Consider the following 523,681-nt stretch of genomic DNA (forward strand, 5'->3'; position numbering starts at 1 on the left):
TTCTGATATGCCACAGATGCAAACAAGTGCCTTCTCCCAGAGATGCTTGGTGCAGTCAGGCAAGGTTTCAGCTCTCCTCTTGACTCCAACTTTACAGGTATTTCATCTGTTCCTCGCTGAGCTCCTCCAGCCACCCGGGCTAGGTTGCCCAAGAGCGGAGGCAGAGTGCACAGACCTGCTCGAGAAGCAGCATATGAATGAACTTTTGTGGCAGTAGAACTCGAATGGAGCTCGGCACGAGTCTGGCAGCCTGAATGAGCAAGAAACTGCGCGGTGCCTTGGGGACCAGCCTACCCCCTTCCCAGTGAGCCACGGGCAGAGGAGAGCGGCTGGGCTGTGCATACCTGGTGCTGCGGGGCTCTACGGGGCTCCGCGCTGCCCGGCAGCAGCTCTACCCCGGGTCCTGGAGCCTGGGCACTGCCGTGCGGGGCAGCAAGCGGCGAGGCCGGGAAGCCCCTGACCCCTGCAGGGTCCCCGTGGGCTGCCAGAGGGCATGGAGGTACCAGGGCTCCGAGAAGGAGCCTCGACTCTCCACCGCCCGGTCGGGATCCCGGGGTGAGCAGGGCAGTCCTGGTCCCGACCTGGAAGCGCCCTCGGCAGCGGCGAAACACCGGGAGGAACAGGGCCGGGGTCTCCGGGGCCCGCCGCAGCGAGCCCGAGCGCACCGGGCCGGCCTGGCTCCGTTACCCTTTGTCCACCGCCCCGGGGCAGGTGCGGGCAGCGAGGCCAGGCCAGGGACAAAGCGGCTGCGAGCTCCGGGGCTACTCCTGCCGCCGCCGAGCCCGGGGTCGGGCGCTCTCCCCCAGCGCGGTGCGGGCGCGGCTCCCGGCACTCGGCCCCGGTGCCGCCGGCGGGTTTTATGCGCAGGGCGGCCGGCGGGCCGGCGGGGGTGGGAGGAGCCGGGCAGGTTGTGCCCGCCGGGCCCTCCTCCCTCGCTCCCTCCCCGCCCGGCGGAGAGGGGTCGGGGGAGGGGGCAGCATGGCCTGTCCGTCCGGCCCCTTTTCCAGCGCTCATCTGCCCCGGGAGTGCGGCGCCGCTCCTCGCAGGGAGAAGAGGTCCGAATGGAGACAGACGGCAGCCAGCCCGGCCTCGCCTCCCCGGACTCCCCGCACGACCCCTGGTACCTCCGCGGTGGCCGCCACCGGCCGCCCCCACCACCCCCCCCGGGCCGGCCGCGGCCGCGGCCGCCCCCTCCCCCGGCCCCGGCCGCCCGGCCCGGGCAGGCGCGGCGGCGGCGGAGGCGGCAGCGGCGGCGGTGCCGCTGCCAACATGGCCGATCCGCGCCCTCCCCTCCCCGCGCGGCCCCGCCGCCGCTGCCGCCACCCCCGCGGGGTGCCGCGGCCCCCCGGCGCGGCCCCGCTCACGGCTCTCCCCTTCCTCCCGCAGCAAAATGTTCATCGGGGGACTGAGCTGGCAGACCACGCAAGGTGAGCGTCGCGGGGCCCCGCACCTGCCGCCGGGGCCGGGGGTGGTGGAGCTGGGGCTAAGCTCGAGTGGGGGGGGGGCGCGGCGAGGCCGGGACGGGACGGGAGACCCACAGTGGATGCTGTGCTTGCAGAGGGCTTGCGGGAGTACTTCAGCCAGTTCGGCGAGGTGAAGGAGTGCCTGGTGATGCGGGACCCGCTGACAAAGAGATCCAGGTGAGAGGCCGGGCCCGCGCCTCCCTTCGCCCCCGCCGCGGCCCGACCGCCACTTTAACCAACTTTCTCTCTTCTCTCCGCACCCCCTCTTCTGCCCGGGCTGCGGGGCTCAGGGGCTTCGGGTTCGTCACGTTCATGGACCAGGCTGGCGTCGACAAGGTCCTGGCCCAATCCAGACATGAACTGGACTCCAAGACGGTGAGATGACTTCTCTCATCTCAGGGGTGCTTTTACCGGCGGAACGGCTGTGCTCGGAGCAGCCGTCGATTGTAGTGTTTGATTTCCAGTTAGAGGTTGTAAACTATTGATTCCCGATACGGATCGATCGTTCCCTTCTCTGTCCCACTTGCCGGCGGGTACCCTAGCTGCTGCCCAAGCACAGGGCTCACCGTGCGCCGATTCCTGGTGTGGGTCTGTGGATCCTGGTGATGGTTTTCTTCTCGCTCGTTGGTTGTAAGGCCCGTCCGGGCAGTGACTGTAGCCCTCTCGAAGCTGGGACACCTGAACACGTTTGGGATGAGAATTTGCCCCGGGAAATAAGACGTGGCTGCATTCGGAGAGAGGGAAGCCGCCCATTCATCCGGTGTGCTGCTGAGCACTGATCCCTCCTCAGGGGTGCTGTTCCCCAGCGCCCAGGCCCTGCTTCCCTGCCAATGGTGGCCTGTGCATCTCCCCTTCCCGGCAGAGAGTCCTCATTCTGTGCACCCCAGAGACTCTCTTGTGGTTTCCCCAGGTGATGTTTTTGTAATGGTCATGGAGGTTTAGGATTTTATTGTCTCCAAGTGTGGCCAATGTCTGCCCATGTGGGCTACCACCAGCTTCTTGGAGTGGCTGCGGCTCCAGCCTCACTCTGAAGGTTTGGGTGATGAGGAGCCCTAGCTGGGCAGCAGAAAGATTTGGTGGCTCACTGGACTAGTGGCGTAAGGTGGTGGGTCCTGTCTTGTGAATCTGTGTTACTCAGGAGATGTGCAGACTGTTTTGAGGGGTGGGGGTGAGATGTCTGAGTGGGAGGTCCCTTCTCTTTAGTTTCAGTGACTTGCCTTCCCCTGAATTCCTTTTCCTTATTGCTGCCCTGGGGTGAAGGTGAGGGTAGTGATGGGGGAGTGATGGGGGAGTGGCTGGGGCTGCAGGGGATGGCATGGTGAGGGGGCATGTTCTGGCTCCAGGCAACGGCTGTTGAGGAGTCCAAATGCAGAGTTTTATTTCTTCCAGTGCGTGGCCCAGGCGTCCTAGTCTTTATCTTGGCAGAAGGAGAGGGCGGGAGAGCGAGACCCTCTTTCTTAGGGTTTACGGCATGAGTTGCAGCAAGATTTATGTCTGTTCCTGTTTAACTGCCTGGATCGCTCCCTTTGATGTGCACAGGTCCTTCCTCCCCACGGGAGCTCCTAGTTAAACCCACCCCAGCCTTCCTGGCTGAGGCTGGGTCCCCAGGACTCCTGGCCCTCCTGCTTCCAGGAGTGATGTAAAGTGAATTTTGCTCTGAGTGGGGGGTTTACAGTAATGTCTTTTGAGGAGGGCCCAAGGTTTTCTTTTTCTCTCTTTTTTTTTTTTTTCCTTTTTTCACTAGCCTATGTAAACACAGTGTCTGATCAGCTAGTCCTGTCATGAGTCTGTGGGCTGGCATAGACCCCTCTTGAAAAGGCAACTGATGGATGTTGGTTGTTGCATTAATCCTGGAAGTGTTTCAGGGCTGGGAGAGAGCTGAAATCCACGTTGTCCATTCTTCTCCCCAAGCCGCCGCTGCCGGCTGTGCGAAGGCGCTCTGCATCCCACAGTGCAGCCCACGCGGGCGGGGAGGGACGGTGGCCGCTGCAGGAGAACAGAAGAGCCTCGTGGTGTAGGGCGCGTGGGGACCGGCCAGCCATTGAAATTCCCTGCTGCATCTGCTCTGCTCACCCCGCCGGCACGGCACAGATAATGGGGACAGTTTCACCAGGGCCTTCTTTGTTAGGAACTTTGATCCTCTTTCCCCTTCATTCTTATTTTTTGTTTGGTGCAGTTTTCAGCTGAGGCAGATGTTTTGGGGTGTTTTGCCTCGTGAGAGGTTGATCTTAATGGGAGCACATGGAACCTCCAGATGCCTTTTGCCTGCTGAGGTGAAAGGCTTTGCTGTGAGTCATGGGTTAAATGACACAAACTCACCTAAATCCTAATTTAGAGTTTTATGAAACTTTGCAGAAAAAGGCCTGGTGCCCTGTAAGGACAGCCTTCTCACGGGGCTTGGTGTCTCCTGGCAAACAGCATTTGATAGACAGTGTCTGCTCAACTTGTTGCTTCATTGTCTTCTGATTCTTCCTACTCTAATGAAGGCGGTTGGCCCAATTCTTTGGGGCAGCCTTGTTCTTTTCAGACTCCTCTTTGTTTGTAAGCTAGATAGCAGACTACAGGGTTATTTTTGAAAATACTTGATAGGAGAATTGGCTTTACAGTCTCAAGGTAAAAGATTTGCGTGACTTTGTAAAGCTGCAGCTGGCCGCTGCCTTGAGCTGCTTCTTTACGCGCTCTGGGAAGAGCACTTGGCAGTGCTGGGTCATCCCATCGTTTCTTTGTTGCCGTTGTTGAGTTTTTGCTGGGTTTGTCTTTTGTGATGGAGGGAGTGATCTGCAGCTCCCCTGCAGTGCAGACCAGCAGGGCGGAGGTAGTGACAGAGGTAAAATGAAAGAACAAACCCGGACCTGACATCTCACAGGTCCTTCCCAGCCTTCCCTGTGCTTTGGGACACTGATACCAACTAGGCTAACACTGGAGTTACGAGATCTGAGCTATGAAATGGGGCTGTAGGTGGCCTGAAGAGCATTGCTGAGGACCTGGCTGGCCTGTTGGTACACCTGCAGCTTCCGTGGGATTCCTCATCAAAGTCTTGTGGGGTGAACTGGAAGCGGTTTGAGCTCAGGTGACTTCCATTCACTGCAGCCTGATCTGGGTTTTTGTTTTTTGGATACAATCTGAGCAGTTCTGAATGCTCTTAGCAGATTTCTATCTGGGTTTGTAAAAAGGATCCATTACGTCAGTGGGTGACAGTGAAACACAACTCCTCCAGGGCTATTTGTTTTAACACCAGAAATGAGGGAATAAGGTACCAGTGCCTTTGCTTTAATGAGGAAAGACTCCAGCAGCCAAGGAACAGTCCAGTTTGAGTAACTTGAGTCCGGCACCGAACTCGCTCCCCTCTGCATGTTCCCAGGGCTGTGCCTGCAATCAGTCACCCCAGCCTCCCTCTACCTGCAACAATAGCTGGTTGTGCAGAAGAATTTGTGAAATGACTGCCTGCTCTCTCCAGCCAGGAGGACACGTTATCTCTGCCCAGTTGATCACACTCAGGGTAATGAGAAAATGAGGCTGAGCTTAGCATTGCTGAGTATGAAAGCATCTTATTGGCAGGAGCTGAATGACACTGGCTGAGAAGTAAAAGACAGTAGATTATTGTTTTTGCTTATTATCTGCCATCAACCTCCTGGTCTCCTGCCGTCCCCTGTCCTCAGAATTCGCTGTGGGTGTCTGCACTAGCCAGGAAGCGGGGCGGGGGGGGGTGGGGGGGTGTGGTGTGCCTGAGGAGGGGAGGGCCTGGATGGTTCCGATGCCCCAGGGGGGCACTGGAGGGTATGCTAATCTGCAAGGAGCTTGGGGAGCAAGGTTTATTTTTGAATTTATTTGTGCTTTTCAGTTTTGCCTGTGTTTACCTACGTGCTGAGTTTATTTATGTTGTAAGCTGTGAGTCAGGATGGAGGTGGGGAAGGCAGGGAGAGGAGCTGGTGGAAGGGCACAGGGGGGCCAAGCTCCGGGGCTGTGAGACAAGTAAAAGGATGCGGGACAGGAGGGCAGCCAGGCTGGAAAGCTGAACAAAGCAGTGAGAGGAGCTGGAGAAACACAGCTTCCTTTTGGGCTGTTGGAGCTGCTGGGCTGATGGGACAATGCTCCAGGCTGCCCTCCCAGCTGCAGCCAGTCCAAGTGTGGGGATGAGCCAAACCTGCCTTTACCACAGGTCTTTGTAAGCTGATTTGTAGGTCTGGATCATCCCTGATGTGATGTAACTTTACAGGAGTTGCTGTAAAAATAGGCCTATAAAGAAAGAAGTGGTGGCTGAGGAGGAGAGAAGGCTTTGTGGGTGTTTGGCTTGCAGCTGCATTAGTGTTGTCCCAGCTTTTGTGGTGGTGGTGCTGGTGGTGGTGTGAGGCCAATGTAGGCACGCGCTCATCCGTGCTGAGCCCGGCAGAACGCGCGGCACCTGGATGGCGGCGCGGGCCCGGCTGCTCCGGCCAGCAGCAGGTTTATAGGGAAGCTGAACAGGCACAATGGAGGCTCAGCCCGCGGTGGGAGGGAGGGAGGCATCACGGCTTTGTGTGCAGCGCGGCCTGGGGAGAGGGGCAGCACGATCCCTGCGGCCGCAGCCTCCGCAGCCGGCAGGCCTGGGCTCCTCGGGTTAATTTGTGCCATCCTGTCTGCTCTTTTATAGCTTCTTTTTGTCTGCTCTTCAGTCTGTGTTTGAAGGGATGAAATGTTTGGGGGTATGTGCGCTGCTTCTTTTCTGTCTTGTTACTACCCAGATGAACTCTGTGCTTGTAGGAAGAGTGAAGGGTGAGAGCAAAAAAGGCAAAAGAAACCACTTTTAATATGAGGCTGGTGATGCAAGGCACCCAGGGGCTGGCCAAGCGGGAGGGTGCAGCCCAGCCTGTTAATCCCAGCATGTGATGGGCTCTCAGTGCATCTGCCCAGCGCTCAGCTGGAGATGGACCACTGCATGCTGGGACTTGTAGTCTCCCTGGGTTACACCTTACCAAGAGGGAAAGATGTCTGCAGCCAGCTTCATTTTATGCACCTCAGGTAGATTCTTTGGGTTTTTAGCAAGGTGCCACATGGGCAGAGACAGCTGCACATATGGAGGAAACCCTGTGTCTGTAAATAGGCAGGAAAAGTGTGTTCACCTGTTCTTCCCCACATCTCTTTCAGATTGACCCGAAGGTAGCGTTCCCTCGCCGAGCACAGCCCAAGGTAAGCACTGTGGGCAGCCTTGTGCCACAAGGGGCAGAATTTGTGATGGTGAACCTTGTCCTTCTGTGCAAGGTGGCCAGTGCATGCAACAGAGCTGCTCACTGGGGTTTGGTCAGGACTCACCTGGAGCGGAGTGCTGGGAGTTTGCATGGCACTGAAGGAACCAGGAGGCCCCTTGGTTGTACTTCAGAATGCATTAGATAGAGCTGGTGGATTAAATGCTGCCCAGGGTGAACTTAGTCCTTCTGAAATTGCAGACAATGGTAGAAGTTCCAGTCTTAGGAGATATGGAACAGCTCCCTGCTGTGATGTGACACATGTGGAAGAGTGTGCACCTGTGTGTGATGAATGTATGACAGGGAAGAGGAGAAGGATTTCACTTTGTGAAATGCCCTTGTGTGCCTCAGCACTGGAAAAGGCAAAAGGAGTTTGGTGTTGGATCTTATGTACAAGAGGCTCTGCTGTTAAAATGCACAGTGGCAGGAACTTTTTCCAGGTGTGCAGCTAGAAACTTTTAGCTGAGGAGCCAGCAGCGTACTGGAGACTGCCTTTATACTTTGGGTCTTTCTTTAGCTTGGCTCTTGGATGTGAGTTTTAAAGTTTAGAGTCTGTATTCCAAGTCCTGTTAGGGGTGAAAGAGCTGGGGAGAAGCTGTGCTGAGAAGCAGAGAGGAAAGAGGAGACTGGTGCTGGGAGGGAAGTAAGGGGTTCAGGCACTGAGAACAATTGGTGAGCAGGTATCCCAAGTAACTGGAGCCAGGAAGCACATGGTAGGAATTGGGTTAATTCCATTAAGCAGTTTGGTGACAGAAGGTGCTTTAGTGTTAGAACGGGCTGCTCTCCAAGCCAGGGAATTGCTGCGGATTAGCCCTATGCTCCTTGGGGTAATTAGGACCATGTGTTCCTCTGAGAGCAGGGGTGTAGCCAAGCAGCTAAAGGGAGGATGCAGCTGGAGAGCTGGTTCAAAGGATGTCGGTGTGCCTCAAGCCTGGCAGCCATGGCCCCTCTCAGGGTAGTTCGTTTTGTTCCTTGTCCCAGCTGTATCAGTGACAAGTGGCAGAGGGATCTTGTCTTTACCTTCTTGCAGAGGCAATGTGATTTAACTGGGTGTTGACTGGGCTCCATTTAAGTGAAATGAGGCTTATTCCATTTCAGACTGGAAGGCTGTGTAATTTGTGGGGTGGGAGGGCAAGGCCTAGGGAACCTGCCTGTGATGGCAAGCTTCTTGCCACCCTGGGAGCAGAGCAAGTACCTCTGGGGTTGCACTGGCTGTGCAGAGTGGCAGGGCTGGGGAAGGGATAGGTGTGCCCCACACATTTGGGATGATATCACAGTGCCAAGGGAGAGGTGGCATGTTGGTGAGGGAAGAGGCTGGTAATTGTCTGACGAGGAGGTGGTGGCTGGGTGCTGGCATGTGTGGTGGGCTCTGTGAAAACAAGAGCATGAATCTAGTGTGGGACAGATCTGCCAGCTGTGCTTGGCCAGAGGGCTTCAAGAAGTTGGAAGCTCAGCTGCAGCAAAGGCAAAAGCGCTTCCCGGCAGCAGAGGGGAGTTAGTGGCCTTTTGAGCCTCGTTCTCTGCTCGCTCTGGGTTTATTTGGTGAATTCCTGTCCTTCCCTTTTCCAGATGGTGACCCGAACGAAGAAGATATTTGTGGGTGGTCTGTCTGTGAACACTACTGTGGAGGATGTGAAACAATATTTCGAGCAGTTCGGGAAGGTAAGTCTCTTGAGTGATGTTGGATCAAAGCTGTTGCTTCTGGGGCAAAAGGAGTTTTCTGAACTTCTGTGGGGGCGGGATTAGAAGTTTGAATCTTTTGCAAGGGTTAAGTAGATTAAAGGTCACTTACAGATGCTGGCTGCCTGTAATGTCCTTGTAGGGGCTACAGCCAGTGACTCCTGCCCTGTGGTGATTTGAAACAGAGTTTATTCTTGTTCCCAGAGTTGCTAGGATATCGGCTATGGGAATTTTTTCCCTATCCAGAAGCCTCTTGTGGCACACAGATTTGCAGTCTGTTCAAATGCTGGAGGAAGGTTTGTAGACACTCCTAACAGAGTGACTGCTTTATCAAACCTCTGATTTTGGCCTGTTTCTAACTCAAAACCTTGTGATTTCTTTTTCAATAATCCTATATTAAAAATAAGTCTTTTGGTCCTGAAACTTCTCCTGCTGAGTCTTGGGCAAGTGGTGGTGTAAGTTTTGTATAGTTGAAGAAAGTTTGGCACTAAGGCTGTCCCTTGTGTTGGTCTGGCTCTTCTGTGGCTGGTGGTTGCTCAGGAAAGGGTGGGCTACTGCGGCTGGAAGTCACTTGTGTCATGGTCCATGACAGCCTGGTGTGTGAATTGTGAGAGTGGACTGAATCTGAGGATTGGAGGGAGCTCAGTTGTGACCTTTCAACTGAGGAGGTTGTCAGCATCTCCAGGAGTGATATCAGCAGGATTAGACTGAAGGATCCCAAGATTTTTAATGGGATTAGGAACTGAAGGGGATCATCATACCCAAGTGCCGAATGTGGTCACCTCTGTGGACAGGACACTGTGACTGTTTCACTATTGTTCAGTGGAGTTGTGCATAGGTTTGTTCTTTGAGGCAGGAAGTGTTGCGTTCTGCAGCTCTTGGAACCTTCCTGCCCGGTTAGGAGGGAAGAACATGGTTTGGTAGGTGGTGACCTGGCCAGAACATTGCTGATAGAATCATGGTCATGGAGGGAAGCACCATGGAAGGTGCAGTGTAGGGATGAAGGATTGGTATTATTTTTCTTTTGAAATTTCCTGCAAAAGGGTGATGTCATGTTAAGGCATGCTAATTAGTGAAAGGAAAGGGAGTTTTGTAACCAGATTTGCCATATTGCTGAAACTTTTGGGCAGAAAGTTTGGGACAAGTATCTGTTCAGAACTTTCGTTCAGCTTCTGAAACCAAATTTGCATGTCCTGGTGTGCAAAGTGGGACTCTGTTCACTCCTAAGAGAAAGTGGTCAGATATCCTCATGTTTGCCAGTTGGTAGCTCTGTGTGGTTTCATTTTCTATAAGAAATAGGCAAACTCTTGTTATGTCCCCAAGAGTTTTTACATGGTATCCTCAAGGGTGCCACCACTAAAGGTGGTGGTGTTCAAGTGTCTATGCAGTCTAAAGGCTGTTTGACTTGCAAGGTCTCCTGTGGATGGATGTGTTTGATAGGAAAACAAATTGTCTTTGGCATAATCCCCTTTTAACCTTGACTGTATCCCTGCTAATTCAAAGAAGCATGTCACAGGGCACTCAGTTTATAGGCAGTTACAGTTGCTCTAGTCTGAGCAGTCCTTTCCAGCTCTTTTGGGGTGCTGTTTTGTTTCTCTTGTTTAATGGTTGTGTGCTGAGAGATGTCCTGACGTCAGGTGACTGGCAAAGGACTGTTGTGTGAGACTGTTTTCTGGAGTGGGCAGGAGGGAGAGTTCTGCACAGCTTGGTGCAATTTGTTTCTGAAGAACCAGTGTTCTGGACAACATCCAGTGCTTCAAGTCTGCATGAGGCTGGAGCAGTTGTTCCCTTGGCTCTGGGGAGTTTCCATGGGGAGACGTTAGGCCTGGTCAGATTGACTTGCCATTTTCAGAGCAATTTTCTGACTCATCTGTTCACTTCAGATGAGAGACTCTTCAGAGCTCTTGTGTAAAGCATCGTTCCTGGCCTGTAACCATCTTCCAGACTAAGCCTCAAATAATTCACCCACGGCCAGGAGAACTGTTTCCTGAGAGATTCTCTACAGTAGATAGCTTGGTATGGCTGATGGGTGGGATCAGATGGAAAGTTCATTTCAGAGGAAAGCCTTGTGGCCTTCACCTCTGGAGTTCTGAGCTCTGAATGTGCCATTGTAGGGTTTGTAGGGCTAAGCCTGTTGCCTTCAGTTTCAGCTGTGACACATGGAAAACATGATTTTGATGCACACTCTCTTTTGGTGGCTCTTTATGATGTGCTGGGGCCTCCCAGGTTTCAGAGGTCTCCTAGAATCCCATCTTTATGGGTGTCCTACACACCACGAGTGGCCTTCATCTCTTTGATTTATGGCATCTTTAAGTGAGAGGTGCTGAAGCTCCAGTCATGGTCTCCTCATCTCAGAAAATGTTTTTTCATTAAGACTTTCCAAGTCATTTGGGTCCAGTACTGCTTCTGGAATTGTATCAGGACTGTGTGAAAAGGAACTTTAAGGATGCTCTTTGAAAGCAGAGCACTTACCCTCTGAGGAAAGAGCTTTGTAACTATTCCCTTCTCTTTTAAGTGGCCCCACAGTTACCTAGTACATGGCAGGACAAAAATTGCTCCTCTTTCCTCCTGCCTGTCCAGGGAAGGCATGGGAACACTTAGACCTAGAGAGGAGCGAGCTGAGAGCACCAAGTCATTCTGTCTTGGTTGCTCAAGGTGCCAGTGTCCCAGGGGTGATTTTTAGTCAATTGTTGAGAATCCAGTGGCAAGCTCAGTTTGGATGTTGGCTTCAGGGGGAGATCATGCTCTGCTTCTGAGGACAGGGGAGTCGAGGCTGCTGGATGGCTTTTGCATGAAGGTTTGTATGTCACCCTCGGGCCACAAGCCTGAGTGTGTCTTAGATTTGCCACCACTTAAGGTCTTTAAATTAGGATAGATGCTTTTGAAAAATACATTTTAGCCCAGACAGAAAGCATGTACATGCTGAAGGAATTACAAGAGGAAGTGCTATGGCCTGCAGAACAGATGAGGTCAAATTAGATTATCATAATGTTCTCTCCAGTTCAAATCCGTGAACTGCAGCTCACAAGTCTACCAAGGTGGTTGGTGTCGGTGCATCTCAGGTCAGAAGCAGCACACCTCCTACATCCATTAGCAGGAAAAAAAATGCAAGTTTAGTTGGGCTGCAAAGGAAATGGTTTTCTATTTCATTAGACAAAAGTCCCAAATGTGATTTTTCCATTTTGGCATTTCTGCTTATTCTCTTATTTTTGTTTGGTTTTGTTTTCTTTCCTTGCTGTGTCCAAAACCTTCTCTCACCTTTGTAAAATGGAAGTGGCAAAAAAAAGTGAAAATGTGTGAAAAGGAAATCCACGAGTATTACTCAGTGATAAAAAAAGAGAGGGAGAGGCTGACACCCCATTTCTTCATATCAAAATACTTGGTTTTAACAGGCACAAAAGGTGAAGCTTCAAAGAGGATCCCAAATACAGTGTGAGTGTCTCTGCTTCAAAGAGGAATCACTTTTGGGTTTTTTCCCTTCCAAAACTCTGACTAAAATATATGGGCTGCTGTTTTCCTGAGAAAGAAAGTACAAAGTTTTTTTTTATTTTTTTAGTACAGAGAGAGAGAGAGACTGAAAAGTGATCTCAAGCTGGCTGTGGTTTGTCAGGTGCAGCTGCAAGGGCTTTGAGCATAGCAGGATCTCTAGGAAACACCTCTCTGGTTCCAAAACTTGAATCTCTCTCAAATCCAAGCTCAGGCCATGCACATGCTTTCTAAAGGAGATCATTTTTTCAGCTGTAGGACAGAAGTCCTGGAAAGACTTCTCATTCACTGTATGTGTAGCCAAGTAGTTTGGCTTAAGTTGGATGGTGTTGAAGATCTTTAGACAGCACAAGGAATTATTTCAACAGCTTCTCTAGATTCAGGCTACCACCCTCACTGAAACCTGCAGCAGAAAGAGAGGAGGAAGGTGTCTTGCATCTACCACCTCAGGCACAGCTAGTCCTCTGTCTAGTTCAACACGTATGAGAATGCCAGAGGAGCTCAAGTTGCAGCTTCGTCCTCTGCTACTTCGACCTGTGGGAACATGTTGTTCTGTATTATTTTTGGGAGGAAAAGGGGTTATCCATCAGAGTAATTTCTTTGGACTGTTGGGTCTCCAATCTTGTAAGCAAGGTTATTTGTTTCAAATCAAAACTGAAAAAACTCAGATCATCTTTCTAATGCAAGAGTTGGTCTGATGAAGTTTTGTGGTAGAGAAAGTCCTATAAATTGCAAGATAGGAGGAGGCTTAGAACAAATAAAGTCATTTTATCATGGAGCATATCTACTGTGAAATCTTTGCCGCAGGATGTTGTTGCTAAAATTTACATAGGCTTCAAAATGATTGGGAAGATTCATGGAAGGTCTTTTAACACACACAGACACCCCTTTGAATTCAGAAAATCTCCACATCATAAATAGCTTGGATGGGGATGTAGTGTTCTGGGCTCTGTTGTAATATCCTTGCCTTAACTTTATGTTCTTCCAAAGTTGTCTCTTGGTTGGTATCTTGGGAGGTTTTGGGCAAGGCAGAGCTCTGCTCTAACTTGATGCAGCTGGTTTTTTGTTTGTCATCAGGAGAGAAGCTGATCTTAACAGAAACTGGAAGTGCAGAGGTCCTGGAAGAAATGGGGGCCTGCACCCAAATCAGGTTTTTGAACTCATGGTTTTGTTGTGTGCTTTTATATTTGGTGAAGCAGCAGTGCAGGAAATACATTCACAGTGACGTCTTTGCATGACTCACTAATCAGTTGCAGCACCAAGGGTGCTTGGAAAGTGCTTAAAACCAGTCTGCATCTCTCGCTGGGCCTGAGGTAATTGTGTGTGGATGAGTCGGTCATGAAATCTCAGCCTCTCTGTGAGGCAGCTCTTGCCCAGAGAGATCTCCTCTCTAAAAATACCCTGGAAGCAAACAAGAAAAAAGATCTGGGGTCTGAGGAGGGTTCTGACCTTTAGGCTGCCATCTAATACTCCATCCAAATTCTGGACATGAGAGGTCCTGAGGTCTCACTGGGGTGATGGCTGTTACTGTTGTGATGAGGGAAAATCACAGTATCTGAGGTGCTGGGTAAGATGAGGGTTTGTAGGTCTGTCACAAATGCCTATTCATGTACTCCTGACAGAAGAATGGGGTGGTTGACTTAGGTGTATGAAATGAGTTTTCCCTGCTGACTAATGGGAGAATCTTCAGATACTGATGTCTTTAAAGGAAGACTTGTTTCTGTGCTTACAGTGGCCATGATTTTCCTCACTTTGGATTGGGAGAATGTTAATTAATTAATCCTTAATCTGCCGCTCTCTGGAAATTTCAGGGATCAAAGCTACTTGTCAACCTGCTGTGGATTTCCAAACTGGATTTTGGATTTTCTTCCACAGATCAGAGGGCAATTTATGTAAATTCTCACACATAACATGGTTGCCATGAACAGATGGGGAGGGGAGGAGAAGGGGAATCTGATCACCTCTCTTGTGGCAGTAGGCAGTTTGGCCTGTGGTAACAATGCCTCTGGAACAAAGAGTTCTCTGTGCTCCGCATCTGGTAGGCACATAGCCAAAAACACTCTAGCAGTAATGGTCATTCAGGTCTTCTGGGGTTCATCTGATATTTGCCAGGTGCCTTTGTGAGAGCAGGCAAGGACACCTGGACAGGCTGTTCTGCTCTCCTGTGGCATGGAGCAGGTTCTGTCCCCTTGGCCAAGTCTCACTCCCAAGAGTTCTGAGAGTGGGTCTGCAGAGTGGGGTAAGAAGGATCCTAATGGCACAGCACATCTGTTCCCTGGAGCTAGGCTCTCTGTCCATGCATCCTCCTCCCTGGAACTGGCCTGTCCTGTTTGTGCAGCTGGGAGAACCTCACAGGGTTGTTAGTGCTGTCTGTCTCTTGACAGGATGGCAGAGTGGTTTCTAGATAGTTTGGTTTCTATTTTCCTTATGGAAGCTGTCTCAACAGTTACTATTTTTCTGCCTAACTTTACTACAAATATGTTGCTGTGATTCCTTCTAGGACCAGCCCAGATATTTTTATTTACAGTTCACGTGGAAGATGTCCATCTCCACAAACCCTTTGCTTGAATTTAAAAGATTTTTTTGGAAAGATTTACAGCTTTCAAAATTTACATTTGTGAAAGTGCATCCAACCTTTCCTATCAAACTGGTATTGGAAATTATTATTTTATTAAATCTGCATGAGGATGTCATTGGTTCCCCATAGCAGATAACTAAGAATGAAACATTGAAAGATTGAAAGACATTAGAGTGGAATTAAACCTCTGAAAACCCCCAGGTATTTTGGCCAAGGCTGGATGGATCATTTGTGATTATGGCACCTTTAAGTAAGAGGTGCTGAAGCTTCAGTCATCTCAGAAAATGTTTTTTCAGACAGACTTTTTCTGAGTAATTCAGGTCTAATACTACTTCTGGAATTGCATTGGGACTGTGTCAAAAGGAACTATTGAGGATGCTCTTTTAAAGCATTCCTTTAGGGGACTTACCCTCTGAGGAAAGGGCTTTCTCTGAGTGAGCTCTGTTCACTCTTTTCCCAAATGGCCTCACAGTTTTTTAGCACCTGGCAGGACAAAAATTGCTCTTTTTTCCTCCTGCCTGTCCAGGAAAGGCATGGGAGCACTTAGGATCTAGAGAGAAGACAGCTGATTCCTCAAGCTCAAGGTACCAGGTTCCCAGGGGTGATTTTTAGTCAATTGTTGAGAATCCAGTGGTAAGTTCAGTTTGGATATTGGCTTTAGGGGGAGATCATGCTCTGCTTCTGAGGACAGGGAAGTCCAGGCTGCTGGATGGCTTTTGCATGAAGGTTTGAATGTCACCCTCAGGCCACAAGCCTGAGTGTGTCTCAGATTTGCTACCACTTTAAATTAGGATAGATGCTTTGGAAAAATACATTTTAGCCCAGACAGAAAGCATGCAAAAAACACTCCTCTTTTTCTCTTCTTATTTAGGGGAGGCATAGGAACACTTAGGACCTAGAAAGCAGGGAGCACCAAGTCATCCTGACTCAAATGCTCTAGCTCAAGGCACCGAGTTACTGGGGGTGATCATTTACAAGAGCATGTAGTGACAGGACAAGGGGGAATAGCTTCAAGCTGAAAGAGAGAGAGAGAGTAGGTTTAGATTGGATCTTAGGATAAAGGTTTTCCCTGTGAGGCGGCCGTGGCACAGGTTGCCCAGAGAAGCTGTGGCTGCCCCATCTAGGGGCAGGTTCAAGGCCAGGTTGCACGGGGCTTGCCGCACCCTGGTGATAGGTGTCCCTGCACAGAGCCGCGGGGTTGGAACGAGGTGACGAATCCCTCGGGAATGCCGATTCGCCTGTGCTGGGGTGCCGGAGGCCCCCGTTGGGTGCCCTCCCGAAGCCCACCGCAGGCCGCGGGCAGGGAGCGCTGCGGGGCGGCTTTGTGAGCCGCTAATCCGGGCCCCAGCTGCCATGGCGGCCGCGTTGCCATCGCGACGGCCCCGCCGGCGGCCGCCTTTGTTGGGGCCCGGCGCGGCCCAGCCGGGAAAGGCCTAACGCGGCGGTGGCGGGCGGGGAGGGAAGAGCGGGGGTGGGGGGGGACTGTGGTGGTTCACCACCGCAATAGCTGCCCACTTAGGGCTCGTGGTGGTTGTAGAGTCGGTGCAGGCAGAGCTTTGCTGGGTGCTGGATGTGGTGCCTCAGCGTGCGGGTCTGCCCAAGTTATCCATGGTACAGGACAGGCGTATCCCCTGTAGCAAGGGTTAGGGGGGATCTGGGCCCTGCTTTACCTCACAGGTGTGTGCTGAGACCACCCAACTCAGCTCACGGGCTGCCTTAAAAGGAGACATAAAGATGGCCATGTGTAGATTTTAATGGCAATAAAATATATAAATTACAGCCATACACAGAGTTGAAGCCCTGGAGTTGTGTGCATATACACCTATGTATTTTTTTTTTTTTTCCACTTATGTACTGTATAAGATTTAGTTTTTAATAGGAAACAGCTTTCAAATAGAGTACATGTCTTACAATAAGCATGTTCTTACAAGGCAAGTACATTTTGGGATGCTGTGTAGGCACCTCAAAGCACAGCCATTGGAAAAAGCACAGAAGGAGGAAGGCTGCAGCTCTCCTCACCGCATACAGCATGGTTTGGGATGAAGTGGTTGCACATCTTCTTTCTCTGAGTGCTTGAGTGCTGTGGCACTGCCCAGCCATTGCCTGGGATATTGCTGTGCCAGGAGTTTGTGTGGAAGTGCAATGGGCTCTGCCACTTGCAGTTGTTCCTGCTTCCCAGGCTCTGCAGAGAGGAGGGCTGGTCAGGCAGAGTAAGTCAGCAGTGGGCCTGTGCTCGTTGATACTAGTTTGTTTTTTTTCCTCATGCTCATCTCTCATTGCGATGAGTTTGTGGTCTCCAGCTACCTGAGCTAGGAGTGGCACTGCCTCAGACTGCCTTTTACACAGCTTTCTCCCAGTGTTTACTGGGGAAAGCTCTCCAGTGTTTACTGGAGAACAGCTATTTCTCCAGCCTTCTTGTGAATTGGATGGGGGAATGGATCTAGATTTTAAAATGAGGAAAACCAGACAACAAAACCTGTTGAACTTTTTTTAAGCCACATTGGGTTTCCCTCCAGCACATCACAGTTGTGCTGTACCATGAAGGGAAATGGTGCAAATGTGGGAGCAAGTGGTGATGGGGAATGACAGTGTGAGGAGCTACCTTCAGCGCCCATCTCCCTAACTGTGTGTCATGGGAAGCTGCTGAGGAGTTGCTTTGAGTCTGTGTCAAGGCTTATGTCCCCTGTGGCTCCAGGTTGGATGCTTGGCGTGTTTCTCAGGTGTTTGTTTACTTGGCTGAGAGAGGCTGAGCCAGGATGGTAAGTGTGTGAGATAAGAAGGAGCCAGGTTGTCTGTTGTCACCTGGAGTGGATGTGTTAGACAAGGCCAAGGGCATCAAATATGATCTCTGTCTGCTTATGATGGTACTGGAAATGTCTGTAAGGGCTCCTTCCATCCACCTGGCCCTGAGGTGGAGCTGAGTGTCCTGGGGGCCTGAGGGTAGGAGCCTCTCCCCTTCCTGACTGGGGTTGTGGGGTCTCCATGGGCAAAGCCCGTGGCTGCCTGTGCCAGGGCATGGGCAGCGCTCTGCCCTCTGCAGTGACTGTTCAGGAGGAGGCAGCAATGCAGATTCTTCCCTGGGCGAGGCAAGGGAGTAATCCTGTAGAGTTGGGGGGCGTGCAGGGCTTGCTGCTCAGGGAGCGGCTGTGTCACATGGAGAAGGAGGAGGGCCAGGGCAGCTGCTGGCCGGAGACTGCTGCCACCTCCCCTGAGCACTTGCACGTCCAGTTTCATAATCGGATTAAGGCAGTGGTATTAGAGGAGGGATGGGTCAGTGGGACAGGTTTACACTGGGGCTTACACGGAGGGGATTGAAGTGTATTTTTTAACCCCGCTCGGGCTGACCTGCGGAGTGGATGCGGCTCCGCAAGGCAACACCCGCGGGAAGATGGGGGGAAAAGTGGCACCAGGCGGTGATGTGCTGGGGAGGAGAGCAGCCCCAGGCCGGCTGGGGGATGGGATCCGGCCGCCCCTCCCCCCCGGGAAGGCAGCCCTGCTCAGGCCTTGCAGTAAATTTGCTCTAATTACAGCCTCCAGCAGTGGGAAACCTCACTTAGAGGAAAGGCTCCTCATGGGGTGGGGGTGGGGGTGCTTCCCAGCTTTCCCAGGCAGGCTCTGTTGTCTGAGGCCTCCGCTTCCCCCACCGCTGGGAGGCCCCTTATTCCTCTCCCCTCTCCAGCTTTGCTTCTCTGCCCCCCTTTGATTCTCCTCTCTTTTGAGGCCGGGATTTGGGAACAATGCCCTCCCTGCTCCTTGGCCCCCGGCTGGAGCTGCAGGCGAACAATCAGGGTCGCTTGCTGCCAGGGGCTGGGTCGAGGGGGCTCAGCCCAGCAGCACCTGCCCTGGGCTGGTGGGGGGACCAGGACCATGCTGGTTGTGGCTTGAGGAAGTGCCTGGTGTGATAGCTTATGTGCACTGCATATGTGTGCACCCAGTTTCCTTCTTGGGGACAAGATGTCTCATCTTGATCCCCTCAGGTTTGGGAAGGCCAGGGAAGCTCTGAACAATTGTGTTGGTAGATGCTCGTTGCAGCAATAATAATCTGACTGCAGCCATTCTCTTTGCAGGTGGATGATGCGATGCTGATGTTCGACAAGACAACCAACCGACACCGAGGTGAGAGCTGTCTTCTGGCCCTAGGAGAGGTTACTGCAGAGGATTTGCCTCCTGCCTTGCCTAGGGAGGGGTCGGTATCCCAGCAGCAGGGGATGCGGGTTGCAGCTGCTCTCTATCTTACCTCCAGTCGCCCCATTCTTTTACATCTGCATCTTTTACCAGTGGCCCTCTCAGCACAGAGAGCTTTTGTCCAGTGCGTTTCCTGTGCTGTAAACTCGTCAAGTTGCAGATATGTGAGAGGAGACGGCCCCTTCTTCTGCATGCTCACCTCCGTGGCTCCAGCCTGCAGTGTGTGTCTTACCTTGTCCCGAGTAATCTGAGCTCTGGGAAAGCTGACACGAGAGCCTGAAGAGTGCCTGCTTCTTGCCCCTTCCTCGGCCCAGAGCCCACTTGTGCTCCCAGGTCACCTTTTCTTACCCGAGTCCTGCTGGTGGAGTCTGGTTACAGGATGGGAGCAAGGCTCTACTATTTGTGCTATACGGACCCAGCCCATCCATGGGCGTCTCTGCCTTCCTGGTCAGTCCTCAGACCAACTACCTGGTGGTGTGGCAGGGCTTGACACTTGCATCCAACTCAGAGATTTAATAGCAATAACTTGACCTGCAAACTTAGCTTCAGCCTCTTCCCAGTCAGGGTCAGTAACAGCCCTATGCTGGCTGCTTTCCTGTGTGTTTGAAGCACTTCCAAGCACTCCTGCTCCCAGAGCAGCGAGGGAACTCTCCCTTCTGCTCTTGCTACACCCTGTGCCCTTCAGATTTTTACTTTTTTCTAAAGCCATTAAATGTACTCTGACTGCCAGGCCTCAGCAGTCCTAGGATGTTGTTCCAGCTTCATCTTGAAAGGGAAGAAGCATTAACTCCTGTTCCTTCATGGGTGCCTACCAGTCACTGGTCCAATTAGAGCTGTTGGGCATTTTGGGAGACAGCAGGGAGAGCTGCCAGCCACTGTATCAAGAGTGAGGGCTCAGCCCAGGGCATAGCAGGCCTGGTGGGGGTCTGATGGGGCTCAGGACTGCTTTTGACATTTTTCTGCTGAATTCCTGAGCTCCTCTGCTTGTGGGTGTTGGGGTGAGTGATGTGAATCTACCTGGGCACAGACAGATGGAGGAGTTTATAGTGAGATGTTTCTGGCAGTGTGGAGAAAAGGTGGGGTTCTGGGCAGTGGATTCCCGTGTGCTTTTGAATGTTATTTTACAGCGCCATGGAATTGGCCAGCTCTGGAAAGCGGAAAGTTCTGCTTAATCCCAGCTTGCTTGCACAGCAAGCTTTAAGACATCCTCCCACCTGCCTCAGTTCTCCGGAAACGGTTGCAGTCAGCTTAGAGGAGTTCAGTCTGCCCACCCGAGCTGGGCTTTGCCAAAACTGTCAGCAAAGGGGTTGGTGAGAGAAAGGAGGTGTGAGCGTGGGCCAGGGGCCAGGAACATGCTGTCCTGTCTTACCCCAGATACAAACCCTACTTTGGTGAAACTGCAAATCACTGTGCCTGTATCTGCCTTGCTGTGTGCAGCTGCACTGCTGATCTGTGCCTGCTCATACAAGGCTTTATGGCCAGTGCCTGCAAGGGAGCTGCAGGGTGTTCCTGCTGGTGGGGTGCATTTAGCGAGGGTGGTGATGTCCTGGCAAGCAGCTGTTGGTTTCCCCACCGATTCTTTGTGTGAGCATCTGCCCAGATCCTCCCAGTGTTACCAGCCATGTGGTTTGCCTTGCAAATAGCAAAATTAAAAAAAAAACAAAAAAAAAAACCAAAAAAAAACAAAGCCAAAAGGAACAACAAACCTGAGTTTGAGACCAATTGGGTTCAGAGTGGGTGGGAAGTACAGGATGAGTAGGAGAAGACAACCTGTAAGAGGAGAGTCCTGTTCTTATACATAAAAGTAGAATTTGCTGGAGAGAGAAGATGAGTGACAGCTGTTTTCGAAAGGGTTGACTGTACTCTCCTTTTCTCCTGCCAATAAAAGGCTGTGAGTAGAGGGTTCAAACTGTGAGAGGTCTGACCTGATCAGGGAGTTTTGCTTTTTCTTCAGGATTTGGGTTTGTCACATTTGAAAGTGAAGACATTGTGGAAAAAGTATGTGAAATCCACTTCCATGAGATCAACAACAAAATGGTGAGTGTCTGGGGCAGAACCTGGGGCAGCAGGGACAGAGGTGTGGGAGAGAGCAGGGCAGTGGCACAGAGGCAGGGTGCGAGGCACTTGGGTCCTGACGCATCCTCTCTGCAGTGGGGAATCACATTTAGTCTTTTCCTAAAAATCACAGCAGTCAGTCTGGGGAAGAAACTCACTGTATGGGGGTGAGCAAGCATAATACTGAGTTCTCAAGGAGGACACCTAACTAAACAAGGAATTGTACTGTGCTTGGAGTTTTCGAAGTTAAACAAAACCTTGTAGTGGCCTGGGAGGGGGTGGGTTTTACCTTTATTCAGAAATGAGGAAAATTAGGCTTTGAGGCTCTAGTGCAGGGTCAGGTAGAACATCAAGGGCAACACCATGAGGAGAAAAGCAGTGTTGGAACTCATTGCCTGTGGTGGCTGCAGAGCAAGAGGGAAGGCTGGCACCATGTGGGCTGGGGACAGCAATGCCAGAGAAGGGCAGCGGAGCGGGCTGACAGAGGTGGCTGGAGCTGGGACGTGCTGTCACGCAGGCAGCCCTGCCTGACCTGCCTGTGCTCTGTGGCCGTGTCCTGTGACAGTCTGTGATCCAGGCTGTGACAGGCAAGCCTGATCCTTACTTTCCTGTGGCAGGTGGAGTGTAAAAAAGCTCAGCCGAAGGAGGTGATGTCCCCAACGGGCTCTGCACGAGGGCGGTCCCGAGTCATGCCTTACGGGATGGATGCCTTCATGCTGGGGATCGGCATGCTGGGTAAGCCCCCGGTCAGCTCTGCCGCGCTCCCCCCGCTCCCGGCCGTGCCAGGCAGCAGCTTAGAGGTTTATTCCGGGAGCGGCGGGGCGGCCAAGGGCAGCGCTCCCCGTGCGGGGCCGCCGGGACCTGTTCGCGATCGCAACTTGCCCTCTGGTGGCACCTGGAAAAACTGCAAACGTGCCACCGCTGCCCTGCGACAGCCGGGCTGGCTGGGCACAGCCCCTGCGGGGCGGTTCTGCCCTTCGACAGCTCCTCCACGGTCCCGCAATGCCGGGGCACATGGACAGCAATTCCTTGATTTGGAATAGGATGTAACAGCAGAGCTGAGTGTGGAGTAATCTGTACCCAGGCATCTTCATCCCACACTTGTACAGGCTTTCTGGTGAATTAGTTGATTAAAGAGCTGCTGACCTTTCACTTGAAGCAGTGGTCCGTGTAATGGCAGTGTCCTCACTGTCATTTAAAGAGTGTTAAAATGTCCTTAAAGTTCTAGTTGAGTGTTGTCTCACTCTGTTCCCATGTTCTCAAGTACAGCAAATACCTGGTATTGCAGGGAAAGCTCTACATTTATAATGGGACTATCTTGTAAGGAGAAGCTGGTGACAAGCAGGCTGGGTTTTATGTCTACCAATGCTCCCAAGACAAAAGCATTCAGATAAAAATTTAAAAATTAAAACCAGAAGTAATTTGTAGCCCTGTCTTCCAGGACCACAAAACCTCATGCCTAGATCTGAGAGTCAGCATGATCCTTCCAGTGTGGGTGCTGGTCCTGACTTCTGTCTCTTCTCACTTTCATTGGAGCCAGGACTGAGCTGACCCAAGAGCACTGTTTGCTCAGGATCATTGCTGGTGTTGCTGGGCAGGGTGTACTCAGCCTGGCTCTCAGTGCTAAGCCTGCTGAGTAGCAGTTAGTCACTGAACAAAACTCCCAAAAGGGCATTTCTCCACCAATGTTTTCACTTGACTTATTGAAGAGAAATAAATCTCCAGCCTGTGGTTTTACCTTTTCTAAGCCATCTGAATTTTAAAGCAGCAAGACTCAAACTGAGTCACTGGGAAATCCACGGACTCTTGTCTTGGGAGATCTCAAATCAAATATTCATCTGTGAGTCAATGCCCTGCATTCTCACCAGCTTGTTCATATAGGTGGTCAGCTTCTTGGGGAAGAGCAGGACTTGTGCTCCTGTGTGTGCCATGAAGAAATGTTCTTTGTAACTGCATTCACCAGCCCTTCTAGTGCAAAAGTGACTCAGCCATTCAAATGCCCTTTCGTCCCTGATCTCCTGTTTGTAAATCCAGCTGATGCATCAGAAAGCCTTAGTCTGCAGAGCTGTGAGTCTGAGAAGGAAATCTCCATGTCCTTACATGTTTGAAACAAGTTAAAATTAAATGGGCCTGCTGAAACTCCTCTGCAGGCTCGCACGTGTTGTGCGCTCTGCCCAGCGCTCTCCTGGGGCTTCTGCTGTTACCCCTTTCTGCTGTCTAATGCCAAAGGATGCTCATGCTGCTCATGAGCAGCCAGACCTTGCCAGCTTGCAGTAATGGAGTCCTGTTCTCTTCCCCAGGTTATCCGGGCTTCCAAGCTGCCACCTACGCGAGTCGAAGTTACACTGGCATTGCACCTGGTTACACTTACCAGTTCCCTGGTGAGTGGAGCTCTCTGCCCTGTTCTTTGGTCTGCCTTCAGGTGATGGGAGCCCCTGGCATGATCTATAACCCAGGCTCTGCCCCTTTCACCCTTTCCCCTGTTTGGTCTTTCTTTAAATTGGAGATGGATGTGGAAGGGGGATTGGAGAAGCCCTGGAATAGGTGGGAACAGCTTGTCCTTCATTAGGATTATCCTCACACTGCAGTGGCAGGAAAAGCCCAAGGCTGCTCCGACGTCCTTTCTGCTGGCCTCCTCCGCAGGGCTGCTGCTGTGACACGGAAGGGCCCCGCAGCTCTGCCTGTCTCACTGCCTTTGTGTGTGTCTGTCTCTCTTTACCAGAGCTGCCACCACTCTGAAAGTAGCACAGAATGGTGAACCCCATGTGCCAGGGATCTCCTGAGCACACGAAAGGCAGGTGCCTGCAGCACTGCAGTTGTATTCTGAACAGTGCCTGGACCACTCACAGCCTTCACAAAGCATCTGCTGGGCCAGGGGGCTGCAGATCCCCTGCAAACTGGGTGGTTTCAAGCTTCTAATACTGCCATGTGCTGAGAACATGGATTCAGCGATCAATGGCTGGAACCTGCTGTGCCGCAGCTGCTCAGAGCTGTGGGGCCTCCCCTCCTGCTCTCTGCCAGGCCGGGGAATGAGGCAGAGCACACTTAAGGGACACACTGTGCTATTGCTATTTTCTAGAGTTGTGGCAACTCTGAGCATCCCTTCCTTACTCCATCCCTCCATGTGATGGTTGATATATGAAGTTTTGATATTAAGGGCTGGGAATGGGAAGTTTCTTCTTTGTCTGAGGTGAGCCCAGGCTGACTGGCTGAAAGTTGCTGTTGCCTCCTGGCTGTCTGGAAGCTCTCCATGAATCTAGCTGTAGTGGCTTCAAGTCCCTCATTGTAAACCTGTGCCAGGCTGAGTGTGGCACATACTGAGCACACACTAGCCTTGCCGTTAAGAGGTCAGATTGGCCGGGTCACCGAGCGGTGCTCCAGGGCAGACCTGAGGCTACAGAGTGATGCTTGAACTCGCCCTGCCCTGGCCACATTTATTACAAGGATAAATGGATCCTTTCAGCCTTCAGGGCAGGAGTCCAGCACCTTTCAGCACCAGTTATAAATCAGTTTAAAGAAGACTCTGGCCTGGTCGCAGTCTGGTTGCAGACTGCTCCCCCAGCAGACCCCGGCTGCTGTGTCTCTGGGGGTCTCCCTCGGGGCGTTTGATGAGTTCCTAAGCTGTCTTGCATTTCGTTTTTAGAGTTCCGTGTAGAGCGGACCCCTCTCCCGAGTGCCCCCGTCCTCCCTGAGCTCACAGGTCAGTCCCACTCATTTCCTAAACTCACAAGCTGGAAGGGGAGAAGGGGGCTTTGTGCTGTTTCAGTGGTGTTGCTGCTCCACAGCCTGGCACAGTTAGACTGGAAATGTGCCTTATTTCCTCTTTCATCTGGATAAGCTCCATCCAAAGCTGGGGATGGAAAGATGGAGAGGCAATCAGAGCCATGTGTATTGCCTCTGAAGAGGACCATGCAGGTCCTTTCTTGCTGCTTGCCTCATTTTTTAGCTCCTTGCCCCAGGCTGTATGTAAACCAGATATGGAAGCTGCAGAGAGCAGGGTGACTTCCACAGGTCTACAAATGGCTTTAACCTGAGCTGTTGCAAGGATGAAATTTGGAGTGCTGGGAGGAGGGAGAGGGTGTGGATGTACTCCTGGTTACTCTAATCCCATTTCCCTGGGAAGGAGGGGCTGCAGGGAATGCTTTCCCTGCTCTGAGTGGTGCAGTTCCTCAGATACTCCCACACAGGCTTCCCAGGTAGGAGTGAGCGTGGTGGGACCTTGCAAAGTCCTGCACTGCTTGTAGGGAGCTGTGGAACAAAATAGGAGCAGAGGATTGTCCTCAGTGTCCTCAAAGTGCAAATGCCCTCCGGATCCTCAGCCCCTGGGGTGTGTGCAGTGTGTTCTCCCTACGTGATGTTCCTTCTACCTACTCTCCCCTCCATGGCCATGTTTTCCCCAGCTCTGTCCTGTCCCTGGTTTCTATCATAGAAAAGCAGCTTTGTGTAGCACCCTGCTCCCCATGTGCCATTTCATTTCCATAGTGTGCCTCCTTCCCAGTGCTTCCTTGCCCCCACCTGTTTCAGGGTTTGAATCTCTCTGCAAAGGGGTATGGAAAACCTTCCTAGGAAGCTCTTCTGCAATTAGCAGTACAAACAGGATTGAAAGGGAGTTTCTGTGGCACAAAACTATGTTAATCCTCGGGGACTCTGTTTGTGAGGATGCTGAGGTTGGCAGCCACCAATGAACAAATTTCCCTGAGGGAGGTAGGGAAAAACTAAATCCCATTTCCCCCATAACAAAACCCTTCCCTGACACCATGTATGCAGCTGCATAAGCACCTTTGAGCCTTCTGCTTGGCAAGCAAAGCAGATGCGCGTCCAGTTGTTTATTTACTTGTGTGTTTTTCTGCAAAACCCATCACATTTGTAGAGGAATGTTGGTGACTTGGTAGAATAGTTTTTCCCTTCATGTCCACCCCAGGCTGCCCTGTGCCTTTTCCTAGCAGAAGTGACTCGCCTGGGGCCTGGCTGTCACTGGTGGCCGGGGTGCACCAGGGCTCTCCACAACAAGACGTTATTAATGCTGCTGTCCTGGCTGGGTGCCACGTTAGCTTACAGTCCTGAGTATCTCGCTGAAGTACCAGCTGGGGATCGTGGCATTCTTCCCTCCCCGATACGCTTACCTCCTGTTAAGCAGGCGTTGTGCAGCCGCTTGGCTGGGCCGCGGCTGCGGTTCCCATGTATAGGCTGGAGTTGGCCCTGCGGAGGGCAGAGCCCAGCGAGCCGTGCGCTCGAGGGCCCTTGTGCCTTCGAGTGGCTGCAGCACACACGGGCTGCGCTTCACAGCTCTGTGAGGGGAGCCAAGAGGAGGGGATGGCACAGGCAGGGATGCACGCACACGTGCTTTGTCACCGCAACACAAACCCGGTGTCTCAGCAGATAAGACTGCAAAGGCAAGAAGGATTTTTCTTGGAAAAAGAGCTGGAGCTTTTGAGATTACCTTGCCTCCTTTCTCGGTAAAACCACATTCACTCATGTGTTAGGGACTTGCAGCAGGGATGGGGCAGGAGGGTGGCTGCCAGCAGCCTTTCTTTCCCAGAACAGCATCTTTGGGGGTGATGTGAAGCAGCAACATGCCTGCATTGGCCCAGGGCCTGTAATGAGCGGCTAACCCAGATAGAAGCCTCGTATGACGTTTGCTCGACACAGGCTGGTGCCTGCTACTAAATATTCCCTCCTAAGCTAGTCTGGGTTTCAGCCTTTACGCGATTGATTTGTTCTGACCTCTTTTTATGGTGCTCTAAACAGAATCACAGTGAATTTCACATTCAAGCATGAAATGCTGACCCAGTCATTTTAAGGGCAAAGAGAAACATACTGGCTTAGATGCCTCCTGCCCCGAGGGCTGAATGCCTGTGGCAGTAGAGTTGGGAATTAGAACTGCTACATATAAATTAAGACTTAGTGTTTTAATTAAGCCATTTTTAGTTCCTGCTCCCTAGGTATATATTTCCTGCTTTTCTACATTGAACAATGAGGTTCTGAGCAATCAGGAGCTAAATTCAGTGTGGGGAGAATGGTATGTCTTGAGCAAAGAAATAGGGAGAAAAAAGCTATTAAACTGTTATTCAAGAATATTAACAAGAGACAGAGGAGGGGCTGAGCCTCAGGATCTTAAGCTTCAGCTGCTGTCCCTGAGCTGTTGCCATTCTCCACGTTTACTGCCAAAATCTGGATCTGTAGCTTCAGATTAACTGCATCTTGAAAGCTTAGTAGTGACAGGATACATTTGAAATTGCCCACTTCTCATTCAGCTCTTGCACACCATGCCTTTGGCTGCTCTGGGATGTGGGCTTGACAGAGCATGGCTCGTGCATTCCCCTGGACATTGGCTGTGCAAAAGAACACTGATAAATTCAGGGCTATGCACTTATCTGTTGTCATCCTTTAATGTCCTCTGTGGTGCACTAAGCCAGTACATATGTGTGAGCCCAGTATTTTGCAGTAGAAATGCATGCTCCCTTTGAGGAGTTTCCCATGTAGCCACGGTGCTCCTGAGATGCCTGTTCCTTCTTTTCCAGCAATCCCCCTCACTGCGTATGGACCGATGGCGGCAGCAGCGGCTGCAGCGGCCGTGGTGCGAGGGACAGGTAACTCCACTTTCCTCCCCAGCACGGGTCCTGTCACAGAGCTTTGCCAAGGGGCTGCGGGGGGGGGGGGGGGGTGGGACAGGGTTGCATTTTTGGGATCTTCACTACGTAGTTCTGCTGCCTGCTGTAGGTTCCACCCCCAGTCGCACCGGTGGCTTTCTGGGCACCACCAGTCCCGGGCCGATGGCAGAGCTTTATGGAGCAGCCAACCAGGACTCAGGGGTCAGCAGTTACATCAGCGCTGCCAGTCCAGCCCCGAGCACCGGCTTTGGACACAGCCTAGGGGTGAGTGCTCCTTGCGCCCTCTGTGGAGGAGGGAGATGGGGAGTGGGCTGTGTGTCCTCGTGGTGAGGGAGGTGAGCAGCAGCGGGCAGCCCCCTCAGCCTACAGTCTGTTTTCTAGTTATGAAATACCACCCACTGCAGCATTGGCTGTGCCACTGCTGAGCCTCACACCTAGATGGACGGTGCAGAGTGCAGCAGCTCACTTGGAGCCCACATGCTTGGTTTCTGCTGGCTCTCTCTGATCACCACTCAAGGTCCTGATCTCCAGTTCTTTCCCTGATCTAGCTCAGGCTTTCCAAGAACCCATCTTGGCCCTGATACAGCATTCTGCAGCGCGATGTGATCTTTAGATCTGGCACCTCCAACTGAAAACATTTACTCTGTCATCTGGGCCATGACTGAATTTGTTGTGTTAGCAATTCTTCTTCACTGTTCTTTTGTTTAAGAGGGGGATTTTAACTCTTTCTTCACAGGGTCCCTTGATTGCAACAGCTTTTACCAATGGGTATCACTGAAGCTGGGGACCAAGGAGGCAGGAGGTAAGACAGCTTTGAACAGGAGCAGGTAATGAGAGAGAGGAGTGAGGTTCTGAGCTGGTCTCTGTGCTTTGGCTCTCAGCTGAAGCTGTGAATGTTGCTGTGAATGTTGCTGTGAGGCTCCATGGCCTGGCCCAGTCTGTGGGAGGAGTCCTGTGGCCAGCATGAGCTCTCTCCTGAACCAGGAGGCTTGGCAGGTTGGGTTCCTACTGAACGCTCCCCAGGCTGGGTGTGGAGAGTGTCTTAGTGTCTAGCACAAAGAGGAAGAAAATGAAGCACTGACAAAAAGAGAGAACATCTGCAGGGTCGGCCAGAGTCACAACCCAGTGATCTGAGATACAAGCTTGGCTCTTCTGTGTGGCTGGGGAAGCCTCCACCATGCAGCTGGTTGTTCTCACTGCTGCCGAGACCAGTCTCTGGGAAGTGAAGTTTTTCATCTCCTGCCTGGGAAAAGGGCAGAAGGACAATCTGATCAGTTCTGGTATTGGTCCTTGGATGGGCTGAGAGGGAACTGGTTAATAGTCTTTGTTTGCTTTGTAAATGTGACTGAAGTTAGCTGGCTTAAAATTTAAAATAAAAAAAAGTAAAAAATCAGCTTTTCAAAAAGGAGGGCAAAAACTGGAGGGAATAGTGTCCACAGACAGGAGCCCATGGCAGCCTGGCAGGGCTGGACTGAGCTGAGTGCTGGGGAAATGGCTGGACTCTGCTATGTCCCAGCCCTCACAGGGACCAGGCCACGTGGTGTGTGGGACTTGTTTCCCAGGCCTGCACATTGCCACTGAAGACAGAAACATCCCTGCCATGCCCTGTCCCTGTGCCAGCCATGTGCAGAACAAGACTGTATTGGGGCAAAGTTTGGGTATTGGGTGTTCCTGTCAGATCACACCAGAAGAAAACCCCAGGAGGAAAGCTGTGGTTGTTCTAGACCCTGTCCCTTCCCTCCCCTGCTGTTTCCCGCAGATTCCCCAGTGACCTAACCGAGGACAGCGAGTGGCTGGAGGATCTGGTGAGCCTCGGGGGATGAGCCAAGGTTACCTTTCTCTTGAATCAAACTGCACACTGCCGGCTGGCTGCCAGGCTCCTGCCGCCCTGCCCGATCTCTCCCTTTGACCAGACCACACTGGACTGAACCCGAGGAGATCATCTCGCTTTCCTACTAACCACCGACGGTTTACGCTTCCCCCTCCCTGCCCCCAGCCCACTGATTCTTCTTTTATTTATTTTATTAGCTGTTAGTTTTATTTTTTTATTTTATTTTTTTATCTTTTTTGGGGGCTACCCCTTCTTTTTGTTGTTTGCTCTTTCCTGAGCTAGTAGACATATTTTATGAATTGGCTTTGTGATTGTGTTAGGTAGTTTTCATTGAGGAGTATTTTTATTTGGCTTTGAAACTGTTTTGAATATTTTCAACTCTGTTGTTGTTGTCGTCAGTGTTTTTAAAGCACGGTATGTAACAAGAATGCAGTTCTGAAGGGAAGAAAGAGACAGAGAGAGAGAAAAGGCTGAGAGGAACTGCTGTATTTCTATTTTTTTTAAAGAAACTGTTTTTAATTGTTTCTGTTTTGTAAATGTGAGGCTTTGAAAAGTGTGAAACTCCAAGGATCCGAAAACGTTGGACATCGCTATGGAACAAAACAAATGTATATTTTGCTAAGTGAAAAACACTATCCTTACAGCTGAAAAGATTTTTTTTCCCTAGGTTTAGTTTTATGTGGGGTTTTCTTTTTCCTCCTGTATAATATGTAAATATCGTGAGCTGAACCTGGCTGCTGCCGGCAGCCTGGCTCCAAGGAGCAGCTCCAGGTCCTGGACTTGGTGCCGCAGCGTGAGCAATACTCTCCAGCAGAATCCTGACAGGACTTTGTTCTTTTTTTGTACACCTTTTACTGTAAGATTTTAAGACCTCTGATGAGATGAGATGAAAGGGGGGGGTGGGGGGGCGGGTGGGGTGAAACGTACCAGCCATCGGCTGTTTTGCTGAGCGGGTTAAAGCTGCTTCCAATTGCTTGATGTACAGACTCCATCCCTGGGCTCCGTAGCACCGGCTCTGGGCTGGCTTAGGGAAAGGGCTTTGCTGCCGTTGCTTGTCTTGGTTACTTTGAAAGGAATTCACTCTCCAAACTTTATCGCTTGCGTCAAGATTTCCTGGGAAAGGGGATCCTCCTCCGGAGGCGAGGGTATCGGAAGGGGTGTCAGCCAGGGGAGATTTGGGTAGTCGTTCTCTGAAGGGCAGGGCTCTGGGATGGGGATTCATTAACAGGGGAGAAAAGCATTAGGGTGGTGATTTGGGGGCGGGTTAAGGGCTTCTCAGGGATTATATGAATTATAGAATTGCAGCTTCCCGTTTGCTTTACTCTGTGTTCTGAAGACTGTGGGAATTTGTCCGTTGTCCTGTGCGGGGTGATCTGGTCCCTTCTCCAGAACCTGCTAGGGCTTCCCCTGGTATGGTCCAGGCCTCTGCCAACCAGCACTCTGCCATGGGAGGCCTCCAGCAGGAATACATGGGGCAGGTTTGGGTCTGGATTTCAGTGAACCAAAGACCTTGTTAAGGGGGGTGATTAAGCCTTTTATTAAGATGCAGCCAAACTCTTTTCCCAGGGAAATAAAAGCTTCATCTTAAGTTTTAAAAATCATTCCCTCTCTTCCCCCAAACTGAGCCCCTGTAAAGGAGATGGGCATTTAGAAAAGGACTGGGAGGGCCACAGTGCCCACAGGGCCCTTTTTCTCTTCTATCTCTCCCCCGTCTGCTGGAACTTGTCCTGACTTGGGCGATGCGTTTGGAGAGTTCTGTTTAGGTAAGAAAGGTACTTAACAGATCAGTACTGAAAACACAAAGCAATAATTTTTGTTACTGAGACAAGAGTCTGTATGTCTGTTTTTTTAAATATTTCCTAATTAAAGAAGAGCTGCATTTTATTGGGTTTATTTTTATTCTATATACTTCAAATTTGGGTCTGCGGACAGCGCTTTCCTCCCTCTTGGTGTATGCGCTGAGCTGCTTCCGTGCCCCCTCCAGACATCCCGGGCCAGCTGTGCTGCTGCTGGGCTGTGAGTCACTTTCTGGCCACTGCCTGGAGGCTGGGGCTCTGGTTTCAGGGTGGGCATTTTTTTTAAAAGAAATAAAGCTGTGTTTTTAAGCCAGTAAGTTATTACACTCCAGTGTTTGTTCTCTCCACACCTGTAACCCTTTTTCCAGATTTCAGTTTTAAATTCCTAATAAATTATTTGAAAACTGTCCTTCTCTGTCATTATTTGAGGGTGCGAGGTTTTCCAGTGGGGGAGATTTCTGGACCTGGCAGGAGTTGTATCCTGCCTTAAGGATAAAAGCCCCAGGCAGGTCTGTGACTTGCTGTTCTGCTCCCACACTTTGGCAGTGGCCAGTTTATAATGTGAGGCAGATCTGGTTTTAGTAGAGATTGTGTCTCTTTACCTTACAGAGGTTTTGTGTAAGTATTTGTAGGTTCAGAAAAGGAGATAATGTGGTGCTTACAGGTTTAGCACATGCCCTGGATTCAATTGACTGTGGTGGACCAAGGAAGCTAGATGTAAGGAAGTAAAATGTGGAGATGGGAAGAGTAAAGTCCTTAACAGACAAAAGAAAGAAAGGAGAATTTTAACAGTATGGAATAGTAGGGAACTCTGCAATAGGGCTTATAAAAAAAGTCTTAAAAATAATTTAAGGCTTAAGCCTATAAATTGGAACCAAGTTATAGGTTGAAATGTGCTCACAAGTGTACCAAGGGACCAGTGGCTTTGTATACAGTACAGGTTGGGGGAAACCAAAAATAGCATTGCTGGAAAAACCTTTACCCTGCTGGGAGTTTTCTCATGAGGCGCTCTTGTAATACTCATGTGCTTGCTTTCCCACACTTGGTGATCCTTTTGTTGAACTAAAAATGTAGGAAATTGTTGACTTACAATTTTAAAAAGGCCAGTTGACTGGAAACTTTCTAGGAAACATCAATAATACATCCGATACTGAGAACAAGGAGGATACTGAGGAAAAAGGAACCAAACTCCTACATTTCATAGGTAAGAAAACAAATTATTTTTTTAATTAAAAAGTTAAAAGGAGAGAATACAGAGAACTCTTAGGTGGATATTGAAGGGAAAGTTGACAGATTGATCTGTGGGCAAAAGATAAAATTATTTTTTCTGAACTAACTGTGGTACACATTGTCCTTTACATCAGCTTTTAATGTTTGTTCAATACTTGGTTAGAACACTGAGAATCTTAAATCAACTCAGCATCTGCTCAGCTGTAGGTAACCCACGAGTGGGGAGCCCCAGAATGGGAGCGCTGGAAGAGATCAAAAAAGTCGGAATGGATCTGGTTGTTCAGCACCATGTCTAGCTTTCCCTAGCTGTCCTATGGATATATCCATATAATATCCACCAGGTACTGTGGGTACCCTGGTGTAGTTTCAGACCCTATGAGGAGGAAGGTGTCCTCATCACCCCTTTTGGAACCTACTGGTGGGATGTGAGCCCAAAGCTTCCTGCATGAACACCCTGGTGTATCAGGCTATTGCAGAAAGGTGGCCTTTGTGTCCTCCTCTGCTCTTAAAAGCTGAGGGTTTGTTTGGTGCTTTGGAAATCAATGCAGACTTCATAACTATGTCAAGGAATTGTATCTTGAGTGTGTAAAAATGCCAAACCCATAGCCCTGAAAATGCCAGAGCCTCTGGGATCTAAATATGAGTGCAGTGTTTTTACTTATCCCTGACTGATTCCAGGAAGATTTTTTCTTACCCATTTTTTGAGCTTCTTTCAAGGTTCCCAACTCTCCTCATCCCATGGCATAGAAAACCAAAGGTTCTTAACTGGGTTCTGCATTGGTGTTGGAGAAAGACGAACTGCTCTAAGTAACTGAAGTCTGCTGTGCATGTTGAAACTTCTAAGCCTGGTTCATTTCCAATGTAGATTGCTTAAGGCCACATAAAACCAGATACTATTCCTTGTTTAACCCACCTAAAAGTTTTCCAGGTCACTTGGGTCCTATTTCTTGCCTAGTAGTACCTCCTTCTCCTCTGTGGTTTTAAAGTAAAGAATAGCTTGATTTTTTTTTTTTTTTTTTTTTTGAGTTGATCTTATGCCAAATGGACATTTGATGTGAGTGGACAACCTGTATCTTATTCTCTGAATTATGCCAGGAGGACCCATGGAGAGATACAGGATTAATGATACATGGGATACCATAAAAAGAGGATGCAAGTATTAGTGGCAGGTGGTTATTAGTGTGCCAGAAACTTCCAACTTAATTACCACACTGCGATTATTTTTTAGTAGAGAGCCCTTGAAAATATCCAGATATTTCAGGCTGACTTCTAATAGTAGTACTACAAGAATTTAATAGTGAAAATCTAGAGAGCAAATATTTGCCTTTCGGGCTTTTATGGATTTAACTCAATTGGCCTTCAACTGGTCACGCCACAGCCTGCCGCCCATAGCCTCTGATGGAAGAAATCTGCATTTAGCAACATAAATACTGGCTGTTTTATCTCATACCCATGTCAAGGTGAGCCTGTTGTATAAAGACTCATTTCCCTTAGCACCAGTGTTTGTGTCAAGAGCTGCGAGAATGAAGTTCCTGGCCCTGCTTTTCCTGCTGTCAGGTAGGTGTAGGTGCCCTCGTCCTGGCACTGGTAACCCTGCACCTGACTCTAACCACGCTCTGTGTCTCTCCCCAGTGGGTGCAGCCAGTGCTGAGGTCTCGTCCCGGGCCGTGTGGCTGTTCCGCGAAATGATCAAGTGCACCCTGCCCAAAAGCCACCCACTGCTGGAATTCAACCACTACGGCTGCTACTGTGGCTTGGGGGGCAGCGGCACTCCAGTGGACGAGCTCGACAGGTTTGTAAGACTGCTTTTACAAACCTCTTTCCTTGCTTGTACTTTTCTGCTTCAGCTGGCCCTGCCTATGAATGTTTACAAAACTCTCTGGCGGCTGTGAAGGAAGCTTTCTTTCACAGGTGGATTCAGGGGAAAAAGAATGTGCACTATCACACCTTGATGCCTTATTATTAAGATAAAATATAATTACAGTAGCTCTTCTCTTCTATGGCAGCACAGTGTGCTCATTCCAGCATTTTTTTGCAACAGTGCTGGGCCAGCAGCATGGATGCAACTCTGCACACTCTGCCTGGTACTTGACCATCAACATATACAGGCTGGGCTGCAAAATGCTAGGAAATGGCATGGACAATTTAGAGACACACAAATCTGGCAGCCAAGTCGTGGATTGTGTTGGCTGAGAGCTTCTCAGCTACCAGGCACTGAGGGGAAGTGTAAACACTGGCTTTTGCTTTCCCGGTGCTCAATAGACAACTGTGAAGATGCTCCCATAAGTATATATGTACCAGACACCTCTTGGACCATGAGCTGGCACAACTGTATCCCTTTGAGGTCCTTTGTGTCTGCCCTCTTTTTGCTGGGTATCTTTTTTTTTATTGTCAAGAGTTTTGTCAAAGCAAATCTAATGTATTTGTGTGTCTTACAGGTCCGTTGATTCTGGTATTTTCTAACCTTTTTCTCCTTGTTTCCCAGGTGCTGCCAAGTACATGATAACTGCTACACACAGGCACTGAAAATGGAATCCTGCAAATTCCTCCTGGACAACCCCTACACTAAGCTGTACCGCTTCAGCTGCTCTGATGAGCAGATCGCATGTAGCAGTACGTCCATTTCCACTTCACTCCAGATGTTCTCCAGCCTCTCTTAGGGTGGAGCAGGGCTGTGTTACACTCACACTGCTGAGGCAGGAAGGCACAGTGCAAGTTCTTGCCAGGGGACCTGGTTGTTAGAAAGAGGGCACCTCACACAGGCACTGGAATGAGTATTCTCTATATAGCTCACAATTTAAAGTTTGTGAAGATATATGGTACAACAGAATATAGAGAAACCCGTCTAGTCTTCAGGGGATTGAGTATTTTTCTGGGAGGCCTTCTAATGGCAGTATCCAAGAGATCTTGGCACTGTTATACATTTTCTGGCAGACACCTCTGATGAATAGTGGAGACTTTACGGGACTCTGGAACAGAGGTAAAGAGCAGAGTTTGGCAAATAGGGCTGCAGGGAAGGGACAAAGGGGCAAGGAGAGAGACGGTTTGGCAGCAACACACAGCTTTCGGGCAGTGGGTTAGTGGGTAGAAGCCTGTGCATCCCCAAAACGATGGCAGCAGTGAAACGGGTACACCGTGACAACAGAAATGCCAGCCCGAGCCACTGCAGCGCCTGGCGAAGGAGCCGCGGGCTCTGACCGCTCCTCTCTCTCCTCCAGGCAAGAACAAGGAGTGCGCCAAGTTCATCTGCAACTGCGACCGGGCCGCTGCCATGTGCTTCGCCAAGGCGCCCTACAACCCCGCGTACAAGAAGCTAGACACCGACAAATACTGCAAATAATCGCCTTCATGTGCCTCAGGGCGGCCGCAGGACCAAATAAACAAATAAATAACCTAAACCGACACCCCTGGCCGCTGCTCACCGCCGCCTGAGGGGACGGGGCGGTGTGAGGGGAGGGAGGCCCCGCCCCCTCTGCCCACGGCCCTGGGTGGCGCCTCCGCGTTCGCTGATTGGCCCCCGGAGGCGGCGGGGGCGGGGCGCACCTGCTCGCGGCCTCGCGTGCCCCGCCCCGCCCCTCCCCTCGGGTGCCCTCAGGGGGGCTGCGGCTTCCCGCCCTCGCCCTCCGCAGGCCTCTGGGGGCGACCGTCCCTGCCTGCCCTCACCTCCCCGGGGCTCCTCAGGGCGCCCTTCCCGCCCGCCCTCACGCTCCTGGGATTACAGAGGGCGCCCTTCAAGCCTTCCCTCGGCCGCCCTCGCCTCGGGCTGCCCATGCGTTAGCCAAAGCACAGCTGTCCCTCTTTCCCGGGGCATCGCTGTGTGAGGGTCTTGAGCCGTTGGGTGCTCCTTTCTCCTGAGGGTCTCCTGTGCACTTACCCTGGGGAGCTTTTCCCCTGCCCTGTTCCCAGTCAGGAGCTGCAGAGAAGGAGGTAATGTCAGCCTGGAAGGCAGGGAACCCCTCTGAGGGACAATATCTGCCCCACTTTCCCAGCCCTGCCAAGGTCCTGTGCCAAAGCTGCCCCCACCCTTGGTACCGGTTTTGCTGGCAGATGTTTTTGGGGTGTGGGTGAACTCCTGGGGCAGGGTCTACACACACACTCTGCTTGCTGGCAGGGCATGAGGGGGGCCCTGGTTCATCATCAGAATGAACTGTTCACAAACATGGAGCACACCCCAAGGATCTGAGAGTGCTCTGGGAAATGAGAAACAAATGGAGAAGGAAGAAGCCGGTTTGGTATGTTATTGCAAGGTACTTGCAATGCCTTCCTTCTGAAATGTATCTTTGAGGGCATTAGAATGATATTGAGAATGGATAGAGAATTGCATTTAGTTCTTCTTTTCCTTGAAAAGGGGAGGGGACTGTGTCACAGCCAGGCATTCCATTTTATGGTAGATTGAGTCCTGGTTTTGTTGCTTATTTTTCGTCAGGTGTTTGTGTATGTGAATTTTCTGGAAACTTTGAGTGCTTGGAGCCCTCCACAGAAATCTTGAGGATCCTGGATGTGATCTTGTCATATGGCCAAAATGAATCATTCTTAGGACTAGAAGAGCAAGATGAGGTCTCTTGTACTCACTCACTAGCTTAGATTCCCTGAAATTACTGTTTGTAGAACAGTAAAGCTCCTAAGTAAATGTTATGAAAGTCCCCTTGTGATAAACCTCATTGTAGAGGAAAAAAGTAAAATATGATCACTATCTGTAAGGAACACTGCACTTCCAAGCTGTATTAGCACAAGTAGGGAAGATTGCTGGAGTGCATTGGAAGCATTTCAGAAACTTAGTATGAATTTTGCCTGTAACAGGAACTGCAGATTTGAGGTGAGCAGTATATCTACTCCTGGCATTCAGCATTTGGAGCATGCTAGCATTCCGTAGATAAACCAAATAGACAGATAAAGGCTCAAATTGATTCCGTATCTGTCTTACTCCATACAGATTTTATAAGCCTGCACATATGTTTGGTCCCTTCTCATTTCCATGCTGCTTTGATGGTGTGAAAGACCCACCATTAAATCCAAACATTCCCCATCCATAGGGAGCCTTCCCACATAATGCAGAGTGTCAGGCCCTAATGAACAGCACAGGTGGGGAGGCTGAAGGGGGTGTGCAAAGCTGCTCATTAGGGCTTTGAGGAACGTCGTGGGAAGAGTAAGAGCAGGGCTGGTGACTGCCTGAACTGCCAGCGTAGGGGGGAGTACAAGGAGTGTGTGAAGACCTACCATGCCGGCCTGTACTTCTGTTCCAAACCAGAAAGGGACTGCCTGGAACGCAAGGTATCCCTGTGCTCAGCAAGGGGGAGATCTGAGACCCTACACAGCACCACAGCTGGTGCATAGGATGCTGGAGAGAGAGCAGCTCCGTGGGCTCACTGCAGAAGTGAAGTCTCAGTCTCTTATCTTTTCTCTATTGTTGTTTTCTATGCCAAGATTTTTCACTCTCTGCAGGGAGAGCTGAATTACTTTTAACTACATGGGCATTGCACAGATGAAAAAGAGTGCTCCAGCTGAGGTGAGACTGCAGAGAGCAAACAATTCTGCTGATGGTAATCATCCTGTGTCAGTTTCTGTTTGGGCCTGGAACCAATTCGAGACACTTGCACTGTTGCGCGTCCTCTTCAGGCTCTTTTCCTCTGCCATTGTCTAGTGCAGAAGGGAAGAACTGCACTGGTGTACCTTTCCTTGGTGGGAAGGGAGATGACAGGGAGCTGCACACAGAATTGCAGGAACAGTCTGGAACAGAGGTTTTAAAGCCCATCTGGCTTGACTTTGCTGTTTCCCTGCCTGCTGCAAAGGCTGGGAAAGGGCGACATCCAAGGCACAGGGGAAGAAGCACACTCTAGATGGTAGATTTAGTCACCTTCACTCCACTGAACCTCCCAAGTTCTCCATGCCCAGGGTTTTGGGTCATTTTCCAGAAGTAATGAACAAGCCAGTGTGTCAGTAGGAGAAATCTGACTGTAAGATGTGGGAGGCTGCACTTGCACCACAGACACCAAACCCTCTGGACCATCTGCATTGTGTGCTGCCCCCACCGGAGCTCAGTATGTGAAATACCTTCCTCAGGCTGCTGGACTCAATTACAGTTTGCTCTGAGAATTTGCCCAGAAACAAAGACAAGATTTGCCAAATAGGAAGTAACTTTTATTTGCTTTGGGGAACTCCAACCCCACTTTCAGAGTTGGGTTGACCCAACAAAGCAGACCCACTTTCAGAGGAGCAGAAGAAAAATCCATTATAAGGTACTCTCATCTCCTCTATCCAAGCTTCAGGAGGAACAGTTGTAAGAAAAGAGAAGAGCAAAAGCTGTTGATTCAGCTAATTTCATGTCATGGCTTTTGGTATAGGAATTTTAGGCTCTCTCAGGCATTTCTCACATGAGCAAACTTAATGGTATCTTGGGGAATATTTTAAAAAGTGAAGTGCTCTGATCCTGTTCTAAAAGAGGTCAATTTTAGTAGTGCTGTATCAACTTAACAGAAAAAAGAAGGAACTTCTTCATCTCGGCCTCATATAGATGTTGTAGATATGCTCATTACCATATAGTAATAAACAATGCACAGGAAATTTACTGTTATGTTCATTTATTCTAAATCATCGTCCCGGTGGCTTAAAAGTACAATCAGTGGAGAGCTGGGGTAATGACTCTTCTGAGACTGATGCTGAAGAGACATCCTGACTCCTGTCCCACAGGCTCAGCTGCAGAACTGGAGAGGAGGCAGGGAGGTTTAGTTACCTGTCACAGAACTCATTCCAAGACTTTAGACTGCTTGGCAATGCTCCCACACCTTCTCAAAATGCTGGCTCTACTGGCACTGAACTTGCAGCCTCTGGTTTTGACACACCAATGTTGTGTAAGTTTCAAGGAGGGGGAGAAGATGATGTGAATAGTGAGAAACTCAGCCCCAGCTCCTCTGCTAAGGAGGCATCAGCATCTTTTCTTACAGGAAAAGCCCCTACATGAAAACATGGTGTATGTGGAGATTCTGCTGTGCTTTAAGCATGATTTCTGCAATAGCTTTGGTTGGTGGGACAGCAGAACTGTGGACAGGACAGCTAAAGATGGAGAGAGATCTGTGAGCTTTGCTCACTGCCAAGCAGCAGAAACCTGAGTCATTGGAAAGTGGAGTCACCATTCAATGAGAGCAGAATGCAGCTGGGAGTCCTGAACTGTTCTTGCTTGGCTTCAAAGTGAAGCTGTCTCTCCTCTAACACAATACAGCCAAATATTGAAATGTGTTATGCATCTTAATGCCCTCTACCTTCTGCGGAAATTGGATGCTTTATGTATGCCTTAGATTCTGTGTTTTATTTGCTCTCTCTTGGAGTGGATTTGAATCGACAACAAAGCAAAAATGAACTTTGCATCCTGTGGTCAGTTGTCCTTGCTTTGCTACTTGACCTTTTAGCAGATGACTCTGGCATCCTTGTTTCCAACTGCTTGTTACAGTTCTTGTCAAAATATTAGTCCAGGACATGTTACTTGGAGTAGGAGGGGGCACTTGGAAAACCCCAACAATTAAATTCTTCAGAGCTAGAAGAGGGGGAGTGGTAGTTTCATGAAGAAGGTCAGGTCAAAAAGTTAGTGTTCTAGTTTGTGCCAGTTCTGTATTTTACTCTGGACACAGTTTGATAGAGCTTACAATACCATCATAAGGATCAACAAAAAATCACTACCCGGTAGTGATGGATCTCCTGTTAGGAGTGTGGAAATTGCGCCTTTCAACAGAGTTTACCTCCTGAGGGAGACCTATTGTACAGATTTAATTGTATTTCTCTCTTAATTCATCAGCTGCTAGTAATTACAATCTGCATTTTTGCAGGAAAATGGAAAAACAAAGCATCTAAACTGGCTACTGAGAATGTACTTAAATAAATCATGGGAGGGAGAGAAAATTACAATGCAAATAGTCTCAATCTTCTAAACAATTTTAATTGATTCCGTAGCTATTCATTAATTAAATAACATCTTCAAAAATGCATTCTGGAAAATGTAGTGGCCTCACTGAAAGTAGTGCTGGTCAGATTAGCTTCTGGCATCTCAACAATATTTCATTTTTAAAGGGGTCAGATAGGAAGGAGTTTACCTTGTCAACCAACAGTTGACTTCCCCTCCTTGCTGGAAGATGTCAGCCTTATAGCCTGTGCTTCCAAATAATCTGTTACAAGAGCAATGCTCTTGTTCAGCTTCTATTTTGAACCTTTTTTCTTTTAAGTGACCACTGCAGTTCCTCTTGCCTCCTTTTCCTCTTTGCACACTCTACAGTATCCCACCAGTGCCACTGGATCCCCCAGCAGTCCCACATCGCCCTCCTGTGCTACAGCCTCAAATTACCTGCAAAATCCCCGTTCCCCCCTTCTCCTCTGGGGATAATTATAACAAAGGTATTTTGTCCTCAGACATGGTAGTCCAATTATCCTGTCCCAGTGAATGAAAAGGCACTGTTTAAAACAGCAAGGTAAGGCAAAAAAAGTACTTTTTTTTCATCCTCATTCTGTTTCCTGATACGTGGAGATGGTTTCAGTGGAGAGAACTGGTGAGGCTGACGCGTGTGAGACTTGCTGCCCTCTCCTGGTGCCCTCAGCACTGCATCTCACAGCTGCCTCTTGGATTGGAGTTTTCCCTTTTCTGAGATGAGTCCTGCAGGAGAGGAGGAAAGAAGCTTTATGGACTGAATTGATGATTTTAAACAGCAGTGTTTGATTTGGATTAGCTGGACCAGTTTCAATCAGGAACAGCTTTTGAATTGTCAGTTGCAAAGGCAACAATTGTGATTAAGTTCTCTGGAACTACAGGTGATCCCCTGTAGTTTTCTGATAGTAACAAATGGATTGGAATTCTACACTACTGAGTCTTCTGGATACTCCTACCCAATTCCCTGGGAATGCTAGCACTTACTATGTTTTTTGTTTATGATCATGGGAAATAGTATCATGTCCCATCAGAGCAGACCAATTACAGATTAAAATTTACATCCACTTTTTGGTGCAGTGAGCACATCTCAGTCTCAGCATTTGCTAGGAACCCATATTCTTACCCTGAAAGGTGACTGACCAGGGAAGGTACTCACCTTGTAAAAATAACTTTAATCCTGATAGCTACTGAAGCTCAGCTGGTTGGGTCATGTGCAAACAATCAAAGGCAGCAGCTCTCCACAGCGGAAATTCAGCTTTAAGGATGCAAAGTGATCTAACCTGGTGGGCCCAATGTTAAGGACTGCAATTGGCAGCTTCTTCTCCCGAGCAGCAAGAGCAAACCTGTAACCAGAATACACCTGCAGGAGTACCAGAAAACAAAATTACAGGCAGCTTAGGCAAAAGAGGAGTTACAGAAAGGAATAAAATGGTTGCCATTGACAGTGGGAAAAGGGCTGTACATACATGCTGTGTTAGGCAGCTGCACTGAGCTCGGGTAGGAAATGTCTTTGTTCAGGAGTGCACAGAATAGAACAGGTTTTAACCTCTCTCAGTGAAGGATTTGCAGTTTCATAGAAACTGAAACTTCAGAGCAGATTGAAGGGAAATGTCCTTGTCTTTTAGTAAATCTCTGCAGCAGTTTTTATTAGTTATCACAGGTACTTAAATGCTGCACTTTGATGGTTTCTGCATGGCCCACCTTAGGTAGTACAAGAACCAACTTAAGGCATTTCAATCATTCCTGTACAGAGGATTATAAGCTTAAGAAGTGCAAGCTCAATGAATTTGTATCCAGTATCCTGAAGCCAAGAGAATCACAATCATGCAGCCTTGGTTTTATCTCCTTCTGGGAGGTGTTAAGAGTAAAGTTTTTTTTATGTAATAGACCTTGTCCCTGGAAAAAATTATCTTACATAAACACCGTTACAAAAGCTTCTATGGGTTTAGAAACCCCTGTTGTTTAGCTACCTTACCTTATAGATAAGAGGCTAGTGGAGAAAACACATTGTGATACAAAAGACAATACCAAGCAGCAGAGATATTTCAGCTCTCTTATTGGGAATTTAATAAAGAATTAGAGGTCCCAAAACCTGGTATTTTAGACAGTGTGCCACAAGGCCTAAAAAGCTACCAAAGGCTAAAAATTTCAGGTAAAAAAATGTGAGGAATGAATTGTGTCAGGTATCTTGTCTTTATGGACAATTGTGACCTGATGGAGGAGCCAGCAGAGAGAGGTCTGAATGGAGGTATTTACAGCAGCACGAAGTAGACTGGCAAGAGAGTAACAGGGAAGCCCAAACAGGTCACCCATAAAGCCAGATTCCAAACAAGGTAAAGATAAAATACAAAGAAGCTCTGCAAAGGCTGATCTGATCCACAAGCCATTTGTAGTCCTAAGCTGTGGCACCAAGGATCATTGCAGGCAGAGTAGCAGCAAAGTAGGAATGCAGTTTGGGAGGCAGACCTACTTACCTGCATAGAGGATCCTGCTATCAGCATGGAATCTGATTCTGCCAGGCGTTGGTGTACAAAACTGACTTTTTCCTGGCTCACTGTGTCTCCAAAGAAGGTCACATCGGGCTTCAGGATTCCACCACATTTACGGCAGGCTGGGACTTGGAAATTGCGCACCTGCTCGTCCGTCAGGAAGACATCCCCATCCGGAGCCACTCCAAACGCTTCAGCTTTCCAAGTAGGATTCAGAGCTTCAAAGTGCTCCTGGAGCTCAGAACGCAAGATTTGGTCTCCACAGGCCAAGCAGAAAACCCTGAAATTCAGAGCAAAGTCTTAATGGAGAGTTTCATGTCAGCCGAAGATCTGGAGATTCTAACTTGTTCGTTAGGAGGCCTGTAATGATTTTCCACATTTATTTACCAAATAGTACAGGTCAAGGAGATGTCTTTCTACTCTGTTGCTTTGTAGGAATGCTCTAGAGGAAGTGCTTTCAACCCTGCCATGCATCCTCTCTCCCAGTTCATGCTGTGCTTTTTCATTTAGAAATTTTGGGTGATCCCAGACAGACAGTGATGGCCCTTCTGTAATACACATATCCTGTGCAATTCTGGCACTATCCACTCTGCTTAAGGTGGATAATCCTTGTATCCTCATGATCCCCTCGTTCTCTTTACTAAGAGGACATTTGCTGTACCAAGGAAAGGGGAAATGGATACAGGTTTCCAGGAAATGGATCCAAATAATGCTCCAAAAATGGAGTGGTGGTCATGTTTCTTAAATACCATGCTGTGAACAGCACTGGCTTGTGATCTTTTTCTCTACCCCAGCCCAATACCACCTTTGTGCCTGTCATCTGCAGGAATGCAGCATGGACATTTTGCCTCCTTTCTCAGCAGCTGACACTGCAGCTGCCTGTCAGTCACCACTGACAACCCCCTGTGCCAGCAGCTGTACCTGTGTATGCAGCCGTGCAGCTCCGTCATGCGCTGGCTCCCGGCTTTGGTGTGAAGGGCATCCACGTTCTGGGTCACCAGCCAGTGCAGCTTGCCCAGCTTCTCCCAGTCTCTCAGTACCAGGTGTGCCTTGTTTGGCTGGTGGGAGGAGAACTGGGGCCAGCCCACGAAGTTCCTTGCCCAGTAGCGCTGCCGGGCACTGGCGCTGCGGACGAACTCAGCGTGCTGGATTGGCCGTCTGTCTGTCCTGGCGTAGAGCCCAACGCCCTCAGAGCGGTAATCAGGGATCCCTGACTCCGTGGAGATTCCAGCTCCAGTCATTACAAACAGCCTCTTGGAGTTAGAAACAAAGCGCTGCAGCTCCTCCACTTCCGCGGGATCTGGGGGAAGACAGGCTGGCACAAAAGTCAGGTTTGGAGAGGCTCTGGATATAGAACGGGATCTGAAATGATGCAGTCTGACAGCCCTGAAAACTCCAGACCACGTCCTGGCAGAGAACATGTTCAGCTAAAAGGCAAGAACAGAACACATGGCAGGTAAAAGAAAGCAAAACCCATGTCCTTAATGCCATTTGCTTGTGAGTCTCTGGGAAATGACACTGTGAAGTATTCTTTGCTCTCTTTTTAGTAAAGAAACAAATTATTTTGGGAACATGAACTAAAGCCCACCATCTAAGTATGTACTTTTGGAAGAGGGGAACACTGAGCACAAAGTTAACAACTCTGACTTGCAGGGTTCCTGCTGTTCTACCCTGGTGTGAAGGATGGTTGCCTAAGAGGACTTGTAAAGAGCAAAGAAAGACCTGTGCATGCAAAGGCTTTCCCATGTATGTGCAGCAGGCCAGAGAGGAAATGGCAGGAAAGCCAAGCACCTCACCCCAGAGGCACTGGCTGGTTCCTCCCCAGAAGAGACCCTTGTTCTGCATTTTTAACATTCTGCCTGCTCCAAATCAGTCTTTTATATTTACCCCATTCTTTACAAATGTTGTAGGAAGGGAAAGAAAAACAGCCTTGAATTTTTTTTTTTCCCTGACAAAGGCCTTGACTGGAGTTACTCCTGTGTGGCGTGTTTTGGTTGGTTTTTTTTGTTTTTGTTTTTTACAAAGGCCTGGTGCAGAACAGGCCTTGAAATGGGACTGAAGATGATTAGGGCACTGTCTAAATGCCTCTGGCACCTCCTCTTCTGTGGGTGCCACCTCACCAGAGTCAGTGGGGAGTTGGGTGGGCACTGCTTTGCTTCTCCAGCAGACACAGGGGCCTTCTGAGAGAGAAGGGATCATCCAAAGTGTTTGGGGCAGAAGGAACTGCCTGGCAGGTATGAATTGGGAGGGACACTCTGCTTAAGGGAGGAATGACATGCCCTGCTGGGGACAGGCAGGATGGATGGCTTTGCTGATTAAGTAGCCTGGAATTGTGTGCAGGACCTGTTGAGACACGAGTGGATGGGTTTGGACTTTGATTTTGTTTGGGCTTTCCAGCAGTCTGCAGTTCTTTCTCCATTTCACTGTTTTAAAACTGTTTTTTCTCGGCCTCACTATGGTTTTGCAAATAATGTACAAAAAGATTTGAAAGCAACAATCCTGAAAATTGACTGTCTGGTATTTCTGCCTCCTTAAATCTCCCTAAGCAGGGGGCTTTGTACAAGATGTGGAAGACGGAGGAAGAACTTTACTTACTGATAAAAGGGAATGATCTCCTGAATGCTTAAACTTCAGATGTATCTAAATATTACTGTGTTTACTGTAAGACCTAGTACTGTTAGGTAACTGAGGGCTTAGATACATCTGAAGTTTAGGTGTTCAGCTCCAAGCATTGTGATACTAAATTGTTGCTAGTAGCAAAGGGTAGATTTGGCTCAGTTAGTCTTCAGTTCTCAAAGCTTTTTGTGATCATGAGTTAAAATACAGGGATGATTGGACAGACTCCATAGTCTGAATTGCTTTTTGTATCTAAGAAGTGATTCTGTTTGCAATGATTTTTGCTTTGTCTTGCTGTTTAGCAGGAGTTGTGTTGGGCATTCCCTCTAAAGAGGTTTAATTTCCCATATGAATTAATTAGAAGGGACAAAGTTTCCCAATAAACTAATTTGTTTTGAGAGTAACTTGTGTCATTATGCTCCCCAAAGGCTGTTAAGCCAGCTTGATGGTAATTAAATTGCTTTAACTGATGAAAACTCTTCATTCTTGCCCCTTATTATCAAAAGATCTCTCAGAAGGAAATGTTCAGAGGCAAAATGAAATAGAAATGTAATAAGGGTTGGCCCACAAGAGAGAGAAAGGAAAAATTACAGATACATTTAGATACATTTGAAAGCTGCTGTGAACCAGGTAAGGACTATGGAAGAGAAAATGTTAAAGGATGGAATACTTCTTGTCAAATACGAAGCTGCTTTTAAAATGAAAGTGCTCAGATTAAAAAAAAAAAAAAAACCAAAAAAAACCAACCAAACCTACTTTACATAACAAGTGAAACTCTTCAAACAAACCTACGAAGATCTGAGGCTAGAGTTTGTTTTTAGCACACACCCAAGATGCTCCACAGGAAAAAGATCAGGCAAGGTTAAGGAAGATAAATAGGATCCTACAAACGGCTACAGGCCAGAAATCCAAAGGGGGCCCCGCGCCACAAGGACCCGCACGTGTCTCTTGTGCTGTGACGGGGACGGGGTGACAGCCGCACCGAACCCGGCTGATGGAAGAAGAGCCGTGCGGTGAATAACGCTGAAAACTCACCTTTCATGCTGCTGCCGCCCGGCCGCGGAAGGACAGGGCTGGCCTACCGGAAGGGGAGCCCTCTGGGAAATGTAGTTCACGGGGAAAAAAAGCACAGACACTACAACTCCCATGCGTCAGAGGGGGGCGGAGGGGCAGTGAAAGGTGTTCCCAACATCCTAACACCTGAGACAATTTGAAAACGCTCAGAGCTCCATAGCAGCCCTCGAGGAAACGTGTGAGGTTAAAATCCGAATTCATTTGATAGAAATGCATGTGATAGCTTTGATAAAATGCATTGTAGGTGCTTGTCCTTATAAAAGATGTGTTTTCTTTTAACTGATACTGACATGTTTTAGGCTTAAAATGTGGCTAAATAAATTATGGAAGAAAAGTCCACTGAGGGCTGTTAAAGACATGTCTAGCCTGGGAATTAGGGCAGTGCCAACCTGTCTGGTGCTGACTCTGCACCCTGGCAGGAACCCATGTTTTTGCCTCTCTGCTTGGTGCAGGTTTCAGTCTCAATAATCACCTGATAATTTGTTTCATTTGCCTGGCAATAAGGAATTTGCATTCGGTTTTTTTTTTTTTTTTCCCTCCTTCTTTTTTGTTTTGGTTTGGTTTTGTGTTTGCTTTGTTCTTCTTCAAATGAAGCAAAAATTTCTGAGGAACAAATAATATGGGGAAGGCCAGACTGCTGTATGGTAGCAGCCTGATGCACTGGATGCCCAGCAGTCTTACAGACAAAGGGCTCTTTCTAAAGATTTGGGCTGCTTTTCAAATGTATTCATCAAAGAGCTTTTGCTAAACAGTTCAAAACATTGCAGAAAGTTTTAATGCATTTTTTTTTTCCTCTTACAGTTATTTCAAACACCAGGTGAGCCTGAACGTCTGTGTAGTAGTGTGTAATTCTGTGATCACAAGGAAGAAGCGCATCCTGCTCGCTTGGTGTGCAGAGCCACCCTGCCTGTCCCTCTGCCCCTGGGCTTAGGTGTGGAGTGCAGCCTTGTTTTTGGCAGCGTCGTGAGTCTAAACGACTTTGAGTGATTTACACTTTAGGAGTTTAAACGTGTTTTAAACTGTTTGGGTGATGACTTTGCTTTGGTGGCACCCGGCAGACGCCGTTTCTCCCTGGTGCTCCTCGAGAGTGCCCTCCCTGTTCCGTGCGCTCCCTCTCGGGGTGGAAAACGGCGATTTTTGGCCAGTGCCCCAGCTCGAGCAGTGCTCATTACCATAGTGCCCTCCCGGCAACCTCCGCGGGTCCCGGCGGTGCCACCGGCTGCCGGTCGATCCCTCCGTCGCCTCCCGGTCCATCCCCGGCCGCCGCAGGGCGGCGCGGGCTGCGGGCGGGGGCTGCGGGCGGGGGGCAGCGGGACCACCCGCACCCGCTCTGAGCGCAGCGGGGGCGCGGCGGCCGTGGGGCCGGGAGGGCGGGGGGGCAGGGCAGCCTTGCGCAGTGGCAGTATCGTAGCCGATGAGGGTGTTCCGAGGCGCGATTATTGCTAATTGAAAACTTTTCCCAATACCCCGCCATGACGACTTGAAATATAGTCGGCATTGGCAATTTTTGAGAGCCTCTTCGGAGGCGGATTATGTGTGGTCAAAAGATAGATATGTGGAGACGAAGAAGTGGGTGTCGCGTTTAGGATCTCGGTCTCAGAAGTGGGGATCACTCAGCACTTGGGTTACTCCAAGTCTCGTTTCACTGATCGTTCCTCCTTCAGCACCTTTGAAAAAAGAAGACAGACAGCGATCTCTTAATCTAAAAGCGCGTTCAGTTTATTAAACCGTGTCTCTTGCTGGAGCAGGTGGTGGGGATGCTCGGCAAGGACTCGTGCTGGGATGGGGCTCCCCGGCGCTGTGGCCGCTCGGGGCTGGCTGGGGCTCACGGCCCGCGGTGCCCGGGCTCGGTACGGCGGGGATGCGCGGGAAGGGCCCCCCGATCCGCGCGGGGCGGCCCCGGTGACGTCACGCTTACTTTGCATATTCCCTCCCAGCAGCCTTCGCGGGTGTAACGGGGGCCCGGAACGGAGATCAGAACGGAGCGCCCCGGTCCCGGCGGGCCGCGGAGGGCGCGGGGCGGGCGGGGGGCACGGCTGGGAGCATGGCTGGGAGGGTGCAGGCAGGAGCGGGCGGGCGGTAGGACTCGCCGCGAGCTTGGCGGCAGCCCCGGGGCGAGTGGTGGCAGCGGCGGGTTAGCCCAGTCAGCTTTGCGCAGTGGCAGTATCGTAGCCAATGAGGTTAATCCGAGGCGCGATTATTGCTAATTGAAAACTTTTCCCAATACCCCGCCATGACGACTTGAAATATAGTCGGCATTGGCAATTTTTGACAGTCTCTACGGAGACTGAATATGGTGGTGAAAGATAGATTTAGATTAAGATGAGTTCAGTCAATTTTATTCTGGTTTATGTTTCCAGTCGTCTTGCATCCCGAGGTTGGAGAGGTTTTTTACGGAAGATAGTACGGCTTTTGTTCTTTCAGCGCTGCTGGGGTTTGCTGCCGCCAAAACCACGGTTTAATAAAATGAGGGCGCTCTTACATGAAAAGCTCGTTTCTTTTTTTCTCAGAGTTACTGAAAAAGGAATCGGTCAGTGAAAACGGAAGTGGAGGGGGCTTAGGTGCTGGAGAAAGGTTTCTGGAGTAGCTCTTGTTGAGCAGGATCCTTAGGAGAGCTCAGCCTCTCAACAGGCAGGGAGGAATCCAGGGGGAATGAAAGTCTGAATCGTGCTTCCCCAGCTGCAGGAGTCCTCTAAAATCCATTAGGGAACACTTAGTGTAAAGTACTGTAAACTCCATTTTGTGTGCAGTTCTTTATTGACATCACTCGCTTTAAGAAAAAAAAAAAAAAAAAACACCAATAGGAAAAGGCTCCTTATTGTCAAAGAAATCACAAATCTTTACTCTGGAAAAAGCAGCTGCTGGTGCCAACTCCTATTCTATAAGTAAACCCCATCCTTTCCTAATTTGCAGCAATTGAATAGCTAGGCAGACCCTGCGGAGGGAGACTAATGACCACTGCACACCAGCTCCGCTGCAGCTGGGAGCAGCTGCCCTCCGTGGCTGTGTGAGTGAGATGTACCTTCTGCTGCTGACAGCTTGCCTCTGACATTCTCTGTATGGGCAGAGAATCAGATCCACGTGTGCCACCCCGATGCTCCTACCCTGCCGGTTAGACCTTGAGCTGGGCAGCTGCTTGAAACTTTGGTAGAGTAGAAAACTTAGTAGTGAACATCAGTGTTTCCTCTTAATAATTACTATTATTTTTTTAAATAACATTCAGTCATGCTGGGATATTATACACAACAGTGACCAAGAGTGACAGTGAAACCTCATAGATTGCCTTTGTCCCCCCATTTGTTCCTATTGCCAGCAATATCAATTGAAATCAAACCCTGAAGCACAGGAATGCCATTACCCTTTGGCAAAATAAGCCACACTGGTAAATAGCAAAGGATATGTAGTTTGTAGTGAGTCGTACACTTCAGGTAATTTCTTGATTCTTATAAACTGTGTTGATAAGTATTGGATTTATCACTTGATTGTTTCTCATCTTTACTGCCAGAATTGTCTGTGATAATGCCTTGGTGTGGTGCTTTCAATCTGCATTGCAAAGTCATGTCCTACATCTTATGCCAGAAACCAAGTTTGTTAATTTTGCTGTAATAGATCCTTTCAACAAGCGTGAAGTTGGACCTCGAATGTGGGAGTTGCATGCTGTGATTTACTGCTATTGCCTGAAGCCTAAAGCTCTGATTGAAATTTTCCCCTTGCATTCACCTGAAGAAAGAGCAAAATCCCCTTGCATGATGTTCATGTAGCACAGCACAGAGGGCAAACACTGCAATGAAGGCGCTGTCATTGCTCTGCAGTTTCAAGTCACTCTCTGGAAAGCGCACAGGTAAGTTCTAAACATGCCTCACAGGCCAGTGTAGCTTTATTTCTGTTCTCTGACACAGGTTGCAAATAACGATGCTTTTCTTTGCTGGTATTATGAAATGAGCTGGATCACTCCTCTGTTTGGCAGCCAGTCTGAAATGACAGGGCACAGGTGGACAGTTAATCCATCAACTCTGAGGGTCCTGTGTGTGGTCAGTGGTCAGCGCCACTTTGAGGGACTTGGTCTGTAACTGGTAACTCTTCAACAAGAGGGAAAGATGCCTTGAGCAAGTACTCTGGACACAGATGGTGTGGAGTCAGGAATACTCTGAACACGGATTGTGTGGAGACAGGCAGCCCTAAAGTTCAGCATTTTGTTGATGTTAACTCACTGTCTAACTTCATTTCCAGTTCCTGATTCCCATCTGCAAATGGGGGTGGTAACTTCTTGTTACACCTTCTGTGAAAGACAAGGGTAGATCAAAATGTCTCAGCCACAGGGCACAGCATAAGAAGAAGGCCTGTGTATTTCTAGCAGCAAGCAGGTATTTGTGAGTCAGGAAGAGTCTGAGCCAAAGAGCAGGTAGATGATGAGGAAACAGGAGTTCAAGGTATTGGGAAGGGCAGAGCTTGAGCCCACAACACTGAGAAGTTGCCTTGGCAGCTAGGGTGTTAACCTGCCCCTAACTCCTTTAGCTCTCATGGGAGGGTTAGGGACTGGCAATTTTAAGTAAGAAATGTCAATGTGTGAAGAATTCAGTTATGAACAGCACCTGGCTGTGAGCAGGTTGCTTTTAAAAGCAGGATGCCTAGAGGATAGTATCACTCATGGACAGCCCTGCCTTCCCACCCCACCAACCCTTTCAATGCAGTGCAGAACCCATAGGCAAAGCTTTAGAAACAATGACTTTATTTTTTTGTTTTTAACACTGAGCATCTTGGACACAACCCATTTCTTGTGGGTGCAACCCTAACTGGTTCTATGACAGCTTAATTTCAGCCCTGAGACACAATAGAAACTGCTTTCTTGATTTACATTCACTTCCAGACTCCCAAAGGACACTGTAGGAAGCTGAAAATAAAACCTGCATACCAGGCTACAATATGAACAGAGCACAGTAGGCACTTTATGCAGAAGTAAAAATACAACCCAAGTTGAGGCACATGCTTGTCACATGGTGGAGGAAACATGCAGACCCCAGGAAAGGACACATTTCTAATGACTTTAGGTCTGCTCTGTGACCAGCCAGCGCTAGTGGTTCGTGTTGCTCCACCTGGGGACATGCATCCTGAAGTTGTCATTGTATAGCCAGTGACGGATTTTGAGAAAATTTAACAGTCCCTACAAATAATGTTTTACATTTTGCTGAGGGAGACCAGCAAGGTGGATGTCAGGTGAAATCTTTGGCATGGATGGTGAAGCATGCAATGAAAGTCTTTCCTTACATTTGTGTTGTACTTAGATCTCAGTAAGGATATTATTTTGTGACAACTGTATTTGGAGTTAAAGCTGGAATGAATTTCTTGGAGGTTTTTGACTATTCGTAAGCATTGGCTGGGATGAGGGAGGAGATATTTCCCTGCCCCCCTAGCGATAATTCCCATTAAAGCATGACTTAACACAGGAAATAATGATGTCTGACTTGTGCTAGCAGGGGAAACTGGGCATGTTTGTGCCTAGAGAGTGAAAAATACAGCACTGGAGATTGCTCACAGCTGACCTCACGGTCTCTGTTTAATGGAAATACAATTCCGTAATCAGCTCAACAACAGGACATGTGCTGCTCAGTTCTGGGAACATTCTCTGACTTGGTAGTCATTTTGTAAGGAAAAGAGCTACAAGAGTCATGTTTCCTGGATCCTTGGCAGTTCCCACACTGATATTTTTTGGTGTATCTCTCATCAGATTAAGAAGTGGACATTTGGGCTGAGCAACTGCATTTACTGCCATGTCAACTTGGCTGGAGCACAGTGGGAAACAGTAGCTCTGATGAGGGTTGTGCTGTGCTGTGGCTCAGACAAAGTGAGGCCTTTGCTGCCTTGGAGTGTTGTTTTATAGAGGTTTGAAAGGAAAAGCACGTGGGAAATGATGGTTCTAGACCATCACATGAGAAATCCCAGAGGGCTGTTACAGTCTTTGAACACAGCAAAGGAGAAGTAGCTGGTGACTTTCCTTTATGATGGCCACAGCGTATGGAAAATTGTTCAGGAAAGGTTTCTGCTGCCCAGCTTCCCTGGGATGGGTAAATCAGCTGAGGCTCTGAAATGTTTGTTTGAAGGTTTTGGGGCACAGCCCTACCGCAGCACTCAACAAGCCCAGCGCGGCCGCATCCCTGCCCCGGGAGCACATTCCTCTGGGAAAGGTCCTGCAGGGACACGAGTGCGGGGCTCGTGTCGCGTTCCCGCTCAGTCTCGGACGCGCGTGGGGCCGCAGGCGAGCGGGACAGGCTTCTCCCCGGGCACACCCCGCGGGTGGCGGCTCTGGGCGCTGCCGCCTCGCCCGGCATTTCCCGGGGCCCTTTCCCGACCCCGCTGCCCTGTCCGCGGCCGGGCTGGCGGCTCCCGCGGCGGCCGCCAGGGGGCGGCGCGGAGCGCGCGCAGCGGGGGCGCGCGGGCGGGCGCGCGCGGGGGCGGGCCGGGAAAGTTGCGGGCTCCGGGGCGGCGGCGGCACCGGCGGGGCGGGAGCGGCTCCGGGCGCGGCGGCACCGGCACCGGGCGCGACGGCACCATGGACGACTTGGGTGAGTTCCGAGCTGCGCGGGCTCCCCGCGGCGGCAGGCGGCGGCGGCCGCGGCCCTCCCGGCCACGCTGCGCCCCTCGGCGCCGCGGGGCTCGGGCCGCGCCTGTCGGCGTCCGGGGACGTGTCGCTCCCCGCGCACCGCGCCGGCCAGTCCGGCTCCCCGCGCCGCCGCCCGCCCCCGGGCCCCCGCGGCTGGGCTGTCCCGGGGCCGCCGCCGCCCGCCCGCAGCCAGGGCAGGCGGTGGCTATCCCGGCCGGGAAGGGCGCCCTGCGTTCCTGTGCCTGGAGCAGCGTGCAGCGTACTCGGGTTTCAGCAAACATCTCCTCCCCTGCCCCGCCGCAGCCTCTCCAGCCTGTTCCCGGGCGAGATCTGAACTTTGCGCGGGTATGGAGTGGGGAGCCCTGGGGGGATAAGCGGAGCCCAGCCGCGCTCGGAGCTCATCCTTGTCCTCCCTCTGCTTCTCCCAGGTGTGCTGCATTATACGGTTTTCCCCGAAACCATGTAATGGAGAAATGTCAGGCAACTGGTCTCAAGGGAAAGATCTAGAGAATTTGAGTTCCTTTGGTACCAAGCCGGAAAGGGTGTGGATCTGCCAAAATCCCTTGTGCTCTGGGAGGCATTAGGACGACTGAGTTCCGCTTATGAAACTGATTAAATCAGACACTGGGGAGGGGCTGTGATCCGTTACTTCCATCCTACCTTTAATAGAAACCAGACGTTCTGTTGACATATAGTCCAGGAAAATTGCAGGTTTATTTCTGGACCTCGAAGCTCACATTACGGTGATGGCATAAAGCTGGTGGTCACACCTTCAGAAAATAGACTTTGAATTGGGCTAATGATAAAACTTACAGGGTAAGGAGTCCATCTGCTGCGTGGCTTTCTGGTGAAAGGTGTGCCCATGGAGGATTCATCCTTGGGAGTGAAACCCTCTGCTTCAGTGAAGTAGCTGTTGGTGGAAACAAAAGTAATTTCTGCTGCAGCTTCTTCTCATGGTTATTGTTCCTTTAAGTGGAGACAGCTTTGTTTACCTTTTCTCATATCCCTCATTCTGGTTATCTCTTGGAGATTTGGTGAGAGTTCCTAGCGTGTTCAGGAATGCATTGCTAGTCAGAACAGGATTCACCCAGTCTGTGTATTGACTTGATGAGTAGCCCTTCAAGGTGAGCATACAGGTCTGTGTAGGGCTGGTTTAGTGTCTCACCGGCATGCTCTTCAGTAAACCATGGGAGCCTCACTGTGCCCACTGCAAGAGCTGCATTCCTAAACAGTGGTAGTGTGACTTCCCAGTTGTTGGAATAGGCTGCTGCAGTCCCTTAACATTTTTTCTTTCCTCTGTAGGAGAATTAGAGGTGAACTGCAAAGAAATTGTGAAAAAGATCTGAAATTGTGCCTGGTTTGTTTTTTTCTGAGCTCTAAAGTGTATTGGGACAACCAAAAGTTAGACCTTTTAGTCTGAGCAACTTGATTTCATCAAGTCTTAATTACACTGCGTCTGTCTCAATTTTTGTGCAGCCTTTCAGACTGGACAAGATCTAATTAACAGTAGGCAGCTGAACAAAAAAGTGTGACCTTTTCTCTCTCTAAGCTTTTCTGTGGTGTACAGAATTCACCACGGAAAAGCACACCAGCTGTTTTCCCTCTGTGAATCATTGTTAGCCCCAAAATGGCTCACTTATGCTCTAAAGCCATTCACCTTGGGATGCACACATAACGGATACAACTCCCCTCAAATAAGTCAGACTTTCGAACTCAAGTGAGAGTTGTTTGTTTTTCTTTCCTCATTATCTATGGGTGGATTATCTGAGTTGTGGATTAACTGTGCCATGGATACAGACGTCTGCACTGGCTCTGTCCAGAGTCAAGCTGGTTAGGCAGGACTTGTTGGTCCAGGCACAGTGCCATGTGGACAAAGCTGCTCTGCTTCCAGCGACAGTTTTGGCCCAAAAGGAGTTTGGTATTGAGCTGGGACTTGTTGGTGCAGAGTTGATGTCAACTAAAATCAGCTCAGATACTTCCACACCTCGCTTCTGAATCTGTGTGGCACGGAAATGAGCAGTGAGTGAAGGGCCTTGCTGGGCATGAGTGACCCCCTCACAGAGACCATTGGTGTGTCTGTTCTTAACTCCCTGCCTTTATCAAAAATCGCCTCCCTTTTCCTAGAACTGGAGGATTTGATCAGTGTATACATGTCCACTGTAAAATGGAGGTCCAGAAGTATCTCAGTTTCATTCTTGGACTGGAGAGTTTATGAAACATATGAGAATGGATTTGTCTTGCTTTGAGGATTCGTTTGGAATTGAAAAAAACCCTTTGTTCCCTTTCTACCCCCTCCCCCAGTGTTGAAGAAGCTCACACAGGAAACTTTCTGCAGGCTGGAGCCGTGCACCCTGTTGTTCTGGAGGAGCCTCTGTGGCACAGGACACACAGTGCTGGGCTGGATGTAAACTAGAACAGCCCGTGGTGGGAAGGGGGAGGAGAGCAGCTGGCCAGGCTTGTCCAGATTGTCTCCCTCCAGTCTCTCTGAGGAAGCGCATTTTGCGGATGTGCTTGGAGTTTGACAGGAAGTTTGCTGAATGAATTTGCCGTTCTGCAGTGCTATAAATTGGCACAGAGAGTACAGCTTTGTCCTAAAGAGTGAGAATCCAGATTTGGGGCTCTTGCCCCTTTCAGGGGATTGCCAAAGCACAGCCTGTGCTTCCAGCACACAAATGACTATGCACACATGCTTCAGACAATCTGAGACACTGAATGAGATGCTGAGTTACTGGTTCTGTGGTGCTACCTTGTCTAAGTAGTATGAGGGAACAGATGCATTAGGATCTGCTTGTTGCAGAGGAAGAAACCTAATTTGTGTAACCTGTCATGTATTTATGGTGAGAGGAGTAGGAGAAGAGAAACTTTACTTTTGCTTTAGTCAGAATACTGTTTGATTTTGACTCCAAAATTTTTTTACAGCCTTTTTCTGGAAGGGTTATTTGCAAATACTACTTGGAAACCTTTTGGTAACTCCAGATGGAAATGTTGTGGCTTTTAGAAGCTTTCATTTGATGAAATTCTCACTTCTCTACTGCTATTAATTTTTTTTTTTTGTTGTTTTCAAAGGCCTCAGATATTTTTACACTGGATTTTCCAATTGAAAACAAAACAGCATTCACTGGAGCTTGTAAAAGGTGTTTTACAAAGAAGTTATATCTGTTTAATGGGGACGTATTTATGGCAGTGTTTTGTCTGTCCACGTCAACTAGATTGTGGGCTGCTTTTTTTTAGGTGTGCTTGCTCACTTCTAGAAGGATTTTTTTTTTGCATAAGGTTTTTCTAGCAATTTGACTTCAAAATTCTGGGTGCACAGTTCAAGGGCACAAGAGATTTTGCTTTATTAGTTGTTTTCCTCTGTTTTAGGAACTCTAATCCACCCTCTCTTCAGTGTTTAATCCTCTCAAGATTGACTTTAAAGGGAGCAATCTTGCCTTTGATTTTTAATGGGAGTGTGGAGGGAGGTGCACGTGTTTCCATCTGTCATCTGTCCTAACATTTGGAAGATTGCTGTGCTCTACAGGGCGGTGCTGTCTGTCCCTTTCCAGAGGGGGATGCTTGCCTGTTTCTGACTCAGTTCCTTTAGTTTGGGAGTCATATGCTATGGGTTTTGGGCTCACTTGACTAAAAGTTTGCTGTGAAATTGCTTATGGTCAGCTACGCCCAGGAAATGGTATTGGGGAGAAGCACTGGTAAAGTAATTTGGTGCCTTGGTTTTCTACTGGCTCAGATTTCTGAGTCCTTCCTGCTGCTGGGCGAGAAGACTGTAAACAGAACTAATACTCTGCACAATGGGGTTCTGACTCGTTTCAGCTCCTTAGCTGTTGTGACCCCTCATAAAACAGGGACTTCATTGTCCTGAGCAACTCAGACAGGGAGTCCTCTGCCTCAAGCAGTATGTGATGCAGAGAGAGGCTTCTTTTCTTGTTGCTCTATTTCCACGGAAAGGCTGGACTCTGTGCTGTCTTTAGCTCCTTTGTCCCTCTCTGGGAGAGGTCAACTTACCCTAAGTGTTCAGCTGCCCTCCTGGTTAAAACTGATCCTCCGACACCATCTCTGCCACTAGAGAAACAAGTGGGAAACTTCTCATACATCTTCATCGCTCTCTCGCTCTCTCTCCCCCCCGTTTTTCTTTCTTTCCTAGGGAATCACAATACTTGAGTTTCTCCAGACCCCTTTTTCCTCACCTCTTGCCCTTTGAAGTCTATCTATTATATGAAACAAGTTGTGAAACTGTAGAAATGACAGCTAAAATTTTAAAGTCTGGCAGCAGAACAAGGACTAATAATGCACTTCTGTGTAGATCAGTGTTTCTGATTTGCTGCTCAGACACACAGACATAAATTCCTTATATTAAAACCCTCTAACTAGAGCGGGGGAAAGCCTGTCCATGGCGACAAAACAAATCTGTTTGAATCAAACTAATGTGTTAGTTGTGATACCTAGAATCTGATGCAGCTTTGGAGACCGCCAGAGCAGATTCTGAATGCACTTGTGTGTGCCAGTGGAAAATCAGTGTGAGTGAATAGGATCTCTGGTCTCAGCCTATGCTTCCCTCTTTGTGTACTGATCCTGTGTGTCCCTTTTTGGCTGATGCGGAAGCTGCTAATGAGGATGCTCTTCTGTTCCAGCTGCATGAAAGTGAAACATTGTCCATGGGAAGCTTTCTCACACTATGATAAGATGATGAGGTTTAGAGAATGAGTTCCTTGCTCACTTCAGGCCTGTCCTAACTAACTGAGGTTTAGTAACAAACCCTGGGAGTACAGGTTGTCATGACTGTTAAGATACTGCATTTTAAAATGTTAAGTAGGGAACTGTCTCATCTGTGGCAGGATTACTACATCCAGTAGTGCAGAGTAGAAGCAAGAAATGGCACCATTACCTTCCACTTTGGTTGAAGTTGAATGGGTTAGAGAATAAGTTGTGATCTCAAATTGGTTTCACTTGATTGAAGTGCTGGCTGCTGAGGTTTCCCTGTGGCCATCTCCCTTGCTTGTGTCCACAATAACTGTTGGACAGTTAACTGCATCAGCAAGCTGATTCTTCTCAAAGTCATTTTTGTACATGGACAGTGGACTGGGAAGTGAGGCTACCTCTTTCAGCAGTGGGTTATGTTTAATATAGCATAAGGTAACCATTTCTCCACACCCTCAAAAATGTACCCTAACTTAAGGCATGCTGTTTATCTGTCTGTGAAACGGGTAATTACTCCTTACCTGCAAAGTGTGGTTATGTTGGTTGAGATCTTTGTGTTTCTGAAATAGCTTCCAGCTGAAAAGCTTCTTTCAAGCTTTTCTGGTCACCATTGCTGGAAAAGTTTACAGTGGCAAGTTTGAATTAGATTTACAAGGTTTTATTCCTTTCTCAGCCCTATTGAATATTCCCTCTGTGCCTTTCTGATTGCTCATCCTTTCTTCACCCCCCGTTATGACAGGCTGTGTGAGTAGGGAGAAAAGATTTTCTTTCCCTTCCAAGTTCCCCACAGTAGTTCTACCCTAGTCTTTCCCTTTACCACAGAGCATCGTGAAGTCATTCAAAGAATGTTGTGTGCTAAATATATACCATAAAAATAGGAGGTGGATGATGACTTCCTCATATCAGTTTTAGCTGTTTTTCCCATCCATGCTCATTCTCTTTGCAAATGGCCCCAGAGCAGCAGCAACCAGCTAGCTGGGGACAGTGTCCCTTGGCTGATGGGTGTTAAAATCCATGCTTTCTTTTCTGTACATGTGTGTTTTTAAATCCCGATGAAGCAAACAAGTTGAACTGGCAACTGGAGTGCTGTGGAACAAGTTTGGTGTTGGTGTTTCAGTTACAGGAACGGAGTCCCTGAGGTTACGTGTTTGTGCTGTTTAGCAGTCTGGTAAACTCTTTTTTTGCTCACACAAATGCAGCTTTTTCTTTTAGCAGACGGTAACTATTCTGAATTTACATGGGAAATTTATCTAAGCAGTTTGAGACAACTGTAAACTGAGGAGCCAAGAGAACTTATGGCAGGCCACAGGGGGAGGCAGCCTGCATTGTTAGTGCTTGGCTCCTTTTTCCCTGAGCTGGACTGTCTCTACACTGTGAACAAGTTCAGTTCCAAGTTATTTAAATGATGATGAGGTAGTCTGAAGTTGTCCAGTGCAGCTTGTCGTGCCACTTCTCACAGTGTTCTTATTACCATGAGCACATCTGTGCAGATGGCTCTGCTGGGTGAGGTACTGAGTGGCTGGCATGCAGTGGAGTGTAGCTTGATTTCTTGTGTTTTTTTACTGTTTATTGCATGTGTGTAAACCTCTAACATTTTACACATCATTTGAAGAACAAAAAAAAAAAAGTAAATGGCGCTCCAGGGAATAAACCTTCTGAATGACACTCTACATGGGGAATTGTGCTTTAAATGGCTCAGCTATAAATCAGACTGTATGGGGGCTCCAGGAATAAACCAGTCCCGTGTTTTTGTCACAGAACTGAGCTGGCAGACAGAATTAATCTGTCTGTCTAGATGCCTCACAGGATCTTGCTTAATTTCCATTGTTGAAGAGGAAGGTGAACAGAGAATTTCACTTTGTGCTATGGGGAAGTTTGTGGTGGTTCAGGGACTGTGGTTAGGCTAAGTTTTAATAAGAGCAGGAGGTGGTAAACGAAGCCAGAGGTAGAAAAGGTCATGGGCAGGAGGGCTGTAAATAATTTGCCGTGGATTAGGGGCTTAGTATTCCCTTGTTTTATCCTCTTTCATGGTTCTAAACCAGTTCAGGGCTTCTCTGTGAAAAGGTTGCTTTTGGGTTGAAGCCACTAATTTCAGCTGGGTCAGACAAAAAAGCCTAGGGCTAACTGCATGTCAGTTGAGGTTACTGGTGCCCCATGAGCTGGAATAAGACGATGGCTTGGCTGGTCTGTGTTCCTCATCTTGTTTTACCATTAGTTGCATCCGTTGCTCCCTGTTTCTCAGCACCAGCAGCTGCTGTGGGACTAGGTTTGGGTTGTTCGTTCTTTTTTTTTTTTTTTTTTGCTGCTAGCAAATGATCCCTTTTGGGCAGAGGTGATCCCCAATAGTAAGGTGCCTAGAGTAGTACTTTTGGTTTGAAGCTCCTGGTCATTATGGTTTTATATGGGAGACTTTTTGGGCTGTGTAGGCCTGGTCAGACAGTGTGACACACAGCTGGAACTATTCTGCCTGGCTGTGAGCAGCTCCAGCAGTTAGACAGGATCCCTGCAGAGAGCTGGAGCACCGGGGGAGGGAACGAAATGCCATTTCATCCACGTCATGAATCTCTTATCAGTGGCCAACTCAGTGTTGTGAGTGGGTGAGCTGCATTGGCCTGAAGAAGCTGCCTTTTATTTCTCTTGTGAAAGATGAGGAGCTCAGCATTGTCAGTCAGGCTGAGAGCTGTAGAGTGGCTGTGTGGAGTTTGAGATGAATTTGTCAGTCAAGTTCTTATAACCCTAAGCTTGTAGTTTTCAATCGATCCGGTTTGTGCTTAATCTGAGATTTGCTGCTTGGCTGTCCTGAGCAGTTTGCTTGGGTGCCTCACAGCTGCTGTGGCATTCCGCTCCTGTACTTCTGAACTGCTTAAATCCAGTGCCTCCAGCACCTTCTGTCATGGGGTCATGCTTAAAAGCCTTGGTGTGAGTTAGAGAGAAAATCTGTTAGGTTATCATTCATTTTTCTGGTAGGGTTGGTTAAGGGCTTCATTTGTTGGATGCTACTTTCCCATCAAATGTGAGGGAGAAATCTACTTGAAACAGATCACCATGGTATGGCTGTGGTGATGTGAAACTCTGAGAGCTTCTGGGCTGTCTGGATCTGCTGGAGCCCCCTGATGGTATTGCTTGGGTCTGGAAAGTGCTGTGTGTGGGATGGGAGAGCCAGCGGGCTGCGAGCATTCGGAGGGTGTCTGTGTGGTGTGGTCCTGGCCTTGCAGGGTCGGGAGGCTGTTTGCTGGGGAGGAGGGGTTGAAGGAAGGGGCTGGGGGTGGTGCAGGGAGGAAGCTTTATGTAATTCTTGGCTGGCTTTTGAATAATTGTTTTAATGAAATGGAATGCAGTGTATTCAGTACTTGCTTGGCAGAAACAACTTTTTTTTTGTTGTTTTCTGTCTCGGAGGGGGGAAAGGAGTTGGAGTTGCTCTATTTTCCAGCTGCTTTAAACACCCTAGGCTTGGATTTGTCACAAAGATAGAAGTGGAATATTTTCTTAGTGAGGGGGCAGTTGCACTGCTGTGCATGTGTGAGACGTTGTCTTGTACATTGGCTGTGTAAGTGGCAGAGCCTGGTCCCTGGGTTTCTCTGAGGGCTGTGGATGCCAGTGTGGTTTGAGGTGGAGCAGGTTAATTTTAAAGTACCCAGCAGTAATGGGATGAAAGTGATGTAAGTACACGTCCATATAAAATATGCGTGCATCCAGCTACTTGATAAGAAAATTCATCTCTTTTTCCTCTGTGCCCTAGTTCAGGGCATAGCGGGGAAGAACATGATGAGCTGAGACAAAGAAGTCAACTTAATTTTCAGCGAAGCAAATATGTAGGCACTGGAAATCTTGACTTCTCTAGACTAGTGCAAAACAGTCTCTCCAGTTATCTCAGCGGATTGGTGACTTTTATCATAGGATTGGTGGAGGGACAATCAGAGATCATGCTGAAAACCCTTTTTTAGAAAGCAATTTGAAGAAGGATTTATTTCATGAACCTCTGAAAGGGAAGTTTATTCTCATGCTGCTTCTATTTCAGTACTGCTGCCATTTCCATTTTTGGTCAGTGCTGGAGATCGGTCTCTCTTAGTCATCTCTACCTCTCAAAATCTACTTGCTTTTTAGTCTTTGTAATTTTTTTCTCAGTTATTCTTTTCTGCAGTCAAGAGTTCTCTTGTGAGTAACAGCCTTTGATAGAATAAAATTTTTCTTTATCAAAGAACAACAACAACTTGTGATCAGGGCACTGAGATGAAGAAGCTGTCATGCGTTTAATTGCTTTATTAATATTGCTCTTGGTAAAATATCCTCACTATTTCTCTTGCTGCTGTTGAAACAAGCAAGAGACTTGTGACTGGTACTTGTGTCATGATACCAGATGACAGGTACAATGATGGGTCATCTACCTTCTCAGGTAGGAAGAGATAAAAAAACCTTAAACATTCTCCAGCTCTTCTCCATCCACTGGCTCCAATATACTCCAGTTCTAAAAGTGTTAGTTTTCTATCTAGATTTAACATTTTTCTTTCTTGCAGTGGGCCAGTGTCATGACATTGTGAAACTCTTGAGCCACATTCTTCTGCCAATGCTAAAAAAAAAATAAAAAAACACCCCTACGTCAGAGCTCTGCAGCTACAGAGCCATCAGCAGTCTCCATCGAATTGCCACCCACATCTCCCAAAGTGGACTGGGGGACCAGTTCCCACATTCATTTCTGAAACACTGTCCTCCTTTCATTCCCAGAAGCTGTTTTTAAAGTGAAAAGAAGCTGCTTTAACTAGATTTTTAACCATGTGCTTCTTGGCCCCTTGTACTCTGTTGTCTTTCAAAGCTGTTGCTTGCCCACTATCTGCAATAACTTGGGTTATTTTTAAGTTACAGTTCAGTGCTCATCAGACTGAAAGCTTCATTTTAAGACTTTCTACCTATTATAGTTATAAGTAGTACCAAGATCCACACAACTGAAAAATGTGAAATATTTTGTTGTCATTTCCCCCCGCCCTGTTCTGTGAGTTTACATTGTGCTTTTGGCAGCGCTTTGTGTAAAGTCAGTTTTTGATGATGACTTACACTTTTTGGCTTACAAAGATTTTGGTGTTGCTTCCAAGTCTGCTCCCACCCTGTTGCAGAAGACCTTTGCAGAAATGAAAACTTTTTAAAAGAAACATCCACCATTTTTAGAGTACTTCCTTAATAATTAGATTTTTAACAAGCCAGTTAAACCACATTTGACACAAGTTCCCATTTTAAAAAAAGGGAAACAACCCACTTCAGAGTGGTTGGCAGGTCAAGCCAGAAGGTCTTTATTTATATCTCAATATACTAACTTTTTATCTGGGTGAGATTTGCTGGGACTCTGTATCTCCTTATTGACAAAGGCTTTTAAATCTTGGGATACCTTGGTTTTTTAAGGGTAGATTTGCATTTGTTGAATGTTATTTGCATTTATGCTTTTGGGAGCTATGCTTGTTACTTACTGAATGGGAAGTTGCTGAAGCTAATGAAAAGTATGTGTTTCAAGGTCTAAAATCTGTCAAGTCTGCATTCTGATATCCCTTTTAAGAGCCTTCAGGATAGGAATGCCTCAATAAAACTGTACTAAATATGGGTATGATTACAGAGTCTCTTTAGTGTCCGCATTCTTTATTACTGGAGTCTTCTTTTTGCTGGTAGCCTGGGCACTCTACATCTCATTGGCAGAATTTGTGCTTCTAATGCTTTTAATGAATTCAGAATTCTTTTAATGAATTCAGAATTTACACTAGTATTTCAGTCCTTTATTTCATCATCTTTATGTGTGTCTCAAATTTTGTAACTGGCACTTTGCCTAGATGGGTCTGTATTCAGATCTGTTTATGCCGCTTGGATAGGATTTCCACAGCTTAAAAGATGCTGTTTTTTTCCCCTCAAATTCCATGTCCATTATTGCATAACCATGCAAATCCTGCTCTTCCCTTTATTGGTAATAGGGTCCACATGCTTTCCTGTTTCTGTTACTTTTAAAAAGGCAGATAATTAACTTGGAATGTGCAAGCTCTGACAGTATTTTGTCTGCGACTGTGTCCAAACCCATTTTTACATAAGCAGATGGAGAGGATCACGGGGATCCTTAGCAATGTTTTTACTGGCTGTGTCGTTACCTGTGTGCTGCTGGGGTGTCTGAGGTGGTGGTCCTGCTGCTGCTGAACAGGGAGATGCCTTTACTTTTACCTTTCCTTTCTCCTTCTGTGTTTTCTGACTGTTTGGACATAGTCCTTCCGTCTGACTGCTGTGCTCATCTCTTCCCCCACCCAAAAGAAGACAGTCAGCTTTTTTCCACTGGGTGTATATTCTGTTGGACTGGTTCACAGAGGGGTCTTGTGAGAGCCCGAGCCTGCACAAGAAGTGGCAGCAGCACATGTCTGGAAGAGGGAGTAAAACCTCTCCATTTTTGGCAGTGGTGAGCTGTTAATTTGCCTTTCTGCATCTTATGAAACTGTATCCTTCTCTCCAGGGTGCTCACTGTCCAGTGGAACTCCTGTACTCCTGTAAACCCTGATGTAACATGTTTTCCTTCCCTAGATGAGTTAGAATCAGCACTTACCAAATTATGATCTCCAAGCTGACAAGTGCTTTACAGCTGTTGTGAGGGGTCCCCTTGAGAGAGATCAAATCCATGCCCTTCTCATTTCCACCTGAGGGCTCTGGAGCACAAGTACACCAGGATTGCTGCTGCCCAGAGATTTGGAGACCACTGCTGTGTGTTCACAATGTTGTGATTTGCCACTGTTGATTTCACACTAAGGTACTGCTTAGAAGCTGCTTGGAAGAGTGATCCAGCATGTGTTGTAACCTCAGTGCTTTTTATGACAACTTACGGTTGTACAAATTTCAACTAAATACCAACGCAGGACTTAAAAAATGCCCTTATCTACCCTCTTTTCAGTGGGCATGTATGGACATGTAAAGGGTTGCTTGTTGTATGTAGCTGGGTGCTGCACACCTCTGCATTCAAGCCTTGAGCTTTTGTTACCAGAGCTGTGGTTTAAAATCCAGTGTCTTGTTTCCTGCTGGTTCTATTCCCATCCTTGGACTCTTTTGTCTAGTGGAGATCTCCTTTGTACCAGATTTGTCAGATGTTTGTAGAATGGCAGCGCTGTGTTTTGACCTAGTGCTTGTGGGGTAGCTGCACGCTGGTGTAGCAGGAAGGGTCTGGTTCCTCAGATAGCTGCCTTGGCTGAGCCCCTCTTCCTGTAGGAATACAAGGGAGCTGGTATTTTGTCCAGAGGCCTTGGCCCTGGAAATTTTCCCTGAGGGGTCAGTTCAGTGGCTGCTTGTTTGGTGTTCGTGAATATTTATTTTTTGTTTTTGGCAGAGGAGAACAGATACTGTTGGACTTCTAGAAGCTTTCAGAGGGAAGCCAGCAGCAAATGAAAATTACAACATGCACAAGGAAGGTTAACTTAATATTTTGCATGTGTAAGGATAAATAAAGGACTAAAAAAGACAGTGTATTGTTTACTAGTGTTTTTGGGTTTATTAAGTCATTTTTTCCCATCTAGAATGTTGGCTAAAATCCAGCCCAGGTCAGTAGTGAGGTGTTAACTGCTTAGATGTTTGTGTAAAATGTTTACACTCCCTCCAGCCTGTTCCTCCCACCAAACTGGCCAGGATGCCATTTCATTCCTGTTTGTACAGACCAATGTCCCTTGCTTTAGTCTGAGCCAGCTGACCTCCCTCCCAGAGACAGTTGGGTCAGGATTGGCCATTTGCTACTGCCTTTGTCTGGGACTTCCTGGAAATGCCTGAGGATGTGTTTGCTGTCAGGCAGAGATCAGAAATAGATCTTGCATAAGAAGAGCCACTCCAGGAGAAGACTGTCAGAGGCTGCGCTTAACCTCCTTGGAGTCCAAAGCTGTTTCCAATTTCACAGCTGACACGCAGGGAGAGAAATGGAGACTCTGTCATTTGTGCTGATAGTTGTTCCTTGTGATCTTTTACAGGACTAGGTATAACTGCCTGTTGAACACCAGTCAATTTGCTTCCAAAAGGAGAAGATTCTGACAAAAGACTTGGTGACAGGCAGAGCTCACAGAAGACTGCAGATTAAGGCTGAGAAATTCCAACTTAAATATTTTTAGTACAGGCCTGAGAGTCAGATTTGCTTTCTATTCTGATATAATATGGACATGCCATGCTATGTTGGGCTATTCAAGGCTGCATCTCAGTTCTCCATTTCTGAAAGGTACATTTCTTTTGTGCTGTCAAGGAAGTGTGAATGTTAGGGTGAGGATTCTGATTTGTGAGCCTCGTTGGGATTCAGGTGCAGTGGCTGCAGACTTTACTGCCTGCAGTTGCTGCAGGCCACAGCCAGTTCTATCAATACAAAATGGAATATGTAGAGATATAGGTTTAGGGTGTGGAACTGTGACAGCTGTGACTGAAAAAGGCTTCCATGTGATAAGTGCTGTAACTTGTGGGTGGGAACATCATCTGAGGACAGTGGTACTTAAATCGTAGCAGTCTGAATCCCTGGAGGCCAGGAGCTGGAGTACTGGGTAAGGCTGGTTACAACTTACGTATCACCTTGTGATCCTTCTCTTGTGCAATTTCCAACTTCTCTGTCCAGTGAAGCAGAGCCCCCAGCTTTGCTCTTCAGAATTGTGCAAACGTTGAGGTCAGATCAGCTTTTGCAGACGCTGTGTCACAGGATGTGCCACAGCTGTGATGTACAAACCCTTGACAAACTTTTCCTCATTCTCCTGAAGATAGTTCATGGAGCAGTGGAAGAATTTTTTGTGCTTATCCAGCTTTGGAAATGGCTTCCTGTTATTCAGGACTTTGGACTTTGACAGCCCAGTGAATCTAGGTAGAAAGGAACCACACAAAGGATTATTTTCTATTTTGGCTTCACACAACCATGAATCTCTAGATGCATTCAAGGCTTGTGTAGCTGGATCTGGCATTGCAGGAGCCTTTGGTAGCTGTGAAACTGAAAATATTTGTTTGGTAAGGAACATGGAACATGAATTCAGTTTTTAGCAGCCCCTCTTAGCATAAGGTGTTTTTTCTTGGCATGAGCTGTTTGCTGCTCACCACTATAAACAGAGGGAAGTAAATATAAGGTGTCTCTTTTCACTTCAGGTGTGGAGAAAACCATGCTATAAAAAAGAAGATGCTGTATGTGGCAGGAAATAACCATTCCCTCCCTTCCCACCCCCTGATCTAGCACTTCTAGAAATGAGAAATAAATGGCAGGACACACCTTAGGAGGGAGCAGCCTCTGAAAGTAGCTGTCACAGTGCTGCTGCTTAGTTCGAGTGCTCCTTTTGGAGGCAATAGGTGCAGAATACAATAGCCCCCCCCTTGCTGGGTTTGTATGGCCTTGCTTTCCTCTCTGCTGTCCTTAGATCTTCAGTGCCAGTAAGAATTTGTTCTTCCTGCTGTTTCTGTTGCCACCTTTTGAATGTGATAGGCAAGGCAGTGGAGTGGACAGATGAGGTTAATTTGAAAAACTTCAAAAGGCTACACTTGGTTTTAGCAACTTTTTGTCTGAAAACCAAAAAAAAAAAAAACCCATTCGAACCGTATTTTGTTTCTCTGGAGCATTTTCCCTTCTGGAAAGGGAAGGGACTTGAAGTACAAATCACTTTCAGTGTGAGGATGCTCAGCACACTTGTGACATATTGAGGAATATTTATCTCTGACCACAAAAGCATTTATGTACCTTGTGGGACTTCCATTATCTCAGCCATCTAATGAACTGTTCTGGACAGTGGAAAGGGGATGGAAGTTTTGATCAGGAAGTTGGAGAAAGGCAGATTAACTATGTGTTTCTCTTTTTGTAGGTGGTGGTTTGTTTCTCTCACTCAGTTTAAACTGGAGTCTAGTTTAGTGTTCAGAGAGCTAAGTGGAAAAATTCTGGTCCTATGGGAAAATCATTTGTGGCTCCTTCACACAACTTGGACTGTAGGCCAGGGAGTGCTGTGGATTTGTATTGTTTCATCCAGGAAACTGTGCTGACTCAGTCTTTAAAGCACTTGCGGTGTGTCTCTCAGCCAGCATGCTGAGTTGGTGATCCCATGCCCTGTGGAACTAGTTAAGATTAGGTTACCTCCCTGCCAGCTTGGTGATGTGAACGGAGCCAGCAGCCAAAGGATTTCCCAGCCTGTTGCATCCAAGATGTCAAGAGGTGGATCTGAGGTGCTCCCTCAAGGAACGGGGCCGTGACTCCCAGGGACTGCTGGTGTCAAGCTGCAAACTGGTCAGCTGGTTGTCCTACAGTGTCATTGTGCCCCTGAGAGCCTTGCAGCTGCTGGGCTACACAGGAACCTGCTGACTCCACGTGATGCTGCCCATCGCTCCAGCAGCCTCACCCTGCAGACAGATACACCACTGCAGCTCTGGGTGTCACAGAAATGCATTCATTTGCAAGAACATGGTGTGGGCAGGAAGGATCTAGTGGTGACGTTAATGGTTTTTCAGCACACGTACACACAAAAAGCCCTCCTGCCCATCTGAGGGATCTGGTGGAAGGTCTGAGCTCACATGATGACTTCTGTTGGGTTTTTATAGCATACAGAGTTGGCTTATCTTCAGTTTTATGGTCAGGAGTGTGTCAAAAGCTCACTCTTCAGCTCAGCAGCACAAAGGAGGCATCAGTGGGTACATAGCGTGTGCAGCCCTAGGGACTGAGCCAGGTCACAATTCTGGGGCTGAAAAGCCAAAATAAAATGTCAGCGTAGGCTCGGGTGGAAGTGGCAGGTAATGGTGAGGGATGTCTCCAGAATAAGGAGCGTTTCAGTTGGAGCTGTCTGCTGGCTGCATCTTTTCAGGCTGCCTTTTTTTCTGGTCTGCATCTGACCTGCAGATGAATGATGGGAATCTGACAGGAGGGTGGGTGATTTCTTTCAGCTAATGGCAGGATGGGCTGGATTTACAATTTGTGCTCTGGCCTAAGTTTTGAAGGTGAAAATAGAACATTTCCATTTAAAGCACAAATTTTATTCACTTACTTGAACAAGAGCTCAATTCTGCCATTGGTCTTTTTAATATATTTTCTAAAAGCTACTTAGAGTGGTTGGAGCTGTGCTTCCAAGAAACCTAATGAGTTTATCTAAAAAAACTGAAACCAACATCTCAGCAAACTTTATTGGATTAGTAAGTTGAATTGGTTTAGAAAGTGTCTGATGATCAGCGGGGCAAGTTCCAGGCACAGCCTGGGTTTGCATGGTGGGGAAGGGAGGATCCCGGGGCTTTTCCCTTATGCTGGCAGTGTGTGATGGTGTCAGCTCTGCTGGAACTACAGCCAGAGCACTCCAAGGGTTTGCAGTTCATCCTCAAAAGTGCAGTGAGTAGTTACTGATAAACAGTTCCAGAAATTGCTTCACACAGGCTGTATTTGCACACTCTTTTACAACCCCAGGCTTAGGGTGGTGCCAGTGCATGTTAGTTGTGACCAGTTAGTTGGCCACAAGCTCTGGTATAAACTCTCCAGCTTGGGTCTCAGTGGTTGGGAAAGGAAGCCACAGTCGTTGCTGCAGCTGCTCATGCAGACCACATCTCACACTGCAGTGTCTTGTCTTTGTTTAGACATTTGCTGATAGTGGTCAGAGCTGGGTGCATGGGCTGCTGTACTGGGCAAGGCTCACTGGTTTGGCTGTCAGTACTCCAGTTCTGGCACAGAAAGGATTCACCGTGGCTGCCACCACCTGATTCTGACAGCAGTTCTGGCTGTCACAGGATGAATCCTTGCTCAGTTTGTCTCTGCAGCCTGGGGTAGCCAGGCATAACTACAGCTGGGAGGTTGCCTTTGCTGTTAAGCTTTTTGGGAGCACCCACACAAGTTTGTAAATTGGTGCTACAAATGCAAAGTTTTGATAATTTTAAGGGGCAATTTTGGTCTGAAAGTAGAGAGAAGCTTCAAAATTTCAATGGCTGTTGTCTCTCCTGTAATTTACCATTCCACATATTGATATTAGTTTGGACATTCTTTTTTTCAAGCAGTGACACGAGGCATGACTTGCAACAATACCTTGATAGTGAGAAACCACAAGGCTTTAAACATTAGTACATTAAAGAGAGAGCTGAGTGATTTTACTGATCATACAATCTGAACTTTCTCTAGGCAGGTCTGAGCAATGTGAAGTAAAAATCCCAGTGGCTGCTCTGTACTGATACTCCAGCAGTTGTTAGGTCTGGAAAAGGACTTATCTTTTGTGCCTTGAATTTTTGTGTATCTTAAATAACAATCTGCCCCTGCTTCACAAAAAAGCTGAGCACTTTTATGTGTCCTGTGTTCTCACCACCTTCTTGACATATTGGTTAAATTTTGGAAAACTTTTAGATGTCATCTCCTTAAAATGTCTTAGACAGTAAACCAAACTATTTTACATGCTTTCTATATATGTGAGCTGAAGAACTTGAGGATTTTAAGAGCATATAATTGCACTTTGAGTTTTTAAGGTCTCATTTTGAATGTAGTCTTTGTATTTTATTGCTTTTGTAGTCTCTGATCTTTTTGCATTTAAAAGCATTGATTGGAATATAGTGCCTTAAGAACCTGTTAATAAATGCCTTTTACCTGGAAGTCAATGCCTGCCTTTACCCATTCAATGATTTTCCTATTTCTGATAAGGCTCTGCCATTTTGCTGAGAAAAATCAAAATGGAAAATCCAGCAATCAGTGTTAGGGGCTACCCACACCTTCTGCAGCCAAACTCCAGGGCAGTGAGAAGTCTTAGCAAGACTCCAGCAAGTCTTCTTGATGCAGGTCTTCTAGAGCACTGCAAATATTTCTTTCGAAAGGCTATTGAATAGGATAAATATACCCAGGCTCTCCATTCCTCTGCAGTTACTCACAACGTAAAACTGTCATGCCAGGGATTGGGTTACTGCCTTGAGCTGTCTTCCTGTATGTGAGCTGGAGCTGCATTTACTCCTGGAGGTGATGGGGAGAAGACTTATTTGAACCTAATGAGATTTTTAAAGTTTGCATTCAGGGATTTTGCAAAGAGGTGGCTCAGATGAGGCTGCAAGCTCAAACTGCAGTTCTGGAGATGCAATTCCCTTCTCCTCACTCTCTCAGGGCACAGCAAAAATCAAGGATTTGAATTCAGCATCTTGCAGGAATTCAGAAAAAAGGGCTGGAGAATGATGAGTTATTCTGCCAATGAGAGGTCTGCAATTTGTCTGATGCCAAGTGAGACATGATTAGCATGTGAAGTTCATCTCCTCATTGAGAACTGCCCTTAGGGGTATCTTCATGTTTATTTCTATTTGCCAGTCCTCTAGGAATTTTCTGCTGCCTAAACCAGGAAAACTTGCAGCACTTCTACTTAATTGCATAAATAGAGGCAGGGGGGGAAATGGGGGAGGTGCAGATACCTGTTCTGTGCAGATACCTGTTCTGTGCAGCTGCAGCAGAGGAAATTCTGTAGTTTGTGCTCAGACATCTCATCCTGATTCCCCAGTGTGCTGTGTCTGGGCAGTCAGGGACATGTGGCACCAGAAATGCTGGGGCAGATGGGACTCTGTGGCTGAATGCATTTGCTCTGTGTGCTGGCTGGAGGAGGAATCCTGTCTCCAGTGCTACTCACTTTCCAGATGTCACATGCAAGAAGCAGAGCTACAGGCACCGTGTGGTTTGATACATGTGCAGATGTGGCTTTCAGCTGTAGAAAATGAAAGGTTGATATCTGAGGCATTTGAAGTATCTTGCTTCAGTTATGCTTCCATTTCCTCCCCAGCAGTAGATGAGATGTGGAAGAAAATTGACCACCATCCTTTTGATCTACTCACTGTCTTGATAATGCTGTGATTTGCTGTGTCAGCATGGCTTAATAATCCTCAGTTGTTGAGAGAGATGAACTGCATATGGAAATCCTTTCTCCAGAGGAAAGCAAATTTAGATTTCTCTAAATTGCCTCACGAGAAAAAAAAAAAAAGGAAAAGATAAATTCTAAACTGCTTATGAATAGTGGAAAATTATTTACTGCTTGAAGAAAAATTAGCATTGAAAAGCTGCTTGATGTGAGTTGGCAAATGTGATGTAGGTTGGCAAATGTTGTCATGTAGGTTTTTTCAGAATTAGTCCATGATGCAGTCTGCTTCACTGTATCACCTTAATCCAAGAGCATTTTTGAGATGCGCAGGAAAGGGGAAGTGAACAAAGTATGCTTTGATATGCATGAGAAGATACATCTAAATATATGTAAATATATATTTTTCTTTTTAGTAACTTCACTCTGCTTATTTAAGGGGGCTGAGTCCAGCTCAAATTCCTAGAAAGGGGTGTTGATGTGTACAAAGGGGCCCCGGTGTTACCCAGTGCTGTTGCAGACTGTAGAGCAGTGCTGTGCTCCCTAGGCTGGTGTTACTGCTCTGTGTCAGACAGACCTGGGCTGTGGGAAGCTGAAGAATGTGCCCCTGGCTGCACAGAGGCCATTGCTGCTGCAGGATGCTGCATCTGCAGGCCAGCGAGTGCTGACACGCAGCCATGCCCAAGGAGCCCGCCTTGGAGCCCCTGGAATGCCTGAGCTGTTCTGGGCCCACGGAGCTGTGGGCTGGGGAGATAGCACAGGAATGTGCACTGTAGAACTTGATCTTTTCAGTGCAGCTTGAACTGGTAAATGGGGCTTAGCCTAAGGATTTGTCCTGCTCTTCTGCCGTGCTACTTTGGTGGTAGAAGGGATGTTTTCTGAGTGGTCGTCAGCGTGAGAGTTCTTGTCCTGAGCTGTTGAAATGACCAGCAGAGCTTTGGCTTTTGCTGGCAATTACCTGGAAGCGCTGCAGTTGGTATTAAAGGGCCACTTGTACACACCTAACTAATGTGCAGAGTAGTGTGGAGGATTTGTAGATGAGAATCCCAAGGACCTCTTAGTTAATAATGATCTTTGGCAAAAGTGAGGAACGGGAGAGAGGAGCAAACTAATGTCCCTGGACCTCCTGGTGTATTGGAGTGCTTTTTAGTAGTAAAGGTGTCCAATGTGGCATCATTCTTTAACTGTCCCTCCTCCACAGGAAAATCTTTGTAGAAAACCCACCTGAATGCGAACCTCAATGTCCTCCCATACTGGCGAGGATGTGGTTTGAGTAGCCCTCAGGCCTAAATGTGATTTCAATCGAGTGTGCAATTTTGGGTTGCTCAGTGGAGGGGAGGAAGACTCTGCCCTTCTGTTCAGTGTTTTCACACAGCTTTACCAGGTGGTTGACCAGTACCTGAGCCTGTGGAGGACCAGCCATACTTATGCTGAGGTGCTCTGTGCTGCAGTGCACAGGGAGTTAGGGTTTTCTTGGCTGTGTAACTGCTCCAGAGTAGCCATGATAAGCAGGAGTGTCCAGGTTGGTGGTGTTCTAGCAGGAGTCCCTTTTGCACCCTGCTGAGCAGCACCCTGTGAATGGAGTGGAAAATGCAGATTTCTATATACACAGCCCATAGATGGCTGACTCCTACCGAGTCTTTGGAAACTGGAGTGATTCTGCTCCATGCATATGTCTGTGAGTTGACATTTTGTCTGTGGGTTGTGTCAGTGGCTTGTTGTAGTTGTGAGAGTGGAGAGAGGGGTGATCCTGAGGAGGAGCAATGGTTTGAAGGTCCATTATAACTGTCTGGTTTACTGCTACAAAATGGTTAAATCTATTCTCTTGAGATAACTATAAATGTATGGTCTTCATCCTTGGGAGGTTCTGCCTCCTAGAGCTGTGCCTGTGGTGTTCCAGAGAGTATTTGGGGCAGCGGTAAGGCTGTGGTGAGGTCAGTGTGTGTGGTTGTTTCCGGAGTACTGGGCGGTAGCTGCTGTGAAGATGCGCGTCTCCGTGGGGAGGTGCCGCACACGTGGCACCGCCGAGAGTTTCTGCGTGCCTGAAACAGGGACAGGTTCCCGGCTCTTGCGGGGCTGAACAGGTGAGGTGAAGGCACTGCCAGGCTGGGCACTGCCGTGGGTTTCGTCGCTGTGTCCCTGTGAGGGTGTTGGTGGTGCCCTCTGATGGATGGTGCCGGTGGGCACTGGCCCGACTCACTGCCTTACGGTGGCCCAGTCAGCTGCTTCCTACGGGCTGTGGGGACTAACCGGCTGATTCACACGTCCTGCAGCACTGTCCCTCAGGGGTCACCTTGGGCAGGAACACTTCATTACCCAGTAAATCGATCTAGACTTTAATATTTCTATTTAAGCATTTAATATTCCATTTAAGGAGCGGTCGCTGTAGTGAACTCAGTGCTGTGACGCGAGGTGCAGCACTGCACAAGGCACAGCATCCCTGTTACAGGTGCTGGTCCCTTTTACAAAAGAGAGAGTGATGCATCTTTTTCTATTAATAAATCTCCATTCTTTCCCCTCATCTCTTATCTCATATTGTCTTCTGGTAGTTGTACAAATCCTAAATGAATGCATGGTGCTTTGGGACCTTTTGGGATGAGGTGCTTCATGGAAAACAAAATGTTAATCCCTTTGGTTAATCTTTGGTCGGGATTTGAATAATAGCCTCAAGTCACTGGACTGTAGGACTCCTTGGGCTCACCTCCAAGGGAGCGACCTGCAGCCCGTGCCTGTGGACTGGGGAGTCGCTTCCCCCTGGCAGGGTGATGTCCGTGAGGTGGGACGGTGCCACTGCCACTCTCACCCTGCCCTCGCCGCGGACGTTCTGCTGCTGCCGTTGGGCCCTTTAAACGGGCGCAATTTCCCACTGCAGCGGAGTTTCGGGGAGCTGCGGTTGCTGCTGAGATTGGATCCGGGAACAGCAGCGGGGAGGGACGCGAATGGGGAAGACCTTCCCTCTGTCATGGCTGTGAGCTTGGAGGAGCGGGGGCGCAGGGAAGGGAGGACAGGGGATTGCAGGACTTGGGGGCGAACAAGCACAAGAAGTCCTTTCGCATCGGGAAACCGGTGTGTGAGCGCCTTTCCTGTCCCGCCTGCTTAGGGTGGTGCCTTCGTGCAGCTGCTTCGATATCAGTTGTAAAGTTGGAGTTTAGTTTGAGTTACCGAGTAATTCCTCTCCGGCCTTTTCTCCTCCCTCCGCTTTCCTTTCCTCGGCTTTGCCTTGTTTGCTCAAGTCAGAAAGAGGGAGGGCATGCCGGAGGTTAATCATTAATCTTAACTCCTTCACAGCCATGGGGCTCAGTGCTCCCGGTATTTCCAGACCTCCCTTCTTCCGCAGACCTGTAAAAGTAAACCGGTGCGTGTAGCCGAGCTCACTCTGTGTCATCAGCAAAAGGCAGTGGGTGTCTGTCCCATGGGTCATCAGCACAGAGACGAGCCGAGCAGGGCAGTGTCTGTGGCGAGATGGTTACAGCTGCCGGTCCTGCACTGAGGGCTGGAGGTGGAGGGTGGAAAAATGGTTTGCATCCCCTCTGCAGGGCCGGAGGAGCCCAACACCCTCACGGGATTTTCACTTCCTGGTGGAGTTTGAATTGCCTTTGTCATTGGAGGGGAGAAGCAAAAAACCACTCCTTCTCGGCAAGCACTTCTCTGGGAGGTTGTGTGCGTGAAACCTCCAGTCATAGGACCTGCCTGACTGCAGGAATTTCGGTTCATCGGCAGTTCCCTGGAGGTATGTGCCTTTCACTCTGGAATCCACCAGCTGTTCTTTTGCTTGAAAAGATTCAGTTCATTTTTCCTCAGCTGCAGAATACTCATCTCCCTTCAGAGAATGTGCTTCTGGGATATTTTGGTCCCATGAGGAAGATAGATCCTGTGACTTTAATGGTTTGGAGCATCTTTTTAACTAAATGAAAGGTGTATAGAAATAATTTAACATAGTATTTAATTTGCTAATGGCTGTATTCTGCTCTCTGAGTGCAGGACTACTTATTTTTCTTTTGCGATGCTTTGGTTTTTTGAAAAGAGTGAATATAAAAGCGCCACCTTCCTCATCTTGTAATGCAATAATACTGTCCTCTTCTAATACATTTTCTTGAAGGCTTGCTAAGTGCATTGGCTGCTGTGGAGTGCTGTGCTCAGGAAGTGGCTCAAGGCTGGCAGGTGCTGCCCAGGGAGCTGTGGGCAGCCATTAGTGTGAGCAGTTGCTCGGTTGCTATTCTGGTGCCACCAGCTCCTTGTGACCTGGTGGGGGACACTGCAGGGTGGCCACACTCAGGCTGAGCCCCTGTGCCCCAAACCTGAGTGTCAAGTACCTGCTGTGTGCAGGAGAAGGGGTCTGCTGAGTCTCTTTGAGGACAGCTGGGTCTGCCCAGGGGGAAGGGAGATCCAGGGGGCTTCACAGAGTGTCCCCTCCTAATTCTGCTGAAATGCGTTACTGTTTTCTGGCTGAATTCCACATCCCCGAAGGGACCTGCCAGGTGTGTCCTGGTGCTGTTACATGGAGAGCGCTGATGTCTCCAGTGAACTGACTCCTCTCTAACAGCCTTGCAGAGGTGTGCACTGGTGCTGCAATGGGCTCTGCAGGGTGGGCACACGAGCTGCAAGGTCCAACAGGTCAGGATTTGCCTTTGAGTCACCCCAGAGGAGTGCAGGGTTGGGAGTGGGCAGAGGATACATTTGTAGGGAGAAATCCAGAAGGCTGGGAATGCCGTTTTATGCCTAATCTCTGATGGGAGTGTGAGATTTTTGAGAAGTGTGAGATTTTTAACTGTGTGATGTAGGTCCTCTGCCTGGCATGAGTGTTTCTAGCTGATGGAGATTTTCCTTCTCTTGAGGAATTTGTGAGCAGTCTCCACCCATCTGGTTAAGAATTGTTTCCAGAAGAAATGGCGTTTACCTGGCAGCCTCTGGAAACTTGTTAACTGCTTATATGATGTACTGAGAGGGATTTTTGTCAGGAGAACTGAAATACATCCTTCTGCTGCACTGACGGACTGATCTGAACGTGTCATGCTTCTTCCACTACCTTGGACTCTGGAGAACACACCTCCAGAGATCTTGTTTCCTGCAGAAAGCAGTGCCTGCGGCCATGGTAAATGACTCTGTGATGATGTGGGGCCTGTAATTAGTCTGTGTCAATATCCTGTTGGAGTAGATCTCTGGACAGGCTTGCCTAGGTTGCAGTTCTGCAGGGTACAGTGAGACCACGGGTTCCTGTTGTTGGGTGTTTTTCCAGTTAAGGCAAAAATCTGAGACTGACACAGCTTTTCTGGCTGCTTGGCTACATCTTGGTGTTTTTCTTGTAGTAGAAGTTTGATTAACTCGTTCATTTCTGAGCAGCAGTAGTGTTTTTCAGGGCATTTGGTAGATTACCCGAGACAAAAAGTCCTCCCAAAAAACTTCTGACACAGATACATTAAATGAGAAGAAAGAGACAAAGCTCTAGTCCAGGCTTTTACCATTTTGTTGGGTTTTTTTGCTTTTCTGCAGACGCCTTACTGGCAGACCTGGAATCAACCACCTCGCATATCTCCAAACGACCAGTATTTCTCACGGAGGAAACTCCTTACTCCTACCCAACTGGAAACCACACGTACCAGGAGATTTCTGTGCCACCCCCGGTGCCCCCGCCACCTTCCAACGACGCCCTGAATGGCACCGTGATCGACCCCTTAGACCAGTGGCAACCCAACACACCCAGATACGGCCACCAGCAGGTGAGTGGGTGTGTGCGAGTGGGAGGGTGCTTGTTTTGTAAGTGCAGGATCTCTCAGGAAAGTAAGGAGGAGGGAATAGGAAGAAGCGAGGATGAATTTGGGAAATGGGGGAAGGTGGGAGTTTTTATTAGAACTAACTGGTTGGAGCAAATGGCAGAAAAGAATTTGAAAGCCATCGTCATTGTGCTGACAAAAATGGATGAGATTAGTGTTAGTCATCTGTCTTGAGCCTGTGGAAGGCAGACTGGGGGTTTCCAGCACAAAGCTGTGACTCATAGGCGGGTCTGAAGTAAGGGGAAAACTGTTCCTGGTGTAGCTCATCTGATAGAGGCAGGCTTGACTAAAGAGCAGATATTTTTTTTTGTTCTGCCCTGTCAATGTATGGGTTTGCAGCGCAGCAAGGTACATATTTGTTTTGTATTCTCTGTTTCCAATGCAAATCTTGTTTCCACAGCCTCAGTCCCAGTCTCCTATATACAGCTCTAGTGCCAAAAGCTCCAGTGCCTCCGTTCCTAGAGACGGGCTCAACTCTCCTACTCCCCGTGCCAGTGAAGAGGAACACGTCTACAGGTATCCTGTCCCTTTTAAGAGATAAGCCTGACTCACAACTTGAGCTTGCTGAGGGTCAAGCTGCCTTCTATAAGTGGAAACAAACACTGCTCTCCTTGTGTGTTATGTTGCTTTGTGTCAGTTTTGATTGCCTCTTTTGTAACATGCCACTGTAACTTTCATACTCATTTCAAACTTTGACCTGGCCCTTGAGCTTGCTCAGCTGCAGGAGGTTAAGGATCCATCAGACACAGCAGGATCTGGATTGTGTTGTGAGGATATGATCCAGACACAAGTGACAAATCCACCCCTAAACAGCACAAAAGTTCTTCAGGAGGTGGATGGCCTTTGGGTTATTTTTCCCTGGGAACTCAGTACTTGTGGCCTGGAGTGTTGTGCAGGGACTTGAGTTTTCAGGTAAATTCAAGCTTCTTAAAACTTCCATCTCAGTAGGTGATCGATAGATAACAAGTTCACACTTGCAAAGGCAGCTGCTCTGACTCTTGAGAGGTTGGAGGAGTATCCTGCACAGTAGGACAGACCTTTCTGCTGACATAGGGATGAGTGATGCAGAGGCTGTCAGAAATTCATCCTAGGCACCTTTTTACACTTTGGAGACTGATGTTTCTTTGGAGTCATAATCTAACCATGCCAGCTCTTTCTGCTGAGCAGGAAGTTGCTTCCAACCAGAACTAATTCTGGTTAGAGCTCAGCTCATCTCTGGGCAGCCTAGCCAGAGATGATCCAGTGGAGACGATAATTGCAATTTTTTCAGATGACTGCATGCAATTAGTATGAAATGAAGGTAATTAGAGCCGTAAGTCCCCTTGAACAAGGGTCTGGCATGGCTTGGTTCTGGTCTGACTCGTAGCTGGTGTGTTGGTTCGGCGTGAGGTATGTTCTCCTCAGATTGCAGTTGTGGATCTTGTTTTTCAACTTGAAGAGAAGGATAACTTCCCTTATGGAATTCGTAATTGTCACTGGTGTTACAGGTGTCAAGAGTTAACTTAACCTGCTAGATACTAACTTTTTGAGCATAACGTGGTCCTGTGCACAAGGCAGAGGTTCCCATTTTGGATTTGGAAAATATCTTTTTGATAAAATAAGAACATCTAGAGCATTAAAAGTTATTTCTTCATTTGTAAAACCAGGAGAAAAAAAAGTTCCTGCCATTGACAATGTAAAGACTGTTACTACAGTGTAACTGCTATAAAAATCACTGCATTGATGTGAAGTTCTGCTTTGGAACAGTTTGCAATTCTGTGTGGTAAATAATATCAGCCATATAAGGCTAGCAGTAATTACAGCCAGTGCTTTATACATACATGTGTATTTAACACAGTAGAAAATAATACCAAGTTACCTTCTTATGAATTGATTAGAGTTCCCCAAATTAAAGGTGTGAGGACTTGGGGAGACCTTGAGTGCTGCAAGAGGCAATGACATATCCTACTGCTTCTCTGTTTCTGCTGCTAACCTGAGGCTTGTGCTTTGCCTCTGTCTCCAGTCTGTGCTAGCCCTGCATTCCCTTGCTCAGGGAGGAGGATGTTGCTGCTTGGTGTGGTGTCAGCAGAAAAAAGTCATTTTCCCATACGTGAGCTAATGGTTCTGCTGCTGTTCTGTGCATTTTGGATCTACAGACAGTTAACTCTTTCCTACAGGGCTGGGCAGCATGTACTCCTAAAATCAGAGGCCTTGTCCATCAATGCTATTTTTGTGATTTACAAGAATAGCAGTGGCTGTGTTTAGTCATGTCACAAAGCATGTGTCTTCTTTAGCCCCGGAGCTAAAAGCATCAGCCTGAAAGACCACAGCACATGTGTAAAGTTTGGGAACCTAAGGATTTTCCCTCCATCCCTCTGCTGTATCTTGATAAAAGAAGTTTCACATTTCCCTTTTATCTTCAGTTTTCCAAACAAGCAGAAGTCTGCGGAACCATCTCCCACAATGACCAGCTCCTCTCTGGGCAGCAACCTCTCAGAATTGGACAGACTCCTTCTGGAACTGAATGCTGTTCAACATACTCCTGCCAGTGGCTTCACAGCAGGTAAGGAATAGGAGGACATTTGGTATGAGTGGATAATTTGATTCTCAGAATTGTAGCTTGCTTTTTCTTTTCAACATCCTTAGTGAGGGAGACCCCTCCAGCCCTTAATCAAAGATTCATTTAGTGAGGGTGGGATCTGTTGAGGTTTGAGCTGCAGCACTCTGCTCAAAGCAAGGCCAACTTCAAAACTGCTTCTAACTAAAGTTTTGAAGTTAGTTTAGGTTGCTCAGCCCCTTGCACTGTTAAGTTTTTAATATCCTCGAAGATGGATGTTCCACAACATTTCTGGACGATGTTTTGTATTTGCCTGTGATTAGCATATGTGTATGTGTGGAATGGGGCTCTGAATGGCTCTTTTCTGCTCCCCTTTCTTCAGATGAGGCTGGCAGAAGCCCGTCACTGCCCAGTGTGGCTGGCCCTCACTATGTTGTCCCAGAGAACAGCAGCTCAGGGGGAGGGAAGGCTGCACCCCCAACAAAAGAAAAGCCAAAGCGAAATGGTGCACGTGGGATTGAAGATGTGCGTCCCAGTGTGGAGAGCCTGCTGGATGAGCTGGAGAGCTCCGTGCCAAGTCCAGTGTGAGTAATGTGGTGGTTGCAGGCTTGGGTGAGGTGGGATGGGCTCCTAGGGGAAGGGTGACTGTAGTGTAGGGGCAGCTGCTGCAGGAGATGGATGGAAGATGGGTTTTGTCTACAGGGTCACAAGTCAGGTGGTGCTGGTGCTTTGTAATCTACTTCTGGATGGAAAAATGCCTAAATCATGCATTAGAGGTAGGCTGTTCAAGCTCAGATTTAGAGCTGACCACAAATACCCCTGTCTGACAAAAAGAATGTGCAGGCATCCTCTGTTTCTTAGTGGATGGGATGTGTGTGCACACGTGAGGCAGGGTCTGCGCATGCTGGGGAAGCTGGGCCAGGTTGGGCTGTGCTGGTGAAACTCCTCATGCTCTGCTTACTTGGGGGAACAGTGGGACTTTGAGTCTAGGAATGCTCTCCCATGTTTAAACACACTCTTTCTAAAATTTTATTTTATTTTTTCCCCCTGGCCAGGCCTGCAATCACTGTGAGCCAGGGTGAGGTGAGCAGCCCCCAGCGTGTCACTGCCAGTCAGCAGCAGACCCGAATTTCTGCTTCTTCAGCTACACGAGAACTGGATGAGCTGATGGCATCCCTCTCTGACTTCAAGGTACCCTGTCATGACAGCTTAATGCTTCATCTTGTCCCTATCCACCCCAGTCTCTCTTGCCTGTTAACCACATTTGCTGACCTTGGTTGGTGTCCAGAATGCCTCCTTTACGTCTCACATTTGCTCTGATAAACTTCCTGTGGTGTATTTGTGCTTTCTGAGTGGGGCTGTGGGTATCCTTGACTGCTATAAATTCTTATCACTGGCAGGGTAAGGCAGTTCTGGGATCTGTTTTTCCTTCAGTTCTGCAGTTTGTCTGTTTGCCAGAGATAATGAGCTTTGTTACTGCTTGGTACAGAGTGAATTATTTTGCTGTGCTACAACTTAATGAGAAGGAGAGAGGCATGGGACACCACTCTGCTTACTGACAGAGACCAGGCCCTTCTGTTCTGTGGGATGGCTCCTCTCTGGAGTGTGTTTTTACCCTGATGCGCTTTCCCTGAGGAGGATGGATATTCCGGGCATTTACATAAGACAGAAGGAGATTTCAAAGGTTTTATCTTAAAACAAAATCTCCCATTCACTTCAACATGGGATTAAATTTCAGCTTCTTGTGGGGGCAAAGGATGGCAAATACTATTCAGTGTCGGCATATGTACTTTAAAAACTTTTTCTTTATTTATGTGGGCGTGTTACCATTCCTGCACTAGATGATGAACTGTGGAGGTTGTTTTCATGAGATTTCATTTACCCATACACATAGCAAAATGAAAAATACTTTCTCACTTCCTACTTTCAGCTGCTTTGCTTATAGTTTTACTGAATTATTGACTTGGATTTCTTCTGAGAGGTGGAGAAAGCAAATATACTGGATAATCTCTTTGTTAGGTCTGCCTTTTTTACATTCCTATCTGCTTTCTAATCCTAAATCAGTTCCTAACTCTGTTTTATCCCTATATGGAAGATTCTGCTGGATGCTTGAGATTTCCTGTCTGTGCTGAACTCCATCCCCTCCTAGATGACGTTAGGTGGGGCAGCCAGAGCTAAGCAATGTTTTGTGAGGAGAGGTGCAGAACTTGTCGTGACAACTTTTGCTGTTTGCTGCTCTTACTGTGCTTGGTGGGTCCCATGGAGGTCAGTACAATACCCAGAGTTGTGACAAGTGTGTGAGTTCAGACCCTAGCACTGTTCTGAGAAGCTTCACTTGCCTTGTGCTTGCTGGAATGGAATTCAGTCTGCCATTCCTGGCACATGCACCTAAATCGGTGAGACTCTTGGAGTTCCTCAGTGTTTTCTCTAGGTTTATTATAGTGTGTGTTTAGTCAATTGCAAATATTGACACCTTAGTGTTGTCTTTTTTCTCCTTCTGAGGTCCTACGGTGTGGTGCAGGATAGCCACAAGGTCTGTTCAGCCTGGTTGAAACACTGCAGTGTTGTGAAGCTGGAGAGAGTTTCCACTTGTGCTTCTGGCATTCTGTGCCCTGCTCCTTCCATGTGCTGTGGGAGCTGAGCTCTATGGCCTTGTGCCCCTGTTGCTTTTATCAGGCAACTAGCTCAGGGTGTGGCCCAGCCTTTGCTCCCAGGTGAGCTCTCTGCAACTGAGAATGACCTTGCCCAGCTCAGGTTTCTTTGGCAAGATACAGGGAGTGGACATTTTTAACTGTGGGTGTTCCAGTACTATGAGAAGCTTTAGAATCTCCACTAAAACCTGCGTGACAGAGATGAGCTGCTGTGGCTAATACCACCTGCCTTCCTGGCTTAGTTTTCAGTTGATCTCAGAGACCAAATTGAAATGCAGCAAGATGTTAAGAATTGGGCTTTATTAAGCACAGCATTGTATTTTTGTGAAGCATTGAGCTCATCTGTGCCTAAACATTCTTCCTGGAGCACAAGGAACATGGCTTCTGTGATAATTTCCCTTTTGTTAATGGTGTCATTAACAAAGTTAATGTCAGAGTTCTTAAGTTACTTTCCTTTTTTCCTGTCCTCCAGGTTGCTTCATTTTCCCTTTGGTCCTTTTTATTTGGTTTTACCTCTTCTGATTGTGCTAGCTGGGGGTGTTAACTTGCCTGTAAAATGTATTCTAGTCTGTACTAGTGTCAGAATATAAGGGAGACAAGGAGAGTTCTTGCAAAGGTGGAATATGAAAGGCTGCTGTTTGAGCATCAGACCTGTGTGTGACTGCAGGATATAGGATCAAAAACCCAAATATGATGTGTAATGAGTTGGAATTGATAGAAGTTGCAGTAGATGAGGATGGGAGGAGTGGAGGGCACTGGTGCTTGATTTGCCTTGTACCCCCGAGTAAAAGGTGATGATACATTACCCCTTTATTATATTTTGTCACCCTAATTTGTTGCCCCTTCTTTTTGCTTGCAGAATCCATTTGATTTTGGTTATCTGGTTAATCAGTCATCAGGCACTGAGATTACTTAATGCACTTGTTTTTTTACCCTCTGCCATTTCTGTGTAATGTGATGCCTGCTTACTGCATAGCTGAATGCTTGTAGTTAACTGTTCTGTTACTGTTGAGTGCTCACCCGTTGCTCTTATTTTGGAATTAGTATGATTTCAGTATGTTGAAAATAATCACATTTGAGCAAAACGTTACTCTTGCCTTGAAAATTACTGACTTCATTTTAGGAAGTCTGGAAACCAAATGTGAAGCACAGCATCAAACCAGGTTACGTTTACAGGTGTACCCAGCTTAGGCAAAATTCAGGGAGAGGGCACTGTTGGGAAATTCCCTCATTTTAATATACTTGCTAGTCATTTTTCTCTCAGCTGTGACTGTGGTCACAGTAGGCTGGCTGTGCTACTCGAAGGGAAGAACAATCTGTAAAGAAATTTGGTCTCTTTATTGCTCTTTCCTTTCTGAGAACAGTCTCCTTGTAGCACTACTGGTGTGACTTTGCAAGCTTGTGCATGTGTGCCAGCTCCTGGCCCCTCAGCATGGCAGGAGCTCAGGTCAGCTGAAGGTTATTATTATTCCATTTACTGACAGGTTTTGTGATTGTTCTGTTAATTATATAGTTTTTTTCATTATAAGTATCTCAGAAAGGTAAGTGGAGACTGAGAGGTAGCATACATGGGGCTTACGAAGTTATGTGCCCTTCCACTCAGAGCATAAGCATCTGGTTTTTTTAGGCTTCTCTGGAAAATATGACTAAGAGTCAGTCAGAGCAGGTCTTGATAGCTCTTGGATTTGGAAGTCCTTTGTGGGTACATTTTTAAAACTGAGAAGGCACAGTCTTGGTCTTAGGTGGACCTGCTGTGTGAGCTTGTCCAAGTTGCTGTTCTGTCTCCCTTTCTAAGAAAAAGGAGTAGTACTACTTAGTCTCCTAGAGTTTAGTCAGGAACCACCACACAGAAGGACCTATGATCTTTTGTTTTCAAAAGATCCCGTAAGTCAAGGAAAACCAAAACCTATGTATTAGTTGCTCTTCTTGGAATGTTTTTTGGATCAAAATTAATACTGATTTTATTACAATGTCAATGTGGAGTCTTTGGCCTAAGGGGAAGATGCTAATCTGCCACCTAAGCAATGCTCACAAGGGCCTGGAATGACTGACAGGCTCGTATAGATTCGGTGTGTGTCACTTCCAAGGTGAGATTAGTGATGTGAATAGAACAAAGCCCATGTCATCTGCTCCTGCTGTGAATGCCCTGAAGCTTTGTTTTCACTGCCATGAACTCAGCCAACTGGAGCATTTTATTAAGTGTATCAAGAAGAAAATGTCATGCTTTGTTCTAGTCATTGATTGAATTTTTTGCAGCTTTTGAATATGAAATTTACATGTCTGACTGTGAGTAAATTTATGTGACCTTTATTCACAGTCAAGACACTCCTGGGTTTGGAGCTGGCTTCCCAGCAGTGGCAGTGGCTGTGCCATGCCCCCATCACAGCTGTAGGTGAACACTGAGCTGTCACTGAGGAGGAGGGCCCAGGAAAAGGATCGCAGTGGCTGTAGAACTCATGAAGATCAGTACAGTGTCATACTGGTTCTGCTCTTTTGTGTCTCATTTTTCTTCCTTACTCTTGGAAGTAAGGATTTGGGTCAACATGGCTTTTTGATTTGGAAGTCATGATACTTATAATGCTTAATTCTGTGTCTTTTTTTCCTTCTCCTTATCTCTGTCATTATCTTTTTCTCTCCTTATTCCTTCTATCTCTTCTTTTGCAGACTAGTTCCACTATGTCTCTGATTTCTGAATCTTCCCTAGAACCGGTTCTCAGTTCAGCAAATGCAGACTTCAGCAACGCTCCTCACAGTTTAACAGTGCTGTCCCATTCCAAACACCCTTCTGCAAGTCACAGTGGGGTCTCAACAGTGCCAACATCTGTCCCCTCAGCAGACACCTGCATTGAGGAAGGGAGTGACACCACAGTTCTGCCTTTGTCAGAGCATCCTGCTGCCCCTCCACCTGTGCCCCATTTAGCACAAACTGTCCCTGTGCCCCCACCACGGAGCTCCTCTGGTTATGCTACTCGTGGGGAGCAAGTGGCTTCTGCCAGCTTAGTTCAGCTGAACAGGAAGCCTGACTCTTCCAAAAATGCTTCCCAGGCTGTGCCAGCTTCCAGTGTGGAGCTTCTCTGTAGATCTGCTAATGTGGAGGCACGGGGCTTAGGGTATGACGTGGCAAAAGAGACTGAGAAGAAGGAGCAGATAACTGACCCCAGAATCTCAAGTGTACCCATTTCAAAGAAGGGGCAGATAGCCAAGGAGCTGCATCAGCAGGGAGCACTCAGGGACAACTCAGCTCTTTCCTCCCAGGGCAGAAGTGTGGAAACAGCTTTAGATGAGCTGTGGGCCCTGGAGCTGCCTGCACATGTACCAGAGGTGCATGCAAAGAATGAGAATGTTTTGGATTCTGTTAATGAACCTTCTGTTGTTGCACTGGATCGGTGGGATGTCTTCCCGGACACTAAAAACCAGATGGGCTTTGTAGTGGAGCAAGGACAGGAGCTAAAAGCTGAAGTGCCACATGAAACCAAGGTGTACCACTGTCCTGATCTGGGCAAGAAGAGACAGGGCAGAGATAGAACTCTAAGGAAGGCAGGTACTGCTAACATGAACAAGGCCAGAGGAGACCAAGAAAATGAGCAATTCAGAAGCTCTACAGTCACTCCAGAATCTCCTGAAAACCTTGGGAAGGCTGAATGGGATCTGCCATGTGTCTCCAAACCACCCATTGAGAGGATTTCTGCATCAGGCCAGGCAGGCACTGAGTGAATGTAGGAGTAGGGCAAGTCCTAGCCAGGACTGTTCTGCCAGCACACTAACAGGGTGTGCATGCAGTGAGTGTGCCGGGGCTAACCCCACTAACAGCACGAGCTCTGAGCAGTGTCACTGACAGCTGCATGTCACAGGGCTTCACAACCCCCGGCTTTATCTTCTGGTCTCTCCTGCATGTGGTTCAGCAGCACAGAACATGGCAGTTTGTAGGGACTTCCTTGTGAAGTGGACTTTTATTCCCTAACTGGGGTAAGGCTCAGTCCACAGAGACCTCCAAAAAGCCGAAAGGACTGTTTTGTGCTACTGATTGGGATGGCAGCTCCTCTGCTCTGCTTACCATTTTAGGTCTCATTACTGAAGCTGTCAGTGTTCCTTTCTGTGCTGGAAGTACACTTTGTGCACCAGACATCTCCGACCAAGAGCCTTGTGCCTGTCAAGGGCAAACACAGAGGCGCAGCTCTGTGCCCTTGGGATGCTGAGGTTTCTGTAATGCTCAGTGGAGTGCTCATGCTGTACCTCCTATCTTGGCTTCCCACTGGTTAATCTTTCCCTTCCTTTTCTAGACAGTTATTTTTGGCTGCTGTGATTATCCTTACTGGGTTTTTCCTTGCACTGAGTCACCATTCTGGGCTGTGCCAAGAGGAATTTTGGCATTGTGGAATAAATGCCATCACTCTTCCTGCTCACAATTGTCACTAATGTCTTTGAGTTTGTGCTGTTGCATCTTGGGTCCTGCTCTGACTTTGCTCTTCTCTGCTGATACTATTGCTTTTGTCATTTAGATTAAATCTTTAATCAAGAGGACAAAAGAGACTGCGAATGTGCATCCAATGTCTCGGGATCTCTCTCCAAGGCGTAAACTAGGTCCTGCCATATTCCACAAGACTGAGTCCCAAGATCGCTTGATTGAGGAGCTTCAGGACAGACTGGGCATCGATAACCAGGAGCAGGAAGAATGGCAAAGCCAGGACGCCTGGCTGACAGAGGGGGTCACTGTCACTGCCAGGCCCCGGGGGGAAGAGCAGAGTGGTGAACAGCAAGTAGAGAAGGTAGAAAGCAGGGTCACGTGCACTGGAAAATTCCAGCATGTCCCTCTGTCCAGATCGCATTGTGTGGAGGTGCAGATTGAGTTTCTGAGCATCCTAAACAACCCAGAATGAAGAAGTAACTACTCACCCTTGTCTGGTCTGAGAAGGGAAGGCAGCACAGGTTCCTAGTTCTGGATGTTTAAGAACTGGAGTGGGATCTGAGGGAGCTGCTTATGGTATCTGTTGATGCAGTCTGCTGCTATCACATCTCAAATGTCCATGTGGGGATTATTTTTAAAACCCCACTGGGAAGCCTGACACACAGGCTTTATTTTGTCCAGTGCTGTACCTGTGCAGGGCTTTCTGGGGATGAATAAGATGGTGCTCTTCCTTAAGCTACAAAGAGCGGCACCTTTTGTAGTTCCCTTCTCCTTCTTGCTGCTTTTCCCCCTTAGATAAACATACTGGTAGCAGCCAGCCTTCCTGTTAAAGGAAGTGCTTGTTGGTTCCTCTTTGGATTTATTCACCTTTCTTCTTCCTCCATGTCTTTCTAGGTGGTTTTTCCTCCAGAATCCCCACTCCTCCCCAGGAGGACAATCTCTGTTCCAGTCTCTTCCCAGCTCCAGCCTTCCAAAGAAGCTGCAAAGATAGTCCCTGCTAACGCTGCTCCTTCTCCTGCCTCTGGCCCTGCACCTATTCTCTCACTCCCACCTCAGCCTTCCCATGTGTCATCTACCCCAGCTCCTAGTCCAGTCTCTTCCTCTTCCTTCAGCTTGGCTCCCCAGCCTCTCTTCCGGTGGGAAGCTTCTGATAATGATTATCATGAGGTTTCTGTTGTGGGCACTCCTCCTAATGAAGATCCCAAACATTCCTATTCTCCCCAGACCTGGACTCCTAGCACCAAGGCAGTTGTCTCTGTTGGCTGTCAGACTGAAGATGAAGCTTTCCTCCCAGAAATGCAGGCAGGCTTCTCTATTCTGATTTGTGTTTTTAACAGTATTTTCCAATCCAACTACTGCTTGTAATTTGACAGCTCAATAGATACAGTGTTCAGGTAAAGGCTGGTATGAACTGCTGGATGGGAGGGAGGACTCATGGACAAATCTAATCCCAGCTGTAGCACTGCACTGTACATGCCTGTGCAACAGTTTGCTGGGATATGCGGCTCCTGTGTGTCCTGACAGTCACTTTGTGCAGCAGGGACTCTCATTTCCCTCTGAGATTAAGAACGTAACTCTGAAACACAGCCTGGAGCTATCCCTGCCACAATCTCTCTGAAGTGGGGGGGGAGTAAAAGATGGCAGAACATGCATAATGGAAGGAGCAACTCAGCAGTGCTTCCTATGTTTACCTTTTTAGGCAGATGTCCACTGTACGAGTGGATTTGGGGGAGGAGATGGCATGGTCAAGACCTGGGTTCTGCATCTCCTGCCAGGGAAGGGCTGTAGCTCCAGGGTGGTGGGGAGTCTTAACATATATGTACAGTGCAGTGTTAGTGTACAGGCAGCTCTAAAGCAGTGAGCAAGAAACATCTCTGCATCTTGACGTGTTGTACTTTCCAGGTGACCTCTGCTCCTCCCTTAGTCCACAGTGCCAGTCTGTTGGCTGCTCCTGCACCCTGGGGCCCCACAACCCCTGACAAGGCAGGATCCCCTTTCTGTTTCCTCAGCATGGTGTGTACTCTTCTGGTTGATGAGTGTGCTGGGATCTGCTCCTGGAGCTCCCAGCACTGTTAATGTGGATAATATCCTGTATTGCATGGTTTGCTACTCATAGAATTCCTTTCTGAACTTGAGTGGTGGCAAATCTCATGGGTGAAGGGTGGGAGTTTGAAGAGCCTTTGCATGATCAGTTTGCCTGAGGATGATGTGCTGAGTGTCCCTTACAAACAGCATGCATTATGTACAGGAGGTGGAAACAAACCTCTTTCAGGCACGGGCTCATTTGTAAGCTGTCAAGAGGGCTGGATGGCCAGGCCAGCTAGAAATGGAGGTGTGCACAGGTATTTGTGCCTGCTCTGGGGTCAGCTGTGACTGGCAGGAGTGTGTGGTCCCTCCAGGTCACTACAAGGGGGAAGTGCTCTGTTGCTACATGTTGAATTCATCTCATCTCCTTTCTCCCTGAATGGTATTTATTACTTGTGTGTGGCATCTGTGTCTGCCTTGTGTGGCCATAACCCCTGGCTAGAGCAAGAGAAGCTGTGGCTCTTTCCACACAGTGCAGCCCTTTTCCTCCTGCTACACCATGCAGGAAACCTGGGCTTTATCCTGGGGCTCTGGACAGGCTTTGTCTCCAAACACCTGTTGTGTCTCTCAGTGAGAATATCCTTGAAGTTGTGTGTGTGCTTTGGAGGTAGTCACTGAAATAGTTTTTGGTAGCAAATGTGTGTTGTGTGGTGAAGGGTTTGTTTTAGAATGAGGATGCTGGGGTGTGATAGGGCTGTTCTGTGCTGCTGGTCCAGGAGAAGCAAGTTGAGAGAGGAGGGGAAAAGCTGTGTGTTAGGATCCATTTGGAGTCACACTGCATGTGAGGCAAGGCTGGGGAGTGTATGGATGTGTGTGTAAAAGCAGCTAATTTCATGTATGTCATAAGAATGAGCAGAAACCAGGATTTGTCATTGAGTAAACTGGTCAACTGCAAGTACAGGCAGCTGCAGGACAGGGAATAGAGCTCCTCCCGTGGCTAGAAGGGCAGAGTCTGCCAAGGCTTGGAGCACTTGGAGCATATCCCTGCTCCTTTGGCTGTGTTGGCGGCAGGCTGGTGGGCTGTTCCTAGGCATAGATTTTGCTGTTTTAATTTACTCCCTTAGTAAAAGAAAACATGCTCTAAACCAAGCTTCTTTACATGTCCCTAAAGCTGTGGCAGTGCCAAGTCAGCTAAAATAATCTCTATTTCCCTGTTGGGGTTTGTCTGCAAAGGGGGCTGTGGTGGCCAAGGAGAACATACGCTTTGTTTATAAGTTACAAACCTCAGTAAAACATTTCTCCCCTCCTCTGGGAAGCCTTTCCAAGCCATGTGTGCTCTGGTGGTGTGAGTTTCAGAAATGAGACAATCATCCAAATCCCCTTCCCCCCACTGGTGCATTTCAATACACCTAGCGGCCCTAGGGGATGCACTGCCCTCTCTGTAGGTAAACAGCAGCCAGCTGGGAGGGAGTTACTTCCTTCCTGCTTCCAGTTGCTTAGCTCAGGCATGGGGTGAGAACCACCTGAGAGTGAGAGAGAGACTTGGCAAACAGATGTGCAGACGGTGGTGCAAAGGGAGAAGATTTTCTAGCTGAAAGGGAGGTGAGATGAGGGAGAGAAGAGCTTCTCTATCAGAGAGGAGAGAAAACTGAGAGCAAGAGCATAGGAATGGAGAGAGGTCAAAGAGAAGGGTCCCTCTGGATGGCGTCTGCTTTGTCAGCTGGCTAGGAACTGATGAAGTAAAGGGAGATTTTTGGCAGAGGCTTAGAGAGCACTGTACTGAGTGCCTGGGATGTGCTGGTGACTTTTGCTATATGTGCAGTGAAAGAAAATCAAATTCTCAGTTCACAGCTCTGCTGTTACATACTCTCAGTTCTCTGCATGTCTCTGCATGGGCAGAATACATGTGTGTACTTGATCCTGGCTCTCACCAGCTTCTTCAGAGAGCATAGCTGTCTGTCTCTCCAGGGGAGTCACTGGCAGCAACAGCAGGCATTTATCTGATAAGCATAGCAGCATTCACCTTACAGTATTTGTTTTCTCTTACCTGCAGTTCATGGCGCAGGGAAAAGCTGGAAGCAGCTCCCCTCCATCCACAGCCTCCAAGCCTGGCAGTCAGCTGGATACCATGCTGGGAAGTCTTCAGTCTGATCTGAATAAACTGGGTGTAGCTACAGTTGCCAAAGGTGTCTGTGGAGCCTGCAAGAAGCCTATTGCTGGGCAGGTGAGTTGAAGGTGCTGCCTCATTGCTGAACCTTGGGCTGCAGCTGGGAGTAATGGGGAGGGCTGTTTCGTGAGGCTGGAGAGACTGGAGATGCTGGAGAAACTGAAGTACTCTATTTATCCACTGGCTAGGTACGCTGTAAGCTCCTCCAGTGACCTCTACCCTGCCCCTGAGGGACTGCCCTCTCCTGAGATGATAGGTAATTCAGTTTTCATGCTACCCCAGTCCAGGGCTCACTTGAGTAGTAGAACTTGTCATTCTTGCTGACCTCCAGCTGGTATCTTGTCATGTAGTCTAGGGGAGGGAGAGATAAGAGTTGTTCTCCAAAATCTGTTTTCCCAACAGGTAGTTACAGCCATGGGGAAAACCTGGCACCCTGAGCACTTCGTCTGCACCCACTGCCAGGAGGAGATCGGGTCTCGGAACTTCTTTGAACGGGATGGGCAGCCCTACTGCGAGAAGGACTATCACAACCTCTTCTCTCCTCGCTGCTACTACTGCAACGGGCCCATCCTTGATGTGAGTTCCTTGGGGGAGTCATAGTGATGGCAAATTGCTGCAGGCCTAGGTGTTAAAATTCCACTTCTCCCATGTATCCTGGGTGGAAGGTTTTGTTTAGGGATTTCTGTAGTTGTTTTGTCCTTCCTTTGAAAGGGAAACAACTTGGCACAGTCAAATTCTTACACTAGTGAGTGGAGTTGGTTGCTCTTACCTTTGCTGAAGTTCCTTCAGAGCCCCACATTGCTCCATCATTCTGGTAATGACTCCTCAGCTTTTGTTGTTGGCAGCCTGTGGTAACAGGCACCAGTGCTGGTCCTTGGGACTGGATGGGGCCCTGTGTAAGGGAGGAAGCAGTGCCTAAGATCCTTTTAGGGTAAAAAAAAGTGTGCAGTGGGAAAGTCTGAATGAACCAGCGGCAGGGGCAAATTGACTCTGCTCTCTAAAGGACAGTCTATTTTAATGCTTCCTCTTGTCAGCACTAGCATTAATGTGTTCTTTCTTCTCTCCAGACCCCCTTACTCACCTCCAAGTCATTTACATGACCTGCACTTTGTGTTTTCTTCTGAACAGAAAGTGGTGACGGCTTTGGACAGGACATGGCACCCTGAACACTTTTTCTGTGCTCAGTGTGGAGCTTTCTTTGGACCTGAAGGTATTGCTGGTTTATGCACGGGGAAAGCAATCTCCCCTCTGAACTGCAGATGAGGGAGTGAGGCAGAGCTGCTTCTGGGGAGCAGCCTGATGCATCACAGGGGAACTACTGGAGTTCCAAGGGAGCTGTTTATGGGGGAAGGATGGTGCCAGTAATAACAGCTTCTCCCTGGGGAGGAAGAACATGCCTTTGCTGGGATGGGAAGGGAACAGAACAAGAAACAGCTCTAGCTGCTGTGTATGTTAGCAGGAGGAAGGATGATCCTACCCATATGGGTTACCCTGCACAGGTTTTTTGGCCACAGGTGAAGATGGGGAGCTGATCCCTTTGCCTCTCCTCTCTTCTGGCAGGATTTCACGAGAAGGATGGCAAAGCCTATTGCCGCAAGGACTACTTTGATATGTTTGCTCCCAAGTGTGGAGGCTGTGCCCGGGCTATCCTGGAGAACTACATCTCTGCCTTGAACACCCTGTGGCACCCCGAGTGCTTTGTCTGTCGGGTAAGAAACCCAAGGTCCTTTGCTGCTGCTGTATGACCCCTCTTGTTTCCACCCTGAGGCATCTGGTCCCATATCGGGGTAAGGTGTCTGTGGGGTAGTGAAGGGCAGCCAGCCCCACAACATAAAAATATGCCAGCAGTCTTCTTGTTCTCTGTCTGTTTATATTAAACTTTGGAGTTGCTTTGCTCTTTCTGTTCCCAGCTTTAACTATGGGCTTCTGCAGCAGCTCACAAATAGAGATATTTTCTGTGGCCTTCAAATAATTATAAGCTAAGCTTCTCTCTGAGCACTTGCCTCAGCAATCAGATTTTGATGATATTCCTCCCATGCTCCATCTGAAAATGTAAACTAATGAGAGTGACCTTGTTCAGACAAACATGCAAGTCAGTGAAATAGCGGCAGGCTCCATACAACAGGCATAATAAACAGGAGTACTGCAGATTAAATGCTTGGCACTCTTTCAGAGAGCATTGCAAATATTAACTCTTACTGTCCCCAAGAGATGAGCCAAATCAGCCACTGTTTCCTAGAGCGGGAGAGAAGGCAGAAACCAGATCAAGCAGCCAGAACTACAAGTTGCTGATTCCTGTTGTGATGCTTCAGAACAGACAGTCACTGGCCTGTTGGGACTGTCTGTGGCTCCTGCAGTGGTGTGCAGAGTGAGGCAGAAGCTGTGCCTGACTGGGGCTGGGGGGGCTGTGCCTTCTCATGTAGAGATTCAGACTCTATCAGGCAGTTCTGTTTTCCCCCTGCTCGGCCTGAATTAGTGAGGCCAGCACAGATTTCTTCAGGCCACAAGACGTGATTCTCTTCCTGTTTCTGCAAAAGCAGAGCGATCTTTTCAGCTGTTCTGCTGACTGAAGGAAGAGACTGTCTACTGAAGTAACTGTCAGCATTGGCAGCCTTGGACTCGCTGCAGGCAAAGTGCATTCTCCTGGTACTGCAAGTGTTTAGCTGCCCATGGCTCTGCATGCTGCTTGCTGGACTCTTGTCCACACGCTGGGAGCCAGCTGTGTGTGATACTCAGTGTCCTCCCTGGGGAAAAGGACAGCAAAACCAGGATTCAGGAAACTGGCTCCTCTGGGTCTTGCTGCTGATATATTTGGTAAATCTGGCAGTGTCCTAAACTCTCTCCCTTACTCTGCTGCCTCAGTTTCCCACTTTTACAAGGAGAGGAGTCTCCCCAGTCTGGTGGGGATAGTGGGTGCTTCTGTTGCAAGTTCTGCAGTGAAGTGTCCTCAGCTGCCTGACGCTGAGGGGGGGAGGGAGCAGCTCTGGACATTTATTTATTAGCACATAGCTGGTGTATCCTCTTCCCCTTATCTATTTATTCAATAGCATTAGCACTATAGAACAAACAGTTTCTCCCAGCAGTGACCCATATGTAACTGGTGGAAATATTTCAGGCTGGACAATCTTTTGCAGAGTGTACATGCCTAATGCCAGCCATTCTGGAGAGGTCACTCATAAAGATTAATTGTGCCTGATTTTCTCAGCTGGAACCAGTCCCATGCTCATCAGGATTCTGCTGCATGAAAGTCTGTGTTGGTCCTTTCTTCTGCTTGCCCTTGTGGGGAAACTGGAGTGAGGGAAAAAAAAAAAAAAACAGGGAAAGGTGCTGCAGTGTTTCCCATCTCAGGGCAGGAATGTTCTCCTTTTTCCTGGCTGGATACATCTGTTAGCTCGTCCATAGTATTTTCTTTGTTGAAGTGAAGCCAGCTGGGCGAAGGAGCTGATTAATTCCCTTGCTTGTGTCTGTATCTGTGCATTTCTCAGTCTTTTTTTTGGAAACCCTTCATGATGGACAGAGTTTGGCTCTGGATAACTGGACAGTGCTGAAAGGCAGCAGTTGACCTGCCCACAGCACAGCTGGGCTGTGCCATAGAGCAGAGGATGCTTGTAGAGCTGCCCCCTCCCCACGACCCCAGCTTCTCATACAACCTGTCCCCTTTGCTTTGTCCTGCTGCAGGAATGTTTCACCCCGTTTGTCAACGGCAGCTTCTTCGAGCATGACGGGCAGCCCTACTGCGAGGTGCATTATCACGAGCGCCGCGGCTCGCTCTGCTCCGGCTGCCAGAAGCCCATCACAGGACGCTGCATCACTGCTATGGGCAAGAAATTCCACCCAGAACACTTTGTCTGTGCCTTCTGCCTCAAGCAACTCAACAAAGGAACCTTCAAAGAGCAGAACGACAAGCCCTACTGCCAGAACTGCTTCATCAAGCTCTTCTGTTAGAGGCACTATAGATGGGCGCTCAAGCATCTTTCTGCCACCCCCTTGGCAGTTCTGTCTCTCTGAACATTACTGTGATTTAGGAACCTTACCAGGCAGGGGAGGAGGGGGGTGGGGGGTGGGAAGTGCTGCTATGGAGAGGCAGTAGATCCAGAGATGAGATGGACCATTAAACTGGAAATGCCCTTGCTGTGTCTCAGAAGAGAGAGGCTGACATCCCTCATTACGGTGTGTGTGTGTCTGTGTGTGTGACTGACAGCTGAGCTTAGCTCGAGGGCTCTAACAGGGAGATTTTCCCAGCCCCCTCCTGGCAGCAGAAGGCTTTGCCAGTACATTTCAGCCTGTGTCAGCTCTCTGAGCAAACGGTGACACTTGCAGACAACACGACCCTCTGCTTTGACACCTCATTCTCTGGCTTTTGCCTGCACAGCGAGGCCACCCTGGCTCTCCTCACAGAGTTACATGGTGTGTGTGACTTGCTGAGACTAGAGCATCAGCACAGGCAGCCAAGACCTTGCAAGGGTCTCTCCAGTTCCATTACACTGTAAGGAGATAATACCACTTAAATCTTTTTTTAATTAAGAGGAATCCAGATATTACTGTGTGGGGTGTTTTTCTTTTTTTCCCTAGTTTGTTACTCCCTTTCTCAATGCCTTTTCTCAGGAGGTGGGGTAAGCCCCAACCATCCCTCAGCACTGTTGTGCTCTCCTGTGGGGACATGCCGTGCCAGGCAGCTCCATAGGCACCCAGGCCAGCTCAGGGAATCTGCTCCCCTCACCTTCTGCTCCTGGGAGAGGAAGAGGCATCACCCCTTCTTTAAACACAGGTGCAGAGAGGTTAGAGCAGCCTTTTTCATCCAGCCCTGTCATGAGTGTGTGATGTGTGTGTGTTTATCTGGCCTGGAACTCTCCCATCTATCAGGGCCTGAATCTATCACAAGAGTGAATAGAAGGAAGGGTTTAAGAAGCCAGGAAAAAAAAAACCCTAAATTTATATCCTTTCTTTTTCCAGTTTGCTAATGAGACCTATCAGCCCCTTGGTGTTTCCTTTTTCTGTGCTCTTGTTAAACATGTTCTACTGAGAGATGCTACAGCAATAACCTTTTATATTGACTGTTACTGGTATAACGAGTCCTGGGGGTCAGGTGTGCATGACACACTTGGAGTTTTACTATCAAAGTGAATACTGTATCCTGTCTTTGATAAGAACTGTAGATTTCTACACTGATTTTGAATTCATATCTAATTTACTTTTAATCCTCTTATACAGAAATTGGTTTTGAAGTGATTTTAAGAAAGCAACTTTTATATCAAGCTGTGCTGTACTAGGCAGTGTGCCAGTTGTGCTGGTTTACTGCATCTGTAATCTCAATGCTTTATTAAGCCTAACTAACATTCAATATTTCCTTTTTGTTGCGGGTTGGGAGGGGCTGGAATCTATGGGCAAGGGAACATGACTTGTATTTTTTTTTCCCTAGCACAGGCAGGTGAACTGTGAATAGATTTGAGTTTTGGGGTTTTTTTCCCCTCCTCTGGGTCACCTAAAGGTATAATTTTGGTTTTTATTGTAACCTGTAAACTGCTGTATTTGAATCACCTGCCATTCTCCCAAAGCCCAGCTTCCAGGATGTTAAAAGTGAGTCTTAATATGATGCTAGGGGGGAAGGAGTTCAGATCTTTTACCTTGGTTTCTCTTCTTCAGCTGCCTGAAACCAGAACAGGGTTAACTGGGGAAGGGTCTCCCTTTTTTCTGTGGAAGAAAGGTCTTGTGACTGACAAGAAGAAACTGGGAGACAGAATCTGTTCCTGACTAGCTGTGCAGCTTTGGGCCAGTCACTAAACCTTACCGTGCCTCAGTTTCCCCATCTGTAAAATGGGGTCAGTTTAGGCTGGATTTGTGAGGTTATTGTGAGACCTAGTTCATGTTTGGTAATGCACTTTTAGGTCTCTGACTGGAGGGTGCTGTGGAGAGGGAAGTACTGCGCTGAAATTCCCAGTGGCGTTCTGTGGGAGCGGGGTTTGGAATTACTGCTCCAGGGAGCTGCAGCTCTGTCACCATTGGCATCCAGTTGTGTTTGCAGCTTGGCAGGTGCATTGTAGGGGTCCAGGGGTGGCTGTGTCAGAAACCAGCCCTGAAACCCATGGGTCACTGTCCCATGTAACCTCATCACGGTGCTGCGCTGCCTTGCTCAGGTCACTGAAACTGTCCCACAGATTTCCCCCAACAAACAAACCTCAGTGTGTGGGTGTGAGGCCAGAGGGAGCTGTGGGAGCGCTGCAGCTGTGTCAGCTGGGCTGAGCACAGCTGTGGGAAATTCTTGAGGCAAGAGTCCTTGCGCATTCGCCTTTTCATCTTTTAAGTCTATTTGACTTAAAATGGATGTTCCTAAGCTGCCTGTGTTTATCTTGCTGGAATGGTCAACTTCCTTGGTGCCGCTGAGGGAACACGCAGCTGTTGTGTGCAGATGCTGGAGAGGGGTGAGATGTTTCTGGCACTTTCACTTTGACACCTGCAAACTGTGTAATCCTGTGCCTCAGTTTCCCTGTCTGGGGAATCTTTAACCTACCTCACTGCTAGCTGAGGCTTTGTCAGTGACACTTGTGGCACACTTGTGTGCAGGGTGCTGTGTGGGGTGAGTGGTGCTGAGAGGAGGCTCCTCTGGCCTTAGTGCTTAACCGAGATGATGTCACACTCACCTTCTGCCTTCATCTGGTGTCTGATATGCTGGGATGCCAAATAATGAGCATCTGATGCTCATGGTCAGGCTATTCTGATGCTACTCTGCCAAATAATGCCTGGTGGTGGCTGCGGCCACTGTGGGCGTCCAAAATTCATTCAGTGCAGATGCGATTTTGGGGTAACACAGCCGCTGTTGGGGTGTGTGTGTGCGCCCCGGGCCGGGCGCTACCCCTGGGGACGGCCTTTCACAGCATGTCCGGGCTGGGCTGGGGGAAACTCCGCTGGGTCGACAGTTATTTGATTCTTTCCTGCCTTGTAAACTTCTAACCGCTTTTTTTTTTTTTCTCAATTTAAAATTCTTGCAGTTACGCCAATAAAATTTTTACCATTATAGTCACGCCTGTGTCGCGGTTGTTTTCCGCCCCCGAGCTCGTGAGGGACCGGGCTGAGGGGAGGGAGGGAGGGGCAGTGCGGTCCTCCGGCCGCCAGGGGGCGACGCGCGCCCGGCCGCCGCTCTCCTGCGCTGTTCGCACCTTCCGCTGGCGTCACGCGCTTCCCACAGAGCGGCGGATGATTGACGCGGAGGGTAGCCAATGGGCTGAGGGTAGGCAGCGCCGCGGCGCTCTGCGATTGGTCATGAGCCGCGGTATAAAAGGAGACGGGCCCGCCCTGCGGCCCTTCTTTCCCGGAGCCCTCGTGGAGGTGCGGGCGCGGTGCGGCGGCTCCAGGGCCCGGGCGGGGCTGGGGCTGGGGCTGGGCGGCCGCGCCGAGGGGAGCGGACCGGGACCAAGAGCGGGGTCCTGGGCTGAGGCTAGGCTGTGGGGTTGGGAGCGCTGGGCCCCAGGGCGGAGGGAAGGGAAGGGTGGGGACCCCCCTAAGCCGCTCTTCTGCTGGCAGGTCTTAGCTCGTCTTTAAACCCACCGGGCGATCCTTGGAGCACCGTCGAGATGCCCAGGGAAGACAGGGCTACGTGGAAGTCCAACTATTTTATGAAAATCATCGTGAGTGTCGACTCGGAACCCTCGTGGGGCGCTGCCGGGGCAGGCTCGGGGCGGCGGGAACTGGGCGGGCCGGGCTGTGGAGGCTTTTAAGAGAGGTAGGTGAGCGCTATGGGGTGTCTGAACGAGTTCTTGGCACTAGGAAGCGATCTGAGATAGGCCAGATGAGGCCTCCTGAGAATTTGCCGTGGTGCTTGCAGACTTGTTCAGGGATGTGACTCGATGGCTGAGTGAAAGATGCAGCCTGTGGCACACCCAGCCTCATTTGGAGCTCATCATTCTCAAACTTCTGATAGGCTTTTTTTACGTTTTAATATGTTGCAGTTTTAATGTTGCTCTGTGCACTGCTCCGAATTTCTTTGTATAGTTATAGTGTTTGTTTTGCTATAGCAACTCCTGGATGATTACCCAAAATGTTTCATTGTGGGAGCAGACAACGTGGGATCCAAGCAGATGCAGCAGATCCGTATGTCCCTGCGTGGAAAAGCTGTTGTGCTGATGGGGAAGAATACGATGATGCGCAAAGCTATTCGTGGTCATCTGGAGAATAACCCTGCTCTAGAAAAGTGGGTAATGGGTAGTGCTGCCTGAGGGCACTTCTGGGTCCTTTGTCTTGGAGGAGGGGAGGTTGTCTAAGGAGTAAAACTGAAAGCTGTCATCTTTTCTTCAGGCTGCTTCCTCACATCCGTGGGAATGTGGGCTTTGTCTTCACTAAGGAGGATCTGACTGAGATCCGGGACATGCTGCTGGCTAACAAGGTAAGGGAGATCATCCCTCACTGCATGTTTGTGCTGAGATGGAATACAAAATAAAACTGAGTCTTCACGGTGGACAGGAAATCATCAAGGGTCGGGAATTGGCCCTTGCAGTCTTAGCCAAACTGCTTAAGTTCAGGTGCCTCACTTGTGTGTGCATGGGTGCTGTCTCATGGAGGAGCATGTCAGGGAGGAGGTGATCCCACAGGATCTGAGGTGAGCATTCTTGCAGCTTCTCGTCTCTCCCCTTTCAGGTGCCAGCTGCTGCCCGTGCCGGTGCTATCGCTCCTTGTGATGTGACTGTGCCAGCCCAGAACACGGGCCTCGGGCCTGAGAAGACCTCCTTTTTCCAGGCCTTGGGTATCACCACAAAGATTTCCAGAGGAACCATTGAAATTCTGGTCAGTGAGCTGCAGTTGTTCGAGCTGTTCCTTGATTGCGGCAGCTGAGGGAGCTGTGAAGGCCAAAGCTCTCATTAGTGCCAAGATACTGTATGAGCAGTGTGATTATTGTACTTTGGGATCTGGAGGAGGGTGTCTGGCGTGGCTTCAATGTGCAGCACGGGGGGATTGAAGTTCTCCATCAGATTTCCACGGGTAGGCTCTGTCAGAGGAACGTGCAGGTGAACTACCTGTAGGTAATGCAGGAAAGGTGCTGCCTTTCTCATGGACTTGTTTATGTAGTCTGGGGCTTTCTCTGCTTGTGGAGCTGAATGTGGAGCATGTTGGTTGTGCTCATTTGCTCCTCCAGTTCCACTGTCTGTCTCTCACTGCTTTTGACATGCTGGAATTTCTCGGTGTGTATTCACTCCTTTTCCCTGATCTCCTCAGAGTGATGTGCAGCTTATCAAGACTGGAGACAAAGTGGGTGCCAGCGAAGCCACCTTGCTTAACATGCTGAACATCTCCCCGTTCTCCTTCGGGTTGGTGATCCAGCAGGTCTTTGATAATGGCAGCATTTACAACCCTGAAGTGCTGGACATCACCGAGGAGACCTTGCACAAGCGTTTTCTGGAGGTGAGTGCCACAGCCCTGTCCCTCGCATTCTGCCTTGCTGCTCTGGGAGCCAGCACTGCCAGAACAAAAGTGTCCTGTCTGGTATTTTCCATGAGGTCCTGCAGAGCCAGGAGCTCTCCCTGGTTCCCTAGAGAAACTGTGTGTCAGGGAGTACCTTCCTGTAGGATTCTTCATCTGAATCTGCTTCAGAAATCATTTGAGGCCAGTTAAAATCATGGAATATCCTGAATTGGAAGGGCTCCACAAGGATCATCAAGTCCATCTCCTGGCCCTGCACAAGACACCCCAGCAATCCTACCCTGTGGCTGAGAGCATTGTCCAAATGCTTCTTGAGCTCTAGCAGCCTTGGGGCCATGACCATTCCATGGGGAGTCTGTTCAGTCCCTGACCACCTTATGGGGGAAGAACTTTTTCTTACTATTCCAGTTAAAACTTCCCTGACACAGCTTTATGCTGTTCTCTCGGGTCCTGTCACTGGTTACCAGAGAGAATGGCATAAAGCTGTGTCAGGGGAGTTTTAAGACAGCTGTGTCAGAGAGCAGAGATCACTGACATTTAAATATTGATGCCTTGATTTCACTGGAGCTGTTACCTGTGTGCATTGCATGCTTTCCTTTCTGTTGACAGTGTAAAAATTGTCATCTGGCTGGCCATCCTCTGCTGTGATTTCTAGGTTATTTCTCAGACCACAGAAACACAAGTCTGTTTCTTCGCAGGGTGTTCGTAACGTTGCCAGCATCTGTCTGCAAATTGGGTACCCAACCATTGCGTCCGTGCCCCACTCCATCATCAATGGGTACAAGCGTGTCCTGGCCGTGGCTGTGGAGACTGACTACACCTTCCCACTGGCTGAAAAGGTAATGGCTGGCTCCCAGCTCTGCAGAGAGACGTGTTAGAAGTGCAGCCAGGCACATTCTCAGCATGTTCTCTGGTTTGAGAGGACTGGTACACACCTGTGTGTGTGAGACATGTCTGGAGAAGGGGTACTTGCTTCTTTCCATATATTATGTACAAATGGCAGGAGAAAGCTGATTTACCTGGTGTTCCTTCTTTGGAGCTGAAAGCTTAGCTGAAATGTCTTTGGTTCTTCATATCTGCTACTGATAAGTGGACCTGTATGGATTCTGGCAAGCTGCAAGTGCTGCCTTTATCATTGCAAAGGTTTAGTCCTGCAAACTGTTTTGTTCCCTGTGAGTTTACATTTTTTCCCTCCACTTTTACAGGTGAAGGCCTTCCTGGCAGACCCCTCAGCTTTTGTGGCAGCTATGCCTGTGGTGGCTGAAGCTGCTGCTCCTGCTGCTGCCGCTGCTGCTGCTCCAGCAAAGGAGGCAGCGAAGGAGGAGTCGGAGGAGTCTGACGAGGACATGGGATTTGGTCTCTTTGACTAACAGCAGCCACCCTCTGCCTTTGTCAGAGTTGGCCCGATGGGAGAAATAAAAAGCTATTTTACACCTTCACGTGTGCCTGCATCGATGGTGTAGTCTCCATATCAGCTGGGGTTTGGGAAAGGTGTAACCTGAGGGGCCCTGCGCTCCAGGGCAATGGGGCACGGCAGGGGAGCGGTTGTGCCCCGGCCCCGGGTGCTGCAGGGGGAGCAGTTGTTCTCGGGGCCGCGGCGCAGATCTGCCCGGCGGGGCCGAGCACAGGCCTTGCCCGCAGCACGTCTGGGCGCTGCGGCCGCCTCCGGTCCCGTCCCGTTCCGATTCCCCGCGCGGCGGGGCCGGGGCTCCCGGGACGGGCGGGCAGCGCCCATCGCCGTGGCGCCGGGCCCGCCCCGGAAGCCGCTACCGGTTCCGGGGTCGCGGTGGAGAGATGGCGGCCGACACGCAGGTGAGTGTGAGACGGGCCGCGCAGGGTCCGGCCGGGGCACGGGAGACCGGCGGGGGCTGCGCCCGGGGCCGCGCCTCGTCCCGCTCGCGCCCCGCCGCGCCCTCGGCCCGGCTGCGGGGCCCGGCCCGGCGCCCGAAGCCGCCCGGGGACGTGGCAGCCGGGGCGGGCCCCGCCGAGGCGCCCGCACCGCGCCGTGCCCGGCCCGCGGGAAGGCGCCGCCGCCGGGGAACCCGGGCAGAGCGGGGGCCGACCGGGCCCGTCCCGATGGAGGCCCGGCACGAGCCGCATGCCCCCCGGCTGCGGCGCCGTGCGCGGCTGATCCCGGTTCGCACCGCCCGGCCGCGGTGTGACCGCTCCCTGTGCCCCGGCTGTGGCACCGCCGGCTTCATCCTGAGGGGCTTTGGGATGTTCCCAGAGCAAATCCCAGTCTGCTCAGCATCAGGTCCTTACTGGTACAAATACTGCCTTTATGCTCTGTATTGGTTTGCAGAAGCATTGCTGGTATGCTGGCGGTGTAATGTGTACATAAACATCCTAAAAAATTAAAATAAAAAGCAAACTGGTGAAGCCTGTCCCAGTGGCTTTTCCGTGGAGACTCAGTGGGGTAGTCGAGGTTTTGGAGTTTGTGTAAGTCACTGAGATGCTGGTGAGATCCTGTAGTGTTATACATAATTTATAATTTTCATTTCTAGACTTAGGATAATTTTAACACGTTTTTCATGTCTGCACATTCCCCTGCTCGTCATTAAGCAGCATGACTAAGTGCAGCTTGGTTTGAGTTTGCATATGATGAACTCATGTAGTTGAGAGCTTTGAGAGAAGAGCAGGTCCCTAACAGGTCCATAACACCAGCTGGTTTGTTTGGTTCTTGTGTCAGTGACATTGTTGGTCATCCTTTGCAGCTCAACCCAGCCTTCCTGTTCAGAGGTGCAGCACTGCTTCCAACCAGCTTTTAAGGGGACCTGTGGGTGTGAAATGGTGCCAGTCTCAGGGGGGTGTGGATGGACTTGAAAGGCCAGGAATCCACTGTGCAGGATTAGCCTTCCAGCATGTAGGCAGAAAGCTCCACTGAAAGCAGCTCTGAGGAGCTCTTTGAAGAAGATTGAAAATGGAAGGAACGGTTTTCTGTGAGTTTCTAAAGACATGCTCTGCCTTTTGGAAAGATGATATAAAGTTGCTCAGTTTAAGAGCTGAATTTCAAAAGCCTTTCCTGGAGACCTGTGTTTTGGTTTATGTAAATGCAGAAAACCTGGGTGTTTAGGTCTCCCTGCGTTGTCTGCAGTTTGATTGCCCCTTCAAGACTACCTGGACTTCAGGAGATAACATCCAGGGAGAAGCTCCTTTGAATTCTGGAAGTTACTATTTTTTGCTTTGAAAGGTCCTGTCCTCCAGATTACGGATCCTAGCTCTTACTCTGTGTTACTTTTAGAGGGGTAAGTGTCTCTTACAGAGCATGACAGATAAGAGCACAGATAACTGGAGAGCAGTTGTCCCTCAGCCCTGGGAAAGGAGTTTCAGAGTGTACGAAGCACAGTGACCCTTCCTTGGTGGATGAGATGGTGGATACTCACATTTGGGCACTAAGAGGTCATGTGGCAGCAAGTGACATGTTCTGCTTGCCCTAGTGTATGTTCTGTGGGTTGATATCAAAGGCAGTCTGGTGTTTTTCTGCTTTGTGGTTTTAGATTTCTGACACACTGAAGCGGTTTGCAGTGAAAGTAACTACAGCCAGTGTGAAGGAGCGGAGAGAGATCCTCAGTGAGCTGGGAAAATGCATTTCTGGGAAAGGTAAAAGCTTGGGAGCACTGTTCTGCTTACCTGGGTGGAGGAGAATGTTAAAATGTTTTGTTTCAAAAGCCTGTGTGAGGGGTATTTGTTTGAGGGAGGAGGTTGGCAGCATTTTGAGCCAGTGCTCCATCGCAGGGTTAATTCCAAGTGTGGGATTTGTGGGTAGCTTTTGGTACTGCTTTTTCCAATCAGTAGTTGTAGCACTGTTTATGTTAGTTCTTCATTAGTATATCATTTGAGTTTCTTTCATGCCTCTTGGCTTGTTCTTTTAGTACTCATGGAATATTTGGGTACACATATGTATAGAGATGGGGAATGTGGAAGATTACAGATGGTCTTAATAAAACAGCTGAAGCAAATTTTTTAAACTTCTCTCATTTTCTGAAGATGACTGTGTTTCATGTGTTCCAGTTTTACTGTTATTTGTAAAAATACACATAAAATGTATAAAAAGAGCAAACTTTTACTGTGATTCTTGCAAGTAATTTTGTAGATGCAAGCAGTTTACTGATTTCAGTCATGAAGTGAATCATGTTCATGTTAAAGATTAAGAGCTCAGTGATTAATGAAGAAGTATTTTGAAATACATTATTACAGATCTCCCAGAAGGTGCAGTGAAAGGCCTTTGCAAACTCTTCTGCCTTACTCTGCATCGATACCGGTGAGTAAATTGATGTGGAAAGGCTATATTATGTAATCTGTCAGTATTTAGTAGTTAAATTGGTCTGGATGTCTGGAAATGTTAGCATGCAGTGTCACAAAGATGTATATGACACTGAAGAATGTCATCTTGTAACTACATTCTCAGGGGAGGACTGACATTAAAAAGTTTTACAATATTTGCCTTGCATTTCACCTTTAATTTTGAAATTAAAACTTTAATCCTGTGGTTCAGTTTGCAAGAATGAACACCCATGTTCTTGTGAAGCAAGACTGACTGCCTTTTAGAAAATTTTAGGTGGGATTAAATCATGGTCTGTTATAGAGGAGCTGTTCAGAGCCCATTTTCTTCTAAAATCTGCCGGAGGGCCTCCACATAACTGCTGTCACTTGAGGAAGGGAATGGAGGTTCCTGACAAAAACCTCTCCACTGTGCAGAACAGCAAGGATAAAATAGTTCTTAGGCTGATTGCTGAAGTGAGAAAGCAGAGCCCTTAGTGTGGTGCAGGGGTGGTAGCGGTGCGGTGTGGCAGGTTTAGGATGTTCCTGATCCGTGTTTGTCACAGGGATGCGGCATCCCGCAGAGCCCTGCAGCTGGCCCTTCAGCAGCTCGCAGAATCCCAGCCGGAGGCCACGGCGAAAAACCTGCTGCACTCACTTCAGTCTTCAGGGATCGGCGGCAGGGCTGGAGTGCCCAGGTGAGTCGCTTTGTGTGGAAGCAGTTCTGAGTTGCTGGTAGTTCCTCCCTGTTCAGAATAAGGCTTCTGCTGCTGCTTGGCAGAGATGTTAAAAGCCTTTAGAGACAAGCTGTTAATGCCGTTCAGATGTTCCTCTCTTACCTCTTCCATGTCATCTGGGAAAGCAGAGGGAATATCCTGGTATAACTGCTGGTGGATTTGGGCTGAGTTACAGTTTGGTCTTAAACTTGAGGTCTGGGAAGATGGGGAACAAACTCTTTCAAGAAACAGTCTCCAGAATTACTAGGAAACGGAATTTCATCACCTGTCAAATGTTCAGCTGCCTCTTGTGCCATTTGGAAGCTTTGAGTGTCAAACCAGAACTGAAACAAACGTCTGAGGGCTGACTATTTCCTGTAAAAACTAAGGCTTTAGCTGTATTTTTGTATAATAAAATTGCTTGTCAGTCAGGTGCTGTTCTAACTGGGGCAAAATGGGTCTGTAAAGGTCTAGTAGGTGTAATTTATATCCTAGGAAGTGTAGATTTACCTCCCTCTCCTGTTTGTACAACAGTAAGAGCAGTGGATCTGCAGCCCTGCTGGCACTCTCCTGGACATGCCTGCTTGTACGCACCGTCTTTCCAACACCTGATAAGAGACAGGGAGAAACATGGAAAAAACTGGTAGGTTCTTTAAGGTTTGCAAAAATATCCCATCGCAGATATGGACTCAAATATTTCTAATGTGTTTAAGTTGCTGCAATGTTGCAAACAATTCTGAATGTAACTGAAAACACCAAGTTGGAATCCAGGTTTAGAGGGAGATTTGGTGTACTGTGATGTTTCTCCTGTTCCTCTGGAGAAAGCAGGAGGTGTATAAAGCATGAGTGGGGCAGTCTTGCACCTTTGCAGTTGTTCATGTACTGAGATGGCTACTGGTGCCTTCAGTGTGACAGGAAGTCCTTGTGCCTCCCCTGAAATAGCTTTTGCCTTCCTTTCACTTCCTTTACACAAACGTGCGACTGTGCTCATAGCACACTGGGATATAGTTGGAACAGATTTTAAGAAGAGATGTACTCTGTTTTCAGTGTTTCCAAAACTGTCAGGCATGGTTCTGCTCGAGGTGTGGGATGAAAGTAAAGGCAGCTTTGGAAGAACTTAATTGGAAAGAACTTAGATGATCTGAAGACTTAAACAGATTCAGCTAATCATTGACAATCATTGACACTTGGCATGGCTTGTTTGATACCAGCTCTCTGAGAAGCAGGTGCACAAAGGGTTTTTTGGCTGTTGCCTTTGGCAGGTGGAGGTTCAGTGTTTGCTCCTTTTGGAAGTCCTGGGAGGCTCTCACAAGCAGGCGGTGGATGGGGCTGTGAAGAAATTGAACAGGCTGTGGAAAGAGGTGATGTTTACACTATGTGCCATATTCTTCAGCTGTTCTGTTCTGTAGTGTTAACGTGCCTTGCTTTTTCTCTCTTAAGAACCAGGATCTGGTGGATCAGTACCTATCTGTCATTCTTGGGCTTGAACCAAACCAGAGTTATGCTGCAATGCTGGGACTTGTGGTGCAGTTTTGCACAGCCCAGAAGGAGATGGATATTATTAAACGATACAAGGTGAATCTGTTGTACAGCTTTTTTTGGGGGGAAATAAGAAGCATCACTTGTTACCATGAAGAAGGGACTGAATAGATGTCTTAGTGAGGCTGGTACTTTGCATCTGCCCTGATTTCACTGTCTGTCAATTCAGTAGTCCTGCACTTCTGACTGAAACAACTGGGGAATGTTTAGAGAGGAGGTGCCAGATATGTGGCTGTTTGGTGTTACCTGTGCATTGCTGTAGACGTCCAACATACAGCTTCCTGCCTTGTCCCTGTTGTGGGAACGAAAGGCAGCATGTAGCTCTCAGTGTGGTTTGAGTGTTGGCCTCAGAGTAGAGTAGGGAGTGCTGGTCTCTGCTTGACTGGCTTATGTGAGGGTGGAAGGAAAGCTTTCAGAGGAGGAGGAAGAGGTGGAAGAGATGAGGTGTCCAGCTTGGCATCTGACGGTGTGCTGGGAGCTGAGTACAGGTTGAGATGTGGCTGTAATCTGGTGTTTCTGCTTGTTCAGAGTGCTCTCCTGGATTTCTACTTGAAGACCATCCTTATGAGCAAGACAAAGCCTCAGAAGCATGTGCTGGTGAGACAGTGTTTAGAGCTGCTTGTGATGTTGTCCAACAGGCAGCACTGCCCTGTGCTGAGTGCCCTGTCCCCTTTGCAGGACAGCTGTTCTCCGCTGCTTCGCTACATGTCCCACGCCGAATTCAAGGACTCTGTTTTGCCAACTCTGCAGAAGTCCCTGCTGCGGAGCCCTGAGAACGTAACTGAAAGTGAGTCTTGTCATCTCTGCATTGCTCTGTCAAAGAGCCTAAATCCTTAGTGCTCTGGAGCTGTTGGGGCAGTGTCACTCTGGGCTATGCTTTTGGTCCCCAAGTACAGGCAGGATTGCCTGGCATTGAGGGTTAGATGTGGAGAAGCAACATTTGTGGTGTGATCCCAAGTGTCAGGGTATGTGATAGCTACTGTTTGCACTGAGGACAGGATTTCACAGCTGAGTGCTAAGAATAATCCTGGATTATTCTGTTCATTGGGCATCAATTTCAGTAGGTTTTTTTTATTCCTACTCCTTACTAACCTGTCTGCTCTTGATGTGAATTGTGGGAAGAGTGTATTAAAATGCTAATGGTATATGACATTTTGTTAAGTAACTGTTTTTATCTCTTGTGTTATCAGCAATCTCTTGCTTGCTTGTATCTGTGAACCTGGACCTTAGCCAGTATGCTCTAGACATCGTGAAAGGACTGGCTAGTAAGTACTCTCACTTCTGGAGGGAATTATGAATTCAGAATAAGGCTTTCTGGAACTTCCTGTTTGTACCTACAACAGCTTGATTGCTGCTGAAAAGGTTGTTCTAGGTGGGAGGGAGGATGATGCTGTAAATTGGAACTGGAATAGTTCACATGATGGTTCCAGAAGCTGCATTAAGCCACAAGTAAAGATAATCCTTACTTGCTGATTGTATGCAGTTTGTCGTAAGGATCTCTTGGCACATGTGTTATTTTCTAGGTCACCTGAAATCCAACAGTGTGCAGCTGATGGATGAAGCAGTTGTGGCATTAAAGAACTTGGCTCGGCAGTGCAGCGATCCTTCGGCTGTGGAGTCGCTGGGCAGGCACCTTTTTGCTATCTTAGGGGGTGAGTAAATTGTAGGATAAGCAGTGGGGATGAATCAAGGTTTGACAGCCTCAAGGAGTTTTGTGTATTGTATTTTCTGTTCTCTTTACTGCCTGTATGGAAGGGGTGGCTCAGCTGGATCAGGGATAATGGGGCAAGCTTTTGTGTTTTGGAGGCGATTCTTGGTGTAACACAGAGCTGTTGCCTGTAATCACCTGTCACCTTTGTGTTTCTTGCTGGCAGGCTCAGAGGGGAAGCTGACAGTTGTTGCTCAGAAGATGAGTGTCCTTTCAGGTGAGGATCCTAGAAGAGAGCTGCTTCTCTGGTGGAAGAAATTGAGCAGAAGGCTGAATGGAAAGGATCTGTACCTCAGTCTTCAGGATTTCCAGCCTGTCACTCTAAATTGGGTGTAGTTGAAGCCATAGAGGGTGCTGAATACCACATACCAGTTCCTGACTTTCTGTTCAAAGAAAATAATCGGCTGTTAGGCCAAAAATTTTCTTCAAAGAAGATTACTTCCACCCAGAGTGAAAATGAAGACAGAGGTCTGGCAGTGTGGTACATGGTGGATGTGATATCCAGATGTAGTGACAAGAAAAAGAGATGTCTGTGCAAGGATTGAAGTGCGAAGGGTCGTTCTTGATTTGTTTTAGATGTTGTGCTGGTAGTTTAGGAATTACTGAGAGAATTCTATCCTTTCAGGGATTGGCAGCCTTAGTCACCATGTGGTTTCTGGACCCTCCAGCCAAGCTCTGAGTGCAACTGTGGCTGAGCTTTTCATCCCTTTCCTGCAACAAGAAGGTGAGACCTTTTGCCTTTGTTCTGAGTTTGCTAAGCTGCATTCATCTTGAGCAGGGTTTTCACATGGTCATTCAAGATTAATCTGGATTCTTGCCTGCTGTGTAAGAGAATCTGTTGCCCTGTTTTGATGAGCAATCCCAGGGAGACTGTGCTGTGCCTGTCAGGAGCACATGTTCTTTTCCTGCATCCTGATGTTGTTACCCGCTTTCTGTTTTATGTTCTGTGCTTTCTGCAATTGCTGAACTGATGTAAGCTCTGTATTTCTCCCCAGTCCATGAAGGCACATTGGTTCATGCAGTCTCTGTCCTGGCCCTTTGGTGTGTTCGGTTCACCACAGAAGTTCCTAAAAAGCTGGTGGAATGGCTAAAGAAAGCCTTCAGCCTTAAAACCTCGACTTCAGCAGTGAGACATGCCTACCTGCAGTGCATGCTAGCTTCCTTCAAAGGTAAGACTGGGTAGCTGTTAATAACTTTGTTGTGGGGCTTAGGAGGAGAGTTAGCAACCTTTCTACTTCCTGATACAGACAGCTGTGCAGATGAGGAAAGATTTTGTAAGGCAGTGTCTTTTTTACTGATCTCCTTCATATTTCTCCTTAAACTCTTTTGCCTTCAAGTTTATAAAGATGGTTTGTTTCATTGTATAACTAAAATAACTGTCCATCATGCTGTCTTTCATATATCTCAAAGTAATTTTTGATTGCTTTATTTTTGTCTTACAACTGAATTCTAGCTCAGGGGCCATACTTCTGTTTTATATAGCACCCAGCACAGTTGGATCTTGGTCTCTGGCTTTGACTTTTGGAAAGTCTAAAAAAAAAAATTTCTGTGTTTGAAATTAAGAACTCAAGAAATTACTCTCTTTTGGTCATCCTCTCAGGATTGACATCTGTTGGTCCTGCCCCCTTTGACTGCAGCATTTCATCCACATTTGTTAGACCTCTGGGATTCCTTAACTTCTGAATGTTTGAAGTGAAACAGATGGTCATGGCTTGCCAGGAATTTGCTTTCCCTCTCTCAGGGAAACATTCATCTTTGAAGTCAGACTTCCTGTGATTTGAAGTGATTTGTGATTCCTTTAATGTAACTGAATTAGCATTTTCTTTTGCATCCCATGAACAGAAACTTAATCTATTGAGATGGGACTGTTCTGTCTGTGAGAAAAGGACCGAAGTGGTTGCCACTGAGCTTTTCATAGTTGCAATTTAGTGATAGTGATTGGCAAATACTTTGGGAGATTCAGTGTTCCCAGTGTGTGTCTGATTCCTCTCCTTGTCTCCTGGCAGCAGAAAAACCATTGATAGCTGGGTTGTAAAGTTAGGACCATGCTGTTTTGTAATGTGTCTCTTTTATCCCCTCAGGTGACACATTATTGCAGGGAATGGACTTGCTGCCAATGCTGATCCAGACCGTAGAAAAAGCAGCATCTCAAAGTACTCAGGTTCCCATGGTAACTGAAGGAGTTGCTGCAGCTTTGTTGATCTGCAGGATGTCTGTAATTGAGGGACAAACTGGTAAGGTCACAAAACAGCTGGCAGAATCCAATATAAACAGGTTCTGAGGGTTGACACTTCTTGACAGTGTGCGGGAGGTACTATTTCTTAATCTGTGTATAGTTTCTACATAGAGCATCACTGATCTTCTATAAACCAGGGAAAGATTAATTCCCATCTCTCTCATTTATATCATTGAAGAGTTCTTACTCTTCCATGGCTTTAAAAATTCCAGCTTCCATTCACATAGGGAAATATTCCTCTTTATTCTGACAGGAGATGTTCACCCTGACCTTACATGGTCAGATTTGACTGATGCATTGGAAGTATTATTTGACTGTTATTTGGGTAGTGTTTTTAACTTTTGGGAAGCGTAGGGACTGGAATTCTGTCTCCCATTAGAGGATATTACAAGAGCCCTCTGAGTTCATATATCTGCCAGGACATAAAATCAGGTGTGTTCTACCAAAAGCAACACACCACTTCCCTCCTCTTCTTTACATGTAGGAAGGTTTGCCCTATGAAAGATTAAGGTGAATTAGACTTTATATTTCACACATATAAGTCAGAGAAAGGTATTTTTGTCAGCTGGTGTTTTTTTGGGGTATTTATAGTTCTGAATGAGAGAAATGAGAGGCTTTAGAATTGAAGACCAGTAAGGCTAGAAGTAACTTGAGGGATTTCAGGAGAGAGAATTCTACTGTATTTTATGTACACTGATGAGTTCTGACTTATTTTGAAACATCCTTGATCGACATCTGTTCTTTTCCCATCAGAGTCTAAGCTGAGTGGTTTCTGGCAGCTGATTTTGGATGAGAAAAAACAAATTTTTACATCTGAGAAGTTTTTGCAGTCTGCATCAGAGGAAGGTAATTGGCAGTTACTGTATATCCAGTTGCTGTTTGACTGTGTTTCTTAGTACTTGACAGCTAATGTTGTTAGCCCTGTTCTATGTCCTTGGAGGATACAGTTTCAGATTAAAAGGAGCTGTGTACTGCTGTGTACTCTTCGGAGTACATCTACACTAGCTGTAGCCTAAGCTTGAAAATTAATTTATTTATTTCTTGATGAACCTGAGTTATCACTCATTTATCATTCTGAATGATAAAGAAATAGAAGGGCCTTGTGATAGCTGACACTCAGTACCCATTTCATTGCCACTGAAGCTGTTTTGGCAGGGCTCAGGAATTAACAGAACGGAAGCACTGAGCGTGGTGTTTATAATTCGGTTTGCTCTGTCAACTTAGACCAAAATAGGTCACACACAATGGTCAGGAAAATTGTTCTGGGATCCAGCTAACAACATTTCAATGAAATCATGGTTCACTTCCCAGTGTTGGCAGTTCTGAGCTGGATTTGTCTCTAACTTCAGCGAGAAGATTATGTAGAGGCTCAGCTTGGGGGGCTATATTAATGTGTCCTGTTTGCTGTTCATTTGTTTTCAGGTAAAAAAATCAGTTTCCTTATGAAGTCTCATGCTGTTTTAAATATTTGTCTTTTCCCTCAGCCATGTGCACAGTGCTGCAGCTGACAGAGCGCCTGCTCTTGGATCATGCACAGCGGCTGCCTGAAAGCAAAGTTCAGTACGTACGGTGCACTTGCTGTCCCCGATCCCTGTGTGACCCCAGAGTGCTGCTGTGGGCACTGTGGGCTTGGAGCTTTGCACGGAATGTTGAATTTTGGTGCCTTTGTGTCCCCTTGGCTGCAGAGCTGGCTCCCTGGCTAACCCTGTGTGTGCTTGCAGGCAGTACCACCGGGCCCTGGTGGCCGTGCTGCTGAGCCGCACCTGGCACGTCCGCAGACAGGCCCACCAAACAGTGAAGAAGCTCTTGTCCTCTTTGGGAGGGTACAGGCTGGCCTATGGGCTCTTGGAGGAACTCAAAGTGGTTCTCAGTTCTCATAAGGTGAGTAGCCAGCAAGTGTCTGCTCAGACAGATGTCTGAGTGTTGCCAGTCACCTCCCTGCCCTAGGTTTGCTGTTAGCATTGACAAACAGCCTGATGTGAACAGGATTCAGCTCCTGGAATGCCACTTTTTACTGGATTACTGCATATTACACTATCAATGTCTGGGGTATGCCTAGTCTTCCCTACATACATAGAAAAGACATATTCCAAATATTTTGGGGAGCAAGCTGTAGTTCTCCATGTATTTTTATTATTTTAATGCAGATTTAATATCTGCTGGAAGACCAAGTGCTTCATTCCTTTTTTTGTATCTTGGTTCTTTGGCCCTGGCTTATAGACTGCAGAAGTTGAGCATAATGTTCCCAGCCAGCTGGCTCAGCCTTTGCCAGAAGTGATAATTTTACTTTTATTTTACCCCAGCTTGCCAAATCCAGTATAGTCCTCCATTCCTAATCTTCTTGTCACTGTCATCCCTGTGCTTTGGTTTTGCTGTTATCCTTATCCCCTTCTTTCCTTTGAAAACTTCAGGTTTTTGGTATTGACAGGGAGATGGCATTCAGCCTGGTATTACTGTGAGGAAGTGTGTTCAGGTCTCAGGGAGGTTTGGTGTTGTCCATTCAGATTCTGCCTCACGAGGTTCTGGTGACAGAAGCGGGAGAGCTGTCGGAGCTGGGAAGGACATACATTCCTCCTCGTGTGCTGCATGAGGCCCTCTGTGTCATCTCCAGTGTGGCAGGGCTTGATGTGGACTCCTTTGAGCCAGAGAAGCTGGCCCTGGAGATGCTGCTGGTGAGCCATCATCCATCTGTAGGTAAGTGCAGGGATAAGGATCTCATGGCCAATGTATGAGTTTTTATTGTACCTTTTTGTTTTGTCGTGACAGCAACCTGCTTCATGTTTATTATGCTCATTTATTCTTCTTGCTAGTGGCAGTGCAGCCAGGACTTTGGCCAGCTCTCCTCATCAAGATGAAGATAGATCCTAAAGACTTCATTACCAAACATCTGAATGACATTTTACCCAGGATCACCACCTACACTCTGGAGAACCAGGTGATAAACTGCTTTCCTTATGTTAATTTTGGGAAATATCTTGGAGGAGTGCAGTAGTAACTGGTCTGTAATGAAGGAGAGCTGTCTAAAAGGTGTGGAAGAGGGAGGTTAAAAGATAATGTATATGGGGAAAAGGAGCTGAGATTTAAGAGGGAAAGAATGTACCAGCAACTGAGTAGAATTTTAGATAACATTCAAATACCCACTAAACAACGAATTGCGGATTGGAATGTAATGGGGACTGCCTCAGCAGGGCGTACTTCAGGAGATAATTTTAAGCAAGATTGATTATGTTTTTTCCTCCATTTTCCTGACAGTCATCTATGAATGCAGTGGGGTCTCTCTCCCTGCTTTTACCTGGCAGAGTGCTCCCACAGCTCATCAGCACTATCTCAGCATCAATGGAGAATCCAGCTCTGTGCCAGGTTACTCGAGAGGAATTTGCCATCATGAAGACACCCGAGGGAGAGCTGTATGACAAATCTATTATACAGAGGTAAGTCTGCATCATTTCTGTGCATCTGGGGATTGATGACTGCTGATGTTCTCGCCAGTGGGTGACTGGGTGTGTCGGATGCTCTTTCTGCACAGAGGTTCATGGATTTTTATGCCTGGTCCTTAATCCAGAGCAGTGCTGATTCTTTCTCTACTTTTCCTTCTCAGTGCTCAACAGGATAGTATGAAAAAGGCTAACATGAAGAGGGAGAACAAAGCTTATTCCTTCAAGGAACAAATCATTGAGCTGGAGCTGAAGGAGGTGAGTTGATAGAAAAAGGTATAGCCAGGCTGGTCAGAATCTTCACTGCAAGTTGTGTGTTGTTCATGGCTTCTGGCATATGTCTGTGTGCTTGTGGGAAAGATTCTCTGAACTACTTGGAATACTTCTATCTGTATGTATCCCATTTTTTAAACAAAGATTGACTTCTCTTAGCTCTGGGGAGTGTGATGTACCATCCCCTGTAAATGAACTGGACAGCACTTTTTAATGATACCAAATAATTTGTGATCAATGCGGAGAAACTTATGCTGAGGGACACTAAAGTGTTGTTAACCTGCTGATTTCCATTTTGTCTCTTAACTCCAGAGGGATATAATTGGAAGAATGTTTTGATACTGTTTTAAAAGTAACTTCCAAAAAACCCTGTTTCCAACTTGCTTCTCTGACTAATTGAAGGGATGGTGTTTGTAGCTTCCAGATAATGATGACCATGGCTCTCCATTGCAGGAGATAAAGAAGAAGAAGGGAATAAAGGATGAGGTGCAGTTGACGAGCAAGCAGAAAGAGCTGATGCATGCACAGCTGGAAAGGGAGGCTCAGATAAGAAAACGGCTGAAGGAGGTGAGTTTTGGTTGTATTTTTTGCCACCTCTGAGGCCACCATGACCCCAATCACTTTGATGGAGAGAAAATGGTGTAACAATCACCTGTTTGTTTCTGTTATTAGAAATGAGATTTAAAAACTCGGATTTTTTTTTCCCAGTGGAGCATTTTTGATGGTAATCTCTTGAATTGTTTTTCTTACAGCTTGATAATGAGCTGGAAACAGCTCTAGGACTCCTGGATACTGTTATAAAGAAAAAGCCTCCTGGTCTAACTCAGTATATCCCTGGTCTCATCAGTTCCTTCTTGCCACTTCTTCGATCTCCTTTGGCTGCTCCAAGGATTAAGAAGCCTTTTCTTTCCTTAGCTTCCTGTGTCATGCCTGCTCGACTGAAAACCTTTGGTGAGTGTTTGCAATTGCTCTTTAAGGGCAGGGTGTGTCATTTTGATGGTGGTGAAAATTCTTGCTCTTACAGACTGTGGATCATGACCATGTACCACAGGAAGCCAAGAGGAAAAACCACCTGGAACAGTGCTTAGGGAGATGACTGTGATTTCCCAGAGATCCTACTGCTGGGTAGGACTGAGACCAAAGACAAGGACTTGTCTGATCAGTGACCAGCTCTGAGGAGCAGCTGGTCACTGTGGGATTTATCTTCCCTGTGCAGAGTTCGGAGGGTGTGAGTGTAACTCACAAACGTTGTGAAGAAATCTGTCCCCTGATGGCCCTGGGCTGGGCTTCCTGCTCTGAGCATCTTTGCAGCCTGGGCTCTTGCCCAGAGCTTTGTTACAATTCTTGAGTCTGTGTTCCTGGGGCTTTTTCTCTTGAGAAATCTTTTGGTTTAGCCCTCTCATGGATTCTTTATTCTTCCATTCCAGGTACTCTGGTGAGCCATGTGACCTTGCGCCTGATGAAGCCGGAGTGTGAATTAGATGAATCCTGGTGTCAGGAAGAGCTGCCTATTGCTCTCAACAGAGTGGTCAGTTTGCTGCATGCCCACACCATTCCCGGCCGAACTAGCAAGGGAGAGCCAGGTATGAAGTATGGTAGATATGGTACCTGCTGACACTGCCCCCACCTCCAATAACTATGGACTGGTTTAGTTTTCAGAGTTTGTATTATATTTTGCAAGCAAAACTTCACTTTTTCTTTTTTAATTGGATAGCTGTTCATAGATAAGAAAAACTTTAAGGTTTTTTTTCTGCTGGTAGTAGTAGAAGTGATGTTGTAACTATAGTTAAGTGTAGAAATGAAATAACAGGTTTTTTTCTTAAAATGGTTCATAGAGAAATAACAGTAGTGAAATTAAGGTTCATCTTTGCCAAGGACAGCTCAGCTCCGACCTTTCAGCACCACTTAGCATAAGGGATTCAGTGAGACTAAGTGGAGAGACAAAATAATTGCTTGTTATCTGTGATCACAGCAGTGAAGTGCCCATGGCCTCTGCTTGTTTGCTGTGTGGTGCTGCAGTTCATGAATATTTTATACTGGCATGATTGTAGGAAGAGCAGTTCTCTCTACTCTGTAACATGAAGGCAAGCACCAATATTTTTACAGTGCAAGGTAATGATTTGAGTTAAAGTGCACCAGTACTTGTGCCACTCCGCTGAAGGTAACAGTTCAGAAGAGGAGAGTTGGTTTGTGTCCTTTGGGGGCTGGGATGGCTTTGGCTGTCTCAGGGAATACTCCAGGGAGAGAGGTGGTTCACTTCACCCATCTTTGGAGCTGTTCATCAAATAACCCACTCAAAAGCTGCTATGGTAGATGGTGTATATTTTTAAGGGAAATGTGTGATTCTGTTTGGTCCCTTAGTCCCATAGTTCAGTTCTCTTGCTGCTCAGTGGTGAGTGGTGTCACTGTGAGCGGCCATTGGCCATGTTGATCACGACTTCAGTGCTGAACACCTCAGTGATAATTTGGTGTCACCACTGTGCAATTTATTGCTGTAGTAAGTGCATGTTCATTAACATTTGAATCCTTTTTCAGGCTTATTTCTAGAAAATAGTGGAAGTATTTTCAGTCCTTCAAGATTTCCTATATTGTTAAATTATATTAATATCTAATTATTTTTCCACTTTTGCAAGAGAAGGGCAGCAGTTTCTACAGCACTTTGTTGGACAAATCATACTATATTCCCAAAGGATTTTTCCTCGTTTTCAAAGTTCTTTGGAATGTACTTAGTACATTAGAGAGATTAATTAGTAGAGATTAATTTCTTAGGTTACTATGACACCTAAGAGACACCATACCTCCTTGTAATGTGGATGACAGAATTTATCATTCATTGCTGAAATGCCAGGATACAACATATAGTCTTTCTTGTGTTGGTCAGTGCCAGCTACTGTGTAAGTAGAGCATTTTTCTCCTCCGGTAAAACTTTCTTCCTCCTGCTGTGTATAGAGGGACAGTGGTTTCAGGCTAAAAATATCTGGCCAATAATTAAAAAAAAAAAAGTGTAAAAGCAAACAGATACTGAGCAAACAGAGACAAAAATCCCACATGAGAAATAGAGAGGGTTTTACTGAAGCTGTTCATGTTAAATAGGGCTCAGAATGTGTTTCTCCCTTGAACTATTTTTGCAGTATTTTTGCCCTACATAAGCTGACTAATACTGCAGTATTGTATCTGCAATGCTCTTCATCTGCATTTAGAAATTTAACTTGGGCATTCTCTGTCAGCATGGATAGAATAGAGAAAGGAAATACTTTCTGTAGACACCTGATACTTGATTATTAACTGGACTAATGAAGGACCGGAAGGAGCATTTGTTACATGCTATAGCCAAGGCCCTGCAGAAAGGAAGGAGCAAAATCTTTTAACAACGGGAATCCAAAAGCTTTAATTTTTTCAAGGAGGGGAGGGGAGTTGAAGCTTGCACCAGAATTAGAAGGACTTAATTCTCAAGGATACAGCTGAAGGCTGGAATGACAGGTTAGCTAGGTTGGTAGGAAGTGTTTAAAGGAAATGCAGCTGACAAACAGGGCCTTGCTTTGGGACAAACGAACTAGTGACTGTCTAATTCATTGAATTGTTTCAATTCCATTTAGAGTATGTATTTCTATACTCTTGAGGCATTGGTAGTAATTTGGAATCCTAATGTGACTTTAACTGAAGCCAGGTAGAATCACAGAATCATTTAGGCTGGAAAAGACCATTAAGATCATCAAGTCCTTCCCTTAACCTAACATTGAAATGCCAAAAGTCACTGTTGGACCTACACTGTTGCTGCTGTCAAGTGGCAGATACTTAGGTGTACTCAACATCTTTGTGCATGAGGCTGGAGCTTCGCCGTATCTATTATGAGCTGCTCAAGTGTACATTTTATACCAGTCAGTAGTATCAACCAAGTCATGGGAGGATCAGCTGTGTTCACAGGATGGTTTTTTCCTTTTCAAAGGTGCTGCCCCATTATCAGCTCCAGCATTTTCCTTAGTCTTTCCTCTCCTGAAGACAGTTATGACTGAGACACCCCATAACAGCGAAGACAAGGAGGAGTTCTTGGTCAAGATTCTGCAGATTCTTACAGTCCATGCTCAGCTGAGATCATCAGGAAATGGCGAGTCTTTGCTGGTGGATGAGGTGAGAGCTGTGGGGTCAGATTATCTCCTTCAGATGAGCCATGGGATAAAACAGCTGATGTGTAAACTGGACAAAGCAGATGAATTGTCCAGGTTAGAGTTAACTGTATAGGATTGCTTTCTGCCATGGGTTTTGACTGGGATGTTTTAAGGAGTGTCATACCTAGGCAAGGCACTATGAAATCACAAGATAAAAGTCTTTTTCCTTCCTCCCCCGCCCTTTTCTCCCCTCAACCTTTCAGAATGGCCCAGAGTTGCTGCCCCGCAGGGACATGCTGGTTCTGCTGACCCGAGTGATAGGAACGGGTTCTCCACGGTTACAGGTGAGTGCTTAGCTTCATTACCACAGTCAGCATTCTCCCTAAGTTTCATCAGCATCTAAATGAGGGAAATGTACCAACTGGTGTAAGTCTCTGGTGCTGGTGTTTGATACATTCTCAATTTCCTTCTGTGTTTATGGTATTCTTGGATTAAAACGTCTGCATCTTTTTTTTCTGTGGGTTTTATTGCACCAAAAATATTCTTCAGTCTTCCAGAGGTGACATTTTTTCTTTCTTTAAGGCCTTGCCCTGCTAGATAAGCTCAGTAGTCTCTCCTCTGAGTGTTTGTTGTAAGGGATGAGGCGGCAGAAAGGTCAATAATAAAAAGCAAGGAGTTGGGCTGAACTTGTCACGTCTCGGTTTTGTCACTGTCCTTTGGGAATTTCTTCTGCTGTGGCAGCACTCAGCACTTGCTCTGCCAGCAGTTCAAGGTGTAGTGGAGTCTGTGGCACGTGCTGGTGCTGTTGTAGGTGCTGGCCTCGGAGGCGCTGACGGCGCTGTGCGCGAGCAGCAGCGGTGAGGACGGCTGTGCCTACGCCGAGCAGGAGGAGATCGATGTGCTCCTGCAGGCCCTGCAGTCTCCCTGCATGAACGTTCGAGATGCAGCTCTCAGGGTAGGTGGGAATCATTCAGGGTCACACCAAATTCCTTAAGTTTTTGGGAGGTGAATCTTCTCTGACACTGATGCAGAGAGGCTTCAGCTGTGATGCCAAGCTTTGGGCAGTGTGTCAGAGGCAGTCATACAATATTGCTCCAAGTCATGCTTTTTGTGCCGGATTTATCTGCAAAAAGGAGTACTCTGGGTTTATCCACACCTTTGTTTCCTTAAAAAAGGCATAATTAGGACTACTTAACACCTTCTGTTTACAATTAGAGCTTAGTCTTAAAGTGAAAAGCTGTCAAAAAATTCCTTTCTGTACTAGGCCTTGTTATTGGAAAGCTTCAGGCTTAGTCACTTCTGAGAACACAGAAAGAAAAACCTCAAGGGTGCTTGGTGTTCTTTGCTATGAAACAAATTAACAAATTCCAGTTTAGCCCACCTGAGCTGTTTTGTCTGTACTTAGAAGCAGAACAGACTGTAGTCACCAGAGCCTCTCTGCAACCTGCCTGTGGAGCACTGTTCTTGAGTCCTACCATCTCGCCTACTAGCAATAGGAAGTCCTTGACCACTATGGGCAGTGTAAGGCACAAGCAAACATGAATTTTGACACTTCCAACCACTGAGAGCTTGATTTGCCAAAAGTTTTAAGTGTTTTAAAGTGTCTGTTTCTAAAAATCAGATCCTTGCACTGATTTTCCTGTTAACTAATTCAGGGACTGATGGAGCTACAAATGGTTCTACCAACCCCAGACAGTGATGAGAAGAACGGACTGAACTTGTTGCGTCGCCTTTGGGTAGTTAAGTTTGATGTTGAAGATGAGATTCAGAAGCTGGCAGAGAGGTAAGGGTTCTTCTTTGATTGGGTTTTAGGGGGACCTCTTCTCTGCCCATGGCATGGAGCTACACTCAGGGGCTTTCCCTCACAGCTGGAGGACAGCTGTAGGTCTCTCCAGTTGTACATGTGGCAGTGGCTTCTTTGCTGAAGGGTGACCCATCACCTCTGTGTGTGTGCTGCAGGCTGTGGGAGTCCATGGGTCTGGAGCTGCAGCCTGACCTGTGTTCCCTGCTGATCAAAGATGTCATCTACCATGAGGAGGCAGTGCGACAGGCAGGGGCTGAGGCTCTTTCCAGAGCTGTAGCTCAGTACCGAAAGCAAGCAGCAGAGGTCATGAGCAAGCTCACAGAGATCTACCAGGAGAAGCTCTATGTAAGTACTCTTACCCTAAGGGGTTGACAGGCATGAGCTGCTGCTTTATTTTCTGTTAGTCACTTTTCCTTTTGTCTGTCCTGAAGATGTGCGTTGAATCTACTGTTGTCCTGTTTGAGGTTAACACAGACTTCAGTATCTTGAACTTCATGTTATCAGCCACTAATGGCACCTTTGGGTGGGAGGGGTGCCTTAGATGATACAGAAAGGCGGTGGTAGGGCAGTGTCAGTTGAAGTAATTTTGACTTCAGACTTGCTTTCTGCTTATTTTTTTATCTTGCTCTTCTGCTAGTGGTATCATAACTCTGTGCACTATTATCAAATGGCATTGCAGGTATGATTGACAAATTTTCTGCAAGCCTATCCTTGGAAAGGGCATTATTTTAATGAAATCTTTTCTCCTTCCAGAGGCCACCTCCAGTTTTGGATGCTTTGGGACGAGTGATATCTGAATCACCACCTGACCAGTGGGAAGCAAGGTACAGTCATATTCAGATTGATCTCATCACTTCCTGTGCATCCAAATGAAATGTTTTTGATTTTTATTAGAACAAAAAATTACATGCAGTTGTATTGACTTGCTGTTTTCATGTGCCCTTCAAACAAACTGGGGGCAGGCAGAACTCCATCAAAATATTGGGTGCTGTCATCTCAATGTCCTAATAAAAACAGTCTTTCCTTCTCAGACTGTCTTTTGTCTTAGCTTATCGTGTTCCCACCTCTGTATGGGCCATTGATTGTTTCAAGAGCAGCAGTGCAAGCCTTAATGAACTGGCCAAATTCCAGATTGGATAATTACTTTCTGTTTACTTGTATGTTCTGTACAGGTTTAATTGGAGATCATCTTGTTTGCTACTTGTGTTGAGCTAATCTGTCCTTTAATGCTGATGTACCTTGTTGTAAAGCTGCTGCATTTCAGCAGTAGTTCAAGTGATCTGATGTCTAAGTTGTCTCAAGTATCCCTAAAGCTTAATTGAGATAAAAGCTATTATATGGCTGAGGGATTGTTGTCCTTGTGGGAGACTGCAGCATGGAGTTATGTAATGAAATGCACAGAGGTTGGACACACTGAGGCATTTTGTTTCCGTAACGGTTCTTGCTCTCAGTTTCTGTAATTGCTGCTGATAGCAAATGTGATTGTGAGCTCTCAGTTCGGTGAGAAGTCAGTAAGCTCACAGGCTCATCACCTTCTTCACAGGTGTGGCATAGCACTGGCCCTTAACAAGCTCTCAGAGCATCTGGACAGTTCTCAGGTGAAGCCCCTCTTTCAGTTTTTTGTGCCGGATGCTCTGAATGATCGCAGTCCTGAGGTCAGGAAGTGCATGTTGGATGCAGCTCTTTCAACACTCAACACTCATGGCAAAGTAAGTCTGAATGTTTCTGTCTCTATCAGGGAAAAAAAGATGTAGATATGGATATGTAGATACTGTGTAGAGCCCACAGATAAAAAAAAATACTAATTTCTTAGAGGTTGCTGTTACTTGTAACAACTGAAAGCTTTCATTTAGGAATTTTTGTGTTTAGAGTTGTTCTGTTAGTGTCTAGTGTTGACTAAGTGCGGTTCATCCCTGTCATTCCTATAAAATGTAATATTCCTGGATCATATGGAGTTAAAATGGTATAAAACTAGAGTAATAAAAGTAAGATCAGACCATAGATCTTTTAATCCTGTGAAGATGAGAATTCCTTTTCAGGCTTCATGCAAAAAAACCCATGAAACATCGCTGATTGTTGGCTTAATTAAACTTAAAACATTGAGGAGCTGAGGACCATCCTTCTTCCAGCCAGCTCTTCCCCAGCAGTGTCAGATGGGGAAGGTGTGCAGGGTGTAAATTGCTCAGCTTCTGATTTCCTCATATGTGCCAGTCACCTCTGGACTGATGGCTGTATTCTTCAGTTTAACCCAAGACAACTGGGGTATTTTCCTATTATTCATTATTTCACTGTGTTTCTTAGAAAAAGTGTGAGAAGTTAGTTTGATGTTTCTGCTCTCCCTTAGCAAATGGGGCAAGCAGAGGAGTGGGCACTGATGTTCAGGCCTTGTGTTGCTTCTATCAGAACATCATGCTGGCAGGCTCAAGGATTTTAATTTTGAAGAACTATTTTCTCTCTAGCAGGAAATATTTGTTGCCTGTCCGGATGGTACAAGGTTTTATGTGATGTGACACATGAAATGAACTGTAAATACAGTGTGATTGTTCAGTTGTTGGCTCAGAGAAGAGCAAACAAGTCCACTGAGCATAGCAAATCTCATTCTGAGTGGACTCTAGTGGCAAGTTCTGTGGTTTTGTTTTTCAGGACAATGTTAACTCTCTCTTGCCAGTGTTTGAAGAATTCCTGAAAAATGCTCCTAATGATGCCAGTTATGATGCTGTCAGGCAAAGCGTGGTCATTCTGATGGGGTCACTGGCAAAACATCTGGACAAGAGTGACCCTAAAGTGAAACCAATTGTTGGCAAACTGATAGCAGCCTTGTCCACCCCATCTCAGCAGGTAGGTGCCTTTGGGAGGAGTTGTCAGGTTCCACACAGAGGCAGGCTAACACCAGGATACTGTTAGGGGTAGCAGAGAGATGAAAAATGGTGACAGAAAGGTTTCACTTGGGGTGCATTCTAAGGGGAATTTATATTGGTAATGACTGTTTTGTGGTCTGGTGGCTGGTGGATTGTTTTATAGGTTCAAGAGTCAGTGGCAAGCTGTTTACCACCTCTAGTGCCTGCAATTAAGGAAGATGCAGGAGGAATGATCCAGAAGCTGATGCAGCTGCTGTTGGAGTCTGATAAGTACGCTGAGCGCAAAGGGGCAGCCTATGGTCTGGCAGGCCTGGTGAAAGGCCTGGGCATCCTCTCTCTCAAGCAGCAGGAGATGATGACCACACTGACCGATGCTATCCAGGACAAGAAGAACTTCCGCCGGCGGGAGGGTAAGAGACAGGAGCTTTTCCCTCCAGATACTTGTCATTTCTCTTGTACTTACTGCCATTGTGGTCAGGTGAAGTTCCTGCACCCCTGTGTTTGCTTTAGCTACATTTATTTTACTAAAGTTTGGCAAGAAAGAAATGGGAACTATCTCTTGTGAGGCTGTTGGTTGTGTATAGTCCCAAAATTGCTTGATTCACATTGGGGTGGAAGAAGGATTTCTAGTCCTAGACCATATGGATGTGCCCTCCTCTCCTGTTTCCAAAGACAGGTGTTGCTGGGGGAGATCTCCTTTTCTAAGGCCACAAATCCCTACTACAGCACAAGCCGGAAGGGCAAGAAAGCAAGAGACTTTCAGCTGTGTGTTTGAGTGTTTCTGGAACAATATTTGGCAAATTGCATCTGCTTTACCCATCCTCCTTAAATGAAGTTGTATTTTCCTCTGACTGTCCTTTTTTTGGTTTTTAGGGGCTCTGTTTGCCTTCGAGATGCTCTGCAGCATGCTTGGGAAGCTGTTTGAGCCCTATGTGGTTCATGTGCTGCCTCACCTGCTGCTTTGTTTCGGAGATGGAAACCAGTACGTGCGAGAGGTAAGGTGCCTTAAATTTCTGCTATCACAGAATGTTAAAAAAACCAGATGGAATGGAGATGGATGTGAATCCTGTTTATAATGAGGCAAATACAGAAGGTGACCTATCCCTTAAGATACCACTAATAAAATTTGATCTTCTTAGTAACTGAAAGCATCTGATTTCATTGGTCATTAATTGGGAGCTACTTAGCCAGCTGCATCATTGTACTGAGACACTATTTACATGAAGGCTTTGTTCCCAGAGAGTCTCAGAGGAAGGAAAACAGTGTTGTGTCACAGTTTGTAAGTGTTCTCTTCTCCTTGGAGGCTGCAGATGACTGTGCCAAAGCTGTAATGAGCAATCTGAGTACTCATGGAGTGAAGCTGGTTTTGCCATCACTTCTTGCAGCACTAGAAGAGGAATCTTGGAGAACTAAAGCTGGTATGGACCAATATGCACCTGACATGATTGAGAGTAACCCACAGTTCCCTTTGCTGTCATCCCCCTTATGTATTCCTTCATCCCTACACATGGCCATGATGGTTTATTGTCTTATAAGGGACTGTGGAACTTTTCCAGCTTTTTACAGCTGAGTTTCCTGACACATTTGAGTAACTTTTTTCCCTCTGGCATATTCAAGGGACAGTTTGTATCCTGTCTCTATAGTTGTACTTCAGAACCTGGAATTTTCTTAACATATTCCTTTTTCCTCGTACAAAAGAAAAGTATTTTTTGGTGTCTGTAGGTGGCATAGAGTGATTTAATGCATTTCAGCCTCTCTGACTGGTAGATTTGAGTTTGAAGTAAATGTGATCATCATCTCATGTCAGTTCTTAATATTGTGTTTTGTCTTTTCTTTTGTCTTTTTTTTCTTGGTGTATTTTTTCCACAGGCTCAGTGGAATTGCTGGGGGCTATGGCTTACTGTGCTCCCAAACAGCTCTCCTCCTGTTTACCCAACATTGTGCCCAAACTCACTGAAGTGCTGACAGATTCCCATGTGAAGGTGCAGAATGCAGGGCAGCAGGCTCTTAGGCAGATTGGATCTGTCATCAGGAATCCAGAGATCCTGGGTAAGACCTGTCTGTGCATCTCTAATGTCCTGATGTGACTGTGGTTTATAATAGCAAAGTTCAGGTTCATGGTATTTAGGATTTAATGCAAATTTATATAGAGATGAAACTAATCTTACAGAAGTAAAACATGAAAGCTTAACAGAAGCTGTCTGCTTCCAGGCTTTTTAAATGTTCCTGTCCATTTTTTCATCTGATGTTAATAGAGTTTCTCTTGTCCTTGTGTTGCTTGTTGCCCACAACATCCCATGAGAGCACACCAGCTCATGCTGACACGTTTTTGGTTTATGTACAAATAAAGTCTTTTCTCTCCTTTTTAAAAACACTCAGCAATTGCTCCAGTTCTGTTGGATGCTCTTACTGATCCCTCCAGGAAGACTCAGAAGTGTTTGCAGACTCTACTGGATACCAAATTTGTCCATTTCATTGATGCTCCATCCTTAGCCCTGATCATGCCAATTGTTCAGAGAGCTTTCCAGGATCGTTCCACAGACACCAGGAAAATGGCTGCCCAGATCATTGGGAACATGTACTCCCTGACTGACCAGAAGGTACAGTGCTAAAAAAGCCCTCTAACTGTATTCTAATTGATCACTGTGACAAGCACTAGAGAGGTTTGGTGATTTTGCTGTTAAGGTAGAAAATACTATCATCCATGCAACTTCTTAATTAAATGTATGTAAATGAGCAGATGACTATAAGGATAGTGACAGTTCTGAGGTCCTTAAGACTGTCGACTTTGGTCATCTAGTTATTACCAGTTTATCCCTGCAAAAAGGTCTTGTAATCTTTACCATATAAGAAATGCCTTAACAAACAAACAAGTGAAACACAGATCAGCTGCTAACAAATGGATCCAGGGTTTGTTTGGAAAGTATTTGTAGGACCTGACTGTAGGCTAAAGATCTGTGTTTAATTTTTGTGCTGATAATCTCTACATTTAAACCTTGTGTAAATGTTAAGAGTGTTGGATTTTCCTAAGACACAAACTGCTGGGTTGTGAGTGAGCATTAAAAAGGTTTTGAGTGATCTGCACAGAACTGGTGTTTCTTGAACTTGCAGAATAATTCACTATGCTTGCCTGCAGTACTGTGACAGCAGCTAATTAAACTCTCAGGATGTTACGGATGTTTGCTGATTATAAGGGGTGAATGTTCTTTACATAAAGGTGACTATGTTTTCTTTCATTTTGAATCTGGTTCTGACTTTTCGGGCTCTTGGTTTTAGGATCTGGCTCCGTACCTACCCAGTGTGACCCCCGGACTGAAGGCTTCTCTCTTGGATCCTGTACCTGAAGTAAGTCTTTTGTACAAACACAGTTTATCTTTCAGTGCATTAGGTTAAACATTGTCCTAATCAGGCTGGCACATCTGTAGCACCTTTGACTGGACATTTTGCAGATCTCTGTTTCTCTTGTCTGTTAGGTGCGCACAGTGTCTGCAAAGGCCCTGGGGGCCATGGTGAAGGGTATGGGAGAGTCGTGCTTTGAGGATTTGTTGCCGTGGCTGATGGAGACACTGACATATGAGCAGAGCTCAGTGGATCGCTCTGGTGCTGCTCAAGGTGGGGACAGCTGAGTGAGCACTGTACTCAGGTCCTCTCATATTAAATCAGATTAGCCGCTTGTTTCTTGTGTTTATCAGCTCTGTTCCCCGCTTTTTCCCCCCAGGTCTGGCTGAGGTTATGGCTGGTTTGGGGGTAGAAAAGCTGGAGAAACTTATGCCAGAGATTGTAGCAACTGCCAGTAAAGTGGATATTGCTCCACATGTACGAGATGGTTATATCATGATGTTCAACTACCTGCCAATTACCTTTGGAGACAAGTTCACTCCCTATGTTGGCCCCATCATTCCTTGTATCCTTAAGGTATGTAGCAAAACTGAAGAAATTTATTTATGAGAATAAAAATAAGCCTCCAGAATATTTTAAGTATAATTTTCAATAATTGTGGGATGTGCAGAGACTTGTCCAGCTTGGCTGGACTACTAGAAAAAAAGAAAGGGAATTTAAATTATAAATGATTTCTTCTAAGTTATTGGCTTGCTGTCTTTTACTTGTGGTCACTAGTCATTTTTTTGAAGTCATCTTTGTGCATTCACAACTCCGTAGTTCATTTGGTTTTCATGGTGTAGAGAGAAAACATTGGTTTGTTTTCCTCCTGCTGCTTTTGTTTATTGTGCTGAAAGGCCAAGTTTTCAGAGCCCCTTTTGTGCCTGTGTGCAGGCCCTGGCAGACGAGAACGAGTTTGTGCGGGACACGGCGCTGCGTGCGGGGCAGCGAATCATTAGCATGTATGCTGAGACTGCCATTGCTCTGCTCCTGCCACAGCTGGAGGATGGGCTCTTTGATGACTTGTGGAGGATAAGGTAAGGCAGAACCAGCTTAGCCACAAACGTTTCCCTTCCATGCTTGAAAAACTGGTGAGATTTAGGCCCTGTGTTGCTCCTCAAAAAAAATGCAGAGACCTCCTGTGAAGCAAAAACAAGTGTCTCTTTTTGCTTGTTGATTTGATTAGGATGCCTTACAGCACTTGAGTCTGCAAAGCCCTGCCAGGCTGGATCAGGTTTCCTACTACCTGCAGAGCATTCATGCTGGATTATTAATACAGGCAGTGACTCTGAAATGCACTTCCAAGGCAGTTGATGTGGCAATATTTAGCCCTTGTGTACTGTTTTTCACTTCTCCAAATGCTGAGCAAGTTATTGTTCTCCTGTGTATGAAGATGCTCAGTGGAGCACTCACAGCCAATAGCAGTTACTCAAAAATTAGCTGCACCAAATGATTTGTGCCAGCTGAGTGCTGCTAAGTACTCTTGCCCCAGGTGAATGTTGTTTGGGTTAGACAGATGCAGGCAATGTCTTGTTCCTTATTAGACGCAAGGCTATTCTTGGATTCAATGCTTTGATTTGAACAGTCTCTCGGCCCTTCCACTTTGGAATTCACTCCTTCTCTTTCTCTTTATCATGCTACTTTCAGCCATGTCGGCAGACTGATGTTACACATCAGCCCATGCAGCATTTCAGTGCAGATCCATCTGTGCTTCACATTTGGCTCCAGTCTGTAGCCGACATCCTGTCAGAATTGGACAGGTACTGCCTGAGTGCCCTGTTTGTAACACTTGACTTGCTCCTGTTGCCAGGTTTAGCTCAGTTCAGCTCCTTGGAGATCTTCTATTCCATATCTCAGGAGTCACTGGAAAAATGACCACAGAAACTGCCTCAGAGGATGACAACTTTGGAACAGCCCAGTCAAACAAGGTAAAGCCGCTCTTGCCCATTGTGCCTTAACTTTTTTCAAATTCTCCTATTTTAAAAATCAGCATGGACAGCCTGCTGGAAAGACATACTGAATAATCATGTATTCTGTTCTTTTTATAGATTTCAGGGGCAGAAAATACAATTCTGTGCTATTTCTTTGCAGGCTATCATTACTGCTTTGGGAGTGGAGAGGAGGAACAGGGTGCTGGCGGGACTGTACATGGGCCGCTCGGACACGCAGCTGGTGGTGCGCCAGGCCTCCTTACATGTCTGGAAAATCGTTGTCTCAAACACTCCTCGCACGCTGCGGGAAATCCTGCCAACACTCTTTGGGCTTCTGCTGAAATTCCTGGCCAGTACTTGTGCAGATAAACGAACGGTGAGGAATTAAGTTGTGCCTTCCTGATCCTGCAGGTGACTGTAGAAAATAACTCCTGAGGAACACAGGATAATTCTTCTCTTTAAGTAACTCCAAAGCTGTCATCAGTTTAACTGTTCTGAGCATGAGCAGGTCTGAGTTCTCTGCTGAAGGCAACTGTGATTGTGATGACAGTAAAACTATTTTTCGATGGTTATTTGTAATACTGTTTCCATTCCTAGGCTCTGTCTGCACTATGAACAGTAGAATATGGTCAAAAGCGAACATTTGCTCACAGTTCACCTTCTTAAGTTTTATAAAAAGGAAAATAATTAATACATTTTTGGGGACAGGTTGCAGCACGGACATTAGGAGACCTTGTCCGAAAGTTAGGGGAGAAGATCCTCCCTGAAATCATTCCTATCCTGGAAGATGGACTGAGATCAGACAAGAGTGATGAGAGGCAAGGAGTCTGCATTGGTTTGAGCGAGATCATGAAATCAACCAGCAGGGATGCGGTGAGTCACATGTGCCAGGTGAAATTCCCATTTTCCCAGGTATTGATGTTATGGTGCAGGTGTTGCACTTGAGACAGAAAAATACAGTGCTGGACTTATGTGGTCTGAAGTCAGGGCTTGTAACTAATGCTGAGTTGCTGCTCAGGCAAATTGTATGAATTTGTATCAGTCGGTAAATTTAAACATTGCCTTTTATGAGATATAATACTAGAAATCTTCCACTAGGTAGCCTTAGAGCACTGCAATTATTTGTGCTGATGGATCCTGCTTTCTTCCAATATTATTCCAAGCAAACTGCAGTTTAGTTTCAGTTGTGCAAATTCTGCATTCTTCTCTACTTTCACTACTGAGATATGCGCATCTATTGTGCTTTAGATGTTCTGTAATTTTATCTCTTCATCTACAGGTGCTGCTTTTCTCTGAGTCCCTGGTTCCTACAGTGAGAAAAGCACTGTGTGACCCTCTGGAAGAAGTTCGAGAGGCTGCAGCCAAAACATTTGAACAGCTGCACTCAACAATTGGCCATCAGGCTCTTGAAGACATCCTGCCCTTCTTGCTGAAGCAGCTGGTGAGCATTGCTCAGCAATAGTCAACAATCTGATTAATGATGCTGTGGGACAAGTTTTGAATAATTTACTTAAAGGAGCAGGAGGATTGTAGTGGCAGACCCACCAGGGAATGGCAGCAGTATTTTGTCTCCTCCTGGAGTCATGCTAGCCAGTGATAGGGAAGATGTTGTGGCTTAAGCCTAGGGTTAAGAATTGCTATACCTGGCTCTGTGATGGAATTGCCACTGTCACCCGATGAAGTTGCTTGGCCACTATGCCTGAAATGGAAAATCTTTCTGACATGACAAAAGAGTTTGGTTTGGGTTTTGCTAGGTACTATGAGAATATGAGAACATTTTTATAATAGAAGGACTTGGTTTTGTATTTATGATCACATGGAAAATTGTCCCTTGAAACAGAGCTTAGCTTGGTGTGCACAGATAATTTTTCAGGTTTGTCTCTTTCTCTTTCTCTATAGGATAATGAAGAAACAGCTGACTTTGCTGTGGATGGTCTTAAACAAGTTATGGCTGTCAAGAGCCGTGTGGTGCTGCCTTACTTGGTGCCAAAGGTACAATGAGAAACAAATTTTAAACATGATATCTGTGCTGTTTCCTTTGCTTGCTGCCAGTTTTCTTTGGACCAATATAGCAAAAGGGAGAGCACAGTCTGAAATTTTCTTCTGATTTTGTGCTCAAAACATTGTTATTTGGCTTGTGATGCATAAATATTTCATGTAGAGAAAGTGAGACTCCTTCTGAAAAAACTTTCTGCTTGTGTCAATTTTTGGTGTTATTTTTTATTTTTGTAGCTGACTACCCCCCCAGTGAATACCCGGGTGCTGGCTTTCCTCTCCTCAGTGGCAGGGGACGCTCTGACACGGCATTTGAGTGTCATCCTGCCTGCCATGATGTCTGCACTCAAAGAGAAGCTGGGCACCAGTGAAGAGCAATTGGCAAGTAGCACAGCTCAGCTCTTTGTTGTGACAGGTTGCCTGAAGATAGTGCACCAGGTTTACTTTCCATCCCAGAATCTGTGTTTTCTAGATTCACAGATTGCATGTTTAATTCAGTCCATTAGCTTCTCCAGGATGAGTCTTTTTGCCTGGTGGCATATTGTGAGTCAAAAAACGTATGCTTTCCAAATCTATTTGTATCCATTTAAAAGTCTCCTTGGCCTGCTAAAAGATAAAATTCTCAGTTTGCTTATTCCTGGAGAACTGCCAGAAAGTCTAGTTAACTTTGTATTTATTCTTGGTGTAGAAGACTGAGAGATTAAAGGGCTGCAGGGAGGAAATCTCCTATTTTGCATGCTGCACTCCTCATGCACTGCTTTCCAAAACATCTGGTGTTTGGACTCCAGAGAACATCCTGGAGTTGTGACTGTGGACAGACATTTTCATAGTCAGTTGGTGAATTAGGAATGAGTGACAGAGTCCTGTTGCCTTTCTGCTGTGGATACTCATTACATCAGCTTCTAGCCCCAAGTCTGCCTGGAGATCTCTAATGTACCCACAGACGTGCTTGTAATTAGGGCTGTGACGCACAGCATTAAACTACCTAAATCAGAAGAATGTTATCTGACAAGACTCACAGTCTCTCATGAGTAAGATGGGGGAGACTGAACTACTCTAGTTTTTGTAAATTAGCCCTCCTGCAGCTGCTGGAGCAATCAGTTCAGCAGAGTTTGGTCACTTGTTAAATTTTAAGAATTTTAAATTTTAAGAACTGTGTCTGCACCAGGACTGAGTCAAGCCTTTAATGGTGATGTGACCAGCTCTTTAATGAGAAACAATTAGTATGTGGGGTGTGTTGTAGTGTTCATCTAGACACAATGCTGGGGATAACGTGGACAAACTTGGGGCTAAACTTGGCTTTGTTCTGTTTGAGAGCTAATGTAAAGTTAATCTGGACTCTTCAGGAGATGGCAAACTGCCAGTCTGTGATCCTGTCTGTGGAAGATGACGTTGGACAAAGAATTATAACTGAAGATTTGCTAGAAGCTACCCGCAGCCCTGAGCTGGGCATGAGACAGGCAGCAGCTGTCATGCTGAATATCTACTGCTCCAAGACAAAAGCAGACTACACTGGGCATCTCAGGAGCTTGGTTTCAGGCTTGATTCGCCTGTTTAATGACACCAACCCTGTAGTTCTGAATGAAAGCTGGGATGCGCTTAATTCCATCACCAAGGTGAGAGGCAGCTTAGAAAGGTTACAGGAGTAATGCCTGGCCTGAGAAGACTTCACAAAAGATATCTGGATGTCATGTTGCCTGATCTTTGTTTTACCCCTCTCTCCTGCAGAAATTAGACGCTGGGAACCAGCTTGCTCTCATTGAGGACCTGCATAGGGATATCCGGATTGTAGGGAATGAGGCCAAGGGCGAGCATGTGCCAGGATTCTGTATTCCTAAGAAGGTAAAGGATCAGAATGAGCGCGGATTCTTCACAGCTACAATACCCCACCTTTGGGGAGAGCTGGTTGATATTATAGCTATTAGAAGCAGTGACTATTTTGGCATTCCAAACCTTTATATTGGAGGACTTTTTGTAGGTTAGAGCTCTTGAGTAACCCTACAGAAGACCCCTCTTGCAATGAGGTCTCTGACAGTTCTGTTATGTACGTAAGTTATGGTTACTGGCTGCTTTTTGTGGGGGAGTAACACTGGACTTCTGTGCCAAATTTCTCTGGTTTAAAAATTCCCTGAGCCGCCACCACTTTTCTCATAGCAACTGGCTTAGTAAGGCGGAGAGGCATGAAATCAAACCAAATAAAAGTAGCTCTGTCAATGTGGAATCAGGCAGCTGAAGGTCAACAGGAAATTGAGAGAAACTCTCCAAGTTTGTGCATCTGGTGTATAATAGCAGCAAAAATAAGATACATATTTCTTGCATCTTAGCTTCTAAGCTTTCTTATCCGATTTTCGTGACAGGGAGTGACTTCCATACTTGTGGTGCTGCGGGAAGGTGTTTTAACTGGTAATCCAGAACAGAAGGAGGAGGCAGCAAAGGCCTTAGGGCTGGTTATAAAGCTGACTTCTGCTGAAGCTCTCAAACCATCTGTGGTGAGCATCACTGGGCCACTCATTCGAATCTTGGGAGATCGGTTCAGCTGGAATGTCAAGGTGGCTCTGCTTGAAACATTAAGCCTTCTTTTAGCTAAGGTAAGATTCAAAGTATTGGACTGTGGTTTGTGAACATTTTCCATGGCAACCTTCAGGAATACCTGTTGCTGTTCATGTAAATACAGCTGGGATGCCTGCTGCTGTGGATTTGATATGTAGGGATAGCATTGTAACTGGATTGCATTCTTCCAGCAGCTTCTGGCCTACAAAAAAAAAACCCCAATGCTGAAAAACTGGACTTAGAAATACTGATAAATGCTGATCCCACTTTCAAGTGATTAAAACCCACCATGTAATTAATTTCTCCTGTATCCACAATTTTTATGTATTGTTAAGTGCAAAGATCTTATGTATCTTTGAAGAGAGCGGAGCTTTTATTCAGTGCTCTGACTACAAAAGGCTCTGAGTACATGATAGTGTAAAATTTCTCAGTGCTACCCTTGTATTTCAGTGTGAAGAAAAGATTATTAGATTGGAAAAGGTCAAAGGTTTTGTGGTAAATTTTTGTGTCACCACAACAATGGTTTTATGGTAAATTGTTTTTCCTATTTTAGTAGTGCATTAGATTTAACGAGGGTTCTCTGATAACAAACGGCTGTAGAAGAGGTTTTCAGGCTTTGATCTCTAGCTGCTCTTTAATACTTGACCCCACCACTTTCCCTTCTTCCACTCTGGAATAGGTTGAGATTGCTCTGAAACCATTTTTGCCTCAGTTGCAAACAACGTTCACCAAAGCTCTGCAAGACTCAAACCGCGCTGTTCGCCTTAAAGCTGCCGATGCTCTTGGGAAACTCATTGTCATCCATGTCAAAGTGGATCCTCTCTTCACGGAGCTCCTGAATGGAATTCGTTCCAGTGATGACTCTGCCATCAGGTAAGCTGCGGCTGACAGCTCAGACCTTCCTGCTTACTGAGGATGAAATAAAGAGCTGGGATGAATGAACAAAACCCCCAGTTAGAGTAAGATGCATATATTAATGAAAGCAGTGGACTGTAAACCAGGAATGGGGATGATGAGGCCTTCTTGTGTCAGAAGGTGAGCTTGAGGGTATTTAGGAGAAAGAGTGCTTGGGGTCTGCCCAGTTCTCCTCTCCTGCACATCCCCAAGCAGCCCACTTTCAGATAAAAGGCAGTATTAATGGTCAGTCTGACCTGAAGTAAAGCAGCTGTTCTTGTATCCTATGGGCACAAGATCCCTAAGATATGAACTTCCTGATGTGATAATTTTTTTAATGTTTGAACATTCAGAAAATATCTGTGTTGTGTTAGACAGAAACATGGAAGTACTGTCTAGGATGGAGTCTCCAGCAGTGCAGAGAGGGGATCACTCTCCCAAACTATAAGGCATCTCAGTGTAATTGCTGTGCAAGGATCTACAGGTATCCAGAGCAAAACTCCTCTTAGAGGGTGGGGGAGAGGCAATGTCTGACTGTAGAATGTGATCTCTTCCAGGGATACGATGCTGCAAGCGCTGCGTTTTGTCACACGAGGAGCTGGTGCTAAAGTGGATGCTGCAATTAGGAAGAATATTAGCACGGTGCTGCTGGGGATGCTGGGACACGATGAGGTACTGCTTCAGCCAGCTGCAAAGGTCCCCTGCTGCAGACAGTCTTGTTCTTACATTTAAAATCTGAACTTTCTAACAGAATTACTATCTAAAATAACTTCTGGGAAAATTACTAATGATGTAGTCACAGTGAAGAATTTGAGATTCCTGACCAGTCCCTGGTAACTCTGAAAAGCCTTCAGTTTAATGTTTCCTTGGCAACTGCATATGTGGGTTTGACCTGCAGATCCTCACTAACAGGTTTCAGGTAGCTCTGCAGTCAGGATTTGCTTTTTATCTTGGAGAAAGCCTGCAGTACCTTCACTATATGCGTGGATGTGTTTGTAACCTCTCAGGTGAGGTTTATCATTCCCTGTGAGAAATTTTTCAGATAATGAGAATAAGCTCTCCAATGAGAATAAGCTCTCCAAGTTTAATATAGGGTCTTCTGTATAGAGCAGATAGCAACGGTAACATGAGGGAGATTAAATTAATAATCTAATAATTTATTTTTTATGTCAGTCTCTGCAACAGACATGAAACTGTTGACATGCTAGAAATAGAAGTAAATTTGGGGGAGAAGTGGACAGTAATGGGATGTTCACATAAGGAAGCCAAAATAGCAAAAGCCTGGAAGTGTTAAATGAAGAGTAGTAAGAGTTTATTACAGAGACCAGCTCATGCTGAGATGGCTAAAAATAACATTTACAGTAAGTGAATCTAAAGTAAGCTCTTGTGAACTCATCTTTTAAAACATTGAATTTCATCTTTATGACTTTTCCATTTAACAAATCAGAACTTAGATAAAATCTGTAATTCTTCAGTCTCTGCTGGCTTTTTGACCTTAAATTTGGTTTTAAGTTCCATTATGTACAAGAAAAAATATGAACTGAAAGAAATCCTCAGGAGTACGAGTGAAATACTACTATTTATTTTCTTCTCCTCTTTATTTCCTGTTGTCTTCTGACACTTGTTTTTCGTGCTGCCTGTCTCTGGGGTGTGTTGAGCTCAAGCCATGTTCTCTGTTCTCCCATCCCCTGTCAGGATGCCACCCGCATGGCCTCGGCCGGCTGCCTGGCAGAGCTGTGCGCCTTTCTGTCCGACGATGAGCTCAGCACTGTTCTCTACCAGCACTTACTGGGTAGGTCAAGCTGTTTACAGGACTGGAACAGATGCTGAAAGCAGGGAAGATTCCTTCTCAGCCACTGATTCAGGCTAACTTTGTGACTGAATCTCTGCTCTGTATTTTCTTGTGTTTTTCTTTGCTCATGGCTCTTAATTTGTGCACTCTGGTACACAGGGAGCACAGGTAACTGGTTGTCAGCTGGGGTTGCCCAGACTTTTTTCTCTGGATTTGTTATCTGATGACTTGATAGAAGTACTAGCATGGCTGAGTAATTGCTGTTGCTGACACGAGGACAGTTGGACATGGCAGGGTGGACAGGAGGGCAATCCCACCTTTTGGGGAGAGCACTGTGATCTTAGGTTGGCTGATGTTAATTGCAGGCCACATCTGATGACTTCACATGCTTTCAGAGAATTAACTAATTTGCCTCCAAGTTAGAAAAAAATGTGAGCTTTATAGGACCCCAGTGTTTGAGAGTTTTAAGCCCACTCTCCCTTGTGGGCTCAAAAAGGAAGTCTGTTGGCTGGTCAAATTATAGATGACTTTTACAAATTTATTAAGAGAGTCAAAGCTTGTCTAATTTCGAACAATCAGAAGTATATGAGTTGAACAAGAGGGTCCTTTGTTTGTGTCTGCTTCCCTGCCTGCCCAGGTGGTGGTCCTGCCTGGAAAACGTGTTGCATTTTAGCTCTGTTGGTATGTCTTTTTGAGAGAATGGAGGAAGCAGGGCATTGGTTTAGATGCTGCTTGTTACTTCATTTTATGGCAGTGAATTGACAAACTGCCCAAAGCCTCTCAGATGAAGAGGAGTAGCTAGCAGGAGCTCTGTCATTGTTCTGTTCTTTCCTCTGCAGCAGATGTCTCTGGCATTGACTGGATGGTGAGGCACGGCCGGAGCCTGGCTCTCTCTGTGGCTGTGAATGTGGCTCCTGGCAAGCTGTGTTCCCCAAAATACTACAACAGTGTCCAGGAGATGATCATCAGCAATGCCACAGCCGACAGGGTGAGTCCTGCCCCACGGGGGGAGTGCTGTTGCAAGCCCTTGTTGGGAACAATTTTGAAAGGTGTGTGAACAGGTTCCTGTGTTACCAACCAGGACAAAAACCCCCAAGTGCCATCTGAAGAGTCTCCCTTGGCTAGATGCAGTTTTTATGGTGAAATTACACAACTGTTCTGGTTCTTTGAGTTCTGATCTCTGGGGAGATGAAGATTATTTAATCTTTAACTCCAGAGTAGCTTTCATTTGGAGTAAATTACACTCCTGTTTCCCTAGAGAGTTATCACTCACTGACCAAGTTTCCAGGAAGTGGAAATTACTCATTTTAGGAGGGAGAGTTTAAATCTGGTGTTGAATGAGTAGTTTGGGTTAGGAATTTTGTGGGCTTGGTGGGGCCTGCTGCCTTATTTCTTTTGGCTTGTGGTTGCACTGGAATTTTTTCATTATATTATCCAATACCATTAACCCAATGTTTTTTGATGCTGCTATTCTTTTGAAAGATGGGTTTAGCTTTCCACAGAAGCTGACAAACAATAAGTTTGGTTTTAAAGACTGTTGTTGAACTGTGCTGTAGTAGTAACAATTCTTGTCTTTATGGTGAAGATCCCCATTGCAGTTAGTGGCATCAGAGGGATGGGCTTTCTCATGAAATACCACATGGAAGAGGGAGGCAACCTGCCTCCCAAACTTTCCAGCCTCTTTATTAAGGTAAGAATAGCTACCTGCTGGTGTTCTTGTGTGATCTGAATCTCTGACCTAACTCATGGGTGGGTCTATCAAGTCCCTGAAAATATAGATATTTCTTCTTGAGGCAGAGTGCAGACAGAACCACTGTATTAGCCTGCTTTGAAGCTCTGAATACAACACTGCCATCCCTGCTCTAACATGGACATTTGCTTTTGAGCCTTCTGTGCTGAATCCCAAGTCTGAGTCTTATAAATGCATTTTTCCTTTGCAGTAGCAAACAGCTGGCAGAGAGGCAGAGTGTGAGGTGTAAGGTTTTTAAGATTGCTGAAGGTCAAACAGCCTTTGCTAGAAATGTATCAAATACCAAAACTTGACCTGAGAACATTGAAGTTAACATCTTTTTCAGTTCATTAGATTTAAATATTTTTCTTCAAAATTCCTTTATTGGTCGATTGTTTCTTTTGGTGTGTGGCTGAGGTTTCTTCGTTTCTTTAGTTGTCTGCCCTCCCCAAACCCCACCATAGACCTGAGTATCCCTCTTGTAGACAAGGATAGATAGAGGGGTGATGCTGCAGCATATTACATTTTCAGGTTTACATTTCTTTGCAAGTTACTTGAAAAACTACCAAACATGTCAAGTTGACACAATACAGGCCAACACTCTTCAGAGCAGACTTTTTGTTAGAAGTCCAACTTTTCTATTTAATATAATAGTATTGTGTTAAAATATAAAATATCACACTTGCCACAAAACCTTTATCACCTTATTAATAATGCACTTCACATTTAGACATTAGCTTTCATGTTTTAAATGGGTTAAGATTAAAATACAAAACTCTCATTCTTAGAATTTTGAAGTGAAATCCACTGTTAAAATGCATCCAGTATTCCAACCAGAGACTGGCTTGGCTGTTGTTGCTGTGTGAGTGTGTTGTAGAGGTGCTGACACTATCAGCTTTTCTGCACTTAGTGGTCATTGTCATTTCCTGAGACAGTTGAGATGAACATGTGATACATAGTCATCAACTATATATTTAGAAATTTTCTATTGAAAAGTTGTCATGTTTTCGAGGTTTAACCTTGTCTTACACAATTTGGTCAGACTTAATTGGCAACAAGTGTGTATCTTCTGTACCTGTGAGTTGAAAACTGTCTGCTTTTCTTAGCATAGTTTTAAATACTTAAATTAGAAAAAAACCAAACCAACTGCTTTAAATATGTGTCCGTGGTATATCTGAATGTAAGTGTATCTTTGTCTCCACCAGTGTCTTCAGAACTCATCCAGTGACATAAAGTTAGTTGCAGAAAAGATGATTTGGTGGGCAAATAAAAGTCATCTTCCCCCATTGGATACTCAGACAATTAAACCAATTCTCAAAGCACTTCTGGACAACACAAAAGACAAAAACACCAGTGTAAGAGCCTACAGTGACCAGGCTATTGTCAACCTCCTGAAGATGAGAGCGGGTGAAGAAGTGCTTGAGGTATGAGACATATAAAAATCCTGTAACTGTTGGTAGTAAGGCTGTGTCACCTCATTCTGTGTTTGTCTGTGTGGTGCCTGCAGCCTTAGAATGTGCTGGAAGTCTCTAATGCAATAGATAAAGTGGGACATCCCATTTTCATTTAGATCTTCAGCAGCATTCTCATGCTAAGCTCTGAAGAAATCAACAACACCTGTTCTGTACAACCTTACAGTGCAGCATTCACAGAATCGAGGCATTTAAAATACCCCCTTTAAGCCTTGCCTGTGCTGAGTTCCCTCAGCCAGCACTGATAATTCATTGCTTTGGTCACTTGGATGATCACAGTGGTGCTAGGATGGACTATTTCATGCATCCATTTCCAGACCTGTTTTCTAAGTCTGACTTGCTTTTGGATAGTTCCCACGTCTGGAATTGTAAAACCAGGTGAAGACTTTTGGGACATTTGAAAGATTTTAGTTGATACAGCGCCTAAGGCACTTACCCTGATTTTGAGTGGTGTGTTGAAAGGAGTTGGTAATTGTTGCTGTCTCCCTTCCACAGTCAGTTTCCAAGATTCTGGATGCTGCCAGCCTGGAGCTTCTCAGTGAAAGCTGCAGGAGGTCCCTGCGGAAGCTGGCTGGGCAGGCTGACTCTGAGGAACAGATCGATGACACTATCCTGACGTGATAAAGCTCCCGAAGACCAGGAAACACTGAACCAACCGCTGCATCAGCATTTCAACTCAAACACCTATTATAAATGTTTTCATTTTTGAAAATGTTAATTCTGATGGGATTTCATGAAAAGGACTCCCAGAGAGTATTTTAGTATCAAATATACCAGAATAGCCTTAATTAGACCCACACTAGATGAAAATAAAAAAATTTGGTCCCCTTTTTGAAACAGATAATGTGCAAGAGACAGACATACTAACCAATACTGGTCAGCTGTGGCCAATTGTGACATGTGGCTAGAGCACATCAGGCATAATCTCTGGTGACAACTATTTCTTTTCCAGGGTCTGTGCAAAAACTCCAGTACTGGAGGTATATTGGTTTTTCCACATACCCTGGGAGGCAGGAATAGAACTCAGTGAAAGTTCAGTTGTATTGTTTCTGTGTACTGCTAACTTGCTGCTTGTGATGGTTCTGAAGACTGAAAATCCCTGTAAAACGAAGTATTTAAAATAGCCTTAGAAATCACAGATGCAAAAGGGGGATTAAATGCAGTCTGTTTAGAGAAGGAACATTTAATAAAGGCTCTGACTTTGATCCTTCTGATGTAAACTGTTCTTTTTACAAATTCATTTGTCAACAAACTTACACTGTGACTTACTTTTCAGACCTGTTTGTTCTAGGGCATACAGTTTATAGAGTGGACAATGCTGTGGTCTGTGAAAACCTTTTGCAGAACTGAGGCAAGACAGGGTTTAAAGCCAAGGCAGAACTGACATTTAATGAAATTTGTAAGTAATTACTCCTGTTGATTTCCAAAGTATTTTTGACTACAGACAGCTTTTTAATTACCCAACTTGTGAAAAGTCCTTTGTATTTACATCTTCAAAGGCCTCACAAAATACTTGGCATTAGGTTTTTTGGTCAATGACTTGTGCTGCTCCAAGAAAGTCTTTTATTTTACCTGGCCACATATATCTCTCTTGAAAAAAATCAATTTACTAGTAGATTTGATGTCACTTGATGGAAATACTGAAAATCTTGTTGCAGAATACAAATTTTTAGAAGGCAAAATGAGCTTTATGTTCCATGTGGAGCAATAGTTACGTTAGCCTTACCTATTTTATGAAACTCACAGAAGCTGGTTGCACCTGAGAAACCAGAGTACTAAGATTTGTTATTTCATGTGGGTGGAGTGTATGTGTGTGTGTGTAATCTTCCTTGCTTGTAACTCTGGATGCCTCAAACCATGATGATGGGAGAACACAACACTACAGGTAAAATCTGAGAACATTAAGTGGAACTCCATGGGAGCACACATTCTGCTAGAAGCAATTTTCTGATTGTTATGGCAGTAGCAGCAAACACAAGAACATTTTTATCATACTCATGCCTCCAACAGCAAAATACAATCATGAGTAGGTATTTGGGAATGCTGTGGTTTGTTCTGGTCAGAAGTACAAAAATCTGACAAAAGGTTCTTGGTGCTGTGTCAGTTCCCAGCCTGTGGTGTAGTGTCCTGACAACAGATTTGCTGTAGGAGTTAGTGGAAGGAACTTGGGAAATCAGCTGTTTTACCCTGTACCTAAGATAGGCTCAGCTCCCACTAAACCATTCCTAGCTGACTGCCACACAATTGCTTATGTAGCATTATAGGATGGCGATTCCATAACCTCTCTATGCCATCTATTTTGTTATATGAACTTACCAGACTGTCAGAACTTACCTCATGTCTGAAGAAAAAGTTTTCTTTGCTGCTACTTGAATCCATTGCTGTTTGTCCTGTTCCCACAGACATTGAAAACAGTTCTTTTTTGCAGCAACCACATCGTCACTTCAGTGTCCTGACCCCTGGATGAAATAAATTCAGATTTTCTATGCATATCCTTAGAGATTTCCATGGTTTCTAAACTTATACTGCTGCCCCTCATGTTGGTTTCTTTCATTCTGACTCCTCTTTGCCTTGAGGTGTCCACTGCTGGCCCAGGTCTCCCAGGGAGTTGTTTTGCAAGCCCCACATAACAAACACAGTTGTCCACCCCAGCACAAGGCCTGGGTGTTCCTTTGTTGCAACACCATGTCGTGGACATGTTTAGTTTGTGATCAGCTATGAAGCCAAGCTACAAAATGGCTCTTTAGTTAATTATGTCTAATCTTGTATTTATGCATTGGACGTATTTCTACAAAACTGCAGTGCTTCCCAGTTGGTCTGATGGAAATTGTGTTCATCACATTTAGCTGCATTCTGATTTTTGCCTTTCAAAATACTTGTGAATCTGAAATCATCTCAAAACTACATATTTTGCATTGAATTGGTAATACTCAAGAGTGAAAACTCAGCTAAATGCTCTTAAAGATTTGGCAGCTTGGGGCACTGGAATGAGTTTCACCTGTGATGAATTAGCTGTGCTTTGGGATGCCAGGAACAGCAGTTAAACCATGCAATGCAAAAACCTCTGCCTTGAAACATGTACAAAATTTGATGCCACTCAAAACCTACTGAGTAGGTGTCAAAAAGCTGTGATTGTACTGGAATCACTCCATCACTGCAGCCAGGAAGGAATGAAAAAATGGCAAGTTTTGGTGAAGATGCTGTTTGAGCTCTTGATCATGGGCACCTTGGCTTACCTATTCTGATTCCAATTGATGCTCCACATAAACATGGGAAAGAAAATTATAGGTAAATGAAGCCTTTTTTATTAACTTGTTCATTTCAGCCAATAAGATACTCTATTATTTTGATGATCTGTATTTCCAACTTAGGTAGCAGCAAGTGGAAAAACTCATTCATCTTCCCAAACAGCACCTGAATTTCTGCACTGAGGTTAGTTGTTCCTGAGAGGGAGGAGTAAAAGCTAGGAGCTCACTTGCACTTGTGGAGAATATGCTGATTTTTCAGTCACAGTGAAACACTCAATTTGGATTTTGATAGCTACTTTTGCTAAACTATTTATATAATGCACTATAATGTATCAGAGATAAAATAGCCATAATTTTTGCCACGAGATCTGATAAATTGATTGTGCCAACTTGGAGACTAAAGAATTAATTTTCTCATTTCAAATGTCTTAAAAATACCAGTTGTCAGTAAAAGATAATTTTTCCCTACAACTGATGGTAATAACATCTTTGAACTGTCAAGCAACTGTCTCTGAGTGACAGCTGAACTGTGTGTATTTCAAGAAGATCAAAAAATAATTTATGAGAAAGGTATAAACTTACACAGTGCTAAAAATTACAATGGAAGACAAATGTAAAAGCATAAAATATTCATATTTTGATTTTTTTTTTGATTAGTCACAGTTCTTACTGTCCATTTTATTTGGCAACATCATGACACTTCACGCTTTTCACATGATGAGGTTTCATGAGCTTAAAAATAGAGGTAATAGGAGTCACTGTCATTTTGGGTTTGAGTGGTGGTTTGTGTGCTGGATTCAAGGGATTTCCCTGCAGCTACAGTGTCCTCAGTTACTCTGGTGGTGCTGGATTGCCCCAGTGCTTGTCTGGGGTGAGTGATATATATATATATATGTATATATGTGTGTGTGTGGTGTTTAAAATGCATGAATTGCAGAGAGAATGTGAGCTGAAGGTCACATGAGTGGATTCCAGGATGTGAGGACCTTGACAGAGTGAACTTTGAAAACTATAATATGTTTTTGAAGGTTAAGATTAAGAAAGGTTTATAAATAAGTGGAACATGACCCACTGTCCCAGGCTGCCCCAGTCCCCACCCAGCCTGGCCTTGGACACATCCAGGGATGGGGCAGCCACAGCTTGTCTGGGCAACCTGTGCCAGGGCCTCACCACCCTCACAGGGAACAACTTATTCCTAATACAGACTCATTTATAATCTATAACAATCCAAGTTCTTTAGTGCTAATATACCTCTTCCTATCTGAATGACAATGCATGTTAGTAAAACAGGTTTCATTAAATAATTTCAAACTTGATCTCAGGAGTTCAAGTACCAGTGAGAATGTTTTTTTAAGAAAAATTAATCAGAGCAAAAACCCAGCACTTTTCTTGTGCCATGTCTCCACTTAGAAGTGATGATCACCTAAAATGTGACCATAGTATTGCAGAATTTGTGTAGTCAATGTCTGTGCAACTGGTAACAAAATCACTCAGGCTGCTGGATGACTGGGAGTGCTTTTGAATTGCCTGTGTGGGCTGGGGACGGTGCAAGCACAGCTGCTGATGGGCGTGAGGTAAGGCCCTTCCTGAGCCACACACAGGCACATCTCTGGACTAAAAACCCCAGGAATTTCATTTCAGACTGGCCTGACTTGCCAGGCCTGTGACACACACCTGGGTACTTCATATCACTGCTGTGGGGCTCCTCACCTGCGGCTTGGGCTGCGCTGGGAACTGTTCCTGTACCTACACAAATCGCTCCTTCGGAGCGGAGCTGGGAGTGCTGGGGCTCCCTCACGCCATTGATGCTTTCCTGGGGGCAGCGTCGCTTTCAGCCGCCTCCTCACAGGAGCACCTACGAGAACGGGCGGGGGGGGGGGGGGGCGGAAACGCGCGTCCGACGGAGGTCTGTGGGCGGCTCGGCTCGGCACGGGGGGAGGACAAGGTTCCCAGGGAGGGCGGCGGGTCCCTCACGCTGCCGCCATGGCCGCCGGCGCGCGCCGCCCTCCCCAACCACCGCCCTTCGCGCGCAGGCGCGGGCGCGTGAGGGCGCGGCCGTTTTCCCGCGCAGCCGCGGCGCGGCGCGGGGCGGGGCCGGCGCAGGCGCGGCGGCGCAGCCGGCGGCCCGTGGCGGCGGCCCGGCGCATGCGCGGCGGCGGCCCCGCTGTCAGTTCCGGCTGTTTGTCCGGGAAGTGGCTCCGGCCGGAGCCGCCGCCGCCCCCCGCCCCCCACCCCCCCCGCCCGCTCCGCCGCCCGCGGCCGCGCCCCGGCCATGGCCCGGGACTACGACCACCTCTTCAAGCTGCTCATCATCGGCGATAGCGGTGAGCGCGGGCGGCACGGCCCGGGGGCGTGGGTAGGCCGCTGGCGGGGTGGCCGCCCCTCGGGCCGTGAGGGGCCGGAGTGCTGCGGCGGGGCCGGGGCGGGCGGCGCGGGGGAGTCGGGGAGGGGCGGTCTCCTCCGCCCGGGCCACCCTCGGCATTGTGCTGCCGGTGCCGCGGCGCGGGGCTGAGCCGGGACCCCGCGCTGTGTGTGAATGGCGGGGCGCGTTCGCTTGGGCTTGGGGAGGTTTTATCTGATAAACCTGCGGAACTGGCTACCGCAGGATATTATGGTAAATAGCTTGGCTGGGTTTGGGAAAATGCAGATTAGACACGTAGAAGCCAGGACACCACCGGCGGTGCTGCCGGCATCAACCTTGGCGAGCGCATGTTTTGACGGCGCCCACTAATCTGTTGCTGGGATGAGGAGGGAATTCCCTTCCCCTGTGACAGGCAGTTTAGGGATCGATGGGAAGGGCTGGCTGCCCTAAGGACTGTTGTTTCCAGTGCGGCAGCTAGTACGTTTTAACAGTCATTATTGTCTTAATTATTCCTTAAGACCTTTTCTGTGCTTTAGCCTGAAGTCTCAGTTCTAGATTTCTTTATTTTTCTTAATGAATCCTGGAAGAGGTGGTAGCTTTGTGTACTTCTTGTTATAGCATAGGGTGCAAATATCTAAAAACAGGAGATAAAGGCGTAGTTTGAGGTTTTTTTGAAAATAGACCTTTAAATACTTCTGCAGCAATCTCAGAAACTTCTGGAGGGCTGAGCGTGTGAACTGTGCCAGTGTCTGGTGCTTTGGTCTGGGTGCATAGGAATTGGGACTGGGAGGATTGCTGCCGTCGGTGCAGCTCGGTGTTGGTAGCACTCCAGCAGCTTACAGCTGAATTTCCATAAACTGGAGAAGGGTGCATCCACCCTCTTCTTTTAACAGAGGTGTGGTCCGTGGGGCGGCAGGTCCCGGCATGCAGCGAGGCACAGCTCTTGATGAAAGAAAGGGTGATGTTGCACGATCTTGGCCGTTGTCACCTTCAGAAGCTTTAGCTTCGTGTCAAAAATATTTTTTTCTATGCTAAACTCTGTCTGCATGAAGTGATCTAAGGAGGGAGACAGGACAACAGCCTCAGAGCAGCTTAAACCTCAGGCAATTCTGGGAGCCTTGGATTATTGCAACCAAACGCTGCATTCTGAGTAGAGCAGTGGCTCTGTTGGTTGCTAATGAGTTCCAAAACTGTTCAGGCAAGATAAACAGGATGGTGAAAACTCTGAGGAAGACTTCTCATTTTAAACAATTAAATAAATTTTGTCAGCTCAGTCTTCTTGAGCAAAATCCCTATAGTGTATCCAGTGAGTGTTGTGAGAATTGTCAGGCTGCCTGTGGTTCTCTGCTGTAATTAAATCTCACTATATAGTTTGACTATTGATTTTTCTTTGGTTTTGTTTTTGCTAACCCCAACAGGAAGGCTTTGTCTCTGCTTGCATGAAACAGTTTGCTTGCCTTGTTTATTGACATTTATTCCCTGCAATAGGAAGTGGACTGTTACTGGATAGGATAATTATGTCTCATCTGCTTTCCCCTGTATGCAAATCTGTCAGGGGGGTAGTAGGTTTGTGTGTTTTTAGAACAGGTCAGGTTGAAAAGCTGCTGGTGATTTCAGCTGTGCCAGATATTTAAAAATAATACAGATGATTTGTGCTTTGCTTCTGATTCTTTAGTTCACTCTGATGTTCAGTAAGATAGGGGTCTTAGAATCCTGTCTGACACTGAAATACACTTTTAATTTTAATTATGCAAAGTCAATATGCCTTTTTTGTTTTGTTTTGTTTCATTTTGCTATCTTCAAGAAGCTGAGGGCCCTGCAAGCCTTCTCTTCAGATCTTCAAACAGCTCTGTGTGGGAAGTGTGGGGTCACCAAGAGTGTGGTTTCTCTATGCGTGAACAGTGTGGGTCAGAGGCAGTGTTTGCTTAGTGAGATCTTTGTCACTGGGAGCATGCAGAACTTCCTGAGTTTGGGAGCTTTCTTCTCTCTGGAAGCTGCCAGCCTGCTGGGGGCTGTGCAGCTTGTGCAGTGGAGGGCAGTGTGACAGAGCAGTGTCATGTGCAGCTCTGCAGCATCGCCCAGGGCTGGCTGAGCTCGGACCCGGTGCTGTGGTCTGACAAGTCTGGGTTCTGGCACCTTCTTGCCTTTCACTGAGCTGAAGGCCAAGGTTGCTTGGTCAAGAAGCACAGCACTTGATGCTGAAGCATTCTTCTTTTCTCTTAGTTTCTAATTTTTTCTTAGCTGACCGGTATTTGCAGAGCTTTAATTCTGGCTAAATAACCAGTCCTCTGAAGTACAGGGACTGCTCTACTACCTTTTTTGAGCTCAGAGGTACTGATTATATGCATGCTGAAACTTTGTATTTTTTAATTCCTTTCCTCTTTTCCTCCTTAGCTTGATAGCAGTGAGGAATGAGCATGGCTTCTCCAGGTGGCTGGTGGTTTGAACTCTTTGCAAATGAGACCTGGCTTACAGTAATCATGCAGATTTTAGGCTGGTTTTTATTTTTTGTTGGTAGCTGTTGTCACATGCCAGCAGCTGAGAACTACTGGAGTTCTGGATAGCCTTTGCATAGGTCTTCTATTAAGAAGAACTTGTGAGTTACACATCATCAGAATAATTACCTTGGATAACTTCTACCTGAAAAGATTTAATGGATTAAGAATTAAAACATTAAAACATTAAAAGATTTAATGGATTAATAATTAACCTCGGTGAAGTTGAATTTCCTATTCATGCCATAGCAGATTTGTTTTGGGGAGGAAGGGTCATTAACAGCAGAGATGTTATGCAGAGATAACAACGTGGAGGCATTTAGATACCCAGATTCCCTTGGGTGGGTGTGCAGGAATAAGTTTCTTACAGTTCTTGTCTGAAGCACTGTGAAAAATGCTTCCCTGCAACAGGGTGTTATCAGGGTGCAAACAATCAGTTATGGAAAACCTGGATGAAGAGCTACTCAAAGCATTTAGAGGAATGTTTCATGGCAACAGGGACAGCTTCAGAAAGGTGTGTGTCCTTCCTGTGAGATGTGGAACAAGGCTGTTTTGGATGGCAATACAGGACTGTGATTCCCAATTCCTGTTTGGATTAGGCTTCTGTTAGACTGTGGCCATGCTAATGGGAGCTTTGTAGTACCGAGCCCTGGTGTGATTGTCAGAGCAGTCCAAATTCCACGCAGAATGGGAGGTAGGCAGTGGTGTTACTGACGTCGCACATGATGTGCAAGTGGAATTCAATAGAGTGCTGAATTCAGAGCAGTGTTCTGAGCACTTGCTAATTCACAGGACATGCTCAGCTTTGGCTCTTTCCCTAGCCAGATGTAAGCCTACTGATTGTAAACTTGCTTTTAGTTATTATTCTTCTCTGACCACATTTCAGAAGCTGCTCTTGGAGGGTTTGCTGAGGGCTGGAGGAGGGAGGGCACAAGTCTCCCCTCCCTGCACTGCTATCAGGAGCATCCTGAGTCTTGGGGTGACGGTGCTTAGTCAAATCTCCAAAGAGAGTGTGGAGATGAACAGTCAAGGTGGATGGTACTAAATGATGTGCTGTTTTTTATGCTATGGATGGTTAAAATACTGTTATGTTCCTGACCCCCAGGATGACTATATTGAAAGATTTGCTGTGTTTGTTTGTCATAGGTGTGGGCAAGAGCAGTTTGCTGTTGCGTTTTGCAGATAATACCTTCTCAGGTGAGTGGTTTGTTTCCTTCAGTAAGTGAAATGCTCTAGGTTTGCTCCAGTGCTGATTGGTAAGAAATCTGTGTTTGCCCACTGATAGTTGTGCTAGGAATACATCATGCTTTTAAATTTGCATCTCTTGGTATAAGCCTGTACAGGCCATCCTGTCTGATCTTCTCTCGCAGCTGGAAGTCCCTGACTATTGAAATACTGAGGTGGTTCCAGAAACAGCTTAGGTGGTTTAGGTTATGCTATACTCTCTGCAGACTTCCTGTTAGCCATTTGGGATTTAGATTGATTGAGTATTGTGGTGAACCACTTACATTTCTGATATAACCAGTTTATCGGGAGGAAGCTCCTAGAATGTCCAAAATAAGCGTTTCCACAAGCATTTAAAGACAAGTGTTGTCTCAAAATTTTCACAAGTGAAATGCTCTCATAGTTACTGCCTATTTCTTGAGATATTTCGGTGCATAGTCTTGATCAATGGGGTTGAAAAATAATAATGTTATTTTGTAACACTGAGCTTTTAATTTTAAAGGTGGCATGGGAGAAGTGGTTTTATGGCTAGGAAGAAAAGCTATTAGCTGCAGATAAAAATATGTAGATCAGCATGATATAAGGCATTTTAAACAGCAAGCAGATATGGGGAACCTTGTTCTCCTGTCCAGTCTGAGAGCTGCTGCCAAGTAGTGTTCAAGAAGTGTGCTTTGGGACATCCAAAATAAACAAGACTTAGGTTCTCACTTACCCACGCTTTCCCTCCAGGCAGCTACATTACCACCATTGGAGTGGATTTTAAAATCCGGACAGTTGAGATCAATGGAGAGAAGGTGAAACTCCAGATCTGGGACACAGCTGGCCAAGAACGCTTCCGGACTATTACATCAACGTGAGTAACGCTGGCCTTTGTGATGTGGAGCTTTGGGTCTGGATCTCATAGTCCAGAGTTGGAGTTTAGATATTTAAGTGTTGCAGTTGATTAACTCATGATAGCTGTGTGGTCTGTACAGTGAAACTTCTCTCAGCTTTGTCAGAACCAATCATGATGGTGATATTCTAGCAAAGTTTGGAACTAGGATTTCAGAGTTACTCACCGTTCTATGCATTTCTGTGGTGGCTTTGTCTTATTCCTTTGCTGCTGGTTTCCAAATGGTAGAACTGGAGTTATTAGACTGCATATAGTAGCTTGTCTCTGTGCCTGTCCAAGTTTGTCCTCTGATTGAATGCACTGCAGAAGCACAGAGTGCAAACCCTCTGTCAGTGTCATATAACTAATGAACAGCTTGAAGATTGAAGAGTAGGATTTTTCTTGGTTTTCCTTTAGGACAAATGCTTTAGCAGCTATCTTTGTGTGGAGTTCTGCTGAAGCAGACGCCCACATGATATTAACCTTTTCCTTGGTTGGAATTCAGATTCGAACTCATTGTCCTTTTGAACAGCATGTGCAGAGCTTTTCCTGTTCCTGAAGAAACCACACCTAGAGCTGTGGTGGTGGGAACTAAGAATAAAATGTGTTTGTAAACTGATTGCAGTAAAAATGGACTGCTCACGGGGGGAAGAGGGAAAAGTGCACTTGGAAATGGAACTTTTGTTCCTTGGGTTTTAACCAAAATAATTCTTGAAAGATCCATGTGTTTTACTTGGTCTTTCATGACTCACTTCTCCTTTGGCTCTTATTTGAGAGGAGGATCTTTTTCAGCTGATGAATTGATTAATTTACTTAGACCTGAAAATAATGAGATTGGTTACATCTGTGTTATGTCTAAAGCACTAGAAATGGCAAAGTTGAACGTGATGTGTGCGCCGCCCCTTTCCTCTGCACTCCTATACGGATATTACTGGGTTACTTCCATTGTTTCCTAAGTGTTTAGCTTGAAAAAAAACTCGGTTGCCTCTTGTAGGGTTCCTGTGTGTGACATCACTTCTTGTTGGAGCGCTGCAGGCAGTTTTGGGAAGGAAGTGGTGAGGGGGAGGCAGCTGTGCAGTGCTGCGGCCCTGTCAGCTGTGACAGGCGAGTCAGAGAGCCCCGATTACTGCTGAGTCAGCAAACGGCCTTCCTGTTTGCAGATTCCCCGGCGCGGCTCGGGCTCGGGAATGAACGCTGGCTCGTGGGGCTGATGCCAGCTAGCTTAGAAAGCCATGGTGTATCCAGCACTGAGCAGGGAATACCAGCAAAGGAGGATTCCTTCTGTCAGTGGGAATAGCTGCGGATCGGACCTTGCACAGTGTTTTATGTAAATTCTTTTCTTGATTAACATTTCAGATAAGCTGAAATGGTTTGAGGGATTTATGCCATGACCTCTTGGAACTCTGCTGCTACTTGCTTTTGCATTGCTTTTTACCCAAGTGAGGCATGTTTTACTCTGGGGGGATCTAACCTTTTGGGGTTTCTGCCTTAGCATTACTGAATGTTAACTCCATGGTCAGGGAAAAAGATCTGCATTTTTTACAATTCTGTGCAAAGAAGTTCATTGTCCAAGTGCATTTGAAGTGTTGAGGAAAGCTTTGGGAATGCTGGTTATCATGGGCTCCTCTTGCTAGGTTGGTTGGCTGTGCCTGTCTAGTGTTCCTAATCATATCAGGCAATAATAAGAGTTAAATTTTAGAAATGGTTCTGGCTGGCTTGGTTTTGGTTTTTTTTTTTTGGTGTTTTGGTTTTTTTTGGTGTTTTTTTTTTTTTTTATTCATTTATTGGCAAAGTAGTACTGTAACTGATTTATTTATCCTAAACTGACTGACAAATAAAGTAACCTTGCTTGTTCTTACAAAAGGGCTTGGCTATCAAATCATGGGTGGAGTGTGAGTGCCCTGTCAACAGAATGTAGTAGTCTGCCTAGTCTTTGACTAGATGGAGGTTTAGACTGAAGTTAAGAATATCAAAGGTGTTCCTTCAGTATTACAGTAGGTCAGGGAGTCCCTTTACAGTGAAAGGCAGAGTTCAGATTGATGTTGAGCCAAGCCTGGCAAGCAAGCCTGAAATCAGAGCCCATCTGGTAATTACAGTAACAGGTTGGTAGTGCTGCTGCGTGGACTTAGAACTGCAAAATGCTAGAGGTGATAGGAAGTTAATAGTGGAAAACTGGGAAACATTAAAAGGTTGTAGTAATTTGATTTCACATCACTGTAGCTACAGTCAAAAGCTGAAAAGCAGAATAAAACTGTTAAGGAAGAGAAATCAAGTTGGTCTGGAGTATTCTACAGAAGCTCAAGAAAATGAAACTAGATCAGAATTTCAGACTAGGAAGTATAAAGGCAGCTGGTTTTATTGTCTGTTAAATGTGGAAATACTGGGCTAACTGGTGCCTTCTGGGAGGAGAGGCTGAGCTGTGTGAATTTGGTTGCCATGGAATGTCATCCAAATTAAATTTGATTTAAATTCACCAGGGATTTAGCATGCCAGGATGCAGCTGTATTAGCAGGAATACTTAAAATGCATGAACAGCCAGTCCCTGTACTTGATTTCCTCTTGTAGACAGGACTACTTTGTCCTGATTCAGGACTGTGGGTTTAGGATTCAAGCTTTACATAATGGCTGTCAGATGCCAGCTCAGGATGAATAGTGATAGCAGAGGGACCTTCTGCCATGGTTTCCTGTAGAATAGCATGTTTGAGAGAGGGATAAGATCTTTGAGATGATAGAATTGCTGTGTCTTATAAAGCAGATATGACTAAAAGGCTAGTAGCTAAAAGACTGGTCTGACTGACAATAGATGTGTTCCAAGAACTTGAAAGAAAGATGAGTATGAAACCAGATAATTAGAAGTCTCTGGAAATGGTTAGAATTCTAATGAATGAAAAAATGAAGGAAATGTGTGCTACATAGTGAAATATGAACAAAGAAGCTGGATTAAACCAGTGCCCTGTCTTTCACATTTAGCAGTTAACTGTTTTCCTGAAAAAAAACAACGTATGGGTCTTACTGGACCAACATAGTGTCTCTTTTAAATCTGACTTAGCTACTGCTGTGTTTCATGAAACTGGTTGTTATTACTCCAGATGTTAATATTGGGAAGCAATTGCTAGAGGGAATATGAGAGCTTTCTCACTGGTTTCTTGCAATAGCCAATGCCCCAGTGAGTGGCAAATGTTCCCTCATGTTTCCCAAGGCTGTGTTCAGGGGACTTGAGAGTGGGATGCAGGTGGCTGAAGGACATGTTGAGTTTTGGTAATCCCCAGTTTAATTCTAGTGGTAGAACAAGCAATAAGGTGTTTATTTTAACTTAAATGTTGACTTTCTTAAGCCTTTTCCACACCTAAACTAAATGTAAAGCCTCTAGGTCTAGGGACTTCCAACTATATAGGAGATTATTGGCAAGCATCCAAGGGTCAGGTTTGGTTGTCTTTCACCTCAGGATGAAACTTTAATGGATACTCTTAACGTGAATAACTGGTCTAGAATATTTGTTTTCTGTATTTCACGAAGGTATTTCCACCAGCAGATGCTGGCTTTGGGGTTTGCAGAAGACATGGCAGGGCACTCCCACCACACAGAGGACAGCCAGCATCAGTCTGTGACTGAGAAGCTCAGATTGAGGACTTCAGGTCTCTTCTGCTTTCACTTCTGTGGTCTCCATTTCCCCAAAACTGTGTATGGGAAGGAGATAAGACATTCTTTCCCTTGTGTCAAAGTCTCAACTACCTCTTGGTTGCCAAAAGCACAAAATTTACACCTACTCCTCCCTGAATGCCAAAAGCCCCATCTGTTCTCTACTCGCCAAAGCCCACAACCTGTTATAAAAGCAATTCTGCACTGCATCATTCTGGAAGTTGAAGTATGGGATAGGATAAATCAGATTTTGTTTTCTAGTACTGTCCTGCATTTGGGGTTGGAGAAACTTCGCTGTACTTGTTAAGCCTAAAATGTTATCTGGGATGCTTTGCATCCTAGATAATAGCATGCAGAGCATCCTAGAAAATAGCATGACCAGCTTTTTGAGAAAAAATGTGTGCTATGAGACTTAAGAGTTTGAGAATAACAGGTAGTCATGGTCTTATCTCTCAGGCTTATCTCTCTTGGTAATGACAGCCAATAGAGAAAATGACATTTTAGTGTAGATGAGGGGTTGGCAACCTTTCTAGAACGATGTGCCAGACAATTTTCCGTTCCAAAAATAGCAGCAGTGTATGCTGGTAGGCACTCAGCAGGAGTCAGGGGTTGCTGTCTTGCACAAAGGAAGCTATTTCTGATGAGCTGGTTGGCAATATCAGTGGCCCGAGCTCCAAGCCCCTGCAGTGTTCCCATTGCTGTGGTGGTCTCTGCTGCAGGGTCCAGCCCACAGACCCCATCCCAGAAGCAAAATGTGACGGTGCTGACGATGTGTCAGGAGTGGGATCGGTACGTGCAGGCTGCCAGTTTTCCACTCCTCGACATCATATGCTTTGCTTAGAAGAAAATGTAGGTGCGTGGGCAAGGTAGGAGCAGCAGGATGCTCCGTTGGGCCCCTGGCTGGGCTGACAGGGATGCCAGGCTGGGCTCGGTGTGCACAGCAGAATGAAGCAGCTCTGCGTAGGTGCAGCTGAACCACTGTGCTTCTCCAAGGGCTGAGTGTTGTCTTGGCAAATGCAATGCTCAGTGTTGGGGAGGAAGTGGTAGGTCAGTCTGGGGGCTGCTGAATTAAAAGACTAGTAGGTGATGATATGGGAGAGCTTGAAGACAATTGGTGTATTGTTCAGCTGTGGAGAAATCCAGTGTGTTGGTAGGACTGGGGATCTATCCCTTTCTGATGTTATCACACAAAACAGGATTCATCAAAACCAGTGTGCAGGGCATGCTAGTGTCAGGAGAGGATGGGTTATTTTTGCAACCTGTGGATTCAGGCCATGGAGTACTTTTCCCTCTAAAGGATCCAAGTTATATAATAAAGTTGGGTTGTAATCAAGTAAAGCACAATGCAGTGCTGTAGCAAGTGTTGAAGTTGTTGAAAGAACTAACTGTGAATGGACTAGAATGTTTGAAAGTGCAGGATTTCCTATGGGCTGGCAATAAGTATTTCTTACCTGAGTTAGTTCTTGCCAAGGGATGCAAATGCACAGCATAAATCACTGGTAAAACATGGCATGGGAGAAGTATTTGAGTGTCTTCTGCAAGTGCCCAGATGGGCAGTAGGAGCAGACTGTTCTACTGCTGCAGAGCATCCTGGAGGAGCACTGATAGCCAGGGACCATAGCTGCAGGGGGATCAGGAGAGGAAGATGTGAGCCTCTGGGGCTGATCTGTGCCTCTCTGCAAGTCTGTCTGATGGTGCATGAAGGCAGGTGGCTTCTCTTGTAGAAGGATGATGAGGCTGGAGGTGGGAGGAGACAGTGACTTGCTTAAGCACTTCAGTAGCAAAGTGAGCTGAAGCTTTGAGATCTTCTCAAAGGTGTGTTTGGGTTAGATTCAAAAGCTTTGAGGTTCAAAGGTGGGTTTGCTGAGTTGGAAAAATCAGAGGAGCAGAATGGACATCTCTGAAGTGCAGTGGATGTACTGCAAGAAGTACTTGTGATAAGACAGCAAGGTCTAGGAATGCTGTCACAGTTTAAGGAAATATTCTCGATTTTGTATGCTGGTTTCTTGAATTTGTTTTATTAAAAATTTTAATATTGATCAGAAGAAAGAGGATGAAAGGAAAAGAGTAAAGCTACACGTAATATGAAAAATGGATCCTGATGAAGACCTCACTGTTAACTGTTTCCTGTTTCAATTGCCTGATTTGCAATAAGGAATGTACTTAGTAGCCTTGTGATTGTGGCTGAAAACTGAGAAGGTAGAGGTTGCTGGTTTTCTATTTAGCATTTTCGTGGTGCACTTACTGTCTGTCTTTGGTAGCTTCATGCAGGTGATAATGTTGGAACCTGAATTCAGATATTTTTCTTGCATATCAGACTTGTGCATCATTTTTTAAAGGTGCCAGTTGCCCAAGACTAATGGGAATGAACTGAAATAAAGCTTATTTTTAATGGCTAAAGGTAGCAGAGTGTATTGAATGCACATATGGAGTCGATCTGTTGAGTAGGAAGGTGTGATCAGAACACAGTCGCTCAACAAGACAGAAATTTTTGAGAGCTCAAGAGAACTGTGGCTGAAGGTTGAGTATATTTGGAGATCTGCTGAAATTTTAGTCTGTAAGTGATTGTTCACAGATAACAGAATTACTGCAAAAACTTGATGTGGCTTATACAGCCCCAAGGATCACATTACAGCCAGTTCTGAGGATGTGCTGGGGGTACCATTGCCTTTGGTCCTGCAGCTGGAAGACAGCATTCATCTTTGAAGGTCTTGACAACCTGAACAAGGAAGATTTTAGAAGACTTTGGACTTGGAAACGTATTTGTGTAGAGTGAATGAGCAGGGAGCTCTGTAGCTTTGGAGGAGCAGCCTGGGATCAAGCTGTTATAAAAGAGCTACATGAGTCTCAATGGAAAGAAAATGGGATCGCTTGGGTACCATAACTTGAGGATTTGTTGTGAATCCTGTAGAAGCTCAGTGGAAGAGAAGGTGATACCCTGAGTTAACATTTGCTGTCCTTTTGTACCCCACAGGTATTACAGAGGAACACATGGGGTCATTGTTGTCTATGATGTAACGAGCGCAGAATCTTTTGTGAATGTAAAACGGTGGTTGCATGAAATTAATCAAAACTGTGATGATGTCTGCAGGATACTAGGTGGGTAATTAGGGAGTTACAGCATCTTATTTAGTGGGCTGGCCTGCTGAAATACCAAACTGACTTTTATTCTCTTTCCTTTTTTAGTGGGCAATAAGAATGATGACCCAGACCGAAAAGTGGTAGAAACAGAAGATGCCTATAAATTTGCTGGGCAGATGGAGATCCAATTGTTTGAGACCAGCGCCAAAGAAAATATTAATGTGGAAGAGGTAATATAATATTCAAAAGAGTAGAGATACAATGATTTAGGGATAATGGTATGGGAAGAAATAAAAATTCCATTCTTCCCATTGAGAAAGAAAAAGTGCTTGTACAAGTTGCAAGTAGTAGGTAAAATGTCAAAAAGAGACATTCAGCTGTTTTTGGAAGAGTTGGGAAAGCAAAATGAAGGAGCCCACACTGCATTTTCAGTAGCTTTGCAGTGCTCATGTATTAAGCAGGAAAGACTTGAGAATGCTTGTAGGAGGTAAGACTGCCCAGGCTTCACTTCTGGCCTCAGTTGCCAAACTGCCCTGGTTTTATTTACTGGTTTGGAAAAAGGGATAGAGGTACTGTTTAGCTTGGGAGTGGGTTGGGAAAAGGTATTGGATTTCCACTTGGGCCGTTCTGGGTTGGGGAAGGTCTCTGAAGCATTATTAAAACATAGAGAAAAGGGGAATGGCTTCCAAGGAGCAGCACCCCACAGGAGCCGGCCTGAGTTCCACGGTGGTCTGAGCCTGCTTGTTTCTCTTGCAGATGTTTAATTGCATTACAGAGCTTGTCCTGCGAGCAAAGAAAGAAAACTTAGCAAAGCAGCAACAGCAGCAACAGAACGATGTGGTGAAGCTAACGAAGAACAGTAAAAGGAAGAAGCGGTGCTGCTAATGCCCCTTCCCTGCTGCAGAGACTCTGCTCTCAGACAGATCAGCCCCTCCAGCTAGACTCGGGCAATTCCACTGGGGCAGGCTTTGGGAGGACTTTCTCAGTTTTGTGCCGTTATTTAAAGATTATTTTTTCTTCATGTTTTCTATCAAGAGGCGCTGGCACCTTCCCACTGCAGTGCCAAGAAGGTATCGGATGGAATCTTGCCCCCTTCTCCTCCCCTGCTCATTCCAGTGCGCCTTGTAGACAAGAAGGACGTTGCCTACCAAGTGGACTAATTAACCCAAGAGTTTGTATATAATGTATATTGCTTTAAACAGCCTCGCCTCTCTGTTGTCGCTTTAGCTTCTGCCTTCTTAATGTCAACCAATCATGGACTGCAGAGTTCATCTTTTTAAAGAAAAAGTTTAAAAGTTCTTAAATTGAGTTGGCCCCGGGCTGGCAGCGACTGCTTCCTGGGGCCTCCAGCTGCATTTCTGTTGGGCTCCAGGCTGGCAACTGGTGCCCCTGGGGCCCCTGGCTTCTCCTGGAGTCCCAGGCTTTTCCTGGGGCTCGGGCTGTGTTTTTCTAGGTACCAGGATTGCAGGTGTCGCTGCTGGAGCCTGGGGTTTCCTTTCACCAGCCCCTGGGCTGGCAGCTGGAGCTGCTGCTGGGGCCTGGAATTTCAGCTTGCCATCATCCAGATTTGTGGCTGGATCCTTGGGTTTCACCTCCTTGTGCTGCAGTCCAGCTGTACCTGTGCTCTCCTGTAGTTTGTATCAAGATACTGGAAAACAAACTGACCTGCAGAAGTGGGATTTGTTTGGATAAAACCTTTTTTTTTTTTAAACAAAGTTTAACAACTTTGACCTCTGCTTCTGGTTCTGCCAGTGTCCTAAGTGAGGGTCCATTTCTTTTGAGAAGAACAAAAATCATGTGATTCTGCCAAAACCCCCAAACTTCTCCTTGTTGCCCTGTCCACAAATAGGCAATCTGAACCTGAATGTGAATTTTGTTGGCAAAGCTTTTGTTTTTGAGAGAGAAAAGGCACGAAAAAAAATCCAGCTCTTCTTATTGATGTCTGAATATGAAAGCTGCAGGATCATACCCAGGATTCTTCTGTTAGGAAGGAGGACTGCTGTTTAATGCAAAGAAATGGAAGGCTTGCTTGCTTGGGTTATGCGGTGGTGGAGGATCACACTTGGAAACAAGCTGGGCTTGCTGTGCTCAGCAACATTTTCCTGGCCCTCGTCAGCCTTTCTGGGAAAACAAGGGCTCACTTCCTCAGCCTGAATAGATGTAGTTAAAGGTGGAGAGTGTATGTGTGTGTAACTAAAATATCAAATGTCTGGGCTGAAAGGACATGCTCAGCACCTGAATTCTTGCCTAAATAATAAAAAATAATTTTACCTTAAAAGGCATGGAGGATATGTCTTCCTTTAAGGCCTTGAAGGTGGACATACTCCATGTGCCAGTAAGTGGCCCTATGGAATTGCTGGCCTTAGTTTGGTAGGATGTGATTCACCTATGTCCATGAGCTTGGAATCAGCCCCACTTCTCTCCCTTCCTCACCCTTTCCCCAGGAGAGGCTAAATTTTAGTCACTTATTTTGCCTGCATTTTTTTAGATTGTTCAGGTTGTGGTAAGAGCCCTGAGCATACAATCACATCACAGTCAATCACTTTAAAGACTTTTTCTGAAGTGCAAACGATGAATGTGTAACACGTGGGTTTTTAATGGGATCAGGTGCTGGGGATACGTATCCAGCTGCCTTCACCCACCTCTTTTCTTCACATATCCTGCATTGGTAACCCAAGAATTGCAGTGAGCTGGGGTGAGCTCTGGTCATTGTTGAGAGGCTGTGCAAAGCCTTAGGTCACACCAGTCCATCCTGCCTGCTCTCCAGTGTGGAATGTGGTGTGTGCTGGGAGGAGCTGGGCCAGTCCCTGGAGCTGTCCTGTGGGGGTTCTTCCCTGCAGATTGAGGGGCCCAGCTGTGTGGCTTTGGGAATCTTGTTGGTAGCTGTGTGCAGATCTAGGAGGGAGTAACTTCATATAGGCAGAAGAACATGTCTGAATTTACTGGAAATGATGCAATAAAATGAGGAAATGGTGCACCCAAGCCTGGAGTGTTCTCTTATATGGAAAAATTGATCTCTGAGTCCAGGTTTTTGTGGCCGTGGTTGGAATTCTATCAATCCAGGTCCAGCTTCCTGGCTTAAAGTGGGAATTTCTTTTTTTTTTTTCCCCAGAGCTGGCTGTAGAGGAGCAGTTACCTCTGCTCTTGCCATCACTGTTCAGTTGGAAGGGGTGGGGACCGTGTCTCTAGTGGTGCTGATGTGAAGTTTCCTAAATGTTGAGCAATGGAATGTCTAACTGGTTTGCTAGGATTATTTCTGTAATGAAAGTTTCTAATTATGCTTTTTAAATAATTTTAAAAAACTAAAAATAAAGGTTACAAGCTGCCAAATCTCTTTTTGAGGCTCTGTTTCCTCTGCTGTCCAGCACCTGGAGGTGGAGGGTGGCAAGTCAGGGGTGAGCTCTGCTGCTGTGTGTAAAGGGTTATTTCCTGAGAGGGGATATTAAAAAAAAAAACAACATAATTAATGCTTTCAAATGTTTAGTTGCTTTTTTAGTTTGAATGACAGAGGAAGGTGGAACGAGTAACTTATTTTTGTGTGAATTGAAATGCCTGTGATTGTGCTGTAATCTTTTGTTTTTCTGCTCAACAAAAAGTATTGAGTGAGTTTTGAAAGCTCCTCCTCCCGAGGTGACTAAAAAGCATCTGGAGTCTCTCCTCACTTTCTCAGGAAATTACTGTGTGTTTAATTAATCTGTGCAGGAACTGCAGCCGTGGCTGTGCCTTCAGCATCCCCTTGCCCTGCCCAGGTTGCTCCTGGAGAGTGTGATGGAAACCTGCTCTGGGAAGGTGCCTTTGCTGCGTCTGCACCCATCTGGGAGGAGTAGCTGGAGGGGACATGTGGATGGTCTGAGCTGCAGCTGCTGCCAGCTGTGGATGTGTCACTGTCTGTGTTTGGTGTCTAAATTCCTTCAATTTGAGTCTGCCTCCATACCAGGGCCAGTAAAGGACACAAATGGCTGGAAGGTGGGATGATTTATCCATCTTTAGGTGTTCCTGTGCACCAGGAGATGCAGATGTTTCAAATGTTTTTGCCCTGGCCCCTTCTCTCCTAAGCACACACAGGGGCTTTACCTGGCTGAATTCCATAGGATGATGCAGCACCAAAGATGCTGTTGGGTGTTAAATGACAGTTCAAAAAATGAGCTTGTTTTGCAGCTGAGCACAGTAAAGTGGTGAGAGCTGAGACAGTGTCGTATAAATGATCTGTTTTATTCTGAAGAGAACTATTTACAAAAGAAGTAGAGCATTGTTTTTACTAAAAATATGCCTTTATAGATTTTTATAATATGTATCTTATAAAAACCATACATTTATTTACATGACTGCTACATACAAAAATTACAGCACTGTGGTATATGTACATATCTATAGGTACATTCTTTCTGCTTGTCCCTGCTGTGTGCTTTTTCCCTCTCAATCCAAGGGAATCATTGCTGCAGCACCCAGACACTTCCTTTCTTGGCTTTTTGGTTCAAACAATCTTGCTTTTTATAGCCGAGTGGGGAGTAGAGAGTTTGCCTGATGGAGAGGCATATCTGGAATCTACCATTCTAAGTGGGACAAGTGCATGTGGCCCTGGCTGCACCCTCACTTCCTGCTCTCTCTGCAGAATGACTCTGTTGTCAGTAACTTTTTGATTTACTGTTCATCTCCACGGCAAGTTGCTGATCTAAGTTTGTATGAAGATAAAGTGCTAGTGACTTGCCTTTCATTTACATTTGTTCCTTGTTTACAGTTGCTTCCCTTGCAGAGTTTAGGAAGGGGAAACTGATCCCTTTTCCCTCAGGCTGGCATAACAAACATTTGCCCAGTCACCTGTTACCTGTGGGAAAGTCCTTTGTAACTTTAATCTCAGCAGGCATCTCTTCTCTGTGCAGTATTTGAACAGTGACTGAGCCAGCACTACTGTTTTATTTACTATTATCTCAAAAACAAGGCTGAGGGTTGTGTTTACAGCTGCTGATCCCACTCATTAAATCTCCTCTGGGATCCTGAGTACCTGCTGGATTAATGTGCTTCCTCCTCCTCATCTCCTGGAGCTGATGTTTCCTTTACACCGTGGGCGTGTCCTGGAAGAGCCACAAGTGAAGTGTCTTCTAACCAGCACTGCAAGGCTGATTCCGGGCTCCTGGCCATGACAGGATGGAGGTGATTGTGTTAATGACAGCATGGGGTGAAGTAGTTGGGACCTTGTTAAAACACAATGTGACAAATGGGTGTGAAGGACTGCACAGGTGAGGTTTTTCAAGACAGAAGACAAAACCTAGCTGCTGTGTTAAGGCAGTTTCTGTTCCTGTGGAGTAGCAGCTCAGCACAAGGAGGTCTCCTTTGGTGTGTTGTCCAGTTCATTACACCCAGTTCTCTTTTATCTCTGGGTTTAGTAGTGCAACTAAGTCTTTAGGATGAAGGGGCTTGTTTGAAGAAACCATACCCAACTGGCACCTCAGAACATGCAGACTTTCCTCTTGCAATCTCTTCCATCACTCTTTGTTAAATAAAGAAAATTGCAATGGGATTAAGGATTCCCATTAAATGAAGAGATGTGCTGTGCCTACCCCTGCAACTGATTGAGTCACTTTCCTCAGCAAACATAGCAGAAGGCACCTTCATCTCGTTACTGCATCTTCATGGGATAACTTAAGGCCCTTGCCTTAGAGATTCCATCCATCCATCCATCCATCCATCCATCCATCCATCCATCCATCCATCCATCCATCCATCCTCACTGGGGTAGAGTCCCACACAACTGTTGGGCATGTGGCTTGAAGAGAGTTGGTGGGGACTGGGAAATGACAACTGACAGCAGAAGAAAGGTCCCTGAGGACCGAGATGGTCACGTGGCTCTCCTGTGATAGAGCATCGTTCTCAGTGTTCACAGGTGTCACTGTCACAGGTGTCTCTGTGTCACAGGTGTCACTGGCATCCACGCTGCCACGCCTCATTTTGCAGCAATCAAAGGTTGGGGTAATGCATGTGGGTGTGACTGAGTCCTGGCAGCAGGAGATGCTGAGTGTGTGCCTCGTGTCCCTGCCCTATCCAGAATCACAGTAGAGGCAGGACGGGAAGATGAGGACTGAGAGCATGTGGCAGCTACTGCAGCCCTTCCCCTCGCTTGCAGATACTGGCTACAAGTGGCTACAAGCAGATACTCAACAGCTGAGCATTGCCTAGAAAGGAGAGGCCAAGGTTCAGTTTCCTTCCCTGCCTGTGAGGCTCCTGATGCCTTTCCCCAAAAGCATCAAGCTGTATTGGTGGGGCTTTGCCCAAGTATTTCCTGAAGAAAGCTCTGCAATCCAGGGTTCATTGCTTTCATGTGGATGGGTTTTACCACTCAGCTCTTCACTATCATTGCCAATCTCAGAGCACTCTGCTCCTTGCAACCCAGAGCTGCCTTAGTGCAAGATGGTTTCATACCAGTGTGGTGGTTTCATGTAACAAGGAAATACAGGAACGCTCAGATCTTCATAGGCAGAAAGGATATTTGTACTGAGGTATTATGGATGTTCTATCCCACAGGGAAGCTTAATAACACTAAAACCCAAGCCACCAACCAGCCTCTTACCTGCTGCTTAGAGGGTGTTTGGTACCTATTCTAGCAGAAAGCTTGTTCCTTTAAGTGAGTGTGAGCAGAGATAGCAGCTCCCTGTGGGATGGTGTGTTAGCACCGAAGTTGCTGAGCAGGGCAGAGCTGAAGGTGCACCAGCTCTGTCTGCTGTGGGACAGTGTAGGTGGTGGCCTTTTGGAAGAAGCAGGAAACAAACTGGGACCTGCCCATGGATATCAGGAGCTGGGAGAATGTGTGAAAATTGCATGACAGCAGCAGGACATCTCTGAACTGAGCCTGGTACTCCTCACTGGCTTATGATGGTAGACTGATAAAAGAGCTGTAAAGTGCCCATCCAGTGCAGAGGGGAGGTCCTTACTTGAGTATTGCATGATTTCCAGCACTGCTGTGTGCTGGAATACACCAAAAAAAGCCACGTTCCTTCTTGTTGATCAAATCGTGCAAAGCAGGCTCTGGTCATCTTTGATCAAAAGGACCTTTGGCTACCTGCTCACCAAAGGGCTGAGTAGCAACTGACCCACAGGCAGGGACAAATGCTCCTTTCTGTCAGGCCATAGCCAGTGTTACTGCATAGGGCAGAGTAACCTGCAGGCTTTCCAGAGCTTTGTAGACACCTTGATAGCCTTTGGCTTCAGTGAAGGCAGATGCCAGTGTGCTTTCTGAGGATCGAGTCTGCCAACCCAGTGTCAAAGACTGACTGACATCATTGGGAGTAGGCTTTCAGTGAATTATTACTCAGGCTTTTGGGGGCCTATCCAGTTAAAATGACAGTTTTCTTACTCTGGGTGATGTGTATGGCTTTGGAGAAAGGTGTGTGACTTGCTGAAGCTCCCAAACTACTTTTGGTCATTGGAGGAACAGCAGGTGCCCCAGGACTGAACATGCACAACTTTTATCCAGTCTGTAATCTGTTGTAGATGGTCAGTCTCCTGGGGAGAAATCTGTGTAGCTACAGCCTGCAACTCTTACCTCTGTAACAGGAGGGAGCTGGAAGGACAGTGACACCATCTATCTGTCCCCTGCCCTGAGCTGCAAGGAGCCTGGATCCCAGCGAGGGTGAACAGCCACGCAGAGCTCCAGGGGAGATGGTGCCCAGGCAGGAGCGGCAGTGAGGGCTCAACTTCCACCACGGAGAAAGCTACATTTGTCAAAACATGGAAATGCTGGGGCCAGAGTGACTCCAGTCTCAGTGGGATGGATGAAGGATGTCACAGCTGCCAGGGTGATACAAGTGGCTCCCTTCTGTCCTTTTGCATTCAGCTCTCTTCTTCCCCCTGTGCTCGCTGTGACAGAAGTTCTCAATCCCCTGCACCGCTCTGTCTTGGGGCTGCTTATTTCCTTCTCCAGCATAAGAATGCTTTTAAGACAATCAGAGAATTCTTCACAGCAGAAACTGGACTGTGTCAAAGCGCCTAAAATATACCCTGAAGTTTATCACTTCACTTACAGAATAAGAAAAGTTTCTTTCTAGTAGAATCACATTGTCAATTTGCAAATCTCCAATTCATGTAAACATTTGGTTCAGACCAGGTGCAGTGTAAATAGTGCAGAGTCTCAAGGGTTAACTCCTTTGCCCCCTTCTTTTTTACTCAGTGAATCAGACTTGGGTCCATCAGCAAGCTGGGCAGCTGCCCCACTCCCCATCTTGAAGCAGGAATCGTTGGAGAGTTTTCTCTTTTTCAAATTAATTTTTCTTGAAAAAGGAGAAGAGACGGTTTCCTTCGGCCCCGACGGGCTCGTCCCCCTGCTGCTCCGGCCTGAGCGCGGGGGAGGGCCTGGCACTCCGCCTGGCGCCGGAGCCACTGGAGAAGGAATAAGCAAGCTGGCTCCATTCCTTCGGGTGTTTGTCCATCAGCTGCTGGTCAATGACCCTGTGCATGTCATCCTGCAGCAGAGGGAGAGGACAGGGGCGTTAGTGGCAGCTGATGCTCACTCAGTGGGAGCTCGTGCAGGGCGGCTGAAATGGGTATGACACGTGCAGAGATGAGATGGAGCAGGGATGACGGGAGCGGGGACAGGGCTGTGTCCCCACCCGACAGCAGGCTCAGCTGTGCCCGCTGCCGTGAGGCTTTTTAGGGAATGAGGAAGAGCAATCACACAATTCTGAGGGATGAATTGCTCAGGTGGTCTTGCACAGGCGCTCTGTGCCTGCCTGGGACTCTGTGCCACCCCTAAGCTGGGTTTCTCTGCTGTCTGCAGCTTGCAGATGTCCCCTTTGGGGGAGAAATAAATAAGAACAAATGCAGCTGAAAGCAAAGGTCAGAAGAAGGACGGAGGTCTGTGCTGAGCGGGTCTGTGTGCACAGGCAGGGGTGGCAGAGCTGCTGCATGGCCACTGTCACTGGGGCTCCTCTGGGGAAGGTGCCAAGGGGCTGGGGGAGGTGTGGGCCCACCAGAGCCCTCCTGGGCTTTGCACCAGACTCACCAAACAGAACTGAGCTCATCCCTTAGACCCCCTCCTTCCCCTAGAGCCAGCAGAGCAGCGGGAGCTCTGACTGACAGCTCAGCATGAAGTGTGGCTTTGCAGGTGTACCAGGAATGCTCTGATTTCAGCCATGTTTGCACCACAGTGAAGCTGCTTGATACAAAATAATTACCCAGTTCTGTTGCCCCTAATGATGTGCTAACATCTTCCTTGAAAACCTGGCTATAAATTTTAGATTTTAAACTTTCAGATCCATTGCTTCTCCTATAATTGCATATTTAAGCTACAGCTTAGTGAAAATGTATGTACACAAACTAGCCCCACAGGAGGAATCAACTACTCTCCAGCAGTTTGGTCCCTGACTAGGGCTGAGGAGACTGTCTGGTGAGAACAGCAATACTCTGGATGGGCTGGAGTGGTGGAAGTGCTGTTCATTCAGCACCTGGTGAGGGGCAGCCTGTCAGGGCAGCCCCAGGACTGAAGGGAAGGTGCTGCCATTGCCCAGCAGGTGCCCCAGCTGCTCTGGATTGGAATCAAATCAGCCAGCTGGGACTGGAAACTTAATAATGGCTAATCTCTTGTCACAGCATTTTCTGCAGGGAAAAGGATTGATAGCCATGACCTGGACCTGAATTTAGTATGGGGGCTTCCCCTGTGGGAGCAGGAGGGTGCAGAGCTACACAGACTGGGGAAGCTTTGGGTCTTTTTAGAGAGGGCTGGAGAGAGGAAAGGCAGAGGGAGAGCTGAAGAGGTTGAGGTGAACATCAGTATGAAATATCAGTGAGACAGATTTCCAGAGCTGAAGCTGCCATGTGAAAATGTACAGCACTTGGATTTTGAAGGTACCTCTTCTGCTAAATGAAGTAGGTACCCAGGCTCCTGCATGGCAGATCTGTGTCCTTGATTGACCATACAACAAGGGACGAGAATGATTTATATGTATATATATATATATACAAAAATATAATATATATATATAAAAATACAGAATGCACTATTGAGAGTGCACTGCATTGGGTCCCTGTCTGTCAGATGTGTGAGTCAGAGAGCAAAGCATTTGGATGGGGAGGATTTTTTGCTTGAGTCCTATTTTACAGCCTGTATGATTATGTCCTTAAAGAAAACTGTCATCTTGTTGACAGCCCTTGGTGAAATACAGACTAGAAGTGTGCAAGAGCAAAATGTTACCAGATTAAAGCCTCCAATTATGCCCAGCTAAAGCAGAGACTTTTATCCTATTTGATCAGAAACTTTTCTGCAAACTCCTTTGCAAAACAGTCCCCAAAATACATAAATCACCCCACTTGTTTTGTGCCTCTGTGGCTGAGCTGCTGTTGAGGGGACATGAGGTGGCTGGAAACTATTTTGCTGCTGTGTAGTAACACCTCAGGTCAGTATGTTGGAGACAACTTACTTCCATGAAGTGGGCCTGAGCCTTAGCTCAGAGAGCTGATGGGAGCAGGTCTGGGGTTGCTGTGTTACTGCAACAGGACCTGTTCTTAACCCCTAAGCTGGGTTTATTCTAGCACTAAGTAGGCCTAACTTTATAGCACCCATCCAGACTGAACTTGGATCCAGACAGCTCCTATGCAGAGCACTGAGTGTCACTTACTGGACAATGAGGCTGAGAAGGAAAATCCCAGTCTGTCTTTCAAGAAGCTTTCCAGATACTAGAAATAGTATCTTAACTTTCCAGATACTAAATATGTGGCTAGAGAGGGTTAATATTATGTGCACCTCAGCCTGGCTTTCCCCGTGGTGCCCTGGTAAAGCCTCACCATGGGGTGCAGGATGCTGCCCCTGGCTGGTGCTGGGATGGGGGCTGTGGCAGAATACTGGGGGGTGATGGAGACCCCCATGGGCCCCTCTTGCCAGATGATGGTGAGGGCAGAGAAGGATGTGGGTGATGGTGGCAGCAGATGGACAGGGGATGGTGGGTGTGGGGAGCTCACCTCAAAGGCAGGAGGGGTGTACGACTAAAGCTGTTGGTACAGGAACTGAGAAAGGCCACTAGATCAGAAACCAAAGGAGCCAGATAGTAAAAAGCCCTGAGGAAGCAAACTGTAAGCAGGAAAAAGAAAAGAAAGAAGAAAAGAAAAGGGAAAAAAAAAAAAGAGAGAGAGAAACGAAAACACAGTGGAGTTGAAACAGGAGCGAGGTTGTACGGGAAAGGTTTCTACTGGTCAGGCTGGTTGTTAGGAGAGCTGGGGTCCTGCAAGGTCTGCAACAAATCACTATAAATGGCACAGACCTTTTCTTCGAGTCTGCTTTATTTTCTGTTGAAGTAGCCCTCCCTTGGTGCTGGTTTTGGGAGGAGGCAGCTTTGCCTGCTCACAAGGGTTTTCCTCACTGACCCCAAGCAGAGCATCTCCAGGGCAGCTGTGGAACTGCCATGACTTTGTTTTTTCACCTTGGTGAAGAACTGGAATTTTAGCTTCTCCTTCTTGATGGATCTTCGGAGTTGATGCAAACAGTGCAGCAACAATCAGCACAACCTCATTCTCCCACCTTTCTGCTCCATCATGGAAATGCACAGACATGCTGTGCCCACGTGTACCCAAGGTGTGCCTGCCTAGGGACACTTCCTGCACAGACCCCTCCCCACCCCGGGGCAGAGCAACGTGCACATCTCCCCTTCTGCCAGGAGGCACAGTCTGCTTCTCCATTTTAAAGGAGTGTTTAGAGCTGTAGAATTAACTGCTCACAGCCAAAAGGGTCGGAGCAGGGAGGGGCAGCTCCCCCCCACACCCCATGGCACCGCTGGCTCCTGCAGAGCCAAAACCCAGCACCCCCAAACACTCAATCCAGAGATGCTCAGGCGGAGAACAGGACCCACAGGGAGCAGGGATGTCCCCCGCAGGTGGCCCTGGGGTCATGTGTCCCACAGCCCCTGCCCTGCCAGGTGCTCACCTGCCAGGCCTCCAGCTGCTGCGAGAGGTTCACCTTCTGCTGGATGGCGTCCAGGAGTTGGCTGTTGAGGGACATCATGTCAATCTTGCACTTGGTCAGCTCCACCTCCACCGCGTTCTTCCTGCGGGGACACAAATCCGGGCATGGCACCTCTTTCTTTCTAAACAGAGTTAAGCATATCTAAACAAGTCTACAGTTTATGTCTTTCACTGGCAAGTCCCCACATCCGAAGGTGCTCATCTCTGTTGTATTCTGAACAATCTATTAATCTGAAGAGTGGGACAGGAGTTTTGACATCTTTACCTGAAAAGCAGCAGATTTCTGATATGCACACTATGAAGAACACTGAAAGAAAATCAGATACACTGCTGTGTAAGATAATAGTGTGCCTGGATAATGTGCAAGATCTACCAATAATATGGAGATCTAGAACAAGATAGAATCTATATTCAAATATTTTCTCTTTTTCTTCTGTTTACATGCATAGAAAACAAACGATACATGCTAAAAATCAAATTACTTGTATCTGACTGCTTGATCAATAAATTGAAATATAAAACAAACATAAAGACACCTCTTAAAGAGTACAATTCTGCTTTCAATTGGGACTTGATTGAAGGAAGAATTGAAGAAAGAAATGAAAGAAGAAAGCTTATCACAGCATATACTTTTTAAGAATGACAAACTGTCAAAATTGTTTGAATTAAAAGTTAGGCTTTAAGGAAAGCTCCAAATTTCAGTGGAGTTGTCCAAGCCCTTGGGAACACCTCTGCTGCATTTCTTCCCAGACATTTGGTGGCCATTGAGCGTGTCATGCCATGGACAAGGTTACCCAAAGAGCCCCAAATGCTCAGTGGCTGAGGTGTTCCAGCTGCTCTTTGATCATGGAAAGGAATTGTCTCTTAGGATGAAGCAATTTCCTAAGCTGCTCAAGCTGGGAAATGCTGCTCACCATACTGGGAGCACACAGGTGAGCACAAAGCTTAAGTTTTCAATTAACTGCTGTGTGATAGGAAAATGTAACATGACTTCCTGGGAACCATCTTTCCTTGCAAACATTTTTGAGATAAATAATTGCCTCTTATTAAATGTAGCTCATTCCTTGTCTTATAATAGCTCCCTTGTGCTCCCCTGCAGAAGAGCAATTTGGGAATTTGTGTTTATATTCCAGGTACTAGAATATAAACACAAATATTCCAGGTACTGGTTGCTTAACACTTCCTAGTGAAAGGATCCTATTTTCCTATTGCTTCCCATGTTGCCAAACTTCAGCTTCAAGCAAAAATTTTCCACACCAGATGTCTGCCTTGGGCAGCGATTTTATTTCTGTTCTGAGTTAGGGATTTTTGTGGGGGGATGGGTTGAACAAAAGCAACTTAACCCTTGGGGTGTGAGGTGGGAAGAAAATCACGAGCCTCCCCAGGCAGCAACCAGCCCACTCAGTCTGGGAGGGATGTTTTCACTTCAGTGACAGGATGCTCTCACTTGTTGGCCACTCTCTGCTCCTTCATTCCCTCACGCGTGCCCCATTCCCGCGGCCCCTGCACTGCAGGACAGCCAGCCCCAAATATTGGTGCTTTGTCCAGCAGGGTCACAGTGAACTGGAGAAGCTGTGCCCTTCCACTCCGGGCTGTGGTTTGAGCACCTGAAGCAGCCTTTTGCTGCGGTGCTTCCCCCCTGCTGGTTGGATGCTTCCAGCGTTGATGGCAGCGGCAGTGTTGCCATAGCCACGGCAGAGCCAGCAACCCACGGAACGGCAGAACCACAGCTGGGATGCTCCTGCTCCTTGCCAACAGATGGAGGTGTTACAGAGGACAGCAATGGCAATTTGGTAGCCAGCTAGCCCAGCAGGGACAGCAATAGCAATTTGGTAGCCAGCTAGCCCAGCAGGGACAGCAATGGCAATTTGGTAGCCAGCTAGCCCAGCAGGGACAGCAATGGCAATTTGGTAGCCAGCTAGCCCAGCAGGGACAGCAATAGCAATTTGGTAGCCAGCTAGCCCAGCAGGGACAGCACGGGCGATCGAGCCACTTATAAAAAGGGATGGTGCAGGCTGATTTAGCTCCTGCACCCTCAGAGCTGCAACCCTCTCCTGCTCCTCCTCTTGTCCAGGGCTTTTCCCCTAAGAAGCTGGATTGGTGTGTCCTGGCCTACCTGCTTGTTGAAGGGATTATCAGATGAATCCTTTCTAGCAGAGCACAGAGCAGTAAAGGTGTCTATCCCTCTCCTCAGTGCATTTTGGCAAGCCCAAGGACAGAGCTGGGGAAGGGAGATTTGGGGTATGGGGGAGCAGAACTGCACAGATCTGACAGGAGGATGGGCAAAACAAAGAGCCAAACCAGTGGGAGAATCCCAAAAGGAGAACCAGAGAATTACAGGGCTGGAGAGGCAAAAAAGACCTTGGAACAGGAAAGGAGAGGGAGTGACCAGAGGAATGGCTTAGGGAAGAAGCCCAGGCAGGCTGTAATGAGAATGGTCAGGAAAGCAGGGCTGTGTGTCTGGAATAGCAAAGAACACATAGGGCAGACCTAGTGTTTCCATTTGGCTCCCTGAAGTCCTCTCCTCCCTGCTGTGAATCACACCAGCACTAGGGATGGCACAAACGTGGTTCACAGAATGCTCCTAAATGCCCCCAGTCCAGCCGTGGGGCAGCTCTGCCTTTAGTATCTCCTGCCCTGCTCCCAAGCTCCTGGCAGCATTTCCCAAGGCCAGCAAAGCCAAGCCATCACTTTGTCACAGCTGCTGTGGAGAGTAGGAGAAAGCCACTGCAGAGGCATCTCCTGCCCTGGCACTGCACAGGTGCCGCCCCCGCCTGGCTCTGGCTGCTGGTGCCACTCACTTGGCGATGGCCTCGTCGCGGTCCCTGATGGCCTGCAGGAGCCGTTCGCTCGCCTCCTTGTCCTCGGCAGCGCCGCGCAGCCGGTCCCGCTCCTCCTTCAGCGTCGTCATCTCCACACTCAGCAGCGTCACCTGTGGGCAGAGGGAGGCTGTGAAACCCGGGGCTGCTCAGGAAAATGCACAAGTGTGTGTGGGGAAAGCCACATGGGCCAAGCCGCAGGTTGAGAGATGCCCTGGTCGTAGAAAAAGCTGTGTCCGCTGAGTGGGGCTGTTAGTGCTGGTGCCACCCTCCATGAAATGTGCTGAGTTTCCCTGGGATGCTGACCTGGGCAAGATGTGTCACCAGGATGGCTTCAGCAACATGCAGAAACAGCACTGAAAGCTGTGCAGGGCAGGACCCACATGTGACTTTGCTGACACTATGGCATCAGTGCTAAAATGTTGTCCCTCTCCAAGCAGTTTGTCTTGCAGTTTGCACACATCCTCTGAGTCTGCCTGTTGTAATTCTGATCTTTCCAGGGTTAAATTATTGCTAACATAATTTACCAGCAAGTAATATTTTTTGAAGGGACCATTATGTCTTTTGAAGTAATATGAAGCTGTAGACAAAGGATGTGAAAATTCTCTTTCATGCCATGGAAGGTGTTTCTGGCACATCTTACAATTTTAATTAGACTTTAAAATATGTCTGGAGTCTTTAATAGTCTGAGAAATGATCTATCGTTTTGGTCCTGTGCAGAGTGAGTTAATAGGGTGTGAAATCATGCAAGGATTGCATTAGCAGAGATTCATAATTCTTCGTACACATTTAATTTCTTTGTCTAGGGCACACACATGCTCTGTTACGCTACTCCACCACCTGGAAACCCTTCCAGTGTTTGACCCACCTCCTGCCTCTAAATGCAGCTCAGTAGTGCTTGAATCTTCAAAGAAATCTTTAAATAGAGGGCAGACAGTCAAAAAGGGCTCATCACATCCAGGGCGTGGGAGGATCTGCCGATAGTGAGGCACGGCTGGGCCGGGGGGAGGAGGGTGTGAATGCACCCTCTCTGTGCAGAGACTCCCCACGGGACTGGGGGGCTGTGCTGGGGCTGCCAGGGAACCAGGGAGCTGTGCTGGGGCTGCCAGGGAACTGGGGCTGCCAGGGAACTGCCCCATTTTACCTCCCTCAGCCCTACATGGGGAGCACCTCAGAGCAATGATGTGACAGAGTGCAGTAGTGATGGGGTGATGTAAAAGGTGCTGAGCACTTCTACAGAAATCCCAGGGGACAGAGGATCCAGAGGCCCAAAGCATGGTGTTTGGGGATAGGTTTGGGATTTTAATAGGTTGTGTCTGTGCTTCAGGTAAGAACGGGAGGAAACAAACATGCAGAAGGTGTGAAATAACTTCTCAGTATAGACAGAGAAGGGGATGTCTCCACCTGCTCACCGTGCTCTTGAGCAGGAGCAATGAATGTGTGTGATGCCACAAGATCCTAAAAGCCATTTAGAAGCAGCTCCCTTTGATTGTATCAATACCAGTGCCAGAACAGAGGGATGAGGAGGCAGCAGAGCACTGCTTCCCCTGGGTGGACCAGATTTCCACATGCATCAATTTTCTGTAGCACTGAACAGAAGACGATGTTGCCTCTTAAACAGGTGGTGAGAGTAATTATTAACCTGCAGCAAGTGTGAGGCTGGATAACAGGCAAAAGCTGTGGGAGACATGTACTTGCTGTGGGAGGCTGGAGTTCCTCTCTGAGAGTAATGGCTGTTGCATTTGTAGCTATGCCCCATCTTTCTCCACATCACACAGAGGTGTGAGAAGAAATCAGAACTGCAGTCCTCCCTCTGCTTACTAAATATTCAGAGCTTTGGTAGCTGGGGACCCCTAAAAGCAGACCCAGGGTTCCAGACTTGCAACCCAGAGCTGGTCTTCTGCTTCCTCCTGGCCAGAGAGTTTGGGGAGATCAGACAAGCCTAAAATGTGTGAATAAGGCTCTAAAGGTCTCTGTCAGCACTGCCAAATTGCAGAGGTCAAGCCCTTGTCTCCTCCATCTCAGGTGTGTTTAAGGGCCAGGGAAGCTTGTGTGTGGTGCACAGGACTGCAGCAGCACAGCCTGGGCTTATGTCTCACTGGACCTTCAAAAGTGTCTCTTGTGGTGGCCACACTGCTGAGAGGAGCAGTCCTAGGGGAAGGATGGGCTCCAGAGCTGCTCCCCTCCCCTCCCCAGCCCTGATCAGCCGCTGTGGAAGCAGGACATTTCCAGCCACCTCTGCCAGGGTATTTAATGATGCTCTCTTTTCCCTTTAGTCCCATGGTGGGAGCTCCCACAGCTCTACACGAGGCTGTCAGACCCCAGGTTGTGCTGACTTTCTGAACAGGGGTGTGTTTTCCTATTTATTCTCCAAAGGGTGATACAGCACTGCTGGGAATAGCAGCCAAGGACATTAATCCCATTCCCTGCTCCAGTGCCACTGCTGCTGCTTCTGCTGCAGCCTCCAGATCCCCTCCAGCATCTGGAGTCTTGTCCCACAGAGACAAGGACTGCCAAGCACCTCTTTGGATGCTGTGTCCATTTCCTGCTCTTGGCATAGGGCCTCAGACACAGATGATGCTGGGTGGGGGTGCAATGGAATTCTGTGCTCTGGGTGTGGAGTTGGTGTTGGGATGGACCATTCCTCGCTGTTGAGGTTGCCTCAGCTGGTCCCTGGGGTGCTGCCAGGTGCCAGCCTGGCCACAATTAGGATTCTCTGGAAGTGCTTTTCTGAGGGTTTTGTGATGCTGCTGTGGAAGAGATCAAGCCCCGCTCCATGCACAGCAGAGCAGCACCTTTATATCCATGGAATGGTGCACATACCCCTCCCAAGGGCTCAGTGCAGCAATTCAGGTCAGCCTGGGTACCTTTGGGTTTCCAGTACCTCATATTAAGAAGCCTCGTACTTCTGCTGAGAAGAATTTAAGTAACAGAGACTGGCTAAAAAGTGGACTGGGAGAAAGGCCTATAGGAAGTTTGGCTGCTTAAGATGATGCCTCAGATGGGCCCCAGACAATTGGTCAGAAATTTTAATCCTAAATGCTTAAATCTTCTGCATTTGGTTTAACAAATCTCTCTCATCCAACCATTTTGGCCTAATTCCTCCTGGGTTATTTATCATGTTGGTCTCTTTGATGGAAGGCATGTCTTGGAGGATGAACACTGCTATTACAAGACCACATGTGAAGTGTGGGAGTTGCTAACCTGGCTGTGCAGTCGCTGCAGCTCCTCCAAACTCTGCCTCAGTTTCCCCCGTTCTCCCTCCATTAACTCCCTCAGGGCTCGCGAATCCTCACTTGTTCTCCTGATCTGCTCCTCTAAGGTGTCGTCGTCGCTTCGCCGAGAGCTCTGAGAGCGGGAGAGAAATCTCTTGCTCAGATTTCACTTTAAAAAAGGCAATTGTATTAATTTGGTACCAGTTTGGGATGAGGGTGCTAAACAAGGAAGAAGAAAATGTGAGTGTGACTTTGGTAGAGTTTTTTGTTTCCACATACCTCCACAACCAAGGGCAGGGCTTCCACACATGATGCAAAGAGCATGCAGAGCTTGACATAAAGCAAATTTACAGAGACCTACTGCCCATTTGGTAGCCCATGTGGCTACAGTCTCTGTTTGTGGACCTTTTCCACAACTCTCTGAATTTTTTCAACAAATGCAATTTCATCTCTATACTCAGCCTATGGGTATTTAAATGAGGAGGGTGAGTACTCCCCCACAGCCCCCTGCAGGGGCTGCACTGTTTTCCTCACCACAGCACCCCAAGTAAGCCCTAATGGCAATGCAGCCAGCTTGTAGGGAATGGGACCAGGCCTGATTTGAGCCACAACACAAAGTGAGGTGTTTTGTTGTCATTCTGCACTTCTGTGGATGCTGAGTGGTCCCTCCATGCCACCCCCTCTGCCCAGCAGCCTGGGGACCACATCCTACAGACATCACCTTAACCTGCCACGGAAAAACCCGTAACCTGCCACGGATCTGAGTTTGGCAGCTCCTGCCAAGACATTTCTACCAATGACAATTCACAGGGACAGAACCTCCCAACACAGGGGTTAAGATGTGATACCATTGCTAATAAAGCAAGGTTAGGAAAATCCCAAGGGAAATAACCGGACCGTGATGTGTAAGGCAATCTGCAATATTTCCACGTTGAAACTCTAACTTACTGAAAATCTCCAAGTAAGCCTACTTTTATTAGTTTTCCAGAACGACTCCCAGGCCAATGACAGCTGTATGAGCTTGAAACTTTAGGTGGTCTGAGCACTTCAGGCTGAAACCCCACGTGCTTGGCTCTTGGCTGACCACTTGAGACACAAAGAGTGGGCTATGCTCTGTGACTTCCCATCTCAGGGAAGAGGTTTTCTGGGAGACTGGGGCCTTCAGGATCCAGCAGCAGCTGCAGCAAGCTCTGGGCCAGGGGACGTGCACAAGGCAAGGCCTCTCTGTGCCACCAACTTACCGTGGAGTCTGCCCCGTCCAGCACATTCTGGATCAGTCTCTTGAGCTCGCTGAGAGCTGCGCGCAGGCTCCCGGCTGGCACGTCTTTGGCTGAAGAGGTTTCTGAGGACTCGTCCATGGAGGAGTCAGTGGACACGGCCGAGTCGGCGCTGTCGTTGCCCCGCAGGTGGGAGCAGAGGTACCGCACTTGGCAGTACGCCTCCCAGAGCTGCAGCCTCAGCTGGAACAGAGAGCCTGCCATCAGCCTGGGCTGGCAGGGCCATGGAGATCCTCCTTCCATGGCCAAGTGAAGCGTGTGATTGCCAGCCCTCACAAATATTTGCCGTGCTGATTTGGAAATGGATGCAGAGGTTTACTTTCATATGGTCAAAAAAGTGTTGATGCCAGACCCCAACCCCAATTTTCTGGCCTTTGGCTCAGCTCCAAATCCAGATCAAAGGCATTAAACTCCCTTTTGCTCTGGGACTGGTCACAGGGGCCCGCAGGCTTTCCCAGTGGCTGGAGGGCAAATACCTGTTCTCGTTCTTGCTCCAGCTCCTCTGCCTCCATGCTCTGCTCTATCTCAGAGAGCAGGGATGTGCTGGTTGTGTTGAGGTTTTGGAGACTTTTCTCCTCGCTGAGCTCCTCCACCTTGCCCTGCAGCTGTCGGTAGGACAGCCTCACCTCCTGGAGCTCCAGCTGGCTTTGGTGCAGCTTGGGAAGAAAATCAAGGAATCAGAAAAATATTAATGGGAGGCAATATGGACTGGATCGATCTCTTGGTTTGTGAGGGAGCTGGGAGGGAGGAATGAGTGGCACAAAACAGGGTTTCCAGCCAGGAGGAAAGTACTCTTGGCTGGTATTGCTGTTTATTGGAGCTTAATAATCTCCAAGTGTCATTAGACACTGTTTAGAATCCAGAATATCCAGAAAGATAAAAATAGCAGATTAATCAGCACTAAAATGAAGAACATTGTGAAGAAGTTGGGACTCAGGTAAAGAAATTTGCTGAAAACAACACAGCAGGAAGTGCATCCAAAAAGAAAGTGCTATCTACATAAAAAAAAAAATACTTTTAGGAAAAAATATTCAGGTTTGTTTTGCAGAGCTGAGGATCCAGTGCTTGGTAAACCACAGAAGTGAAATAGAAAAACCTTGCTCGTCCTAAGCCCCAGAGGTGCCAAGCTTGCTTTCTGGGGAGTGACATTTGGTGATTCATGGCTGTGAACACCATGGAGATTCTTGGGAAACCACCTGAGCATTGGGATCTAAGAGGCCAGTGACTGCCCTCTGGAACAGCAGGATCTGGAGAAGCCCCTTTTGAAGCCAATTCTACTCTTAAAAAATTAAATAAAATGAACTGTAACCAGAGTCCTCTGATTCTTTTTGCATTTACCTCATTTCCCCAGTACCCTGCCCCACTTCCTTGCTCAGATCTCCCTCCTAAGCTGCTCTTTGCTGCCAAGATGCCTCGTTGATGTTCCTGTTACCTGTCTTCATGGGAACACCCAGGACCTCGCTTGCTGCCATTCTTGCGTGAGCCATTTCATTCTTCCAGTTGTTCTGTCTCCCAGTTCATGGCCAATTTTACCCCAAATCATGACTTTTACTGCATGTCCCCACCCCTTCCCTGTCTCACTGCTGCCTCCTCACCTGCAGGTCCTTGTCATGGCTTTGTCTCTCCAGGATGAGGACTCGGTCCTGCAGCTCCTCCACGGTTCCTTGGAGCAGGTCGTTCTCCTCCATCATGGCACTGAGGCGATGCTCCAGCTCCCGCTTCCTGTCCGTCAGCATTTTGATCTGCAGGGCAAAGAGAGGCCCTGTCAGACTTTGCAGGGACCAGAGAGGAGAGACACCACATTCCCAGGAGAGAAATGAAACAGCAAAAAGCAGAAGGATGTACACAGATGTTCTGTGCCTGTATGAGAGAAACTACCTCTGTGTGTGGTTTAAAGCTCAGGAAAGCTCTGAAAGGAAACAACTCCTTCCCCAGGCTGCAGAGCCAGCTCCAAAGGGGCTGGGGGTGCATTGGCAGGTCAGGGAGCAGGCAGGAATATTCAAGGGTATTAAGTGAAGAACATCCCTGCCCACCCCTTGAACCGTAACATTTGAAAGACTGGGAAAAACTGGTTACTTTTCCTGGCTGGTCCTGATGGTGACATTTTCTCCTGTATGGGTGCTGGAGTCCACAGGGTGGCCAGCAGGATCCAGGGTGAGCCTGTGAGATCCTGCACCCTGCAGGGCTGTGCCACAGCACTGCCCATTGCTGTCCTTAATTGGTGTGGGTTCATCAGGTCCCCCCCAGGGATTTTTCTGTCTTTTCACTTGTGAAGACTCCTTTCTGTGCCGTGCTTATTTTTAGCCTCCCAGTGATCGTCTGCCTTTAAAATTGGTTCATTTCTTTTAATTGTCAAGGGCAGTGATTTCAGGCGAGGGACAGTTTGCCAAACAAACCCTCCATGAGTCAGTTAGCTGGGAACAGTGCAAGGGATGAATCAGCACTAGCCAAGGTCACTTCTTGTTTAACAAAGAAGGAGCTTTTTCCCACATTAGTACACACAGGATCTCTGGGGTCTGGTATGCCAGCCATCCACCAGTCCAGTATATCCCTAAATATTCCCTATGGCCTCCTTTCAGCTCATGAAGCATAGACAAATTCAGCAAATTCCCGCTGTTTTCTTGGCCTCTTTGGGATCTTGTGCCTTTGCTGCTTTCCAGGTTGCTGGAAAGATTTGGCTGCACAAAGGAATATCAGCCAAGTATGTGGACTTGCTATTTCTGCAGAGTAAAGGCCACTGGAGGTATTAGAAAGCTTCTCTGAGGTGACTAATGGTTTCTGTCTCTGCCCACCATCATCATGATTTGCGTGGGTTGGAGAAAGAAAAATAAGAGGTTTAATGGAGAGATTTCATATTTGGTAGGCAGTCCAGTAATGAACATGCTATAAATAACAATACAACATAAAAAACACCACTCTGCCATGAGCCCTGGACCATGGGAAAGGCACAAGGGGAAAGGGTCTGGAAAGCAAGAGACAGGTGAGGAGACAAGGTGTGGCATGCATGGTGACAGGCATGCTTGGTAACAGCAATGTACTTGCAGACAAAGCCTTTCCAAGCCTCCATACTTACTTCAAGGACTTGCTGCTCCACACCAAGGGGAGGGGAAGAAAAGGCGAGGGACCAGCAAGGAGCAGGTGGGAGCAGGAGAAAACAAATCGAGAGATTTTAGCAAAAGCTTTTCCAGACAGCTTTAAATAAAAGGTCAGGTAGTAGAAGTGGCCATCTTCTACCCATCTAACTCCTGCCTATGTGATCCCCAGTGACCCTGTCAGGGAAGGGAAAAGGAAGGAAGTTGTCTCATTCCTGCAAATGTACCTGAGTTAAAACAGGCAGGGGCTCCTTGCTTTCCCAAGTGCATGGCTCAGAGGCAAGAGAGGATTGCTGCTTTCTTTGCAAGTATGAGGAACAGAGGAAAAAAAACTCTTGCAGACCTTCCCACCATTCCTACCAGAGTTTAATCTGTACTGGGCAGCAGCCCTGCAGGAGCACAGCCATGGATTGGCTCCTGGAAGATCCTTATCCATTCATTTTGCAGGAATGCTGTGGCCAAGGCAGCACTGGAATGTGCCCTGAGCCAGCCCAGCCAGAACACCATGGAGCAATCCTTGCTGGGGGAGTCCTTTGCCCCAGTGCTGCCATCCAGCTGACTGTGTTTGCTCAGCTCAGAGAGGGTCCATACACAAGCTCCAACAGCCCTGGCTGCTTTCTGCAGGAGGGAGGCAGGTGACTCACCTCGGCCTGGAGGCTCTCCAGCCGCACGATGTGTTGGCTGCTGGAGGAATTCTTCTCCCGAAAGTCCTCCCGGAGGGTGTGGACCTGCAGGGAGAGCTGCCGCTCCACCTCTGACGCCTGCAAGGAGACACCAGCTGGAGTTACCCCATGGATCCAAAGCAGCCCTCTCCTCCTGCCCAGATACAACTTCTGCACAAGCCCAGTTTCAGCAGAAACTCTGAATTCTGCATAGTTTGGGTGAGTGAAAATCTCATCCTGGACAGACACTGGGGAGAGCTGCCATTTAAACCATGTTGATTTTTCCCTTGGGGCAGCCAAGGGGACACAGCACATAATTTTCTTCCACTGTAAAAAAACATGATGACTTCTGTGTCCTAAAGAAAATTCACTTTGCCTTAAAAATTGTAGCCTAGCTGGGGTTGAGGACAAGACCAGGAAACACTCCTATTAGATTTACACTCTCTTAATCTCTGAACATCTTTGGCACTGCTCTAATACAACAAGTACTCTTTGCCTCTGATTCCCAGCTCCTGTCAAGGCCAGATGGAGAAACATCCCCTGCACATGACTGTCAGTGCAGGATCCCTGGGCTTGTTCCTCTTTCCCATTTGGAAGCAGGGATGCCCCACTTATGCAGGGTGGTTTGAGGACAGCAGAAAGGTCACTCCTACCTGCAGGATCCAGGCTTGAGGCAGCCCTTACAAATGACAGCTTAGACATGTTAAGTACTCTCCAGGCAGCTTTATGGCTGATTTTTACATGTGAACACACTTGTTAGGCTTATAAGACAACATAAGGTTTTTATGACGAAACCCTAAAGAGACAGCAAAATGGACAGTTTTCTTTTTAATTAGCTTCCTTCAGGTTCCATTACACTTAGGCACAGAGCTCCAACTATGCCACATGGGCTGGGATTGAGTTGATTCCCCTCAAGAGGTGGCATTGCTGTCCTGCTTGGAGTGTGTCCAGTGGCAAAAGCCACAGTGCTTTAGACAGGGAGGTGAGATGGGAGGGAAGGATTGGAGTCAGCAGCTGTGGGTGGGCTGGGGAATGCATCTTTAGGTCTGGCAAATGTGGGTCTGGATTTTCTCCAGATGCTCTGACAGTGCCCAAGGCAGAGCTTCACCAAAGTGTGCAATGACTCTGCTCTAGCAGCTTGTGACTGGAGCAATGAGCACACAGACCCAGCCTGAGCTGCCCACAAAGGCAACACTGCACCCTTTTAAAAATGGTCCCTTATTTTGCACAGTCTGCAGCAAAATATTCCAAACCAGAAGCATGAAGTAAAAGGCTGTTCCAGCTCCATCAAGTGGAGGAAACTGGTGGCCTCAGCACTGTTGGCTTGGAGGGGCAGCAGCAGATGGAAGTGGGGCCACCAAATCAGGTTCTGACTGCTGGCTTCTGAAAAGAGAAATGGGTTCCAATAAAAAGAAATAATCTGGTCTACCAATTGTTTTTTAGTTCCCTTCTTTATACTGTTTTTTCACTCTTCTTTAAAGCCCCATAGCAGAACCCTTTGCATATTGCCTAATTTATTTAATAAAGCTTCCTTGCTTGGGCAGGATACACAGAATATAATGACAGGTCAGCACTATAGGAAGGGGGTGGTTATTTTTCTTCCCTTAAGCAACTATAGGTTGCAGAGCATCCTGAGCAGCTATTAATTGGTGACACTAAAGAAGATGGATGGATTGTGCTTTTTTTGAATGATTCACTTGCTTTTGTAATGACTGCTGAAACATCTTCATGCTGAAACACTCTGCAGGAGCTATCAAGGATGAAAAAGCACCAGATGAAAAGCACTGAAGGATTTTGCCTGCAAGATGCTGACCACACTCCCAAGGAGCACAAGTGGCACCAGAGGAGATGACACACCAGTATTTGATAGTTCACTGTGTAACATAATTTATATGCTTGAAGAATTTTACATACAGAGAATATAAATGTACAACAGAGCAGTAAGGAAACAAGGCAGTATTAATGGCATTGTAAAAATCCCTGGTAGGAGAATATATAGCTGCTCTTGCTTGCTCTGCTCCCCATGCCCAGACAGGAGCAGGTGAAGGGATGAGCTGCAAGGATGATTCAGATTGTGGAAAGTCTGTTATACGAAAGGAGTCTAAAAAAAGGATGGCTTGTTTTATCTCATGCAGTGAATGCTGAGAGAGGACTCCCTATAAATACATCACGGATGAGCACACAGAAGGGAGAAGCGCTATTTAAGCAGAAGCACAATTTTGGCAGAAAAGAAAGATGTGAATAAACCGGATAAGAGTATATTAAGGCTGGCAATAGGAAGATTTCTACATTTCCAAGGACCTGCTGTAGGATTCCTCTTCCTGCACCATTACAGTAGTAGAAATGGTGGCAAAAAAAAAAAAAAAAAAACAACTTTGTAATGGAGCTGGGTCACTTTATAATGCAGCTTCTTTCAGAGGGCTGACTGTGACAGAAGGGAAATGAATTGACCTCAAAGGTCCTCTCCAGTACCAGGCTGCTGGCAGTACTATAAGACTTGTGTTCACCAGTATTAGATCATCATCTGGAATTTATCTATGTGCTGCCCAGCTCACAGGCTCACACATCTTATTCCCACAATTATAAGCCACATGGAGGGAAAAAAGGACTCAGTTACTGTTAGTACTTAGAGCCCTAAAGACAGATGGGATGTCACAGTGTCACCTCAGTGAACACCACTTGCATCCTACCTCATGCAGTAGAGAAAAGTAAAAATAACACTTGCTTTAGGCTCACACAGTGCAGAAAATACTCTCTGACCAGCTGTTTAGCAGAAGTAAACAGAAATGTCTGTATTTTGTGTTTCCTTCCCCAGGCTAACCAGGAACAGTCTTCATCCAGTTTTGTAGACATGAAACAAAGTCTTCTGAGCTGAGCTCTGGTCATGGAATCTTCCTTTTCATGCTACATTTGTTTCAGAGGTTATTAATCCTGCTGCCAAACTACCCTTCCTAATTGATTGTAGAACAGAGATTTTAACATCAGCTTGCATTAATTTATGAAAGCCACCTTGACAGTGTCCAGTATTTCTCAGGCTTTATGGTGTTCAGACAGTGCCTACTTCAGCTCTCAGCACTGCTGTTGGTGTGCACCTGTATATGTGTGTTTTAAACCATGAGCTCACCACTGATTACTTCTAACATGCTCTTTTTACTTAGTGGCATCAGTGAAGCTGTAACCTTCCATCTCCATTTCCTCTTTAATGCTCAATATGGCTTTTGCTGAATGGAAGTGAGTTTGTTCTGCCTCAGCCAGCCTGTAGGGCTTTCTCTTCTCCATCAGTGTTTCCTAAACATTAAAAGCTAAATCTTTTGTGGTTCTGTCAAGCATTTATCAATGCACTGATTTTGCTAGAGACAAGTAATATTCTTTGCAGAAAGGCAGACATATATTGCCCAACATCACAGCTTTGCTCTGTAGTTAAAAATGAATTAATTTCCTCAGTATGGGCAAATTGGCCAACGCAGCCGCCAGGCAAGATTTGAAACATATCTGCAAAAGCATAGACATCAATTCACAATTAGATATATGCAATCAACTGTGAGATTTGTTTTCTGGTCTTCAGGCAAGGTTTCAATGAGATTTGGGCAGTGCAAGAAGAGCAGGAGGACATTTTGGCTTCTGCTCTAATTAAGGGCTTTTCATCATTGCAAACTTGATTAAGTTTCTCTCGTGATTAATTCCCAAGTGCTAAAATACACAAATATCTACATGTGTAGATCTCTTTGGCAGAAAGAGATGCTTGCCAGTTACAAGAACTCCATGAGGTTTAACATCTGGAATATATGGACAATAAAAACAAAAAACGAATATAAATAAATTGGACCACTGATGTTCCTGTGAAGGGGGGAATCTTTGAGAAGTTAGGGATGGACTGTGACAAATTAATGGCCTGTAGGTTAGTCTTAGTCAAAGAAAACCTTCCTCTGGGGTAAGATTTGATAAATAAAGCTAACTGATTAGAAAATATCTAGCTATAAGTCATGTCACAAAGAAAAGGAGAATGGAAAAAGTTTAATAGACTGTAGCTGGGTGGAGAAACCAATGTTTCCATATGACTTACTTCTACAAACAAGATGATTAAGATTTAACAAAGGATATTGAAGATTTTCTTGCCTAAAATAGCTAAGAAAGAGAAGTCCTAATTAGTGCTAAATTTGTAGCACTCAGGAGAGCGTGTTACCCCTTTTATTAATTTGCTAATAGCTGAGTTCAAGGAACTTCCAGTTCCCACTGTGGTCCCATTAACACTTCAAACCACTAATTGCTGCCTCCCCTGGCTGCAGGTTCCTGGATTCCCAGCTCTTCTCTGGAAGGAAAATATATTTGGCAACTAAAACATAACCAGAGCAGGAAACAACAACAACAACAACAAATTGCTTTAGAATAATAATTTATAAAAAATTTGTTAATCTGGCTTCTGAGGGAAGTCCCAGAGGACTGGGATTGCTGTCTTGCCACTGCAGCCAGCATCCTGGTGCTGGAAGAAGCCTGGTTTTCTGGGATACTTGATCCATGCCAATAAATTGGATGTTTCCCAGCCCTTGGCACATTGGCACTATAAGCCACCATCAATATTTTGCACACCTGGGAGTTGCTCAGTTTGGGAATCTTTGAGAGATTTTTAGCAAAGCTTTGAATGCAGGTCAACTTCAAATTGTTATTTGAAACATCAGCCTATCCAGGAAAGTTCTTACATAATAGAGGTGCTTGAATTCACTGCCTCTTGAGGCCTTCAGCTTGTATTTGCTGATGTATGTGCCCAGAGGGATTCCCTGTGGAATTCTCTGTGGAGAAGAGCAGTGGCACCCTGGTGGGCTGGCCAGATGCCCACCCAGCTGCTCTCACCCCCCAGCCCCTCAACAATGGGGGAGAAAATAAGATTTAAAAGCTCGTGGGTTGAGACAAAGACAGGGAGATTAGACACTGTTAGGGGAATTTGAAGTTAAAACAGTGATCAGTAAAGTAAAAGGCAAAGCTCAGATCAGCCATTGCCTGGGACTGGGTTAGCAACGGGATTTTTGTGGTGAGGGAGAGGATGGAACTGTACTGAGGGTGGATATTGCTCACCCTGGTGGGATTGTGATGGTGCTGTTTCCTTTGTGGTGTGAGGAGATTTTTTGGGGGCTGATGTCACCAGTGGAGCTGTGAAGGGTGTGTAGCCAGTGAATATTTTAATGCCCATTATGAAATTAGCATTTTGCTGAGACAAGGGATGGAATTTATTTGCTGCAGGTGCCCAGGCACTGCTGGGGGGCTGAGAGACCCTCTGGAGTGAGGCTGGGGCTGCCCCAGGGTGGACATGGTGAGCTCCACCCCAGCCCCTCTGCAGGCAGGGCTGAGCCTGTCATTCACTGCCTCTGGAAAAATGCACTCAGGAAAGGACAGAACACCTTCTGCCAGTGGCAGCTGAGCTAAAAATTGTGTGAAACAGCCTCGTGGTTGAAGGAGGAGTAGGAGGGGACTTGGCTAGGCCTTCTCCAAAGACCTCTTCCTGCCTCTCCCCAGTGCAGCACAGGACATTGGAGCTGGGAAGTCATCCCAGCCAAATGGGGAGCAGGGCTGAATCCTCCTCGCCTCATCCTTCACTCTGCTGCTGCCCAGGCTGGGGGATTTAAGGCTGATGAGCTTTCCCTCTGGCAGGAAACAGGCTGCTACAGGCCAGCTCCATTGGGTGGGGGGGCCCTACACTGACAACAGGGCAGGGGGACAAAACAGTAAACAAAGAATGTTATTTTTGCACAAAATGAATCTGTCAAGAAGAAAGGAAATCAGAGCTCTTGATCCAAAGGACTGCCAAAGCAAGAAGACTGAGTAATGGAGGAAAGGCACTATTATGACTTTTATAAGCATCAGCTAGGGGACACATTAGTGATGGGAAAAGCCTCGTGGCTGCAGCATTAAACCTATCCTGAGAGGATTCTGTGAGACAAAGAGCAGCAGTGGCAGCTTATGCTAAGCTCTGCACTACTTCCACAGTTTTGACGCTTTGGAAATACAAGAATACAAGTTTCTATTGCTTGCATGAAAGTGAGAAATTTTTGCTTCAGATTTGTTCCCTTTCCTGTCTGTAGGACAAATGGGAAATGCATAATGTGTCCTTTGACCTCACTCCTATTTACCATAGTTTAACCATAAAAAAACCCAAGATTGTGTTTCCTCTCAACAAGCCCTAGTTGTGCAGTGAGTAGCAATGGGTTAATGCCAATCAACTCTGAGGCCTCACACCTGACAGACAGAGGCCCAGCTGGCTGGAAGAGAGAGCAGGGAGCACCTGAGGATTTTTAGTTTGGGGTGGGGTGGTCTGGCACCTGCTTCTTGAGGTGGAGATATTTAGTTCCGTGGTGTAAACCTCTACAATCCTTGGCTTTTCTCAGGATGAAGCTGGCTTTCTTCTTTTTGGAAGGAAAAGTGTTTGCATTGTATGACTCTGGTTGCTTCCTATATTTCTGGTGAGTGGAGGACTGTAACTGTGGCTAGAGATGGAGAAAAGCTACTGCTGCCTTTTTTTTTTTTTTTTTTTGTTTCAGGTGTCCTTGAAAAGTCCTTTTAACAAAGACAGTGGACTTTTGCTGCATCACTAAGCAAAGTGTGAAAAAGTAGATGGGGTTTTCCTAGCAATGTTCTTTTTTTCCCTTCCTGTAAGGTTAGGTGATATATCAGAACCTGAATGCTTTGAGAAAGAGCTTAGGGGGACAAATGCAAAATGGTGGCCTTCATCTTGTCTTTTAGTAAGTGTTCAGATAACCATTAGCTTGGGCTAAATCAATTTACAGGATTAGGAACTGCTGTTTAGAACAGAAGCAAGGGCAGTTGGGTGCCATATGGGGGTAACTCTACCTGCGTGTAACACTTCCAGGTCTGTTGTTTGAATGAAAGAAAGAGCTTCACAACTGGCTGTGGGCTGTTTTAGGAGGTGCTTAAACATGAGCCTCCCTTTTTTTTGTGGTTTATTCTTGACCTAAACATTTGGCTCTTGTGGAGAAGAAAATAGAGTGTGTGGAAAAATGAGTCAGCCAGCTTCCTGTGGGAGGGACTGCAGGAGGCACGATGCTTTGAATGCTGCAATAAATTAGCACTGGAGATAATTCAGAGGACAAAGTGTGCCTGGAGGACACGCCATGCTAAGTAGTGCACGAAGTGGCTCCTGCTCTCAGTGTGCAAATCCTGCTTTGCAGAAGTGTGGGAGATGAGACAGCCCTGCACTGTGTCTGTTGGGGGGCTCTGCACAGAGAGTGAACACGGGCTTGTTGGTAGCTGTTTGGCTCCTGGATGGTGAGAGGATTAAGCTAATAACATGTGACACCAGCAGGCTTGTCTAGTTCTGTGGGGATGCTGCACATCACCTGGAGCGAAGCGTTTGTTACCTATTGCACGTGGGAGCAGAAAGGCTGCAATAATCAAGTCTGGTGGAGCTGAGAGGAGCCACCACATGAATTCACTGCAGCACAGCCTGGCCTTTGTTGCAAGGGGGTCTGGGACCTTCAGGTTAAAAAGTTTGTCATTCCCCTTGTGCCTGTGCAAGAGCACAGTGCCTGAAGCCTTGTATTGCACTAGCAGAGGGAATGGTACAGTTTGGAAGCTGGACAGTTCATGTTTTGCAGCAGTAAGCTCTGTGGTCTACTCTCTGAGATAACTTCCAATGCATTTCTAATATTTAATTTCCAGTAATAAGTTGGGGTTTTTTTCCCTGAAAAAGGCATATTTTATCTTGATAGACCATTTTGGCCATTACCTTTGATGTGGGTTTTTAATCCAGATTTGCAGGAGCTCAGTCTGTCTTTGCTACATAAGCTAAAGGCTGAGAAATATTTCTTCCAGTAACTTTCTAGTGAGCCAAAAGTATGGGTCAGATGAGAGGACAATGAAATACAAAATGCCTGACTACTCTGGAAATAACTGAACTGGAAACATGAACACTTAACCTGGTCATTAAAACCTTTTGAAAAATTAAGAAGAAGGCTATAATGGTGGAGACAAAAAAATGTAACATTCCCTCCTGCTCTGAGAGGCTTTGCTGTCTTTCCATGGTAGCCTGAAGTCAGAACAGCCAATCTCCATTCTTGAATTAATTTCTTTATGAAATCATTTTAGTCTTAAGACCTTAAACCTGGAGATGTTCAAACCCAAATGGTTGTGCCTGGAAGAAAGAGACAATAATTAAGCTTCTTACAGTCTCCTGCTCTGGCTTTAAGCACTCTCCTCCCTTTATTTCACGACAAATTAACTGAGTTCTTTTGGGGATATCTAATACGTGATGGCAAACTAGCAGCTCTGTCTGCTCTTGAAATCTTCATGTCTTCACCATGTTAAGCTCACAATATACTGTTTTTAGGATTTCTTAATAGTAAATACAAGCCAAAAGTTTTCCAGTGTGTGTAGACTTGATGCTCAAACCTGCAGTTACAAACATGTCTGAATGCATGAAAATAGGAGTGTCCATTCCCATATATGTGAAATGAGTGAGTACCAAAAAAGATGGGACAAAATTTAAGGAGTTGGTTTAAAATATATTAAACTCTCCCAGGAAGTCTTTGGACGGGAAGAGAGAAAACATTTTCTCAAATGTCTATTTAAATTTTATGGTAGATTGACCTGGACATATTTGATTAGCTTTTAAATCCCTGCAAAGTGTGATTCCAAATAACTTCTCTCAGGCTGTTTCTTAAAAACAGTGCTCATGTGTGTTTGCTCATTTCCTTTAAAACTTGATAAATTTATTTCAAATGTGAGAGGAAGAAGAGCTAAGAAGTGGTTTTTGTAGCTTGGCTTGACTAAAGCAAGATGTGCAAGTGTTTTGGGCAGAAGGCTGATTTCTCATAGCCAATTCAGTAGAACTTGTGGCTGCTTTCTGTGGAAAATAAAGAAACCCAAACCCTATAGTGAATACTGGCCAGGATGAAAGCTACAGCTTCCAACTATTCCAATGAAGTTTCCTCTTCACTAAATGTTTTAACTATGGATAAGTGCAATAGGGTCACACATAGAAAGTGAATGCCATAAAAATGAGCAAGTCCATCACAAAGTTTTGGAAACTTTGTGATGGACTTGAAGCCATTAAACTCATATTGCAGTATGTCACATTGCAACACTCAAAAAGGTACAAATCTATGTTCTTAAAGGATTGCTCTGGAGCTGTTAAGTAACATTTTACTTGAAAATATTTCTTGGTCAGCTAGTATTTGATCTGTCCTTCTAAACACAAAAGAACTGTGCTGAATACCTGCAGACAAAAAGCTTCTAGAGAGATACCATTTAACTTAGCAGTGCTTCTTCCTGTACTTTGGCAGCCTCCAGCTATATCTGAATTGTTCTCCCTCTTGACAGCATGAAAAGATCTGTTTAGAGCATAAGGTCTTTGGAGCAGCCTTTGAGCACAAGGCAGACCTTGCTCTTGGTGATTGCTGACAAAAGATAATTACAATGTGTTAGTAATAACATCTGAGCACTTTGATCTACTGAAGCTGAATCTATACTTAGTGCATTAACATGGGTAATAAGTACAGGAATTCTGTCTCCTTTTAGCCCAGCTTTGCTCTGTTTCCACCCAGGTTGAGCCTGTGGATGCAGGTGCAGCAGATGCTGGAACACAGCACGTTTACCTTCTGTACAGTGCACAGATGTAAACACTGAGGGGATTAGGTCTTTAATTCCCAGATCCTCAGGGCAGGGCTTGGCCTTCAGAGCAGTCTGCACCTCCCCAGCTTTATTTACAGAGGGGCAAATACGCAATAGTAATTTCTAGTGTGAGCCAGAGCCTAAATTCACAGCAAGTGTATTCAAAGCTGAAGATGTATTTTCCAAACCACACCTGTAACCCAGCTTTTGGGAAGCTTCTGAGTACTTCTGCAAGTGGCCAGATGTTATGCAGGTGCCAGCCTGGCAGGTGGGGTACTCCTCTGGAGAGACTGCATGGCTGCAGCTGTGTCTGGATGCAGGGAGGGTCTGGAAATAGGGATCTCTCCTTGCAGCTTTGTCCTCCTACCATCTTGCTTTTAAAAAGCTCTTGCATGAATTTTATTGAAATAACAGCTTTTGGCAAACTTGCTGGCATTTTGGTACTTTAAGTCCTACAACAGGCTGTGCTTGGAAATAAAAAATAATGCAAGTAGATGTGGAGAGGAAACATAGCTGAAAAATGAGGTGGGTGCAGCACATGCTGTGGGATGGTGTATAGAAGATACTATACTCTGCCAAATCATACACATGCAGGGGAATCATTGTCAGGGACTGGAAAGAGCCCCTCTCTGTATGAGTTTCAGGGTTTAGTGTATCTGAATATCACTAAAGGTAAAGTATGGATGGTCCTGTATGGGGGAAGATGCCTCAGCAACCCTTCATGTATTCAGCTATTTTTCTGATGGAAAAGAAGTGCAGTGTTATTGAAGGAAGAAAAAACCTGCTGCAGCAACATCCCAGCAGCTCTGTTAAGAGAAACTGCCTGGGAGAGAGTCCAGTGAAAGTATTACAAAAGCTGTGCTTGGCTGTGGGCAGCTGGTTTGGCACAAACATGTTAGACTCAGACTTGTACCAGGTTTTGCAAATCCAGGTCAGGTGTCATTCAAGTGAAAGCCCTTTCCCCCACTGTCTAAGACGCTGCTTAGAGGGATAAGAGTCACTGAAGCCGCGTTTTTTTTTGGCACAGAGGCTGCTGTTTTCTGACAACTGACTCTATGCAGACACAGCCAGCTCTCAGCAAGCCTGGGCTGAGCTAGAGCAGGTGCCAGGCAGGTCTGGGACTGACCCACAGCCCTGGCGTGGGGCTGCCTGCAAACCTGTAAGCACTGCTCAAGGTCTTAGACTGGAAAACGCTGCACAGACAGAATTAGCAGCCTGTCCTATGTTTGATGCTGAGAAAAGATCTCTTTTCTCTGTCAAGGTTTCACAGCTGAGGCTTTGGCTGGTAAGAGGCATGCTTCCCTCCTTCACCAAAGTTCCCCGTTCACCCTCACTCATTTGTCTTGGAGAGGCAGTGTTTGTAAACAAGGAGAGTTTCCCTACAGCTGCCCTTTAGGGAAAATATTGTTGCTTTTGGCTTTGGTGTTTTAAGCAGAAGTCAGTACCAATGACATGTACCCTGTGCATGTGCCTTTTGACCCTACCTAGGGCCAAAAAGGGGAACAGCTGTAAAGTGGAACAAGAAAAACACAACTAAAGTGGTGTGGCAGTGGCTGTTCTTCAGCTTCAGAGACTCCCTGACAAGTTACTGTTGGGAATGTGCTTCATTTTCAAAGCCCTGTTTGAGCATGCTCATACTTTACCTGTGGCAACCTTTCCAGCAGCAAGGTTTGGTCCAGGTATGTTCATTTATCACTCTATCTTCAGCAGAGAGGACTGCCTTGCCTGAGTGTGTGTGTGGATTCTCCTGCACTTAATCGTGGGCTGATCTACTCCATCTCTTCTGCTACTACAGTAGGATTTTAAACTGGCATCCTCCCTAGCTTTGCTACACATAAATGATTAATTTTCTCTTCCTCTTGCTGCCTGAAATCAAGAGTAATGTGACCAGTGACAGAGGAGACTGTGGTATTCAGCTCTCAGCAGTTTTTATTACTCCTGCGCTGTAGCTGAATTTCTCTATGTGCACAAGCCAGTGGTAGCAGTACTAAATCTCCCGAGCCCCTGCTGTGTGCTGGAGTGTCTAAAATGGTGCTGCTTAGAGCTTCTGCCAGTACATAGACATGTGAGTGAGTTAGGAGGGCTTGCATCCTATCAGTGCTAAAAATCACCTGCCTTAAGCCACTGATCCCTTTCCCCCCTCCTCGCAAGTCTTGCATGCAGTGAGGTGTGTGCTGGAGCTGGCAGATGGCTGGGGAGCAAACAGGTCCACACAAGCATGCAAAAGAATCAGGTTGCATCACTGCTAACCAGCCTGTGCCAGGACTTGGGTTTTCTTCTGCCTGTCACTGCCCTGCCTACACTGGCTTCCCCATCAGCCCTTGGCTTGGCTGTTTGGTGATCTACCTCCTGGAATGTTTCTATCCCTTCTCTCTCAGCTCTCTCTAGCTGAGGAGTCTAAGAGATATCAGCCATGGTACATTGTTGAAGTAATTTTTAGACACAATGCTGTGCCAGAGATTTGTTTGCTTAATTACAGAAATACTATTATTTCTGTCGTAGTATGTCTGGATTTGGTTTTGTTCCTGAGGCTGGTGCTGATTTCAGCCTCCTTTCCTTGGCTCTGCTTAAAGATATTTTTTGTTATTCTGATTAATTAGAGCAGATATCCCCGGTTTGGAAAGTTATAAAGAACTGAGTGGACTGAAGAAGGAACAAGTGGTTTAACCATGTCACTGCTGCAGCACAGGTAGGCTTTTATCACTTAGATCTTCAACTCTTAACACTTGTATGTAATGCAGGGCAGCTCAGCTCCATGCACTGGCACTCTCTGCATCTCCTGTGTGGAGACAGGTCTCATGTCAGTGCCACACATGGCAAAAGCTGGCTTCGGGTGCCACATGAGACACCAAACTTCTTCTTCAGCAGACCCACACACCATGTGGAGTGGAGACAAGCTTCATGCAAATGCAGCATGTGTTGAAGCTTGATGCTTTGGTCATTTCTGCCTGAGCAGTGGGGCACGAGGGTGTAACCCAGAGCTGCTTGCTCAGAGGCAGAAAGTCTCAGTACGACCCATGTCAGTGTGTGCATACCAAGTGATGACCTGAACTCCAGATAGTTTTCAGAAATTAATAGGTTAAAGTGAAGCATAATTTTGTGAAGCTCCTGCAGGGATTTGGAATTTCCCAGTGTGATCCCACTGACAACAAGGGACGAAGGAGATAAAGATATTAAAGCCAAGTTTTCAGCACAAGCCTTCTCTCAAGTACTGATTCAAAATACAGCTTTACATGTCAAGCTGTGAAACACCAAGTATACTCATGTCTCAAACTTATTTATCTGGAGGACAAGACAAATACTACCAGTTAAAAAGCTCTCTATTGGTTTTCACCCTTTCTCAGGTTTGCTGAAAGGGTCTAAGATTTAATATTGTTTATGGCAACAGTTAAACATTACCAGGAAAGGAGTGTTTTGGCCAGGTCCCTTCACAGAGTTGGAATTTACACGAGGGTTATAAGGCTCATTGGGGCTAATCCCTGCTAGCATTATACATCATCTGACAGTTGCCAAGGAGACTAGGATAATCTGAGTGAAACAAGATATGTGAGAAGGGTATTTATGGACATTTGCCTAACGATGCTGGTGGAATGCACCAAGAAGTGATTATCTGAGTGCCTTTGAAGTACTACCTCTTCTGTGATGAATATGGAGGACTGGTACACATGCAAAATATGTCCCTGTGAAATTAAAGCAGTAGCAGCTTGGCCTTGGTTTTTTCCTTTTATCCTGTGGTGGCCTCTTCCAGTGCTGTGGGTGATGCCTTAAGATTTTAGCCTTTATGTTTCCATCCTCTCCTGCATTAGTGCATAACTCTAAACTACATATAAAATATTAATTACTGTCTTCACATTTTGGTCAGGCATAACAATTCCTCTAAGCCTAAAACTCAAGGACACCCTACAGCCTCAGGCCCTGAAAAGTATACACAAAAGTGAACTGGGGGGGGAGCAAACGGGGTAAATTACTTCATTACCTGAAATTGAACCCTTATATGCAAATGGACCAAACTTTGAAAAACTTGTGGCCATCATCCATCTTGGATGTGGCCTCTGGGAGGCTTCTGACTGCCCAAGGTGTACTTATTGAAGGCCTTTAATAAATACCTACTGTTATTCTCTTAATTTTGTCCAGCCTCTGTTCTAGGCAGTCACTCCAAGGCTTCATGGAGAAGGGCAGAAAGGCTTTTGCAGTGCTGTCAGTTCCCTGTCCAGCCACCTGCACTCTGTGGCATCAGCAGAGCATACACAAGGATAAACAGTGTAAAGAAGCCATTTCAGTCTGACAGAGGCTTAATGAAAACTGTCCACTCCACATGCTTGAAATACTCACAGGTGCCTCATGCAAAGGTCTTGGATGCCAAGTGGAGTGAGGGCAGGGAAGAGTGGAGGTGGTGGTGTGCAGGTACTCACAGGCATGGAGGTGTTTGTGCTTTGTCCATGGCTTTACAGCCAGCCAGCTCATTCCTCCCCCCTGCAGGGTGAGCCCAGCTGCACCACAGACACCTGGCTCTGGGTGCTTGTGTCACATTCACTGAGCTGTGGGCAGGGTCAGCATCTCATGGCCTACTTGGTATGTGGGTCTAGGCAGGCATTTTGGGCAAATATGCCACTTTCTCTGACCTAAGGTGCCTTATAGCTCTGCTTAGGGAGATTAAATAAGCCAGAGAGTTAATACCTTCATTTGAACAAGTTCATGCTTGGAAAGGCTTCTGCACTATTGGTTACACACAGCAAAGTATTTCCTTGGCAGGGTGTTCCCTGGCCATGAAAAAGGTGAGAAGTTGGAGGAGGCCCATGTCTGGGACCAGGAGCACTAAAATTGTGTGATCTGGAGGTGTCCCACACTGGGCAAATCTCCCCTTGCTGTGCTGAGGCAGTGACATGCAGTGAGGGAGAAAGCTGCCTGTCTCCTTCCCTCTCCCCTAGTTTGACCTTCTTAGTCTCTGATACTGTCTCTTGATGGAGGATTAAGAAGGATGGGAAGACAGAAGGAATTTCCCAAGTTTTGAATGCCTGATGCAAAGAACTCCTTTGAAAGAGGGAGATGCTGAGAGCCAGTCTGCAGCTGATGGGCTGTGTCTCGTGATGCCAGAGTTAATCTGGGTAAGCAGAGATTAACTGAGCTGCTGGATTGGATAATGCCTCAACTGGTTTATTGCAGCTTCTGCTGATAAAGCAGCCTGAGCCTCAGAGACCCCTCCTTGTCTGCAGCTCTGCAGGGTGAGGGCCTGTGTCCATGGCAGCAGTGCCTCAGGCACAGGAGGGCCCCAGGAAGAGGTGGCGTTAATGAAATCATCAATTTCATAAGCATTTGCCTGGACCCCTTAAAGCTTTAAAATATTTATGAGTTAGACTTCACTAAGAGTCTCATCCCTTGTGCTAAGGTGGAGAGTGAAATAAAGGCTAAACAGCACAACATTTAGGGAGAATTTGTGTGAAAAGTGAAGTACAACATCCAGTAAAGCCTAGGGAAATAAATCTCTTTGGAATAGAGGCAAACCTACAGGAATACTTTGAGTTGGCAAAACCCCGTGCAACTTCATAGCTGATCAATAGATGTTATTTAGACAAATATCACACTGCTACATTCTACCAATGATCTCTTTTAAACAAACATGGTCATTCCAGGCTTTCTCATTTGGCTTCTAAACATAAATCTGTTGAAAGCATAACTCCACAAAATCTGAGTCTATTCAAGCATTTTGAATAATGCCCTGTTTACATTTGTTTTCACCCTTTCATTACTTTATGCCCATGTAGAGTTAAAATACAAGTCAATTCTAAAGCCTTTGAGATCATACATTCCTTGTGAGTATTCCCTCAGGCTTCTCTGCCTCATTCTTTAGTATTCATAAATAGCAGGAAGACATGACTTGATGTTAGTCAAACTCTTGCCTGCATAAAAGGGAAACCTCAGAAGGTTTCTTTCAGACTTAACTTTGCCTAGTTCTTCTTGTATCAGTGCAAAAATTAGCCAGCCCTCCCTGACTGGTGTCTACTTGGCCACTTCCCAAAAGTTTCCTTTGATGGAGACCTTGCAAAGTCTCTGGGCCATCTCTTCTACTCAGCCAAACTTACAGCTCTCTTTTTTTAAAAATATCAGTCTAATTTTTATCCTTCAATTAATACACATGGCCATTTATGTAAGGGACACAGAGAATAAGGAAAGCTTATACTCGGTCAAGGAGTAATGTCTGAGCACTAGCTTTACCCTGTCATGCTGTCAGTGTGGGACACAGAGCACTAAATTCCTATGCCACATCTTAAAAACAAACAAAAAGCCCTACCCCAGTTCATCCTTATTCTATAAGATCAAGAGAAAAGCTCAAACTCTTGTGTACTCTGCCTGAGTGGAGAGGAGATTTTTCGTTCACTAGGGTCTTGGTCGTTGGTTTACATTGAAAACTCTGTCAGTGCCTCAGTTTCCTGATGTTCCAATAAAATCTATGCCAATCCCTTGCTAACCAAGTAAAGAAACAATGGAGAGCTTTTTGGGCACTTCTCCAAAATGTGCCCTTCTCTTGAAATTTGTGGGTGTTTTTATACTGAAACACATCACCTGCAAAAGCAATAGGGACCATGGATCTCTTCTATAAATACAGACCCTTCCCTCCAGTAAGTCTTAAGATTTGTACCTGTCTGATGGTCCTGGTGTGAGTGACAAATCTGCTGGTCTACACCCGAATTGTAGAAGACTTCCATTTTCCCGGATCTGAGCTTGTAGACAGCTGAGTATACAATGGTGCTTTAGTCAACAAGTAACCAGGAACAGCTCAGGCTAAATAGTTGCCAAATTGGAACAGCTTTCTAAGAGCACCCCTGTCACTACAAAACTGTGCCAAGTCTGGAAGTGGATTCTGGAACAGACTTTAAAGGATGTAGAGAACAAAGCAATCACAAGGTTAAATTTTGTTATCTTGGTGCACTGAAGTGCAAAGGAAGTGGCGGATTCAATTTAAAGGGCAAATCCACTGAGCTGGATGCTTTAGTTACCCAAACATCAGCAGATCGTGTAACTGTTCTGTGAAAGCTCTGCATCTATGACACATCTGCATTATTGTGCTAATCGTGGTAGAGTCATAACCCAGCTGAAACTATCCAAGCAGTGCCTCCTTTCAAAAATGTTCTTTCCATGCTTCAACATTAGAACCTTCCAGGCAAGAATAGCTAGGACAGGGCAAGAACAGTTAATGGAGTTGTTTCCAACACTTCTGACCTCAGCAGTCCCCCCTCAAACACTGACAGGGATCCCATCCATGATGGAAATCTGTTGCAGGTCTTGGCATCTACAGAACTGAGCCTCTGCAGAAGGATAACTACTGAGATTGTGAGGCCAGCCTGTATCTCCTCCAAATGAAATGCTTCCTTGGGCTGCTTATGAGCAGCCTTTTACTCCAGTTGCTCTGACAGGCAGGTCCCTTGACTTATGTCAGTTTTCTGTTGTACCCTTGCCTCTGGATACTGTTGTGTCCCTGTATGAGGTGGCATTTCCCATTCCTGTGGTGGTGCTGCCAAGCACAAGCCAGCTCTGTATTGTACTGTGGCCACCAGCAGTCAACAAGAGTGTCTTGCTGATCCTATGTCTCTGCTCAAAATAAACTGGGTTCTGCTAAATGCCATTCTAAACAAAATGCTGGTTATGCTCTTGGCTGTTTTGCAAGAGGCCTCTGATTTCATGGGTAATCAGAGCACCCAGTACAGCTGGCAAAACCTTCTCAGTGTAGGAGAGATTTCCCTCTTGAGCTATTGTCTACTGAATTGCATTTACAAAAAGCAAGCCTGCTTGAAAAAAGAAGACTTTAATTATAAGGTGTGCAAACTTTATAACCCAGAATGGGTCTTTAAAGATCAAATGCTTTTTAATTGGTTTTTTCTTATGTAGCTATTTGCAAAGCTTTCAATCATGTTTGTCTCTGGTTCTAGCCAGTAAGCTAGCAGTGGCTGGATACAAACACCTTCTGTGTCCTACTTTCTAGAATCTCCTGGAGGAAGTGTTTACAGCAAGTGTGAACAAGCAGAAATAGTTTGAAAAAATTTCTTCTGCCCATGTGTTCCTACCTCTGAGCTACTGCATAATAAAACAATTCCAATACACAATCTGGATGTAAACAGAATAGCCACTCAAAATTTTTAGTGCAGTGCAAGAGAGGAAGAAAGAACTCATTCAGGATTTTATCTTCTTACTCCAGGACAAGTTCAGCTTCAGTTTTATGTTGGATTCTGGCTTTCAGATGTTCACAGATAAGTGGTGCTGCTGATGTCTCAAGACAGGAGCCTTGTATGAACTTTTGAAATCTCTTCTAGCACCACTTGCCAGAGGAGAAAGCTGGCTTATGATCTGGGCTCAGCTGAAGTGCAGGGAAGAACAGTGTATGGCTGACTACCAAAGGCTTTACACCTACGTGTTTGTCCACTCATTCCTGCAGATGTGCTCAAAGGGGGTGGTGGTGGGACAGGAGGTGTGGCTCTGTGATATCTCCCGGGGCAGCCTCTGCTGCTCCATCCAGGCACAAAGAGCCTCGGAGGGTGGGAGATGAGCCGTGCACGGCCTGCAGGCTCAGTGGCTCGGGCAAACAATCATTTCTCTGGTGCCACATCCCGAGCTGGACTCCCGGGAGATGCTCTGTGCCAAGCCCCGGCAGGGTCACCTGCGTGGGCTCACTGATCTGCTCACAAGGGGCTCTTTTCACCCAGGATATAAAACGTTTACCTGTCCCAGCAGGCTCGGGAGCTCACTGTGGATGGTACAGACAACATGCTGCCTTGGGCTGGTACAGCTCCAGCGCGATTCTGGGGGTGAAATTGCCGTGAGCAGAGGAGGAAAGGTGGGGAGGGGCCCGCGGGGGATGCAGAGGCGGCAGGGAACACGTCGTGGCAGCGAGCCGAGCCCACGGCGGTGGCAGACGGGCCGCGGCCACCGCCCGCCCGCCTCGGACGTCACAAGTGCGTCTCCCTGCGTGTCCCTGGCTGTCGTGGCATTACAAGCACAGAAATCACACCCGGTTGCCACGGCAACATCACCAGCTGGGACACGCCGTGCTGTCATCCAGCAACCAGCCAGGGGTCCCCGGGGACGGAGGGGATGCTCTGCTGCCGCAGAGGAGGATGAGGGTCCCACCCAGCCCCTGGGACCCAGGGATGCCATCCTTTTGCCCAGGAGCAGCGACTTATGTAGTTCCACTACCTTAACAGCAACATTTTTTTTTCTTCTAATCTAAATAGTAGTTTAATCCTTTTCCTAGGGAGGGCTTTGCTATTCATGAGTCCCTATTTTATTCCATGCACAGCCTTCATAGAAGCATGAAATGTTAAGGGATTGGAATGGACCTTACAGATCATCTGGTCCCAATTTCCCCTGCCACAGGCAGGGAATTTTCCCACTAGACCAGGCTGTTCCAAGCCCTGTCCAATCTGGTTTTGAACATTGCCAGTGTTGGGACAGCTACAACCTCCCTGGGCAACCTGCTCCAGTGTCTCAAGACCCTCACAGGAGAGAATTTCTTTCTAATACTTAACCTAAATTTCCCTTATTTTAATTTGTCCTCATTCCCCCTTGTTCTACCACTACAGCCCATTCTCCTTCTACCCATTCCATAAGTGCTCATCACCCAAAGGACTCAAGGGTAAAAATCTTTCATTAAATGAGTGTGTGCAAAATCCTTGGGCAAATTCTGTAGGGGTGCTCCCCCTCATGTTTGCTGAAATTACTTTGGCACTTCCTGTATTTATTCCTTGATGTCTGCATGGCCCTGTTCCTGTTGGGTCCCAAAACTCTGTGTGTCCTAAAATGGGGTTAACTGCTGCTGCAGGCTTGGACTGACTCTCAGCAGAGGGCTGAGCCTTTCTCCTTGTTCTCCCAGAGGGATGGTGGGTAAGTGCCACTCAGCAGTGACCTCAAGGTGTTTCTCCATTACCTTCTAGGGCACTGAATCATTTCATTGAAGGACTGTGCAGGCGAGAACACGCAGCTGCAGTCACGTCCTCTATTCACAGCTGTAGCATGGAAAGGCTCAGCACTCCAGGCCTGATGTGGCATGAAGCTGAATTATTAACAAGTGCTCTCTGCTAGAGGAGAAGCAACTGGAGAGAAGGAGCCTTTCTCATTAGTATTCCCTGGGTGATCAGGGATCTGGCTATGTGGCGTGAGGATCTGCTGATGCTCCAGAGGGGTGGGGAGCTGGGGAATGAGGTTACTGGGAGGTTTGCTGGAATCAGTGTTTGGCTGTCTGGTGCTGGTGTCTGTTTCCTCTCACCTCACCATGTGTGACACAAGTGTGCCTTATGCCAGGCACAAAACAGTGCTCAAGGCCTTCTTCCCCCAAGGAATGAGCAGCACCACCAAAGCTGCCATGACAAGCAGGTCTTTCAGCCCCTTCAACAGGAAGCAGTGCTGCCTTTTCTCCTGCAATCTCCCCTTCCAGTGAATTTGGACTGCTCAGTGGTGATGCAGGTGAAGATTTGCTACTCAGGACTCCGTGCTTGAGGAGTTCAGTGTAGAGCTCCTACTAATAAGCTGCTCACTGAATAGGTCTGGTAAACACTTTGGAGAGCAAAAACTAGAGAGTTTTTATGAAAAATAATTCAGTGTAGTGGTTGATCTGCACCTTGAAATGTAGGGATAGTAAAAGCAACTCTTCTTTAGCCCAGGTTCACTCAGGATCTTTATCTGGTTAAAAATAAACCCCCCCAAAGCAGGACTTAAATTCAGCCTGTCTTGTCTCTGTACTAAGGATGGAGCTCCCAATAGACCCTGCTGGGCTATTGGAGACAACTTAATAAACAAGAAACATAAGGAGGCCTGCATTAAGCACCTGTATAGATAAAATAAGGAATTAAAGACATAATTCATAGTGTAACTGCTACAAATCTCTGGCATGGGGAAAAACAGTGCATCTTGCCCAGCACACTTTTCCCAATAACTTTATTTTTCAGTGAATAATCTGAATTTCTTAAAACTAACATTGTTCCTATGCTGATAGACCCAGCAACCAAGCATTCAGAAAAATCTCTTCAAATAAATACCTGACAACAGAACTGCCTCTCCTGTGTGTTCTTGACCATAAAAGTTTGCATTTAAAATAAGTAATTTGGAAAGGAGAATACATTATGGTCAGCTTGTTCTTAAATAAAAACCTGTTTCTTTCAAAGCAAAGCCAGGCAGTGCCTCCCAGTTCTCTAACATGCTGCATGTTAGAGCATGAAGTGAGAAACTTCAACTGAAATATTACTGAAAGGAGGGTTTTGTGGTTTGTAAATAATACCTCCTTTGGAGAATTGTGGGCTGGCTGCTCCTGTTCTTGCTGCAGCAGAGGGATTGACTGAAACACCTCATTCTTTGTAGCAGCATGCTGGCTCTAGATGCTGAGTGAATTTAAGGAGTTGGTGATTGAGGGCCCCTCTGAGGGATGCCACAGCAGCCCAGCGCTCCTCTAAACACAAGGAGCTGTTTCAGCAGTGCAAGATGACACTCTGCCACTGCCCCGGGAAACAGATTTGCATTGCAAAAACTACCTGAGCTGACGTTGTGAAATCGCTCCCCAGTGCTCCATGAACCATAAAAGAAGCCCAGCTGAACCCAGAAGGATGAGCCTCACCCAAGCTACATGCAGCAAACAGCTCCAGGAGCCAGAGCTGGGGAGCAGGAAATGTGTGGGAAAGCCATCTGGTGAAGGCACTCAGAAACAGCGTGGAAATCTTTTTTCATTCACTTCCTGACAAAGTAGTAATATGTTGCCTCATTATAGGAAGATGACTGGGTGTTATTATTATTTGTATATTAGTAACTCCTAGAAGCCCAAAGGTGAGGACAGGACTCTTGCTGTGTTACCTGCTGTGGGCACATGTAAGAGGAGACTTTTCCCTACACACACTCCCCCATAAAAGGACAGAAGGCATAGGATTGTGGTTTTTGTGTTTTTCTCTTTTCTTTTTTTATCCTTGTGGGGAACTGAAACAGATGGGAGAGACTGAAGGAGCTGGAAACAGAACATGTAATAATTCCCAAGCCTTGACTTTCTCAGCAGAACTGTTCTTTGCCTCCTATACTTTAGCTCTGAGCAGCTCTGGTGAGTGGTTTGTACCCTGGCACACTGTTCATGAGGAGCTCTACAGTTCTCCTTGGTAAACTCGGCATTTAGCTTGGTGTGGACACACTGCTGAGAGCTCCTGCACCCTTTGCTGTGCTGAGGCAGGGGGAGGGAAATCAAAGCAATGTGCAGAAGGGCCTTTAATCATCATGTAGCAAATTAAAAAATACGGTGGAGGTCTTAAACTTGCTCTTTGGCATTTCAGTCACGTCTTTCACTATGTGCTCCCAGTCCAGCAAACCAGATTTTCCCTATGGTTTAATGCTGTTCTAACCTCGGGCAGTATCTTTGTTCTGCTAAAAGCAGAGAACCAAGGGCTATATTTCAAGAGAAGGCAAAGTTCCTTATAGCCTACTTACTATTATTAGATATTTAAAGTTCTCCTATATCACCACCTCATTGGAAGACCTCAAACCATTTTAAGGACCTTATTTTAGCCCCTTGGTGACAGAGGCAAGAGGCTAATTTTTAGATACCGGAACAGACTTAACATTCCTATCCTTGAGTTTTCCTTACCAGTCTTTGCTAAAATTGATGGTGGATTTTTTCAGTCCCAGGAATTAATTGCAAGACAGGTCCCCTTGCTGTCCTTGTGTGGGTGTGTGTGCTTGGCTGGTTGGCATTAGTGACAGGTTTAGACAAAGTGAGTATGTGTTGGCTTTTCATCTCTGGGGAAGGCAGAGTTTAAAAAATGTCCTAAAGACTAATTAGTTAGTGAAAGTATGGCAGCAGCAGGAAGGAGGAGGGGCAGGATGAAGGAGATGGTGGCTGCTGCCCTGCTTTGAGATAAAAGAGGCTAAAGCCCAGGAAATCCAGAAATCCAGAAGAAACAAGCAGGACCATGTGGGCTGGCAGCTCCTGAGGCTGTCATTCAACACACAGAGCCTAGTGCCAAGGGGATACCTTCTCCAGGAGTGAGATGATCAAGTGTTGTTAAGTGGGGCCATGAGGTGTTAATTGCTAAAAATTGTAGAAATTCAAATTTAAGGAGCCAGTACCTTCTAGTGTAGAATGACTCTACCAGAGAGAAGCCTGTCTTTGTGTCCTGTGAGTGAAGCAGGATATAAAGTGTTGAATGGGGCAGACTTGAGGCTCTGAATAAGGCTTTCATCACCTTATTCCAGATTTCTCTTAACCCTCTGCTCCCAAACAACCACGGTGACACAAAGAACCAGGAACACAAGGAGGACACCAGCAACACCTTAAAGGTCACAGAAGCTGTAACAGCACCTCTTTGTAGGACTTTTCCTCTCCCAGTGCTCAGTTCATGATCCCAGGAGAGACTCCAGCCTATGTCAGTATGGCTGTGGGCAAGCACATCCATGCTACTCTTGTTTGTCCTTTTTATTAATTGGAAGCCTAAATGGTAACAGGAGCCAGAACTACATGGGTGCAGGGTTTAGGCAGTGCCACTGCCTCAGGGATTACATATGTAACCTCTTCAGAATGAGAGACCAGGCACATGAGACTGCAAATACACTATGGAGCAGCAAATATGGAATATTAAGCAGCAGGAATCAAGTGCTAATATAATGCTGAGATTTTAAAAAGCCTCAGCTAAAGCCCTGAGAATGACAACAGATTGTTCCCTAGTCTCTTTCAATTTGTCCAGGTTTTCCTGACTGTGGGAAGACTGTTTACACCCTTGCTATACCAAATATATTGCTGTATTTGAGTTTCTGGCAAGTTTTGGCCAGGTGACAAACTCAATGAGCACTGAATCGTGCCTCGGCAAACATCAGCTCTGTCTCTATCAGAGCTTATCTGCATTGGAGAAAAACTGTCCTCCAAGCTGGGAGCAGGGCTGGGCTGGAATGGGAAGGGCAGCACCAACACTCAGCATTTTTGAATGTGGCAGTTCTGAAGTGGGTCAGTGAAGACCATTTCTAGCACTAATAGGGAGTTAAGGGAAAAAACCCATGCTTGGACACCACATGCTGGTAGACTTAATTTGGTGGTTCCTCTGACAAGGCTTTGTGGAATGGCTTTCTGAGCATCTGGCTGTGAGAGGTTCCTGTAGCACAAGTATCATGTGAGGATAATCCCATGTGGTTTAAAAGCCCAAAACAAGCTGTCTGCTTTGGCTCTCCTACCTTCTAGTCTGTTCTTCCAGTTTATGCTTATGCTGGGACAATAACAAATCTTACATTCCCCAGCCAGTGACAGAAATCATACATACACAGAAGGAGCCAAGTTCTTAGTCCTGGGTAAGAAACCTGACATAACACAGGGCTTGTGCAATCTTGGGTGGAAACTCTCATCCATGGTGCATGTGGATTACGCTCTGTCCAGAGAAAAGGTAAAAGATCTGTAGCTCACTTGGGACACATTGCTTTAAAAATGTGGATAAACTTAGCAGCATTCTTGAGCTAAGGAAGATGAGGTGGTGTTTTTTTTTTTTTTTTCTCTTTTCTTTTTTAAGCCAGTTAACCAAATTGGAATAAGTGACTTTTTAATCCTTGACAAGAAAAATCTACAGTGGAATGAGGAATGATTTCCTCAAGTGTCACTACAGAGTGTCATACTCAACACTAGCTCTTGTCACCTCCAGAGGCACAGGACAACTGCATACACAGCTTGAGTGAAGACCTGTACATCTGACCCTCTTCAAAGTCCTCTGATCCTAGTGTTGTGGTTGAGGCGTCCACCCTCTCATAGGCAAAATCCTCGTGTCAGCCCCAGAGACTCAGCTCTGACAGAATTTAGACTGAGAGATGTTCTTACAGCATGAGGTGGGCCTCTTCAGCCTGAATCTGTGTGTGTGTGTGTTTTCGTTGTATGCTATTTTGGGAATAAGCAACTGATAACAAGCAAATGCTTTCGTCTGCTGGACTATGTTCTCAAGCATTAAAATTTTGGTTTGTACTAACTGTCCAGTGGGGAGGAAAAAAATCAAGGTTCTTAATTCCAGAAGACAGGTTAACTTCTGTGGGAAGGAGGCAGAAACTGTTAATTCTTTTGCTGTCAGAAAGAAACTCATGCTGCAAGTATTCAGCCAATTAGGCTGATTTGTAGCAGCTTCACTGTAAATCCTCTTTCATTCAGAGGCAAGTTAAGCTCTTTGATGAAACATGGCATTCCAAGGAATTTCAGTAGGTTCTCACACATCTAACCATGGCAAAACTATCTGTAGTGACACACCATCTGAGAATGACATGGTATATTCAATTCTACAACATTATAGCCAATGTATCTCAAAAAAGGGAGACCTGCAAAAAGCATTTCACCCCACTGTTGCAGATTAGCCTTCTTCTTACATGCTACATTTGTTCAGCCTATTAGTAAATTATAAACAGATTTTCTAAATCAGTTCTAGATACAAGAACAGTTGAGAGAGATAACTATGCAGTAAATGACCACTCAACCCAGAAACACAACTGTTTTGCCAAAGAAATGCATCGCTCCTTAGAGGTGTAAAATCAGTTTAAAGGCGGCACGTCTTATAGCGACACCTGTGTAACCTGACCAGAGGCAGAACCGTTTGTTTCCCTGGAAGTTGGAGCTTTCCCACTCCTTTGCCCCAGAGGGGGATGACAGCAGAGCTGTGACCCTGTCCCCTGCCCAGCTGTGCCACCCAGCTGACTCACCCTACTGAGCTGGTCCAGGAGTCTTTGGTTCTGCTCGGAGAGTTCCTGGACAGCGCGCGTCTTCTCCCGGTCGGCTTCGCGCAGGTGGACCTGCTGCTTCTCCAGCTCGTCCTGCAGCTGCTTCACGTCGCTCTCCAGCTCTGATACCCTTCCTTCCCACTCTCCCTCCTTGTTCTCAAATCGCCGCCGCAATTCGTGTTTCTCTTGTTCCAGGTGCTACATTATGGGGGAGGTTAGGAAGGGAGGAAAAAAAGGTGAATGTCTCCTTTTCCTCCTCTGTGCTAGGGCTAAAACCCTGTGCAGGAAAGAAGATGGTGCTAGAGCGTGACAATGCCATGGAGATGACAATTCCACATCAGGGCAGGTCACTGGCACCAAAGCCATTTTCCATTTCCAGCAATTGGCCTGTCCTTGGCCACTGGAGTTCAGCACATTGGATTTTTACTGAAATAACTGCCAAAAGAGTAAAGTAGGCTGCATGTCAATAGGCGAGACATATAGGTCAGACAGAGCAATTGATTTAGCAGAGCCCAGCTTAACTCCAAAGCAATAAAAAAAAAAAAAAGTGGTCAGTGGCATAATTTTTTTTAATTGCCTTTATAGTCAAAATACACAAACTGTATACCCTTACTGTTGGTGAGGAATGTAGATGAGGCATCCTTGTTGTCATATGGGTCTCATGAACAACAGTTGAATCATCTATCCATTTGCTCCTTCTATTCCTGACCTAATTAGTTGTCTGAGAGTTTGATAGTGCACAGTAACTCCATTGTTTGATGCAACCCGCTCTGGAATGGCAATGGATGCAATGAACTGGTTGCTATAGACATTATGTACGTCCACGTTCTGGATTCAGGTTTCTTAGAAACCACTCTCAGTTCTGGAGACTCTGCTCTGCTTTGGATTGGCTGGAAAATGAGGGACAGCACAAATCTGGTGAAACTTTTGCATGTTTTCCAGGCTTAGTTAAATGAGGGCTTGATTGAAACAGAGCTGCAAATCAGGTCAAAGCAGATTTATGTTGTGCCCATTTGAAAGAATCCCTGCTCCAAAACCCTGAGCTTGAATTTCCCTTGGTGACTGAAGACACACATTTACTTTCAGAACAGTCACAGACTGGGGACATGGGCACGTCCCAGGATTAGCAGGGAAACCTGAAAAATGGGAGTCCTCTCCTTGTTGGTTGTCCTCTGATCCCCAGAAAAATCTCCTGCTACTCTCTATCAGATTCCCTAGTCTTTAAGGAATATGTCTTAGAGAAGAACAGAAACCCACTGGGCCAAACACTGGTAGCACTTGCCTATTACTCCCAGGTGAATTGTTCCCTAGTGAACAATTCCCATGGCACTTCTGATAGGAAGGGAAAATAAACCTGCTAGGCGGAAAAGAAAATTGCACTGCATTTATGTGAAGTGGCTTTTTATTGCTTGTTAGAAACACAGGCTGTGAGGGGGCTGTTTCCCCTGGGTGCCTATTGCTAATGACACACAGCCTCCCTGGCAGGGTCCCTGTCACCTTCCCAAGCAGGTCTGAATGTCAAAACCTTCCAGTACCTCTCCAGCCTCTGGCCTTTGTATTGCTAATCTTCCACCTTTTTTTGCTCTGCCACACAGATGCCATGTTTTCTCTTTCTTCACCTGATCCCCAAATCCTTTCCTATGCTCCTTCCAGCTCAGTGTAGCAGCACAGTGCTTGTGCCCTTCAAATCCTTCTGCAAATTCCAGACTTTCATGAAAAACCCTTAAATATGAGGGAAAGCTGATTAAAAACAGTGGCCCATAGTAGGGGATTTCCCCATGTTTCAGACACTAACAGAATGAGCATTCTTGCAAATGAGAGCTAAGCAGTAATATAAATATTTTAATGCAATAGGTAGGCATGAGATCCCAGCACCTGGCCCATGACAACCATTGCAAAGACATCTTGTTTGTAGTCCAAGTGTGGCTGGAGCAGCCACAATTTCACTTTCAGCAGCACACTGAAAATTCTGTCTTTTATAGCTCTGCCTCTTTCACTGCTAGGCAACGTTTAGAAAGATCCAGGGCCTTCTGTAAATGGTAAGTGGAACTTCAGCCTGCTGAGAAGCAGCACTGCAGCTGAAGTGCCCCAGACACCCAAATGTGATTTAGAAGCCACTGATAAGCCTTGTCAATCATTTAAAAAGCACTTTAGTCTTTCACTGCAAAAGAAAATCTCCACTACACACAGCCCCAATAAATGACCATCACAAAGGCTGGTGTGAGAAGAAGGTGAAGAATATGAAGTTTATTCTGTTGTGACAGAGAAACCAGAACAGAGCAGTGGGGCACGGAGAGGCTGTTGCAAAGAGGAGGATAACCCAGATGAGATGTGCTGACTGGTCTCCCCTGCTTCTGTCAGCAGCCATCTCTCCTGGCCTGCCCCCAGCACCTGCAGGGCTGCAGTCTGGAGGGGATTTCTGCACATAGTGCTGATAGGGCAAACTGCTGTCCTCAGTAGGGGAGTTTCTTGTTTCCTGAGCGTCTCTCCATTCACCAGCTGCTCACTGATTTTTACACAGCTTTCTAGAAGATGTTTTCTTCTGAAAACAGCTTCTCTTCAACTTAACTGAGCTGGGCTGGTCCTCATCTGAAGAGATGAAAGCAAGGGGGAGTTTCCCAGCTGATAAAGAGGGTTCATACTGTAAAATGCTTGGACACAACAGGCTCCTCTGTGTCAGAGGAACAGCACTATTAACTGTCTTAATCCCTTAGAGAGGATAAAACTGTCTAGGATCACATATCAGAATTTATTACAGAACTTCAATTTCATGATTAGAAATGAATTTAAATTCAGGCTGTGAAGTGAAAGGTTTGCCAGAGGAAGTGTACGCAGGAATGCTGTACCTCAGCAATGAACCCACAAAACTAGAACATATTTAATCTTGAGGCAAAGCACCCAACAAGCAGACCAGTACCTTGGCTGTTGTGAAATGGAGAGGCTTCACTGAGCTCTTGTAACCAATTCTGAACTGTGAACTGGAACAAAATATCTCCTTCTAAGAGCTGAACATCATTATATCAGGTTGTCACCAAGGATCTCATCTGAGACTTTGCTTTGTGTCACTGTCAGAAAGTTCTCAGCACAGGGAAGGAGGGAACAGCTGTGGGTCCTTCCTCTGCTCCTCTGAAATCGAAAAGCTTATTGTGAAATTTTATTCACTTCAGTAGCAACAGGAGGAGGCCGAGATTTAATCTGCATAGGCTGGGATTATCGAGCTTGTGTTTTAGAAGATTAATGTTGAAATTTGATTTTTTTGTGTGAAGCAGCACTGGGTTAAATTTGCCAAACCCAGTGGGAAAAAAAATGACCCTTAAGTAGATAACACTAATTCCTCTCAAATGGGTAGCCTGGAAAATAGCAATCTGTTATTCCACTGGGAAGTTAGGGTGATAGTAATGGGATGAAAATATGTGAAGAGTCAGTTGTGTTTACAATCTCTTCATTTACCTTCTGAATGGGCCTGTGAGAGCAGAGGTAAACATTTGTGGGGTGTTATTTAAACTACTATAAAGTCGTAGTTTCTCCCTTCTCCTTTTCACCTCTACGTTTTGCAAGCAGTGAGTGGTATTTGAGGCTCCTGAACTCCCTAAGAGGCAGCTTGCTGGGTACCTAAACTTGTGCATTTTTCCTTTAACGGTAGGAAAGGTTCTACTCCAACTCCTCAGGAAAACCATGTCAGCACAACACCACATACGTCTGTTCTTGCTTAAAGATCAACCTGGAAACATTCACTCTGGCAAATTTTAATACTCTGGGAAATTTTCATCTGATAAACAGAGACACTAAGCAACAATTTGAGCAAATGTCACCTTCACTTTTTTCTATTAAAATAGCAAAGGCAGAGAGATTCCCCTGCAAAAAGGAAGGGATCAGCTGGGGTAAATGACAAGCTTAATAAGAGAGAGGAATTTTTGTCAGGAGAACAAAGGGCATACATTAATTTCACAAATCCTCTTGAACTTGAGAAATGTTAAGTCTGTGAGGAAGGAATACAGGAATATGCAGGACTGTGCAGAAAGGACTGGTCTAGGGCTGTGACTTGAAATGTGAATGTTAATCCAGCACTGTTCAAACTCTCTCTAGAAAGGTGAGAGAGGTTTTCCTCAGACTTCTAAGCAGTATTACTTATTGGAAGAAATACAATTCCAAGAGTACCTATGAGGAAGAGTAAATAACAGTGGTTCTCTCACAATTGTGCAAGAGAGCTGTTCCAAAAAAAAAAAAAAAGCTGCCTGCACAAGTCTTTTTCTTTGTAATAGCTCTATTTTAGCATTAAAAATCAATAAATAGCTCAATCCCCCGAGTTCTTGGCAAACAGCTCTCTCCAGATACCTGTAGGCATTTTTCTTACCAAACAGCTAACAGCGACGTATCGTTAGGGCTTATCTCCTGCCATGCCTAAAGCCTTAGCTGCAACAGCTTAAGCATAAGGGTCACATATGCTCTGTAGCTCAGTACCTGCTGTGTAAATTTAACTTCCGAGGTATTTCTGTGACGAGATGAGCCGCGCACATCTCTCCCAGGTGGTCCCGGGGCAGAACAGCCCCCCAGGAGCCTCTGGAGCGCCGTGCTGCAGCCCGGCCCCGGCCCCACACGCCGGCTCTCGGCCGGGGGGAGCGGGGGAGAACGGCAGCTTTGCCTCCCCCAGGCCTCGCAGGCATTGCTCAGACCCTTTCTTCCCCGTCACGGCCACAGCGAGTCCCGTGGGCTGCTCGGCAGGGCCCGCGCCCGCCGCCCGCCGGGGAAGCGGCCGCGTTGCGCGGGGAGAACCCGCGGGCCGGGGCCGGGGCCGGGGCCGGGGCCGGGCGCAGCGCGACGGGGCCTCACCTCCAGCTTGTCGGTGAGCTCCTTGTGCATCCTCTCGTACTGCCGGCTCATGTCCTGGTTGCGCTCCAGCAGCGCCTTGCCCAGCCGCGCCGCCAGCACCAGGTCCTTCTCCTTCTGCCGGATCAGCGAGAGCAGCTCGGGGTCGCGGGCGGCGGCGGCGGGCGGCGGCTCCGGCGGCTCCCCGGCGGCGGCCAGCAGCGCCAGCTCCTCCTCCAGGGCCAGCTCCAGGGCGGCGGCCCCGGGCGGCTCCATGCCGCCGGCGCTGTCCGCCTCCGCCGGTGCTGACCCGGCGGCGGGCAGGCGCAGGCACGGCGCCGACATGGCCCTGCGCGCCGCCGCCGCTCCGCTGCGCCCCCCGCGCCCGGCCCGCGGCTGCGGCGGCTGGGCGGGGAGCGCCGCCGCCCCCGGCCCCCGCCCCCCGGCGCCGGGCCCCGGCAGCGCATCGCCACCGCCACGGCCACCGCCACTGCCGCCGGCGCAGCCGCCGCCACCGGCACCGGGCCCGGGTAGCGCGGGGGAAACCGGGTCCTGCTGGCACCGGCTGCCGCGGGCAGGTCTCTCCCCTTCTGCCGCAGGCCCAGGCCAAAAATCCACCCAAAACATCGGGGAAGTCCAAGGAGGGAACTTGGCAGCCCCGGGGGGCACAGCGCGTTCTCCTCGCTCGCCTCCCGCTCCCCCAGAGCTCTAGCGGGGCTCTTTCTGTAGCCAGAGCTGCTCTCGGGATCTTTGTGCTCAGTAGTTCATCCCGGAGAGCTGACTACAGCTTCCAACAGCCACCGGGGCTTGCTTTCAATTTCAGATTGTTCGGCATGTTCTCGGGTAACATTTGTCCTAAAGGTACCCTCAGTGTACGTTGGGAGTTGTAGTCAGTTCAGCTCCCAGTACTATTCCCTCTATTAGGGGCAGGACTGGTTGGGGTTTCAGTTTTGATTTTGTTAATTTTTTTATCTCCTTAGATCCCAGTACCAGGAGGGAGGCTGAGGCAGAATACAGAAGCATAAACCTGTATATTGTCACATTTCCTAAGACCCCATTCCCTCAATTTCTGATTATACTCTAATTTCAAGCAAGGCTTTAACAGTGATGGCACAAAAACATTTTAAAGGGAACTTGTGCTTTTGATTCCAAGATTCTGCAGACAGGAATTATGAGTTTTACAGCTTTTTTCTTTGTACGCTTCTTTCTTGGGGCTTGCTTTCCTTTCCTTCACTTAGACCATGTTCATCTGTATGCAACAGACCCAACACATCAGTCCAAGGATGTTTTTGGCTGGGACAGTTGGTGACTGATGCAGTTTTCAAGTAGGGCTGGCTCCTGCCTGGCGTCAGACTCAGGGCCCCGGAGAGCTGCTGATTATTCCTAACAGTTAGAACATGAATTGTGGGAATGCAAACTTCCCTCTGGCCATCTGCCACTGGGACTTGGCCTTTTGTGGGGATACACCCCAACAGCCCAGCTTGGGGGACCCGTTGAATCTTGGCCTTTTTCTTGGCAGCATCAGTTAACAGCAGTGCTGCTTTTTGTAATGTGAGCACCTACTCTCCAAGGACTGGGCAGGCTGGTGCGTCGTGCTGCCAGCACCTGTCCCACCACTGTAACTGTTGGGCCTTATGACCATTATTTCTTTTGCGCCGGTGACCCAGAGGTGACACTTCCTTTATCTCACAGCAATTCCCCCAGGCACTGACTTTTCCAGTCCTTTTGTCCTTGCAGTTCCACAGAGGCTTACATTGCTGGAAAGAGGGATTGACCATAGGATGAGATGGTTTGGACAATATTGGCCCTTTTAAAAGAACCCCTGTCCCAAGAGGAGCTGTGATTGCACAGATTTTCTCATCACTATTTAAACACAGGAGGGCGTTTAATATTTAAACTGATTGTGAGCACCTTCTGCTGGAAGTGCCTACTACAGCAAACCAAGCCTCCCGGTGTGATTAATGAAATCCATTGTGGCTTTAATTTTCATCTCTAATGCTTCCTTCAATGTATAAAACAAAAAGAGATTATACTGAGATGGTTTTAATCTCCCAAACAAAGCCTGAAACAAACCCCATTGCTGCATCTGTTAGGATAGGGATGAAGAAAAGCTATTGCTTGGATGGAGAGGGAAAAGCACATATAAATCAGTGAAATGTATTGTAAATATGCCACCTTCTTAGTCAGGCATCTATACAAGCTTAATGTTCTTTTGGGGACTATTGACTGCAAAACATAACTGTGTTATCTGGAGTAACCCTGGATTAAAGCTTTGTTTATAGCACAACATATTGACTTCCACTTAAAAAAAAAAATTAAAAATCCATTGTCCTGTGAATTTAATTATTGGTTTGGCTTTTTAGAAATATGGTATGTTACTGCTTCTAAAACTCCTTTGTATGCTACTTTTTATTTTATATGTGTCATCCCAATCAAATACCTATGAAAAACTGTTAAGAATATAACAATGCATTTTCTTTACAAAGAAATGGTGGCATTATCTATTAGGATCCTAAAATATATTTCAGCTGAGAGCTGGGACAGTTGCTGCTGGTAAGTGGACACCCAACTACCATTTCTGTTCTTCCTGCTCTTCTTCAGCCTGGTTATTTGGAGAGCCTCAACCCGGAAAATAGAAGAATCATGTATTGGAAACAAGTCAAACATGAGGCTGTTTTGTTTTAATTGCACTGCTGAAGGCTGATGTGAGACTTCACTCCTCAGGTACTGCAATAATGAGTAGTTCTTGTGGAGATTTAGATCAGGCATTTCAAGAGCTGATGCTCTTGCAACACAGAAGGATCCTGTGTGTACAGAACCAACGATCTTTTAGCCTGGAAATCACTCCAGGGATGGCCCTTTCTGAAAATGCAAAAAGGCCAGGCTGACTCAAGCACACAGAGATCCAAGAGCAAGTGACTGATGCCAGTGATGTCATCACAGAGCACAGAAATGTCACCTTGCCCAGGACACATTGCCTTGTGATATTAGCAAACAAGGGTAAAAGTAAAGCACAGGTGTAAGAGAGTGGTGCAAGAGTCTTTGTAAGAGGGTCAATTATTCTTTCCTTGCTCAGATCAAAATCTTGCAGGTCTGTATAAACTAGAAAGCAAAAGGTTCTATTCTTATGGGGCAAAAGGATGGCACTGACCTTGCATCTAAATAATTTTTTTCTTTTCTTTCTTGCTTTTTCCCATTCCACAAGTACTGAATCCAGTAAATAAGCCATGGGCAGGGATGGAGAACTTGATTCAAGGAGCCATCCAGGGCAACCTGCCAGTGCAAATTCCCTCTGCTAAACAGGTTCCTAAAAGAGCAAGATACTGAAACAGGCAATCCAGCTTAAGCTGTGGATACAGCAGTGGGTATTGTCCTTCCCAGAGGGTCAAGGGGAGGTGAAGTCTAAGCTGTGCAGGCTCTTCAAGTCCAGAGTCAAGTATATTGTTAAATCTGATGCTTTGAAATCTGTATTCTGCCTTGCAGGGATTTCACTGCTTGGTCTCTTCACAAAAGAAGTCTAGCAGAGGGTCTGGACCTTTGGTGGTTACATCAGCAAATGCTGGAGCATGTAGGACTGTATGACTTGAGCGGGACAAAGCATTTTTCACACATCAGAAAAGCTGCAAATCCAATAAATGTCCAAGTGTTTCAATCAATACCTTCACCTCAGCTGTGAGGGCAGCACTCAGATAACAGGCACTGCAAGGGATCATCCTTTTTTGTTTAGAGTAAGGGGAGAAAAAGATGTGTTGTGGGAAAGCCACAGCCAGACCTGTAAAAGTAGGTTATTGTCCTGTGCTTTTAAAGCCGACTGTGGTGAGAAAGGAATTCCCATCAACAGCCTTAATCTTCCTGCCAGTGGGCTGACAGACTTCAGGGGAGGCAGCATAAGCTATCAGGTTTCTTTTGCCATTCTCTCTCTCTCTCTCTCTTTCTCTTTCTCTCTCCCTCCCTGCCCTACTCCCTCCTTTCTGAATGATTAATTGCTTCATTCTTCTCTCTGTTTTCCTGCACTTTATTTCCGACAAATATCTTACTTTTTCTGGTTGTTTGTGTACCTCTGTGCCGGTGTTACAGCCACAGCCTCCTCGGCTGCAAGAGGTGCAGGCAGTCTCAGAGAGTTTGCAGTTACCCTAATGAATAATTAAAGGACATATGTGTCTTGCTTGCAAAACAGGCAAGAACTGCAAAGCCAGAGATAAGACTCATGTGTGACCTTTCTTTCTCTTTGCTTCTGTAATGTCCAAAGCTATGCAATACGTGTGTGCCCAGCTTTTCCCTGATGCTGAGTAGAGGAAATACAGGATGGGAAGGTGTATTTGCAGAGCTTGGTAAGGGTGAAAAAAAGAGATTTATTATTAAACAGAAGGGAAAGAAAGCTGTTATGAGTCTTAACCAAGCAAGATGTAGTAAAATAAAAGACCATCCTGATTTTTCTCAAGGCTCAGTATCTCCACAGAGTTTATGACAAGTTTGTTTTTTTTCCAGGGTTATCAATATCACAGAACAGAAAGACCACTCATCCACCATGGTGACTCATGGCATTGAAGTCAGGGGAAACATCCCTTGACTGCTAAGGGGGTAAAGCATGGATGACTCAGGAGTGCCCAAGGACAGAGCCAACACCATGCTGTGCTCACCCTGCATATGTGTAAGGAACAAGGGGTGCAAAGGGAAAAGAATAGGGGAACAATTTGACTTGCAATGTGGCACATAGGAGTTAGAGATGTAACTATTTTGTACTATAGGTGTTAGTCTCTGTGAATTGTGAAGTTTGGAAGCATTCTGTAACAGTCTCTCCAAAACAAAGCTGACAGTGCTGGGAACAAGAACTACTCTGGACCTGGAGGAGTTGCATGGCCAATATTTCAGGCCAGCTTGATCTCTTTGGAGTATCCCACCAACAGTTTGACTTTGGTTCATGCCTGGCCCTGATCTGACACACATGCTGCCTTGCACCCGAGGCTCCTTCTTGGCTTACCATACTCCAGGGAGACTCTGGACACAGGATCCAAGCTGGATCCTTCTTAGTGGGATGATCTTCCAACACTTACGCCAAGAGGGCTCCCATCCTCACACACCCTTGTGCCAGCTGCTGGGATTGAAGTGTGCCTTCAGCAGCATGTGACAGACTGCTGCAGCTCCTCAGAGCTGCTGGAGAAGCTGCAGAGAAACAGAAAATGTCTCATGAGCACAACAGGGTGCAGAGGAGAGCTGGGCTGGGAACGTATGGGGTGGCATTGAACACTCATGTGAGAGATGTTGGGTCTGAGTGCTCCCACACAAACCCAGCTGTGGGCTGGCTTCTTCTGCAGCCCACAGGAGGAATAAAGATGTAATGGTTCCATGGGGAGATGTACATCTGCATCTAGACTGGTGCTGTGTTTTTTTAATGAACTAGGTGTTTTCAGCAGTGGGTATGAGTTCTCCCTCTTGAATCTTACCACGTTTGCCAAGCCTTTGTGAAACAAACACTCCTATTAAGAATTAAAAAGTAGCTTGTGCCTTTGCCCATATTAAGGCACAAAATGAGAGAGCTGTTCTTGCTTGTATTTCTTTACAGCAAACCCTTAGGTCCTAAAATTACCTGTCATGGTGTGGGCCGTGGAGTTCTGCAACCATTAAATGATTGGACATGACTTTGTGCTTTGTTGTAGGGGAAAATACTTGTTCACTATGATCTTGCTCTGCTTCTTAGGGATATGCTGTGATTTGTAATTACTTGTTTTAGGAATGCTGGTCTTTGATCTGGCATTACTGGAATGTAATTGACCATGTTGACACAAAGCAATGGTGGGGTTTAATGCAGCCTCTTTCACTCACTGTTGTGGTCAATTATTTCATGATAATGGCAACTCTGCCAGGTATTTTTGCTTCATTGAGCAATTATGTTGTTATGGAAACTGGTATTCTATAAATTATCCAAAGAGAGGCCTGATTCAATTATTGGGAACAAGAAATTTTAAAGTAAAAAGTACAGGATAACAGGGTTGTTCGTTACCTGTACACTTATTTGTGTAATTACTAATCCTTAGAGCTGTTAACTCCTTGGTGCAAATATCAGCACCTTCGTGTCCCTGCAGGATCTGCTCTGTTGTCACATCATTAGGAGCCAGACAATCCTGCCCAGGGGGAGGCATCCTGGGTATGTGCAGCACAGAAGATTTCAGAGGAGCTTTCGCAGCACCCATTACCTACGAGAGTAATCCCTTTTCATGCTCTGAGCTGTTTCCTCAGCACTTTCCAAGAGCACAAACTACGATAAACATGTGGGTGGAAAACCATTGAACAGAAGTAATTAAGTTGCTCCTGGTGAGCTAAAGCTCATTCTACATGGATGAGGAACCCTGCATCAGCTCGAGGTAGTCAGTGCTATTCCCCAGCATCTTTCTCTTTCTTCACGCTTTCAAACTGAGATTTCTTCTGGTTCTTTTTAACAGTTGAGATACTAAAAAAAACATTGTCACCTTTTACATATTCAGCTCACAGGACAGGGGGCACACTGTCTCCCTGGGCCCCAGGAGTGCTCTGCACTGTTAGGAGCAATAACCTCTCCTCCTCTTAGCTCTGGAGGCACCTGGAAATCTGTCTTTGCTGTGTCAGCCTGGCCATGGGGAGACCTGCAAGTACTAGGGAACAAGTCTCCAGATGATGTTTCCCTGAGTAGCGGGGTTTAATTTGGGAGGCAGTAATCAACCTTGCTATAAAAATAGCCAATTCTTGATTTCTCCAGAAAAATGAAAATCCTGTGTCTTCTCATGCTAGTTGATGATTTCTAAATCCCCTTCAGTTTTGTCAACACCCTTCTGTTTCACAGAATGGCGAGTTGCCAGACTGATGTATCATCTCCCTGGGGTCTGCTGCCCACGTAGCAGGTATTCAAATTCAAAATAGCAGACTTTGTAAGAGTGCAGGACAGCTTCAGCTGGCAGGAAAAGATTTGGGTTTCTTACAAATGTGGTTACGTATTGGTCTATGAGAACAATTCACAATGAAATGAAACTTGCTATGAGTGATTTCCATTTTAAGCTCATATTACGTATAGGAGTTTTCAAGAGAAAAAGAATTGCCAAATTACAGCTAAGACATATTGTTGAATTATGGGTATTGCTTTCTGCTGTTTAATTACCTGCAGACTGCACTATCCTGTTGGGAAGGCAACGGCAGAACAGTTTTCATCTGGCAAAAGTATTTCTGTAGGATTAGGAAGTAAATTATTTTCCATCACTTGTACTGCTGAGAAAACCAATGTATCTTTTTTGCCTAATTTGTGGACTTGAATCACAAACAAAAGCAGGATATAGAAAGTTCTTTATTTTCTTGTTTTACTGCAAACATAAGAACTCTGTACATCACTGTACAAAGATCTCTGGATGTGGCACATGGCATCTGCTTTTGGAGAGGAAGCAAACCCAGACCTTTTCCAAAACTGCACACCACCCCTCCCTGTACTGTCTGCTTTCCAAGGAGTTCAAAGCTCTTCACAGAAACCGTAATGAGGCAACTCTTGGGGTGACATTGTCCTGTAATCCCTGTTCCCCTTTCACAGAGGGAGGAGGAGAAGCCAAGGCAGTAACTTGCCAACAGTCCCCAAGGCCAAGGCATGCAAATCTCATGATCGAGTTGTGACCTACAGTTGTAACCCTTAGATCACAGTTTCTCTTCAAGAACCAAGTCAAAAAAGGAAAACAAAAAAGTTCCTGTCAATATCTCTTTGCAATAACTACACTGCTTTGGTTTTTGAGTCGAGGATCAAGGAAGGAGCTACTGCAACACAGCTGAAGTCACAGACAGATAACAGAGATGCTATAAAACAGCTGAATAGAACAAGAGCAAGAGAGAAGGTTGAAGCTCCAGAGGGCTTGAGATCAAAACATAAGAAACATGGAAAACATGAAAGAGATTTGTCTTAAATACTAGAAAGGACCAATGGAGAGAATGAATCCATATTACAGTAATTTTCCTGGTCTAGTTTACAGTAATTTTTTTAGATTTTAAATTGTGAGATAAATTATTCTTGTAATTTAAAAAAGTATTTCTTTATTCCTGCTGGGAGGACCTAGTTGACATCAGTTGTAAATGTGTTAGGACAGAAAAATCAAAGTGTTTAACTGCTGCGAGGCACTCTCATAATATCATAATGCCTTTTGAAGCAGTAATTCAATGATTGATCAGAGGAGATCTAATTAACTGACTACATTATATGAAAAAAACAACCATGGAGAAAGCTGTGATACTCTGGGTATCACATTCATCAGAATCTTTGCTCTGCTGCATGGGTGTGGGTGTTCTAAGGAAAAGCCAAACCTTCATTCAATGGATCACCTAAAAATAAACCTTAAGATTAAAAGTTTCCTTTCTCTTTCTATCCTGCCTTTCCCATATTGTTGCTTTGCATACTTCTAGACATTTTAGGAAGTGCATAGACCATATTTGTCACTAAAATATTCAGCATTAAGCTAACTATTTAAGTCTAATATTCACCCACACATTATCTATATGGGGGTGAAATTTAGATGTGAACCTTAATTACCTTAATAAAGTGCCTTCTATTCTTGTTTCCCATTTTTGCACTTTGCTGTACAGCATTCCATGCCTGCAGGGGCTGGGTGAGCTCAGCAGCATTGGGAATGACATTTATGAACATTTAGTGCAGCCTCAGTGTGCGTTCACAGCCAACTTCTCCCATGGGGTGTGTGAAGGCAGCCATGTGACAAAAAGGGAGCCAGGTACTCTTCACTGGGATCAATGAATATGTTGACATGCTGTTGTCAAAAGATATGAAGATTGGGTACATATTTTTCTTACTCAATGGCCTTTCATCCTGGATGTAGAGACTGATAAAACTCCCCAGCAATCCAGGCTCTGGGTTTGGCTGAATGCCCTTTGGTTTGTGATTCCCCTCTCTCTTTGAGATCAGGTCATTTTATAAAGCTCCACACCTCTGCCTGCCTAGAATGATGTGAAATCAGCTTTGTTCAGCAGGAAGTAATAAAAAATCCTATTTTGTACATTATTTCACTTCTGTGGGTTAGCTTGCCACTTATTTGGATATCTGGTTTCTTTCAGCAACACTTTGATATTAAAAGTGTATCTTAGTTTAAATAAACATGTTTTTGCCTATTTTAGCCATCCTCTTTTAGGTCAGTGTCAGATGTAGCCTTATGTGAAGAATTTTGTTTTTATTTCCCCTGTTTTCATATAAAGTCATCATATAGACAGATGAGTTTTGCTTCCCCAAATTTACACTTTACATGAAGAAATTTTAGTGAAGGCCAAAAATGAAGGCAGCAACTACCTTCCAAACATTCCATTACTGAATATCCTTGCAGAAGAGCCTGTATGGCTTCCCATTCCACAGTCTTCCTCATAATCCTTGCTACTCCCTGGGTCAGTTTTGTGCTATTCTGTATAAAATACACACTGTGTCAGTTTTACTCCAGTTATTTAGCTACAAAGGAGTAACCCATATACAACTAGCTGAAATATTTATGGATTTGCCCTTCAAGTGTTTTTGTTTGTTGAGTGTTTCAGAACTTACTCAGTGGGAAAAAGGAGATGCTTGCACATAACATGATACGTCTGCAGAGTTCAGGAAATATTGTCTCATTTTTGAAGCACACCAACATCCCTGTCCAGTGCAGAAGCCTCCTGGGAACTTGCTGTGGGCATGAAAGGTGAGAGCTTACTGTGATTTTTAGTGTGTCTGCACATGCGTCACCCTTGGTTGCTTCTCTTTTTCTCCTGATGACTTTTCAGCTCAGTAAGGTGCAGCATAAATAACCTGCAGTGCTACAGCCACCAGAAATTGGAAAATCATTCAGCAGCACAGCCTAAGAGCCACCTCCAGCCAATGGGAGAAAGGCTTGTGGGTCAGGGAGGTGATTTATGGGAATCATCTCTCAACTGCTATAGAATTAGCACCTAGAGTTGGAAAAAGAATCTGGAATAAAGGAATCTACCTCTATGGAAAAGTGCCTCACTCTGCACTTCAAGTGTTTTGTTTTAAAAGCTGGAGTTGTATTTATAGAAGTTAAAATAGGGTTCCCCTGTGCCAGCCTTTTGTATCTATTATTCTAACGTGCTTTAACTTGCCTGGCTTTCTGCTACCATTAATTGTATCTATTAGTTGTCAGTCTGTTGAACCCTTCCTTTATCTCAGCTTTTGAAGAATAAGAGTAGTTTGAGTAGCTGGAGAATGCTGCCTAGGCCAATGATTGTGTTTATAAAACAGAAACATTATGTTCCTCTTTATTTACAGTCATTGTAAATGGAAAATGCATCTATTGTTTGTGTTGCTCTGAAATTATGTATTGCTCTTTCAGACACCTGAGGACCCATTATCACCTCCTGAATTTTTGTGTTTGTCTGTGAGAGAAAATGCCCTTTATTATCCTATCTCAGAAACACCATCTCATCAGTTGGGAACTGATTTAGAATTCTTTTAATTCAGCAGATCATTAGAATATATATGACACTTCCAGGGAAAATTAAACCATGTGGAAACAATAAAAGACTGGCAGTTATGTCTGATCAACAGTAATACTCCAGCATCTTGGGAAGAAATAATGTATTTTAATTCAGAAGCCTATCAACATTTAACAAAGCTGAATTTTGTATTTTTAGCCCATTAAAAAATACCAGTATTTGGAAATTGGTTTTGTATTGTTTTGTGTGCATTTTGTTGTTGTTGTTTTGTGGGTTTTGTTTGTTTTGGTTTGTATTTTTTTTTTGGTGGGGATAAGGGGAAAGGGTGAAAAGACAGACAGCTGCAAGGACTTGCAGCACATTCTAATTCTTTATTGTGTTTGACCTGATTTAACAAGCTTCCTCTGTTGAAATATCATCGTCTATGTCGGGAATTATGTCAGGAAGCACAATATGTGCAGTGTGGGTGAGTGAGCTTGCTGAAACTGTCAATGAAGATCAATTATAGGAATTTTTGAATTACACATTAGATAAGAAGCAGATGACTTCTTTTCCCTTGCAACTGCGCTGTTAACTATTTTTGTCTAAATTAAAATACAGCCGTAGAGGCAGTGAAAATCTGTCACTGAGCGTCACAAGCTGCCCAGGCTTATTGATCATTTTCTTCTTTACGACTGAGGTCCTGCAGAGCCGGGGTTTTGGCACAGAGCTCTGTGCAGATGAAGCCAGAGAGCAGCAATCCACTAACAACCTAGGATTTATATGCAGCTTGGGCAGAAATGGCCCTTTACAAATGACTTGGTAGGCATGAAAAGAAGAATGCTATTTAGGAGTTGCCATTTTCTGATGTGTTGGTAGTGCTGAATGATGCAGTGGGGGCTGTGTGTCCTTCTCTCACACCACAGCTGGGCAGGCAATGACAGGGGGAGGCAGCCTGGTTCCTGCACCTTCATTGTTTATAAATACCTTGGATCAGCCTGTTCATTGGATATTTCTGAATGTGGAATAGTATATTTGCCCCAGGAGGCTACATATAAGGGGGGAAGACTTTTGTAGACTCTACACAGCTGTTGAACACCACTGCCAGCATTTCCTGGCTGTGCCTCTAGCTCAGTTTGGAGCTGAATTCCAGAAAACAAGTAGGATTTAAAGAACCCTTTTCAAGAGAGAAGTAGCAGTTCTTATTCACAGGAACTAGATGACACATCATCTTTTGAGGCTGGAATACTGAAAGGCATCAGAATGAAAGCCAGGGGAACATAGAGAGGAAAGAGGTGTAATAAACTATGCAGCCTGTGTGCAAATCTCTTTCATTCCAGCATCTTGTATTCTAAATAACCTTTATTTTGTAGTATCTGTTCATGGAGGAAAGGCTGATGCAGAACCCAGACTCCTCCACTGAATTTAAATGCTGTCTTCTTGAGGATTTTAAGTGGTAGCTGGTTGTTAACAAATAACAATTACTTAAAAGAGATATTTAAAATTTATTTATTTATTATAGTTATTGTTGTTTTTTGTCATTTTGAGGTTGGCTATTAGGCTTTTTTTGATCACTGTTTGATATGAAAAGCTGACTACTTTCTGCTTCATGCTTAAAAGCTTTAAGATGTGGGGTGTGCCAAGTCTGCACCTTCCCCTCATTTCCAAGGCACTAATTGCTATTAATTGTTCTCATCCACTGGCACAACTCATTAATGCTGCATCTGATCCATTTCAAATTGCAGAGAAGCAATGCACAAGATCCATTGCTCTCAGGAAAACTGAGCTAAGCGGTGAGAGGAATAGAAAGAAGAAAATATTCTACCTTAGTACTTCGGTAATTAATTCAATTATAGAGGAATTTGAAATAATAGCATAAACCCCCCTTTCATTAAAAAGTTATTTTCAAAACAAAAGTCCACCTGCAGTTATTAAAAACACAGGGGAAAAAAGAAATAGCCTAAAGCTACTTTTTATTCAGGAAATGTTTATTCCACAGAAACTCTTTCACGTGGAGCTTCCATTCCTCTTTCAAGATTTGCATATTTGTATCCAGCCTTTGGCTAAAAATGGCAAAATGCAATTCCTTGGCAGACCATGAGCACTGCACCATTGCAACAACTTCCCACCTTCCTTTTTTTTTTTTTTTTTTGGAAGAATATACTGGGTTTGGAGCCTTTTCTTTCCAGGTAGTAAAGGAAATTTAAAAGTGTGAGAAAACAATGTAAGCCAGGCGAATCACCATGAGAAATGGTGAAAAGCACTCCAAAAAAAGCAATTTCACCATGCAGTGACCTCCAAAGCAGCCAGAAATTGTCATTCACTTCCTTTATGAACCTTAAATTACTTCACTGTTTGTCAGTGTTATTTCTTAATCACGTATTCATCACAATTCTTAACATGGAAAAGCTGTTTAAAAATGAGAATCCCACAACAGTCACTGTAAAATATCTCCTGGCCTCCAAGCAAACATTATAGAACTAATTCTAGAAGAATTAAATAAAGTAACATGTAGGCTGTCATTGCCGAGCTCTTCGGGACAGGAACGAACACACCCACTCAGAGCAAGAACATCTAAAATCCATAAGGTACCAAAATCGTGATTCCAGATTAAAAAATAGGCAAGCAATCAAATCTAAATTTCTTTTAGTCTCACCTGGAAGAGTCCTTTGACATTAAAACTGTCATTGCCTCATCTGCTGCTTTTATTTATACTCTGCACAAAGTGCTACTATTGTTCTTTTATACCCTATTCACATTGCCCACCATGCTATAGGGCTGCAGAGCACAGATTATTGGTTACTGGAAATTTTGGAATAAATCTTCAAAGGAAAAAGACAGTTTATTTCAACTTCAATTATACAAAGAAGCTAAGTCTACCTCTGTATCTTAAATCATCAGAGTCTAAAGACTGAGTTTGTTTTCTTTTAAAAAGCTGGCATAATTTTAACAGACATATTTTGTTTAATCTATTTTCATACTTAATTTTGATACTTCAGTCTGATGGGATTTGTTTTTTTAACAAAATACCTGGGCACTGATGCCCAATCCCATAAACAAGCAAATTATTGCTGTAGTTGAGGAAGGGATGTCTTTTCTGTGGATTTCTTGATTTAAGGCAAAGAAAAGAGTCCTGCTGTGAACATCTAGAATTCATTCACCCTAGGACAAACTTATAATTAAATTTTAATAATAAGTTTTAGTTTAGCTCTCAAAAGAATTCTGTCTCTTCACCATAAAGGTATTGCTGTTCTTTTTTTCTTTTGGAATCCAAGTAAAATATAACTGGATATGGCCATTTTTACATGATTATTCTATCTAAATTCCAGAGTAATTGAGAGTTATGTTAGATGCAGTTGCCATCTGATAAGCAGCACCTGTCCTGTTTTAGGTTTTATCTTGTAAACCAGAGTTGCCTTCCCTTCCCCATCAATACAAACATGCAAGTGGTTCTTTAGGACGTTTAAAACAAAACATTTTTTTATAATGGCTCAGATACTTTATCAGTTTTGCTTTAATTAAGCTCCTGTCACCTGTTGCTGTGCAACATGTAATTCCCATTAAGTCATGACAAATGTAGTTTTCAGCAGCTCCAGGAGATGTTAATGTGAACACATCAATATTCATGTCTCTTGACAGATTGTGAGGTTTAATAAATTGATTTCTACAAAATAATTTTTGTGGAATCAGGGGTGCTCCTCTGATAGCACAAAGGAAGCCTGAAGATGAGTTATATAAAATACCATTTGCTTTTCACTGCATCTACAAGTTAATAAATTATTTCTCTGGAAAGTAATGAGGGATTTGTTTTAGGCTAAATATTAAAAAAAAAATGTAGAAGTCAATTAGGATTAAAAAAAGCACTTCACTTTCATGAGGTTAAATGCTCAGTTTGCACATAAAGATTCTTAGTGACCCAATTCTGTTACTATTTCATTTTGGTCACACCAGAAATTTGTCATGATTATGTTTTGTCTTACAGAGAAATTCAACATATGGCTGTGTGTTAGGAGAGTGTGGTCACAACTGTGGAATGAGGAGCCCTCAGAACTGAGATTTGGTCTGAAGAGCATCATCACATATGTCTGTTTGCATTTTTATGAATAAATCAACAGGGAGATGACAACGATGTATCTAATAGGAAGGCCCTGTGTTTTAAAAACTGTTTTAATTGATTTTACTCCTGTAAATATAAAGAAAATAGAAACAATACATAAAAAACCCCAGTGAACATTAGCACTTGCATTATATAATTATTAGCATATTACTAATACAAACAAAAAATGCCTTTAATATTTTAGTCAAAATAACCTTGAAGGATATTATCTCTGTGCCTACCTTCTAGTGAAAGTCTATGGAAGAAAGACCAAACAGCCTTTCAGGTCTTTTGAAGATTCATTTCCTTTCTGCTTATCCCAGGAGGATGACAGCAGGGTGGTCTTCTTCCAAAAATTCTCAGAAGGAAATTAAAAATACTGCAGAAGGAAAGACAAAGTAATTGTTTTCCTGGTGATTATTTCTCTTTGCCTTCATATCTTTGATAAGGAATTTACTTCCCTCTTTCCATAACTCTTCTTCCCAAATCTGTGTTTTGCAAATATTCCTATCCCTTGTAGTGTGCATGACTGTTATGTCAGGTTAGATACTTTGTGATAGTTTAGGAAAAGGAAGTGGAACAAAATGTGTCAGGAATCTAAGGATTATTTAGGTCCCATTAAGCAGTGGGGAGAGCTACACTTAGCAAGGGTTTATGACAGTATTGGAGTCAGCCAAGTTAAACCCTTTATTTTGAAATAGGAAGTGGTAACCCAGGTGTGATCAGGCTTAGGGCTGAAGAAAGAGCTTGGTTTATTACAAGCTCTTTAAATATTGGTGAGTTAGAGGAAGAGATAGATCTGATAAAGGCAAATTCATTTTTTGTTGTCATATAGAATTATAGATTATAGATTGACATATAGATTAGCTATGGCAAAGGCCTTGCTGAAGAGCATGATTTATTTGTGGCATCCACATCCCCTGGAAGCCTTGGCTGCAGACCCATCTGCATGTGCAGCATCACAGTTTGGAAAGAAAAGAGCTGGAAAGATTTGCAAGGTAGGACAAAACCCCAGGTTTTTGGTCATACTTAGCTCTTAGCATTGTGATAGCACAAGCCCTGTTTATTGCTTTCTAAGCATATATAAATTCATTAGCACCTTGGGCACAGCCGTGAGTGTCTCAGTGCTTCACAGATGAAGAGATTTCTGAGTAATGCTGCTGTAAATACAGAAGTTCACAGCCAGATGGTGTTGGGGGAACTTGGCAGCTCTCTGCCCATTAAAATATGGTGAGGTTAGTTAGGATGAGGATCTGAGCACCAGGCTCTTGGCAAAAAGCTGGTGTACCTGCCTGCCTGGTCGTTTACTTCTACATGTACAGGGTATCCTAGACCTCAGGCAAGCCTGAAGGGTGTTACTGTGACAAGCAATCCTGGAACAGTCACCTTGGAGCACAATGCAACAGCATGAGGGAGAATTTGGGCCAAGGAAACAAAGGGAAACCCCTACTTTTATAATAAAATAATGTCAAACAGATGGTAACCAAATCAACGCATGGTGAGATGTCAAAACATGTTGAGCACCATATTGGGACCTTCTTAGGGAAACTCACAGTGCTATTTATTCTGTTACACTTTTGAACAACCTATTAATTTAATAGTAGGAATAAGCCCTTGCTTTGTACAGTTGCAAGTCTGCTGCTGCTCCTTCCAGTTAAGTGAGGTTGTAGCCAGGAGCAGCTGTCAAGTTCAAGGAGTGATACATAATTTGGCTGTTACAAAGGACTGGTGCACTATGATTCCTCTTGATAAAAATATCAAAGGTAGGAAGGAATCATCACTTTCAGTCTGAAGACTTCAGATCACCAATCTAAAGAAAAATAAAATATGTTTTCTTCTGAACAGGTATGTATTTCTTTTTTTACCTGAGACATCAGAAATGGGTACTGAGGTGTTAGCACTGAAACTGCAGTTTTTCTCTCTCTCCTCTCCTCATCTGCCACTTCAGTTGTTTTCTTACCATTTGATAACAGTTCTAGTGCAACTGCATTTTTATGCTACTACTTCATTTTGCTGCTAGACACTCCTGTTTACCTAAGTCTGTTACAGAGCAACAAAGAAAGAAAAAAAACAGTACATGATCTTATATCACATGGCTGCTTCTAGCAAAATATGCATTTAAAGGCCTTCTTAAGGGAACTAATCTAACTTAAGTCTTCACTTAAATGATGAGTAAAACTGTATCAGTCCCACAGGCTTTTAAGAGCCAGCATCTTTGTGTGCAAACACTCAAAAAATCTTTATTTGGAAAAATTAATTATAAATTAATTTACTGTAAATCAGTAAACTGATGCTATTGCTGAACCTGTTGGGCAGCTGAGAGAGGCCCATGGTCCAGCCAAGCAGCTCACCTGGCTGGTTAAATTCAGGATATTGTGTGAGACACCAGAGCCAGTGTTCATGTTCTGAAGGGAAAGGGGAGCATTAATGTACATGAGATGAGACCCTTAATGAGCCATCTCCTCTCCCAGGGTGTGGATCAGCTGCTCCACAGCACCCTGCAGAGAAGAGGGAAAGAGACTCAGCCACACCTTGTGATTTAAAGACAAAACAGAACTGAGCTGTTCAGAAGGAGAACACAGGTCTTCTGCTGCCCCCATTTTCGAAATCCAAACTGCTGTGCAGATATGGTGATATCCTCAGTGGAATTAGAAACAGTGTGGATATTTAACAGTAATTCTGGCAGTTAAAACAGAGGGGGGTTAATGATATTTGCTGAGGAGACAGGCTGGAGAAAGGGAAAGACAGAGGAGCCTGAAGTTCTCTTAGTTTGGATGGCAGACTTGTTCAAAATCTAGGGTAGAGCACCTTTAGTCATGGTAGGGCTCCAACATCAGGGCAGGATGTGGCATTTGACGAAAATGCATGGCAATTGCCCAGTTCATGCACAGGAAGCTCTTTATTGCATTTCTGTTTAAGAGCTGATCTCCCTGGGAAATGCGGATGTGGATGAGACAGAGCCACTGACAGTGTCCTGAGTGGAGTCCAAAACCAAATTGGCAGTGCAGGTAGTGGACAATAAATTAGATTTTAAAAACTCTTTCAGGCTTTGTAACTTGAAATAAACCCAGCTATGTAAGTTTCAGATGAGAAATACACCACAAATATATCAGTGTTCCAGGGGTGGGCTGGGGGAGGTGAAAGGAAGCACAAATCTGTAAAATTATTTGTATAAAGTCAAATGTAATAAATCCATCAGTTCATTACTTGACCAGCAAGATGCCAAACCACTATTAGCATCATTAAAATGAATGTAAGAGAGCAAACTATCTTATATCTCACAGCTACATGATTATTTTTAACGGGCACGCCACCGAGATTTTTGTTACTAGATTTAAATCTTGCCCTGTCTAACAAGGGGATGTGTTTTGCACCCCTGTGATGTCTGCAGGTCACAGCAGTGTCCTCCACGGACATCTCCACACGGACCCACCGGGTCCCTCCTCACACAAGGTCATCCTGCATCCCACTGAACGTTCTGACGCTGCGTCACTGACACAGGGCTGCCGAGCTGGGAGCCTTTCACCAGCGCTTCACTTCAGAGTTGATTACCCTGTACCTGAATAAAACGGCCGTACAGAAAGGGTCATAAAGGTCAGGCAAGCATTTTACAGATGGAAATTTAAAGCTTCTGAAAACCTTTCCATTTCCCCTCTGGCTGCCCTACCTGGCAGCAGCTGCTGCCAACTATGACGTCTAGCGTAGGGTTAAGCCAGCTCCACTCAGAACTACTGCGAATGAGTCATTTTTCCCTTTTAAGATTTGGCACGGGAAAACAAACAAACAAACAAACAAACAAAAAGACGTGAAATACACGACAAGCGCGAGCAAACCCGTGAGGGCAGAGCAGCACCGGCAGTGTCCAAAGGCCCTCCTGTGCTCCCTCCGGAGCTGGGGAAGCCCCGCGGCACCGGGATCCCCCCGGAGTCCCCTCAGAGCCCCCTCAGAGCCCGCAGCCGCTCCCGCCCTCACGGGGCCGCCGCCACACCCAGGCAGGGCTTCCGGCCCCGCCGGCCTGCGATTGGCCCGCGCCGCGGTACCAGAAGTGACGTCAGGAGCCTCACGCCCACCGCGCCGTTCAAACGCTGGCGGCGGTAAAAGCGGGGCGCGCGCGGGGACTGAGGGGACCCGGGGGCTCTGAGGGACCTGGGGCGGGCTCTGAGGGACCTGGGGCGGGGGGTGGCTGGAGTGGGGACGGGGCTTGGGATGAGGCAGCTCTGAGGGGGACACGGGGCTTGGGATGGGGCAGCTCTGAGGGGGACACGGGGCTTGGGATGGGGCAGCTCTGAGGGGGACACGGGGCTTGGGATGGGGCAGCGCTGAGGGGGACCCGGGTCCGCCCGCTGTAACCTCGGGAGTCCGGGCGGCTCCGCGCCCTCCCAGCGAGGTGATGCGGTCACCGTCCCTGGAGGTGTTTGAGGGAAGGCTGGCCGAGGCGCTGAGTGCCGCGGGAAAGGTGGCGCGGTGGGGTTCGCTCACAGCTTGGGCTCGGCAGTCTCGGAGTTCTTCTTCAACGTAATTGCTTCGGTGCTTCTCCCCACTTTAACTGCCGGGGCGCTCCAGGCGAGTTTAAACTTATAAATTTCGTCCCCGAGGAAAAGTAGATGTTACTTAAATTAATCCCCCCATATCCATATCTTTTGTTTAGAGTCAGCCAGTTAAGTGCTTCCTGAATGTCCCTGTTCCCTTTTTCAGGTGCTCGTTTCTATGAGATAAGCTGTAAAGATGTTGAAGTTTAAATGTGGAGCCCGAAATCCGGTCGAGGCAGGACCGATGGAGCCCATCACCAGCAGAGCTTCTCGGCTAAATCTGCTCTTTCAGGTGAAGGATGTCTGACCTGGGAGCAGCTGATCTCACTTTTGTCCTTGTCCATCCCCATTTTGTATCTCAAAATACAGCTTTGCTTGTTTGGATGATGAAACCATGCCTGTGTCATTCTTTGGGATAAAATAAGGAAGTAACTAGGTGAAGTTCAAAGTGTACCTGGTTTGCACAAAATTCAGTGGATACTAACTGGTCTTATGTTTTGTTCATCTGCTGATGTTTTAGCCTGGTAGATTTTTTCCACATAAAGATGGAATATTGTTTTCTGTGCCCTGTAAGCTTCAGTTTTTTTCATGAGTGAAGGAGCTGTGGGTTTCTCCCAAGATGAATTTACCCAGGGGCTCCTTTCTGAGGTCCAACAGCTTTTCCTTCCAGAGCTGCTGTTGATGCTGATTTCTTAAATTGTTTGTACCATGAAAAGACCTGCATGATGCAGTGTCAAGGAAAAGGCCAGTCAGATCAGAGTCATCAGGAGAATATAGATTGTTAAAATTTGAATCACAGCTTTCTTGAGACTGCTAGTTTAGTTGCTTGAAACTTCAAAGGATTGCTTTGTCTAAAAGAAAAATACCTGTAACAGCTATTACAGATAGACATAGTGAGTTGATATATTTACCTCACACTTCTGTATCATTTGCCTAATTTCCGAAGTAGTGATTTTAAAATGGATATATATTATCTGCTCTATACATCTGTTATTGATTTGAGGCTTTTCATTGTTGTCTGAGACTCCATCTGCTGTTGCTGCTTTTTTTTTCCAGGGGAAGCCACTCTTTGTGACTCAACAGCAGATGTCTCCTCTCTCCCGGGAAGGCATCCTTGATTCATTATTTGTTCTTTTTGAAGAATGCAGAAACCCTGCTTTAATGAAAATTAAACATGTTGGCAACTTTGTCAAGAAGTGTAAGTTTGTTTAGACTAATTTTCAGGTGTCACTTTACTAAACAGTTCTTAAGAATCTGGATGTTAGAGTAATGCTTTAGTTGCTTTGATTGTAACCCAGGACTTTGAGCATCTGATTTTTTGTTGGCAGACTCAACTCTGCAAAGGGGATCTTGGCAATCTTGGTAAGGATTTGTTCAGGTCCAAGAAGATCAAATGCAAGTGGCTTTTGAAGTGCTGTGACTCAAATATACCTCCTTCTTAGTCTGTACTGTATTTATATTTCAAGAGGTACTTTCTTGGAAAGTGAGTAGTGGCTCCAGCAAAGCTCTGAGTGTGCACCACAGAAGGATGTCAGAAGTTGAGAGCAGGATAGTGACTATGAGGGAAAAAAAAAAAGATTTGAGAGAGAAATTTGGTAATCCCTGGCTCTTTCACCTTTTGGATTCCATGTGTTACCCAGGTTTTGCATGTGTAACTTGCAAAGAGTATTTCTGTACTTCAGAAATACAGGTCCTAAAGAAGTAAGTATTTTATTGCTAATGTGCCCAGATTCCTTTTGGGGAAGAGCAAAGAAAATTTCCATCAATTTTTCCATTAAGATGTAGCAGAAAGACATTTGATTTCAAGTAATGTGTTGTGCCCCCTGTTATAGCTCCACCCAATGGTTTGTAGGTATTATTAGCAGACAGTAATTTTCTGCTAGTTTGAAGAATTTTTAGAACAATCTCCCCTGAGTGACTGATTATCACAGTGCATGCTGGCTGGAACTAGTCAGTGGAAAATTTGAGCTGAATATCTGCAATAAATGCCTGTGGCTGGTTGTTAGACAATGGACTGGTGCCTCCCTCAGGCAGAGGAGCAAACCCTGTCCCTGGACTAGAACTCGCTGGGTAAAGCCTTCATGTGTAGAGAATATACTTTTGATAAAGGATGGCTGGAAAGAAATTAAGAACCTAAGAGGTTCTCAGCCTCTGATGTTATGAATGGGACAGAATTATGGTTGCTATGGGAACTGTCTTAGCATTTCCTGATCCTTTTGTATGTACCATATTTCAGACTTAACTCTGCACTGATACAGTCTTTTTCTAGTTCTGATGCATGGTGTTATTTTTAAGAAGCATATTCTGGAAAGATTTAACATTTCTTGAGAATCTGGAAATGAATGTTGGGATTTTTTTTTTTTTTTTGTTTTGGTTTGCTGGAGCTTTTTTAATTTTATTCCCCGGTTTTGATATTGTCTCTTTTTTATAAAATGCCAGTTGCCAAATGTAAAATAAGTATTTTATTTTTATAGATGCAGAGGCTATCGCTGAACTAAAGGAACTGCAACCCAGTGTGAAGGACTTTGAAGTAAAGAGTGTGGTTGGCTGTGGTCACTTTGCAGAAGTCAAAGTAGTGAGAGAGAAAGTCACTGGTGATGTCTATGCTATGAAGGTGATGAGCAAGGAGTCCTTGCTGGCGCAGGAGCACGTATGTATATTTTTATGTTATGTGACTAGGAGGATAAATTGCAATTTGTTGAACACTTCCTTTCTCTCACTATTATTAGAACTGAGTTAAAAATATATCTTGAGAAAGCTCATCCTACATTTGAGTGAAGCAATAAATTGTGTGTAGTCTTGCTGTGTTTAAAAGTCATCGTCACAGTCTATGGGTCTGTTGGGTGAGGTGCCATCCTCAGGTACCAAAACATGGCCCTTGTTGTAAAGAGCTTCCCATCTAATTATAAGAAAAGAAAAACAGATGACGAAAACACTGAATCAGTATTGATCTTGTTGATGATGGTTTGAATTTTCAGACAATCTATTCATTAAGGGTTTTTTTTTTTTATTTTAAAGAGCGAAGTAGAATGTCAAGAGTGGGTGTGAAGGCAAACTGTGGTGACTGGATTTTTATGGAGAGCCTCTCGCTAGCTTGAGAAATGTGTTACTTGGAAACTTAAAAAAGGGATAATGGAGGTTGTTCTCATAGTTTGGTGAGAAACAGAAGTTAATCTTTGCTGACATGAGATGACAAGTAGGACAGAGATACTCCATGAGAGACCTCATGAATTTATACAATATCTGCATCGGTTGTTCCCAATACATGGTGCAGTAAGGTTGCTCCTAATATCCCTCAGCATTTTTTGTGGCTAAGAGAAATGGAGCCCAACTAAAATTACCCTTTCTGGGGCATAGATTGACAAGAAAGCAAAGTATGGCACTATCCTCACATGGCACTTGTTCAGGAAACAGCACTTAATAATTTCTGTGTAATTTTTTTGTGATGTGTGCCAAGTTTTTCTAAAACTAGGGGATTCTAATGTATTCTCACTCCCTCTCATCATGATGTAACTGAACACTTTTTTGGTAGGTGTCATTTTTTGAGGAAGAACGCAGCATATTAGCTCAGAGCACCAGTCCATGGATTCCACAATTACAGTATGCATTTCAAGACAAGAAAAATCTCTACTTGGTAATGCCTAGTTTTTGATTTTCTCCTCTATTGAACACCACTGTTGTTAGTTTATTAAAGAATAATGTGATGGTTGAAATGTGCTTGTTTTCTGTAAATTTTCCTGCACTACATAGCACTATTTGATATATGCCCAGTGTCTTACTGGGTAGTTGAATGGAATATCTTGTATATCTGTTTAAAATTGTATGTAGGTTATGGAATATCAGCCTGGAGGGGACTTGCTGTCACTCTTAAACAGATATGAGGACCAGCTGGATGAGAATATGGTGCAGTTTTACCTTGCAGAGTTGGTTTTGGCCATTCACAGTGTCCATCAGATGGGTTATGTCCACCGGTACGTAAAGGTTGCTTTGGGTGCTTCTATATTCTGTCCTCTTTCAGTATTTCACATGCTGTGTCAGAGGAAAAAATTAGAAAATTAATCAGACTCCCAACTATAATTGTAGCTCAAGGCATTAACTTTGATGTAAAGTTCAGACCAATATCAAGAAAGGATTGTTACATATATTTTTCTGGAGGCTCAGTAAAAAGAAACCTTAATGTTTCACTATAACAAATTTAAATATTTTCCATGGATTGCTGCTTTTGGCACCAAATACTATGGGAAATTAATGTAATTGTTAAAAATGGTTGTGTGCTGATTGGTGAACGGGGCAGTATAGGATGTTGGAGTACTTAAATATCACAGTGTCTTCTCTCAGGGCTTGGAGACTGTTACTGTGTGCACTTTCAAATCATACTGGTATTTAAAGAAATTATTCCATTCTGAGGGTGTGGAAATGTTAGGAAGTATATTATGTTCCAAGAGTTTGTAGTGGCTCCACTTAGAGCATGGGCTGTGGCTTTCTAGTGCAAGGTCACTGGCTGAATTTGGAAGATTTGCAGAATAAGTTGTGAGGGAGTTTGGGAAGAAAACTACAAAATACTTTACTGTAACTCAGTTACAATGTGGTCAAGGTGCAAAGTCACCTTCTCTTTTCATCTGCTGCCAATAATTATTAACCTTCCATGAACTAAGGGGAGCTGTAATACTTCCATATGTGCTTGGAAACAGGGCAATTTTTGGAAGAAGACTCCCACTTGAAAGGTTTTATGCATGTGGTTGAGTATAGGTGAATAGGGATATCCTGATATCTGGCAGTGACAGTAGGGAATGGTCTGGAAAGGTTCTGATTGCTTTCTTCTGGCTCACAGGGATATCAAACCAGAGAATGTTCTCATTGACCGAACAGGGCACATCAAACTGGTGGACTTTGGGTCAGCGGCCAAAATGACAGTAAACAAAACGGTAACAATGCAGATTTAAACTTTGTCTGTGGCTTGTTTGGATAGCCCAGTTGAAAAGGGAAAACTAACTTGGTATCTGTTCTTTGATTACACCTTGCTCTTCTCTCTTCTGCCTTTCTTGTCCATTATGGAATCTATTCATAATTCTGTTTTTCCATTTGTGAATGGCTTTTCAAGCAGGAGCTCAAGTATCTTTTGCAGCCTTCAGCAGATACATATTTGCTTTTTAAAATATTAATACACAAGAAAGGTAATGGTAAGTTTGCTTTCTCATGGTGCTGCACTGTGATACAAAATCATACTTCTACAGGTTCTTACAGTTGTTCAGTGCTGTGTTTAAAGGGGACATGGATTTATGGTTGGAATGAAAATTGTGCCTGTCGTAACTAAGGTGACATAACTTTGAAGACTGGGGAGCTCTGATCAAAATGAGTCACATTTAAATATTCTGGGCTTCACTCACCAGAAAGTACTGCATCAAATCTAAATCAGTGGAGATTTTTATAAGTTGCTTGTAAGTTTTGGTAACTGCATACAACTTCCAGTGAAAATTTTTAAAATTTAAATGTATCCAAGTGAGAACATGAAGTTCTGTACCATATTTCTGTCTTGTTTTACAGTCTTTATTTTTCCATAACATTTTCTTTGTAATGTGATTCTTAATATCCTGTTTTCCCTGCTCTTACACTTTCAGTGCTTCTCTGCATTTCATTTAAATTTTTAAAAAACTTTTTCTTCACACTATCTTTTCAGTCTCTTATAGGTTTCTGTGTTAGCCTGCCTGCTGCTTTGTGCATTCTTTTATGCTACTCAGTACAAAAATGATTGCAGCATTGGCTCCTGAATTACCTTTTCTAAGCAATCCAGAAATTCAAATATTAGTACTTTGCTGGTCATGAACACTAGGCAAAAAGGTAAAGATGACAGAGAATGTAATGAGGGCAGGAAATATTTATGTCTGAATTTGGCCATTTTTGAAATTTCAGCTATGTTCCTGTTAATACTAGTTGAAGCAGAGTATGCTTGCTGTTTAAAACAAACATCAGTTTAGTATTTCTGTGCTTTTTTGGGATACTACTTTTCTACTTTATCAATTTGTACTTTATAGTAACAATTAGCTCTGATAATTTGACTCTTTATATCAAATAGCTCTCTTTGTTTGTTTATCAGCAGCTTCCTTAACCTAGTGCTTATTTGCAAAATTTTAAAATTACTTTCTTAAAATTCATGTGAAGGGCTGAAAATTATGTCTCATTAAAAAGAAAAAAAGCATGGGGGTAAAAATAAAACCTTGTTTTATTACCAAGATGCCATTGAACAGAAAGTGCTGTAATTTCACTGGGTTTATCTTTGCTCCCAGGTAAATGCCAGGCTCCCTGTGGGCACACCTGACTACATGGCACCAGAGATGCTGACAGGGTTGGGAGGGGATGGCAAAGCCTCCTACGGCCCCGAGTGTGACTGGTGGTCCCTTGGAGTCATTGCCTATGAAATGATTTATGGAAGGTCTCCTTTCACTGAAGGCACATCAGCAAAAACTTTCAATAACATCATGAACTTCCAGGTAGAAAGATCTCCTTCCCTGTTCTCAAGTAAAAAGGTTGTAACTAAAGGTTGTTTTTCTCAGCTTTACATAAGTTTATGGATGTCTCTTACTTTGTCATGTTCATAAAATACTTGGAATATATGCACTGTGTTGTATTTATATAGGTATTATAGGTATCAAGTTACTTTTTGTAACATCATCCCTGATTCAAACAATCCTATGACCCACCCTTTGAAAGTTTGTGAGAATTTTCTGGGGAAGTGTCTTGTTTTACTCTTCCATTTGTGTGTGCCATTGGCCATTGTTCAGCATAAGATGCTGACCTGGGATACCATTTGCCTTGGTGGGAATGGTTGTTCCTGTGTTCTTATCTATATGCAGTAAATGCATATAAAAGCCTACTTGGATAAAATGCACCATGCTTTTATTTGTGTGCTATAAATAGTCATCCTTTGTACCTGACATATCTCAGCATAATGAAACTTAATCTTCCTGTTCTGAGCCTGTTTTCCTACTGAGCAGAAATCCATTTCTTTCTAATGCAGAGATTTCTGAAGTTCCCAGAGGATGTGCAAGTTAGCAGTGACTTTCTTGACCTGATCCAGAGCCTGCTCTGTGGGCAGAAGGAAAGGCTGGGTTATGAGGATCTCTGCTGCCATCCATTTTTTTCTAAAATTGACTGGAACAATATCCGTAATTGTAAGTAGAATAAAATTATATTTATAAACAATTTCTGGGTTTTTTAGGTACTGAGAAAATGTGTAGCATGAGTATTTAAGTGTGTTTGATCTGAATTATTCATAATGAAACAAGACTGGTTTCTGGAGCAGGTGTTTTTAACAAAACAGCTCATTTTGGTTTTTGCAAAGGCTGTGTTAACATCTCAGGTAAAAATTGTAAGGTAAGAGGATGTTTAATAAAACTGCATATGAATTTCTGATGCAATTGCCATATTACTGCAGGCACTAGACTGGAAAATCAAAATGGTCCTTTCCATGTCCTTCTTCAGATTAAAAGGCATCAGTATGTTTTTTCAGGCCTTTCCCACTTCAGTTTGCTAAATTTGGCTTCATCTTTTCTTGTTGTTGTATTCTCAGCTTTCTCTTTTGTTACTTGTGAACCAACTTTACTTAAGGTTGGGTTACTTTTTGTAGTTCCAGTAGGTGACGAAATGTCTGTGGCCATAGAGGCCATTGGAGCTTTTTGTCAAAGTCAATGGGGATAATGTATTACTGCTTTATTTTGGTCAAAAATCTGTTCATTCAACCAGGAATAGAATAAAACCAGTGAACCAGATAATTCTCTATGCAGAAAACTGTTTATAATACTATGTAAGCAATGGAATTTGGTATTTGGAAGTAGTGAGGCACCAGCTCCATGGCAAAAACAAATACTTCACAGTTCATCAGTGATCTCTATGGGGACCTGATTGTGTTGGAGAGTATTTTAAATTATTTGGACTGTAAGATTATCTGGGCGAGCAACATGTCTGCCTTATGTTTTTTGTCAAATATGCTGTAAGGGAATGATTCTGCTCCATTTTCCATGATAAATTGCTAAGCCAGTGCTTCTACTTTTGATGACTATCTCAGCACTTCAGCTGTCAGCTCCACAGACGTTTGCTCACTTTTCTGTCGATTCATTAATTTTGAACTTGTGGAGCTGCTGTTCTGTTAAATTCCATTGTTTCTGCCCTTTTGAGAGTCATTGAGCCTTGAGCCCTTTTCATCACTTTAGCATACATTTCCCAGTGCTCTCTGCCTTCTCTCCCCAGAGCCCTGCCTAAGCCACCAGTTTCTGTTCCTGAATTTTGTGTTGCATTTATATCCTGTTACCTCAGATATAGAGAGAAGAATGATATGTGAGCATATGTTCTGGTGTTTCCTTGGCAATTGCCTGTGTAGTATTCACACAGCTGCAGGAGCTAATGGAGCATTTTGCCAATTCATGTGACAGTGGTGATGCTGATGGACAAGCCACTAGGCAGCCCTGGTGTGGTTATACTGTTGGAGTAGTCATTTGGGATTTAAAAAATCCCATTTCTGTCTGCAGCTGGCCAGCTGATTGCATCATTCCCTGTAATATCCACACCTACCTACTGTGAGGTTTCATGCAGTTTTGACCCCTCATTTTGTTGTTATGCCTCATACTTGATAAATCCTCACTGTAACTAGCACAAAACGCAGCAGTCTCTGCTTCAAGCAGCAGATTCAATGTATCACCTATTGCTTTGCTCTCAGTAGTGGTTCTTCCTGTGCTGGTTTTTCTGAGCAGTCTTGCTGTCATTCTGTTCAAAACCTGGGTCAGGTTTGACCTGGGCTATCTAAAAGCTAAAGGCTTCTTTCTAATCTTGACCTCTACTGATAGAGATATTTAATTGGAGAAATGGCAGCTCGAGAAGTTGGGTGATGGAAGAGGTCATAGGATTTAGATTTACATTAAAGAATCTCACTACCCCACGTTAATCTGGTCAAAGACTTTAAGGTTATGGAGTATTGCAACTGGGTGATCCTAAAGCCTTTGCCAAGTGAAGTGACTCTGATCCACAATTGTTAGACAAATTCTGTGTCAGCATAGTCAGACTTTCCTATAGTCTATAAGGGCAGTGATGTAATTTCTATTTCAGGCTGAGCAAGGTAGGGAAAAAATTGGTACCTTTGCCTTGCAGGTATTTAATTATCATGCTGAGAGCTCCAGGATAGGCATTCTTAATACAACGATTTTGGTTAAGAATGTGTCATTAAGGGGCTTTTCAGTGTTACACTTTGTTGTTATGGTAACCTGTGAAACACTTGACTTTTTAGTAAACCCCTTTCCAAAAGATCACTGCCTCTAAAAACAAGCTCCCAACTTCCCCGGGTCCAAGTAATGTATCTGCAGAAGCAGCTCTTAAGTTGCAGAAACAGAATCAAACCATTAAACCTAGGGTCAGGTTTATCTGAATTTGTCTCAACAGGTGTTTTTTCCCCTTTGTTGGAGTATTGTACTGAAACACACTTATAGATTCTGCTCTCTGTTGCTTTCTGTCTCTTTTCTGCTATTTAATGACTTCTAAAACTTATTTAAAAAACCCCACCTGAAAGCAGATACCACCGCACTTCCTCGCCAAAAATAAAATAAACCAAAACTCAAAAGTTTGTGTTCATTTACTGGAGAATTTTCTGAAAATATTTTGGAATTTATTTACCTGAAATAAACATATTTCTATCTGTTTTTCAGCTAAATGATCAGGTATTTCACTGAAAAGTTTACAACAGAACCATTTGAGTACCTAAAAAGTATCTAAAATCAGAGGTAGAGTATGGGGGAATGACATACTCCAGTTACCAGTAACAAGGCTGCATTCTGTATAATTTTGGGATTTTTTGGGTTGTTTTTTGTTATTTGACATCCATAAATTGCATCAGCTTTTTAATTTGGAATCAAAAATCTGCTTGCTGAAGTCTAGCTGGGAGATGGTCAGAAAACTTTCATTTTTACCTAAGCAATATGTGTACAGCATAAAGAGCCTTTCATTTTAAGAATTGCTATGTAACTACAGTCCAAGAGGGTTGAAAATGGAATGGCATATTTGGACTTGCACATGGAAACTACATATATGAAAAGACAAGAGTTAATGTCTCGTGCAAACAGAAGAACTTGAGAAAGTATTAATTGCTGATTTTTAAACTGTTTTCTGCTGTTAAAGAGGCAGGACCCAAATCTCATTATTCATAAGTCCCAGACACTTATCCTTATGAACACCACGTTGTCATTCAGGATGTTAACAGTAACACATTGTGGGGTTTCATTTAAATTCTTGTCTTCAGAATAATGTGTTGACTTGTTTCTTGAAGTGGAGATCACTTGCATTGCAGGTTGGAAATCACTTTTATTAATAGAAATGTATGTGTTGTGTCATTGTCTTGACAAAACACTAAAGGTGTTAAGATAATATTGTAATGATAGGTTAGAACTAGCACAGTGCCTTTTTTATAAGTGGTTTTAGCAAAATTTTCCTTTAGTTTCATCACTGGGATTGTCTATTTTTCTTTTATAACACTTTCTCAAATAGGTCTGTTAGAGCCTGAGGAAGATGAATGCCTAACCTATTTAAAAAGGCTGTGTGGATGCTTTTCCTCAGAAAGCATTTATAGATCACCTTGTAGATCAAGAAGAGACACATTTTTATCCTCAAGAAACATTCTGTATTGCTTTTAAGTTTCCTATTTCAGTTGAGTCTTTCGCTGTCCCAGGGGAAATGCAGTCTCTCTTTTGTGAATTTGCATGAAAATATTTTGAAAGGGTGGAAAGACCTTGTTAAGGCAATGTTCTTTGTACCAGTCATAAATACACACTGAAGCAGAGTTTAAGAAAAAGCCTTTTTTTCCATAAGAGACACTTTATCTAATCTTAATGATAAACTGATTAAAGTACTGGAGTATGTGTGGTGCTTTTGGATTTTTCCTTTCTCTTTTTCATTTTTTCTTTTTTCTCTTAAACTTAGCAACCTACAACACCCCCTTTTCCTCTGAAAGTCATTCTTTAGAACAGATGGAAGAGGGTTACATCCTTCCACAAGTGGGGATGTATCTAGGCAAGGAATTGACTTTTTTAAAACATGCAGTTCTCTACAAGATTCTTTAAATGGTAAACAGAACATGTACGTTCGTTGTAACGTGTCGGAGACAAAAGGAGCTCTTTGTACCCAACCAGTTTGTGTGAGTAGAAGCACTGGGTTTACTGTCTTTTTGAGTAGTACTTTTGCCTCCCTTTTTGGGTGAGCCTGAGAAAAGTGTAAATTTGTCACCTTGTCAGATGTGATGGCATGGTGCTCACATTTATTTCTCAGAGGCTTATCTTGACCTCTGCTGAAGGATCCTTCCCTTTCAAGGAGCAACTGATAAGCACATCAATGTATTTGCATTCACCAATCTTCATCTTCTGAAAATGCTATAGTTGTGTGACAGCTTTCTGATTTTAAGCAAGTAATAATAACTTAAATAGACATTATTCCATGATGTGACCCACACTTGAGGACAAAATTGCTTGTCTGTTTTAGCTTGGTTTTACGTGACTACTCTGTTTATTCTGTGGGTATTTTGGACATCAGATAAAGGACTGCTTAATCTGAGGAATAAAAATCTATGAGGAAGCTACCAAATAATTAGCAACATCAGGCAGAGTGGATCTAGCTTTTTTTTTTTTTTTTTCAGTTATTCCCTCTTACCCCTAAGTGATTTTTTTTTTCTTCAACATGCTGAAACTTCTTCAGAAGTTCTGCTTCTCATTTACAGCCACTGTTGACAAGTTCAGAACTAGTTAACATCTAGGGGTGTTTTTGTCAAATGACTTTTCTCAATTTTCTCTTTAGGTGCTACTATTTCTTGATACAAATATTGTAACAGTTATACTGCAGAGTTGCAGAGGTTTTGGACTGTTAGTCATGGATTTTACTGAATACAAAATAGAGGGCAAAGGATTTTTTCTTTTTAATCTAGTTTTCACAATTTCTCTTCTTTGTTCTCATATTTTATTTAACATCAGAGGAAGGTGTAGTGTAAAACATGGTGCTCTTTAAACTAGTTTCCCACCAGCTCCAAAGGTTTGCTCTGTCTCACATTCAGTTTTATCTTTGTGCATCCATTGTTGTCCCACTGAGTGCTTATTCGTCTTTTTATTTGCATGCATAGTTAAATGGTATTTTCTTTCATGCGTGTGGTTTGAGTAGCAATTCTTATTATTGGTAAGAGGAACAACTTTAATTGCAAGGCCTTGAAGATGACTCTTAAGATCTTTGCTAATTTCTGGAGGGAAGTAAGGCTTTAGATGGCTCTTTCAGAGATGAAGTCATCTGTCAGGCTTTGGGGAGTACAGAACAGGGTGCTTGTACCATTATAAAAAGGCAGCTAAGTTGGTTTTTGTTACCTCTTTAAAAACGTTCTAGCCTTTTGCAGATGAAGTGAAGTGTTTGCTATTTTCTCTATTACTTTACCTCATACACAGTATCTGCCTTCAAAAACAGTGTTAAAAATCCCACAGCAACCCCTTTCTGTGAGAGAAAGCACAGAGTTCTTTCAGTGAAGGTCCTGAAACTAAAAAATACTAATCCTGAACTGATTCTCCTCTGCTGTGAATTAACTACAACTTTTGGCTTGTATTTGCATTAAAGATGATATGCTTACAAATTGTTCTCTGTTACTTTTCTGTTTTTAATCATTAAGAATGTATGTAAGAGTAGCTGGACATTATCCTGACATTAAGTAATTTTTAAAAGGAAATACATCTCCAAATCAACAAGCTATATTTCAAAATTACGATTATGTTGCATAAATATCAGCATTATATTATATTTTTATTATAACTAATTAAATAAAAGAAATTAATAAATTTGTGATACTGACATACATTTTAAATGTTCTGGAGCTGGTAAGTTCCAGTAGGCTGAAACTGCTTACTATAGAACCTATTTAATTTGTGTATTTTCCCCATTTATCTCATTCTAATGTACTTGGAACTACTGTACACGAGCAGCATCTGCTTCATGGAATTTCTTCTCACTTCCCTGCTTGGGAGCAGCGTCAGGATGGCTCTTCAGGGAGCTGCTACCAAAGCCTGCGCGTGTAGTTGGGATTTGGCAGTTGACGGAGACGGCTTCTTTATTTTTTTTTTTTTTTTGTCTGTTAATGCTGGTCTGGTGGGTAGTTCCAGCGAGGGAAGGGAGAGTTAAAGGCGGGCAGTGGAAGGCTTTGGCAGCCTAGAGGGAGCCAGCGCCTCCAGCCGTGACTCGCTGTGCCCCTGCCACTCACGGGCAGCAGCGGCTGTCACGCCGCAGGCAGGCAGGGTTAAAGCCGGCATGCGGGGACTCGGGAGCAGGGAGCCTGCACTGCAGGGGTTGGAATGTTGTTCCCAGTCCTTCAATCCTCATCAGCCCTTCAGCTACAGGAGATCCATACTGGATCCATGGTAACGGCTTTAGCACACTCCACTTCCATCAGCTGGTGACAATGAGCTGTTCTAGCTGCTGGCTGAGGAGCTGTCTCCCCTTTGCTGATCTCAGAGTTGCAGTGAGTGGGGACCCGAGTGATGAAATTAAATAAATAAATGTCAGGAAATGTGATTTAATGAGGTAGGGATTGCACAGCAGGGTTTCTGCATTCATTCCTTTCCCACATGTAGCCAAGCCAGCAGGTAGCTCGGGTGCTGCACAGCACCAAGAAGAACTTGTCCTTTTTGTTCCTTAGGTTAATTAAACTGAAGCAAGCACGAGAAAATCACCTGGAATTAAACAACTGCTTAGCAAGTTAAGTGGTACCAATTTAGAAATTATAGTAGGAAATACATTGTAATTCCTGCTATTTATACCTCTCTTCAGAGCTGATTGTATCAGAGCCAGACTGCAGTGGTGTCCCGGCAAGAGTTCCAGATTTTAAGCAAGCTCTTTTAGAGAAATAAAATCAATCTTCTTTTCCTAAAGACCAGTGAGCTTTTAGTAGCTATAGTTTATTAGAACCTTGCAGGAGAAAGACCAGTTTGCTGTTGATTAGAAACCCATGCTGGGAAGATTCTTGTTAGTGTTAAAGGGTAAGATATATCCCTTAGCTGACTAGCACAGGATCAGGCTTCTTTCTCAGGTAGTATCACTAATTGGACAGGTTGAAGACATTTTTCTTTTCAAGCTGAATCAGAATTGACAGGCTTCTGGCTATATTACAGTAATGATTTTCTTAGCCTGGTGCTTTGATTTTATTATTTATGTGTTAAAAAACCCAACATCTTAACCTGAAAAAAACCCAAACCCCAGAATCTCAAATGCCTAAGCTAAACCCCAGTTTGATCAGTGTGGGAGATGCTGTGCCTGCAGAGTGGTAGCCATGTTGGCAGCTCAAGGGTTAATCTCTTGTTGCTGTAATACGCTTTGAGAGCAGCAGCTCGGTCTGCTTGTGTTAGCAAGATTAAAAGCAGGAGCTGCAGTGCCATTGCAAGCACTGAATGAGTGGGACTGTTGCAGAGTGAACTGTAGCTGAATTTTGTCTTTTCTTCTTGCTTTTTTCCCACCAGCTCCTCCCCCCTTCGTTCCTACTCTCAAGTCTGATGATGACACCTCAAATTTTGATGAACCAGAGAAGAATTTGCGGGTGTTATCCTCTACGCGCCAGTTGAACCCAGCAGGATTCTCGGGGGAAGATTTGCCATTTGTGGGGTTTTCATTCATCAAGGCTTTGGGGATACTCAGATCAGAGTAAGTAGAAATTATTGCTCAGGTGGATAGGACTGCTGGAAAAATGGGTAGGTTTGTTGCAGAGAGGATGGTGTGTGTATGTGAGGGAAAGCTGTTTTAACTGACCTGTACTCTGCTGTAGGGAAGCTGCCAGATTCGGGCTTTATCTGTTGCTGGTGTGTCTTGTGCATGTCCTACTGTTCTCTGATTATTTCTGGGATGAGGGGGAGGAAATGGGATGGAGAGATTCATTCTAAACCAGTTATTATTAAAACTGTAGTTCAAATAGTTTGGATTAGTTGTTGCTGTTTAGCAGGGAGCAGAAGGTGATTGCATTTCTGGTACTGCAGATCCCTGCAAGGAGGAGAATACTGAGGAGTTCAGAGATGGAAAAAGGGGATGGTGTTATTTTATTGGGTCAGAGAGTGGGCACCAAGTGCTGGGAATGTGTAAAGCTGAATCAGTGATCCATGGAAAAGGAGCTCCACTAACCTGGGAATGTGCAGTGATGGGTCAGTGAGCAAGGGAAGGAGCTGCATGGCAGCTGGCTCTGTGCTGCTGGGTCAAGTTAAACAGGAGGACTGGACATTGCTGTGGTGTGTGTTCAAAGACTGGAGATTCAGATCAAATATGCAGTGGCCATGTGTGTGGAGGGATGTAAAGACCTCAGAGAAATGGTTTTCAATGGAAAGAAAACATGATTCCCAAGAGAACAGAGTCAGAGGAAAAAGAAGACTATAAGTAGTGTGATATAAACCATTTGATGTGGTGGGTTGTTGGTTTCTGATGACAGAGCTATTGAAAAAGTATTAGTGCAGTGTGTTAAGTTGGGAAGTCCTTAGCTCAGGACCAGGAGGCCTCTCAGGAACGCAGTGGCTTTGGCTGGGTTAGTGACTCAATGCACTGTGTTTTCATGTCAGCCCTCATTACCTGATGCTGTTTTGCTCCCTTCAGGGACTTCATTGTCAATCTGTCTTAACTGAGTTTCATTTTATGTCATATTGGTGATAGTTGCTCTGCAGTAAGCTTGTCACCGAATTTGGTTATACTGTTGACATCCTTGATCTTGCTCACACCGTGAATCAAGGTTATATGATGGTTATGCCAGAAATAAAAAGGGAGTCTTTGCCTTCCCCTCCTCAGCAGAGTTGCTTTTATGGCAAAAGAGGAAGGAAGGGAGAGGATATAAAACCCCAGAAAGTGTTCTTTTGGTGAAATGATCTAATATTGTCAGCAGGATGGAATGTTAGATCAGTAGCTACCTGGAATTAAAATCTGTCTTAATTTAGGAGTGAGATAACTTAGGCTGTTATCTTGTCTGCCTGGAGAACTGCAATCCGTGTACCAGGTCTATGTGACCATTCAGGGAACAGTCAGAAAAGCCTCAACAGTGACCATATATGTGTGGTAAAAACAGCCATGTAATTGGGCCCAGGACTAGAACTGAAGAGGAGCATGGGGTAAAGTCTCAGAACAGTGGAGTAACTGTGCTGGAGGCTGAGAGAGCTGTGGCAGATGGACTGAGATGCTTTCTCTGTGGAGCTGGTACAAAAAATGTGTATTGAAGTTACATTTGAATTTTGGGACTAGATGAGAAGAGGTATAGCAAATGAATATAGTGATTAATGTCCTCTGCAGAAATTTTGATTGAAATAAAATTTCTGTTTGGTGTGGCCTGTTTTTTCTTAAACTGGAACAGAAAGTCATCTTATATTTTCCCCTAAATAATTTTAATATGAGTAGATCTTAATGGTTTCTTTTTCCTGAGTAGATCTCGATAAATGCACTTATTTTTAGCAGTAAATACTTGCCTTTTGTTCTAAGAAGGTGATTTAAGTATGTCAAAGCCTTTATGGAGACTTTAAAATACCTGTATTTAAGTAATGCAGTGATTAGTTTATTCTCAATACCACTGCAAATGGGTCACAAAGATAACTTCTTACTTATAAAATATTGTCTGGTGTATGTTTTACTTGAGGAAATAGAAACTGTTTCTGTCCGCACTGCCTTGAAAATCAAATTCTTAGATGAAGAACAGTAAAGTATGGAGGGGGCTAATCTGTTGTGAATCTTGGGGTGCCTTCTTTGGAAGGTCCTAAGTCATGAAGTTTATCAGTCCAGAATTAAAAAAGAAAATCTTTTCCTGTGCAAGTCTATCCTTACGGTTGCTAAGTGATGCAGATCTATTTTCCTGTCTGCAGCACGAACCCTCTAGTGCTGCTTACAGTAAGGCCAGGCAACTGCAGAGTGCCTGTGACGAGGTCCTTGAAACTTTCAGCACTTTCCATCTGGGGGTTGTCAAACTCTGAAGGTGAGGGTTATGCTCTTGCCCTTGTCCACTGGACAGTAAGAAACTATGGCTGAGCTGAGTATTTCAAATACTTCAGAGAAAAGGCAGCTAAAAAAAAAGGACAGAAGAGGGATAACAGAAGTTCTCTTTTCCACTCTTCCAATGACTTTGGGCTAGAAGGGTTTGCCTGAGTCACTTAGACCTGTTGCCAGAAATTACATGCTTGGTGTGTAGTTTAGAAGGGTCCATTGAATTATAGTGCTCTGTCTGCTGCTCCGTACCATGAGATTTGAGAAGAATTGGTGTCCCTCTAACAAACATGAGATTTAACAAAAATGCAAAAGGCACAGCACTAATGTGTCATTGGAAGCAATCAGGAGAAATCAAGGGCATTGCTTAAGTCGTGGGTTCCTGTACTAGCAAAGTGTTTAAGTCAATCTCTTAGGAGGGCTGGGCTGAGGCTGCAGAGAAGGACCAGCTAACTCCTCCTCTCAGCATGGCCTCTGAATTCTGGATGTGGGGGAGAAAAGCCTGTCTGACTGCAAATCTGGCTGCTGCCTTGGCTGCAAGCGTGTGACTGTGACAAGATAAGAGGCAACCAAGAGTTTAATTCCATTAAAAGCCAGCCCCACCTTACTTCCTGTCCCTAACCATGGCTGATCTCCAGTGCTTAGAACAAGTGAATGAAACCCTCAGCTGCCAAAAAGATGCATCAAGTGGTGGAAGAAAATTGTTCTTGTCTTTTGCAGGTGACTAGCAGAAGCATAAGATAAATATGTTATAAATCCAGGGCTAACCAAATATACCAAACTGCCCAATAAAAAGAAATACCTAATAAAATTAGTGCCTAATAAAAATAAATACCAAATAAAATATATCAAAAAACCTAATAAAAATAAGTGCCTAATTAAAAAATATTTTATTATGCAAAATTTTGCCTGCCTATGTTCTCTTTCTAAGATCCTAAGAAATGGTGGTTTTTTTTCAAGATTTCTGGGGTTTTATTTTCTGCTTTGCTTTGGGTTACTGGGATTGAGGTTTTTTTAATTTAAAATTTTGGTATGGATTTGTGACTGTCATTATAAAATACTGAGTTAAAATGGGCCATTCCTCCAAAAAGAAGGATTTCTACTGATTTCTTCCAACAGTTTGTTGGGTTCTGGTAAGCTCTTTCACCAAAGATAGATGAAAGAGGAAGTACAGGATGAGCATACCAAAAATATGCTTTGCTTCAACAAGCTCTATTCACAGATTGATGGTATCACTGTTTGTTTTTGGTTGGTTTTTTTTAGGCCTGAGCAAGCATTTACGAGGGGGTGGAAGGTACAGTGAGTATAATGCTAAAAAGAATAGAGCATGAGGGATGGGGGATGAGATTATCAGCATGTTGTGTGGGGGCCAGGATTAGGACAGATGGTGCCAATCATTGTGAGAAGGAAGCAGCACAGGTGAGTTGGGGGTTCAGGACAGTGGCAGAAAAGGACACAGGAAGTTACAAGGTGTGATGGGATGCACAAGGTACAAGTTGGATACCAAGAATCAGCTTGGAGCTTTTCCCATGCCAGTGCTTTTTTCTTCTTCATCTCAACCACGTTAGGGCTGGAGGAGCTTTTACACAAGCAGCACCATTTCTGCTCATTCTGCTGGTTGAGGCTGCTGCTGATCTAGCTGTGAAATCACTAGTCAGCTCTAAGTTAACTTGGCTTTTAGTCATGCAGGCACTGCTTCTCTGGAAAGTAAATTGGCACAGCCAGTCCTATGAGAGCTTGGTACTCTAGACTTGGATTTGGGTTTTTTTTAGTCTTTTATTGCAATTTTTTTGTTGATGGAGCTGGTTACCTTTTGTTAATAATTTTTTTTCACACTTGAGAGGAAACAGCAGAAACTGCTCTGTTGTGCTAAGAGAATTGATCCAGATGTAGCAGTTAATTAAATGAAATACTCTGAGATGGTCCCAGCCTGAATGATAGCTTTGCATCATGGCTTTTGATGTTGGATTGTATGTATTTAATTTCTGCAATGATGCTGACTGAGGAAGAATATAAGTGCCCCAGAAATGTGGGTATTTTCCACCTTGTCATGCTCTGTTGAGAGCTTCTATCACCATGACAAGGCTTATTAGATTAACCAGTATTCCATTTCTCTTGATTTCCTCTGTCTGCCCCTTTCTGATACTTTGAAGGTTGTATGGATGTTCAGGAAGTTGTTCTAATACAATTTGTACACAGGAAAGAATTACTGGGAGAGCATGTCTCCTAAAAACTGTGTGTCCAGTGCTAACTGAGGTCAGCTTCCCTTGGGGATAAGATGTACTGTTTCCATGGCAGGAAAATCATTGTGTCACCAGCACATATATTTTTAAGGAATTTCTTCCTCGCTTTGGACAGGGATGGGGAAGAAAGATTGTAGTTGTGTCTGCAGCCTTCTCTACTCTTACAAAGCCAGCATCAGCCCTGAGGAGCAGCTCCCTCTGCAGTCACCTGGTGAAATCCAAGCTTGGGCAGTCTCCTGTGCCCTGTCCCATCCCATCCCACCTGGCTGAACTTCCTACCTTTTGCAGAGCTCTTCATTTCCTTCCCTGAATCCCTCCTGTTCCAGCCTGCCTTGCAGTGCCTGGGGATGTTTTCAGCTGGCTCACCATGAGAAATTTTTGAAATGCAAAATGGTGCCTGTAATATTAGGCTCTGATTCTTTTAATAGCAAATAAAATAAACAAGCAAAAATGATAAATAAAATTAGCTCCTTTGGGGAGGTGGAATAGAAGACACAAATAAAACCAGCTCTGTGAGAACTGGCTAGAGTTTTCTTAGGTAATGCCTCAGATCTGAAAAGAATGGAAGTAAAAAAGTGATGGTTAAAGTCGAAACTATAATTAAAAAAAAAAAGATTGCTTCAGCCAATGCAGTTTAGACCTGTAAAATTAAATTTTTATTAAAAGAAGATTTTCAGATTTGTCTCAGTACATATTTGCAGCTATTTACATATATTTGATTAACATTTGAAAGCAGATTCCTTAGTGTCTTTTTTAGTTAATGTGAGCTTTAATTTGTATTTTTAGACTGCTTTTCTCAACTATTCATTTTTAGCCTTGTTTGTACACCCAGCTGTTATGGGATTTAATATGCATCTTTCTCAGATGGTTGCTTTTTCTCTGTAGGAGTATAGACATGCTTTATAAATTGATTTTTAAATATGGTACTTTGATGGATCAGATTGATTGGACCGGGGCTAAAGGAATGCTGTATAAAAGCATTAATTTGAAACATTTTTTTTTAGTAAGTCCTGATCATATCTCTACCATTGACATGCAGGATTCTTTCTTCTAAGTTTTTCCATATCAGGTTTCTGAAGAGATATATTAATATCTGACCTTTCAAGGCAGCATTGGTGGATTTTGCTGTGTTTGTTTGCTGATATTGAAACAGTCTTTCCTAGTCACTGCTCAAGGTGGTGGTGCTGAAAATCTGTTTGATACAGAAATGTTGCTGCTTTTTTGTAAAAATCCATGTATATCTTTCTGTGCCTCTGCTGCATATCCAGTTGGATTAAGGAGTAGATTTTTCTCAGAAAATGGTGGTGATGGAATGAAACTTTCCTGGGTGTTGAGAGGAGCCTGTGCTGCTGTGTGTGGGTGTCTGGCTCTATGCAGAGAGCTGCTCAAAGCTCCTCTCTCTCCGTGGGGATAACTGGCTGCACACCAAACTGTGGCCAGGAGAAGCAGAAAGCAACGTGTGGGCAGCCTGTGTGATCTTTTATTAGCACCTTCATTGTACTGCTGCTTTTTCATCTATCAGTTAACACTGCTTCCATCATTAGCTGCTCGAGTCTCTAGTCTGAATCATTTTATGCGAGGGAGAATGTGGTTTTTTAAATTGTGTTTTGATGTGTGTACTTAATTTTTTGGTTGCAGGTTGCATATTTAAGACTGCAAAGCACTAAAAATATGCTCCTAAACATCAGGTGGCTTCCTATCCTTTTCTAAAATAAATTTAAACCAACAGGAATGGTAAACTTCTTAAATGCTGAGTCTCAATTAGACAGAAAGCTTAAGAACAAGTAAATATTTTCCCCTGGCTTCTGGAGTCAAATTGTTTTGAACAGTAGAGTTGTGTCTCAGGAAAAAAAAATTACTTGTAAGTGGAACTCTGAAGTTCTGCAGTGTGACTAATCATATTGATATTGATTGGGTTTGTAGGGATCATATGAATTGGGTTAGGGAAGTTTCAATTTTGATTCACAGAATGTAACTAAGGATATTAAATTTTCTTTGTGTGGTGCAGATTATGACATGTTGAAGTTTGTAAGGCTTTTATACTTTGAAGATAATTTAAAAACCCGTTTAAAAATATAGTACCAAATAAAAAGCATTTCTCTGAAAATTTGTTCTCTTTCCAAATGGTTATGTTGACTTTATGCTCTGTTTTTGTTGCACCTATAAATCCCTACAAATCATGCAAAACTGCTGCTGTGATTTATTGTTTTGCACTCTGACATAGCCACTGATGGAAAATATTAATATTGTAACTAGAAGTACACGTGGATTATTTAATAATGATGTACTGTCATTAGCTTTTATGGTACGTTTGATCTGCAATGATGGCTGTTAGGCTGTGATTGCTGCACAATCACATTTCTTTTATCCTGGAATAAGTAAGTACCCAGTGACTTTACAGAGGCTGCATAAATCAGATTTCTGTGCCTTTTGCCCATATTCATGTGCTGTTTGGCTTTGCTCTTTTAGATCTGTTTTTTCAAGTGTGGATTCCCCAGCCAAGGTCAGCTCCATGGAAAAGACACTTCTTCTCAAGAGCAAAGAGCTCCAAGACGCCCAGGACAAGTGTCACAAGGTATTTATTTATGCGATTGGCCACACCCATTGCTCCAGGAATCTGCAACCACTGTATGTCCAGGGATCTGTCAGATGCTGCTGATCATCCAGACTCGTGGTGGGCAAAGTGCTTTTCCTTCAGAGAGGTGGCTTCCTGTCCAGTACAAGGGGAGATGAATTTAGGCCATGCTGTTGCTGTAGATACTTTTAACTTAACAAGAAGCGGCTCTGGATTTTAAACAGTGCTTTTCTCAGCGTGCCACAGACGACTGCTTCTTCCTGCAGGCCCTGCCTCTTCATCAGACACACATTACAGCAGTACTGTTCTGAGGGCTCTTCCTCACTCATCAGCTCCTGCTTATATAACTGTTGTCACGTCACTGCTTATGGTGAACGTCTTGTAACAGTTGCTGTGCTCCAATAAAGGGAACCTGGTGGAGTCTTTTAACACTTACTGCTTGTTTTGAGACTTTTATGAGAGTTCCATTACTTGTCTCCCTGCTCGGTTCTGGATTTGACCATTTGCTCCTGACAAGGAGATGGGGGGAAACCATCTTCTGGTCCAGCATGGATTTGGGATAAGGTTAAAGTGACCCATCTCTGCAAGTCAGGTGAAAAATGATTGTGTCTTCTTTGCTAACTGGGGTTCGAAGAATGACTGAATATGAACAAGCAGCTTGAATGAATGGGGTGACTTAGACTTACTACTTTGTCCTTAAGAAGAACTGTGCATTCCTGGAGCAGAGACAATGGTATCGGAATTTAAACACCATTTGGAGAAACATAGCTAGAAGTCTCTCGGAGACAAATTCCTTACAAAGAGAGCTCTGAAAGTAGCAGTTAACAAAGCTTTTGAAGCCCCCCTTTATAACCTCTTGATATTTATTGCAGATGGAGCAGGAAATGACGCGGTTGCACCGGAGAGTGTCAGAGGTGGAGGCTGTACTTAGCCAAAAGGAGGTGGAACTGAAAGCCTCTGAGACCCAGCGATCCCTCCTGGAGCAGGACCTGGCCACCTATATCACAGAATGCAGTGTGAGCCCTTACACCAGTCCTTTCAGCTCTGAAGGCCTGAAATCTGGTGGTCTTTGTCTTTCTCTTCCATCATGCTTTCAGTGGGGTACTTGATGGAGAGAAAATACTATGTGAGAGGATATCTGTTGAACATGGAGCCCTGAAGTGTTTGCACAAGCTTGATTGGTAGTTTTATTCAGGTGTTGTTTCATGGTCATGTGCTTAGATCATGCAGGAGTGACTACTGTCCTGGTCTTGCTGAAACTCTTTGTGATGTTTGTCTTACTGGCTGTGCTAGAACATGCCTGGGTTGTGCTTCTTGAAGGTTTCTTAGCCGGAAGAGGATGGGGCCTAATCAGTGCCTAGACAGAAATCTTCAAGAACAAATAGGATTAGGAAGCAGTGGTGTTGCCTCCATCTGTGGTGTCCTGAGTTCAGACCCATCCTGTTCCCCAGCACAGTGTCAGGGAAGATCTAGGACAGGTGCTATTTTTCAGGTAGAATATAAAAATGAGGCTGTAAAGCCATGTCTTCAGAGATCATTTTTCACGAGAGCTGGAATGTCTGCCCAGTTGTCACTGGCAATATTCCAGTGAGGATATTTTCATTCTAGTTGATAGTCTCTGTATTTTCAGTTAGATACACAATTACGTTTCCTCTCTTGTACCAAGAACAAAAATGCAGCTAATACTCTGTTCCAGAGAATTGAAAACCATTTCTGATGTCTTGGTTTGTTGGGAAGGACATCTTAAAACGGGGCCAAGTGATTTTCCTATACTGAATGCTACTAGGCAAAGAAAGAAAATTCAGTTTGTATCTTCCCGTTGGTGAAAAACACTCAGTTAATAGGAGCACCACCACTCCACTGGTGACTCCAAATTTGGAGGTAAGGCATGTGGTGCGATACAGACTCAGCTCTTCTGTTCCTTACAGAAATTTAACAATGATTAAACCATTTGAATCACTTAACAGCAACAAGAAAAATGTAAGTAACATGAAGTTGAAGGATTGTATCTAGGTTGTGAATTAATAGTGCTGGATAAAATATAGATAAATGCTGTCAAAAATGGATGCCTTTTGTGATCTGTGCTTGGTTTTTGTCTCTAAACCTGATGTGAGGAAGTGGAGATTTGAACTAAGATTTGAGTAAACAGTGTTTGTAAAATGGGCTGCTTCTGTTCAGATGCAGCACTGGCCATGAATTTCATTAGGGTTCCATCATTGGTGCCTCCATTTTTCTGATGCCTCACTGCAGTCAAGGAGGCATTTGTGTAACTAAAGATCTTCATTATACAACCATTTGAGAAACCAAAGCCTATGTATTGAACATTTTGCTTTCTGCAGAGCTTAAAGCGCAGCCTGGAGCAGGCACGGATGGAGGTGTCTCAGGAAGATGATAAGGCACTACAGCTACTTCATGATATCAGAGAGCAAAGCCGAAAACTGCAAGAGATCAAAGAACAGGTATTCCTGCTTCTTTGGGGAGCAGAGTGGCTGCCCACAAATAGGCATTCTTGGCACATTCTAGCTCTGGTGCCAGGATTACGCTCGGTGTTGATAGGCTGTGATAACTCCCAAGCTGTGTGATTTCACAGGGGTTCCTGAACAATACAGGAAGCACCAATATTCCACTTGTGTATTTTGCAAGTAAGCACAAACTCCAAAGTTCGCCTTTTCTTTTCCTAGTCCTGAAAGTACTTTGTCTATACAATCCATTTAGGAGAAAGTTCCAATGCTTCAGTAATATGCTGCACTAGAAATGACCTATCCATTTTAAATGGTTAAGATATGGAAATGTCACAAGTTAGTGAGTCTTCACCTGGGAGAGAACTGAGCTAACCTGAATTTTGTGTTGGTTTTTTTAAAATTTTTCTTCTTTATCTTACCATTTAAAATGCTTAATAGCATTTCAAAATAGAATGTGTGTTGCCTAACTGTTCTTTTCCTGATTTGATCTGTTTGTGAAGTAGAAATGGATAATTTTCTTTTCCACTCAAAGAATGTTGAAATTTCGTTAATTCACATAGTTGCTCCTAAGAAAAAGTCAAAATTAAATTAAAACACTGTGACAAATGTGGTCATAGCAAGGGAGAGCCCATTCAGTTTTATGAATTAACAGCAACATACTGCATTGAGGAAAAAGAAACTGAAATTTGTTATAGCATTCAAGCAATTCTTTGTAATTATCAGTTGGTTTTCATCTTCAAAGCACTTTACAAACATTAACTGACTCATTTCAAAGTCTCTGCGACAAGGAAGCCCTGAAACCTTGGTAATAATTCTCCAGACATGAGTAGCTCTTATGTAAAAAGTAATGAAATGCAAACCCAACCCTCTGGATGTATCTGGCCTCCACAGACTTCCCCAGCATTCTTCTGGGTGGTTGTTTTATGTAATACAAGGGATCTAAAGCTCCCTGCTCTCTCTTCTGGTGCTTTGCTAGCAAAGTTGCTTTAAATGCTGAAATGGGGAACATTTTTGATGATTTTAAATATCCACAGATTCTTAGGCAATACAGACACATGTAACAGAGGAAACATAATGCAAGTAATTTTTAATCAAATGCTTTGTCCCACAGTCTCTTAATTTGGCTTGTGAAGATTCACAATGACATAAAGAGGCTGCTTAGTTCAACAAATGAATGCTGCAGACTTTCCTGTCTGTGGTGGCCTTCTAAGCCCCCTGAAACACATGTTGCAAGAACCTTGCAACCAAAAATGCTGAGAGATTTGTGCTGACTCTCATGAGCTGGTGGATCTTGGCCATTAAAGACTTGGACCATGATTTTTAAGTCAGAGGGATCTGGGAGTTGGAAGAACCCCTTAGAATTTTGCTGTTGGAAACCTGAGGCTTAATAAGAGAGAATAAGTCAAATCAACAGCAAATCAACAGGCTGTGAATTCAACTTAGCCTCAGGTACTTGGATAGAAGAGTATGGTGGGTTTGTGGGTTTTTTTGTTTGCTTGGGGTGTGTGTTTGGTTTTTGTTTTGTTTTGTTTTTTTGTTTTAACTAAACCTGTGCTCTGGTCGTTTTTTGATGAAGAACTGTACTAACAGACAAACTTGCAACTAATCAGAATCTGTATTTTTTTGAAAGCCCCACTCATGTCTGTGTAGTTCCCTGATGTGATTTGCTTCAGGTACATGCCCTGAACTTGTCTAGTAATCTGTGCTTAAATGCCTCTTGGTATTTTAGAACTCTGAGCAATGCATATCCCAGAGGTTTGTTCTGTGTTGCTTTGAGTGGTGTGCCCTGTTCCTCTGATCTGATCTTGGGACTTATTCAAAGACAGTCTTGCAAATGTGATGAAACAAGAAAACCTGAAATATTACTAATTATCTCCTCTTCTTTCTTCTTTTCTCCCTCCCCATTTTCCTCCCTTCCCAAATGCTCATTGTAACAGTGGCAACTATTGTCATACCTTTGACTCTTTGGTCAAGTGTTTGCTGATATAAAAGCCCAGTACTTTAGGAAGTCTAAACAAATTATGATTTCTGAGTGGAACATTTATTCCTTCAAATTGTTCTGACTTTTTTTTCACAGATGTATTTGTATAAAAAGAATATTTGAGTTAATGCTTAGTTATTAAAAAAAAGCTCAATTTTTTTTCCAGCAAGAAAAGATTATCCTTGCATAGGAGATGGACTAGAAAGAGTAGGTTCCTGTCAAAGTGGAGAACCAGTTTTGGGATTACAAGCCAAAGAGCCATTCTTTGCTCCCTGTAAAGGACAGTAAAGCAATCTGCTAAAGGCCTGGCTTCTTTCAATATCTGCATAAGCTCTCCATGCTGGAGAATGAGGGGCTGCCATCAGGGTCAGTGCTCGTGCAGTCACTCGTCGAGCTGAAGGGAGCTGCCTGTCTGGAGGGAGCGATGACAAACCTGATTCTGTCACGAGACAGTTACTCTTCTGAATATGGGGGTAGTCAGGCATACTGTAAGATATTAAAATGGCAAGAAAGATAGACTCCCCCACTGTCAGTCCTTCACAATCTTTGTTCCTAACTCTTGATGTGCATGTTTTCTACTTGTTCTCAGCTTCATAAAAAATACTTTGATTTTGGAGAGGGCTTTTTAGTGGCTTTTTTTTTTTCTTTAGAGTAATTTTATGAAATGCATACTTCTAGGACTTAATAAATGCTAAACATAATTAAATTCTTGTCTTCCAGTGAAGATATGTGAAGCAATCTCTTGAGCTAGTCTCAGTTTGAATTCCCAGTCTCATTGAGATAGACAATTCAAATGTTCTTTTCTTCTCCCACCTTCCCCATCCAAATGCCCTGTCTTGTAGTCTCCTACATGGGGAATCTTTATTTCTGCCTGTATAGGTAAATATCTTCTATGAGCAATGTGAGTTTTAGGTAGTTTTTCTAAGATAATATTTGATTTTAGGTTGTCTCCCATACTGAGCAAAGTGATCCTTTTTAACTTTGTCAAGAGAAATCTGATGGCTGCAAGCCACAGTGTGCTACCCCTCTGCTTCTCCTTCTTTCCTTTTACCCAAGCTGTGCATATCTGTGATAACTGTCATGTTATCAGCCTGAGAAAATAGATCTTGAGGGAGCATCTGGGCATTTAGTAGAGACATCAACTCAAAGGCACATTTCTGTTTCAGAAATTAGAAATGTAAGTAATTTTTATCATTTGTACATAGATGTATGTATGTGTTCCTGCACTCTCAAAAAGTCAATGTTTTGATTTTGAGGTATTGAGTTGAAAGTGGCAAGACTCAAACCAGAACACCGTGGATGTTATTTTGGTTAGTTTTTATTGTTTTATTTTGTAGTTTACCTTTGTTCTACATGCTTTTAAGTGCATCTCTTGCCTGCAGTCAGTATTCTGGAATCTGCTGCTCCAAGCATTTCCCCTGTTGCCTCTAAACTGTAATCCCTTCTCCTTCCCTTGCACCCCAACTACAGGAATACCAAGCTCAAGTAGAAGAAATGAGGCTGATGATGAATCAGCTGGAAGAGGATCTGATCTCAGCTCGCAGGCGCAGCGATCTCTACGAGTCGGAGTTGAGGGAGTCCCGCCTGGCAGCCGAGGAATTCAAACGTAAAGCTGCCGAATGCCACAACAAACTGCAAAAGGTAGTTTAGGCTTCATGGGAGAGGGGGCTGAGGCTTGCTGGAATATCTAGTGCTGTTTGACACATGCACACACAAGTTGTGGGTGTGCCCTTCAAAGATTAGCGTGGTTCGTACAACTAACACAACATGTTTTTCATGATGTGATTTATACTTTGTGTAACTGCTGGTGTTCAAATTGCATGAGGTGATGACTGGATAGAAACCTAGCTTTTCCTGAGATTTTCATGTATTTTATATTTAAGTTACAGGTTAAAGATCAAGGAAAAAATGAGGCAGGAGAGTTGTATTCCAAACTGGAAAAGGTATGTTACTTCAGTGTTCTAGATTTTGCTTCCTGGGTCTTTCATTTTATGCACAGAAACCAAACTGTGGCTAGTCAGTGGCATGCATGGCCTCACAGCCCCCACCCTCTTTCATTTTCTGTTTTAAGACATCTTGGTGTGATTCACTCTTCTCTCTTATTTGATCTGTCTCTGGATAACCTGTTCTTAATGGATTGTGTTGAGAAGCTAGGCAAAGACAGTCTGTTATGTGTCATCCAAGTTTGGAGTCAAGCTGGGGGTACATCAGGGTTTTCTTTACTCAGAAAGAGCAGCAAGTGAAAAGCAAAAAGTATTCTGAGTGTTGTCACACTGAACAATCTTCTTGGTAACCAAAATATTAAATCAACTGGAATTCAGCAAAATGGGATTGGATTTGCCAAGAAGTGTTTTGGTGTGATGGAATTACAGGGGGAAACCAAGGTTTTTGGGAAGCAAATTAAAACAAATATGGTATCATAAGCAAAGAGCATTTTCTCCTCTTTGGTTTTGACTCTTTCCCTCCATCTTTTTATCTAACTACAGATCAATACAGAGCAGCAAGCCAAAATCCAGGAGCTGCAGGAAAAGCTGACAAAGGTAACAACTGGGTGGTGAAAGTGAGTTTTTCACAAGATTTCCCAGTGAAACCTTAATGAAGAGGAGGGGTGCACTTTGTTTTACCCTCAAAAATAGAATTAGTCATAGCATGGGGGATGATAAGGAAAAGGGGGTGGGAACTGGTATCTGAAATCGCTGGTGCTCTCAATATGCTTTTGGCTCTTGAGACATGTCAAGTGTTTATTTTTACAAATGAAGCTGAGTCAGAACTGGAGTAGTGTAGAGAAATTCTCATTTAAAGGCCTGTTTAGGTATGCTCTGGACACTACCCTGGTCCCTTGCTTCTAAAGAAGGGTTCAGCTGGTTTTACCTCACTAATAAAAAACATGTTGGACTTGCTTTAGTCTCCCAGTATAATCTGCTTTAATCACTTGACAGTTCAGTTCTTCACAGGTTCTTCACAGTGAACATGTTGAATGATAAGGATTCACAACAGAATTAAAACCCCTTATCGATGTCTGCTGAAAGTAGTGCAGAATATCTAAGATTTGCTGTCGTGGTCAGCCTGGCACTTAAGGTGTCACTGTAAGAACAGTCAGGGAACTTCTCTTATTGGAATCCTTCAGCAGGAAAGAAAGGGATTGTCAATAATAATCCCCTGATTGAGCTTTTCAAACTTGGCACCTGCTGAGAGAGGGCTATTTCAAGGGTTAATGATCATGAACATGGAGGCCAAAATGACATAGGAATAGTACTTCTAATATTTCAAAACAATCATGTTTTAATCCCCTGTCTCCTTTTCTACCTGCATTAATGCCAAGGAATTATCTGTAGGCCAACAGGTTATTCTCCTTGTCCTTCAGTAAGAGTATTTTCTGAGTTCTTTTAAGAAACTTAGGCTGAATTTGGGATAGACTTAACTTTCAGTATGTAGAGTCAAGTAACTTGAAATATAGCAAGACAAATATGTCTTACTATATGTATCCTATATTTTAATTTTTTTTTTTTTGTGAAATAGAAGTCAAAATTATGTTCTGGAAGTTAAAATTTGGACTCATGCGCATGTTAATTTAAACTGTTAAACCAAAGTTCTGTAGTGGTTTTATTGAGAATGTTGACCATCTTGAAGTTCTGAACCTTTCATACACCAAATTTTTGTGTGTGCTTTTCCTATAATACCTTTTTTTCTTCTCTCTTGACCTTCAGGCTGTGAAAGCCAGCTCAGAGGCAACTGAGCTCCTGCAGAATATCCGTCAGGCAAAGGAGAGAGCTGAGAAGGAGTTGGAGAAACTGCAGAACCGGGAAGATTCTAATGAAAGCATGAAGAAAAAATTGCTTGAAGCAGAGGTGAGTGCAGAGTGTCTGTCCAGAGTAAATCAGTTATTGGGACGTGACTTAGTTTAGGAACCCTTACCTGGGTGGCTCTGAACAGCATGCATTCCTGGAGTAATTCTTCAGGGGAAAGTGTTGTTGGACATGAAGCCATTTTTAATCAAGAAACCTATTTCTTTGAGGAAAACTGAGGGGTTTTATTTTCAGTGAGGAGTGGATAAGGACATATGGTTAGCCTGGGGGATTTGGGGTGTGATGAGGATTCAGAATATGAAAGCCAGCCTTATATTGGCTGCTTCAGCCTGTTTCCTCTAGAAACTTCTCCTTGCTTTGTGCTAATGCAGAGTTGAGTGGCCTAAACAGCAGCTCATATTTGCTGTGCAGGAACGGCGCCATTCTCTGGAGAATCAAGTGAAGAGATTAGAGACAGTGGAACGAAGAGAAAACCGCCTAAAAGAAGATATTCAAACTAAATCTCAACAGATTCAACAGATGGCAGAAAAAATTCTGGTGAGCAGAGGTGATAAATGAAACCTAGAGGGTAGGAGTTTGTAAGGAAGGAGTAGGGAAGAATCAGAAGATGTAGAATTGCATTAAGGTGGAAATTGTTGAATAACAGGATTTGTTTCCTGGACCAGTCATACTGGAGAAAGCGTAAGCATTCAATATTTGCACCTCTAGTTACAAACTCACTCCTGTGCCTTTAGTCTTAATAGTGCTTCAAAGCTGGAGTCATCTCAGTGGGGAAACTTTTCAGTCAACACAGTAATATTTAAATTATTTACCCCGTGATTGTTTCAGAGGTAAAACATTCTGAGGGCGGGTTATGGCAACAACAAAAACATCTCTCTTTTTAAGTAAATTGCAGAGGAATTTAGAGGTCAGATCTATTAGAAGTGCTTACATTTTGAAGCGGAGAGAAATTTGTCATCCAAACTGTTTATCTCCAAAGATACTTGTTAGGAAACCATTTGCACCCACATAACTTCTCTGTTGGCAATTTCTTGTTTCTTTCCTGGTTAAAACTATTAAGGCAAGTTAGTATGTCAGTCTCTAGTGAATCGAGCAGAAGGTATTTCTAAAAATTTTGCTTCCCTGGGACAGAAAGCATAATTTAATACTGGAATAATTAAATTTATTTTGCCTCCCTCATGAATTTTCTCTGTGTGTTGCCAATATGACAAGGAAAAAAAGGATTGCATTTTACTGGTAGTAATCCCAAGCTGAGACACACCTGAGGAAGGTCAAATGGAAATGTAAAAATAAACATATTTGGAGTGAACAGATGACCCAGGCTTGTTCTGGGTGTAGAGAGTTTAGCATCAGTATGCTGAGCACTGTCAAGAAAAGGTAGAATCAGTTCTTTAGTAGTGCTGTTCCTTTCAAATTGTTTTGATAGCAGGAGTGCATGGTAAGTGGGAGACTATGGTTGTGCTGGGCAGAGAGCCAACTTTATGTTTAGAAGTAGTGTAAAACTTTGAATTGTTTCATAAGCCTCTTGTGTATATTTGGGGATTGTTCCTTGGTTTTGATTATGTTCTCTGTGGAGGAGAAAGTGGAAGGGAAGGCAGAAATATCTACTAATTGTTTTACACCATGGGATATGTTTAGCTCTTCTTATAGATAGTTTCCATGGAGTCCTAACAGCATGTTGGAGAGGTACAAAACTATTTTATAAAAAAAGTCAAACAGGCATTGAAGAAGTAATCCTACAGAATCTTTCCTAGTCCCTTGCACCTGATCTGGAAGCACAGTGTACTGGTATTCTTTTTTCTTCCACTCCTACCCTGTACCTTCCCTCAAGTTGTCTCTTCAAACATTTTTGACTTTTCCTGGTATAGAGATGTAAGAAGGGAGTTGAAGATAGAGAATTGCGTAGAATAAGGTGGAAATTGTTGAATAAAGGCATGGTTTTCATGTACACTCATGTAGCAGTACCTGCTCATTTGTCTGTAAGGAACTGATGAAGAAGAAACAAGTTAGAGAAAATACTTCTGCCTGCCTGAAAGTGCAGATCACTGCTGTGATGCCAATAACAAAGTCAGTGCTACATAGAGAATACTGAGAGCAGGAATGGTAGGAGATTACCTTTTTAAGCCCACACTGGCTGTTAAGTGCCACTGCAGGAACTGGTGAAGCTCCTGCTACAATATGAGCAGTCTGATGCTGGGAGCTTTGAAGCTGCTGCTGATCTGGTTGTCTGATTCTCTGCCAGGACCTGAAATGTGTGGGTTTCTGGGGGAGGTGAGTTGTCCCTCTTGTTGCTGGGAGACATATTTCAATTGCAAAAAGCAGCAATCTCCATTCCATGCAGGAGTGTCAGGGACTAGGCACTGTTGATGACCTACTTTTGGTGAACCTCCTCTTTGATTCTCACTTCTGGAAAAGGAGGTCTATTGCAATTACTGGAGCAAAAAAGCCTTCGAGATGAGGAAGATCAGGAAAAAGCATATCAAAATACTATGTAAAGTACTAAAATACACACAAGTATCAGGAAATTTTCCTGTGCTGTGCAGTAAAGAGAGTAGACAGGAGATCCAGATGCACCTCAGCACCTGAATTTGTCTATGCAAGAGTCAGCCCAGTGGTAGTGAATGACAGACCTGAACCTGCTCCTGTTCTAAAGAAATTGTTGGAATGACAAATATGACACAAAATGAGCATAAAGTTGTAAGCTAGGCTCTTGAGAAGTGTCCTTTTGAAAGGTGATTATAGATAGACCCCAAATAATATAGTCAGACTGCAGAAATAGCTGATTTCTGAAATACAAATTATTTAAGTCCTTACTGTGCATGGCTGAAACTATCTGATGTGAAATAAAGAGGCTAGAAGGATTCTGGTATGTTCCACCACATATATTGCATCCTGCGCTTTTCATTTTTGAAGCCATTTATAAATAGCATTTCTGACAACATTTGTCCAAGGAATACAGCAAAGTAAATGCTATTCCCCCTCTGAATGCAGAATGAAAAGCACAGACAGCAGTACCCCGTTATTGAGGTCTGCTGTAAGAAAACAAGTGAGAGACCTTGTTAAAAATAGATCTGAACTTCCTGTGATGCCACTGCAGCTATAAAATGTTTATAACTATGTTTTCACCAAATGTCCTTGGCCTATCTTTGGGTATATTTTACTGGGAGATGGAGATTCTTACCATGGAAGTAGAAATCCTTGTCCTTAGCAGTGTTCCCACTCTGCAGTAGATGGGTCAGCAGCAATGTGCAAACTTTAAGTTGATAATGTTCAGGTCTCATAATGCATTTTTTTTTTTTTTTTTTTTTTTTTTTTTTTTTTTTTTTTTTTTTTTTTTTTAACCATGACAGCACTGGACTTGAGGTTTTTATAGTGTGAATGAATGTTTGGTACCTGTGTAACACATACCCACAGCACCTACCATTTCCTTGTGTCTAAATATGATTTTTTGCTGCTTTTAGGAGCTAGAGGAAAAGCACCGTGAGGCTCAGATCTCAGCACAACATCTGGAGTTGCAGCTGAAACAGAAGGAACAATTCTATGAGGAGAAACTCAAAGTAAAAATATCTTATCTTGCTACAAGCTTTTGTGGGTAGAATGAGTTCAGGGAAAAACAGTTGCCTTTAGGCTCTGATGGCTTTGTCTTGTGAGTTGCCTTCTTGTTGCCATTGCTGCAATGTTGAGGGAGCTTAGTGGAACCTAAATCAGTTTTCTCCTATTTTTTCTGCCTTCTCTTATCTATCTGTGACACTGGATTAGGAGAGGTAGCATTTGAAGCCAGAACTACAGGAAGGCATTTGTTGATTGTAATTTGACTTTTGATGACTAAATAATACTTAGTTAATGCTGTTGGATCTCACACCCTGAAGAAGCTTTCAGTTCCCACTGATTTTCTATGAGGGCTCACTCAGCCTACCTGCAAGTTTTAAATGCAGCAAATAGTAGACCATTTCTGAAATTCCATCTTGGAGCTGGAACATCTGCCAAGAAGCCACAGAAACCACCTACTTTGTTTTTGTCTTTTCCAGGGTAGCATTAACAAACAGTTAGAAATAGACACCATCTAAAATTAGGAAAAACAAGCTGGCAAATAGGAATATGTGCACTGGCTAAGGATTTTTCTAAAGAGCTTGCAATATGACAGCCAGTAAATGCATTTTGTAAGAATCTTTCATAAGAACAAATTATTCTCAGTAGAAACAGTCTTTATCTTCTACTTTTATCTAATATTTTAATTCTACATTTCTGCTGAAATGTGAGCATGTAGTATTTAAGAGCAGAGAAGAAATTTTTGTGGGAGAAATATGAAGGAAAAAAAAATAAGATTTGCTGGCAGATCAGAGCATGTGGTTATCAGTAATGAGAGGAAAGTGATAGAAAGCAGGAAGATGAGATGTAGATATTGAGAAATAAGTGATCATATAAAAACTGGAAAAGAGGATAAGCATTGGAAAAAATAGAGAACTGGTGTATTATGGGGCCCTATGATGTAGGGTTTAATAGGAGAAATCAGGAAGCCAGGTGAAAGAGGTTCAAAGGACTTAAAAAAGGACATGGAGTTGTTGTAACTGGAAAAGTAAAAACTATCCTGTGGTGTCCAGAATTTGTGTCTTTGATAAATTTTTCTTTGAAGGAAGAGACCTTCATTTTAACAACTGATTTATATAACTCTGGTCATACATACACAACATGCATTTCTAGAAAAATGTAGCAATTCATTACTTTAGTCCTGTTCCCAATGACAGCTATTTGTGTCACAAAAAGAAGTTTTTTACTTTACTGTTAGATTTTCTTCTCTGACTGGAAGAATTTGTGTGGTCTCAGCTGCCTTCTCATCCATACCTATGGAACTCACAAATTATTTGTGAGCCATGTTGGGAGGCCAGCCAAAGGATGGGCACTTTCCTAATTCTTCTGCTGTACATATTGGGGTAGAGAGGCTTTTCTGTGTTTCTGTTGCATTAGGCTGGAACAATTATTGAACACAGTTTATATTACTCAAAATAATAAATAAAATACCTACAGTATCTCCATATCTCTATAAAATCTTATTGTTAAATTCAGTCTTCAGAGATAACTGAGAGAGTGCTCTTTTTGGAGTTTGCTCTTCCATGGATTTCATGCAATTGCATCATGGATTTAATTTTGCTTGAGATATGACCAATTGCTTACCAAAAAAAAAAATCTATATTGATGGTTTTCTTTCTGCTTGCCCTTTGCCCAGTGAAACAGATATAATTTAGACAAAAGAAATGTCTTCATTTAGGTGTTGGAAAATCAGATGAAGAAGGATCTTGCAGATAAGGAAGCACTTGAGAATATGCTCAGAAGACATGAAGAAGAAGCACGTGAGAAATGCAAAGTTCTGGCTGAACAGAAGGCGGTATGTAGTGCTGAGCTGGAAATCAAAGCTATTTGAAGAGTAGCTTTCTAAAGCTGATTTCAAGCAAGATAATCTTGTTTGAGGTTCTGTAGTGCTGCTGAGCTGCTTTGAAGAAAATTCATTGATTAATATGAATTTTAAAAGACATGTTTCTTTTAAATTCAGAGCATCTTCAAGAATATTTCCTTAAAAAAAGCCGTGCAGCTTGCTGTGTGCCCATTGTTTTGTGCCTTGATAATGATTGCTTTTTCCTAACATTAAAGCAGTAGCAAGCAGCTGCAAATAGCTCCAGTAATTGCATTTGTGTTGCTCATTTTGGCCATTGGATCAGTTTTATTTTAGTTCTTTTTTGTTTCTGGAAAAAGTTCAGACTTTTGTATAAACTTTATTTTTGTAACCGCTGGTGTTGTGCAGTCTCAAAGGCTCACTGCTGTGTTTCAGATGATCAATGCAATGGATTCGAAGATCAGGTCACTGGAGCAGAGAATTGTGGAATTGTCTGAGGCCAACAAACTGGCAGCAAATAGCAGCCTCTTTACCCAGAGGAACATGTAAGTGTGGCAGCTGCTGTCACTGCTGAACAGGTCTCAGGAAGATGACCTTAAAGCCTTTTCCAATTGAAATTATTCTCTAATTCACCATGTAAAAGTGGCTCTTTTTTGCAGGCCTGCTCTGCTCCCTGCTTGTTTTTCATTGATAGCCTTTCAAAAATATGCTCCGTTCTTCAAATAGTTGGGGCTCGCTGTGTATTTTGTGTTTTCTCAAACATGACAGGGAAAATTGGTTTGTATTACAGTGTTTACTTTGGAGCATTTCCTAAGGCAGGTGATTTGTGTAGGTTTGCCAAATATGTTAAATGAATACTAATAATTTTGTCTAAAATACCCCTGGAGAAGCATGCATTCCTTCTTTAAACATAAACATTGCTAATAGATTTATATTTTACTCAGTTCCCCTGACACGTGATTTTGAAATTGAAAACATTAAACACCCTTCACTCACAAACATTCCATCATGCCTTGATGGGTGAGATGACAAGGAAGAACACTAGATTTTTAAGCCAAGAATTTCTCTGCATGTTCTCGAATTCTTCTATTTCAGATTATTTTGTCTGCCCAAACTTTATTTTTCTTTAGATTTTAGCTGAGATTCCTTATCCTTACAATGTTGTTTTTCCTTCATAAATGACTTAGAGGTGTTCTAATTCAAGTGTAGGAAAAGCATGGGTTGTTTGATACAATCTGCAGGACTGGATTTGCAAAACAGTATTTGCCCTTACTGAGTTCACAGATTCACCAGCTTGGTTTGCACAAATGTTTTCAGTGTCCATCAGCTGCTGGATCCAACATCAGGCAGTGCCTTTGTGGGAAGCACTTGGAATAGATTCACCTCTAATATTGAATAGAATCAGACAAGGATGAGTTTTGGCAAAGACTTGCTTTGGTTTCATTCCTTTTTTGTGGTCATTATGCCTCCAGATATGTAATGGCTCCAATTTTCATTGCATTTCAAATATCTTGCAAGTTATTTTAGCCTAAGCAGCCAAAAATATTCACAGAAATAACTGAGGAACTTAATTGTGTTGCTTAATGTTCCAGATGACCTCCAGTTAATCACCCAGGGAGTTTGTTGAGGCAGCAAAAGCCATAACTTACCTTCAGTCTAAAATAAAACAGAAATGTCTCGAGGTGGAGCTGGGAAATGTATGGAAGGTTGAGTGTCTCAGTCATGGCTGTTGAACTGAGTGTAAGGACTTAAAGCATCTTCTGGGAGCCCTATCCTTGACTGGAGAGACACAGAAATCAAGAAAAACATATAATAATGTTTTAACATAAAATTTAAAATAGATTATTGAGAGACATATTGTCAAATGATGAACTTTGCCGGATTGGTAGGAGATAGTACAGAATTAGCAACATTGTGAGAGAAAATTGCTTAATTATGCATGCAGATAGTTAATGAATTTGTGCTTATTTTGTGAATTGAGCTGTTGAAAATGTATAAATTGTTGTTGGACTGCATTTTGAACCCACAAAAGCTGCAGCTAATCTGAGCGTGCATCAAGAGGAGAGCTAGTGATTAAACTCTTCAGAGGAGAGGGGAGCTCTGCAAGCTTTTGTTCCAGCAGTATCTGAGGAAACCAATGATTATCAGGTTCCTGAGAAGATAGCCCAGTAAACAGCAGGAAATGAAATAACACCATTTGACAGTTCTGGCTGACAATAATCTGTAGAGGTAAATTAAAAAAAAACAGAGAGGGTGAAAGGGTGGTTTTGCTTGCAATGCACAGAAATGTGAGTCAGAAGACTTAAGTTCTATTTTTAGTTTTGTTAAGTCTTCCTATTTGATCCTGGGCAACCCACATAATTTCTCTGGGATAGGATTAATAACAGCTTATCTCACAGTGAACTTCTTAAAATATTAATTCATTAATATATGTAGAGCTTTGTGAGGCTTTTAAGGAGAAAGCACTCTATGAGGCAGAATTTTCCAATGCATGACAACACAATTCTAGGAACTGTAAATAATGCAGAAAGACCCTTTTTTTGGAGAGTGTCCATTTCAAATGATAATAATTAATCATTGCCAGCTCTCAAAATTCTTATCAGAACAAGTAATTATTTTTGTCCAGTTTGTGGATTAAGACTTTGATCAGAGACAGCAAAGCTTCACTTTAGCTTCACTTCAGGTCAAGTTCTATGTCCATTACAACTTTCAAAAGCCCCCAACAAAACAACCCTCAACACACTACCCCCAGTCCTAAGGCATGGGGTTCCTCTTATCTCATGGAAATTAACTCTGAGAAAGCAACTCTCAGAATTTATCTTTCCCCTACAGAAAAACATGTGACAAGGAACTGATGAAATGAGAAGAATTAATTGTATCTTAAATAGCATTATAGATTACCCTCTGCAAGATTTGTTTGTCTGTGCAACTGGCAAATATGGAATTTTAGAGCTCTGGGCATGTGTTAGTATGTTGATTTTTATTTTTATCTGGGATGTAGAATTTAAGCCAGGAACTTAACTGTTCTACTTCACAGCAAACTTGTGTTTTCCTTAGTTGGCCCCAGTGGAAGGACATATGTTAAGGGCATTTCGGGTTTGTCACTTGTGCATGTCTCCTACCAGGAAAGCCCAAGAGGAGATGATTTCAGAGCTCAGGCAACAGAAGTTCTACTTGGAAACACAAGCTGGAAAGTTGGAGGCCCAGAATCGAAAATTAGAAGAACAATTGGAAAAGATGAGTCACCAAGATCACACTGACAAGAACCGCCTGCTGGAGTTGGAGACACGGCTGAGAGAGGTGAAATCATGGCTCTAATCCTCTCAGCAAACTTTCCTAAATGTACCCCATTTTGTGAATGCAGTGAGAACTAGAATTATCTTCTTGGAATGGTATTTGAAAGTGTATTAGTAATTTTTAAAAACTCATTAAAAGGAGATAAATGAAAGTATTAGGGACTTGTCATCCTGAATCTGAGCTTTTAGATCATCTTGCTTTTTCAGAATTCTATTTCTGTGTTTGTTTGTACAATACCCTTATAATATTGTCTGGGTAGAGAGTAATAGGTCAGCAATGTACAATGACCAGACAGATAACCTGTAGCCTTAGAGTCTACAGCTTAGAAAGCAATGGACACAGCAGAATTTCTGTAAGAAAAGAGGAAGCTGCTGCTTCATGCACCATTTTCAGAGTTTTCTGCAAAGAAAACCTAACAGTAATATGGAAATATGCTCTTTTAAAGATCTGTGAGTTGTGCTTCAGTTTTAATTTTGTATTAACTAGTTTGGTTCTACAAATTCCTCTCCAGTCTCAGTCCACTAATTTTCAGCTAAGGCTGAAATCTTGCCTTCAGCTAAGGTTGTTGAGCAACCAACCTGTCCTACTTTGGCCAGAAGCTGACTGAGACCAGTATAAGATTTCTGAAGCCTTGTCACACATCTCAAGCACAACAGACAGATTCCCTTGGGATAGCAGGGAGCCTGAAGAAGGTGCTAAGGTTTGGAATTGATTCTGAACACTGAGATCTGTTTTAGTTGTTTATTTCTTATCCCTGGAGTGACATATTTATCCCTGTGTGTGCTGCAAGAAAACCTTCATCAGAAGCCATTCAGGTAAACCCAGAGCCAGATGAGCTTGTGGGTTTCTATAAAAGGAATCTGAAGGGAAGATGAAACATGAAGTTGATTGCAAAATGTATGTAATGTATGCCCAGAGATTCCCAAATAAAGATCCTTAGAGACTCTTAGCTTCAGTAAAGAAAGAGGAAGTTCATCACAAACTACCTCAACATTTTATATCAGTGTTTGATATGTTTGAGTTACAGCTGGAACTATTCTTGTGCCCTTGTTGTTTCAAAATGTCAGGTTGTTTTTTTTTTCCAAGAAAACCAGTAGATTTTAGAGAGTAGACAAAGCTGTGTCCTTGATTTCTCAGTGCCTTAAGCAGCCTGTCAGGATGTGATTTTGGGAATGGACATGGCAATAGCATCTTCAAGTGGGTTCTGAAACAAGACTCCATTGCCTGTCATGTCTTTGTTAGTAACTCACATTTGGGTACTACTTTGTCTTTCTTCAGGTTAGCCTAGAGCACGAAGAACAAAAGCTGGAGCTCAAGAGGCAGCTGACAGAGCTGCAGCTGACCCTGCAGGAGAGGGAATCCCAGATCACTGGGCTGCAGGCTGCACGGACAGCCCTGGAGAACCAGCTCCGCGAGGCCAAGACCGAGCTGGAGGAGACCACGGCTGAGGCAGAGGAGGAGATTCAAGCCCTCACGGTGAGCCCTGGAACTTGTCCTGTGAGCTGCAGATACACACTAGAATTATGTAGGTGCATGTTTCACAAAGAGGTTAAAAGGAATTTATATCATCTAATTTTTAATTTTCAGAAATGGGTATGAATTGTGCCTTGTGTTGATAGAGGCATGAATGGCTAAAATGTCAAATTTTACCTTTAACCATTTGAATACTTCCTAGTAATGGTTCATTGCTGCCTAAACTGATGGCTTGTAGGAGCATTATTACTTTTGTTTTGAGGTGAAAGTTGCATCTGAAACTGGTATTGTTAGGAGTTTAACTCTGTGATTTACTTATTTAAATAATAGCTCATGAGTTTGGAAGTACTTGATGGAATGTTTTGATGATTTTTTTTTTTTTCTATCAGTTACCCTGCTTTGAGGATACTTATTCAGGAGAAAAAAACACCCCAGCAAATTCCTAGGGAGGGTGTTCTAACACATAATTTTATTCCAATGTTTGTTTCATTAAAAATTGTCATGTGTGTCTTGCAGTCTGGTGAGGTGTGTCAGTGATAGAAAGGAAAACAAAGCTCAAGTCCTGTCACCCTCTTCCACCCCAACCCCTGTAAATGGAGTTCTAGATTATATGCTGCTGGTTGCTGTCTCTTGAGCACAAAAAGATGCTTTCAAAATGTTTGATTCTAAGAAATATTTCCTTCACAAAAGATTCCCAGAGTTGTGGGTAGAGAGTTTGACCTGCTACCAGCTATAACCCCACCTTGAGCAGCAGCCTTCAATGACCTTCAAATCCTGTGATTGTTGAAAATGTGCATTCTTGTGCTCCAGTGGCATTTAATCCAAGAACTGTTCTGAATATTGCTGCCATTGCTGGTTTTTGGGAGGGGAGGGGGGCTCAGCTGGCATGGGCACTGGTACTATGCTGATGCTTTGGGTAGATGAATGGCAGAACCATTCCCTCAGTTCTAAAGTGAGCACAGGCTGGGCAAGTGCAGCAACAGCATGGAGGCCTAAGAATAACTGAATAGAAATGGCATTGGGTTCTTTTTGCTCAGAACTGAGGCAGTCCCTTCCCAGCTGAAAGCTTTGCATAACAGCCACGATCACTGCCAGGGGGCTGGCAATGCACTTGGGATCCTTACCCAGCCATGAAACAGATGAATATTCATGACCTCTGTTCACTCAGTATTGCTCCAGTTAAGGGGGCAAACTGGTCGTGCTGGACCAGCTGCTGTTAGACAGTCCAGCCAAGCAGGCTTGGGACTATTCCTGTCATGGAGTTTGTTACATACTTTTATTTCTCACATTGCCTGTTGTGGTAAGATAGCTTTTAAACTCTCATGTTTGACTTCTGCTGAATGGGTTTTTTTTTTTTTTTCCTGTTTAGTCTCTTGGCTCTAAGGAGAATGTTCTGAATGAAGAAAGGTGGCTGGATGTGCTTGAGCAGTAACCTTTCTTTTGTTAAGTTTTCAGATAGCACATGACATTAGACACTTGTTAAATCACTTTGAATTTTGAGAGAGGCCATGAGGCTGAAACAAGAACTTTTTGCTTTGTCATGCTGTGCTTGTAAATTAGGGGATAAAATGGTGCATGCAACACTGCATTCTTTAATATGAGTGTTTGAACTTTTCTGTACTTTAGATGCTGTCCTCCAAAGAATTGATTATTATGTTTTATCACTGCTTTTTAGAGAGGCTTGGGCTTAAATGTGACTTTATGGTAGGATTCAGGTAGATTGGCAGAGCTGTTTGGGGTAGCTTGCATTATACATCACTACAGTTTTTCTTTGCAAGCATTAAATTGTGTGCAGTGTTTATTTTCTATGAAACACCAATCGGGATATGGAAGTAAAACAAACTCAAATCAAAATGTCAAGAATGTAAAAACTTAAAATGAGATCAGCAAGTCTTCTGGTGACCATTTCAGATGGAACCTGTTACATAATTCCATTCTTGAGCTTGTACATTTTCCTAAAGCACTTCAGAGTTGGGAGCAGAAGTGTATTTTGATTAAGTAGGATGGGACTTTTGCTAATCAGTTCTTTGCCACTCCAAAGTGCTTTCATAGCCTGCAGCATCTGCCTTCCAAACTTTGCTTGCTGGTAGACTGTTCTGCAGTTTGTTTAGCAACAGCATTCTTGAATTCTAATGTATGAAAAATTGATGATTAACTTCTTACCTCCTTTAGGCACATAGAGATGAAATCCAGCGTAAATTTGAAGCCCTTCGTAATAGCTGCACAGTGAGTATTAAATACAGATCATTGAATTATTTTGAAATTAAGGATAATGAAACAAACTATTTCCTCATTTAATCCTTGATGACACTAGTTCCTAATGTGGACTTCTGGCTTCAAGGTGCTAGTAGGAGCTGGATGGATTGGATTTCTTTCAGGTTTCAGGTAAACCTCAATTTTGAGGTTTTAGTCTGATCATGAAATTGTCATGGTTCTTCTTTTTGGAGAAGAAAGTAAATTAAAATATCTCATTGCAGTGCAGCTAGTAAGAATGGTATAGCAGCTGCAAAAAGTGACTGTAGGTGAAGATCTTTTCTGCTCACAAGAAAAGATCTACCTGTCCAAATTCTGAGCTGCATTGTAGTTCTAGGCCTGAGTGGGTTTTAAGGAGGATTTTAACACTGTTTGAAGAAACAAGAAGTGTTAAGGTTCTAAATAATACATTGACATACAGCAGAGAGAACTCCAGGATCTGAGTTTTCACCTTCTGTTGCCTGAGAGCTTTGACATGTTTTCAGATTCATTTCATCAGTCCAGGACAGATGTCCAAGGGCTTTGTCTATCCACAGGGATCCTTGCAGTTTAACACTATCTTCACACTTGTTCATGGTAGTTGGAGAGTATCTGCCTTCCAATGACGTGAATTACACAAGTGTTGGATAAGGACCACAGTCCTCTGGGTCAGCAGGGATTGTAAATTATTCTGGGCTTTTTCTCTCTACCCCACACTGTAAGCAGGGCTTAATTGCTGGGGTTTTTTATCTTGATTGTTTCCCTGCTTTCAGTGATTTCCTCAAATGTAATGTTTCATGCTGTAGGAGTAAGTCTCTAATGTGTAAGTTTTCATCTTTTAAAATATGTTTTCAGCATGAGAATCATTCTATTTTCCTCACTTGCTCTTTAGCACTAAGCAAGGGGGTTCTTCTGGACATGGAATATCTCGATAGGAAGAAGTGAGGAAGTACAGCTTTCCAAACTGTTTTAACCTCTGTCTAAAAGAAATCCTACACAAGAAACTTCACTTTCTCTTCCCTTCCTCATTTCTTAGATTGACTGTCTAGCTCCTATGTGTCATCATAGATCTTATATCCAGAGCTATCTTCTGTTGCTCTGGATCTTGCCTTTCATTCAGAGTGGCACTCTGAATGAGTGATCACTTTTGTGATCTCCATGCAGGGAAAAACCAGGTGTGGAAACTCTGTGGCTTCTGTGCACTGCAGGCTCAGCTGCCTTGCAGAGCTGTAGCTCATTATCCAGTGACACTTCAGCTCTGAGCATGGGGAACAAGCTCCAGCAGTGAAGAATGACCCATAACATTTCCAGAATGTCAAGAACTTCAAAGGACTTGTAAAAGTGTTGTGCACTGTAAGGCCCTTCAGTGGGATAAGTGGGATCAGACATCCTCATCAATAAGAAATTAATTAAATAGTTCCTAAATGAATAATGCATGCCCATGGTACATTCTCTTTGCAGCCCAGGAGAATGCATGTGTAATTTAATTGACCATGGACAGATAATTTCATGTTGTGTGTTATGGCTGCTCCTGGCTGTCCATCCTGCCTGAGGAATGAGGAAATCAGGGCAATCTTCTATTGCCAGTGAGAGTCAAGAAATGCTAATTACACTGCTTTCACCAGATGTTTCAACTTGTTTTTGTCTGATGGTAGCAGTATGATGCAGGCTGTGCTTTTTGGTGACCATGTGACTCCACTTGAAGGTGATTAGAATTTATACTCCAACAACACTTCAAGGGAATAATTATAATATGCTGCTACTTATATAGCCTGATAAAGGATGGATTTATTCTTTCAGGAAGTTCTCAAGAGAGATCCTTTTTAAGCTGACACAAACTCCTTGAACTAGTCTGGCAAACTTTGGTAGGGAATTACTTTTTATTTGATCTTATTGAGAAGCCCCAAACAACGTAAGAATTACAAAAATAAGATTAGGCAGGAAAAGAAAAATTAACAAATTGAATTACTTCAGTACTTTTGCGGTCTTTAAAAGATAAATAAAAATACTTAATCTACTTTTATTGGTATTGTTCCTGTTTCTCTAGCTTCACAAAGGTCACAGCTTCTGATTGTAGGGAAGGCTGTGTCTGCTTTCCTTGTATCCTCGTTGCACACTTGTTCTTCCTTTTGCTGAGGTCTCTGACCAAGGAGGCATTTTTAGGTTCTCCTTTTTCATGCTTTCTGTCACTCAGTTGAGCAAGAAATAATAGGAAGTGTAATTACAACAAAAATTGTAACTTGTGGTACCTGCTGAACACACACATGTGCTAGTAGGCACACACACAATCATCTTATCACAACCTTCTCACAATGATAGCTCATCCAGCAAATCTGTTGAGGGAGAAAAACTAGATCCCTACCTTTATTCTATGAAATAAATGGCCCATTTGAGTGTTAAAAGTATTTTCCAGGCAATCAAAGCAAGATCTAGAAATAAAAGGCATTCTTAAATAGGAAAATTTACACATTTGTTTCCAGATATCTCTGAATTATGGCTTGTTCTGAGATCACCAACATGTTTAAAGTTAAAAATACAACTAAGTTATTTAGATAATAACAGAATTGTTTACGAAAGGAAACTTCCAGTAAGCAGACAGTAAAGTATTTAAGTATTTAGCAGGAAACAGTCTTATAAAAGCCTTGCATTCAGCTTAGTAAGATACCAGAGAACCACCATCTGAATCATCTGGGTTTTTCAGGTACAGGCTGTTGCTTTTAATCTAGGAATGAGTAGCATTTCTTATTCCTAATTGGATATCGCATTTCCATTTATTCAAGTTTTCCCCTATAAAACAAGGTTTATCTTCTTCCCTTCTTGGGTTTCTTTTGTCATCATCTTGTGTTCCAGTCTTAAACATTAACAGGCTTGATCTGCACTTGTGTGAGAGCTTGGATACTGAGGCATTAAATCTGCAAGCACACCAGGCAGGTATAATTTAAGTTATGTGTGAGTTCCTGCTGAATTCGTTCTAACATCCTGATTCCACAATTGCTCCATAAGTTGACATAAGTTGTGTTCTTGTGAGCTTCCAAAATAATACTCAGAGATGTTACTTTGATGCTAAATTGTCTTTCAGAGTAAAGGAATCTTGCCCACTGTGACAAGGCTAATACCCAGGCAAAAACTTTTATATGGCTTTGTTAATTTTTTTTTTTAAGTAAATTTCCTGTTGGGTGGAAGGGGTTATCCTTGATTCCCATTTCACAGAAAATATGATGGCAGATGCCAGTTACAGGCAGAAATGGAGTTTTGTAGTTTTTGTAGCCTGACAGAAAATCAGAGACTTTTAAGGCAGTGCTGTGAGGGGTTAATGAGATAACATCATCATCATTTAAGGAAGAGTCTCCTGTTTGGGAGAGGCAGCTCAGCTTCTGGAGCCTAGGACAGGAACACAGGGACTGGGTGTTTTAATGCTGGCTTGCTGTGGGAAGGAGAGGAATGCAGTCTGGGCAGCGTCCAATGGGCAACATCCCTCAAGATAAACCATGGAGAGTTTTTGGAGACTGAGATCTGTGTTTAAGGTGTGTTTCAAGGCACAGATATTGTCTGACTACAGAGAGGGGAGGAAAGTGAAGGATTAATTGTCAGCTGTTGATGGAACAGGCAGAGATACAATCTGTCTGCAGCCCTGTTTGAGGGCCTGAGCCTCCCAGTGTTGGGATTTCTCTGCCTGAAAAGCTTTGTCTCAGAGAGTAGGTAAAGACAAAAGGAGTCTGATGTCTGCTCTCACTTCCTGCTCACAATAATTTGGGGCTGAGAGACAGCTTTTTCTTGTTTCCTATTTACTTCTGACAGGTAGCTTTCTGGTAAAGATTAGTGGGGATGGGGAGGAGTGGAAATGGATAGAGCAACACTATTAGTCTGGAATTGCATTAAACTCCAAATAAGACACTGCTGATAGCATCCCAAAACAGTTTCCCTTGCTGTGTCCTAGCATTTTTCTGCATGTTTGTTGATGGCATCTGAGAACTGAACACCTTTAATGAAGGAATAGGGTATGGGGAAGTTTGGAAGCTGCAGTTACTAGTATATAAATAAAACTCCTTCTTTTTCTCCTTTTCCTCATTATTGTGCCTTCGGTTTTGCTATGTGGAGCATATGGATTAAATTTAGTACATTTTATCTGGTATGCAGACCAAATCATCATGGACTGTTTGTTGCTCTGATATTTGATTTAATCCATGGCTGGAGAGGTTTGTAGGACCAGGGGTAACAGCTGTGAATCTGCTCAGCCTCACTAGAGCAATACTTTGCTTTCCTCAGATTATTCAGTGGGGAGGGAATTCTGCTGGATATGGCCCCTTCTGCTGAAAAACTGCTATGCTTGGGTTGCTCTGCAATATTTAAAAATGAGATCCAGTCCTCTGCATCAGGATAAAGATAAGCTGTGTGCTTAGATGTGGTGTGCATTGAACAATCTGTGTAGTTAGATGATATCTCTGGTTTATGGATTAGTTGTGATGAAGATGTGCATAAATAGAGGAGAAAATTCCTGTTGCTCAGTGAGTGGTGATGCAGTGGCACAGATACAGTGGCTGTCTAGATTGTCTAGAATTGCTTTTCCAAGGTTTCAAGTGTTTGGTTAATTTATAAACTTAAAATGAGAAGATTTTTCTAATAATATTATGGGTTTCTAACGGATATAATAGCATTTTCTTACTGACTTTCCTTTAATATACTTCACATTTACTTCAGAATAGCTGAGGGTTGGTTGGTTTGTTTGGGGTTCTTTGGGTTTTTTTTTTTTTTTTGCCTGGGGATTTCCTTCACTGAAAAGAAAAAATACCTAAAGCTATTAACTCTTTCCAGGTACAGGATTCTAGTATAGGTTGTATGTATGCCCAAGCACATTTTTCTGTGTCAGCATTACCCATTACTCTTTAGGCTTTATAGTGGTAATTATCTCTCTAATCCAGTTGGGTTATACATAGCTGTAGATAGCTATTGGGTGTGTTAAAAAACATCCCCTTTCCCCATGAAAAATGAAAGATTGTACCAAGAGGAACAAATTTTCTCTTGTTAAAAAAAATCTATATATCTATCTAGACTACCTTATCTAGATTATAATATAGTTGGAATTTAAGCCAAGGTATTTTGGAATTGTCAGTAAACACACTGTTAGAAGAAGGAAAGAGATCATGTCACATCTTCTGGAAACCTTCTTTGTTAACTGCTTTGTTATTTGTCTGAAATTTTCCAGAAATATCCTACTAGATAAAATGTAGCAGTGAAATATAATATGATCTGGTTTAATTTTAGTTGCATTCAGGGAAAGAAGTCAAAATCTCAGAACCTAGAAAAAAAGAAAATGGGAGCTTAACTTCTAGCCCTTAAGGAATAAAATCAACTTGAAATACAGCCAGTTTTAATAATTAAGTAGTTGGACATAATAACTCTGCATATTACTTTATCCATTTTGTGTTTCCCTCATCTTGGTTTTCTTGTATTTCAAAACTAGCTTAATATTTTTAATAGAAATTACTTGTATTAGTATATAAAATAGATGGAGAAGAAACCATGAGTGTATAAAATATATCTTGAAACTGCTTAGATATATGGTGTGGTTAAACATAAAATTAAAACAAATGGAAGAAAAAGTGAGTTTCTGATCTGGCAGTTAGTAGAGATCTCAGCTGTTGTAAGAGCAGTAGGTAAAACACTGTGAAAACAAATGTTCTTTTGCTCCTTTTTGCTTGTATAAACAAATCTAAGTTCTTATTTCTGTAGCAGTATAGGCACTAACATGTCCTCACTACACAGGCTGCCCCCTCTGAAAGCTTGGAAGCTTGGTGCAAACAATGTAGGGGAAAATGTGGATTTTTGAATGGGGCAGTGAGAGTGCTTAGAAACGAGCACATAATCAGATTTCTTCAGAAATGTTGTGTTTTGAAGTGTGAATCATCTTGATTTGACCCTGAACATATGGGTGGCAGGAACTCCCCTTCACCCAGCAGGGAGTAATGGCTGTTGGACTTTTTCTGCTCACAGTTTAAAAACCAAATACTGTTAATTTAGGTCTAGGAGAGGCATGGTAAAAGGCTGCCAAAATGTGCATTACAGATTCTTCAAAAAGAAGTGGTTGTCATCTTTCCAGAGAGCTGAGAAGAGCTGTGTGCTCTATCCTCTACTGCTTTAGATATTTAAGTCCTTGGCTTGTGTAGGAAATTGGAACATTTACATTTGAATGTGTGGCCAACTGTGCTCTGAGATTTTATTTTTCCCCATTTAATGAAGTATCTTATTCACTTTTCTTTGACATCCAGGCAAAAGAGCCTCTAGAATATATTTTTAAGAGTTGAATGTGAATTGTATAGAGTTTATTTCAGTTTCTGAAATTCTTTTTATTAAGCTGATTTCAAGATTACTGGGGTTTCTTTCTCTTCTGTTGTGGTGATGTTGGTTTTGAGTTAGGAGGAGGTACAAATTCATCCACCCAGCATTCAGGCCTTTCATTCATAAAACCAACTGTGAAATTGGCCCACTGTTGTTTATTTTTGTCTTTCAGTTAGAGGGGACTGTGGTTGAAAGCTTTTAGTTAATGCTGACTGAACAAATGGATGCTCCCACTTTGGCAAAGGCCCTGTTGAGTTTTTGCTTTTCACTGATTTTCCATATTGTGTTACCACACTGGTTTTTTCCCTCCTGTGTACCCAGCTGCCATCCATAATGCTGTTACTTTGATAGAATGTATTTCTTAACACTTTTCTGCCTTTCCTGGTTATACCCAGTATTACAAATAATAATATAAGCAATTCCCAGGGATATCCATCAGGTTGCACTGCCTCCACTGCACCTCTTGGTCTGTTTTCTTCAGTACCACACTTTGAAAACCTTTCTGAGAGTGATTAGCCTCATTGCACTTAGGGGAGATTGAGGCAAAAAAAGGTCACTGCAAGTCAGCAGCAGAGCTGAGAATCCAGCCAGAACTCCTGGCTCCAAACCCAGTGCTTTAACTATGACAGATCTCTCAAATAATAAATTACATTGCAGCATATTTATGCTCTAAACCAGATTAAAAAAAAAGCTATTTTCTCTAAGACACAAAACTCTACTCCTAATCCAAGTACATTACAATGCAAAAATATCTATGACTATAATGCTGCCCTTTTTTTTTTTGAATTAGAAAAAATGTAAAAGCTTGGCAATAAACAATTCTGTGTGAATTGATTAATCTCCGTTATACAGAAGAAGGATGGATGATTTCAAAAACCTGTGCTTACTCACATGTAATTTATTTTTCTTTCTAGGTGATTTCAGATTTGGAAGAGCAGCTGAACCAGCTCACTGAAGACAATGCAGAGCTGAACAACCAGAATTTCTTCCTGTCCAAACAACTCGACGAGGCCTCAGGGGCCAACGACGAGGTTGTGCAGCTGCGGAGTGAAGTCGATCATCTCCGCCGAGAGATCACAGAGAGGGAGATGCAGCTGACCAGCCAGAAACAAGTGAGGCTCTCTAGGTCTGGGTCAGGAGCTCTTGGTGGGAGCTGGCAAAAATTCCTTTTGCATCTGGAAACCCATAAGAAATGATGATGCTTCTGGGGGCAGTGGCATTTAAGCCTTCCTTCCCAGGGCAGTTGAGTGAATGGAAATTTTTTATATTTCTCATCATGTTTTTACACAATTTTATTTAGCAATCCTGCACTCTGAAGGCACTGTCATTTAGAATTACTCATTTTAATTTTGTGGCCCTGGAAATCTCAAAATGTTCATAATGAGATTGACCTGACATTATCAGGGACCACAAGTGAATGTACAGGAGCCTTGAAATAAATGGGCTGTGATTTCCCAGCTCCTGCTCGCTGCCGATTTGCATGTACTGTAATCAAAATGGTAAGGCTGAAGCTGAAAGTGCACGCTTGATGTGGGATGTGAGAATTGATAGGAGGATTTATTTTTAGACTATGGAGGCCTTGAAGACAACATGTACGATGCTGGAAGAGCAAGTAATGGACTTGGAGGCCCTGAATGATGAACTCCTGGAGAAAGAGCGCCAGTGGGAAGCGTGGAGAAATGTTCTAGGGGATGAGAAGTCCCAGTTTGAATGTCGAGTTAGAGAGTTGCAGAGGATGCTGGATACTGAGAAACAGAGCAGGTTTCTCTCCCTTCTTTCCCTTTTATTAACTTCTATGAAAATTCTCTATAGAAGCTAGTACAAAAATTATATTTAGCATAGGATATGGGAGTTGGAGCTAAATATAAAACCTTGTGAGGTAGTTCTAAAAATGGTTTATTAGTTAATAGTCATCACTGATATTGTTCCTTTTGTTTCTCTGCAAGTGAACAATTCAAGGGGAGTGGTATTTATCATTGCAATTTATAAAATGTCTTGATTTATTATCTTCTATTTTATTTTATGGAAAAAATAGTCTTTGCTCCTGACTGTTCCTGTGGGGTCTTGAAAATTTTAAGGCTGTAGTTCTAGCAGGGGCAGGAACAGGATTATATAATATAAAAATGTTGCAGCAAACAGTCTGGCTTTCTAATGTAACATCTTGAATTTGAGGCAACCCCTGAAAGAGTTATTGATGCCACTGCCTGCTAGGGAGAGGTCAAGCCTGCAAGGAGTTAGGTAACATTATTTTCCATTTTAATGCAGAGTGAGAGCAGATCAGCGTATTACTGAATCTCGCCAGGTGGTAGAACTGGCTGTCAAGGAACACAAGGCAGAGATTCTGGCCCTGCAGCAAGCACTCAAGGAACAAAAACTCAAAGCAGAGAGCCTTTCTGATAAGGTAAGTAACTTTCAATCCTAGACTTACATAATTAGATGAAATACTTTTCCACTGATATTACTTTTAGAAATGTGGCCTTGAGCAGCTTTTTTTCAAGATGTTATAGAGACAAATTAAATAGACTGGAGGGCATAGAATAGCATTCTATCTTCAAGCCAAAGACCTCAGCTTTTCTTTGAAAAAGACTAAAGCAGACAGCAGCCTATGATGCCTGGAATGAAGTCCTTCAATAACTTGGTATCTGCATTTGAACAAGCCAAAATGTCTTTTGGCTGGCTTTTCCCCAGCAACCAAAGGCTAATTGTATAATTTTTCTTCAGCACGTGCTTGTTGAAGTTGGATTTTAAGACTGTGGAACTGTATTTATTAGTGTTCAATGTTATTCTGACCCTCTTTCCCAGCTCAATGACCTGGAGAAGAAGCATGCCATGCTGGAGATGAATGCCCGCAGTTTACAGCAGAAGCTTGAGACAGAAAGGGAGCTCAAACAGAGGCTTCTGGAGGAGGTAACCTTGGAGATTCATGTTAGAACTTCAGAAGGCTCCACATCTTGAAGAGGGGAGGTTGTGTGAATAAGAATTACATATCCATCCTTCTGTATAACTGGGGAGATTAATCAGGTTGGGGGAGTTGTTTTCACTTAAAAGTTTGCAGAGTGTGTGGCCATGTCAGGGAGCAGTAAAAGTGAGCTGCTCCTCAGAGGCAGGGGAGATGGCAGCCAAGAGGGACAGCGTGCCAGGCAAGGACAGGACCTTGCAGCCTGCAGGCTCAGACCCACAGCACCTGAACAAGAGGAGCAGGGCAGATTTGCTAAAGGTACCAGTGATCATTATAGAAGCCTCTAGTCACGAGGCATGTCCTAGGTCAGGCCTGCAAGGCCAGGTCTGTGCCCAGGCACAGCTCTGACCAGGCTAAGGGCAAGGGCCATAGCTTAAAACCAGCTCTGGAGCCAACATGCTGAGGGGTGCACACCTGGAGGCCACAGGTGAGGCTTTTCTCACAGCTCTTTTCATCATTAATTTGGGTCACAGGTTTTGGATCCAAGGTCACACACCTGCACCATATCAGGGAGTAATTGAATGCAGGCAACCAGTTCTGGTTGGTGGGGGAAGAGGTCCCAGAGGAGGATTTCAGGGGTGGTTATTATGGACAGTTAGAACCTTCTGGTATTCTTGAGGTACTGACAGGTTGCCTACCCCTTTATACATCACCAGGAAAGATTTCTGACTCTTGCTTTGTAACATAGGAGCATTCATGGTTTTCCTAGTCAGGGACCTTCTTGTCAAGAAAGTGTAAATTCTAAAAGAATTAGGAGTATTTTGTCATGTACTCTCCTCTGGTGTTAACTGGAGACAAAGATGTAAACAGCTGGCCACTATTTTCCTTATCTCATGTGACTATGACTGTCCTGGCTTATAGTAAAGATTATAGTTTTAATTTAGTTTTACAAAGTACTGAGGTGGCTTCTGGTGGTTTTACAGAGAGCTTGAGGAAATAGCATTGCTACAGTTTAATATAAATACACAGAAATGCTTGTCTAGTCACAATGCATTCTGAAAGGAAAGGAATCTTCTAGAGTATTGTAATTTTCCAGCTTTTGAAGAATTGTGTGTTTATTTATAAGTTCTGCAATGATGATTATTTTACAAGGAGTGACAACATTTAATAGCTTTTACTTACAAACAAGAAGACAACAAACCCAAAACCCTGGCCTTTGTTTTCCTTTCAACAGCAGGCAAAGCTGCAGCAGCAAATGGATCTGCAGAAGAATCACATCTTCCGCCTGACTCAAGGTCTGCAAGAAGCTCTGGACCGAGCAGATCTTCTGAAGACTGAAAGAAGTGACCTGGAATATCAGCTGGAAAACATTCAGGTGAGGGTGAGGAAGCAGGGCAGTGCTCTGCATCATTCCCTGTGAGGCTTTAGTATGTGATTTACAGTTTGTGTGACACTTTCTTTAGGGTATTTTTTAGCTCTGCTTTGCTATTGAGTTGTTTTTGTTACTTCTGTTAAGATGAAGTTTCTTGCATCTGTGTGTGATTCACAGGTTCTCTATTCCCATGAAAAAGTGAAAATGGAGGGCACTATTTCTCAGCAAACTAAACTCATTGATTTCCTGCAGGCAAAGATGGACCAACCAGCAAAAAAGAAAAAGGTGGGTGAAGAAGGTTTGAGAGGCATGGAATTAAATGGTTTTGTAATTAGTTACGTGCTGTGTATTCTTAATATTCTGTTTTATCTTTCTTTGTGTAACAAAATGTTGTCCTAATTTAAGACCATTCTGAGTTGGTTAACACCAACTTTACTAGGCAGAATGTGTTCTTTGTGGCTTTTCTGGTTATTCCTACAACACTTAGGTTATAAGCCCAGTAGCTACACCTCAACGAGGCTGTAGGAATACAGAATTTTAAGCATTTTTTTTAATGCTAAGTATGTATATGTGTATGAACCTATTGTGCATCGAGAGTGGTTGTCCTGTAGTCACAGCATAGGACGGAGCAGTCAGGCAATGTGACTCGTGTCACATCTTTGTCATAAGCTGTTCTGTCATTTTGAATGAAATGATTTAATTTTAACCACATATTTTGAGATCCTCTGTTTAGATGCTTTTGGAGACTCCAGGTGTGAGTACTAACAGGTAATGTATGTCCCTCTTTAAATTAATCCATATCTTGACATTTTTCTCTCCAGTGCCAATATGAACTAAAAATCCATCCTTACACATAACAGAATTGCCATTAGGCCCTCTGGCCGGACTGCCACTAGCTAGTGTCACTTTGCCTAGTTTAAGCCATCTCTTGCTAGGAGTTAGGAGTTGTCTGTGTGTTTCTGTTGCTAGGGCCTGTTTAGTCGGCGGAAAGAGGACCCTTCTTTACCCACACAGGTTCCCCTGCAATACAATGAGCTGAAAGTGGCACTGGAGAAGGAGAAGGCTCGTTCTGCTGAGCTGGAGGAGGCTCTACAGAAAACACGCATTGAACTCAGATCTGCTCGTGAAGAAGGTAGGGGTTAACAGAAAAGGTGAATCTGGAAGGAGGCACACGTTTTTGGTTTGAAAACATGTCTTTAATTGTGTGCCACTCTAGCAATAACCTATGTTGTTTAATTATTACCACTGCTATGATGTTACAATAAAGCTACACTTGATTCTGTGGGCTGTAGCTGCAGACTGGTCACACAGAGCCCTGCTAGGAACCAGAGTGCCGTGTTGGTCATGTTAACCAGGGACATTTGTCTTGTCTGTAGCTGCTCATCGGAAAATATCCGACCACCCTCACCCCTCCACCCCGGCCACAGCCAGGCAGCAGATCATCATGTCTGCCATAGTGCGCTCCCCAGAGCACCAGCCCACGCCCATCAGCCTGCTGGCTCCACCCTCCAGCCGCCGGAAGGAATCCTCCACGCCAGAGGGTAGGCTCCTGCTCAGCTCCTGATTTATTAAAGAAATGTGGATATTGATCTAGTACCGATATCCAACTGTGATGGACAAAAACTCTCTGACAGTTTAAAGTTAGAAAGTGTATCTTCATTGTGATGCCGGGCAGCATGCAGGACAGCTCCCAAATACACACCGCACCTTTCAAATGATTACAGAGTCCTTTTATCCACACAAGAATTGAATACCCAAAATACAAATACATATTCATCATTCTGGTACATCTCATTCCTCGCTTCCTATGCTAATCATTCCAAAAGCTATTAAGCATACGTAGTTTGTTCCTTGAAATGGGTCAGTGGTCCCTTTCATGAGGAGGGGTCCCAGAATGAGGAAGTAAATGAAGTCTTCCTCATTCTGACCTTTCTACCTTTTCAATGCAAATATGACAAATGAACCTTGGTAGAACTCCCATTCCTTGTCTTCAATTGGTTTCAGAACAGAGGAGGCCCACAATTGTCTCATGTTCCTAAAAGCCATTTGTCAGTTTCTATATTCTTCATTATAAACCCAGCTAACTAAACATTGTGTTGACAAGCAATCAATTCTTAGTTAACTACTAACTCTTAACTTCATCAAGGCCTACTCATTTATTTTAATTAACTCTAGTAAGGCTTATCTCTAACTAAAATCTTAGCTCCTCTAAAATCTCTAAATCTCTTAAAGTTTGTTTCACTCCTCTTTACCTACCCCTGTCAATGCCATCTGTTTATTGATTTAGTTTTTACCCTGCTGATGAGTTCTGTCCCTTGCAGAGTACAGCCGGCGCCTGAAGGAGCGAATGCACCACAACATCCCCCATCGCTTCAACGTGGGGCTCAACATGAGGGCCACCAAGTGCGCCGTGTGCCTGGACACGGTGCACTTCGGCAGGCAGGCCTCCAAGTGTCTGGGTAAGGGCAAAACACAGCACAGCTCGGGGGGAGGAAAGGCATCAGCCATCTAGAGCAGGGAAAGAAACGACAGTGTGAAGACTCTGAAACTACTTGAGGAAACATCATGGTTTGGAGTGGAAGGGGAACCTTGGAGAAACTGGGATTTGTGTGTTAGAAGTTGAGGCAGCTGTGTCATGATTTTTTTTTCTTTTTGTCATTTAACAGAAGTTTTTCCCTGTCCTCTTGTCAGAATGCCAGGTGATGTGTCACCCAAAATGCTCAACTTGCTTGCCAGCTACTTGTGGGCTGCCAGCAGAATATGCCACACACTTCTCGGAAGCGTTCTGCCGGGATAAGATGAATTCCCCTGGCCTGCAGCTGAAGGAGCCAAGCACCAGTCTGCGTCTTGAAGGGTGGATGAAAGTGCCAAGGTATAAACAGGAATCTTGGTGCCATGTCAGGTGCTGAAATATTTGGCCTTATTTTACCGTGGCTCTTACAATGAGATAATTGGTACAGGCCCATTACATGGGCATTACAATTACCACCACTATAATTACAATTGTTACCACTGGAATTTCTCTTTTATAGGAGTTGCATGTTTGCTTTATATAGAATCCAAGCAGAGAGTCCAACATGGCTTTGTGCTTATTTTCCTCAGGAATAATAAACGTGGGCAACAGGGCTGGGACAGGAAGTATATTGTCCTGGAAGGAACCAAAGTGCTCATTTATGATGCAGAAGCAAGAGAAGGTAAGTTAGAATTTCTAGCAAGAACATATTTTTTAATCTTCAGATATTGTTTGGTGGGTTGAGAGGCTTAAAGATTATTACTGCTCCCTATGGCTGTACCAAATTTAGCTAAATCTTCAGTGATAAGGCAACATTATTTTTTTCTGCAGTCTTAGCCATTTTATGGGCTGGCATGTCATAATAATCCAGCTGTGAAAACATCCAGTGTGCATCCACTTCCTTTTGCTGTCACAGTTATTTTCTTGCTACCTGTTTGTCTGTTCCTAATCTGTCTCTCCCTTTTCCTGCAGCTGGACAGAGGCCTCTAGAGGAATTTGAGCTCTGCCTTCCTGATGGTGATGTAACTGTTCATGGAGCTGTAGGAGCTACTGAGCTTACCAATACAGCAAAGACAGGTGAGAATTTTACATAGATGAGGTCAAATGGATTTCATCTGGCTTGCCATCAGTTAGCCTTGTTCGGCTGAACAGAATTTTCTCCCTCGAGCTTTCATTGTGTAACGCTGTAATTTACCTCCATCTGAATCAGGGGAGTAGCTCAGCACTCCAGGTCTAGTTACACCCAGGCTGTTGCTTCTGTCGTGGTAGAACTGTGGTTAATATAGTCATCAACCCAAATGGAAGTAAATCTTAAGAGATCTGTAGCATAAACACTCGCTTTATTTAAATATTCTTCTCTATTAACTGTGATGTATCATAACTTCTGCCACCATTGTGCTCTGACCACAAAGCCATTAACTTAGAAATGCTGTGGGGTGTATACAGTCTCTTATTATGAAAAATGTTGATGTGTTGATTTGTATGTACTGAATAGAACTGATGGATAAGATTCTGTATGTCTTGACTGTTACATTAAAGGATACAGACTGTTAAAAACAAAGGTTTCCATAACCAGTTTTTACAGATTTTTCTTAATCAGTACAGGGAAAACTTTAGTCAAGTGGCTGGTTTTGTTTTGTTTTGTTTTTCCCCCACAATGGAATTTCTTTCTGTTTTGAATAAAAGGCAAGAAATTATTTTTGTTGAGTTAAAGACAGCCTTGTATGTATGGATTGCATACATCCAGCTAATATTTAGGTGTAAGTAGCTAGCCTGTGCAGGACCTGTAAAGGAGAAACCAGTGTGTAAATTGCCATGGTACGTCATGATAAATACAACTTCTCTCCAATGAGGCTGAAAGGTGTTGATTTTAAGTCCACTGACAATATTCCAAAAACTAATCTAAGTCTTATTCTATCTATATAACATCTCAGATGTGCCATATATCCTAAAATTGGAGTCTCATCCACACACCACTTGCTGGCCTGGTAGAACACTCTACCTGTTAGCACCCAGCTTCCCTGACAAACAGCGCTGGGTCACAGCACTGGAATCAATAGTGGCAGGTGGGAGAGTTTCCAGAGAAAAAGCTGAGGCTGATGCTGTGAGTATAAAAGTTTCATTTAATAATAAAATATTCTGGGAGGGAGCAGAGTTTTGAAAAATATTTTTTCGGTATTTGACATACTGAGGTTTAACTGAAGGTAAGTTATTGCTTCTGCCTTATGATTTGAGCACCAGGAGCCAGTTCACTGTGAGACTGATGCTGTGCATTCCAATACCCTTCTTTAGACTTGGGGAGTGTAGTAAGAGAGTCCCAAAATATCTCTGTAATTCCAGCAGAGGAAGGAAGAGCAGTTAGGACATGGTTTAACTCCAATCTCATAAAGTACCACAGGGAACGAGCAAACCTTAAAAGAAGCAAAAACTCCCTCCCCTCCCATTCTTAGAGAGTCAGAGGTTTTATGTTTCTTGCTGGGGGGAGGTGTGTGTGGGTACTTTTTAATTTGTTTTATTCCTAATAAGAGGTTAAACAGATTCGTTTAGGTTTTGGATAGCCTTTCTCACACAGTTACACTGATAACTATTTTCTGGCAAAGGGAGGTTGGATTCTGTGGCATTGCATAAGAGTATTAGCTCTGGAGGTAGGGAATATCTGACTGCAGGAAATACTCTTTTTTCCTCAGGCTCACATTTCTTTTGTATCTGAGAAAAATACATGCTCCCACCAACATTTATACTTTTCTTTAATCCTTCCCCTTGGAAAATTCCACTGCTCTGTTGAAGGAGGTTGGGGAAAATGGAAAGGATAGAGACAACAATAGGTTCTGTCTGAATTTAGGATAATTCTGATCAGTTTGCCTTACTGTGTCTAAGGTAGATAAAAGTTTACTAATTCTTCTGTAGGAGGCATCCCTGCAACTTCTAGCTTTCTGAGAAAAAGAAATCTGTGCCAAACTCTTTGCCTGTCTGAAATAATGACCTTACATTGTTAAAATACACACAGATGAAGAGACGAAGATTAACTCAACAAGAAAAAAATATTTTTGTCATTTACAGAAACTGCTGGGGAACTCCCTGCTGAAGCTGGAGGGTGAAGACCGTTTGGATATAAATTGCACAATGCCCTTCAGTGACCAGGTAATGGTCATGTGCACTTGGTCTTTCTCAGTAGTGGATAATTGATTCAGGGAAAACGGTATCTTGATTGCAATATGTGTAATTACGCCCTTGTTTGTGGGTTTGATTTTTTCTTCACTGCTAAAGAGTATTACCCAAGTTGCTGTTGGAGCATTCCTTGTTCTCCTCACGTAGTGCTATTTTTTCCCCTATTGTAGGTAGTACTGGTGGGTGCAGAAGAAGGTCTCTATGCCCTGAATGTACTGAAGAATTCCTTAACGCACATCCCAGGAATGGGAGCTGTCTTCCAAATTCACCTCATCAAGGATCTGGAGAAGCTACTCATGATAGCAGGTACAGGGCTGTGTGTCCCCACTGGCCCTGCAGTGGCTCTGTGCTGCCAGGTCCTGCTTGCCTTTGGGTTTGCTCCAGGCTTTTGTCTGTTTTTTTTATCAGCAAATTGGCAGGAATGCCTTGCTGTGGTTAACACAGTCCTGTGTGAGGCTGGCTGGTAAGGGATTATGTGAATGAGCACTCGGTTAAACCTTCACGAGAAACTGATTGCAGAGCTGAGGGAGGGAACAGCCAGGGACAAAACATTTCCAGGTTAGAGGTCAGTGGTCATTTTAAGTTCAATTTAAAAAGTGTTGTGCTAATCAGTGAACATATCTTCCTAATTATTGCATAACTTTTTAAATGTAATTAACTATTTGAGGACCACTCTGTGATCACTGGGGCGTAGGGCCAACTCTTACCCTCTCTTGCCCTGTAACAAAGCTGGGACTTCTGTTGTGATTTAAGATTTCTTTATGAAAGGAACACCAGCTTTAATCTTTCCATCTGTGGTTTTCCAGAGATAATCCTTCCCACACGGATGTAGGCATGCTGAACATTAGGCTGCATCTTCATCTGAAAGCCCAAGTTATCAAGTGTCTATATGACATTTGCAGGGAATGAGAAACAAATTCTTTCCTGTTCTGCTAGTTTCGTGGTTTTTTTCCTGGCAAGGGTTTAAGATGTCCATGGTTTATTTGTGCCAGGGTAGTAGGGAGCAAAGCAAATCTCACACATAATGAGAAGGTTGTGTTAGTCTGTCACTGGACTTCTGAGAGGAATTGGCCTTGGGCTGCAATGCAATTCATTAGGGCAGTTCTTGGAAATCCCTTGCCAGTTCTGTTGGCACAGTGTGATTAAAACATCTTGTACTTGAAGGAGTTCTGAAGGGCAAAATAAAACTTCCTGTTGAATTTTGAATAATGTCTTAATGAGGCCACAATTACTGTGTTCTGCTAGACTTCAGCAACACTAACAATCCACGCAGGGAATGGTTGTTCTCCTGGTGGATTTACTGCCTGTTGTAGGGTTGGGTTTTTGTAAGTTTTCTGTTTCAGTTTGAATAGGAATAATATGGAATGAATTCTGCATGGTACTTGTGACTGTTTCCACAGTAACAGCCTGTAACAATGATCTGCTGCTTAGGTAAGACTTTTGTAGTGAATAGAGAGTTCTCCCTTGATGAAATGTACCCTTTTTTTTTTTTTTGTTTCCAGGAGAAGAAAGGGCTCTGTGTCTTGTTGATGTAAAGAAAGTGAAGCAGTCCCTAGCCCAGTCTCACCTCCCAGCCCAGCCAGATGTCTCACCAAATGTCTTTGAGGCTGTCAAAGGATGTCACCTTTTTGCTGCTGGCAAAGTAAGTCACAGCTCCCTCGTGCCCCCAGACCACCCCTTAGACTGCTCTGAGTTTCATATTAACAAATCAGCATCTTTACTCCACTGGCAACACTTCCAAGGTCTATATTCTTGCTCTGAATATTTTTCTTTAAATAAGAAGAATGGATGGGCTGAAGAGAGGCTGAGCTGGAGGCAGAATGGGGGATTTGCTGCTAACGTGGATCAATTTAGTCAGGATGCCATGATGGTATAGCTTAAACTGCTAGATGGTAAGAAATCCAGCATAGCATGGTACTACTGCCTCCTCACTGTTGGCTACAGTTTTGAGATGTTAAATTAGTGAATTCTGTCCAGTCTTTGTTCTTGAATGTCATGCTTCCAGGCTAGCAAATTTCCTTAGGTGTTTGTGTCACTTTAGTTCTAAACATTTACACAGATTACTGGTTTTAGTATGGAGCGTTTAACCACAGCAAAAATTCTCATTAACAGTTACTTCTGTGGACTACTCTGGTAACAAACTGAGCACCACTCATTTCAAAGTGATGCTTAAGATAAGTTTCAGGGGTTACAGTGTAGACCTAACCTATTTCAATTTGTCAATCCCTTTTCTGTGCAAAACCTTCTCATATTTTATTAACGTCTTTCAAGCATAAAGGAAATCATAGAAGCCATTTAAATTCACGTTCTTTTTTGAGAATGTGAAGAGACTTTTCATTATTTCTTGAATTCACAATAATTACCCTATTAATAAAATGTACTTGCTTATCTCTGCTAAGTTCTTTTTGTGGCAAGAGGTTCTCAGATCTGTTTCACACGCTCAGCAATAGAATTTATTTTATTGCTGTCCTGAACTATGCTTGTTATCTTCCTTACAGGTTGAGAACAGTCTCTGTATCTGTGCAGCCATGCCCAATAAAGTGGTGGTTCTGCGATATAACGAGAGCTTGAGCAAGTTCTGTATCAGAAAGGTGAGTTTAGTTACTCCCTGCTGTAGTTGATGTTAATTCACATAGTGCTCTAAGCCTTTGCTTTGGAGCAAACATCTAAAACCTTTCTGTGGGCATGAGAAAATTTGTTTGCCAGCTAAAATGATAACAAATTGCACTGTGCACTGACTCAAAGTGGAGTAGGCAGCAATTTCCTTTAATAAGAGTTGGCATTTTTGGAGAGATGCAGAACAGAACTGTGATTTTTTGAGATATTTGGCTTAGCTGTAATCATACCCTCAGAGATCTCTCCTCAGGACAAAAAGTTTACACACCACATGCCTTAAAACAGTCTAGCACCCAGAAACTCATGTCTTCTCCTGTGCACAAAGTAAAGGATGTTCCATTCAAACTACACCTCCCTGGGAGGTTCTGCAGGTGATTTTGCAGGCACCAGATAATTTTCCAGTGTGACTGAGGCTGCTGGAGGGAAGCAGTGGGCACAGCCATGCAGATCTGGCCTCCTCAGGAGGAAAGGCATGACTGATGGAGATCTGGGCACAGATGGATGCCAGCACACCTGGAATGTCTACAAGCATTGCAGCTGATACCAACTCCTGTTCACAGCAGGGGACACTGAGGGTCTGCAGCCCTTCCTGTGACAAGGGCTTACATGCTCAACATGCAAAGGCTTGTTTTAGAGGGCAAATTTTCCTTAGCTCCACTAATCCAGACAACTGAATTTAGATCCTAACAAGATGGCAGCAGGCCCAGAATATGCTTTTCCTTTCTGCCAACAAAATTTCCAGATAAAGTAGGATTTATGTGAGGAATCTTGTCCTCAGAAGATCTGGGGATCTGTGCGTTGTGTCAGGCTAACCTGCAGAGTATCTCAGCTCCTCAGTCACAAGGCAGGTCTTGGTGAACAACATCTCTCTGTCATGTACAGAGAAGGAAGGAAAGAAGATTGGCTGTGACCTACAAGGGAGCTGCTCACTGCTGCTCTGGAAAACTGAGCTGCAGAGCAGAAGACTATCTCCCAGAACTGTATATTCTTCCAAAAGGAAGAGGATCTCTCCCGAGGCGAGTTGATATGCAAGTCTACATTCAAGCATCACTTCCAACAAAACAAAACTTTCTTCTAGCAAGAGTTTTTGTCCACATGCTTTTGAAAGACTGCTAGGGTCTTTGAGGTTGCTGCCTCTCCCTTTTGTAAAGATAAATGTAGCAATATACAACTTTCCAGACTCAGTGTTATCTGTAAGCTGGTACAGGGGACTAATATCTGTCCATACTCTCCTTTTTTCCAGGAGATTGAAACCTCTGAGCCTTGCAGCTGCATCCATTTGACCACTTACAGCATCATCATTGGAACCAACAAGTTCTATGAAATTGAGATGAAGCAGTACACACTGGAGGGTAGGAGATAATTCCTGAGAAATCCTCCAAGTGGCTCCACAGGTTCTTTTATAGGGTTTTTTGAAAGCATTTTAGGAAACATGTTGGTGCAAATCAAAGTGTCTTTCTCCATTCTCTTTGCAGAGTTTTTGGATAAAAATGACCACACTTTGGCCTCTGCTGTGTTTGCTGCTTCCACCAACAGTTTCCCAGTCAGTATCATCCAAGTGAACCCAGCAGGGCAGAGGGAGGAGTATCTGCTGTGTTTCCATGGTAAGTGGTGGATGGTTGTGCAGGTGTTGCACTGCTCCTGTTCTCTGAGCTGCAGAAGGTACCCAAATGCTGTTGAATTTTGGACAACCTGCTTTGGCTTAAAAGTTCTCCATGCCTGGTGGATCAGTTTTTGCACAAGATTTCAGTGCTGAGGGAAGGACTGCAAGCAGTGTGTTAAGTGCAAACAGGTGCTTGATTACCCTGATAAGATGTTGAGGGGCTCTCAGACTTGGGCTTTGTCTGGTTTCTGTGCAGACAGATGAGACTTTTTAACCTTCTGGTGATTAAATAAGAGAGGGTGTTATTTTTTTGTATAGCTGCTTTTGTTGCCCTCTTGTATACTGTCATGGGAATGCACAAACCCTCTGAAGCCCTCTAGCAGTAATTTTGGGTGAATAATGGTAGGAATGTCATCACCTTCACAACTGTAGATTAAATAATGACCTTAGTTTAGCTGGAGCAAAGAGACATGGAATCACAGCACCTTTTGGCCTGGCAGTATTCCTACATCCAACCAATTCCGTGGCATTTAGAGTAATTCATGGCAATCTGGGATTTGCAAGATGCCCCTGATAAAAAGCCTGGGAACAACTGCATTTGTCCCTTCAGAAATAATGAATAAAATTCAGGCAGATGTTCATGACCTGATGTGACTTCTCTTGGCAGAGTTTGGTGTCTTTGTGGATTCCTATGGGAGACGCAGTAGGACAGACGACCTGAAATGGAACCGCTTGCCCTTAGCTTTTGGTAGGTGTTGAGGGACAATCCCTTGGATTATGGAGGTTACTGAAACCAGGAAGCATCCTTGTGGAATGGGTACTCTGCACTCAGCCCAATTCTTCCAGAAACTATGGAGCTTTTTCCCACTATTTAAGATTATTATAAATCCAGATGGCAAACCCTCTGAAATATAAGCAATTTAAGGAAAACCCAAAGTTCCATTTCCTTAATGTTCCTGGTCTAACACTGAACTGGCTAGTGGAATTTTTAACAAAGCTCTAAGTTTCTGAAATAGTGAAGAATATATGAGGGCAGCATGGCTCCCTCAGGCCTTTTGCACTGCTTAATGGGATTTTGTTCAGTTAATAGTCTGGCTTTAATGCCTTTTTCATGATTCTTTGGCTAGTAAAGTCCTTGAGATACAGTTTCAAAGCAACAATTCTTTAAACTTGCATCTCCCCCTTTACTGATAGTGTCTGTGTCATTACATAAAAAGTATTCCTTACTTTTCCCACAGGGCTGTCAGCCTCTCTTGTGCTTGCTGTTGTGTTTTAGAAGTTTTTAATAGAGAATGTATTTTGTGTTTTTTCCTGCCTTTGCACTGCTCCTCCAGCCTACAGGGAGCCCTATCTGTTCGTGACCCACTTCAATTCCCTTGAAGTGATCGAGATTCAGGCACGAGCTTCTCTAGGGTAAGTGGTTCTCTTTTCATCTCTTTGAACAGCCTGTTTTGCAGGAAAATATGGACTTGCCAGGAAAAGGTACCGTGCTGCCACTGTAAAGACTTTTTCCTGCAATTTTTCCCAGAACTCCGGCACGAGCCCACTTGGAGATCCCGAACCCGCGGTACCTTGGGCCTGCAATCTCCTCGGGAGCGATCTACTTGGCCTCCTCCTACCAAGACAAGCTAAGGGTGATCTGCTGTAAGGGCAATCTGGTGAAGGAGACCAACAACGAGCAGCAGCAGCAGCAGCACCACAGAGGCTCCTCTGCCACGCGCAGGTACGGGGACATCGGGGTGTCATGGTGACGATGTCGGGGTGTTACAGCCCCTGGGTGCCTCTGGAGCAAACTTCCCTCCTGATGCCTTTTCCCCTGGTGTGGTGGGATGCCCTTGTTCTGTTCTTAGAGCCTGGTGACAATCAGTTACTGTAATGCTGGAATAGAGTCACTAATGGATTAACAGCCACAAGGAAACAAACAGCAGCTCTAGGAAGATGTGGATAATCTCCACAAATGCTTTGTGACCTTGTGCTGGTTTGCTTTGATGTTGTGATAGAGCTCTGGCTTCAAAGCTTTCTTGAGCTCAGATACTGTTGATATGACACTAAACACAGCTTGGCTGTAACAAGATGTAAAGCAAGAGCACCTTTCTATCAAATAATGAGTCTGCCTTCGGGAGATAGTGTTGGGAAGTTGTGATGTGATACACAGGTAATTAAATACTGGGGCTGATGGTGCCACTATATGCACAGGACACAGAGAAATCGAGGCTTGTACTTCATCCCAGCCTGGCCTGAACATCCTGAGCTAGAGAAAATTGTGTGAAAAGACATATATCAAATTTTAGTGTATTTTTATATGAAAAAAGCATATGGCTGGAGTGTATGAAAAGGTGTTCTCTGTATGTTGTGTATGAAGTGTATGAGCAGGTTCTCTGGCCTGTTCTGTATGCATGACTTACACTGGCAATTCATTAAGGCACTTTGCCAGTGTGGCTCATGTGATGGATACCCCAGCTGCCAAAATACCTCTGCGTTTTCCATCTTGGCTCAGGGAGGGGCTGTTGCTTCTCACCTGAAGGGTGCTGGGGGAAAAGTTACATTTTTGCTAAAAGAAAATGTAACGGGAGGTTTTTGTCACTCAGCGGTTCGCGTCAATTATTTTTGAATGACAGCAGCCCGAACAAGAGAGGCCCTCCCACGTACAACGAGCACATCACCAAGCGGGTGGCCTCCAGCCCGGGGCCCCCGGAAGGGCCCAGCCACCCCCGGGAGCCCAGCACCCCTCACCGGTACCGCGAGGGCCGCACGGAGCTGCGCAGGGACAAGTCCCCGGGGAGGCCCCTGGAGAGGGAGAAGTCCCCGGGCCGGCTGCTGAGCACCCGCAGGGAGCGCTCCCCAGGACGGCTCTTCGAGGACAGCAGCCGAGGGAGGGTGCCTGTGAGTGGGGCCAGAACTCCTCTTGCTCAAGTCAATAAGGTGAGTCAGGAGCCTGCGGGAAGCCTCTGTTCTCAGGGAAAGGCTTGTTGGTACTGCAGAAGGGCTGGTGGTACTGGAAAGCACAAGAGCAGATCAAATCTCACCCCCCTGCTCCTCAAGCTCTGTTGGAGCAGAGCCCACATCGTGATGCACTGGCCCTGTGACACCAGCCCTGGGCTGGTTCTGGTACTGCAAAAGCTGCTTGACACTAGAATGGGCTGAAAGCAAAGGTGCATTTGCTAGCAAGCGATACAGGATTTGAAGGGGAATAATGTCTGGAGCAGGGAACGTGGGAGCCTGCTGTGCTCAGAGTGGTGCTGGCAGTGCCTGCCTTTGTCAGTGTTTGTGGATGACAGGAGCCCTGGCTCTGTGGCAGCAGCAGGTGATGGATGTACTGCTCCCACCACCTCGTGCCTGGAAGAGAAATACCTGTGACTTGTAACCTGTCCTTTTATTTCCCTGCCAGGTCTGGGACCAGTCTTCAGTGTAAGTCTCAGCTAGACAAAGTTACTCGTCTTGACCTGCAGGAAAAAAAGGAAATATACTGAGTATATGCACTCCATCTGTCTGCAGCCCAGTTCCCAAACAGCATTCCTGGGCCAAAGCTCGCTCTGCAGCGGGAGCCGTGACGCTTTCGAAGACCGTTTGCAGCTCAGTTAATTTCTCTGCACTTTCCTGCACTCCTGTTTTTGCACTTTGTACTACTGTTACTCTTTCAAGCAGTTCATGAACTTTTTGTATCCACTTTAGTCCCTAGCAGTTCATCCAGGAAATGGGACTCGTGTCCTACCCCAGGTCATCACTGTGGTTAGCACCCCTTAACAGAGAGTTGGTCAAAGTTCTGAGATGTGCTGGGAGCCCCTGATGGCCTGGAAACAGAAGGGCCAAGGTGAGTGAGTCTTTCAATAGGAGCTGTGGCTGGATGTTCTCCACAGAACACATGAAAAATTTCTTCTGATTAGCCTGTTCACCTGCCACTTCTGAAAGTTATTTTGTTCTCACTAAAATTGCTTTAGAGCAGCTCTGATGGGGAGGGAAGAACCCTGCTTTAACCAACCCCCCTGCCCGGCCCTGAGACAAAGTGCATTACCTATAAGCTACTGGGTTGTAAGACTTTATCCAGGTCTTCTGCATGACAGTTCACTGCATGCTGCTGCACCATCACTGGCTCTCTCCTTTTAGGTTGCTTTGCTGAGTAGTGTATTGTACCTCACTTGTAAATTAACTGAAACCTTTAGATTACGCTGCAAAATAGCCGTTAATTACTCTGGAAATTTGGCACCGAAGAGTTAACAAGCCTTATTCTATGACAAGAATTACAGTCACACTTGTGTTCTCCTCTCAGCACTGGACATGGTCTCTTCAGTAATGAGTCCTGCCAGCCTCAGCTCCCCAGGGGGAGCGGCCCGGGCTGGCTCCTCCCGTGAGCTGTAGCTTGGTGCAGTCAGATCCGGTGTCTTGGCACAGGACACCCACAGGGAGCAGCTTTGGCAGTTGCTGACACACCTTCGCTTCCCCGTGTTTGACCTCGAGCCTTTTATTGCTTCCTATTCTCTTTTGCTGTGAACATGAAGCAGAGAGCAAATGATTTTCAAAGCAGGTTTTGACCATTCACTCTGCAATAGCAACATTCTAAGTGAACAACCATGTTCTTTACAACTGGAAAGAGCAAAACTGCATCCAATCTTCCCTTGGCGCCACACTTAAACTTCTGCTAGTCCCTTGCAAGCCTGTGCTAACCTGTTCTAGAAACCCATCAAAATTCCAATGCCTTGTCAGTGTCCTTTGGCGAGTTTCATGAATATTGTATTCTGTTCTCTTGTCTGTTGGGTCATTTTCAGTCAGATGATTTGGCAGGAAATTTGCTGAAAGTTTTTGTCTCCTGGTCTGAATATTTTGAAAGGTCACTGAGATCAGTCTTTAAATCTTTGCATCTCATGGAAGATCTTCAAGACCTCAGAAATGGGCCTGTTGAGTCCTGAAAGTGTATATCTTGTGTCTTGTTCGTGAAATGCTTCCTGCTATAGAAATAGCTCAAAGGACTGTACATATTTACAAGAAACTTTATATTCGTAACAAAAGGGAATTGAATTGGTTTCTACTTTTTTATTGTAAACTGTGCGTTTTTCAACACTGGCTTTTTGTTTTACTGGTGGTTGTGGACAGCCATCTTCAGACACTGGAGGGGCCTCGCCTCGGTCCTCCTCGCTCCCATGAAGAAATATTGTAACATTAAATTGCAATTGAAGCTTGTTAGCATAAATGAGGTTTTAGGTCTCTTAAAAGTACAGGATTTTTCTTCATTACCTTTTTATTATTGACAAGGGAGGGAACCAGAGGGACAGTTCAAAGCTCCACCGGGAAAGTATTGAACTTTGTTGTTGAACAATAACCAAATAAAACAAATAACTATCTTGACTGGCATGGTGAAATGACGGCTTCCTTCTCTCTGGAGTGCCCCTGCCCCTCCTGCCCCATACCTGGCTCTGGGGAATCCTAGGTGTCACAGCTGACCCAAGAGCAAGCCCTGGCAAATATTTAGCATTTAATGCTCTTTATTCCCTGAACAGTAGCATAAGTGGCTTCACAAACCCCAAGCATGTTCACATGCACTAACCCAGGATTTATCCAGGTACTTCACTAGAGCAGCAGTCAGCTGCAAGCACCTACAGCTCAATCCTGCCTCACCCGTGAGATGGACAGAGGTGGAGCACCTGTGAGTATCTGGGAAAACAGTCTTGCCCTGGGAAATGACCCCACACATCTTGAGCTGGGAAAAAGGCATCTTAATCAACAAGAGTGTGATCTAATGATCACACAGGTTTGGGGCTTATCCCAGCACTGTACTGGGAGCAAAGCAGAGGGAGGCAGTCCCTCATTCCACTGCTGTAAAATGCTGGTGCTTTAAGGCCTAATAGCTGCAACTTTAAAAAAAAGACCATTCACAAATCCAGTCAGATTGAGTACAACCTGCAGTTACTGTACAGCTCAACTTACACCTGCTGGGAAAACTTGCTAGATCAGACTTAAATGTAAATACATCTATTTTTAACTGAACTAGTTTTTACAGGGTCTGAAGTATTCTTTCACAGGAAGAGGTTTTTAATATTCACACTGCTGCCTACAGTAACTTAATTTGTCCTCCTACTGTTCAGTGTTTTTGGTTCTGTGCACATACCCACGCCCTCAGCCCTGAGAAAGGGCTTGTTGGAGGCTCGGGGGGTGGGTTACCAATGGCTCCTCTTACAATTTGGTCTACATGACATCCTCCATCAACATGCTCTCCATCAACCCTGAGCTGCTTGATTTATCTATTGTGCCTACTATGATGTATATGATGAAATGCTGACTTGTTCAATGTTCCTTTATTTCTTTTACTGTGCACAAACAATACCTATTTAAAGCTCATTGTTGCAGTCCTATGATGCATGATCCGAATTGTAACAAAACTAAATTAATCCAGAAACTGGTGGAGTAAAAAAAGAAATTAATTATTTATTGAGCTTTTTGATTCCCAAGAACCCTACACAAAGCCATGTCAGCTTGACCCCCACGTGCTGTGCTGAAATTCAGGGGGTCGGGGAGGGCAGGGAGCTCTTGTTATTCCTGTACTGGTTTACTCCAGGGTCCCCAAAAGTGACTGTAACAAAAGTGTCTGCATCTACCTTTAAAAAAATGTGCTCTCCTAGCAACAGCCAAGAATAAACATAACAGCACAGACTGTGAGCTGTGGGTGGGGAATGTAAGTGAGCTAATAAATCCAACTCTTGATCCTGCTTTTGCCTTTGGAGGGATTTGATTCATCCCATTGCAATAAGTGAACACAGAGTGATTAATCGAATTCATTCACTTGTCAAGCAGAAAATGACCTAGCAAAAAAATCCAATAAAACACCCCAAAACCCACCCCCCAGCAAAACCCAAAACATCCACCCTCCTGCTGGAGAGAAAGGGCTTTGGGGGGCTGAGGGTGGCAGTGGCTTACCTGAGGAAATCTGTGGCTCCTGGGACTGTCACCTGAGGCCACAGGTGCCAGGGACCAGCTCACCTCCATCACTGCTGCTCCTGACTGGAGAGGCCTGGGGGCAGCTGGGCTTGGTCACCCGTGGGCAGGGAAGGGTGGAGCAGAGGGAGGGTCCCTCCTGCAGGCCCACACACAGCCTGGGACCCCACCCTGGGCTCCCTCCCGGCCCTCTAAACTTTTTGGGGCTGCAAAAGCTGATTGTGCAGTCCCTGTACTGAGCCCTCTGCCAGCTGAGACAGGGCTAGCGGCTACAAACCAAAAATCAAAATCCTCAAGCTTTTTATACAATAACTGTTCCTGTCCTGTGGTTCCACCATACCTGATGCATTGATGAAGAAGGTGGAGTGCTCTGCAGGTACCAGCACTGACCAGACATCCCACAGCCTCCATTCCCTGGAGCTACTGGACACTGCAGGGGCACAGACTGTCCCCTCACACAGCTGGACCTGGAGCCCAGAGAGCCACCCTGGTGAGGACAAAGACTTGGGGAAAAAGGTCTGCTTGAAGTGGCTGCTGGAACAAAGAGAAGCTGACAGGAAGCTTAAGGCCCATCCCAAGCTTTCCAGCTCTGTTGCTGGAGCGTTTAAATAATTGGCCTCTTGTCCTTCCTCTAAACTTTACCTCACAAATAAACATGAACACCTCGCTCTTGTTCACTGACTGAGTGCAAGAGGAGAAAGTCTTTCAATCTGTATCCTTTAATGAAAAGCTTGTACAACCCACCAAGGCATGAAACTGCAATCAGGAAATCACATGTAATAACAAAGTAACTCACTGAAGGTCAAGTTACCACAGGTGGCCAAGGTAATAACAAGACAGGTCACGCACTTCTCTTAAAAATGTTTTATTTTTTTCTAAAGAGGCTGAAAACAAGCAATTCTGTAGTTCAGAATACCAAATACTATCCATAGCACAGAATGAAGAAAGAGTTTTCAGAGAAAACCATTGCACTAGACCCAGATCTACTCAGCTACTGAAGATATTGCAACAAGGCTGGTGAACAGACCCCAGGATGGCAAGGCACCCTCCCACTGTGGCTCGCTCCACTCCACGCTGGCTGCTGCAGCTCTGTCCCCACAGAGACCTCAGAGACTTGTGCAAAGTGCTTTCCCCCCCAGTGGGAGGGGCTGGTTATCATTGGCACGGTCACGGTGCCTCAGGCACCAAAACAAGCCAGGGAAGGGCCCCTCCCGCGCTGGCTCCTCCCGGGCAGGCCCGGGGCACACTGGCAGCAGGTTTGCATTAATGTTGCATTTGTTTTGGGATAAAACAGGCTGTCAACACCAAGGACGGGCAGCCTGGCATTACTAGAATCACTTAGAAAACAGAAACAGAATAAAAAGTTGCCCTGCTCCAGCCCTGGGCACAGAGGGCTGCAGTGCTGATGCATCCAGCACTCGGCAAGGGCTGACACTGAGGGGTAAGTTTGGCCACTGGACACAGGAGACTTACAGTCACCCTCAGGCTGTTACTGAGGAACTCAGCCCTAAACTGCATCCATCCATCTCCTTCCTCTCTCAGCTTAAGGAAGTCCTCCTCAGTGACAGCAAGAGAAACCAGTTTTCCAAAAGCAGATTACTGCAAGACACATTTACGATTTACAGAAAAATCCAGCCATTAAAAACAATTGTCATTACCAGAAATTCCACAGGGGAAAAGATGTATTTCAGTTCTCATGAAGAGAAAAAACTACAGAGCTATTCACAGTAGAAACAGTGCACCCCACTCTACCGTAAAATAATAATGAGCTTGTAGTGATGATTATGTTGCTGATTTTGCCCAGAAAAGGCTGCTACAAAATGATCATCAATATTCACACTTACTTCAGCCAGACAAGTTTGGAACTTGCTACTGAAATAGTGTTTGATGAGCAACGGAAGCAGTAATGAGCTTGCTTTTGCTGAGTGTTATGCTCAAATCAGATTCCCCAAGAATCCTGAACTTTCTAGACTTTGGGCTGGCAGACTCCCAGTCTGCCTCGCTGCTAAAGCTCTTTGATCTGTTGCTGTTCTGACATTATTCAGCCTAATTAAATTGGTGGTTTTTTAACTAACTGACAAGGGGCACTGACACCTTTGCCACCTGTCTGGTTGCTGTGAAGCTGCCATTTCCAAGAACTTCCGAGGTGGTGCTAACAAAATAAGGCAAATACAGGAGAACCTGGAAGTCTCAGGAAAAATATGAAATCAGAGTTTGTTTGCTACAGCACAGAGCAGAAGTACATTTGGTTAAGTGAAGCATTTTTTTCTGAGACTGCACTGGCCCAGAACAATTGGTCACAAATGACTGTGATGCTCATATTGGCTTGTACAGCAAAGTGGTCACGTATTTCTTCTTGTAACGGTGCGTAGCACTGAGCACCATCACTCCATCCTGCAGGGGAGGGAAAACGAGTGAGCAGGTGCCACGCTCAGACACCCAGGCTGCCCGTGGGCAGGACAGGCCCTGGCCTCTCACCTTGATGGAAAGTGCATACAGGTGGTTCAGCATGACGTGGTTGGGCTCAGGGAGCAGAGCGGGGTCGCACTGCAGAGAAGAGGGACAGTGTGACAGTAACAGAAGTCACAGCTCACTCCTCACAGCAGAGGGGTGACAACAGCATCTGTGACCAGCCACACCCCCCAGTACATCAGTGCTGCTCACGCTGAGTCCATCACAAACACAGTCACCATTTCAGAACAACCCCAGGTCCCTCTGGGTAAAACCTTCTGCATCCTCACAGGTCCATGAATCAGACTGTGATTATCCCTTACGTGCTTCTGGTGTCCTAACAGTAAACAAGATCAAGCTTTTGGGAGGAAAACAGCATTCTAGTTTTCCATTTTAAAGACAGTCAACTAGAAAAATAGATTTACTTCAGATGAATCCATCTGGACATACATAATAAGGAACTTACCAACACAATAACTTATCCTAATGTTTTTCCTAAGCTGTCCCCTGCCTGTATCCAGATTTTTCCCCATCTGTTCCCACCTTCAAGGGCATTATTTAGCAAACCAAAGTGATGTACTCACAGAAATCCCTGTGTCCTTGTTCAGGATGACCTGCAACAGGTGTGGGGGGAGAATGGGTGGAGATTTAAAGCGCTCCTCTGCCTTACAGACATAGGGCTCCTGGTGGTACGGTCCTGGGGGTGAACTGGACAGCTCTGCCAGAGAGATGGTAAATATTTAATCCTAAAAACTTTGTAAGAACATCTGCTCTTTATAGGTACATGCAGCCTAAAGGAATCAATGGCTCTTAAGTACAACTGCAGCAGCTGGTGCAGTGCCAGAGAATCAGTCACTGCCCGAAAGAGGGGATTTCTGGTGTCCAAAGTCTGGCTTGGAATGAGCTGTGGGGCTCTGGGCAGCAGAGCTCTGAGGGCACAACTGCACTTCAGAACTTCTCTGTCACCTCTGCCCAGCACTTCTCCTGCAAACACTCCACAGTGCAGGCTGCCTTACAAGTCTCCCTCCAAAGGACAAGAACATGGGATGCACCTGTGAAAGGCAACTGCTCCCCCCTGCAGACTGGGCTGTGGGAAGAGCCCTTCAAAGTCTACACTGCTACAGCCTGTGGGGGAAGGCATCTACTAGAATCTCCTCCTGGCCTGCCTCACAATTATATAACACTTTCTCCAAAAAGGCTTTGTCCAGGGCAAAGTTGCACAGAGCAAAACACACCCAAACACACCTCCTGCCTCAGGTTCAAAGGTCTTCTGAAGGAGGGTGTAAGGTACTGCTTCAGTCATGGGCTCCATCCCTCCAGAGCTCAGCAACCAACAGGGCAAGGCTGAGCTCAGACACGGCTCAAACTAAATCCCACCTCTCTTCTGTTACCCTGGAACATGAAACTTAAGGCAAAAATTGCATTTTTGTGTTATTCTTAGATAGATAATTTGTACTACACTGTGAGGATACTCCCCAGCCTGTGTTAGCATGGAGATGCACCTAATTTCCCCCTGCTAAAGTGCAACTCCTGACCCCCTCAGCCACCTCCTTCATAGAGGAAGAGTGAATTAGGAGCAGCATAGGCTGTCAACGTGGTTTGATGTGGTAAAGCAGACACTGATCCACCAGTGACTGCCCTAAACCCAGCCATTGCACACAGCAGGGACAAACAAACAGTTATTGAGCACCCAGGACTTCCTCCTCATCAGATCTGTGTTGCTCTGTTATGGGCTTCCTCCTCTGTGCATTCCACTTCCTTCCTTTGGGCATTTGTGATTCCTGCACACATCCACAGGGCCTGACACAAGTGCAGATTAATCTCTGCTGCAGCTTTAACTCAGATAAAAAGGGAAAATGAAATTTTGAACAGCTCTAAGAAGCGTGACATAAAGTTAGCAGTAAGCTCATACCAGACATGTCTGAACATTTTTGGGAGTCCACCATCAAAGCGTCGAACACTTCAAAGTCAGTTTTCTTCACCTGGATGATGTTGTTGACAGTACCCAGCTGGCTGGTTACTACTGGCTGGCAAAAGACAAGATAGAAAAATCAGAATAAAAAAAGCCTGTGGGACCAATAGATTCTCAGAACTACACAATCAGCATTACCAAGAATGAGGTACATTACTTTTGAAACATGACAGGACCAGATGTGAGAAGAGCCCAGCAAGTGTTAGGTTAAGAGGAAGGGCAGGATTTTAAGGGCTGGGAGGGGAAAATGCCAGCTGAACCTGCCAAGCCCACAGGGCTCCAGACAAGGCAGGGGTCAGGTCTGGCCTGGAGTTACCTGTGACACTGCATCCTTAAGCACTTGGGGAACTGCTGGGCAGGCTGGGGTTAAAGCTCATTTTATAGCAGAGGAGGAAAAACAGGCCTGCTAGATTTTGGCACAATTACTGGACTGTGAAAAGATCTAGAGCAGCAATAGCAACATGCTGGCACAGAGAGCCAGGAAGGCACAGCAAGCTCTGGGCTGCCAGCAGTGCTGCAATGCTCTAAAAGGCAGTTTGGCCCTGGACAAGAAAAGCTTGGCATCACTTATAAACCAATGGCCAAGAGATCCTGTCCCTCTTTGCATCCCCTGCCATCTGAGCTCAGGCTGATGCTGCCACCCAGGCCAGCAGCCATCAGAAACCTCTCTCTCACCAGCTGGAACAGCCCCTTTCTCCTCTTCAGATGCCTCACCCAATGAACAGTGACTCAAAGCAAACATTACCTCTGCAGGATCGTGTGTCCACTGTCCATCCACCAGGAACTTGTACTGGTGCTCTCCTTCTGGCAGGTCCAGGATTGCCACGAAGTTATTGTGACTGGAATTTAAGACAAACAATCAGCCCTGCAATATTCTGAAAAGGACCTTGGTCTCTAAACTGTGACACACACTGTGACACACAGCACAAGCCTCCTCAACGTGCAAAACCTAAAACAGGCAGAGAACCTGTGATGCAATCCAAAGGTAAAGAATCAAATAATGATTAATGCTCACGATAATTTCCTCTGTGACACTGAGTCCCCCCACACTCCTGACAGCCCATAACTGGCACTGAGCTTTTGTAAAGTCACTCTCACATCTTCATGTTACTTGTTAGCACACGAGACCTCATTTATCTGCTGATGGAACCAGATCAGCTTTCTCATATTTCCTTGCCTTTCAGTATTTGCCATCACAAATTGCATTTCCCAAATGCCCATGAAATAAATGAACAATGAGCAGATAAAAGCAGCAACTCGATACTTCTGGGTTCCTTTGGGTCTGAAGAGCTGCTGCTTGGCAATTTCCAAACTCCTTGGGCTGTGAACTCCCTGATTCTTCAGAAGGCTTTAGCAGCATCTCAGAAAAGCTGAGAAACAGTTGATGCTGCTCCAACAGGCCACAGCCTCTGGACCCTCTGAGCTGGGCAAAAGCCACTGACATGGCAAGGATGTGTCATCAGAGACACTGAGCTGGAAGCAGCTCCCCTGGCCACTGCCCAGCCCTGCTCCAGGCACAGACTCACAGCAGGGACTGTTTGGGGTTATCTGTGCGTTGTGCCCAGGGAACTGACACACAGCTCAACTTCCACCCCGTGCCATCCAAGAATGGAGAAGTCAGATTGCCATCAAGGGCTCCAGGAGAGAAGCAGGACAGTGGTAAATCAAGCCCAATCCCATCTCTGAGCTGACCACCTTCCTCATGGCACTGAGCACTGCCAGTCCATGGGGAACACGCTGCAGCAGCACTTCATTACCTCCTTGTCAGAGGAATTTTACTCCAGTTGTTGAAGGACCCTGATAAATAAACTTCTTTCCCTCCTCCAGTCCAGCGGAAGACCGTTGGCCGAGCTTGAGTGGGGGTTTTGTCATTCACTTCCAGGTCTTGCTGCCAAGCTAGGAATTCCTCTTTCTCCAACGGAGCCTACAAGCACAATGTCTCAATCAAAAAGGTTCTTTCCTGGCAGACTCGGACAACCTGTGTTGAACTGAACACTTTTTTTGCCCTCAGGCACGATTCTCTAAGTCTGCGACAAGCAGTTTTTGCCAGATGCAGAATACAAGCTGCATTTCTGGATACTGTTCACAAGTTCATTTCCACAAATTCTGCAAATGTGTTGAAGCCTTCCAAATCTGCAGGAAGAGTGGAAAGCAAAATAATGCCCCTCCCTCCAGCCCCAATTATACCTGCTTAAACACCAATTCACTGTCTCCTTGGCATGGGAAGGAAGAGGGATGGACAGCTTTGTGTAAAGTCAATGACAAAATCCCTGCAGCCTGCAAACAGCCCCAGAGCATTCCAAGCAAGCAATGCTGGGAGAACAAACCAGCAATACCTTCATTTCCTCTGAGTGGAACAAGTCTGCATCTTCAGGACTGTCCATGAGGATTTTGGGTCTGTCCCCCTCCTTGGTACTGATGGCTCCTCCTGAGCCGTCCCCTCGGGAGGCTTTGTGCCCGTGGCGCTCCAGCCCCGCTCGCTCGCTGCTCGTGTTCCCCATCCCTATGGATCTAAGAGAGCAGGGAAAGCCACATTAGCACAGGTACTCCCACAGCTGGAACACCAGCAGGCAGGAAAGAAAACTCATCCATAGCCTTGGGCTGGGTTTTTGAGTTGGAGCCTCAGGAACTTGAATAACTCACTGTAAAGTGACACCATACTCTGCACAAAGGCTCTGAGTGACAGTTTTTAGCTGCTGCTGTTAATGTGCTACAGTTCTATGCGTGAGCTCCTCTACCAGACTCAGGCACCCAGGGAGCTGAGCAAGCACTCCCTGCACACAGCACAAAGCTGTTGTGCTCCCCAAGCCAAGGGCTCCTTCTTTGCCCTCTCCCCGCCGTGCACACAGCGCTTCACTCGCCAGCTGAACACCAGGGGAACTTTCTGTGGGAAGGCTCCAAAAGCAGCCTGCCTGAAATGTGACCTCATTAGAAGAACGTTGTCTCACCCTGCTGAGGATGCTGAGAGCAGGCGAAAGGGGTTCTAAACAAAGAACCACAAAATGTCCTGAGCTGGAGGGCCCCACAGGGACCACCCGGTCCAGCTCCTGCACAGACACCCAACACTCCCACCCAGTGCCTGAGGGCGGTGTCCAAACGCTCCCGGCGCTCCGGCAGCCTCGGGGCTGTGACCACTCCCTGGGGAGAGCTCACTGCCGCTGCCGCTCCCTCAGTCCCCGCTCTCCTCCGGGACAGGCAGCGCCTGCAGAGACCCAGCCCCCCGGGACCTCCACGGGGCACGGGGGGCACGGGGGGCACAGCCCGGCCTGGCAGCCCCGGGAGCGCGGCCCCGGGAGCCGCCCCTGCCCTGCCCGGCCCGGCCCCGCCGGCCCGCACCCACCGCCCGCCGCGCTCCCGCCGCCGCCGCAGCGCTTCCGCTTCCGCCGGGCCCGGCCCGCGCCCGCCGGGGGGAACCGAGCCCGGCGCGGCCGTTCCGGGCTGCCCCGGCCTCCATGGCGGACTCCCCCCGCGCCTCTCAGCAGCCGCTGCTGCCAGGGCACGGCTCCGTGCCCGCCCCGGGAGCCGCCGTGCCCGGGGCAGCGCCTGAGGGCGGTGTTGGAGCCCCGGGGCAATGGCGTGTCCCTGAGCGCCGCGGGCAGAGCGCGCTGGAACCGTCAGCTCTGGCGCCTGGGGGGGCACAGATTGCAAAGCCAAGTCCTTAAATGATAAATGTTTCCCAAATGAAATTACACCGATACATTTCTCAAAGCATTCCCACTCACACTACCTGGTTTTACCCTTGGCTCTCCCCAGCTGTTGCTGTTTTTTTCCTCCTCTTTCTTCACAGCCACAGAGCTGAGGCCTGCAGGCGTGTCACCGTTCTCTTTGCAGATAAATCGCGTTTTTGTCATTACAAATGGGAGCAACCCGCACGCAGACAGCAGGATTCCTACCAAATGGAAGTATCCACACACTGTAACACTGTGGGAGGAATTCTGCCGGGATGGCTGCGGCAGTGCAGTGCCGGCTCCCGCTGTGTTTTGGGGAAGAGCTGCTCCCTTTTTGCCTCTGGGGGTTGAAGACCCTGCCCAGGACTGGCTGCCAGGGCAGTGTGTGCAGGCATTGCCCCAGCCCTGCACACAGCCCCTGCTGGAAAATGCAGCTGCTGTTATTTTGGCATTTCACACAGCTTAGTGCTCCTAAATTCCCTGACTCCAACCCTGGTTGTTTTGTTCTCCCCAGTTCTCTTGGCCAGCACTGTTTGCAGTACAGGGTACCGTGTCTTGCCCATCACTTGCCCATCCAGGACCATTGTGATGATCTGCACAAGAGCCACATAGACCCACTGCAGGCCACAGTACCTTCATCTGGGGCCTGGCATTTGCAATGTCTTTTGTTCTTCTAGGAACCACAAACTGCAGGGTAAGGACTGCTAGCAGATCACGAGGCTGTGGTAACCACTCTGTGGTAGGTACAAGCATTCATTTTAAAGTCTGCTGTTAAAATGTGGTGGTTCCTCCTTCCATGGTGATGAACCATCCATCATACCGCAACCTCTGGGAGCTGCTGGCCTGTGGACAGGACACAGGCCATGGACAAGGCATCTCAGCCTCACTGTTGCTGCCTTCTCCTCCGTGTTTTCCCTGTTTCTGCTGCCTTTTCAGGACTGGTTCTTGTCTCCCCTCCCCGTGACTGGTGGGTGTAGCACACTCCTGGAGCAATCAGCCTGTGACTCGCTTTGTCAGGTGCTTCTCCCTGAGAATATCGAGGGCTGGATGACATCACACCATGAACAACTAAATCATCCCCCACCTCCTCACACACGTCTGTGTGCACGGTCCTTGCATTCACTGGAGTGTTGTTTTCTCCCCTCAGCCTGAGTGGGAGCCCCATTCCCTCACAGCTGTTAATGCAGGACATGTGGGAAGCGAGGGATCAGCTAAAGACAAGCCACAGGCCTGGCAGAGCTCAGCCTCCCACTGATTCTCTGGAACCCTGGAGTTTTGCTCCTCCCTTTAACAGCATCTGTGACTTTTTGTCTCCTTTTATGCTTTGTAGCCTGAAGGGCATAAAAACTGTCCCTCTACCACCCCATCTGAACCAGCCTCCACATTCCAAAGGAAGCCTACAAAATACCTTTTCTACCTCTGCCCCTACTGGGGTAAAAGGACCAGGGAAAAACACAAGTGACTAATTCTGAATAAGAAATTCACTTAACAAAAAAATGGACACATTCCACTTTCACACTCTTCACAGCCCATAAAACAAGATAAAAGTAATTGGAGAAATGCTTCATCTGTTGTCATGACTGTGCCACACCACCTCCTAGGACAATGTGAGGTTTTAAAAGCAGAGGCTTGTGAAAGACCTGCAGGATATGAAGAGTTGTGTGGTCTCTGTTAGTTGCCATGTCAGTAGCCACAAGCAAAGCTCAGCTCCTTTTTCCCTCCCTCACACCTACCTTTTTTAGTAAACACGAGCTAGACCTGGCCTGACTATTAAATCTTCTTAGTCAGAAGTTAATTTTAAGGCACTTTGGTTCTTGGCTCTTAAAATGATGAGACTCAGCAGAGCTGGTCAAAGTTCTGGGAATCATTACAGAGCACTTTGGGTGAGGCTGAGGGGTCAAGTGAAGTGACATCTTTGCTACTGAGTCACTCTACCCCCTTGGAGATATCACTTACCGTCCCTCTATCAGCTGACTCATTTTAAAAGAGAGTAGGGACCAAACAGGATAGATCTGAGGTCAGGAGAGACCTGTGTTAGGGGAATGCATGTCTTGGATTAGATGGGGTGAGGAGTGACCTTACAAGCTTTTCAGGCACAGAAGTCAGGGATGACACTCACCAAACACCGTGCTCTAGGCCAGAATCTCTCATTTTCACTGTTTAGATTATCTCTCTTATTATTTGATTAAAAACAAAAGGCAGTTAAGCCCCCACTGAATACTGGTTGAAATGTGAACATGAGGCTGCCATGGCTCACCATGACCACACAGCCTACTTTGGTCTGGATACTTCACTTCCAGTGGAGTTTCCCCTTCTCTTACCTCAGAGTAGGTGTCAAAAAAGAAATGCAGTGGCCTTCAACCTCAGGCTGTGCAGTTCAAAGTCCTGAAGAATCCATTGATATCTGGCAAAGTTCTTTTCCCTTGACATAATGCAAGCTTATTCAGCCAAAGAGAAGTCATTGCAAGTGGTGTGGAAGCTGACTCAGCCCTACAGCGAGAGATGACAAACTCAGAGGAGCCATCCTCAGACGTGAGCTGGGAGATCAGATTCACACATGTCATAAATCACATTGTAAAGGACACATGAGCAAGTGCTTCTTGCAGCTTGTGTGCTGTGGAGAGTGAGCTGCGTGGGAGCAGAATAGAACTCACCCCAGAGTTCAAGACAGGGTACAGTTACTGGCAGAAACCCTCTGGATAAATTTCTTACTATACCTTGGGGTCCCAGATTTGTTCCTCTGTCTTTACAGTGGCTGAGTGATCTGTTTCCAGGCCCCCTCCTGCTTTTGGGTGACTTGTGGATTGAGCCCACTTTGCCAGGCTGGCAGGGAGTGCAGCAGAAGAGGTCGGGCAGCCTTGTCAGAGGCTCAGTCCCATCCCAGGGACACGTGTCCTGCTGTGCGTGCAGAACATGCCGTTGTGCTTGGCAAATGGAAAGTTGGGAGTGCACAGAAGAAACCCCTCACACACCCTTCTCTGCTCCACCACTGCATGCCTCCCGAGACCTGCTGATTCAAAATGAGGTTTGGAGGTGGGAGGATTGTAAGAGGAAACCAATGTTTAGGTAGTTTTTGAGCCTGAAGGTGCTGCCTGTGGAGAGCGAGGGCTCAGTCTCAGAAAGCTGGGGGTCAGGCAGCAGCCCTGCAGAGCCCTGAGGGCTCCAGCCTTGCCTGGAGCTATCTCAAAGCCTGGGTAGGTTCCACATCTGTTCAAGGTTTGGTGATATGGACTCTTCCTTCCAGGAAACACCACCTTCCACAAAGGCTCCTGAACAGCTGTCAGGTAACCAGGGTGTTTCTAACCCGCTTGGCCCCGTCAACCCAGTGACTTTCCTTGTATTTAGATTTTACTTGCCTTTGGGAATTCGACCCTTCAACTCTTCTTGTGTGTGTGTGTCGCCCTGGTTATCAAGAGTTTTCTAAAGCCTTCTGAGTTTACATTCTTGTAGAGAACTTTCTCTCACAACTTTCTGTAAATAACCTATTGTTTTGCATTCTTTCATAGAGGCGGAGAAATTTGATGCACAGGTAGTTTGTCCAGTGTCGTTGGAGAGGTGGCACGTTCACCCTCCAATCCACTGGCATCTTTTGAGAACTATAAAAGATTGGAGTCAGAAAAAATAAATTAGTCTCTTCATCGTGACCAAGGCTGTGGTGCGTCATTTTTGCTTGTGTCATTTGGTGACATGTGTGCACACACAGACACACAAAGTAAAGACTAATGGTGGAGATGACTCCATCTTCCCCCTTCTGAGGCAATCAGGAATAAATAACTGACAGACCAAGTTAGGGCCCAGGGGAGGAAATGAGCCTAGAGAGAGATGTTTGCACACTGTTTCAGCAGAGGCACCTGAACAGATGCTGAGAGTGAGGGACACTGTGGCAGCAACCAGATACAACCTATTTCCAGGTTGAGAGGCAGAACACACTGTGAGCACATATCCAAAGATAGAGATCCAAAAGCTACAACTTCTGGAGCCTCACCACTCATGGATCCTGGCTGCAACCACAGAAATTGAAGAGCCAGTGCTGATCTTCAGGTGAAAGCTGTAAACCCCTGGCTGTGCCTGCAGGGAGGCACCCCAAGAATTTAATTTCATATTATCCCCAAGAGAATTTGTTTTTTGTGCAATCTGAAGAAACTTACACCACATTTTGAGTGTCTGGCTGACCCCCTTCATACAGCAGCAAAGAATCCCCACTTATATTTAGAAGCCTCTTCTAGGATTACATATCAAGATACGTGCACTGGGCTGTTTTGCAGAATGCAGCTGCCTTGTAAGAAGCCAAAGGTGCCAACATGATCCAGGAGCTGAGGCCAGCAATTTCAAGTTTCCATCTGTCTCTGCCTGTAATATGTGCAGGAAAGAAAAGGGAGTTGGACTTGAGGCATTAGTTGCTGCCTTCAGTGTGTGAGGACACTGAGTCCAAAAAATGGAAGCCTGAAGCAGCTTTGCAGAAGGAAGACTCTGTTCATGCACCCAGGACACAGATGTTGAGTTGAAATACATCTTACTGCTTCCCACTTCCCTCTGTTTCATCAAATAACATCATTCAGCACATATATCATATAACAGGGTTTTTTTCCTACCAAAAAATGTAGGTCCAATGCAGAATAATGGACCAAATCCATACCTAGATGCGTATGAATGAAGAACAGGTAATTTCCAGAGCTGTCAGAGATAATGAAATTTCTATACATGCCCCTTTAAATATGGAGCAGGCACAAATTCCTCAGTCAGACACCTGCATTCTGCCTTCCATACCCACTGCTGGCACTAGGGCCTTGCTGATTTGGGCACTAAAAGTCATTTAGGCTCCCTGTGTTTGCTGCCTGCTTCGGGATGTCTCTGTCACACCTACAGCAGAACAATGTGGTTGTACAAGGACCATACCTCTTTCCAGCACAAGCTGCACTTCCCAAACATGGTTGAAAATTTATGTAAACATAAATAAATGAAGAGAACCAATACCAATACATTAGTAAAGCAAAAATAAGATTACCTATGACACAGAAGCACTAAGGACATTAGAGGAATTGCTGCATTCTCTCCTCTCTGTCACATTAAGTGGTTTAATATAAAGCCTTTATTTTTATACCAATCAATAGCACTGTAAGGTACCAACATTTATCTTCAGAAGCACTGAAGATACAATGGCTCAATTCTCAATTATATTAAGAGTGAGACTTCAAAGATATTTATGAGGAACAAGATGCAAGTTAGATTTCCAGTATGGTTTTCAAAAGCTTCTGAACAAGTCGGGTGTCTAGCTCCTATTGATCTCAACCCTTGTCAGGCAGTTAAAAACATATTTCAAGTTGTCTATTCCTATCCTCTGGTGCCCACATAACTTTGGAAACCTCCTTTTGCTGTGATTCACTTCATTCTGAAACTGTCCAAGGGGTTAGAAAAAGGGATATTACTTTTTCCAGTAGAAGAGGCAACAAAACTTACGAAAGACACTTCCCACATACCAGAATAGACATGAATTAAAAGTAATTTTATTCCATTTGTCAATGACATTTCTATCATATCTGATAATAAGGCAAGCTACTAAAAGTCCCACAAGACATATCAGACCATTAAAATAGTATTCAAAAACCAAAGAGGAGTTCACAGAACAGCCAATTCTAGGGATCATCAAAATCAGTGGCAAGATTCCCATGTGGACAAATCTGATCAGTGTAAATGTTTAATAAATCAGCTGACTTCACCAGTGTTTGTGAAGTTTAATACTGCAGTAATTAAGGAGAGGTAATGCTTCACTGACTTCAATGAAAAACAGAATTTGGCAGGAAGGAAAGCGGAAAAGCACATTGAAAATATAATATCAAGGCACAAAAAAAAATACATGCTACTTCCAGGCATATGCTTCAACAGGTAAAGGTTTCTGGGAGGATTTTTTTTTTTAATTGGTTGTTGAACTCCTGACAGATGATTCTTCTCTCACCTGCACCTGCAGAACTCCCTGGATTTCTGGGCAGTTGCTCCAGGTTGATGTTGGTGCAGGGAGAGGGAGTGGAAGTTGGCACAACTCTCTTGAAAGTGTGGTAATAAAGCAGAGCAGCAACTGCTGAGGGTGCAGCCACATCTTAATACTCACCAGAGCTTGCTCCTTTTAATATAGAATATCTGTGTGACAAAACAATTGTATTCTGTGAAACAGTTTCCAGCTAATAGAAACAGCTGTCCCATGCTAAATTTTCACAAGGTATCAAGAAACTGCAGTAATTTAGAGGCCATCAATTCTAGAACCTGAGGCTGCTTGCTGAGTAGTGTTTAAGGATCAGGAAGTGTGCCTGTAACTAGGCAGAGGTGCAAAAGTCTGTCCATCTCTATCTGCAGTGATACACAGACCAGTCATAGAGATGAGAGGATGAGCTAAACAAAACCCACAAGAACAAAGCAGAACACAATGAAACTATGTGCCTTGCTAGAAGCACAACAACAAAGGGATGAAGGACATCTGTTTAAAAAGAAGATCTTCTGTCAGATAAAAAAATAGGAACTTTTTACATATGTGAGGTTTAAAGAGGAAAATATGATCAGTGCAAATTTAATGTGGGACAAGAGCTAAGTCAAGGGAGTGCAACAATGAAAGACAACAAAACAAAAAAAATATTAAGAAAAACATGGATGCTATGGAAGAAGAGTCTCTCTTAATAATCAAGTTATTGAAATCGGTCCCAGGTGTTTAAAAATCCAAGGTAAAGTTCTAAAAGCTGAGGATGACAAAAGAAAGCAGCTGCTGAGTCAGAGTGCGCCCATGGCATTATAAAATCACAGAGCAGGATAAAATCACAAACCCATGGGTACAGTTGTGTCATGGTGAGATTATTTTAAAATAATGAAAAAATCCTTAATGGCCTGATCCAAAATCTGCCAGAAGTAACAGGAGTTCTTCTACTAGCTTCAGTGGGCTGTGCATCAGATCTTACACTGTGCACCATAAACAGTCTGGATACGTTGGCTTTGTCTGGCTGGGGTCAGCCAGGGAACATCACAGATCCAGCATACATTCCATGGAAAAGAGAAAGAAAAGGGATTTTTTTTTAGGGCAAGATCTCATTATACATTAGGGTAAAAGAGAAAATACTGCTTTATACTGAGGTGTCTTATAAATAAATAATTTTGAAAACCTGGTCACGCCATGCTGATTAACTAACTGGGCTATCAGTTCATTCACCAGCAACATGCCTCTGCAGACTTGTAGGGTCAGAGCTAACAGTCTGGAATGGTTTCCATCTCTTCTTTTTTCCCCTCCAGAGGTTTACATGTTGATATCATCCAAGTGCAGTCCTGGTCTTCAGATAGCATGCTGCAAGGACACAGAAATATGTGTGTTTAAAGGAGGAGAAGACAGAGAGTTTGCCCTATGAGTTTAAATTATTAATTCTACAGTTCTAATGGATACATTATGCCACATTAGGAGCACTTGTTCTCTTAACAAACATCCCTCTAGACTAGCAGCTCAATACAGTTTTGAGTCAAAGAGCTGAGTTTCTAATGGCATTGGTCATCTGTCAATCTGAACTAAATTTTTAAACTGGGTTACCTGAATCAATGCAAATTAGGGCCTTTCATTGCCAGGAAACGGGCTCTCATTTGACAAAGATTCATGAGGTCAACAGCATCTCTGCTTCCTTGGAGTGGTACATAAAGCAGTCAGACAAGAACAACCCTCCAGCAGTGGAGAACTTGGTAAATCCAACAGTAACACTCAACACACTTTAAAAGGACTGGGAAACCTGTGCTGTGAATCTGCATTAGGAGAGGAAGGATCTGAGGAGTTCCCTCAAATTCTAGTGTAGAGGAAAGCTCTCAGACAATACCCATGGATGCCCTGACCTGTCCCTGGATTCTGGGTTCTGCTGGAGTTTGGGGGATCTCTTCCATCAGGCAGCTGCAATCTAGCAGCTCCTCAAGGAGGGATTTGGGACCTGAGGCACTGCACAGTAAATACATCCTGCAGACACCATTAATGCCTTTGCTGACTGTCTCTTGGATGCTACTCATGGCTCCACTGGGTCGAATCCATTGTGGGAACATCTCCTCTGTGCACAGATGAAACAGCTGTTTCTGGACCAGGATTTTTCATGTGGTTTGCTAAGGAAGTCAGGCTGATGTGACCACATTGTCTGTGCACCTGCACACTGTGCCACTGCTCTGCCTCCCAGCTGAGGGAACACTTTGAGAGACAGGTTGAGGACTTTAGGCTCCTATGTTTTCACAAATCCAGTGAAACAAGGTAAGGATCAAGGAAATAATCAGTATGTGCCCTTACAATAGAAAAGCAGCAGTATGAGCTACCTGGCTGGGTGGACACCAAGAATTAAAGAACAGGAATGCCCTGACTTCAGGCTTGGAGCTCTATCCCTTACTGGCAGGCCAATCCCTGCAGCACAAGACCCTGCCTTGTTTATTTTTATAAACAAGGTACAGAGGACAGGATGGCCAATGTAAAGATCTGGAGGCTGGCTGAGTAATCCCTGTCCTTGTGCTGGTCTTCAGCTTATTCTGTCTCTGAAAGACAGGCAGTCACTGAGTGGAATGCCTGCAAAGGCTTCTGAGAGCTGCAGGAACAGGATGGCAGAGATATTAAAAATAATCTTGCACTCCTTTTCCTCCTGAAGAATTATTTCTAAGTCAGTGAGGAAACTGTTCCTGGTGCACAGTCTAAACACTTACTCCTTTTCCTCCTACCTGGAATTACCAATGCTGCATTACTGCACATGTGCTTGATTTAAAACCCTTCTGATTCTGAGCAGTGCAAGCTGGTGCTTTCCTCACAGCCTGGCTGGCTTTGTGTTCCTTGGAAGCCATGCTGACAGGTGGCATTTCTGTGGCTTCCCTGGGGTGAAGTTCTAAATCAAGTGAGATTAAAGAAGGGGTCAGAAGTTCAGGCTCCTCTAGGAAAGCATTAAAATATCATAAGGGTTTGCATAAAATTCCAAAGTCACAGCATTTTGGCTTCCTTTCTCAGAGCAAAACTGTTGCTGTTTCAGTCTACTAAAGTTTTTACTTCTCTCTAACACCTCTCACTCATTCTCCACATTTCTGCTTGGCTCACTCGTACTTGTCCAGACTGCAGAAGTCCATGAGAGAGGAGCACAGAAGACGTGGGCTGTATATGAAATGCCTTGTGGCTCAACTGGGTGGCAAAACTCATGTGAGCTCTAGTTCAGCCCTGAACAGCACTGCAAAGTGTCACTCAGACACTAGAGGTGGTCTACAAGTATGTGCTGTGAGGAGCTGAATATTGTTCTGATCTTCATGGCAGGATGAAGTAGAATATGACATGTTTAGATCCAGTTAAGAATAGGCTTTGGGATACCTAGGATCTCTTTCACTTAAGTAAGGAGGATCCAGCCCAGGCTTTTGTTTCCCTAAACCCTGCCAGCAGAACTCAAATGTTATCTGAGGGTGTCTAGTGTCAGCAAAACCCAAAACTAAACAGAATTTGGAATCTGCTTCAAAAATGTTGAGGCTCCTCTGAAAACACAGATTGTAAGTGACTTGAGAGCCCTCACTGTATCACAAAATCACCACCTTTTGCTGAACAAAATGCTTAGAGGTGGGAAGGCTGACTCCAAGCATGTGCAAGTCTGGGGAAAGGCTGCTGAGAGGAGCATGATGAGAACAGTGGCACTGGGTGGGAGCAAAGAGGGTATGGCACACACAGGCTGTGGCACACAGCCCTGCCCTGCTCCAGGTCACGCTGGTGTCCCTCAGGGAAGGCAAATACATCCCATTTCTCACTGCAGTTCTTGATGGACAACATGCCTGAGGCACACATGCAGGGCCAGACTGTGGTGACACAAATACCAGCTAAAGTTACATCTGAGCAAACCCTGGAAATGCTCAGCACTCAGGACAGGCAAGGCAGGGGCACAGGGGAAGCTGACAGGGGAGGGTAAAAGCAAATGGGGAAGAGTAAGAATAAATTTGGCCCAGTGTGGAAGGAGGCCCAGCCCTGACTTCACACACACCACAGCTCTGCACTCAGAGTCCTCAGCACGATGAGGGACACACCATTTTACACTGATCAGGACACACAAGTTTTATTGCTGGGCTGTCAGCTCCAGTGATGCAAGTGATGGCTTCCCCTTGCCTACATTTAGGGGCATGACTGCAGAACATAGATGGTTCCCAAGTGCTTATATCCTGTTCCAGGATATAAATATGTATCACTACATATCTTAATATATGTCTGCTAAAGATAACATGCCAGTGTTCGAGACAAATGAGGCTCTGCAAGGCAGCAGGAGAAGCCCCAAACTGACTTAGCTCTGAGTAAATCTTCAAAATGAGAAGTCAAGGCTGTTTCTTCCCTGCAGACGTAGGTGTTGGCTGCTGTTATTCCTGTGCTACTGTTGCTCTGTGACTGAACAAACCAAGGAAGGCACATGAGGACACTTGGAAGAAGGGGTTTTCTGAAAAGTGAAAGGATCTTCCTCTTCCCAAGTCTGGCACTATTACTGGGGGTACACTTGGGAGTATTATTGGTTGTATAAAATCATTGTTTGCTCAAAGCAGCAATTTCCTGCTCTTCCTCTCTCTGCAACTTCTACCATTTCTACCCTCAACACGCCTGACTCAGTATTTTTCTCCTGGCTGAGGCATGTGGAGTTGTTTTGAAGGAGGCTTCAGAGCCAGCTGAGCCTGACTCAAGTTCCTGTACCTATAAGAAAACTTGTGTAACAGTTGATAGAGATTCCCCCCTGCCAACCTGACTTGGATGTCTCACTTTTGTTGTTTCTCAGAGGCTTCATGTTGTGGATGAGAACTTGAGTTCTCTGTACACTTTGCATCTTTGATACTGGCAGCAGTATCTCCCAGAGGTAATTTACAGTGAGACTTGTTATCCCTTGAAGACCAAAAGATGCCACAAGGAATGGCAGCAGGAAGAACTGGGTACTGTGGTATCTGATTCATTTCAAGTGGATAAAGTACAGGAATGAATCTTGGAAGGGTCAAGCTTTTCATACATACTGCTGAAGTCTAACCTTCAGGAAAAATGAATGTGTAGGTCAGGGAAACATTAAATCTGTGCTTAATGGTGATCAAATAAATCTGCCATATTATTGTATCAAGGCTATTTTGTGCTACCTTACTAATATTGAAAAATATATTAAAGTTAGCATAGAATTAATTTACAATCACTTCACTTCAGCAGAAGCAAAGTGGCTGTCAGTAAATAATCATGAGAAAGGCACAAATGGGTGTGAGGTCACTGAATGGAGTGTGCAAAGCCATTCACAGCAGTGGATTGTCGACTAAAACAATTTAGTATAAAGTAAAAATGTCCAAAAGTAAGGCAACAGAGGGGACCCAGGTAAGCATGGAGAGTGGAAAGACCAGCTGGGTGCTTCTGTTCAGTCATTTTCACATCAAAAGGTTGTTGTTGCCATCAAATCCTTTCCTAGAAGCAAAGGCTCTTTGGAGGGTGACAAGTGAGAGGGAGAAGGGGAGCAGTAAAGAGGCTGGAAAGGCAGAGAGCAGAGTGAATCCAGTAAACCTGGACTCCTCACAAAAGTCATGGTACCATTTGGCCAATAAAGCTCTGTGGAAACTATGTACAGAAAATAATATCCCAGCAGTGTTCTGAGGGTTCCCAGGCACCTGGCTGCTTCCAGCCAACAGAGTTTTCTCTCTAAAAAAACCCCAGAACCAAAACCAATTTAAAAAGTCCTCAAAATAAAAACAAAGTTGTATTATACTGGTTTACTGCTGCTTGGTCACTGTGAATGCTTCAGGCCAGGGCTGTCTACCACTCCTCACACTGCCCTTCCCTCCCCTACTTTGAAAAAATAACTGAGCTGCTCCCTTTGCCTGTGAAATGATGAGTAAGGTGGTGGAGATGAACAGAAGAATTTACTGCTGCTGTCAATTACAAAACTTGGCACCCCCAGCCTGCAGGGACTTGGGTTTAAATCTGCCAGCGCTGAATGAGCTGAACACAAGCTGAACCAGGACTCATGCTTGCAAAATGCACAGAAAATTAATGAATGCACAGGACACTTAGAGTCTGCAGCACCATCTAATAATATCCCACAGAGCTGGACCCCCTGTCCAGTAGCTTCCCTGCAGCTCAATATGTTGTGCTTCAAATCTTGTATGAAAATGCTGTACATGTTTAAGCAGTTACTGCATTCCACTCTCCAGAGATGTCTTCATTTCAGTGGTAAATGGGGTGTTCTCTGTTTATAGCTTATGCATAAGTTTGTACAGTGCACTGAAATGCCCTCCAACCAAACCAGCCAATAATAAATTAATTTAAATTGGTTATTTTAATGGGAAGTGCACAGTACTGTGGAGAAAAGAACATATTGTTGTACAACCTTAAGAAAGATTATCAATACCCTCAATTGCTTTTGTCCTCTTTTCCAGTAATCCATCTGGGTAACCCCAGAGATTCATTTGTTGAGCTTTGTTTCTATTATTGCAGGTGGGGGAGGGCAGGACAATAACACAGCATGGAGAGTGAAGGGCCGTACCTCACAGAGACACCTGTCAGAATGACATTTGTGGTCACTTTTGATATAGTTCTGGTCATCTGTTTTACTGTCAAATAGTAGAAGAGTAACTGACTGTTGTCTCCTCCTTGCAGAGTTAAAAGATCAGTTGGCCGTGAGACTGAAAATTAGCACCTGGGGATTCTGTAACCTGAAATTTAAAGATCTCAGGTCACTTGATCTGAAAGATGGTGAAGCTGATGAGGAGAAAAACCAAAAAGCAACTGGCCAAAATTGGAAAAACAAATTGGAGCTGCAAGAGTTTCTAGAAAACCACCTGCTGCTTGTGTTTAACCCCAGACAGCAGAATTTTCTGAAGCGTAAAATATGATAAAATCCCTTTGGAAAGCATACATGCATCCCTAAATAGATAGAGAGAGGTGGTTGTGGCAGCCCTTAGAGTCTTGCTCTGGAGGCCCAGCCCAGAGGGCTGGGAGAGCCCTTGCTCACCGTTGTGAAGTGAACCACGCAGTAGATGCCGATGATGACGAGGCCGATGATGATGGAGGCCACGGCCACCCAGAGCGCGTTGCGACCCAGCCGCTTGGAGCCTTCTATGTCCCCTTGGTTGTAACTGTTCAGAGCCTGCAGAGGGCAAACAGGGAGTCACAGCTCTTCCTTTCAAACACAAACGTGACAGCTCTGAACCAACAGAACAAATCAAGGTCTGCTGCCAAGGTAAGCAGGGAGTCTTCCGGAATTTTCTGTTCCACTCATTTTCAGTACCTTTCATTGAAGCTACAGCTCTTTTTTTTTTTTTTTTTTCTCCAGTGGTGGAGCTTTGTTCATATGATACATACCAGCATAAAAGCTGTCAAACCAACATCCACCCACTTGCATAAACCAGTGGCTTTTATCTTTGGAAATAGTTTTGCAGAATATGGGAATTATTAGTTGGCCACTTCACCAGCAGTGAGATAAATTCTTATTCTTTACAAGACTATAAGCATAAAAAAAGAGCATAAATAGGCTGCATTTTTAGAGAAAGTCTCTGCAAAACTTAAAAAAGCTTACTAATTTCCTATATTTCCAGTATTTTACTTTTCCAAACAAAGTCTGAAGAATTAATAGGTAGTTTGCTAGTGGTGGGAAAAATACAAACCAAAGAAACACAGGTCATCTGAACAAAACATCTGAGTGCCATCTTCATGGGCTAGAAGTTGTGTTCCTTTGCATTTCAGAAGACACTGATAATTATTATCATATCCATCCTGATATATCACCATATTATCTCAAGAGACTTGAGTTTCTCTCTACCCACTGTGACTTAGCAGATGCCTTACACTAATTTCATGCTCAGATTGCAATGTGTGATAGGACCACTCTGACCTTCTAGGCTTCTGTGAGACAGAGAATAAGATTTTCTGAATTTATTTTGGTTTAACCAATCCATTTTAAAAGGAAAAGATTCAGTAATCAACACAGAAGTACTGTAGTACATGAGTCTAAACACAGTTTGTAGAATTTTTTCCCCAAGAATGAGATGCTATCAAAGCATTAAAAAGGGCATTATTCCTAAGAATTCTTTTGTAAAATCATGCGAGTTTGAGTTCATAAACCATAACACTGAGTCCAGATTTCTTGATCAGGTTTCACTATTGAACCCAGCATACTTCCTCAGGGAATCAGATTAGTCACAACATGGTTTTTAGTATCTTGTATATATTTCAGGAGGTATCAGAGAAATGGGAAGAGTAGGGGGAGAGATATGGGGACCTGATCAAATTAACTGCTCTCTGGACTAAAGAATTCAGATTGTCTCTAGAAAACGACTGTATGAGGTATCACCAAGTGCTATAATGAAAGTGCTTCAGCTATAAATCACTTTTTGCAGCAAACACAGAACAACAGAGTGAAGAGCTGAGTCTGTGGGGGCAGGAAAGGGATGAAGTTCAGAGCACACCAAGCAATGGCTGTAGAGCCATTCCTCCCAGGCAGGAAAGTAATGAGGGGCATGATGTGTGTGCTGTGTCAATTAGTGAGCACGCAGAGCTAATGGGCTGGGTGCACTCGTGGTGTCAGCACTGCAGGAGCATCAGTCCAGCCCAGACAGTCCCAAAGCAACACAGCCTGCATTCCTAGAACTGCATCTCAAGGATAAGTGCAGGTACTTATTCTCTGGAGTCTACGAAAGGCTGAGATGCTGATGCACTCATGTCCTTAAAGAGAGCACTGATACATTTCTTCCCTTCCTGGAAGCCCACATGCCTAAACATTTCTCTGGTTTGTGTCCCCAAAGAATATCACTAATACCTCTGCTCTGCTGTCAGATTTCATTGAGGTTGGAAAGCACATAATGGGGAAAGAGGGCAGAGATGGAAATGAGAGATGGACACAAGGACATGGTCAAACAGGACAGTGCCAGCCCTGATCCTGCTACAAAGGGGATGGCACAGTCCTCTCACCTAAACCACTCCACTGTCCTCAGCAGTCCTGGCTGCAGAAGAGCTTTCCCAAAGTACATTTGGAAATGTCTTTAAAAGGGTTATGAGGAGAAACACAGCTCAGCTTGGCCTTGAGCAGACTGACCTCCTCCTGTCTCTGCCAACAGCCACCAATGCCACAGTGGCTGCAGGGAGAAACACAGAGAAGCACCACAGACACCCTGGCCCTGGACTTTGTACTCCCCTCTTATCAAAGGACTCCCCTTGCATGGCATCTGCAGAGGGGTTCTGCAGACACCATTGACTCGGTTCCCCAGGCTTGTGGTCTCAAAAGTGAGACAGAGTTGTAAGCGAGACCTGACAGCACCAGCTTGCAGTTCTGGGCCATTTTACCAATGTATTTAGGAAGTCTGGAAAACGTCCATGTGATTTCTGCAGGTACTGCATAAATAATTCACCGTATAAACTTTAATAAATAATGTCATTTTAATATAAATCCACGATGAAGAGGAGGAAAACAGCATTAATGATAAAGAATAGGATTTGGGAGAGACAGGAAGGAGACCAAAGTTTCTCTATGAAGAGGTTTAAATTAAATGAAAGCATTCAATAAAAAAAATAAGAGGTTTGAGGGAGTGGTTGGGGTCTGATGCAAAGCTTTTTGAAATTCATTACTTCCATCTGCTTCAAAGGGCTCCTGGTCAAGCTTCCAGTTTTCAACATTAGACAGAGACAATGTCAACTGTTAAAGCTTTAACTGTTACATCTATTTATTTCCAAGGGCTGGGCAATATATTGAGAACACAGCATCTGTATGAGGCATTTGGTCTGTCCAACTTTTAAAACAAATTTCAGCCCTTTTCACCCTAACACCATATGATTTCTCAGGTTTCTGCTACCTCGCTGGCTATGAAGTCATAATGTAAGTTAAAGCCACAGTTCTGCAGCTGTTTATTTACTTGAGTAATCTCAGTGACTTCACCAGGTTCACACACATCTATTTATAAAACATTCTCAGTTCAACAATAAAGTGACTTGACCTCATGTGAACAGAACTGTACTGAATTAGCTATAAAATATTAATCCCTTTTTAATGTTTATTTTCTGTTCCACACTCCCAGAGCACTGATCATGGCAAAACCAGAAAGAACACTGAGTTACTTCAGAAATCTTCCTCTGCGTTTTTTACAGATCTGGGCAGACCAGACTGAGGTTCTCAGATCAGCATTTTCTAGGCTCTATAAGCCAGGCTGGGAGAACCTTAATTGGCTGTGCCTGGAGAGGAGACACTCTCTAGTTCAGACCTAAGGAAGAACGAGACTGCTGACTCAGGGTGACTCCTCACTGTAGGAACAGCTCACAGGGAAACACAAAGAAGAGGGGGGACTTGGGGAGCAATTCAGAACAGGCAGGTGCTGAGCAGGACACATGAAAGGGGAGTTAGCTCTGCAGGGTGCTGCAGAGAAAAACAAAACCCTACCAGTTTGCAAAGGCAAGGGCCATGCAAAAATGCCTTAACAGCAGCTGCTGAGCCCTGTTGTTTAATATTCCTGAATATTAAATATGCTGTTTAATATTCCTGAAGTGACTACAGGCTGTCCCATATGGTGTTAGATATCCAGGTACCTACAAGCTACCTAACAAGGGATGTATAAATAATAAACTCTGCAGGTAAACTTTTTAACTACAGAAACACTGGTCACTCCACTGGTCACTGAGCTGGCCACAGCCAACACACTGCACATGGCTCATTAGGATCCCAATTAGAAGAGGTGGCTCCCTGAGAAAGCAAGGTCCATCCTTTCCTGTCCCCACGGATTCCACTACCCTCTAATTTGTTGTCTCTGCTGAGGGAAACCTATATAAAGACAAGGCATCTGAATCCAACAGCAACAAATGCAGACAAAGAACTTGTTACTATCAGAGGCAGACGAGCCAAGATTGTCACAGCTTGACCACATATGTTGTTTGAAGCATGGAAATGATTAAACAAAAATGTGTCAACAGAAAGAGGGAATTTGGAGCAAAAAAACAGTGAGAAATAGCTTTGGAGAGACTGTTTGGAGACTGTTACAAATGTAAGGCCCTATGAAATTACAGAACTAGTCCGACATAGAGATCTTAGAAATAAGACAGCTGAAGGGGGAGTACTGAGGAAGGCCAACAAAATATGTTCAATTGTCACACCTCAGTGCTGGCATTGAAAATATCCAATTAATTTCCCAGAGTTATTCCACAGCCTCCCTCTAGCTCTGACCCCATGAGCTGACACAGCCAGTCCACCCCAGGCAGGTCTCAGGCACAGCTGGCAGCTCCCTGAGAGCTCTTTGGGTTCACCACTGCATTGAGGAGCCAAAGAGCTCGGTGACACAGTGCCCACCCCCAACCTCACACCAGAGAAATCTGTGCCACAGAAGCCTCCTGACCTGGTACCTGCCCCCAAACTCTTGCCTGAGGTTACACCTGTATGGGGAAGAATAGGGCAGATCTGAGGGAGGTGTCCCTGGGGCTGAGTGAGCCAACTGATGGCACAACAGCTGCTCACAGTGATCCAGCTGCTGGAAGCACCAAGGAGCAGAGCTGATGGCATCTGGGGCTGCAGAAGGGTATTGAGAGCAGTGATCCTACAGTCAGGAGTCCTGGGGAAAGCAGAACTCCATTTGCCAAAAATGCCGAGCAATGCTCACTCTGCAAGTGGCCAATGGCTCGTTGGAGGGGGGCTCTTGTAGTGCCAATATGGCAACACAGTGATGCCAATAATACCCTTTCTACCAGCTCTCCTCTGACCCCTGCCAGGAGAAACAGACAGGTAAGGAACAAGGAAAGTTATTATTGCAATAAGAACTTGCAAAAGGTTTATTCTAAAAATAAAGGAGGTAAGATCTGTAACGGTGAGGTTTGAGCCTCCAAAGGTGAGAAAGAAGTGAGGAAACCAGTGCTGGAGTTGTAAATGGGGCAGCAGAAGAGACAGAAGAGACTGAAGACAAGCCTGTCACTTATTTTGGGGGTGTGTTAGAACCCAGACTCTACTTTTAGAGTGAAAACATTGTCTGAATTTAGAACAGTTAAGGAGGACGTGACACAGGTACACAGGGTGCTGAACCATGCCCCCTCTAGAAGCCAATAGGACTTTTCGTTTTAGGCCCATTTTGTGAAGTGGAAATTTTTAGGAAATCCACTTGTGAGGGTGTTTAAATCTGACCCATGGTCTCAGGTAGGCTCTGCAGACTGTAAAGGTATCTTCTGCAAGAAAGAAAATAAACCACTCTTGTATCTCAGTGTTAACCCTTAGCAGAGAGCTAACAGTTAATAGAACTAACAGTGTTAACTCCAGCTGAGAAAGGCAGAGAGGGTGCATATCCCAGCAGAAGTGGAAATAAAATCAGCACAGGCTAAAATGCAGAACCTGCAGCTGAGGATAATGCAGCAGTTACAGGTTGCAGCTTGGAAAGCCAGGGGGGGTCAGGCTGTGGAAAAGAAGTTGGACGTGTTATTTTTATAGAAAAGGAGAGGGTTTAGGTAGGATGCTGTTGAAACAGAAGCTATTCCCAGACAGGGGAGGTTATTGGTCTGGTTTTTGTTTCCCCCTGTAAGGGAGTGGGCAGCTGAGACCTGCACAGGCTGTTCAGCATTCAGGAAGTGCTCTTCCCACCCTGGTTCCTTCATATCCCCTGGTAACAGTTACTGATGCCTGACTCCAGAAGCCTGCATGAACTTCAACCAGGTTGTGGGTGGAGATTTCTCCATATGGGGTGCAAAAATCTTTAGAGGCCAAATTCTGTCCTTGACAGTTAACTTCTGTACAGCCCCAGCACCCTGACGAAAGCAGTGTCACAGTGAACAGATGCTCCCAGCCCCAGATCATCAGCTCTCATCACTTTATATAGCACCCTCAGTGTCCATGGGCAGAAAGGATGCTGAGTACCAGCAGAACCAAATCTTCCCAAAAGAAGGAAAAGAGCATATTGTATAGTTAAGGTAACAACAAAGAAAATAAACACAGAAGGAAAAAGAAAAAAAGAAGACAGCTAATACTTAACTAAAAAAAAAAAAAAAAAAAAAAAAAAGAGACTTGAACAATGGCTTTGGAATAGCAGTTTTCAAACAAACTTCAGCAATGTGATTTCTCATCAATCTTTACTCATCACACTTCACAAGAGTGTGTTTTGGGATATTTTAGACATAGTTAGCTATTCTTATACTTAATTGCAAAAAGAAATAACTACATTTTTTCTTACCTTTTCAGCTTGGCTGTCAGAGAAAAGGATGAAAATACACAACATGTTTTAAACCTTTTTCAGCTCCTAAACAACAGAAATACATTGCAGTGTTACTGATAACACTGATCATGTATACGGCTAGAAAACTCTGGATCTGACTCTGCAACTTTTAACTTAAAGGAGATTCTGTTCCAACACTCCTTTGGAAGTTAAGGGGATTGCTGGGTTATTAAGGACAGTGTGTATCAATTTTGGATTGTAGGAGTAAGGCTGTTCTCTCAGTTTGTTTGATACTCAATTTACACAGGCAATTGCCAACAACCTGCAATCATTATCGTCTATATTATTCTAACAAATAGGATCAAAGAACCTGTTTACTGGAAAAAAGGCACTCCTATTATATTTGATTAGCTAAAGCAGAAACCAAATCTGATTTCTGTTCTCCAGCTGACACTTCACCAAGATACTGTGTCCAGTTCAGCGTGCGACTTAGTTGATGTAACAAACCCCATTAACTGGAATAAACCTGGCACCTGACAGTGAAAACTTGTTGGAAACTGCCTTTCACTCCACGCTTTCCATCGCTGCTGGGACAGCTCGGTGGACCCCCTGCCCGCGCCTGCTGATGCTCCCAGGCTCGCTGCCTCACCCAGCGTCCGCAGGCTCCCGGGGTAGCGGCTCAAAGGCGGCTGGATGCCCCTTTCCCCGCCGGGGCCGGCGGTGGCCCCTCGGAGCCCAAGCCGGAGGTGCTACTCACCATGACGGCGAACACGAAGGCGACGATGTTGACGGGATAGGCGGGACAGAAGCAGGCGAGGATGCTGAGGAGCAGGTAGTTCTTGGGCTGCGGCTGCGGCGGCCCGTCGGGCAGCTCATCCTCGATGTTGGTCTCGGGGCTGTTCTCCAGAGCCCGCTTGATGTCGGCGCCGGCGGGGAGCGCGGACATGGGGCTGCGGTGCGGCGGGCGGGCGGCGCGGAAAGCCCAGCGCTCCGGGCAGGCGGGACCGAGCGGCGCCGAGCCAAGGGAGCCGCCCCGGGACGGGGCCGGGCGGGGCGGGGGGGGCTGCCCCCGGGTCTCAGCGCGGGGCTGGGATCACGGGGAGCGATGGGAAGAACACGGAGCCCGACGCCGCCCGCCGAGGTTCCCAGCGCCCCGTCCCCGCGGGGTCCCCGCGCTGCTCCCGCCCGGCCCCGGGAGCGCCCCCGGCGCCGCCGCAGCGCGGCCGGGGCGCAAAACCTGCGGCTGGTCCGGCCTTTACGGAACTTCTTCAGCGCCTGCACTTAAAGGACTTAAGTCGAGTTTGCACAACCCCCAGGAGAACTGTGCTGCGTTCTTAAACTCGCGTTTCCAAGTGTCCGAGCTGCTTCAGCAAGGGGGGTGAAGCCCGCAAAGCCATTTCTTCGCATCTGGACTGAATTTGCCATCTCCTAACCCCAGCCTCTTGCTGAGCTTAGCAAAAACATTGAAGAGCAGCAGAAACTAACGAACTTCAAGGATTATGGTAAATTTTTAAGCAAACGATTCAGTTCTTACTGAACATGACATCTGTAAGGTGAAACCCACTGTGGGGGATGCACGAAAGGGAGCAAGGAAATCAATATTATGCCTAAACCCTAGCATATTAGGAAAAAAAAAAAACCCAAACAACCACAAGTAAATAAATATCTACTTCCATAATGATTTTCAAGTTGGTGAGGAATGACATGGCAGCCTACATTGAGAAAGGAACAGGCTGTTTCTGCTATGTGATCCTAAAAAAACCTTCACACCTGTATCAGCAAAATGGAGACTTTTGGTCAGATGAAGGCTGAAGTTGAGATTTTGCTCTCACTGGCTCGTCCTGACAGCATTTCATTAATTAAAATTTAAAAAAATAGTAAGGTGTGCTTACAGCTTTATGAATGAGACAATTTTATCCCCGGGAGTTTTGCAATAGACTTGAATGGAGCCGCCGTTTCCCTGTTCTGGATGTTATCCTACAAGATGTGGCACAGTAAAGATTTTTATAAGAAATAAAGATGCCATGTTTTCACTTTCATAGACATTAATCGTCTCTCAGCTGCATGCCTGGAATGTAACACAGGGTGAGAATCTGCTGATTTATCAAAATGTCAAAAGAAAAGATGGTACATCTTTAGGAAAGAGTAAGAAAGACCAGCTCCCATCTGCTTGCCAATATAGCCATTAATGTTCAAGCACAAGCTCTGTGCAGCTGTAAAATCTCTGATCTGTTTGTTCTCAGGGGACTTTAAACACAGTCACCAGACAAGTGCAGGGAAAACAGTACACATCACACCACACGATTACTGTTAGGGCTGATTCAGTAGGGATGGAGTCCACATCCTCTGTCAGGGATCAGCATCTTCCAGGGCCCCTCAAGGCTTTAATCCACGAGCACACTTTCAGGACCCATTGTAATGGCTTGCAGTTTGAGTTTGCCTGCTGGTGGTTGAAACACAGTTAAATAAGAACCTGTTATCTCGTGACTGTGAAAATCCAGCTGCTTAGGGCAGTTTGAGCCATCCAAGGTGGACACAAACAAGGACAGCAAAAAGCTGTGGCAAATCAACTCTGAGGAGAAGGCAAAGTTGTGTGCAGAGATCAGCCAGAGAAACGTGATCCTGGGCTCTCAGGAAAGGATGTAGATTCTTCCTGTCTAACATCAGACATTGAGTTTTAGTGCTTTTCCAGGGGACCTCCAAGAGAGCGATCCGGAGACTGGCAGAGTCACCAGTGACATAAACAACTTAAGTTAAATCTTCCTCGGAGGACAATGAAGTGCAGGTAGAATTTGGGCTCCGTTAGGCTGGACCGTGTGAATCCCTTCCCAGGTGTGTCAAAGACACAGACCTAATAGTAGAACCTGGTGTTTCTTGTGTGTTTTTAGAAACCGTTAAGTTTAATTGTTCAAACGAGGCTGCTAACAGATGCTAATGGATTGCAGAGAAAGCAAGAGATAGGAAGTGGTGAGATATTCAGGGCCAATTTGTGCTAATGAGAGCTCATTAAGAGGTTCTTGAGATAAAGGTTCTGTCAGGAGGCAGTTAGTGTGGCTGAATTTAGTGGTTTGTGTAGAAGATGGGTTAAAATCCAAGAACTATGTCCTGTTAGGACGAGACTGATTAAATTTTAAACGGCACTGACTTGCAGCCACTTACCGAGGTGAGGAAAAGGAAGGAGGTCCTCAGCCAACATTTTGGGTTCGCTGGCTGCAGTGAGGGAGGGCAGTTACAGCCCCGAGAGCCTCGGAGAAGTTGTAACCTCAGAGGGAAGAACCGCTGCGCTGAGACGGCTCAGCAGAAAGCTGTGAAAATGATTTAAGAACGTGACCTGAGAGTTTTAAGATATAGTTCCATGAACAATCATAAAAATAGCCCTCCAAGGGAATGAGTCAGAGTACCCAATATTGCTGCTTACAGCCTTACACTTCATGCTGAAACTTGAAAGAGAAACTGATCACTCTGCATAGAGCAGCGATTTTTCAGGGATATGAGTAAGGCAAGATCATGGATAAATTGCTTATCACGATGGGCAAAGCAGATGGGCCAGAGACATAACAGTTGCAAAATTTTTTTTTTTTTTGGGAAGGTATCCTGATTTCAGATGCTATGGCTTGCCAGCAGGATTCCTTGTATGGTGGAATAGGGTCTCTCCACCACATTTTGCTGTATTCCTGGCTGGAAGGACTCTCCTCAAAGGCATGTTCACAGCTCAGAGTGATCCTGCCAAGAAGTTCCAGTGTCTGCACACAAGTCCACATAAAGACCAAAAATGGCAGTTTAATGCCCAGAGCTTCTCTGGGGCTAACATGTATGTCCAGACATGAAACAGTAACAGCCAAATGGCACGTCAGGCTCCAAGCTGAGCTCTACTTACCTGAAAAAAAAGTACCCTCACCATCTTCCAACATTTAGCCATGCTTTGTCTTTCTTGAGAGAGCAAAGAACCTCCCTGCCTTCTAAGGGAAGAAAAAAATATAAACTGGAAATGAAGTCATTCAGTGCCTAAAATTCTCATACTGCATCCATTATTACACAGTAATTTAAAGTTCTTGTATACTTCATCACAATATCTCATGACAGTAAAATCCATCCCTGTTTTGGAGGAAAGCCCATGGGGTTTGAATGATGCATACACAGCAGGGCTGTTTTTTTCTGTCACATAGCTTAATATAACTCTTCCCCTTACCCAAAAGGGGGATCACCTGGAGACGGGACACAAGAGGTTGGATGGAAGCCTCCCATATTCCAAAAAAGTAGTATTTTGGCTTGGTTTAATAAGTCCTTGTACAGAAATATTTTGCAGGGGAGCAGGGGAAAACCAATCCACCCTTCTCTTTTCAAAGATAATTCTGTATCTGGTCATTCTGGTCTTGCCAGCATGTGGGAGCCTCCCTTCTCTGCTGGCTGCCCATCCTCAGGACTGCCAGGCCCCTTAGCAACACTTCCCAAACTCAGGGACTGTGCCTATAAAGGAACACAGCCAGAGCTGCAGTATTGGTTCTTGGTGCTGTGAAGCTGTAAGGAAATCTGTGCCACTCCAGCAGCCACTGGAGAGAAATGTCTGTTCCCAGGCAGCCACCAGTGTCTCCAGCTTTTCCTCTTTGCAGGTCTCCTGCTAAATCAGCTCTTTCCTTGGTACATTTTGTACATTTTGGTGTCCAAATTTGCACTGATAGGTCTTTGCTTGGAAGCCTCTATTTATAGTGAACTGAGGTGAACTGTCTTCTTAACTTCTGCCTGAACTTCAGCTGCAGAAAACATTCCATCCCACCTTCCTTTTTTCCCCCTGAGGTATTAAATACAAATACCTTCACAATTTGGTTTGTTAAAATTTTGTTTACTGGCATGCTTTGGAAAATAGCCATTATGCTTTTGGTTTTAGATGTTTTGGTATCTTTTAGCTGCTCTTCAGGTGATGATATGGTTTGTAAAGTGAAGCTTATAGATAGAAGCATTTTGTTCAGACATGTTGAGAGCACTACACTGAAGCATGAGGAGAAATGAAAAGGGAGAGGTTTGGGAGGCTGCTTAAACTACTTCTCATTTGGTAATTCCAAATGAATATATGAATCAAATTACTTGTCAACACTATGCAAAGGAAACAGTTCCTTGTTCCTGCTTTTGAAGTGGGCAGAGTTTAATATGTGGCATATTAAGCAGTGGAAACTGTAATGGCTGGAAGGATGCACATTCCCTTCCTTAAAAATTACAGATCAGGACTGGTTTTGCTGTTGTATTTCTGTGAGTGTTACTGACTCAGCAGTGGCTGTGGGGCTGTACTCTGTACACTGATGCTGTAACAGGTGAGAGAAATGCTTTTCTTAGTTTAAATCAAACTTTGCAATTTTACCCTTGCAGCTGCAGATTCCCATTTTTCATTGTGGGCCACAGCTGAGGGCTGTGGCTTTGGAAACACCAAAGATTTGTGATAAGCTGTTAACGATGGTAAATTATTCATGGTAAATAAATATGTGACCAGTGAAATGGTCAGATAAAAATGAAAGTTTCCTTCACAGTCTGAGATTGCTTTTTCATTCAGTGATTACCTTCTGGAATGCTATGATGTTTTGAAGTCAATAAATAAGTTGACTGTGCAAGCCTGCAAGAGCTCAAACACATGTGAAGATGCCTTTGGGTGTTTTCCATGATCTGTCCTTTTCCATTCTGTCTCCTGGCTTCTGACCTGTCTGATGAAGTCAGATATCAACATTAGAGGATCTGTTCCAGCAGCTCAGACAGTGCTGGGCATCTGCTCAGTGCCATGGGTGACCTGTGCTGTGCTGGGAGGAGCCCTGGTTTCATCTCAGTGCTCCACTTCCCTGCAAACCAGTTCATGTTCTTGAAAGCTTTTCTCCTTGTGACTGGCAAGACAGTCTGTTGTAGCACTGAAAGGACAGGATTTTATCATACCTCACTTTAATGCTCTGAAACCAGAACATCAAAGCTCAGCTCAGTCAAGTTTCCTTTAGAATTCGTGTGGAGAGTTACTACAAGGGAGTTAAATAGCAGATACCTTCTCATTTATGGGCTTTTTTTAAACTGGACACCTAATTCTTCAGATTTCCTGCTACGAGGATTCATTTCAGATGTGGTTGTGCAATGCAGTGCTGTGAATTCAGCCTTTTGGAAATATTACTGACCAGTAATTGTCTAGGAGTTCATGAAAGCCATTCATTATAAACTTGTTAGTTTAAGAATTTGAACAGTTTTGTCAGCCTGAGTGGTATTTGTATCATTAAAGAAACTGTAGAGGCAAATATTGGAGGATTCCTCTTTTGAATGTTTTTTACAAATTCAAATGTTTATGGAAATATTTTGAGGTTATTTTATATTATCTTATATTCCATTAATAAAGGTATTTTACTTAGACAATTAATTTAATTAATTCCCACTCCACAGTCAGCCTGGAATCTTTTCATGGACTTCCCTGGGTCAGCTCCAGCTTTGCACAGCACAAACAACAGGAAAACACAGGCAGGGCTGTGCACAGCTATGTTACAAGCAGGATAAGTCTTGAACAAAAGGCTAAATACACCCATTAGGGACAGTTTGGATCTGGACTCACATCTGAACTTGTGGGAGGAGCTGAATACTAATTGTTCTATAAATATTTAATATACCTAGCACTTTCCCATTGTGTAGCATCCCAAAGGAGGCATCTTTCCTTCTCTCACACATACACACCCGTACTCTTCTTTCATTAAAGGTTCCCAAATACAGTAATTAGAACAGTCATCAAATTTGCATCTGGCTGATCAACGCCACTCCAGCTTTATTTCAATGTAATTGCAGTGGCCTCGGGTGCACTGGTGAACATGCCCAGGGCTCAGGTAATTATTTTATCAGAGATCATTTAATGAGGAAAAAGCTAGTGAGACACTTTGTGGGATAGGAATCCACCAGGAAATAACCTGCTTGTACACATAACAGGACCTTGTTATTTTTCCTAATTTATACATTACATTTATCACAATTAAAAAAAGAAAAAGTTCAAATGCATGAATTCAATGTGTTTGTCCTCTGATACCAAGACAAGCCATGGTACAGACACCAGCACATCAGATTGATAAATAATATCCCAAAATATTCTGGTCTGGGACAGAATTGCCATGCTATGCTGCATGACTGTCAGAAATCCAGGTGCACTGTTGTCACAGGGCAAAAGCTCCTTGGAGGGCTACTTGTAGGAGCTTGTGGATTTCTGTGAGGGCGAGGGGCTTTTGCTCCCCTTTAGCTATGGAAACTGCAATTGTAGAGGAAGATTATCAGCTCCTTGCCCATGACTGAGGAGTCTGAGTGCCCACTGCTCATCCCCACAGAGCTTCCATGCTAAATGGTTGTCTTGTGTAATAATTTCAGTATCTTCCTTTGACACTTCATGTGTGAGAAAATCTGGTAACTCTCTCATGGAATTTGTAGAGGGCTTCCAAAAAAGTTGAACATCTTTCAGCCCTTGCTCATGCTCTGGATCCCTTTTAGAAGCCTGCAGTAATCAAGTCTGATTTTTTACAGGAGCAAAAGCTTGGTTTTCTGCCATTTTTCTCTCAGCCACTTAGATTATGTGTGTCACAGTTCTTCCTCTTTTCCTACAAGAAATGGGAACAGCTGGACATTGTTTTAATGCAAAGCTTTCATTACAGAATATGTGTGTTTCCCTTAGCTTCAACCTGCCCTCTGTAAGCATGGTTTGAAGGGCCACAGGTAAGGAACAGCAGCCTTTGAAAGGCAAGGATTTCCTAGAATAGTCTGAGAAATATTCTAATGAACTCTCTGTGCTCAATGTTTTGATGACTGCTACAGTAACCTGGTCCTAGAAATAAGATAGATGCTGGAGTGGTCAACCACGACAAGTTCTTTTAAAAATCTGCTACAATTTGTGGCACGATAACCAAATCTATCATGTAATGGTTGGGTGTAATTTACCATGTAATGTACTAAAATACAGCCACCCTAATAACAAGCAGTATAATTTACATGGAAAAGAAACAACCATTTGCCAGGGAGGAAAAAAAAAGATGTCAACAAAGAGAAAAGGATTCCTCTTCAGCCTTCCCCTACTTCGGGGTCTCATCTTGCCCCTGTGAAGTGCACTGCAGAAATTTGGATCAACAATGGAAAATCAGAATCTTGAAAATGGACATTGTTAATCAGGACTGACACCACTAAAAATAATGTTACAGTGTGGGACTGATGCAGCCCAAAGCCTGCAGGTTTGTGGAGTATTCCAGCTCCTTGGGGAGGCACGTTCTGAGGGGAAAGAGTTTCAAGGTTGCTGTACTTTGTGCAAAAGTGAGCTTTTCCCTTCTGGAATACACACTTTATTTCCCCTTTTGACTGCAGAATAAACAAGGATCTGACTTATACTATATCAGGTAGATCAAAATGCATCTACAGCCCCTTTTTGATGTTCAGATGATTAGGAAGAGTACAAGAAACAAGGCAATTTCAGGGTATTTCAGACCCTGGTACCTTCTCCCAGCTTCTCGTGATCAGCTATTTTTGATTCAAAATCAAGAAAATTAAGCTTGGGGCACCTAAGAATTCTTCACAGCTCTGTCTTTGATAATTTTATTGTTGTGGTGGGTCAGTTTTCCTACTGGGAAATGTATTCTGTGTAGGATTGTGGCTACAGAGAGCCAGTTACCAGATCAAACTGCTGGTTACAAGATCAGCCATGGCTCTTGTGATAATAATCTATTCTGATTTTACAGTCATCAACACTCATCAGGGTAAACAAGAATCTTTCCACTGACCTTAACAGGAGCTGGAACTGATCCCAAATATCCTGGAGTTTGTAAGCCTGAGTTTTCATCTTCTGCAATGCTACAACAGTGATGTTTATTGAAACTTAGCAGAAAGAATTGTTGTTATTAGTATGCCAGGTTAAATATAATTCCATCTCTTTAGCTGGTGTGGTACCATTAATTTACAAGACAGCAGAACAGAATGGTGATACATAAATCTGAAATTCCGATTAGGAAGATGCACCCCAGTTTCTGAATACCCCTCCAGTGACATTTCTTTCCAATAAAACAGCCTATCTCCGAGATGTTTATTTTATAATCCCTAAGATGCTGCTTTTTATGTCCAGTATAAAACAAAAAGGGACTATTGTTGATAAAATAGGATGGTTGGCTTATTTTCTACCATGGTGAAAGCTTTCCTAGGAAAAGAGAATAGAGATGACAATTTCAGAACCCTTGTGAAGCAAAAGGGAAGGGTGAGTGCTGAAAGAGGCATTGTTTACTCTTTTAATTAATGAGTTTTCCTGTAGCACTTGCCAGCCCAAAATCCAGGAAATTCTCATGGAACCAGAGCTTTCTGCCCAGTGACACCCAAACAAATCTTATTTCAGTGTCACAGGTGAAACCTGGGGAGGGAGGGGTTTGAGTGACACTGGGAATGGACAGCAGGGAAGAGTTCATTGCCTGAATCCCCTCCAAGCAAGTGACCAACCCAAGTTTTCATGGCTTGTTTTGGCTAATGGAATTTGTTAGACTGCTCCATCAGCTGAAATTGTTGAGGGTCAGAACAGGATGGGACAGAACTCTGATCTGAGCAGCTCTACCATATGCTCTGGTGACCTTTAGCAAGCAGCTTGGACTTTTGGTGCATCTCCAGGTGTTAAACATGTTACTTTGAACCTCCCTTGGAAGGGTCTGCTGAAATTGAGAGTGTAAGACTGTGAGATTGCTCATGGAAGCATGTGGGAGAATCCAAGATATCTGCAGGAAAAAGCTCTCCGAAGTTTAAGAAGCCCAAATCTCCTTTTATCTGGGTATGGACCTCTTAGCGTTCTGTTTCAGTCCTTTAAATTAGCAGATAAAGATTTGAGTGGAGCTGAGGATCTTGCCTGAGGAAGCTAAGCTTTTCAGGAAGCAGGAAAAGGAAAGCTGCTTTTTTGCTCCAGAGGAGCTCTTTGCCACCTCAGAGTGAAAGAAGCAGAACATTTTTTCATTATGCTGATGCTGGAGGAGCAAAAAAGACAACAATCTGCTTTCTTTTTAGAGGAGAAACCTGGTGGCAATAGGAGAGAGAAAACAAAACATACATAAAGCAAAAGCATACATAAGAGACAAAACCATTAGAGACTCCTAACATTCACACTGGCATCCTACTCTGGGAGCTCACAGAACTGCTCAGACATTAGCTAATTACATTTGGCACAATCCTCTTATCTTACATGCAGGCAGACATATTAGGTTGCCTCCTCAGCTGGTATAAAGTTTGGATTTTGGCAGTGTGGCTCGTGCCCTCCAGCTGAGGACAAGCCCCTTTGTTTCCATTATTTTTTATATATGATATATAAATAAATTTCATTTATTAATGAATTGTCACAAACTCTGCCTGCAGTTCCATACAGTGAGGAAGGACCAAGATGAAAGTTCCACCCTCTGTAACCACAGTTCAACCAGGAGCTTCCAGGCTGCTAAATTAAGATTTCTTTTTGTTGGCCACAGGGTAACACAACAGCCCTATAGATGAAACTTGACCTAGATCATGGTGAAACAATCCCAGAAGAACAGCAGAACTGGGGGCTCTCAAAACCTGTTGAGGGCTGCAAGGAAGTTAAAAGAAATAGAAGCAAATGCTGGAATTGAGGTTTCAAAGATCAGGAGACCTGATTGTGCTTATCTGCCAGAATCACTGCAACTGATTTCTCTGAGCACCAGATCAGGCCCACAGAGTTTGTGGAGGGAAGCTTTTCCACTGGATTTTGAGATGGAGGAAAAGAAAAGCATGGACAGGGGAAAGTATGATTTCTTTACCTGTACAAATGCTAATTTATCACTGCCATATATAGAAAGAGAAAAGCAGGAGCACAAGAGAACTTTAAGAACTTACTTATCTTTAAATGTTTGTAAGTCAAAGAAATCTGTGCTCTTGGTGCTTATCCCTGAGAAACAATTACCTCTTGATAATGAGGATGGACAAAATAAGGCCATTAATCAGTAAATAATTACATATCAGTGGTCACTGAGCTCACCTGGCCTTGTTTCCCCTTATTGTGGCTGAAGGATAAACAGCATTTCTCCCCAGTGGGCCCTCAGGAAGCTTTGACAGGCAGGGAAGCAGTTCATTAAAATCATCAGCTAAGAAAATCACTAGGTCATCAATTCCATCATCCAGCAACTGTGACCCATCAGGAAATACACATTTGAGCCCAGACAGGTTCATAAATATCACATATTTATCACTGTCTACAAATTCAGGTGTGTCATTCTACTGCCTTTCCCTGCAAAGTGATGGCAAACATATGTTGAGATAATCAGGGGAAAATGTAAAATGTACCTTCAGCTGGAAAGCTGGGAAATGCCTCTAATGTTTCACTACTGATGTTAGTAAGGCAAGAATTAACCCATAATCAGGAAATAACTACAGAATAAACTCAATGCCATCTCCCCCCCCCAATAACAAAAATAAAATAATGAATGCAGAAAAAATGTCTTAAGTCTTACAACTACCCTGTGTTTGAGTTATTTTTGTACAAAGGAGAGCAAAACTGAACAGCAGATAGAGTCAGTGCTGTTTAGATGTGAAAATCAGTATATCTGTACTGAGTAGATGCTTCCTATACCGTAGATATTGTTAGAGGAACGTTATAAAACATCAAGACAATACAGAGAGTCTGATCTGGACGTGTTGGGGGCTAAAAGTTTGCCTTTGTAAGGCATGATAACACTCGATATGTGTAAAATGCAGACTGAACTGCTGCCGGTAGAGATTTCTCTCGTCCCGCAGTCAGGGGAACAACTGTGATGAGAACAGCAAACACGAGGTGGCATCGTTGCCATTTTGGTCGGAGGTGCCTGGTTACACCGCACAGAGGTAACGCTGTCAATGTGCTCTCTTCCCTTCCTTATGTCCTTCCTCGTCGGCCAATAACTTCCAGAACGACAAGAGCGGAGCCCAGCTTAAGATCTAGAGAAGGAGCTGTTGTTTTTTTTTTCAGCGTTGCTGAAGCAAAAGGTATCTGGGGGGTATCCTATTCCAGGGTCTGCGACAATTTTACAAAACCTGAATAGATGTGACTTACACTGAGGTGGTAAATAAATCAACAATGACATAATAATCAAATGATACTGATTAATAAGCCAATGGTTGTCATAACATCTGTCCTCTGAAGAGTTCAAAGTGTACTGTAAAAAATGAATCTTCATTTAATGAGATCCTAAATGATTTCATCTGGTAACTTTTCAATGCAGGGATTTCACCCACAGGTGCCTGCTCTCCCCACCCTCAGCACACAGGGAATCAAGACCTGGGCTCCTCTCAGCTCCACAGCTGCAGCAGCTCTGGAGAACAGCAGAGCAGAGCAGCCAGAACCTTAAAAAAGGTGTCTGGGTGAATTTTCAAATCAGGATTCTTCCTTTTTTCCCAGTTTTTCTGTACATAATGGTCACCCTTCACACACTCTGGGAGTCAGGCAAGCAATGCAGGAAACTTTTAGCAGAAAGAACAGCAATAAAAGAGAAGCTTTTGGGAACAAATGCACGTCTGATTAATAACTCAGAGTTTGCCTGGCATTTCTGCCACTTCACAGCCTCCATAACTTCCACAGAAAAAAATGGCTCTTTGGGGAATGCACCACTCAGTGTAATTCTGAATGAATCATAGAACGTTTGGGGTTGGAAGGCACCTTTAAAGCAAATAATGCCAAACAGCTTTACTTTATTGGACTTGAGCACCAATTCCCTTTGCTGAGCTTTGAAATGAGGGCTTCTTCATTGTTCATCAAATTCTGGATGACAAACTTGGGTATGGAAGGAAATAATAAAATCCCAACAAATGCTTTCATTTTACTACAGATTTGTCCTCTTCATTTTTCTCTATTTATTTTGTTTGGCCTCTATGGATTTTCCAGTACAATCAGTCCCTGTTCTGACACACTTTCTGATTGTCTTTACTATCCCTTTTCCCTGTGCTATCATCATTCTCCTCTCTCCATGTGCTGAGATAAATCTCACTGATGTAAGTGCTCTGCAACACGCAGCCTCTACCATTTCACTCTGAATGCAGAGATACAGGAAGAGAATTACACCTTACAATAAAAATAAAACTCTTGTGAAAAGACTGCCATTTTTAAATGTTCTGTCTAAATTCTGCAGTGCTGCTTTGACAGTCCTGAAGACTGATGTTCCAAACCTTTCTAGTCTGTGCATGACTGGGCTGTGGCTTCCATTGCAAAGCCACATCATTGGCATTTGGCAGCACATCATCAGGAAGAGCTGCCTCCCACCAGTTTAGGATATGTGTTACTGGGATAGGAGGGAAGGGGTGAGAAATTTCCTCATTAAACCAGTAGAAAAGGAAACTCATGGTTCTCAGCTTCAGCAGGGCCAGTTCTACACTTAGAAGTGTCCTGCTGGTGTGGATGTACGGCCAAATCCTTATACCTGGCTGGATTATCCAGGTAGCTGGAATCATGTCACACACAACCCTTCTATAGCCCCTCCATGCACTATTTTGAGAAGGGAAGTTCTGCTCTGTGCATTCTTACACTACACTGCTCATATTTGTTTGTTTTTCTCACTTCGTGAGAGAGCCAAGACAAGCAGCACGCAGCAGTCAAGTGTTCCTCTGTGATTCATCTTCCTTGGCAGGCAGAGCATGGAAAAACCAGCCCCATTGTAAACGAGACAAGTGCCTGGGGAAAGCAACGCCTCTGCCATGGCTTTGTGTCTCCACGAGAGGGGTGACCAGCCTTGTCGGAGCAGGAACAGAGATTTCAGTCCTCACAGGCAGCCCTTGGCAGGGCAGGGCTGGCACAGGGAGCTGAACACATCTGTTCTGTGCTGGCAACGTCAAAGCTACCCAGGGGTTCTGTGCCTCCTTATCAGTTTTGTCCATCTTCATCACGTTCTCCTTCAGTTCTCATGCCCAGCTGTCTTAATCTTTCCATGTCACTTCCAAAACACTTCTTTTGTTTCAGAGCCTGTTATTCCTGACAATATCACCCTTCCTGCCTGCTGCAAAAAACCAAACTAGCCCAACCAACCAAAACCAATCTGTGTTTTAAACATGCTCGTACTTCTGCAGAGTTAACTGGGAAGACATTAAGGAAGGCAGAAAACAATGAATGTGAAGAACATATTTTATGTTCTGCCTGTGGGCATTACTACCAGCTTTTGCAGTATCCTGTATACATCCCTATCTTACAAATATAAAAAAAGTGTTCACATTTTGTATCAACTTTAGGCTGTAGGTAAGAAAATCTTTAGAGTCAAACTGCAGACTGTGTGCAGGCTGAATTTATTATTCAGTTTTTGTGTGAAAAGGATTAAAATGTGCAGAGTAAATATATCCAACATATATGCCTAGAGCAGCCATTCAGAAATAACCCCAAAACACTGCTGTAAATAGTTAACCTGTAATGTATTTTTTGTACACAGTCATAGAACTGTCCATCATCATTCCTATATTTTTATTTTAATGTCAAATCACATAAATTCATCTTTAAAAGGCCTGAAAACAAAATCTGGTCAAAAGGAAGATGAGTTGTGTTACAAGAGTTACAAAAACCAGTCTCTTTCTACCTCTCAAGGCTCACTGGGGTGTATGTAAGGATCAAACTACTTCTTCATGATCTTCTGCCTCATATTGGCAATGAGATGGATTTGCTTTTAATGGAAGAGCTTTCAGGGCAGCTAAAGCAAGAAACTGACATCCTGTAGTAACCATTTTGTGGCAAGCACCAGTATTGCTCAGAACATACAGCAAGACCTCTTATTCTCACTAAAAATCAAAATTTAATATAATGTACAGGCGGTGGTTTTTAAACTCAAATTTATGAAATAATTTGATGCATTAAAAAAATGGTAAATGATATTGAATTTGGATTATTATCATCTTTCACTCCAGTCACATCCTGGCCGGGAAGTGATCTCACATTGCATTGGGATGTACTAAAAGTGCTGCAAGGTTTCTGTGGCTTGGGCTGCTCTCGTGTCAGAAAATGCTCCCTGACATTTGCATGCCAAGTGCTTTGCATACAGAGGGTTGAGTCTGTACAGCACATCATGTGCTTCAGAACCAGTTCTGTGCCCTCACCCTGCCTTCTGGGCCTCTGCTTCCTTGATGTTACACTCTCATGGTCCTTAATGAATGGCAAGTTCACTTTGTAGCTCTTCTGGCAGCAAACCCTAGGACATGACCACCTTTAAAATAATGTACACTGTGCCTTCTCCAGGATGTGAGACATTCTATAGGTGCTGATAAAACCCTCTTAATATTACACACTTGATGGAGCTATCCTGGTATAAAATTTATTTCTCTTGACCGCAAGGGGAAAAAAAAACCCACCACCAAAGTCTATTTGTAAGAATGCTTTGTTATGTTGATCTTATAGCTGTGGAAACCACCACAGAGCTGAGTGATGAGGGAACACACCTCATGTTAGCTGGAAATGTTATAGAGAGACTACAGAAAAAAACACTTATTCCACAGGAATAAGATACAACATTGCTTTTTCTACAAAGCTGCTGGAGCACAAGATTTCTTCCATTTGCAACAGCAAGATTTATGGAGTATTTTCCAGACAGTACATACTGCTTGTACATACTGCTTGTACAGCAGCAAAATGGTTATTCTGCCACCCATGCAAAAAAAAAAAAAATAAAATGCAGCTATTATCTGAATTTAGTGAATGCTGAATTAGGTTGTTTGGGGGGAAAAAAAGAATAAAGAATAAAGAAAGAAAAAAGGCATAAACTCTGTTCTGATGAGTTGTTTTCCCTTGTTATTCAGAAACCCATCAGGTAACATACCTGCAGTCCAACCTTCTTAACCATCTTTTTGTTTATGGACATCTTTTGACACCTCTTCATGTTTTACCTGTAGGGATGACAAAAACTATTCTGTAAAATCTTGCCAACTCAGTAGTGATTGAGCTCTCTCTTCCAGAGATGATGCAATTTATGCTGCCCTGAATGAGACATCCTAAAGAAACATGCTACTTAGTATTCCTGAAAATTAAAGTTTCTTAAAAGAAAAGCAGATTTTTAGACAGGTTTCAAGATAGGTATGCAAATACAAATGCACCTAATTCATTAATCATTGTTGAAAAGATAACCTTTGTTCTTTCAGCTGTGAAAAACCCCAGCCATCAAGTAGAAGACAATAAATATTTTTTACATTAGATGCTTATAAAAATAGTGTATTAGAAAATAAGGTAGATTATGAAGAGAGTCTGTTTTCAGTGCCATGCTGTGCTAGTGGCACAGCTGTCAAGTCTGGTGAATTCCTAAACCTACTGTATCACTTTGGTATTCTTCTTTTAAATGTCATGTGGAATTTAATGCATTTAACACCATCAGGTATCTAATTACATCTCTGTGTCTCCTTATCAGCATCCACCACCACTCCAGACACCCTCAAGCAGCCCTTCACTGGCTGCAGTTTCCAGACTCCCCCTCTTTGAGCAGATATCTCTCCAAAAATACCCTTTACTGTTGCTGCCTCCCACCTCAAGTTGAATGCTTTTCTTCTCCATTCTTGCAAAGTCAATTTAACTCACTGTTTTCCTTCAAATTAACATCTTTGTCCTTCCTACTGCTGCTTCATTCCTGCCTTGGTGCCAATCCCCTGGAGAGACAGACACACCCATTTTCTCTGTCTTATTCCCTCCAATCACTCATGCAGTAAAACACCTGTCACACTCCTTGGCAGAAATCCCAGTGTTAGCTGTCATATCCTAGATCATCCTCTGAGGTGCTTGGTGTGTCCCACATGGTAATAAGTGACATTTCCCTGAGCACACAACACACCTTGAAGTTGTAATCCCCAAATTCAAAAGGTCCTTTTCCTATCTTTTTGGGCAGCACTGCATACAGAAGAGGAAATGGCTGCTGAATGGTGGCTGTGTTAAATAGCAGCCCAAGCGATTTTTACATGGTAAAAGTCAGAGCCCTGCTTGGAAGAGCTCAGTCCTTTCATTCATCTCCACCTGGAGCAACTGAAGACAAATAATCAAGCTTGTCTGTATTAATAATAATATTTTTGAAATATTAACTTCCATAGATCTGAGCTAGTCAGACATTAATTAGAAAAGAGAAAAAGGCAAAGAAGGATTTAGTAATTTCACCTGACTTTGATATCTATGCCTTAGTTAATCATCTGTGAAATAGGGTACTATATTTACCTGTTCTGCAAAGATCTAACAGTGATAAATCAGTTGAAGAGGCATTGATCAACCTAAAAGAAAAGTCCCAAATTCAGGAATAAGTTTTATAAGGAAGATTCTTTGCACAAATACTTATATCCTCTTTTAAAAAATACATTTTTTTTATGGGGAAGTCAAATCTAAACTGCTGGAAAGCTTTGGGGAAAAAAAATCCAGTTATTGTTTAATCTTTCATACAAGTCCCACATTTTCCTTTGCATTGTGAAGAAAATGTCATCTGAACTGGTCTGCACACATACATTGCTCGTGACACAGGAGCCATGAAAAATTAGGCTTTCATTTTGTACATTTGGATCACATACTCCCTGTCTGTGGAAAATGAGATTTTTAATTTTTCTTAAAATGGGGTGAAGAAAGCAAGCTTAGAACTCTAATTGCTCTGTAAAACCTTTGACTGACTGGGTGGGGACTGAGTGATAAATGGTACTTCCTCAGCAGTGACCTGTTGTTCTACCACAGCTGCCACCACTGCAGCTTCAACATTTACCTCTGTCAGCATGATGTAACATTTTAACCTTTGCACTAATGCAGCTCCTCACTCAGCCACCAAGCACTGAAAAATCCAATTTATCTAAGCAAAGGTACCACTGGACAAAAGGCCTTGTATTGAGTCGTGAATTCTTAAAAGAAATCTTTCTGTTAGAGTCACGCTCAGCTGTATCTACAGATTATCTGCCTGCTACAGAATCTCGTTCCCAGCTTTGAAATATAAATATGTACCCATGTGGGTTAGGGTTGTGTATGCTCTCAAAATTATGTCTGTATGAGCTACATGAAGATTTGTGAATTTGGGGTATGAGGCTACAAGGCAGCTGTACATGTAATCCATTAATTGTTTTTCCTTCTAGTCTGTTAAATTGTATTTGCACTTGAATATAGTTCCAGCAATATATTGTAGCAATGAGTTCCTAAATTTAATCATGCTTGAAAACACTTCCCATTGCTTTAAATTTTCTGCCAGATAATTTAATTTGGTGTGCAGTAAATCTAGTGTCAAGGGAACTTGTGAATAACCACTCTCTAATCACTTTTTTCCCATGCACTCCATGACATTAGAGACATCTGTCATAACCTTGTCTCCAGCCATTTCTCTCCTGCCCTGAAGAGCCTCAGTCTGTTTAACTGGTTCTCATGTGGAAGTCATTTCAGATCTTTACCATATCTCACCACTTTTTTTTCAGTCAAACTTTACTACTTGTGAAACTTTACTACTGGCTGAATGGGAAGGACGGAAACTGATAAAGTTCTTAAAGTTCTTAAGTGCTTTAAAATATTTATATTTTCCATAAATACTTTCTTTTTAGCCTCCTCTTCATTCTTAGGGTTCTTCTTGCCTTTTTGACAGCTCCTGAACAGTCCCAGAACTCTTTCCAAATGGCTCCAAGAGCTCCTTCCTGAGCAGTAATTTAGAGTGTAGCAGAGCATGCTGTCAGCCTAATAATGATAATATAAATATCAATTAAAAGGTAATTAGTAGTACTAAATGGTAAACTGCCTTTCTGGTCCAGTTTGACTTGGAAGGAAACAAAAAGATTTAAGATCACCTAATTTTGTAGTGAACTGCATTGAGAGCCAGCAGATAAAGACTCTGTCAGGTCTATCAAGTGGTCAGAGGCAAAAGGAAGTTTGCAACCAGGAGCTGCAGAACTGGAAAACCTGGGGAAAATCCAGGGCTCTGTGCATTTATACTCTGCTGCCAGCCTGTACCTGGGAGATTTGCTGACAAACTCTCCTTTATCTCAGTCTATTGTTTGGTCCCCATATGTAAAGGGGTCAAAAAGCCATTCACCACACACACCAGGACTGCTTCTGTCCTCCAATTTCTCAGGCTAATTCTACATAATGCTACTCTTATGTCTCTGCTATACATAGACACATTTTGTCTTGGCTGAGAACACAGGCAGAAAACACAACAGCTTTGGAGAGCTTTACCCTGCAAGTCAGAGCCTAAACTGCTCACTGTTCTTCTTTTCACTGTTACCAACCACTCATGAATAATTTAAATGCACGTTATGTCAATATTATTGTATTGACTAAAAAAATGTTGAAAACCTAAATTACTATTTACTTCTGTCAGTATAAAAGTTCAGAAGCAAGAGATCTTTTACAAAATACCCATCACTGTCATACATAATTGATAGAATAAAATCAGCTACTAAATATCACTTAATAGCTGGCTTTGTTCTGTAATGATTATGTATATGGAATTCCTGTTGAGTTCAGTGGGATAACCCTTCAAAGGAAGGCTGTAGGAATATACATACATCTATTACTAAATGCATTTAATTTGCATATTTATTGGCCAAAAGAGAAAAAGGGAAGAAAACACAGATTTGGCTGTGATCTCAGTATTTTCTCCTGGTTCTGCAAGCTGCAATAAGAGAGGAGAATGCTGTGCTGCTGGTCTGACTGTACCACTCCCTGCTGACTGCACAGGGACAAAGTCAGTCCAGGATTTGTTTATGGTGCATGGCACTGAATTAATAACATTCCACTGAAACGGTTATTACTTCTTGAAAGAAGAGAAACAACAATATACAAAGGACAAAAGATCCCCAGCACCATGCTCCTTCCCCATGGATTCCAGCAGGTCAGTATGGAATAGGTCAAACTGATGGATTTGAGAGCCAAAGCTTCCAAAAGCCAGTGTGTGGCACAGAGCTGTTGGAAAAGGCATTCACTGCAAAGAGGAGAAACCAACATGTTACATTCTAGTCAGGGAAAAAGCCCAGCTGGCACCATGTGGGCTCAAACAGACACATCCAATTATTTCTGTAGAAGGAGCTTTAATTGTCCCAGTGGGTTCTAGGCATCTCTCAAGGTTTTTCTAGTATTGATACATAACTCTGTGTCCTCAAAGAATATTTTTGGATGTGAAATTTCCAATGGGGTTATCTTGATGATGTGCCCTGTGCTTTCAAATCTAGGAGAATTTTGACATTTGTCCCATTATGGTGTGGATTCTTGGGGATTTGGATTCTATAGGAGCTTCTAAGTTTTGCATTTAAGTAAAAACAGTGTGCAAATTTATAATGTTGAGCTCATCTTTTTCCAAACCAAGATTATTTTTGGCATTCAACTTGTTCCATGTAAATATATAAAGATACATTTGCTGAGCAATTGGGTTCATGAACTTCGAACAGACCAGACTGTGTTAGTGACTAATCCAAGCTACAGAGAAACAAACATGGTACAAGCACTGTCTTCTCTCTCTCTTTCATAGGCCCACTTTTACCTTGGCTGATTGAATTTTAATTTTCACATGCTTTTCTTAAAATGAGCCCAGTCCTGAAAGCTGCATCACATAAAACATTTTATGCAGTTTAGAGCTTGCTGAGTGAATCTCAGCAAGGCAAATGATTGTGCTTCAGCACATACACATACAAGGTGTTCTTCAGGATTCAATCATTTAATGTTAAAATTTGCTGTCAGTAAATACAGCACCACCAAGTCCTGGAATTCTCAGAATACAATTCCAGCAGCTGAACAGCAGCTCTGGGTGTACCTGTGATGGGTTTTTGTTACTGTGGGTTTCACTCATGTCCTACCATGGAGGGTAGGACATGAATCTTCCTTCAAACTTACCTTTCTGCTCCAAGGTGGTTTGGAATCCAGACACTGGCATAAACAGTAATAAACCACTGTAAGGTCATCTTTTATTTCTTCTTTCCTTTCTCATGTGGGAAAGAAGAAAGACTGAAGTTAAAAAAGGAGTATGTGAAATGAAGGTAGAACAAATAAAACTGTGTATTGTTTTCATCACACTTCATCCCCTTCTTAGCTTTTCAAAGAATACTTAGATGCATTTCTAAATTGTTAATGACTGCACTTATTAGCATTTATTAATATTGAAAGTTGGATAGTTCTATGTTTACCAGGACATATAGTTTTCATTTATTTCTAATATGCTTATCATTTATAAATGATAAATACAGTATTATTTGTATTCACAAATTTATACTACTGCTTATTATTAGCAATTAAGTATTTATGTGAAACCAGATTTGGAGGCAGAGGAAATAATGTGACTGATTTGTTTGAGAAGAGATGCTGACACACTGCTGGCATTCCATTCTTGTTTTCACTTGTTTTCTGTTGGAATCATGCCACTGGAGTTGGTAGGATTATATACTTGAGGCCAGAGTTTCAAGATGTGCTTCAAATTCAGTTTTTCCTGGGTTACCATGTTGTCGGCACAGAAATAGAAAAGATTAAGTTGAAAAGATTCACCCCAGTGAGAAGAGTCTTGGCCAAAGCAGTGTAACAGAAAACTGAGCTTTTTGCAGGCTGTGGATGCTGCTCATTCACTGCATGAGTCTCTTTGACCTGTTTTTGTTTTCTTCTTCCATCACACTGTCTCTCAGGAATATTTTGTTACTTTCCTTTTTTTTTCTTTTTTTTTTTTTTTTTTTTTTTTTTTTTTTTTTTTTTTGTACTCTCAGGAGATATTTAAATTCCTTTTTTTTTTTTAATTAATGGCTACATATTGTTGTCTCAGTTCATGATTAGAGCATAATGGCATCTCTGATGACTGTGGAGAGTGAGTTTTCCAAGTTGAGAGTCAGTTCATGAGAGGAGGGTGGTACTTGGGAGTGACAAAAGCCACAGCAAAGTGATGAGAAAAGGCTGCTGGAGGTGGATGAGCTGTTGAGGCACTAAAACTCCAAAGGTCTGTAACCTCCAGAAGTCTCCCTGTCCTGTTGAGCAAGGATTTAATCATCACCCAGTGAGGGCTGGTAGGTGGAGGACAACTCCAGTGTTACAATGGGCAATAGAGGTACAGTGGGAGCCAAAGGACTGAAGACAATTCAATGATCAAATGGAGAGAAGACCTGAAGAAGGTTGTAAGTGATAGGGGTGGAGTTGTGAAGAAACCCAGCTACTTCTGCTTCTATTTTATTCTTAGTGCTGTGAGGGTCCCACACTGGGGAAACAAAAACATGGCACAAGCTCACCAGGTTTTTTCTTTTCATTTCTGAGGTAGCTGTGAAACCTCTTCAGAGTTCACTCACCTTCCTCCTGTCTTCTAAAGGTTCTCTTTTTTAAAACCACTTCAAGCACGTTTCCCCCCACGCTTGCAAAGTTTACAGCTGCTCACTTACCCAGACTTTAAGCATCATCCCTTTCAAGTCCATCCAAGGGAACCACCTCAATAGCAAGGAATGACAGAAACTGGAAACTGTTGCTTTTTAAAATCACTGCCCTCAGATCACCCAAAGCCCTCTGAGCTGACTTACATGTTTATTTGTTCCTTTGACTCCTCCACATCAGAGGAATATTTGGGTGGAACTCAGTTTTCTCATGTGCCCCAAGCCTACTGGGCTGCTTTCTGTGTGCTCTTCCTCTTCAGTCATTCCTGACCAAGTATATGAAAGTATTCTCCACCTTGCTTCACAGAACTGAGGTAATGCCTGCCAAAAATCATCACAACTTGGGTAGTGTTCTGATCCTACACTGTTGAATTGATTGATTTCTCTGTTGCCCACCAACTTAACTTTTAAAGGTGATTTCTTCTATATTCAAGAGTTCAACATTAGTATCTCCCTCTGCAATATGATAACAAAGGACAGCAATTCCCCAGTATGAACTGGGAGAACTTTCCCTTATCTCTTTCAGCATCACACAGGTGAACTGTTGAATGTCTTGAGCTTGGCATGACTTTGTCCAGTCCTTGGTTCAAAACCACCCTGTCTAATCCTAATTTCTAATTTCTAGCAGTACTGGACTCACAGTGTGAGCTCAGCCGTCACTGTCCTGCAGCTGCCTGTTCACTGCTGAATTCCACATGCTCTTGGGAGGCTGCACTGTTGAGGAAAAGGGAAGGTGCCAGTGCAGCCTGTCAGTGAGCTGGAGGGAACAGGCAGGGTATTCCTGCAGGAGAAGGAAATAAGAAATGACTCTGCTGTGCTGCCTGTGGGATAATAATAGAGGTTAAAAAAAAATAGAACAAGCAAAAATGATGGCAGTGAAAGGGATTTGGCACACAGGTACTCTGCAGCCTCAGAGTAAAATGGTAAGTAAGGATGTAGCAGCAAATCCAAGTCCAGGGAGCATCTTACCCCACACTGCAGGACACATCCCTGCCAGTGAATGTGCTGCTGACTTTTGAATGAGACTGTATTGATTCTTTTAAACACAATCCAGGCTTGAAAGCTGGGCCTCATTTGTTTTACTGACAAGTAATAACTATCTTTTCTTACCAGAGGAGTTAAAGCACCCAAAGGCCACAAGGTGCTCATCACTCTTGGGCACAGGATATGATGATGGTCTCTTGCTGATGGTCCTGTGCACGGCCAGGAGCTGGACTCTGTGATCCCTGGGGGTCCCTTGCAACTCAGCACATTCTGTGATTCTGTAATTTCAGGCACCAAATTCCCCAGTTCTCAAAGGGAGAAGATGACTCCCTCCTTCCTTCTCAGCTACAGCAAAAGAAGTATAAAACAGAACATTAAACAGCAACACAGCATATAAAAGAGCTGTAATAACCATTTGGATTAAATACACCAAAATACCTACCCATAATTTCATCTTTTTGGGGTATTTATGAATGATTCTCAAGGTTCATGGGCTCTTTAAAAACCCCCAGTAAAACAAACTCAAAATTAAAATACAGAGATAACCAATGCACTCTTCTACACTGTAGATTTACCACATATTGCTGGAACATGACATCAAATATTTCTCCATTTAAATTCAGGCATCACAATACCCTGTTTATACAATAACTTAATAAATTTAGCTGGGCTGCCTATTTGACAAGTAGGCAAGAATCCTTCATTAAAATGCTAATGTAATCAAGGTGAAATTTGGAATACATTTATTAAAGTAATTGAGCTTCAGTCAACTGTAGTCACAACAGAGATTTTCAAGTGCCGTTCAGACAAAAGGATATGTCTAATTCTACTACATTAATATCTTTATCAGTGTGAACATTAAAGGAGTTTTCTGAGCAGTAATAATGTAGTGTGGAATAATTCCAGTTTTCTCTGCAGGAATATATTATTACAGATAAGGGTCAAAGACATGCACAAAGGAGTGACCCAGCAGTGCACTGCACATACAGAAAATTGGTTCCAAGTGTATTTTCAGTACTTGGTGTAACTATGCACTTACTAAATTACTCTGGAAATCCTTTAGAGACTCAAGGTCATCAGTTAATTGACCATTAAAGTGTTGGGGAATTGAACTTTTACTGCTAAGATTTTGGATTCTTGGTGCCTTTGATTAAGAAATTACTCATAAAAATAAAAGGAAATACTAAATTTGTCTTAGTGCGATAGTAATGTCAGAAACTTTTTCATCAGGGTAAGGACAAGCTAGATATTTACTAGGGTTTTTTTGCATAGTTTCTACTTGCTTAAGTACCCCGGGTCATCTGCACTGCCTTCAAAGAAATCACAATAAGGTTGTATTTGTTGCAGAAGGTAGAATTTTATAGTTGATAATGTCAGATCTACGGTGTGTAAAAAACAAATTCAGGGGAGAGATGGTTATTAAAGCACTGATGTGATGCCAAACCCTTGCCCAGCTCAGCGGGTTTGGCTCCAGCCTGAACAGATTAGCCAGGAAAATGGAAAGAAAATTGCAAAGTCCTTGGCTGCTCTACTGTTTGATGCAATCCTGGTGTCACCAAGTGCTTCAGCCTCTCACTCTTCCTGCTCATCTCCCTCTGCCCTGTTCTCTGAGGCTGGAGTTGCAAACAATTTATACAGCTTGATTCTCTCCCTGGGGCTGAAGATTCCTGGTGAACAAATATTTCAAGCAGTAAAAAAAGTAATTAGGTAGCTATCAAGCAATGTATACATATATATTTCTCTGATCATGGAAATTTTTAGCCACCATTTCATAAAATAGGACACATTTTTTTTTAAATCCTTCCAATCCCCCAAAATATATGTTGAATGTATCTGCTTTAGAACACATCAGACTCCACTGGAGCTGTTGCTGCATTCTAATGGCTAAAACAATTCTTCCATGTCCCTTAACTTTCTGACAAGGTGCTGTAACAGCTAAATAGCAAATAATTGTGAAACTGCAGGAACTGCCAAGGTAAAGGAAAATCCATATGTACACAGTGCTTTTCTTATTTACAGAGCACACACAGAACAATAGGAGAGCAAACCCTGCATTTCTTATAAACTGTCAGCAGTGATACTGATTTACACCAGTTCCATTCTCTTATCAGCAAATACTGGAGCTGCTGACCATTCCACTCAGTACTGCAGGGCATTACATTCAACATTACAATTTATATCCATGCCAGTATGTCCCAAATTTATTTATATTAGGATCGTTCTATCACCTTTCCTGAGCAGTGTAAGGCAGTCTCATTGCAAAGGAGAATTAGGGCATTGTTCACTTAAAAATTATTCAGTGAGTTATTACAGGGCACACACATTATCCTGAAATTTATTTCTGAAATTACCAAAAGCCCTGAAGTTGAATTTACGTGGCAGTGAGCCTGAGCCAGCAAGTCCTACTATTGAGCTCTGCATTTGGGTCATGCTCTAAAAGCTCAGCAAGTGGACAGAAAAAGCTTGCAACTACTCACAGTTCAAATATGAATACTAATGCAAATGAATTATAAATTTTGGTTTGGTAGTGTTCACAGCCAAGTTAGAGATGCCCACACAAGGAATCAGGAACACAGTGGTGACTGCTCCCATTCAATGCTTGAAGAATTACATACTAAGAACCAAATGGGTAAACATTCATTCACCCACTTTTCTTTAATTTAGTGAAGACCAGATGATAAGGACATTAAAAATCTATTAAATGCAGGTACCAACCCCCAGAAACTCAGACATCTGTGATCATTTACCAGGCTGAATCACTGATGATTCTGCCAAGGAACTCAAGTAGCACCACATCAACATCTGTCTGAAGACACACAAACAATCTGGAATACCCACATTGTTTCAGATGTTGATTCCCATTTTATTCTCCTGCAGATAAGTACAATATTCTGTACTCAAGTGTCTATTTAAAAAACAAAACCAGGATTTGCATAATGAGAAAGATGCACATTATCCATGGAAATCTGACCAGGAAATCAGTCAAAAAACAAGTTCAAATAAGACAGCAAATTTGTGGTACAGTCACAGAAGGTTGTGTGGCAGGAAATAAAGATCTTCAACAGTCAAAACACCACCCACACTGTGACAGGAGATGTCACAGGTAGATGCATTCATGTAGTACTGCATATTTAAAGTGTCTCAGAGTGCTGTTCAATGAACTACAAAGATGTTAAAACACAGATGTTGCTTCCATTGTGAAATAAGAACTTCTCGTTGGAAAATGAGGAGGCTCTCTAACACTGAGAAGCCCAAGCACATTTGGCTTCTAGGAGTTACAAAAAACCTGTCTCAGGAGGAGTACATAAACAAAGGTGAGTGGGTGAAGTACTTCCAGAGCAGCACCAAAGAGTCAGTTTTGTACTGATAAAGGGCAGAAAAATAGACCTGTGAGATTTCAGAGCTTTGTTTAAATTTTTCTCCAAAAAGCTGTGGGTAAGCTATTACCAAATCTTCAAAATAAAAAAAAATCATGTGGCGATTTCTGGGGTTTCCATTTTCTAGCTGTAATAATGTACAATAATGACTTTATGTTCATAGTACCAATAAAAACTCACTGCTTGTTAAGTGGAATTTCAGGATCCTCCACCAGGAAATAATGCTGCTTCAAGATTTTCATGTGAAAGTAGAAAACAATTCTCATAACTTAATGGCTTGCTTTACTACATTAAGGTATTTACAGAGCAATGACATTTTACTGCTAAATAACAGAAACCTCATTTTACATGTCAGCATTGTTCTAGCATGCAGTGACAATGTGGCATTGGGGTACCAGGAATGTGGAATTACACTGTTCTGTTTAGATAAGTAGTGAAATCAAATAAAGATGAACTATTTCCACTCAAGAAATCTCAAAGCATAAAGAAGTATTTTTGCCTAAAAGGAAAGGATTTGAGACTCAAAGGAACAGCCTCTGGAAAGGCAGAAATGCTGATAGGAATAGCAGTCTTCCCAGTGATTGATGATAGAGATAACAGTTCATACATCCATACACTTAAATGGCTGTCTTTCCCCATGACTGCTGTCTAATTAATGTGAGCCATCATTCATGTAAAAGAAAAATTTTGCTTCTGGAGAAAAAAAAAAATGCTGCAAACTGCCAGTAGTGACAGTGCTAGAAACATGCCAATTAGAGTGATTTCTGCCAAGCAGCAAAAGGGCACAAAACACTGGTTTCCAAGCAACTAACATTATAAAGTATTAAATACACTGGAAACTAAAATTGGCAGATAAACACTTCACCTTCTCAGTGCTGCCTCGCTTTCTTTTTGCTTCTCAACTCTACATTGCCTCTCCTGCCTGTTCCTATAGACTCCACTGTACCTTCCAGGAAATATATGCACTAAGGGATGCCAGCTTATCACACACCTAAACACTAAACACCTTCTGTCTGCATATATTAGAGTAGCACTGGGACAGATGCACAGGTAAGGACAGACAAGTACTCCAAAAATAACACATTAAAGTCTGTCAGTACAGGCTGCCATTTCAATCACATTGAAATGGTTTTGTACTAAAGGGAGAGCCACAGCCACTGTCAGGAAAAGCAACTGGAGAAACTGCTCTTCAGGTTACAGTCAGTCTGTGGTTCCAGGCAGAAAGGATGGATTAGGAGAGGCTGGGCTTTCTGCATGCAGAGTGACTTTTAGAGATCTGCCTTCAGGAAACTGAAACCATTTTAAAGAGCAATCCAGTTCCTAATTTAAACCAGAAAAAGCAGCCGGTTGAACACTGTTGAACTTCCAGCAGTTTGACATTTCACTTTATCTAACCAGCACAGCCCAGGGAAAGAGAAGCACAGGAGGCATTTCCCTCAGACTCTGGCTAATTCCATGCAGAGGTTCCATGTGCCCTTTGCAGGGCTTGGCTGGCTCGTGGAATGACACAGACACTTCTGCAAGCCCAAAGGGGTCAATTCTTAGACACTGAGGATGACCACAACTTGCCATTTTTACATGGTACCTGTGCTTAGATGACTGTCCTTGCAAAGACTCCAGTTTCTATCATTTTTCATACCTCCTTTTTACACACACACAAAAAAATGTTTTCAGCCAGTCTCATTGGAAGCAATATGCTTCATTTTAAATACTATTTTTTTCTGAACAGGAGTATGTCCAGTACACTTGCATGGTGTTGATGGGCTGAGTTGGTCTCAGAAGTGGTTTATGGCAACCTGCCTTTATTTATGGATTAAGCACTACACGTTTCCAAAAGATTTGTAGTATCTCTTGCTGTGTAGCAGCTCTTAATGCTTCTGCAATTTGTTAATTAGAAAGACTTCTACTTTCTTGGTTCTCATACAGTACATCCTCATGCAAGCAGGGATTACTTAACATTATTTCTGGATCCATTTACAGGTGTCACTGGAACAAAGCAATAAGACAGGATCTCCCTCAGCGCTCAGTGGCATTTTGAAGGGGCTGTGCTGTTTGAGTTTACTCAGTTCTAGTTAAAATAGCAATAGAAATGAAAACATAATTCTTAGCTCAAAGCCACAGTTATTTGAATGCTCTTGAATGCTCAAGGACAAAGGTGGTGTCTTTCCTGCCACACTGTATTGCATCCACTGAATCCAACACTGGGAAGTACTGAGCAAATTCCTTCCCATGTTTCCATGCTGTGTGGGGGTGGAAGGATAGCCAGGAGGGAACAGGGGTCTCCTGGAGTGACTGTGCCCAGGTCATCAGGGAACACTTCATACCTGGCAATAGTGACTGATAGTTTTGAAAGATGAGTAGTTTGCATCCTGTCTCATCATCCTCTTTTATATCATCATGAGAACTCAAGAAAATGTAAGAGAATATTACTGACAGGAGGCATGAGGTCATAATTATAAGGTTTATCTTTAGTTTAATTATGTTTTTAATGTGTAAGGCAGAATATTAAAGCTGTATGAATGCAGCTAAGTCTGTTCCAGTAATGACTCCTCAAACATTTCTGAGATAATTTTAAAATTCCTACTGCTCTGCTATGTCACTGTGATCATTAAAAAAACTTCCTCACACTTTTTTCCATTATACTCTTTCATACAAACAAGCTGCAAGATCACAGACTCTACTTCCTGTGAATATGTATCAATTAACATCCAATTAAGACAACTGCTGGGTGTCCTTTTCAATCAGGAGGAAAAGCAGCAAAAACCAAATCCACAAAGGTCATTTGTATTCACTGGCTCTCTGTAGTAAATATTAGCATGCTGCTCTGCTAGCCTGACTACTTTAATTGAGATTAAAAGTTGCTGCCCTGAAGAAGAAAACTCCAGTATTCTTCTTTATTTCTTGCACTTTCCATTCTCCTTTTTTAATGTCTGAAATTATTACAAGAAGCATTGCTGACACAGCCTTTGATCCAAACCAGCAGCATAGTCATTCTTATTTGAAATTATCTTCTCCTGCAACTTCCTATTTCAATATTTGGCTAAAACGTCTGTGGGGTTTGATTTCTTTGCCATTTTTACTGTTTCTTTTTTTTTCTAGATTTAGCCAAAGTAACAAACCCTTAATGTGAATGGCTAACACGTTTTCCTTGTGAAACTGTTTCCACCCAGGCATGTGAACTTAGTTTTGAATGCAGCTGCAAGTTCAATTTGTGGGACTAGATGAAGATGGCCAAGGGATGTTTAACAGGTGGGGGGTTTCTTACTTACCTGCCCTTCAAACTCTGCTTGGGATGCTAAAATTAAATTGGGCTCTTTCCATCTTCTGCATCAGGAATAAAAGGGATTCTGCAACCCAAATTTTATAGCCAAGAACAGTTTCACAAAAACCACGGTCTTCTGTGGGTTGGAGGACAGGTCTGGTCAGGACTGAACAGACAATCCTGCTGATAATGTACATAAAAGACCACAGTCCTTTAAACATGTCCTAAAATATATCAAAGCACATTAAGATCAAATATATTCACATCATTAAAAATATACATCTAACATAATTTTGCAGATTGCATTGCCATTAAAAATTCAGTGGAAGGCGAGTCTGCATTTAGCATAATGTGGCCCAGGAAACAAATGTCCTCAGCAAAATCAGGCTAAACAGTCCAGCTGTTAGAGAGCACAAGTGCACTCCCCTGGAGTAATGGGCTGCAGCTCACAAAAATTCTTTCCCTGGAGATTCTAATTTAGTAGGTAAACTTTGAAATTAGAAATAAAATCAGAGAAGCAGAGGCAGCACTGAAGTCTAGAAGAATTAGTAAGGTGAGTTGGGTATTTACTTCCTCGAGAGACCCAAAGTTCCAGTTGCAGCTGTAAAAGTGACAATCTTACATCCCCAATTTGGCTTTCATAATTTAGCCCTGAGAGTAGTAATATTTATCCACCTAATACCTATTGGTGCTGCAGAGATAAACAGGACAATGCCTGCACATAACTTGAGTACTAGGCATTAGAAGATTTATCAGATTAGCATTCGTAAAAGTTTAAGAGAGTGGAAATAAGATTTAAAAAAGAGAAACAATTCCATTAAAATAGTAAGAACAAATATTACTTATATGTAAAAATCCTGTAACTTGCATTGAAATGAGTGGTCCATCTTGCTACATTTAAATGCCTACAAATCAGTGTTACTATTTAAGCTTTTAATACCAATTAAATGAGGGGAATTTGCATCCTACAGAACACTTGCAGCTATTTCTCCTCCTACTCATTTGAAAATAAAGAATGCAAAGCAACCAAAAGCAAGCTCCAAGCACCTGCAACTCGTAGATCAAGAAGTAAAGTGATCTTTGGCAGGTTATCATCAAAAGAACTTTAACTTGTCCTCAAGGAGACAATCCCTCTGAAACTTAGCAGAGAATGATGACTGAAGGCAAACATAACTAACAGTGCATTTATTGCAAAACCAAGTCATGCTTTACTAAAATGGCTTATCCAGCCTTCAAAATACATTGGATTTATTATTTTGTTTACAGTTTAATACTATTTTCAGTTAAGTTTATCAAGGGAAAATCCACTAAAATTGATTCAGTTGACTAAGTGAATAATAAAAATAATTGGGGACATAGAAGGATAAAAAGGGAAGTATGTGAAATCTAATGTTACCACAAGTAAATAGTATAAAATTTAGAAATTGCTCTCACATAAAAATTTGGGAACATTTAAACCATATAAATTTCACTTCATTGTGAAATGTAAAGCTCTGGTTTCTCTACAGCAGTACATGCAAAGAAACTGGTTTAACTTCTTTGACTTTTATGCAGTTAATCTCAAACAATGCAAGAGCTTAATTTTTCTTCAACTTATGCTGATACAATATCCCACGTTGCCTTGACTGCCACATTTGCTTAGATTTAACCTAATTATTAAGTCTTTATATAGATGTCTGTCTTATTGCTGCTTGCTTTAATTCAACTTTTTTCCCCTAGTGAATGCTCTTCAAAGACTTAAAGTCTCAGAAGCTTGTAAACACTCGTGTAATTTGTACCCTGCTGGGGCTGGCAGGAGTAATTTGTCAGTTTTATTTGCAGCAGGCTGTAACTAAACCCTGCCAGATGTAAATCATCTTTTTGTACTCTTTGCTGTTCAATTGCAAATTAATCTCTTTCCTTAGATTAACACTCCCATCAACGAAGTCAGAAGATTCCAGAAAAAATTAGAAAATCCTGGAGTCACCAAATCCAAGGTTTATGATGCAGTTTAGTAACTATTTAAGGTAATTCTGAGAAAACAGAGTGAGTGGTCTCTGTAGGCAAGTTTGGAGTGCAAGCAGAACTTGTGAGTGCCACAGAAAAGCAGAATGAAGCCTCAGGGCTGTCAGCTTAAGCACCACCTGCAGTGGCAATGGTGACATCTGGGTGACAACACATTTTTACATATTAAGAGTACTCGTGCCTAAACGGGAGTAAACTCTGCCAAACTAGACAGACCCCCTGCATGTGGGTGCTTTGTTTCGTTTGTTTGGTTTCTAATGGTTATTTATTTATTTAAATGAGACCAAAAGAAATGTCCTGCTGGACCAGAAGTTTCTTGTGTCTCGTGGCAATAGAAGATGGTTTCTGGGAAAAGATTGTACAACCTTGTACAGCCCTGGCTGACTAAAGTTTCCGTGTGCTTTGGGTTCCTTCCCTTGACTCGGATCCATTCCCAATTCTTTGAAGGGGAAGAGCATCTTCCCTGGTTCCTGTGGATCAGACTGAAAGTCACCAAATTGAAAATAAACATTACAGCATTAATTAAGAACAGCTCAGCACAGAGAAGGTATGTGCAGTCTCAGGGTTTGGTTTCAGTCACCAAATATTTTCTGAGCTGGTCATCACCTGTGACAGCATCGTGTCATCTCACCAGCATGGAAACAAGTCTGAGTTCAAGTTTGACAGAGACCTTGCAGGAAGTTGAGTAACCACAACCTTCATTAAAATACCAGGCAGGGAGAAGAGCTTGTTCAATAGCCCAGACTTAAAGAATGGCTGCTGTGAGTGCTCATGGATTAACAAACTACAAAACTTATGAATAATTTTCAAAACCAAGTGGTGTAAATAGATTTTTCTACTGAGATGCAAACTGGAGCAAAATTGGCTCCACCAGTCTGGTGTAGAAAAACTTTGTATGCCAGGAAGTGTCTTTGGTGCACAAAGAGATTCACATAGGAAGTACCTGTGCAAAATGCATGTATGCTTAATAAATTGTTATGCTTAAATGCTTAAGAAATGTAACTTTTCTCTTGGGAGACTATTATATAGACTACTGTGTCTGACATAAAAAGAATATCCAATTTCCAAACCTGGGAATAGAAAATTACTTACTTGTAGCTGCTTTTCCCTGAAGGTACACTCTGTCATAAACCTCTATTCTGGGTCTGTGCTTTCACCCTCAAGGAAGGCACAGACCCATAACAAGCCCTCAAGTCAGACAGAAACACAATTTTGGAACTCCCTCAACCATCAGTTTCTTCAAGTGGAAAAAACAGACACATTCCTGCCTATTAAAAAATATTATATAGGTAGATTAATAAAAAAAGACTTCAGATCACTCAGCTGTGTCTGGAGTTCAGGCTAAAAAGACCATGAAAACAGTAATTCCTTCCTGCACTAGATTTAGATCAAAGGGTTCATTCACTGATTCCAAGCAATCCAAAGCTCCAGGGCCCTAGAATTTGTGTCCACGTATTAAAGGTAGAGCAAATGCACAAAAGAGGAGGCCCAGCAGTCTCAGAGCTGTGGCTGGAGCACTTGCTCTGCTGTGTAGCTTTTGCACAACAGAGTAAAGCCTGAGAAAATTCAGGTACTTAAAAAAAAATGGAGGAGAACATTTTGCTTTTTGGAATCTTGACTTAAGAAGGCATAAGACTTTTAAAAATTGTGTTCCTATCTAAGATTTCAGCAGAACAAAGGTTCAAAATGTAAGGAGCAGTGACTTGGGTACACAGGCTTCACCTGCTGGAAATGCCAACCAGAGATTATTGGACACATTCAGCGTGGAGAGTCTCTTACACTGAACTGTGCAAGGAAAATAAAAATTAAATATTTGTCATCACATAAATTTAATAATCACAATTTGACTTTTTTCCCCCCAGAGATCAAAGTTATTTATTGCAACAATTTGTAATAAAAAGCAGGTTTAGAATATTAAATGTCTTAATCTGTGGAAATAGGCTTTCAAAAGTAGACTGGATTTTAGAAATGAGTTACTAGACAAAGCATTTTAAAAAAATTACTTCCAGCATAAAAACATAAATGTTTGTAACTTCATTCCTTACACTCAAGAACACAACTGATCTACCCATAAATAATGATAAAAGACAAATAATTATTTCCTCTGATAAGCCCTTCTACATTTCACAATACTTTTGAAGGTAGAAAGGAGCCAGATGGATGGAACAGACTTTGAGGGTGAAATACCTTCAGAGAAGTTGCTTCAGAAGCAAATTGGTTTTAAAAACTGAAGTTTTCATATTTTGGGCAATATTCAACTTGTATCAGGGGACATGGCTTTTGAGAGTTCAGTAGAAAATCCAATAAATTCTAAGTATTTGAACACCCTTTGATCTTTTTTCTCCTTTTCAGTTACCCTTTCCTTAAGGCTGTCTTCCCTGGCATGTCTGTAATCCGGAACAGCACCTGCTCAGCACCATCCCACAGCACAAAATGTAACAACACCCCAAAATCCATCCATCAACTTTGTGCCAGCTTTCTCATCACCTCTGCTACAGGAACAGCACGGAACACTGGTTATTTTGTTGGGTTTGTTGTTGTTGTTGTTGTTTTAATTACACATTGTATTTAAAGAAAATATTAGAAGAAACCTGACTTGGATACTCCAGGAACAGGGAATTTCCAGTCTGCTTTGTTCACGACACCTACTTGGTGTTGTTTTCCAGAAGCAGCCAAGTGTTGCCAGCAGAACCATTAGTTCTCCCCTGATGAGACAATTAGAACAAATTAAGAGTGTGTCAGGCTCGCTCCCCTCTGAGGGGCAGGAAGGTGGGTGGGAACGGAGCCCTCAGGTTTCAATGGCGGGAAAGCACCAGAGCAGTGACCACGGGAGACGTTTAACCGCGATCATTTAAAGTCCTTGACGCCACAGAGATCGAAAATTTGTTCTCTCAGGCAAAACATTTCCTTTTCTCCTGTCTCTGGCCAGCGAGCTCTGCCAGGCTCTGGGGAAAGAGCTGCGGCCGCCCCTGCCTCCCTCAGGGACGGGTCCCTCACTGATGCCCTCCCCTCAGGCCCTGAGGGAGTGACTCCATCTCCTTCCTCTCGGGAAACAGAAGGGAAAAGCTTTTTTCCTCGGTATTATCTGTCATTACAACGGCATGAATTGGAAAGGTGCAATCCGAGCTTAAAAGGGGACGTAATTATAGAACAGTAGAACTCTCTCTTTTTAATTTGCCGTGCAGTTATAAACCCAGAAAACACTGCTGGAGTGTCTCGTTTGTTAAACTCAACAATACATTATTGTGACAATCTGAACAGTCTTTGCAGCTTGGCTCTTGGTGGGGGTTTTTAGTGCTTTCAACTTAAGAAGACTTTCATTATAGCTCATCTAATTTGCTGCAAGCCTGTTGCAGTGATCATTTCCTGATCTTAAAAAAGGCAAAAAAAAAAAAAACAAAAAAAAAAAACAAAACAAAACCAAAACAAAACAAACAAACAAACAAAAAAACACAAAAAAAAAACCAACCAAAAACCCCAATAAATAAATAAAAAAAAAATCATAAAGTAATACATGAGACGTTGTCATGAAGTGAGATTACCTAAGGAAATGACCCGAAAGTTTTCTGTGGGGATGATTTTGGCGATTTTTGAGAACTGCAATGGGGCAGCTGCAGGTGAGAGGACGGCAGCCAGGCTGCAGCGCTGCCGCAGCAGGTGGAGCTCGATGCCCTCTGATCGGCCAGGACTCGACTCCCAAGGACCTGGAGGCGACCAGAGCTCACGGGAATTCCTGGCATTCCTGCTCCCTGCCTCAGACAACTCTTCCCGTGATCGCCTCACCTCTAGAAAGAAAATTGCAGGCTCCTGAACTATTTTTGGATCAGAAAAAAATTTATTTCTTTCGGTCAAACCCCTCTTCTGTAGACTCTAGATTTCACCCTAACAATTCCCAAATACTTCCACTTTGTCTTCTAGATAATTCTGGAGGTTAAAAATTGCTCAATTCTGACAAATCCATCCTTTTGTTAACATTATCCCCGTGTCACACCACCTGTCATCTTTGCAGATGTCATTCTGTAAGTTCTGAGATTTTTCCAATTTTGTTTGTTTGTTTAAGCTGGTGAAATACCTGTTTCCTCTGAACTAATGACCCTTTTTTTTTTTTTAATTCTGGGTAACTCATTATGTTTATATGTTGTGTCAAAACTAGCAGATTGACACACCTATTGCACTCTTCTTCCTGATAATATATCGCTCAACCAGGAGTATTATGATAACATTTGCAAACTGAATGTGTTTTGATGAAAATCAATCAGCACAGCCTCATCATGAGCCAACATTTAGTCACCCAAATGCAAGATTGACCTAAAAAAAAGTGGTTTTTGATTTTATGAATATGTTTAGACAGCTTTTGTAAAGCACCACATACAGAGATGGCTGCTGCAGTTCTGCAGGCAGGATTCTAAATGTTGAATTTTAAAGACAGTGTTCTAGCCAAGCACCCAGGAATTTTTTTTCCCCCTATTTCCTCTTTTATTGCTGCTGCTCAATACTGACCCATCCTGCCCTCTCACTAGAAAGTGGGAACACAGAACAGACATCAGGACCAAAAGAGAATTTTCAATTAAACACAAGAGGCTCCAAGACAAAGGATGTGACAAGGAATAGACTGCAGAAAAAGTAGATTCCTTTCAGAGCAACACTATTTTAGTGCTTAGGAAAAAAAGAAAAAAAGCCACAACTAAATCTGCACAAAGACAAGACACCTGATTTGTTAAGGCTGTGCTGTGCCATATCAATAATGCAAAGCACTTTGCAGTTGAGGATCTCAGTTGCCAAGGGGAGCACTTGGTAAGAGCTGCTGCAGCAGCTTCCATGCTGCTGCTCTGTGCTGGCACCCACGGAAAGGGACCTCATCCCACTGTTTTTCTGTGGCAGTTTTAATGAGTAAAGCAGTTCCAGTCCTGCTGGGTGTCCTTCTGCACTCCAATGAACATGTTACTGTCAGTGGAGACACATCAGCCAAATGGAAGGAGACAGCTCAGAAGTCAGACAAAGGCTGCCTGCTAGTGAGAGCACGAGGAGGAAACTCGGAATAAATAAATTCAATTTCATCTCTGTCAGGAATTTCCTCTTACACCCTAAATAAATCATTTAGCACCTTATCCCAGCTAGCAGAGGCCTTTTCTCGACTGCGATGAATTCCACAGCTCATCGTGCCTCCACTTCCAGTGCATGGAATGGGAAATAAAACACTTCCATAAATATCCACAAAGGATTCTGATATTATGGATATCAGAAAAAGCATTCTGATATTGTGGATATCATGGAAAGCACCTGTACAGAAAAAAAACCCCTGTATTCATAACAAAACCAACTTGAATAGCTTGGTATTGTTTATGCCATCCATGTGCTTCCATTTCTCATACACCTGAGAGAAATCTTCTTTTTATTTTCTTGTCTCCAAGGATTATTTACTAGTTCTGGCAAGGTTGGTAAGTTTTGTAAAATAACTGGATCAAATTAATCACGTTGCAATATTATTGCTATCAGGGCATTTACCCTATAGTAACTTTGAACCCTATAAGCAACTACATAATTTGATCTGCCATCTTTATAGTCTTTGTAAACTCTTTTCATTGAGATGATTTAAAAATATTAAAATGTGTCCTTGGAAGTCAGTACAAATAAGGAAGGAAAAAAAATTTCCTTCTGTTTTTAGGTATGGCATCTCTTTGTACCACCTATCTTTGTCTTCTGTTTCTGTCCTTTTTGTGGTCTTTGGACATTGTGCCTGTAATTAGATATTTGCAACCCTTCCAAAGCCCTTTATGCACATTTTTGGTTGCTTACTGGCAATGACAGTGTTGCTCAGTGTTAGCTAATGTTTTTTAGATATTTTCCTCCCAGTTAAGTCAAAATTACAAATGTTCTTGCCAAATCTCCCAGAATACCAAATGTCCCAAAGCCATTTTCAATTGCCAAAAATCCATTCTACTAAAAATTAATGCAATCACTGTTAAACAGAAAAGAAGAAAACCTCATCTGCACCATAATACTGCTCACTTCCCCCTTGCTATTAGAGTTCAAAATAGATTACAAAAGTGCTGAAAAGAACCCTTCAGGCACAAAGGACACTCAGAAAGCAGAAACATCCATAAACATCTTTTAAAAAAAATTGGTTTCTTACTTCTGCTAGTCTAACACAGGATTTCTTATTGCAATGTTATGCTAAAAACACGAGAGTTCATGAACCAAGGCAGGAGTACCTAATAAAATTATCAGATCGATATCTCCTACAGCACAGACTCTCTATTCAATCCACAAGCAGCAAACAAAAAAAGAACATGTTATTCTGTTTTATTTCAGAGTGAGAGCAAAGTTAATTTGAAAAAGAATTGGGGGAAGACACAGCTGGAGAGCAGAGTTTCCAGCCTCAGGAAATTCAAGGAAATGTAATTGAGAACAAATTATCTCTTTAATTACTTTTGACCAAATCAATAAGAAGCATGGAATAAAGAGCATGATGGCTGCCACCTGGTAGAGGACTAAGAACACCAAAGTTGAAAAGTAACACAAAAGTAAAACACAGCTGTGTTAAGGACAATCAGAGCACTTCTTTTACCAAATTGGAAAAAAAAAAAAAAGAAGAGTGTGAAGAGTATTAGCTTGATAAACAAACTGTGAGAGCAGAAGTTAGTGGTTGTTTTTGGCCACTTCTCTCTGTTCTCAGCTGTGAAGACTGTTAATGCTTCACTATTTTGTCCACTCCCAAAATATCCCATCATTACTCAGGAATCAGAAAGAAGAATCCCCAAGACCTCTCGTTTCCTCCTGAATCTCCATTACTTCTCCCATGCTGGCTTTTATTTACCAGACACCAATGTAGGAATTCTTTACTGTTTGAGCTCAAGGCAAGCACTTATTCTTGTCAGTGTGTTAATAAACCAGAGCAGGATCTTACCTCTCCCTTGGCTCGGTTCCCAGGTCTGAGCAGGAATACTCACACCCAGAGGTTATGTGTGTGTAGCTAAGCAGGGCTGGATGAGACACAGCCCTCTGGCAAGGCAGAGATGGAGGGGCTGCAGGGGCTGCGCTGGCATCCAGCAGCAAAGACTCCCAGCCTATCTTTAATAATTAATTAATAATACGTGGTTCTCATTATCACAGCAGTTTAGCAGTTCAGCACCTTTCAGACATTAATTCCCACAGCAACAATGTGGCATTTTCCACTTTGTCTCACTGAAGAATGAGGGTGGAACAGGACAAATGCCTTGTCCTGGCTATTCCAAGCAAGGCAGTGAACCCAAACCCTCCAGCTCAGCATGGAAGCCCCGGATCCCCTCATACAGCCTGACTGAACATTCCAGCATTTGTCACTGTCACAGAGGAACGTGTGAGGAGGCAAATTGCTGAATCTCCTCCTCTCTCCTCAACCACGCTTTAGTTTAACATTCCACAACTGTTCTTCATGTGGCTGCTGGGCACTGGGGTTAAAGCACATTTCAGATGTGCTGTCGACACCTCGCCCTCTGCCTTTTTCTCTTTCTTATCACAACTCCTTGGGGACCTTAAGATCTTCAGCGTTTCAAACAGTTTAAAAGTCTTGGCACCTATATGTGAGCAGGAAAATGTGTTCATTTTATGGACTGAGTAAATGAAATTTCACTCTGATATGACTTTTGCTTGGATTTTTTTCTTGAAGGGAAGCAGAGTGGTCATTTTCCATCTCCAGAATTCTGCATCTACATTCACAGCACACATGCTAGGATGGCTGGCTCAGCTGATCTGTTCACCAGCCCCTCACGAGGTGTCTGACAGTGATCATCTGCTTTATCCTCTTCACAGTACAGCTGTGAGATGAAATTCTAGCAGAAACTAAATTTTACAGCACCAACAAGCTGGCCTGTAACTGAGCAGCAAGTTTTATAGGTCTTTCACACAGGGATCAAACCTGCAAATGTAGCATCTTTGCTGTCTAAAGCCACAGTCACACTAGCCAGAATTTTAAAATAATTGAAAACTTGATATTACAAGACATTTTTTCCCCTAGAAATATACATCTTACCGTTTTTGCATAGGTCTTGCCAAAATGCAGACATGCCTAAAACATTACTAATTTTTCAGTGAAATAGAGCTGACTTCCACTACAAGTACCATCCTCGGTCCAGAAAAAAACCCTCAGAAAGATTAACTACTTCCTATTTCACTGTCAGACATATAATAGGAAAAAAAAATTATCCAAGTGCCAACACAATGCAGACAATGCAGTGAGACTTGCTATGTAGCCTGAGGTGAAAGAAAAGAGCTTTGGAGTCCTTTTTCCTGTAAGCTGCTGTATCCCACTTAGCGAGTAAATGGATTTCTGGCCAAAGCCATTGTCATCACTGAGCCCATTCCCACAGAAAAGCATTATCAGAGGTCCTGGGAGCAACCATGAAATACCCCACTGGTTTTGTCCATAAATAGAAAAACTCATTCTGCAAACAGAAATGAACATTTTTCATAAGAACTAAAAATCATTTTAATCCCCAACAACAAAGAAAAACATATTAAAAAGATACAATGACAGGCTTCCTGGAATAACTGTCTCAAACAACAGCTGGCCAAGTATGACAGATTCACATAGAAGAAAGAGCTGGCTGTGCTTTGTAACAGACATTATTTCAAACTCAGATCTCAGAACTCCCTTGATCCAAAGAAAAGTTCTTTTAGTTGGCTTAGGGGTAGAAAAGCTATTGGTAGAATGAACAACTAATTATGGTTAAATTCACCTGTGGAAAGAACTGGGGGTGCAAAACCAGCCCTGGAAGCAGAACACACATCCTTTTAAAAGGATGCAGTTTTCTCATCACATCCAAATAGACAATAGCCTAATGTACAAATTACAGATGCTCTCCTTGAAGAGCACAGGCAGATGAGTCAGAATCTCTCAGCAGATTGGCAAACACAAAATTTGTTTGGTGTCACTCTGCACGCTGTGATATACCTAAGGTCAGACTGCAACCCTCCATATGGAGGAGTTAGACAACAGGAATAAACTTCTGTAGGATCATTATGGAATTTATCAAATTATGTTTTGTCTATCAAAACATCAACTCCTATATTTATTTTTCACACTGTCTAATCTTTTTGAGATTCTAAACCTATTTCAAAAACACAGATGACTGAGTTTGTATAATGAGAAATTTAATGACCTGTAAAGTGAGTGCATCTGCCAGCCCTAAAAAAGTAATCTTTTCACCACGTGCACATCGCAATATGGGTCTGATGGTTCCACTGTTACTTTTCCAGGTATCCGCTCCTGTTGCCTCCTTAAAACAAATGTACATTTTGGGATGTAAGTTGAAGACTAAGAATATTAAAATGCTTAAATATTTCTTAAAATATTTTTCCAATAACACTTTGCAGAGAAATATTCACCCTCTCTAAGTAAACTGAAAATAGAGAATTTGCAAACAAAAAGATAAGCAAATTCTGAGCCACTGCTTAAGTTTCACTCAAGCGTATTTTTGTCAAAGGGTCAAGTTCTGTGCTGGAATAAAAATCCTGATTGAATATGTATTTTGACAGGGATGAATATGATCCATATTGCAACAGCAGAATGAGTATGTATCCAAAGACTGGCTGGCACCAACTGCATCCACAGTAAACATGAGACAGATGAACATGTCAAGAAAAAGATCTTAGTGGCTACGTTTTATGCAAGATTACAGAGTGTCCTTTAAAAAAATCTTAGTGGCTACGTTTTATGCAAGATTACAGAGTGTCCTTTAAAAAAATCTTAGTGGCTACGTTTTATGCAAGATTACAGAGTGTCCTTTAATCCTGATACAAACTCCAAATCACCCTTTAGAGCTATGCATACAAAATGTGCTTTAAATGTAACACGCAGAACACAATTGAAATGTAACATGTAGAATTCAAAATGACCTGTCTTTATTATGTGTTTGTAATTTACATTAAAACTAGCATTCAGGCACACACATCTAGGCTGGACATGGGTTTATATTTGTTAACATTCTGGCCTAGATTTGTTTGGTTTACTGCAAACAAAGCTCTACCTGTGACTTTAAAAAATATTAGTATTTAGGTACTACCCTACACTCCTCACAGGTGACACTCAGTCCAAACTGCTGAAGGTCTGATACGTAAATAAGGGAATAAGCCCCAGTCAAGCTTGCCTTTCTGAAGGACAGCTATTTTGAGCAGCAGTTTGTGATGGCCCTGCCAGCTGCACACACAGCCTGCCTTGCATCTGTGGCCCATTCTCTGTGAGCATTGCCTTTGTTTTGATCTCCTAGTTGGTGTCCCATCAGTTTTAAGGCTGGATGTCACAGTGCTGTTAAATCACTGTTTTCGAGCAGCGGTGTCTCCCAGCTGACCTCAGAGCAAAGGCACAAAGACTTGATTTCTCTCCACTTCTCTGACAAGCCAGGGGTGCTGAGAGCCTCCAGCTCACACAGCAAACATGCTCTGACTCACCACACACCAACCCAGATCTCACACAGATAATCAAAACGAACATTAATTTACGAGAACAGCTCAAAGTGGAAATACCTGAAGGGAAAAAATTACATACACAGTATTTCACTGAGAGCAGCTTCTCAAAAGGGAAGGATTCGAACATTACTGATGAGCTAATGGAAACAGCCAAGTGACTGTTTGGAAAAGGTTTTTAGGGGGTTGGTTTGTTGTTGTTGTTGTTTTTTTTTTTTTTTTTTAATGTTTTTATCTGCTTTCAATAAGAGATGAAGCAAGCTCACTATCAGCAAGAGTGATTTCTGACTGTCAGACAACAAAACTAATTTGAATTTTGAGCTTTTAGAAAAAGTCAGGAAAAAAAAATAGAGCTTTGATCTGATGAACCTGGACAGGGATCACTAGGATCTTGCCAAGGTTTAATTTCTCATTTTTCATGGATTAACATCATTGTTTATGTAGTTCAGGCTGTTGCATAGTGACACAGGCTCTAAACAGGCTGACAAGAAACCAACCCAACCAAACAAATAACAATTCCAAGATGCAGCAATGCCTCTGATGGGTGTTTAGAATGAGCTTATCTTACAGAAATCCACCTATGATCTTCCCCAGCACTGGCAGCAGTTGTGGAGCAGAGCTTGGGGGGGATGAGGAGCCTCCAGTGATGTACAGCTGCCTGCACAGAGGAGTCAGCTCCCTGAACTGTGATGAGCAATTTGTCTCACAGCTTTGATCCACTGTCACTTTAGCTGACACTGACTCCAGGAATTAATTTCTAACATTTCAGGGTAACCTAGTAAAAAAAAATGGAAACAGTACATGGTAGATATCTGTAGATAACCTATCACCTGCTGCAGGTGTTGACAGCAAAGTTAAATATCACTTGTTCAGCACAAAAGCTCTCAATTTCTTGAGCACATAAATACATAACCCTACCCAAGGCAAAGCATCAACAAAGTAAAGCAGTGTAAAGGACAAAATCTTTTAGCCATATGCTGTAAGCTAATAGTGTGTTGGTCCTAGGTATGTGAGAGGCTTCCTGAGTGGAAGAACAGATCCTTTATTTCAACTCTCTGCCCACTGGAAAAGGACATCAGTTCCATCACAATGGAATTGGACTAGAATATGTTTGGGGTTTAATTACAAGACAGTTGCTATAGAGCTTTAATTATCTTGCTAATGTGATAAGTGCACTGCATGAAAACCATAAATATTTCTCACTCTGGCTGAACTGATCAACACCAAATAGAGCAGCAAATAGCGGCTTTGGAAGTCATTTAGGAAGGGAATATAAACCCTCGTTAAATTCAATCCTACTGTTATGCTGTCATTATGCTGCAGATGGATCACAAACCCTCTATTTCAGCATGTTTTGGGCAAAAATCTTTGTCATTAGCAAACTGACACTGAGCTGTGGCTTCAGGTTGTCATGCTTGGCCATCATGAGCCGAAGGCAGTCACACCATTCTTCACCAGCCAGTGAACCTGCCGAGGTCGTGACACCTGCAAGGAAGTACTGATCCTAAGAGCTCTCAGTGAGCAACCTCTGGTCCTTTCCTGGTTCCTATTCCCCAGGAAGTGTATCCAGGCAGGAAGTGACAGGAGAGGAAGACTGCTGGCCCACAAATACACAAGTTGAATTCGTCCACAATTCAACCAACAATAACACGTAAAAGTCTTATTCTGACACTGTCAGATGGGACAGGTTTGACTTCCTGCCATTAACTCCCCCATCATAAAGGTAAAAGCTTGTTCTTTAGTTTTAGGCCCTAATTGTGAGATAACTTAATTTATTCTTAAATGAAATAGCTCCCCAAAAAGCAGGGTAAACAACAAGCCCTGAGGATCAATTGTTAATCTAATAAAGCTGCAAGTCTTCCTCTATCTGAACTGGGAACTATCAGGTTCAAGTGGTACAAGCACTATCACCTGAGAGCAGAAGTGAAAACCACTGGATTCCTGAAGCACTGGGAAGGAAATGTTGACAAACACTGGGACTAAGTGATGCCACCTGGACAGATGAGGATCCTCAGCATGGTAGACAAATGAAGCTCTCTGATCACTGTTGTACCTGCAGGGGAGAAATGAACCAGCGAGGCCAAAACTATTGAAGTAAATACACTTCAGACTGAAGGACTGCAGTCCAAGGGCTGCTCTAACAGATGAAGAATGATATGATTTCACCCTCCCAGCAGTACAACAGACCTTTGCTCAAGGCCAAAGACACAGCAGAGAGCACACAGTGATCAGCATTGGCTTCAGTGGGTTCTGGAACCTACTGCAACCTGACTTTAATTGCAGAAGAGAAAATATTACAAATAACCCTAACAGCCTTGCAATCTCCTTATTTGAAACACATGGGTTGTTATCTGCAGCCTGATGTAACACAGCTAGAACGTGCCTTTTCTGAGTGAGGAAACTTAGGGGAAAGTCAGAGTCATTCTTCAAAAGGGAAGATTTGTAATGGATGCAATGTATGAATGAGCCATTAAGAATTTACATGAGTCATATCAGCTTTATGAAGCATCTTTTAACCCTTAAATGAAATAGAGTAGGTGTGAATGAAGTGAAATGCTCACAGAACAAAATCTAGCAGTGTTCTTTTGGAAAATGATTACTGCTCTGAGGTTGATAGACAGGCACATAAAATATCTCAGTCCTCCCCACCAAGAAGGATTGCAGAATCTATCTTTTTTGTCCATTAGATTAGCAGAGAGGATGCCTAAACCTTTTAGCAGCAAGTCATTGAGGAATTAAAGTTAAAACCTTCCTCTTAATACACAGGAAAAAACAGGTCCAGGCTACAGTGCTTGGAACAACGTCACAGCCCAGATTTCACAGTCAACACAAAGCAACTCCTTCAAAATGGATGGAATGCAAAGCAACATTAAACCCCCACTCCCCATACCCTGCTTTTGAGCTCTTAATGTACAGACTACGTTACAGCTGCCTAATTAACTTGAATATTGCCCCCTAAAAATACTTTCTATCTTAGCTCTCCTTCTGTGCAAACAGCATAATGTTAATTTAATGGAAAGGTCACATTATACTACAAGGAAGGGAGTGACATTCCACTGTGTCCTTCTCTCCCCGCTCACAATCCTCCCCCTACTGCTGCCATGCATGCAAGACATTTCCTATAAACATTTAATGAATAATGAGAAACCATCTATCCAGGGAAAGTGCTGCCTTCCACCACTTGCTGTTGTGCATCATTCTGCAGTCTCAAGAAAAGGAAAACACCACCCACTTGATTGTACACAAATGGTTTTTCCACTGCAAGTCAAACTCAAGATTTAATTATTATGCTTTCCCTGTCACTCCTGAATGCCTTCATTCACTTTGCCCACACAAGGCAATATTCCAATCCAAGAACAGGTTTCAGAGTTCTTGCATATGGAGCAAGTTACCCTGAAACTCATTTTCTTTATGAGGGCAATGATTCCTTGTCTGCCATGCAGTGTTTGGGAGGAATTAGCAAGGTGTCCCAGCTAAACTTCAACTGCTTCAGCTGCTGTCTGCTCACTGAATCTCACCTCTCCTTTTCAGCTGGATCCATCATTCTTCATCATTTTCTACCCTGCTCTCTCAGGTAGCTTTGCTCTGCTCTGTTGGCCACAGTTAACCAGGGATGGCTGATGTGACCTCTGCATTCAGCCTGCAAGGTGCTTTTGGCATCATCTGGGGCAAAACTTTTCTATGAATATATGATTCTTCCTAGAAATTATCACAATCCAGCCTCTATCTACAAATCTAGTCCTGAATTTCTCTATCAGTTCTGATTATTTTTCTTGGAATATAAAAGTCTGCACATTGATCATGTTCCCCTACCCCTAAAAAAACAATTAGCATTTCCTGCTAGTGATCACAGAGCAGTTCTTAAGTTCTGTGTATGCAAAAGAGCTCAGCTTTCCCTCCTGAAACATTTCCTTAACATTTCAGCTATGCACACATTCATTCCAGACATAATTCCACTGAACAGGACACTAGAGAAATCCACCAGTGTCTAGTAAGATCAGCATTAACATTCCTTTGTGCTGAGTGACACAAAGGAACCAGAAGCTCATCCATAAATTACCAAGTGTTAACCTTACTGTCCAGTACAAACTCTAAACTGAGCCTGCCCAGAAATAGGAACTACCATTTATTTCTTACATAGAACTTCTAGTCAAATATGAAAGGGTTTTTTTTTTCCCATTCTCACCCCAAAATAGACATTCCATGCAATGTTTGCAGTTACCAAAAGTAATTTTTGGCTGCCACACTGCATCTGGGGGAGCAGCAGATTCTCCAAATACAGGAAATAGTTCATTGCCTTCATTATCCAAACTACAGAGCATTTGTATGCTCCATTTCAGAGAAGAGGCACTAAACCTGTTAGAAATGTAGTATTTTGAATATTCACAGCTCAGTGTAACCTTTGTAGTGCACTTCCCTGCTGCCCCAGGCAGGATATTGCAGCTCAATTCCCAAAGCCAGGTGAGCTCTGAGGACAGCTCAGCTTTAATCACAGCAGTTAATGCACCATGACTGGACCAGCAGCCTGACATTTGGCAAGTTTACTGAAACCTTCATAACAATGCATTATTACATTTGATATGCCTCCCTTAATTCATTATGGAAGCAGCCTTTAGGAACAGAAATTGAACTTTTGGAATTGATTAGACAGTTTTGAGCTTTAATAGCACGGATATTGTGTGGTCCTTCCTGGGTGGCTGCTGTTTCACAGATATGTCAAACTCATTTGGTGATCATAAACCCTTTATTTTTATAGAACATAACATTTTCACTTCATTAGGCTCAGGTCAGGAGTACCACCTTGCATTTTATATTCATGTTAGACAGTAAAACTAACACTTAACCAAATAAAAAAGGCCCATTCTTAAAACCATAGTTCCATAAGCATGAGCCCCATCTCGAGTCTGATTTTTATCACCATTTTTGTTTCACATTCTAAAAGACAAAGCAAAACACTTGCAGGAAAAGCCAAGAGCTCAGGACCAAAAAGCTTTTTGCTGTAATAACAATTTTGCCCTTTCCATATGCAATTACCTAAAGATAATTCACTTTTCTAAGTCATTTTGTGTGCAAGTACAAGAAAGTCAATGACTGTCAGTCTCACAAGGCCATGAAAAACATTTCAACACAACTCTCAGTACATGAGTGCTTAAACATTATGGTTAACAGTAATAGAACCAAATACTTCAGCACTGAAGGAGTGCTGCTCTTCTAAGACAGTCAAGAATTTCTAATCCAGTCTGACTACAGTGGCAGAGTAGGTCATAGTTCAGAATAAAAGATAAAATTCAGAAATTCTGCACCACCAGCTTCACTACTACACCTGCTAAGCAATCTCAGATACTCGACTGTCAGTGTTGTTATTCTCTTGTTAGAATTACTGCAGTATGATGTCATATTTCCCCATTTTGTCCACACACACGTGCAAATAAGAATTTTAGTTCCTCAGGTATGGTGTTACTGATACTTTGCAACTTTTTATTAAGGCTTTTTGAGAATTAAGCCCAAGTTAGAAGATATACATTTTTGGTTCAGGTTATCAAATGAGCTTAATTACTAAAACAAACATTAGCCAGTGTACAGTCTAACAGCCTAATGTAATATTTGCTGAAAGAGACAGAAAGCTCTCTGCGATTGAAACTTAAACATGTATCCAAGTTTGATGACATATATGTAAAACTGAACTTTTCTTCTTGCTTCATTTGTTCTCTTCCAGTTCTATGACCACCTCACTTCACAGCTTCTATTTATCTTTCATTCCACTCCTCCTTTTACCAACTCTCACAAACCAAACTGCTGCAGACCACCAGTTCTCTCACCTAAAGACACAACCATTTCTTTTATTGCACAGCCCCATTATCCACATCTGCTTGGTCACCAGTTCCTCACACACCCTCACACCTCATGCAGTCAGGTTTACTAACATTCAACGACAGCGCATAAAAGTAGAAATACAACGGCACTTCATGGTTACATTGCAAATGTCTGGTGGGTCAATGCCTCCTTGGATGGGGGAGAAGGAAGTCATGTAGGAGAGGGAGCCCAAGCCATTAGGTTGTTTATTAAAAAAAAAAAAAAAACAAACCCTCCTAGTTCATCTTCTGCAACAAGAAATGCATCTTTTGCTATTTGAAAAAAGGAAAAGTAGTGCAGTATTACCCTTGCTAATACAGTTAAAGGTGACAGGAGACAGTTAAAAATAACACTTGAGCAACTCCTTCTGTTTGCTGGAAAGCACATTTCCCATCAAACATGTACAGCCAGGGTTGCACTGGCTTGCTGAGAACTGGAAGTGCACATCAGTTCTCATTGGGAGAAGTGGAGCAGAGACATCATCTCAAATGGAGATGGGGCGTGAATCCTGTCCTGCCTGCCGTTACCAGCTGGCACACAAGTCATGGATGGAGCTTGTAGGAAAAGCCATTGGTGCAGCACCCACAGCTCATTCTGCCCACAAACACCAGCAGAACAGCTGCTTCCCTCCCCCTTCACTCCAGAAAGGAAAAAAAAAACCCAAACAGCTCACAACTTGTTAACACCAAAAGGAAAAAAAAAAAAAAAAAACAAACCCAAAGAAACAAACCCCAAACAATAAGAAAAAGCACAACATCCTTTTCCCCCCTCTCAAAACAAAACCAAACAAAACAGACAAGGAAACTAGAGAAGGTTAGGCAAAGAAAAACTATCTGCAAAATCCACCTATGGTAATGAGGGACAAGAAATCTCCATGGAAACCTAAGTCAGGCATACCTGTGTCCCCTCTGCTTGGCAGAGCTTTCAGAGGGAGGCATCACACACCGTGACAAAGTCTTTCTGACATTCCAGGTCCCTCAGAGGCACCAACACATGCACCCTTTCAGTGCTGTACAAGCAGTGAGAGTCTTTCCTTCACTGTGACACCACCAGCTCTGAATGTGTAACCACACATGGTGCCAGTGTGCTCACAGCTGCTTTGGTTTTTTTACATACTCCAAACTCACCATCACTAACAGGTTTAGGCAACAGCAAGGTGAGAAACTGCAGACAATTGACAAAGGGCAGTTTTCCAAATACTGACTTTTCTTGCACTCAGGAAATTGATTTTGTTCATGCTCTGCAAGATCGTGCAAGCCATGACACAGTCATGGGCTAAAAACAAACCTGTTCTGCAGATGCTTTTATTTTTCATGCTGGTCCATGTGGAGGGCACATGCAGCAGTCAAAGCTTCAAAGAAAATAATAAACAACTCACACAATTATGCCCAAGTTCTCTTTTTTCATTCCCAATTCTTCATCAGAAACAACAAGGACAAACAAGATAAACTTGGATGGCTGGGGAAGCTGAAAGCATGACTCTCACTGCTACAATCTCTTCTGTGCACTCCCTGTTTTGTCTTGTTCCCTTCATTGTGTCCAAAAGACCAGCCTTTACTAACACTGGAATTCTTGAGCTGACAGGTTGTCACATGAGGAGCCTGGCAAAATAGTACAGCAGGAAAAAACAAACCCAAACCAAACAGCCTTCAATCAAATATAAATTAACCCCTGCAAACAAAGCACATCTCAAAACTGTCAGCTCCATGCTGCCAATATGCATTTTTTTTAATTGTTGAAAAGATACTCAAGTGTTACCAATGAAGACTTTGAGGTTGCCTCTAGCAAGCAGTGGAAAGATGTGGAAGGGCCCAGTTTCACCTGTCAGAAAGCTACCAAAATACCCCAAAGAGGTACTTGAATCTGAACATCTCACCATATTTGTATCTACCTCATATAGCTAACACAGACAAATACTCTAGAAAGTATTTTGTGCCTTTTCACTTACAAGGATAGTTGAGCAGTTTATGGAAAGAAATACTGGGTTATCCTTTCTCAGAGGCATTTTGTTGAAATTTTATGTGCTTTAAATAGGAAGTTTCAGGGTATGTCTGAAGCTGGGGTGGGTTTGGTTTTTTTTTTTTTTTTTTTTTTTTTTTTTTGGTTTTTTTTTTTTTTTTTTTTTTTTTTTTTTTTGTGTGTTTTTTTTTTTGTTTTTTAAATTATTTAGGCACTTGCCAGATAAAGGGAGAACACCTGTGCTGATCAGTGACCACGCACTCAATTCAGAAAGGATTAGGAATGTCACCACACCAGTGTAGTCTGGCCAGACCAGTTTCTCCATTTTGGAGAACATAGCAAGACCATCCACCACCAATGTTTTCCTGCTGCTCCCAGAGCAATAAGAAATTATGACTAACCTTCACATAAGAGAGATGGCAGGGGAAAAAAAAGGTCTTTGCATTAAAAGTTCTGCCTTGAAATACATGTTTTTAGTCTTCTAGAAAGCAAGGTTTTAAATTGGAAACACTGACAGATCTCTAACTGCAGCAATAACAAACATCAGTGTAATTTCTCTTGAAAGAAATTGCTCTGCTTTCTCATCCAGTTTCCAGCTTAAAACCTTTCATTGCTGAGGCTGTTGTCAATCTTATCTAGTGACCCATTTACCCAAAGCACAGAATTACAGAACACAATATTATGACAAGTACAGAGCTGGCTTTGACATTAATAACACTCAAGATTTTTTGGACTCGGATTGTTTTTAGTGCTTGGTCAGAAAGGCCACCTTCCTTCCAATGCAAGAAGTCAACAATCCACCTCAGAGGTTTTGCAAATGAATTTGTCATGGCAATTAAGGGGAAGAATCCATCTAGCCATGATAAAAGGTGACTGACAACACCGTGCACCGCTACATTACAGAATGAGGGAGACCTTTAACACATTGTTCTGAACACTTAGGAAATCAAAAATACAGTCTGGAGAGCTACATTCTGTGACTTCCAATGAATCAGTGGTGTCTGCAATGCACACCCGACCTCTGAGGCAGAGGGGAGCAAGCCTCAGACTGAGCCAAGTAACTTCCAGTGATCTGTACCAGGGGTTGAAGGGCTCTGTCTCACGTGGACCGACATCAGCTGATTTTAACCCAACACAGAACCAGGCAGCCCTGCAGGGAGTCCCCTTCCCAACAAGGTTTGGAGAATACAAGAACCCAAAATCCTCTTGGAAGATGCCCGGGGTATTCTGGTTAAAAATCATGGTCTGTTCAACTCCCCAGGAATCTCCTGGAGAATAGAGTGGCAGGGAGCAGATGGAGAAGAGCCACCACATCTAAAGCCATGAGGGTCACAAAATCCACGTCACTGTGAAAAATGTCCACTCCATTCTGCCCAGATACTGCCACACAGGGTGGCTGAAAGAGGTCAGGGTTGGAGGACTTTTATTTTTTGTGGGTTTTGGGGAAGGTTTTGTTTGGTTGGTTTTACAAACACAACTTCTACACACCCTGAGCTTCCCCTGTCCTTCACTGGTACTGCCAGTGGGTTGGACAGGGTTTATTTTGTTCCAGTGTGTTGCAGTGGAATGCAATTCTTCCACTGTGCTGGCCAGCTTAGTATTTTCCCTGTAAGAGCCACCACATTCCCGAGAGACTACAAAACAACAGCTTCCAGTGAGAATATTCAAATATCAGCCCTATGTTTCCTGACACCACATTTACTTAAAGATACAAAAAGCATCCATGAACATACAGCTTGTCTGAACATATTTGTTGCCATCAAGTATATTCAAAAGTGTCTTAAACATGCAATTATTCCATGTAATGCCCTATGGCCATATTATTTTGTGAAACCATCCACACTCCCTCAAGTGGTTTTAGCTCTTAACATCTATTTTTTAAATAATACCAGTTTAGAAAGCAGCATTTGCCAGCAGATATTAGCATACTCAAGCCCTGTTGAATTCACATTTTATCATCATCTTGTTGTTTACAAATTTTCCTGTCATTCATCATTGCAAATCATCAGCTGCACTTGTGGCTGAAGAAAACACTAACTCAGGAGGCAGAGATGAGTGCAAATGCATTAATCAGAGATCATGATTTTTCTACCAGGAATGTTATGCTCTCAGACACCTATAATTAGACATATCCAGTACCTATAATCTTCTCAGATATTCAAAACATAATGGGGACTGCTCAGTGCGGGTAGGAATGGAGTGAATTAACAACACAAAGCAAAAAATACAGGTAAAGCAAAGTAGTTTTAGACTTGGGCTATAAAACCACATTTCTGTTCCAGAATTTCTAAAAAAAAAAATCCTATAAACAAATATTTCTGCAGAGAGCACTGACAGCCTAAACAGTGAGACCTGATGTGTGAGCAGCATGAAATCCCCAGGCCTTCCCCAGACTGGGGGGATGAAAGGAAGCAGAGGACAGGTCAGATTCCTTTTTTCCCTCCTTTTTTTTTTTTTTTTTTTTTTCTATTTCCAACTCAGTAGCCTTTTAGTAAAAGGGAAAAGAATCATCAGTCTGAGATTTCCAACACTCTGTAGTGCTTTCAGCCACGCTCTGCACAAAAAGGAACAGCAGGCAAGACCATTCATCTCTGATTGCTTCATGAAGCTTAAGCATAAGCCACAACTACACATTTAGTAATCTACATAGTTTATTTTCTATTTGAATTGTGACCTTTTACTTTGGTCAAGTTAAACAGCCAAGTTCCAACTGGGTTTCAGAGCACCCTTAAGGATCAAACCCTGACATCATTTTTCAATACCAAAACAACAATCATTACCTTGAATTAACCAGTATTTTCAGGATTACCAGAATTTAAAAGGGCGTATTTGCTGTTAAAAAATCTTGAAAACAACTTCCAATATTCAGCAGAAAAGATGCTTTAGAATTTAAGGGGCAAGAACACTGGCAACACTTGCTGATGGCCCCTGGATGAGCACAGGCAGCCAGATGCTGCTTCAGGTGGAATTTAAAAATGAAGAGAACGCAGACGTTGTCTGGAGCTGGGCCTGATGGCACAGGGGGCTGCAGAGACTCCATTCTGCTTTTCCACAGAAAATGGCTCAGTACAAACCAGCCCAGATACCTCAGAGTGATGCCTCAGGTTTAGCTTTTACATTTTTTGGATTCTGTGCTGCTTTAGTGTGTAGTTCTGAGCTTCATATTAGGAGATGGTGAGCTCTCTTCACAGAGCAGGGAGACAAAACAATTCCTTCTCTAGCTGGGCACCAAGGACAAATGATCCAAATCTCAGGCCCAAGAGCACAAACAGCGTGGGCTGGAGAGAGAAAACAAGCAGGATGGGACTGCATGGGCTAAAGCTGGAATGGGACAATGAACTCCAATGAGCGCTCGTGCATTTTGGGACCATTTTGGTTCATCTTGGGTGCAGCCCTGGCTGGGCTCTTGTGCTGCTCAAGGTGGATCCACTGAGGTTTTTAATAAATCCCTGCTTTATTCTTTAGCTCTGTCCAGCCTCTGTTCTAGGGCAGCCTTCACAAGGCATCAAGAGAGCCTCAGCTCTCCCTACATGAGCCAACAGCACGAGGAAAGAGAACCAGCAGCAGAAGACTGCAAGGCAGCGACACAGAGATCAGCGACACAGCTCTTGTCCCTGTGGTTTGTGAGTCAAGCTTGCAAGTGCCTTGAGACAGTGCAAGGCTCACAAAGTCAGTGACTATTGCAGGAGTGAGGAGACCAGGAGATAATCAGTTTGTTGTTTGTGTGGGTTTTATCACAGAGAGTCCTGGCTCACCCCCAACACCCTCCTGAAACCAAACACAGAGGTGAAGTGAAATGTAAAACAGTCAATGCACCATCTCTGAAGCTATCCCTACTTATCTAAGCTGTATTGCAAAAACTCCATTTTTATACCATTCTTCTGCCCATCTTTTGAGCTGCTTACCCATCCCTCACCTGCCAGCATTTATCATTCCTGCTTCTCAATCCATTCTTTATCCTCAAACCCTCACTTCAATTCTTTTCCTTCCATTTTTATGATTTGCTACCTTTTCCTGAATATTTTCCCTTAAGTGCATCCTCATTTCACATTTTCCTTTTCACTCAGCCTGCTACTGTCCCTGCTCCATTTTAAGTGCTCTCATTACAAACTTCAAAGATCTGTTTCAAAAAGCCACAATGTACCCATCAAAACAGTCTTGCTTTTCTTACAAACACGCTGTACCACCATCAAATATTGTAGCCTGTGACACATTCCCTGAGATTACCCACAGGAAGGCATGGAAGAATGTTCCAAGCATTTATTTAAACAGAAATAATGATTTTTTTTTTTCCCTAGAAACAAGAGCTTACTTCAAAGGAAAATCTCACCTGCTTTAAAAGGGAACCAGGAAAACTTGGATCTTTGTGGAGAATCTCTCCAAGCTCCTGGTAAGGCTTCTCAAGTGGTTGAACCACCTCTGAATGAATTATTTTTCCCCTCCTAATGATCATTTTCCCAGAACTTACTCCCTTGGAAGTTTGCTGCTCCAGGCCAAGACCTTTCCTTCCTCCTGAGCAGAGAACCAAGCAAATCCTAAATGGGCACCAAATCCCGAGGATTCAGCGCTTTAGTGGCTGCTGGCACTGTTATTCTGCTGTTCCCAGGTGGAACTGGGACCACAGGTGCCTCGACTTTGCTGTTCTCACCTGCATTTGCTATCACAGGTCCCTCGAGTCTACAATTTTTAAATGCATCTGGTACTGGCATTGTTCCAGAACAGGAGCTTTGGTGTTTTTAATTCCCTAAGTTATTAAAGCCAGTTGTTCCCCAGTTATGAAAACACACACAGCTGCCCAAACTCTGAAGCAAGAGTTTTTAATTTTCTAAAGGGTAGCCCAGCAGAAGGATCTGCAGCTAATTAACACCACAGGAGGTCTCATTCCCCTCAGCAGCCCCTCAAAAATAGAAACAAATCCTGAGGGGCCAGGACACCTTACACCTAACCAGCCTCCTGGGGACAACCCAGAACACCTCCTTTGTATTTATATGTCAAATAAAACATATTTATATCTATTTCTAGCTGCAGCACCACCTCCCCTGCCTGCAGCCCTCATGCCAAGGGCCTCCCACCACCCAAATTCCAGGGACTGGGATGAAGTTTCCTCATCCCCTCCTGGGGCCAAGAGGGCCATGCACAAGCACAGACTTGCCAAGGGTCATGGGGCCGTGACAAAATGTGGAATACGTAAAAATTTTCTTAGGAGAGGATGCTTTTGATGTTTGATAATTATATATTTTCAAGCCTAATCAACAGATTGGGGCTAATAACCAAGCAGAAAAAAATAACCAAATTACCAGTTGGTGGAATTGCCTTGTTAAGTTTAGGGCTTGACATGTTTCAATGATCTCAGGTTTAGGGGGAGGTCAACAAAGATTGGGGAAAATGGATGCCCACTGATAGTGGACAGAAGAATGCAGAATTTATGGGTCATCTGGCAAAACTCCCAAGATAAGGAATAAACTAATAAACCCAACTCAGCAACTGTGCTGGAATCAGCTCTGACATCTCCCTGTGTCCCACAGGACAGAGCTGCAGGGGGGTTCCTCCTGCCAAACCCACACAAGGGGACACCTGCTGGCTTCTCCAAGCATGAAGGTCACCTCTGGAGGAGGATTTTCTCACCTTTCCTTCGGCTGAAGGCCAAGCTGGGGTGTCCCACTGCCTCAAGCTGAGGCACACCAGAGCTGTGGCCAAGGGACATGGCCATAAATGTGTTTTGCCTTTAGATCAAGAGAACTTCATCACTGCACAACACTGATGGAGAGCCCAGCAGTTAAAGCACTGGGAAGGAGAAGACCTGAATGTCATTATAACAGTAAGGGCAAAATTAATCAGTATTTCAATTAATTAAATGTAATCCTTGGCTACTCTCCCATGTGGCAGCTTGGGGTACAGGACAGAGCAACCCCACCCTCCCCAACCCCCTGGTGCTGCTCAGCCCTTGAGAAAATCCATCAAACCTTACTCCTCCCACGACTGTTTTCAGTAAAAGCCTTTTAAATCCCACTCACACCTTGTCAAACAGGCTGTAACTGGTGCAAATGAAAACTTTAGATGAATTTAATACTGTACCTATTCAGCCCTAAAATACATGGCTGATCAGCAGCAATAGCACATTATTTGAGGAATATGATTTCCAGCAGATTGGGTTTTTAGCCTGTCAAGATGACTCCAACCATCTGAATGCTGTGAGTTCTCTAAAGGGACAAGGTATCTGAAAACATCTCCTCCCTCCTCCCTCCCCCCTCCCTAGCTTTCCTCTCAGCTCTGAAAAAACACCCTTGCTATCATTTCCCTGCATTTTAATCTGTCCAACTCTTCTTTGCTATTATAACTTTTGATTTAGAGGGATGTGACCAGACAGGAGAAGCAGGGAGCCACAGTGGGGCTGTGGGGCTCCAGAGGCTGCAGGAGAAAGCAGGGGGCATTTGCAGCTGGGCAGGTTCCTCCCACCTCATTTTCTTCCCTGGCTTTATATTTTCTACAAGCTAATTTTTACCCTCAAACCTCATGCATTGCTCTGCTTTTCTTTTCAGGAAAAACTTCTCAGGCATGTTGAGAGGTCGAGGCCAGAGGTGCTCACCCACTGACATGCTAAACTGAGGAGCTGGAAATGCAATTTCTGCTACTCTTCTCATTGGAAGCAGTTTAATCATAGATGTTTCCAGCTGAAAGGGAATATTCTGACACCCAGTGTATGAGACAGCCATGAGAAATATCACAACTTGGTAACAATGGGCCTCTGAGCACCTGCTGGTGTTGGACATGGGCATACAGGAATGATTCCAACGGAAATATTGGAGAAAGAACCAGTTTCAGTGAATTCCCTGATACAAATGATGACATCTCATCTGGAGCTGGGATTTTAGCTCGGGCAACCTTTGTCCTCAGCAGGGTGGAACCTGCTGGGGCTCTGGCTCCTGGAGAGGGGGAAGCCAGCTGAGACATGTCACCCTGCACCCTCTGGAGCTGAGAGCCCCTGCAGGAGCTGCAGAGGAGCAGGTGGGCACACAGGATGTAGGTGTAAAATACTTGGATGAGTGAAAGGCTAAAATTAATTAGTTCCTTGAGTGCTTTCTAGCAGAAATTAATTGTGAGGACAAAAACATGCTTTTTAAGAGAATTGTCTGAGTAAGGACTACAAGACACTTGTCCTCTTTTCATGTCTCATAGCTGAGGATCAGTAGCAACCACCTAAAGAGAAAATGGGCCTGTTGTGAAATTTGCCAGTATAACACGTGCCGGCCTCTGTAAGCCTCAAACACATTTCTTAATGACCTATTACATAGTAACAACCACTCAGAGGTCCACCAGAAAACTGAAAGCAGACGTTACCACAGAAAGTTATCTTAAGTCCCAGAAAATGATGCAGTGTCATGTAACGAATGGGAAGGGGGAAACCCCAAATTAAACCCAGAAAATTCTTCAATACCTTTTCCCCCCAATTAAACTTGGGGGGAAATTTGGGAGTCCTACTTGACTCCCTCTGAAATCATGGGATTGCAACTTTTTGCTAAACTACTGCAAGACAAGAGTGACTGCATTTAATAACAAGGCTCTTACACCACGGCCCTGCCCTGCAGGCATCAACGCTGTCACCCTCCGGAGCTGTGCCGGAGACTCACTCTGCCCCCCGGCAGGTCTGGTTTCAATGGCTTTGAAACAGCCAAAGTGGCTTAAGGTGTTCAGGAGCCTGGAAGGGCCCAGAGGGGATGGAGGGGATGTGTCCTCCTCATGCTGGACACTCCCTGTCCCTCCTGCTCTCCCTTCCTGCAGTTTGTCCCCCATCTCAGTGGCACCTGCACCCCAGGGCAGCCTGCAAGCCTTGGGGCAAGGCTCTTGCACACATCACTGTGTCTGTCTCCAGGCTCTTTGCAATTCGTTTCTCCCAAAATTCTTCCATGGGGAGCCCACCCTGCAATCTCCTTCCTGGTAAGGAGTTCCCTCTGGAGCTCAGAGAGGAGCACGTGCCTGGCTCCTTAGTGCCACGTCCACAGAAATGAGCTCTCTCCAAGACACAGGGGATGTATTATTCAGAAACAAACAAAAATTATCCCCAAAGATGGATTGATAGGTTTATGGTTTTGGAGACACTTCCCCTATTTCCCTCCCGCAGCCCACAGAGGTTCACAGAGCTGGGTGGGGTCTCCCAGCTCTGCCCTTCCTCAGCTCCATTTCTCCTCCACCCTGTTCATCTCTAGTCTCATTTTCAAGCAATACTCCAATAACAACAGGTCTGCATTTGTTTCTTTTTTTCCTTCTGTGTCATTTCTCCATCCAGCTTACAATTTTGGCGGCAATTTAACAGCCTTTACAAATTACATTCCTATCTTTTTCACTGTTATTGTTAGAGGAGGAAGTCCCATTTTTCACTGTGATCTTTCAGGTTTCTGTTGTCACTGTATTTAAGACTTTTTTTTTTTTTTTTTTTTTTTTTTTTTTTTGTCCTTAGCTTTTATTTTCTTATCCCTGAAGGGCAGCCTTGGAAATTCAAAGCTGTTCCCTGCCTATCAGCGGATCTGGTATTCTCTTTTGGCAGTTCCACAGTGACTGTCTCTCTTCCTTCCAACCTTCCACCTAAATGACACCTTTTCTCAATAAATTACCCTTTGTCTCTCGCAGCGATGGTTCCATTTGTGACAGTTTGGATGTGTAATAGTTGCATCCCAGCGGATACCTCCAGGACTGTCAGCTAACAGGCCAATACAAACCCACTGGTGCAGAAAATAAAGAGATTTATGTATTTTGGGCTTTGTTTCATCCCTGGTAGTCGAGCTGTACTCTGCATTTTCAAAGTTTCAGTTTAAAGGTGTGGTTGCTCTGTGCCAAAAAAAAAACCCTCTCCTGCATTGGAGGGTGAATTCATGGCAGAATTCCCTTTTTTGCAATGTGACATCCCTTGGGATCCCTGGAAAATGCCTCAGAGCAGCCAAACCCACCCAGCCATGCCCCCCCCCCACTGCATTCACAGATTGTTTATGCTACAGAGGAAACATTGATTTTTGCAAACATTTCCTAACAATAACAACAGGGATCGATTTGTGATGCTGTTGCTCATGGTTTTGCTAATGGAGGATAAATGTGTGGAGCTGCAGCTTTGAGGTGTCCCTGGGCTCCCTGTGGAAAGGAGGACTCCTGGGGGGACACACTCACACCCAGCAGTGCTGGAGGAGGGATGCAGCAGATAAATCTAGAGAAATTTGGATGCTCACACCCTGCTCCCATCAGATAACAATGGAGATATCCAAGCCCACGGCTGGCAGCAACACCATCCTCCCTGGCTCCTGCAAGCTGCCCAAAAGCAACAGATTGAACATTTTTATAGAAGTTGTCAAGATCCAGCCCTTGGCTTTAGCAGCCTGGGACTTTCTTCTCGCAGGCCTGCACCTTCTGTCTCCTTTCCAAACACCAGACAAGCCAAACATTATTTTCCAGTCCCAGCATCTGGCACAGAGCTCTGGGCAAGGCTCTCAGCCTGTCGCTGGTGAGATAAATGAGCCTGTTTCAGCAGCCGACTTCATAAAAGTATATGAAAAGTAGTTAACAAAAGGGTACTTCACAAAGAGGGGAATGCAAATGCAGCCTCCTAGATAACTAATTAACTGAAGGAGGCAGACAAAGGGGAAGCAGCTTCCCATCTGTGGAAAGAGATGTCATTCTGTGGAGGCTCTAATTAGTTCTGCCCCGTCCCGCAGCCATTCAGCTGCGGCGCTCACAGGCTGCTCCTGCTCCGCAGCTCCCCGGGCTCTCCAGGTACTCAGGGGGAGAGCAAAGCTGGGGGGAAAGCTGCTGCACCGTGCCAAAGTCCCCACGAGGGTCGTGTTTTCAGCAGGGACCCAAGCAGCAAGCAAAGCTGGGGTTGTTTTGTGGAGGTGGCCTGTGCAGCCATCCAGAGCCACCCACTGCTGGCCACAAGGAGATCACAGAATCACAGAACAACTCAGGCTGGGAAAGACCTCGAAGGTCATTGAATCCAACAATTAATCCAGCACTGCCAGGTCTACCACTAAACCCAGCTCTGTCATGGAGAGGGATTTCTTTCAGGGGGCTGTGGATGCCCCATCCCTGGAAGTGTTCCAAGGTTGGTTTGGACGGAGCTTGAAGCAACTGGTGTAGTCATCCCCAAGGTGTCCCTGCCCATGGCAGGGGGGTTGAACTCAATAATCTTTATATTCCCTTCCAACCCAAACCATTGTCTGATTTCCCCCCCCCTCCTTTCCAGCCAGTTTTTGGCACGAGCATTCAGTTTTGCTACCCCCCAAGCTTTGGGCTGTACCCCTGCTTTGGACTAAGGCACAGCTCACACGGACGAGCTCTCCAGGGAATGTGGCACCTGGAGGGAGCACTCTGGGGTCCATCCCCACTGTGCCACCACCCCCATCTGCCCCTTTCAAGCTGTTCTCTTGCAACATCCAGCTTTTCATTTGCCCCTCTGCCTGCGAGGGTCCCTTTGCAACCCCCAGGCTGCAGAGCTCAGCAGGGTTAACGCTGAGCGGGGCGTACCATGGGAATTAGTCACCACCGGGACCTCAGTCAAGTGTTTTATTTAATGCCCTTTTCCAAAGACATTTGTACTTGAAAAAACCTGAAGAATTATGAGCTCCCTGCTAACAGACGTGACTCAGAGGAGTGGTGGGCACACGCCACTTAAGTGAGAAGTGTCTGCTGCAGTGTGGGTGAGGAGGAGAGAGGGGCTGCTGACAAAATGGGTTTTGCAGGGAAGAAAACCCAAATGGCTTCAGTTTGTGCTGCCAACAGCTTTGCTACAGCAGCAGTGGCTCAGATTAGTGATGGGGGGAGCCCACCAGTGAAACTGCTCCCAGGGGCTTGGCCAAGGTCTGATGTACCCTGGTCTCAACTACCAGGGCAGCTCTGGCATTCAGTGCATGGAGCAAATCTGTGCCCAAAACACAGAGCAGGACAATGCTCTGCTACCAAAGGCCACCCTGTCCCTCACAGTGCTGTCCTGCCCCTGTGAATGCCATGAACTCACCCCTGTGAATGCTCAGCAAGAAGTTCATGGGACACTGCCAATCCCCTGGAGCTGGCTTTGGACACCACGTGCCTTTGCCAGGCATTACCTGTGACCTGCCCGGTGCACAGGCTTGTGCAAGGAGCACCAGGAGCACAGATATGTGGGGGATGCCCAAGTCCCTGTGCCAACCATAGCAGGTCACTGTGGGGACATCGTAGGAGCTGGGAAATTTACAGAAAAAAAAAAAGATATTTGAGTTATCCCTTCTCAAGACATCATTTCCCACCTGCATCCAGCACTGGCATCGCTGGAAATTACCAGACTGGGCATTGTCAGCAGCCAGGAGATGCTGTGCAGAGTGAGGGGGACCAGAAATGAAGTTTATGGGGATACAGCCTTGAACTTTCTCCGGACTGACTTCCAGTGCATTACCGGAATGGCGGGGATCGGCTGCCAAGCGGAGGCATTTGGAAATCCTCCCAGCTCTTTCCCAAAGTGGACGAGGAGGAGGAGTTGCCTGAGCTGAGCTGGGTTCCTCCAACCCCTCTGAGGCCCCTGAGGGACCGGCTGGGAGAGGGGACCTGTGGGACCCGGATGGTTGGGACAGGAACGGTGACTTTGCACAATGCTGTGCCCTGGTGACTCGTGACACTGCAGCAGCTGGCAGAGGCTCCCTGGAGCTGGCTGCACCTGGGTATTATTAGGCCTGATGGTTTTATTTCTGCTCCAGCCAAAGTTCAGCTGGTGCAGTTTGAGCTCTGATGCTGTGATAGGTGCTGGATGCATCCTGTCCCTCTAGAAACACTTGGTGCTGACAGTCACCATGTCCCCCACGTGCCACCACCCAGCCATGCAGCTTCCTACTGCGAGGTATTTCCTAATCCTCCTTTTGTTATCACTAAAAATTAAGAAAAGCAATGACCATAAATGATACTAAGCCAGGTCACGCAGGGCACCAGCTCTGCCAGGTGATATAACCCTCCTTACTTACATTCCCTAGGGAAATTTCCTCCCCACTTTGCAGAGCTTGAGCTCTCAGAAATCCCTTTGCTACTCTCCTACCAGGGAGGTTGAGGGGAATGAAATAAGAGCCTACAGATCATCTGTACAAGCTGCAGCACATCCCTGTACTCCTCTGGGGTCAAGCACCACCTCCCCCTGAGACTGGCCCAGCCCAGGCTTGCAGAGGAGGGAAGCAGGGAAGAAGCAGGGCCAGGAATTGGCAAGGGAAAGCAGCTGGGCAAAGCAGGCACTGCTAGGAGTCCAGAGAGACAGGGATCCCTCTGTGCCATCCCGGTGTCTGCTGGCATGGGGGGCATTTATCCGAGCCACTGAGCAGCAGTTCCTGGCAGGCACAGAGCCTGCTCCTTGGAGCTGCTCAAAACTTCCCCCAGAGCAGCGCTGAGCCTGCGCCCGGGCTGGGCTTGGGAGGAGACATGGAAACACAGAGGGAAAGTCATGAAGAGCTCTTCCATTAACACCATTCCTGCCAGGCCCAGGGAGGCTGGGGTTTTGTCAGATCGTGTTGTCACCGTGACTTTGCTGTTTCCGAGCCTTGAAGAGATTCTTCCCAAAAGCACAACCGCCCCCTCACCAGCTTCCCTTTCAATCCCCAGCTATTTTTATTTCACTCTTGAGATAAAGCTACATGTGTGGGGGAGGTATTTACACACACATGAGAAAGTATTGATGCACATAAAAATAGCCTGATGATTTGAGAAAGACTTTTCACTTCCACAGAGCTCTCTGTTCCCTGTTCCATTATAAACATAAATTGCTGGAGTTATTGAGGCTTGTGGGAGGTTCAGCACTGCTCTCAGTGTGGATGCAGAGAACATTCTCTCTGCTCATGCAGAAGGTCTGCAGCTGGGGGAAACAGGCACTGGGTAAGTGCTCAAGGGGAAAAAAAAGTGAGATTTTTATGTTCTTCAGAAGTTTATGGCTTACTGTGAAGCAGATACAGCAGAGATGAATTCCTACAGAAACCTTCCCATATCCTTATTTCATTCACGACACATTTCCAGATGTGTAAGTGCCTGTCTTCACATTGCTTTCACGTTTGAAATACCTTTTTTAAGGGAACAAGGGAGGAGAAAGGTAAGCACCCAGTGCCTCCAGCTACAAGCTGATACTGCCTGCTCTGGGAGCTCAGGTGTGGGGGTGATGCAGCACCTGCCCATCCCATGGGGTGTGCAGGGGGAGCAGCAGGTGTGTGAGCCCCTGGGCTGCTCACCTCACGGGATGCATCTAGCCTCCACTGGTCCCAAATTTGGGATCCATTGGGCAAGGCCACCCTCTGAACAGCACGTGGATTGAGGAAGGAGTGACGCACACAGCGAGGCAGGCAGGCCCAGCCTGGCTCAGGGAAGCATCTCTGCCAAAACAAGACGCTCCTGAGCCCTGGGGCCATGCTCTCGGTGTCCCTACAAGCCACAGCACGCCAGGACATCGCTGCATCGGGGCTGCAGCAGCCAGGGAGCAGAGCTGAGCAGTACAGAACATCCCTGTTCATACAGAACATCCCTGTGCTCGGGCTGGCTGTGCCAGCCTTGTTGTGGCTCTCTTTTGAACAGGCTGCCACACGCAGCATTCTTGGAGACAAAGAGACAGCCTCGTTGCATTAACAGCGCTCCACCACATGGTATTACTGTTATTATCCGTGCTTGTGGGTATAATAGATAACACACCAGCCCTCCCTCTCCAAAATAACCTGGCGTTGGGAGCAATTTGGAGGGAAGATTGGGATGTTTGCTGAGCATCCCACGCTGTGATAAAGGAGGCAGCGCTGTGTCCTGCGGCTGTGGCTGCACACCCTGGGCTGCGGGACGGCTGTCTCCAAATCCGGAATTGCAGGAAGAGGTAACAGCAAAAGGCAGCGCTCCGGCAGAGCCTGCCCGGCCAAGGTTGTTTAAAAATACCCAGTCCCGGCCCCCGTGGTTTCTGCAGCTCTGCTGGGAGTCGGGAAGCCCACGCTGGTGATGAGCAGGTGCTCCTTGCAGGCTCAGCCCTTTAAAAAAGCTGCTGGGATCTTGCCCAGGGTCTCTTCTCCCAAAATCTAAGCCAGATCCCAGCTGGGAAGCGCTCTAAAAAAACACACCCACATGCCCTGGCAGTGACCTCCATTTGGTGTTCAGCACAAAGCCACCCATGGGGAGCACCACCCTGCCTGCTGATGGACCCATCTGCTGGGATGAATCCGACAACGCTGGAAAGAATTTTAAAAGGAGGATGTAAAAATAGCGTGCCCGGAGATGGGCTGGAGGCAAAACTGGCCCAGGGGGACCAGCCCGGATGGGGCTGGAAGCAGCAGCTCCTGACCCAGCTGGGGGTTCAGGTGCTGCCCATACCGAGGCTTCCCAGGCCGCTGGTGCCCTCCAGCACAAGCAGAGATGGACAGGGAAAAGGCTTCCCGGGAATGCCAGCACTGCTCCCCTGTCATCCCCAGCACACTCCCCCGGCAGGAGCACAACCAGGGCTGGAATATTTGCTGCTATTGCTCACGGTGTCCCCTGAGCCCATCCCGGGGGAAGTGGGACCCGTCCGAGGGGACAAACCAGCCCGCACACGTTTCCTGGGCCGTGACTCACCCAGCTTAAGTAAACAGCCAGGTAAACAGGCTCGATTTACTTTCAAAACAAAAACAAGGAGCCACAAAGTTCCTCCATCAGTTCCTCCTCCTTGAGTAAGGACGGTGTGTAATCCTTGGCATTTGTCCTCCGGGCGTTTCCGCGAGGTGCCGGCGCTTTAAACCTGGCAGCCGCTAGAGACGAAGTGACATATTTAGCTCGGGAGTGAAAATGCTGCTCGCCTGTGAATGCCAAGGAGCAGGAAAACAAAAAGCACCTGCGAGGGAAATGCCTGCTGTTGGGGAGGCTCTGAAACCTCACCTCGAAGAGGCACAGAGAGCTTGTCCCTAAGGCAGAGCAGCTCTGGGCATGGCTGGAATTAGGGGGATTTACAGCCAAATGCTCCATTTGAGGGTCTCTCCTCCTGTAGGAGGTGGCTTTCCAAGGAGAAATACAGCTCCAGACATGGCATTGCACTCCCACTGCAACCCCCGAGGCTGAGCCCTGACAGCCGAGGTTTGTGTATGGCTCCTTTGTTAGAAATGGGTTTGGGCAGCCCCTCCAGAAATTCCTGTCCCTAAAAGCACCTTCCCAGGGAGCTGTGGAGGAGCCCTGACCTGACCCTGCTGGGTTTGGGATCTCTGGGTGTTAAATGCCCTCAGACAAAGCCATTTCCTAGCCATGTGCTGTAAGGATCTCACTGTTTGATGGCTCCTCTTATGTCATTCCAATAGCAGGTGGTGGAAGTGGGGGGAAGAAAAAACCTATAAAATGTTTAACATCCCTTTAGCTTCGATTTATCTGAGGAGAATTCAAACAGCACAATTTCCTCCCGCCATCTGGGTTCCACTTTAAAAGATGTTTTCTCATATCATTGCAATTTCAGAAAATCATGTTGTACATCTATGGAAATGCAAGATGCTTCCCCTAAATTGTGCATCAGCGTGAAGCTTTTTAAACCTCAACAGCAGCTATGATTTATTTTGACAGCTCCCAGACGGCTCCTGAGAGAATTTCCCTGTTCCAACACTACCCATGCAGGGGGGCTCAGCTTTGGGAGCTGCAGTCCTACCAGGCAAGGCTCTCTGCTTGGTTTTGTACCAATTTCTGCTTGGTTTTGTCTTGTTTTGCTTCAGCACTGGGAAGAAGTTTCCCTTGCAGATCTCTCCTGAACACTTGGAGCTGCAGGCTCACATGTGTTCATCGTGTGTATTTCCCACTCATGCACCCCAAAATAACTTAGAAATACATTGAACTGCTCCAAAACCTTAGAGACATCTCAAAGTCCCTGTTAAACATCCTGCAAGTGGGGAGTCTGGAAGAGGAGAAAGGCTCCAGTGATGTCCCTGCTGCTCTCAGCCTTTCCTAAACACCCCAAACAACTGCAGGGAGAGCTGCTCTGAGCAGACAGCCCCAAAAATCCAGCTCCACAGGAGAGGGCAGGCATTTTCTTCAGCACCCCACTCCCAGGGGAGACTCCCAGCCCTCAGCCAGCTGAGAAAGACACCCCAGCTCTCAGCCTTGGCTTTGCTGAGCTCCCTGAGCCTCAGCCCTACCAGCCACCTGTGAAAGCATCCAAACTCAAACACTGATTGAGCCAGAGGAAGTACTGGTGCTGGGATGCCCGACGTGGGAAGAATGAGCTCTGACTCCAATGGTTTCAGGAGGCTAATTAATTACTTTATTATATTTTATATTATACTATAACTATATTACACTACCAAGAACTATCACTAACTAGAAAAACTGGTGACCTCTCCTGAGAGTCCCGACACACACGTGGATCCAATTGGTCAATGAATCCAAATAACCAGAATCCAATCAAGCAATCACCTTGGGTAAACAATCTCCATCCCACATTCCACATGGGCACAAAGAGCGAGCGAGATAAGAATTGTTTTGATTCTCTTGTCTCTGCTTCTCTCACAGCATCTCTCAGGAGAAATCCTGAGAAAGCTAAGTCTCTCTCTGTTCAGAGGGCATATGAATACCACAAGGAAGTGGCCCAAAAATGGGTTAACACAGGTTAACACAGGCCAGGGGTGTTTGGTGTCAGTCACCTTAGAGCTTAATAATCCCATAAACACAGCAGAGTACCTCTGGAGCAGCCAGTTCATCCAGGGGATGAGCTGTGCCTGGCAGAGATGGGACAGGGGGTGACTGCCCACTCCTCCTGCATGGGGAGAGCCACGGGGCTCAGAGCTGGGGTGAAACCAGGACAGGGGGTCCAAGGAGCCCCCACCATGGAACTACCACAGCACTGCTCACCCCAGCACACCCCCAGTGCTGCCTGTGTCCCACAGCCCCAGCCTGGGCAACGGGACAGCCCCAGGATGGAGGAGTCACTCTCTCCCACTCTGGGACACACAGGGAAGGGACAGACAGGCATTTGAGAACAGTGGAGATTTTGGTCTAAAGCCAGAGGGTTTGCTTATTTTTGAAGATATTAGTGATTTTTCCCACATGGCTCCTGCATGGCAAAGAAGGGTCCCATAAGAAAAGCTGGAGCTGACACTGAGCCAAACCCCTGCCACAGACAAGCAAAGTTTTTGTCATCAAAAACCCTCAGATTTTGGAGGGGTCTGGTAGCTCACCTAGGGCATGGACTAAACTTGGGTTTTGTAAACGCAGGACTGAGTCTAAACCTGGCAAATCAAACCTGGATGGATCTAAACCATTATCCTGTCTCAGAGCAAGAAGCCCTGTCTTGAGCAATTTCTGCCATGCACAGTTCAGGGAAATCAGGGACATTTCCAAAGGAGAAATGGGTTGTCCCTGTGGCACCAAAAAGCCCACATCATATCACATCACAAGAGCCTCAGTTTCCCCAACAACACCTTGAAACCAAGATGCATCTTTCAGTTTTGCCCCAATGCCACCAGAAAGCAGCTCTGGGGACTCAGGTAGATGCTGGTTCTGTGGTGTTCTTCCCAAATCTGCCTCCAGCAGGATGAAGCCCCGGGCAGCTTGCTGGGAGGAGTTGGAATGCTGAGCACGCCTTCCCGACGTTCACCCTGATTTTCAGAAATTGCATTAAATCAGTATTGCTGCAAATTGCCCTCTTTTTTTGGCTCCAGCTTGATGTAAAAAGGAAAACAAATGGAGTTTTAAAATGCAGCTAATCAAGGAGTTAAAGAGAGGTTAATCCTAATGGATTAATCAGCTCGCAGGAGGATGGGGAGGATGCTCGGGTGAGAAGGAGCAGAGAAGCAGCCAAGCCTGGTTCCTCCTCCCAGGGGTGATGGAAAGGTTCAGGGGGAGTGTGGAGTCAGTGGTGATATTGCTTCTTCCAGTTGGCTGGATCCAGCAGAGGAATAATGTGCCCTGGACTTAGGGATATCTTCCCTGAGAAAACAGAGCCCCCGATGCATCTGTCATTATCCCCTGTGGAAAAGGGTGAGGAGTGTTTGACATCACCACCCTCACCTACAGAAACCAAGAGGTGACAAAACCCAGGATGTGGGGAGGCCCTGACTGGTGTTAACCCCCCTGCAGAACTCTGGATGGGATTGGGAAAGGGGTTTTGAACAGAAGCTTTCAACCACTGCCTGCACCCACCAGGGCTGCCCTCACCCCCCTGCAGGGTCCAGCCTGGGGCTCCTGCCACCAAATCCAAACATCTTCCTGCCCAAACCATCAGCATCTGCCTCCAGCACAGCCAGACATCCTCCATGGGACAAAGCCTCTATCTTGGCAGCTAATTGGGCTTAGGCATAAGAAGGGCTTGAACATCATTAGTGGCAGTGAAAGCAAGGAGGTTTAAAGAAGGTTATTAATGATATACACGCTGTATACAGCAGCATAATCACCCCCAAAAATATTAGATCCATTAAGTATCATTATCAAGGCCTGGAGCTAATCATTTAAGCTTAATGAAACCAATACATTTCTCCAGCACCGGCAGCAGTGCTCATCCCTTGGAGGGAGGTGGCAGCCAGGGAAGGCTCGAGCAGTGCTGTCCCTGCAGCTTCACTGCTGCACCAGTGCCCTGCTGGCTCTGGGCTCTCTGTTCCCCAGAGCTGAGCTGTCACCCTGTTCTTTTAAAACATTTAGAGTTCTTTTAAAAGTTTTCTATACCTTCTGATGTTTACATATTTCTAGAGTTCTCACACACTATTCGTGTAAATAATGATTGTTTTGCATTCTTCTTTGTAGGAAGAGAAAATGGATAGACTGTTAGTTTAACCAGTGTGGTTGGAGAGGTGATAATTTCACCCTCCAATCCACTGTCACTTTTAGAATTGTATATATTACAAAGTCAGAAATAAAACTTCCTCTTTTCCTTCTTTTACATCTGAAGTGAATGTGTGAGTTCTTTCGTGTCACAGTACAACACTGAGCCCCCTTCCAGGTGCTTCCAGCAGCGATTCACTCCCTTCAACATCAGCCTTTTGCTTTGGCAGCTCCAAGACCTTCTGCTCAATGGTTTGGAAGGGAAAGGACCCTGAAGACCTCCTGATTCCATGGGCAGGAGCACCTTCCACCAGGCTGCTCAGAGCCCCATCCAGCCCCACCCTGGCAGGGTGCTTATCCCACACCTCCCTCCTCTCCTTGTTTTGAGCAGCTCTTGGAGAGCGGAGGAGAAATGATTTGGAGCCAAGGCGGCTGCGATGATCTCACTGCTAATTATGCAGAGAAGTCATTTTGCTGTGGCTGTGGTGATGAGGTGATATGAGAGGAGCAAAACCCCACAGCCACTTTGTCCATTGCAAATTAAACAGAAATAAAACCCAAAGTGAGCAAACCCAGCACCTCGACCTCTGTGAGCCTCTGTGGGTGCTGTGTGCTACCCCCAAACCCACTGCAATTAGAGACAGGCAGCTCAGGCTGGGACACAATTCAAACTGCCATCAGCTCCACTTTCCTCTTTGTCCATGTGTGTTTTCCACCCTGGTCCCAGCAGCGGGATCATTGCTGCAGCAGGACTCAGCATCACTTTAAAGGGGAGCTGGGGATTAGCACCATCCTTATTAAAACCACTCACTCACACCTTATTTTACCTTCCCACTGGAGATGATTTAGCTTGATTTATTCTAATTAGTTGTAATTTATTGTTTTAATGAGCTCTTCTGCAGGCTTTTTGTGCTTCATAACCACCCTCCTTGGCTGCTACAATGCATTTCAAGGAGGTCTTTTAATAAGGAAAGGTTTCCAAGGCTGCCTCAGATAGGGAGGCTTTTGTTGGAGTATGAAAGAATCAAAATGAAGCTGAAATTTTCCTCTCCTCCAGGATGGGTTTGCTGGGGAGCATCTGGCTGGGAGCAGGAGGCTGCACTTCAGCACTTCACCCAAATGGCAAGAGTCTCCTTAATTATCAGCAGCATTTGCAACTGGGTTTAAAGACTGACAAAAGAAAAACAAATAGGAGAAAACTCTCCTTCATCCTGCTGCAGCTCTGGAGCAGAGAATTTGGGCCTGGAAGGTGCTGCAATTCCATGGATACATCAGGGATGCTCAACACCAGAGTCACCCACACTGCCCAGCCAGGAGGGTCTGTGCTGCTGGGGGGGGTCACAGGGCCTCAGAGCCCACCCAGTCCCCTCCTGGGGTGGACACAGGCAGAAGCATCCAGGACACGATGCCATAATCAGCATTGCTTCACCCACAGAGATCTCTCCTCCCCTTCCCTCTGCTGGGATGGGTGAAGCTGCAGGAACTTCTTGATCTGCTCCCAGGGGTGGCTGGGCCATTTCGTGGCTTTCCAGCCTTTAATTTGGAAGGGAGAGAAAGGCCATCAGGTCAGGTGGGTTATTTCTGTGACATTGGGTTCTTCCATTAGAAAAAAAAAAAGTCATTTTTTGCTTCTCTGTCCCCACGGACATGACATGGCCAAGTGTTCCCTTTGGAGACATCCAAAATAAAGCAGATGAGATTCACTTTGCAAGTAGAAACAAAAACTTCATGAAAGCAAAACCTCCAAAGGAGGAGAAACTCCCAGAGAGAAGCATGAAAACCCCCAGATGGCTTCAGCTACAGCAGAGAAACACCTGGGTGATTACAGGATATTTTCTCAGGGAAAAGGGACTGGCTTGAACTGAAGCAGCTGAGATTTGTGTGAGAAATAGTGAGAAACCCTTGGGGAGCCAGGAATGCTCTGGAGGGCTCTGGGAAGGAAAAACTCCTGGAAATATTACAGCAAATCCCCTGTGCAAACCCAGATGGAGTCACTGCAGCAATAGGAACAGCTGCCAAGAGAGCCTGAGAGCTGCACGTGTCCTGGGGAGACCAGGGGAGCTCTGCAGCCCCAGGGACTGAGGAGGAGGATGCTGGAGGAAGTCAGGCTGAGCTCCTGCGTGTGCAGAGGCTCCCAGAGGGGCTGGAAAGCACAAACAACCCCATGAAACAACAAAGGGGTCTCTGTGGGCACCCCAGGACACCACAGCATGATCCAGCAGGGAGCAGTGAGAGACATCAAGGGCATCCCTGCAGGGTGAGCCTGCAAGGGTGTCCCAGTCCATGGGCACATGAGCTGGTGAGGGTGATGTTCCCCAGAGCAGGGGTGGACACAGCTCTGGGAGCTGCTGTGCTGGCCACAGCTCTACCCAGCCACCACCTGCTCCTGCCACAGGGGCTGGGCAGCTGGAAAATTAGATTAACCTCGTTCTTCTAGGAGAAGAGAGCAGGTCTCTGGAGGTGCCTGGTGGGTCTGGACGGCTCTGGAGCTTCTTGTGAATTATTTACCCAGCTCCACATGCTGCCAACCAAAATAAATCAATTCAGCTTTTGCTTCCATTTTAGGCAAATAAATCCTCTGGGACAGGCTGGGAGCTGGTGCCCTGCTGGGAGCCACACGCTCCCCATCGCAGCCCTGGTGGGATGCAAGCAGGACTTGGAAGCCCTTGGGCCCACTGCCCCATGTCCCTGCCCTGCAGGGGGCAGGTGGTGCTCCACAGCTTCCTTGGCAGCTTGGGACAGACAGCAGGACACAGGCAGGAGGTTTACTGAGCCTCCTGCCACCGAGCTGCCTGGAGAGGTCTCCCACGCCTTGGGTGACCTTATCCTTATCTCCTCACGTCCTTCAGCCCCTCGCAGCAGCCAGCTGGAGCAGCAGGTCCTCCAGGGCCAGTTTCCCATGATGTAGCCTCTTATCTCATGGTGCTGAGCCCTCCCCACCAGCCTGTTCCAGCTCTGTGTTGGCAGCACTGGGAATCACCCGCTTGTGCTGTGGGAGGGATCACCAAAAATTTTTCCCAAAACAAAAAAAAAGCTGTATGGACCATCCACATTTCCCTCCAGCTGCCCAGGAGAGCTTTTCTGGGACTCCTCAGAGGGAACCTTGCAAGCTCACGGTCCTGAGATGCATCAGGAACTGCTGGATTTCCACCTCAGCCCCAAGCCCAGAATTCCTCTCCTGGAACAAGCACTCCCCTTTCTCCTGCCCCATCAGTGCCAGTTACAAATTGCCCAGCATTCAACTACTTAATCCCACCAGCTCTTCAGATGTGGTTGTGTATTTGATCAGAACTGGCTTCTTAGAAAGAAAAAAAAATAAAATCTTCCAAGCACCTGCTCCTGTCTCCATCCAGGATGCTGTGTTGGCAGCATCAGTGCTGCTTCAAGAGCAGCATGCAAAAGCCAGATTAGGATGGCTCCTCTGTCTCCTTCAGCAGTGAAAATCACTTAGTCTGGAATGATGTGGATATTGGTGAGTCTAATGCTGCTCTGGGCGAAAAAAGGGAGCACTGTCCTTCTGGAACGACTGGGGCAGGGCTGGCAGAGAGGTGCTGCCGAGGCTGGGCTGCCCCGTGCAGTGGGAATTGCTGATAATCACAACCCTGCCCTTTCTCCCTTGTGTGAGAGAGGTCCCAAAATGCACAGCCAGGATCTCAGCCCCTCCTGGGCTCCCTCAGGCAGCCCCAGGGTCAGACCCACAGGATGCCCACTCCTCCCCTCCTGGAGAATGCTGCCCTCAGTCAGAGCCTGCACCACGCCTGTCCCTTAGAGCTGGTCCTAAGCCCTGGGCCACGCTGTGTTCTGACACACCTGGCAGGCTGTAATTGCTCCAAACCCACAGATGTGATGTCACTGCAGACTGGCCTCCACTGCTCTGTGCTATGGGGCTGGAGGCTCCAAACCAACATCTCACACACGAGGGAGGGTGAGCGAACTGCTCCCAGTCCCCAGCAGCCCCAGCTCTGGGGCTCATAAAGCTCTGCTCCCCCTGGAACCCCAGAAATGCACAGATGCCACTCCCTGTCCTCAGACACAGAGGGAGAGGCTGGTGCAGAAGTGCCTCAGTGTTTCCAAACCGATTTTTGCATTTGCAGAAACACCGGTAGGGATTACTTGTTTAAAACCTCTTTTGCAGGGATAATCAGATCATACTTGAAAAGAGCCTCCGGATCTCCAGTTACAATTATTTCATTAGGATGTGATACTCCAGACCATCCAAGAGCTTGGGAAGCTGCTGTCTGCACAGGCCTGAGCACGCTGCCCATGGAAGAGGTCCTTAGTGCTAATTGCCAATGCCAACCCCAGCCATTAGGAAATCATTGCTAATGCAGCTGACAACAGCTTTTATAAGATGCTATTAAGGAATTCATCAGAAAGCAGAACCAAATAAAGCAAAAAGCTATTAAAGAAAAACAAAACTCACCCCAAACTGCAGGATCAGCAGGAACAAGAGCAGGAGCTGTTGTGTGAGTGCAGCAGCCCCCAGGCTGAGCCTGGGGCTCCCTTTGTCCCAGCACTGCTGTTCCATCAGCCCGGGGCCCTCCCCAGATACCCCGGGATGGGAGAGTGGCTCGGCTGTGGCTCATTCCCCCCTGGCAGCTCCCTGTGGAGTCACAGCTGCACCTGCAGCCCTGCCCAGGGAACCATCCTGTGCCAGACATGGGTGCAGGGCCAGGATAGGGGTGCAGGGACATCCAGCCAGGGTGCTGAGCCTGAGCGTGTCCCCAGGTACCCCCGGGGTCCTTCTATGAAAGGGGGAAAATTGAGGTTGGGTCTGGGGATATTTTATCAAAAGTCTGATAAAAATAACTCTTTGAAGGGGTGAGGAAGAGGAAGGACAATTTGTGCTGGAGAGGTGTCACCCACAGGGCCTGACAGCTCCAAGTGGCACAAGGACACAGGGCTGGAGCTGTGACTCATGACTTTTTAGCGTTCCATGCCGGTGTCGGTATCACATTTCGGGGATTGTATTTTATTCATAAAAATTGCTGTGCTCACAGCCATGCCTGGCAGGGCCAGAGAGGCTGAGCTTGGGGCAGGCTGTGCTCTGTACCGTTGGGGGGTCCCAGCTCTGGAACAACTGCTGGAAGTTAAATATAATCTGCACAAGTGGGTGAGAGTGCCCAGGTTCCCCTCCATGACCTGGAACGCGGGTGCCTTCGTGGCACGCGGTGCTGGGCCAGGCTTTACAGCGCGTGGTGGGTGTTGTTGGTAACCACATCCCAAATGAGCCAGAGCGGAACACGTGAGGCTGTATTTTTAACTCTGAGGTCCTGGTAACATGGAAAACTGGGTGCCTGGCCCAGGTGCTGCACAGATCGTTGGAAAATTTCCTGCCTCCCATCGACAGCTCGGCTTTGCTAAGCCCAGGCACTGCAGTGGGTTGGCAAATAGGAATGGTTTTAAGGCTGTGCCCAGAACCCAGCAGACACCATTTGCCATTCCACTGGGAAGTGCTTCCCTGTGGAGCTGCAGGTGGGGACCTGGCATGGTGAGATGGAAGTGGGGATGGGGAAAACCCAGCTTTCCCTACTCACAGCCTGGTTTAGCATCCCCAAGCAGGAAGAACATTTTCAACCCCCTCAGGGGCTAGGCCAGGATGAGCCCATGGTCCTTGCCAAGCCTGATGCCTCCCCAGCACAGTGTCAGCTGGGACTTGGAATTCCCCCATCAGTGCAGGCATCCCACACATCTCTCTTGTCCTTGCCTTCATGAGGATGACCTGTGCCAAGCTGGGAGGTGGCACACAGTGACATTCCCCTCGTCCCCACCACCCTCCCGCAGCCCTACAGCCACCTCACCAGCTCAGCCGAGACAAGCGGAGGCTAAGAACATCAACTGGGTTTTATTCCTCAGGTCTGACAAGTAAAAGCACAAATTCTCTTTGGAAATAAGGAAAAAAATAAACCAACACCAAAACCCCAAACCAACGTTCAAAGCACGCAGACCATTTCTCAGGATGGAGGCCACGCCATCAAGCTCCGCCGCCAGACGCGTGTCCTTCGCAGAGATGTAGTTTAAAAAAAAAAAAAAACAACTCATGGAGGAGGAAAGACACAGAGCTACGGGTTTCCATGTCAATTTTAAAGAAAAAAAACAGGCCCTTTTTTTTGCTATTGTTATAAATATCCCATCCGAGCGACTCGGAACAAACAATAACCATAAGGAGGAGCATCCTTTCTGCTTGGCCCCGTGGGCACAAAACCTCTACCGGCACCTCAGACCGCTAGAAGCCCTCAGGGACGGTGGCTGGCACCCGGTGCGTGCCCCGGCTCTCAGCTGGGGTGGCGGGTGCTGCCATCCCTGCGAGCGGCACCCGTCACCCTTGCCCGAGGCTGTCAGGACGCCGCGCCGCAGGGGAGCGGGGAGCGGGGGAAGGGGACAAGGGGCGGGGGTGCCGGGGCGCGGGAGGGCCGCGGGTGGCTGCTCAGGTGCAGGTGGCCTCCTGGCTCTCGACGGGGATCTCGCTGCCGCTGCTGCCCTCGCCGTACTGCTGGTAGGGGGGGATCTGGGGCGCCTCGATGATCAGCAGCCCCTCCGGGGACAAGGAGGCGAACACCGTGATGGGATCCACCTCGTAGGGCAGCCTGCAGAGGGGCAGGAAAGAGGCGATGGGTTAGGATGCTGCATCCCCGGTGGATCCCGACCCCCGGACCCCCAGCACGCGGGGACCCAGCGGTGCCGAGGCAGCAGCCCCGGCGCCCCGGCAAAGCCTCTGTTATTACTGGAGCGCCTGGGAATGTGCGGGGGATATTTAGAGCGGGCTCCTGGCCGGCCTGGCCCCCGCGGGAGCTCTGTTTAATCTCCCCGGCAGATGTGTTTGACGGGATGTCAGCGCCGCTTGTGCCGCGCGGAGCAGGAGTAAATCCCGGCCGTGCGCAGCCCACGTCAGCCGCCAGCCTTGCCCGTAAAAGGAGCCCGAGCGCCGAGCAGGAGCGAGCGGTGCTCGCCCCAGCGTTCCCGTGGGAGTTCGGGATGCACAGGGCTCCCTCAGGGTGGAAAAGCAAAGCTGAGCTGCTGCCAGCCGAGGAAACCCTTCCCATGCCCTGGGCTTTGATGCTTTTCCCTGTTAACCGTGCGAGCCCCGCGGGTGGGATCTGCCCCCCACGTCGGTCGGGGCTCGCCTTTGCGGTTGTTGTTGCCAAAGCGAGCCACGGGTGAGTCAACGCGATAGCGATCTCACTGACATCATGGAGATGCGGGGATACGCAGGGATGTGCTCCGGGGCTGGCGGCGGAGCCCGCCCGCCGTGCCCCGCTGCTCCCCGGGGACGCCTCCTCCCCGCACCCCCGCCGGCCCCGGCCGCAGCCCCGGGCGTGCAGGAGACTGACAGAGCGCCTCAAAAAAGGCCTCGTCCTCCTTTCCTTCCCTTGGGAAATCACTCTGTGGCCCGGCCCGGCCAGGCACGTGCAGCAGAAGGGCAGATTTTGGGGTGGAAACAGTCCCTGCTTGTGTGAGCTGGGGAGCGGGGACTGGCAGAGCTCGGCCAGGCCGACCGGTACCTACTGGATTTTCTTGGTGAAGTTCTTGGAGACGATCCCTCCTTCCACCTGCTGCTCCTCGTGTTTGCCTGCAGGGAAGGCCAACACCCCACATCAGCATCTTACCGGGGGATTATTTTTTTTCCCCAACAAACAATAACAACTAAACCAAACAGGAAAGTTTTCCGAGCAGCTGTTTCTCTGCCCTGGTGCAAACTCTTTCTCTGGGGAGGGCTCAGGAAGCCTCTCCATGTGGAGAAAGAGACGCTAGACACAGCCCAGCCACATTTCCAGTGCAAAACCAGGGTCTCACAGGCTGCCAAGAGCTGGGGCTTAAGAAAATAAACAAATAATAAAACCATTATAGGTGGCAGCATCCCCCTTGGCCTCAATCCCCAGGATGGGTTCCTTTCCACCCCTCTGTCAGGCTGGGGGTCCCTGTACCTGGAGCATCAGCCAGAGGCTACCTGGACCCCTCCCCCCACGACCTGTGGCTTTCCCCCTGTGCTGCAGTGAGCATGAAATAAACACTCAGGGCTGTGTTAGGTGGCAGCCCCCAGCCACCCCTGGTGATCCCAACCAGAGGACCGAGGCACAATGGGGAATGTCAGTGCCAGGCTGATGGGACACTGAGGGCAGTCGTGGGCACCCCAGAAGTGCTGAACCCCACACACACTGTTCCCGACATTAATTCACTTTTCAGGGACATGTTTCTGGCCGACTCAGAGCCGGGCTGGGCTGGGGGCTGTGAGCAGCTGCTCCTTTCTTCCCAGCCTCTCCCTCGGCCCCTTTAAAGGGAATCTCCCTCCGTGCCGACCTCACCCTGGCTATAATTAACCGAGCAGAGCTGGGGCCCCTCTTGGCCGCTCGCTGCAGGGTGCTGCCAGCCAGGGCATAAAGCAGGGAGATTTACCCCAAAGGACACGTATCCTTTCTCATTTTGGCAGCAAACCACCACGGCTTGTGAGCCAGATCCCCCCGTGACACACAATCTGCCTCTGGAGATGCCCTAAAGCCCTGCTGCAGCCCTCCCCTGCTCCCAAGCGGAGGGGTTCTGCCGCCGCCTTAAAACAAAGGCGATTTTGGCATTTTGCAGCAATTCCTTGAGCTGGCAGTGCCACCTCCCCGGTGCCTTGGCTCTCACCTGACACCTCGACGTAGCCATCCTTGGTTTTGACCGTCAGCTCCTCGGGTTTGAAGCTGTGCACGTTGACACACACCTTCCAGGGCTCGCGGGGGAAGGGCGCGGGGCTGCGGCTCTCGGGGTACCCCCCGAAGTGGGCGCCGTAGGCGGGGGCCATGGGGGGGGAGCGGCCGAGGCCGGCGCGCAGGGGGCCCGGCCAGGTGGTGGTGAGCCGGGGCCGAGCCCAGTCGGGCCAGTCCGCCGTCAGATCCCCGGGGAAGGGCGACAAGCCGAAGTCATCGTCCAGCAGGCGCGAGGTCAGGCCGGGCTCCCGGAAAGGGTCGCGGAGGCTGCGCCTGCCGGGATAATGGCAGGAGAAGGGCATCTGGCTATCGGCCATGGCTTCCTTCGGAGGGGTCTGAGCGTGTCCCCGGGGCTCTCCAACGGAGCCTCAGCCTCTGTGCGGCTGCTCCTGGCTGCAAACTTCCCCCGGGAGCCTGTCCCGGAGGAGACGCATCCACCCCGGGTGGGACGTGGGTGCGCGGGGACGGTCCCTCCTGCCCGGCACCAGGTGAAGGACGACGAGAAAATCAATTCAGGCTGAATCACCGGGAGCTGGAGGAGCGCAGGAAGGACGGAGGGAGCTCTCTGGCCGCTAGAAAACGCTTCCTGTCTGGCTGCGATCCCAGGACTGGGGAGAGGAAAATAAAACTTCTTGTCAGGAGAGAGAAAAAAAAATAATAAACCCAAATATCCTGAGATTAAAAAGCTTCTCTCTCACTTCTCACTCTCCAGCACTTTATGTGCAACTTTCCCTGCTGCTCTTGGGTGAGAGCTGCAATAAATGCCTGAGCCTGGAGCCCAGAAACTTCTCTAACCTTCCAGCCGTTGGGCGAGTACTATTTATATGGATTTCGGAGGAGGGGGGTGTGTGTTTTGCAAGTCCTGCCCTGTCAGCCGAGTATTTTGGAGAGGATGAAACAGCCGTGGAGAATTTGGGCAGTGGCAGCTGACCTCTCCTGCTGGCCCGAGGATCCCGGCTGCCACGGGGCCACGGCGCTTCGGCAGCTGCCCCGGCCCCTGCCGCCCCCTCCTGCTGCTCTGCCCGCCCAAAATAGCCCCCAAGCTCACTCAGGGCCGGCTGCTTTCACCCCGGTGTCACCTGTTAAAAATACCGCGGTGGGGCTGAGCAAGCTGCTCCCCTCACTGTAAAGGCACGTGTCCCCACGGCACCGAGCACCACTGTGCCGGGAAATGGGTCACTGGGGGCACCCCCAGCGCACTGGGACCCCGGGGGTGGCTGTTTGGGCCGTGTGGGGCAGGGGGACAAATGAGCCTCTCCAGCACTGCTTCTTTGGCCATCCTCACCAGCTGGGCCCGGAGAAACATCCCCTAACTGCAGAAAAGAGAGGGACCCCGGGCAGCAGGCAGGACAGGGCGCTCACGGCGCTGCTCAGCACCTGCCTCCTCCTCCTCCTCCTCCTGGCCCCAGCGCATGGCCCGGCCCTGCCGCAATCGCGGTGCGGGCAGGGCGAGGCGTTAATCACAGCCGCGGCCGGGCCCGTAATTACAGGGCAGCGGCGGGAGCGAGCTGCGAGCTGTGGGATGGGGCGCGGCAGCAGCACTGGAGGGGGAGCTCCCAGCGAGCATCCACCCGGGAGACACGGCCCCGAGCCCGGCCACAAGCGGGGGTACGGCTGGCAGGGACGGGGTCCCCATGGAGGCGATCCAGGCACGGCTCCGGTGGGCAGCGGGCTGTGCTGGAGGATGGGATGTCATCAATGAGGGTGACGTTGGCTACGGAGCCACTTCCTCATGCCGCATCCTGGCTCTGCATCATGCTCCTTCTCTCCAGCATCTGCAATTTTTCTAATGGACTCTGTGGAAGTAATTGCAGCAGGAAGGCGTTAATGCAGCACAGGGATGCAGCCGCTGGTCGCTCTACGGCATTAATCACGGCAGCATCACTGGGGACGGGGAGCTGCCTCTCCTTGGCTTAGGGCAGGGCTGCCCCCCGTGCACGGAGACACCTGGGCATCACAGGGGTCTCCCTGGGGTCGGAAGGGATGCCTGGAGGTGCCCGAGGAGGTCCCAGGTGCCAGATGAGTACTCCTGGTGTGGGGAGGCAGCTGCTGGTGGAGGGACTGAGCATCCCCCTCCATTCCCTTGTCCGACCCGGCTGCCTCTGCCTGGCTGGGGGCTCCTGGTGCCCGTGGGTGACAGTACAGCGACAGTCCTGGGGGTCACTGCCACACACAGCCCGAGCTGAGCTGGGCACATCTCAGCTTGGCTGAGGAGCAGGATTGCCCCAGCACCCAGCTCTGCCACCCCCTTGGGCAAACAGCAGCGCACGGGGTGAGAGGGACAAGCCCCCAGGAGGTTTCAGGCAGTCCCACGATCCTGCCGTGTTTCCAGGAGCCTCATAACATCCCCCATCCCACGTTTCCCACATAGCTCCAGGCCATCCTCCCTCCCCGGCCAGGAATTCTTTCTGTCGCCTCGTTCATCCCCATTAGTCACACGTCCCCTCCTCCCGCCTGCTCTCACCCTCTCTGGGCCATCCCAATTTAGCTCCTGTTGTCATTCCAATCCTCCCGGCTGCCTCCCACCGCCGAGCCACCCCACGACATCAGCTCTGGGAAACATGAAGTGCCCTTGCAGGCCCCCTTCTCCTCCGAGTGACCTGGGGATGCTGCCCCGTGTCCCCACGATCCCCCTGTGCCACACCCAGACCTTTCCTGGGTGCCCATCTGAGCCCTGATGAGGAGCATGGGGACATGGCCCAGGGCTGCTGCTCCCCTGGGGGGCTTCCAGGGTGCTGGAGAGTCCCCATTGCCCCTGGCTCCTGCCGAGAAGGTGACAATGGCAGGACCCTGTGGCATGGGAACTCTGTGCAGGGCTTGGAGCAAGGGCTGTGCAGGAAGGGAAGGGCACAGCCCTGAGGAGAGCACTGGTGAGCCCAGTGTGACCTCCAGGGAGAGATGGACGCATTTCTGGCTTGGACTCCCAGTGCTGAACAGGGTGGGGGGATCCAAAGGGCCTGGCAAAGGGCAGCAGGAGCCTGGCCCAGCAGGGAAAGGAGAGCTGCCAGAAATACTAGCCCACAACTTTTTTTGCTTCAGCCGGTGCCCTGAGGAGCCAGTCCTTGGCAGCTGGGAGCGGAGGCACATGCCCTTCTCTGCAGAGCAGCTGAAACAACCCGAAATATCCCTCTGCACACACTTGTATCCAAAAGGAACATGATGCAAAGGAAATACTGTCCAAACCTTTATTGGAACCTTTTTCTAACAAGGCTAACAACTCAAACACCCAGGAAGACTAAAGGATACAGAACACGTGTGGATGGAGAGCAAGGGGAGCTTTACAATGAACTCAAACAAACAGATGTGCCGGTGTCGTTGGGGGTGGAACCAACCAACAGGCAGAGAACAGAGACACCGTTTCCCTCGCGGCTTTTCTCACGTCTTGGCTTTTGTTCTACATCTCCTGCTAACTCCCCGTGTTTCAAAGGTGGAGAGGTACCCTGGGCTGGGGAGGGTGTTGTTCTCTAGGCAATACCCCAAAAGCTGGGGTGCTTCACCATGACACTGTTGCTTTGGAGACCCTCCCAGTCATGTGCAAACTGCCAGGTAGCAGCAAAGTCATGAGAATTATTTATTCTCTGGTGAAGAGGTAATAAAATCCCACTGGACACTGAAGGGCAAAGTCTTCCCTTAGGCACCTGAACCTGCCCCTTTCTCAAACCAGTACCCCGAGAGTCCGAGGCTGAGCACCCAGCAGCTCTGGGCCAGCTCTGTGGGACCAGCCCAGCGCTGGCACTCGCCTGCTGATGCTGGAGCTGTGTCCACACTCCACCAGCACAGGCAGCTCTGCCCCAGGAGCACAAACACCTCCCCCCGGGTGAGCAGAGCAGCGGCTGCGGCCTTGGTGGAGCGACGCTGGGGCAGGGTGGGACTTTTAGCACATCTCATGCTCTTCTCAAAGCTGGAGGAGGACGCCTGCAGCAAGCTCTGCTTGTGCTAGCTACTGAGCTCACATCTGGGAAATGCTACTGGCACAAAGCCTGGGGAAGGGGGCAAAGCAGGACATGGCACAAGGGTCTCAGGATGGGGCAGGGTGGACATCCTTGCTTCCTGGTGGAGACCATGGCCATCACTTCCATCCTATTCCCTTCCTCATCACTGATGCAAAGGGTGACACGTGTCCCCGTCCCAGAGGGAAGAGGGGACCAGCAGTGGGAGATCAGAGAACTCCAGGGATTTTTGGTGATGGCAGCCCTATGCCACGTGGCAGAGGAAGAGGAGCAGGGTTATTCCTCCACCAGAACTGGGCAATCACCTCTGAATTCCCCACTCCTTTGCAGGGGGATGTGATTTGTCATCAGAAGCTGGTTCAAGGAGATGGAGAGTTTTCCCCTGCCTTGCCCATCTCCATCACAATGAGGTTCCTCTCTAAATACAGGTGGTGAGGTTCAAATGAGCCAAATTTGCCTTCCTCTCTCCAACATATCTGGCAACACTTCAAAGGCTCCTGCCTTCATGGACCCAACAGCATGACCCAAATAGTTTTTTTTTTAAAGTAATGCTCAATAAATAGAAGAAATAAATATTAAATAGAGGCCAAGTCCTCTCAGCCTGTTCAATATATGTACAATGCATAGCAAAATAACAGTGATTGGCTGTTGCAGACAAGTTTGGTACAAATTCAGTCCCCAAAACAACAAAAACATTGAGAAAATTGCAGTTAACATAAAGCAAAGCTCAGCTGAGTGCTGCAACACTGAAGAAAGATCAGAACAATGCTTTGAAACATCCCTTATCTTTGCTTCCCAGCAAACCTGCAGAAATTGTGTTGGATTTTCTGGAGCATGGGGTTGGGAGAGGTGGGACAAGCCTCCCTTGGGGGGACAAACCCAGAGTCAAGGCAGGTCCAGTGAATGGGGGGAGTTGATGCTTCAGGGTCAAGGAGACATTTGGGAGTGAGCGCTGTGACGTGCTCTGCCAGGGAAAGGCAGCAGGGGTGCTTTGTGGGATGGTTCAAAATCATGGGTGGGAAAGAGCCTTTGAGTGTGAGACAGGGCTTTCAAAAAACAGCCAAGATATCCTGATGTGGCCAGCCCTGAACACCCCTTGTGTGTCTGACCACAGCAGCGATTCACCAACACCAAAATGACCAAGCTGCCTTTCCTCCAGGTGAACCTGCTTTTTGCAGAGAGCACCTGCAGCAATCTGAGGTGCTGGATGCAGAGCAAAAATCCATAAAAGCAGTGAATGAGAGAAACAACTTAAAAAAAAATTTAAAAAGCACTGGCAAAAGGCACAGAGACAGAAAAACTCACAGCTTCACACAAACCCACAGAAACCCCATCTGTCCACTAACAGGAAGGGCGTACTAAAGCTTGTACTAAAAATATTAAATAAGTTAAAAAATAAATAACACCGAGGGCAATTCACATGTATATGAACATGTGCACATACACACACACACAGCCTTGAATCAGATCCGTCACCAGAGGCTGGATTTTGCAAGGACCTTCCGCAGGGATCTCTTTCTCACAGTCTCATCTCTTTTGTTTTCCCATGGGTGGGTCAGCGCGCAGGGATAAACACGGCAGGGGAGTCCTAGCGACGGCATCCTCCCAGGGAAAGCGGCGGTGGCTGCGCGGAGCAGCCGGGTTTCGGGTTGAGCGCTGGCGGCGGAGCCAAGGCAAACAGCGCGGGGCCAGCTGGCAGCCGGCCGGCGCGCGCGCAGGCGACACTTCGCTGGTGGCACTGCCAGCACCCCGCGCTCGGCCGGCCGGCAGACCCTCGCCGTCACCTCCGACACGTCCTAGACCCGTTTTTATGGTCACACCCATCACATTCCTGCACAAATCTAACGAGAAACCCGAGATTCCAACATGAAAACGCGCAGCTCTGCCCTGCGTCCCTTCGTCCGTCCCGTGCTCTCCGCAGGGGGACACGGTGGCAGCAGGAGTGACTGTCACTCCTCCGGCCACCTCACTGAGAGAGGGGCCAGAGCTGTAAACCTTTACACGAGACCGGCGGCATGGATACATTTGAACAAACAAACAAACAAACAAACAGATCCAAAATTAACTTAATGCTAGAAAAAAAAAAATAAATACTGGTCCATTCTGACATACAATTAAAAATAGAATAATAATAATATTAAATAAATAAATAAATAAATATTTTAGAGAGGTTTACTCCAATGCAAGTCTGCTTGGGAAACACCAGGAGCATTTAGCTGCCACGGACTGTACAGGCAGAGGCAGTCCTTGATGTAGGGATCAGCTGGATGAGTGCAGGAGCTGCCGTCAGCCTCACACAACCCTTGGGGTCATCTCCTGGCCCACAGGGGGTGGATGCTGCCAACCCTGGTGTGGTGCTTCCATCATCTGTCCCCAGCCACGAGGACTCCAGTCAGTGTGAGTTTGGTATTTACACCAGTTGCACAAAGCACCTCTTCTTTCCTTTCCTAGTTTTGGATCTTCGGGCTCGCTGCTTCCTTGCTGCAGCTCCGCGCGTGCGTTACAGGGTGCCAAGGGGCAGGAGGCTGCTCCTGAAACACTGGAAGGGCTGGGGAGGTCTGGGTTCCCATCACTGCCTTTGGATCTTCCCAGGGAGCAGAAGGATGGGGAATTTTAGCATCAAATTGGGAGAGACTCTTTGGAGAAGAAGCATGAGGTTTTCAGCCCTTTTGAGAGGGAGTTCACTGCAGAAGGTGGCCAAGGGGCCGCTGCAGGAGGGAAGGCAGTGGCATCCTGTCTTTGATCCCTCAACCACAGCCCTGGAGCATTTGCTCAGCCCTACCAGGAGCACTTCTCTCTGTATCCTAGAAAGGGTCTTTCCAGAAGATGGACCCATCCCCACTAAGCCACCAACCATAGCAGTGCCCAGCTCTCTGCCTCAGCCCCCTCATCCTCACATTGCCTGCAGCAAGCAAGGCGGGGGATGAAGGTCTGGGAAAAAGGGGAGCTTTGGCCATTGAAGGCACAGGACAAGGGGGTCCACACCAGCAAAGATCCTGGGAAAGAGGTCCCTGTCATAAAACTTCCTCCTGTACCACCCAGATGGAATCCCTGCCTGCGCTGCTGTACTTTCCAACAGATAACAGATTTATAGGCTTGCTGAGGTGATCATCCAGTTCCACCACAGCAGCTCGTGGCACTCAGCCTTCCTCCCGCTGCTGCTTTGTCCCTTTTCCAGCTGCCAGGGGCCTGTAGGTAATTCTGTAGATAGGGTGTGGGTGGTGGGTTGCATTCCTTTCTACCCCCTCTCCTCCTGCAGTTGGTGGCTACACTCAGCCCTTTTCTGTAACACTTAAACAACACACACCTCCTTGACTCATTAAGCCCAAACTTGTTAATAATCATACAGGATGGAAGGGGAGGGGATGGAAAAAGGGAGGGAGGGAAGTCTTAAGCCCAAATTAGCGTCTCTAAGCACCCAGGTGTTGTAAGAGAAATAAACTCCTCAGCACCAGCTCAGCCTGTGCTGGGAGAAGCCTTTGTTACCCGGCAAAACACAGTAATTGCGCAGGCAGCTGGGCTGGCAGGGAGACAAAACCCCAGGGCCCCGGGCAGCCTGTAGCTCCCTGGAAAAACAGGCAATTAGTGGGGGGCCCTTTCTGTCCCCCTGCACTGCTCCAGCCTCCCAGTAACAAACTGGGGCACCAGTGCATCCTGCTGCAGCCTGGCACTCACCCTGCAACTGTGCTGCTGATCCTGCCCCAGGGCTGCCAGAGGGCCTCAAGGAGGAACGATGGCCTGGAATCTTGCCTAAAATTGCTTCGTGTTTTGAGAAGGGAAATTGGGGTCCCCTGGCTCTTGCAATGCCCTTTTAACCCTGCTTGTTCTGACTGCACCCCACAGCTGCTATCTCTTCACCTCCCACCAGCAATGCACTCCAAGGGCAACGCTCCCTGCAGAAGAACCTAAACCCAGCCTGTCTGAGGCTTCCTCCAAGAGGGGAAGCCCACGGCCCTTGTCTCCCATGTGTGGCCTGGCCCTCAGAGCACAGCACGGCACCACCTCCCCTCTGCCTTGTACCCCACCAGCCCCAGGCCCGCTTCAGACCTCAGCAGGTGGTTTGCAAACAATTCAGTGCTGGGGGGATAAAACAACCCTGCAACAAGTGCTGCTGCTGGTAGGAAAGGGCAGGAGAAAGAGCAAACAGCCTTTTTTTTCCCCAGGAAGTACGTCGGGAGGGATTTCTAGCCTTCTATTTATAGCAGGGACTGGCTGACTGGCAAAAAAAAAAAAAAAATTTTCTCTGCAGAGTGGGCAGCAGCTCTGGAGGAGAGACCCAAAGGACCTGGTAGCCATCTGGTTCCTTGGTGGGAACAGCCATTCCCCCATCACTGAAGCTTTCCAGCAAACTCCTCCCCAGTTGGGTCTGTCTCTGCAGCAGAAGTTAATTTGTTGGTTCCTGGTTTGTCAGAAGAGCAAGGAGCAGAATTCTTTCCTTTGGACCCACTGGTAGTGCTTTGGAGAGCAGTAGCAAAGGGGAGATGGGAGCATCGGGGAGGATGGAGCAGATCTGTCGTGACAGACCCTCTATAAAGCACCGACCCTTCTTCCAGCCTGGCCTGGGGAGCTGGGGCTGATCCACCCACTCCGCGCTGGGGCGGAGGGGCTGCACCAGGCGCTCCAGGGCTCTTACTCCGAACCGGGGAAGGGGGACCCGGCAAAGCCACCACGTCAGTATCGGGGATGATTGCTATCGATGGCCAGGTAGGTGGGAAGGAAGCAGAGAATGCCAGGAATGTGGCGGTGACGCCGGCACCCGGTGTCAGCCAGCAGTGGCACTCCCTAACGACGCAGGCTGTCGGAGCTGGCTCCTGAGTCATAGCTCCTGCTCCTGCTGCGGCTGCTCCTGGGGCCCGAGCTCCGGCTGCTGCTCCAGCTTCGGCTCCGGCTCGTCCCGTAGCTGGAATAGCTGCGGCTGCGGCTCGGGGAGCGGCTGAAGCTGCTGTACCAGGAGGAATAGCTGCCGGCGCTGCTGGAGGAGGAGGGGCTGGGACGGTAGTAGGGGATGGGGCGTTTGCGGGCACTGTGGGGACAGAGAGATGTGGGTTACCAGCAGCACAAGGACTTACTGCCAAAATCTCAAAAAAACACTGTTTACTCTGCACAACACTCCCAAAAATGTGATTGTGTTTGTTTCAAACGTAGCTGATGGGCCTTGGGATTTAAACTACCCACCCCCACAGCCCTGGGGAAAACCCAGCCACTCAGTCTGCTGGGCTCTACTTGATGATGTCCCAAAGAGCCCTCTGCATGAAGGGTAGAGTCAATAGTTGACACTCTCCATTGTGGGACATCTACCACAGGGCAGGGTGAAATAAAAAGCCTGTGAGGGAATGCTCTTGGCACCTGAGTCCCTGCTCTGATTTCATCTTCTTTTTTCCTTCAGCTATTGTAAATTGAGACCCTCTCCATCCTCCCTCTGCCTTCAGATGGAAATCCCCAAGCTCTAGAGGAGGGGTGGAAGGGCCTGCTGATCAGGCTCAGGGAAACTGGTCTCCCGGAGAAACCTCCTCTGGCAAGGGCTGGGACCCAAGGACAGCCCTCATCCCCCTGGGAAGTGCCAGCTGAGCCTGTCTCCAAAGGCTGGGACAGCATCCCCTTGCCTTGTGATGCGCCGAGCTTCGAGGTGGCTGGGAGAGTCTCTCCGGCGTTTCCTCAGGGGGGAATAGGAGCGGCGCCGCCGCTGCCGCTCCCGGTGCGACTCCTTCTCGCTGGAGCTGTACTTGTGCTCCCGCTCGCGGTCCCTGCGGAGGGCACAGCAGGGGGACTGTCACTGCAGGGGCTTGGGGCTGGGTCAGGGAAGGACAGACAACGACCTACGAAGGCACAGATGAGCAGAGGACGCTCAACTCCAAAAGGGACAACTCTGAGCGCTCTGGTGGCATCACCCCTGAGAGCTCACACAGCTGGACAAAGACTGGACACCGCTAATTGCGTCCAGAGGTTCCAGCAGGGTCTTCCACTGGCTTTGCACTGCCAAGCTAAGATGGCTTCCAGGGACCTGTATCTGTGGGTGCAGTCTGTATTTAGCTCTTGCTGGCCGTGCTGCTGGAGCTGGCAGGAACAGCCCTGCCAGCAGGCCCCACGTGAGCTGAGGGCCTGGTAGCCCTGCAGGGCTCTGCAAGCCTCGCCAGAAGGAGTGCCGGTGTTGCTATGGTTTTCTCTTTTGTTAAATTCCCATACACGTCAGCACAGGCCCTTCTGTGCAGTGTGGCTGACTTCATACACCCTGCTCAGTACCATCTGCAAAGCAACAAGCTGCAGGTCAAGGGCCTACCTGATCCCTGCATGCAGGAAGTGTTCTCCCCACCAGCACAGGGATTGTCAAAGCCTGCAAGAATCGACCCTGGCAATGTACGATTTTGAGGTTGCAAAATGTTCACAGCAGCACAGGTGCTACCAGGAAAACCTGCCAAAGGCAGCACTAGGGTTGAACTGTGAGACTGTTTCCTATGGTGTATGGAGGGAGTAGAGGTGCCTGGACTGCGTTTCTCTCTGCAAGGTTATGAGTGCCAGCCTGAGGATACTTGGCATCTGCTCTCACAGCAGGGCCACTTCCCCAGGCCTGACAACTCTTTGTCAGAGCTGTGACTCTAAAAAGTAGAGTGTCTTTCCCTGCTGCAACCAGATCCCTCTCTGACAGGGGCTGCAGCTCTGCTGCTGGCTGTGTGGGCAGACCCAGCTGGAGCCTTGGGCTCTGCCCACCACTCACAGCAGCATGACAGTGATAGAGGCAGGGGAAAGTGTGAGGCAGCAGGTACCACATGAGTGGACAGCAGATACCACATAAGTAGACAGCTGTACCTGCTACGGCTGTAGCGGGAGTAACTGGGGCTCCGGCGAGGCCTTGAACTTCTACTCCCAGGACTTTTTTTGCAGGATTTGGAGGAATAGCTGGGGGAACGTGAGGAAGACCTGGAGATAGGAGAGAAACATAAAGGAGTTAAAGATGCTGGAGGGTGAGGCTGTACCAGACTACTCCAAATCATGAGGGGGAAGAGATGTCCCACTCTCCAGGGTCTCAGCCCAGCTCTGCGTGACCATTCACCCCAAGCCTTGTGGATCCACAGGCACCCCCAAACTCTTACACCTCCCCCTGCAAGGAGCCTGCCGGCTGGCAAGAACTAGACACTGTCCCGGGTCACAGAGACAGCCGCTCCAGCTGGCCTTACCTCTTTCCCGAGGAGCAGGACCTGCTTCGGGAGTACCTGGGCGAGGCCTTGTGGTGCGAGGAGCGGGAGCGGCTGGAGCTGGGGGAGGATCGGCCCGTGCTGCTGCAGGAGCTGCGGGAGCCAGGCCTGGGCGGGGAGCTGGGGGCTGGCGAGGGGAGGAAGATTCGCTTCTTCTCCTCTGAGGAACCGAGACATGAGGGTAGGCACGCTCTGTGAACATATATTTGGACACTTTTTGAAGCTATGGCTGAACCAGGACTGGTCCCTGGCTGAGGGGAGCACCATGCTCCAGCAAATAAATATTCCCATCCTTCCATTCCCTAACTGGAGGTAAAAAAGACCTCTCAGCTCCCCAGGCTGCTGTTGCCCATATGTGTGGGTCAGAGTCCAAGAGCTCACCCTCTGGGCTCTGCCAGGGAGAAGAGGTGTGGAAGAGCTCTCGGGTGGCATAAGCAGCAGCTCATCTGCCCCATACCCAACACACCAGAGGTGTCTGGCTGGCAGAGTGTGGTCAGGCCAGTGAGCAGTGCTGGTCCTGGGCAGGGAGTGAAGTAAAAAGTGCTGGAGCAGGGGAAAGGCAGAGCGTGGCAGGGCAAGGGCTGTGCTCCAGCCTGGCTGTGGAGCAGCATGAGTGGGCACTGAGCAGGCATGTTCTGTTGCCTTTGGACAGCGCTGCGTGAATTCCTCCTCTTCCAGAAGTGCCCTGGGAATGAACTGGGGTCAGAGCCCAGCAGCCAAGCAGCCTCCCAGCAGCCAGGGCTAGCTGCAATCCCAGCTCCACCCATGTGAAGGCAGAGTTACCCCACTGGAGTCACCATGTGAAAAGTACAGACAGACCTAAAATTTTACCCTCTGACTGAAAAATGAGGCTTGTTCTTACTAAAACCCATTACGCTGGCTCCCTCCTGTCACATTCAGTGCTCCAAATCATGTCCTGGCTCTGACTTTCAGCCTTTAGGACCCAAGGGCCTGAGCTGGAAGAGTTCCCTACAACCACTGCCTGAGCACAGCCCTGGGTACCAGCCACCATGCTTCAGTGCCCTCATTCCCAACATCCCCTGGCAAAAACCCAGGAATGGGAGGCAGTGATGGAGGCTGGCAGCTACTCCTCTCTCCTGAAGATGACCTGTGGCACTGGGTGGTGGTTGGATGCCCCATGGTGCCAGTGGAGAGCTGCTGCTGTGTTATCCTGCAGCCAGCCAAGTCCTTGCCCCTCCCTATGCTCCCCACTGGCAGGAGATGCTATCTTGTCACCCTGGAGCTGTGCTGGATGAGCTGGGAAGGGGCACGCTGGATTTGGCTCATTGGACAGGTGAAAGAACAGCCCATAATGATATTAGTGGAAACAAGCCCCACTTCCCTTCCCCACAGTAGGCAGAGAGGGAGAATTAGCATGGCAACCCCCAAATGCTCCTTTCAGATTGTGCCCAGAAGGGCCAGAGGCTTTTTTTTGACATGGCCATGCCCAGGTGAGCAGGGATGTGCTGTGACCATGGCCTGACTCAGGCCCAAACCCTGCATGAGCCACAGCAATGCCAAAGCACTGACACAAGCAATGTCCAGGGATGCGATGGCTGGGTTTTATCTTCCTCCTCAGGCTACAGTACTGGTCCTTGCTGGGTTCTGGACTCCAGACTGGCAAGACCGTGGGTCTGGTTGGTACCTGCCTGCCTCCAGAGCACAGAAAGCTCCCTGCCAGCTCACCACAGCAACTGGCGAGCGGGCAGGAGACACAGAGCAACAACGTACCAGGTATTGGGCTGCCTGCAGCAGCTACTGGTAATCACTGACCTTCGGTCTTGTCCCTGGGCATCTGGAGACAGATTTTCCAAAGCTGTTCCCTTGGTCTGGGAAAAGCAACTGGTGAAGGAATTTCCTGAATCAGAGCTGTTATCGCTGTTGGCCAGTTTGGGCTTCCCGGACGAGAAGGCATGGCCAAAGCCATCATGGACTAGACTTCTTTTCTCCTGGCTGTCCTTTGACCTGGATGAGCTCGTTTGAGTGGAGGGAGGGGAGGAAGTATCGTTTCCTGAGTCATATTCATGATACTCTCCATTCTGGCTGGCTAGGTTGCCAGGCGGGCTGTCTGTTTTGGTAAAGAGGTCAGCAGAAGACCCTGACTGAGAGATCTGAAAGCAAAAAAGCCATTTGGCATTGTTTGAATGGTTTTTGGGGGTTTTTTTTTTGGTTTTATTTTGCTTTTTTTTTTTTTTTTTTCAAATAAACCCAGAAATTTTACCATCATGATGCACTGAGAAACAAAAGGAAAGGAAAGAAAATAAACAAAGTAAGAAAGAGAGAAAAAAAGAAGAAAGGAGAAGAAAACAAAAGCACATATCCCTAAAAGAAATCCACAGTAAGAAGAAACTTATTTTCCCCCTGCTATAATAATGGGAAGATTTAGAGATCATGCAAAGAGTATCAGCATGCGGTTCATGTTAAACAAAAGAGTTCAACAAAGTAAGTGGGCAACCAAAGAATTAAAATAACTAACTAAATAAAAAAATGTAACAGAGGACAAAGCCCTTATTTAACCTTAAAGAGGGGAGGAAAATAAAGGGGGTATATACATATTAAAAAACCTACATAATCCTTGCAAAGAAAACAAAAATGAAACAAAAACTTAGATGAGTGAATTTTTTTAAGCTTCCTTAATAAAGTGGCTGAACCAATGTCACTAAAATAAGCAACAAAAAACCAAATCAAAACAAATTAAGGGCTTCTGTACAAAGCAAAAACTGGCAAATGAACAAGCTTATCACTTTGAAATTAAAAAAAAAAGACAAAAGAAAAAGAAAAAAGAGGGTGAGGGAAAAAAGAAAAATCCCTTTGGAAATAAAAGGTATACATATACTTCTTTGTGTGCTTTTTACCCCCTGAAGAAGATATAGCTAATGCGCTCAAGTGACCTCTAATAAATTCCCTGGTGTCTTGCGGATAGCATCCACTTACCCATCAAGAACTCCTCCTTTAGTAGGTAAGGTGTAAGAAAAAAGGAAGAGCGGGCAACATAAGTCCATCATTAGAGTCTCAAATTACATGAAAAAAACATAAACCCTCTCTTCAATCCACACTGCCAACTGTTTGCTGCCTCCTCTATGCAAATGTAATGACTGCTTTTTGTCTGCTCACTTGTCTCCCTTATTCATTTTTGTTTCCTTCTGCTTTAAATTAGCCTGTCCAGCCCGTTCCTGGAGGCTGATGGCTTGTGCTGAAAGCTGCAGCTTGCACTGAATCCCCCTGAGTTGTATGGAAATGACAAAGGGAACTCGAGTGAGGGAAGAAGCAAAAGAATGGAGGAGGAAAAGTATCCCCACTGTGTATCAGAGAGCTCTGGGGAAGGGGACAGCAGCTCTGCTCCTGCCAGCCTCTGCAAGGGGGGTCCAGCCACACCCTGGCTGGGTTGCTGAACACAACAAGGCAAGCAAGGACCCCAAACTCACATAGACTGACCTGGGCAGGGCTGTTCTCTGGGACCCTGAGCACCACCAAGGGGATTTACATAATTTCAGTATTTTATAGTTCAGCTTTAACTGCACTGGCATTTACCTGAGCCAGCTCAGGAGTGTGGCAGCACTGGGAGGGAGGCTGTGTTAGTGCTAACATCTGTCCTTGCAATGGGGTGAGAACTGGGACCCAATGCACACGTCTACACTCTCATGTGGCCTTCTCCTCTTTCACTTGGAGCCTCCACTCTCCTCAAACCCACCCATGAGATTTGGTGCAGGGTTCTTAGAGTGTGGACACACAGGTTTGGGGCTCCCCCCACTCAGGACAGTCCTCCAAACATGTTCCCAGCAAGCTGTGCTCCCTCAAACATGTGCACATGCCCTCATGCCACGCTCTGGGGCACACAATGCCCCCATCTATGCCATGCTCTCCACACTGAGGACCTGGGCCATGCCCTCACCAATCTGGGGCCTTCTGAGCCAAAAAACCACATTGCCATGTTGGTGCTATCTCAGGCAGCAGAGGAGACCTGGATCAGCTGTCACACAGCAGGTACAGGGCCATTCCCTTTTGAAAGTTTAGCTCTGGTCTGGATGACTTTTTCATCCTCAGAGGGGCTGCAGACTCAGCCTGTGTCATGTTTCACATGGATCTCCTTCATCCTATCAGATGGTGCCTCCATATCCAGGCTCCTGCCTGTGACATTCAATCTGTGTCCCCAGGGAGAGCTGCTCCTGACCCAGTTCAAGGTGCTAACTGGGACAGGGACAGCTGACTCGGACACAGGTGCTGAACCAGCAGTGACTGAAACCAGAGCAGAGCTACCAACACCCACAGCAGCTCTCAGCACAGCCTGCAGAAGGAAGGCTGCCCACAACACTCTGCTGCTCTGAGAACACCTGGAGCTGGAGGATCTCCAAGTACTTTCTGTGTTGCCAGGGAGAGAAGCATTACTGCTTCTGGATAAGGGATTGGCTCATCACAGCAAATCCATAATAGAGTTCCCCATCTCCACCCCACACTAACTTCTAATTGACGCTCAGTCCCAGCTCAGAGAAATCAGAAGCCCCAGCAGCAAACATGGGAAATAAAGTGATCCTTCTTCATTAGCCAACTTGCACCTTCAATGCAGAAGCCCTGGACAGAGCAGAATCATCTCCCAAATGCTCACAACTAGGAATGAGTGGAGACACACATTGGAAGTCCTCATTTTAGCATCTGGAACTGCTCCTTGCTTCCTCTCAGCTCTAGCAATTCTCTACTAGTCCTTGCTTACTCCAGCAGAAACTGGAATGTCAGAGAGCCTAAGGGAGCCAAATAGCCAGCTCTGCTTTTCACAGTTCTTTCTGAAACCCTGATGCTACATTCAGAGCCCCAAGACATCTGACCTCTGTGCTATGGACCACTGCACTCTCCCCAGCCCCATTCCAGAAGATACAGGATTCATTTTCAAATACGTTACCAGGTGTTTTTCTTAAAAGATGGCTTTTGGTTTGCATTTAAACTGAATCCTAACTCAGAGACAACTAGCTTTTCACCACCTTTCACTTACAGGCATAAAACCAGCATGTGAGGTACTTCCTGGCTGCAGGGGTAGGATGAGCCTGGAGTGGGCACAGGGCTGCTCCAAGGGACACTGACCCCAGCATCAGACACAGAAATACCTCCCCTTCTGTTCCCTCCCAGTTTAAACTGCTGCCAAGAAATACAGCAGTTTCTTGGCATTTCTAAACTAGCTTTTCAGACTGACTCCAGAACCTGGCATCCTTGCTTCTGCTCTGCCTTGGCTGACATCTACCTTCAAAGCAGCAACTGTTGTCAGCACATCACAAAATCTGTCAAATGACCGGGAGGATCAACAAGCTCCTCTGTAGTTCAACATCTGTGGCAGCAACACTCTGGGAAGAGGCAGTGTGGATATCAGTGAAATATGGAGCTGACAGGGTAAGGGCTGGAGGGTCTGCATGGGGCAAGGGAGGTGCCAGGGGGGATACAGCAGCTTCTCAGCCCCACCACTCTGGGGCACCTGTAACCAGTGGCTTCCTGCAGGCTCTGGGGGAGGTTCTGCCCTGGAGCAAGAGCCAGGACAAGTCTCAGGCTGCTCAGCTTGCCTAACTGCTCAGACCAATTCCCCATATTCCCCACTGGATGATCTTGGCTTTGGTCGTGGTCCCGTTTACTGTTTCTGAAAGCCATGTCAGCCACCCAGGATGGAAACAGAGTACCACATCTAAAAACACCTCACGGAGCTCAATTGAATCATACCATTCTGTGTGATTCTGAATTCTAATGGCTTTTTACTTTTTTAGGGTGGCTTAAAAGAACCTGCTCTTTCACAGATCTAATTCTCTCTATGTGAACATTTGGATTTCCCCCCCCCCCAACCCCTAATAAGTAATCAAATAATCTCAGTGAACTTTGTTTCATCCAGCTTTCAGCAGGGAACATACTCCTGCCCTCAAGGGAACCCAGGATATGTATTTATTGGATTTTTTGTTTCAAATCATTATTTAATCAAGATGAGGGGGAAGCAGAAATGAAACACTCATATTCCAGACTGTAATTCCAAGTGCAATCCCAGACCAAGAGGCAGCACAGTCTAATAGGTTACAAAAATACAGTCACTGCTCATCTTCCAATTAAACTGAACAGCTCCATTTACTGTGCCATAAACAGCCCCGGGGCAAGAGATGACAATGCTCAAAGTTGTCTCAGCCATGTGGGGACAGCAGTGTGGCACAGCCTCACTCAGAGCTGCAGGATTCCTTCCGTGGGTCTTTTTTTCTCTTGTTTTGCAACTCACTTCAAAGCAGAGTTAATTTCTCTTTCAGAGAGGCATAACGTCTGCTTTTCTCTCTTTTTCTAGGCACTGTGCTAATGAAAACGGAGTAAAACACTTGTGTCGGTGACCCCGGTGAGCCCTGGCCAACATCTGCCAGAGCCGCCGGCACAGAGCCAGCACCTGCTGGGGCTTCTGGGGATGGGGCTCTGTGCCTGCCCTGGGGCTCCTCCACCTGCCAGAGCTGGGGGGAAATGGCCTCACCTCTGCCGAGAACCTACCCCAGCTGAAAAGCCAATTTCTGATTGAGTACAAAAACCAGAAATTCTGTAGGAATTCGGTATAACCCCTTTTTGCACAGTTATGAGTCCCTGACTCAAGGAGCACTGAGTGGGAAAATCCCCCTTTTTTTGGCAAAATGGGGAGTTCAGGGTGAGGCTTTCTGTACCACAAGGGCTAAGCTGAGTCCCAGAGCAGGGAGGCAGTGACACAGCTGTCCCTGCAAGCCCTGAGCTTGGGTTATTTGGGGCTGGATGGTGACACTGCTGAGCAGCCTGGCTCACCAATACATTGCTGGGGTAAACTCCAAAGAATGCCAAGCAAAGGTTTGTTTCTTTTCAAGGATCTTTTTAGCTTGCTGGGGTGCTGGCATTTTATCCCCACCTCAGCTTGAGCCAGGCTGGTACTGCTTTGGAGCAAGGGTTTGTCTTCCACCACCTCTTTTTGGTACCTGGTGCACAGCCCAGCCCTTCAATGGATACAGGCAACGATCCTTTCCCCCCAGGGGCTGCTCCCATTTCTGAGCTGTGAATTTGTCACACAGTAACCAGGGCTGGGAGGGGAAAACAGGAAAAGAAAAAAGAGTACAACTTCCATATTTATAGGTTTTGCCTTTCTGCTCTTGAAGGGCCCTGTCTGCTGTCAAAAACATGCTGCCTCGCACTCAAAAGAATAGTTTTTCCTATGTAAGCCAAAACCCAAGTTAGAAAACAGCAGCAGCAAGCCAATATGCAGGTCTGCCATAAGGTTTCCTCAGCCTTCCAACACACTCTGTCCGAGTCCCTGCACAGCATTTCCCCCATTCTACCTTCCTGCAGACACGAGCACAAAGACAAACAGCATCATTTGGACCAGCTGTACCCCACTGAGCTTCACTGGAAATCTGGCTCAAGCCTGTGATAATTTGTGGCATCACAAATGAGTTACAGTGAAAGCAAAGGAGCTGGCAAGGAAAGTGTATGCACGGTGCAGTTATCTTCATCAGCAACAACAAAGGCAATTAGATCCGTGCCCTGCAGGTATTTATATTGCACAGCTAAAGGAAAGCACAGTGGCACAGTCATCCATCTGTGTCGGTGTGGAATAAAGTGCCTGCAGCTGGGCAGGGGTATTCTGTACAGAAATAAATGCTGCACATTACCCACAGCTTCTCTGTGCCTGCTGAGGCACAGACCCACAATCCTGCTCTCTACAGGTGCCTCTTGCGGCTGCATGGGATTAAAGGAGAGGGAGAAGCCTGGAAATTCGCTGCCATAAAGAGAAGTAGCAGGGAACTTTGAGGTGTTTCTGCATGTGTACATGCATGTGTGGGTGCATCAGCTTTTGCATAAAGAGGGAAGGAAGCAGCAAGGTAGATGCATAGGCAGGACATTTTCTGTGCTTTATCCCCCAGCAGTTCCAGGTAGATCTAGTCAGAAACTGTGGTTGTTTCACTACAAAGGAATGAAGGCTAATAGGGTGAGGAGGATAGCAGAATTTACCAAAAAGTACTTCAAATTTTCAGAAGCAAAACAGTGTAGAATAAAAAACATCTTAAAAAGCAAAACCTTTGTTTTGGAAGTGCTATAGCATGATCTCATATTTCCCTGTATCTCTGTGTATTTTTCCCTGATCCTCCTTGGACAGTCCCTTTCCTTTGGAGATATGACAGTGCTTCTCCCCAGGTAAGGATGGTTTGGTCTGGAAGCCCTCGCCAGATGGAAGAATAGGGAATGTAACATACCAACTCTCACAGAGGACTGAAACATGCCATTTTTGAATCCTAATTCTGATTTTTTTCCACAAAATCTTCTATTCTCCAACATTTTCATTTCAGGCTGCTCTCAAAGTCTGACAGAATGAAGCTTATTAATAGAGCAACCATTTAACTCATGAAAAGAAAAGGCTTCAAAGGGTTGTGTATAGTCATTAATAAATGAGACTAAAGGTTCTCATTCCATTTTTCCCTTGCCAGTTTTGAGTACATGATATTTAATGACCTTATTCAGCAAAATTTCAGGGGCAGCTCTTAACCAGGGGCTTCAATTTGAACAAGTACTTAAATGTGCTCTTGAATGGTGTCCCAAGAGAATGTACTTCTTTTGGGGACAGGAGGACAGTAGTGGCTTTCATGAGTCATTATGCCTTTTAGTCATTAAAATATTTGCCTAAGTTATTAACCCTTACTAGAAAGAACACAGGAGTATCCTGATGACTTTTACTTTGCATCCACCCCCTGCATCTGGAACTATCAAGCTCTTGTCTTTCCTTCCCTGCAGCTTTTCCATTTGCTTCACTCATTTACCTTGAGTGAAGCAAATGGGAAAACGAGTGCAGGATGCTTGAGTTTAGCTCATTTTAAAGCTTTTAAAAATTTAAATTAGAGTTTACTCTTTCTCAGGAAACAGAACAGCTGGCAATTGGCCTCACAGGACTTAGGAAGCCTGGCTTCCGAGAGAGGAAACCTAGCACTAATTAAAAACTAGGCTTGGGCTCAAAAGCATTTATGAAAAATACGCTGCTTGAACTAAACAACACCCTGGTGACATGATGCAGTCTTTGGCTGGCTGGTTTTTTTGGGGGGGAGGAGCTCTGAACTCAGCAACACCCCCAGTTCATGACAATGAGCTTCATACCTTGTTTTTCTTCCTCTGCGTGTGCGTGCACACATCAGCGTGTGGTGTGAGGTTCTGCTCTCCACGCTGCCTTATAAGGCTTTACAAGCAGTGACTCACATGGCCCCACACGCTCTATAACGAGAGCAAATATGCATATCTATAATGTTGAGAGACAGCTTGTGCCTGTCTGTACCCACGTACAATCCCTGGGTATTTTGATCGGCACGCTGTCTGTGTGGGTGAGTGGGTAGAGTCTCTCCTCTTGCTGGCACCATCTCTCTCCTATCTGATGTAGCTCCTGCGTGTGGCTGAGCTATTTCCAACTGATGACTGGGCCTAAAGGAGAAAACAACTTTGGGGCTTGGAGGACTCTGTAGTCAAAACACCTCTAGCATTACACATCCACATGTGTGACTATCAGATCCTGCACTACTTCCAGTCCCATGTAGCAATTTCTCTCTCCAGAGTGCCTGATACCAACACCACAGTCAGGGCATCACAGCTCTGCTTTACTGCTGCCAGGAACAAAGGGGAAGCATGCCACAGAAAAGGAAGATTGATACCAATCTCTATTTAATATTTCTCTCCATCTCTTGCTCTCTCAATTCATGTATTATATCATCTCTTTCTGTGTATATGGAAAAACATCCCAAGGCACTGAGCCTGATTTTACCCTCAGATGCACATGCAGTTCCCATTAACATCAATGAGGGCTGCTCATAACTTCCAAATTTGGCCCCTGGGCTTGTCAGTCCAGAGGAACAGTGATCCTAGAAGGATCCTGATAGTCAGAAAACATCCCATGCCAATAATCATCAGCTCATTAAATGTAAATGTTCCTTCTGTATATGTTTGATACCCTTTTCCAGCCTGAAGGACTAAACTTTTGGATGTAGAGACCAGTGAAATAAGTTCACATCCAGCTGAGCAAAGACTGCATAAGAAACTCTTCCCTTTAAAATATCATTTCTGGAGGCCACTTTTTTTTTTTTTTTTTTTTTTTTTTTTTTTTTTTTTTTTTAATGTCCTCAATTTATTATTCATAGGCTAAAGACTTTGCAAGTTTTCCCCCTCTCCAGCCCCACCCTTGGTGTGAAAGTGCTGAAGGAAGGAATGACTTTACATACAGTGGAAAACAGCTCCATGAATTAATAATACAGTTTAACCAAGTTTGTCTAACATCACTATAATTGAGTTATAAAAATTTCATATCAGAGTTCTTGCCCAGATTCCTCTGGCTAGTTCAAGCAAAGAAGGACAGTGTGTAATACTTACTACTTCCTTAGAAGACAGGAAGCTGTAGAGTGGGAGGGTTTGGCTGGCTTTTTGGCTGGCCTGAACCTCTGCAGAGGAGCTTCTCTTTGCCGTGATCTTTGAATGGTGGCAGGAGCGTCGTCGCCGTGTTTTACGCCCTTCCTCTCGGGACCTGGCTCTGTGCCTCCAGGAGACAGGAACAGCCAAAATGTTATTCCTTAGGATTGCAGTAGTGCCCATTCCCAGCTCCACACCAACCCTTGGCAGGTCTGTGCTAGGACTCTGCGTATGGGAGAATGTCCTTCCACATGACTGCTCTGTGGAGTCATGAGGGAGAGAAAAGGGATGTTTTGCTTTTCTACTTTAAAAGAAAAATAATAACTTTGCATCCAGGCTTTGGACCTTAACCTCAAATTTCAGCTCCAATGCATGATTTTATGGTGGCTCAAGGCAAGCCATGACCTTCCTGCACCATAGAATATTCTTTTGGTGACACACCTCCAAGAGAAAACACGCTCTGCTCTTGCATGAGCGCCCCTCCAATTACTGATTGCATTCCTCCCCCCACTGATCCTCAGCTTTTCATAAGAAAATTCCCAGTACTTAGAAGGAGTGAAGTAGGAGAGTGGGGGTGGGCTGTTCAAGTGCTTTCAGAGAACATGAAAAATGAAATTATTATGTGTATAAATCACTTGCTGTTGCAGCAATGCTGGGTCTAGCACCAGCATCCACTTAGCCGGCCCCAGGACGCATCTGTCATCCAGAGGAGAGATTTTAATCAGGTCAAAGACAATGATTATATATTGCCACGGGCAAATATATTTCCATTGCTAAGACCATGTTTTAGGGTTTCCTGGGACATCAGCAGAACAGAGCCCTTGGGCTGGGGAAGGGACGCTAGACTGGAATCAGCTGTCATGGGCTGATCGTCAGCCATAGGAATTAGAAGTGACTGTCAGATCAAAAAGCTGCAGCCACTGCTTCTTGAGGCAAAACCCTTCCATGGCTGGGACCACAAACAGCTCAGCCCCCAGTGTGTGATACTTGCTGCTACCAGAGTGGGAAGTGCACAGAGAGCCTGCAGGTCACACAGGCTGTGGCAGCCACATCCGTGAGCCCAGCAGGCAGTGCTGAGGACACTGAGCTTGGGAGCAGCGCCGTTACCTGCTCCGGCAGCTGGGGGAGTGGGAGTCGGAGCTCTCTGAGCGAGAGTGGCAGCGACGATGCCGATGGGATTTCCGGGTGCGCCCACGAGAGCTTTAAGAAGCATAGAGAAAACCAGCATTAGGTTAGCAAGTGGGGGGATGCAAGAGCCAGCAGCTGAAGGCTGAGGTCGATAATGTTCAAATCAGAAGGGAGCTATGCCTTTTAAACCAAAGAGATTGGTGTATGAAACATGGCACATCTCAAAGCATGAGAAATTCTCCGTCCTTTCATTGCTGAAGTGACATCTTCCTGAGATCTCTGCTTGCATTTTACACACAAGCTATTAGGTTGGCTCTGTAGCATGCTGGGGGAAGATTTGTGGACAAGTATGTGGGAGTGCAGCAGCCAGTACCAATCCTTTCAAGTCTTTAAAGAGCCATGTGCTTGCCTCTCATCCTGCAGCCTACCCTGTAATAGCCAGGCAACTGCCCAAGACCTTCCTGTTGCTGAGCCTTGGGGGAAGCACCATCTCTGTGTGCAACCCATCACAAACCTGCAGCCCTGTCCCTAGTCCTTGTTAAAAAGCAGGTACAGAAGGACAAGCTCCAAGTAATAGAGTACACTCAGTAGCAGCCAGCCTTCCCCACCCTCTCCAGGTGGGAGCATTTAGCCAGTCCTGTGGGCAGCTCTCGTGGTTGCTGCACAAAGTACAGCTCTCCCAAGCACAGCCTGCCTTGTGCACAGTTCCTGCTTGAGGGACAGGAACATTTCCCTGGCTTCTGACAGGTGCCCAGTCACTGCTGCTGCCTTTTCTGAGAGGACCTGAGGACAGTCCTCAGCAAACTGTGGGAAGGGGACAGAGGACCAGTGCCCTGCTGCAGTTCCTTTGCAGCACCAGGCTGTTTCTCATGGATTACCTGGCCCTGTTACCTAAGGGCTATAGTTGTCCATGCCAACAGCTGAAGTCCTGCGTGCAGAGAGCAGGGTGACATGGGTGACAGGCTAGCTGCCAGCTTCTGTGCCCTGTCCCTCCCATCTTTGTTCACTACAGCAGTTAATTTAGATCTGGAAGTGTTTCCATCTGCTCAGGCTGGCATGGCTGTGCCAGCAGGCAAAGCTAACTGTGGGTGAGCTGGTGGGAACAGCCTGACTTCATGGCCACACAACACAGGCTCTGACAGCACAAATACAACTTGCTTGGACAGCATTTAGCAACTTGCTGGTATAAAAACTCAGCAAATAATTGCTTGAGAACAGCATCTCCTTTAAGACAAAAGGGCAACCTCCAGGGCAATTCCTTCAACTCTGCTTGGCTGTTTTCTTTGATGCTTTTCACACCCAATGATTCTATTTTTCTTAAACTTCGCATTTTGGGATCCTCCTTTCTTATTTCCATACAGCTGAAATCAGCAACAGTGGTATGTTTCACTCATATCATGGATTTGTGTGAAAATCCCCATGTTTGCCTTTCACCCCCTGCACCAGTCCTTCCAATTTGTCTTCCCTTCCTGCAGAAGGGAAAACTGGTCCTGTGTGATTTAGATAACCAGTCGCTTGATGCAAAGATAAGTCAAAGCAGTGTGATTATACAAAAATCCTCTTGGGATCCATCTGATCCATGCCTGGGAGCAAAAGATTTGCAGAAACTGGGAGTGGCTGAGCTCTGATTTGCCATCAGAAAGATGAGACTAAAATGCCTTGGCTGGTTTATCCCCAAAGAGCAATTCCAGCAGCTCTAGTTCCCTGAGGTCAGGGCACCCCAGCAGGACATGGATCTTAGCTTTAACTGCACTGTTAGGGTACTGCTGTGTTAGGCTGGGGAGATCCCTCCTTTTACAGATAACCTAGGAAGCCTCTCTTTTACCACCAAGGTTTCTAGGTGCAGGGCAGCCCACTTTGAGGGGAAACTGAGCTGAAACTGTGCCACTTAACATGCAGAAATCTTCGTGAAAAGGAGACTGGCTTTCTGCATGCAATGGAGAGTATCCCAAGGCCCAGCAAAACTGACTGGGGGGTCAGCGCCCAAGGTTCAGCCTCAGGACTGTTACCTTGCTCTGAAAGCAGGTCAGAAGCCATGAGCTGCAGTTCCCAGAAGACAGAGAACAAAGGGAAAAACAGAGGCAGCTTACAGTCCTTCCAGTCCTGAGGAACAGTCCTTCCTTCCTGTCCTGAGGAACCCCATGTTATACCATACCCCTCGATTAAGTGCCCCACAGGACAAGGATTGTGCTCTGCTAACACTCCAGCAGAACCTCAACAGCAGATTTTTGCAAACTCTGTCCCCTCCAAACAATCCCTTCTCTTCCCCTTGACCCCATTCAGATCCTTGGCTGTATTGTACCTCATGGGTAGGTCCTAATGCAACCTCCTAGAGCAGCAAACCAGGAGCTGCTGAGGCCCTTCCCAGTAAGGGTGTGCCAGCCTGCCTTTTGGCAGGTCAGTGTTCAGCTGCCCCCACCAGAAAAGCTGAAGCCTTTTCCTCTGGACTGGTGGACAAGACTCTGCACATCCGTGCAAGATACACAAAGTACAGAAAGAGGTGTCATATAAGAAAGGCAGAGGAAAGATCTCCAGCCTCTACAAACCCTTTTTCCATTCCAGCAAAACCAGAATTGCCGGTTTTAGCTTCAAAATAAATCTGAGAAATGCTTAGAGCTGTGCCGCAGTTGTTAGCTCCAGGGGCCCCACCACATCAAGCCCCACACTGTGCAGGCAGGGCAGAGAACACCATGAACCACTACTTACTGTTTTTTGTGTTTTCTTTCTTCCTTTCTCTTACTTTTGGGGCTTGAAGAACTAAATAAGAAATGGCTAATTAATTCGGAGATTTCTGTTCCGATAAAAAGCTGCACAATCACACATCAACGTTACAGCTCAGTTGCCCAAGAGCATGCAGTAAAAAATGAAAGGGATTCATGATTGTCACAGCACAGGGGGTCAGTGCCTGCTGGCAAATCTGCTTCATGGGCTTGGCCAAAACCCTCAAAGGGATCAGCCAACTTGGTGACTTTGCCTTTTTCCATAGAGAAAATGAGTACTTCTTGATCATGTATACACACATACTGGAATCAGAAGAGCTCTTCCAGTCCACACCTGGGGAGTCACTGACCCCAGACCCACATGGAATGGGGGGACCCAAGGGGATTCCACAAAGAAACACAGAAAAAATGTCTTCTGCCCCCATTCAGTGAACATTAACCTTGAAGAGACCATTAAACTCTTGTTTCTAATGGACCACCCATACTTGCTCAGTTCTTACCTGTGCCTTCTCTTCTTTGATGATAACCTGCAAGACACAAATATGTACATTGAATACAGGGTCTCACAAAATTGGAAATTTGAGTCCAAGACAATACATTTAGGCTCAGACTGAGCACTGAGAGAAGACCTCATGCAGCACCTGGGCAGAATGGTCCCTCCTCTCCTTTAGCCAGCTGGTGAGGGAGCAGCTGAGAAATGCTGGTGTGGCAGAAGGGACCGGCACACCCTACAAGTAACTGAGAACATGGTCCTCAGGATAGCAAGTCTTTAGAGAGATCAGATACATCCCCCATCTCTGGTGGGTCCTTTTTCTCTGCTACTGCCTCCAGTTTTGCACTGCATGTAGAGGTGGGTCCATTCCCTGGTGTTCTGCATGAAAGGCCAAATAGCAGTCAAGGGAAATATCCTCTCTGTGTAACTCCAGAGCAGTCTCACAGCCAAACCAGCACTCTTGCCTCCTGGAGCACCTCTGGGATGACATAGGAGACACCTCTCTCATCGCTGGTGGCATGGAGGACATGTCCCTGCAGCAAGGCCTGGCCCCAGTGCACTGCACACCCCACTGTCTCTCCTCTCAGCTTGGAACACAACATCCTGCAGAAGACATGGCCTGAAGTCCTGCTTGGAGGGGCTGTGAGATTGCCTCTCTCAAAGTCACTTGGGGTCTGTAGCTGAAATGCTACCCGGTGTCTGGAAACAACCTCCACTGGTCACTAATCCTGAATGGTTCTTATCATGCTGTCTTATGAGACCAGCTCCAGCTTATCCTTGGCTTGCAGGGGCATAAATGGCTACCAAAGGTTCAAAGCCAGAGTCTCTGACCCAGGACTTCCATCAGGAGATGGCACCCACAAAACAGCATAAGAATTCCTCCTTGGGAAGAAAGTGTTTTAAAGGAGTCCCTATATCCTTGTCTCTCCTTCTCCCTTGTTCTTCTTTTGAGATTCAAGCTCAACTTTTCACCCTGTTATCCACTTTTGGTAGCTTCTCTCTTTGGTTCAATATATTATAAATACATGAGCCTTCTTAGGGAGATGGAATCCACTGTTCTCATCAAATATTGGTTTAACAGCTGAGAGAAAACAGTGCAATATTTGCAGTTTTAAAATTTAATCATGCTCTTTGAATTAAAAATGGACTTCAGAAGGGGAAGGTGGAAACAGTCACTAGGGCTGGAAGAGAAGAGTGGGATGTGGGTGTGTGGAGCTGGTCTGAGCCTTTTTCTGGTCCTGACACTCTCTGCAGGCTGGGGAGGAAGAGATGGGGACCAGCACAAGCCCTGAGCACTGATCCCATTGGCATTCCAGAGGATGGACACATGTGAATAGGATAGTAAGGACAGCAGGCTGAGGCTCCGCAGACCTCACAGTGATGTGACTTGCCCACCTCTGTGTCCTCACACCCCAACAGTTCATGTTTCTCTGTTTGCACTGGGTGGACACCCCATTCCATGCCCTCCTAGTCCAGAGGGACTCCAGCTATGCCTCCCTTTGGCTGGCCAGTGCTCACAGATCCTCATACCTCTCTGCCCACTGGGACCAACAGCTGCCCAAGGCAGCAGTGTCTTCCACCCCTTCTCCAAACCCCCAATAGCCATTGCCAGCAGGGAATTACATTTTCAAAGAAAAAAATACCTGTTTCTTTTTCGCTTCTTGGAGCTTTTCTTCTTCTTCTTCTTCACAGGTGAAGGGCTGTAGGAGGGAGACCTGAGGGGGGCAGAGGGGCATTAGGGACCACAGGGCTGCTCACAGCCATGCTGGCCACCCCAACACTCACCCCACCACCAGCGGCATCTCCAGGGCAGAGCGTGACTGGGGGCTCCTGGTAGGAGCAGAATGGGCCCAGGGATGAGCTTCAACCCAGCTCTGCTGCCCTGAGGGGAGGGTGAGAAGATGGTGGCACCTCCCTGGGCTGTGGAACCCCCAGGCCCTCACACCTCCATCTTACACAGCCCCTTTTCCCTCACACCCAGCTGAGAGCTGCCATCCCCTCCTGCCCCACACACCGTCATGGCCACGCTCACATCCTTCACCAACCCTTTTCCCTCACACCAAGGGCTGCCCTGCCCGTCCCCTCATGCTGCCATAGGTCCCTCATGACGCTCTTCCCTCACACCCAGCCAAGGGCTGTCCTGCCCATCCCCTCACGCTGCCATGGCTCCCTCATGACCCTTTTCCCTCAGACCCAGCCAAAGGCTGCCCTGTCAGCCCCCTCACACCGCCATGGCTCCCTCATAATGCTCTTCCCTCACACCCAGCCAAGGGCTGCCCTATCAGTCCCCTCACACTGCCATGGCTCCCTCATGACCCTTTTCCCTCACACCCAGACAAGGGCAGCCCTGCCCGTCCCCTCATGACGCTCTTCCCTCACACCCAGCCAAGGGCAGCCCTGCCCGTCTCCTCACACCGCCATGGCTCCCTCATAACGCTCTTCCTTTACACCCAGCCAAAGACTGCCCTATCAGCCCCCTCACACCGCCATGGCTCCCTCATGCTCTTCCCTCACACCCAGCCAAGGGCTGCCCTATCAGTCCCCTCATGCCACCATGGCTCCCTCATGACGCTCTTCCCTCACACCCAGCCAAGGGCTGTCCTGCCCGTCCCCTCACGCCACCATGGCTCCCTCACCTCCTTCGCTTCTTGCGGCTAGATTTCTTTTTCTTCTTCTTCCCCCGAGCTGGCAGTGGCCGCTCCCCATCGCACGAAGGGCTGAAGATTGGGGACAAGATCAAATAAACATTAAAAATAATAAAAATAAACCCTGAATGGGCTCACCTGGGACTCTGGCATCCCCGCCTCAGGGACGTGGGGCAGCAAGGTCAGTGTTCGTGGTGGGCCAAGGGTGTGGGTGTTGCCTCATTACCCTCTAACGAATTATTTAGTCACAGTTTAAACAAACTGTCTAATAGAGATATAACAAGACAGCTCCACCACTAATGTGGAGCAATGCTGATTATTTAAAACATGTTTGCTGAGGTTAATGACTCCAAAACAGATTTATAGGTTTTGTTGCTCTTTGTAAATATGCTTTAAATAATTAATTGGCATTTAATTTGCATACAGTAATTATTGCAACCAGATGCATCTAACTATAATAAAGACTTGACATGTGTTAAGTAGCAATTGATTAGAAATATATATATATTTATTGAGACACTATGGTAATTTAAGGAGATATGCATCTCTTATACAGTTGTTAAGCCTTGAAAATAAACCCTCCTGCAAATTAATTTCTTCTTTAAACACATCATGCTGAATTGTGTTATATTTCAATGAAAAGCAAATACCGTGGTTAATTAATTCAGAGCATTGGGCTGAAAAAAATAACAGATACTCTGTGGCTACTCATTAACTAAAGCAAATGCTTGTAAAGACAGAGGCAGCTGGTGGCATCCCTAAATCAGCCCAAATCATCCATGTGGATCTCCAAACAGATCCACAGGTCCCTCTGAATCCCCTAATGGATCCAGGATCAAGGTTTGTGGGGGCACAGCGAGCTCCCCAGGGCCTCTGATAAATCACTGAGGGTGCTGGGTTTGTGCCTCAGTTTCCCCACTTCTCATCCTGCCCCTGGGAATAGCCAGGAGCAAGGAATGGGTGGAAGCAGCCCCATGGCCAGAGAATGCTGAGATCTTCACTACATAAACAGGCCAAAAATTGAGCAGTTTTCTGCAGCAAGAACAAACATTATTGCTAATGAAAGTCCTAATGCAGAGCAAACGACACTTTGCAGGGGGACACTCAGATTCCAGCACCCCTCAACACTTGATCATCCAGGGCTTGAATTACCACTGAAATTACACTATCATAAAAACTCAATTGCTTAGTGCTTTTAATACACTTTGGGAAAAAAAATAAAAGCTCTGCAAAATGAAACTGCAGGCTAATGCTTCAGCTGTGAGCTGTGAATAATGAGCAGTTCTGGTGCAGTAAACCCAGTGTGCAAGCACAGCATGGCCCCATGAAGCACCCACATCTTCATCCTCACTGCTCCTCCCAAGGATTTCACGGATCAGCAGCAGCACCACGAGAGGATGTGGCACACCTTGGGCTCAGTGGCCCTTCTACCTCAATGCAGACAGAAATAACGCATTTTCCAGGATGTCTCATTGTCACTAAGCTCAGATACCTGCCCAAAGACACCCAGGGACACAGCTGGGCACTGCCACAGCCACGGGAGAGCAGGGAGCAACATCTGACCATGCAGCCGCGGGCAGTTTCTGCAGAGCCCTTCTCCCTCTCCCCAGATAAAGTCTTTTGTCTTTGATGTGGCAGCTTTCTCCCTTGCACTGATCTGACTTCAATTGTTCCTCCGCGATTATCATCAAAGTCTAATTAAAAGTGTGCTTTAGATTATTGTTGTGGTTGGCCTGAAATCTGAAGATATGAAATGTGCTTTCTTGCTCTTTCTTTCCAGCATCTTTAACTGAACGGAGAGGCTTTAATCCCAGAGATGGTTGAGCAGGCAGGGCTCAGAAACCCCAGCTGCTTCATTTACAACGTTTCATTCATTTTTCTCCTCTCAAGTGGTCAGGGACTAACGACAAGCTGATAACGAGGCTGTGTCCTAATGAAGGCAGCGCTGCTGAGCTGATCTAGCATGGGGAGAGGGGAATTGCTGAGGGCGATTCCCAGCAGAGCTGGTAGTGCAGAGGAGTGCTGGCAGGTCTTGGAAGACTCCGAAGGAGGCTGTAAGAGCAAGCCCTGGAGTAGAAACGAACTGTATGTTTGTCCCTGCAAACTCACACAGGGATTTCATGCGATTGCACACATTTTCTGCGCACACACTAAGCCGTTGAAGACCCCCCCCCCCCAGCTCTCACAGACCCCAGAAGGGCTGAGCAAACATCCACAGACACCTTCCCTGCCAGCCCCGTGTCCCCTGCTGACGGCCCTGGCTCCTACCTGCGTGACCTGCGGTGGCCATGGTCTCGTCTGTCCCTCCCCTTGGCACAGCCATTGGTGCTGGCGGGCTCCCTGACCACGCAGCTGCTCAGCTTCTCGGGCCGTCTGTCCTCCGCAGGGTACGGCAGGCAGCTGAGCGTCCCACTGCCGGGGCAAGAGGCGACAAAGAGCCGTCAGGAGCTGTCCCTTCGGCTGGGGTCATTCCCCACCTCCTGGGGAATCTCCTTTCCCTTCTGCAGTTAGGAGCTGTGCAGCTGTGAAGGAGAGCTGCAGGTTGCTCTCAGTGCTCAGTTCTGCCGTGGGAAGTGCTCCCACAGGGCTCTGGAATGCCCCCTTCCCAAGCCAAGCTGCACCCCAGCCCAGGCATGCTGTGCTCATTGTTCAGGCAGAGATGCCACGAGCACGGTGCAGCCAAAGGAGCAGCTGGACAGCACAGGGCCAGATCCAATCCAGTGGGAAAGAATAACAGGAGCCAGTCAGGACATCTTCACCTGCACTGTGGGGTTTAGATCACCGGCTCTGCAAAGACAGCACAGATTTTGCACTCTGATAGGAAAAAAAACACAACCCTTTCCCATTTCAATGTAGTTTTCCAAACCTGCTAATGCCTTGATAACACCTTGCCACACATCCTCATCCTGGACTGGCAGCAAACTTCCTACAGACAAGGTGCTGGGCTTGTGAACACACCTGGTCCTGCTGACAGCTCAACCTTGAGAACCTGGGACAGGCCAGCAGAGTTAAGGGGAACCACCTGGGCCAGGTGAGTGCCTGCAAGAACCCTGACAGCTGGCAAGGAGCAGAGCAAAGGCAGGGAAAGCCTGGAGGGAGTGGTTTCTAAGAAACACTGGGACTTGTGCAAGCTGAAATGGAGAAAAGAAGCCGCTGAATGGAGAAAACAAACCCAAACAAGGCTGCGTGCAGACACTCAGGAGGAAAGTAAATCGGTTTCTAGGCCCTGCAGATATTTATTTCAAAGAATGAAAAGATTAATGAAAAGCCATAAACCATACCCAGCAGGGGTGCTGAAAACGCTGGTGTTTAGTGTCATCCAGAGCATTATGGAATAGATAAAGCAAATGTGGGCATGTCCAGGCCCAAACAGTTTGTGGGGTGATACCCTGAGTAGGCTGGGTTCAACTGGCACTAAAAGTGTCCCCATTTTAAAGCCAATCACAGGACTGGGCTGTGGGTGCCACTTTAGGGTCAGCTCTGCAAAGTCCCGTGACTGTGTCTGCCATCAGACCTACCCCTGTCCTTGGAAAGCAACACTCTGGAGCCCTCAGGCCATGTGGATCCCACCAGAGCAGGGAGAGGCTGGGATGTCCCCCTGCCAGCCCTGCAGCCACAGTGAAAGATGCTTTGGCTGCAGAGACCACCACAGCCATCACTCATGGTCTGTGGAGACAGGAACAAGGCCCAGGGCCAGGTGTGTGCTGCACATCTGGGGGTTAAGTGGGGGCAAGAGGGTGACTAAAGAGCAATGGCACGTTAAAAATGGCCCAAATAGGCATGGCCAGAGCCTTGCATGCCCCAGGGAGCATCCTGCTGCCTGCCTCAGCCATGAATAACACTCCTTGGGGTTGGAGTTGGCACAGGAACACCTGCAGAAGGGTCACCCCTCTCTTCCCACCTCTCTCTCAACAAGCATCCACTTTCTCTAATAGCCAGCTCCTCCTTGGAGCCCATTTTGTAATGCCTTAACATTTAAGGATATGCACAGCCAAATGAAAGGATCAGTGGGGGGAAGCTGGGTGAAATGTTTCTGGCCCAGAACATGCAGGAGGTGAATAGTCTCTCTTGCTTTTTGTCTGTTTGTAATAAATCCCTCAGTCGCTTCCCAACATCTCCATTGTTTTTAACCATCCAGGAAGCTACATGGTTAATAATTTTCTGTGTGCCAGCTAATTGGCTTGTGGCCTTTCCCAAACCCCTTTTAAGAACAGCCTTCTGAGGCCCAATCATTAGGATCCATTAAAAACGTCCCCAGATTAATGACCTGTGCAAAGTCTGAGCTGGATGCACTCCAGCAGCAGAGGCAGGAGGGATCCTCCTCAGGCTGGCAGCAGGCTGGAACACCACTGCCAGGACCTGGAAACATCCTTGTTCACCCAGCCTCTAATGGGATTTCCAGGTCCTGGGGTTAAAACATATTGGCCTCGAGGCAATCAAGGACTTCTGTCCTGCAATGTGCCAGGCACCATTTCTTCTGGGCTTGGAAGTAATTATTGATGGAAATAATTATTCTCCAATTCCATCAAAGGCTGGCTTCCATTCAACCAAATGCTCCCCTCTGATGGATGCTGAGAGTCACTAATGCTTTAAACTGGCTAGTAATCCCCTGGCGTGGAGCTCCATAGACATTGATTGAAAAAAAAAAAAAAAATATATATATATATATATATAAACACTTTCTTTTCTTATTGTCTTTCGTGTCTTTCATGACTGATATAAAAGTGATGCAGTTTGGTGTGAATGATCTCTGTGGCCTCAAAGGAGGGATTATCACACCTTCCCTGCTGTTTGTGCCTGCAGCAGAAAAGAAGAAGCCTCTGTGGGTGTTTTTGCTGGAGCTGGCCCAGGGAGAGCAGCGGGGATGCTCAGCAGGATGCTGCTGGGAGCACGGGACTCACTCAGTGGGTGTGCCAGAGGAGGCAGGAAGAAGAGGAGAAGGAGGAATGCCCTGCTGGGGGGCAGCACTGCTCCAGCACTCCTAGTGAGGAGCACGGCCTCTCTCCCCTGTGTGTTGGTTGCATGTTTGTCCCTAAGGATGCACTCACTCCTGGCAGTCAGACCAGGACAAGGCAGCTGCCCACCCATCCCACCTGCCTCCATTTCCACTTGGCAATTTGATCACTTGCACTCGTTTTTCTTTTCCCTTCCTTTCTCCTGTGCAGAAATCCAGCCTATCCATCAGACCTGTCCAGAAGCAGCACAGCTACTGCTGATGGGAGACCCCCAGAGTAGGGCACCTTTGGGCTGCCTGCCACCCACTCAGTGCAGAACATGCCCTGTGCAACCACCCACCACAGCTGGTTCATCCTGTCCCTTCCCATCCCAGCAGTCTCTGGTCCAGGAGGGGGTTTTGGGCTCATGGCAGATTTTGCCAATGCCACAGTGGCTGGAAGAGAAGCAGCAGGCACACAGTGCCCTCAACTCTCCACCAGCACAAGCCTCTCACAGCCCAGCTTGCCCACCTCCACACTGTGGTGTCAATTCGGGTTCTCACATGTATTCCCTCTCTAACAGAATGTGCTGGCAGCAGAGGGTCATGATCTATTGCCTACCCTAATACAAATGATGCAGGAAAGGTCACTAATGGGAAGGAACCCAAACATTCCTTATCTGAAGGCAGATGAAACCATCATAAACCACTATGGCCACATGGAGGAGAAGGGATGGGTGGCTCTTTGCTGCTGGCAGTGCCCTGAGGCCAACCCACTCTGCCACCCTTGCGTGGGGAATGGATGTCATCCCCAGTGTGTGGGGATACCATGGAGACCAGTTAATGACTGCCCTTGCCCACGGACAGATCCTGGCACTGCCCACAGAGGATGAGACAAAGGCACAAAGCATTTGCTGCCTAAGGGAGCAAACTCCCAAACCATGCCCATCCCTCCATCCTGGGCTGCCATGCTGCATGCCATGGCCAAATGCCATCTCATCAGGCCATGAAATGTGGCACTTGGTGACGCACACAGCTCGGGGAGCTGAGCCCAGTGACACCCGTCCCCCCCGGCTCCGCAGTGACAGCAGTCAGGGGGGTTTGCTGTGCACTTGACGTTCCCTGGGTGCTGCCATCGCGGGGCACTGCCCTCCCCTGCCCACAGGCTCCCGTGTCCCAGCCCAGCTCCCCTGGCCCTGCAGCTGTCTCCTGCCACAAACCTTCCATCAATCAGCCTTTTCCCCGCAGTAACTCATCTCAAGAGGAGACAAAAGCAGGAAAATTGTCTCCCTAGTGACCGACCAGGGAGACAATTCAGCTGCCAGAGTGTGGCACCAGACCATCTCCCCACTCAATTGTGCTGTCCCTCACCTCCACAGGATGGACCCCAGCAGTTCCAGCCATCGGTGGCCTTGTGCAGCCCCTGTGTCCTTCCCAGCTGCCCTGCAAGCAGCAGTGTAAGCAAACTGGGGCTGGACCATGCTAACCAAGCAGTTTTTGGGGATTTTTTTTTATCCTTTATTTTCCTTTGCACATGCAGCTGGGTTGGGTGCTGGATGCACAAGCACTTCAGAGGCCCTAGGCACTGAGTGCTCTTGGCAGACCTGCACTGGCAGCACTTCCAAGGTCAGAGGATTTGGGATAGCCAACACAGAAACTTTACTACATTCCCTGCTTCAGCCCTAGCTGGCTTCATGTTCCCATCATCTCTATACCCTCAGTGAAAAGGCAGGAGCAGCTTCAGCCAACCAAACCCCCCAAACAAAAAAGGCTAAAACATCTCTGATGAGCCTAAAAGCTGTGAATGTTTCACTGGCATTACATGATGAAGGATGGGCACCTTGCCTGGAACTGAGAACATCAGGACATGGCATCCTGAGGGGAGGCTGGAGAAACTCCTGTGCCTGTAGCTGCTTGCACCAGGGATGTTCTTGCCACTTCTCCTGAGTAACATGCAAAAAGTGCATGGACAGGTGATGGAATATCCCATCCTTCCTCTCCTTTCCTCACCTGGAAGTTTTGGCTGTGCAAGAGAGGGCAATGGTGGGCCAGGATCCCTGCTCTCCCACATCCCTGCACTCTCTGCCACAGCCATATCACATGTGCTTCTGTCCTGGACTCTAGTGAGGGTGATCTGAGCTGCTCAAAGTGTTTCTAAAATCCACCCTTTGGGCTGAGAAGCCTTTTGGCACTGGCAAAATGAGCCTGTGATTTTCTCTTTCACTCTCTGGGTTTGCTTATCTGATTGAAAAAGAAAATGGTCAGACCATTCCCTTGTCCCCTGAAAGGGAGGGGACAGAAAGACTGTTGTGAAGACATTTCCCAGCAAAAACTCCAGCAGATGTGTTTATGTAAAGCTCTTTGAAATACACACTAAAAATACCTCTTCAAAATTAGGAGATGGGGAATATTGTGAGTGCTTCCCACAAGCACACACATACACACACAAACACCCATGGCAGGTTCTTTGCCCACCTCATTCAACCCGTTATTATTAGTGCAGCAGGAGCCCTGCAGTTTGTTATTGAAAATTATAATAGCAAATCACTGAGATATTTTCCTTGATTACACAGACTCCAAGCCAGTTCAATTTTAATCTTCTCCCTGCTATTTTTTTCTGTGTATCAGCAGAGGCACCAGCTGCAGAAAGGCACGTGGGTTTCTTGAGGCAGTTCAAACGCACAAGAGAAACACAATTCTGTACTATACATTTTTCATAAGATTTTTGCCAGTTGCGATTCTCCTCCCCCTCCTGCTCCTGGGAACCCTGTGTCCTGGCTGGATGCGGCTCCTTTTCCTTCTTGCACTCCAGAAAGGTTTAAGGACTGCTCTCAGCACATCCCGGGCCAAAAAAGCAGCTTGGCTCTTTCTTTTCCAGCAGTTGATTTATTATGCATGGTTGGATCAGAACAGAGGAGCTTCCCTGCTGGAAGAGGCCGCGGTGGCGGCGCAGGATCAGTGCCAGATGCTCCGGGGGATGCTGTGAGGTGGCAGCCCACGGGGAGGGCTCTGTCCCGGCCACCAGCTGGCAGCGGCGGCGGCTCCTGCTGTGCAGCAGGGGATGGACAATCCCTGCAGAGGGAAAACTCCACGGGGGAAAGCGATGCCTCCGTGAATCGCCTTCTTAGGCAGGGTCAGGCACGAGGGTGAGCACAGCCTCTCTCTGCTCCCCACAGCTCGGTTTCCTCCGCCCCAGGGGCACCAGAAGCCACATCCCCTGTCGCCCTTCCTTCCCGAGCACCTTGCAGGGCTCGGTGTCCCTTTCCCTCGCTGCCAGCGACCCAGGATGGCTCTGCTGACTGCCTGCCAGCGACAACAGAGAGAAACCTGAGGAATATGGCACATGGTCACATTGTTTCTAAAGAAAACCTGGACTGCTGCCCCATCTCGAACGGTTTCTACGGCATCTTGTGCCTCCCACGCTGCCGGCTCGGAGGTCCCTGCGGAGCTTCCTGCCCGTCAGCACCTGCACACTGCCGGGCCAGGCTTGCTCTCAGGGGGACAACCTTGTGCCTTTCCTGTCCTCAAATCCTCCTCCTTAGACAAACACCCCGCGGGTTCCCATGTCTGTACAGGAGCCAGTTTTCTCCTCCATCAGGAAATATGACGAGAGGAGCTTTGGCGCTTTCAGGTGCCCGCAAATGGAGACGAAAGTGCTGACGTGCTGCCCCGTGGCACAGCAATCTGGCACATCCCTGATCCATGTTTTGGGGAATGCCGGGCTCCTGGGTGATGAGAGCTTATGCTAAATCACACCATTGCCCCACAGTCACTCTCCTCCCAGCTGGCCCCAAACAGCACTCCCGGCTCCTTTCCTTGCCATCACCCCCAGGCAGCCTGCAGCAGCCATGAAGGGGGTGAGCTGACAGCCAGGCATGGGGGCAACCCGAAACAGCCCTTGCAGAGCTTGTGATTAGGAAAAGTCTGGATCTGAGCTCACGTTTCCCATTAAACACTTGCCCACAAGCAGCACAGGGCAAAGCCAAGCTGGGCAAAGGTCAGGACCAAGGAGCTGGGAGGAAGTGGCTGCAGTTGGGCACTTCTCAACACAGCATGGGGAGCCAGAAGCTGAGGATGATGCTTAACGCTTTAGGAAGGTTTTAACAAAAAAAAAATGAACTCATTGATGTCCTAGAAAAGAAGTGCCTTGGCACTGCCTGCAGTATGGTCAGGCTGGAGGGCACCTTCACACCCAAGGGGCTGCACAGTGCCAGCCTCTGCTCCTGGGACCTTCAGATGTGCCTGCTTCCCCCCGTTGTCCAAACCCCGTGCTATTTGGCATGGCAAACAGCAGTGAAATAGCGAATTTGCCAATAACAACTGGTTAAATTTTAATCAAATAGGGAATTGTAAGCACACAGTTACCCACAGCTCCTGGGACCACTGAGAGATCACTTTAAAAATGAATTAGTAATTAGGCACTTTGGAAGCAGCAAGGAGAAGATGGCTGGAGAAGATCCACTTGGAGCAGCAATGCTTTCTTTGCCACTCACATAAACTTTTTCCTCCTCTCCCTTAATTTCCTTCCTTTGAATTGTCAGTGGATAAAGGGAGAGCACACTGGAGGTCCCAACACTCAGGTAACTCCAAGAACACAACCTGTTCATGAGCTGCCACCTGCCTGCAGAGCTGCCCTGGAAATGCCTCTGGTTGAGACTCTCTGCTGCCCCACCCATCCATCCAGGCTGGGGACAGGGACACCCAGGTCACCAGATGCTGTTCATAAACCAGCCCCATGTGCCAGAACACAGGCATGGTGCTCACTACAGAACAGTGATTTCCAAGGGCTCAGCTTGAAATTACTCCAACATTAAAAAATGCTCAACAACCCCCAGGACACACTCAGGCATGCAGCCAAATGGATGTCCCCAGCTTGGGTGCCAAATGGGTGTCCCCAGCCAGGGCATCACATGGGCAGGGTCTGGTGAGGAGGGGTTCCCTGGCCATCCTTCTCTTTGGGACTTGTCTCCTGAACATCCAGCCCCCTGTGATGTACAGGGCTGCACTGCCAGTGCCACCTGGGGCCAGGAGGGCTCCACGACACCGTGAGGAGCAGATGTCCCCACGCAGAGAAGCATGGGCAGAAATTAGCTCCCATGGGAAGGAATTAACCAGCAGATTTCTGCTGCTGAGCAATGAGCCTGCAAGGATCCCAGCCCAGCAAGGGATGTGGAAAGTGGACTTTAAACTCCCACCCTCACTTTCTGATGGGGGCTTTTTATGGCCAGAAAGGCCCTTTGCCTCCCTGTGTGTGCAGTGGCAGCTGAGCTGGGAAGCTCCTGAACTGCAGCTTCATGGGTGGGAGTGTTTGGTTTGACCCCAATCCTCTTTCCCTGTAACACCCCCTGGTCCTGTAGGAAACACCTCAGTGGTCAGGCTGCCTGTCCAGGAAGGACTGGTGAGGAGGTTTTGAGTAAAGGAGAGTTTCTGGAAGGGAAGACAGGACCTTTTCTCCTCCCACTGTGCTCCAAGGAGGAAAAGATTGGTCTGTGCCATCCCTGCCACACACAGAGCTGTGGGGTGCTCAGTGCTGTGTGAGAGTCAGAGCCAGAAAGAAACCTCCTGTCTGCTCTCAGGCAGGAGGTCCCCAACCATCCACACCACCCTGCAACTCTGGACAGTCTTTTAAATCATCCCAAAAAAGAAAAAAGGGGATATTTGTCAGCTTGCTGCTTCCTAGGGGGAAGATTTGGAAGAGGCAGGTGAGTCACTGTGGCAGACCCTGCCAGGACAGGCTGCAGAGAATCATTTCAGTTTCCATCCCATCCATCTTTAATTGGGTGTAATAATAATTTTATTGCTTGCTGGGATTTGTGAGGCTGAACTAATATTTGTAAAATGCTTTGCTATCCTCAGCTGAAAGGCAATCTAGAGTGGCAAAGCCCTGGTGTTATTCACATTTGGATAATCCAGAATTATTCATAAACAAAATCAAGATTATGCAAATATATTCATTAGTTCTCAGAATACCTCCAGGAAAATAGAGGAATTAGTTTTGTTAACAATTATGTATTATGTAAGTGTGTGTCTAAGCACGCACAGCCCCGGTGCTCGGGCACATTCACCTGGGACTCATCCCAAGATCCTAGAGGGCTGGAGAACAAAGGTTTGGCCTGTACAAAGCCACCACGTCAATTCTGGGATATGCTGCTGCCCCACAGCAAGGCACAGCACACAGCACAGAGCCCTGTGCCCTGCCAGGGCCCCCCTGGCTGCCCTAGTGACACCCCCAGTATCCCCTCTGTACCCTCACAGACAGCCCACATGTGAGCACCATCACCTTACCCCCCCAAACCAGCCTTCCCCACACAAATGAGGGCTTTCACACTACATGCAGGGCCAAGAGGCTGTGGATTTGGGACCTGGAGGCAGCCCACTCACCCAGGGCCTGCCCTTTGTGCCCAGCACAAGCCCTCACACGATGCCAGCTTGTGCCCAGCCTGGCTTTCAGCAGTGTGTGACCATCTATTTGGGATGTGCTGGGAAATGGGAGATGAAGGTGCAGTGAAAAATACTGCATGGTTTAATTAATGCCACATGCCTTTCACTCTATAGGTTGTGTGGATGGTTAATTATTTTTATAAAGAAAATAATTAGTCCCAATCAAGGCAGAAGCTCTCCAGAATTACAGCTCATTAACCGCTCTCACATTTTTCTGTTCTATAAAAAGTCATGTGGTGCTGATGAAGATTATAGACCCTTGGAATCAGCATTAAATACAAATTCAGACAGTGTTACCATCCTATTACCATCAACTGCATCGACTTGGCTTCAGTAATTGCAGCTGGAGATGAAGGGCAGGGATTTCTGCTCCACACAATCTCTGGAAACAAGCACCCTGCCCATCAGTTTGCCGCAAACAATGTGACACCAAGCCCTGACTTGGCTGAGTGCAGCCCTGAGGAGATGACAGCCACCAAGGAGAGAGGGAAAAGCTCTGCTGGCCATGTGAAGATGAGGAGTGTTCAGTTCCTGTTTGCAGTGGGGCTGCTCCTGCACACAGCAGGAAGCACCCTGAATCTGCCCTTTGGCAAAGCCACCAGTCCAGTGCATGCAAAGGGCCAGGAAACACAGAGGGGACAAGGAGAAACCTTTAAGTAGTGGGATTATCCTCATGGGACATGGGGAAAATAGGGCATGGGGGGATGCTCTTGCCAGGGATGGGGGAGCATCTGCAAACATCTCCCTCTGGGCTGTGCTAGTCCAGGCACCGGTCCAGTTCTATTGAACGTGGCAGAGACCTCGCTCAAAGCCTAATTGAAAGAAATCACAGCACATTAAAGGGAGTTCAGGTCAAATCAATACCAGCGTGCTGGGGAGGGTGAGCGGGGGGAGCAGGGCACTGGCTGAGTCCCAGTGCCAGCTCTGCAGGCAGGGCACAGGCTGTGTCCACAGGCTCCAGTGCCTGCTTTTCCACCACAGGCAGGCGAGGTGACACCCGCTGTCCTCTGCTCCACGCAGGACAAACCCGGCAGCAATGCAGGCTGAGGGCTGGCTGTGGCAGCCAGCAGTGGGGAGGGGTAGGGGAGCCACGGGTCCTTAGGATCCTGCTTTTTAGTTTCCATTAATCAGGGATGGATGTGCCCTGGGTGGCATTCACAGCCCAGAGAGCTGGCAGGCAGCACTTTGGACCACAAGCCTCCACTGCAAAATTAACCCACCCGTCCCCATGGCACATCTCCCATGCCCAGAGCCCTTGGGCATCAGAGCCTGCTTGGGGGATCGGGGAAACTGAGGACTCTGGGTGGAAAAAAGCACTTGTGGTGAACTCCTGAGGCAATGGGGGAGTAACTACTGCCACAAGGCAGCACATAGCAGGAGCTAAACCTTCCACTGGCACGTGCTGCCAGCATTGTGCCTTTGGCTCTGCCCCTGCAGGTGCAGAGATGCTCCACACTCATGGTGAGGGCAGGGTTAGAGACAGGGACTCTGGCAGCCTGGATTCACCAAAACATCCAAAACCCCTCCAAAATATATGAGGAACATCCTTCACCCTCACTGGCTCCTGACTCACATGTGGGAAGTGTTTGGGAGAGCACAAGAACTGGTCCAAAACCACACCAACAACTTCTCCAGCCACCAGACAAAACTGAATCCATGCATTTGGGGATGTTCAGGGATCCTGGGGGAGATGCAACCAACATATCCTGTGCCCTGCAGAGCTCAGCCCCACACAGGGACTGAGGGGGGGTCCCACTCCAGAGTCCAGAGGAGGTCACCAGGAGACCAAGATTAGGAGACACAGGGCACAGCCAGGCCCACAGCCCGTGGGTCCCACCATTCCCCAGCAGGTCAGGCTGCAAACCTCCCCATTTCAGGGGTTACACCACAGCTCCCTTTGTTCCTCCTCCACTGGCAGTGCCCACCCAGACCCCCTGCACCTCCCTCTCTGTGGCATTATCCTCCTGCCCCTCTGCTGCGTTGGCCCTGCACCATCACCCTCTAACCCTGCCAAGGTGTGGCTGATGGGCAGACAAAGGCAGGGAGGGAGTGGAGATAAGGGATAACCACAGAGGCTGCCCCACACACAGGGAAGGGCAGGTGACTCATGACAAGTTTTGTTGCTTTGGGGTTTTCTTTTCTGTAAATTGGCAGTCTTGGAATTTTCAGGAGAATAAAAGCCATATCCCTTCAAAGAAGTGCTGAAGCCAGTTGTCTTGCTTGTCCCCATCATAGCAATCCTGACCAGGGGGATTTGAAGAGGGCAAATGCTTTACAGGAAGTAAGTTTTCTGAGTTAAAGCACCAACCTCAGGAGTAGATCTGCCCAAATCCCAAAGTGCCTCCTGCACCCTCTGGGCCCCAGCCACGTCCGTGCCCTGGCAGAGCAGGGTTGCTCTGCTGGCTGCAGCTGATAGAGCTGTGGAGAATAAGTTCTGTCATATTTACATGCTCTTACAGATGGGTGTTACACTTGCACAGCTCTGCTGGGCAGGGGATTGTACGGCAGCTCCAGCTGACCCACAGATTAATGCAGCAGGAGCTCTTTAACTGTGAAATCTCTCTTAATGCAAAAATATTTCTCTTGCTGGGCAGTAGCTAATTCTTCATCCTAATGGTAATGTAGCCCAAATCCCAGCCTCCTGCCTCACTCTCTTCCAGTCACCCTCCAACACATGTGGGCACAGAGATAAATTCAATACAAGTAGCCCTTTGCCAAAGTGCCGTCAAGTTCCAGAGGGATGATGCACTGCTGGAATTTGATGTTAGTGGCAGTGCAAACCCATTTTCTCATCACTGCCTGTGGGTCTCAGAGCACTGCAGCCACCCTTCAGCCTGCGAGACAGGCACCTGACCCCAGCCCTGGAACCCAGCAGCAGAAAGCCCCCACTGCCCATACCAGCAAGTCACAGCCTCCCCTGCCCCAGCAAGGAGAGAGAAGAGCAGCCCCACAGGCAGCAGGACCCTGCCCACAGTGTCCCCTCTGTCCACCCAGGCACCCACTCGGGGGTGAATGAGGGGATGCCCCCAGCTGGGGCTGGGCAGCAGCTGCTTCTTCTTCCATTAATGACGAGACATAAATTAAACATGCAGAGTTAAACGGGTCATTGGTGGAACCCCAGCCTCGCTGCCTCCATACCAGAGACTCATTTCAGCCTGCCTCAAACACCAGTGCAGTTTTTAATAGAGTTTATTTTGCCACTTGCATTATTTTTTGTAAGCCCTTCCTGCAGTCCCTGCTGTGTTGGCAGGGAAAGTGTTCCCGCCGCGTGCGAAAGAAATGGCTATTTTTAAACTCCCCGTGTTTGTCAGCGCTTTCAGCTCGAGTGCCTGATGGAGAAGCCAGTTTTGCAGCACCCGGTGTCCCGCAGAGGGTCGCGTGGCCTTTGCCAGGAGATGGTGGCACAGACCTGGGCACTGTGCCTGGCCACGCTGCCGGGGCTGATGGTCCAGCCCGCTCATCCCTGGCACGTGCCAGATCCACGCCAAAGCCCTGTTCAGGATGCCATGCTGCTGGGACCCACCACTCCCACCACATTTCAGGCATCACAACCTCTGTGCCTTTGCAGACACCTATGAAATCATCAAGCAAGGCTGCAAACACAAGCTGGCTCCCGGGATTTGGCCTTTCTCCCTGCCCTTTGATGGGAATGCCAAAGGGCTCCAATCCAGGCATCAAACACAGGCCTGTTTTCCAGATGATGGCACCACCAGGGATTTGGGACCAGAGGAGGACCCAAGGGGGTAGGAACTGTGTGGGATTTTCTGGCCTGGGTCAGGCTTTGCAGTGATGAAGAGGTTTCAGTGCCCACAGGTAGAAAATGAAAGAAAAAAAAAAAAAAAAAAGAAAAAAAAAAAGAAAAAGGGGAGAAAAGGAAAGGGTGGTCATGCATGAAATGATTTCATTTCAGTGACGCGGGGGTTGCATTTGATAAGTGCAGCTTATGGAGAAATGGAGGTGTGGAAAGGTACCATGGAGGAGCCATGGAGGTGTGGGAAGGGGTAGGAATGGGGCTGAGCAGAGAAGGCCAGGGAAATCTCCCAAGCGCAGGGAGCCTGGTGAGAGAAGGGACCCCGACACACCATGAGAATGGGACCTGCAGAGGCCCTTTCTGGGGTCAAGCTGCAGCAGGACAGGCTGTCCCAGATGATGGGGGCAGGATGGTGACAGCAAGGAGACACGAGCAGCCACAGGACCTGGCGCTGGGCAGAAGCTCCTCAGCAATCCCTGTCATCAAGGTCATCACTGCTATTTATTATTTAGGGCCTCACAGCCCTAAATATTCATTAGCAGGACTTTGTGGGAGGGGTGTGAACACGTGCATGGGGTTCGAGTGTCCTGCTCTCTTGCCTCTCCAGGGATGGGATAAAAGCAGGGATGGGGACTGGCTGGAGCTGGTGCTGCTACCTGAGCCAGGCAAGGATGAACTCCAGCCCTGCGAGACCCTAAACTGTCATATTTTGCCCTGGCCTGGTTCTCCACACTCCATGAAACAGCCTCACACAAGCGTGGGGATGTTGCTGAGGCAGGGAGGGGACCCCATGGTCAGCACAGAACCCTGAGGTGCCAGACCCCACCAAGTGCTACCCTCACAAACCCAGCACCCCCAGCATCTGCAGACAGGGGGCTGCCTGGCAGCCAGGCCAGTGTCTTCAGTGGGTTTGATCAAGGGTGAAATCAAATATTTATACAAAACCATTCTCCAGCCAGCCAGTGAAACTGTCCTTCCTTTTGCTTCCTTCCACCTGATTTCATCCCTCATCTAAAGAGATGGGATATGGTGCTTCCCCTGGCACAGCGTGGACACCACAGGCTCCCCCTTGGCCAGAGTTAGGGCAGCAGCAAATCCCGGATTTAGGGAGACCCCCATCCTGTGTCTCCTCAGCAGTTGCTGTGGCCCTTCACTCTGCAGCAGGGCAGGTTGTGTCCGTGTTCTTGCTGGTGAGCGTGGGAGCAGGACCCATGGTTTGGGCCCCAAGCAGAGCTCAGCAAAGCTCTCAAGTGACTTTTACAGGTGAGAAATTACCTGTCCCCAAAATCACAGCGTTTCCCAGTGGAGAGGCCAGCAGGGTCACGGTGCCCAGCACCAGTCCAGAGGAGAGGCAGATGGACAGGGCCGGGGGAAAGGAGAAGGATGAGGATGATGAAGGCTCTGTGAGCAGCAGGGAGTGGGTCCTGTGGGCATTCCCAGCTCTTCCCCTCACTCAGCTGCCCCCAGCCCCGCGGCAGTTCCGAGCTGCCTAATTAGCTCTCCCTGCTCCCAGCGCCGTCCAGCTGGAGCCGGAGGGCAGGGGCACACAAAAGCCTCGCTATTGACAGCCCCTCCGAGGAAGGGGCTTTTCTTCTCCCCCTCGCTTTTCTTTTCAAGCCCCTCTCCCCCCGTGTTGGGCCGGGGCCACGGGCTCATTAGCACTTGGGCTCGTTGGATGGAGGCAGCAGATGGCAGCCAGGCGGCTGGCGCGGCCGGCCCCGCCGCCGCCTCTTGCCGCGGAACAGATGCCCGGCCAACAAGGGGGAGGATTAACGGGAGTGGGGGGCCAGCGGCACTGCAGGGCTGCCAGCGGGGCTTCCTCCCCGGCAGCACACCGCACGTCCCCGCCGAGGGGCTGCCAGCCCGCTGGGGACTCGCGGGAGCCAAAGGAAGCCAGAGTTTGGGATGGCCAAAAGTCGCTGCTAAGGTCACAGGAGAACTGCAGCTGCTTTGTGCACTCGCTGGGGTACTGAGACCTCTGACACTGCAGTGCCGCGGCTGCTCCTGCCTTGTCCCAGTGCAGCGGGGAGGACACGTCACCCTTGGCCCAGCACGTTTGCAGCAGCACCCAGACTTCTTCAAGATCACCCGCAATGGCAAACGATGGCTTAATCCCACTTCAGCAGCACATCCCTCCCCCTCCGTGCACGGTGCATCTCGGGGGATTAAGGGTTAAAGCACAAATCCCCAGCGCTGCCCTGATGTGACCCACTTAGACCATCTGGCAGGGAGGGATGCAGGAGCCTCCTCTCCCCAGCGCTGCCGGCACTCACTCGGCATCACCGGCTGCCCCAGGAGCTGACACCAGCACCCGCAGGCCCCAGCCCCAGAGTGCCCAAAAGGGGATTTTGGATGAATTTCTGGGGACAGGGCAGCTCACACCAACAGTACTGTGGCTGGCAGTGTGGCAGCAGAGAACTAAACCACCCCCAGAATCATCCCACAAGCCCCCAGACTCCCACCAGCTCCAGTTCCTGGGATACCCTGGAGCATTTCCCGCCTGGATGTCCCCAGATCCCGGCACCGGTGCTGATGGAATTCTTAGCAGTGCTTGCTCCAAGTGGGACAAGGCTCCCAGCCCTGCGCTGTGCCCGAGGTCACGGCCAGGGAAGAGATGCAGACAAAAGCTCAGCCCAGAGGGAGGAAAGCAGATCCTGCTCTGAGGCTGCAGCCAGAGCATGCTGTTCATACCCATCCCGAGAGGCCAGTGGCACCTTTACACAGCAGATTTTAAAAGCATTTTCAGTTCACCTCAGCCAAAGCCCCATCCTCATGGCCCAGTCAGAGAGACTGAGGGCACCCCAGTTTGGCAGAGGGGCTCCGGGCAGGGCAGGTGCCTGTCCCTGACCCCATCCCTCCCCAGCACACTGGGCACAAAACCCCCTCAAATCCCACACTGGGATTTTGCATATGCTGGAGCAATTCCCCTGCAAAGGCAAGCTCTGGGTCAGCCCCAGCCTTTCCCAGCCTCCCCTCACCACGCAATCTCCCACCCTCAGGTGCACAGCAAAGCCCCACCAGGCCCTGTGTGGGCAAAGGTTAATTGGAAAAGTCCCTTTCCCCATCACCTCGGTTTTTCCTTTCACTCTGCAAACTGGTCAATAATCCATTTACTTTGGCAGAGCTCTGCTCTGGACACAAAGCTGTCTGGGGGGCTGGATTTCATGCGCCCACAGCCCCAGCAGGAGGGAAGGTATTAATATACTCTTTTGTTCCAGGATGAACCATGGGTTTAGCAAAGCTTTAACCCTCCCAACCTCCAAGACAGCTTGATGGGAATTTAGATGGAAGAGGCTTTACCTGCAGAAGCATCAGGAAGGTAGTGGTGAGGGATGGGGCAAGGGGAAAAAGCATCACTTTCTGTCCAGCTAACTCCATCACTGCCCCACAAGAATGCAGGATTGGGCCCTTAGCCATTCTCAGGGCACCCTGCAGGATGCTTTGGGCTATGGACACTGGGGGGGTCCCTGGCAGGACCCCCATGCTGCAGCTGAGTCCCTTGACACTCCACAAGGGCACAAGGCCAGCCAGGAAAACTGATGGGAGGTAGGCAGCACTGGCCTAGAAACCATGGCATCATTTCCCCTGCTGTGGGAAGCATGGAGCCAGATCCAGGGCAGGGTGTTTGCAGGGGACCAGCTGTCAAGTGTGGGAGAAAACAGGAATCCAGATGGTCATCTTAATATTTCATTTGGCTAACTGGTCTCCCCATCTCCTCTCTGGCACCACAGTCATTTGCTCTTAAATTAGTTGGGAGTATCGTCAGGGAAGAGAGGCTGATCCAAGCAGTGGCGCAGCAAAACCTTCCGGAAAAACAAGCCCAGAGCGGAGCCAGGCATGGAGACCACTACAAGAGGAGCTGCTGCAAGCCTTGGGTCTGTTCTTGCCACGGATGGGGAGCAGGAGCCTGGCTCTGGCTACTGCTGGACTACGAGCCTAGGGCCAGCTTGGGGACATCACTGTGCAGCCCAGTGGGGACCTGCTGCAAAGCCCCTGGGGCTGTGACATCTGGCATCTCAGAGGTGTGATCCTGCCCAGATGGCAGCTCGGGCTCCTGGCAGAGCCCTGTGGGATGTGAGCCGAGCCAGCAGCACCGATGAGAAGAGCTGGGAACCACAGCATCTCTGTCCCCGCAGCCTTTGGTGGCAGCCCCTGGAGCGGCAGAGCCCCTCCGTGCCTGGGGCAGGGCGAGGTCAGCGAGTGCCCCGCGGACCACGGGGTGAGCCCCGCTCTGTGCAGCTGCCACACCGCAGGGAACATCCCCGGGCCCGGCCGGCACACGCCGCCAGGGGACAAAAGGAGCCAGGCTGCACTGACCCGGCAGCGGCGTGGCCAGAGCACAGCCCGGCGGGGCCACCTGGATCTGCTGGGGCCACCACAAACCACAGCAAAGCCGAGTTGGCGGGGCCGCTTTGCTCTGTGCCAAGAGCTCCTGGACTGTTTCACTCCCACCAGGGCTGTCCCTACCAACAGCACGGAGAGCTGCACACATTTAGGAACTTTTTAATGGATCTGCAACCACCCTGAGCCGCGGTGCTCAGCCCCACCACAATGTCTGCGCAATCCAAACTGCTGGCTAGATAGAGTAGGCATCATTCCTGGCACCCAGGCTGGCTGTATTTCCCCAAAACCCGAATTAGTTGCCTTATTACACCTCCAACTGCAAGATATTTAAGCAGCACTGCTCACTCAGGAACCTCCAGGCAGGAGTGTGTGTGTGAGTCAGCCCTCAGCCCTTCAGGTGCTGACCATACCCGATGCAGGGATGGAGAAAGACACGGTGGTTCCTCTCTGCCACAAAGGCTGAAGCCCTGCAAACACTGCCTGTGGAAACAAGAGTTTCTTCACAACTGGAGGCCAAACCCATGCATTTCCCATTTTCCTACCCAGATTAATGAAAATCAGAGAGATGGGAAAAATTCACGCTCAGCAGCTGGGCTGCAGGGGCAGAAGGGACCCCCATCCCCACTGCTGCTGTGGCTCACAGCCTCCACTGGCACGGGAAGCATCTGAAATGGCTCATTCCAAAGGATCTCTCTCCTCCCTAGTACGGGCTGAGCCCCCAACACCCAGCCTCCTGCAGACCGAGCCCCTCTCCTCTACAGACACAGCACCTCCACGGAACTTTGGCTGGTTCCCCACACCAGCTGGGCAGAACCCAACAGAGGAAAAACAGCGCAAAGAGAGAGGAGATCCAGCAAAAAAGTCCTTTGTTTATAAAATCAGCACAAATAGGAGATTATTAACAAATACTGAGACAATCAGCAAAATAAAGCTGGTCCAAATTAGAGTGTGCATGGCTGTGAGGAAGCCACACAGACCTTTGCCTGTGTGACAGCTTGGCAGAGAGGCTCAAGGGGTACCTGCAGCCCCCTTGCCTCTTTTCATAGGTTTCTCAGTTGCTCAGCCTCTAGCAAACATGGGGGCATCGGCTTTCCTGGAGCAGGAGGACAGGACAGGTACTGGGTGAGCAAAGTCAGGGCTGCTTGGCTGTGGGACGTGGGGGACACCATCCCCACAGCTGTCCCTGTCCGTGGCAGTGACCAGGCTGCTCGTGCTCTGTGTCCCCGGGGGGCACCAGCCTCCCCTCGGTGACAAGGCAGGGTCCAGCCCCAGGGGGTTGTTTCCCTCCCCAGGCTTCACCTTCCCAAGGGTCTGAGGTGAAGGGCTGACACAGAGACAAGGCCACCAGCAGGACACACACCCCAGGGCTCTGCACAGCGGGGATGGAGCTGCTCACACTTTCCAGCTGATGCCCTCCACACCTCTGTAGCCCAGCTAGAGCTTTGCAGACTCTCACCCTGCTCCCAGGCTCCAAGCACCACCGAGCCAAAGTTTCCCAAACATGCTCTGGAACACAGCATCTGCCCAGGGAGGGGGCTCAGCCAGCCAGCATCCCCCAGCCTCAGGCATGGGGAGGGTGCCCCGGCTCCTCCAGCCACGAACTGCTGGTGGCGGGGGGACACACTCAGGACTCTCCTTATGGTGGGAAGAGGACTAGAGGTGAGGGGTGCAGGGTCTCCCAGAGTGCCCCCCCTCCTTTGCCCCGGTAGCCCTTACCTGGGCAGCGGCTTGCGGGCGGTGATACTGGCCACGATGATGCTCTCGGGTCGCGGCGTGGCCACGGCTTTGAAGGTGCCTCTCCAGAACTTCTCGAAGAGCTGCTTCTCGCCCTGCTGCACGCCAGCCATGGCCCCGGGGATGGCCTCGGCCGGCCCCGCCGCTGTCCGCGGTGCTGAGCGCTACATCCCCCGCGCCGCTCGGCCCGGCCCGCAGCCCGGCCCGCTGCGGGGAGTGCGGCCCCGGCCCCCCCCGCCTCCCGTTTTGTGCCGGCGGGGCGGGGAGAGGGGCCGGACCCGCCGCCGTCCCCTCCCCGGTACCGCCCCCGCCGCAGCTGCGCCCGGAGCGACGGAGCCGGGCCCGGCGAGGGGGCGGCTCCGGGGGACCCGCGACCCCGCTCGGGTCGTGTCCGCTCCCCGCACGCCGCTCACCCCGCCAGGTGGCCCCTGGGGGAGCTTCCACCCCCTCGCAGCCCCCAGGGCTGTCCTGCGCCATCCCCATCATTTCCTTCCCCAGCGGACAGGCCACTTCCAGCTCGCTGCCGGATCGGGGCCACCGCTGCACTTTGCCCTTTGCGGGGCACAGACCCTCCAGGGCACAGCGAGTCCCCGTCCCCCACAGAGGCTGCCAGCAGCCTTCGTGTTTGCCCAGCCCCGACCAGACACAGGTAAAGAAAGGGAGAGCCTGGAGCCACAGCTGAGGGAGAAAGCAGCAGGAGGCCGTAGAGACCGCTCTGTAACTCGTCCATACCGAGATCCATATGGGACAGAGAATTCGAAATACAACCCCTTTCCCCGCTCTGCACCCCAGTTCCCGTTTAACTGGGAAGGGGCAGGGATGGAGCATGCAGTTCCTCGGCTCCCGTGCAGTGGCAGGCTGGAATCTCACAGTGGGGTCCCAGCCAGCACAGAAAACAATTCCTCACCTTCCAGGCAGGATTTGACCCGCCAGGAGCGGACGCGTGGGGGAAGAAGAGCTGGGGCGGTGCAAGTGCAGCGCTGCGATTTCCCTCAGCCTCTGCGCTGAGTACAATAAAAACGTCTTTAGGAGAAAACGCTTCTTCTGCCACATGCTTTGAAGAGCAAATAAAAGCTGGTGACCTTGGATGAATGAGACTGTCTCTATTGTGCCTCAGAAACCCGCACGATACGCTTATGTAAGCGGCGGGGGGATAATGGAGCCGGGAACAATAGGCGGTGGGAGCCGGAGAAGAAGGAAAATCAGGGGGAAACTTAATCGCTTCTTTGCGACAAATACAACACGAGCAGAAGGCTCGTTCTGGCGGCGTTGTTTGCCAACTCCTCCTTCCCTGCCCTGTCTGTGCCGGCGGTAGCCGGGGTCAGGAGCGGTGTCCCCGCAGCGCCGGTGGCACACGCGGGCTGGGCTTTGTGCCGCGGGGCCACGGGCGGCTGGGGATGGATGCTGGGGAAGCGGCAGCAGCGAGAGCGGGCACGGATCCAGCAGGGCTTATAGAAACACTGTCATCTCTGCCAAACAATGCCTAAAAACCCGACAGGGAAGGACAGCGTTCATGCACGGCGCAGAGATGCTCGCTGGGAGGCTGCTCCCCGCGGAAACCGCCCAAAGGCGATGCCTGGGAAAGGCCGGCTCGGAGCTGCTGCTCCAGCCCAGGGCACGCTGCACATGCCGTGGGCAGATGTCAGAGCGGGGATCCTCCAGGGACAGTCACAGGCAGGAAAGGGCAGGAGGAGCAGGAGAAAGGGTTTGAGAGGGCTAGAGCTGCCGCGCTGTGAAAGCACGGCTGGGGAGGGCACACACAGCAGCCCCAGGACAGTCACCAGCGGCCCAGAGCTCTTCTCCTGCAGCTGGGCAGGGACAGGGACTCCCCACCCGAGCAAATCCAAGCTTGGTTTTCCTCTGGCCCTTCCAGTCATTTCTACAGAACACAGGCTGCTCATTAGGAACCTGTTTCCCCCCCAGAGCACATTAAACTCAATAAATGGAGATAGGTGTAAGTACACACACTCCCCAGTCTTGCTCTGTTTTGTTGGTGAGTGACCCAAACGTGAGGAGAGGGTCAGGCAGGAGCCCCACCGGCACTGTCAGCCCCAACCCTCCTCTGGAGCCTCATTAACCACAACTCCTGCAAGGCATCACCATCCCCTGGGCTTTGCAGGATGTGCCCAACCACCCCTAGCAGCAACCAGTGGCACTCCAGGGCATTTCACCCCCTTCCACCAGCGATCTCTCCAATCGCCCTAACATTAAGTCCCAAATAAAAGGAATAATAAATGTTTGCACTATTAAATTAGCAGCACGGGTGGTGTGTGGGCAGGAGGAAGGCTGCGATCATTACAAGAGCCTCTCTCCTGGCACACCTTGTGGAGACATCAGTGAGCCAATTAAGCAATTGGCTCGGTTAACGGAGGCTCCCAGGAATAGACTTCCCTGCTATAGAATAACTGCGCAGTAATAAATTGTCTCATAAATAAACAGCCTGAGAAAGCATTACAGGATACCCAGAAAAAGCACTATATCACAAGCAGAAAGGATGCTGTGCGCTGCTGCTGTGTCTGTTAACCCGTGGCATTGCCAACACTTCTCTGAACTGGGGCTGGTGTCCCTCTGGGGGCTGTGGGACTGGCCCCATGGGGGTGCACGTGGCCACAGCATCCCTGGAGCCCCCGCAGGTGCTGCCTGCCCTGTGGGACCACTGTTTGCCAGCAGCACAGAGCCCTCACTTAGTCACCCATGGGAAAGCCATAAATGCCAGCCCGGGTTATTTACAGCTGCAGCAGTAACGTGGGGCTCTGCCAGGTTCAAATGTTTGCTATAAACTGTAGCAGAGCGAGTGAGTCCTGGGATGGGAACAGCCAAACTGAGACTTAAAGGATAATTGCACTTTTCCTCTTAATCAGAACCCAGTAATAAAAGAAAATATAATAGTATAAAATATAAATAATATAAAATATAAAAACTGCCTTCTTTAAAGAGCTCCTCTTTCATTATTTGGGTTTTTTTTTGAGTGACACTTTTAAAGGACTTCCCCCGTGTGCATGGGGGGCTGCAGACCAGGCTCTCCCGAGGCTGCTGGTCCCCAGCCCTGCTTGCCACACTTGTCTCTGCAGCCCTACAACCCCCTGTACCCCACAATTAAACACCCAGAACCCTCTTTACCTCCCAAACTTCCCCTCAGCATCCAAACGCCCCTGGAAAATGTGAGAGGGACCCACCTGGCTCAGGGACAGAGGAATTCCAGCCATGCCTTCTCCTGCTTTTCCCTCTTCCATATTTAAAAGGCCCCGTGCCCTCATCCTCTCTCACACATAGGCTTTGATTCAGAGGGTATGGAGAGAAGAGAGGGGTCCCTGCTCTGGTGAACACCCACTGTGGGCGTTGGGCTGCTGCTGAGGAGGAAAAGCCCAAGGGAAGCAGGGATCAGCAGGAAGAAGCTGTGTGTGTGCAGGAGGTACCCCAAGGGAGGGAAAGGAGAAAATGTGTTTAGCTAGGATTAAGTTTTAATCTGTTCCCCTTAGTAGGGAGAAGAAAGCTGGGCTTGTCCTGGAGCTGCACAAATATTTTTCTATAAATGTTGGGTGTTGTTTTTTTGTTGGTGGGTTTTTTTTTTGTTGGGGTTTTTTTTTGTGTTGTTTTTTTTTTTTTTTTTTTTTTTTGGTTTGGTTTGGTTTGGTTTGGGTTTTTTTTTTTGGTTGTTGTTGTTGTTTGGCTTGTATCCAGTGGGAAGAGCCAGAGCCTGGTTTTGCTCAATCCACCCCATTCCCACCTCCACATGCCATTGGCATGGTACCACTCCACCCATTCCCCAGCCAAACAGGTTTGCTGGGAGGGCAGAAAGTCAGTAATTATCTCTGGAAGCAGTCATTATATCAAGAGTCAATAAACAAAGGCTGTGAGTGCCCTCTGCTCGTGGCACTCCAGAAGCACCTACCAATTATTCCCTTGGCTCTGCCCTGCCTGGCAGGAGGGGGTCCTGCAAGACTCTGCCTGCTTTGGCCAGGCAGGAGGAGCAGGAGGAGCAGGAGCAGGAGGAGGAGGAGGAGGATGAGGAGTGATGCTTGGCTATGGGAGATGTGGATGGATGCTGAACTGGTTTGGCCATGGACCCGTGCCGAGGATGTTCACTGGGGCTGGATCCAAGCTGGTTTTCCCAAGAAAGGAGTGAGTGGGGAATGGCCTGCAGGGTGAAGAAGCTGCAACAGCCACAGGACAATGTGTACTGTGTGCCAAGTTGGGAAAAACCCTCAGATGGTGTTGGGATGCTGCTACTGGAGCACCTTTAGCCTGGTAAGAGCATTTAGGAGAATCAAACTGTTGCAAGAAGGAATTCACCACCTCTCTAGGGGCAAATACCTGTTTTATGGCCTTTTCCCCTGCAAGGCTCCTGGCTGACCCCTCAGCCCTAGGCAGAGCCCAGCACCCAAGTGTCCCACCCTGCCTGTCCCCACATCCAGCTGCATCCAAGGTTGAGGCACTCATCAAAGATGTCTTTTCTTTTCTTTTTTTTTTTTTGTCCTTCCTTTCTCCACCCACAGAAAAGCCATTTCCACCCACAGGAAACCCAGGAGTGCCCATGGCCCTGGGGCAGCTGCAAGGCTGTGCTGGCCCCTTGGGCACAGGATGGTGGCAGCAACCACCCTGTCCCCTCCCTCCATCACCCTGCCCAAGTTCCTCCAGGCAGTAAATAAGGGCAGTGGGAAGTGGAGCTGCAGCTTTTCCTGCAGAGTGCCAAGGCTGTGGGCACTGGGGGCATCCACTGCCCACAAGGGCCACCCATCAGTGCCCAGCTCAGGAGCTTCAGGAAGCTGGACCTGGTGTGAGGGGGCTGATATTGGGGTGAAGACCTGTGCTCCCCTTGTTTGGGTCGATAAAGGATGCGGATGCCCACGTCCCCTCCATCAGCACTGGCTGCACTGTGCCTGTGCAGGGAAGAGGGAAACCTGTGGGGTTTGAGTGTGAAAAACCACGCTGGGAGTGAGACTAGCACGGGGTGGGACACCCCCAGCCAGCCCCTGGATCTCAGGACACCTCTCCATCATCTCCAGGCGGACACTGGATGCCTCTCCATCATCTCCAGGTGGACATCAGGGACCTGCCAAGCCTGTGTCCCCCTCCCCAGGACCACGTGTGTCCCACCCCGGCTTTCCGTGCTGGCCTCCGTGGAAGCAGCCGGCTTCTCTGTGGGCAGGAGGGGGCTCTGCAGCTCACCTGCCCAAGCGTCTGCTCCAACAAAAGCCTTTTTCCCTCTCTGCTTACCCAGCGAAGCCGCCCAGCCGGATATTTTGGCGGTACAAGGGAAAAAGGTGCAGGACAGACGCTGTGAGCGCTCCCAGGCAAAGCCATTCGCAGCCGCCGGGAAGAGCGGAATGAAAGAGCAGGAGCAGAGGGAGGCAGGGAAGCCAGGCCATGTTCTTTTCTCCCCTTTGGCTCTAAAAAAGCTCCAGACTGGAAAGGGGGATGGAGGGTTGGAGCCGAAAATATGATTTTTCCCCTCTGAGTGGCAGTGGCCGTGGCGGCGAGCCGGCCTCGGGGCTGCGCAGCCGCCGCTGCTCCCCGAGTGCCACCGCCGAAAGGTCACACAGAGCTGGCAGAGGGCGACGGAGGGGACAGAGCCCGCAGCCACGTGTGTCCGAGGAGAAGAGACAGGGCCCGGCTTTCCTGAGCTCCTCGCTGGGCTGCGGTGGGCACAGGCAGCCCCCGACCGCGGGCAAGGTCCCGAGGCCCCGAGGATGTTCTCCCCGGAGCTGGGGAGGCTGCTCGCCTCTCTCTGCCCTCCCCGCTGGCAGTTAGCAGCCTCCAATCGCACGGACAGCACCGCTGGGTGTTGGAGTGATCAGTAGCAGCTCGGCCGGATCCCAGCCTCAGCTCGGGTCTGGCTGGAGGAGGGAGTTTGGGGATGCTCAGCACAAGCTCGGGCTGCACAGCGGGAAGGCATCGGGCTTTTGCCTCCGGCTTGGGAACGGTGGAAGGGGTCAGACTCAGGATGTGCGCCCTCCTCCAAGCCAGCACTGCGATGTTTCCATTCCTGGCTCAGCCCAGCTCTCAGTGACAGCCCAGCTCCTGCTTCCTTTCCTCCAGCACCTCCCTGCACTGAACCCACGAGCCAAGTCAGGGGCAGGAGGTCTGAATTCCCCAAACGGCTCAAGCCTTCACCCTTCCTTGGCCACCCTTGCACAAAAGTCCATCTCCCTGGGGAAGCTGAGATCTGGACAAGGTGGAGAGAGACAAGGGGCAATCCCCACCCTTTCACTTTGGATTTGGATCTTGAAACTCATTTCACGAGCCCCCAGGAAGATGCTGCCCGAGACCAAAGGTATTTAACAAAATCTGTCTGGGGAACACGGATGGGATGAGTGGTTTGACCCCATGCAATCACCTCTCACTGAGTTTTTTCCCTGGATTTTCCCCCCTCTGGATAATTGTGCTGGGGCAGTGGGAGCAGTGGACAGAGGAGCCTCCTCAGCCCCTGCCACACAGGGCTGCTCACACCACAGGGGGATGGAGCAGGAGGGAGCAAAGTGCTGCATTTTGGCTTTTATAGACTATTACTGATAATGGAGAAGAACAAAAATGCTTTAAAATAAAGCACTCGAGGGCGTCAGCCTAAGCGTTAAATAGGCTTCTGCTAAAATGCTGCTTCCACTGAAAAAGCTTCCTGATTTGGATTGGAGGCATTACCCTGCCTGGGAGAGAGCTGGAGCTTGGATAAAGCCGGGGGGACAGGCAGCCCCATCCAGGGCAAGGGGCTCTGGTGCTTCTCCTGTGGGTGGGATTGCTCCCACCTGGCATTCAGGGTGCTCCTTGCTCAGCTCGCTGCCACCCATGCAGAGGTGCCTCAGGAGAGCACCCACTCCCCTAAATTTTAGGCTTCCCAGCCGTGTGGGGAGCAGCACTGCCCCTGCAAAACACACAGAGCATTTTGCAGTGTTAATGGGCAGCACAACTGCTAATGTGTAAACTTTTACTGCTCTGGAGGGTAAACAGAGAGTTTGGGGAGCAGACACTTCCCATTAAGATGCACTAATGAAACGTGAAAATGTTTTAGTGTGCTGTAATTTTATATATTTTTGAGAGCAGCTGCAGTGCTGTTCCATTTGTGGCTAATTTAAGCACAATTAAACCAGGCTAAATTACAGCCAAGTACGCTGCAGGAACTGATGTGACGAGGGATGTGTCCAGGGGCCCCAAATCTTGCTGACCTTGCTGCCACCGTTCAGGCTGCTTTGCGAGCAAGGGTCAAGAGCTGACAGCTCCTGGAGCTCGCCCAAAGGTCACAGCAGATCCCTGAGGACAATGGGATCTTCCAGCCAGGGTGGGGCAAGTGCCCCACAGGCTCCAGAGCTGCTGGGGGTATCTGGGTGAGCCTGGATCTTGGAAAGGTCCTCTTCCCTGTTGTTGGCAGCTTGGATTAGCCCAGGGCTGTAGCAAACCCTCCCTGCTTGGCCAGAGACCCCCAGTCCCCCTTGCAGCAGCCCTGATGTCCTTCCTGGGACATCTCAGTTCCCAATTACCTGGTGAATGCTGAGGCTGCACCCCACACCTCGCCCCAGCTGCCTCCTGGGGAGGCTGATTCATCTCAGAAACAAACAGACAAACACCTAATTTTTCTGGAGAATGAAGGAGCTGGTGGGATTTTGTTCTTCCTTTTGGGTAAAGGGAGGAATAGAATACCCAGAGGCTGTGTCGTGCCTGCTGGTATCACCTCCATGGCATCCTGAGCTGGGTTGGTGGCTGCACTGCTGGGTCCTGGCTCCCCTCAGCAGGGATGGAGTCCCACAGCCTTGGGTCCTGGTGGTTTAGGGTGCAGAGCCTGTTCTCAGCAGTTTGGGGGTGCTTTTTACTGCTCTGGTTAGCTGAGGGTGGCCCTGCCCCAGTGAGGATTGCCCCGAGGGTTTCAAAAGCAGCCAGCTCAGGGCTCCTACAGGCCCCAGCACAGGAACTGCCGGCTCTCCAAAGGCCTTTTCCAGTTGATTTAGGCAATTGCAGTAAATCCCCTGTGGCCACTGGTTTCCAGCTGAGCCAGGTTAGACCCAATACAGCTCGGGAAGAGCACGGCTGACATCCTACCACAGCCTTTAGGGATGCTCCTGGTGCCTAGGGGCACCACGTCCCTGCAGATCTGTCCCCCACCTCTCCCCACGGCAGACGGGCACCAGGCTTGGCACAGGAGCAGCAGAGCAGCACGGCAGGGCCCGGCATGGCCAGGATTGTCCTACTCAGCCTTGCTGCAGGACTCACATTCCCCTTTCCTCTCCCTCCAGGCCTCTCCCCAACACCTGGGACAGAGGGAACACCACCCACTGCCCCTCAGACAGCCAGGGCTGGTGGGGAAGGGGGTTCCGTGCCCCCCTGCCTTAACCCGGGGTGGGTGATAACAGAGCCCACCCACAGCCCCCCCTCTGCTCCTGCTGCCTCTTACAAGCCCCGTTAACCCGGCCACGCCTCATCAACTCCAATTAGCGGGCAGGTCGTTTCCCGGAGCACCCGGCAGCTCCCTCGGCCGCGGCCGGGTGAGCCTCAGCATCCCCCGGTGCTGCCGGTCCAGCGCCCGGCAGGCACGGATCCCACGGATCCCACGGATCCCAGCTCTGGAGGAGGCTGCAGCCAAGGCCAAACCTCCCCAGTGCGGCCGCCAGCTCCGCTCTAATTAATCCAATTACAACACTGCGTTGGCGGCGCAACCGGTGGATTAATTGCGGTTCGTTCCAGGTAGACGGAGGCAGAAACGCTCACACAGGCTTCTTGTTTGCTGTGCCAAGCCCAGCCTCAAAGAGCTGGGGAGGAAGGAGGCCTGCCACCAGCATCATCCTCGGTGGGACAGTGAGGAGCTGGGTGCCTGCAGAGCCCCTGCACTGCTCCCAAAAACAAATCCTTGCCTGAGACTAAAAAAAACAAAGATTTAGGGGGATGAAGGTGGGAGCAGTATGAAGTAAAAGGCTGCTTGCTCTCAGACTGCAAGACTATATATATATAAAATAGAATAAAAATGAGATTATTGGAAACAACTGATTGTTCAGACTGTCAAAGAGATGAAAGTGTCAGGAGTAAACAGATGCCGGTCACGATTCAGCGCTCATTAAGGCAGGAGAAGGATTCATTTCATATGCATGATTAACTCCTGGCCACTGATGATTTATACAGCAGATGATCAAAGGAGAATTAATTATTGCACAAATCGGGCTGCTGCCAGCCCGGCCCCTGTCCCTGATGGCGCTGCCGGTGGCACAGCCCGTGGTCCCCAAAACCAGGACAGCCCTGGCCACCGCTGCCCCAGGCCGTGCCTGGCCCGGCCCGGCCGGGAGCTGTTTGCCCCCACAGCTCTCAGCCCATTTCCCGAGGATCCTGGGCTGCACCACCAGGCACCGTCAGCATCATTGGGAACGTCCAGCTCACCAACACGCAGCCCAACCATCCCCTCCCCGTTAGCAGTAATTAACTGGGAAAGGTGTCTCTCCACTTGACACCTTTTCTTTCCTTTGTGATCGAGTCTCTCTCCGTTACAAATCCACGCTGTAATTATAGGAAGGAACTCCACTCCCTTCACCTGATTTATTTTTTAATACCGTCCCCTTTTGATCTCGTTTCTCTCTTAATTAAATTACAAGCCGTGAATCAACACCACTACCAAAGCTGCTCTGCCTCACTCACTCCCTCCTCCCAGAAGAATCACCAGGAGTGACAGGCAAACAGCAGCTCTGCTCATGCTGGCATTTCATGAGAGCACAGGGGCTGCATCCTGCTGGGCTCATGCAGAGGAAACACAAACGCCAGGCCCAGGTGTGGAGCAGGGAGCGATGCTGTGGGAGGATTTCACAGCCAGTTTTGGCCCTGGCAGGTGCTGGAGGACACGGGGCAGCTGGAGAGGCATCACTCTTCTGCCTGTGCCCGCTCTCAGGGATGGGAAACCCTGCTGGAAACAGCACCTGAGCCCTGCTGGGCTGGTCCATCTTTGGGAACAGTGGGCTGGGAGTCCACAGGGGCCCTGCAGCCCCCACTGGCTCCGGGATCTCAGCCCACCCTCGAGCATCCTTGGCACGTGTGGTGCCTGTCCCCACATCCCTCCTGCACCACGGCACCCCCGTGCCCTCCAGGCCTGCTTCCCTGCACCTCCCCTGCCAGCTCTGCGGCCACCACGAAGGGACAATCGGATGTCACCACTTGACCCGGAGAGCCCTCGCCCCCCGCGGCACCCGGCCCGGCCGGCGCGCATCCCTGCCGCGTGTCCCCGGCACCGGGGTGGCACCGTGACTCCCTCCGTGCAGTCTGGGAGGTGACAGAGCTTTTAATGACCGGTAATGGTGCTCTGCACTTAAATGCACCGTTCTATTGACTCATGACTGCAGCAACACCGGGACAGGAGGAATAAATCAGAGAGGGCTCCCAGGAGCCTTATCCCGCTGGAAGCGTCCCCTGCGGACAGCCCAGAGTGAGGGCAGGGGAGGCGGCAGAGCCACCTCTGCCTCATTCCCTCATTGAGTGCAAATGAGCCTGATGCCAATTTAATGAACTGCTGATGACTATCGCCTTTATTTTTAAATCTGAATTCCCGCAGGAGTCACCTTCAGCAGGGAAGCAGCCCCTCCCCAGCGGCGGCAGCGTGGATTGATTGCCTGTAGCTGATTAGCAATTTACACCCGGCGCACTTCAGGGGGAAATACCATCACCCTGGGCTGGGCACGGGTGAAAGTAGATTGTGGGGACCCCGGGAGCCTGCAGGGATGCGACCCTGAGGGCCACAGGCACCTCCCGGCTGGAGGGGACAGCCCCTCACATAATTTTCTTCCCAAAGATTGTGGAGGCTCTGTGTGGTGGGCTGAGCTCACCACCTTTCCCTCCCCCAGCATAAGTCTCTCCGGCTGCCGCCGAGCTGGTACTTACAGGCATTTATGAGTAGTGTCTTTAATACGGCGCTGGAATATTTGCCCCATAAATTCTTAAGATCAGATTTATGGATGAGCTATTACTGACATCACAGACTATTAATAAATCGGTTAAGCCTACAGAGAAGATTGTATTCCCCCATTTTACGATGCCACAATAAGCACATAAAAAGGGCCGTGAGGCAGCACAGCAGCTGCAGGTGGTGATGCCTGGCCACCGTGTCCCCCGGGCCACCTGCCCTGCCCTGGAGGCCACCAGCCATCCCTCCCTGTGCGGCTGTGGGATGCCTGGGGCTGAGTGAGCAGCCTGCCCGCTCCTCAAAGCCAGGGATCCCAGCACAGCCCCGCTTCCCTGGAGGCAGAGGCGCCCAGGGGAAGCGCAGTCAGTGTCAGGCACTCAGCAGGGTGGAAGGGACACGGAGGACGCTGCTCGGACCGCGCTGCCTCCCCTGCTCAGGAGAGGAGCTATTTGCAGAGCGAGTGCGCAGCTATTTCTGGGAGAGGCTTCATTGAGAAAAGCCATCTGGAGAGAGGCGGCAGCGGAGCCGCGGCTCCGGGAGCAGCTGGCCCCGCAGCTCCGGAATCCGGTGCGTTCCCAGGGCTGTGATGCACAGGGGAAACGCAGTCTTTCCCCATTCCCAGCCACATCAACTGGCTGGATATTGGGATGTTTTGTCCCTAATTCAGAGCCAGAAAAACCTGGTGGTTTTATCCTCACTCCCACCCTTGGCAGGGCTGTTCCCAGCCTGGGGAGATGCTCAACCTTCCCACGTGATGCCTAAGATTTAGGCAGACAAGACCTGGAGACATCCTAAGACCACCTGGTGCCATCATGAGTGATAGGAAATGTGGGATGGAGAGCTTGACGTCCACACCAGCTCCAGGAACGGAGGTACCGTGTGAGACCCTCTTCCTGAAGAGAAAGGGGCTGTGGAGGAGAGTGGCAGGAGGAAGATCTCACTGCTGGGAAGCCCAACCAGGGCATGGGGCTGGGAGCCAGAGGCTGGCAGTGACCCCACTGCAGTGGCCCCACGTCCAGGCTGTGCCCCCCGGTGCCACCAAGCATGAGGAGCTCCCCACGAGAGTCAGGGCATCGCCCCAGGAGCACAGGGGGAGATAAACAAACAAAAATGCAGTATTTTCTTCCACCACCAAGTTTCCATCAGTGCTGGCTGGCTGGGTTTGATTAAGCCTCTCATTTATTACATTTTGCAATATAGTTTCACTACCAGATGAAACGCACATAAAACCCACAGGAAGGGTCCCAGCACACTCAGTCCCCAGAGCCAGCAGAAGCCATGCAGGGTGGGCTGTGGGGGACAGTGGGACACAGGCTGCTGGCCCTCCAGCAGCTTTTCTGCAGCTGGGAATGCAGCCCTGTGTGGGTGGGTTCCCTGGGGATCGCAGGCAGGGGCATCCATGCAGCTGAGGAAGGGCCAATGCAGCACTGCAGACGCTCCTCCAGCACTGGGCTCACCCAACACACGTCCCCTGGTGAAGGGACACCCACGGGCCACGGCCACCCAGCCCTGATCTGCCCCTGTCACTGAGCTGGACCGTCCCCAGGGTGCAGCGAGTCCCTGGGCAGCAGATCTCCGTGGGTGTGAGGGTGATGCAATCCCATCCTGATCCAGCCCGGCAGCTGCTGAGGTAGAGCTCCTGCAGTCCAGAGCCATCTCCGCGGGGCACTTTCACCATGCAGGCTCTCAGCTCTCTGCCTGCTGCCCTTGGAGGAGCTGGCTGTCCAAGCTGCACTCCAGCACTGCAGCTGTGGGCTGTGCAGCCTCCCCGTGACACCAGCCCCGCTCCCAGGCACTTGAAAAGCCTCTGTGTAAAAGAAATTAATAACAAAGTGAATTGCGCTCGAATGCAGCTTCTGCAGAGATAAAGCAGTAACAGGGGAGCAGTGGAGTGTGAGGGAGGAGTTTAACCTCCCCTCCCCACAACCCCAGGCAGTGATGGATGATGACATTATCACAAAACCAGGTCAGATTAAGACCAAAACAAGCTGAGATCCACCAGGCTTCCTGCTGGGGTCCTCACCGGCAGGGCTGGGTGGCAGAAGGCTGGCAGCAGATGTCAAATGATTGATTCCTGAGCAGGCTGGCTTTCCTTCCCAGCCCTGTGACTGGAAACTGGGAGGGCTGGAGCTGCCTCCTGACACCAGTGGGGTTCTGGTGGGTCTCACCCAGCAGTCAGCGATCGATGCTCACCCCTGAGCCAGCTGCCTCCAGGTTGGGGGTGTTTGTTTGTTTGCTTTGTGATGGACAGATTTGGGAAAACTGCATCCTAAAAGCTCTATGGGCTCGTCTGGAGACTGTGGGGTTTTCACCCCCAGACTTTGCCAGATCAATGCAGCAGCAAATAGCTCACCATGGAGCTGCTCTCAATCCTGACAAGCATGGAGAAAGAAAAAATGTATTTTAAAAAGATGCAAGTTTGCAAGGGCACAACTCACTGTGTGCCCCATGGGCAGGAATGAGAGGCTGGAACAGAGAAGGAGAATCTTCCACAAGCTACAACTCCCAGGGGGACACAGTTTTTCCTCACTTTTCAGCTGGAGTTTTCAGGAATCAGCATCGGCAAAATATCCCTGGCTGGGGAAGCAGCAGCCACCAGGGACCTCAGTGCCACAGCTCCATCATCAGCAGTGATTAATGAGACGTCTGAGCTGTCCTTCAGCACCAAGAGATAGCAGGGAAAATGCCGGTTGGAGAAGAAATGGGCTGGGCTGGTAACTCCAAACCTCACCCAGAGCCTCCTGTTGGTGACTCTTTGGACAGGGAGTGTCCCATCCCCAGGCAGTGTCACTTGGGCTGCCATCCCTCCCCAGGCACCTTTGTGCTCCTGATTCCCAAGGGGATTTGTCTTGCAGGGGCCCTGCAGGTGCTGGCAGGAGGGAGTCAGGAGCTGTTCCCACCTGTCAGGGCAGAGCAACTTAATGTCATTCAGAGCTGGGATCTCACCTCCAAATCCCTCCTTCCTTGACAAGAGCAAAAACCATCCACTCAAATCTTCAAACAGCAGTTCAAAGCCTTTACATTGCTCTCAAGATTAATTAGCAGCTAAATAATAATCCAGGATAAGCCTTACAAGGCATAAGAACCATGACATGGTCAGCCAGTGATGTGCTGGATCCAAAGCAGGAGAAAGTTTCGTGTTCCTGGTTAAATCCAACATTTCCCAGCAAAGTGCAGCCTCTTCCCATAACAAACAGCTGTGTCAAGAGTCAATCCTCACCAGAGGAACATTTCAAAGCAAACTCACCTGGGGCAGAGGGGCTGTTTGCTTCACCTGTGTTAACCTTAGGCAGGGCAGCAGCAGAGCTCTGGTTACTGAGGGCCAACCCAAATTCCCACCAGTGGGTTGGAGAACAGCTTCTGGTGGGTCAGAGCAGCAGGGTCAGGCAGGTCTCAGGGCAGGAGGCTCAGCAGAGGCACAGCCATGGCCTGAGGATGGATGTGAAATGGAGGGACACTGTGTCAGACCTGGGACATCCTCACAGGCAAGCAGTGGCAAGAGGAGAAAGGACTGCCATTGCCTCATCCTGATGTGAGCAGTGTGCCCAGGCACCTCTGCCACGGCTCAGAACGATGCCTTTCCTGCTCTGGACTCCCACCTGAGGCTCACATCCCACTGCAGAGGCCACCACTGCAAGGTACAGACCAAACCACAGCTGGAAACCCAATCCCCACCAGCCTGGGAGTGCCATTCCTTTCCTACCAAGCCCCCTTTTCCCAGGCACCTCTGAACTCTAGGAAGAAAAACAAACAAACAAAAATAAATAAATAACTACCCCTCTGCAGCAAGCTGGCTGCACCAGAACATTTCTTTCATAGAATGCATCATTTATTTTCAATTATCGTGGTGCTTTCCCCCCTCCCTGCGCATCTTGCTGGTGGAAAGTTCGCAGAGTTACAAAGAGCCTTGGCAGGAGCAGCGGCTCCAGAGAAGGGACAGATGGGGACAGCAGTGGCAGCTGTCCCACGGGCCGGGAGGAGGCTGGCAGCCCGGCCGGGGCAGGGGAGAAGGGACACCTCGGGGCTGGGGTCAGGCGAGGAGAGGTGTCCCGGCTGTCAGCTCACCTCCGGATTAACGAGGGAGGAGGTGACAGCAGCGAGCAGAGCGGAGGCGGTGACAGGGACACGGCGGGGGAGGGCACAAAGAGGGATGAGAGCAGTGCTAGGGGCGTCTCCTCCCTCCTGTGTCACCCTCCCAGCCCAGCCTTCCCTCCTTTCCCCTCTCCTCCAGGGACCTGCTCGCAGTGCCTGGCTGTGCCTCTCAGAGCTTGGGGTTGCAGCCGAGTCCACCTTTGGCCAGGGGACACCCAGCCCTGACCTCTGGGACACAGCAGGACATGGAGCTGGTGGCTGGAAACCCCCAGACCTCCAGGGGCTGCCCCTGAGGCACTTGTGTGACACCCTGTGCCACATCCCCAGCCCACAGGAGATGCTGAGCTGCGACCCAGGCACAGAATTCACCCCACACTTGCACAACATGCAGCTTTTTTATTCCCAGGTGTGCCTCAGCCAAAGCCATTTGAAGATGTCCCACACGTCATGAAGGATTTTCTAATGGGGCCCAGCAGACTCTAAGATTTATATCAAAAAGGCCCAATTTATTGAATTAATGCTGCAGAGCAAAGCCATGGCTGCTTAACAACTGGAGTATCAGTATTTTACAGCAACATAACTAATAAGGCCATTAATACAAAGTGGGCTCACTCCTGACATTTATATCACTGTAAATCTCGCTCTCAGCACCAGAATTATTTATGCCATCCCAGGCACTCGAGAAGCGCTGTCATCCTTTATCAGGCTGAAAGATTTGAGCCAAGAAACAACGAATATAAACACAACAATAATAAAAAAATGGAGCTGGAGCAGAGCTGGGACGGGTCCCTGATGCAGAGGTGCAGCTGTCCCTTGCTCCCCTGCAGGGATGGGACCTGGGGGGCAGCTGTAACCCAGCCAGGTCTCTGGGGACTGAACCCATCCAGAATACCTGGCTGTAGCTCCACACATGCACCAGGTGTGCCCTGAGCAAGGAAAACTGAGATGGTTTTCACAGAATCATGGAATGGCTTGGAAAGGATCATCTGATCCCAGCCCAGCATGGGAGTGCTTTTGCTTCAAGCCCTGGGGGCTCTGGGTGCAGAACACAGATGCCAATCCCACTGTCACAAATTTTAAGCAGGGATTGTGGATGCAGCCAGGAAGACTGAAAACTGCGCAGAGTGAGGAAGATTTAAACCCCTCCTTCTCCCCTCCAAGAAAACCCCAAAACATCCCCAGCACTAACCAAGCACCTGGGAAACTGCAAAGAGGAAGGAGATGAGGGCAGGGGCTGGCAGAGCTTGAGGAGCCCGACAGAGCTCACTGAGTACTAATTATTCCCAGCATTATCTGTGCAGACAGATAAGGTTTTCATTAATAAACCTGAGGGGGGGAGGCAGAGAAAGCAGCAGCCACCGCTGAGAGCCAGGCAAGAGCTGTGCATGAACCACCAGCACCAGCGGAATGCAGCCAGGACAGGGTGCAACCAGGGGCAGCAGCAGTGGCAGTGCAGGGACATGGGGACAGAAATTAGCTGAGGAGCCTGTTCCTGCTCGGCATTGTTGTGCAAGGCTGTCTCCTCATTCACAGCACACTGGTGACGGGGTCTGCTTTGCTTGGAATGACCCCAAAATCGTAAAAGTCCTTGTTCCCCTAGCCCGGCAGCCGGAGAAGAGGTCTGGAATGCGTGAGGTCAAGGTTTCAAGGTTGTTTCTTTTTCCTTATCTATAACATTCTCTCTCTGGCCTGCCAAGGTCCGTCTAGTACAGAAGCCATGGCAGTCTGCCTCGAGCCTTGGGTGGCTCCCACATTATATACTCAAAATTACGTGTGGTATGTTTACAGATTTGTGCCAATTCCCACCACCTGTGTTAGACAGTGAATCTCCACCCTAAACCAACAGAAAAGTGTCACCATCACACCAAGACATGGAGGACAAGACAAAGGAGAAGAAGGCCAGGACACGCCCAGAGTCCTCCATCTTGTACCCCTGAATTACACTCTAAAACCCCCAAAATTCTACTTTTCCACCCTGTGTCAATTCACCCACTAGACCACTCAAACCCTTGTGACTTGTAATTCCTCATACAGAGTTGGCAGCCTCTCCCACGGGCTAAAATCGAAGCCACAGGTGTTTTTGACTTCTTGCCAAAGTCCCTGAGTCCCCTGCCAGGGTCTCGAGACAGCCAGGGCAGCCAGAGGGATGTCCTGGACTCCGACACGCTGGAAATTAAATCGTTAGCGATCTTCCCTAGGCAGGGCCTTGTTAAACCCGAGATCCGGAGAGATAAACCCCGGCCGGTGTGGGAGAAGCAGCCCCACCTCACAGCCTCGCTGCACCAGCACGTCTCTGCCCAAAGCCCTCTCCCTGTGGCACACTTCCAGGGGAATGCCTGGGAAATAGATCACTCCGACCCTGGAAAGGTGAGATCAGTCTCCCAGGTATAGGAAACCAGGAGCCCCCCGATGGGAAGAAATGCTGATGTCTGGCTCCAGATGAGAAGGCTGAGCACTTGCTTTATCAAAACTATACTATATTACGTTAATATACTATTTAAAGAGATACTATCCTATTCTACATACTTACTTCTTACTTACCTATCGACTAACTCTAACAAAACTTGTGATTTCTCTGCTAAGAGTCTGAGCCACAGCTGGATCCGATTGGTCACTGAACCCAAACAACCTTCACCAGAATCCAACCCAGCAATCACTGCAGGTAAACAATCTCCATACCACATTCCACATGGGGAAAACACAGGAGCAGAGATAAAGATTGTTTTCTCTTCTTCCCTCTCTGCTTCTCCAAGAAATCCTGAGAGACAGAATTGTGTCTCTCTGTCCAGAGAAGGTGAATGTCACACCCAGGGACTGGGTGTCCAAGAGGATCAGAGCTGGGACAGCAAGCGAGAGGCCAGCATGGGAAGTCAGCCCAGCCCAGCAATTCATGTTTTAAATTCAGGTTACATCATGCAAGACTGAAAAAGAGAAAAAAATATCCCATCCCAAACTTTCTAGGATCTACTTTCTCATACCTTATCGCCCAGTTTTTCTGTAAGCCAAATCCAACCTTTCCCCAACTCTTCCAGGCAGCAGTAGCAATTTGCTCTGCTTGGCTGTAATTAGCTGCAAAACCACCTCAAAAATTGCCTGGTTGAAGAACATTTAAGGACTAAAAAAAAAAAAAAACCCAAAAAAACCAAATTGGAATGGAGCTGCAAGAAAGCAAGCAAAATCCATCATAGCTATTTACTCTTGATTGTCAAAAAAAAAAAAATGGATTGATGAAAGGAGTTGGTAAGCAGGACGATGGCGGGAGTGTTGTTGAAGTCAAGCATTGGAGTGGGATCCAAAAGTAGGAATTTTCATAATCTATGGGCTCTTAATTATCTAAACTGAGGTCTCTTGGAGCTGCCCGAGTGAAAATTAATTAGTTTTTGAAATAATAGCTAAATTGATACTGGGAAGGAGTTTGGGTTCCAAAATAATGGCTGAAAATTAGCCAGCCTGTTTCTCCATTTCTCTCTGCCATGTTCAGGAGGACATTTGTCTCCATTGCTTTTTCAGAAAAGGGCCATTAATCAAATCAGCAGGTGGTTCTTCCCAAGCCTGGGGTGTTGCAGAAACACAAAAGGGAGGAGGAGGAAGCAATCACCAACAGGTGTTAGGGGAAAAAATCCTGCAGCCCAGTGATTAACAACTCCAGAGTCCATTGCCCTTGAAAGAGCAGGAGCTGTTCAACTGGAGTAACTCTCCTGGAGACAGGGAACGTCTCCCGTGACAAGCAGGCACCTCCAGGAAAGGGATTTGTCTGTCTTTAAAACAAATTACCTGCACTAATCCCAAATACCAGGATTTATGTCTCCTGGCTGACCCAGGTTTGATGTCCAGCTTGTCAGTGCCTGCTCAGCCTTTCACCCACGAGTGGGCCACACACATCAGACTCATCCCTGCACGTCCTGGGGGTTTGTGTGCTGGCCTGTCCCCCTGCAGAGGTGTCACCCCAGCCTCTCCCAGCTGGCTGCACGTCCCACAGGAACAGCTCCATGCAGGAACATCTGCCAGCACCAGTGACAGCTCTGCTGTCACACACAGCCAGGACCATCCGAGGGGCTCAGGGGCTGTCAGATGAGCACGCACACAGAGTGCCATGGCACACGTCTTGTTTCCTGGGAAATCAGCCAGTGGGAGCACCAGCTCCTCGAAGAAACCCCCCCCCAGTGGTCCCAGCCTCCCTGGGATGGCACCAGCCACAAAGCACCCTCACAGAAGGTGCCCTCACAGGTGGGACACTGCTCCTGCAGGGTCTCTGCTGTCCCAGCTCACGGCCAAGCAGGTCCATGTCGCTGCACAGGCAGCTGAGGGCTGCCCCATCAATCGGCAGCTCCTGCTCACGGAGCCCCTGGGCTCGGAGGAGCATCTGCTCCATCACACACACACACAGGTGACTCGTGTGAAACCCTTCACAGTGCTCACTGCTGCTCCTTGCCTCGGATTTATGGCAGAAGCACCCATCCCCTCTGCACCCCGCTGTTTGAGCTGCTCCAACCCAGCCCTGCAGATCTCCTCCCTGGATGGCATCACCCCACACGTGGCTGAGGGACAGGAGGTCGTGCTCCGAAGGCCTCCTTCCCTTTCCTGTTCAGCAGCACCAACAAAACCCATCCTTCCGAGCTGCTCGTTCTCTTTTCACAGCCAAAGGAAGGGCACCTGGCTGGCTGAGGGGTGCTGCTGCTCCTCCAGCATCTGCCAGAGCCAAAGCTCAACGCTCAGAGCCTCTCGGTGAAGCTGACAGCCGCACCCTGGAGCCCACGGCTCGGAGCAGGGACCACCCACACTCGGTCACCCCACCTTACACCGCCGGGCAGCAGGAGCACACCTCAGCAGGTCTTTTGCTGTGGAAGAGGAGGAGCAGCGCTCGGAGGAGACAGCCTTTGGGTAAGAGGGCACGGGGGCCATGCCTGCAGCAGGAGCAGGCACTCTCTGTATCAGCACGGGTCTCAGAGCCCCACCGCGGCGCGGCCAGCAGCAGAAACAGCTCATTAGTCACGGGCAGGCTCCTGCTGCTCTGCCAGCCCGGCTGAAGCAGTCCAGCAGCACATCAGAGGCAGGGACAGGAGGGAGAGCACACCTTGAGGCTGCCGGCCAGCATCAGCCTCGGCTCCCCGAGAGTGCGGGCTCCGGGCTCGCTAACCTTGTGGCTCGCCCGCTGCAATGCCTTAACTGGATTTATTGCTCTGCCGTGGGCAAGAGAAGGCAAGTGCATGCTGGATTCTTGGCCATTACTTTGATTTTTCATCCTTCACCTGCTGTGAATAATAATAAAAAAAAAAAAGACAGTGAGAGCGGCAGCCCCCAGTCCAACACCCACTGCCATCCCCAGAGCAGGGCAGGAGCACCCACTGCTCACTGTGCCCTACACGGTCCAACAAGCCACTGATTTATCCCTGGGGCCAAAAAGAAGGAAGCTGGCCAGCAATCCTTAATCACATCAGAGGTACCACTGCCTCGAGGAAGAGCCAGGTTCTGTGCAGGAACCAGAAGTAGTCTCCTGCCTCAGGTGTTGTCAGCTTTGCTTGGATTCCCCTTGTTGCCAGAAATGCACACATTCAGCTGGGAAGATACCTGAGTTGCCAAGTTTTGGGGCGTCTCTCCCAAGAACAGAAGTGGAGGAGTGCCAAGGCCCCAGGGAAGAGCTGTGTGTCAGGAGCTGTAAGAGGGCTGGCTGGCAGAGGTTTGGGGTGCACAGCACCCACATCTCCTCCAGTCAGGGCCTGGCAGGGCAGGCACGGTGGGCTGGGGAGCAGATCCAGCTCCTGGGCAGGATGCTGGGGCTTGGCTCTGTGCAGGTATCTCCATGTCTGGCGTTTCCAGCTCTCCTGTCCAGCCCCAGGCTCTGTGCCAGCACACACCCGCTCCTCTGGGCTCTGCAGCCCAGCTGGCACGGTGGGGTGAGCGCGTGGTCCCTCCCCCAGATTCCTCTCCAGCGATTTCCCAGCCCAGGCACCAGGATGGTTTTCCGTCCCCTTTTTGCAAGGTGATTAAACACTGCACTTGTAAAACACTTCATTCTGGGAAACAAATTATGCAAAACACACTCAGTGGGATCTCACACAAATGGATAGAGCCGGCTGGCAGTGGGGACTCTGCTGCCAGGATTTACTTCTGGGGACTGTGAGGAGCTGCCTGGCCAGCCTGGGAAAGGGTGTTCAGCACAGAGCTCTGCTCCATCACAGCCCCCAGGGAGCTGCTCTGGGCAGGGCTGGCTGGTGGCACGCCCGGCACAGGGACAGGTCTGGAGGAGGCTTGAGCACGGCACAGAGCAGCTCTGGAGGCCCAGCACAGCTGCATCTCCTGGTGTTCCTTGTTTTAACCCTCGGGTGGGTTTTTCAGAGCACTTCTGCTGCTGCTGGCAGTGCTGCAGCACTCGTGCACCACGCTGGGATAACAGCACCTGGATGGATCTTCCCTCACTGTGTTTCCAAGCAGCTCCAGGGATGCTCTACTTGCCCACAGCCTGGGCCAGAGCTTTGCCAGCACGAGCCCTCGCTGGCCAGGCAGAGCTTTTCCACATCTTGGGCCACTAATGACGGGCAAGGAGGCTGCTCAGCTGCAGACAGGCCCTGGCCACAGCAGGATGGAGCTCACTCTTCTGCGGTGGCTCAGGGATGCTCCAGGGGAGAGGACTGCAGGCAGGCAACGTGCTGGGTTAGGAACAAAATCCATCCAATCTGGAGCCTACCTTGGGTGCATCATTGTTAAAAAGAAAAAAAAAAGGAAGAAAAGAGAAATGAAGATCCCCTGCCCCCGAATTGCTGACTCACGAGTGACTCAGGGGCTAAGTTTAGCTGGGGAGCTCTCGGCAGTGGGGTGAGCCCTGCTGGCCTCTCCTGAACCTTCTTATCAGACCTTGCAGGTAAACCCTTCCCCAGCTCAGGAGAGATTCCAGTCACGCTCCAAGGGGATTATGGAGCACCTCTGCAGGCTGGGACGAAGCACGTGGACGTCCTGAGGTGCACACACAGCTCTCTGCTGGGCATGCAAGGCCTGGCAGTGGAGACAGCACCGAGAGCATCACGCCTGGGGAGTCTCCATAGCAACAGGGAATTCTAACAGCCGCTAGGTGTAGGTCTGCACCGAGGACCTGGGGACAAGGGGCTCCTCTGGTTCCCAGGTGGTGGCACTGCCTGACACAGGTGGGCAGACCCCAAATGGCTCTGCAAGCCCTGCAGGTGTTGTTCCAACAGCTCAGCCTGGCCTGGGGAGTGGGGATGGCCCCTGGGGAAGCACAGAGCATCCCCCAGATTAATTTCCACAGCAGGGTGCTGTGTTCAAGACTTTCTGATCAAAGAAAACTCCACTTCTAAGCCCTGATGGTATCAGCACCACAGCCTGACCCGGCTGGGAGCTGAGCTGCCTCCATCAGGTCAGTCCTTGCCTAACCTCACACTAAACCTTCATCGAGCTCTTCCCAGGAGCCCAGCCCGCAGAGCAGCCCAGGGGAGCTGCTCCTCTCTCCTCTCTCCTCTCCAGCCCTGGGCAGGAGCTGGGGGCCCTGCCTGCCCCGAGCCCCCCACGCTCCCAAATCCTGCTGCCCTGGGCCATGGCAGGAACGGGGACAGATTCCCACAGGGTCACTGCCAAATGAGCTGAAGGCATCATCCCTTCTCCACAGAGAACACCACACACTCAGCTTTTCCAAGTCCAACAGCATTGCTGAGAGCTTTTTTCTTTCCCCCTTTCATTTTTCATATGCTAAAAATCAATTCCTCCTCCTCAATGCTAAGAATTCCACTGAAGTTTCCCATCTCATTGTTCCCTTCCCTTCCCAATTTCTGCATTTTCCAGGCTCTGTAATGGATGAAGTGATGTCCATTCCCTTTTTCTACCTCTTTTTCCACATTTTTGGCTCATGGTGGCCACTCTGGCCAGGAGGCATGCTCTGGCACTCACCTCCCTGGCTAGGGACATTCCCTTTTCAGCAGACAGCTTCCAGGAAGCGCTGGGAGCCACAGAAACTCAGGCAGTGCTGTGTTCACACCTTCCCCTGGCATCCAACCCCCCTTTTGTTTAGGGGTAGAGAAGGGGTTGTGGCAGCCATTCAGCTGCTTCCTCCCAGTCTGGAGGGAGAGGGGGGCCTGTACATCTGCAGAGGGGAGATAAGGGAATGGGGCACCTCCAGTGCCTGGGATCTTATTAAAGGAGAGCTGGCTGGAGATCCTATCGCTGCCCAGAAATATCTGTGACTTTATCCTCCACAAACTGAGCGAGCAGAGTGAGCAGGCTGGGCTCTGCTGTGGGGCAGGGAGCAGGGCCAGGCTGCCCCCCTCTCCAAGGGACCACGAGCCACGCTGTCCCCAGGGCTGGCCACGGCCACTGGTGACAGATCAGCCCCTGGCAGCTCGGAGCTGGCAACGGCTCCAGCACTCAGCAGTGCCAGAGCTGCTGCCCTGGGCTGGGGTTGAACCTGCCAGCCCCCCACTCGTCCAGGGGGACAGGGACAGCTCCTGGACAGCCATGGCACCACCTCCCAGCCCTGCAGCCCGGCTCAGCCAGCCCCAGCTCCCAGTGCCAGCCCCGTGGGTGCAGCTGCTGAGCCGTGCCCCAGCATTTTCCCAGCCCGTGCTACCTCCCCACGAAGAGCAGAGTTGATTTGCCAAGGTTTGTTCCCAACTCTCTGTTCCACGGCAGAGGGAACTGGGCACCACAGCAGTTGATAAGCAGCTGATAAGCAGTTTGCTCCAGCAAAGCCCAGAATGAGTTGCAGGCAGGTAAAGCTCAGATTTCCAGATCCTTCTGCCCTGACACCTGGGAGCCGGATTTGTCTCTGAAACCATCATGTGCTGCTGGTTCCTGTCAGGAACAAGCACGAGGCAGGCAGCAGTGCAGGGAGGGAGCCCTGCCAACAAACACCACTCGTGCTGGGCACGGCCAAGAGGAGTTGTGGGGAGAGGACCCAGAGCCAGAGGCTCATTTCTGCCAGGGCAAAGCTCACTTTGTCCCTGCAGCAGTTTGGCAAAGGGGTTGTGGAGGGCAGCAGGAGCCTCAGTGATGCTCGTGGACCTCACAAAAATGGATACAGCCACTGGCAGTGGGGATTCTACTGCCAGGATTTACTTCTGGGGACTGTGAGGAGCTGCCTGGCCAGCCTGGGAAAGGGTGTTCAGCACAGAGCTCTGCTCCATCACAGCCCCCAGGGAGCTGCTCTGGGCAGGGCTGGCTGGTGGCACACATGGCACAGGGACAGGTCTGGAGGAGGCTTGAGCACGGCACAGAGCAGCTCTGGAGGCCCAGCACATCTGCATCTCCTGGTGTTCCTTGTTCCTGGTGTTCCTGTGGAGTACAGACAGAAGCAAACAACAGCCAAAGAGCAGCAGTCTTCTTGTCAGGCTGAACACCACAAAAGCCACGTGAATAACCTCAATAAATTCTCCCCACCCTGCAGAAGGTGTGCAGGAGCCTGCTGTGAGCCTCCTGGGACGGCAGAGAGGATGCAGCTCCTCACCACACCACTGAAAAAGCCTGTGCACAGCTGCCAGCTCGTGGCAGTCGCCTGAGTCACAGGGGCCTCGGTGCCACCTCCCACGTCCCCCTCCCCTGCACAGCATGTGCCCTTCCCACTGCTCTGGGGAAGGGGGACAAACACGGAGCCCCCACAGCCAGCACGTGGGCAGAGCATGATGGGGGGGCTCTGCTCCAGGGGAAGCTTCCCAGCTTGGGAATGAGCTGTGCTGGCCAGCAGAGCTGTGGGAGAGGATGGCTGAGCTGGAGACACCTGAGGGAGCAGAACAGGCCAAGCACAGCAGCAGGGAATGGACACAAGCATCAGTGGAAGGAGTTCAGAGGAAGGAGCACCTCAGGGAGACAGAAACAGCTGCCAGGAGCTCACAGGAACACAGAATGGATTGGCTGGGAAGGGACCTTAAGGATCATCTGCTTCCAACCCCCGTCACAAGCAGGGACAAGTTAACCCAGAGCAACAAGATGTGGGGAAGTGAGCAGGCCCAGGTATGCCAAAGCAAAGGATAGCAAAAAGCTTCTTTCAGCTCCTCTTCTCTCACCCTCTGTAAACACCACCCTGGGAGCTCCTTGTCTGGGATCGCAGCCTGCCCAGCCACATAGGGGAAAACACATTTCTGGGAAAGGACAACACATCCAAGCAGCCAGCAAAGTGTGTCAGCAGCTCGTGGCTCTGTGGGTGATAGCCCAAACACCACCAGGACATCTCCCAGACAGCAAGGCCAGCCTACCCTGAGAAACAGCCCTACAGCTGGAGAGACTTCCTTGTGCTGCTCAGCATTACAGAGCAGCCCTGCTCCTTCTGCACTCCCCAGGTCCTCACTCAGGCATCTCTGCATCCCTTTGGGTGAAACAGAGACCTGGCCTATTGCCATGGGCTCCCCTCTGCAGGCCCACAGCTGCCCCCACAGCCCACACATGCCACCAGAGGGGATCAGGGACATTCAGGGATGGTGGCAGGAGAACACAGTTCTGGTTGGTGCTGAGTTTTGCACGGTGCTGCACTCAGCCAGACTGAAGGATCATTTACACTGCTCTTTTGCAGCTAACAGAATAAATAACACAGCTGGCGAGCGGCAGCAGAGAAGCTCTTGGTGTGACAGCCCCAAGGGAAGCCAGACCCTTTTCCCCCAGGCCTCTGCTGTGAGCCAGGGCAGTTCCCAGCCAGCCCAGCTGGGCGTTTGGCAGCAGCAGCGGGGTGGAAGGGAACGGCCAGTGCCCCTGACGCAGCTCCGAGCTGCTTGTGGAGGGAACGTCTATTTCTAGGAGTCAGAGCCTTTCTAACCTAGCTTCCTTTGAAAGGAAAAAAGCCCACCTAAATATATCCTCCCAGAATTAGAGCTTTTAACCTGCCTGCCTCCTGCAGCCCATTGTCCGGCGCACCAAGAGCTGTTTCCCTGGAAATGGCAGTGCAGGCTAATTGCTGTTTGAAGCCTTTTCTCCCACAGAGCAGAGCAGCAGCCTCGGAATGCCACTCCCTTCTCTGACAGCTCTCTGTCAGAACAGGCTTCCCGACCTATTGCTCCCTGGTTTTCTCCCTGGACAAGCAAGATCTAATCAGAAGTGTTTCCCTGCAGAAGCCACTCCAGGGTGTGTGCAAAGAGGGAGATGCTGGGGACACACCTGGGGACTGACAGCTCCAGGGGAGCTCAGGGGACCCTCAGCAGTGGGATGAACCTGGAGTCTTCCCTACAGGTGAGTCAAGGCAAAGGAGAAATGTGAACAGGAGGAAAAGCACATCTGAGGTATGTGGTTTTTTCACCTAAGCTCCTGCAAAGAGCAGCTGTCAGAAGGCAGGACAGGCATTGCAGTGACACAGTGACAGCTTCTTATTTAATGTAATTGCTACACCTCAGAAGAAAAAGAAAAATAAAAGCCTTATCATGAGCCAAGATGATTTTTCCCTCAAGAAATCCTCGAGGTTGGGTGTTTCCATTGAGCTGTGCAGAGGAGAGCCCTGCTCCCAGTGAGCCCCTGGGGCTGGGAAGGCACTTGGTGGGAAGGGAGGGTGCTGGGGAGGAATGTGGCCCAGCAGTGCCCTCTTCGGGCACAGCCACGTGCAGGGTGTGCAGCCACATCTCTCCTTCATCGGCTGGGACACAGCAGGACTTTGTTCCTCCTGCAGCAGAGCCGGGCTGGAGATGCTCACACACAGCAGGAGTTTGCTCTGGCAGCCACAGCCAGGCAGATCTCCCCACTCACCTCCTCCTGCCTGGAGCTCCTCTCACAAACCCACTCAGGGCAGAGATCAGGGCTCTGCAGAAGCTGAGGTGCTTGGTTCCATTGAAGAAGCACTTTGAGGAGGCTTTGCCAGCTCAGGAAAGGGACCTGGAGCCAGGCAACAACGTCCCTGCAGTTTGAGTCAAACTTCTGGATGGGCAATGCCCCCAGAGCCTTGCTCTGCTCCAGCCCCTCTTGTCTGCAGGTCTGGTCAGGATTTCCAAGGGGAGGGATACCTGATGGAGACAATTCCTGGGCTCTTTGCTGGCACACAACAGCACTGTGAGCAATCACCTCCGAGGTTAATTAGATAAGGTTCTCCAGCGAGGTCTGGCAGAGCAGGAGTTCCTTTCCTCTGTGTTAAGCCCCTTTTTAACCCTCAGACAAGTCTCAACATCCATCACACTGCTGACCATAATGGGATCTGCTGCAGGACATCAGGGCTGAGCTGCACAGAACCACGAGCAGCAGAGAAAGAAATAAGAGCTGAACCAGTTTAGAAATTGCCAGCTCTAGCAGCAGCCCCAGAGTCCAAGTGTGCTCGTGCCCAGAGCTGCATGAACAGTACATGGTACTGGAGCCACAGCAACACCTCTGGCTGCAAGCCTGACACATTTCACAGGGGCTGGAGATGCCTCGGAGCTCTAAGAGGCACCACACAAGAAAAAAAAAGGACACAAGAGAAAAAAGTGTTATCTGTGCAGCACAACAGGACTATTTGCTTGCAAAAATCCCATGGTTTTCTCCAGTCCTGGTCTTGGAAACACCCAACCTCAAGGATTTCTGGAGGGAAAACCATCTTAACTCATGATAAGAATTTTAAAAATCTTTTCCTTCTGAGGTGTAGCAAATACATTACATTACAAGCTGTCACTGCAATGCCTGTCCTGCCTTCTGACAGCCTGCTCTTCTTCAGGTGCTTGGTTACCAGCCTGAATGGGCTGAGGGCAATCCCAGCCCTGCAGGGGAGGAGCTGGACAGCTGTGAGGACACAGCCTCCTTTACCTCCAGAGCAAGCTGAGACACTCCTCCCGAGGGCCAGGGCCATTCCAGGCAGCCCCAAACGAAGCAGTCACTCTCTGCCAGCTGCAGCCTTGCCAGGGAGAAGTGCAGGACAATCCTCTGAATGGGATTATGCAGAGGAAAAAGAAATACCCAGGTGCCAGGGATGTGCCCAGGGGAGGGTGTGCCTTGCCTGCCCATGCCTGGCTGAAGGCCAGGAGAGTCGCCAGGGGCCTGCCAGGGAGTGAACAGCCCTGCAGGCACATATCCCTTCTGATCTCCCAGCACAGTGCAAAGGGACGTGGGCACCAGGGTGGCCAGGCAGCACCCGTGGAATCTGCTGCCTCATCTATCCAGCAGCAATGACAGGCCTGTCCTCATGGCACAGCCAGTGCCAATGGTTTCTGGGCAGTTGTCATCATTGTGGATCAGACTGACATTCCCACTGACCAGCCCCAGGATAAGGTCACAGGAGGCAGCTGTAAAACACTGATCACCCCCAGCCCAGCCCTCACTCTTCAGCCAAGCCAAGAGCTCCCACCAGCCTGGGGAAAGAACCACACTGTTAGCACTGGGAACCAGCCCCTGGCTTCTCCCGTTTCAGTCTAATCCAAGCCCACACCTCCCTGTTATCCTGAGAGCCCGACTCCATCTCAGGGGTTTCTCATGCATGTGGTTTAAGCTGCTGGAGAACACAATGGTCAGAGGCTGTAAAAGCCACCCCAACAGCACAGGCATGTTCCTCTGAAGTGCAATGAGCTGCAGATGAGCTTTTTCATTAGTGACCCACATTTAAAGCTGAGCTCCAAACCACCAGAGCACAGAGCAGCAAAGCTGTGCTCCATGATCAGCCCTTTGCCAGGGAAATATCCCCTCACTGGAACAGGCAGCACAACCTCAGCCCAGCCAGGAACCAGCTCCTGGCTGAAGGTACTCCTGCACGATTCCAGAGCATTCTAGAGCCCAAAAGCAGCTCAGGGCTGGGGGATGTAGCAGGGACTGAGGTCAGGACAAAGCTGGGCTGAAGGCTGTGGGATTAGGGGAGGCTGGGACAGTGCAGCCCTGCAGAGTGGGGGTGATGGACAGGGAGTGCTGGGTACCCAAGGGACAGCACAGACCTTACCCTGCCACCTCCAAGGCTCTCTGGAAAAATCCTTGGAGCATGGGAACACAGACATTTTGCCCTGTAACCCCCTGGGAGCACCCACCTTCATCACCCCCCACTGCCACCCTTCTCAGGAGACCCTGCCCTGCACTGGTCAGGACACAGAAAACAACTCAAACCAGGCAGGAGAGGGAGAAGGAGGAAAACACCCTGCTCTCCAGCCCTGTGCAGACCCTGTCTGTCCTGATCTCCCCATCTGCATCCACAGCCTCTGCTCCTCAGCTGCCTGCACACTCAGGAGCCGGCAGAGAGCCAAGATCCCGGCTCTGAGACATTAACCTGACTCCTTGTGGCTGGGTGACCCTTCCTCAGCCCACTGCAGCCTCCCCCAGGGCTGGTAGGGCTGTGCTGCTGCACAACTCCACAGTGCCACAGCTGCAGAAAGCTGGGGGTGCTCCCTCCCCTACTCTGCCTTAGTGGAAATGCGTAAGATCTCAGCAGAGCCGAGGAAATTGCCTTCCTTTATCATGCCAGGGCCTTGCCAGGCTAGCTGGGAAAGGGCAACACAAGCAACACTCCTCCTGCAGGCAGCAGAGCCCAGCAGTGAAGGAGTCAGCAGCCCCTTTGTCCCTCAGATTTCCATTTCATTTACATTTTAAGTTTGGGGACTGCTGAACTCGAGCCCTACAAAGGGCAGGGGATGCTCCAGGGCCAGATTCCTGCTCTGCAGGTCAGCCATGGAGAGAGAAGAGAGGCTCCCTGCAGCCCCTGCTCAGCACATCATGAGGCATCACCAAGTGCTGGAGGAAGAGGTGAGGATCAAGAAACAAAACCAGAAACCTTCTGGCAGCATCCTGGCATGCTCAGCCTAGGAAGAAGCAGGTCATGCTTCTCCATGGATACTTGGACAAGGATATTAAAGAGGATCATCCCAGCAGCAGGCAGTGGTCCAGACTCACTGGTTTCAGGCATTTCAGAAGCCAGGACTTGCCTGCACGAGCTCCCAGAAATTATCCCAACGGCACAGAGCTCACTGCAGCACCAGAGGCTCTTCCTCCAAGATCCTCCGTACCAAATGGCCCAGCAGCATTCCAGATGGCCAATCCATCCAGGCTCCCATCCCTACCCCCTCCTGGGAGCCTGGAACACTTCCTGTGCCCACAAACAGGAGCTATGGATCAACTGGAGATGGTGGCTCCGTACAACTGCTTCCTTGGCAAGCTCAGCAGGGCTGAGCAGGAGCCTCTCAGGAGGCTGCCACAAGATAAAACCAGAATGTTTTGCAGTCATTTGTCAAAGTCTGCAGGAAACACTGAAGTTTTGGCAGTGCCTCTGGAGCCAAGCCAAACCCAGGACCTCACAGTCCTACACAAACACACTCATCCCCAGCAGATCCCATCCCATGGGAGGGGAAGGGCAGCAGCTCTGTTCCCCCATTTTCCAGTGGTCCTTGGGAAGCACGACAAGGTGGAGGCAGTGGTTTGGCACTTTGATGAATTTCCAGCTGATTTCCCTAAAGAGCCACCAGGGAGACTCTCCTGAAGGTGTTGCTGGTGTAGATGGCAAGACACAGCCCAGTGGTCCATGAGCTGGAGAAGGGAGATCTTCTCCACCCCCAAACCACAGGAGGCTGCTCCCTTCTCTCAACCCAGCCCCAGCTGGAGATAAAATGGAGACAAAATTGGATGGGGCTGGAGGGCTCTGCCCCACTGCCCAGCTCATCCTGGAGGAGCCAGTGTCCCAGGAAAACATCTCAGCCAGCTCTAGAGGAATTGGTCACACGTCAGCAGGGCCTGGGTTCAGCCCCTCTGCAGCTCTGAGCAGCAGCCTGTGCCAGGGAGAGAAGGGGCAAGCACAGCCTGGAGCCATCACACTGCACAGATCCATCCCCGCTGCCGGCAGCCCCAAGGACGAGCGTGCAGGGCCTCGTTCGCTTTGGCCTCCCTGATTTCCTTCAGCTCTGCCCTCGGATCCACAGCCAGGTGGCTTGTCCAGGATGAGGACACCCACATCCTTCCAGGACAAACGAGAGGGAACCACTGAGACAGCAAAGGCACCGCGGGCAGCACGGCCGCGAGGAGAGGACGGCACTGCTGCCCCTGGCCTGTTTCCAGCCCCAGGACAGGAGTGCCTTCAGCAAAAGCTGGGCTGGCTGGGTGAGAATCAGCCCCTTCCTCAGCTCCTTGTATCCCATCAAAAAAGTTTTTCCATTCAAGAGAGAGGGGGAAATGTGGGAAATGGATTTGTAGAGAGTTCTCCAAGCCTGGCAGAAGGCTCACACGGTGTGCATCTGTGCAAACCTTGAGACAAGAAATGCTGGCTTAGAAACAGACATTGCTGAGAGAGAAATGGAGCTAGAAACAAGTTTCAAAGGATGGTTTTGCAAATAAGATTGGATACTTTAGAGAAATAGAACTGTGAAAAATGCATTGCAGTAGGACCCATGAAGAGTCATTTTAGATTATTAGCTTTAAGGCATTTACAGCATTGTGTGGCTATAGCTGATAGACCAAGAAACACTTACAGTGTTTTGTAATTAGGAAATAGTTGGCTTCTGATTGTGATGGCCTGAATTATAACATCTGTATTGTCTCACCCTTCTCATGAGACTGAAAATGGAATAAAAGTTTTAAAAACACCTCTCAGTTGCCCCATCTCTGGGTCAGAAAAGGGCTTAATCTGACATCCCTGGGAGGCAGGATCCACCCAGAGCCAGCCCTGGCTGCCACACTCAGGCTTTTGAAGCCTCTCAGATCCCAGCCTGGAAAGCAAACTGCAGCAATTACCAGCTCTTGCTGCTGTGAATGGCAACACTCTGTAAATAAATTACATCTCGGAAATTAATAAGTGCTGCCTAATTGGGGTTTAGCATCTTAAATTCCTGAAAATCCTTGTAAGATGACAGAAAAGGAAGAAGGGAAGATATTTACTTGGCTGGAGAGCCCTAATCCAGCCCCAGCAGTAGGCAGGACATCCAAGGAGACTCAGCCCTGCCTGTCAGGGGGTTGTCGTGCTCCAGCACCAGGACGTGTCTGTACATCCCAGGGTCAGACCAATTTTACTCCTGGCAGCAGAGCAGCAGTGCTGCAAATGGCTTTTAAATACCAAGCTAGAGCTTCCAAGGCAGAATATCAGGGATGAAGAGAGACCAAACCAGAGAGCAGCTGCCAAGCTGGGCCTTTGGACCCGAGGCAGAGAACCCTCTGGCATTCAGCGTTCCTCTCCTCCTCCTGACAGCTCTTTGGTGCATCCCACCATCACCATGGTGAGAGCTGGATGAGCTTTGGTTACCTGGGAGCACTCAGAGCCTCTGGTGCCGTGTGGGGGAATCCTTTTGCAGCCAAAATCCTGCACAGATTCCCAGCAGACGATTCCCCTGGCACCAGGCTGGCAGCTTCCTCCAGGCTGCCACCTCTCCCATGCCAAGTCTGCTCCACCCAGCCTCTGAGCAATCTGTCCCTGTGCGGGGAGCAAAGTGCTGTCCAGATCTTTCCCTTGCCTGCAGCACACATGCACTTGTGCCTGGTGAGAGGCAAGTCAGAGCCACGCTTCTGTGTGATGCTGATGGTTTTGCTTTCCCTCAGATTTCTCCCAGCTGCTTCCCAGGCACCCCAGCGTTCCCAAGGGGCTCTGTGTCCCAGCCTGTTGCTGGGAGATCAGGAGAAGAGAAGTGTTTTCCAGAGCTCCAGCTCCCTGGGGCTGAGCCCTGAGGATCCCTCAGTGCCTGCTGATGGGCACACAGAACAGGCATTGCTGTGCAGCCACTGTCCCCCTCCCCCCTCCTCACACATCCCCTTTCCTGCTGCCCACATCTTTAACACATCCAGGTGAGCAGCAAACACAGCCCCTGAGCACTGGTTTTCCTCTCCACCAACTCCTGGGGGCCTGGCACAGGAAAACCTTAATGGATCTGACAAAACTCCCAGCACAGAGCAGCTCCTCTGTTTGATGCAAAGTTTAATTTGATTTCTCACTTGAATGGCTGAGACATCCTTGATGCACATCCTTCAGCTCCTTCCAGATAAATCTGCTGCATACAATTAGCACCAGGAGTCACCTGCATCTCACCAGCCTTCCCCTCCAGTCCAGCCTCCACCAGCACTTCCCAGGGCTGCAGAGCAACTCCACTCGACCTTTGGAAAGGATTTTTCCACGGCATTTGCCCTCCTCTAGCAAGGGGAAAGATGGAGTTAAACATCTTTACTATGTTGCTGTATTCAAGGAGAGCTGCTGGAGGGGGCAGAGGCCAAGGCAGGAGCTGCTGCAGCTTTCCCAGCTCAGTCTCCAGCTGCAATTCCTGCAGGAGCACAGCCCGGGCCAGCAGCATTCCCTGCTGCCCCAAGCCACTCTGCTCCTCCCCAAAAGCAGCTGCATTTCAGCAAGGCTTGGGGCAGCTGTGCAGCCCCTGGAGAGCTGTGGGAACAGCTCTGGGAGCAGTCAGCAAACACTGTGACTGCCAGGAAAATATGGGAAGTGCAGGTGGGAACATGGTGTTCCTTTTTTATATCATGTAAAAGTCTGGAGGTTTTTCTGGCATCTGTTTTCAGGACACCCTGAAATTTCAGCCTACAGCCCCCAAAGCCTGGGGAGCACAGAGCTGCTGAGCCAGGGTCACTGTTGGGGCAGGAGGGAGACCCACAGCTTTCCAAAGAGGGAAAGCTGAATAAGGAGAACAGCGTTGTCCTGTACCAACCACCGTGATGCACAGGCAAAGGTCTCACCTGAGACTGGAGAGCCCCCACAGCCTCTGGCTGTTTTCTGTCTGGTTCAAAACTCACTGGTGAGCCAGCTCGACTGAATCCATTCCCTTCCCAGAGCTCTGAAGCACAACAGTTGATTTTAAAACCTTACAGCAAATTGTTGGGGAGTGAAAAATGGATTTTCAGGCATTAAAGCACAGACCGAGGAGCAAACAGACACCTTTGATTGAGAAATCAATGCTGGGGTTTTACAGCACTTCACACTAAGCAGCAGCAGAGCCCAGCGTGTGCCTCTTCCCTGCAGGGCAGGGGGGAGAAACCAGCAGAAAACAGAGAAATTAAACACTCTGATGCTTCCCATGGCCTTACCAACACCAAATGTACCATGTTTTCAAAAGATCATAAACTGACAGGGAAAAGGTCCATGCCAGACCTTTCAGGGGGCTTCACCTGGCTGCTCCCAAGGCTGAGGGCTGCTCTCTCCTCACCCCCTGCTAACCAAGACCCTGATCCAGTGCCTGACATTCCTGCCCATGGATGGGGGTTGGAATTAAATGGCCTTTAAGGACCCTTCCAGCCCCAACCTTTCTGTGATTTCTCTGATCTCTTCCAGCCCAGGGATCACCCAGGGCAGCACACACGAGCTCCTGCTGCTCTGTCAACCAGCCTTGGATGCAAAAAAGGAAAACAAAAAATCCCAAAAAAAGACCCAAAAAAAAAAAAAAAAAAAAAAAAAAAAAAAAAAAAAAAAGAAAAAAACTGGAAAATATTAAAACAGAGCCTGGGATTGATGAAGATGCCAGAGGGAAGGAGCAAGTCACAAAGGGAAGAGGAGGAACAATCCCTGCACCCAACAGGGATGTCACAAGCGAGAGAGACAAGCTGACAAATTAAAACAGATCACGAGAACCCCTGATATGTTTTAAAGTCTTCTCTCAGCTTTCGTCTTCTCTTTTGTATGTTGAAAATTCATCTTCAATTGCAATCGCAATGCCCCCAGAGGGAAAAGCAGCCTGGCATAAGGCAGACTTCCCTCTAGGCAATGTGAGTCTGTATTACCAGAGCAAAAAGCTTTTCATCTCAAAACCCTTCCCTTCCAGAGCACTTGACCCAAAAGGAAGTCTCCTTTATTTCAGTAAAAGTCACTTTCTCTCCCACATTCCGTGCCCTCAGAAGGGAGCAGGGAGGCAGCTCTGCATTCCCCAGTGCCTGCTCAGAGCCTGGAAGTGCCTGCCCTGTGCCCCTCCAGCACCCACTGCTGCCAGGGCACTGCTGGGCAGGGACAGCCCCTGCCTGCAGCACCAGGATGGGGGCAGATCCCAGGGCCAGGAGCTTGGGGACACCCCTGCTCCCCAGAGAGCCTTGCCAGGCTCCACAAGCCCCTTCTGCCCAGAGAGAGGGACAAAGGGGGACCTTCTCCAACTGTTTCCATCCCTCAGCAAGAGCAGGTGCAGCCATTATTATTGTTGTTATTATTGTTATTATTGTTGTTATTGTTGTTATTGTTTCTCCTCGGATGCTCCGAGCCAGGAGTGCTCCCTTTCCCAGGCAAGGCTGCATCCACAGCACCTGGGTGGTTCTGGACAGCTCAGAGGTGCCACCAGACACAGCAGATAGAAACCAGGGGAGCTGCTGGTGCCCTGGGAGCTGTCGTGACTCCACAAGGAGCCAGCTGTGATCCCACCTCCAGCAGTTCCCAGAGCCTGGAGAAAGTCCCAGTCCCTGAGAAAGTGAAATGGAGGGGACAAGTGGCACCAGCAGCTCAGCAGGAGGGAGGGGAATGGCTGTTTGCCACTGCCAGCAGGCAGCCAGAAGCTGGCATGGGTGAGAGAAGAGCTCCTGGCTCCCACAGCCATCTGAGATCCAGGGACATTGCCACCACAGACAAGGGTCTGTGCACCAGGGCTCCCAGCCCAGCTCCACCCAGCCAGGAACGTGCACCTCTGCTCTGCCCTGCAGGACAGCAAACCCCAGACGCCTCCCACGTGGGACACAGCTCAGAAAGCAAGCCCGGGCTCAGAAAGCCCCAGCCCAGCACAAGTCACTGCCTCCATGCTGAGTTTTGCAATGAATTTGCAGTGTAATGTCAGGAAGGACAGCAGGGCCCATGGAACTACAGCACATTTCTGCCCCTCCAAGCTGAGAACCACCTGAATCCCAATGTGCTGGGAAAACCCAGGGACTGCTTGTGCAGAGCTCTGCAAATTCCATGTTTTTAAAGCAGCCCTTGGGGTTGTTTGAATCTCCTGCTGTTGGGATCCCAGCAAGCAGCTCCCGAGCATGAGCTTTGCTTTCTCCTGAACACACACACACAGGTCTGGGCTACTCACTGGGCTCAGCCATCCTGGAGGGAGCAGACTTATCAGGCAGGACTGGCAATAAAGATAACAGTGTTGGTGATGGCTCCTCCAGCTGAATTGCTCTCAGTGCACTGAGGGAGTGACATGCAGTGCAAGATACCCACAGAGTTCTATAGAATAAACACAACCTGCTTCAGTTCACACAAACCAGCCCCACAGAAACATTAAAATTCAACAGCGGGGCCGTCAGCTGGTTCAGCTTGGGCTGATTTCTGCATGCCTTTGGTAGCATTTTTAGGGAGGCTTTTTCTGAGGCTCTTTCTCCAGCTGACAACTCCCTCAGCCCCTCTTTTTCTGAGCACCCCAAGGAAAGTGAAATCCCTGAAGGAAAATAATTTCCAAACCTCTCAGAGATAAAAAAGTCCTATTAGACTAATTTTTAGGATGCAGGAAGGGGAAAGCTTAAGCTAAACAAACTAGTGGAAAAATTGATTTATTAAAGTATGGATGCTATCAGGGAAGCAAGCAATTTCCTGCAAGCACCAGAGCCCATTCTACTGGAACAGATCTGTCTCACCTTCCTGGCAGTGTTCCCTCTGCCTGCCCTGCTCCCAGAGCAGCTCCAATGGTGTGATCCCCTTCAGTGACCCATTAGCAGCCACAGCACATTCACCATTGTGTAAGTGGCAGCAGCAGCAAACATAACACTCTAAATAAATTTTCGGCGGCTGCAGAGTGCTGCAATTAATCACAGGGTGTTTTACAGGCAGCAGGAGGCAGGGGAATGCACAAGGCTGTGGGAAAAGGGACATCGGGTCCCCCTTCTGCTGCCTGTCCCCACCCTGCCCTGCCAGAGGCGACACAGGAGCCGAGGGCTGAGGCCAGGCAGCAGCTGGAGCTGGAGTGGAGGTCAAGCTGTGTTTCACAGCTCCTCCCAGCTGGTGAGCTCCAAGTGACTGTGCCCCCAGCCTGCTTCGTTTGGGCACATCCTTGATCAGCAGTTGAACAGCCCTGGCTGTCAGTGCCTGCAGAGGTGTAAAGTTAATCCTGCTCCAAGCCCACTCCCTGCATCTTCCCCTTCCCACATCCCTGAGGATCAAGACCTGCTGACACAGAGCAGAAGAAACGAGGAACAGCTTTAAACACTCTGAACTGGATCCCTCCAGCTCCTCCCTCAGCACACAACACAGCCCTCACAGAATTCCCAGGATGACCGGGTTGGACCAGACCTTCAAGATCTTCGAGTCCAACCCAGCCCCAACAGCTCGACTGAACCCTGGCACCCAGTGCCACATCCAGGCTTTGTTAAACACATCCAGGGATGGGGACTCCACCATTCCAGAACTTTATCACTCCTTCTGTAAAAAACTTTTCCTAATATTCAACCAGTATTTCCCTTGGCACAGCTTGAGACTGAGTCCTCTGGTTCTGTCAGTGCTGCCTGGAGAAAGAGCCCAACCCCACCTGAACAGAATTCACAGAATGACTGGGTTGGAAGAGACCTTAAAGGTCATCGAGTGCAGCCCATCCCTCTCCCTCCCTGCAGCCTCCTCCTGCAGTCCCGTGAGGGCTCCTGTGGGATGCTGCTGGTTCCTGCTGCCCCCCCCCAGCAGCTGGGGATTGCTGGAAAGCCTCCCCATCTCCTGAGAGCAGGACACAGCACGTGCTGCCAGCGTGCCTTGCTGCCCGCATCCCAAGGGCATCAGCCGAAGCAAATGGAAGAGTTTGGCCCTGGAGAAACCTCACATAAACCTCACACCTCCACCACCACTTCAGACAGCCATCAGGGACCCTTGAACTCACCAGGCTGGCACAAATGGCAAGCTGGGAGCCTGCAGGACTTCTCCAGGGGTGCCTTGGCCCTCTTCTCCTCCCATTCTCCCTCATCCAAGCACAGTGGCCCACATGGAGGTGTCCTCCTGCTTCAGAGGGCACTGCCCTCACCTGTAGAGACAAAGACAAAAAAACAGGTTTTGTTTCCTGATGCTGAACAGAAAACTGAAGTCCTGAAGGCTGTGGGGGAGTTGAAGTGTCAGCATTCACCCTGAGCTCTGAAATCAACCCACCTGTGATAATCCTCCTCTTTCTCCCTTGCATCAGCCCCACTCCCTGCTCTCTCCTGAAGTCTGGCATCCCTCCTGCTCTGACTGGCTGCTGTCTCTGAGCAACACCAAAGCAGTGCTGAGCAGAAGGGGAAAAAAAGATTATATATATATATACAGCAGCCTTTGAGCCATGTTTTTAATATTTCATCTTTTTCTGCCAGAAGAAAGGAAATTCCTTATGCTGGCTGAGCTGCAACCTCACCACCACACCCCTGAGCCTCAGACAGCCCTGGCTGCCAGCCCCTCCAGGCAGACAAGGAGTGCCAGGCTCATCTCCCACCCAGACCTTTCTGCTCCAACATTCCCTGGTGCCACTCAGGAGGTGCCACTGAGGGGGCAGGCGGGGCTGGGCAGCTGCCTCAGAGCTACAGAATTCAAGATATTGCAGAGCATCCCTGCACTGAGCTCCACAGGCCACTCAGAGACCTCCATGGACCAATTCTGGTGGGAACTTATCCAGGAAAGGTGACAGGTCAGCAGCCACTGGGTCACCCGAGTGACACCTGCCCATCCCTGCCACCACGCTCCGTGTCAGAGCCAGCTGCCATCCCACCCTCACACCAGCTATCCATCAAGCATCGTGTGTGTCAAGCCAGCTTTTACTTTTAAATTTAATGTCTGTAAAGTATTTTGGCTTTAAATTATTCCGCAGCCTCCCTCGGTTTGGCGGCGCTTCCCCGTCTAGACAGAACAATCTTGTTGTCAGTGAAACAGATTCGCCCTGACATCCCTGCCGAGATGTTGCTGCTGTTTTGTGGAAAGGAAAAAGGCTAAAAAGCTCATTCTTTACAGTTTTGAGATGTGATTCCTGTCCATTCAACTTCAAACAAACACCTCAATAAATAAACCTGCTGTCTCGGGTTTGATCTCTCTGTGTTAGGCAGCGGCAGGATGGCTCAGCATCAGTGGGATCCCCCCTCTCCCACTGCTGCTCCCCGTGTGCCTGCCCTCCTGGAGCCAGGAATTCACACTTCTCCTCCTTCCAAACCCACCTGCTTTGGCTCTCTCTCCCCCAGGCTGCAGAGCAAGGACTGCAGTGTGGAGATCCCTGTGGCAGCACAGTCCCTGCTGCCCAACACTGACCTGAATCCTCTGTGGCTGCAGGACAAGTCATGGAAGGCTGGATGGGAGATGCAGGAGAGCCATCAGCAGCCTGAGAGAGACACTAAACCAAGTCAAAATATACCTTGCACACCAGATTTGTTGCCAAGGCTCTGCCAGCACGAAAGACTACAAACACTTTCTTTATAATTTAAAAAATTGCTTTTTCCCCTTGTTCACCAAGGCAAAGATAAACCAGACTGAGTGTTCAGCAGCACCTCGTGTCAGCCTGTGGTACTTGGAGAGAGAAAGCAGCCTGATCCAGCCAAAAATAACATTGTTCCCCTTTTGCTCTGCCAGTGACACGTCCGTGATGCCTGCAGTCAGAAGTGACAAGTACCAGCTGGGCACCTTTCCATCTCCTCTCCTGGTAAGACAGCCACCCACGTGGCAGCAGGGAGGTGATCTCCACCTTGTGTGGGGCATTCCCTGCCCGGGCATCAGCCAGGGCAAAGGCACAGCCCCAGAATTCAGCCCCTGAGGAGCTGGACACGCACAGAGTCACACAGGAACTGAGGGGCCTCCGTGTGAGGGGCAAGAGCTCAGCCCCAGGGATGCTTCTCAAGGGTGCCTGTGGCCAGGGGGGGCTGGGGAAGAGCTGAACACAACACCAGGCACATCTGTAGAGTGGCAAAGGGTTTCATGAGCTGATTTCATTCCTGAAATGCCTCTGGAGCTCCAGGAGGTGCCCAGCTCAGAGCAGACTGGATCAGCCCCCCTGGTTTACATTTAATCCCAGAGCATCACACAGTAAATCAGGTGCAGAAGCACCGTGCACAGGAGGAGACACTCGCCTCTAAACAGTCGAGCAGAAAAAATGCCTCTGAATATTCAAATGGGAGAATTGAAGTCGTGAAGCAAGAAGGGCTCTCTGTGCTCTTTGCTCAGGCACCCACGTCCAGCAGTGCAATGGGAAGAGCTACAGCAGGAAAAGCTTCAGGGCAGCTCCACACCTGCTTCCCACCCTTCGTGTGATCTACAGCCTCATTAATTCATCCCTGTCCTGACCTCCATGGAGATACAGAAGTTTCCTTCCCCCAGCTCTGCCTCTGTCCCACAGGGAACAGCAATCCTGGCTGTGCCAGAGCCAAAGCCCCACATTTGGAGCAGCCCCCAGCACACCCACCCCAGGCAGGAGCAGATGGCCCCGGGATGCAGAGAGGCAGAGCAGAGCGGGGGAAGATCCCACCAACCATCCCAGAGACGCGGCGTGCAGAGCCAGCCCCAAGGACTGACTGTACCAGGGAAAACAGCACCAGGGAGCCATGGCAAACAGCAGATGGATGTGGCCTTTCCTGGGTGCTCCATCCCACACAGGAGCCTCCAGCAGCACAGAGCCCAGGGATGGCTGAGAGCATCCTGCAGCAGCGGTCTCTGCCTCGCCCTTCACCCACGGCACTGTTGCACCAGCTCATTCATTCTGTGAAAAATGCACATCATATGGCTCTACGCAGATAGTTACTATGTGTATTATGTTATATTGATTAGTTGTGCTGTATTAACATTTTAATAGTACGGTAAGTGTAGTTTTGTAGTTAAATTGAAGCTTTAGTAGTTAAAATAGAAACTATGTATGTGGGGTTTTTTAAAAGGAATGCGATAACAGTCACAGAACACCTAAATCTTCCAGAGAAGAGGAATTGATGGTTTTCTTATCAGAAGAAGCTAATTTCTTCAGGCCTTGCTCAGACTCGAAGACGCCGTGGGGATTAAAAGAAGCAGCTGACATATAACAGAATTTCTTGTTTTAAATAGAATGTATGCATAACCATGAAGTAGATATGAATATGCAACAGTGTATTGTTTTAAAGGTTATTCCTTTGTTCACAAGGCATGCTTGTCGTGGCTTAGTGTCTGAGAGCATCCAGACTTTCCTAATTCTTCGATTTTTATTGTCTTGTAATTGTGCTAACTCTACATTTTTATTACTCTAATTGTATTACTATTTTTATAACCATTTTTTAATTAAACTTTTAAAAATTCTAAAAACAAGTGATTGGCGTTTTTCACAATTCTGTGAGGTTTTGCCCCAGATCTGGAGGACCAGCAATTGCTCCTTTGAGGTGCCTTGAGCGCCTGCTCTCTGTGTTGATGGGGAGAAGTCCTCTCCCCAGCCCCTCCAGCTGCACCAGCCCAGCGGATGCCCAGATCCATGAGAAATGGAGTTACAGCTCCAGGGGAGTGTTTGCTGCGCTCCGGGATGGAGGTGTTAGTGCATGGGCAGAGCTGGGGGAGCGGAGTGCCGGAAAACGATGCAGGAAGCTCATTAGCACATCCTTAATAGCCCTGAAATTGCCGTGAGGGCCTCTGGCAGCTCTCCTCCCCTGGGTCAGGGGGAGCCGGTGTCGGGGCACCTCCTCGGGCATTCCCAAGGGGAACGGACCGGCTCAGCTCAGCACATCTGCTCCAAATCCAATGACTCTGGCGTCAAGCACCCACATTTTACTGCTGCTGCCCTCTGTGAGGAGAGGCACGCTGTGCCTCAGTTTCCCCGCCTGTATGAGCTGTGACACCTTCCAGCCACCTCGGTGAGTATCTCCTGCTCTTAGTTCTTGTTCTGCCCTCACGGAGCTTCCGTGATACATTTGGGGGGGGGGTTCAGTGATATATTTGGGGGGGTTTCAGTGATATATTTGGGGGGATTTTCAGTGGTACATTTGGGGGGGGTTTCAGTGATACATTTGGGGGGGTTTTCAGTGGTACATTTGGGGGGGGTTTCAGTGATACATTTGGGGGGATTTTCAGTTATATATTTGGGGGGAATTTCAGTGATATATTTGGGGGGAATTTCAGTGGTACATTGGGGGGGATTTTCAGTGGTACATTTGGGGGGTTTCAGTGGTACATTTGGGGGGGGTTTCAGTGATACATTTGGGGGGGGTTTCAGTGATACATTTGGGGGGATTTTCAGTGGTACATTTGGGGGGATTTTCAGTGGTACATTTTCAGGCAGTTCCGAGGTGCTGCCTGAATTTCCAAGGTCACCCAAGCACATCACCACAGAATCTCAGAATGGTTTGGGTTGGGAGGGACCTTGAAGCTCCTCTCCTTGCAGGGACACCTTCCACCAGACCAGGTTGCTCCAAGCTGCACCCAGCGTGGCCGTGGGTGGGTGACACAGCCTGGGGGTCCCGGTGCTCTCTCCAGTGGGACGTGGATGTGGACACTGCTCCAGGCAGGTCTGCTCCAGCACACGCTGAACCAGCTCAAGGTACAGGCTGGATCAAAGGAGCAATTCTGGTTTCCAGAGCTGGGGCAAAGCCTTCTCTCCGAATTAACAAGTTGGTAAAATGACACTCCTGGGCAAAAAGGGTGCCTGGGGCAGGAGCACGGCCCCTGTCCCACCTTTAAGTGCTGCACCACAATTCCACTTTTCATGGCACCTGCACTGAAGGGACTCGATGACTCCTGAGAAATGCCAAGCCGAGGAGCTTTTAAGAATTCCTAAACTGCCTTTTTAAGAGGCAGGGCACATGTGCAACTAATCCAGTCTTAAAACTAATCATTTAATTTACCTTTGGAGAAGCAAACCGGCATAAATTAATATCTCCCAGTAGTATAACATAAGCATGTTTTATCTAGAGATTATGTTGATTAAATCATCAAGTGCCATAATCTTCCCTTCGTACCTCAATAAGTTGGAGGGGGAAAAAAATCCCTAAAAATGCAGATACAGCTTTTAAGCCACAGGAGGGAAGTGCATGTTCAAATCCAAGCAGTCTCCTGGCTCAGCAGAGCGTGCACAGGAGACTCCCCACCCTGGAAGAAGCTGCTCCAGCTGGTGCGGTACCAAGAGGTAAAATAAAATAATAATAAATAAATACATAAATAAATAAAGCTCCGTGTTCCTCATGGAAGAGGTGCCAGGAGATGGAGGAGCTCTGAGGCAGCACAGGAGCTGCACTTCTGGGGTTTCACTCTGCAAATGGACCTGAGGAGGTCAGGTCTGGCTCCTCCAGGCCGTGTATCTGCTTTCAGGATACAGGACACCAGGGCCATTAAGTCATGCGAGCTGAGCTGGAAATTCCAGTGCCTCGGCAGAGGGGGGGAAAGCACAGAAACCCCTTTAAACCAGCTCCCTGTCCCCTCCCTAATCTCATTTCTGCTTGTTCCCACTCACCTTGGCTGAAGGACTAAACCACCCACCCTGATGAATCAACAAGACCTACCTGGACTTTTTCCACGTGCCTCGGGTGGTTTTTCAGCCAAAGCTGGTTCGTGCGGGACTCAGCTGCAAACTGTCTCCAGGTAATCGTGGCCAGGCACTTGAGGTTTAATGGCTTTGTGTGCTGGCTGTTTGGATTGCTGGAGAGCCCTTGGGCCCGGCACTTCAGATGCACAGCACCTTTTATTCAGAACCTCAGGCGGGTTTCAAAGCTCCCCTGGAGAAGGAGCTTGTTGAGAGGAGGTGTCCAAGGCCAAAACAACATCTCCAGCAACAGAAAGTCTCTCCCATGAAACAGCAAACTAAAGACTGCTCGTACCCCTGACACCAGCAGCAGATCTCCAGCAAGAAACGAGGATTTACGAGGTTAAACATCAACATGAGCAACGCAGACTCACCCTCCCAGTCCCCCCCAGTGCTTATGAAATAAGTGGATTTTGCAAAGAAAGGGCAATTAACAGGTGTTGTTTTATTTGGTTATTGGCTAGCTGGGACAAACAGCAAGAAGCTGCCAGCAGTGCAGGCCCCACAGCCCTGTGCCTGTTTCCTCACAAGCATGGTAATTTCTCCACTTCTCTAAGAGCTTGAGAGCCTTCAGAAGAGAAAGGGCATTATTTCAAAAAGCATTTTAAAGCCAACAAAGAAGTTGTCAAGAGGAACACTCTGCTCAGTGTCTCAGGCAGAAAACACAGCTCCATCCAAACACTCTGTCCCTGGTAGGAAAAATACACATTGTAAAGGATCCATTTTCAGGTTCTGAAAGGAGGCACTTTCTCAACATGGGTTTTTCCTCAGAGAGAAGACACTGTGTGCTGACTTGCAGCATTACAGATGTGGAAGCTTCAAGAAGTTTCCTTTTTTATTCTTTTTTTATATATATATATAATTACAAATTTCTATGGTCCTGCAAACCTGCCTAATGATTCAGAGAGCAGAGGGGGTTGTGTTTCTTTCCATGAGCACCATTAAACTAAAACTCAGACCCAAGCCCTTTTCTCCCCTAGAAGCAAACCTCCAAGTCTTACTGACTTCCCTAAAATGATCCAGACAGAGAAGTGTAATTTAGGAACAATTCTTCACATCCTTCTGATGCTGTTTTACAGTAGAAATAACCTATCTGACCCTCTCCCTCTGAGAGTGTCTCTGCCTGTCCAGCTCTGCACAGCATTTCCCTTCTAGGCTTTATAACCTCTTCAGTTCAATTATAGGGGCCCCCAAAAGCCTGGGGACTCCATTACTCCTAAATGAAACATCTTCAAAGACATTAATCCCACTTGTTTTCTGCAGGACCCTCATTCCAGGCAAGCCTGACATTTTGACAGATCCTCACACTCCTTTTCACCGAGGATATGCACCGTTACACAAGGTTAGTTTTTTTCAGGATTGATAGAAAATCTCCTCCTCTAGGTAAACATAAGACAAACATCTACACACTGTGTGGAATTACATGTCAAGCCACTCGGTAAAGCCAGCTTATCTGGCAGGAACAAGCCTGACAAATCCTTGGTACAGATGTCTTTCTTTCCCCACTTTATATTGCACACAGAGGCCTCAGAGTTTAGAAGGAGGGAGGGGGTTCCCCTCATTGATCCCCATCCTGCCTGTGCTCCCACCTCCCTGCTGAGCCAGCTGCCTTTGGAAAGGAGGATTTGGAGAAGGCGGAAAGCCTTACAAAAAACAAAACAAAACAAACATTACAGGGAGGTTGCCTGACCTCTCCCCTCCTTCCTCCCTGCTGGGAGAGTGACACTGTCTGCAAATGGCACCTGTGCCACGTGTCCCCCTGGCAGAGCCCGTGGCAGAGGGTGCTCAGCTCCCCAGTGACAGTGGCCAGCAGAGCTTTGTCACTGCTGCTGCTCATTCCCCAGGAGAAAATTCAGCTGAAGGTGTTGCTCCTCACAGACCTGACCTACAAGCATTTGCTTTCTGGTTTTGAATACATTCCCCTCTCCTCCCCAAGCTGAGGGGAGAAATCTTCCACAGCAGATCAAAGCCCACAGATGTCAGACAGTTTTTTTTCCTCTCCTTTTTCAATCCTTTAGCTGCTTGAAGCCCTGGGGGAGCCAAAGGTGGCAGGGAGAAAGCCCATGATCCCTTCAGGGTGGATTTTATTGTCTTTAGCTAATGAGTTCCACCTTGGAGAGTGAGATCCTCTTTGCCAAGGGCCACAGGTCCTCTCTGAGCTTCACCCAGAATCTGTATGGGCATTGCCATTCCACACTCAACACCCTGGACAAACAAATGATTAATTATCCCCAGGGAGCTGCCACCTGTCAGCCAGTCACTGAGGACGGATGTGATTAACAGAACATCCCCGTGATCTCCACCAACTGCCAAGGCAAAGGTGCTGTCTTCCAATGGTTGGTGCAACCAGCTTCTCACACTCAACTACCAAATGTAGCTGGTGATCCAGAAATCAGCCAGTCACCTGCTCCACAGGGAGCCTTGGCCTGCCCAGCTGGATGGAGAAGGGGCAAGAGTAGGATGCTGAAGACGTGCTCAGAGGTGTAGGTGAAGTTCTGACATATCCAAAACCCTACTCAAAGCCTTAAGGAAGGTTAAGTTGCCCTCAAACCCAGGGTAAAAGCTAAGTTGAGGAAGGAGAATGTAATGTCTAGCTGAGTTAGGGAGCCAGCTCTCAGCCTTTGGCTGATCACTGCCCTCCTGTGCCTCAGCCTCCCCCAATGAGTCATCATGTTTGTTCCCATTTACTTCTCTCTGTAGAAACCTTTGAGATTCGTATTTCAAAACCACTGTGGGGGTAAAATCGGCGGCGAGACAGGCAGCAGCAGGCAGTGGCTGCCCTTCCCAGGCAGGAAAGGAGGATGCTCTGCACTGACGCGGGGCTGGCTCCTCCCGCCCGCCCTGCTCGGCAGCGGCCATTGCCACAGCAACAGGAAAGAGGAGGAAAGCATTTCCCCAGAGCGGATTCGGGTGCTTTTAAGTGGATGAACATAGGAGAGTTTGTTTATAAACCTCAAGAGCAGATCGGTGTGAAATTGGAAAGGCGGGAGGAGTTTGGCTCGGTGAGGGGATGGAGCACCTGAGGGGATGGAGCACCTGAGGGGATGGAGCACCTGAGCCAGGTGTGGCTCCGGAGCCCTGCGGGGTCTCGGCGCTCAGGAAACCTTGTCAGTAACGCACACAGAGCTGTGGCAAACTCCCAACTCCCCAGACTCCACCACAGGGCTGAGCTACACCGATCTGCCGTCCCCAAAATGAGACCCCAGTGCTGGAGTTCCAACCCCACTGCCAGCCGAGCCGTGTGAGCAGACAGGAGCAGAGCAGGAAGGTCGAGCAGGAGCCTGTGCTCCGCCCCAAAGCCATTTGAGAGGCTCATTAAACCAGTTAATGAGCAGGGGCGGCACGGACACCGTGCTGCCCAATTTCGTTTGTAACAGCGCCCCAGAGGACTCGAGCATTGGCCTGGCCACGCTGTGCCAGGGCTGAGAGCAGGCAGCACGTCCCAAAAACACAGAAGGTAAAAACCCCAATTTTCGATGAACAGCGAGGTGCTCTGATGATGATGATGATGATGATGATGACGGCTGGGTTAAACTCCCAGGCAGCAAAACTCGCCCTCACGGCCTGCCTTCCAGCAGGAGCTCAGGACATGTCTGCCCCCAAAGGAGACCGTGGGGGAAGCAGGGTGAGAGCCAAAGCAGCCCTTTGAACAGCCCCATTTTTGTGACTGTCCCTGCAGCCCCTGTGCAGCACACTCAGCTCACTGAGGGAACGAGTGACAGGCAGGGTGGAGGGCTGGGACACCGCCCGGGTCACAGGCATCACCCCAGGGACAAGCCACGTACCCAGAGCCTGCCTGGCCCTGCAGCACGACACCACATCCATCCAGCCAGGTACTTGGCAATAAAAGGCTGCAGAGCAGTGGAAAGGTTCACTCTCACACATTAATTAAATGTAGCAATGCCTCAGAATTTAAGTGAATATGCAGCACCACCATGGAGCAGGGTGTAACACGGCACGGTTGGGTGGCTGAAGGAGAGGCCTCGTGCCTCTGCTCGGCTGGCTGGCTGCATCCATTAATTACATCCCCATTAGGCAGGCAGGAAATGCTCCCACCAGCAGCACCTTCCTGCTCTGTCATTCAGGCCAGGAACATGACAGATGGAGCAGAGCTGAGGCATAATCGAGATGGAGCACCTGCCAGGCAGGATGGATGGGGAGAAACCCCTCTGCTCAGAGGCTGTGCGGGTTATTGATACCTTTGCTTGGGTGACAAGATAAAGAGGCACTGCAGGCCTCAGGAAGGCCACAGCCAGTGTTTGAGGCTGTTCACGTCCATTACAAGGCACGAGGGTGAGATCCCCCCCAGGGAATCAGCACTGGGGTAGCAGAGGCTGGCACGAGCCAGCCCAGCACATCCAACTGCATCCCTAATGCTCCCTTTGGCCCTCATGGGATTTCAGAGCAAACAAAACCTTCAGACTTCCCTGAGAAAGGCAAATTAGCACTGAGAGGTGCCCAGCCCTGCTCACTGCACAGCTGAGGCCCTGGCACAGATTCCCAGGGAAGCTGTGGCTGCCCCTGGATCCCTGGCAGTGCCCAAGGCCAGGCTGGATGGGGCTCGGAGCAGCCTGGGACAGTGGGAGGTGTCCCTGCCCATGGCAGGGAGTGGAAGATGATCTTTAAAGTCCCTTCCAACCCAAACCATTCTGTGATTCCATGATTCCTTCCAAGCACAGTCCAGATCTGCCATCCACACCCCACCTCCCACACCCAGGCAGCCCAGGTATGAGAGCACCAAAACTGCAGCTTTGCAGCCCAAAATATCTGCTAAATACTCCCCTTCACAGCACCTGGACATGGCAGGCAAGCACCTGTGTCTACTCAGATGGATGAAATCCTCCAGGGGCAAAGCCCTGCTGTGGCAGAGCCACTCAGTGGATTGCCAGCAATTGTCCCTTCCTTGGAACAGAGGAGGGTTTATCCTTCTTCAGGGGACAGACACTGCATTTCTGTATTTCACCCAGACTTTCAAAGCTCTTCCCAAAAATTTCAATGAAAGAGGAACCAAATCCATAGTTTTGAATTCTCTCAGGGGAAGATGAGACCAAGAGGCTGAGGCAGGGCTGGTTACAGCCCTGCCATGTTTTATTTCACTTTCCTGAACTGCAAAACTCCAGGCTTGGTCCAAAATGAGACCTAATCAATATTCTAATGCTGAGATCCCATTACAGACTGAGCATTCCTGGGTCCCAGGTCAAACTCTCCTTCATGTCTCAGTTTTCCAGACAGTCTTGAATTGTTTTAGCAATTCCCAATCTCAATGGATGAGATTTTTACCACCCCAGAAATCCTTTCCAACAGAATCTTTGCCTCCTACTTTTCTACACATTTTGTGCAACTGCTTTACATGATTTAGCATCATCAGTATTCAGAGCCTTCCCCATTACGTGATGCCTCATGATGTGTGAGGTTTGGAATGTTTCTTGTCTAATCACATCAGAAAAAATATATTCCTGTAGCCATTAGGCAGTGTTGCTAAATTTTAGATCATGGGCAAAAGGCTGTTTCTTCTCCAGAATGAGTAATTTTTCAGTGTTAACAGGAACTTGACATGATCAGCAGCTGCCTTCAACTGTGTGACAGAAATCAATCGTTTATCAAACACCCTGAAAACAAAAAAAAAAAAAGTAAAAGCAAAAAAAAAAACTTGACTTACCTCCTCATTTAACGATGGAAGCAGACATCCATGTGTCCTGAGCCTGTCCTCCAAACCTGTGTCAGCCAGTGCCACCAGTCTGTTCACTTAAAAACCCTTCAGTCACCAATTCCAAACAGGATTGAAACCACCAAGCAGAAACCTTGACTGAAGATACCAATTTTCCCCCTGGATTTGCATTTGTATTTATTTTTTTTTTGTTAAAGCTTGTTAGCTTTCATGACCTGGGCTGGCCATTAAACCTGCAGAGATCTGCAGGCAGTGACCACCCTCCAAAGAATCCTAAACTCAATAAAAATAAGGAGCGTTAATAAAGTGAAATGAAAAATGTACATTTCATCACTATCCTGCCTTTTTTCCCCCCTCTCAGGATTCAGGGCAGAACATGGGGATGCAAATTAGAACTAAATGGAAAATGACAAAGCTACCTGAGGCATCCAGAGAACTGATAGCTTTCAAATGTGAGATTGATGGAATAAATCAGCAGCTGCTTCCCGTGGGTTACAGCTCTCGGTTCCAAAGCCCCACAAATGCCTGGCTTTGCTCAGAGCATTGCTATTTTAGAACCAAAGGCTTAAGTAACTCTTCCCGTGCTGCTGTTCAGCATTTTAATTATATGAGGGGAGTTGAGACACCCATCCTGTTCAGATATACACCATGGAGAATATTCTGCATTTCTGTTGTCACCTAAATGTTATTTTAATGTTGGTCCCAAGGCTTCTTTGAGCCACTCTCTCCCTTCTCCTTATTTATTAGCATCACATTGGAGAGGAAAAAAAAAAACCCAAATATTTTAAGTGGGGTTTTCATAAACCCAAGCTCCTCTGCATGCCTATTCAAACATTGAAATCAATATTTTACAGAAAAGCATTCTTGCTTAAAAAGGAGGAATCCAAATAAACGGAATTCTCCACTGTAAAGTGATAGGCACTTAAGTATTAAAAGATTTTTGGCATCCCCAAAGTTTGAGCTGATGTTAAATATTAAAGGGGTTTTCCACATTCAGCAAGACATTACAACAGTAGAATTTTTTAACTGTATGAAATTTGAAGTTTCTGTGAAAATAGGTTTTCAATAAATCATGGAAAACCAGAAACGTGCATTCTTTTGTTTTCAAAATACTTCACTGTGTATTAAATTCTTAGCTTTAGAATTGGGCAAACTAAAAATAGTAACAGCAAACCTTAGACACCCATTCAGAATTTCTGAATATTTCAGTGTTTGCTCCTGTGGAACAAGAAAATAAATGCTGCTTTTCCTTTTTTCTGGAAGAGGAAGAACCTCAGTTACCCACAAAGCTATTTCTTGCTCTTTTTTAAGCTTTATTTTCTTTAAGTTCCCCAGAAATTTACAAAAAACAAGACAAACAATTAAGATTTCTGTCATTAAATCCCTTTGTCTCGTTACAAAATTCCAGGCAGAGCACATAAACTAAAAAAGCCAATTTTGTGTATTAGCATTTGTCCTTGGAGAAAGCCTCTTTGGAAACCTTTCTGTTGAGAATGATGTCAAAAAACCCCTGGAAGTTGCCTCCCTGATCTGGCTTCCTTCCACTGGAACATCTAATGGCTGGGGGGAAAATGTCTTTTTTATTTTGCACATATCAACATCACAGTCCATTTCTCAAGGCAATAAAAAAATGCTTAATATGACTCAGCCAACTGCAATTTAACCCTCAATAAAAGTCTATTTTTGGCAGAAGGTTCACCTTTCTTTAAAATTACTGTAACGACGAGTTAAAGCCATTTCCTAAATTTGCTTTGAATGCTGTTCCTAATGAGGATTAAATTGTTTCATACCTGCAGCAAAGCTGTTTCTGTTCAGAGGGTTGGGATCCTTCAAGACTGATGATAAGCAGGCAAAGAGCAGACAGAAAAACCAATTTTCTCCTAGAATTCAAGCAAGACCTTGTCCATCTCCTTAACTTGTCTCTGTTTTTCCAACTCGTGGCAGGAAATCTTCAGCTCTACAGCTGATGTCTCCACTCTTGATCTCCACATGCTTCATCCTCACCACAGAACTACTTGTGCATTTTTTTAGGATTTAAAAAAAAAAAAAAAAAAGCACTTGCTTCCCTGAGTGCATAGCAAGGCACTGCACTTTATCACTTCCAGCCTCACAAATGGCTCAGGCCATTACAGAACAGCCTGCCAGGATAAAAAACCCAGGATACAATATTCATGTACTCTGTGAGACACATCTACTCTTTAGGGTGATCGACAGAGGCAAGGCAAACTTCCATTTCATTAAGAAACTGAGGATGAAGTAGCCCATAAACAAAATTCCTTCAGTGTAGCAGTTAAGTTTGAGCCATTTACAGCAGTACAACCCTTACTCAGGGCTGCCAAAAGCAGAAATTAACAGTTCAAAAGCTGACCCAGGAGCACTGGGGAAACTGGCAAAGAATTCTGACAGTTGTACAAAGCTCACAACCTCACACGTCCCTCCCGGAGGCATAAGATTGGTGTGGAAGAGTTTGAGACTGGGGTTTGCCAGCTCCCATGAGGAGGCAGTGCCCTGATTCACCATGGGTTCATGGAGCCCCTCTCCTGTCCCACACACACACTGACATCCCAGCCACACTTCTGTTAACTCCCAAAATTACCCCAGAACAGGGAACAGAACAGACAGCTGCTGGCAAAGTATCTCCCCAACACTGAACACAAGTCACCAGCTATTCCCACAAATATATGTATTGATGAAGTGATACAGACAGGAAATAAATCCTGCTACTTCCTTTGCACTTCTTATTATTAGAACGATGTTCATTTAAAGGCTCCGTGACAAATCCTGTCTGGTACATCATCACCTTATCAAAAACCCGTGACATGTGCAGAGAATGTTAAGTTATATTAAGTAAGCTGTTAACTTGACAAAATCCAGCCTGCTGCATTTGGCTGCCTAAGCTGCAGCAGAGATGGCACATTGTCAAGGAGTGGGAAACACCCTCTCCTTCCTTGCCAGAGCTCCAGATCCTCAAAACTCAGCAAAAATCAAGTCAGGTGTCTCAGCCACATCAGGAACTCAGCCATCACACTCCACTCCAGGCCCACGTACAGGTATCAGTTTTTGGGATGTGACTGCCACCCAACTGCAGGAAAGGAAGGGGCACAGCCACTGCAACTCCCTTCCCTGGATTCCATTTATCCACACACCAAAGAAAGGCTGGATGGATGCTAACAAGAAGGCAGCTCAAAAGCAAAACCAGAAGATGCCTCAAAGTGCCAGAGATGGAGAAAGACAGAATTTACAACTTTTTGAGTAGTAATCAAAAGGAGCACTAAGTTGTTCTGTGCAGAAGGCAGAGATGTGACAGCACTGCCAGGGCACCATGTGGCATTGGTGCTTCCAGCCATCTGGAATGACTGGGAATAACAAAGGAATGCCAGAGGCAGATCTTTAAACACCTAGGGAGCACCTTAATGTCATTATTTGGGCATTTTCACTTGTGCTGCAGGAGGGCAAGTGTAGTGCTACCTCCAGCAATTAAAACAGCCTTCAAGAGGAGCTCTTTGCAGAGCATTCAGGGAATGAAGGCTCCAGCTAACAGCATGTCAAGGCCACTTCCTACTCTGTACCAGGATCCTTGGGAGGATACTACAGATCCTCTGTCAGCAGGATACCACCATAACCCATCATTCTGAGCATCAGTGGAAAAAGTGAAATTGATTTTTTGCCTCTTTACATCTCAGTGGTTATAGACACACACAGAGTTCATACAGCCTTGCTATCTGCAAAATCCAGGTAATTATTCCTTTAATTTAGTCATCCACCTATCCCAGCTAATTTTACCAGCAAACAGACATGCTTTGCTTGTTCATTGAAGGGTTCTTTAATGTGAAGAGAAATGGAAGCTTCTGACTAACCACGCGTGACTCTGAGCTACATTAAAATCACTGTATTTTCAGCAGTTTCTGAGCTGTTCACACCATCCTAAAAAAGTCTCCAGTCTTTCAACAGTCCATCCAATAAAGCTGATGTTGTGCACCAGGTATTCTGGAGGCATCTCTCAGCTGCAGCTGAAACCTGGCAGGATTCATATTTTGCCCAAAATCCTGAGCCTTGCAGGAAAACAAGGCCAAAAAGCACAAATAACCTCGGGTCTTGACAAGCAAAGCTTCTTCCACTGGTCTGAGTCCCAACAGAAACATGATGATGATGTTTTTGACACACAAGTCCCATCTGTGCACCACGAAACAACAACAAAAAGGAGGATGATGCCAAGTTCTCAGTCACCCAAAATACAAAGAGAGCGTACAGAAGCTTGATGCAAAATCCAGAAATAGTCCAGGGCAGTGCTTGGGCATCACTAAAGGTTTAAGGACTACTGGGGATTATGTGGCCAGCCACAAAGTGTCTCGTCAGAGGTCAGGACTGTTCCCTGCTGCTGGGAGGAGTGAGCAGCCTGAGAGCCCCTGGCAGAGGTTTGGTGATCTGACAGAAACCAGGACAGGGCAGAGCAGAGTCAGGTGGCCGAGCGCCGGCGGATCACGAACACTCCCCGCTGCAGCTGCCCCAGGTAGATCCTCATCTTGGTGCTGTCGCTGGTTTTCCTCACCCAGATCTGCAGGAGAGGAAGGGCAAAAAGAATGGAGCAGGGAGATGAATTAGGGGAGAAAAAGGGAAAACTCGCAGCAAGCAGCACACAGACAAATTAACTCTTAGTGTCTTAGTGTCGGAGCTGAACACCTCAGGGGGCACAGATCAATGAGGTTAATCCCCTCTTCCTCCCCACGTGAGGCATTTGCAACCTGAGTAGAAAATTAAATAAGGTGTCTAACTTCACCTCCTTAACTTCCTGCTCAAAACAGTCCTCGAGAAAAATGACTCTTTCAAGCACCATCAGGAAAGCAGGTTCCTCCTGCAGCAGCTCACAACAGAACCGTGGCACTGAGCTCTGCCTAATCAAGACTAAGTCTCTCTAGATCCACAGATCATCAAATTATCTATCCTGGGATTTGCCCAGACAAGTAACTATTAGTCAAATGAAAAGCTTATTCTGATTCTGTTCCATGAAGCATTTCCCACAATGTACCAGAGAGATTGTGTCTGGAGATAAAAGGGCCTCTCTTTTAACCACCTGCATGGAAGGATTCACACCACGTGCCAGAAGACAAATTGCTGCCACCAAGGCAGCCACTCCAGAGAGTTTTTGAAATCACCTTCAAGGTGTTTAGATCTAAAAACCTGTACTTTAAAAATCAACTCTGAGCAATTTTCTCTGCATTATATCCTTCTAATGCATTTCAACATATTTTAAAAAATACACTGAGTAAGAATTACCCAATCCTTAGTACTGGGGTATTTTAGGAGGGAAGTCCAGTATTTCCTAATGCAAAGGATTATAAAGTTATGTTGGCCTGTGACTTACCCTAAACTTTTTTTTTTTTCCTTCATATATTAGCTACAGGCCTGACAAGTAAATTAATTTAACTCTATTATTTTAGTTATAAATTGTCTTTATTAACAGATCCCCTTAATATAAAATGAATTTAGTATTTGCCTGGATTTCTACTTCAATTTATTTCTCCAGAGAAATTAAAATCAACGTTCATTGATAATCATCTCCCGATTGCAACATTTCCAAGGATTTGGAATGTTTTGCTTGCCAAAATAATTCAAAAATCCATAAACTTTGAGCAACTGTGGGAAACAAACATGTACAATTTTATATTCTACCACAGTACGATGGAATGATACATTAGTTTTGCTAAATTACAGTAATGACTTTTAACAAATTTTAATGCACCCATAAGCACACTAGCACTGCTTTTATCTGAACAACTGAGTGCCACAACTACCAGAGCAAGGGAACAACTGTGACACAAAGAGATCCCACATGCAACTCAGTCTGGGGAAAATAAAGTGTTTTCCCTTAGCTGCTACAACAAATTAAGTTCCTTTATTGGCTGATGGAGGAGAAGTGCTCTCAAATCTATTATTTCTTTCCCTGAAGTGTCTGGAATCTGCAAAAACAAAGTGCTCCCTTTGCCCAACTGCTGCAGGAGCTTGCAAAACACAGGATTATCCTTCAGAAACAAAGCAAGTCTCTTCCCATCTCAAAAAGAGATTTCTCAAGTCAGTTTTTCTTGGCTTCAGCTTCTTTACACACCAGACAGGTATCTATCTTCAGCCCTTACTAAACCCATGTCTTTCCCCCCTCTGCTGACAAATAAAAGCAGCCACAACCTCGTTGGCACCCACAGAACTGATCACACAGCTAATCTTCGTGTTCTCCTTAGACTCCAGGTAAATAGCTTGGCTCTTGTGGTACCTGCAAAGAGAAAAAAGAAGGGAAAAAAAAGGGAAATGCATTAATCCATTATAGATAAAGCTGGACAGAGTAAATTTCAAATCTGCCTTTCTTTCCACACCACTTTCTCAATTTTTGCAAGATAGGGGGTGATCTGATCACACACACACCCCCTGCATTGAGGATATTTTGAAATACAGGAGGGTCCTAACTCACATTCAACTCTGCACTGAAGGTTACTGAAAACAGATTGCACAACTGCCCAGAGGGAGAGGCAGAGCCCCAGCCACAGCCCAGGGGAACAGTGACTGACAACACACCCAGGCTTCAAGGGTTAATCCAAGCAGCCTTTCCCATTTCAGACTCGGGATGGATTCCTTATTTTGCCTGACAAAATATGACAAGAGCAAATCACAGGTACTCAAGTTGTTCCCCAATACAGAATTACTAGAGCACCACCACCACCAAAAGTGAATTCCCCTCAATCAGTGCAGTCTGTGCATTGTTTAATGAGACCTCTAATTTCTAATGCTGTCCTATTTTGTGAAAATACCCAAAATGGGAACTAATGGGTAACTGACTCTGCAATGAGCTGTAAATATCTGCCATAAGGAGTCCATGACTAAACATATCCATTTCATCCCATTTTAGATCATATTGTTCTTAATGTGTTGTGTATAAAACAAAGACATTGAAATTCATAACTCTGAATTTGATTCCATGGACTCCCCTCTTTCACAGCCCACATTTCTCTAAGTGCTGCAGTGTGCCAGCCCCAAACCCCCACTTTCTGTTCATTCGGCCTCATTCTGCTCCACAGGCAGAACTAATTACACTGGAACAGGTGATTTGGAAGTAAATCATCTTAATCAAGCAAGCACCAAAATACTTTACAGTTATAAAAGCATGACTGTATTTCTACCTTTCCCCTAATCATGATTTTATCTGGGCAATCCAAGCTGCAGGATCCCTGCACAGATATTCCCTCAGCAGCTACCCAGTGCAACCCCCTGCAGCCTGACTGCCATTTGCAAAATACAGGAATTTATTGAAACTTTACAGTTCTTTCTACAATAACCATACTGTACATGTGGAAGTCTTCCAAGGGTTTATTCCACAATCTCTTCCTACTGGAAAATTCTAGCCCCAGAATTTTCACAGTGCTTGCCAGTAGCTGGAATCAGTGTCAGCTTTGAGCCTTCCAAACAGACTCATTACCCATGGGCGGGGATAAGGGAATAAAAAAAAAAAAATCCCCAAATCCTGCAACCTTTAAAGCAATGGTTGGACAGGAGTGTCTCTCTCCTTCATTTTGACAGAAACAATGTCAGCAGGTTCCAGGGCAATGCAAAGCAACAATGATCTGAGCCAAAAAAATTTCAGTTCAGCAAGTCCAGATGTCATTAAATGATACAGAGGAACTCGATAAGCTACTGCAAACCCCAGGTCTCACTAAGATGAGACAAGAATCTCAGTCCAGCAGTGCCCTACCATGCCATGCTGTGAGTACTTAAGCAAGAGTTTTGATCTTGATACAATCAGCAGGAGTGCAGGAGAAACCAGTGCAAACAACAGCTCTCAAGTGTTAGCTGTGCCCACACAGACAAGGAAATATTTCCTCCACTTTCAATTTTTGATTACCAGTGAATTCCAAAGCTGATGACACACGTGTCAGAGGCTTCATTCAGCCCTTGGGTTTCACATCATGAGTGACTCTCCATCAGTAAATGAATGCTAATTGTGCCCAGAAAAGGCAAAGAACCAAGTCAGCAGTGTTTCACTGAGGAGTTGTCTCAGCTGGCTCAGAGACAGGGCAGCTGGAGGCACAGCACCCTGGTGCATCAGTTCCCTGGTCATGTCTCGCCCTTTTGCCAAGTTTATATATCCAGAGAGGGACAGAATTGAGGAAATTACCTCAGTTGAAAAATGCAATGGGGTTTAAGTTGGCTTTCAAGAAAGCAGAGCCAAACAACTCTCGCTGTTGCAGCAGGTAAAACACACCAAGTGAGCAAGCAGAAATAATTCCATTTCCTGCTATAAAATATTTTACTGAAAAGGCCAAGATTTCCAAGTGCAACTCCATCAAAAGACTGAAGGAAATCCCTTTGCATTATTGTATGCAGCAAAGCTAAGAGCAAAAATATGGTTGCTTTACACTGAACTGTGCTTTAGGATTTGTTGGGGGAGCACAGAGCTCTGAGGATTAAAAAAACTGAGTCTAATTCCACATTCACCTGGAACACTCCACTCTGGAGACATCTGTGAAATGTCTCTGCAAGACTTCAGGGGGTTCATTACTGGCATTAAACATTCCCTGTTTTCAGGTAATTGTCATGCAGGGCTGCATCAGGAAACAGAGAAAGTCATTCCTGGGCTGTCAGGTTTAGGATTTCTGTGCATGCCAGCATTCTTTATGCACCTTAGGAAGAAATACCCTCCCACTACCAAGTTACTTCATTTTTTAAAAACACCAGCTACTTGGCACAAGTACTATTACTTATTATCAATCAAAAAAAAAAATTAAGCAGGATTATTACAACAAAAAAAAATATAAGATACTAATCTTAAAACAGCATTAAGAACAAGGCAGCCAGGAAAGACAACAGCTGGAATTCCTGACAGCAAGACCCCCATAACAAGCGAATTCAGCAAGGTGAAAATATCTGTTAAGTGCTTTATGCCACAGCCAGATACCCTTCAGAGAGAGCTGGTGCTTTGCTGAGGTTCTGGGCCCACTGAAGCTCTTCCAGGTTTAAATTTATTGGGAAGTTTTGAGCTTTACTGACAGATTACGTCAGATGCTTTTTTTTTTTTTTTTCTTTCTTTATTTACTCATCAACACTTTTCAAGTACTTCATATGCCTCAAAATTCTGAAGAAGAGTTTATTCATCCAAATATATCCTGGGAATAGTCACTTGACACACACAAAAAAATTATGAAAGCAAAAAAAAAAAAAACCCCTTGATGAGTCTGTGGAATAAGTAGCCTGTTCAGCTCCTATCTGCTTTACACTTCATCAATGTTTAAACTGAGGGAGCAGCTCTTATGAGAGCTGTGTACACTGAACTCTCAATTAAACTTCAGGCAGAAGGAAAAACTGACCAACAGGCCAAGTGGATTGCTGTGTAAAAAAACCAGCTTCACATCTACTTCTGTGATAAAATTAGCCTCATCACTTGTTGCTTTGAGCCACCAGAACACTGAAGTAGGCTACAAATAAGCAGATGATTTTTTGAAAGCATATTGTTTTCTGCTCAAGGAGTTCAAGATTGCCCCCTTGATTATCCAGGTTTGCAATTCTCATGGATTTAGTTTAAGATCCAAGTTTCCTCTGCAGAATTTAATATTTTCCTTGTGTTTTGTGAGGCTTGTACAGCTGTATGGCCATAAAACTCAACAGAGATAAATTCAATCAGCAATTCTGAAGTTGCCTCTCCCAGGTGGGTTTTATCTTTAAAGGTTATTTGGATTTATTAGGAGCATCTTTCATCCTGAGCAGCTGGTGGATGACATTTCTTCTGCCACCTTGTGGAACGCTGGGCACAAATGTGAACCTCAGAAATGGGAGTGCTGCTGACAGTAAATCATGGAGTGTCTGTGTCCAAACTGGGCAGCTTCAGTCACATCCCACTGTGGCTGCTGCTGCCTCTCCTACCTCTTATTAGGTTTGACTTCCTAAGAGCCACAGTGGGCCATGGAAAAGGTTCAAGTCTCCTTTTATTGGAGCCACCAGTTATCTCTGAAAGCCTGCAGGGTGTGAACCTTCCATCATCCCCTCTGCTTTACTGGCCCCATGATGAGCTTGTGGAGGGAGCAGCAAACCTCTGCCCAAAAGCCTTTTGTCCACCAATACTTTGATCAAAGCCATTTCTCTCTGCAGCCTCTGCCTCCTCACTACACAACAAAGACTGATGGAAACAGAAACTCCCCAGGCCTCACCATCTCTTGTCATAGTAGAGTTTGCCATCTTCTATCCGAGCTTCAAATCGCTGTGCTGGAGACTCTGCTGGTGTAGCTGGGAGGTGCTCGGGAGAGGAGGGGGAGGCTGGGGACAGCAGAGACACTCTGGTTAAAGACCAGCACGTGCCCATCTCACAGCAGCACATCTGACTGCAAAACTGCAGTTAATAAGGTTGTGTGTGCAGAAATAGCAAGCAGAGAAAGCTGCAAACTCAAATATCCATCAGGAAAAGATTATATGTTGTGATGAGTAACTTGACCTCTGCCTTGAATTAAAATATTCACTGAAATACAGCATTTTTGTGAGAAAACATTCATGGGTAAGTGATGGACATTATGTCCTTGATTTTGTTTTAGTTATAATCCACAATTAATTAGTTAAATATGGTTAAATTTACTGAGGCAAGTTAGTCCCACTCTATCTTGAAATAAAGCGTATGGGCACATCTGGAGAGATGGAGGCATAAAACCGTAAGTGGTGAATCCCCCAGTGGAGCTGAGCAGCAGACAAGGTGCCCAGATGCACCTGAATATAATGGAAAACCTCTTTTCCAGCTGGATTGTCCCATGCCCAAATGTTTCAGCCACCAAAGATGCTCATGGCCCCCCTTCCCACCCCTGACAGACATCAGCACCACACAAAGAACAGCAATTCCACAGCCAAGTATCTGCAGTACTGTTCTCTGCTCAGAACAAGTTCCACTGCATCTGTAACTCACCTGGTCTCTTGGGTGATTTAAGCTACAAGGGAAGAGAGCAAAGCAGTGTTAGAGATCTGACAGGAGCCACAGAAGCTGCAGTGATAACTTCAAATATCTTACTTTCCACACTCTGAATATTTCTATTTTTAATGCTCTGTTAAGTGGCACAACACATAACCAGTGTGCTCTAGACAGGTGCAGCTGATCAGTATAATGATCCAAAGGCCAAAAAACTGAACTTGAGAGCATTCAGACAACCCACTCCAATGAGTCAAACCCATCTAACACACTATTTCTGAATGTGATACAACATTTCTCAGGGTACACAAAATACAGGAGCTAAATCATTAGAGAAACCTCAACAGCTGGCACAAAACCAGTGTTCTACCACCATCCTCAAAATGCCTTAATGAGATGCTTATATTCTAAGAAATTAGATAAGCCTTCAAGTGTTCAGCAAGAAAACAATATGTTAATCAAAACCAGAAGAACTACAAACACGCACACTGCCCCCTATCCAGCTTGCTGAAATCTTGTGACAGCAGGGAGAAAAAAATTAATAAAATTAATAAATTAATAAAAACCCCCACACTAAGGCTTAAACCCAAGGCAGCCTGTGATCTCCCAGAAAAACACAGTGACATCTGTTCAGCCATGAGGAAGAAACTCCTTAACATAGCTCATCCCTTGGTTCACACAAAAGGTAATATTTTTACATGACAGCCATTCAAATTAGGTTAATTAAACCTCAGTAAAAAACAGGAGATACCATCTTGCTGAATCTTTTCTTGTGCTACTTCAGAATGCCTACGGGGATGAAACAGTCCCACATCTCAAAAATGAACATTAAAGAGAGCTCTGTTCTCTTCAGGAGAAAGCATTTGCCTTCTCTTTAAAATGAAGAAATACAGTCAAGCAACAATTCCTACCTTATTCAGCGTTCTTAGGTCCTCCATTATTTGCTCATCAGTCAACAAATAATTTAGCTGAGGTATCCAGAATTAAGGTTTCCATAAGCTCTTGACAAGCAAGGCTAAAAATTAAAGGTCAATGACATTTCACTTGAATAAATGTAAGCCAAAAGGTTTCCAGGATTTTAATAAACGTCTTACTTGAGCTGGATTTCTTGTCAGAGGAATTAATACAAGTCCATCCCCACCATCTTAGCAGCAGAGTGCTATATCATTTTAGCTTATTCAAACACAACCATCAATGAAAAACCTTTAGTGCACTGACATTTACTTCATGGAAGCATCAAGCACCAGCATTTTCAGTGCTTTTCATCTTTTATTTCTGTGGAGAAGAATCTGTGAGCTGAAACAACAGACTCACTTCAGGTTTTCTACAATGAAGCTAAATTCCACCTAAACCTAGTTAAATAAAATTTTGTGTAGTTGGGGATAAATAAGAGCCTACAATGCACCTGAAAGCAAACCCAAAACCTTTGAAAATAGAAATTAGTGTATTACAGTCTTCTTCGAGCTCTGCTGTGCTTTTATTTCTTCATAACAAGTGTTTAGCCAAAAGTATTCAAAATATTACACTAAAGTTAACAATTGCTGGGCTGCATTTCAAGGATTTTGGTTTTGATGGACTTTAATCCTCTCCCAGTGAGCAAAGGCAGAGATTTTCCCTGTGTGGTTGCTGTATCATGCTCAATTAGCAGGTCATGTTCACTATGAAACTCATTTATTTTGGATGAGATAGGGGCGCTAATAAATGACTTTTTTTTTTCCTGAAAGAGTGAACAGAATCTCCAACCAGAAGGAGGTTAATTGAAACTGGAGATGCTCATGACCATCCTGCATGAACTCCAAAAGTTCAAGGTTTGATATTGCCTTCAGAAAATGAGAGTCACTCAGGTAAGTTTTTTTAATCTAAGACATACAGGTTTAGAATCTAATAAGAAGCCCCTGCAAAGCAAATATCCTTGCCTTCCTCTGCAGGTGAATTTAATACACAAATAGAAAAAGTGCCTATCATCACAGAGGAGCTAAAAACGTATTTCCAGAAGCCAAGGAACATTTTAATTTTGAGACATGCAGCAAGGCAGATCCTAAGGATTACACAGATGTGTTTTTCTGTCTCTTGTGATACATGAAACAAGATGAATCTTCATATTTTCTTATTCAAAGAACAAATCTAGCATCCTTGCTTTTGCTATGCATCTCTGGATTAGAGATCTGAAGCTTTTATCAGAAATTGAAAAACTATTTTGATATGACAAATATGATCTTTCTGGTAAATGCTTTGTCACGTCTTGAAATGAGAAAAGCTCTGGCTCATGTAAAAAGCCATTTACTATCTATGGAGTCAATTATCTCAGCATACATATATACATATCTAATGTTCTTTTTAAGTTTTTCTTTAGTGAAATAAATTGCCTGTAGAATTCAAACTATTGTCACTGACAAAAAAGTTATGATACTGTAAGGATTAAATTAGGATACCAAAGGATTTCCAAACACATATATGTATTGAATTGTATAACTGCTGGTATTGCTTTAGCACACATTATACATGACAATTGTGCTTCAGTATTTCCCAGGTTAAAATCTGATCCTAGCATTTCATTTCCTTTTCCTTGCTGTACAAAACAACAAAGGTGTGGGTAGCACAGGAGCTGCAAAGCCAACAGTGACTCCAGGAAAGGATATCAGGGGCAGGTTTCCTCCTCTTGTCTGGGATAGGAACCGGATCATTTGGTCGCCGTCTCAGTTTCCTCGTCATAATAGGCTTCACTTCCATTGAATCTGGAGAGAAATGGAGAGCTGATAAGACCAGAGAGAAAGGAGTAAGCAGCAGCAGCTTTCTATACAAGGCACAGGGAAAATAATCTTTCCTCTTTCATTCAGCAAATTGGATTTTTTTGTATGTGTGTGTGTGCTAGCTTGCAGCATGGAAGTGCTGACAGTGAATCCAAGTTCTCTCCCATCAGGTCACTGTTCAGTGCCAGTGCTGCAATGCCATGGTTACAGCTGCTCCAGGTACAGATAAGCAGCACAATGATGCTACAAGGATTCAAGGCAAGCTCCTTTCATGCTCACCCTATCTGCTTGGGAACAGATTTAAAAGGCCAAGCTCATGGAGTTCCTTCCCAGCCCAACTCTGATTATTAATAGCATGTAAAACATCAGCTACAAATCAATTGCTCTCTCATCTTCAAGGCAGAAAAACAGCTTTGTCAAAAGATTAGAGAAAATTTCTGCATTGAAGACTGATACAAGTCTGCTGGAGTGATTTCAAACAAACAATATTTAAATTCAGATTACCTAAGAATGATTAATGAAATGAGCCTAATTAATAACACACAGAGCAGTAGCTGACAGGAAGTAAACTGCAGCATATGCACTGGGGAAAAAGAAGAAAGTCTGTTAAAAGCTTAAACATCAGTCTCATCAGCAAATAATTATCTGAACTTAGTTTGTCCAAATGCCTACAGGTAACCTTTACTGAACAACTCCACTAAACTCTCTCAACTCGTTCCTTAATTCATCAAGATATGTTCAACTGGCAGCCAGGAGATCACACCATAAATGGCAAACACATCATCCCACCTCCCTTTCTCTGTGCTGAGATTTATTGGCTCATCTCTAAGCACCCCTGAATCACCTCCTGGGAAGCACTTCCATCTGGGGAGCCCCTTTGGCTCCCACTAGACACAAAAACCTTGAGCAGCTCTGCATGTGCAAAATACACCAAATTCCTTCTCTCCTCCTCTCAAGGGTGAACAAGGATGACCATGAGACCAGATTTCATAAATAAATAAAACAAGTTACCAGGGAAACAGCATAACTCAAGATGCTTTCCAGTCCACATCAGCCCTAAGAGTTTATATTAAGCCAAGAGCACCATTTAATACACCAAAACAGGGTTTATTTCTCACTTCTGAGTATTAACTACATTATTAGTTAATACAAAACCTGTAGATACTATGCAAGAAATATATGAAGGGCGTAACTCATGGACAGGCCTCAGCAACAAAACCACACTATCAGTCAATGAAGTGAGAGAGCTGCTCTCCAAGAACATCAAACCAGACTTTTGGTTCAGTACCACAGCAACAGAATTCTGCAGGAATAATTAACCCCTGACTTAGCTCCCCTGTGTCCATTACCACAGAGCACTGAAAGGCACCAGGGGTACCAACTGTCTCAAAAAAATCTGTCCATTTAATATAAATTTTCTAGAGCCTGGACACAAATGTAACCCACAAATCTTTGTTTTCTGACTTTAAGCAGCCGATTTCAACCTTTATTGTTTGGCTTTCTGCAGCTACTTGAGCACCCACTCCTGCAGGAAGACAAGGACACAGCTTTACAAGCTGTTAGGTCAATACTGTGACATATCTCAATAGTTTTATTGCTACATAGATACATTATATGCTCTTTCCCTGCATATAAACAAGCCCATCATCCTCTCTGCTGCTCCACTGGCCCTGCTTGGTTCTCCTGTGAACAGTGCACTGAATTTTGATCTGCTTTCTCCATTAAAGGACCATTAATGTGTGCTCTGCCCCCCTTGGCATTTCCCACCAGCTGTGTAAACCAGCACTGACACCTCTACAGCTCTTTTCCTAAGCAGGAGCAGAGTGGGTAACACAAATGACAGGTGCTTATCTTCTTTACCTCCTGTTAATTCCATAGTTAGCTTTTCATTCTCAATCATCTTCTTCTTCTCTTCCAACTCCGCTATCAGGTTTTCCTTAAGCTCAATTTTCTTATCTTCAAACTCCTTTGCTGCTGCTTTCTTTTCCTTCACGTAATTTTTTTCCACCTGATCTGTCTAATGCAAACCCAAAGAGCAAGAAGGTTAATTAAGGACTCCAGTTAATGATATCACAACAGCTTTTCAAATGCTTTATTGATCAGCTTTTCAGTTCACAACTGGCCCAAGTTCTAAAGATTATCAATATTCACATTCTACAGAAAAACATCTAAATACCACTTAGTGCTATTATATTGGCAAAATAATTATTTGCAAAAAGATATTTTAATGTTGCATAACAAATCAAGCTCCTAGCAGAGAGCTCTGCTGATTTCTGAACAGCACCCATCAGCTTAAACACCCTTTTTTGACCAGCCCAAATCATAGCCACATACAAGAGCCCAATATCAAATATTAAACTCTATTTTAACAAGAAAGTCAGAAGTTACTTGAGGTTAATACCAGCAGTAAGCTCTACTACATCTCAAGTGTAACAATCCTGCTAGAGGAAGAAAATTTCTTTAAGCCTTCTGGGAAAACAAGCCCAAATACTGGCTGATGAAACAAGGTCTATGCCTCTTCCATCTAATTAATGCATATTTTTGATAAATTAAGAGTACTTACTTCCAGCTGCAGGAACAGTTCTGAAACACAAGAAAGACTTAATTTATTACCTTCAAAGCTGCACAAAATTACTTTCTTAACATTTTAAGCCATTGAATATTGCAGCTAAGACAGGCAGTGAAGCAAATAATTCATGTACTTATCCAATCTCTACTCTGACTTCAGAGCTTTATGTTGAAAATAAAGTGACTGTGAAAACATTCCACAAAAATACACTGTTACTAGAGGTGTTTTACAGATTGTCACATCACTGAAAAGCTGCCACTACTGCACACTATTCAGTTCAGTTCAAGCTGTAGCAGCAACACCGTACTACTCCATTATTAAAAAAAAAAAAATTAAACAGTAATAGATATACACCAAATATAAGAATGCTGCAATAAAATCAAATTTTCTATCTGCAAAGCCTAAAAGCAGCATTATGTAGATAATCAAATGCAGGTAAATGGAAACTGTTGGTTTCATAAACCTCAGCGTGGCGAGGACAAACATAAAAGACCTTTAGTACTCCTGTAGTACAAGGCAGCTGGATTTTTTACTCATAAAATTCCAAGTGATCACCACCTGCCCTCCTGTGGAAGAACTCTGCTGCTGCAGCACTGCTCGTGGCCAGCCAGAAATACCAGTTTGCACTGGGGCTTAATTCTATCAAAACAGCCCAGGCTTGTCAGGATGCAGCTCTAGTGCATATGAAAGGTCTTTTCCAACCTAAATCATTAGTGAAATTCATCTCAGGAGACAGGCTCCTGTTAACAAGGAGTTGTTCAAACCACTTCAGTTCCTCAAGCAAACCCTTTACCTTCCCCAGGCACTTTCAGAAATGCAGAACTGCTTGCTTTTCTAAAGGAGGAGCAGCTGTATTTCCTATATCCACATAATGCCTTCTATAAAAGGCCCTGCTTCAATATCCAAGGTAGGAAACTACTGGAAAGGGAAGAAAAAAGAGAAGGCAAGCAGCTGCATCTTTCCAAGCCATTCCTCTGCAGCAACACAGTAAAAACACCCAGATGGACAAGCACTGGGCCCTTTAAAAATTAACTCTGCTCCTTGAAACAGAGCAGTACACAAAGTGCAGGCAGCCCATTCCATGTCACAGCCAGGCAGAACAACAGTTCCAGCAGCAAATGCTCTGTGGTCATTGCTCACAAACAGATCTTGGGGAAAGCACGTGCTCCTAACTCCCCACTCCTGCAAACTGAAGGAGACAGGGCAGCCAAAGGCTTCAGCAAGGGCCACAAAACAACAAACCAAAGAGAGACACTGTGGGTTAAATAAAAATGGAGTCATCTTTTTACTTGTGCTGCTTCACACAAACGAAGACTAAAACTGTTTATCAGTCAGCAAACAAGGCTGATCAAGGGAAGAAAAATAATCAAAATAGATCCTGTCATGTTTGGTGGACTCTGAGAAAACCCTACAATGTACCCAAAGATCCCTTTGCTCCAGCAAGTTCCTTTTCTTTAAGGGACAGAATTACCTCTTTTTTACTTCAGTGTTATACAAAACACACATTTAAGTTATCTGCAGTGTCTTAGACAGAAATTCCACTTTACCTGCATTTCGTATCCTTTCTTTGTACTGCTGGTCCAACTTTTTCATCCTTTTCTGATATTCCTGAAGAGTACCTAGTGAAAATAAATTGTAGATTCTCATTGTATTTTTTCCCCCAAATATTAAATATCCTCAAGGAGTCATACACCACTCAAAGCACATTCCCTGCTTTTGTAAAAACACTCCTTTTAAGGAGTGTTTTAGCAGAGAGGCTTAACTACAAGTGGAGTTAAGATGGAGAAAAGATGGGAAGCAGCTGACATTTTTAACCCTGCAGCACAGCTGAGAGCCAACATGCAGTGAAAGGTGCTGCTCCCACCTTCCAGAACCCTCATCCTTCCATGACATATGAAAAGTGCTGAATATAAAAACCAAAGCTACTCTTCTAAGCTTACCTTCCTGCAATTGCTGTAACTGCCTCTTCAGAGATGCCAGTTTGTCCTGATACATCCTGCAAACACAGCAGGAAACTTTGAACACCAAGCACACATAGTTTATTCCACCACTTCTTGAGGTTACATGTTTACACAGAATCAAAAACTTTTCAGAACTTCAGGAAACAAACGAACTACAAACTTAAAGAATTTTATTCCCATGAAAGGTTCTCATTCTGTCTTAAAAGTGGGTTTAAAATTTGGGATAAAATAGGATTTCGTTGTTGTTGTTGAAACCTAAAATGACTTTTAGATCTACAAACATCAGAAACTTTACAGCAGAATCATTCTTGCACTATGTCAAGTTTTATTAGCTGTGTATGAGCTCCCCACATTATTTTAAAAAACCACTAAAGTCTATTCCTGGTGCTGCTGCAAACCTGCATTTCTTTTACCACACATCTGTGGTACAACACCAGCCAAATCTTCCTGACCTGTATAAAAACAGGTCTCTGCCAATGAGCAAGAACTCAAAATACTGCAAATGCTCCTACACACTATGGACAGACTATTTCAAGTCTCCCCAAAAGTCAGTTTCTAGTTCAGGACTAGAATTCAATTGTTTAAGGCATTTGGATAGGTATCTTACTTTTCCTTGGCTTATCTAAAGCAGAGCCTTTATTTTATTTGAAGGATCTGTGTGCAGCAGGATCCATTTGCAGCTGCTCCCAGAACTCATAATTATTTCTTTGCCCAAAACAGCAGCAGCCCCTAATTCCTTGAATTTATACAGAACAGAGAAAGTCACTGGGGAGAGCAGAAATACAAGTGTATGGACTCATGAGCTGTTCCACTGGGCAAAGCACTTAAAACTCCCAAAACTTTGCCAAACTTTAAGCAATAAACACCCCTAAACACACAAACAAATAGAATATCACCTTACTTGTATTTGGAATGGGTTACTTACTGTTCTTTCATTTCTACAAAGTCCTCCTCCTCATGCTTTGCCAGGTCTGTTTCACTGGCATCCTCAGTGTCTAAAGAAGGCAAAAACCAACTTGTTAAAATTTAAAAAGTATGTAAATAAAAAAACAAACTAAGTAGCAAATTATTTAAAAACAAGGAAACAGGCAAACAAAATAGAAATCCCCACCCTTCAGGGAACTTAGCATCAAAGACAACCTGAGAGATGAGTTCAGGAGGGAAATGAAACATCTCATGTTCCTGCAACTGTGAGTTTGCAGTGCAGAACAACACGAACAACTTCAACCTCAGACAGCTTGGGAATTTCTTCCCATTTATGACAAGAGGCTCTGCATTGATACTCACACACAGGTGAGACACAAACAGCCTAAAGACACTGAATGACATTTCACAAACCTGTAACTGGAGTTCCACCCTCGGTGCTGCTCAGGTTGACACAAAGGTTTCACCAGAGAGAGCAGGCACTGGCTGGGATCTGAACTTCTCACCTATACTTCACTTAGTACCTCAACATCCAAATTCCAGCACTGCCATAAGATAGCTGCATTTTATAGATAGGCAATATAAACTGTAAATAAAGTACATCACTGTGGGATTCCTAGTTTGCTGCTACGGCTTTTCAGGCTTCTATTTGTAACACATGAGGAGCCAACAATCCATTACTTTCCCAAAGAGGGGGGCAAGTGCCTCCAGATTTTACAGGGTACAGCTGAGAAACCTAAACCACAGCTAATTCCCTACACATGGCAGCGAAACCCAGCCCTTTAAATCAAACCTTTCTCAGATTTTTATTAAACTACAAAAAGTTTAAACTTAACATAAAATTTAAAGCACCAAAGATAAACCAAATAGTTTTTTAACCACAAGAAATGTACTTAAATGTCTGGGCCACCACAAAGGACTTCCATACTCTGTTGGGTGAGCCTCACCGACCCTGTCTCCCTCTGCATCTTCAATGTCATCCCATCTACAACCAGAGGGGATGGGGGGCTCTGCTGCCAGAAACAGCCACTGCCCAAGAGTCCTTCTACATCCCCCTTGTCTGTCATTTTATGCCCTCTGCACTCTTGGCCACTCTGGGTTTTACCTAAATTCCTCTTCTCCCCTGCTCCCTGGTTTTTGTTCCTGCACTGCTACACTTCTGTCCACATCTTCTCCTCCCTTAGCTGCGTCCTTCCCCCTTCGCACCACGGAAACAGAACCAATACACTGGATTTCTCCTGTTTTCACTCTGCTCTGCCACTCAGTGCCCCTGCTCAGCGCTCCCCCGTGTCCCACTGCGAAGCCACAACTCCACCTCTCCAGCGGCTTCGCTGTTTTACTTTTCCGCGGGGAACCGCTGCAACCTGCCGGGTCCTTGTTCCCTTCGGGTGTTCTCGCCGTCGGAACCCCTGAAGCCCCCAGCCCTTCCCCAAACACCGCGCGGAGCGCTGCCCTCCACCCCGTCCCCGCCCCCTCCCTACACACCCTCGTCGGAGTCGCGGGCCCGGGCGCTCCGCTCGCCGTCCTCCTCCTCGGCGCTCTCCAGCTCCTCCTCCTCGTAGTAGTCGGGCGCGGGGGCCATGGCGGGGGCGGGCGGCCCCGGCGGGGCTGCGGGCGGCGCGGACACGAGCCCGGCCGCGCTCATGGCCGCGGGCGGGACGGGACGGAGCGGCCGCCGCTCGGCAACCGCGGCGGGAACCGCGGCCGCGCTTCCGCTTCCGGGCGGCGCCGGGGCCGCCGCGCCCCCGCCCGGCCAACGCGGGCCCTGCGGGTCAGGGGGTTACGGGTTCGAGTCCCGGCCCCGCCCAGTGTGCGGCACGGCGTTAGACAGTGCTGGCGGTGCGCTTTAACTCCTCAGCGGCTTGCGGCCACCGGGGCTCGTGTTCGTGGACCAGGCTCTGCTCAGACGTGCCAAGAGCTAGGACAAGAGCAACGGGCAGAAACATGCACAGAAGTTCCACCTAGAGATGAGGAAGAGCTTCTTCACTGTGCAGGGACCGAGCAGCGGAACACAGACCAAAGAGGGTGTGGAGTCTCCCTCCCTGGGCATATTCCAGCGCCGTGTGCCTCGTGCTCTGGGATGACCCTGCTGGAGCAGATGATCCCACTGTGATCCCTTCCAACCTCACCCATTCTGTGATACAGACATACAGCAGAGCTGCTCCCCAGACACAAAGCAGGACCTTGCCTCTGTGGGGACAGACTCATTAGGACACTTGTACTCTTTCGAATTTTATTATATTTTAATAGAGAAATTACTTCCCTGTTCCTCCCGGCAGCGCTCCACCACAGAGAGTGCAGTGATCTCGCCCAGGTGAATCAGGTGCCTCCTGCCAGTGAACAGCAACTTTTGTAGAACACATGCCTACACGTGCCAGGTACTGGTTATTCTCCTGACTAGGCACTGCTACAAAATTAAGGATCAAGACACATATCCTGTGGTGAGAGTCATATGCAGGATCCCACTCCCGTCTGAAAATGCCTCACAGTGCTATTTCAGACTAAATATCTTATGTATCTTATTTCTGCAGCTCTAATTCGCCTGGGAACGACTAATTAATTAATCTCATCACCTCCAGCACAGCCACACTAATCGCTCACCTTCAGCCGGGAGGAGCATTCCTCACATGCACGGCTTATTGACTCACTGAGGCATTACAAACACCTCACCGAGGGGAAGGAAATGGGTTTGATCTGAGGCACTGAGCTCCAAAACCTGCAGCGCTTCTCCAAACCCGCCGAGCCGGGTGCTCAGTGCCCAGAGCAGCACCAGCTCTGTCACACCGTGTTCTCAGAGGGGCAGGAATAATGCAGTGCAGCCACTCGGCTTTCCTGCCGATCACCCCAAAGGTCTGTTTGCCCAGACTGACAATTTTTAACTCGGAACACCCATGCCAAGTATGCTCCGTGCCTCTTTCCTTAAGTCAATATTGCCTCTAGCAGGGGACGAGGCTGAGGCACGGCCGTAAGTCGGCACCGCCCCCCGAGCAGCTCCCAGAACTTCTGGGAGCGTTTTTGTGTGAGGGGAGAGACACCCCAGAGCTGCTCACCACCTCTCCTTTCGCAAGGAATGCTGTGGGTTATCAGCACGCTGGGAACCCCTCCTTTTCCCTTCTCCCCGCTCAGGCAGTGTGGCTGGCACGGCTGCCCGCGGCCCCGGGGTGAACAGGAAAGGGCGTAGTGGCGGCTGCCACATCGCATGAGCTGCCTGGTGCCCACGGGTCTGTCCTCTCCCCACACTCACACCCGGCTTGAGCCCCTCAAATCACTCCCCAAAGCCATCCAGCCACCGAGCTAAAACCAGAAACGGGACCGCAGGACTCAAGGACTAACCAGAGCCCCCTCGGAGCTTTACAAACATT

General features: G+C 46.5%; 14 protein-coding genes, 8 long non-coding RNA genes and 2 other non-coding genes across 56 annotated transcripts; 9 read left to right on the forward strand and 15 right to left on the reverse strand.

The window, feature by feature from the left end:
* The first annotated feature begins 908 nt into the window (after positions 1-908).
* Positions 909-31,316, forward strand: MSI1 (musashi RNA binding protein 1). 4 transcript variants are annotated; one of them, XM_053959504.1, is made up of 15 exons: positions 910-1,120; positions 1,387-1,427; positions 1,559-1,640; positions 1,754-1,838; positions 6,588-6,629; positions 8,255-8,347; positions 18,497-18,545; positions 20,569-20,651; positions 21,287-21,404; positions 22,970-23,050; positions 24,313-24,369; positions 27,191-27,259; positions 27,372-27,544; positions 28,017-28,082; positions 29,040-31,316. In XM_053959504.1, exons 1-14 carry the CDS (start codon positions 1,062-1,064, stop codon positions 28,056-28,058), a joined length of 1,074 nt encoding a protein of 357 aa, XP_053815479.1. In that variant the 5' UTR covers positions 910-1,061; the 3' UTR covers positions 28,059-28,082; positions 29,040-31,316. The 4 variants fall into 4 exon arrangements, with proteins under 4 accessions (XP_053815481.1, XP_053815479.1, XP_053815482.1 ...); XM_053959505.1 differs by having other exon boundaries at positions 911-1,120; positions 27,390-27,544; XM_053959506.1 differs by lacking the exon at positions 24,313-24,369 and having other exon boundaries at positions 909-1,120.
* Positions 31,317-33,479: 2,163 nt separating this feature from the next.
* On the forward strand, positions 33,480-35,535 carry PLA2G1B (phospholipase A2 group IB). Its single transcript, XM_053959629.1, has 4 exons — positions 33,480-33,694; positions 33,770-33,929; positions 34,623-34,750; positions 35,356-35,535. The coding sequence occupies exons 1-4, from the start codon at positions 33,661-33,663 to the stop codon at positions 35,475-35,477; spliced, it is 444 nt and encodes a 147-aa protein (XP_053815604.1). The 5' UTR covers positions 33,480-33,660; the 3' UTR covers positions 35,478-35,535.
* Positions 35,536-35,714: 179 nt separating this feature from the next.
* On the forward strand, positions 35,715-95,450 carry PXN (paxillin). 8 transcript variants are annotated; one of them, XM_053959004.1, is made up of 14 exons: positions 35,715-36,064; positions 36,249-36,384; positions 47,027-47,156; positions 49,835-50,066; positions 76,787-77,013; positions 77,468-77,583; positions 79,470-79,609; positions 79,986-80,187; positions 80,659-80,794; positions 90,738-90,908; positions 91,254-91,427; positions 91,980-92,061; positions 92,412-92,560; positions 94,530-95,450. In XM_053959004.1, the coding sequence occupies exons 4-14, from the start codon at positions 50,012-50,014 to the stop codon at positions 94,794-94,796; spliced, it is 1,719 nt and encodes a 572-aa protein (XP_053814979.1). In that variant the 5' UTR covers positions 35,715-36,064; positions 36,249-36,384; positions 47,027-47,156; positions 49,835-50,011; the 3' UTR covers positions 94,797-95,450. The 8 variants fall into 8 exon arrangements, with proteins under 8 accessions (XP_053814979.1, XP_053814981.1, XP_053814978.1 ...); XM_053959006.1 differs by having other exon boundaries at positions 47,027-47,042; XM_053959003.1 differs by lacking the exon at positions 36,249-36,384.
* Positions 40,045-46,217, reverse strand: SIRT4 (sirtuin 4). 3 transcript variants are annotated; one of them, XM_053959011.1, is made up of 5 exons: positions 46,187-46,217; positions 43,457-43,962; positions 42,521-42,815; positions 41,203-41,406; positions 40,045-40,772 (listed from the first exon to the last, which is right to left on the reverse strand). In XM_053959011.1, the coding sequence occupies exons 2-4, from the start codon at positions 43,954-43,956 to the stop codon at positions 41,254-41,256; spliced, it is 948 nt and encodes a 315-aa protein (XP_053814986.1). In that variant the 5' UTR covers positions 43,957-43,962; positions 46,187-46,217; the 3' UTR covers positions 40,045-40,772; positions 41,203-41,253. The 3 variants fall into 3 exon arrangements, with proteins under 3 accessions (XP_053814986.1, XP_053814987.1, XP_053814988.1); XM_053959012.1 differs by lacking the exon at positions 46,187-46,217 and having other exon boundaries at positions 43,457-44,256; XM_053959013.1 differs by lacking the exon at positions 40,045-40,772 and having other exon boundaries at positions 41,253-41,389.
* On the forward strand, positions 47,611-47,751 carry LOC128797442 (U4 spliceosomal RNA). The gene has a single exon (XR_008434136.1). It is a non-coding gene; the product is annotated as a U4 spliceosomal RNA (small nuclear RNA).
* LOC128797441 (U4 spliceosomal RNA) lies at positions 48,372-48,512 on the forward strand. Its single transcript, XR_008434135.1, has one exon. It is a non-coding gene; the product is annotated as a U4 spliceosomal RNA (small nuclear RNA).
* Positions 95,451-98,083: 2,633 nt separating the features above from the next.
* RPLP0 (ribosomal protein lateral stalk subunit P0) lies at positions 98,084-101,698 on the forward strand. Its single transcript, XM_053959010.1, has 8 exons — positions 98,084-98,174; positions 98,370-98,473; positions 98,861-99,036; positions 99,141-99,228; positions 99,480-99,626; positions 100,056-100,241; positions 100,958-101,098; positions 101,465-101,698. Exons 2-8 carry the CDS (start codon positions 98,420-98,422, stop codon positions 101,627-101,629), a joined length of 957 nt encoding a protein of 318 aa, XP_053814985.1. The 5' UTR covers positions 98,084-98,174; positions 98,370-98,419; the 3' UTR covers positions 101,630-101,698.
* A 343-nt stretch (positions 101,699-102,041) lies between these two features.
* Positions 102,042-140,139, forward strand: GCN1 (GCN1 activator of EIF2AK4). Of its 5 annotated transcripts, XM_053959887.1 has the most exons (58): positions 102,042-102,071; positions 103,757-103,859; positions 104,457-104,520; positions 105,086-105,217; positions 105,770-105,878; positions 106,498-106,596; positions 106,676-106,810; positions 107,303-107,371; positions 107,453-107,561; positions 107,965-108,039; positions 108,298-108,426; positions 108,649-108,699; positions 109,108-109,206; positions 109,478-109,651; positions 110,564-110,716; positions 111,472-111,564; positions 112,203-112,278; positions 112,440-112,599; positions 113,223-113,412; positions 113,529-113,653; positions 113,971-114,149; positions 114,317-114,410; positions 114,879-114,992; positions 115,178-115,376; positions 115,853-116,008; positions 118,372-118,553; positions 118,795-118,875; positions 119,343-119,486; positions 120,187-120,314; positions 120,491-120,680; positions 121,089-121,159; positions 121,879-122,044; positions 122,979-123,173; positions 123,357-123,603; positions 124,067-124,188; positions 124,497-124,611; positions 125,063-125,242; positions 125,573-125,793; positions 126,470-126,538; positions 126,667-126,805; positions 126,912-127,108; positions 127,466-127,608; positions 128,382-128,499; positions 128,663-128,878; positions 129,211-129,375; positions 129,782-129,943; positions 130,402-130,494; positions 130,735-130,878; positions 131,844-132,113; positions 132,226-132,339; positions 132,855-133,085; positions 133,727-133,920; positions 134,499-134,613; positions 135,637-135,733; positions 136,573-136,721; positions 137,319-137,423; positions 138,668-138,886; positions 139,430-140,139. In XM_053959887.1, the coding sequence occupies exons 1-58, from the start codon at positions 102,054-102,056 to the stop codon at positions 139,553-139,555; spliced, it is 8,013 nt and encodes a 2,670-aa protein (XP_053815862.1). In that variant the 5' UTR covers positions 102,042-102,053; the 3' UTR covers positions 139,556-140,139. The 5 variants fall into 5 exon arrangements, with proteins under 5 accessions (XP_053815862.1, XP_053815858.1, XP_053815859.1 ...); XM_053959883.1 differs by having other exon boundaries at positions 107,303-107,561; XM_053959884.1 differs by having other exon boundaries at positions 107,303-107,561; positions 136,576-136,721.
* On the reverse strand, positions 105,766-144,186 carry LOC128797399 (uncharacterized). Of its 2 annotated transcripts, none has more exons than XR_008434114.1 (4): positions 143,893-144,186; positions 141,269-141,393; positions 117,224-117,364; positions 105,766-105,843 (listed from the first exon to the last, which is right to left on the reverse strand). It is a non-coding gene; the product is annotated as an uncharacterized LOC128797399 (long non-coding RNA). The 2 variants fall into 2 exon arrangements; XR_008434115.1 differs by having other exon boundaries at positions 143,857-144,186.
* A 215-nt stretch (positions 144,187-144,401) lies between these two features.
* Positions 144,402-159,184, forward strand: RAB35 (RAB35, member RAS oncogene family). Its single transcript, XM_053959605.1, has 6 exons — positions 144,402-144,506; positions 148,186-148,236; positions 148,993-149,116; positions 155,748-155,872; positions 155,960-156,084; positions 156,611-159,184. Exons 1-6 carry the CDS (start codon positions 144,455-144,457, stop codon positions 156,737-156,739), a joined length of 606 nt encoding a protein of 201 aa, XP_053815580.1. The 5' UTR covers positions 144,402-144,454; the 3' UTR covers positions 156,740-159,184.
* LOC128797229 (uncharacterized) lies at positions 146,934-150,028 on the reverse strand. The gene is made up of 4 exons (XR_008434059.1): positions 149,887-150,028; positions 149,618-149,725; positions 149,322-149,455; positions 146,934-147,184 (listed from the first exon to the last, which is right to left on the reverse strand). It is a non-coding gene; the product is annotated as an uncharacterized LOC128797229 (long non-coding RNA).
* Positions 159,185-160,045: 861 nt separating the features above from the next.
* On the reverse strand, positions 160,046-209,336 carry BICDL1 (BICD family like cargo adaptor 1). 2 transcript variants are annotated; one of them, XM_053959386.1, is made up of 10 exons: positions 209,001-209,336; positions 204,153-204,368; positions 178,842-178,958; positions 176,701-176,847; positions 175,582-175,761; positions 175,070-175,288; positions 173,818-173,961; positions 170,596-170,726; positions 167,757-167,877; positions 160,046-164,307 (listed from the first exon to the last, which is right to left on the reverse strand). In XM_053959386.1, the coding sequence occupies exons 1-10, from the start codon at positions 209,319-209,321 to the stop codon at positions 164,107-164,109; spliced, it is 1,797 nt and encodes a 598-aa protein (XP_053815361.1). In that variant the 5' UTR covers positions 209,322-209,336; the 3' UTR covers positions 160,046-164,106. The 2 variants fall into 2 exon arrangements, with proteins under 2 accessions (XP_053815361.1, XP_053815360.1); XM_053959385.1 differs by lacking the exon at positions 160,046-164,307 and adding an exon at positions 167,038-167,299.
* A 671-nt stretch (positions 209,337-210,007) lies between these two features.
* On the reverse strand, positions 210,008-227,416 carry LOC128797112 (uncharacterized). Of its 3 annotated transcripts, XR_008434014.1 has the most exons (5): positions 227,313-227,416; positions 225,831-225,977; positions 225,345-225,519; positions 223,722-223,858; positions 210,008-214,139 (listed from the first exon to the last, which is right to left on the reverse strand). It is a non-coding gene; the product is annotated as an uncharacterized LOC128797112 (long non-coding RNA). The 3 variants fall into 3 exon arrangements; XR_008434016.1 differs by lacking the exon at positions 225,831-225,977; XR_008434015.1 differs by lacking the exon at positions 225,831-225,977 and having other exon boundaries at positions 227,147-227,416.
* Positions 227,417-227,823: 407 nt separating this feature from the next.
* CIT (citron rho-interacting serine/threonine kinase) lies at positions 227,824-297,659 on the forward strand. Of its 9 annotated transcripts, none has more exons than XM_053959556.1 (48): positions 227,824-228,042; positions 228,175-228,300; positions 229,065-229,206; positions 230,483-230,658; positions 231,541-231,642; positions 231,837-231,979; positions 232,840-232,933; positions 234,293-234,496; positions 235,024-235,177; positions 242,519-242,699; positions 249,710-249,815; positions 250,688-250,831; positions 252,155-252,274; positions 255,729-255,899; positions 256,142-256,201; positions 256,745-256,798; positions 257,966-258,106; positions 258,476-258,601; positions 261,526-261,621; positions 263,331-263,447; positions 263,889-263,998; positions 266,579-266,753; positions 268,029-268,226; positions 270,396-270,449; positions 277,706-277,903; positions 278,359-278,552; positions 279,057-279,192; positions 279,594-279,698; positions 280,925-281,065; positions 281,240-281,347; positions 282,032-282,194; positions 282,439-282,603; positions 283,384-283,521; positions 283,754-283,934; positions 284,165-284,256; positions 284,547-284,651; positions 285,509-285,678; positions 286,635-286,715; positions 286,913-287,048; positions 288,245-288,384; positions 289,241-289,333; positions 290,602-290,710; positions 290,834-290,962; positions 291,629-291,709; positions 292,296-292,374; positions 292,490-292,684; positions 293,550-293,883; positions 294,350-297,659. In XM_053959556.1, exons 2-48 carry the CDS (start codon positions 228,205-228,207, stop codon positions 294,371-294,373), a joined length of 6,261 nt encoding a protein of 2,086 aa, XP_053815531.1. In that variant the 5' UTR covers positions 227,824-228,042; positions 228,175-228,204; the 3' UTR covers positions 294,374-297,659. The 9 variants fall into 9 exon arrangements, with proteins under 9 accessions (XP_053815531.1, XP_053815534.1, XP_053815535.1 ...); XM_053959559.1 differs by having other exon boundaries at positions 293,580-293,883; XM_053959560.1 differs by having other exon boundaries at positions 293,583-293,883.
* A 1,075-nt stretch (positions 297,660-298,734) lies between these two features.
* Positions 298,735-305,709, reverse strand: PRKAB1 (protein kinase AMP-activated non-catalytic subunit beta 1). Of its 2 annotated transcripts, none has more exons than XM_053959811.1 (8): positions 305,649-305,709; positions 304,645-304,819; positions 304,066-304,232; positions 303,054-303,147; positions 302,249-302,363; positions 300,921-301,054; positions 300,364-300,432; positions 298,735-300,279 (listed from the first exon to the last, which is right to left on the reverse strand). In XM_053959811.1, the coding sequence occupies exons 2-8, from the start codon at positions 304,807-304,809 to the stop codon at positions 300,202-300,204; spliced, it is 822 nt and encodes a 273-aa protein (XP_053815786.1). In that variant the 5' UTR covers positions 304,810-304,819; positions 305,649-305,709; the 3' UTR covers positions 298,735-300,201. The 2 variants fall into 2 exon arrangements, with proteins under 2 accessions (XP_053815786.1, XP_053815785.1); XM_053959810.1 differs by lacking the exon at positions 305,649-305,709 and adding an exon at positions 305,257-305,605.
* Positions 305,710-311,458: 5,749 nt separating this feature from the next.
* TMEM233 (transmembrane protein 233) lies at positions 311,459-326,047 on the reverse strand. Of its 2 annotated transcripts, XR_008434050.1 has the most exons (4): positions 325,856-326,047; positions 318,945-319,079; positions 313,119-313,297; positions 311,459-312,959 (listed from the first exon to the last, which is right to left on the reverse strand). XR_008434050.1 is itself a non-coding variant. In XM_053959588.1 (3 exons), exons 1-3 carry the CDS (start codon positions 326,042-326,044, stop codon positions 313,286-313,288), a joined length of 336 nt encoding a protein of 111 aa, XP_053815563.1. In that variant the 5' UTR covers positions 326,045-326,047; the 3' UTR covers positions 311,459-313,285. The 2 variants fall into 2 exon arrangements, 1 of the variants encoding a protein (XP_053815563.1); XM_053959588.1 differs by having other exon boundaries at positions 311,459-313,297.
* Positions 326,048-339,338: 13,291 nt separating this feature from the next.
* Positions 339,339-342,294, reverse strand: LOC128797429 (uncharacterized). The gene is made up of 3 exons (XR_008434126.1): positions 342,242-342,294; positions 340,869-340,935; positions 339,339-340,244 (listed from the first exon to the last, which is right to left on the reverse strand). It is a non-coding gene; the product is annotated as an uncharacterized LOC128797429 (long non-coding RNA).
* Positions 342,295-343,594: 1,300 nt separating this feature from the next.
* On the reverse strand, positions 343,595-348,896 carry LOC128797430 (uncharacterized). The gene is made up of 3 exons (XR_008434127.1): positions 348,484-348,896; positions 345,869-345,957; positions 343,595-343,717 (listed from the first exon to the last, which is right to left on the reverse strand). It is a non-coding gene; the product is annotated as an uncharacterized LOC128797430 (long non-coding RNA).
* Positions 348,897-348,988: 92 nt separating this feature from the next.
* On the reverse strand, positions 348,989-359,962 carry LOC128797428 (uncharacterized). Of its 2 annotated transcripts, none has more exons than XR_008434125.1 (4): positions 359,650-359,962; positions 357,366-357,470; positions 355,004-355,176; positions 348,989-350,024 (listed from the first exon to the last, which is right to left on the reverse strand). It is a non-coding gene; the product is annotated as an uncharacterized LOC128797428 (long non-coding RNA). The 2 variants fall into 2 exon arrangements; XR_008434124.1 differs by having other exon boundaries at positions 359,597-359,962.
* Positions 359,963-399,798: 39,836 nt separating this feature from the next.
* On the reverse strand, positions 399,799-403,434 carry HSPB8 (heat shock protein family B (small) member 8). The gene is made up of 4 exons (XM_053959522.1): positions 403,358-403,434; positions 402,598-403,267; positions 401,479-401,542; positions 399,799-400,559 (listed from the first exon to the last, which is right to left on the reverse strand). The coding sequence occupies exons 2-4, from the start codon at positions 402,974-402,976 to the stop codon at positions 400,400-400,402; spliced, it is 603 nt and encodes a 200-aa protein (XP_053815497.1). The 5' UTR covers positions 402,977-403,267; positions 403,358-403,434; the 3' UTR covers positions 399,799-400,399.
* A 2,396-nt stretch (positions 403,435-405,830) lies between these two features.
* On the reverse strand, positions 405,831-452,582 carry SRRM4 (serine/arginine repetitive matrix 4). Of its 2 annotated transcripts, XM_053959756.1 has the most exons (13): positions 452,369-452,582; positions 433,452-433,595; positions 431,175-431,255; positions 430,182-430,253; positions 428,546-428,572; positions 428,032-428,082; positions 425,305-425,397; positions 424,162-424,324; positions 415,573-415,910; positions 413,782-413,991; positions 413,414-413,524; positions 412,213-412,353; positions 405,831-411,632 (listed from the first exon to the last, which is right to left on the reverse strand). In XM_053959756.1, the coding sequence occupies exons 1-13, from the start codon at positions 452,497-452,499 to the stop codon at positions 411,392-411,394; spliced, it is 1,803 nt and encodes a 600-aa protein (XP_053815731.1). In that variant the 5' UTR covers positions 452,500-452,582; the 3' UTR covers positions 405,831-411,391. The 2 variants fall into 2 exon arrangements, with proteins under 2 accessions (XP_053815731.1, XP_053815732.1); XM_053959757.1 differs by lacking the exons at positions 431,175-431,255; positions 433,452-433,595; positions 452,369-452,582 and adding an exon at positions 430,324-430,387.
* Positions 452,583-464,427: 11,845 nt separating this feature from the next.
* LOC128797233 (uncharacterized) lies at positions 464,428-490,282 on the reverse strand. Its single transcript, XR_008434062.1, has 4 exons — positions 490,195-490,282; positions 489,932-490,072; positions 466,495-466,676; positions 464,428-465,054 (listed from the first exon to the last, which is right to left on the reverse strand). It is a non-coding gene; the product is annotated as an uncharacterized LOC128797233 (long non-coding RNA).
* Positions 473,401-474,319, reverse strand: LOC128797232 (uncharacterized). The gene is made up of 2 exons (XR_008434061.1): positions 474,192-474,319; positions 473,401-474,020 (listed from the first exon to the last, which is right to left on the reverse strand). It is a non-coding gene; the product is annotated as an uncharacterized LOC128797232 (long non-coding RNA).
* A 14,628-nt stretch (positions 490,283-504,910) lies between the features above and the next one.
* On the reverse strand, positions 504,911-521,985 carry SUDS3 (SDS3 homolog, SIN3A corepressor complex component). The gene is made up of 12 exons (XM_053959591.1): positions 521,805-521,985; positions 520,321-520,390; positions 519,375-519,430; positions 518,982-519,053; positions 517,429-517,448; positions 516,726-516,882; positions 514,755-514,850; positions 513,027-513,088; positions 512,116-512,137; positions 511,376-511,481; positions 507,372-507,456; positions 504,911-505,746 (listed from the first exon to the last, which is right to left on the reverse strand). Exons 1-12 carry the CDS (start codon positions 521,962-521,964, stop codon positions 505,648-505,650), a joined length of 1,005 nt encoding a protein of 334 aa, XP_053815566.1. The 5' UTR covers positions 521,965-521,985; the 3' UTR covers positions 504,911-505,647.
* Positions 521,986-523,681: the final 1,696 nt, after the last annotated feature.

The sequence above is a fragment of the Vidua chalybeata genome, chromosome 18, assembly GCF_026979565.1.
Source record: "Vidua chalybeata isolate OUT-0048 chromosome 18, bVidCha1 merged haplotype, whole genome shotgun sequence".
Taxonomy (NCBI): domain Eukaryota; kingdom Metazoa; phylum Chordata; class Aves; order Passeriformes; family Viduidae; genus Vidua; species Vidua chalybeata.

Excerpts from the sequence above, each read along its gene's own strand:
- MSI1 (XM_053959504.1), top strand. The coding sequence starts at position 1,062 with ATGGAGACAGACGGCAGCCAGCCCGGCCTCGCCTCCCCGGACTCCCCG. Across the intron at positions 6,630-8,254 it reads CTCGCCGAGCACAGCCCAAG|ATGGTGACCCGAACGAAGAA; the intron begins GTAAGCACTGTG and ends TCCCTTTTCCAG. Across the intron at positions 20,652-21,286 it reads ATGAGATCAACAACAAAATG|GTGGAGTGTAAAAAAGCTCA; the intron begins GTGAGTGTCTGG and ends TTCCTGTGGCAG.
- PLA2G1B (XM_053959629.1), top strand. The coding sequence starts at position 33,661 with ATGAAGTTCCTGGCCCTGCTTTTCCTGCTGTCAG. Across the intron at positions 33,930-34,622 it reads CCAGTGGACGAGCTCGACAG|GTGCTGCCAAGTACATGATA; the intron begins GTTTGTAAGACT and ends CTTGTTTCCCAG. Across the intron at positions 34,751-35,355 it reads TGAGCAGATCGCATGTAGCA|GCAAGAACAAGGAGTGCGCC; the intron begins GTACGTCCATTT and ends TCTCTCCTCCAG.
- SIRT4 (XM_053959011.1), bottom strand. The coding sequence starts at position 43,956 with ATGTTCTCTGCCAGGACGTGGTCTGGAGTTTTCAGGGCTGTCAGACTG. Across the intron at positions 42,816-43,456 it reads CTGCACGGCTGCATACACAG|GGTTTTCTGCTTGGCCTGTG; the intron begins GTACAGCTGCTG and ends TCTGAATTTCAG. Across the intron at positions 41,407-42,520 it reads TAGCAGGATCCTCTATGCAG|GTGTATTCTGGTTACAGGTT; the intron begins GTAAGTAGGTCT and ends GTACTCCTGCAG.
- PXN (XM_053959002.1), top strand. The coding sequence starts at position 76,307 with ATGCTTCTTCCACTACCTTGGACTCTGGAGAACACACCTCCAGAGATC. Across the intron at positions 77,014-77,467 it reads CCAGATACGGCCACCAGCAG|CCTCAGTCCCAGTCTCCTAT; the intron begins GTGAGTGGGTGT and ends TTGTTTCCACAG. Across the intron at positions 79,610-79,985 it reads TGCCAGTGGCTTCACAGCAG|ATGAGGCTGGCAGAAGCCCG; the intron begins GTAAGGAATAGG and ends CCCTTTCTTCAG.
- RPLP0 (XM_053959010.1), top strand. The coding sequence starts at position 98,420 with ATGCCCAGGGAAGACAGGGCTACGTGGAAGTCCAACTATTTTATGAAA. Across the intron at positions 99,037-99,140 it reads AATAACCCTGCTCTAGAAAA|GCTGCTTCCTCACATCCGTG; the intron begins GTGGGTAATGGG and ends TCTTTTCTTCAG. Across the intron at positions 99,229-99,479 it reads ACATGCTGCTGGCTAACAAG|GTGCCAGCTGCTGCCCGTGC; the intron begins GTAAGGGAGATC and ends CTCCCCTTTCAG.
- GCN1 (XM_053959883.1), top strand. Across the intron at positions 105,218-105,769 it reads GGCAGGGCTGGAGTGCCCAG|TAAGAGCAGTGGATCTGCAG; the intron begins GTGAGTCGCTTT and ends TTTGTACAACAG. Across the intron at positions 138,887-139,429 it reads CGGGTGAAGAAGTGCTTGAG|TCAGTTTCCAAGATTCTGGA; the intron begins GTATGAGACATA and ends TCCCTTCCACAG.
- RAB35 (XM_053959605.1), top strand. The coding sequence starts at position 144,455 with ATGGCCCGGGACTACGACCACCTCTTCAAGCTGCTCATCATCGGCGAT. Across the intron at positions 155,873-155,959 it reads TGATGTCTGCAGGATACTAG|TGGGCAATAAGAATGATGAC; the intron begins GTGGGTAATTAG and ends TTCCTTTTTTAG. Across the intron at positions 156,085-156,610 it reads AAAATATTAATGTGGAAGAG|ATGTTTAATTGCATTACAGA; the intron begins GTAATATAATAT and ends TTTCTCTTGCAG.
- BICDL1 (XM_053959385.1), bottom strand. The coding sequence starts at position 209,321 with ATGTCGGCGCCGTGCCTGCGCCTGCCCGCCGCCGGGTCAGCACCGGCG. Across the intron at positions 170,727-173,817 it reads TGCAGCGACTGCACAGCCAG|GTGACGCTGCTGAGTGTGGA; the intron begins GTTAGCAACTCC and ends CTCTGCCCACAG. Across the intron at positions 167,878-170,595 it reads CGCGACGAGGCCATCGCCAA|GAAGAACGCGGTGGAGGTGG; the intron begins GTGAGTGGCACC and ends GTGTCCCCGCAG.
- CIT (XM_053959556.1), top strand. The coding sequence starts at position 228,205 with ATGTTGAAGTTTAAATGTGGAGCCCGAAATCCGGTCGAGGCAGGACCG. Across the intron at positions 266,754-268,028 it reads TGGAGACACGGCTGAGAGAG|GTTAGCCTAGAGCACGAAGA; the intron begins GTGAAATCATGG and ends GTCTTTCTTCAG. Across the intron at positions 289,334-290,601 it reads GCAAGTTCTGTATCAGAAAG|GAGATTGAAACCTCTGAGCC; the intron begins GTGAGTTTAGTT and ends CCTTTTTTCCAG.
- PRKAB1 (XM_053959811.1), bottom strand. The coding sequence starts at position 304,809 with ATGGGGAACACGAGCAGCGAGCGAGCGGGGCTGGAGCGCCACGGGCAC. Across the intron at positions 302,364-303,053 it reads GGACACACGATCCTGCAGAG|CCAGTAGTAACCAGCCAGCT; the intron begins GTAATGTTTGCT and ends GTCTTTTGCCAG. Across the intron at positions 300,280-300,363 it reads TGTATGCACTTTCCATCAAG|GATGGAGTGATGGTGCTCAG; the intron begins GTGAGAGGCCAG and ends CCTCCCCTGCAG.
- TMEM233 (XM_053959588.1), bottom strand. The coding sequence starts at position 326,044 with ATGTCCGCGCTCCCCGCCGGCGCCGACATCAAGCGGGCTCTGGAGAAC. Across the intron at positions 319,080-325,855 it reads CCTTCGTGTTCGCCGTCATG|GCTCTGAACAGTTACAACCA; the intron begins GTGAGTAGCACC and ends TGCCCTCTGCAG.
- HSPB8 (XM_053959522.1), bottom strand. The coding sequence starts at position 402,976 with ATGGCCGATAGCCAGATGCCCTTCTCCTGCCATTATCCCGGCAGGCGC. Across the intron at positions 401,543-402,597 it reads TGGCTACGTCGAGGTGTCAG|GCAAACACGAGGAGCAGCAG; the intron begins GTGAGAGCCAAG and ends CCTTCCCTGCAG. Across the intron at positions 400,560-401,478 it reads AACTTCACCAAGAAAATCCA|GCTGCCCTACGAGGTGGATC; the intron begins GTAGGTACCGGT and ends GCCCCTCTGCAG.
- SRRM4 (XM_053959756.1), bottom strand. The coding sequence starts at position 452,499 with ATGGCTGGCGTGCAGCAGGGCGAGAAGCAGCTCTTCGAGAAGTTCTGG. Across the intron at positions 428,573-430,181 it reads AAGAAGCGAAAAAGAAACAG|GTTATCATCAAAGAAGAGAA; the intron begins GTATTTTTTTCT and ends TGTGTCTTGCAG. Across the intron at positions 413,525-413,781 it reads TCCTGCTCCTCGGGAAAGAG|GTCTTCCTCACGTTCCCCCA; the intron begins GTAAGGCCAGCT and ends TCCTATCTCCAG.
- SUDS3 (XM_053959591.1), bottom strand. The coding sequence starts at position 521,964 with ATGAGCGCGGCCGGGCTCGTGTCCGCGCCGCCCGCAGCCCCGCCGGGG. Across the intron at positions 519,054-519,374 it reads GTTACAGCAATTGCAGGAAG|GTACTCTTCAGGAATATCAG; the intron begins GTAAGCTTAGAA and ends TATTTTCACTAG. Across the intron at positions 513,089-514,754 it reads GAGGAGGAAACCTGCCCCTG|CTCAGCTAAATTATTTGTTG; the intron begins ATATCCTTTCCT and ends AATTCTGGATAC.